Here is a 540,339-nt window from a genome sequence, read left to right on the forward strand (position 1 = left end):
AATGTCCCCGGCGGGCCGTGGGACCAAGGTGGAATAAAGGCTGGCCCACCGGGGCTCCTCACCCTCTTTAGGTGGAAGATAATCCTGCCATTTGGTATCGGGGTGGGACACGAGGGTGAGGAAGTGTAACATATGGAGCATGAGTGTGTACAGATGGTTCTGGCCATGGTTTGAAACCGGACCGACTGCAGGGTATGTAGCTGGCTCGGAGTGTGGGAGCAGGGAGGCCGGGGGGGGGGCTCACGGAACAGGGGCCCAAGAAAAAATGTCCGGAGGGCCAGGGGTGAGGGGTGGGCGGGGAACGCCCTCTCGCAGGGCTCGCCGCAGGAAAGCGAGAGAGTTGGGTGACAAAGCGGCCATCACTTCCTGGAGTATGCGCCTAGGGGTCGGAAGGGTGGAATGCCCCAGGCGTTGTCCGAGCGCGCAGGGCTCCACCCAGTCCACCTGCCCTAGTCCAGGAGGTCTCCGACTCCGGCAGTTTCTGCCAGGACCAACCTCTGACACACCGAGGGAGACACCACCACCTGCACACGGATGCTAGTGGGGTCGCAGCTGAGCCCTCCCTGGCCCAGGCTGCTCACTGCAGCCCCGAGAAGCAGCGGGCTGGAATTATTCGCCCAATCAGGAAACGCACCGCAACCAACAGCCAATCAGAAAAGAGCTAACTGCACACCTTCCTCAGCGGCTCCTCGCCGCGATGCATCATGGGATTTGTGGTCCGGGTACCTCGCAGCTCCACATGAGGAGGGACTGAAGAACTCCCCGGAATTGCCCCGGAGCCTCTACGGCGCCGACTCTGTGACTATAGAAGGAGGAGGAGCGGTTTAGTGTTTCCGACGAGGCGACCAATGGGGAGGGGGGAAATAGGCGGGCATAGAGCGCTTTGAACCAATGGGAAGGCGGCGGGGCGGGGCGGATCTCTGTCGGTTTGGTTGGGGTGGGAACGGTCCTTACCGGGAGGAGCGCCAGCCTGCCGGGGAGCAGGGGCGCTGCTGCGGGACTCAGGTACCGGTCACAGCGGCCAGCGGGGAGGCGGGAGCCGGTCAGGCTTCGGGACCCCCGGCCCGGGGACACGCAACGGCCCCCGCCCGCCCTGGGGAGCGGCTGGGTCCCGAGCCGCCCAGCTCCGCCGAGTCAGCCCCTCCCCGGTTCCGCGCGGGCTGCTTCGCGCCGGCTGGCGGGGCGGCCCCTCCCCGCCGTGCTCTGGCGGCGCCGCTTGTGCAGGGACCCCGCGGCCTTCTCCCGGCAGCGCGGGGCGATGGCCTCAGCGGGTCTGTCTCATGTGAGCCGCCCTGCCCCATGGTTCCAGCCCCGGCCTCCTCGCAGGGCTGCACCGCGCGGACCCGCTGCCGGGGGTGTCCCGGGGCCTCACTGCTGCAGCCCAAGGCTTGACGGGCACATTCCCTCCAAAGGAGGGCGGCCTCTGCCCCGCAGACTTAGCCCCCACGGGGGCCTCGCTTGCGGAGCGCCCTTGTTTGGATTTGGTCTCTAGGGAGAACTGGAAAACCTGCTTCCGGCTCAAGCTCTCTCTGAGCGGGGAGAGCCGCCTGATCTCGCCTCACCCCGTACAAAGATTGTCACCCGCATGGCCATCACTCGAGCTGGTTAAACATCTGGAGCAGTGGTTTTCAACCCAGTCAGCACCCAGCTGTGACATCCTCAGGGCCATACGGGTAGTAGAAACATAACCCACAGAGAGCTGCATATGTGGCCCACCCGGGTTAATAGGTTGAGAACCGCTGCTCTGGAGAGTTTCATTGTCTGTCAGAACACACTAGTCAGGTTTACTGTATGCAGCCCTGCTGCAGGGCTGATGTATCTTATCCACCATTAAACGAAAAAGAAAATATCTTTTGTGTAAATTGCCTGGCTTTGGCTCTGTTCTTAATGGATGGTGCAACAGTAAGCATTGTATTGTTTGTTATAATCCATGCAGAATGCCTAGCTTTGAAGAGAGGATAATTCCCTTACCTCATAATTCTGCTTCTTTGAGCATATCTGACTTGAGTCTCACTCTCAAATATGCAGTTAAGGGAGCTCTTGCTTCCTGTTCTTGAAAGGCACTAATTAGCAGGAATGCTCTGAGACTGGAGCACGTATAGGAAAGCCGAGTTTTTGAGATTGGTCTGCTGGGGAGTGGTTCTCAAACTGTGGGTTGGGACACCAAAGTGGGTCACGACCCTGTTTTAGTGGGGTTGCCAGGGCTGGCTTAGACTTGCTGAGGCCGAGGGCCGAAGCTGATGCCTGAGCCCCACCACCTGGGCTCGAAGCCTGAGGGCCTCAGCTCTGGGTGGTGGGGCTTAAGTTCATAGAATCAGAATATCAGAATTGGAAGGGACCTCAGGAAGTCATCTAGTTCAACCCCCTGCTCAAAGCAGGACCAATCCCCAATTTTTGCCCCAGATCCCTAAATGGCCCCCTCAAGGATTGAACTCACAATCCTGGGTTTAGCAGGACAATGGTCAAACCACTGAGCTATTCCTCCTGACCCCCGCCAGAGGCCCCGTGCCTGGGACTGAAGTCCTGGGCTTCAGTTTTGGCCTCTCCCACAGTGGGGCTTTGCCTTTGGCCCCCCCAATTCTGGGCCGCTGGGTTCGGGTGGGCTCAGGCTTCAGTATTCTCCCCCCCGCCTGCCCAGCCCCGGAGTCGTGTAGTAATTTTTGTTGTCAGAAGGGGATTGCGGTTCAATGAAGTTTGAGAATGCCTGGATTAGAGCAGTTGTTTTCAACCTTTTTTCATTTGTGGGCCCCTAAAAAAATTCAAATCGAGGTGCGGACCCCTTTGGAAGTCTTAGACGTAGTCTGCAGACTCCCAGGGATTTTCTGCAGCTCACAGGTTGAAAACCACTCTTCTATGGTAACAACCTTTTGCGGACCCCTTAGACATAGACTTTGGACCCCCAGGTTGAAAACCACTGGATTAGAGGGTCAGTCTTAAAAAATTAGGTGGAGTTTTCTGCATTATCGGAGGCATGAAACTTAGGAGTGAAAATCGTCATGATGGTCTTTAAAAATTAGAATTAGGAGGTAAACCACAATAAGAAAATACCTGTGACTAAAAAACTTGCTGAGTAATAAGTGTCATTTCTATAGCTATTCAAGCAACAGTAACAGAAAAATTAGATTTCAGAGTAGCAGCTGTGTTAGTCTGTATTTGCAAAAAGAAAAGGAGTACTTGTGGCACCTTAGAGACTAACCAATTGATTTGAGCATAAGCTTTCGTGAGCTACAGCTCACTTCATGGGATGCAGCTCACGAAAGCTTATGCTCAAATCAATTTGTTAGTCTCTAAAGTGCCACAAGTACTCCTGTTCTTTTTAGAAAAATCAGAGTGAGATGCAGGGGAGAATCTGTATTTGCCAGACTGAAAGGTATAAGACTGATGGAGGAAGAATTTTATTTTCTTGTCTCTAAGAGGAAATTGTGAACAATGAGAAACAAAACCAAAAATTGTAACTTAAAAGCACTTGTGTGTATTGGTCAGCAATGTTGTTTCCCTTTCCCCAGATCCTTAAATAAGTGCCTTGGACTGCAGATTTCTCACAATGACTAGTAGTGTGCCTTCTGATGTGCTTGGTCGAAGAATCCTTTGTGATACAGAATATGCAACTGTGAGGTACGCTGGTAGTGTTCCTCCCACAACAGGTAAAGTTAATGTTTTGTAAATGTAAAGGTTAACTTTTGCATGAGAAGCTACTAGCTGTAGATCATAGTGCCATTTGCTATCTGTCTGGTTTTGTTTACTAATTGATGCAGATTGGCCTACTTTGCTGAGCAGCTCTGGTAACTTTGCAAAATACTGTTAGCTTCAGTACAGCCTCATTAGTACTAAAACTTCCAATGGTTTCCTAATACCTAAAATGAAATGGAATTATTTTTTAATATAACTGATGATGTGGTGGAGTCATGACAGTATGTTAGGAAGGGGAGAAACTGATTCCAATGACCAAAAGCCTCACCCGTATAGCAAACCATCTTATTCTTAGGATAGTGACCCGTTTACGTGTACTGACCTTTTTATCCTAAATGGAATGTAATGTTATTGCAAGATCTCTTGCTTCCAACATGGAGAAATGCTATCTGGGGCATACCACTTAAAGCAACTCTACTATGGAGAGGTCCATTACTCTCTTGGAAAATACTCATTGGGTGGGGTAGCCAGGGAATGTTGAAGGGAGAGGACAAGAGATGGCCTAGGGCAGTGTTCCCTCTAATTTTTTCCATCCATGTGCAAAATGAATTTTGTTATGTGCACCATGTTGAGGTAATGTGCGTATGTGCACCACCAACAGAAACCAAAAACCTAGGTGTAATATATATGTTTTAAAAAAGTTACCATAGGGATAATTACTCCAGCCAGGACAGGTTAGGCATTTTAGAACTCATTACTGAAAGAATTAAATTTAAGTGTAAGAGAAATAAAACTTATGAAATGCATAGACCAGTCAAAAAACTAAAATAACACACTTTGAAAGAAGTAACAATAATAATACAAGTATGTGTTGGGAGGTGAGTGTGAAAGACAGTGTGTATGTGAGACAGACACACACATGGGGGGTGGGGGTGTGTGTGTGACCGAGAGATGCGCGTTGCCCCTTTAAGTACACTGCCATTTTAAGTAGATCAGAAGGTTCAAACACAGCAGGAGCTGCCAGCAAGCTCCCTCCCTCCTGAGCCCTGTCATGCCCACCACTTCTGCTTTGTGGAGTTGGGGTCAGGGGGAGGGGCACCAGAAGTGCTACACCAGAAGTGGCGGCACTTGATAGCCTGCCCAGCCATGTAGCTTAAAGGGAATTTAGGCCTAGGGTGAATATCTTGCAATAAACTCATAGATTAAAATTAGTTTTCTTGTCCTACACAAACAACAAAAGTGTGTGGTGTCTCTAGAACTCTTTCTATTAGAGCTTTGGGGTATGTGATTTCCTAAACAAAATACTTTTTGACATTACTTTAATTTTGAGGATGCTTTCTGATTGAGGTAATAACAGCCTGGGCTAAACAAACTGCTAGGTCAATTTCGTAACTCATTAGCCCAGGAGAGAGGGTATAGATGCATAATTTTCCTAGCACTTGTAAAGTTTGACGATTCTCTCTGTGCTGGCACAGACCCCCATTTGTGGTCCTGGGAGAGATAATAGTCCCTCTCCTACCTTTCTGTAGGACTATGCATAGCCCTGGACCTCTTTCCCTGCTCCTGTTTTCTCTCTCTCCAGACGCTTGAGCCTTTCTGAAGAATTCCTTTAACAGTTCAACATTAACAATCTCATCCAAAGTATAGTTTTTGTTAAAAATATTAACTACATTTTGAGAACTAGGAGGAAGAACTTTGCAGAAACATTTTTCATTGCCTTCAAAGTAAGTGTGGCAACTTTTAAGCCAAATCAATTTTTGAATGCCAGAATTATAGGTGGGCTTGTAAGTAGGGCTTTATATTGGAAATTGGTACTATAGAGAGAGGTTGTATACCCATAATGAATCAAATGTACTGGGCAGAAAATATCTGAACTCCAAATTTCTATTTTTTTGAATCAATATATTATTATTTATTATTATTTTTAAGGTCTTTGGCTTGGAGTAGAATGGGACAGTCCTCAAAGAGGAAAGCATAATGGCAGCTATGAAGGAATACAGTATTTTAAATGCACGTAAGTATCTTCTTAAGAAGATTACATATTTGACCAAGACACACAGGGGGAAGAGAGAGATAAACACTGATCATACCCAGGAACAATAGAAATGGTGAATATTCGTAAAATATTCAGAGTTCTGTCCCTCAGTATTTAGGGCTTGTTCTAAGGGCCACTGAAGCTGCATTAAATCCTAGAGGCTAGATCCTACTTCTGGCTCCACTCATCCAAGTGGATCCAGTTGCAGGATCTAACCCATAGACTAATATCAAGCTGCTGGCCTGGAGGTTCTCGTGCATCTACAAGGTTTGACTTCTGGGCACTATTACAGGTGGTCTTTGGTCACTCTGTGTCCTGGAAGGAGTAGAGGGCGTTTAGGCCCTGTAGTAAAGTGGGAAAATCATTGTGTTCTGCTGACTGTTTCCTTATGCAATTCTGTGGTGATGTTTAGTTTTGAATATAGCTAGAATTCAGATTTAAAATTATTCATAAATGCACTTCAAGGGGGTATACAAAATAATACTACGATTTCTTTCTCTTTGGTTTGAGGGGGAAGACGTTTGTTGTCTGATGCATTTAATAGACCATATTGGCATGCATTTTTTGGGGGGGTAACAAAGCCGGGTGAGAGCAAGCATAATATCTTTGACTTCCACTCTGTGTAAAACCGGTCTTTTATTCTTCCCTTCTTTAATTCTTGTCTGATGTTACTATTTTTGCCTGCCATTGTTAAAATTCTTTAGAGAGCCTTATATTGTATTTAAAAATTCAGTTAGTATTTTGTAATTTTGTGTGCTTAGAAAAAGGGGGAAAACTTGCGGACGTTTTAGTCTTCTGTGCTCCCAAGAAAACTCTTTAGAAATGCAAATTGTTATCCTTGTACAATTTCCCCAGTCTGGATCAAATTGGGAGTACTTGCATCAGAGTAAGTGGTATGGTGGCTTTTTTTTTAATGTAATGTCTACATTGATGTAACATTAAGGTTATAAATAACACTCCCAAGTCAAGAATTGCAGAAGGCAAGTTGCTCAGATTGTACATGTGGAGTATTTTGGTACAGGTTACAGAGGTAAAAATTGTACTCGAAGTACATAACACATGATTAAGCACAGGTTAATATTTTTATCCAAACTTTAAATCTTGTGTTTCCTGACTTATGGGTCTCCGAAATTAAGATTAAAAATTCTGGTAGAAATTTTTAAAAGGAAAATTATGCTGACCTCTTGACATCATAATGTTTTTCTATAATAATTAAGAGTTCTGTGTAGAAGACCTCTTTTTATTATCATGGAAGTGACTGATGTTGGAAACAATGGATTGTCACCACAGATTTTCCCTTCCCTTGTGCAAAGCTGAGATCTATCCATCCCCGGTGTATTAAAGTCTTTGGAGATTTCCAGAGAAGAGATTCTCACCTTCTTGTCACTTTCTTGTCTCCTGAAGTTCTCAATAATTGCCACAGGGGAGTTAACCTATTGTTAATACTAAAAAAAACTTTAACCAAAATTTAGTACTGTTAAATAGTGTAACAAGCTTTTTTTTATCAAACTAAATAATCAAATGTATTGCCATGAATATTTGGAGAGGAAGGGCCAGTTTTTTCTATTCCGATTTTCTTTTTTTATGTTTTCTGTGAATTTTTTTTTTTTTATTTTAGTCTTTTGTGTTTTACCATTGGAAATGACTGCTGCGGCCAAGTGACAGAATACAAGATAATTTAAATACCATCTGTGGTTTTGCAGTGGAAACTTTATGCTTATATTTAATGTAGGAAGTAAACAGACTGCCATTCCCATAACAAATCTGAATGACCATCTGCTCATGCTAGTTGATTTTAGAAACTGAAACTTCTTGGCATCTGCAGATGAAGACTTTTTGACTTGTGTATGACACATCCAGCTCAAATCAGTAGGAAAAGTTTGTAATCTCTCTTCCAAAGCACAAGCAATGAGAGAAGAACTTCATGGTAAGGATTTCCTTCATGAAAATGAGTGAAAACTGGCAGTACCTGCCTTACTCTGACTCACATAACAGGAGATACGTGATATTTGGGACACTTTGTTCTCCCCAACCCCACCCCCAGCACAATATATAGTTGTTCTCCAAGTACCTCCCAGATATGTTCTCAACTTGTAGGCTGCAGCCAGGCCTGGTGTGGGGGACATGATCATCCATCTTTCTTTATGACTAGATGGGAAGAGTCTTGCCACTGTCTTCTGTTAGAATGGGGTTATGGTATAGAAAAGGATGAGAATCACTATTTTAGGGTGTCCTATAGAAACAGCAGTGCATGAGATGAAGCATATTTCTCTGTTTATTGAGAGAGAAACTGGATGTAGTTTACCCCCAGGTCACGTGTCCCAAGAGAGCCATAGGAATCAAATGGGAAACATCAAGATGAAGGGTGATTCCTACAGTTGTATCTAGAATTCAGTAGCATTACAAGACTCTCTAAAGAACTTGCTTCTCTCCTTCAGAAAACCTGGTGTTCTGAATTCTTAATGAGGGACAGCAGTTCAGCCTCTCCTTGAAGCTGTAGAGGAGTTTACCCATTATTTTGTTTAATGACTCAAATGAAAAATAAGCTAATGTTCCCCAGAGGGATTCCAAAATAGCTATTGCTCACCCTTAGCAAAGAGGCAGAAATAGAAGGGATGGATTCTGTTGGCTAATGTAAATCACAGCTTTCAGCCTGTATCTTCTAAAATTCAGGACTTATCTGGCATGGAAGCCCTAGAGGTTTCATTATCAGAAAATGAGGTGATAAAGCTAAGCTTATTCTTTAGAAGAGAAAAGGGGGAAAATTATACAGCTCTGAGGGATGGATACTCTTTTGCCCTATATCTAATAATAGTAACTAATAAAATTAGGCTTAATGAAGATAAGGCCATTCTTAATGGAAGAAAAAGAATTACACATTACTGAACTCCTGTTAGCAGAAGTATTCCAGTTGAGAGTCCCAAGACTGCCATCCTTCTTAAATAGTGTAATTCGTAATGGAAGTGGCCCAACTGCTTTGAATTCAGTTGAAGAAAAGATTAGTAAAGAGATCCTCTGTTTCCAAGACATAATTAGCTGCACTCTCCCTTAGGAGAGAGATATAATACAAGTATGTGCAGTGTATGTGTCTGTGTAAGGTGTCCAGCCTGAACAGGCAACTGACAAAGCCATACATACTCCAAAAAGTCTCAACTGATTATATAAAAATACCCAAAGATGATGCAGCTGTAATTTCTCTAATACCAGATATTGTGATTCTATGGAAAGGAAATCTTTGAGAGAATATAATAGAAAGCCAAAACTGTACAGTTTCTCCTATCAAATTTAAAATTTTGTGCATTATTTAAATCTGTTTTAATACCTCTTTTCAGAACTGTGCTTTAATTAGTGTTTCTCTGGCAATAATTGGTTCATGTTCCCCACTCATGAATGCAGAGTATTTAAATTGGAGGTGAGGCTTTCACTTTTCTGCCTCAGAACCATTGTTTCTCTAACTTGGGAAGATCTTTCTGGAGAATACTAAAGTGGATGATTGATCCTGGTAATCAGCCTGATTGACAGCTTGATCCGGGGTCAGGAGTATAAGGGAAGAAGCCTCCATAAGAGAGGGTAGCTGCAGAGGCAGTGTGAGAGGAAGGAATCCAGGTGTCCATGAGAGCCAGGAAGAATGAGCTAGGAAAGATTGTGGATGGCTGTGCTCTTTAGAAGTGGGGTAGGCGTTCCAGACACAAGAGAAAGGGTTGAGGAGGTAGTGGTTAATGTGGGTGAGGACAGGAATGGTGGCACCAGGGAGGCTGTGGTGGAGATGGGTGTGGGATGTGGGGATGAAGGGGGGGCTAGGAGTGGGGCAAATGTCAGAGGTGATGAGGATGTGCATGTGGGACCTAGATTTGTGCTGACTGGCAGAGAGAGAAAGAGGTGCAGGTGGAGCTAATGGGAACTGTAGAGTCGTGAGGGTAGTGAGCAAGGGGATTTGGAGCCAGTAAGGAGGAAGGAAGGGTGAAAGGAGGAGGATGACAGATGCCATGATACAGAAGTGGGGTGTGGTAGATGAACAGAAAAAAATTCATAGATGCTAAGATCAGAAGAGACCATTATGATCATCTAGTCCGACCTGCACATCCCAGGCCACAGAATCTCACCCACCCACTCCTGTGAAAAACCTCTCACCTATGTCTGAGCTATTGAAGTCCTCAAATCGTGGTTTAAAGACTTCAAGGAGCAGAGAATTCTCCAGCAAGTGACCCGTGCCTCATGCTACAGAGGAAGGCGAAAAACCTCCAGGGCCTCTTCCAATCTGCCCTGGAGGAAAATTCCTTCCCGACCCCAAATATGGCGATCAGCTAAACCCTGAGCATATGGGCAAGATTCAACAGCCAGATACCCAGGAAAGAATTGTGCTACACACCAGTCTCCAAGCCCAAGGCAGGATCCCATGCCGGTCCCAAAGCCATTTGTAATTTGTGTTGTGATTAACATGTAAGAGAGGTGGTGGTTAAGACCGTGATTGCAAAAGTGCTGTGATTTATTGCTTGAAGAAACTTTTGAATTATGTGATATGTAATAATTTTTTTTGGATGGGTGGGGAAGCTGAGCATTTAAATTGATCATGTTTTCAAACTATCAGGGGTTTTGAGTGAGAGTTTTTCACATCATATTAAGCTATTTTAGATAGTGATGTGGTTAGAATTATTAGGCTTTTATATTTTTATATTTATAAAAAAAACAGTGAAATTAGCTAGTTAAGTAGGATATGATGTATATTATGTGAAAGTATTTTCGATGCATTTTTTGTAACTACCGTAATCTGCAATTCACTATTGTATGTTTTGCAAAGCCAGTTTAGAAGTAGTTTTTAAATAAATAAGATACTTTTCCAAGTACTTTCTTATCCTGTGTAGGTATTTGGAACGTTTGTGAATACATTGGGGGGAAAGCCTGCTGCCAGTACTAAATTTATCATTAGGGCTGGTTTGTAATTTCCAACTGAAAATTTGGATGCATGATGCCCAAACGATTTCCCCTACTCTTGGTAGCCCCATAATTTCTCAAGATCATCATGTCAGTACGCACAACATGATTGCTAAAGCACGTGGTGTAGTTACATTGAGAAACAGTGTGTCTTGAATTTTGTAGAGGTTTTTTTGCTATGTTCTGATTGGCTGATTAATCCTTTCACTGTGACATGCTATTATGTTGATGACAGTCTTTGTTTACATAACTGGTTACTCCCTCCCAGTTGCCTCCCCACCAACAAATGCAAGTTTCCAGACTGCCTCCCAGCTGACATCCTAACTGCTCATTTACTTCCTGCTGTGTTCTTCACCTGTCTGCCAGCTGATCTTCCTTCCTTCCCATTTACCCTGTATATTACTTCCACAGCTTGCCCTCTGCTGCTTCCTCCTAGCTGACCTTCTGCTGTATTCCTCTGCCTGCTGCTGCTGCTGCTTACCTTTGCTGTGAGTCCTGTCTGCCTCCATATTTACACACTGTGACATTAGCAAACCAGCACAGGTTAAAATTGGCAGCTAAGTAACTTGCATGTGACCCTTAAAGGCAAATTGAGAGGAATTGTAATCAGGACAATTCACTTGTGCGTGGGCATCAAAAGATGCTTAAAAGGACTAATATGCTAGGCCCATTCATTTGTGTTGATAAGAAACCAAGGAAGATGCTGTGTATATGCAGGTAGAATTCTTGTCCCCTGCAGATTTCTTTGCTTCCCCACAGAAAAAGGATGGGGAAGCAAAGGGAAGCCACCAGAGTGGTGTCACACCCCTCCCCAGTAGTGTGGGCATGGCGTTTGGAGCAGCTGGTAGAGACTTAAATCTGGGGATGCCCGGTGGCTCCTACCCTGTGCTGGGCTCAGCTGCTAGTCCTGGCTGGGCTGGGGGAGGGGGAGGACAGGACTTCATCTTCCCCTGCAAGGAGTGGCTGGGTCCAGGTCAGACCCACCCTCCAGAAACCTCTCCCAGCTGCAGGAAGGTGTGCACCCCTCCTGCACCACTTCCTGCCTCCATTGCTTCTTAGCCATGGGGGACGGGGTCACCGAATGGGGAGCGGCTCCACTGTCTGCCCAGCCCCTGTACATCTGCATACCCTGTACCCAAAACCCTGCACCGAGCCCCCAAACCCCCACTCTCCCTGCATCCGGACACCAGCTGAGCCTCTCCCTCTGCATCTGGACCTGCACCCAGACCATCCCCTGCTGAGCCCCCCACACTTGAACCCCCACCCTGACGAGCCCCACCCCCTGCACCTGGACCACCTCACTGAGCCCCAACCAGCTGCACCTGGACCCACACCCCACCTGCACCTGGACAAGCTGAGCTCCAACCACCTTTATCTGGACCCTCACTGCAGAGTCCCATTTCCCCTGCACCCAGAACCCCCCAATGAGTCCCTGTGCATCCAGATCCCCTCTGCACCCAGACCCACTACCAAGCTCCTCACGCCCAGATTTCCCCATACAGAACCTGATTCCCCCCCCTCCCCCACACTAAGCCCCTACACATGGGTCCTGGTGCCCTTAGCCTGCCTGCCCCACACCTGTATCAGGGGCCAGGGCTGGGCGTACATGCGAGATCTACCCTCCTTGTTTGCTATCTTGGTGCACCTGGAAAGGAGGGGCTGGGCCCCAGGGTGTTTCTGGGGCAGGCCCAGGCCTTGCACTGTTGCTGCCTCACTGCCAAGTCTATGTCTCTTTGTGGGTGGGGGAGGGGCACCTGCAGGGTGATCTCCCACCTCTGTTCAGCTGGTGGCCTGGGCTCCCTGCCACCATGCTGGAGCCTCAACATTTATTTATTGACAAATAAAAATATGCTGAATTTTGCAGAAATTTTTTTTGATGCAGAATTCACTCAGGAGAATAGTATATACTGCATGAATCTAATGAATATTACCTATATTGTGTTCAGCTTATCTATCCCTGCAGTAATGAATAACCAGCAATTGCCTCATGTAGATCAGTGTAGCTGGATTACCTGTGTATGCATAGGAAATAGAATGGTAATTTCAAAGGGTGGGTCTTGGGCTCAGCAAAGAGGAATCTTCAGATGCATGCTGTGCTCAAGACACTTGGCAGCATGTTTCAGCTATAAAAGAAAAACCTCAGGCACTATCCTGCCATTTCTAGTCTGCTTAACTTTAACAGAGAAAGTTTGAGCCATTGGATGGAGATCCCCAAGTAATTACTTGGGATGCCCCAAAAGATTTATGGAAAGACTCTAACAGACTCTACATCTAAGTTGTCATTTGGACTCCAATCTTTTGGATGAACCAGAGAGACTTATTACAAACTGGCAGATTTAACATCACTGCTATCATGCAGATCTGCTAACTCTGAAATCAACTGTAATGCATATGATTGATTTTAACCTCTTAATACACTTCCTTTTTTATATTAATAAACATTTAGTTTTTTAGTTTCCAAAGGATTTGCTACCAGCATGGTTTTTGGCTAAGATCTGAAGTATATTTTCACCAGGGATGTGTACCTGGTTCTTTGGAACTGAAAGAATCTAATATGTGATTTTTGGTTTTAATAATCTTTTATCACAGAAGCCTGGTTTGTCTGGATGGTGCATGAGGAGCTAGAGGGCCTGAAAGGGACAGTCTGTAGCTTCATAATACTAGTATAGTATTTTGGTAGCACACATTTGTTAGTGGCTTGGTGGAATCTTATGAGAATATACCACCCGTTTGGGGTACGTGCCCTGTTTCCTGGTAGCCTGACCTGAGATTGGCTCTCTTAGCTGTGTTCCATACTAAGCAGCATGACACCCATTACTACTTATCCCTACATCCCAGTGGTCCTCAAACTTTTTATCTTACGTCCTCGCTTACCCCTGTCCGTGCCGGGAGCGGGGGACACGGACAAGGGTAAGGAGGCCGGCAGCTGGGGCCAGAAGTGGAGTTGGGGGGCGCTCTCTCCCTGCCCCCTATGAGGGCTGGCCTGGGCCCCAGCTGTGCCCCCCAATGTTTCTTCATGCCCCACAATTTGGGGGGGCACACCCCACAATTTGGGGATCTTTGCTACACCCATTGCCACCTTCTGTTCGCTGGATATACCTCTGGCTTGCACACTCCTCCTGTCTTCCCTGCTCCTCCAGTATTTTCCTCATCTTCTACCTTTCTGCTATGGTTTATTTCCCATTCCCCCCCAAAAGGTGTTTCTATCTAGCCCTCTCCACAGGATGCTGCATCCCACAGCATTTTTTCCAGTTGCTCTCTGCCAATTCTTCCTCCTTCCATCTGTGAACTTTCACTACCCATCTCTCTTGCTCCCTGTCTGATTTTTTCCCTTCACCCCTAAATATTTAAGAAAATACAGGGATGAGGGGGTGAGTTGATCTCAGACTATGTTGCTGTGGTCATTTTTAGTTTGTTTTTAGAGGTGGTCTGTTTTGTCTACTAATGATAATCTAATATCAGGCCCCTTAATATAGCTTGAAGGGGGGAAAATGGGTTTTGCAGCATGCCTAGAAGGTTAACAAATCTGGCTTTTGATGGACAGAGTGAGGAAGGGGTGCAAATTTCAAAACTGTGGGCCCCTCACAGAGAACACCCCACCTGCAGTCCTTTTAATTTATATTGAAAGGACTTCAGCTTGAATGTGTCTGCTGATCTCAAGCATAATAGTATGGCTCAGGGAGAGGGTAACCAGGACCCAAACCATTTAAGACTTCATAGATTAAAACCCACACATGGAGTTCCGCCTAGAAGCTTATTGGGAGTCAGTGCAGATCCTGAAGCACTGCCCTCATGTGGTTTCAAAATGCAACTCTGCTTTAATAAGTGGGTCATAGCATTTTGCATTAGCTTCAGCTCCTGTATGGTTCCAGGTCATAGCCTCTTACAGAGCACATCACAGCAATGTAATCTCACAGTAACAAAGGCATGTTTAACTATAACAAGTCCCTTATATATTTTATTTTCATAAATTTCAGTAAAGATTTTATTGTTTGAAAAATACACAGCTATCAAAATTAGCAAAAGTATATAACACAGACTTACTATATGTAACCAAGTCTAAAGTAACCAGATGGCTCCATACCTAAATTCTAGAACAGAGTAATGGAGCAGCGGGATTTGTCTATATCTAGAACAAAGAAAATGCTTATCAAGGAGTGGTATATTAGACAATTCTTGCTAAATAGATCTGCAAAGTTAGTGATATTCAGTTTTTTCTAAGGAGATGATTAATGGCTAACAAATCAGGAAAAATCTATTTGTGTTATTGAGAAGACAAGTTTTATTTCTGAAGATATGTTTCTTAAATTTCCTCTAGAGCAGGGATGGGCAAACTTTTTGGCCCGAGGGCCATATTGGGATTGCAAAACTGTATGGAGGGCCAGTTAGGGAAGGCTGTGCCTCCCCAAACAGCCTGGCCCCTGCCTTCTAGCCGATCCCTCCCACTTCCCGCCCCCTAACTGCCCCCCTCAGAACCCCTGACCCATCCAACCCCACTGCTCCTTGTCCCCTGAAAGGCCCCCCGGGACTCCCACACTTATCCAACCCCATCCCCTGAACACCCCCCGCCCCCGAACTTCTGCTCCCTGTCCCCTGACTGCCCCCCCAGCCCCCTTACCACGCTGCTTAGAGCAGCATGTCCGGGAGCTGCGTCACCCGGCAGGAGCCAGACACACTGCTGCGCTGCCCTGCATGAGCGTGCAGCCCCGCCGCCCAGAGTGCTGGCTGTGAGGGAGGGGGGACAGCAGGGGAGGGGCTGGGGACTAGCTTCCCCGGCTGGGAGCTCAAGGGCTGGGCAGGGCTGTCCCGCGGGCCAGATGTGGCCCACAGGCCATAGTTTGCCCACCTCTGTTCTAGAGTCTAGCTGTTTACTGCTCTCATTCATTATAATAAGAAAAGGAGTACTTGTGGCACCTTAGAGACTAACAAATTTATTTGAGCATAAGCTTTCGTGAGCTACAGGTCACTTCATCGGGTGCATTATGCTCTAGCTCACGAAAGCTTATGCTCAAATAAATTTGTTAGTCTCTAAGGTGCCACAAGTACTCCTTTTCTTTTTGTGAATACAGACTAACACAGCTGCTACTCTGAAACCATTCATTATCATGCTTGTGCAGCTCACTTTTCTTCCTGTCCTGCATTTCATTAACTCTTCTCTCTAATACTAAACTTGAGCTACCTCTGGAAATGGTATACAGCACAATATACCAGCCCTCAGCCAGTTGCATCCATCCAACCTTATCAGAGTCTCCAAGTTTTCCTAGCATCAGGGTTCAGAGAATCAAATTTGTACTTAAAATGTAGCAGAAAATGTGACACAGGAATCTAGGTGCTCTTTTGTGGGCATTTATTGCTTTCAAAAAGGGAGTTCTCCCTTGGTAAATATAAACCTTCAAATCTATCTATCTATCTATCTATATATATATAATGGTTCTACATGAACATTACTTTTTTGAAAGCATAAAATTAATCCATATTCAGACTTTGATGTGATTGAATGAATCAGAGTTGCAATGGTTTGAACTGGCTAGGTTACAATGCTATATACAGATAAACCAGATGTAAATGTACACATTTGTTAGTCACTTTATACAGTTTTAAATTATAAAGCAGTTTGAACATTGATTCATTCGTTTCAAAAGTGACTTGTCTTTGATTTGTGCTATCTCATGGAATACTGTTAAATGAGAGATTTTTGTCTTTGGTGTTAGTACAAATATTCTCTAAGACTTAATAGTCAAAGTCCTGTGTACTCAGTGACAAGGTGGATCTAATCTAATTAAAGATCCTTTAATTTTGTTGGCATTCTGGTGCAGCAGACTAGCAATTCTGCAGCAATTTCAGATAAATTGAAAATTGAGGTTCTATTTAATTAAATAGGAAAATGAAAAACCTAGTCCGTGCAGTAGTCTGTCTGTTTTGATAGTCTATTTCATTTCTCACTGTCCCCACCCTTTCAGATTTCAGTTTACTGCAGATTTTTGTTTTGAAAACGTAACTGTAACATAAAGGTTGTCAGAGGGAAGCTGGAGGTTTTGTCAACTGATAGAGAACAGTTAGGGCTTTTTGGCATCCAAGGAAGCCTGGGAAGTGATATAGGATTGTGGGATAAATAGATTAGTTGGATGTTTTTGCTAAAATTATCAGCATTTAATGTTAACATTTAATTATAATCTTTAGGTTTTAAAGTTAGCATACCAATACAATGACGGCAATTCATACTGCTCATTCAGGCTGTTTGTAGAGACAGGAAGATAACACTGCATTGTTATAATGTCAGTTAATATTTTTAAAGTTTTCTTCATACCCCTGAGGGCCAGAAACAATTGTTTTTCTTTATAAAGAAAGTTCTTGGAGTGGTTACAGCTGGGTGTTCCACTCAAGTGCGCGTGTGCCCAGTGCACCAAAGCCAGAGAACTTTACTTAGCAATAACTATAGGGACAGCACTCGTGTCTCTGGCTCCATTGCCCCTCTCCAGGCTATTTAAGGACAGCACCATACCAACCCCCTTCGGTTCATTCTCACCACCCACAGCTTGAGTCGGACTGTTCTATGTGGTGTTTACATCATGCTTCTTTCTATCCATTGTTTCTGGAGGAGTTGTATATAGCTAGTTTAATAGTGCCTTTAAGTTTTTGCTAGTAAGTAGCAGTCAGCAGCATATTTTAGACTGGTGGGATGCTCTCACCAGGTTTTAAACACAGACCGTTGTGTGGGGTGGCTGTACCAAATAGTGAACCCTGCACTCGGTGCTTATTGTGCCTGGGACAGGGAGACGTTAAGGAAAGGTGCTCAGTCTGCAAGTCATTCAAGAAGAGAACAAAAGTGATGAGTGACTTGTGCCTCAAGCAGCACTTTCTGGAGCAGGCCAGGGGGAACCGCTTTGACACTGGGGACCTCCATAGATAGTCCCACGGAGGCCTTTGGAACTGACATGAGGAGTTGCTCCAAGCCCAAGTTCTGATATTTCCTTGAGAGGAAGAGGGATCCTTCTTCAAGGAAGAAATCTCACAAGACAAACCGATGCCATGCCAGGACTCGGAGCGATGCCTCCTCATCTAAGAGGAGCGTGCTGACTGGCACCATGATTCCTCGGGTATGTGGGAAGGAGCTGGGCCATCTAACTGCTCACCAGTACTGTGCTGAGATCCGTTAGACACTGTACCATCGACTCTGGTACCAGCGATGGGGTGTCCATTGAGTCCAGTACAGATGATGTCAGCACTGACTTTGTCTGCATCAGTACTGCCTGTTTCTATGCCACTGGCATACCAGGTGGCATCAGACCTTCTCTGGCTCTCCATTCATGATTAATTCAGGAACATGCAGCTGCCATGGCTGCTGTTTGTTCTGCCATATTGTTTGCACTGCCTGCTCTGGTTAGTCTTGTTCATCATAACCCGTATTCTGCACTGTCTAAGATTCAGACTGCAGAGTTGAGGGTACTGAGGGGCCCGTTGACACAGACGCTATTGATCTCAATGCCTTTAGCGCAGACATCATCATTGAGATCAGTGCTGGCCCTGGCTTCAGTACCATTGTCTGTCTGCTCTGGTGCTAAGGCGAAGTGTGATGCCTCTTTTGGTACTGGTGCCATCTCCATATTGGTTTTCAGATGAGGTTGTTTGTTTTTATTCCTTGCTTACTCTGTTGGGGGCAGGGCTTCTCAGCTACAATCAGATGACTTCCAGGGCTAGTCGAGATGGAAAGGGGAAGAAGTCCCCGAAATCTCTTAAGTTTGAGACAACGCTCTTGGAAGTCCTCGGGATCATCCTTGGATCACCATTGGTACTGAGATTAGCATCTTTCCCATGGTGTAGTGATGGGGATTCCTTGCTCATACCTACTGGCCACCAGTGCCATACCCTTATCCCAGTGGCCTCCTTGGGATGTTCATCAGTCTACAAGATTCCATTCTTTGACCTTGTCTGGAAAAGACAGTGCGAGGTCATTCCTACTGTGCCAGCTCACCCTGAACCCCTTGTACATGAACAAGTGCTCTCTCAGGAGCCTCCATTGGCCCCACTTCCTTCGACTGCCTCTTCACCAGATGACTCCACGGTACCAGATTCTTCTTCTTCCCTGTGCCTGAGGATTTTAAATTGTACCAGTGTGTCCTGAGGCATATGGCTTCTGCCTTGAGTATTCAGGCAGAATTTGTGCATGAGAATACACATAAGTTGTTGGCTATTCTCCAGTCCTCACTTCCGGGGAAGGTAGGTTTCTCAATAAATGAAGTTCTTTTGGAGCCTGTAAAGTCCTTATGGAATACCCCAGCTTCATTGCCTCTTACTGCAAAGTGGGCTGATAAATGATATTTTGTCCGTATGCAGGATTTTTTTTTCTATTCCCATCCAGCCCTAACTCTCTTGTTGCATTGGCAATAAATTATAGATCACAGCAGAGGAAGTACAAGTCCACGGCTAAGGACCTGGAGTCGAAAAGGCTGGATTTGATGGGAGAAAAATATTCTCAACCTAGTCGTTACAGGTGTGCATTGCAGATCATCAGGCACTGTTCTCTAAATACGACTTCATCAATTGGGATGCTATGTCCAAATTCACTGATAAATTGCCAGGATCCTCCAGGGAAGACTTTAAGGCAGTCATTGAGGAGGGCCATCTGGTAGCCAAAATATCATTGCAGTGAGCTCTGGACATGGAAGATGCTTCCTTCAGAATTATGGCATCAGCTATGACTACGAGACGGGCCTTGTGGTTCCAGAATTCCGGCATTGCTCTAGAGGTTCAGCAGAGCATAGAAGACTTGCCTTTTGATGGTTGGCTTTTGTTTTCTGAGAAAACTGCTGAGACTTTACGTCCTCTTAAGGACTCGTGTGCTACATTACGTTTGTTTGGAGCGGGGGTATAAACCTCCAAGGGATGTCATTACGGCGGTAAACAGAACTGCAGCAATACAGCTTGCAGCGGCTTTTCTGGTAGTCAGCCTTCCCTATTTTGTAGCAAGACTTCTCCAGGTAGGGTCATAGAGGAGGAGGCCTTCTGAGTCCAATTTTAACCAGTAAGCCCGCTCTCATCCAACGTTGAGCAAGCAGCCATTTTGAGCTGCACATCTAGGACACCATTCCAGTTGTGACCTGCCCATTCCCTCAGTTCACAGATAGGCTGTCTGACCTTTACAGTTCTTGGGACACAGTAACCATGGAAAAAAGGGTCCTCAACCACCATGAGATGGGGATATGCTATCCAATTACTGTCTATTCCCCACCCCTTCCCATGCCTCAACCCCATCGCTCTTTAGGGATCTTCCTCTGAACACAGGTTCAGATTCTATGTCCTTTGGGAGCTATAGAGAAGATTCCCCTGCAGCATCAGGGAAAAGGATTCTATTCCTGTTATTTCCTGGTCCTCAAGTCCTATATAGGAATGAGACCTATTCTTGATCTCTATAGTCTCAAAAAGTACAGCAAATACATGAAATTCGTCATGGTCACCCTAGCTTCTGTTCTTCCCGTATTGAATTACCACTGGTTTGCTGCCCTGGATCTTTGGGACATTTATTTCCATGTGATGACTTTTTTCCTGAGCCGCAGGAGGTTTCTGAGACTTGTTGTGGCAGGTCAGCACTATGAGTACACTGTGCTCCTCTTTGGCCTGTCCTCGGCTCCATGCATTTTTACCAAATGCATGGCTGTAGTGACAGCGTACCTCAGAAAAAGAGTAATTCATTCCTTTCCATACCTGGATGGTTGGTTAGTGAGGGGCAACTCCAGAGAAAAAGTCCTTGCATGTCCAGTTCACACTGTTATCTTGATCATCTGGGTCTGGTTTTGAACAAGGGAAAGTGAACAGTACTAACTCAAAAAAACCCAACCCTGAATTCATTAGGGCCCAACTAGACTCTGAGTTGAGGGCATTTCTACCAAACGAATGCTTTTGTTAGCTGTGTATGTGTCTCCGCTCTCACCCTTCAACTGTGATCCAGATGTTCCTGAAGTTAGGTCATATGGCCACGTGCACTTATCCAAGATTACGTGTTTGTCCTTTTTCATGGTTGGTTGAAACTGATATATCTCCCAAATTGTTAGTATTTGGACAGTTTGGTGCAGATACCATTGCCCATCCTGGGCATCCTAGAGTGGTGGACAGATCAGGTCAGTGTTTCCAAAGGTGTCCCCTTTGCTCATCATCATCCATCTGGGACCATAGTTGCTGATGCTTACACAGTATGTTGGGGGGCCCATATGGGGGATTAAAGGTTCAAGGTTTGTGGAGAGAGCAGGAAGTATTGCTTCATATCAATATCCTGGAGCTTTGAGCTGTTTACAATACATGCAGGGCATTTTGTGCAGATATCAAGGTCACAGTGATTCATGTACTCACGGACAACACCGCCACAATGTATTATGTGAACAAGCAGGGAGGTACCCGCTCCATCTGGTTTTGTCAGGTGGTGATAAAAGTTCTGGCGGTTCTGTATCGAAGACAATATCATTCCCACAGCAGCTCATTTACCAAGGTCCCAGAATCACTTAACTGATTATCTTGGCAGGAATTTCTCCCGGAATTTTGAGTGGTCTCTGAACAGCAATGTGCTGAGGTCCATTGACATGTTTGCAATGAAGGACAACTAGAAGTGACATACATTTTGCTATGGAGGGCTTCTCGGTCTGATGTGTTTCATTTGAACTGGAGATCAGTGCTGACGCATGTCCCCCTCCACACACCCTCCCCCAATATTGCAGTTGTTCCTCAGGTGATGCTCAAGCTGGGGATGTATCATGTCAGACTGATTGTCATTGCAGTGGCTTGTCTAAGACCATGCTTGTCAGTCTTTCTGTTCATCTGCCCATTCCTCTTCCTTGGTGTCCTGATCTACTGACTCAGTACCACAGTCAAATTTTGCATCCAGTACTGAACAGTCTGCACCCCACAGCATGGATGCTGATTGGTTAGATTAGAAGAGGAACACTGTTTCAAAGCTGTTTGACAGGTTTTCCTTAATAATAGGAAGTCCTCTACTAGGGCTTCCTATTCAGCTAAGTGCAAAAAGTTTTTTGATTTGATCCCTAGCCCGGGGAATTCAATCAATGCATGCCTGCATTCAGGACATTTTGGAGTACCTGTTACACCTTCAGTCTTCTGGTCTCTCACTTCATTGAGAGCCCACGTGGTGGTGATTTTGGTGTTTCGCCTTCCAGTCCAAGGGAAATCAGTTTTCTTGAAATCCATGGTAGTCAGATTTCTGAGTGGGATCATTAGTCTCTTTCCACTGGTGAAGAAAGTGATTCCTCAGTGGGGCCATAACACTGTGTTGGCTGTCCTCATCAGTCCTCCATTTAAGCCCTTAGCAACTCCTCTACCAAAACACAGTGTTTCTTGTGGAAATAACTTCCACAAGAAGAGTTACTGAGCTGTGAGCCCTAGTGGCAAACCCTCTGTATGCCAAGTTTTTCAAAGAAGGGGTGGCCTTGAGGGCTCACTCCAAGTTTTTCTCTAAAATGGTGTCACAATTTCATCTTAATCAGATAATATATTTAATTGTATTTTTTCCCAAGCCTCATTCAAATGCAGACCAACAGCATCTTCATTCCTTGGGTGTGAGACTATGCTTGGTGTTTTATTTTGAAAGAACTGAGCCTTTGTTGTTTCCTTTTCACATCAGCTGAAGGGTCAAGCATTCTCTGTACAAATGATTTCCAGGTGGATAACATCCTGTGTTACAGCGGTGAATGGGATAGCTTTGCCTTCACCTCCACAAAGTTTGAGTTCATTCGACAGGGGCCCAAGCATCTCAGTTGCATTTCTCGGTGACGTTTCAATATTGGACATTTTGGAGAGCTGCTAGAGGGTCTTCCATACATACATCTACCAAGCATTATGCTATTATGACTGCATCTAGATCAGGTGCAAATTTTGGAAAGGCAGTTCTGTGGTCGTTCTTCAAGTAGTCTCCAACCCCTTCCTAATTATATTGCTTATGAGTCACTTGAGCGGAATACACATCTGCAACCACTTGAAGAAAAGATGGTTACCTACCTGTACAGTAACTGTTCTTTGAGATGTGGAAGCAGATGTGTATTCCATGACCCACCCTCTCTCCTCTCTGCACTGGAGTCTCAATTCTTGATGTTCGGTGTGAAGGAACTCGGGGGGGGGGGGGGTTTGGGGTGGCATTGACCTTTAATTGCCAGGGGAGGGGCTACCGGGCCAGAGGGCGCAAATGGTGCACCTACAGGTACTGATAAGCAAAGTTCTCTGGCTTTGATTCATGAGGTGCATGCACACCTGAGTGGAGTACACATCTGCACCCACATCTTGAAGAACAGCAGCTACTGTACAGGTAGATGACTGTTGTCTTTGGTTCTGGGGCACGATGATATAGCAAGGAATACTACAGCTATCTGTGGAATACACAAAGCACTAACAATTATTAATATGATGATGTTTACATGTACCTGAGATGGATAATATTTTTAGTTATGATTCTTTTAAAACAGTTACTTTAATTTTAACAATACCCAGAAATAACCCATTGCTGTGGATACAGTTCATTTCTCTTTTTCTATAAATTAAGATTTTTTTAAGGAGTGGAGTTAGGAAGAATTTAGTTCTCGTGTTATAATCTCATTACATTGGTACAAGTGCTGCTAATAACATCTAGTGGGGGGAATTGGAGATTATACTGACTTCTGTTGATTGCAGTAAGGGGTGAGTGTGCTGCTTGATACTTCACAACTGCATAATTCTACACCAGTAGTAGAATGATAATACCATATTTTTTCTAATGTTACTCAAAGTAAAAATAATTTTAAAAAGTACCCAGAGAACAGGAAACTGTTACCAGAATTGCAGCATAATTGCAGTATGCCTGTAACATATTTTACGCTGAATTACTGATATGCCTTCTCAGCATTAATTGTATTTTAACAGTTTTTGTCTGGGAGTTATAACCATGACTACTGTTTTGTATTTCCTCTTTTTTTGTACACATCCTCTCTTTCTCTCTCTCCCCCCCCTTCCAGTCACCCGACAGGAGGATCCTTTATCCGCCCAAACAAGGCAAATTTTGGTGTGGATTTTCTTACTGCAGTAAAGAACCGCTATGGATTGAATGATGAGCAAGATGTTGAGTGTGAGAAAGAGAATGCTTTAGTCATTGGAAAGAAGACTGTGGAACTTGTTGGTTTTGACTCTATTATAGAACAACAAAGGCAAGTGTCATTTATATATGTAAATCTGAGTTATATTATGGAGATATTTATATTGACGCCATAGTTAAGGCTGAGTTGAGTTTTGTCCTTTAAATCAGGAATTCAGCTTCTTTGTTATATATGAAAACTTGTGTAGCTTCCTCAAAAATAAAACACTTACTCTGAGTGCAGATTTTTTTTTCCTGAGAATTTACAAATGAATCTGTTAATTAGTTTAGGAATTAAAATTAATTAAAATGTGTCCTTTTAAGATATATAGCACCTCATGTCAGACATTTTTTGCCTTTAAAAGTCTCACTAACAGTATAACACAGACTCATCAAACTTTCCAAAAAGTTAAAACTCACTGAAGTCTTATGCATAGGCTACATTTGAATAATTTGTAAGATTAATGTTTTCCTCCTGTAATTTTTCATAACTGAAAATTTAATCCAGTCTGGATCCACAAACACTATTGTGTTGAGTTAAGGTTTCTGCCAAAGGAGAAACTTTCCATTATGGAGAAAACATGCGGGGGGGGGAAGAATGATAGTTAAACCTGGGAATAATAATCCACATTTAGCTTTGTGCACAAAATTTTAGGGAGTTTTTACTATTTGGGAAGTTGAAAGGTCTCTGACAGTGCAAACAGTTAAGATTAGATTGGGTGCCCTAATTGTGTATTTCCATAGTTTAACATGTTTGGGGATGGGGGTTAAGTTTAACCTTAACTGTGAATTTTCTGGGTTGAGAACACTTGGTTTGGGATAATTGCAGCATGTCTGTAACATATTTTACGCTGAATTACTGATATGCCTTCTCAGCATTAACTGTATTTTAACAGTTTTTGTCTGGGAGTTATAACCATGATTCTGTATTAAATATTCACAGACTCTGGGGATTGGTTGACTTGAGCCCGTAGCATAGCTTTTGGGCATATGTTTTTTAAAAACTTATGAGAGTAACCTTTTCATTAAACATTTATATCTCTTGTTTTTTGCTGGACCTTTTTCTGTGGGGGGTTAAACATTTGTCTAGAATTGTGAACTCAAACTGAACAACATTATGCTAGAGCGTATAAAAACCAGAAAGTGAAATGATCTGGAGACAGAAGCTGAAACTCATTAGTTTCACTGTTCCAGTTGAATTAAATGCCCCAAACCCTCATGATGAACAGTAAATCAGATTTGTAAAGCTCTTCATGTTTAGTTAATACAAGATGTAGTAACACAGGTGAGGAATTTCTTTTAATGGCTATCTTGACAATGTTACTTTTTAAAACTATGCATCCAAAACATCTTTCACCCTAACATCTTTACTATATGCAAGTATTATGCATCTCTTGCCAGTAGCCTTATGCAGGCTGGCAAAAGTAAAGAACATTATGTTTAATATTGCAATTATTTGTTTGTTATATAAATTGGGCCATAATTACTCTAAAAGCTTTTTGATATATAAAGGTGTAACTCTTTCAATTTTTAGTGCTCCTCTCCTATGCATGTGTAATGAGTTATATTTTGCTTCCGATGGAGAATATGTACCTTAATTGGTGAGGTTTTAGTTCATATTAGTATACCACCTCAAGCTGTGATCTTGTCAGATCTTGGTTGGGAGATATCCAAGAAACTTATTAATATAGCACCACAATTTGCATTACGTTTTATAGACTAATCAGACATGATCCCAGTTCCTAGGTGCTCACAGTCTGATTTCACACAACAAGAGGTAATGACAGCAATTTGAGGGCTAAAGTAAGGGAATGTAGTTTATCATGAGATTAGCATTTGTCATACACATTAATGGGTTCCTTTTAAAATTCATGTTAATGTTCTATGATTGTTGTATGGTGTATGATTTGTTAGTGTTTTAATGTCGGTATCAACTCAGCTCAGTGGTGACTATGTTCTGTGAATAAAAAAGTCAAGGGTTGAAAGCCCACAGTACCAGTAATGAGGAATTGTCTTCACCTATTCTAAGTGGCTCTCATTCTTCTATCTGGGAAAGAAGAGGAGGAGGAAATTAGTTATTTGTTGATAATTGGTGTGGTGTATGGAATGGGCTGCACATATGCTGGTGTCTCCATGGAGCTCCTGCAGCAGTTGGGTGGTCTTGATTCAGTAGATGGCACTCTTCTCCTGTAAGCTGATACTGAATCAATTCGCCCCCTCCCACAAATGTCATTAGAGGCTACTGAACAGTTGAAAATACCATTTTTTTTTCAGAAGAGACTTAAAACCAAAGGTACTGATAATTTATAATTAAGATTCCTATAGCACTTTTTGTAAGAGCCTGGATGTTCCAAATTACATTACTAAATTTTACATACTTGAATTACTCTGTGTGGTTTAAATCTGATAGGATCATTTTCTTTGCTGCTTTTACAAATTGTTCTGTAAAGTTGCTGAGGGGTATTACATGGGAGCATTTCTGTGATTTAGATGAAGATGATACCACTATCTGGTAATATAGTGTTTGTATAGTAATAATTGTAAAAAGAATGTAAAATGCATAGTGTTTAGATTTAATATCTGGGTGCTTTTATACAATATATAATCTGTTCTGTTTTTCTCTGTTTGTATATAAATTAACATTCAGTATTTTTTTCATGTAGTCAACTGAACAAATTGGTAGACATCTCAGTGAGCGAATGTGCAGTGAGCCATGCTGGTCAGAAAGAGGAAATCAGCAGAACGTGTCCTAGTATCCTTTTCTAAAAGTGTTTTATTATGTGCTACTATTTACATAAATCAAACACATGCTTTAAGCATTCCAGGTGTATCTGCAGACATTAAGGGATTACATTTACATATTTTTCAAATCAGTTTAGATCATTTTTATTAAATTTAGGAGCTTTATTCAGTCTGTCCTCTAACGATAAATGCTTTTGAATGGTAGAAATTCCATAATAATGGGCACAAGTAGTTGTAATTAAGATACATTAGAGCTCAAAGATATCTCATCATGGAATAGAATTCATGGAAAATTCCAATTCTATAGTATGAGACAATATATTAATGTAATGTTTAGGAAAAGTTTTGTAAATGGGTTACAATAATTCATGGATTAGGGACCCAATCTTATGGGGTTGCAGGGGCTTCTGCATAGATTCTTTAGGTTAATTTTTCTGTCTACCCTAAGGGACTCAGTGCTCAGTCTAGAAGATACCATCAGAGTTGCTTAGTTCTGCAGTTCTCAAACTGTGGATTTGTGTCTCCAGAGATAATATGCTTGTTAACAGCAAAAACATTTTTAAATAAATAAATAATATATAAAAGTGAGAAATAACAGACCTCAACCCTATTGTCCCTCTGCAAATTTGTGTACACAGAGTCAATCCCTTACCTTTCTCTAAAAGTGCAAAGTTTCAAAAAGTGCAATGAATAGAAGATTGTTGGGAGTGGAACAGATCTGGACAAGGAGAAGTAGTCTGGAGATAAATGTGAGAAGGGAGGGGCAGGCAGTAGAAACAAAAGTGAAACTGTTTGAGCAGCACATTCCAGAAGTCTTGAGGTCTTTCTGAGTGTAGCCTTCATTGATTTGAGATCTACCATACCATTCTCTCGCTAGAAGGGAAAACCTATAATGGCAGCAGGCTGTAAAAGAGACCCAGTTTGGGAATATTTTAATGAAGTTCCTCTACCTGTGGGTAAGACAGGCATGTGTGCAAAATGCAAACAGTGCAACAAAGAAATGTAAGGCCTGGTTGCCTGAATGAAACAACATCATGAGAAATGTTCCTTCTCAGGAGGAAGCTGCATTGAAGATGATGAAAGGAACATGTCTGAACAGGCAGGATCTTCGGGTTGGTAAACTATTTTTTATTTCATACTCCTTTCTTAAGGACTGCCTGTCTTCCTTCTGGACTATTCTTGAATTCTCATGTTTGAGCAAAAAATATACAGCTGCATTTTAGTTGCAGTTGTGATAAAAAATAGCTGAAATAGGCAGATAATCCTTTTACAATTTCACCTCTAAAGTAGTACTGAGTGTCGGTGAATGCAATGAGTAATACTAAATGAGCAGTATGGTAATAATAATTAAATAACTGCATTGACTTATTTTGTTTAGGAGAATCCATTGTCAACATACAGGATTCTGAAGACTATCAAACTTCAAGATCACCATCATTTTCTATAGTTTCAGAGTTACCTGCCAGTGAGAGTGTTTCAGTCACATCATGTATGTCACATAGCCACAGTATATCATCTGTGGCAAAAAGGAAAAAAAATCTCTATCAACCATAGATAAGTTTGTGATAAGAACCAGCAGATTATAAAAAGAGGTAATTGATTGAAAAAATTACCCCGTTTGTTTATGCAATAAGCTCTCCTTTCCGTACAATTGAGAACCCACACTTCATTAACATGGTTCAGTCATTAAGACCAGGATACAGTCCACCCAACAGAGCAGGTGTCACAGGCAAATTGCTGGATAAAGTGTGTAAAAGAGAAATTGAGCAGTGTGCAAAAGGTCTAGAGGGTGAAATTGTTAACCTGAATCTTGATGGATGGAGATTTGTCCACAATAATCCTGTTGTTTGTGCTTGTGTAACAACAGAAGGGAATGTCTTCCTTACAGAAACAATTGATACATCAGGAAATGTGCATGCAGCACAATACTTGGAAGAAGTAGCAGTAAAAGCTATAACAAACTTGGGAAAAAATATTCAAATGTCTGGTACGCAGGTTGGTCACAGACAATGCTGCAAATATATCAAAGATGAGAAGAAATTTAGAAGAGAGTCCCAAGCTACTAACATATGGTTGCAGTGCTCATTTGATGCACCTCCTAGCTAAAGACTTCAGTGTTCCAGAAATAAAAGCTAATGTTGAAATTGCAAAATACTTCTGTAACAACCACTTTGCAGCAGTTAGCTAACTGTCCCACAAGACATGCGATGGAACTCCGTAGTGGACTGTTTTGAGCACTACATCAAGAACTGGCCTAATCTGATGACAGTTTGGCTGTGACAGTGCCTTTTCTTTTTATACGATTTTGTTCACAAAGGTCTCAACATTGGGCTTAAGAGAAATGTTGAACACCTGCTGGGTACCCTGAAGCCTACTTCTGTAGCCTGGACCAAAATGCAGGGAAGTAGCTGTTTTATTGCTGATGCTGTTGAAATTTGGAAGGAATTGAGTGAGTTCTTAAAAAGAGAAATATGCAGTGACAGAGTTCAGTTACAAGCATTTTAAAAAACGACTGGGACAAGCACTATCTCCAGCTCATTTTCTTGCAAATATTCTCGATACTCTGTATCAGAGTCAAACCTTAACTGCTGAAGAGGAGGAGCTGGCTATGACATGGACATCCAGCAATCATCCCTCCATAATGCCAACTGTGATAAACTTCAGAGCTAAGGGTGAACCATTCAAGAAATATATGTTTGCTGATGATATTTTAAAGAAAGTCACACCAGTGAACTGGTGGAAGTCCCTTAAACAATCGGATTCAGAGACTGTTGAAATGATGATCTCACTTTTAACAACAGTAGCTTCTTCTGCTGGCGTAGAAAGAATATTTTCTTCCTTTGGACTAATTCATTCCAAACTGAGAAATCATTTGGGACCTGAAAAAGCAGGAAAGCTTGTTTTTCTTTTCCAGATTATGAACAAACAGGAAAATGAAGGTGAAGACAACTGAGTTAGCTGCAGAAGCCAATATTTTAAGTTTCTCATGTTGACCTGGCTAACATTGTCTATTTTAATTCTTGGGATTTAAAAAAAAAAAAAAAATCATTAACTATTTGCTAAAAACAATTTTAACAAAAACAACCCTGATTTTAAAATATTTGAATGTTTAACTAAATTCAAAAATTCATATGCTTGTTTTGTTAAAATATTATGTTTGCTGTTGAAGAAAAAAATCCAGAATACATAACGTTGTTGTTTTATTTAAATAAAACAATTTAAATGTCTGACTGGTGATGTCCTCCTTCTAATCCAGCATGGCAAGAAACTCCTCCAAATATTCATGATTAACCTGTTGAATTGGAGGTAGTTCAACTCCCAATAACTTCATAAATATCTGCTTCAATTACCTTTGGTAATTGAAATAACCAAACAATCATTCATTTTCTGATGTAAAACTAATGTGAAAAGCTTTCAGAATAAATCACTTAAAACATGTATAGTGTGTACCTTCTAAAAATGAAACCTACTTTTATCTCTGAGTTGTGAAGAATATGTATTAAGGTTATAACAACCAACAAGAACACGCTTTTATGTAGAAATCCATGATTAAATAGTCTTCCTGACTAGTGATTTTAATCGTGATTTAAATCAAATCTACCCTGGTAACTACCATCTTTTATCAGAAGCGCTGCATTGGTGGTAGCAAAGAAAAAATTTAGTGTAGATACGGCCATAAAAATTGCTGCTGTTACTGGAGAAGCACTTTATTCATGGGCATCAGTGGCTGTGAATATGTAATCAGTAATAATACATTCCATTTCTTACATTTTGTGGTTATGTTTCCAAAATACATAGCAAGAATTGTACACCGTGTTACTAAATGAACAAATAAGAATTATATATTCTTTACTCTAGACATAAACACTCTTCTGGACCTGTAGAACTGAGTTGTTTTATAAGTCTTAATGTACTATTTCTGTAACAGATTCCAGGATACAAACTAGGAGTAACTGAGCAGTAGTATCTGTTAGCTTAGACAGACTTACTCTGCTATATTTTGGTTCAAGAACACAATAGTTGTAAAGTTATACCTCCGTTCTCTGAAAAAAGTTCAGAATTCTGATACATTTTTCTTAAAGTGAATTCTCAGATATCAGGAGTATAAATCTATCAAAAAATCTTTTGCCATCCTGGGAGAAAGTAACAGATATTGCTTGTCAAGTTCAGAATCTGGAAAGTCTTGATCTCAGGTGTATATGTATGAATATATTTTTTTCATTTCATAATTGTTCCAAATTGTTTTGTTTTTTTATTTTTTATTAGGTATCTAGTCTTTTTCTGGATGTGCGATACCTTCCAATAGTGTGTCACATCAAGGAAAGAATAGATTCCCAAGGATGTTTGACTGTGTGAAACCAAATTCTCCAAAAGTGTTTAGGGTAGACATTTTTGTCTTGTCTATATGTCTCAAAGCTTTAAAGGAATACTATATACTAGAAAATCACAATTCTGACTCAAAAATGAGTATTTATATTATTGTTACAAATGACAATAAGACTGCTGTGGTTGAAAGAAACTCCTAAGGCTGTTGTGATTGCTTCTATTTTTTTGGTTGTTTACTTCCTGTGTTTGACAGTTCCTTATGTATAATCAATTTAATCATTTTCTAGTATATACTTGGCAAGGGGGAAATTGACTAATAAATTCCTTGTAAACATCAACAGGGGGCTGAAAAACCCTTAAAAAGGTTTATAGAAAAGCTATTTTTAAAATATTCAGAAAAATACTGTTTAAAGGGTGCTCTCTTAGAAACTAGACTTAAAAAAATCAAGTTGTTAGTATCCCTTTGACTCAGAATGGGAAGGTGGGCACTATGGAATTTCACAGTGAAAAACATTAAACCACCTTACTGCAATTAAGGTGACAGTTGCAAGCCTTTTGGATGTACACTCTCATCCTCACTGAGGGAGCTCATTTGGCAGCTACTAAGACTAGCTAATTTTATTAATTATCTATTTTCATTGTTGTTTTTCCAGACCTATTTTTCCTTGTATTCTAAAGTTGATAACTTAAAGAGTTTTCTCTTTTAATGTAGGAATGCTTTAAAACAAACTTGTTTTCCTTTTGTTGAATTGTTTTTAGCGTCTTGGGATTCTATCTCCTGGTGCTGCTTATTCCCCCCCCCCCGCCCCATTGTCCCAGTACGCTTTTGTTCAAGAGTCTGATTTTTATCTAGAGCATCATGTTTTATTCAGAATGTTCATCTTTCACCAAACTGAAGTATCCCAAATGCTTCAGGGGCACTGCCTTGATTTCTCTGGGACCCAGTCCACACCTGACCTGAAAGAATGCTAGTGGATCACAGTGACAAACCTGCTGGGAAATATCTATGACAATATTGATGTGTTTGCACATTCCTACTACGCACATTAAACCCCCCACCCTTAGGGGAGAAGAGTAGAGGCAGCTAAGTGGGAGCTGAGATCTCACTTTTATATGGGTATTCAGGCCTGCCTAATTGTTAGGCAGAGAAATGAGATGGACGGGGAATTGAAGGTAGGGGACTTCAATGCTCTGTGGGCAATCTAATTTTTGTATTTGTAATTTTGGCAGAGGAAACTGGAGCCTTGGAGATGTGCTCCTTTTCATATTTTGTATGAGTCTAGTAGTATTTTTCAGGTACAGTAGAACCTCGGATATGGAGGTTGTTTGTAACTCTGAACAAAACATTATGATCTTTCAAAAGTTTACAACTGCACACTGACTTAATACAGCTTTGAAACTTATTATGCAGAAGAAAAATGCTGCTTTTAACCATCTTAATTTTAATGAAACAAGCACAGAAACAGTTTCCTTACCTTGTCAAATCTTTTTTAAACTTTCCCTTTTTAAAATAGTTTACATTTAACACAGTACGGTACTGTATTTGCTTTTTTTTTTGTCTCTGTTGCTGCATCATTGCGGACTTCTGGTTCCAAATGAGACATGCGGTTGACCAGTTAGTTTATAACTAGTTGCACCATGGGTGGCAGGTATAATAGGCAGGAGAAGGCTGCTGCCGGACCCCCGGTTGCAGGGTTTGGTGGGGGAAGTTTTTGCTTTTATTATTCCCCAGGCAGGTTGCAAGGCAGCTGAGAGGCAGTATGTGCTATTCAGCTTCCTGGGTTCATCAGTAATATACCTGGGCTCCAGTGAGATTACTGATGAACCCAGGAAGCTGAGTAGTAAATACCACCTCCTCAGCAGCCCCTGAACCTGCATGGGATATGTCAAAAGCTTCAGGAAGACGCTTTTCCCTGAGGTGGCTTGGGGGGAGGTGGGGAAGGCATGGCATGACCACGACTGGTCTGGGGCACCTTCAGGTAGGTGTGCGGGGGCCCTCGGGGCACCTCCGGGCAGGGTGTCTTGGGGCTTTGGCCACGGGGAGGGGGGGCAGAACCGGGGGCTAGCCTGTCGAAAGGGAGGCTCCAGCTGCCATCCATGAGTAATACACGCATGCTGATTGTTGAAGAGGCTGAGACTGGAGTTTTCACTGAGGAACCTACTCTCAGGAGAACAACTTCTGATGGGGCTCCATTTTTTCCATAATTTCATGGCCAAGGAATTTGCAATAGAATTATGTTGTGAAATCTTAACTTTTATTTAAATAAATAGGGCAACCCCCTGACACAAACTCTAAGAAAACCTCCAAATGTGAACTGATACATTGTGGTCTTCCTGAGTTTGTAAGCAGACAGCTTGAAACCATAACTCATAGACAAACTTCTCCGTCCATCAGCATGGAGTATATTAACTCAAACATGTTTAAATATTAACATTAACACTTTGAAAGCTGATCCTTTTTAAGTAGAAATATTCAGCTAATGTTACCCATCATTGTTGGAAGAAATAGCAAAGTATTAGGATAAGGGATAGTATGGCTGCTGGTTATTGTCATGGTTTCCACATTTGGGGAATTAGGAGTGCAGGTTCCCTTACTCCCAAATTAAGTTGCCTCTTCCCCTATCCCATAAGGGTAGGGAAAGACAAGATGCACTCCCCCAGTACCAAAAGACTCCTGGGTACCAAAAATCTTCCATACCTTTCTCTGTGTCAAAAGTCACAGTTGTCCCCATAGTAGCGTCCAAGGGCTCCATGGTCAATTTCTACAATGACAGGTTTCAGAGGAACAGCCGTGTTAGTCTGTATTCGCAAAAAGAAAAGGAGGACTTGTGGCACCTTGGAGACTAACCAATTTATTTGAGCATGAGCTTTCGTGAGCTACAGCTCACTTCATCAGATGTTCATGCTCAAATAAATAAATAAAGCTCATGCTCAAATAAATTGGTTAGTCTCTAAGGTGCCACAAGTACTCCTTTTCTTTTTGCGAATTTCTACAATGTAGTTGTGTCAATACAAAAACCTGAGGCAAACTGAAATTTGATGGTGACATACAATAAACTGAATTTAATATCAAAATAAAAAAGGAATGGTTTACTGACTGTATTCCTTCTCCTACTTAGTTCAGTTTAAAAAAAGACCCCAACTTTTAAATTGAAGCTATTGGAGATTTTCCATTTGTTCGCAGAATTCAGCGCCAGAATGCTGCCAAAATGAAGTTGCTGCAGGATTTAGGCCCAGTTTGCTGCAGGGTATACAGGGCCTTGACTAGTATCAGTAGGAAAAATAAGATAATTATTTTTAATTACTCTGATATAAAGTTTTAATCCTTGAGTGTTTAAAATTTGTAATCCAGATTTATAGTGTGTTTTTTGGAGTTATGATTCAAATGGATTGTATAAAAATGGTGCTTATGACACAAACAGAATTTTTGGATTTATTTGTCCCTTTTGTCAGAAGTTGTCAATTTTTTTTAAAAAAGGTTGGAAGTAGATACACAACTGTAGTAAAAACAATTCTGGTGCGGGGAGGGTGAGAGTAGATGAAAACTGGGGAAGCCCCTGCTATCAAATCTCTAAATGCCTGTCTACATGGGGAGATTTACCTGCATATCTATACTGCTGTACTGACATAGCTCTTCTGGTAATTTTCCCTCTGTATGCAAGCCCAGAGGAAAGAAATGCTTGGAGGGAAATAGGACCTAGAGTTAGTTTAAGGACACTATGGCACCATGAATAAGCTCTTTAATGTCAGCATTTTTCTGTGGCTCTGAGTCCTTAAAATCCTTATTTTATCAATGTTCTGGCATTTATGCATACTATTTAGTTCTAATTTTTTTAAAAAAAATTAGTTTATTAAGGCAAAGTTAAAATAAAACCTTAGCATACTACACTGAACGTTACTTATTAGTTATTCAGGATGCAAAACTATGTTCTGAAGTGTCCCTAGCCTCTGTTTGCCAGAAGCTGGGAATGGATGACGGGTTGGATCACTTGATAATTAGTTGTTCTGTTTATTCCCTCTGAAGCACCTCGCATTGGCCATTGTTGGAAGACAGGATACTGGGCTATATGGACCAGTGGTCTGACCCAGTATGGCCGTGCTTATGTTCTTACAAGGTATTGAAAGAACCTGGCTAAAGATTCTGGATTGCTGATAGGGGAGTCCTCCTGTTCTGAGTATGCTAAAAAGGGTGGCTAAGTTTCTAAATACCTATCCTCTTTTTGGTGCTTCTCTTGTGTACATATCTGGTGTGAAAGCTTTCCCATTACAAGAAGAGCCCATATTCTATTATACCGCTATTTCATAGGAGCAGGAGTTGCATTTTTCCAATAGTGTACAATACAAAGTCTAGCTGCTAACAATAAAAAAGACATTTTTAACAAAATGACAAATTAATGTAGATTCTTTACTGGAGCATTAAGTGGGGTAGGTCTGGTAATCTCTATGACATTTTGTCATAAGATGAATCTCTTTAAGAATTTCCTGCTGCAACCCTCATTTTAATCTGTTTCCTAAGATACAGTGTCAAGGGTGATAGGCCCAACATTTGACTTGTCACTTTTATTTCTGGTAACAAATAATTCCCTTTTCCCACCTTAATGCTTCGGTACTTAAACTAACCCCTTCAGCTTCAGTACTTTAACTAAATTGCAAGGAATTCAGTACTTTAACTAATTGCAAGGAAAGAATTTGCACTCAAACTACCAAGGCATTTTTCTAAATAGGTTGGAAAATATTTAAATATACAAAGTCCTTGACAATGTGCCTCTCTAATCCTATGTGTTCCTTTTTGTTTTGAAATATGAAATTCTAAATTGGTGATTTAGTTTTATGCTGTAGAAATAAGAACCTGTTTATTCTTTTTATACAGTGAAAACAAGATGAAATTTCCATCTGCTCCTATAACCTGTACACTTAGTAAATTGAGGGTTCTGGCACTTAATCGAACTGGAGTAACATGGGCAGAGGTAATGAGCTTCTTACATTTATGAAGTAAATTGTTTTTATTTGTTAGTCATTTGGTTACATGGGTCAGTAAAAACATAATAAGGGCTTACACTTAGTGTAAGGGTGTTACACTAGATCATATAATCTTCCAAAACTGAGTCTGATCTATATTAGAGAAAAGATGCACCGGTATAATTAAATCAGTCTAAAATTCTTGTTACACTGGCATGAAACCCTGATGCGGACGCACTTAAACCAGGTTAAATTGGTAACTTGGTAAATTACTGAATTAAATAGGTTTAGTTTATCTGAAGTTTAACCTGGTTCTAATGTGTCTGCATTAGGGGTGTGTGTTTGTGCAAACTGATTTTCAGTTTGTTATACTGGTGCAACTTTTCTAATATAGATCAGAACACTGACTTTTTTAAAGTTATTTTTATGTGACTGACCCACTTTGATATAACCATACTGAGATTCTTTATGAAATGTGGTTCTGGCATCACTTTGTATAGTAGGTGTTTTAATATGCTTGTATTTATAAAGGAGCAGACAAACATCTGGTAGTATAGAGCCTATTTCTATGAACTCAGATACAACATAGGAAAATGAAAGTCTGAGTTGTTTCCATGCATGGAAACGTGCAAATTGCTTTTCCTGTTAGTTACCCTCGTCTTACACCTTGTGTACACTAGGAAGATGACCTGTTGCTGCCGAGGGGTATCAGCAGTGGGCGTTTTCCCTAGCATAAGCCTGGCCTAAAAGTGACAGATTAAATTGTCAACCTGCCTTTATCAGAAATAATACTGTGCATTAGATCCCATCCAGGACTAAAATAAAATCTTGAGGTTTCTAGGCTAAGCCAATTTGGCATAGTTCCACTGAAAATAGTGGAGATTTTTCAGAGCCCGATATCTTAGAAAAAGCCTTGTTTGGCTAACCTTAGAGTTTTCCCAAGTTCTTGATTTTGTAAACCAAACATGAAAATCCAAATGGAAAATGGTGGTTCACAGAATGGGGGAAGATGGGTGACACTGTCCTGAAGTTACAATTTAAATGGCAATGTTGTCGGTTCCCCTGCAGCCTTTTCTTTTTGAAATATGGATTCCAGTCCAGTAACTGTGAATCCTGTAGCTGTGTGGAATCCTAGTGACTATCATCTATCTGTACTAGCAGATGAGATACAGGATCAGAGGTATAGTTACTATTAAATAGGAAGGGTTACTGAAATAAAATACGAAAGCTTATGCTCAAATATATTTGTTAGTCACGAAAGCTTATGCTCAGATAAATTTGTTAGTCTCTAAGGTGCCACAAGTCCTCCTTTTCTTTTTGCGGATACAGACTAACATGGCTGCTACTCTGAAACCTGAAATAAACAGTATTCCAGATAGCTTATTTTAGATAGTTATGGCATACTTTGAATGTGTTTTAAGTAAAATTTATATGATGCACAGATTCTGGCATATATACAGTTATACTACTAATACTAAATGAAGTTTTCCTATTAGGTTCTTCTGTGTGCTCCAGGGTGGCCAGCACTTGAAGAATTGTACCTTGCTTCCAATGATATTACAGTTTTAGAAAGGTATGAGGCTTAGCTTTAAATGCTAAAGTCATCCTTTTGTGATTAATATCCTGTATGCATAAAGTTATATGACATGTCTGATAAAAATTAAACTAAATTCCAGTTGTGGGTTAAATTACCATTACCATGGTAATCTTGCAAAGGAGATTTTAACATACTGTGTGATCTGGGACACTTGTGTGTGAACACACTGATTTTATTATACAGTTGTGTGTATATGAATGTAAATATTTTAAAACAATTTAAAAACATAATTGCATTTTTTGTAATGCTTACAGACCCATTAACGTTCTACAGACCTTGAAATTGTTAGACCTTTCAAACAACCAATTAATTGATGGAAGTCAACTGCAGCTAATAGCATATCTTCCCAGGTAATTGTTAAAGAACTTTTACTGTAAATTTTGTCATGCTCTGTAAATTGATTCGTTCACATATGCTTAGTGGTTTGAAGCATGATAATATTGCCTTGGTAGTGAAGGTTACAGAATTTTGAAAATTAAGGTTTTTTTGCTCTTTTGTGAAGAGTATCTGAACTATTTAACATAATCTGGGGAAGGATTTAATTTTATTTTAAGATTTAATTAAAGCATGTTTTTATTAAGATATTTATGGAATTAGTGTGTGTGTGTTTTTTTTTTTACACAACAGTTTGAAGTTCAGATATTGCAATTATAGAGCCATATCCTAGAGAAAACCCTTTTCAGGGCAACTAGCTCTTAGAACCTGTATGGGCTTCCTATGATAAGGAGCTTTGGAGATTGCTCCTGATTTAGGGGGGCAATTCTTTGGTAGTGGATACATAATGCCAGTTGTTATTAAATGCATTAAATAACTGCATATGACCTTCCTCCCTTCCTATATGTCCATCTGATTCTGGGAAATGAGGTTGGGCAACACACTGAATGGATTACTATTCTAATTGGGATGCAGTCAATCAGAGAAGATTTTTATAGGTGGCCATGTAGCCAAGAATGTTTAATTGGCTGGCAGCTCTTGTCTTTTAGCCATGGACATGAAAGGATCCCACAAGATTTTTCCTCTCTTCTCTCCTTCCTTCTAAAAAAAAAAGTGATTAGAGTGCGATGGAGGCAGAGCCTCACTTTTAATCCCTACGATCGCACGGAAGAAGGTACTTCCACCCACCTCCTGCTCCTTTCCCAGTTAACACTAGGACGATGGCTAGACTACAGAGCCTATGTCAGCATAGCTATGCTGGCATAACCCCCTAGTGTAGATGTAGTTTACACCAACAGAAGGAGTTTTTCTGCTGGTGTAGGAACACCATCTGCGCGAATGACATTACCTATGCCAACAGACGCCCTCTTCTGTCAGCATAGCTGCTTCTACAACAGGGATTTTGTCAGCATAGCTGTGTCAGTCAGGGGCGTGGTTTTTCATCCTGCAGTAGCTATGCCAATACAAGTTTTAAGTATAGACCAAGCCGAAGAGTTTGTCCACACTGGGGTATTTACCAACATACCTACACTAGTATAATTATTTGCTGCTGCTGTTCCTTGTGTGGATGTTGTCTTTGTGAATTTAAAGTGCCTTTTTTTTGGTTTAGGTTATCTTTTGTAGCGATAACATCTTGTTCCATAGATTCCTGCACAGCAGCATCTTGGTAGTTACAGTGCTGAGCTGGTGTGAAATGCCACTTTGCACTTGGGTATATGATTTAGGAAAAAATACTGTTTTCTTTCTACTCAACTTCATCTACTTCTGTGTCCATTCAAATATGTGGAACCTGATAAATGATAAGTTGCAAAGTTACTTAAACTCTTATACCAAAAATAAGGCCCATAAGGGAAGGGAGCAGTAAACTATTTTAAAGAAAAAATCAAGCCATTCTGAAGATTAGTACCTCCAAAGCAAGCTGCCATTTTGAAAGCTTGGAACTCCACTGCTGTCCTTCTGTAAACTGCCTTTTAAACTTGGTTACCAGCTGTGAAGTTGGTAACAATGTTCTTTAAATCACAAGGCTTGCTGTCAAAAAGTTAACATGGGTTGTATCACATAAAAACTTTAGTATTTTTACTAAAATCTTTCTAACAGACATACTTTAACTTCTAAATTTCAGATTAGAACAACTAATTCTTTCAAACACTGGAATTTCTTCTATACGCTTTCCTGATGTTGGATTTGGTAAGTAAAGTAAGCACTGTATTATATTTCTATATTTAGATCTTCACTGATGTCTTTTAAATTTATTCTCCTTTTCCTAGGATGCAAGACTAAAATGTTTCCGTTATTACAACGTCTTGCAGTAGATGACAATAAAATATTGCAAGTAAGAAAGGTTTTTGGTGACTTTCACATTACTTTAATTTTTTGTTTAACAAGAATTTGTAAAATTGCTTTTTCATTTTCTCTGATTATGTATTATGTAATGGGAAAAAGCCTATGTCAAATTCTTTGACAAACATCTAGCTTTAGTTAGATTTTTAAAAAGCTTTTCAAAACTCAGCTTTACCAGAGAGGATTGATTTGTTTGTTTATTTATTTATTTATTAAATACATTGCAGAGAACTCTGTTTCTGGCCTTTAGCCATTCCCATGCAATGAATGGAACCCAAACACTTCAGCATTCTTCTAGTGCTTGAGTACCTGAAAGTTAAATTGATAGACCTATAGAGTTTCACTGTTTTGTGCTTCAGTGAATTGCAAAAAGTAAACAAACAAATGGTGAAAAATTTATATTGGATTTGAAAATGGTTTTTCAGTGTTAATAGTCCACGGCGGTGATATTAGAAATAGATATAACTGGTGAAGGGAAAAACAGAATTTTATCTAGACAATGTCCCGTCTGTGCTCTGGAAGAAAACATAAAATCATCACTGATAAAGTTTGCAGATGACCCGGAAATGGTAAATAACGAAGAGGACAGGTCACTGATTCGAGCGGTCTGGATTGCTTGGTAAACTGGGTGCAAGCAAATAATATGCGTTTTAATACAGCTAAATGTAAATGTGTACATCTAGGAACAAAGGATGTAGGCTATACTTACGTGATGGGGGCCTCTATCCTGGGAAGTAGTGACTTTGAAAAAGATTAGGGGTCACGGTAGATAATCAGCTGAATATATAAGCTCCTAGTGTGGTGCTGTGGCCAAAAAAGCTAATAGGATGCTTGGATGCACAAACGGGACTTTTGATTATGAGTAGAGAAGTTATTTTACTTCTGTTTGGCACTGGTGCAACTACTGCTGCTATACTGTGTCCAGTTCTGGTGCCTACAATTCAAGTAGGATGTTGAGGAATTGGAGGGGTTCAGGAACAGCCATGAGAATATTAAAGGATTAAAAACTATGCCTGTGATAGACTCAAAGAGCTGAATCTAAGTAGCTTAACAAAGGGAAGGCTAAGGGGTGACATGATTAGTCTATAAGAATTGACATGGGGAACAAATATTTAATAATGGACTCTTCAGTCTAGCAGAGAAACATAACACAACCCAATGGCTGGAAGTTGAAGCTAGACTAATTCAGACTGAAAGTAAGGTGTTCATTTTTTTACTGAGGGTAATTAGCCATTGGAACAATTTACTAAGGGTCATGGTGGATTCTCCATCTCTGACCATTTTAAAATCAAGATTGGATTTTTTTTCTAAAAGATCTGCTCTAGGAATTATTTTGAGGAAGTTCTGTGTTATACAGATGGTCGGATGAGATGATTGCAATGGTCCCTTCTCTCCTTGGAATCCATGACTTGTCTAGTATAGTGTAGGTCTTTCCCACGGTGTCTGACTTGTCATATGGGAGGACTGTGAGATAGATGAATTTACCATTTCTGCAGAATAGCTCTGTGATACTGTCCATTTGTTTGAAGTACGAGCCTGAATCATGATTCTCCCAGTTAGGAGTGCCACATACTATTACTCAGTCATTGAACAATTTCAATTTGAAGCTGGGACAAGAAGTTAAAAGCAGGTAAGGACTGCGATTCTAAAATCTTAGAGACTTGCACGGTTTAGTGTGGGAAGAATTGTGGCTTTAGCATTAATAACAGTAGTGTTTTGGTGATGTGGTTTTGTTTATTACTCTTTTCTCCATTCCAAGCAATGGTGTCATGTGGCTAGCAATGTTTACTCTTTTATTCTTCCTCCAGTGATGATGTATTTGAGGCCGAGGACGAAGGCCTTCGTCAGATGTTGTCTAGCCTCTTGATACAGGCTGCTGTTTTCTGCCTGTTTTCTTGCTCTGGCAGTTAGAGGGGCACCAGAAAGTTAAGCCCAACTGGTTTCTAAATTGCTTGTCCTATGCAATACTATTTTCTCCTCCCAAGTTACCGAAATGCAGTCAAATAAGAAACTTGTCATTACTCAGAGAGCAAAAGTCTCATGAGTTGCCATGACTGGGCAACAAAATGGCAGATGAAATTCAGTGTTGATAAATACAAAGTAGTGCACATTGGGGGAAAAAATCCCCACTATACATATAAAATGATGGGGTCTAAATTAGCTGTTACCCCTCAAGAAAGATTTTGGAGTAATTGTGGATAGTTGTCTGAAAACATCCATTCAGTGTGCAGCGGCAGTCAAAAAAGCAAACAGAATGTTGGGAATCATTAGGAAAGGGATAGATAATAAGACAGAAAATATCATAACGCTTCTATATAAATGCATGGTATGCCCACATCTTGAACACTGCATGCAAATTTGGTTACCCCATCTCAAAAAAGATACATTGGAATTGGAAAAGGTATAGAAAAGGAGAACAAAAATGATTAGGTGTATAAGAACAGCTTCCATATGATGAGAGATTAATAAGATTGGGACTTTTCAGCTTGGGAAAGAGACGACTAAGGGGGGATATGATAGAGGTCTATAAAATCATGACTGGTGTGGAGAAAGTAAATAAGGAAATGTTATTTACTCCTTCTCACAACACAAGAACTAGGGGTCTTCGAATGAAATTAATAGGCAGCAGGTTTAAAACAAAAGGTAGTATTTCTTCACACAACGCACAGTCAACCTGTGGAACTCACTGTCAGAGGATGTTGTGAAGGCCAAGACTCTAACAGGGCTCAAAAAAGAGTTAGATAAGTTCATGGAGGATAGGTCCATCAATGGCTATTAACCAGGATGGGTAGGGATGCAAAACCATGCTCTGAAGCGTCCCTAGACTCTTTGGGCCAGATGCTGGGAATGGGCGACAGGGGATGGATCACTTGATGATTACCTGTTCTGTTCATTCCCTCTGGGGCACCTGCTGTTGGCCATTGTTGGAACACAGGATACTGTGCTAGATGGACCATTGGTCTGACCATTCTTAAGTTCTTATTCATGGTTTTCTCCATTGCCTTTCTAAGTGAAACATTACTCTTGTGCTACCAGCTTATCACATTTCTTATTTGATGAAGGAAATTGCATCATCATTGCTTTTGTGAAAGGCACGTGTACAAAAGACCTATTTATATTATACGTATACTCTCCCGAAAAAGGATATGAAGGGACTAGGGCTGTCAAGCAATTAAAAATATTAATCTCACGATTAAACAATAATAGAATACTATTTAAATATTCTTGGATGTTTTCTACATTTTCAAATATGTTGTTTTCAGTTACAACACAGAATACAAAGTGTACAGAGATCACTTTATATTTATTTTTTTATTACAAATATTTGCACTGTAAAAAACAAAATAGTATTTTTCAATTCACCTAATACAAGTTATAGTACAATCTCTTTATCATGAAAGTTGAACTTACAAATGTAGAATTATGTACAAAAAAAACCTGCATTCAAAAACAAAACAATCTAAAACTTTAGAGCCTAAAAGTCTGCTCAGTCCTACTTCTTGTTCAGCCAATCACTCAGACAAACAAGTTTGTTTATATTTTCAGGAGATAATGCTACCCGCTTCTTGTTTACAATGTCACCTGAAAGTGAGAACAGGTGTTCAGATGGCTCTGTTGTAGCTGGTGTTGCAAGATATTTAAGTGCCAGATGAGCTAAAGATTCATATGTTCCGTCATTCGTCAACCACCATTCCAGAGGACGTGTCCATGCTGATGACGGGTTCGGCTCAATAACGATCCAAAGCAGTGCGCACCCACACATGTTCATTTTCATCATCTGAGTCTGAAGCCACCAGCAGAAGGTTGGTTTTCTTTTTTGGTGGTTCGAGTTCTGTAATTTCTACATCGGAGTGTTGCTCTTTTAAGACTTTTATGAAAGCATGCTCCACACCTCGTCCCTCTCAGATTTTGGACAGCACTTCAGAGTCTTAAACCGTGGGTCGAGTGCTGTAGCTATCTTTAGAAATCTCACATTGGTACCTTCTTTGAGTTTTGTCAAATCTGCAGTAAAAGTGTTCTGAAAATGAACAACGTGCTGGGTCATCATACGAGACTGCCATAATATGAAATATATGGCAGAATGTGGGTAAAACAGAGCAGGAGACATTCAATTCTCCCGCAAGGAGTTCAGTCACAAATTTAATTAACACATTTTTTTAACTAGTGTCATCGACATGGAAGCATGTCCTCTGGAATGGTGGCCGAAGCATGAAGGGGCATATGAATTTTTAGTATATCTGGCACGTAAATACCTTGCAATGCCGGCTATAAAAGTGCGATGCAAACACCTGTTCTTACTTTCAGGTGTCATTGTAAATAAGAAGTGGGCAGCATTATCTCCCGTACATGTAAACAAACTTGTTTATCTTAGCAATTGACTGAACAAGAAGTAGGACTGAGTGGACTTGTAGGCTCTGAAGTTTTACATTGTTTTGTTTTTGAGTGCATTTATGTAACTCAAAATTCTAAATTTGTAAGATGCTCTTTCACGATAAAGAGATTGCACTACAGTACTTGTATGAGATGAATTGAAAAATACTATTTCTTTTATCATTTTTTTACAGTGCAAATATTTGTAGTAAAAAGTGAACACTGTACATTTTGCATTCTGTGTTGTAATTGTTGTAAATCCATACATATGAATATGTAAAAAAACACCCAAAATATTTAAATTTCAATTGGTATTCTATTGTTAACAGTGTAATTAAAACGGCAATTAATCAAGATTAATTTTTTTAATCGCAGTTGATTTTTTTGAGTTAATCGCGTGAGATAACTGCGATTAATCGAAAACCCTAGAAGGGACCCATGCTGAAAGGTGCTTTATGTCCTCCTCTCCTGTTCACTTAACCATGATTGATTAATAATGAGTTACAATTATTATTATGGTAGTGCCTATAGGCCAGCCAGGAGTGTTCAGACTGTGCAGGCAGAGGCCCTGCCCTGCCCTGCCGAGCTTATCTGCTAATTAGACCAGACTGACACAGGGTGGGGGAAGCAGAGTGAACAATGTGATGGTGGCAAATGGCAGGTTAGTTTCATGATTTTTTTTTTTTTGGGGCGGGGGGGAGGGGGGTGGTTTATTTAGGATGGATTTAGCTAAATGGAAAGAAAAGGGAAGGGGGCGAGGGGATGGGGCAAGGGAGTAGAGAGTGAGAGGGGTGGGTGTGGAGTGAAGCTAAGATGAGAGACTGAGGGAGAGGGAGTGTTTGAGCAAACAGCTAGTGAGCAGAGAAAGTTTCAACTGTAGGAAATTCTTGGAATGCCTATCATAGAATATCAGGGTTGGAAGGGACCCCAGAAGGTCATCTAGTCCAACCCCCTGCTCGAAGCAGGACCAATTCCCAGTTAAATCATCCCAGCCAGGGCTTTGTCAAGCCTGACCTTAAAAACCTCTAAGGAAGGAGATTTTACCACCTCCCTAGGTAACGCATTCCAGTGTTTCACCACCCTCACAGTGAAAAAGTTTTTCCTAATATCCAATCTAAACCTCCCCCACTGCAACTTGAGACCATTACTCCTCGTTCTGTCATCTGCTACCATTGAGAACAGTCTAGAGCCATCCTCTTTGGAACCCCCTTTCAGGTAGTTGAAAGCAGCTATCAAATCCCACCTCATTCTTCTCTTCTGCAGGCTAAACAATCCCAGCTCCCTCAGCCTCTCCTCATAACTCATGTGTTCCAGACCCCTAATCATTTTTGTTGCCCTTCGCTGGACTCTCTCCAATTTATCCACATCCTTCTTGTAGTGTAGTGTAGCCTAGAGGTCCCTGCTTTGGCTGTTTCTTCCTCAACTGGCTGGAGTCTTTGGCTGGCTCCTCTGCAGTTTTCCCCTGAGGTCAGATGTGAGGGGCACCACCTGGGTCCTAGTGCCCCCATAATGTGGTAGGGGCATCGTCTCTTTAGTGGAAGTAGAGGATGTTCAGCACTTTTCAGGGTTGGGCTTTGAGGTTGTCGTTCCAATTTACTCAAAGGTTAATTGGGAACTGGACCACGTGACCTTTGATAGCAAGGCTTACAGGATACCAAAAGAAAGTGTTGTATCCTGAGAGGTATGTTTCTTTGATTTGAATTATTCTTTTAAGGATTACAATGTTCTTGTGGTTAAAATGATTCATTAAGCTAAACCAATGACAAAATATGATCACGCCTGATGTGCAGTTCCTTGAGCATTAAATTGGATAGGAATCAGGTGACAGCTAGGGAGTATAGATGCACTGCTACTGTTTGGGTGCCCTTTTAAATTATTGGGAAAGCTTGTATTTTCTATATAGATATATTAACTTAACTGTAGTTAGAAATTGGCAAAATCATTGCTCACTAAATGTACATGTTGAGAATGAATTGGATCTCCTGTCTGATAAATTAAAATTAAATACAAATGCTCATGTTCCAGAAGTGGCATTATAATACAATAGATGCTTGTTTGCAGCAACACCTTGTAAGAGCAACCGCCACGTACAAGCACCATTTCCCCAAGGAACACTTTCACTACTATGAATTGTCGACACTCCCCATAACAGCAACAGCTGCTTAGGAGTAACATAGCAAAAGGGCACTGATATAGTGCTACTAATGAACGCCTACTGTAATTATCTTTAGGTCACAGCTACATTGCTCTTTCCAATCCCTCTCCATGGTTTGAGAGCTTGGAAATGTTAAGTTCAAATGAACCCTATCACTTTTCAGCCTACCCATAACATAATCTGCCTTCATCTCAAATTCTCTTATTCACTTACCTAGCTTCTTTAAACTCAGTCATCAAGAGGCCAAATCTGCTGAACTATCTCTAATTCCTGAACTCCACTTTCCTATCCCTTCTTAATTTATACATTATGCACATACATGCTGTACCTGCTCATCCTTCCTAGACCTTTATTTTTTTCTCATCAATTCATCATCCATGACCATATGTTACAAACTTTCTCTTTTCAGTTGACCTTTCATATCTTGATCCTGATCATCTGTCTCTAACCTGCTCTGTTAGAGTATGTCTACATGGCAGGTAGACACCGCAGCTGGCCTGTGCCAGCTGACTCGGGCTCATGGGGCTGCTTAATTGTGGTGCAGATGTTTGGGCCCAGCTGCAGCCTGAACTCTGGGACCATCCCATCTCACAGGCTCCTAGAACTCAGGCTGCAGCCCGAGACCAAACATCTGCACTGCAGTTAAACAGGCCTGCAGCCCAAGCCCCAGGAGCCTGAGTCAGCTGACATGCGCCAGCTCTGGATTTCTAATTGCAGTGTAGACCTAGCCTAGGCCCCTGCTGTACCTTCTCCAGCATGATTCCCTGCAATTCTAGTCTCTCTTCACCATCTAACCCTGCACAGAACATTGCTACCTCTTGCATCACGTGATCCCCCAGTATAATATTAAATTAATGGGTTTCTATAGCCAGTCATGCTCTGAATGCATTGGCTAGGAGGCACTTCAAAATTAAAATGGACAGAAAGCCCTCAAAATAATTGAACTGTGCCATGGAAAGCAATGTCACATCTAGGCCAAGCTTACACCTCAATTCCAGGAATCTCTACATACAATGAACAGAAAGCCTTTCTGGAATGCTGATGTTCTAATATGCATCAATAATTTACACCCACTGAACACTCCCTGCATGTCCTGTTTGCTTTGCCACCGGTTTATCTTTCAGTTCCTTCAAAGGTGTCTTTCATTTTTATAAGCTAAGTGAAGTAAGATGAAAGTGGCATTCAGTAAAGTAGGTTGTGTTGAAATTCAAACAAATAAAAAAGATTAGGGTCGGCTAACAGAAGAGAAGTGTCACTGATGATGGTCATTGTGTGGGTAGAGTCTGTCAGGACTGTGTGCTGTTTTGTTCAGACATTTTTCTTTTTTTAAAAAAATCCAGTTTTGCAATTCTTTCCCCTTTTCACTCCAGTGGTCGTTTATCAATGAGCTTGATAAACTACAATGTTTGCAGTCACTGCACTGTCAGAATAACCCTTTGATGGGCACAGAGAAGAACCCAGAGACAGTGAGACAGCTTATCATTGCCAAAATAGGTCAATTAAAGGTTCTGAACAAATCTGAGGTATGTGGTGGTTTTTTTTTTCTCAACTAATCACAAAAAAAGTTCTGGAAAAAGTGTCACTGTAAAAGCATTTGGAAAGTGGGAGGGTGTCTGGAGTTTCTTCCTTTGTCTGAATGAATGCATGTGTATCGCTGGAAATCTTCACTTTGAAAATGGACAGAGTCAGGAAACCCTGGATTCTGTTCCTGGCTTTGCCATTAACTCATTGTAACCTTGGGCAAGACACTTAGGTATTTTTGAAAAATTTACCTTAAGTCCTGTAGATGTCAGAAATGGATCTTTCTCCCCCAACATAGGACTTAAATAGGTTTAATAAAACCATTTAAAGTAAATTGCCATTTTTCTTTCCCCCTTTTCAGGTCAGAAATTATAACATATGTACACATTACAACCTCGGTGTTGTCCTTTTCAAAATACAGTATCATTGTATTAATTGATGCTGGGAGATCTTGAAAATAAAAAGAGAACTTTCAAAACCCCATGACTTGTTCCATATTTAAGAAATCATTTAGCTCTGAGCTTTCATGCCTCATGATATTGTTTTCAGACTGTACTCTGAGTGCACTGATGACATTGACTAAACTGAGTCTGAATCAGTTGTGGAAGTTGAGATTTTTTCAGACTCTTTGCAGTTTTATAAGGTGCTGAACATACAAGTAACTAATATCTAGCAATCTTGTCTTTTGAAGGACCCTGAACTTGGGTTTTTTGGAAATGTAGCTTAGTGACACAGTAAGTGTTTTGTACTTGTCAATATAGATCTTTCCTGATGAAAGAAAGGGAGCAGAGCTTGACTATCGCAAAATGTTTGGCAATGACTGGATAACGGCTGGTGGAAATCAGAATCCAGACAAAGACAGACCAAATGAGGAATTTCTTGCTGCTCATCCTAGGTACCAGTTACTCTGCCTTAGTAAGTACAGTGGAGGTGAAATGAAAATTTCCTTGCTTTGGTATTATGTATGTTCTGATGTTTTCAGGGTACAGGGGTGGCAGAGATCTTTTAATTATTTGTCCTTCTGTTCTGGGGGCCCCCTTTATTTTTTCAACTTACCATATTTGAAGAGAAAGGAAGAAAACAAATCAAGGTCAAGCAATATAAGGACCTTTCTGCCCACGTGCTCCTACTGGTTTGGAAAAGGCCAGTGTGCAGGACAGTAAACGGTCCTGTAGTCATTATCCCAATCTCCAGCGTTACTGCTTCTAATTAGTTCCAAAACGGCCCTCTGACACTGCCACTCTGCTCCTTTCCCTTTAAGTTTATAGTTTTTTCAGGACAGAAATACCCTTAAGTTGTCATACTCAGTGCCGTGCTGCAGGTCATGATTTCCACCGCAAAAAAGTCCTGTACTGTCTGCGCAGTAAGGCAAACTGACTTTAAGGAGCTATTTACAGCCCACCTGCCTACCAGGACCTTCTGTTCGATTTCTAAGGGGTCTCCCCGTAAGAACATGAGAGGGGCCATACTGGAGCAGACCAATGGTCCATCTAGCACATTGGCCAATGCCAGGTGCTTCAGAGGGAATGAACGGAAAGGGCAATCATCAAGTGATCCATTCTCTGTGGACCATTCTCAGCTTCTGGCAAACAGACTAGGGACACTCGGAGCATAAGGTTGCATCCCTGTCCTTCTTAATGACTGTTAGTAACTGTTTCCAGAAATTTCAGCCAAAGGAGCACTCCACCAGGCTGGAGATATGATCCTATGCCCTGGCAGCTCCTCCAACAATCTGTAGGTTAAGTGATTTGAATTTCTTGTAAGACAAGGAGATTCTGTAGAGTTAATCAAATAGCTCCTTGTGTATGTTGTCTTCTGATTTCTTGCATATCCAGCCAAATTCTATTCCTCCATTTCCCATTAAGTAAGTAGCTCCTTGTTCCATTTTCCTTCAGTATCTATAGTGGCAGTGTCTATATACTGTCCCTGATTATATCCCACTACAGTAAAGAGACAGATGTAGGAGAGGCTGCCTTCTCAATCAGTCAGTTTTTCAGTTCGCAAAGGGCTTGTGGTGTCCAGTTCCTCAGACTGATCTTTGAATTACATTGCTCTGTCTTGCTGTTAAATTGTGACCCTTACGTTTGTGCTGCAGTTCCTTGGCCCTGCTTTACAACTACCTTCTTGCTTGGTTTTCTTTAATTAGTCCATAACATTGTTCAGATATATGCTATTACAAATACACAAAGCAGAGAAGCATGCTGGCCACAGCTACACACAGACCTGTGTTTGTTCCTGGGTTGCTCTCACTGCTCCTAAGAAATGGATGTGAGCTGGAAAAGGGTTCTGGGTTCTGACAAACATGAATACTTCAGGCATCCTATTTTGCTTTTTAAATGCCCAGTATTCAAGTTGCTGTTCCATGCTAAACAATCTTCTCAATAAGCCTCTGTTTTTTAAAAAGGTTATTATTGAAAATAAGTGAAATTATTCTCAGTATTATTATGTTTACAGGAGTTGAGATCTGCTAATTGATGTTTTTAGCTCACAGCACTGCAGGAGCCCAGCTACTGAGCTGCTTGACTCTGGAAAGCAGGACTGCTTAGCTTCTATGGAAGAATAACAGTGAGAGGCAGTAGAGTTTCATGGTCATTGCATGATCTGGATACCATGTTGTCCCACAGATGATTACTGGGAAGTTTTCCTATGTGATGACTTAAACCAGAGAAAGATATTTCAGCTAAAATTCTACACAACTTTCTTTTGTTTTTACCTTCTGTTTCCCGCTAATCTAGTTTGTTAATTCCATTTTTGTGTGTTTTTTAACAGAATATGGTGCTCCTGAAGAAGGTGAATTGAAACGACAACAGCCTTTCATTCTGAAAAATCAGCTGCTAAGTAAGAGGCCAGAAATTAATAAAATAATTTATTTTGCATTTAAAATACTCTCCCTAAAGTAGTAAGGAAGAGGTGCTTTAAGTACCTTTGAAGCCAATTTGTACACCAAAAAGGAACAGTAAAGGGCACAAAAATTGCCTTCCACTTCATCTTGAAGTTGAATACACTTCCCAGAAACAAACTGATAGTAAAGGTTTTAGGGATGTATTTCCAGCTTTATTAGCATGGCATGTGTCAGGATCTCCCTTGTAAAGGTTCCTCGGACAGCCTTAACTCTGGTCCCATGTAGCTGCTTTGCAGACTGTACAACTGTGACTTATCTGGATGTATTACTTTTTGAGACATCAGTGAATTTTGGACAGTATGATCCCTGCAGACTTTCAGGATATAGCAGGGAGGGTGAATAGGAAGTATTATAACCATGGTATGCTTTAAGGATTGGTAGGGTAGACTGGGCTACTTTGATCCCTCATGTCCCCTTATCCCCCATATGCATGCCAGAAAACACTATGATCCATGGGGGAGGAATAGCTCAGTGGTTTGAGCATTGGCCTACTAAACCCATGGTTGTGAGTTCAATCCTTGAGGGGGCTATTTAGGGATCTGGGCCAAAAATTGGGGATTGGACTAGATGACCTCCTGAGGTCCCTTCCAACCCTGATATTCTATGATTCTAAGGTCTGTGAGAGCTAGTAGTTACAGCCTGCCTTGGGCTATGGAGCTAAAATCCAAGAGTCAGAATCCAGTCAGATTAATATCTTCAGAGACTCAGCCTTACAGTTGAATGTAATTATCCTTGCCTTTCCAACCAGAGCATTTTTAAATTTTGAGGTAGGGAGCCATGATTGATTTAGCCAGTCTAATGGGAAACAAAAGCTTTCATTCTGCTGACTTGAACGGAAGTCCTAAATCAGGGGTACTTCTGTCAATCACATTTAAAAACCTTGGTATGTGGAAGGGCATTTATATATATAAATTTATTTTTAAAAATGCTGCCTAATATTCAACAACCTCCCTTTTTATTGGGGGCTTGGGAGAATGGCAGCCTGGGTTTTAGCTTTCTGGGATGTGCATTCCCAACTGAGCAAAAAAAAAAATCATGTCCCTCTCGGGGGGGGGGGGAGAGGAATGACTTTAGAACATTTGATCTATCCTAACTGGCATGTTCACTTACTAAGTTGGAATTCCCTGCAGGATTTATGCAAATTGTATTCACACTTAAAGAAACAGAAATTAGATCCACTGGTACCAGGCATTAAAGTTCATATAATGAAACTGTACTCAAACTTCAGTTACACTTCTCATTGTGACTGACTTTGTCTAATTTTTTTTAAAGCTTTGACAATTAAATGTCCAGACCAACCGGATCAGAAACCCATAGAGAAGAAACTACCAGGTAAGAACAGGAATGTTAATTGTTTGTTTCAATGCCTCAGCAGTTCCTTTGTGGTCTTTCCCCCTCCCCCTTTTTTAAAATGCTTCCTTTCCTGAAGAAATCTGGAGGCAGCTGCTTCAGAATGCAAGAATGCTGCTGAGAGGAGGCAAAGACCAACTTCTTCTCTTTACTGGGGCTAGTTTTTGGTGGAGGAGTTGCTAGCAGGATATGCAACCTTTCACCTCAAGGTTAGTAATGACAGTCATTACCATATGATGGCTGTACAGTAACATGTGGAAAACAAGCTATAGTCAGTCCAGTTCCTAGCGGATGCTTATACAGTACAAGACTTGAGTGGCCAATGACGAATTCGCATGATTCAGTCAAGGGATACCTGTATGATTTTACCAACCTCTCTGCATTTGATAAATAATTTCATATTAACCTTAAACTTATAAAAAGTAGAAGTACAACTAATATTTGGTTGCCCTCAGACTTGTTTGTAAGTAAATGTGATTGATGGAAAGGTATTTATATGTAGTCTCCCAGAAGTGGAACAAAAAAATTGAATCTTATGCTTTGTGTAGTGATAGCATTGTAGCCCAAATTAGTTTCTGTGCTGTTTGGGGGGCTCTCTGAGCATGATATTGTAAATGCACAAAAAATATTCATCTTCAGTATAGGCGACATGCTCCAAATTATGGAGCTGAAATTTTGCTAAGTTTATGGCTTGGACATCAACTCTGTGTTCCTTGCCTGTTTAGAATAGTCAGGGAAGACTAAGGCAGGAATTTAATCTAATGAAAGGAGATTCTCTAGAAAATGACATACAGCAATGACTATTATAAGTAGACCTTATATTCAGTTATGTCTAAACTAGAACGTTCTCCTGCCTCTTCACATCATCAGCTCTACTCAAGGCTTTGAAGGTCTGAGTTCTACTGACCTAGCTAAACCTCAAGGGAAGAACTGCTGTTAAATATTTAGACACATACTAAATGTCTGAATTTGTTCTATGAGGAAAGACTTATTCAGTTTTTATTCTAAAATAAAAAACATTTATTATCACAAGTTGCATAAAATCAGATACAACTTTTACAAAAATGTTTGATAGAAAAATAGTTTTCTACATACATTGTGTGATATTACAGAAATAACTCACTATTGCTGTGTCTTCAGATAAAGCTTCAAAGAATGAAAAAAGAATTCAATAACTCTGTACCAGACACACATAGGGAAATCTCTCTTGTACAAACTGAACTTACTCAAAGTTCCATTATAAAAATATCGCCTTGGCACTATGTTATGAACCAATCCATAACACTACTAGCAGTTTGGTTGGAACTAATTAAATCCTGAAACATACCTTGATTTCTTTGTGCTTCGAAAGTTGAGACACCTGGTGCCAAAGAAATCACACCAAAATCTGAGTGGTCGGTATGAAAACTATACTAAAGGTCACTTAGACATGAAAGGAAAAATAAATCATGAAGCTATGTTGGATGAAAATATTTTTAGGTTGTAGCATGTTACTTATCAGTCTAGTCTACCGAAGTTGATTCAGAAATAAAACCATATTTGGCTGCAAGGATGTAAGTACATAATCAGGTTACTTGATTTTTCTTGACAGATTCTATGACTATTCAGAAGGTCAAAGGCTTGCTGTATCGTCTACTTAAAATTCCTGGTTCAGAGCTGAAATTGTCCTATGAAAGTTCTAAAGTAAGTAACATAAGTTGTATTTAAAAGGTCAACATTGCATTCTAAAATACTATAGAATGAAACAGATTTCACTTAAAGGCCAGCAAAGGCCCTAAAAGCCAGATTCTCACTGACTGCCATGGCCTGATCCATCTCCTTTGGACTTGAAAGATGGCCGGGGAAAAGAGACTTGCCTGAGTGTGTACATTTTAAAAGAGCCTCATCGAATGAATTTTTTTTTTCTTCTTCTAGATGGAAGGCAAAGAAATTGAACTAGAAAATGACCTAAAGCCCTTGCAGTTTTACTCTATAGAAAATGGAGACTCTATCTTAGTACGGTGGTAACTTTTTTTAACATGCAACTTCGGAAGAGGAGCCCACAGGCTACCCCAGGAGAGCATCTGCAATTTGTGCCACTCTTCTTGTACATATTTAATGTGGATTTCATAAACTGGGACAGAGGGCTATTTGCTTGTAACTCCTACATGTATATTTTCAATTAAAAAAAATTGGTGCATAATTGCAGGGATTCTTTTAAATTCCCAGATTAAATGGAAGATTAGCATGAGGTCTTGTGCAGCGAATTTCTATAGAAGAATCACTTTTACTCAGAACATGTAATCTAAAATCTCATGTGACATTTGTAAAAGTCACATGAGATTTTAGATTACAAAGACAACTGCTGTTGCACTAGAAAAGGACACTTAAACTCTGCTTTAAGTGAGAGAGAAAATAACTTTAAGCTTTGTTTTTTTCCCTCAAGGAATACTTTATGTAACACCACGCTCTAGAGAGAGGTACCTAGAATGGGGTGTGGAAAGTTTAGATCCATATTCTGATCTTGTTGCTATATCCTATTTACACATCTAGAGGGGAAAAAGATCACAATTAAGCTGCTGAATTGGAGGATTTATTCAAAATAACTTATCAGCATATTGTGGAGCTATACAGTTTAATGGATATTCTCTGTATGTTGCTTAAACTTTTTACTTTATCTAGATAGTTACTGAGTTATCAGAAAGATGCAAATTCCTTTGAATCTGGTTATATTATTTGCTGTAGTTCAAGATTTGGTATAAGCAAAGTTTAATATCTTGCATCATAATCTCATCCAAATCACTAAGTAGTATACACAACCTCAATATAAATCCTAAAAGATAACTATCCCCACCCTACATGAGCAAGTACCATTTACCACCCCCCCCCCCCCCCCCCCAATTTGCAGATTACATTAATCCAGTAAATAGATGTGCTGGCAGGGAACCTTGCACCTGCTGACTCTCATGGATACCAGTGGTTCTGCACCTATCATCATCCTAATAGAAATCTAGAGCTTTATGTGCACATTAATTACCAATAGTCCTTTAAGATAATTTCCTTTTTTATAAAGTCAAACTTCTGGTTTTTGTCAGATTAACACCTCACCTATAGAAAAATGCTTCTCTGGACAGGATCACTCAATTTTTATCAAAATGGATGGGCAAATATTAATTACATTATAGGTGAAATTTCCACTATTAAACACCACCTTAGCCGTCCTGATTGTGTATCTCCACAAGTCTTTATCATCTTTCCTCACATCTACAAGGATCTCCACATAATTCCTTCACTTTCCAGAGCTCTGTCAGTTCTTGTGGAGAATACTGAGGGGAAGACAGCATTCCCTTTTCACATGTCTTCTCACACAACCAGAGGCTGTCCTGTTTAAAAAGACAATGATTTCAGTGGGCTTTTTTGGAAGGGGACAGTACTTTACATTCACTAAATCTCTCACACACACACACACAGTCTATCAGAAATCAGTATTTCATGGTGTGGGACACTTGTTAATAATATGCCAGTAATTAACAGAATGTAGACAGAGGCAGTGTGTATATAAATAAAACTCTGCAAGGCTCTTATGCTAATCTGAGAACAGACACAATAAGGTCAAGTATCAGACAGCTTACAGATGCATCAAGGTATCAGCCAGCCCCTGACTGATAGGTGCTAGAAATTTTCCTGTGGATCAAATAATTCCATAATGGTCTCAATATGTATGTGGGGATGGGTGCACTTACATTTTGGTCTGATCTGGTCAGGCAATTCCTATATTCTTACACATTACCACTGAGTGTCTGGTTAACCAATCAGCCTTGAGTAGAAACTCTTGCACAAACTATTGTTAATAGGAGTGCTGATGGAAACTGGAAAGACAAGTGCCCCAAACAATGTATTCGTATAACCCCTCCACCTGAGGTTAGTTTGATATGTGCAAGATAGCAGAAACTGAAAAGTTATTTAATTAGAAGTCACCCAGTAGTAATCTGTTAAAGATTTTATCCTGTATGCACCCAGAAAGAATTATTTTGTAATTAACTGGGAGAAGGTGTGATGGAAATGTTTGTATATTGAACTACTCGTATGGATTAAAAAAAAAACCCATTTGAAACTCCTGTTCATGCATTAAAACAGCTACTGCAGGAATGCCTTCCATGATGAGGAAAATTGTATTTTCCAGGGGCTGCCCAACTTGGGTTAAGAGCCATGCTACTGTACCAGGAAAAACAGAATTTCTGCAGACTTGCTCACCTGATATCGCTTAGGCCCTATAGCTGCCATCCAAATGCCCATACTCACATCTTCACCCTGTAGATGTATTTCAAAAACAAACATTAGCCTTGGTGCATTTCCAACTAATTATTTCCCAACTATGAAATTCTGAACCAAAGTCTGTTGTACACCATGTATGTGCAGTTACCACTAACTGAACAAGTAAAATATTAGCTTTATTTATATTATTTCTTAAATGTAGTTTTTTCTAAGCATCTCTTAAAAATATCTCCCACTCCTCCCAACATCCCTGAGGAAGCTGTGTGTTAAAATGGTGGATTTTACAGGTTAGGAAACTAAGGCAAATATAGTCACAGTGACTTCCAACACTAGACAAGGAGCCAATGCAAAAGTAGGATTAGAACTCTGGAGCTCCTAATCTCACATCTCTCTCAACATAAAAATCTACTAATTAGCCAGAGCTAACAAATCTAATTCCAGAATCAAAGGTGTGGTGTGAGAAAAGGGTAGGGGGAGTGGGAGACCTTAAGGTTTTCTGGGGTTTTTAGCATGGGGCTTAAGTACCTGGTATGTCTTGAGTCTTTCAGAGTTGCTTGCCAACCATTGAACAATGTCTTTGGAGATAACATAACCAGACCCACAGGCAAAGGCAGGGTATGCTGGACTGGGATACTCCAGTTCTTGCCACTTCCCTGTCCGATCAACTGCCCAATTTAGTCTGAAACTTAAGAGCAAAATAATCATGCAAACTGCTTTTGAAGAAGATATTTATAAAAAGCTCCAATAATCCATGCAATTTAGTCAATACAACTGAAGCAAACTAAGTAATGAATTCTAAGAAAAAGTGTAGAAAACTTTTCACTGAGTTATGATTCAGACAGTCCTATTTCAGTCTCTAAGGTGCCACAAGTACTCCTTTTCTTCCTGTTAAGAGTATCATTGAAACATTTAATTTCAAAGAGGCAATTATGCCATGTTAATTTCCTCTAAGAAGATTTGTAAACACACTAACAGAAAAAAGCATTGCTAGCTCTAGGGTGCATTTGCACTGTTACCAGCTTCAGCTAATTAACACATCTCTTGTCAATAAATTTGTGCTTCAACACACACCACAGTTCCCTAACTGTCAAAATCCCTACCCTGTACTTTTTTTTTTTAAACTTATGACAAATACAACAGGTACATCCAGAAGGCATGCAGTTACAGTGATAAGCATATTGGTCCACTGAGACCAAATAAATGCCCTCCTAAAAAATAGCAATCAAGGGGGAAAAGGCAGCAAAAGGCATATCTGTTATCCTTTAAACATGGCTAATTTTGCAGAAACCAGAACAATAATTTGGGATCCTGGACATAACAGAAGTCACCTTTCTTCATGTGAGCCAACACAGTGTTCAACTCAAACTGTCAGGGCACCAGACCTGGGTTTCTAATGTCAAATGCACCACTGATTTGCTGTTTGACCTTTGATAAGTCATGTAACTGCTCTATGCCTCAGTTTCCCCATCTGTAAAATGGTGCTTACAAGGCAGACATTCGCTGCAGGCCACACCCATTTAGTGCTTTTAGCAAAACAAGCAACAGGCTTTATCCACCAAGGTTTCTTTCTCCAGACAGGCCAGACTGTCCCCAGCAGGCTGCTGGTAAAATCCTAACAAACATACAAACTGAAGTCTAAGTTTAAAAATAGTAAAATAACCCCTTCCCCATGTTCACTTCCTTGTTCCTGATTCTGTCTTCAGCCCTTCCCGCGAAGATCAGTTGAAGGAGAAGGGGGAAAAAAGGAGAGCTTTCCTGATCTCTAAGGGTATGTCTACACAGCACTGTCAGCTGACACTGGCCTGTGTCAGCTGACTCGGCCTTGGGCTGAAAAGATGCAGTGAAGATGTTCAGGCTCAAGGACCCTCCCTCAGGGTGGGGTCCCAGAGCTTAGACTCTAACCCAAGCCCGAACATCTACACTGCAATCTTACAGCCCGTAAGTCCAGGCCAGCTGCAGGTGTTGAATTGCTGCACAGACATACCCTAAGGGCTAGACTGTGTGGATGGTGCAGCTCTGGTGGAGGCAGGCTAGCTACCCAAGCCGCAACACCCCCACAGCTACATTTGGTGAGCAGAGTGAGCATGAGCCCATCTATCCAGGCTGGGAGGCTTACTGCAAGCTGCTGTGCGACATACCGTAAGAGGCTCCAAACTCCCTTCATACTCTCTCCTATTGTGAGGGAGACTGTTCCTGTTCCCCCCTCCCAGCATACCTTAGGGTGAAGGCCTACTAACCCCATCATCCCCCTGGGCCCAGTTGAGAGGGAAACCTGGACTGAATCACACTTCTAGGCTCTGGTCCCAAGCCCTAGGCAGTCAGCTGCCTGCGTTTTTTCAAACCATGAACTTCCACCCTGGGACCATTTCTTCTCACAGGTCTGTCCTTTAAAATACAACCCCTCAAGGGCTGAATATGGCTCCAGTGTCTTTTCTTCCCTGCTCAGTCTTAAAATACCACAATTCCCTATACATAGGAATAATGGTATTTACTGACCTTCAAACAATGTTTTGCACAGTTGAAAAGTGCTATATAAGAACTAAATATTTTTATGAACAGGTCCTAGATGTAATCACAGCCAGCTGCCATAATTGTGTCAATGTGCCAGGCTTTTACTATTTAGAAACAGGTTCTAACATGGCTTAGGTCAATCAAAAGCTAAGTGAGTTTTTATGGCCCAGAGAGCCATTACACACTGGCATGTCAGTTGCAGTGGGGTAGGTGCCTAGTACTGAACAACAGAAGATGAAGATGAAGACTGACATGGATGGGCAGAGGTGAACATGAAACTATCACATTACATGCCCACACAATGGCCGGCTCTAGTCACTGTTAGCCATCTCTGTTTAACAAGCACTGACATTCACCCAAAAGTACTCAGCTGCAAGTGGTTGAGAACTTTTCTGCTTAGGCTTGTTACCAACAAGCAGTGATTCTTCATAAATTTTGCTAAGCAAAGCCTTAAGTATATTTAGATGGCATCAAGCCCTGGCAATTAAAGATAGAAGGCAAACATCATGCATTCAGGACTGCAATTTAATTATTTATAAAAAGAAAAGGAGGACTTGTGGCACCTTGGAGACTAACAAATTTATTTGATCATAAGCTTTCATGAGCTACAGCTCACTTCATCGGATGCTGTAGCTCACGAAAGCTTATGCTCTAATAAATTTGTTAGTCTCCAAGGTGCCACAAGTCCTCCTTTTCTTTTTATGGATACAGACTAACACAGCTGCTACTCTGACACCTTAATTATTTATGGTTGTTTGCTGTATATCCATCAGAGACAATGGATTCTACCATGAGAAAATCTGAATGCCATGTACCAAATGTAGGGTATAGGCCTCTATAGGGATTAACACAATTATTCTAATTTATTACTGAAATTTTAGGTTATTACAATCTTGCCTTTGTCTTTACCGAATGTTAGCATATTCCGTTATTTTCCTACACAATGCTTGAAGAACACTTGATAACTCACTCGGATACTTGGTTGCTTATATAATGAAATGAAATGTCTCAGCTACTCAAGAAACTTCATAAGACATTTTGGCTCTGTCAAGTAGTGCCAAGCACCGGAAGTATCAAGGGTATGGCCATGCTGCAATCGGAAGTGTGATTGCAACACAGGCTGGCAAAGCTTTAACCTAACTAGCATGGCTAAAAACAGCACTAAAGATGCAGCAGTGCGGGCTAGCACCACAAGTAAGATACTAGCATGCTTGGAGAGCCCACACCACTGTCTCTTCACTGCTATTTTTAGCCATGCTAGAATGGGTATAGCAGCCCATGCTAAAAATCATGCTTCCGACTGCAGCTTAGCCATAACCTTTAATCAGCCCCACCCTTCCAGTCCAGTAGGGCTTCTGCAACATGATAACATCCCCAAGATATCAGCATCACTGGTGAGAAAGTTTACAAAAGCGCTGCCAAGAGATTAGCCTAAAATTGCGTTTAACATTTCTATGTCCCACTAAAGCCACATTATTGTAATTGAAGGTGTTAACAGCGTCTCCTGTTAAACACCAGATGGCATGGACTGTGTACTTCTGGAGAGGAGATACTTGGTAACCTGTGTAAACAGAGACAAGTAGTGGAGTTTAATCTGAATTTAAGATTCTTAATATTTTTCCTGTGTCAAGACTGCTTCCTGAATGGCATACTTTCCTCAGTTTCAGAGGACTCTGTTAAGCTCACTCAATTCACATTGGTCAGTCTATTGAGCAGTGTGCCTGACTACAATTTGGTCTTGGCAGTTTTTAGGTATCATCACAGGAAAATCATGGCTAAAAGGAGCAAGAGTTAAAGGGAAGTGGTGGCTCCATCTCTTGAAATCGTCAGATCCAAGATTGGATGCCTTTTTGGAAGATGTTTTAGTCATACACAAATTACTGGCCTCAATATAGGTGTAACTGGGAGAAGCTGAAAGCTCTCAACAGTCCGTTTGAATTGGGAGTAGACAGCAGCGAGAATCTTAATGAGTTCATACAATATGATATTTTGCAAAAAAGTCTGGGTGAGGTTTCAAGCCTGTCAGTTACCAGTACACGACAGTAAGGATGGGACCTACCCTATGCAGCTGATACAGACTCTTTTAGTTTGAAGGTTAGATAAACCTTCCGGGGTAGGCTTGCTAATTATCATCATTAAAAATCTCTGAAGCCTCCTGTTTTTCTTTAATCTTAATTCATAACTAAGGGCCAAATTCTGAACTTTCATCCATTTTTACCCCCTTGACTTCAAGGAGTTACTCTTCTTTTACAAATTGAAGAGACCAGAATCAGTTTCACAGGGCAACCACCCTTAAAACTCATTTGACCAAACCTACCACTGATATCTCTGGACACCACCACTGAAGCCAAGGAAATTATGCCACAGATTAATGTGGTCCTGTGTGTCTGCAGTTCTTAATGGGGTGACAACAGAGTTTCCATTATAAGCAAGGCCACTGCAAGATGAATGTAAATTCTGAGCCTAGACCCCTGGTTTCCCTGGCACACAAGAGTTGCAGCTTGGAACATTCTGGTGTTTTAAAACCATTTCCATTAAAATATGAGAGAGTGTGATAATCTAGTCTGACTTCCTGAACAACACCAACCATAGAATTTTACCCAGTAATTGCTGCATCATGCCTGTAACTCCTGGTTGAGCTACAGTATATTAGAACAAAATCTTAAATCAAGATTGGATGTCTAAGTGATGCGGAATTCACCATATTGTTGGTAAACAATTCCCAGGATTGATTAATTAACTTCACTGTTAAAATTTGTATTTTTTTTTCCAATAGTAAATTCAATTTTCAGTGTGTCACAGACTATTTTATATTGACAATCCATAGCTGCCTTGTACAGCTGTCAGTGGGGCAAAGCTGGCATTTTAGCTGGTGGATAGAGGACAGTTGGGATTTCTTGGCAACTAGAACGATGTAGTAGGTAGTTTGGGATAAGCACATTAGCTGGATGTTTTGGTAACACGATCAGTAGTAAAATAGGTAATATTGACTTTTGTCATTTATAAGCTGCAGAATACATGGCGCCAGACTATAAAGCCAATTTTGTCCCCTCATACACAACCTTGTATTCTGAAAATACACAACCCATTTTCAACCAGAAAAAGTCATACTGCCCTGAAAAAAAAGGTAAAATTCAAAACAATGGTATGTTGGTACATGCTTGCAGTTTTTAACTTCATCTTATTTCTACACAGAAATATGTATTACCTACCACTTCCTATATGCTACAGAGAAATGTTATGTGCCACCTGACGCATGTTATAGCCCAGTATCAGAGGGGAAATAGCCAGTATCAGCTATTGTAAGGGCACATTCTAGAACAATTATTAGCTGGCTTCTGCAACTCAGGATCCAGACCTGCTCTGACTGAAGTTATGGAACTTTACTAGTGACTTGAAGTGGGCACAAGGGGGGGGGGAGGGGGGAGGTGGCTCCATAAGGCAACTGCTGAACTGATTTTTACAGCAGTAAAACATTCCATAGACATATGGAGAAATTAAAAGATCCATGAAAAACGCAGTAAGCAGAAGAGTTTGAGACTCACTTGCCCCACCAGATATTTGGCCTGTCAAGTTTTTCGTGCATTATCCTGTTGAACACAGCTTCCAAATTTATGTAACAGTCGTCATCTGTCTTCAGCAACAAATCAAAGTTAGCTGATTCTACTGTCCTGTTGCCAAAAGAAAAATGGTGATGATTTACTGGGAAATAATTTTAAACTGCATTACAACTCCACAATGTAACCTGGATGCAACATAAACAGTGAAAGGCCCCATTGGAAAGGTAAGCCATTTGTCCTCTTCCTTTCAAATGTTTTTCCTATAGACTGATAGCGAGGACTGTGTACTAGTTCTAAAGAAGAAACACATAGCTGTTGTATTATTTTCATGGGTTTGTACAAAGTATGAAAGGAACCTGAGGTAGGATTTTTGCTATCCAGTACAGCTGATGAGTTTAACTTACAATGAATCTATCTAAAACAGCACTGACCTCAAAAGGATAGGAACTCCTGCTGAGAACTACATCACAGCTATTAATGCCAGGGCTTGTATAAAGGGCTGGTAGTCCAGCTAGCCTTCTGTATGAGAACAGCTGGTTCAAGGGCAGTGCAACTAGGAAAGTTTACAAGGAATGATTTGTAGTAATAATTGATTTGTAGTAATGATTTGTAGTAATAATTTGGTGCTTAACCTCTGTAAAGCACTCTCCAAATATTAAATGGGTAATCCTCAACATCCCTGTGAGGTTCATACATTATTTTACAGATAGAGAAGCTGACTGTAAGGAGAAACTCAAAAGAATTAGAGTGAGATTATTCCTTGGTTTATCCAGAAAGACAGGCTATGTTTTGAAGGACATTCCTATATATTCACTTCCCTTAAGTAGCAAACTGTTTTCCTTAAATCCTTTATTACTGAAAAAGAAACAATTTTCTGCTAATGGGCAACCAGTCACCACAGAGAGTTAGATGACTTCAACTTTATTTCCCCTTTTAGCAATCAGAAGTATTCTTCTGTTTCTCATTTGTGTATTCTACACTATTCGGCACCTTCCTTTGGTGGCTTTAAAAAAAGCCAACACCACAGGTAGCATTTAAAGTTATTATTTAACAACGGAAGAATCAGCCCAAGTTCAACATTAGTAATTCCAGTGGCTTCAATTGTTACTCCTTATTTACAAGAGAGTGTGAACAGAAAACCAAGCCCATTGTCTTTACTGATGTGTAAGCATATATTTGGGAATATATATGCATAGTTATAGGAGATTTGCTGCACATATCTAAACAGATCTCCTTAGACTATTTTTATGCAAGAGGTGCTATAAAATATGCTTGAGCTTTCAGTTAAATGTTCTCCAGTTAATTATCAATGCTATTTTTAAAGTTCCGATGACTCAGTTCTGATTGTATTACTCACTGAGGTCTTGATCCTGCAATGGGATTATTCATTTGTGTGTGTAAAGTTAAGCACATACCTTTGGGGATCAAATGTGAGTTTTGGGGAGGGGATTGCTGTTTACAAATAATAAATAAATAAATAAATAATAAATACCTATATATATTGTAAACTGAGCTTAGAACTGGAACTATGCAATGTTCAAAATGTTCTGGTATTTGTTTTTGATAATTACTCATGTTTATATCTTCCAATACATTTATGTTGTGCAAATGTACTGAAACTAAACAGAATTTAAAATAAAAAAAAATCTAATTTTTAGAATGAAAGGCTGTGTTTTTTCAGCTTTTATGGCTAACATCTCCAAGAAACCGAAACCTTTAAAATACATTTTACTCCAAGGAGTTTGCAGGTATTATCAATTGCTTTTTCAATTCATGTTTTAGATTGATGCTTCAGGCATTAATGTTTAGACCCTATTTTCACACACGACAGAGGGCTCTGGCAGTAGCAGGCAGCTCTTGTGCGACTGTTGTGATGACAAAGGGTGCTCAAAGCTATTTGGAAGGCCTTTCTGGTCTGAGTGCTGAGCCTCTCCATGTTGGGTGCTTGGTCCCATGAGGCACTGAGCACTTCAAGCTGAAATCTACCTTGCAATGGAAATTGAGGGTGCTCAGGACCTGACAGAGTTGAACCCTTTGGTCATGATAAAAAGCCCACTGAGGTCAATGCCAGTCTTTCTGTTGACTTCCATGGGCTTTTGATTAGGCCTTCTGTTTGTAAATCAGGCTGACAGCCAGCATTTAAAATTTAACCTGCTGGTCTTCAGATTGGTTTGTGATTTCATGTTGTTAGCAAACATCCCAGGTAAGGCTGTGGGCATGATTTAACCCTAACTTGCATATGTGAATTTGTGGAGCAGATATCTGTTTTTACAGATATTTGGGGTGCGGAAGGGAAGGAGTTCAGTCAGTAAAGATCAATCCTAAAAACCGAGCTCTCACTTTTAATCACCAGATGTAGTAATACAATTTTGGCCTTTCTAGTGTGAAAACTAAACAAAACAAAAACAAACAATGAAAAGAGTAAATAATTTCCAGTTATAGTGTGTAATTTTTCAGAATACAGCATATCAGGGACTATCTGGCACCAGAAGTAACCAGGGAAATCCTTGATTAAAAAATATTTTTTTCCAACCTACCATCGGTAGAAGTTCAGTAATTTGGCTGGAACATTTCTGTAGGTGTCAACAACATCTACAAAAACAATATCATCATAGGCTCCGCTTTCTTCCTTCAATAATGCATCCTCCTCTTCAAGGTTTTTTAAGTGGTTTACAAACCTTTCAGGGCGAGTATGAAGGCTTTGTAAAAGACCATCACCTTCTAAAGGGGAGGAAGGAGAAATTATACATAGCCAAAATTACACATCTGTTAACATCCATGTGCAGTACACTACATACAGCTGTGTATATTTTTCTTGTACTAGAAGTAGCATATTTACATATTTATTTTATGAGTAAGCATCCAGCCAAAATCTGGATTTAGGAAATTTTGCAATTTTTTTAAAAAATGAAGGCACTAATTTTACAAGTTTACAATGTAAAATGATTTACAATGATAAAAAGTAAAAGTTGCAGACAATACTTTTGGGGGGGGGGAAGGAGTCATACATATACCAAATTCACAGTCCATTTTGGTCAATTTCTTGGTCAGAGGATTTTAAAAAATAATAAATTTAATGATTTCAGCTGTTTAAATCTGTAATTTCACGGTGTTGTAATTGTCAGAGGTCCTGACCCCAAGAGAAGGTATGCGGAGGACGCGAGGTTATTGTTGGGGGGTGGGAGGGTTGCAGTACTGCTATCCTTAGTTCTGCACTGCTGCTGGCGGCAACGCTGCCTTCAGAGCCGGGCAGCTGGAGAGCAGCAGCTGCTGGCCAGGCGCCCAGCTCTGAGGACAGAGCCACTGCCAGCAGCAGCAAAGAAGGAAGGATGGCATGGTATGGGATTGCCACCCTTACCTCTCTGCTGCTGCTGGAGGGGCACTGCCTTCAGAGCTGGGTGCCCAGCCAACAGCCACTGCTCTCCATCCATCCAGCTCTGAAGGCAGCGCAGAAGGGTTTCAATACCGTGACACCTTCCCCCCGCAAAATAAGCTTTTGACCCCCCCTGCAACTCCCTTTTGGGTCAGGACCCCCAATTTGAGAAACTCTGGTTTCCCCAATGAAATCGAGTGTAGGGTAAAAGCACACAAAATGACCAGATTTCAGTGTCTGTGTTGCGTTTTTCACGGCCGTGAATTTGGTAGGGCCCTACATATACCCTAATGAAAAAGGAACAGAATGCTTCTTTGCTCTAATGAAAGAATTCAAAAAAGTCTTAAGAATGTTTTATACAAATTATCCGGCATTCTACTCTCTACTTTTTACAGGATGAATAGGGGGGCTACCCAACTCAATATCAGTTTATCCTAAGCACATTTACCTGTAGCATAGACAGAGGCTGAAAACCAGGTTCTCACATACTGCTCTGACACGGCTCAACACAACCGATTTTCATGGTACAGTCGTGCTGGCCTGTCCACATCTACCACAGTGAATAACCAGTTTTGCATAAGCATATTCAGGAAAAATCAGGGCAGGTATTCTGTACTACCTGAACTTTTAAGAATAGGGGGGAGGAGGCGGCAGCGGGTTTTACAAATGGTTTCAATGCACTTTAAGATCCTCCTGCACAGATGTATGGGAGATTAGACTGCTCAATCATATCTGCCAGTCCTATCTACTCAGCACAGAAATGGTACTTGAATGTGGTTTGGCGTCCGACACGGTATTAATTGTTGTGTGGAGTCAACCATGTTACAATCTGATTACACACAGCAAAGATCTGTAGTGGAGACAGGCACTTACTAGCTCAGAGGAAAGCCCAGAACTGGATCCATTATTCCCTTATTTTCCTCTTGTAGTAAAGCTTTAACTCCCTGAAAAGTTTTTATAGGCCGAAGCTGGTTTGTGTGCCCCCAAACCACATTTTAAAACTAAGTTAGTTATTTTACTTATGGAAAATAAATTTGTGGTTTTCCTTATGTCAGGGCAGACAAGCCAGCCTCACTTTTGAAAAGTGTTAATACAGAGCCACCTCAGTTTTTGCATTACAGCAGCTGCTCTGTGGTGCCAGTTTAGATGCTTCAGTACTAGGTGGCCCAAAGACCATGCAGAGTTTGAAAGGGCTCCCAGAGGCTCACACACAACCTGCTGAAATGGGTGCAAAGGGCAACAGCATTGCTGGGAAAAGCAAGCCCACTGTAGCTTTAATGTCACCATTAGCCAACAGTTGCTCCATAGTGTTGCAAGATAAACTGCAGTTATTGTCTATTCTAAATATAGGGGAAAAGTGGTAACTGTTAGCACAAGCTGACTTCTTAAAGACAACCAATGTAGAACTTTTTTCTTTAACTTGGTCTTTTGAACAAGAATTAAGGACGGGGACAGGGAAATCGTTTTGGACAGAAGGGGAAAAGGTTATTGTGTTAATAAAAAGACAGCAAAGAGATCAAAATTGGCTTAGCTAGGTGATAAGGAGCAACCAAAGATGTCAGCATGTCACCAAAATTTTACTTAGTACCGGACTTATATGAGAGAGGAATAAACTAAATGTAGAACTTCTTAGTCAATCAAATTAATATTGGACATAGTTTGATCATTCATTTCAGAGCTGTCATTTAAATGTTCTATTGTACGAGGATAGAGAGATTCTCTACTACATTTTTTGCAGACTTACCTTGAATAGTGTAAATAAAGCCTCCTGCTATTCCTTCCACACCTTCTGTGAATTCATGTGGCCATGAACCTTCCCCTGTCTGTTAGAGATTGATTAAAAACATTACAAAAAGAGAAATATGTCAGTAGCGAAAGTTGAGCTAATTCTCTCTCTAAATACAAAGCTTGATATAACAACTAAGAATAAAACTATGTACAGTACATGTTTTTAGATGGTTATAATTTTAGGATGAGATTTTTTAAACATGCCTAAGGGATTCAGGTGCTCTATTGTCATTAAAATTAATAGCAATGAGGCATCCAAAACAAAGGCAGCTTTCGAAATTGTAGCATTAATTTCTGTGTTCTATTCCATCCTCATATCACATTGGAAAGCTAGACTTGAAAGTAAGAGGAAAGGGTTAAACTTTAAATGGCTAAAATACAAGGGCTCAGCATGCTGTTTGTGAATCAGCAGAAAGTGGTGACAAGGAAAGAGAATTCATCGCCTTAGGGTTGCAGTAACTGGGCAGAATTCACTGCTGGCAAAAATGGGTTCAAGAACAGTCTTTCATGCAGATTCAGCTGCAGTGAATCTGACCCATTATCTTTGAAGTCCACAAAGGGGAGGGGTGAACTTTATATCCACGCAGAGTGGAAAACAGGTCTTTAATACAGTCAGTGGCACCATTTTCTTGGTTCACCAAAGGGCTGGATCCCAAGGTGGGTGTAAGTAGAAAATTAAACCAATAGAGGAAGCCAGACTGATGTGACCTGAAATGACTGGACATTTACAAAGAAAACCTAGGGAGCACAGGGATGGGACAGAAAAAGATCTTAAGTTAAACTTTTACCAAAAAATAATTTATGATTGGAACATAAGTAGTATGAAGAGATGACGCACCGTAGAGACTCTGAGAACTCCTCCTCCATCATTAACCTTCACTTTGTGAAGATTCCTAGAAACAAGGCCTTGAAGGTCTTGGCTTTCCCACACAATAGTACCTTCAAAACTCTGTTAAGAAAGCACACCACAATTCACTATTAACAGGAAAAAAAACCACACACATATATATATATATACACACACACACACACACACACAAAGACTTTAGAGAGTAGAATCAAATGGAAGTATCACAATTTTAATTAAAAAACAGTCAATTTTACATAAATGATAGTTTTATAATATAGCATAATGTTTTTACTTAGACTTCACTGCAATAAAATCAGTTCTAGGTAAAGTGATGCATCTATGAAACAGAACCAGACAATGTGCTTTAAGTCAAATAACTTATTTCTCTACATCACGAGTGATATTAAACTTTAACAGAAGACTATAATGAAAGATTTTTTCCTTTTTATTTAAATTTTAAAATTTTATTTAAAAGGTGAACTGTAATGATTTTTAAAAATTAACTATAAAAACCAATGTTACAAACAGAATATATTATAAGAAATTTAAAAATCAATGCCTCTTTTAGTTATCTGCCAAGACTTGAGATTAGCGATCTCTGTTGATCCTGCAACAATCACTGACATCACCAAAACTTAGAGGGAAGCAGGGAATTTCCTTTCTTCCCTTGGTACAGTGTCATGAGTTGTAACAGGAGAATCAGAGAACCCTGGCCTCAGTTCTTGGTATACAAGTAAAGGAGGAAATTATTGTCTTTTTTCCCTTTTTATTTAAACCGTATGACACTTTAAAAAAACCTAAGATCCTACATCACTAAGAGGCTATATGTGTAACTTAGTTTTTAAAAAGCAATTCAGTCCACCTTTAAACTGATTTGCTGAATGCTACATATTATCCATACAGTATATCTCATATATTACTATTATTTTCTGTTGAAAGTCTCTAAGATGGTTAGGAAGGGACAGAGGGAATGCAATATAAAAATAAAAGTTAAAGTAGTAATTTAAAGTTCTATAGTTTTTTTAGGTAATCCTGTTCTGGTCGAGAGACTACACACTGAATACATTAACATTAGTTTCATGAATGTTAAACCAAAGCAAAATGATTTTGTTTAAAGCAATACATGATATAGCTTTAAATCAATTCCTCATCTTCTAAAACAAAAATTTTGACACACTGCACATAAACGTAGCTATTCAAGCACAGAAACACCTCATCTTGTTTTAAACTTATCTACAAATGCAGACAGATCCTCAATGTTCAGAACTGTTTGCTAACTCTCTGCTGCTGTATGCTTCAGATCCCACTCTTTGGTTTCCAGTTACCTGAGCCTCTCCTTTGACCTTTTCCCAACTCATTTCCTTGTATTATCATTTTCTCCAGACTGTGTCCTCTTACTGACAGATCCAAAACAGTCCAGCTTGATTTCTTACAACTTCCTCCAGCTCTTTAACATCCTCCATCAATAGGTCTTTTATGCTCATAGCATGCTTGATATTCAGTCACAGCCACACATTTCAAAAGTCTCATATCCTCCATCGTCTGTTGCTTCTAATTAGTTTTATCGTTGAACAATGGACCAAATCAGTACTCATCCTGGTGTGATCTTTGTGCTCAATACCTCCACTCTGCTTACTTCTAATTATTTGTCATTTTAATATGACAAGTGGACCATTACTAAGACTTTTTTAATGTCAATGGCAGGATTCCCCATCACCCTAGGCTTTGAAACCTGGATAGCAGCACTTACCAAGCATCTGTATTTACAAGGTATTTTAGTAACTGCCTTTTCCCACGGTAACAATTTTTGCTTTAGAGATCAATAAATCTTGGTTCTAGTTCTAGCTCTGCCATTTGACTGCATGTGTGCCGTTGGGCAAGTCACTTAGCCTGTACGTGACTCAGTTTCCTCCTCTGTAAAAGAGGATATGTAAATACTTACTATACCCACTTCAAAAAGGTCATCGAGAGACTTAATCAATTAGATGGTTGAATGCAAGGTGTTCTAGAAGTGCCAAATATTATTGCTTTACATCTTGAGAGATGTGAGCAAGTTCACTAATGACTTTAGCCTTCAGCTATTCTTATTCCAAGCTGCCTAATGGAAACTTCATCTGTAAAAATGCGGAAAGGAGAACATTACCAGCGCACACCATCTGTTTTCTCCCTATTTACAGTCCATCCTCTCTGTAATTGGAGAGCATTGGCACTTATTATGAAGATTGAACAGGTGGACTGACATAATGTAATCCTGTTAAACTCCTTTCTGAATGTTACAGTGCCATGCCTTTTGTTGTTTGGACTATTTCTCATTAGTAACAGTCAGCAAATGGCACAGAGTCTTAATTCCATGTGAGTGGTCTGGAGCTCTGTGTAAAAAAAAAAATAAAAATGCTTCTTTAAAACTTGTCTATGAATCCCTCCTTCATCCTTAGAAGTTTGCTGATTTGTGCTCGCTTGCTCCACAATCATCTGGAAAATGAATGACTGAGCCTGTCTTTGACAATCTGGCCTGCCAACTGCTTGTTCTGAAGTTATAATTCCCTCCATCTTTCCTCACTCTTACAAGGATGAGCCAAAACAAATAAACAAACAAACAAACCAGCACTTTAGCTGAAAGACAGATGAAGTTCTTTGGTAATTTGAACAATCCAATATTTCTTAATGTAGAGGAGTAGGGAAAGGTATTGTCTCATACCAATCTTGTAGCACTTAAACACTTCATTACAAACAGATCTCAGATAACTGGATGTCAGTATATGTGCATTAAATCTCTTCTGGGTGGTCCTGAATGCTTCAGCATCTTAAATATCACAAAGACTATGTGACAAAGAGTAAACCCCATCAATCCAAATGAGAAATGTCATGTCATCCTGTAGATATACAATGCCAATAACATAGTAAAAATATCAATATAAAGCACTTGGAGTTTGTCTCTTTTCTAAACAATGCTTCAGACCTTTTTTTCAATAAGAACGCAAAAATGTATCAGGGGAACACTGTCAAACTGGGAGGACATACCTAGTGGGGTTTTGCAGGGGTCTGTCCTGGGTCCAGTACTATTCAATATTTCATTAATGACTTGGATAAAGGAGTGGAGAATTAGTTAATATATTTGCAGATAACACTGAACTGGGAGGGGTTGCAAGCACTTTGGAGGACAGGATTAGAATTTAAAATGAACTTGACAAACTGGAGAACTGGTGTGAATTCAAGATTAACTTCAATAAAGACAAGTGAAAAGTATTTCATTTAGGAAGGAAAAATCAAATGCACAACTACAAAATGGGGAACTGATTAGGCAGTAGTACTGTCAAAAAGGATGTGCAGGTTATAATGGATCACAAATTGAATAGGAGCCAACAATGGCGAATATCATTCTAGGGTGTATTAACAGGAATGTCTTATGTATGACACGGGAGGTAACTGTCCTGCGCTACTTGGCTCTGGTGAGGTCTCAGCTGCAGTACTGTGTCCAGTTCTGGGTGCCACACTCTAACAAAGATGTGGATAAACTGGAGAGAGTATCCAGAAGACAGTGACAAAAATTATAAAAGATTTAAAAAACCTGATTTATAAGGAAGGGATAAAAAACAAACCTTGGCATGTTTAGTCTTGAGCAAAGATGACTGAGAGGGGACTTTATAAGTCTTCATATATGTTAAGGGCTGTTATAAAAAGGGTGGTGATCAATCGTTCTACACGCTCACTGAGGGTAAGACAAGTAGTAATGGGCTTAATCTGCAGCAAGGGAGATTTAGGATAGATATTAGGAAAAACTTTCTAACTACAAGGATAGTTAAGCTCTGGAGCTGCCCTACACCATATTAGGCTTCCAAGGGAGGTGGAATCCCCATCATTAGAGGTTTTTAGAACAGGTTAGACAAACGCTTGTCAGGGATGGTCTAGATTTACTTGATCCGGCCTCAACACTAGGGGATGTACTAGATCACCTCTTGAGGTCTCTTCCAGTCTTATATTTTGATAAATTTATGTCACAGCTTGAATATGTATTAATATTTATAGCTGGAAAATAAGAGGAAAAAATTACAAGTGCCTGGGAATTTAATATAGTGGAAAAAACAATCAAAGATTTACAGGAATAAAATTTGAGTTGTGCAGAAACCCATCCCATCTCGCTATACTGTTGGGCAAAATATGTTCTAAAAATTAATACCATACAGCATCTGCTGCACATCACTTTAAATTAAATTTCTTCAGGGGTAAGAAATTTAAGCAGCATTAAATTGCATACAAGCCAGGAGTTCTCAAACTTTTTTTTGCTGGGACCCCCTTTGAAAATATTTCAGGCTGACAACCTCTGCTCCCATACCATCCCATTCTTACTTCTGCGCTGCTGCTGGCAGCAGTGCTGTCTTCAGAGTTGGGTGCCCAGCCAGCAGCTGCCATTCTCATGACCCCCCTACAATCGTCTTTGGTTCAGGACCCCCCCGGGGGGGAAACGCTGAGATAAACTACCCAGTCAACTGCTAATTCCTCTCACAGGGACCTAGGTCCAAATTCATTCCTGTATTAACTGTTGTGAAATCAGTGGAATAATATCAAGGACTAAATTGGCCCTGAATGCCTAACTTACTCTGCCATTCATTTCCTCTCCCACATTTTCCATATAAACCACTTCACTGTATTTCTTCCAGGACCTAAAAGCATTGACAGAAATCTAGTTCTATTTAAGACGTAGTTATTAGAACACTGGTTTAACAATATAAGAAGATATTTAAATTAAAAGAAGCCAAATTTTAAAATTATGTCTAAAATATTTAGAGATTAGGAACTCACATGGAAACTGCTCCTCACAGATGGGAGCAGTCACTCAGTCAGCATTCCCACTTTAGGTCAATAGAAGTTTCACTTGAGTAAGGACTGTTGGATTAATAGGGATTTGATAGCTGCTTTCAACTACTTGAAAGAGGGTTCCAAAGAGGATGGATCTAGACTGTTCTCAGTGGTAGCAGATGACAGAACAAGGAGTCTCAAGTTGCAGTGGGGGAGGTTTAGGTTGTATATTAGGAAAACTTTTTCACTAGGAGGATGAAAGAAAAGGAGGATGGTGAAGCACTGGAATGGGTTACCTAGGGAGGTGGTGGAATCTCCTTCCTTAGAGGTTTTTAAGGCCTGGTTTGACAAAGTCCTGGCTGGGATGATTTAGTTGGGGATTGGTCCTGCTTTGAGCAGGGGGTTGGACTAGATGACCTCCTGAGGTCCCTTCCAACCCTGATATTCTATGATTAGGCCCTAACTGTAATAATGTTAATTCTATTTTCTTCCCACACTCTTTTTAAACTATGTTTAACCACTTCCTTCCAGTACAACCCTGAAAAGCACCATTTGGTACCATATCCCTACAGTACAACCCAGTCTCAAACTGCAGGCACCATTCCCAAGTGGGATCACAAAACCTAGGACCCAGCCTTTGAAGCTTAGCAACTGCTGCTCACAAGCAGCAATAGTGTTAACAATACCAACCCACCCCACACAGCAGTGATTTCCAAACTTTTGAAAGCTGAGTCCCCACTTCAGGAAAATGAAACCAATCATACCCCTTGCACCCTGGCAGATGTGTTTTAACTTACACAACTTCTGTGCACTCTCCCACCTATGGCTAGTATTTCATGCACATTCCCCCTCACTTTGAGAAACACTAATATAGTGTAATTCATTATGTGATGCTTACACTTCAGAGCTGCTGTTTCAGGCTCTCTGCAAACTCAGGCAGATGCTTCTGCATTGTTTACACCAATCTCATACTTTGAAAGTTTTCTTTGCAACCATAATAGCTAAAGAAGTGCTTTTTTCAAAATGAAAGCAGAGACTCAAGAGAACAACTGAGAGATCTGTCTGTGCCCCCTGGATAGTCCTTTGCACTTACCCCTAAAGGAACGGGAAATAACCCACTGTATGGAAAACACTATCCCACAGAATGTTAGTGCATTTCCTCTACAGACCAAGATTTGGAGACAAATTCTCACATAAAACCTTCTAGAGCTAGCTCCAAACCACTGAATCATTTTTAAGAGATTTCTTAAGGCAGTGAACAGTAAATGAAAACCTCTAAAGCATTAGCTTTAAAGAGAGATACTAGCATCCAGAATGTGTAGTGTGGGTATTTCACCATCTCATGCCACTAACAGATATAAATGAAGCCTGAAAAATATAAAGAAATGAAAAGTAAATGCCAGTCTTACAAATCAAATCAGCATGGGAAATTAAACACTGCACGTACCTCTGGCAAAATGAACTGTTCTACAGGTTTGTACCACAATCTGTTAACTTGCACTCCACAGCTAGGTGGGCTAAAGCGAGCACTGAAGAGAGCTTCCTGTATGCAAAATAAAGAAAGGAAAACAAAAATAAGAAACTTACATTCTTAAATCACAAGGGCTGTAAAAACAATGCTAGCCTACATTATCTTAATTGGTTCACAATAGAAAGGACAAACCTCTTAAAGCAACCCCTAACATTTTTTGTTTTAAACAATGTTGTTAGCTATTTTTCATGCAGAAATAGCCCTTAAAACCAAACAGTATTTTGTTTTGAATTCCCCCCCCCCCCCCCATATATTCACACTCATATATGGGCTCATGAGAAGTGCTGAATTGACAACCCTGCAGAAGGTACTCCCTGCAGCCCCCAGCCGTTGTGGGCACCGGCAGGACCCTACAGCTCCCAGCCGCCTGCGGGCTGAAATCATGAAGGTCTTTGGAAGTCACAGATTCCATGACTTCCGCGATCTCCATGACAAAAATCATAGCCTTAGTTTTAGGATGCATTTGATCTAAACCTATGAGAAATTCACAGTTCATAAAATCTACCCGTCGTCATAGATAGAGTTTAGGAAGTCTTTATACCACCAGACTATACCAGCATTATTAGAATCCACTGAGAAGAAAAAGGTAACCTTTAAAAGATGGCAGGCCAATGGCTTGTGCAGTGATCAGATGGCGTATATGCAGGGGAAAAAAGGAGGCCAAAAGAAGTGTTGCAACAACTACAGATCTGGCCTGTGATGAGCTATATAACTACTAGGAAGATATGAAGGAGAAAAGACCAGCTGGAAACTTGCTAAGGCAAGAGAAGAAAATGACGAAAGATGTGAACGAGTTTGCTTATATTAGAAATGAGCAATTAGCAAAGTCTGAAGTAATTATTTTGAAGAAGGAAAAACAAAAAGATGAATGAGGAGGACCCAAGAGAGGAACTCACAACATTTAGGCTGAACCAGGGCATGACAGGTTGCAGGAGGAAGAGATTAGACAAGCATTAGGAAACTTAGAAAGGAAAAAGCACCCGGGCTTGATAAAGTACCAGTGGATGCACTGAAGTCGATGGGAAGGGAAGGCGTCATGTATTTTACAAGTCTGTTCAACAATATTCTTAAGAAAGAGAAAATGTCAGATGAATGATGTCAGTGCTTTGTGCTGCCCATTTTTAAACAGAAAGGAGATATTACACTGTATACTAATCATCATCCAATGAAGCTGATGCACATGCTATGAAAGCATAGAAGATTACTGAAAAGTAACTGCCTGGAATAGTTGAAATTTGGAAGGGTCAGTATGGATTTATGCTGGGAAGGAGTATCACTGATGCCATATTTTTGCTGTATGAATCTTCCTGGGGAAGTTCAGAGAAAAGATAAAGCTACTGGGTATAGCCTTTGTGGTCCTGGAGAAGGAATTTGCTCATGTACCAAGAGAATTAGTTTGGTGGAGTACGAGATAGCAAGGTGTGCCAGAAGGATAGGTCCATTTTCTCCAGGATGTGTATGACAGAGTGACTACTGTAGTCAAAGCCAAATGGGGCTACCCAACAGAAATTTTTTAGTAAATATGTCCTGTATCAGGGGTCAGCATTGAGCCCTTTTTTGTTTGCGGCTGTCATGGATGTGACAAGTGATAATATACAAAGGGATCTGCCTCAGAATATGCTGTTCCTGGATGGCTTAGTGATATGTGCGGAAGATTGTGACACCCTACAAACGAAGGGTGGCAACACAGTTAGGAGCAGGCAGGACATAGAACATTGGTAAAGACTGAGGTTTTGATCAATGAAGGAGGACCACCAACCATAAAGGATATTACAGGCAGAGATCTTAGAAGAGTGAAAGACTTTAAATACCTAGAACCAATGAATGGTTGCTGGTAGTGGTGGCCTCCTAAATGATGCCCAGCATAGTACTAGAGCTGCTTGGTGCAAATGGCAGGAGCTGACCCAAGTTCTCTGTGATAAAAAGATACCAATAAAGTTAAAAGGTAGAGTGTATAAAACTGTAATTTGACCCATCCTAATGTACCGAACAGAGACTTGACCAGCCACAAGAAATCAGTATGCTCTCCACTAGAGAAATAAAGAGGTTGAGATAGTTAAATGGTTGGAGACTCCATGGTAGGAAACAAAATAAGGTTAAGAGGGCCTAATGTTGGTTGCCCATCTGAAGACAAGTTGAGGGAGGCTAGGCTACTTTGGTATGGGTTATATTGGTAGGATGGCCCTTGAAATGACCACGGACAGAAGACAACCAAGGAGGAGGGCAAAGACTCGATGAAAGGACCAGATATCAGAGGACCTTAGAGAGACCAATTTACATGACAGAGAGGCATACAATCATGGGTTTTGGAAGAAGGCTATAAAAGCTGCCGACCCAGAACAAGGAAGTGGAAATAAAGATGATGACAATGACTACAGATGGCCTAAAGTTTTGAGTCCATAACAGAGCTGGAAAACTACATAGAGATAATTACACTGGTTATGTGCTAAATGATAACAGTGTGCAACAACTTCTAGATGTCTAGCTAGAGAGTGGATCAGACTATAGAACAAGAATTACTAGCTTAACTGTATTTCCTTACTTTCAAACATTCAAAGAGTGGTGGTTTTTGTTTGAATACATATAAGTCTTTAAGTTATCGATAAACTTGTATAACCTTAATTTCAACTAAAATTGTTTTGTCTTGGAATTACAAGGAACATTTAATTAAGAAGCATTTCTATTAACCCACACATTACTAATCTAAAGAAGTAGTCTACAGTTATACAGAAAAAATAATATTTTAATATTAAAAGTTTGTAAACCCCCGTTTTTCACATTCTACAGATGACAAATGTGAAATAGGAAAGATGTATAGTTATTCAGCAGACAGTTCTTAGGAGTGCAGTAGGAAAGAAAACTCTTATTAGTGTATGATAGGTGAAATCATTAATTTGCTAGGTCATTAACACATACATCTCATTCTGCAGGCATTCAATCCACGATAGAAAGAAAAAATGTGCTTCAGTCCTCTTTGGTAAGATAACTATAATACTGTACCTCCTGTTCTGCCTGGTACAGTTTTACAGTGATATTCCTCTGGAATCCCACACCATCAGCATCATAAAATACCCCAAGACTAGTAATGACGATGGGGTAAAGAACTCGGAAGTTCACACTGACAATGCGGTCTTCAGAAAGCACTGAAGGCGTATCTTCAGGGAGATTGAATGCTTCGATTTCTTGATTCAAAACTGTATTTTAAAAAAGGAACAAGGATTATACTTGCAATGTGAGTAGATTTATCATTCTGGAATTATGTATACATGGGAATGTCTGATGAATAATTAGCATGGCTGGCAAAGCGCACAAAGGTAATCAAATTCCAGAGGAAAGATGACTGACTGCATACAGCTGTAAGGAGATGTTTAGAATGATTTAGTAGCCTGCTGGTTATCAGCAACTGTAAGTCAGTGCTTGAGCATGTACAGAGAACTGAACGGAAGCACGCACACACACACACTTATATATAACACCGTGCTCTATTTAACAAGAACAGCTGTTTTATTCCATCTCCTTCAGGAATCTGATTTATCGTTTGGAGGCTGAATGGCAACGACTGCTGCTTAACTGGAACTAAATTAGCAGAAGTGGCATTTAAAGTGACTCATTCCAAAAAGGCCAAGTGCATTTTACCAGGAGTTAGAATCATAGTTGTGAAATTCTAATACAATAGTTGCAAAGTAAATATTCAACGGAGGAAAAATGAAAGGCAGGAAATATAATTTTAGTTATGTATTTTATTGAGGACAGTGTTTCATTTCAAGTATTTTCTGACACTTATACTTTAAACAATTGCCTCTTCTCCTAAGGACAGATTCCGCAAACACTATCAGATGTAGTATTCGCTTCAGTAGAAGTGGCCTCACATGGTCTTGTGGCCAAGACACTGGACCTGGACTATCTGGGTTAAGTTCTCAGTTCTAAAGCAACACAGACTTGTGCAAACTTGAACAAGTCATTTAATGCTCTCTGACTTAGTTCCCCATCTGCGAGGTGGGAACAATAGCCCCACGTGACAGAGATATTGAAAAGATAAATTAATTGGGGGAGATTTTCCAAGGGACAAAAAGGATGTCCAACTCCAATGAAAGTCAATGGTCTGCCCTTTGTGCCTTGGAAAATCTCCCCCATTAATGTCTGCATATGGGGCTCAGAGGTGGGCTATATAAGTGCCTACTTAGAGAGTAAGCTCTAAGTCCAGTAGTATTTGCAGGATTGGGCCCTTAACTGGGACAGCCACTAAACCATCCGTGTGTCGCAACAAAGAGGATTCTGTTTAATATGATATAATAGTTTAAAAGATTATCATTCATACCTGGGTTAGTAATGTTCAGAAGTTTGCAGGAGTAAGGATCTTCTCTGTCCTCCACTGGCACACCACAGCCATGTGCACCTATTATAAACTTCACAAGGACACTAAAATAATTTGTTTTTATTAACACCTGTAATTTATTTTCATCTTCAACATGCTAATTTCAATGCAAAGACCTGTCCTTCCATAGTTTGAGCTTTCTGATTACCTTAAAACATTAGTCACAAAGTCTTTTAATACTGATTTTGTTTATTTGGAGTTTGACAGAAGAATAAATATTGTTTAAAACTGAACTTGGCTCATAAGAACATTGTGCTTAGACATCTTGACCATCTATTCTTGACCATCTATTTATTTTAGTGAGTTAGCTGCACAAATCTCCGATGAAACACTGTATTGATACACACAGACAGCCAAGTGCTGTCATTTTAAAAGAATTAATAGTTCATTTTAAAAGATAGTTAACTAAGAAACTATTCACATCAGGCAGAATGAGGAATTTCCTGTTATCAGTTGTTTTATTTCTCATTTTATTAAATAATGGGACATATCTGCAAGTTCTGTAACTATTACAGCATCCATCTCAATTTAGACATTCCAATTGTTAGGAAGTAGCAATTCAATACGGAAAACAGAAACCTACTTTAATGCAATTTTAAGGTTGAGAGATCAATTCCAAAAGAGAAGGGAAATTCAAAATTTGTAGTTCCCTCAGCAAACATGATCCTGCCTGTGCTCAAGTATTCTCTGCTAAATAGTATGCCACACTGAGTGGTCATGTAACGTACACATCTCTGCAATGAAGCATAAGGTAAATTTGCTGTGGAAACCATGACTGCATTTCCTGATTTTGATGTGATTAAAACCTGACCCATGATGAAGCATTAACATTGAATGTTGGTAATTTCCTCCTCTGACTCAAGATAAAACTCACAAACACTGTATGAAACTTTAATAAGGGCTCAATCCTGAAAGGTGCCAAAGAGCATCTGTTCCTAGAGACACACAACTTCAGGACTTATGATTTAAAGTCCCCCCAGCCTCTGTTTGTATGTGAATGATCACAGCAAACATGGAAAGTGTGGTTATTTGGCTGTATACGCCTTCAAAAACACTGCATTTCAATTAATGCACCATCAGAAACAGCCTTTTTATGAACAGAGGGTGGTACTTTGGTGCAGCTATACACAGTCAACAAAATAGCTTTGCTGCACATGCTCAGCAATACATTTTGACCATTGTTGTATCTTGCTACCAAATTTCTCCTGACATCAAAACAGAACTACGGTTACATGCTTGCCAATTACTACTACACAGTAAAATAAATCCACGTGTATCATTCAACTACACAGAGCAACCCTGTGAGCATTTCTTAATGGATGAAAAACGCTCTTGCACACATTCAAATAACAAATTTTAATCACATTCAAAAAATTAATTTCAATCCAGAGTGCCTATTATTTTTATAAAACGTTAAGGGAGAGTTAAGAATGAAAGTGCCCTGTCAGCCATAATAAAAGGTGTTTACCAGCATGAACCTATCTTTATTTTTTCCAAAATAAAGAATAAAAAACAAACAACATTTACTCATTTGATTCCTAGCTTCTCACCCAGCCCAAGCAATATAAATTATTTATAAAAGGTTTACCGAGGGCTCAGCGCTGGATGTTGTTTCAAGTGCTTGAACCAAGTGTTCCTTATAACGTTCCGCAGCTCATGATTGTGTCGAGCGGATAATACACCGACGATAACATCGTAACGTTTCAGTTCCCACTGAGGAAAGAAAGCCAGTGGACCTAAGAGTTTAAAACAACAACTATTTATTACAGAAACATAAACCCAAATGTCTGAGCTGTAAACGTTAATTAAAAAACGCATCAGAAGTAAGTGTATTAAGCGTCCTGAGCATTAAAAAACAGAAACAGCATTTGTGTCACGTTGTTCGTCAAAAGCCTGGAAGATGCTTTCAACATGCCACAACTACCATTACAGAGCTGTGAAATTATTACAGGAGAGAACAGAGAAAATGACTGCTGGTAAACTAAAGTAACCAAGTGCATGACACCTTCAAAGCTAACGAAAGAAAACCCCTCTGGAGGTTGAATGATGGGATAGCCAATTATGCGTGCGTGTGGCTGCCTTCTGAGCAAGCTGCTCCGTGAGAGCACATCACAGCTGTTCTCCACATTTTGCATTGGCTATCAGAAACCTTCTGGGTGAAATTCAAGGTGCTGCTTACAATCTGCAAAATCCTAAATAGCCTGGCCTCAGCTGCCTCATGGACAGCCTTTCCTTCTCTGACCTACCACAAAACCCGGGGCCTAGTCATTCTTGACATCGGGCTTTTGCCACTAGACTATATCCACTTAAGCTGAGTGCGGTCACAGAGAGTGTTAAGAGACATGTCTTTGTCCATGCTGGCTCAGTTTCCACTGCCATTTAGTTTATTGGCAGGGCCTTCCTAATCTCTGCCCTTGTAAAGTTGTGAGAGTGGGAAAAAGGGTTGGGGACAGGGGTATTATCTCCCTATAGAAGGTAAATGTTTTCGCCTTGCTCAGTTGTGGGCATGAGTCTTCCCCAGATATACCAGCAATGGACTTCATCATAAATGCTAGTAATAAATAACATTTAGATCTTGCTAAGCATTGTTTCTAAAATTTAGAGATTATAAAAATGGTACTTCCTTTAAAGTGAGATTCTGACTAAAGAGAAACCTGAGAAGTATGGCTAGGAGCCCACAACCAATCAGACAGACCGCTAATATGGATCTGCGTGGTTTTGTTCATCAGCCATTCTAAAGCCAAAAGAGAGAGGTTTATATTTAGCAGGGGTGAGGGATCACTTCCATCTCACTCTCCTTAATTTGAGACCTAAGCCAAACAGTTAAAAATGAGTGAGTGCCAGAGTTCTTTAACACAGCTACTGCAAACAATACAGACAAGGTCATGTTAGACGTCTAATTTTAGGGTGTCTAAAAATATCTGCAAGTTACCCATTATAACCAGATGATACAATGTTATGTTCCAGACTTCTATCCACTACACCAGTGCCCTCATTAAACACTGAGAAGGAAACGTGTGTCGTGGTGACTGGACATGTGTGACCTGGGACTGAATTGGAAGAGAAGTAAAATATAATTTCTGAAAATCCTACGTCCATTGTGTCTCTGTAACAGACATTTTGCAGGAAAGGCACACAATATTAGGTTTTAAAGATAATTTACTTCTGCAAGCTGTTTAAACATGGATGTTTCAGCACACTTTCAATCTTCACATACTATAGGTAGAAAGTTAAGATATTAGTTTAATTAAAAGAATTTATATAACCTAGGAACTAACTCTGAAGGACCCAAAAAAATCTCTCAAAACATTTTCTTTCTACACAGACTAGCATTTCTTTTCTTCCTCAGAAACCTGCATGTTTTCACTAAAGCCGATAGTTACGGCTCTTGTAACAAATAAACATACATGGCAGTTTTGACAGATTTCAGGAGTGAGATTTGTTTGCTGCATATAAGTGTGTATAACTGCTCTATCTAAGTAATGCCTGGCGAGTGTTAGAGGAGAGAATTCCCAGCTCAAGTCAGACAATCTTTCATCAGAATACTATTTGGTTTTCTCTTATATAGGTAAATGCTGATTATCTGGAGGTTTTAGATGTCCCCATTGACATTTATACAATTAGAGTTTGCCAGTACTCCCTATTAGCTGGTATCTGTAAAACAGCCATATGTCTGGTGGGACTGCAATATCAGAAGTAGCTCACACGTCCTCTTGTAATTCCTCCTCTTCCCCCTTCTCCTCACATATACCGTCTCTTGCCTGCGTCTGCTCTATTTATTTCATTATGTTTTATATATCCTTGGCACTCTCTTTGTTTTGGTTACAGAGAGGCAAATATTAATTTAGCTTAAATCAATTTCTCTGAATTTAAGATAAACCAAAACAGGCCACTCAAACCAAAATAAGAGTGTCTACACAGGGTTTTGCACTGATTAAACTAAATTAGTTTTAAAACTGGTGAAACTCTCTCATGTGGATACAATCCCTTAACAAAGCACTTCATAGAGGCAGTCAGAGAGAGCCTTCAGAATTAACCTGGTTGAGATTAGAGGTAGCAGGTCCCTTCTCTTTTGTTTCACGCTGTCCGTAGATTTAGTAAAACAGCACCACATCAGTACTTTCAGAAAGTTGCCTTCTCAGTCATAAGAGATAGTCACTTTTTAAAAAATGAAAACAAATTTTGCTGAAATTGATGAATAAGTCCCCTGTTTGCCTGGCAAGGCTTCTTATTTATTACTGGTAAATGGGAAAGAGCATTTATTAAGCTCTAATGGAAAGGGTAACAGTTTGTCTTTAAACTAATATAAAGAAGAGATAAAGCTAAAGGTACAGAAAAAGATATTAACCTATGATGAACCATTCAGGAAGCAAGAGCATTGTATACATGTGATCTGCAGTAAAAGTTCAGAGAAAACTATTAGTGACTTCTGAGTCAATCATTTTATATTTAACTCAGAAATGAACAAACTTACTGCATCATCATTCAACTGTTTCCACACATTCACAAGCTAGAGTTTTCTTTATGCATGTAACAGCAGCCTCCGATGTTGTCTCTATTATTGTTTATCTTATTAATTACTCATAATATGCTATTCTTACCTTATACTGATTATGTAACTATCTGTTTACAACTTGCAGTTTCTAAAAAGCTTAAACACAAGAAATGAATCATTGTGGTTTGAGGGCAGGGCTGCAAGCCAGACCTCTGGAGTTCTAATTCTGGCTGTGTTACAGACTCGCTGTGCCCCTGAGCAAGGCACTCTCTGTTGCTCAGTTTTCCCCAGGAGAAAATACTCACCCATCTTACAGGAGGAGTGTGAATACCAATTAGTTAATGACCATGAAATGCTCCGAAGATGTAAAGAACAATATAAAAGCATAAAATATTATAGTAACTGTAGATAGTGGGAGTGGGCTAAGAAGAAAGGAACATTTTTTGGTACGTTGGTCACAGAGTCATTAAAAATCAAGATTCAGAACTCTCCTAAGACTGACTCTCTCAGACACATTATGGAGCCTTAGGCTTCTCAGTGAATCTTTGCAAGTCTCCCCCTCTCCTCCCCCACTGCAATTCCCATGCTACATTCTTTTGGCACAAAATACTTACTTTCCCTTTGCTCTTTTGCCTAACCCCGTTAACTCATGGCAATAAGTGCAGTAAAATAAAACAGGCAGCTGCACTCACAGCTGCTAATCTGTGTTATATAGCTGCCATCCAGAGAACCTCTTGTAAAAATGTGTACCGCTGAGCTGAGTCAGGACACCACAGTAAGGGTTACATACTGGAAGGCAGTATATTGGCCCCAACCAGATTTCAACAACCTCCATCATAAATAGATTTTACTACTACTTTCTTTCGGAGACTATATGCCTCCTATTCACAGTGTCACACTCAGTGGCCAAATACATATTTACTGGCATTATCACCGGGGAAAGGATAAAAGATTCCAGTGCTAGTTAGACTCATAGACTTTAAGGTCAGAAGGGAACATTATGATTGTTTAGTTTGACCTCCTGCACAATGCAGGTCATAGAATCTCCCCCACCCACTCCTGTAACAAATCCCTAACCTATGTCTGAGCTACTGAAGTCCTCAAATTGTGGTTTAAAGACTTCAAGGTGCAGAGAATCCTCCAGCAAGTGACCCATGCCCCACGTTGCAGAGGAAGGCAAAAAACCCCCAGGGCCTCTGCCAATCTGCCCTGGATGAAAATTCCTTCCCGACCCCAAATATGGCGATCAGCTAAACCCTGAGCATGTGGGCAAGACTCACCAGCCAGACACCCAGGAAAGAATTCTCTGTAATAACTCAGATCCCACTCCATCTAACATCCCATTACAGGCCACTGGGCATATTTACCACTAATAGTCAAACATCAATAAATTGCCAGAATTAGGCTATCCCATCATACCATCTCCTCCATAAACTTATCAAGCTTAGTCTTGAAGCCAGATATGTTTTTTGCCCCCACTGCTCCCCTTGGAAGGCTGTTCCAGAACTTCACTCCTCTGATGGTTAGAAAACTTCATCTAATTTCAAGTCTAAACTTCCTGGTGGCCAGTTTATCTCCATTTGTTCTTGTGTCCACATTGGTACTGAGCTTAAATAATTCCTCTCCCTCCCTGGTATTTATCCGTCTGATATATTTACAGAGAGAAATCATCTCCCCCCTCAGCCTTCTTTTGGTTAGCCTAAACAAGCCAAGCTCTTTGAGTCTTTCATAAGACAGGTTTTCCATTCCTCGAATCATCCTAGTAGCCCTTCTCTGTCCTTGTCCCAGTTTGAATTCACCCTTCCTAAACATGGGAGACCAGAACTGCACACAATATTCCAGATGAGGTCTCATCAGTGCCTTGTATAATGGTCCTTATCTCTACTGGAAATATCTTGCCTCATACATCCCAAGACCGCATTAGCTTTTTCCACGGCCATATCACATTGGCGGCTCATAGTCATCCTGTGATCAACCAATACTCTGAGGTCCTTCTCCTCCTCTGTTACTTCCAAGTGATGCGTCCCCAGTTTATAACATTTTTTGTTATTAATCCCTAAATGCATGATCTTGCACTTTTCACTATTAAATTTCATCCTATTACTATTACTCCAGTTTACAAGGTCACCCAGATCTTCCTGTATGATAGCCCGGTCCTTCTCTGTATTGGCAATACCTCCCAGTTTTTCTGTCATCTGCAAGCTTTATTAGCACATTCCCACTTTTTGTGCCAAGGTCAGTAATAAAAGATTAAATAAGATTGGTCCCAAAACCGATCCCTGAGAAACTTCACTAGTAACCTCCCTCCAGCCTAACAGTTCACCTTTCAGTAGGACCCGTTGTAGTCTCCCCTTTAACCAGTTCCTTATCCACCTTTCAATTTTCATGTTTATCCCCATCTTCTCCAATTTAGCTAATAATTCCCCATGTGGAACTGTATCAAATGCGTTACTGAAATCGAGGTCAACCAGATCCACTGCGTTTCCTTTATCTAAAAAATCTGTTACCGTCTCAAAGAAGGAGATCAAGTTGGTTTGGCACAATCTACCTTTTGTAAAACCATGTGGTATTTTGTCCCAATTACCACTGACCTCAATGTCCTTAACCACTTTCTCCTTCAAAAATTTTTCCAAGACCTTGCATACTACAGATGTCAAACTAACAGGCCTATAGTTACCCGGATCACCTTTTTTTCCTTTCTTAAAAATAGGAACTATGTTAGCAATTCTCAAGTCATATGGTACAGCCCCTGAGTTTACAGATTAATTAAAAATTCTTGCTAGTGGGCTTGCAATTTTGTGTGCCAGTTCCTTTAATATTCTTGGATGAAGATTATCTGGGACCCCCGATTTAGTCCCATTAAGCTGTTCAAGTTTGGCTTCTACCTTAGATGTGGTAATATCTACCTCCATATCCTCATTCCCATTCGTCATTCTACCATTATCCCTAAGATCCTCATTAAAGACTGAGGCAAAGTATCTGTTTAGATATTGGGCTATGCCTAGATTATCCTTAACCTCCACTCCATCCTCAGTGTTTAGCGGTCCCACTTCTTCTTTCTTTGTTTTCTTCTTATTTACATGACTATAGAACCTTTTACTTTTGGTTTTAATTCCTTTGCAAGGTCCAACTCAACATGGCTTTTGGCCTTTCTCACTTTATCCCTACATGTTCTGACCACAATAAGGTAGCTTTCCTTGCTAATCCCCCCTATCTTCCACTCCTTGTAGGCTTTCTGCTTTTTCTTAATCACCTCTCTGAGATGCTTGCTCATCCTGCTTGGTCTACAACTCCTGCCTATGAATTTTTTCCCCTTTCTTGGGATAGAGGCTTCTGAAACTTTGACTTGAAGTAATTGCACTTACTGATTTTTTATTTTTTTTTAAATAATAAAGGGATGGACTCAAAAGATTCTGAGAACTGAGTATCCAAGACAAAAGGTTCCAGGGATACCATCAACTTCCAAACCAAAAGTTGTTTCGGGGACTACTGCATGCAATCACATTTTCTTATTTTTCACATGATTTACTCTCCCATGGGCTGTGTAGCTGTGTACAAGAATCAAACAAACTGAGTATACTGAGAAACTCATTATTCACAAAGTGCAGACAAATGGACAAAATGAACGAACTGGAAAAAACAGAGAAAGACATTCTCTCTCTCCCCAGTCTTTTTCATTTATAGTCACCTTAAGGCATGTCTACACTTATCTCTGGAGCGATTGATCCAGTGGGGATCGATTTATCGCATCTAGTGAAGACGCAATAAATTGACCGCTGAGTGCTTTCTCGTTGACTCCAGTACGCCACCGGAGTGAGAAGTGTAGGCTGAGTCGACGGGGGAGCGTCAGCAGTTGACCTATCGCAGTGAAGTAGATCTTACCGCAGTAAGTAGATCTAAGTACGTTGACTTCAGCTACGTTATTCATGTAGCTGAAGTTGCATAACTTAGATAGATCCCCCCCCAGTGTAGACCAGGCCTTAGAATTTACCTGCTTTAGGGATTTCTTCAGTGATGTAGCTACGCCAATGCAACCCCCCGTGTAAGTGCCAAGCACTGGTGCGACTTAACCCAAATGGAGACTGGGATACGTTACATCAGTGTAGGATCCACTTTATGTTGGTGCAGCACATCTACACAGGAGGTTTGCACTCACATAGCTGCACCAGTGCAAAAATCCCTGATGGAGGTAAGCCCTTAGATGTTACTTATAGCTTCAGTAAGCAAAACTTTTTAGACAGAAGGGAAGTTTTTTTGTGGATGATACCCCTTTAAAAGAACATTCAGAGTTCTAGTAAACATCTCAGATGTAAAGAGGAGACAAAAGCACTGGAGAGGCTATTATGCTATAGCAGCTGGTAGTGTATCAGTGATGATACAGCACTCACAAACTTCTGGCAAGACCTTTTTGCCCTGAACTAGAGATCTGAGATACACTGACCACTACCACCAGCAATGGTCGTGGGATAGGGAATGGAGATACAAAAAAAAAGTCCTGTTTGTGAAGTCTCTTGTCGATAGCACTAAACTTATTATTTGGCAGTTTAACCCACCATTACTAGTTGAGGCTGTCTTGGCCACAGAATGCCTTATCGAGACATAGAATAAAAATTAAACTCAAAAGACGGCTACCACCTCAAGACTGTTCAGTGGCCTATTTAGAAATGAGCTGGTGGTATTGATACAATTCCCAGTGGACAGGTCTTTCTTACAAACCAACTTCACTACAATGGTACTTTTGTTGGCCTTTGGCCAAGAGGTGAATGACTAAAGGGGCAGGAAGAACGAGCTGCCACCCTCACCCCTAGAGAGTCCCTGTAGTAAAGGGCACAAGGCCATTCTCGGAAAGCTTGTGTGGCTGCTGCCTGTGCTCCGCCGGTTCTGTAGACCGACCATTTCAGATTCTACGGCTGTCAGCCTGCTGCCCTCAGAAGCAGATGAAAAAAAATCACTCCACAAATTATCGAGTTTTAGAGTGAGCAATCTAACATTTGCCTGAACAGGATGCTTGAAAAACTTAAAATGACCCTGTCAAATAAGTACTTTAGACCCAAAATGGAACACACTTTTATGAAGTGACATTCTCCCTTCAGAACGTGGTCTTGCTCACAACTTCAGAGGTTGCTTGTATATTTTGTTTTTAAACAAATTCTTACTCCACTAAAAAACCAAACACAGGCCATACTCACTTTCTTTCCCTCCGATACGTCACACAGAGAATACTCCATGCGCACTGTGGCACTAATTCAGCATGAGCCTAAGTAAGCAGGTGCATAATTCCATTCAAGTCAATGCCTAAAGTTAGGCACATGCTAAGTAGTCTGCTGAACCAGGCCATATGATGGCCAATGGCATTCATGTGCTGTTCAATATGTGGGAACTAGAGTCGGTGCTGTATTTTTTTTTTTAATTATTTGGCAGTAAAAGATTGACATTATACACACACACACACAGGGGCCCAATTCTAAATGATGCCAAATGCCCAAATAAACATATGTGGAACAATGTCTCAGAGGGCATTTCAGCAAAGGTGTACCTTGCAAAATTTAATGTGTGTTTCCTTCTTGAGGAGATACTGAAGTCCCTCAATAAGCAACTTCTGTTAGACATAGCCTCTACCAGTGGTGCCATCAACTGAACATTTGCTTAGCACTGAGTCCATCTGTAGGGATTAAAGAAAATTGGGGAGAGGGGCAGGTTGTAATTAACTTTTCAGAAGCTGTTTTATCTTTCGCAATTTTATAATGTATTTTATAAAATATTATGAAACTCATAAAAAGGAACACACAGGAAATCTTAGATTATTTCTGTTTCTGAATGGTTAAAAATGGGCTTCTCTTATCTCTACTTGCAGACACCACCTTGCCCTACCCCTGCCCAAAGCAGTATAAGTGACATTACCAACACATAGCGCAGGCTGGTAATGCCTCGGCAGAGTGAGAAATCATTAAATTCAGGACTCCAATAAAACGGGAAATTGTAAAATCACATATTTACTGCAGGGTCTTCGGATTCATGTTTTACTCAAGTTAATTTAGGCATTGTGCAGTTAATAATGAATCAGGGCTATTTTCTTTTTACAGAAGTTTCTCTTCACTTTTTAGTTTTCTCTTCAATAAACATACCTCAAAAAGAACTATATTTGTTGAAGAGTTTTACAACTATCTGGTATGCTTCCAGGATAAAATAAGATACAATAAAGATATGCTGGATTAGATTAATCCGCGTTAGAGAAAAGTACAGACACATCACATCTGCCGAACCCTCATTTTGTAATTAGACTTCCAGATCTATTTCTCCTTTCTTTCAAAATGCATGCAGGCTATCCAGCCCCAAAATAATGTGAACAACAATTAACACAATATGCAGCTCAACTCTCGAGGAAACCTCCATTCAAAGGGCAAAATAATCCCCAGTGTAAATCTATTTACCACAACGGAGTAACATTAGGGTGAATTTGGCTCAGTATGTTGTGACTGATCACTGTTCATGCCACCTTTGACCCATGCTAGTGGCTAATTATGTGACTGCTGTGATGCCAAAGGTTAACTAAATGCCAACACACACACCAAGAACACATTTTTATGCCCCAGTTACTATAAAACACTTTTGAAATCAATTCAATTTTTGTTCATGCCAAAGAATCCAGGTGGTAAGGCAAAGGAGCAGTAGGCACACAAAATAAAAACAAAAACCCCTCACTAATCAATAATACGTAACAAGGCTGGTTTTATCAAACAGTACCAGACCATCTTAATAATTCAAGTTTCAAAAACGGTTTTAAAAAATAAGGCCATTTCCTACTCTGTGGTATAAACCTATCACCACTTTATTAATGTTCACAAAGCACTTTGAAGAACAAAAATCACAGAACAATAGACATCATAGATGAAGGAAATCTCTTAGCTCATCTTTCCTCTCTCTGGCAATGCAGGAATGTTTCCTATAGTGTATGTGTCTGTAGAAGCTTTTAAGGTCTATTAAGTGCATGATCCTTTCACTTTCTTTGCAAGAGTGCTCCAAAGTGCTTTCTCTAGGAAACTATTCCATATACTGAAAGATTTCATTTTTACACTTAATATCAGGGGAAATTTCCTGTGTTTTTCTTTGCTCAGGTTCATTGCTTTATTCTATATGTTACTGTTAAACAAGCCCTGCACAATTCAGAATAAAATCTGGAAAGAGAGAATATTGTGCATTTGCTTGACTACTAAAGGCCTGATCCTGCTAGCACCTACTATTTGACACAGTGCGAGTAGTCAGTCACATGGACTACTTGCTATGGTGAGCATAAAGAATAGTAATAGAAGTGTCTGCAGGACTGAGGCTCCCCAAATAGCAATACATTAACATCAAAATCATCATCAGTATGACACTTAGGGCCAAATATTGGTCCTACTGAAGTGAATGAGAATTTTGCTATTGGCTTGAAAGGAACTAGGGTTTGTCCTGGAAAGAGTAACAACTGATGGAAATGGAAATCCACAGCATGGAAACAAAACAGTCACATACGAATACTGTATCATTTACCCTAACACTGCATTTCTGAAACTGTGACTCTGCCCTTCCTGGGGAGAGGTTGGTCTTTTTTCCCCAAAGGATACAAGTCAGCACCAGAAATATGAGGTGCAGGAAGTGGAAAGGAATATCTTTCTCTTGCTGGATCACTTCCTCAGGGAAGTCAGCAAACTTGTAACAATCTAATAAGCATTCAATACAAATTATTAGTTTTACTACAACTTGTGAAAAAAGTAGAGCAGTAGAAGTATAAATGGCCCAGCAACACGGTATGGAACTATAAACAGCTTATCCTTACCCTCATGTTTAAAATATTCTTCAACAACCCACAAAAAGCATTTCTCTCTCTCTACCAGGACACTTCTAGATCATCTTTTGGAAACGTTTACATTTGGAGAGCAATGCTGAAAAGTGACTATAAAAAAGGCATCAAGGGGTTCCCTGTTTACAGCCTCTCCATGACTCCAGATCAAATAAAAAGATTTTTTTCTGACAGACAGTCCTGCAAGTTCAACCTAGGATCTGGAAAACCAAGCTGGATTTTTTCCTGCTCACGCATCACCATCATTCAGGTTCCACACACCAGAACAGGCCCCCATTGACATATCTATGACCGTAGTGACTTTACATCTGTTAGACAGGTGTTACTAATTGACTGTTGAATTTAGTGAACAATTCTACAGAAAAATGCCTAAGAAAGAACAGACTCCATCTCATTCTTTCTTAGCTGTGTAGATTCTGCCCAGCTAATAGGAGTCAGTACTAGTAAAAACATATTTTTGTTAATAAAATAAAATTAGCTATCATGACTCCAAATACATGGCTCCAAGCAGATCTCCTAAGTAATAAAACACCACTTTTACTTAGTCTCTTTTCAAAACAGAACATTTCCAACAAATTAAAAAAACTCCATAGCAAAGTTTCAGAAACCCACTGACAGGTAGCATGGAAAGTTATTTATGGTCATCTACTTCTAACAATCACCACCAATGGAGTAATCTCATTAGTTGATGAGAATGCCTATTCTGACCAATAGGTATTAACATAAAGTGAAATCCACTTACACTCACCTTGATTTAGTATGAACCACTTTATAGTAAGGGCAATGCAAATCCTTACTGGTTTTGATTACACAGCAAAGTCCAAATGGCAATTCATATTATAGAACCTTGTCCTACACAACTGAAGTCAAGAGGAATTTTGTCAGTGACTTGAATGGGAGCAGGATTGGGCTCATAACTAAGTTGATCTACGAAAAAACAGATGACTCTCAATGAAGAAAGTTCCACTGTACTGCCAGTAATCACTTTGCTGAATTGTAATGAAGTAGCTCCAGTATAACAATACAGGCACAAAATTGTTCTCTTGTCCTACATAATTCTTCATTGTTTTCCTATAAACCCACATTAGCTTTTCATGCACTTTTCCTCTGTAGGTTATCTAATAACAAAAAGCATTCTACTGGCTCCACACTAAATCTATATATCAAATATTTTCATGCAGGCTGCTTGGAATTTTTCAACCACAGAAATGCCTGAACAACTGTGTGCCCAGCATGTGCTTCTTCACTCAATCAGTTAAAGAGTTATACAATATCCAACCCTGCCCTAAAAGGGAAAAAATTGTGATCTCTAATGCAATGTGTTTGTATTAATAGAACTACTTCCCAAATTCAAATTACACACATGCTTAAAAAGAAAAGGAGTACTTGTGGCACGAATTTATTTGAGCATAAGCTTTTGTGAGCTACAGCTCAAATAAATTTGTTAGTCTCTAAGGTGCCACAAGTACTCCTTTTCTTTTTGCGGATACAGACTAACAGGCTGCTACTCTGAAACCTGACACATGCTTAAGGGTTTACAGGAGAGAGGCCTCATTGCTAGTTCTCTAAACTCAGGGGAATAAGAAGAGTTGGTCAATTTATTTCTTGTATATAATCTAACCAATGGATTTTATCACTTATTTTAATTGACCTAATTATTTGTGATCAGCTCTATAGATGGCCAAATACTATGCAGTACATTTATTTTTCAATTTCCCACATCACTCCTCCAATGATGTATTTGCAAGACCCCCCCCCCATACCATTTGGGCAGGTCTGCTGCTAGCAGCCCACCTCTGTGCTTTGCGGCCCTTACAACACCCCCTGGACGCTCTTTCTTTGAGAAAACTGGGAAAGGCTTAAGAGGGACACATGCTATGGGAGGGAAGCGTGAACCCCGCATTCCCACCGGGCATGCACCTCTGTCCCCTCCTGCCCAGCGCTCCCCCTCAGGGGAGGGTGCCTGCACCCTGAACCACCCCCGGCCCGCCTTGGGTGGGGAGTGGCAGCACCCCACCGCCTCCCGCTCCAAACGAGGCGTGCGTGCGCCCTGCCCCCGGCTGCCTACCTGCCGGGTGCCTCCCGGGGCCGCCGAGCAGCAGCCAGAGGTGCAGCGCGACCCCGACCGCGCACGGGCACAGCAGCACCAGCCAATTTCGCATTGGCCGCCGGCCGCTTCCCCGCCTCGCCCCGCGCCGGGGGCTTCCCGCGGAGGCGGCTGCTCGGGGCCGCCGCCGGCCGCTCCGCAGCTATGCCCGACTCGCCCCGCCCGCTTGCCTGCGGCCGCCGGGAAGCGAAGTCCCGCCCAGAGAGAGCCCGGAGAGCGGCGCCTCCCTACTACAATCCCCACAATCCCCCAGTGCCGCGCCGCGCCCTGATTTCGGGGACCCGGGGCTGCGGAGCGACCCCGGCCCCCGGCCCTGCAGCCCGCCCGGCCCCCAGGGCGCTGCCGCACGCGGCTGGAGGAGGGGCGGCGAGCACCCAGAGCGTAAAGGCGCCTTCTCCGTGGTTCGACCGCCCGCGGCACCGTGCCTCGTCCCGAACGCCTCCCGTTCGCAAGAGGCCGCCGGCCAAGCTTGCCAGCGGTGGTTGTTGGAGACGGTGGGCGCCCACGTGAGAGTTGTATGTAAAGAGTTGTAAAGAGTTGTCACTTTGGATGGGCTAGCACCAGCAGGAGAGTGAATTTGTGTGGGGGGGTGGAGGGTGAGAAAACCTGGATTTGTGCTGGAAATGGCCCACCTGTTGATCACTTTAGATAAGCTATTACCAGCAGGACAGTGGGGTGGGAGGAGGTATTGTTTCATATTCTCTGTGTGTATATAAAGTCTGCTGCAGTTTCCACGGTATACATCTGATGAAGTGAGCTGTAGCTCACGAAAGCTCATGCTCAAATAAATTGGTTAGTCTCTAAGGTGCCACAAGTACTCCTTTTCTTTTTGCGAATACAGACTAACACGGCTGTTCCTCTGAAACACGTGAGAGCCGCTGCTCAGGGGATGGGCTCTATGGAGGCGGATCAAGTTGGGCACCCCAAGTCGCTAGTCACTTTTAAAAATCTCAGCTGATGGCTCTGTCCTGAAGAGCTCACACGCTGGGATTTTAGTTCCTGGAACAAACTCATGGCGTTGACAAGGTTTGTACCGGTGCAGGCTGCTCTGGGGTCAACTGCACCAGTGTAAATAAAGCCTGTTTAGGCTAGGAGGGAGCACTGGCATGCCAGCATCCCTTTTCCCTATTCTGCCAAAACACCTTAAAGTGAGGGCTTGTTTTTCAAAGAAGTGTATAAGAAATGGGACAGCTTTTTTGTTTGGTTGGGTTTTTTTAGGGGACATCACATGCCACCTATGTTTGATGCTTGGTGCCAGATAAGCCATTTATGCATCTCACAACCAGGGGCGGCAGGTTTGTGTAATTTTGGTGGTGCCCAGAAGGGGTTCAAGTCCCCGCCTCCATACATACCTAAGGCTTTGGGAGGGAGTTTGGGTGTGGGAGCAGTGCAGGCTCTGGGAGGGAGTTTGGATGCTGGGTGCGGGCTCTGGGCTGGGGCAGGGGGTTGGAGTTCAGGAGGAGTGAGGGGTGGGAGGGAGTTTGGATGCAGAAGGGGGTTCAGGCTCTGGGAAGTAGTTTGGGTGTGGGCTCTGGGCTGGGGCAAGGGGTTGAGGTGCAGGAGGCAGGCTCTGGGAGGAAGTGTGGGTGTGGGCTCTGGGCTGGGGCAGGGGGTTAGGGTGTGAGAGGGTGAGGGCTTACCTCGGGCAGCTCCTGAAAGTGACCTGTACACCCCTCTGTCAGCGGCTCCTAGATGGGAGGGGCAGGGAGTCTCCGTGCTCCGCTCCCTGCAGGCACCACTCCCAGATGCTCCGAGGGAGGCATACAGGGGTGGCAGGCGTGGCCGGGGGAGTGACCCGGCCCCGAACATTGGTGGAGCTGGGCCCCTGAATATTCCTGGAGCATAGGCACCACAGGCCCATATAACTCACCACCCCTGCTCACAACATACTTTTTATCTGATCATATGCTTTGTGTTGGGTAGGAATTGCTTGGATGTCAGGTGGGGAGGAGGGAAAAGGGAGGGATTTAATTCAAAATATAAAACAGGTTAACTCTACTCAACCCTGACTTAGAGATGAGAAGGTAGCTCAATCTCTGTACTCCTTCAGTGGTGCTAATCAGTGCCATTGGGTTTTTTCCAGTGTAGACAACTGCTCTCAAGATGGTTAAATACCAAGGCAATAGGACACCTAAGAAATATTATAAGTAAATTTGATTCTATAAGGTGAAAGCATAATATACAGCTTTCCTGTTTTTATTTACATACAGTACCAAGGAAAATATAATTGGTGGTATCTAATTGGTCTGCCAATTATATAACTTTTGTTGGTTTCTCAAGCCCAGCTGTAGAATAATATGAATATGGTCATTTTTTCATTCTGGATAGAAAGTACCCTAGCTCTGCTATTCTTCAAAAAGTCCTACTTATTTTAGAGTCCAGGATTCAAACTGAGGAAGAAACACAGAGTTCCTCTTGGCAGTTTTTCTCAGAATCAGTTTTCTCAGTCTGTAAACAGTGTGGTCATCCCAGTCTTGCATCTATAAAACCTTTCCCAGACCATACACCATCATTTCTTTATAGCTACAGTATAGCTATAAAATGGAAGTGTCTTTAGTTATGGGTGTTGCATGCTAGCAGCTCCCTCTGCTGCTATTAATACTTAACAACACCCTTGGAAGATACAAGTACTCCTTTTCTTCTTGGAAGATAGGTAAGTCATGCTCCCTCACTTCCACAATGAGGGAACTGAACCACAGCAAGGTTAAGAGACTTGCCCCGGGTAATTCAGAAACTGAATGGCAGAGCCAGGAATTTAATGTAGATATGCTATCCTCAGTCCAGAGTCCTAATAGGCCACGTTCCTGTGCTCTTTTATGTTGCTCTGGAAAGGTAAAAGGGTTGTAAACTGCATGGAAGCAGCCTCTGAGACAGTTCCAATATTTGGGGCTTTTTCTTATATAGGCACTTTTTACCCCCCCACACCCAATTTTTCACATTTGCACCCTACTCTGGAGAAACCTCAGTGTAAGGGGGCTCCCTTAGTGATACAGAGCTGGTGGAATATCTCTCTGCTAGTCCCCCCACAGCCCAAGGTGTAAGGAGGCATGTTGGGGAGGGAGGCACCTTGGCCAGAGGCACATGCTGTGCTCTGACTAATCTTGTCAGCAGAATGGTTCCCTAAGGGGTTGTTGCAGCTAAACAGCCTAGAGGTTGCTCTAACTTGCACTGGAGACCAACCATGCGTCAGAGAAGGCTCTAGAATATGGGAGGCACAAAGCTCTCTTTGCTCAGGTTTCCCACTTCATTCTTGTGCCAAACATAGCTCAGAAAGATCTGAGAAAATGGCCCCGTTATCCACCATCTCCTTGCTGAGGGGCCAATACTGTTCTAAGTGAAGGCAATGACAAACCAGTGCTACTTGGAATAAACTTGAACACAGAACTTTAAAAATGTAAGAGGAAATGTGTTCTGTTTTTGCTGTGCTGACTAAGAATACATAGACTCTCCTCTTCCCTCACACCTTAGACTAACAGATCATCAAACAATAACCATCTTCTAAGGGAACAATTCACCAATCAACTGAAATACAATACAGGCTTTTTTAAAAATTAAAAATGGCTTCTAGTCTGGGGCTCATTCATTACATACTGGATTAATGCTTACACAGTTCAAACCATCTGTGAGATAGTACAATATCATGAACAAGTATTTTTTGACAGGTTTCAGAGGAACAGCCGTGCTAGTCTGTATTCGCAAAAAGAAAAGGAGTACTTGTGGCACCTTAGAGACTAACCAATTTATTTGAGCATGAGCTTTCGTGAGCTACAGCTCACTTCATCAGATGTTTACCGTGGAAACTGCAGCAGACTTTATATACACACAGAGAATATGAAACAATACCTCCTCCCACCCCACTGTTTTTTGGTTTTCTAAGCCTATACCTTTTTCCTAGTATCTGTTTTATTGTTGCACAAAAATAAAACAATCCGAGAAAGATTCTCTTTCTTTTAATAATTCATCTTATACTAGCAAGATAGACTTCCACCACAATCCTTAATTATTCCAGTAAAGACAAAAGAATACAAGTGCCTCACTTTGGCAAGGAACCAGGTCTCCCACCACTGAAAATGCAGCACCTGTGTTACAGCACTCAGAAATACAATTACTTGGAAGAGGAAGTGAGGAATATCTTATGCATCTAAAATTACATAGGGAATTTTAGACATCCATGTAATGGATGTAATTACCATGATTGGAATATGGCCAGGAAACCAGGGTAACACTTTTGCTCTTGCAAAATGTGTCATGGGATCTTTAATAGGTGGGGGCTCTATTTTACATCTCATCCAAACCCCTCCATCTACACTAGCACACATACGCTACTGACTCAACCAGAAGATTCCCATGGAATCACCCACACCACTTCCTGCAACTGCATTTTCTCTAGAGGTCACTCATCCAAGTACTGACCAGGCCTAATTCAGATTAGTTTAGTGGATATAATGCAGTTAGAACAAAGGATGAGATTACAGCAGAGGTGGGCAAACTGCGGCCCGTGGGACCCTTCTGACCGGCCCTTGAACTCCCAGCAGGGGAGGCTAGCCCCGGCCCCTTCCCTGTCGTCCCCTCTCCCACGCAGCCTCAGCTCGCCGTGCCATCAGCACTCTGGGTGGCAGGGCTCTGAGCTCCTGCCAGGCAGGCAGCTGTGAGAGCCACCAGCCTGCCCTGGTGCACCAGACTGTGTGGCTGGCTCCGGCCAGCTGGTGCGGCTGCCAGTCCTGGTGCTCTGAGTGGCATGGTAGGGCGGCGGAGAGTGGGGGTGTTGAATAAGGGGGCGGAGGGGGGCAGGCAGGGGACAGGGAGCAGGGGGTGGTTGGATGGGCCGGAGGTTTGTGGAGGGCGGTCAGGGGTGGGGAACAGGGAGGGTTGGATAGGTATGGGGGGCCTGTCAGGGGGCAGGCTGGTGGATGGGGGGGCAGTCAGGGGACTGGGAGCAGGGGGGGGTTGGATAGAGGTTGGGGGGGTCCTGGGAGGGGGCGGTCAGGGGACAAGGAGCAGAGGGGGTTGGATGGGTGGGGAATTCTGAGGGGGGTAGTCAGGGGGCGGGAAGTGGGAGGGCGTGGGGGCCAGGCTGTTAGGGGAGGCAGAACCTTCCCTACCGAGCCCTCCATACTGTTTCAGAACCCCGATGTGGCCCTCAGGCCAAAAAGTGTGCACACCCCTGGATTACAGGCATCTGGAAAAGTAGCTGGTCTTGTTGAACATGAAAGGATAGGGGACAAAGGTTTCCTTTGTTTTCTACACCATGGATTTACCTGACAAAATGATGCGGATGTGCAGTCAGTTGCCTCTGAGTACACAGCTGTGAGATTCACTCAAAACAGCTGTCAGGGTTAATGGAAGGTTTACTGATGCTGTTCTATCAGAAATACATGAGTTAACAGCAGACTGTGATTCTGCTGCTGCCTAGCTAGTACATCTGGAAAGAAAGATTGAGGATTAAATCCATAAAGGGATTTAAGTGTTGCGACATCTAACTTTTAGATGCAAAGTCACTTGGTGGAATTCACAGCCGTGAGGTAGGCACTTATGGTCCCTATACAGTGCTTGGAGAGTTAGGTGCCTGAGAATGGGCTCCACAAAAGCCCACACACTGAGTGGGAAGCCACCTAAACTGGCTAACAGGAAATTCCAAGAAGTGGGTTGTGGCCTAAGCCCCATCCCTCTGGTCTAAATCTGCGCTGTGCTTGAGATTCACAGCTGTGAATCCCCTCCTGGAGTTAGGTGTCTAAACTGTTTCCTTTCCCGCCTAAACTGACGGGTGGGAGTAGGGGCAGACTCTCTTATAACCTTTAGCCTAGTGGAGCAGGGCCAGCAGAGGTTGCGCTTTCTGACAGTGTTGCCCCTCCCCCCGCAAAGCTGCAAGCCTGATCAGCTCCCCTGCTATGAAGCGCAGCCCCTGCTGGTGTTACTACATGCCTGTCCGAACCTTGCAGTTCACCGGGGGCCATACCCCCCAACTACACCCATGTTAAAAAGTGGGGGGTACGGCCCCCTGGCCCTGGCACCATAGCCCCCCACATCAGACCATTCCATAGTGCAGGGGTTAAGGCGCACACATGACAAGAAGGGAAACCCCAGTTCAAATCCCTTCTCCACATCAAGCAGAGGAGAGAATTGAACAGCAGGGGTCTCCCACAAGCTGGATAAGTGCCCTGAACACTGCACTGAAGAATAGCAGGGAGATGTTTTCCTTTCCCCCATCCCTGGCTATTTTGTATGGGGTTAGGCATGTGTCACTACTGTTCTTGCAAGAACCCGCTTAGGTGCCTGGCTCTAGGAGAAGTTTACTGGTCATGGATTGCAAGTGGAGTGAGGCTGAGGACATACCCTTCTCCTCAACATAGGCTATTTAGGTGGTCTTCAGTCCCACCTACAATGCTGGCTTTTGTGGATCCCCTTCTCAGGAACTTAACTCAGGGTTTGTGGATTCCACTGGGCGGAGCTAGGTGCTTAAAAGTTAGGCACTGCAACATTTAAATCTCTTTGTGGATTTGAGCTGTTGTCACGAAAAATAGAGTTTAGTAATACAGTACTGCACCATTCTATTTCCAATAAAACTATGGCTAAGATTTTCAAAACCAGAGGCTGAAAGTTAGGTTCCTAAATCAATATTAACACCCTCAACTGCAAATGAATTACTCACATTGTGTATAAAGTTAAGAACATACATAAATCTTTGCAAGGTCAGGGCCCTCCGCACCTTGATATTGACCTGATTTTCAAACATGTTGAGCATCCAGGATTTCACATTAAAAGTGGGAGCTGCTGGGTGCTCAGCATGTTTGAAAATCAGGCCAGTACCTAGATGCCTAAATATGGATTTAGGAGCCTAACTTTAGGTATTAATTTTTTAAATCTTGGCCCACATATTAATCTGAAAATGAGAACTCTGGAGATTTTTTTACCATGATAATGCCTGATTTTTTGATAGCTATTATGAGAAAACTAATGGATTTTGGACTGATAATTAAGATTGTGAAAAGGAATTGTTTAAAAACTCTGACTCCAGATTTTTAGTATTTTATATTATCTACTTTACAGTATTTTGACTTTGCTGTCCCTACCTACATTAATGATTATTTTTACTTTATTGGCACTGAGGCCTTGTCTACACAGTTTGTGTACTGATTGAACTAAATCAGTTTAGAAACAGTTTATTTAATCTGGTGAAACTTTGTGTGGACATTCCTATATTGGTCTTAAAATCGGTTTAGCTTAAGTCGATTACAAACTATCCTGTGCTGTTACAATCTGTAGCTGGCAGCCAAGATAATATTTCTTCTTCCTTTTCCTAATACTGTACAGCGTTAGTTCAGATGACTAATATGTCTAACACAAATTGTCTCAGTTATAATGCTGTAACCCACTGAAGAAGTATGGGGTTTCACTGCTGTGAACAAAAGGAGACTATGGCTTGATACTGAAATATCATCTTCCACACTTACAAAAACACTTTCTGTCTGGTGACATTTCTTCATCCAATTTTGTATACATGAGGTTTTTCTGATAGGAGACTGGGTGAAAATACAATGAGTGAGTCTCTTTCTCTCTCTTAGCTGATTTAACCTTCTTCATGTGCCTGATTTCTTCCTCAGTCAATGGGGTCAATCTGTTATGATTAGTTTTTCAGTTCACCTGTTTTTCATAGTTTTCTTTGTCCCTTTTGCTAATGGTCAAGGGTATCTGTGATTAAACAATGCAGGTTTATTCCTCACCACTCATCTTCTCCGTTCATTTGATTGGCAATGAATTTCTATTGTTTAATTTGGAACATTGCCACTTTTCCCATGGCAATCCACTACACTGTCATTAAGACAAGATAGAATATGATCGCATTGCAAAGATCAAGGAGGAGAAACTCAGCAGTCAGTGAGAAGGATGTAATTCTAACACAAAGCTTATGACATAAATTTCCTGTCTAATTATGTTGCTTCTTGTACCAGTGTTCTCAGTATTCAAGATTGCCCCAGTGTGAAAATCCCTTTTAAGAGTTTGTGATTTTTTCATGCAGCTTCATTAAGTTGTGATTTTAGGGTCCTTGGCCACTTTTGTTTATTTTTGCCTATGCATATATTGCAGTGCACACTGCCTTTAACCCACCAACCCTGTGGCAATCCTAGTGGGTCGCTACAGTGGCATCCTTCGGAGCAATCATTCATCTATTGCAGGGGTGGGAAAACTTTTTGAGCCGAGGGTGGGGAAATTGTATGCAGGGCCAGGGCAGAGGGTTGGGGTGCAGGAGGGAGTGCGGGGTGTGGGAGGGGGTGCAGTGTGCAGGAACAGGCTCAGGGCAAGGGATTGGGGCAGAGGAGGGGTGCAGGCTGTATGAGGGGGCTCAGGGAAGGGGGTTGGGGTGCAGGAGGGGTGCGAGGTGCAGGCAGGGGGCTTAGGGCAGGGCGTTGGGGGGCAGGGTGCAGGAGGGGTTCAGGCTCTGGCCTGGTGCCACTTACCTAAAGCGGCTTCGGAGTGGCAGCGGCGTGCACCGGGGCCAGGGCAGGCTCACTGCCTGCCTGCCCTGGACCCATGCCGCGCTGCTCCAGGAAGCATCCGGAACCACGTCCCTGCTCGGCCCCTGGAGGAGAGAGGGGCACAGGGCTTCACATGCTGCCCTTGCTGCGCCTTCAGGTACCTCCCCCGAAGTTCCCATTGGCCGCGGTTCCCCGTTCCCGGCCAATGGGAGCTGCAGGGGATGGTGCCTGAAGGCAAGGGCAACGCACAGAGCCCTCTGCTCCTGCCTGCCGCCCCTCCCCCTTCCCCCCCACTCCCACCACCTCCCAGGGCCCCAGGGACATGGTGCCGGCCGCTTCTGAGAGTGGCGTGGGGCCTGCGGGGGCCAGATCCAAAGCCCTGAGGAGCTGGATCCCGCCCGCAGGCCATAGTTTGCCCACCCCTCATCTATTGTATTTGATGTGAACAGATCCAACTGGAATGAAAATGGGCCCAGAGGGCTTTGCTCAAACCCCAGTTGCTGGGTAATAATGAATTATTTGAAGTATGTCATTTTCCTTATACACTTTCTGAACACTCAAGTTTCCACTCCTTCTGTCATAGAGACTCAGGTTATTTTTGTGACATACGCTGAATAATTTGATGGGCAGGGGCTGTTTTTTATATGAGCAATGAGCATAAGGTGGCACTACTCTTAAACAGTGGCTTTTGTACCTGGGAGCTAGGAATTTTAGGACCCAAGTTGCTGGCTGAACTTGGGACATCATGTCTTAGGATAAGTATTTACTGTCTCACATGTAGTAGTCATTACTCATGTCTAGCAAACATGCATTGTTAAATACCAGAGGGATAGGTACATACATCAGTGAGCCACTATGTAACATTGACTCTGCTTGCTTGTATCACTCTTGTCCTGACTGGGATGTTGGTGTTTTAGTGGGACACCAATGGCAGTTGAAATAAACAGGAAGCAGGGTAAAGGTACATGTCTGCAGAGTTACCCCCAAAAAGTTGTGTTTTTCATGCTTGGCCAGTTCTTACTTCATCGAAAATCAAGGAAAGGCCTAGCAACGAGATAAGGGTTATATAGTCAGGACAGGCATTTTTTACATAGCACATTGACCAACCAGCTGATGCACTATATCACACAATCCACTGTGCCTTCAGTAACACTGCTTCAAAAGTTCAATGACGTCTAAAGTTATGTGGACAGTAATTCTTAGGAAAGGGTAAATGCTATACAGTTCATGAGTGTTACAAAGGTGTTACCACCTCCCATTAATATAACAGGTTGCATTGTGGAAGGGTGGGGAAAGATATACTTAAATTTTTCCAGAGCTTATAAGCAAAAGGGACTCAAAACAAGTATGGATGAAAGCAAGGAACCATCAATTTCTTTCCTATATTCCCAAGGATCTTCAGAAAATTTGGAATATGGCTCCCATATCCCCTGCTAGGCAACATAATCAAAGGAAGGGCTATCTAAGAACAGGTATAGGTGTGTTCCTAGACTCCTCAGCTGGGCTATTAATGTTATCAATATATTGCTGACAACTCTGCAGGCAGAGGACAGACCTAAGGGACTTCTGCAAAAGTTGAAATCCTTGGAGCATGGACCATCCTTTTTAAACGGAAATCACTGCAAATAAATAGCTGAAGCTGGAAACAAGGAGAAATGTCAGCAGTATGTGACCAGTCAGGTCTCTATAGACCTCCCTGAACAGCCAGAGGGTTAGACACAATTGGAAAGTTTTGACCTACACAAGCTGTGCACACAGGGCAGCAAGAAGCCTGTTCTCATTTACACTGTAAACGGAGGCAGGATTCCTACAACAAGACTTTACCCATGGCTACTTTTCTAAATAATCTCTTATGGGAGACCTATGAAAAGGTTTTAAAAAATCCAGATTTGTACATCTAACTGTTTCATTCAATATACTCCCTTACTAAGAGTTTCAAATAATTACCTGCTCAGAAAGGCAGTTTTTCCTTTACTGAAGCCATGCTGATTTAACCCTATCACACTGCTGTTTAAATACTGCAGTGTTTGGTTGCATGTGAACTGGATCTTTCTATCTATTTACAGTGGTTGACAGCAAAATACTCATCAACCTGAATCTATAAGAATGACCCAAACCAGACAGTAGAGGTGGGATAGTACCACATCTATTAAAATTGTCCAACAGTCACATTTAAAATCCAGTTTTCAGTTGCTTATAACTTGGCCAAACTACAACTGTTAGGGCTGAAATTTTCTGTAAGAGCAGTGGCTGTCTCTAGACTGAATTGTTTTGGCAAGTTTCAGCCAGAATGTTTAATCTGATTCTAAGAACAATGTTAAAAAATTCTGCCAATTTTTTCTTTGAGTGCCCCCATGCTTTGGAGCAGAAACTTGAAATTGGGCAGGGGATGGCCTTTGTGTCAGGAACAGCAAAAGGCATGGCTCTGTGGAAATCTGCACAAATGTGGCTAGGTTATCAGCATTTGAAAAATATCAGATTGCACATACTCAAAAGAAACTCACTAGAGTTTAGCAACTAAAATCTCCATAGATTCAGTTCTCACTGAGCATTCTCGAGCCCCTTACAGCTTCTATATGTGACCACATCTACAAATCCTATCCCTCAAAGCAAATGACCCTGCTCCAGCTTAGGGTTATTGGGGCTCAGAAGGACTTTCCCTGTAACTACTGCTGTCACCTACTCTGGACCAGGGTGGGGCTGGGCTCTGGAACTGAGAGCAGGGAGCCTGTCTCTCCTGTGCTCTCAGTGATCCCAGTCAGTTGGCACCCAGGCAGCACGGAGAGGGAAACTGCCTGTTTTGAATGTTGAGGGGACAAAAATTGGACCAGGGGAGAGGGAAAGTAGATTAGGAAAAGGAGACTGGTCAGACTGGGATTTGGAGGGGGTGGGGTGACAGGAGAGAAAGAAACGCTGAGTTGCTGGGCAGACTAGCAGCCAGGAGGAGAACAGACTGGAATTGTCTGGGGAAGATGGGAAATGGGGGATACTGGGAGTCAGTTGGCAGGTGGGAAGGGGAATACTGAGATCGGACATGGATCTAGGGGAGCAGGTAGACTGGTACTGGCTGGACAAGGAGACTGGGACTGAGAACCAGTGGATGGGTGTGGGGAGAGAAGACAGATCTGACAATGAGCTGAGGAGAGAACTGGAATGAAAAGCCTCAGGAGTGGAGACGGGGACTGGGTAGACAAGGAGAATGGGACTGGATGGGAATGGGTGAGGAAGAGCCAGGACTGGGACAGGCACAGGTTGAAAGAAATGGGCAGAAGGGGTCAAGCTTAGGGAGTGCAGGGGAACAGGCAGAAGGGCTTATGACCTCTAGAGACCACTTCCCTCCAGAGCCTGAAATGGAACCCAAGATTCCTGATTCACTATTCCTCTGCAAACCTTCTGGCAAAGCATATCTCATCCCCTTCTAATGCTGGTCCACATAGACGTCCACCTACTATGGCTCTCGGTTACTCTAGTAGCTCGAGTGGCAGAGGTCTGTGCAGTTGATCTAGCTGTTCTAACCCCGCTAATGACCCATGATAGAATTGCCATTTTTTGTTTCCTTTTTTAAAATACCTAGGACATGAGACACCCAAAACTATGTTAAAGAACAGTAAGGTTGCAAAGTCAAATGCTCAAAAGTTAGAAAATGCCTGAATGCCAAACTTAAGAGTGCCTGTGCAACCTTTGTTTGGCCTTCTTGACAGAGATATTTATGACAGTATTTACATGGTCATATACTAATTTTTCCACAGAAACCCACACCATTTAGTGCACAGAATGGACCCACTCTGAAGGATGAGTCAGGGATGTGTAATGAAAGAGACAGTTTCTGTAGGACCCTGCTTCATTTGTTGCAGAAGTTGCAAGGTATGTAGCAAATGAGGTAGGAGATTGTAGGAAGAGGAAGGATGATCTCATGGTTAAGCCAGCTGAATACTGCCCTGGAGACTTGGATTCTATCACTGACTCTGGCCACAGACTTCCTGTGTGATGCTGGGCAAGTCACTTAAACCAGCATTTTCACAAGTGGGCATTAATTGTATGTTCTTCATTTTCTGGATGCCCAACTTGGGACCCAAGGATCTGATTTGCAGAAGTGCTAAGCTTCAACTAAAGTCAATGGGAGCTGTTCTCTGAGTCTTATATAATACTAAGTACTCTGAAAAAATCAAGTCCTAGTCAACTCAAATTGGGCACCAAAATAGGTGAATACTTTTTAATCTTAATCTCTCTGTGCTTCAGCTCCCCATCTGTAAAACAGGGCAAATACCACCCTTTCCCTCACAGGGGTATCGTGAAGGTACAGCAGCGGTGGACAACCTGTGCCCACGGGCCATCAGGGTAATCTGCTGGTGGGCTGCGAGACAGTGTTCACATTGACTGTCCGCAGGCACAGCTGCCCACTGCTCCCAGTGGCCGCAGTTCACCATTCCTGGCCAATGGGAGCTGCAGGAAGCGGCGGCCAGCATGTCCCTGTGGCCCGTGCCACTTCCCACAGAGCCCATTGGCTAGGAATGGCGAACCGCGGCCACTGGGAGCTGCAGGCAGGCAGCCGTGCCTGTGGACGATCAATGTAAACACTGTCTTGCGGCCTGCCAGCAGATTACCCTGACGGGCCGTGTGTGGCCCACAGGTTGCCCACCACTGGTGCACAGTAAGTAAGGCCTGGGGCTACACATTGAACTATGATGATAAAACAATACTGAATAGCTGCTCATTAATGGAGCACCATCCACCTGTGCACTGAATGATGCAGAAGTTCTGTGGAAAATCATGTAGGTAAAGACAATCATAATGCGTAAGTCCAAGGGAGCTGAATTAAGGTTACACAAGCAACCTTACTTCTGGCATTTCCTAACTTTTGAGTGCTTGACTTTGCAACCTTAATGTTCCTTTAACATAGTTTTGCGTGTATCATATATACATTCCCTCCTTTGAAGTGTTTGTTTGGCAGGGGTAGCTGTAAGATGTTATTCTGTTTTATGTCACTGTATGCTCATGGACACTATTTGTTTTCCTTATTTCCCTTAGTCTGAAATAAAAATAAGACTAAAAACATACATTTTGCTCTTTGTGAATGGCAAAACCCATAACAGCTGCCAATCTGGTAAATGTCAGCACTGGAAGGTTATAAAAGAAACTCTGCATTTTATATCCATCACATTCCTTATTTAACTTTTTGTTACATTTCCTGTGAAAAGAGACCTACTGTGTTTAACTTCTGAAGTCTTTTTTGATCTCTAGAGTATGGGAAAAAAAATCCCTCTCTCTCTCTCAAATCAGGACTTATGGGATTCCTGCCCATGATAAGTAAGGAAGCAGCTGATCTGCCATGCAAAGAATCGCTTAGTCAAGAAACAGCCCAGGAATGTTAACAAAAAGTGACTTAAACCATTTGTGATAAATAAGTTGTTACATTAAACCTTTTTAAAGTCAAGGCCATTGGAAAGACTAACAGTCAGTCTATAGGTCTTTGCTATAACTATAAAGTTAAGAGGAAATGTGGATCTTCCTTCCTCTCACTAAAATAACTAGAATCCCTTTACAATATGCTACACAAACAACAAGATTTCTGTCTTTAGGAGCCTAGAGAAGGGGTGGGCAACCACACACCCGCCCCTAACTGCCCCCTGGAACCCCACCCCATCCAACCCCCCCTGCTCCCCTGACTCCTGCCCCTTATCCAACCCCCCCCATTCCCCGCTCCCTTACCATGCTGCTCAGAGCAGCAGGAGCTTGCAGCCCCACGGTCCAGCCGGAGCCAGCCACACTGCCCGCACTGCCCGACAGGTGCGGTGGGCCAGAGCGCTGGCGGCATGGCGTGCTGAGGCTGCGGGGGAGGGGGGACAATAGGGGAGGGGCTGGGGGACAGCCTCCCTGGCCGGGAGCTGAATGGCTGGGCAGGACAATCCTGTGGGCCGGAGTTTGCCCACCTCTGGCCTAGGGTGTGTAAAGGAAATATAGGGTACAGTTCAGAGACTAGAGGTATGTATGGTGTTTGAGAATCAGAGGAGTTTTCAAAAGTTTAGTGAAGGAGAGAAGAGACTGCTTGGTATGCTTTAAGTGAGACATTGTTCAAAGCTTAAGGGGTGAGCTGAGTTCTGCTGTATCTAGGTTCTTATTCTGTGGTACTTACAACACAATCTGACCTAGACCTCAGGACTGGAAAAAAGAAACAGTAAGGGAAGTAGCTTGTGGAGACTGAATGAAGAAAGGTGGGCAGAGATGTAAATGGTGGCAGAGTTGTGAAGTGCTTTGGAAGCGAGGAAGAGAAATCTGAATGGTGTATAGAAGATGGGAAGATTCAGGCATGGGAATTATTACAGAACAATCCCAAACCAAAACTCTGCATCCAAAGATCCCTAAACTTATTGACAGTTTAGGTCTGAACACCTCTAATGTACAGAACAGACACCCACATCTGATTCCCTCCTCCAAACTTCTAAATTCATGAGACCTGAATTTAGAAGTTTGGCTCTGGAACTGAACTTTGAGCCTCAGGCATGCATTTAGGTAACATTATGCGAAGCCCTGGTGTGGAGCTGAGGTCATGTAAATTAAAGTGCTCTCTCTGGGTTGCAGTTTGGGGGGCTGTATAGGAATATAAAGGAGGTTTCTCATAGCTAGAGTTGGCTATTTAATCCCTTTTTCTTTAGAAAATTTATTATTTTATCACTTTGTCCAATAGGTGGCACTAATAAATCACTCTAAAAGACATTTTTTCAAGGTAGGAATTTGGGAAGGGAAATAGCTGATTTTAGCATAGATCTGCTATTTCATTCATAGATTTACATGATAAAATTACACTTGACAAAGCCTGCTATGCGTCTTTCTATATGATAGAAAAGTTGTTCCTATGTTTCGTCAGGCCTTGTATTTGGTAAAGAAAATGGGTTAAATTCAGCTCTGGTGTCAGTGGGTGCATACCCTTGATTTAATAGTGCTGTATAAATTTGCATCAAGCTGTATTTGGGCCACAGCTCAGGTTGTGGGGCTCTTAAAATATTTACATAGTACTTGCTTCAATAGTTTCACTGATGCTACTATCAACAATACAAGTGGAATACTCAAGCCAGTGTATTGAATGATGGCTACTAACATTTCTGAATAAAAGATGTTTTTAAGAAATAAAGGTATATAATTTCTCATTAGTATTGCTAAAGAAACAATCAGACTCTATGACAGTCTTAAAGGACTGTGATATCCTTAGTGTTTTCTATACCAGTATACACAATTGTATAGAGTTGAAAACACATGCTGATCTGAATGAATGGGAATACTATAAACCACATCATATCAAATTGCAGAGTTTGTTCTCATCTTTCGATAAAAGGATTATTGTAATATAATCAACCATTGCTATTTTGTTTTTTTAACATACGTCTTCATATATCACAGTTTTTGAAAGAGTGTTCTTTGCTTCTGGTAAGACATTAGATTGGTTCCTTTTAAATAAGTGACCTGGGTACGTGGCCATATAATTGTATTAAATTGACAAAGCAGATGGCCAAAGAATGGACATAGCAAAGGGCCAAATTCTGCTTTGTTACACCAACTCTAGGCTCCTCAGAGTACTTCTGCTAAAGCCAATTGAACTGTTCTAGATTTATCCTCAGTGTGACTAAGAGTAAAATTTGGTTTATAGGCTAAAACTATAACAATTCGGTTTAAACAGAACTTCCTCCCCTGTCCTCGAATGTCTATAATACAGTAGCAACAGCAAATCTAAAAGTCTTACCCATTAACAGAAACAGAACAGACTGCTGCCAGCTGACTATGGGAGCAGGGAAAGAGAATTCTGTCATGTGGCAGAGCAAAACAGTTTTCAGTGCTGGAACTGAGACACTTCAAACTGAGTATTCAGCAACCAGCAGAGCCCAGGGACTACAAAGTCAGGCCACAATGGGTTCAAAATATCCAGCCTCAGAAATGTCATCCATCCAACTACTGCTGGATTATATTTTATTATTAACTCATACCGGGGAGTCTTACTTCCTCAGAGCAGCAAGCACCTGGGTTATGTTCCAGAAGAATGAATCTTTAAATCACAAGTCAGAAACACTGATATTCAGCTTCCTTTCTCAGGGCCTGATTTGGTGAAGTGCTGAGTGTGTTCTGAAAAGTGCCAAGCACCCTCAACTTCCACTGAGAGCAGTGGGGGTATGCACCATCTTCAGGGCCTGATTCTGCAAGGATTAAATGTAGATTGACAGTGCTAAGAGCAGCATGGATAACACACAGCCAAATACCAAAACTAGACAACAGGCCTGATTCTGTTGTCATTCAGGTTATTGGGAGTAGGAGCAGGCCCAGTGTGTTGAAAATAAAGACCCATTGCTACAGTCTAGAGGGAATAATTTACGCAGGGGAAATAAAGAGGTTACTCATCCTGTCCAGTAACTGAGATTCTTTGAGATGCATGTCCCTATGGGTGCTCAACTGTAGGTATGGCAGGACCCCTGTACCTGGGATCAGAGATTTTAATCAATAGTGCCCATCAGACTGCACAGGCACATCTCCCCATCTCGTGCTGTATATATAACGCTGTGCAGTCCGAACGCTCCCCAGTTCCTTCTCTGCCGCAGATTTTATCTTTCAGCTCCAAAGCACAGGGGAGGAGAGTGGGTAGCGGAGCAGCCAAAGGGATACACATCACAAAGAACCTCAGTTACTACACAGGGTGAGTAACCTTCTCTTCTTCTTCGGGTGATGTCCCTATGGATGCTCCACTGTAGTTGACTATAGACCAGTGCCCCTAATTGGAAGGCTGGGGCTTTGGAGTGGCATTTACTGTGGATGTTAGGACAGTGTATCCTAGTAGAGTATCTGATATAGCATCCTGAATAATGGCGTAGTGATGGCTAAAAGTGTTCACTGATGCCCATGTGGCTGCTTTGTAAATGTCAGCAATGGGGACATGGTTGAGAAAGGCAATCCAGGTGGAGAGTGAACATGTGGAATGTGCTCTAGTTCCAGGAGGAGGTTGTCAATTGTGTAGTTGTTAGGACAGATGTATAAAGTGTGAGATCAGTTTAGAAAGGTGGTGCTTAGAAATGGCTGTGCCTTTCGATCTTTCAGCCATTGAGAGGAATAAGAGTGGCAATTTTCGGAAAGATTTAATTCTGTCCAGGTAGAAAGCTAATGCTCGTCTGACATCCAGGATGCGTAATGTTGCCTCCTGTTCGTTGGTGTGTGGCTTTGAAAAGATGCAGGGTAGGTGAATAGGTTGATTTAGATGGAAAGAGAATGGTACCTTGGGTAAAAACTTTGGATGTGGACATAGCCTAACCTTGTCGTTAAGAAAAATTATATACGGGGGTATGCCATAAGTGCTTCAATTTCACCAGCCTCCCGGGAAGAGGTGACAGCGACAAGAAATGCTGTTTTCATAGATAAATGAAGATGGGAACATGTTGCCATTGGTTTGAACAGAGGTATAGTAAGAGAGCATAGGATAAGGCTGGGGTCCCAAGCCAGTGTTCGATCCCATATGCGAGGGTAAAGATTTTGGAGGCCCTTCGGAATCATTTCGTGAGTGGATGGGTGAAGACGGAGTTGCCATCTATATCATAGTGAAAGGTCACAATGGCTGCCAAATGCACCCAAATGGAGCTTGTGGATAACCCCGATCATTTAAGGTGTAAAATATACTCTAGGATAAGGGGTAGTGGAGTGCTCAGTGCCTCGACCTGATTGGAGGAGCACCAGAATTGGGATAATTTGTAGAGGTAAGTACATCTAGTTGTATTGTGCCTGCTATTCAAGAGTACTTAACTGCTTCTGAACATGTTATTTCCAAATCCTGGAACCATGGAGGAGCCATACTTTCAGGTGGAGCCACTGTGGGTTGGGATGGAGGATGCGACCCACATCCTGTGAAAGGAGTCGGACAGAGAGAGACTGAGGGCATACCGTCATGTGAATGAGGTAAGTGTACCAGATCTGTTATGGCTATGGCAGAGCTATAAGGATGACATGGGCTTGGTTCTCCTGGAACTTGTGGAGTACTCATAACAAAAGGGGGAAAGGAGGAAAGGCATAGAGTAACAGCTCATCCCATGCGATGAGGAATGTATCTCCCAGAGATCTGTGTCCTAGGCCCACTCTTGAGTGAAACGAGGGCAGCGGGAGTTCTCCAGTGTGGCAAAGAGATCTATGGTGAGGAATCCTGAGCAGCTGAAGATGTGTTGAAGGGCTTATGATCTTGGGAGAATCTCCTGCTCAATGAGTCTGCAGTGGTGTTCTGGTGTCCAGGGAAGTATGTGGCTGAGATGGTGATGCCCTGTTAGATACAGCAGTTCCATAATTTCAGAGCCTCCGATCACAGAGAACGGGACCTTGCTCCACCTTACCTGTTAATGTAGAACATGCAGGAGATATTGTGTGCCATGAATCTGATCATGCGATGTGCCATCAGTGGGAGAAGGACTGCTCGTAACTCTAGGAGGTTGATATGTAGGATGTATTCAGTTAAGGATCATCTGTCCTGCACTGTATGAGTGTGAAGGTGAGCTCCCCAACCAGTTAAGGAGGCATCGGTTGTTAGGATCATGGACAGAGCACGCTGAAGGAAAGGGACCCTGACACAGACGTTCTTGGGCTGTATCCACCAGAGTAGTGAGTCCTTGACCTTTATAGGTGTGGATAGAAGTTTGTGAAGGCTGTGTCTGTGAGGTATATAGACGGTTTGTAGCCATTCCTGGAGACATTGTATGTGTAACCATGTGTAGTTTACTATGAATGTGGCCACTACCCTGTAGTTGAGTAGCTGGAAACAAGTCCTGGCTGAGATCTGGGGGCAGGTTCTCTCCGTGGATACAAGATTGACTGTAGCTGAAAATCTGTGAGCTGGGAGGAAGACTCTGGTTCGAATGGCATCCAACTGTGCCCTGATAAACTCCAGGTATTGCACTGGTGTCAGCGTAGATTCCTCCAGGTTTACATGAAGGCCGAGGCTAGAGAAAAAGTCCATTGTCATTTGGACAGTGTGAAGGGCATCAGTTTTGGATGGGGCCTTGAAGAGACAGTTGTCTAAGCATGGAAAGATGAGAACGTTCTCTTTGCATAGGTAGGCAGCAACTACTGCAAGGACTTTGGAGAACACACAAGGGGCTGTCAAGAGTCTAAAGGGCAGTACTTTATATTGATTGTGATTGGTCCTCATGATGAATCGAAGCAACTGTCTATGGCAGGGTATACTGTGATATGGAAATATGTGTCATGGAGGTTAAGGGCTGAGAACCAGTCCCAGTTGTGAGATAATGGTGGAAAGGGTAACCATCTTGAAGCGTTGTAGTTTGACAAATTTGTTTAGTTTTGAAGATCTAGGATTGGTCTCCACCCACCAGATTTTTTTTTGGACCAGAAAATAATGGGAGTAAAAACCCTTCCCTCTGTGCCAGGAAGGGACTGGCTCTATGGCCTCCAGTTGCAGAAGATGAATGATTTCTTCTCGTAGAATGAGTTCATGAGAAGGTCCCTGAAGGGGGATGGGAAGGGAAGGGGAGGTGGGGGGGAATAGATAGGAAAGGGATGGAGTATCCTTCCTTGATGATCTCTAGAACCCACTTTTCCAAGGTAATTAGCCGCCCTGATGGAAAGAAAGGGACTAGATAGTCGCCAAACTGATGGGATGTCAGAGATTGCTGTTGTGATTGGAACAGGGGAAGGCTTCTCAGGGCCTCAACCACACCTGCAAAATAGTTGTTTGGTTGAAGGTGTGTGAAAGGTAGCTCCCTTGAGGAGTCGTATGTCTGTGCTTGGTAGGGGGCTCTTGTCAACAGTGTTGAGTATCATAGCATCGCTAGGGAGTGTATTGCGGTGGTCGGGATCATGGGGGAAGTTGGTATTTCCCTGGGTGCCTCTTCAGTGCTGGTGTGTAAATGCAGAGAGAGATTGGAGAGTTGCTCGAGAGTCCTTAAGGGAGCATAGGGACTCATCCGTATGCTCCATAAATAATTGCGGTACCTCAAAGGGTAGGTCCTTGACAGTGGTTTGTGCCTCCTTAGGAAGTTCGGAGAGGTGCAGCAATTATGCCTGTGTCTCATGACTGTGGCAGTCACAATGGAATAGGCAGCGGTATCCACGGAGTCCAAAGAGGCTTGTAAAATCGTATGGGCCAAGAGGTGTCCTTTGGATCTAAGCAACCAAAGTTACTTTTTTTTGGCGCCAGGAAGGTCTTAGCAGAGTTCCTGCATTTTAGAATATTTGAGACAATTGTACTTGGCCAGGACAGCCTCGTAATTGGATATTCAGAACTGGAGCATAGCAGATGAATAAGCCTAAGGGACCAAATAGATCCAATAGCTTCGACTTGGTCACGAAGGGTGGATCAAGGTTGGTACTGGCGTCCTTTTTCATGCACAGCATTGACAACTAGGGAATTTGAGGTGGGGTGAGAAAAAAGAAATTCCATGTCTTTTGTGGCATTATATTTTTTGTCTGCCATTTGCAGGTCAGTGGGATTGATGCTGGTGTCTGCCAGAGCACCTTGGTGGGACTGAGAATGGCCTCATTGACAGAGAGGGATATTTTGGATGAGGATGAGGATTTGTGCAGTTTATGTTGTTGATCTTTCACTTTCTTCCACCAAAGGAATCTGGAGAGAATCTGCAATCCAGCGAAACAACTCTTGGAAGTGTCTAAAGTCGTCAACTGCAGTAGGGAGGCATGATCTTTTCTTCCCATGATGTGGCTAAGCGGAGTGGCGGTGGAACTTCCTTCTCCTTTTCTTCCTCCTCATCAGCTATGGGGAGAGGCTTAACCTCTGGTGGTTGAGAGACCAATGGAGATGGCAAACGTGTAGGTCTTTGGCTTTGTTCTATTGGACGTTTCCCAAACTGTGCTCTGTACGTGGCCCAAGGATTCCAGAATGGCCAATGTGGAGGGAGCGGCACATGGGTTTGCATCTGTGGAGGTCCATACCAGGGTCCTGGTCCAGTTGTGGATTGTGAAGACGTGTAGAGGACGCCTTTTGCGCCTGTCCAGAGTATGAGGGTGGGGATGGAGTACTCCTCCTTCTCTTCCTCTTCTGTGTCGCTGGGAAAGGGCAGTGCTTGAAGGAAAAAGGGAATAATGGTGTAATTCCAGAGAGGAGAACGGAAGTGGAGGGAGGTCGTGTCTGAGTAGTGGTGACTCAGCCATATCAGATACAAGTAGGTCCTTAGGATATCTGAACTCTTGGGGAGGAGCATCATTGGCACTGGCGCATGTATTGGTACTGAGGAAGGGGTGCATTCCCTTGAGCAGCCAGCAGATGGAACTGAAGACTTGCTCAGTGCTGATGGTTTGCTCGGTGCTGAAATGGTCATCAGCACTGGCAATATTGTTAGTGCCATAGTACGCGAAGTTGGCCTGGTCAGGGCAATTGGCTGAGTTTTGGACTGATCTTTGTTCAAGAGGATGAAAGTTGTTATAACCATGCTAGTGGGTTAACAGAAAACAAGAACAGATACATTTAAGACTAATTCCATCAGGGTTTCAGAGTGCAGACCATCATGCACAAAACAAAACATTCTAGAAGGTCTTCTGTCTTGATCTCCAGTGCTGAGACATGGTGCCAAAGGTTGTAGGTCTGCCCGATTAGGATCTTTAGACCTTTACTTAGCTCCAGTAACGGAGGTACTTGGATAGTCCCTTGAGCTATGTCCCCGGCCAAGGATGTCGAGGCAACTGACCTCACAGGGGATGGTGTTCTGGTGGACAGAGCCTCAGAGGGTGATGAGGGAGCCCGTTTCTTCCCATCAGCCCAGGAAAGAGAAGATTTTCTTTTAGAGGGATGTGGCGAATGAGGGTCGATGGACAACCTAGCAGAGCATGAGAGTTGCATGGGGAAGGTGTGTGGTCTAGGGTCCAATGATAGATGCAGTGATTTCTCCATGAGGAGAAGTTGTAACCAAATGTCCCATTTTTTTCTGGCTCTCCCAGTCAGGTTACAGTAATGAGTACACTTTTGCGGGACATGTCCCTCTCCCAGACAGAGAATGCACTGTGGGTGACTCAGTTACAGGGAAGGCATCCTGGCAGGAAATGCACCTCTTAAACCCAGGAGATCTGGATATAAGGGTGAGGGGAAAAGCTTCCTGGTTGAGAAGGGCAGGAAGCGGGAAAACAAAGACCTAAGCTATGAACTAACGGGGAGGGCAAGATAGAAAAGCTTTTTTTTTTAAGTGAGAGGATGAGAAAGGAAGAAGTAACGACTAAACTACACTAAAAAGTAACAGCTAAGGCACTATCTAACAGGTCAAAAGGAGAAGGGGCTCTGCTGCAGATTTCATCCCAGACCAAAGGGGGTAGAGATGGAATGCGGGGTGGTTGGACCACACAACACTATATATACACATCCTGCTCATGGTGGGAGACGGGAAGGTGCGCATGTGTGGTCCGATGGGCACTGCTGATGAAGATCTCCGATCTCAGCTGCAGGGGGGGGTGCTGCTGCACCTACAGTGGAGCACCATAGGGCATCACTCAAAGAAGAACCATCAACTGAAGCCCCTTTTGGGGAATGAGGAGTACAATACCTTTCAAATAAGTTTTCATGTGAAGTTTCTGGGACAAGCAGTTTTTGGAGCTAAGATGGTCAAAAAGCTTAAGTAGTGTTGGAAGAAATTTCCAAACATAAAACTAAATTCCATCTCTCAAAAGCAGCTGATGCAAATCTTTGCAAGTATGGTAAAGTAATAGTAAAAAATCCAATGGGGATATGGGCAAAGTCTGTGGCTGAAAGAGACCATTCTTGAGAATGTTAGAGGTGTCACATGGCCCAAACAAGCATAAATGGGAAAGCTAGTTCCACCCTTAATTATGGAGTTCACCTTATAAACACCTTAAAAAGGTATATTCTGTTATTAACCCTTGAATAAAGGGCAATTCTTAAGTGATCCAGAACTGTTACCACTACATTGTCCTACCAGGTCCTTCTAATTAGGCACTATTTGCCCATAATATACACACACGTGTTAAACAGAATGTGAACAGTCTGTGAAAATGGGAGAACGGTATCCCATTTCCAAATAAAATTAGAGTCATGTGGTATATTCTCCTCAGATATATTATATACATACAATACGCCAAGTATGGATTACATATTTACCCCCTTTTTACTGTAAGCACAGAAGAGTCTCAGTAGGTATAAAATTAATTATCTTGATTTGGCTGAGTTTTGGACTGATCTTTGTTCAAGAGGATGAAAGTTGTTATAAACATGCTAGTGGGTTATTAGAAAACAAGAACAGAAACATTTAAGACTAATTCCATCAGGGTTTCAGTGTGCAGACCATCATGCACAAAACAATGACTTGTTTTCATTTCAATATAAGTTTACCAATGAACAGACTTGATTTTTGTAAACACAACTTTTTTAAACACTGATGCTCAAGTGTACTTGATGTGGCTCTTTAATTTACAGACATTAGAAGTAATTTGAAATAGAAAAGAATTCTAAGTAAGCTGTTGCAATATTAAAATGCTAGATGAGATTGTGTTAATGAGCCACAAATGCAAACTCATACAAAACCTTTGAGAATACAGCTGTGTGGCCTACATTCCCCTCACTCTTTATTCTATTAAAACTGTATACATTGAGGAATGACAAGTGAACATGTTACCATGGTGATCAGAGTAGCCTTATGAAAGTTACAACATCATTTACTATGTAGAAAGGATTCCCTAAAAGACCTTATTAAGCAAGAAGAAACAATGTTTTTTTTAAAGTTTTCAGAAAACAATTTTTGTTCCACTTATAATAATGTATCTGATATATATAGGGCCTTTCGTTTTCAGTTATTTTATTTAATTTTTCCCAGGAATTTATCAGTGTTTATTACCACAACAACAAAAACAGGTGAAAATCAGTGCAAAAAAACCAGCTCCTAATGATGTCAATAACAAAACTTCTACTGACTTCAATGGGAACAGGATTTGGTTGAAGCCTTACGCTTTCACACACAGAGAATATTCTATGCAATGAACCAGCGTGTCAAGACAGCACAGAACATCTAAACCTATAGAAGTCTTCTGGCACATTCTTCAAAGCATTGTGACAGACATCTGCATTTACCATTCCCAATGCCTTGACATTTTGTTCTGGTGGGATTGTATAGATAGGATCAGATATTGAAAAATAAGCAATACGGCAGTGATTATTTCAGTGTGGGTGCACGGACTGTAAATGTAAACATTGAATTAAGGTGAAAGCTATACCACTCATGCGCAGTACATCATCCTTATCTTCTTCTAAATGCATCTATTTTAAACAAAGTATTTATATTTCACACATTCCTCACTGAGGACTTACACCAGGGCAGGTTTGAGGCTTTAAAGTCTATGTTGCAATCAGCAGCAAGTATTGGCTAACGGCCTACTTTACTTCTGTTCAAAAGCAGCAGCATAACATGCTCCATAGCACAGCCGAACTGAAAGAATGAACAAGAATTTACTCAAAGCTTCCTACAAGTTTAGATCATTACAATTTTAGAATGGGAGGCAAATGGCTTTTTGTATTTCTATAAGCCTTCTTGGTGCAGAGTTAAGCTAAAGGAAAAAAGCAAGCCCTAGATTGTGCACTCCTTTATTTTCTTCAGCAAAGGAAATTTCAGACTCGCAATGTTGCTTAATTCCACCAAGTTTTAAAGTAAAATTTGCTACAGTGTTCACTAAACATCCACATTTATAAATACCATTTACTGTACAGGATTGACCGTTCCAAGCAGCATTACAGCAGTAACTGGCGTTCTGCTTCAAGAGAGGTCATTCTGCTTTTGTTAGATATAAATTTGTCAAGGCAAATGAAAATAAATTACTCACCTTTTTAAGAAAATGAAAGTTAAAAATAGGTTCAAGAATATGTATGACTGATTTTGGTCTCAGAAGAATCTATGACTTGCAAAGAGATCTACCATTTAATATTATATTTGGTTCTTTCATTAAAAACCAAAACAATCTTTATTGATAACTGAAATTATTAAACTTATGCGTTGGCAGGAAAGTGAGGCTACCCTAAAACTGCATGGAAACCACTTATTTACCATAAAAATGTATTGTGCTTCTAAAAATATTGTAACTGTGGGTTTAATTGTTGATAACTCAGGGAAAATCTAATGCTAAAAGCATGCACCATCAGTAATGGATTTTCACAAAGGACATTTTTAATTACAAACTGACTCAAAGGATAGTACAAAAGAATTTCTTCTCCCTGAAGGGATTTTCAGATGCAGGCACTGGTATAATAAGGGGATCTTCTCCAATATGAGCATCACAGTACGCCAATAAATCAGCTGCAGCCTTGGATACCTAATAGGAGAAAAGAAAGTGATAACCATTATTAAACTTGTGATATTGAAATAGTCAGCATTGTTTAAACATTCCCATTTAGCCTAAAAATATCAGAAGTTCCCCTTATTAAAGCAGCAGATGATCAGCGTATCCACTTTTCAAGGTATTAGACCAAAAGGCTGAACCTGCTCTTACAAGGGCAGATCTTTCTTTCACATGGTTTTTCAACATAGGGGATAGGAAACAGTCTTGATTCATGGAGTTTCTTCCTAACTGTTCCCTCAGGAACAAACAGTGAGTTTAATACCCTTTGTGAAGTCACCAATTAATGTGATAAATACAGCATTTATTATAATCTGAATCTTAGAGTAAATTGTCTTAACATTTATTTGTATTTATTTTTTCATATTCATGGCATAAATCTAAATCTTCCAAAATACACGGGTAAAAAGTTTTACTTTTTTCTGTCCTTATGGAAAAGTTCCATAGAAATTTAACAGAAAATTAAAACCTTTCTTATAGGGGTTTTTGAACTATACTATACAATTTAATAGCTACCTACCTCTCTGTTATACAATTTTGTGAACACTAACCTTCCTATGTGTTTTAGTTACTCTATTGGAATGTATAGGCTGTAGAGTGATTTCTATAGAACCCTATTGGTTTCATACCTATCAAATTCTATAATTTTTCCATACAGATGTACCAATCTCCTTGATTTAGTGCCACACAAAACACATACTGATTTGTGTGCTGGGGTCAATTGCAATATATTGATTTCCATTTCATGCAAAAATGTTCCATCACTAGCTGAAACCCTGCAACATTACTCTGTTACGTCTCAACAGGTTTCTTTACCAGGGGACTTTACTGGGAGCTAAAGATGCCCAGGGCCTTGAAGAATGAGGCTCAATATGAGCATTAATTGTTAGCCTTCAGGATGCATTGTCAGTCCCACTTATTTTCCTCAGGCCTTTGTGATAGGGCTGTGGCACCTAGTCATGCTGTGTCACAAAGTATGTGGAGTATTTTTGTATCATTTGACTGGCTGGCTGACTATTTCTGTTACCTGAGTCGAGCCATTTACATTTTTCTTTTTGTTTTTTAAAAGATTATTGTATCTTAAGTATTGGGACAGTGCCCAGAGCTTAGGATAGATGCTCTTTTTATCAGTCAAGCTATATTAAAATAATGGTGTACAAATAAAGGACAATGATGTACCAAATTCTCCCTTCAATTACAGACTGAACTCACTATCATTGTACCACTATAAACAAGAGGAGAATTTGAGCCTAATTTCTAATGTTTTCTAAAGAATTTGTAATCAGCCTCAAAACTCTAGCCTGCTCGTGCACAACTTCCTTTGGATAAGGCCCATAACATTAATGGAAACCTTTCCACTGACTTCAGTAAGCTTTTAATCATGCTCCATATCAAGGAACAATTTATTCCATACAATTTTGTACTAACTAAAACATGGTGATCTGTTAGAAAACTTAAAACCGGCCAAATATTTATGATTGGAATCCCATTACAGACTCCACTCCTTAGCTGAGGAAATCAAAATGTTAAAGTCACGGATAACTAGTTTGTAGCAAGTGAACCATGCTGAGAGAGAGAGAGAGGGCTGGGCAGAGGCGTTACCCATGAACAACGAATCACTGGGGCAATACATAGCTAGGAAAAACAGTATTACATAGGGCAGGAAAATAGTTCAGTTGAGCAAAACTTGAGGGGAAAGAGGTCTGCAGAAAGGAACAGTACTTTAGAAAAAGAAACAGGTCAGACAACAGGAAAATAAAATGGGTAAGTGGACCCTAGCTTCAAAGGTAGAAAGCAAAAGAGGTGAAAGGAGACTGTTTCCCCATTATTTTCAGACTCCCTCAAATATCTACTAGGTGAGATGTGGCAAAAGAAAAGATGATTTTTCACTTTCTTCTGGAGGTGGACAGGGGCCAGACAGGTGTGAATTGTAATAACCAAAGAGAACTGCAGAATCTTTTCAGCAAATCCTGACAGGATTTTCATTTAAATTCACTGGAGAATTTAAAGAGACTCTACAACAGGGGTGGGCAAACTTTTTGGTCTGAGGGCCACATCTAGGTGGGGAAATTGTATGCAGGGCTGGGACAGGGGGTTGGGGTGTGGGGGGGAGTACGGGGTGTGGGAGGGGTTGCGGTGTGCAGGAACGGGCTCACGGCAAGCGATTGGGACAGAGGAGGGGTGCGGGGTGTATGAGGGGGCTCAGGGAAGGGGGTTGGGGTGCAGGAGGGGTGCGAACTGCAGGAGGGAGCTCAGGGCAGGGGGTTGGAGTGCAGGAGGGATGCGGGGTGCGAAGGGGCTCAGGGCAGGGAGTTGGGGTGCATGGGGGTGCAGGGTGCAGCAGGGGGCTCAGGAAAGGGAGTTGGGGTGCAGGAGGGGTGTGAGGTGCAGGCAGGGAGCTTAGGGCTGGGAATTGGGGGGCGGAGTGCAGGAGGGGTTCAGGCTCCGGCCCGGCGCTGCTTACCTAAAGTGTCTCTGGGTTGGCAGCGGTGCACACCAGGGCCAGGGCAGGTTCCCTGCCTGCCTGCCCTGGCCCCACCCTGCGCTGCTCCGGGAAGTGGCAGGCACCACGTCCCTGCGTGGCTCCTGGGGGAGGGAGGGACACAGGGCTCTGTGCGCTGCCCTTGCCACGCCTCCAGGTACCCCCCCCCCCCAAAGCTCCCATTGGCCACAGTTCCCTGTTCCCGGCCAATGAGAGCTGTGGGGGGTGGTGGCTGGAGGCAAGGGCAACGCATAAGGCATTCCAACTTCTAGAATGCTGATGGGTTAGAATGTTGATTGGTTACAAGTTCTTTATATGGGCATGATGTCTGAGAGCACAGTGATATGCAGGGTCACAGCAATTCAATATGATGAAACCTATTACTGAGTCCATCCCTAGGCTAAGGCATGATATAGCCCCCACACCTAACTTATAAACCAATTTACAAATAGGAAAATGGAACACTTCCAGAAATAGAGAGTTGGCATACCTTTCAACAACATATTAAAACAACACTTCAGATTTACTAACGTCAGAACAAGAATCACAAGTAAGTTGTAGACTCACTACAGTATGATCCAACTACCCACTTACAACAAGCCATGAAGCAGCACAGGCCAACATTTCAGCTCAATGATTGTCACAAGCTAAAACCTCCACCTTCTTCCCCATATCAAGCCCAAGAACTTTTGTATGGGGGAACCCCCCCGCACCTCAGGCATACACTGCATTAAGGCTGTTGGAGTGGCTCCCTGGCAGCTGTAGAGCTACAGCGACTGACTATTACAACAACAGCAAAAAAGTTAGTGATCATACTCCAATAGCACTAAGTCACATCAGGGTGAACTTTTATAGGTTACGGACATATTTCTGTCAGCACCCAAGAGGTGTGCTGCAACTGCCTACTAATGCATACCCTGCTGTGCCTTATTTCTATATGGAATGTACTGTGTCATTATCACATTTGAAATACAGGAAATGTTAAACAAAGGACATGATTTTAAACTTTAGTAACAGTTGCTCACCTTAAAATATTCAAGCTGAATGCTGCTTGGCAGTTTCTGTTCAATGTTGCATGACTCAGGACTACTTTTATCAACATCAAAAAAATCAAACCTAACATGACTTGCATCACATCCTTCCCTATTTCCCCAGTAAAAAAAACGGTTACTCACTTTCTCGTAACTGTTGTTTTTCAAGATGCGTTGTTCATGTCCATTCGAAGCAGGTGTGTGCGTGCCATGTGCACGCCAGCCGGAAGATATTTCCCCTAGCAGCGTCCATAGGGTTGGCCGGGGCGCCCCCTGGGGTGGCGCCTTCATGGCGCCCAATATCGAATCCTGCCAACCTCCCCACCCCCTCAGTTCCTTCTTGACAACCATTCCGACAGAGGGGTAGGTGGGTGGGTATTGGAATGGACATGAACAACACATCTCGAAGAACAACAGTTATGAGAAAGTGAGTAACCATTTTTTCTTCTTCGAGTGATTGTTCATGTCCATTCCAAGCAGGTGATTCACAAGCTAGAGATCAGGAGATGGGGTCGGAGTTATCCACTGAAAAGAGCACAGCTCTCCCAAAAGCCGCATCGTCCCTGGACTGTTGTGTAATTGCATAGTATGACGTAAATGTATGTATCGAGGACCACGTGGCTACCCTGCAGATTTTCTGAATAGGGACTTGTGCCAGGAACGCCACAGAGGAGGCCTGGGCCCTGGTAGAGTGAGCGGTTATCTGCGGAGCGGGCTACTTTGCCAGGGTATAGCACTCCCTAATGCAGGACATTATCCATGACGATATGCGCTGAGATGATACCGGAAGGCCCGTCATTCTGTCTGCCACGGCTCTGAAGAGTTGGACGGATTTCCGGAATGACTTAGCTCTCTCTATGTAGAAGGCTAAGGCCCTATGCACGTCCAGTGAGTGCAGCCTGCGCTCCCTATCGGAGGAGTATGGCTTGGGATAAAACACTGGGAGGAAGATGTCCTTGGTCATGTAAAAATGGGAGACAACCTTTGGGAGAAAAGCCGGATGAGGCCTAAGCTGAACCTTATCCTTATGAAAAACTGTGTAAGGGGGCTCAGACGTGAGGGCTCAGACCTGAGCTCCAAGACCCGTCAGGCCGAAGTAATTGCCACGAGGAACGCAACCTTGAATGAGAAATATAGCAGGGAGCAGGTGGCCAGAGGTTCAAATGGTGGGCCTGTAAGCCTGGAGAGGACTAAATTGAGGTCCCAGGCAGGGACAGGCTGACACGTGTATGGGAAGAGCCTGTCCAAACCCTTGAAAAAACAACTGACCATAGGGTTTGCAAAGACCGAGAAACCGTCTGAACCCGGGTGGAAGGCGGAGATCGCGGCCAAGTGGACCCTTAATGATGACCAGGACAAGTTCTGGTGCTTTAGGTGAAGGAGGTAGTCCAGTATAAATGGCATGGAGGCGAAGAGCGGCAGCTGACTACGTTGCTCCGCCCAGATGGAGAACCTTTTCCACTTAGCCAGGTAAGTAGCCCTGGTAGAGTGCTTTCTACTACCCAGGAGGACTTGTCTGACCTGGTCCGAACAAGAGAGCTCTGTGGCACTTAGCCATGGAGCATCCAGGCCGTAAGGTGGAGCGACTCCAGATTCAGGTGCCGGAGACGGCCCTGGTCCTGTGTGATCAGGTCGGGAACCACTGGTAAGGTGAGAGGGGCTGCTATGGACATTTTCAGGAGCGAGGTGAACCAGTGCTGATGTGGCCACGCTGGCGCTATTAGTATGACTCGAGCCCAGTCCCTGCGGATCTTGAGAAGCACCCTGTGGACTAGGGGGATGGGTGGGAAAACGTACAGCAGGCAGCCCTCCCATAAGAGGAGGAAGGCGTCCCCAATGGACCCCGCACTGTGGTTCCCGAGAGAACAGAATGACATTTCTTGTTGTCCGGAGTGGCAAACAGGTCTATCTGGGGAGAGCCTCAAAACTGGAAGATTGAGCTCACCACGTCTGGCCGAAGGGACCACTCATGGCTGTTGAAGGTCCGGCTGAGGCTGTCTGCCAGTGTGTTTCACACCCCTGGGAGGTATGAGGGCTGCAGGTGGATCGAGTGCTCTATGCAGAAATCTCACAGTGCAAGGGCTTCGCGGCACAAGGGAGAGGAGCCTGCACCCCCCTGTTTGTTGATATAAAATATCGCCAAGGTGTTGTCCGTGAGGATTGAAACACATCTGCCCGTTATGTGCGTTTTGAAAGCATGACAGGCCAGATGCACTGCCCTCAGCTCTTTGACATTGATGTGAAGAGCGAGGTCCACCAGAGACCAGAGGCCTTGGGTCTTGAAGTCCCCTAAGTGAGCCCCCCAACCCAGATCCGAGGCATCTGACACCAAGGTGAGCGAGGGCTGAGGGCTGGCAAAAGGTACCCCTGCGCAAACCATTCGAAGATTGAGCCACCATAGGAGGAAGTCCAGTACCAGGTGGGGCAGGGTTACGACTCTGTCCAACACATCTTGGGCTGGTTGGTACACTGACACCAGTCAAGACTGGAGTGGGTGCAGCCTGAGCCTGGCATGCTGCACCACGTAAGTGCATGAGGCCATGTGTCCCAGCAGCTTTAGACAGTTTCTTGCCGACATCAGGGGGAACTGTCTGAGGCCGTGTATGATGTCCTGAAGTGAGCGAAACCTGGCCTCTGGGAGGTACGCTCTGGCTTGAGTAGAATCTAGGACTGTGCCTATGAACTCTATCCTCTGCACCAGGGACAGAGTGGATTTCTCCTCGTTCGGGAGGAGACCTAAGTCGAGGAAGGTCCTCCTTATAAACTCGACCTGAGCCTCCACCTGGGCCCTCGAGCAACCCTTGATCAGCCAGTCGTCGAGGTATGGGAAAACCTGTATTTGGTGCTTGCGCAGGAAAGCCGCAACAACTGCCATGCATTTTTTGAATACTCACGGGGCAGTTGACAGTCCGAACGGGAGAACTGCAAACTGGTAGTGGCCTGTGTTCACCACGAATCTGAGGTACTGTCTGTGATGTGGGACTATTGCGATATGAAAATACGCATCCTTCAAGTCGAGCGCGGCGTACCAGTCTCCTGGATCCAGTGAGGGGATAATGGAGGTTAGCGGGACCATGCGAAACTTGAGTTTCTTTATGTACTTGTTGAGTTGTCGCAGGTCCAGTATGGGTCTGAGGCCCCCGTTGGCCTTCGGTATTAGGAAGTACCGGGAGTAAAAACCCTTGCCCCTTAGCTCCTGAGGAACCTCCTCCACTGCCCCTACTGAGAAGAGGGACTGCACCTTTTGACACAGAAGTTGCTCATGAGAGGGGTCCCTGAAGAGGGACGGGGAAGGAGGTTGGGGGGGTGGGAGGGTACAGAATTGGATGGAATATCCCCTCTCTACCGTGCGGAGCACCCAGCAGTCCAAAGTAATTTGAGACCAGGCACAGTAGAAAGGGGATAGACGGGACAAGAAAGTAAGATGGGAAGGATCCAAAGGTCGAACTGGCAAGCCGTCCTCGACTGTACCCTCAGGGTGGTCGAGTGGTACGGTCGAGGACGGCTTGCCAGGGTGGTGGTGGTGTAGAGCCCTGTGGGGCCCTAGGCTGGCCCGAGTTTTGCCCAGAGGGAGGATGTTGCCTCCTCTGAGTGCTCCTGTTCTGCCTATGTGGAGCATCCTGGCGGTTCTGGGGTTGATAAGGACGAGGAGCAGGTTGAGGTCTAAACTGTCTGCGCTGGGTTGCAGGCGTGTGAAGCCCCAGCGAACGAAGGGTAGCCCTCGAGTCCTTCAAGCTGTGAAGTCTCTTATCCGTCTTCTCGGAGAAGAGAGCTACACCTTCGAAAGGAAGGTCTTGAATGGTCTGTTGGACATTGTGGGGAAGACCAGAGACCTGTAGCCAGGAGCCTCTCCTCATAACCACCCCTGTGGCCAAAGTGCGAGAGGCCACATCTGCTGCATCCAGAGTCGCTTGTAAAGACGCTCGGGAGACCAACTTCTCCTCCTCCACGAGTGCAGAGAACTCCCCCCGAGCTTCCTGGGGCAGAAGCTCTGTAAATTTTGCCATAGACGAACAGGTGTTATGTCCGTAGCGGCTTACTATGGCCTGTTGGTTGGCTATACGAAGCTGTAGACCTGATGTGGAGTAGACCTTCCGGCCAAACAGGTCCAGTTTCTTGGCATCACTGTTTTTAGGGGTGGAGCCTTGAAACCCCTGATGTTCTCTCTGATTGGCCATGTCGACCACCAAAGAGTCCGGAGGAGGATGCGTATAAAGGTGTTCATACCCTTTAGAGGGAACAAAGTAGCGGTGCTCAGATTTCTGGCCGTAGGTGCCAGAGAAGCAGCGGTTTGCCACAAGTTCTTAGACGTTTCAGTTATTGACTGGATAAATGGAAATGCAACCCTGGATGGGCCGGAGGGAGCCAGGATGTCTATGACCGGGTATAAGTCTTCTTTTGCCTCCTCTGCCTGAATCCCCAGGCTTTGGGCGGCCTGCTTCAAAAGCTGTTGAAGAACCCGGTTGTCCTCCAAAGCTGGGGCCGGTGAAGTCCCCGTGACCGCTTCGTCAGGTGAAGACGAGGAAGAGAGAACTGGAGGTGGACCCAGTTCACTGCCTTCAGCCCTCCCGGGGTCCCTTGGCACGCGGTACTCGGTCTGTGGAACCGGCACCGATGAAGAACTCTGCATCTCAGCCAGTGCTGGGGCAGGTAAAACTGGTGGGACCGAGACCGTCGAGGTTGGTAGGGATGGAGCTGAGGCTTCCTCTGGTGATGTTGGCTGAGGAGCCGGTGCACTGGCTGAGGCATCAGTGCCAAAATCATGTGTCAGCAGGGCCGCTCCAGTCGAGGGCGGACCCATCGGCGGCGGTGCTGGCGCTGACTGTGGCACGAACGACGCCAAGGACACAGACACCGTTCTGGAGTGCGGACCATGGACTTGACCCTGGCTCTGATGGTACGCCCAGGGTGTCCAGAAGGGCCACTGAGCAAGTTGTTGCCACTGCTGTTGCCAGGTATGGTTGGTGACTGCGCCGGGACTGGGATCTTCTGCTGTGCGATCTGCTTGATCGAGCCGAGTCTACCGCTGACTCCGAGGTCTCCGAATGAAAAGACCACGGAGGAGCAGTCCCCTGGGTCACCAACGAACGACGACTCGACTCCGGGGAGTGGTGTGCTTCCTGCATCTGTGCGGGCGGTGCCGGAGATGGAGACCGATGAGCCATCATGGTTGGCTTGCACCTGGAGTGAAACAGGGGCCATGCGGTCACCGGAGACTTGTCCCTCCTTCGGGGGGGAGGCCGGCACGGGGAGGTGCATTAGGTCCGTTGCCGCCTCGAACGCCTCTGACGTTGATGGTGGTTGTATGTCCACCAGATGGTCTGGGGATCGAGGAGGGTTCGGACTCGACTGGACCCCAGCTGGGGCAGGAGTCGACGAGACCCTGGGTGGAAGCGAAGTGGACGTGGTCTGTGCCGAGCCACTCGCGGACGGCACCGGCCCCTTAGGCTTCAGGGGGGGTGATCGGCCCCTCACTGGCCTCTTCTTCTTTACTGGCACCGGAGATGGAGAACGGTGCTGAACTGATGCCAACGCCCTATGTCCCAAAGAGTGGTGGTGCCGGTGGGCTTTAGAGTCCTTAGTCTGGCCCAATTCGCGTGCCGGTGGCGCCGGAGCACTGCGCACCAAAGAGGACGTGCTCGGTGCCGGGTTGTTGGGTCCCGGGTCGGATTGCGGTCTCAGAGCTGCCTCCATGAGCAGGAGTTTCAGTCTCTGCTCTCTTGGGCGGGTTCTTGGGCGGAAACCCTTGCAAATGCGGCACTTGTCCTTTTGGTGAGTCTCACCAAGGCACCGCAGGCAGGATGAGTGAGGATCACTCTTGGGCATAAACTTACCACAGGACTCACAGAGTTTAAACCCTGGAGACCGGGGCATACCCCCGGAGGGGAAACTAACTATCTACCAAACACTACTAACTATGTGATAAGTACGAGCGGGAGGAACTATGACTGGCGGGACTAACTATGACTCTTAAAGTGTTCTACTTTGGGGAGTCGGGCTCTTGAGGCAGGAAGAAGCAGCTTCGTTGCTGGGGGGGGAGTTGTCTCCTCCCAAGCGGCTGGGGCTCCGGCTGGATAAGGAGGTTGCACCTCTCCTCTTGAGGTTCGCTGATTCTCTCACTAGTCTGCACTGTTTAGGGGGAAAAGACGTGGTTTGCCACTGATCCTCCTACTCTGGTCTAGTTACTGGGGCAGCGAGAATAACAGATCCTTAACCTTCCCGCGGTGCCCGCCGGACGCCACCTATATGGTGGTGACCAAAAGGATCTGCTGCCCTGCCCCACAGCGTGACTGGGCTGGAAAACACCCTGTGGGAGAAGCCAACACTTCTGTGTTGAAAAACAATATGATAGCCGAGCCTCCGGGTTCGCAGCAAACTGCCCTCCATTGCATTGAGAATTGCGGGTTTCTCTTGAACTGAGAAAAACTATTTACACTAAGAACAAAGACACTGCTAAGGCGCTTGCTGCAAGAGCGAGCAAAGTACCAGCTAGCCATCATGGGCGGTTAAGAAGGAACTGAGGTGGTAGTGGGGTCAATGGGGCTCGATATTGGGCGCCTAGGCTGACCCTACGGACGCTGTTAGGGGAAAAATCTTCCAGCTGGTGTGCACGCGGCGCGCACACACCTGCTTGGAATGGACATGAACAATCACTCAAAGAAGAACTGTGGCTTCCAGTTTCATAAAAACTCTGTTACATCTGCCACAGAAATGTCTAAAATAATCAGAATTCATTGGTCAAACTGAAGTCTAACAAAGTTAACAACACGAGTGCTTCCTTAATACCTCCCCCTTTTTTACTGTTTTAAAATATGTATTTGCCCAATCTCTCATTTTTCAGATCATGCTTTTCTACTCCCCTCAGGATAAAGGGAGTATCTAGTAGTCAAAGTTACCAAATAGTTGTGAAGCTGAAAACAACTGGCAGCCTCAGGAGGACTGTGGAATTTTACCATTACATTTCAGAACAACAGAGGTGATTAAAACAGCTCAAGTTAGAATATAATCCTGTTAGCTAGCTGTACTGTAATTATAAGCTTTAAATGACAAGGAAAAATGCTGCAATTATTATGTCATCTGCCTTGTCATAGATTGTGAATAATTACTATCCTTGCTATGACACCCACTCCACTTATTCCTTTGCATCCAAAAATCAACAGATCCACACACATTTCTCAGCAACCCCGCCGCTTATCTCATAACATTATTCAGAGCCAGTTAGGGATATTTTCTACTTCCTTTTGAAAAAAAGGAAACAAAGTAATAGCTGATACAGTATGATACTTAAGTGTTTCAGCATTCTTTCTTGCTGAATTTTTCTACTCATGAAGGAGAGGAGATCTAACAGAGCTCAGAGTCTCTATTCATGGGACAACTATGGTGCAGCCAGTTGTGGCACTACATTCTCTTAACCTCTCTCAATTTTGATGACCTTCCTGGTTAGCAGGAATCAGCATCTTTCATAGACACCAGTAGTTGTTCTTGATGTGTCTCCTAGGTAGGAGCCATTACCTATATCAGCATCCTGATTCCATGCTGTGGGATCGATCCTCACCTTCTGTAGTCAGAAGACACCAAACTCAGTTTACTATTCTTCTACTGTAACTCATTCTTTAGGCTTATCATAAGCCATCAACAACAGCATTCCCCCCAGACACTGGTACACGTACCAGTATTGATGCTTCCAGCTTTTATGACTAGTAGAAGTCGTATCTCTCCCTCTCTTTAATGAGCTTCCTTGTTGGACTTCAGTGCATTGTCACTGCTTCCTTCTCTGATGGTCCACGGTGCTTGCTTTCTAGTCAGTTATAAACAATTTAATCTGCAATGAAGTATTGGCACCTCCAAATGCAACTTGTAGGACCACAAATCTTTGATATGAGCAGGCTCACATAACCTCTGCTGGTTACTGCATGTGAGGCAGCCACAGACAAGGTGATGTGCAATGGAGTCCTTTTTGTTTCTTTATGATGTATGAAGGTGGCCTAGAAAGTTTATTTTAAGAAAAACATTTTCCTTCCTTTTTTTCTTGTCATTAGAAATTCAGGTCTTATCTACTCTGGAAGACTGATCGGGTAGTGAAGCTATTTTTATTCAAACTATTTAAAAACCACTTGTTTTTTGTTAATGTCTATTTAACTTAAATAGTTAAGAAACACTTGGGGAAAAGGACATCTTTAACATTCAGCACTCCTACCTCTTCAGTTAAGATCTGCAAGAGCTCTAAATTCACATCTTGAGATTACCAATGAGTCTTTCAGTAAACACAGGATAGACCAGATTTGTTATATCTGTTATTTCTAAGGTTAAAAAATAAAAAAAAGCAGGCAGAAAAAACCTCTTAACATCCCTTTTCAAGTTTTCTTTGATCATAAAAATAAGGCATAAACTCAACTGTTTTATCCTTTGCAAGTCACTTTTAGGCTACTATGCTTATACAGTTGCCATGAAAGCCCTGGAGCCACTGGTTTTTCAGCACCTTATAAACTGCTATGATACAAATTTCTGTTTAGTTTGACCTTAGATCAGGTACCAAAATGCATTTGGAGAACAAATAATTGGGCTTTTAAGCTATCCGGGCCTTAAGCCTGCCTCAGCTGTCCATAATTAAACTGACAACAAAAAAGTCTCATTTCCCTTCTGCCTTTGTTGTTTTATATTTAGTTACAAAGCATTACTTTGTACTTCTACACATTAAGTTGTCTCTACTACATTCCCTGAACAAGTCCTTATCAATAGCTAGGCTGTAGTTTGGTGCTGTACCAGCTGTTTTAAGATAAGGCCTAGTAAATGAAATTAGGTTTGAGGGGAAAAAAGCCAACTGAAAACTGAGTTTTTGAAAAACGGGGATCTTAGTGCAGATACATGAGAACAAACAGATTTTCACTGAATGAAATGCAAATATGAATGTACATGTATACATGACAATTTCATCATCATGTAATAAAGAGGTGAAATACTTAAAGCTGTGTTTATATAGTTTTCAATGGAACTTTGCATAAGCAGTTTCCAATTATTGGTGAATAGATTTAGATAAAAGCACCAGTGATAATTGATATTCTGACTATTCACCTAAAAGCAAGAGTGCCTTTATTCACTCAGGATTACGAAAATGCCTGTATGACATTGAATTAGAAAGAAAATACTACATACATGTACATGATGCAGTTTTTAAATACACAATCACATATTTTTTCTCCCTCAGGTACCCTGCCTCATTTAGTGCATAGGATGGATTCACAAGGAGGTCAAGTTAAGGTTGCATGTGTAATCTTGTAACTGGCATTATCTAACAGTGCTTGGCTTTATAATTTAATAACTGTCTTTTAACTTTTTTTTACTGTAATATGTTGGAGTGTCACTTTAATTCTGGGGAGGTTATCACATCCAAAGATACTGTAACTTTTAAATGAGTGCTTTGAAGACTTACAGATTAAATGTAGCAATTTAGAAAATTAAACAAGAACTTTTCAGCTTCTTAATCACAACATTTGAGAATGGTATAAATTCTAGGGTAGTAGGTTTTATTCTGTTTTTTAAAATACAAAATGTGATTTCCTTGTATTCATTTTGCAATTATTTCAAATGTGTATTTGAACAACAGCTTGGCTGCTGTCCTCCTTCCATCTAGTCCTGCAGTAAATTCATTGTACTATTTGGGGGACAGAGTGGGTAAAAACTATGGGTGAGATTCTCACTCTGACACCATCCCCTGTATGTCAGGTAAGGGGGCGGAGCAACTTAAAACAGAAACTGAGGAAGACAGCTGTGAGGCAGCCATCTAAGAATTCCCTTGCAAGCACTGGCAAAGGAGGTGTGAAAGGTGCATCAAAGGTGGTCCTGCAGCTAGGATTCCAGACAGCATTGCAACCTATACGGCAGCCTCAGAAGGATGTAATAATTTAGCTCCACAGGGATGTCTAAATTATGGTGGGCCACTGAGGCAGGATCAAGTAAACCTAGACCATTCTTGACTCGTGTTTGTCCAAGCTGTTCTTAAAACCTCCAGTGATGGGGATTCTACAACCTCTCTTGGAAGCCTATTCCAGAGCTTAACTACCCTTGCAGTTAGAAAGTTTTTCCTAATACCTAACCTAACATCTCCTTTGCTGCAGATTATGCCAATTACTTCTTGTCCTACCTATAGTGGACATGAAGAATAATTGATAACAATCTTCTTTATAACGCATATCAGTTAGTAAGAAACAACATCTTTAACATCTCTGTAAATATTTTTGGAATGGGAGCTAGAATTAAGCATTTGCTTTCGGTCTTTAAAGAAAATAGGGAAAATATGTATATACAAATATTTTCCAAGTATCACCATTCCATGTGAAGGGTAAATAAATATTGCTGATTGTAGGAAACTTACAAGCTAGCAATACTAAGATTATTCTAGATCATGCTACGCAATAACTAAACAGAAAAAGTAACCTCATTTACCCAATGGATTATTTTTAAATATTCTATTCAAGTGCAGGTTGCATATTTAAGAAATTAAAGCCTATTAAAATTAACTTCTTGCAATGGAAACATTTATTGTACTCTTGCACATGAGAAATATGAGTAACGCATGAAATTTATGATGAAATTTGTAAAACGGTTGGTTGGAGGAAAATTTAATTAAACTGAAGTGGACTTGCTTAAAAACACTCCCTCTTCCCCCTCATCCTTTATTTACTGAAGGATATGATTTTCAGACATAGTGATTAGTGACTGTGTGTGCAACATGACATCTTAAAAGGAAGCTGATTTTCAGAGTGCTTGAAAAACCAGGCCCTTCTAAAGTGACTAGTGATTCTGCGTGCCCAACTTGTCACCTTTTAAAATCTTGGCCTAATGGAAGACATAGGGAGAAATGAAGAGTAATAATTCTACACTTTTCAGCTAAAAAATTATGAAAATTTCTCTAACCAATATAATCTCTTCACCCCACATGCTTAACAAATACAGTTAAAGGTGTAATATTTTACCCACAAAAAGATGTCCTCAAATATCAGATGCAGACAAATCTGGAGAAGCCAAAATGAAATATTGCATCATTCAGCTTAATTCCCCAGGGCAATGACAACTCTGCTGAACAAAATAAAGGTGAAATTGATTGTGTATTTTGTGTTTCATCTATGTTCAGTGGTAACACAGAGTGACAGAACAGTGATTTAGAAGAGTGATGCAAATGCTAACGGCCAAAATGTTCTAAAGGGCAGCCTCCTTCACTATTGGTGCAATCTGCAACTGCAGAAACCGCTTTCACCTCAACCCAAATGCTGTTGGGCTTTGTCTTGCCATCAGGAAGAAAAGGGCTTGTGGCTCCTTTAAGGTTCCCCCACACTGATTACGAGGGAGTGCAAAGAAGACAGTTTCCTGAGCCAAGGGCAACTGGATGAGGCTGACTCAGGTGGGATGCCAACCATCTTGTGTATTGTAGGAGGGAAGGTATTTATAGACGGTTCTCTCCAGAAATAATCTCTCTCACCATGGACAAGGAGCACTCACCCTCCCCACCCATGGGATCAAAGTAGGTCTGAGTTTTATGATCAGCTTTGGGCATTGCTCTAGTTGCCTTTTTCTTTTGGGGCTGAGAAGGAATTTTTCACTCACTGGCAGATTGGCTGGGGCAAGATGTTTTTTTTTGCCTTCCTTACAGCAGTTCAGGGCCCCAGTGGGGTATTTAATGAGGGTAGGTCAAGTTCTTGCATCTTAACAGCTATCCAGTGCAGGTCATCATTCCATAAGGGGTCCAGTTCCCTGATAAATTGGAGTTGGGAATCTGGGGGAAGGGAGTTGGCATTCCTAACGTCTGGTACAGCAATGAGACGACCTCCCCACCTCCTTTCACCCTCATAGAGGGGAGGATGGTGGGGTCCCAGCAATGTGCAGTTTGCGTAGAGCTGATGACAGCCCTTCCAAATAGGTGGGAATGATTAAGGAAAGAATGACGATGTACACTATATGATTTATTGATGAATATTTCCCAGATGAGTTAATAAAATTGTGGCCTAATTAACCCACATCCCTTGAATCTTTCTTTCTTCCTGCCGGGTTAGGACAATGCATCTACATTTAACTGCAGGAGCAAATCTAAGTACCTGTGCCTCAAACCACCTGACTGTGGGTGCAGACCAGGTAGTTAGAGATGCAAGTACTTCTATTTTACCTGTTATTATTTGCTGATGTACACTGTGCCCACAAAAAAAAAAAAGAAAGAAAAAAAAAGAAGTAGGCTGGGCATCAGTCCTTTGAGAAGTACCCTGCTTAAAGTCAGACAGAATCAATTATACATCATTGTTTTTTCATGTTATCATTCTTTGAACATTATTTCATATATCACATTGCAAAGTACTCCGATAAGGATTTTCTGAAGTACCAAAGGTGAAATTTTACGACACAAAAGTAAAGGGCAATTTCAGAACAATTGACTCAATTTACCTTTATCCTGTCCATGTATGCTTCCATTTTTAACTGCTCCACAGCTTTTCTTGCTTGAGATATATTGGTTGTGTTGTTATTAGACATGATTTCCTTCATTCTGTTTTCCCTAGAACAGTCAAAGTTAAAGCAATTGAAAAGTTGCTTTTCTAAACAAATTCTTACAGGCTTGGTTAAGAGTACACTTATCTAATGTAATATAGCGATCAGACTACAGTTAACTCTCCCTAGACTGATAAAATAAAACTGAATGTAAAGTTACCATTGCTAGACTGCATATCTATAAATGTAAACCACAGAAGGTGAGGAAATAAACAGTTGTTCAACAATCCATCTATACTCAATTCCCCTGTACATTAGCTACCATCCTCCCCACATATTTGCACCCTCAACCACAACTCTGAGCATAACTAATATGCCAAATCACAAATGCAAGTTTCTACACAAAAACTACTTAATTTAGATTGCCAACACAGATCATCCATTCACATAATAAAAATACATCTGAACCACCATTTGCAATTTTATTCCAGGCCTCGCTTACACACACTAATACAAAGCCACATACAGTTCTTTTGTACATATGATTTATGAAAACCACACCATCCTGATATCAGTCATCAAAACAGATTACTTTTTAAGCAATAAGAACAGTCAGTTAAGACTGCTCACAGGTTGTTCAGGAAACGTGCTAGAGATGAGTAGTGGAAGAGAAGCAATCAAGGTTGTAAAGGGGAACTAAGGAGTTGAGCATAGATGGAGTGTTCAACTAGGTAAGTTCATGTAGGATCGGTCCATCAGTGGCTATTAGCCAGGATGGGCAGGGATGGTGTCCCTAGTCTCTGCTTGCCAGAAGCTGGGAATGGGTGACAGGGGGATGGATCACTTGATGATTATCTGTTCTGTTCATTCCCTCTGTGGCACCTGGCAGTGGCCACGGTTGGAAGACAAGATACTGGGCTAGATGGACCTTTGGTCTGACCCAGTATGGCTGTTCTTATGTTCAAAGACTTAACTGCTTATTTCCTTGGTTTTTATGGTTTCCATGATTGGGATATGTACTTTACCAACCTAAACACAAAACAAACCCCCATGAAGTGTAGGAATTACCCTGTTTTTAAAGACAAATAATTATGTATTAACCTTGATACCTGTCTGCAAACTATGAAGGTAACAAAGATAAGATGGGTGAGATAGAATCTTTTATTGGACCAACTTCTGTTGGTGAGAGAGAGAATCTTAGAGCTTATACAGCGCTCTTCTTCAGGTCAGGGAAAGGTACTCAGTGTCACAGCGAAAGACAAGGTGAAATAGATTGTTCAGCATAAAGTGTTAACACGTTACAAGAAACCGTTCAAGGTGAAGTGGGTGGTTAACACCTCCACAGTCACAGGACAGAGGGTTAATAGGTTACAGATTGTTGTAATAAGCCATAAATCCACTGTTTTTGAGTCTGTGATTTTTAGTGTCTAGCAACGCTACGAATTTAAGCTTCCAGGCCTGTCTTTTGAAGGTGTTGTGCAGGTTTCCTCTGAGGATGATGACAGAGGTCACACATGGAATGATCATTCAGTGAAGTGTTCACCAACAGGTGATATGGTGTTTTTGTCTTTTATCGTTTTTCTGTCAGAGTGTAGTGATTTTTTCGTTTCATCCACACAGTTGTTCTTGGGGCATTTAGTGTACGCACTACTGGGTTTACACTGGCTCTGGTGGCGCCAGGCCCAGGGGCCCACAAAGGGTTAATCCAGCCGGGCCACAGCCCAGCAATGTGAAGAGTCAGCAACTTCTGTGTGCCAGATGAAACACTAAGCAGCCTGGGGAGTGCAGTGCAGAGGTGCAAAAGGGACTGTCTGTTCCAGGGTGTGCTGGGAGTTGTAGTTTGCATGCCACTGTGTTCCACTGGGGCCCTGGGACCTGCGCTGCCAGCTACACTACTAGTCCCAGAATGCCCCATGCCATGCTACTAGCCACCCCAGCTGAAGTGTCGGAGGGGACCAAAAAAAAATCCCAAACAAGGAAATGGTCTGGTGCAGGGAGAGGGTTCCCGGTGCTAACCCCGCTGCACTCCTCCCCTCCCCGAGTCTCCCCCACTCTCCTGGGGTGGCGGGGAGCTGGGGGCAGCCCCCCAGCGAATGTGATGCCTGGGGCCTCCTGGGCACTGTCTCGACCCTGCACTTCAGGGTGGGGGTTGGTTGTCTGTGGTCCCTGGGAGCAGGGTGGGCAGTGACAGCAGGGCTTGTCAGTGCTGGCTGGCACATCCCCTGCCAGTGGAAATGCCCAGAAATTGCCCCCCTGCACTCTGGGGAGGGGGCACAGCCCAGTGTTGAGGGAAAGAGGCAGTTGTGGGGCAAGTCGGGGTGTGAGGGTGGAGCTGGCAGTGACTCCATGTGGGGGGGTGTAGGAGAAGCAGGATGTTAAGGTGTGGGTTGGCTCAGTGTTTGTGGGGGGGGGGTAGTAGAAGGGAGGGAGATGACAGCCCTGGGGTGAAAGTGTGTGAGGGGGTGGGCAGTAGCAGGGAGATTGAGGAGAGCCTTTGTTAGGGGGTTAGTTGTGTGGGATGGGGACAGTAGGAGGGATGGGGGGGGGGAGAGCCCAGGTGTGAAGATTGGGGTAGGAGCTTGAGCCTGGATTGTGGTAGCCTTTGTGCTAAAGTGTGTTTTCTCTCAGTGGCCCTTTCTCCCTGCAAAAGATGGGCACCAGCAATTTTCCTCCCCAAAGTTTTGTAAACATTATTGTACCAAAGTAGAAAATGCAACTTTCAAAAAATGTATTTACGAAACATAACTTTGGGTGGAGGAGGTGGTGGTGGGGATATGGAGGTGCGACACCACTGACTGCTACATCCAGGCTTAATATGGCTCATAAGTGTGCTCATTAAGCACTTGTGTTCAGGGCCCCAAGCAGGCCCTGAGTGTTTAAAGGAAAAAGACAAAACTAACAAACAACCCCCATCCCACACAAACCAAATTCAGTGGTATTCTGGGTACATTGATGTTAACCCAGTTTGTTCTCTGCAGGCTGAGTGGAGGTCGCAGTGTGGCTTCAAATATCTTATTTTGTTTTTCAAATAAATGTTTTCATCCCCATCCCAGCAATACCACATTTACTATGGCATCAATGGTGCTGTCATGCCGGGCCCACACTTGGAAGGGGCCCATCACAACCACACGGGGGCCCACAAATATGTTTGGCACTGGGCCCACAAAAAGTTAATCCGGCCCTACGTGTACTGGATGAGTTACGCCACATATTGTGATGGGCATTCATAGGGCAAATAGGTCTTGAAAGTGGGGGGTTATTGATCACAGTAGCGGCAGAGGTATGTCTGCAGGTTTTGCGTCTGTTGTTCTGGCAGGGTCTAGTGCTGTTTTGAGTTGGTGGGTCCTGGTCTGTGGGGAGCTTGCTTCTCATGATGAGCTTGGTGAGGTTTAGGGGTTGTTAAAAGATCAGATAAGGGGGATTTGGGAAAGATTTTCTTTCAGAATGGGGTCTCCATTGAGTTGGGGTTATAGTTCTTTAATGATACCCCAGATGGATTCCACATCTTAACACTTAAGATTGTATTCACCAAATAAGGAAACTCCACCAGAGAAGTAGCTTGCATCATAGATCAGGCCACCCAAATACTCCAAGAGAACGTTATAGGCCTGGCTTGACATAAGGAACTTGCCTCATTTCTTAGTGAGCATAATTTAGGGTGACCAGATGTCCCAATTTTACAGGGACAGTCCCGATTTTTGGGTCTTTTTCTCACATAGGCACCTATTACCCCCTACCTCCTGTCCCAATTTTTGACACTTGCTATCTGGTCAGCCTAGCATAACTGGGAAAGTGAATGAAAGGTTAAGTTGTAAATAGGGACTTGACAAACAGTATGCCGGGAGTCAGGATGTTTGTGCAAGCAAAGATAAGCAGCAGCATCTTGATGGTAGTAACAATGGACAAGATTACATTCCAGGTTTAAGATCAGTTTCCAGGACACAGTACATGGACAGAACATGCTATACAGGGATTGGTTCTTGCCAAGTAACCAATCCAATAATGTGTGAATTAATGTACAGCAAATGCAATGTAATGTGTAAATGTATATAAAGGAAGACGTTATCTGTGTAACTTTGGATGAGCGGTACACATATCTAATCCCCTAACGCTTGAGTCTAATCAGTTCAGTGTAGCTTTGCTGTATGCCATTGCCAAATAAAGGAACCTGAGTGATGAAATCCAGAGTCAAATTGAGTTTTTGGATCCCAGAGAACTGGATCAAGTATTTTCTCAGTATTGGACATGGTGCTCTGGCTAAGCCAAGTGGAAAAGGTCTCAGAGGAAATCCCAACAAACCTGCTTCAATATGAAAAAAAGCCCAAACATCTCACCACATGCTCCTAGTTGTCACCTATAACCCCCCCACTGGTGGTGTGCTTTTTGGACCTGAAGTTGGTAGAGTGGAAGCAGGGCTATATCGGAGGTAAGCAAGGGAAAACAGGGGGTCGTGAGAAGGAGCTCTGCTCCAGCAAGGCAAGGGGAACTCGACTACCATATCCAACTCTGGCTCATCCTTGGTGCCCCACCCCCAAACAGGCTGTTGTGCACAGATTTACTCCATGCATTTTGAATACCCTTGTATCTCTCCCTGTCTCCTGGAAGAGCTGCTGCATGGTACACCTCGGGAGGAGATGCTGAGGGAGCCTAGGGTTGAAAATGGTCAGGGGATTGGGGGAGCCCAGGGCTCTCCAGACGGCCTGTGACATTAGGGAGCCAAGCTTCTTTGTGCCAAAGAACTGGAAATTGAAAGGTTACCCTGAAACTGCTGCTTCTGCTCCCACATGTACTGATGTAGTAGGACCTTGGGGAGCGGAGGTGAGAGTCTTTGGTCTGAGGCTTCAACACAGACACACATTGGTGTCAGGCATGTTGGAGAGCTGTGGCAGCAGCACTAGATAGCATACAGACACTAAGTTCAGATATCAGTGCTTAAAGGGATCCCCCCTACAGTGGTACTGCACAGTGAATGAGGGGACAAAAGATATGTTTTGTGCAATGCAACAGTTCACTACTATGTCATCTCTAGAAACCTGGGTTCAAGTCTTGACTGGAAATCACAAATGTAAGTGTGCTTGGGTAGTTTTATCCAAGTCCCCCAATTTGCATACAATTCAGTAAAATTATACTCTGAGAGGAATTCTGTTTTACTGCATGTGCATAATAAATAAGCCACGCATTTTTAAGTTTTTGAGCAGAAATAAGCTTGTGCCGAAATGTTGCTTCAGTTCTGCCTTTTGCCCACCAGAGGGCGCTGTGGCGCAAGAACAGCAGCAGCTCCTAGCAGAAAAATAACTTCTGCAGTTATGCCTTTTGCTCACCAGAGGGTGCTGTGGCAACAGAACACAGGAACAGCTCCCTGCCAGCGAGGGAAGAGAAAGAGCCTGCCTTCTTCGCAGCACCTGTCAGGCCAGGTCAGGAGACAGGGGCTATGGGGAAAACAGACAACGTGGGGTGCTGGGGGGATGTCAGACAGGGGCTCATAAGGGCTAGTGTGGGAGGACAGATTGGGGCAGGGGCTGAATGGGAGTGGAAGCACAGGGCCACATGGTGATGGGGGAGGAGGCGCAAAGCCACATAGGGGTAAGGGGGTGGCTGAGTGAGGGCACAGACCACATAGGAACAGGGGGAGGCAGCACAGAGCCACATAGGGATGGGGGGGAGTGGGTGTCTGAGTGGGGGTGGAGAGACATGTGGACAGGGACTGCAAGGACACATGGGGTGGTGCAGGAACACACTAGGACGGGGCAGATGTGCCTGACTGAACAGAAGAGGTTAGGGGTCAGCCAGGGTCTGCATGGGGGAAGCTCTCTAACAATCCCTCCCCGCCCCCACAAAAAACCTATTCCATACTTTTCCCACCCATACCCAACAGCCCTCTAAGTTCACACCCAGGCTCCTTTCCAGAAATTGACTACCCCCTCCCTCAGCTCCTCCATTACCCCTAACTCGCCCAAGCCTTTGCACTGCTTCTGAGGGGTGAGGGAAATACAGTTCTGGATTGTAATTTAAGTGAATTATTACTCCGGGTTCTGTATTAATATTCCTAGTAAGGAATCTATTTGTCAAAAAAACATTTCCTGAATCTTTTTTGTTGTCTGTATTGTTACAGACATACTTGCTGACACGTACTGTGAAATAAATGACCAAAAATAATTGAAACTGATGTGATTATATTGTGTTATTTTGACAAATAAAATATGCAGAATTTTAAAATACTGTGTGAGGAATTTTTAGGCACAGAATTCCCCCAGGAGTAAAATTAGTTTCTGCTTTAAGACCGAATCCAACATCCATTGAAATCAGTGGAAACACTCCAATTATTAATTACTCAAGTATTAAGAGGCGATGAGCATTTCAGATGCATTAGTATTGACATCCAGTGAGATCTACCATAATGGTGACAATGTCCCAGTCAGAATATATATATTTGTATAAGGCCATAGATGTAAAGTGCTATGGCACTTTACAGGTATAAAGTGAAACAAGTTTCCTGCCCCATGGAGCTTAAAAATCAAATATACAAGTTAAATGATGAGTAAATACAATATACAGGCATTTCTGGGTGGGAAGTGGGTGATTGGGGGGGAGCCTAAGTTCCCTGTAAGGTGCACGGCAACACAGCAGCCTATTTAGCGCGGTGCAGGCGCTCAGGGAACCCACCCAGCTGACCTGTCGCAGCCAGGGAAGGGGCACGCCATACGCGCTGACTTCCCCTCTAGTCAGAGGGTGCTCTACTCCCATCTGTCCCAAGCCCCGCCCCCACTCCACCTCTTCCCTACCTCCTCCCCCTAGCATGCCCGGAGCTTCCTACATACCGTGAAACAGCTGTTCGCGGTGGACCAAAGGCACTGGGAGGGAGGGAGAGGAGTTGGTCAGTGGGGGCCACTGGCAGGTGAGAGGTGCTGGAGCACCCACTACTTTTTCTCTCTGGGTGCTCCAGCCCTAGAGCACCCATGAAGTCAGTGCCCCTCCCTCAGCCCCAACCCTGCTGCGGCTAGGGGAGGGGCGGCCCAAACTCAGCCCTGGACCTGCTGTGGCCAGGGGAGAGGAGCCTATTCTGTGGCCCCAGCCCTGGAGCTGCTTCAGTGGGGAGAGGTTCCTCTCCCCACCCAGCCCAGGTGCTGCAGTGGGGAGAGAGAGTTGGGGAAGAGTCCTCCCTCCCCAGCATAGCCCCAGAGCACCCTCCTGCCCCCCAAACCCTTCATGCCCACACCCCCTGCTGGAGCCCTCACACCACTGCACCCCAACCCTCTGCCCCAGTCCTGAGTCCCCTCCCACACTCTGAACCCCTCAGCTCAACCCCCACCCAATGAATTTTGTTATGTGCACCAATATGAAGGTGATGTGGCCTGAAGGTGTCTACTATGAAGGGAAAAGTGATGGTGGCGTGGAAGAGGTGAACCTCTTCATGACCCTTGGGCATATGCAGTGACAGCAGATCAAGGAGCTGTGCACTCGCTACGCGCCGACATTCTCAGCCACCCCAGGACTGACTGAACGGGCATACCACTCCATTGACACAGATAATGCTTACCCAATTAAAGTCCAACCATCCTCAAGCTAAAACTGCTATAGAACGGGAGATCCTGGATATGCTACAGATGGGTGTAATCCGCCCCGCTGGCGGTGCATGGGCATCTCCAGTGGTTCTAGTTCCCAAACCAGATGGGGAGATACAGCATTTAGCTTACGGTAGTCCATGCAAAAACGTAACTCGCCCAGACAACTATCCAATGCCATGCACAGATGAACTGCTGGAGAAACTGGGACGGGCCCAGTTCATCTCTACCTTGGACTTAACCAAGGGGTACTGGCAGGTACCGCTAGATGAATCCGCCAAAGAAAGGTCAGCCTTCATTACACATGTCGGGCTGTATGAATTTAACGTACTCCCTTTCGGGCTGCGGAATGTACCCGCCACCTTCCAAAGACCTGTAGATGGTCTCCTAGCGGGATTGGGAGAATATGTGGTCGGCTACCTTGACAATGTGGCCATATTTTCGGATTCCTGGGCAGAATACCTGGAACATCTACAAAAAGCCTTCGCGCGCATAAGGGAGGCAGGACTAACCGTTAAGACTAAGAAGTGTCAAACAGAGTGACTTACCTTGGACACCAGGTGGGTCAAGGAACTATCCACCCCCTACAGGCCAAAGTGGATGCTATCCAAAAGTGGCCTGTCCCAAAGTCAAAGAAATAGGTCCAATCTTTCTTAGGCTTGGCCGGATATTACAGGCGATTTGTACTGCAATACGGCCAAATCGCCGCCCCATTGATAGACCTAACCAAAAAAGAAACAGCCAAATGCCGTTCAGTGGACCGAAGAGTGTCAGAAGGCCTTTAACCAGCTTAAAGCGACACTCATGTCTGACTCTGTACTAAGGGCCCCAGACTTTGAAAAACCATTCCTAGTAACCACAGATGCGTCCGAGCGTGGTGTGGGAGCAGTTTTAATGAAGGAAGGACCAGATCAAGAATTCCATCCTGTAGCGTTTCTCAACAAGAAGCTGTCTGAGAGGGAAAGCAACTGGTCAGTCAGTGAAAAAGAATGTTATGTCATTGTCTACGCTCTGGAAAAGCTACGCCCATACATTTGGGGACAGCGTTTCCACCTGCAAACCAACCATGCTGCGCTACAGTGGCTTCATACCACCACGGGAAATAACAAAAAACTTATTCGGTGGAGTTTAGCTCTCCAAGAGTTTGATTTCGACATACAACACATCTCACGAGCTTCTAACAAAGTGACTGATGCACTCTCCCGTGAAAGTTTCCCAGAATCAACTGGTTAAAATCATCCTTGAGATGTGGAAAATATTGTTAGCCTTTATAATCTTGGTAGTATATTTAGAGGTGCATGGTTTCAGAGTAGCAGCAGTGTTAGTCTGTATTCGCAAAAAGAAAAGGAGTACTAGTGGCACCTTAGAGACTAACCAATTTATTTGAGCATAAGCTTTCGTGAACTACAGCTCATTTCATTGGATGCATTCAGTGGAAAATACAGTGAGGAGCATGTGTCTTCTTAACTCTGTTTTCTCCTAGAGCTCCAGGAAGAAATCACAGCCAGTGTTTCACCCTATCTGTGATTTGGGGGGCGTGTCATAAATATAAAGGGAAGGGTAACCACCTTTCTATATACAGAACTATAAAATCTCTCCTGGCCAGAGGCAAAACCCCTTCACCTGTAAAGGGTTAAGAAGCTAAGATAACCTCGCTGGCACCTGACCAAAATGAACAATGAGGAGACAAGATACTTTCAAAGCTGGATGGGGGGAGAAACAAAGGTTCTCTCTATCTGTGTGAGGCTTTTGCTGGGACCAGGTCAGGAATGCTCTTCAGAACTTCTGTTAAGTTAGTAAGTAATCTAGCTATAAATGCATTAGATTTTCTTTTGTTTAATGGCTGGTAAAATAGCTGTGCTGAATGGAATGTATATTCCCGTTTTTGTGTCTTTTTGTAACTTAAGGTTTTGCCTAGAGGGATTCTCTGTGTTTTGAATCTGATTGCCCTGTAAGGTATTTACCATCCTGGTTTTACAGAGGTGATTCTTTTACTTTTTCTTTAATTAAAATTCTTCTTTTAAGAACCTGATTGTTTTTTCATTGTTCTTAAGATCCAAGGGGTTGGGTCTGTGTTTACCTATGCAAGTTGATGAGGATTTTTATCAAGCCTTCCCCTGGAAAGGGGGTGTAGGGTTTGGGGGGATATTGTGAGGGGAAGACGTCTCCAAGTGGGCTCTTTCCCTGTTCTTTGTTTAACACACTTGATGGTGGCAGCATAGGGGTTCAAAGAAAAGGCAAAGTTTGTACCTTGAGGAAGTTTTTAACCTAAGTTGGTAAGAATAAGCTGAGGGGATCTTTCACGCAGGTCCCCACATCTGTACCCTAGAGTTCAGAGTGGGGAAGGAACCTTAACATGTAACTCTCGTTACAGTGTGTATGGTAACACCCATTGTTTCATGTTCTCTGTGTATATAAATCTCCCCACTGTATTTTCCACTGAATGCAGCCGATGAAGTGAGCTGTAGCTCACGAAAGCTTATGCTCAAATAAATTTGTTAGTCTCTAAGGTGCCACAAGTACTCTTTTTCTTTTTGCGGTTACAGACTAACACGGCTGTTACTCTGAAACCTTTCAGATTCAAGTTGGCTTTTCTGCTTATATGGCAGCATGATCCAGTGGTTCAATGCTGGACTGGGAGTCTGGAGAACAGAGCTCTAAATCGCAGCTCTGTACTGGACCTGCTCCTTCCAAATCCCTTGACCTCTATGTCTCAGGTTCCCTATCTGTAAAAGTGGGGTGAGGATATATACCCTTGTTTGTAAAGGGTTATGAGATCTAGGAATATAAAGTGCTTACAAGTACAAAGAATGATATGCAATATAATATTACAGGGTCATAAGCAACTGTCTCCTGTCATTGTTTTGTCCACTGATAGCAGATAATCTTCATTTTGTTTTGATCCTCTGTTGGCTACGTGATAGAAGAGGCAGATCCATTTCTATATTTTTTTGCCATAGCACTTAAGTCCCAAGACAAAACTAGAAAGCTAATTTTATTTGAATTTTAAAAAAAAGTTATTAAACTCAGCTGAATTAAATGGCACGAGCAAACCAGCAAATTCTGGTTCCAACTGTTTTTTCAGAAATTCAGTCACCCAACCTGTACAGCAAGACACAAAGTTACAAGCATTACATCACACCATCAGAGCTCACTGGCTGATTATAGCTAGAAAGCACGGCACTATTTCTAGCTCTGATTTCGAAAGATATTTAGGCATCTAATGATTCTAATATAGTTGCCTAGGCACTCTTGAAAATCCACTAAGTGCCAAAATACTTTTAAAAATCTGTCCCTAAGCCCTACAGTGGTGTCACACATACACACACACACACACACCCTTCCCAGTACTCTGAAAAAGCAAGATTTTCTGGAAGCAAGAACTTGCACAGTAGAACAATAGAAACACAGGAATGTTCCTACTCGGTCTATTCCAATATGCTGTTTGGGACATTCAGTGGCTAGGGCCAGAGGTGTAACAGAAAGCTGTAAACCTGGATGGCCTTGTTATCTAATTATGTGTCCAATCTCTTTTTGAAATCCGCTAAAAATTAAATACGGTTCTCACAAGTAACTTCACAGTACGGTTTTCCTCAGTTCCATGTGCACAAAGCTACCAGGCCAACTGCACCTCTGATCACTCTTGGTCTCTTCAAGTGGACCCCATTCGGGTCTCAAGCCTCTAGCTATCACCTGTCTCAGGGTGAATTCACACGATTCTTCCACACTCAAACTGGGCTTTGGACTGCATCCCCTGCCACTAACCATGATTATCTCAGCATAGCTGACAGGCTCAGACCCTGCAGTTCTGTTTCCTTGGGGAGCAATGACTGGTATCCAGTAACCAAAAAGCCTCCTTAAAGCAAAGTATTATTTTATTTAGAAAAAAAGGATGCTAGAAAATACAGACTTTGAAGATGGTTTATTGTTTTATTTACAGTCGTATAGACAGTGCTTTGAAGCTGAGGCTTGGGCTGAAGCTCAGGAACTGAAGCCTGTGGGGGAAGAGGGGCTGTTGTGGGCTTGAGAGAGAGAGTTCCAGCCCAAGCTGCAACTTTTACTCCTGGGGGAATTCTGTACCAAAAAATTAAAAATTCTACACACAATATTTTAAAATTCTGCAAATTGTGTGTGTCAAAATAACGCTCTATTTCAATTATCTTGGTAATTTATTTCAATATATCTGTCAGCAAGTATGTCTTTGACAATACAGAAACTAAAAAAAATTCCCCAGGAGTAGAGAGTTAAAGAAACACCTATGACAACCCAGTTCCTGCTTCTCTGCCCCCTCCCCCTCAGAGCCCAGCCAGGGGGCAACACACTCACACACACAGAGCCCAGGAGTGGGGCCCCCTGGGTCCACACACTCACACCCCCTACCCCACAGAGGCCAGCCATGGCCCACCCCCAGCGACCCACACACTCACACCTCTAACCCCCAGAACCCAGCCACGCCCCCCCAGATACTCACACTCTTTATCCCCTAGAGCCCAGGTGCAGCCCCCCTGAGCCAGCCACTCACATCCTCCACCCCCCAGCCCAGACACTTACACCCCCTACCCCTCAGAGCCCAGCTGACCTTCGGGCCAGACACTCACAGACCCTACCCTCCTAGAGCCCAGGGATCCAGAAGAAGAAACAACCTGCTGCTGAGTCCCAGGTTTGCACAGAGTTTCCTGCGCACCGCTGCCTCCTTCCTTCAGGGCATGCTGGGAACTGCAACTGCTAGGAACCCTTCAGTTCCCTCCCCCTGGCTTTGTCTTCTATTTGCGAGCTGGGCTCTGCCCCTAGTGGCAACCAACATCTCTGCAGCCCATTTCTGTGGAGAAAAAAGGAAATTCTGTGCACACAACATGAATTTCTGCAAAATCCTGCATTGCGCAGTGGCTCAGAATTCCCCCCGGAGTAAACGTCAAAGAGCTGTCTACATAGCTATTTTTAAAGAGCAAGCATGAGTCCCGCTAGCCCAAGTCTGTTGACCGGGGGTGAGAGGCTCACTCCAAAGTACCGTGTAGACAGACCCTTACTCTATTCATACCCATTATTACTTATCAGTATTCTTAGACTACACAGGAGCTCCTTGTCCATCATATCATGTTTATATTGTCTCCTGTGCCCTGATGTAAATAATCTAGGTCTCTATAGCTCTGTTAGTGTGGTTAGCTGGCATTTTTGATATGGCCTTTTTCAGTCAAAGGATGTTTTGTTGGTTAGCATATCACATCAAGCAGCTGTTCCCCAATGCCTTCCTTTTGACATGCTGTAGCGGGCTCCTGGGAGCTCCATGATAACATTCTGCCATCCACCTGAAGGGGATTTGGGGATTATTTTTCTGCCTCATATAGAGTTTACTCCCTTTCTGGATGCTGCTAACTCATCCTTGCCAAAGATGACTAATCTCTGGCGTTTCTGAAGAGCAATTTTTTTTCTTTTGAGAGATCAAATTGTACAAAATGATGCTTCAAAGGCCAAATTCTGCCCTGATGTTAGCAGGAATTGTACAAATATTTGAGGGTAAAATTTGGGGCACCATGCACACCTTTTTTGGGGCACCATGCACATATACAGTGCTCTATAAATTCTTCTTATTCAGTAATTTTATACCATGCTGTCTCTATATTTTAACAAGCAAGGAAAATTTAGCTTGTCAGCTCTTCATTGCAAGGGCTTTGTCATTTTAAATATGCAGCACCACCGGTTTTCAGATAAGCTATATTTTAAAAAATGAAGATTTGAAGCCATTGTACAAATTTTCCTCGGCTTCAAATTATAATCTTAATTCAAGTGAGTGTGCTACAAAACTAGATCTGAGAAGCCATCTATTTTCTTATGTCCTCTTGCAGCAATTGAGATTGGTTGGGCTGGAATTATTAAAGATCATGTAGGATAGTCTTAAGAGTTTGGGAGTTGTGGCTTTCCTTCAGAGGCCCATAACTTTACTATCTTCAATGCTTGCCAGTCTATATCCGTGGTGTCCTTAGGGACAAAGCTCAATACATTTTTAGTTTTATGATTTGCAGCAGGCAGTGGATTTCTTTTCTCAAACCAGTTCTATAATTTATTGGGCCACGCAGAAGACTAGGACTAAGCCCAGTCTTGCTAACTTTTTTTTTCATACAGTAGTCCTGTTGACTTCAATGGGACTGGCCGGTGGCCACATGAGTTAAGATTATTCACAGGGTAATGGTTTGCAACTCAGGCCCAACACTGCAAGGAGGGCCCTATTGCATTAGGAGAATGCAATTGCATTCGGAGAATGAACAGCCAAACCTAGAGTCTTAAAGATGTTTGATGAAGGATAAACATACTGAAGGACTCACAGAAACGAGAGTTAGGAGGTTTTCTTTTACAGACATATTATATACAACAGAAGCTTGACAAAAATATGTAAATCCTTGGCTCATCACATCAGGGACTATAATATTTGCTATGTATGCTATCGCCAGAGTCTATACCATACATCCTTCCCTGCCCCCTGTGCACAGAGGTGGGAGGGCACCTCCCTATAAGCTGGGTCTTACTCTGACCCCACTTATCCTATATACAGAGCAATTTCAGGAAAGAGAATTGTTCTACTGTCTCCCCTTCTCCAGGGTTACATGTGACAAAAAACCCCAAAAACTGAAATTGCCTAGGATTAAACTCCCCACCCACCCACAGGTAACTGTCACCACTGTTAACTGCCCACAGCAGAGGTAAAGGACATGCATAGCAGGACCACACTACTAGCATGGAGAGAGAGTATCATTTTCTTACCATATAGTAACTTCCAAAACCATCACTACAGGGAGGTTGCAGAATGCAAACAGGAATGTTTCTCAGACTTATGCTTGTACCATCATTGATCCTAAATGTGGCAAGATGATAGAAAAGAGAGGTTACTTACCTTGCATGATAACTGAAGTTCTTAAGAGATGTTTTGTCCCTACGGATGCTCCACTTCAGCATGTGCATGCACTCTTGATAGGGGCTTTTGCCAGCAATGTCCAGGGGTTTGTGCCTGTGCCCTACTCAAGCTCCGTGCGAGTATATATAGAGAATAGTGGGCCCACTGCCACTCCAGTTCCTTCTCAACCCTGAAGTCTAAGAATGACTTTGAAGCAGAGTGGAAGGAGGGTGGGTAATGGAGCATCCATAGGGACAAAACATCTCAAAGAACTCCAGTTACTGTATGAGATAAGGAACCTATTCTTTGAGAAACTGTTCCTATGGGAGCTCCACTTCAGGAGATTCCCGAGCAGAACCTCTATTATGGAAGAGTGTGCTGAAGAGGCAGATTCACAACAGGACATAGAACAGTGATACCAAAAGCCATGTCAGCTCTGGAAGCATGCGCAAGAGCACAGTGCTGTGAAAAAAGCATGCACCAATGATCAAGTAGCAGCTTTACAAATATTTGAGAGGGGTACGTACTTCAGTAAGGCTACAGAGGTAGAATGAGCACTGGTGGAATGAGCAATCACTCTAGGAGGGCTTTATAACAGGCTAATATGCATCCTGACATGTTTAACATATAATGACCATACTGGGTCAGACCAAAGGTCCATATAGTCCAGTATCCTGTCTTCCAACAGTGGCCAATGCCAGGTGCCCCAGAGGGAAAGAACTGAACTGGTAATCCATCAAGTGATTCATCCCGTCACCCATTCCCAGCTTCTATTTATTATTATAGTCTTTACAGATCCGGTGCCCTTTCATTCGTTCCATGATAGAGACGAAAAATCGAAGAGAGGCCCTGAAGGACTCAGTCCAGTTGAGGTAAAAAGCAAGTCTTGCATCTAGTGATTGGAGACTAGCCTCCCTCTAAGAGTGTAAAACACCAGTAATTGAACGTCTTAATTAATGTGAAACTCTAAAAAGATACCTTAGGTAGGAAACAAGGGTCCAGACATAATATCACCTTTCAGTGATGGATTAGCTAACAGGCCCATGGGGCCCATGCCCCCGGCCAATTAGGGGGCTCCAGAAAGATGGGCACACCATCCCCAGCAGACAGCTACCACAGGGTGGCAGAAGCATGGAGCCCTGGGAGAAGCACTGGATGGGCGGGGCAGGGGAAGCCACTGCACTCCAACCCCTGCTGCAGCCCTGGGACTGGAGGAGCTCTAGCTGCAGCCTCAGGAGTGTGGCACCGGGCTGTGGTGGGGGGACAGAGCTTCTCTGGTCTTGGAGCCATGTGGGAGGGGTGGGGGGAGAAAGGAGTAAATGGGTTGCGGGGTAGCAGTGTGGGTGGGGGAGGCAGAATGGGGCTGGACTGTGGGTGGAACAGGGGCGAGGAGAAGGGGCAGAATGGTGCGGGGCCGCAGGCAGAAGGAGTGCAGAGCCCCCCCACACACACTTGCTCTGGCCCAGAGCCCCACAAAACCTTAATCTACCTCTTCCACCTTTCCATGATAAAACACTATGTATGGTGAGTCACCCACAAGGGACCCTAGGTCTCCTACCCTCACAGCCAAGGTGATATCCGTAAAGAACAAAGTCTTGAAAGAGAAACGGAGGGAACAGCTATCCATAGGTTCAAATGGGGGTTTTCTCAGCACATTGAGAACTAAGTTGAGGTTCCATGGAGGACTATGTTCCTTGAGTAAGTAGGAAAAATGTTAAACAGGCCTTTAATGAACCTTGCAGTAGTTGGGTGAGTGAAGACTGAAAACCCTTCAATGGGGTGGCAGGGTGAAAAGCTGTAAAGGCACCTAGGTGAACCTAAACTGAGCTCAAAGATAACCCACTGTTTTTCAAATTTAGCAGACTAGAGCATGCTAGAAAAGTGAGACTCAAGGAGGTATAGCTCAGAGGCAGCTCAGAGTCTGAAAAGATTTTCACTTTTTACAGGTAGGTTTTCCTTGTAGTGGATTTTCTACAATTGAACAGTACTGTTTGGAGGTCTGGAGATGAGTCCTTTCCTATGCCAGAGAGACATCTAGTAGCCATGCACTGAGGTGAAGCAACAAGAGATGGCAGTGAGTCGTGGTCCCTGACTCCCAGGTAAGGAGACCTGCTATCAGAGGAACGTGGAGAGGTGGGTTGCAGGGACAGTCGAAGGAGCTCTGGGAACCATACTTGCCTTGGTCATGGTGATGCTATGAGAATGGCCATTGATCTCTCCTGTTTCAACTTATTCAGGACTTTGAGGCGTAAAGGCATCAGGGGATTCCTGAAGGGATATCTACAGCAGCTCCCAGCCAGTTCTGACTGTCACAGGTGCTGACTTTGTCCTTTCCCAGGCGGCTGCTTGACCCCTGCTCCTCCCCAGGCCTGCCCCTACTCCACCCCTTCCCCCAAGTCCCCACCCTGCCTCTTCCCACCCCCTCCCCCACTCCTCCTTCTCCCCCCACTGCATCTCCAAGAGCCTCCTGCATGCCGCTAACCAGCTGATCCATAGTGGTCGGGAGGGAGGCACTGACTGACGGGGCCACCATTGGGCTGGAGGCACTGGGGAGGAGGGGGAGGACCTGACGGGGGACTGTTGGCAGGTGCTAAGCATTCACCATTTTTCCCCCATGGATGCTCCAGCCCTGGAGCACCCATGGAGTCGGCACGTATGCTGACTGCATCCTCCTCTCAATCAGGACCATCAGCACTTCGCGCTGGAGGGCATCACAAACACATCTATTTCCAGAAGACTCAAGATAAGGCAAATCTTCTGTAATACTGCATCGTTGAGCTCTCACTTGTAGTCGTGGCCCAAAAACCTGCTCAGGGAGACTGCTACTATGTTCCGTAACCCCAGGAGATAAACCACTGATATCTCTGTGTCTTGTGATACACATCATTGCATAGTTTTATGGATTGTGTGCACAAGAACTCAGAGTAGCAGACGTGTTAGTCTGTATTCGCAAAAAGAAAAGGAGTCCTAGTGGTACCTTAGAGACTAACCAATTTATCTGAGCATAAGCTTTCGTGAGCTACAGCTCACTTCATGCATCCGAATGCATCCAATGAAGTGAGCTGTAGCTCACGAAAGCTTATGCTCAAATAAATTGGTTAGTCTCTAAGGTGCCACAAGTACTCCTTTTCTTTTTGCACAAGAACTGGGATCTTGCTCCTCTCCTTGACAATTTATAAAATACATTGAGGGGTCCCTGATATGTTGTAGAAAGCAAGGCAAGCGTAATGGACTGCCCTGAGTTCTAAAATGTTGATAAGGAAAGCAACCTCCTGGGGAGTCCCCTTGCCTTGAGCTGTGAAGTTCAGAAGGTGAGTGCCCCAACCTAGCAGAGAGCCATCTATGGTGGTCTTTGGGGGAGGCGGATTTGAGAACAGAACTCCCATACAGACCTTTTAGGGTTTTTTCCACCAATTGAGGGAGTTGAGGACCATCCAGGTATCGATACCTGCTTGGATAGATGGTGCTTTTTGGGTTTGTAGACTGTCCTTAGCCAGGCTTGAAGTTATTGGGAGTGTAATCTTGCCAAAGATGGTATGAACTTACTGGCTACCACATGACCTGGGAGCTGAAGGTTTGTGGGCTCTGTTATATTGTAGAAATAAGGCTGGGTATCATAGCAAACCTGCCTGTGGGTAAGTATGCTCTGGCAATAGTAGAGTCCAGAGTAGCCCCTGTGAAGTTTGTCCATTTTGCGGGTATAAGTGTAGACTTTCGCATTAGGGCGGAGGCCCAAAGAGCCTTGCTGGATGCTGACTGTCACTCAAGAAATGAGCAACCCTTCAGAAGCTAGTTGGCCAGGTAGGAAAAGATGATTATCTCCATTTGACTGATATGGGCTGCAACTGCCAAGACAACCTTGGTAAAGATCCTTGGGGCAGTGGAGAGGCTGAAGGGTAGGACACGGTATTGGTAATGGTCCCTACCACCAACGAAACATATGTGGGAAGAGTGAATGGATATATGAAAATAAGCATCCTGAAGGTCCAGGGAAACAAACCAATCTCCCAATTCCAGAGGGAAAGTTACCATTCCAGCTGCCACAGTTTCCATTCTGAACCATTGTGACAGGAGGATGGGAGGGAGCTGGAGCTGAACTGAATGTAGTAACCTGGTGAAATCACTTCCAGGATCTACCTGTCTGAGGGTATGTCTACACTACGAAATTAAGTCGAATTTATACAAGTCGGTTTTTTAGAAATCGGTTTTATATATTCGAGTGTGTGTGTCCCCACAGAAAATGCTCTAAAGTGCATTAAGTGCATTAACTCGGCGGAGCGCTTCCACAGTACCGAGGCAAGCGTCGACTTCCGGAGCGTTGCACTGTGGGTAGCTATCCCACAGTTCCCGCAGTCTCCGCTGCCCATTGGAATTCTGGGTTGAGATCCCAATGCCTGATGGGGCTAAAACATTGTCGCAGGTGGTTCTGGGTACATATCGTCAGCCCCCCGTTCCCTCCCTCCCCCCCCCGTGAAAGCAAGGGCAGACAATCATTTCGCGCCTTTTTTCCTGAGTTACCTGTGCAGACGCCATACCACGGCAAGCATGGAGCCCGCTCAGCTCACTTTGGCAATTAGGAGCACATTAACCACCACACGCATTATTCAGCAGTATATGCAGCACCAGAACATGGCAACGCGATACCGGGCGAGGAGGCGACGTCAGCGCGGTCCCGTGAGTGATCAGGACATGGACACAGATTTCTCTGAAAGCATGGGCCCTGACAATGCATGCATCATGGTGCTAATGGGGCAGGTTCATGCTGTGGAACGCCGATTCTGGGCTCGGGAAACAAGCACAGACTGGTGGGACCGCATAGTGTTGCAGGTCTGGGACGATTCCCAGTGGCTGCGAAACTTTCGCATGCGTAGGGGCACTTTCATGGAACTTTGTGACTTGCTTTCCCCTGCCCTGAAGCGCATGAATACCAAGATGAGAGCAGCCCTCACAGTTGAGAAGCGAGTGGCGATAGCCCTGTGGAAGCTTGCAACGCCAGACAGCTACCGGTCAGTTGGGAATCAATTTGGAGTGGGCAAATCTACTGTGGGGGCTGCTGTGATGCAAGTAGCCCACGCAATCAAAGATCTGCTGATATCAAGGGTAGTGACCCTGGGAAATGTGCAGGTCATAGTGGATGGCTTTGCTGCAATGGGATTCCCTAACTGTGGTGGGGCTATAGACGGAACCCATATCCCTATATTGGCACCGGAGCACCAAGCCCCCGAGTACATAAACCGCAAGGGGTACTTTTCGATAGTGCTGCAAGCTCTGGTGGATCACAAGGGACGTTTCACCAACATCAACGTGGGATGGCCGGGAAAGGTGCATGATGCTCGCATCTTCAGGAACTCTGGTCTGTTTCAAAAGCTGCAGGAAGGGACTTTATTCCCAGACCAGAAAATAACTGTTGGGGATGTTGAAATGCCTATATGTATCCTTGGGGACCCAGCCTACCCCTTAATGCCATGGCTCATGAAGCCATACACAGGCAGCCTGGACAGTGGTCAGGAGCTGTTCAACTACAGGCTGAGCAAGTGCAGAATGGTGGTAGAATGTGCATTTGGATGTTTAAAGGCGCGCTGGCGCAGTTTACTGACTCGCTTAGACCTCAGCGAAACCAATATTCCCACTGTTATTACTGCTTGCTGTGTGCTCCACAATATCTGTGAGAGTAAGGGGGAGACGTTTATGGCGGGGTGGGAGGTTGAGGCAAATCGCCTGGCTGCTGGTTACGCGCAGCCAGACACCAGGGCGGTTAGAAGAGCACAGGAGGGCGCGGTACGCATCAGAGAAGCTTTGAAAACCAGTTTCATGACTGGCCAGGCTACGGTGTGAAAGTTCTGTTTGTTTCTCCTTGATGAACCCCCCCGCCCCTTGGTTCACTCTACTTCCCTGTAAGCTAACCACCCTCCCCTCCTCCCTTTAATCATTGCTTGCAGAGCCAATAAAGTCATTGCTGCTTCACAGTCATGCATTCGTTATTCATTCATCACACAAATAGGGGGATGACTACCAAGGTATCCCAGGAGGGGTGGTGGAGGAGGGAAGGAAAATGCCACACAGCACTTTAAGCACAGCACTTTAAAAGTTTACAACTTTAAAATTTATTGAATGACAGCCTTCTTTTTTTTGGGCAATCCTCTGTGGTGGAGTGGCTGGTTGGCCGGAGGCCCCCCCACCGCGTTCTTGGGCGTCTGGGTGTGGAGGCTATGGAACTTGGGGAGGAGGGCGGTTGGTTACAGAGGGGCTGCAGTGGCAGTCTGTGCTCCAGCTGCCTTTGCTGCAGCTCAACCATACACTGGAGCATACTGGTTTGGTCCTGCAGCAGCCTCAGCATTGAATCCTGCCTCCTCTCATCACGCTGCCGCCACCTTTGAGCTTCAGCCCTGTCTTCAGCCCGCCACTTACTCTCTTCAGCCCTCCACCTCTCCTCCCGGTCATTTTGTGCTTTCCTGCACTCTGACATTATTTGCCTCCACGCATTCGTCTGTGCTCTGTCAGTGTGGGAGGACAGCATGAGCTCGGAGAACATTTCATCGCGAGTGCGTTTTTTTTTCTTTCTAAGCTTCACTAGCCTCTGGGAAGGAGAAGATCCTGTGATCATTGAAACACATGCAGCTGGTGGAGAAAAAAAAAGGGACAGCGGTATTTAAAAAGACACATTTTATAAAACAGTCGCTACACTCTTTCAGGGTAAACCTTGCTGTTAACATTACATACATAGCACATGTGCTTTCGTTACAAGGTCGCATTTTGCCTCCTCCCACCGCGTGAACGGATTTTGGTTGAATGCCAGCAAACATACACTGCAATGCTTTGTTCTACAGTGATTCCCGAGTACGTGTTACTGGCCTGGAGTGGTAAAGTGTTCTACCATGAAGGACGAAATAAGGCTGCCCTCCCCAGAAACCTTTTGCAAAGGCAGAACCGCAAATGCCAGGGCAAAGTAATCCTTTCACATGCTTGCTTTTAAACCATGTATAGCATTTTAAAAGGTACACTCACCAGAGGTCCCTTCTCCGCCTGCTGAGTCCAGGAGGCAGCCTTGGGTGGGTTCGGGGGGTACTGGCTCCAGGTCTAGGGTGAGAAACAGTTCCTGGCTGTCGGGAAAACCGGTTTCTCCGCTTGCTTGCTGTGAGCTATCTACAACCTCCTCATCATCATCTTCTTCGTCCCCAAAACCTACTTCCGTATTGCCTCCATCTCCATTGAAGGAGTCAAACAACACGGCTGGGGTAGTGGTGGCTGAACCCCCTAAAATGGCATGCAGCTCATCATAGAAGCGGCATGTTTGGGGCTCTGACCCAGAGCGGCTGTTCGCCTCTCTGGTTTTCTGGTAGGCTTGCCTCAGCTCCTTCAGTTTCACGCGGCACTGCTTCGGGTCCCTGTTATGGCCTCTGTCCTTCATGCCCTGGGAGATTTTCAGAAAGGTTTTGGCATTTTGAAAACTGGAACGGAGTTCTGATAGCACGGATTCGCGGTTCTTTTCCTGTCTACCTGGCCAGTGCATCTGAGTTGAGAGTGCTGTCCAGAGCGGTCATAATGGAGCACTCTGGGATAGCTCCCGGAGGCCAATACCATCGAATTGTGTCCACAGTACCCCAAATTCGAGCTGGCAACGTCGATTTAAGCGCTAATCCACTTGTCAGGGGTGGAGTAAGGAAATCGATTTTAAGAGCCCTTTAAGTCGAAATAAAGGGCTTCATTGTGTGGACGGGTGCAGGTTTAAATCGATTTAACGCTGCTAAATTCGACCTAAAGTCCTAGTGTAGACCAGGGCTGAGGTGATGAGCTGCCAGGAAGGAGTGGACCCATGGGCACTGCTGACAAAATCTCTGATCAAGAATGCATGGGCACATACACATCCTGAAGTGGATCACCCATAGGTACAATTATTTGAAGAACAACATTTCTGATAGCTGAGAAATGTTAGATGATTGTTTAGAATTGTGGAAGTTCGAAGATATCAGCATCAGAGTATCCCAATGTTTTCCTTTTTTAATCAACTGTCTCCACTCGGCACCCAATTCCTCTCAGTATTTTTAACCAGTACTTTATATAAAGTGGATATGTGGATATGCCTTTGCCAGTGCAACTCAGTGTCAAAAAAAAAAAAAATTAAAAAATCCTGGGAATTAAATGAGTTGGTTTTATTTTGTGAGGTACTTGGAGGCTTTCCAGCTTGGGTGATCCATAAATAATTAAAATATTTATTAAAATTCAACAGCAGTGTTTTCATCTTAGGCAACTACTATATCCAGTACTACAACTAGCAGCCTCCAGGAATTCCAGATTTCTCATACCCCCTATCAGATTCCACCACCTCTGTTCTCAGAACACAAGACCTAATATATGACTGAATTAATCTGCCATTTCACAAGTACAAATTCTTATATAATTCACTTAAAATCTCCCTTTTTCCATAAACAATTAAAAATGCAAGAACATGGTTATTTTATTTCATGCTTTCTTATTGTTCAGTACTTCCACGTCTCTGGTTTCTGTTCCACAGAAGTTCTTTTTTCATATTCACATTTCAGCTATTTTCTCCTATTAATTTTATTGAGCTTCCTATTTGTGTGAGTAACATCTGTTCTTTTCCTCTATAATTATGAGTGTTATTTTATTGTAATGTTTTCTATTTTTAGCTTTTTTACATTTTAGTTCCTCTGCATTTTTATTTCATCCCCAACCTTATTTTATCCTTGCATGTTTCCTATATGAGAAAACTATGCTGAATTGGTTTTCTACCCTCTTCTCATTTTTGCCGGAGAAAATGGAAAACTAACATTTATTATTAATTTAATAAAATAGGCTTAAAAAACCCCACCTTTACTAGATAGATTTTTGAAGAATGCATTTAAGACAGTAAAAGTACAACCCAGCCCAAAGAGAGGTAACAATACATCTGCAAAAAAGATGCTATTATGTCTAAGGGATGCTGTTAGGTTCAGTTAATTAGTGTATGTAAAGCACTTTGAGACCATATATTGTAAAGTGCTATTTAAGGGCCCAGTTCTGCAGATACAGAAATTTTACTCATGTAAGTTCTACAATTGACTGAACAGGACTGTTTATGTGAGGTAAAGCTACTGACACATCTAAGTGTTTTCTGGACTGGATTCCAAGTCACAAATAATCGCCCAGATTGTTGTTTTCTCTCTCCTTCCTTTCTCCATTTGCAAGAAGTGATCCTCCTGGCACAAATCCCAGAGTTATCTTGGTATGTCAAACAGATGGGTTGGACATTACACAGGCCAGGCTGGGGACATAGTGGAAGGAGTGGAAAAGACAGGCGGATCTGGAAAATCACTGGACAAGCCACGGTCCAAGACTGTTCTAGCTTTTCCACAGGATCCCAGTAGCCACCATGGCGAGCATGTTTATACATGCCTGGCAGCAAAAGGGCCAACAGAAGCACACTGCCAGGATCCAGCGCATTGACATAGGTTCTCTGTGCAGATGACCCTAGACTTTAGGTTTGGCCACTCAAGAGGACATCATCTTGCCCCTTACTGTTGTTTTTTACATTAAATTAAAATTCAAGAGAAATAAAATTGCTACATGTTCACAATTTCCCTTTTGTAAACAAATATGAAGAGATTAGGTTATTTCAGACTAATTCCTTTTTCAACTATATTTTCATTAGCTTGCAATGAGTTGAAGCTAACAAAAGACTATTAGAAGCCCAGAATGCTTCTCAGAAAGGAACATTTTCCAAGTTACCGCTTTGAATTTTCTGTTTTAAGTGCATTATCTTAATCTGTTTGCAAAACGTGGTATAGTTCACAGCACCATGACAAAAAATAGTTACCAACACAGCAGTTTCACAGGGAAAATTCTTCCTCCATAGACATGAGCTTCTCCTGGAGCCTAGCAGAAAGAAAGGCACTTTTCTGTGTCTCCACTGGACAAGCTACGAGAGGCAGTGCTAAGCACACTGAACTAAAGGAGCTGCATGGAATCGGTCCACCTTAGCAAATAACCAGACTCAAAAGGAGAAAATTTATGTGCAATACTTGAGGCTTTTTATATGGTTACTACAAAACAGCCACTAGTCGAGAACGATGCAGCCTCCTAACCTGCACCGATCTCTGGACAAAATAACAGGACTGCATAAAAATACAAGTTACCTAGCCAATAAAATTCACTGACCATCAAACAGACTCATTTCCTATTGAGAAAAGCAAGTAATTGGAAGTGTACACTAGGCTCCAGGCCGGGACTTACGTGTTTGTATGTAACATTTACAGACATAGGTAAAGAACTATGTGTGATAGGGGGGTGACTAGTCAATTCTCTGTCCCTCACGTTTTCCAACTCCCTATAAATAGGCAAAGGATCAGCCTCCCACCTTCAATGAAGCACCCCGTAAAACGGGCGCCGCTAGCATACCAATGTCCGCTCGGCAACGCTTCCAGGAGGCCAGCGGCGCTGACGTACCATCCAAACACGTTGATGTTTCTGCGGGCGATCAGGCTTCTTCCAGCCCTTTCGCCTTCCTTAGTGCCACGACACCAGGCGCTCGCCCCTGCGCGGCCGGCATTTTCCACACGCCCCCTGCCCAGAGCGGCCAGCCCAGCCCCGCGCAGACCCGCCGGCGGCGACTCAGAGCCGCTCGCCGCGGTAGGACCCGCCGGGGACATGGACCGTCACCTCACTCAGCCTCCGTCTGCTGCCTCCGGGAACGCTCCCAGCAACCCCGGCCCCGGGCACTGAGCATCGCCGGGTCCGGGCGGCTCCCCCCACCCACGGCCAAGCGGCTCGGCAGGCTCTCCCGCGCCGCACCCGCCTGCCCACTCTCGGGCAGCGGCAGCCACTCACCTGCCGGCGCCGCGGCGTCTCGGAGACTGCAGCGGGCTCACGCCCTAGCCCGGGACCCCGCAGCAGCAGCCGCAGCAGGGCTCGGGGAGCGGCACATGGCGGGGCTGGCTCCGCTCGCCAGCCCGGGGACCCGCGCGCCCCGCTCAGCTACTCCGGGAGGAGGAAGGGGCGGCGGCGGCTCAGCCCGCCCCCCGCAACAGCCCCGACTGGCAAGAGGCGTCGCGCGCGCGCTTCAAGTCCCTCAGGTGCATCAGAGCGGGCGCGGCGCGAGTCACAGCCCAACTGCCTCGGGACCAGTGCGTGCGGCCCACGCGCCCCCCCCCCCGGGAAAGTCCATTGTATTGGGGGGAGGCGGGGGAGGGCAGGGGTTGACGTGAGAGAAAGTGAGGCGGCGGGGGGGGGGGGGTTGGGAGAAGAGCCACTGCTGGCTTAGCCCACTGCGACCCCTCCCATCGAGGGAGCTGTTGGGTCCCCACTGCTCAGGCGACTCAAGGTGGGCCGGACGCCCTGTTCCCTTCCCATGCGGGGTGGGGGGCGGTGTACAGATTGCCCAAGCAGCCACTGTTACTTCCTGTGTTTAATGGATGGATCTATACCTATAAGCAATTACGTAAAAATCAGGCCCGCCGACTGCAATTCCAGGCCCCCTAGAAAGGGATGGCGGAGGTTTGATTTGTGCAGGACGGGCTGGAGGCGGGCCCCACGCTGCCGCGGGCCCAGCGTTGCCACATGGGCACGGAGCTGGACCACGTGCAGGGGCTGGGGCAACCACGCACAGGGTGCAGGCACTGTCCGCCTGACACTGGGGCGGTGCTCGCCTGCGCTGGCTGGTGTCCAGCAAGCCGCCAGCTGCGCCGATGGGCATGCTCTTCCAGCAGGGCCAGGGCTTCCACATGCCTGCCTGGCTGCCTTCGCTACCACCTGTACCACCCCATGCGCACCTAGGAGCCCTATGGCCCGCCCGGGCGATTGCCTCCTTTGTGCCTCCCCCCCGTGGCAGGCCTGGTAAAAATAGGACCTCTTCATTCTGGGTGACCAAGCTAAAAAGTGGGCTTTAGTTGCCTTAGTCTTAAAGAGCCAACATAGCAAGCTGGTATCTATTCTGGCTCATGCACTAAAAATAATTAACTAATTTTCAATTCATGGCCAAATTCTGCCTTAGGTAGTGCCCCTGCTACAGTACAGAAGAAAATGGAGTTGGACAGAGGTCAGTGAAATTTTGGAAGTAAGAAGGGAAAGAAAGGGACTTTTTTTTCAGCTATTTCCATTTAAAATATAAGTAATGTTGAAGGGAAAGGAAGAGAATGGGGTAGAGAGAACTAAGGAAGGAAATGTTCTTCCCTCTAAGTCATGTGACCTCTAGCTATAAGCATTCACTTCTTCCTAGCTCCCCTTCTTCCCGCCTTTGTAATGTATTGATCCTTTTCAGAGTGCTTCATAAAGACATTTTTAGAGCACCACTGAAATACAGCCCCCTCTATAGTGTGGAAAGTGACAACAAAATTGCATTTAGCCTATGGTACAGTAATAGGGGAGGAGAAATTTAGGCCATTACACTAATGGCAAACATTACAAAAATGCTGTGGAATATCTTATTAGCACATGGAACAGACAGGGTAATCTTTAAAAAAAAATAGCATATGCTATTAGGAAGTCTTGGTTCCAGGAACTGTGAGGCTGTACTTTCAACCAAACCCAACCATCTTGACTATATATTTTCCCAAAGGTTGTAAGTAAATTTTAGTTTAACACACACTGCAACATTTTTCAGTTCCCAAGTGTTTACTATCAGTTTGTTTGATTTCCAGTGCTTTTACAATTATTTACAATTCTCTCCTGGCCTTGTCCTAGTAGCTTCATCCTCACCCAGGAAATTCAGCAGTAATGCATAATTCAGATGTGCCTTCCTAAGTAGCTTTTGTGATGTAAACACTCAAGCCCTTGTAACTGGATTGAGATGACTAGTTACACACAGCATGGGTGATTTGAAAAACAGCCACTGATCACTCACCTGGGTTTGAACCAATGACTCAAAAGTTACTGGTTTCTGAAGCACATATCCAGCCCCAATATAAACATTATATTTTACCAGTTCCCCCATCACGGCTTGTCTCTTCTTCCCCTGCTGCTCCTGCCTTGAGGGTCACCATCTAAAGGGGGTCGGTACCCACCTCCCTTGAGCACCCCCTGTGGTTGGGTATGTCCATGGTCTTTAAACCAGTCTATCCCTGGTATGGGGCCGTGTCCCCAGAGCTTCCTCCCTGGAGACACTACCTTCCTGCAGCCCTCCCCAGGCTCAGTCCCTGCAGCCAGCCAGGAGCTACTTCATTACTCCCCCAGTCCCTGCTAGCAAACGGTCTTTGGCTCAGTCCTAGCAGCCAGCCAGGAGCCTATTGCTCCCCCAGTCCCTGCCCCCACTTAGCTGTCAATTATGCTGCAGTTCCCTCAAAGGAGACCTGGTATATGTGAGAACCAAGAAGAACTGAATTAAAGTAGGTTGAAAAACAGTGGAGTATATAGAAAAGTATTTTCATGTTGCAGATTGTCTACACAGCAGTGTTCATACACGGTCATAACTATACAGAAAAATATATCTCCCTTGGGGAGTTTACAATCTAAATTAGACAAAACAGCAAGTGATCAGATTAGTAGCAACTGGAGGGAAGGTAGTTACAAAACAGATAATGGACCAAATTCTGCCCTCATTCACATCCAGGTAACCCTATTGCTTTTAGTGTGGGATTGCCTACATATAAGAGGGGTCCTGTTGTGAATGCAATCTGGTCATTTTACTTTTTAAAGAGAGTAGGTTAAGGTACAGGAACAGCTGCAAATGGCACTAGAGAAGTGAACAATGGAATGCAAACTGAAAAATGAATTGATAGACCAAACACAAAAAACTGCTGTAGGTATTGCATACATAAACAGCCTTTTATCTGTATTTGTATCAAATTAATGATTTATTACCCAACACCACAGGTGGCAGTGTATACAAAGACGGTGCAACATGTGATTTACAGGAATTTTCAGCCTGACATGCACATATACTATCATGAGGTGTTTTAATATTTCCAAAACATGTTATCAAGCTGAATAAATATTCCCTGCCCCCAAAAGTTCGTGTTTTACATAAAAATATAATATTGCACTTTTTACAAGAACAGCTATTTTGCATATCTGAGATTTATAACAAATGGAATGCTGCTTTTTAAAAAATAAGACTCCATGAGCAACATCCCATATTTAAATTGGGGAGCAAGTAAAAGCCTCCAAAACAAGAGAGTTTTAAATGAAGCATATCACTTCAACATGAACCAAAAAGCTTCTCAGTTTGTATTTGGAGTATGAAAAACATGATTAAAGCCAGCTTGTAAAATGTACCTGCAATATATGCATTTGAAAAAGTTAAATTCATACGGTATGCAGCCATTTGCTTATTCTTCACTGGTCCAAAAAATCTATTTTCAGAATATGAACTCTGGGAAGATCCTTGTACTTAATCTATAAAGTTTTCTGAAAATCTAGAAGTTAAAAGATGTACACTTGGAATTTTCAGAATGCACAGATTGTGTGTATATTATGATTTGCAGGTATCTATACATATTTTGTCTTTATCACCAGATAAATTATAGATCTTACAGTACAGTGTTTTGCAGAAGGATAAATACATGCAATGAGTAAAAATATAGACATTAAAATCTATATGGTAGAAGTGGAATGTGTAAGTGATTTAAAGGAAAAAATAGGTTTTAACTACTTAATAGGTTTCTGTTGCATTTTTGGGTTGTAACTTTTTTTTCCTAGTGGAGGAATATGTAATTATGCTCAGCTGATATTGGCTTTCCGAATATTTAAGTTGTTGAGCGTGTCAGTCCTGTGTGGAGGATGCCATAAAAAAATTCACCTTCAAATTCAATTGATAGGTTGTGAAGTATTAACTCCTGACTTGAATGCATGTTCCTTTTTCAAAGATTAGCACCTAGGAATAAATATCATATTTGCACTCTATGTCTGTGTAAACTTTTCTGAACTGACATATAAGGTGAACACTGATTAGACAAGCAGTTATGGTCTCATTCAAACATTTTACATGTATTTAACTCTCACATGGCACTAAATGGGAGCAGATGATATCAGCGCTGTTTTCTTTGTATTTTTGAACTGAGATGTATGCTAAATATATTCTGCCACTTAGATTCATAATAAGTAACTAGTGTTACGCATTTGTGCAATTTACGATTAGATAAAAAACCTTGTGTAACTATTGTTTCATGATGCCATGAGGTGTCTGGTTGTTACTAAAACACAGACACATTGGTTTCCACGTCTGTTACAAGACTGTCTTCTCAGCTCCAGTAGGACAATAATTAGCAAAAACTATGGAATATTGGGAATAACGGAAGTTCAATTTTTAGCATTATGACACACGATAAAATGGTTGGTGCACAAAGCACCTACTGAGTTACTTGCTTCTCAAAAAAAAAAACAGTTTTGAATCCTCCATTTTTAAATTTTTGGGGTACTAATGCTAGAGCCAATTGGACTGTACTGACTGATCAGATACACACATTGACAATCTTCTTATAAATATTTAAGAAATTTTAATGCTATTGGTACTTTACAACACAAAGAATGAAAGGGAAAAAGTCACCACTAGTGAGTCAAGATTTGGAATACTTGTGTTCAAGAAATTATTTTTAAAAATATTACATTTTACACTGCAGCATTTCAGCTTGTTGGTTAGAGCATTTGTGCACCACGTTGCTTGTATCAGAGTATATAAAATCAGAACTTCCCTGTAACCTTGATATGGTTTAAAATTTGGGGCATGCATACACACATTTTACAGTAGCTTCAGATTGATGTATGCTTTCATCAACTCACTTGTTTTAAAGTTCAATACATTTCAAAATCCAATTAAACAACAGAGGTTCTATGATCTACTCTGGATTTAAAGTGCTTCAGAGATACGGTGATTTAGCAGCATGAAGAGTCGTCAGCCAGCTGCATAGCTGCTAAGGAATGAGTAGAACATGGGTAGTTTCAAGCGCTGCTGGTCTTTGCGACACCAAGCTATAACAGTTCCTTCACTATTTGCGGTGTACAAGTGATGACCGTCACAGGAAAATGTAAGGCTGAAAACAACAAAAATCTAATTTTATATCATATTTAGCAAACTATACCATTTAACTGAAAATACCAGAGGAGATGCTTTAAAAAAAGACAAGTACAGCATAACTGCAGCCAACACAAAAATCAGTAGCTTGCCTTCAGTGAGGCAAGTTCCTATGAATGCATAATTCTAGTGCTATGTGCGCACACAGATGGGCGTGGGCAATACTTACCTGTTCAAACTGTAATTCAAGGTGTCAGTTACAAACTTTACTGCCATAAATTTAACTTAATACCCAGTCAATTTGTTTTTCTCCTTGTCACTACAAGTACAATCTGCTGTGCTGCTCCTGCTGTCATTTCCTGGGTAGAACTGTCTCTGTCTGGCAGAAGGTGTTCACAGTACAGGGTCCATCTCCCTGGAACCTGCTCTCAGATGGATGGCCAGAACCAGAATCTGGCAAATTTCATGGGATACTTCTTTTTGTTTGTTTTTAAAGGCAGGCATTTCCTGATTTTATCACCACAGTAAGTAAATCCACCAATTCTTGCTAATTGTTTTATTTCAAGAGACTTAAAAAAACAGAAACTTGTACAAAAGTCCTTGTTTCTAATTACTGTGAGGTGCTGCTGAGGTGATGGTTGGTACACATTAAATGAAATATGATTAAGTTAACTTGATGCTGAGATCACAGGTTAAACCTGCGACCCCATTACAAATGTGAAGAGAATTATGTTTCTGTGCAAAGCTGTCAGATGGGAGTTCAACTCTAGCCATTCACACACATATTCGGAATCCCTAATTACACATTTGTACTGTAGAACCCAAGTGTTTAGTTTGCTGTACTTACTGCAATTTAAAGAATTCATTGTGGGTAGAAACACCTCTTTTGCTCTATTAGGCCATGTCTACACTACCCGCCAGATTAGTGATCGATCTATCGGGGATCAATTTATCGTGTCTAGTTGAGACGCGATAAATTGATCCCCGATCACTCTGCCGTTGACTCTGGAAATCCACCACAGCGAGAGGCGGAAGCGGAGTGGACAGGGGAGCGGTGGCCGTCGATCCCGAGCCACGAGGATGCGAAGTAAGTGATTCTAAGTCGATCTAAGATACGCAACTTCAGCTACCAGAATAACGTAGCTGAAGTCGATGTATCTTAGATCGACGACACCCCCCCCCCCCCAGTGTAGACCAGGCCTAAGTATCCTAACACAACTAATGTCAAAATAGTCATTTTTCTCCCTATTTAAAAAGGAATTTTTCTGGATTAACCAAACAGTTTCTATATAAATATAATTGATACCGTATAATTTAAAAAAAGAATTTCTGCTGCTTAGAAGAGCAAGTCAGTATTTCAGAAACCACTATTACCAGGATGTGGTAACAGTGGTAAGTGTTGGCTTTAACAGTGATCATTGTAATATGTTTAAAAATGTTGCTTCAGTAATGGGCACAAATATAAATTCTTGTAATAAAATTTGTTGTTACTATTGAATAATTATGAAACTTAGGGCATGATCCTGCAAGTCTTCATGCAAGGAAATTCCCACTGAGGGTATGCTTTAGTGGGAGTTTGGGCCCCAATTCTGCAAACCCTTTAGCACGAGTGTAGCTCTTACATAAGTGACCAATGAGACTCTTTGTGTGTGCAAAATTAACACAGGTGCTTAACTGTTTGCAGGATCTGGGCATTTTTGTGCCAGCCAGGGGGAAGGGTGAGGGGGAAAATGCACAGCAACAAAATAAAGCCATACAAGTCATTTACTACTGAAGCTCATATTATAACCATTTCAAATCTGGAGTTAATATGTAAATCCTGGGAAAAATATAAACTTTGTTTTAAAAGACAAAAGAGCAAGCATTGTTCAGTCCACAAGGGAATCCTTCAAGTTTCGGTCTGTGTTTATCTCATCATGGTAGCAGCTGGGAATAGTTATTACTGTCATGTTACAATGTATTTGTGCTCATTTTACTTTCATGGGGAACTAGTAGGATTGTGTGCCTGTTTTCAGATAGTTTTGTTCATCCACTTCCCCCCTCTGTCAGTGTCTTCAAAAGTCCAGATTTATTTTTAAAGGGAACTTGAATTCTTTTTATGCAGCAAAATTTTTTTACCTTACAATAGGTTTATTTGATTTAGGAAATGTAATTTCCCGCACAGGTTTCAAGTCCCAAGTACTCCACAGCCTGAAAAAGAAAAAGTAATTATTTTCTCCATATTCTACTTAAACATAAGTTTAATTTTAGAAACTGCAAACAGTTGAACAACTAGTTCAACTTTTTGTAAAGCAGAACATTAGCATGATTTTAAAACTGCATACAGTCTCAAAACAAAAACAAACATTGATTTTATGTTTTTATAAGTGTTTATCAGCAAAGTACTTTAAGAACTTGAGGAGGAGAGTGTATGCTCTTACCTTACAACCCCATTTTCTAACCCCCCTGCAATAACATTGATGGACACTCCTTCTGGCTGGTTAGAGAAAGCAACAGAGCATATGATTTCCCTGCAGTGCACATGTCCTACAAGATCACCATTTACCGTCCAAAGTCTCAGATCACTGCCCCCTCCAACTGTAATACAAAGTAAAACACGAACATTACAAGATTATTTAGACTATTTGAATAGCCTATGTCATTTAGCTTTAAAGGCCACATCAGCAAGAGATCAGTTTAGTAAAGATGAAAACGGACTCAGATCAGAAAACTGTACAAATACTGTACCACAGTTATTTTCTCTTTTTACCATATTGTTTGTATAGGCAAACCCCCACAAAATTAATATGATATAAACCATAGCACTTTAGCAGTAAGGAAGCTATATAACATTCTACTCACCAATATGAGTTTTTGAAAACACTAGTTTTCACGTTAGCAGGTCAAAGTAAACATTGTAATCTCTCTCTCAAGGTTTACCTCAATCTGCTAATGTGTTCGTTCACATTACAACTGCCTTGTCTTTACTAGGATTTTACCTCTTGTTAATTGCCCTATGTTAGCTAACACCAGGTAAGAACACACCATTTTTTCCTAGTGAAGACAAGGCCTGAGAATGGTAGAGATAAAGGAGACAAATATCTCAGGCTATGTCTACACTGCACACCTTACAATGGTGCATCTGTCCCACTACAGCCACACCATTGTAAGGCATGCAGTGTAACCACTCTTTATCACCAGGAGAGAGCTCTCCCGTAGACAAAATAAAACCACCCCCAACGAGGGGTAGTAGCTTCGTCGATGGGAGAGCAGCTCCCGCCAACAAAGTGCTGTCCACACCAGTGCTTTCTGTTGTTAAAACTTGTGTCATTTGGGAGGGGTGTTTTTTTCACACCCCTGAGCGACAAAAGTATTAACAACTAATGTGCCGTGTAGACAAAGCCTCAGATTCGGTCTCGGACCTGGCCTTGGCCCTGGAATGCTAAGATCATGTATTCGGTTTCTCTAATTGCGAGAGGTCCTAACCTTCAATCATCCTTTAATATAATAATCTGCTTGTGCTATCTTGCAAGACTTATTTACAGCACTGATTTTGATCCACCTCACTCTTCATGGGAATACAGGAAGAAAGGAAGAATGAAAGCAGCTTCCTGAAGAGACCTTAGAAGCCTCTCCTTCGTAGTACGAGTTCAGCATTGAGAACCAAGACATTGTATGTATAAATGTTGGGACAACAAACTGCTTGTTGCCATATGGATTATAAAATTAATCTATTTATCTTGCCTACCTCCCTTGATGGGGGAGAAAATTAGATGCAGACCAAAAAAAAGAAAAAAGAGAGAGGCCTTGTCCAAATGACAGCCTCAAATTAACATTAACTACACTACAAGACAGAAAAAGTAATAAAAAGGTAATGAGTGCTGTTCAGTGTGCCTCCTCTTACAGAAACAAATATAGTGCTGTAGTGTGTGTATGCAGTAAGCATCAAATCATCATGCACCTTAAGCTACTTCTAACTGCCCATGTGAAAATTTGACTTACTATCCAAATACATGATTGGGATATGTGAGGAGGAAGAACAATTAAGAAAAAGTGGTTTTGTGCCATTTGGCTGCAGAGTCAGGGACTTTCTGGGAAAACTCATTGCAGGGTTCCAAACTCTCTAGGGTTCTGCATTAACAACAAATACCTACACTTTCTTCTGGAGGGTTTTTCCTTAAAACCACCAAACAAAAAACCAGACTACTCTACAGAATTTTTCTGGTTCCAATCACAGCAAGATCACATTGCTTTTCCCGTTTGCTTTGAGTCACTAGATAATAAACTCTTTGTTAATATAGCATATATGATGCCTCAATATAGTGCATATATCAAGGAACATCTGAACACTCCAAAAAGACTGTAGTTTTAGAAAATGTAATTTTGCTTTGTATAAGTAAAACTCCTTTGGAGGATACAGTATCTTGGAAAACAAATCACTACTATCATGAAAGTAATGCACTTAATAGAATTTGAATCTCTCAGGACTCAAAAGTTTCAAATCTTAAAACAAAAATCAAAATATTACACATACAGTTCTGTCAATCACTTACACTAGCATATTTGTAACTACAAAAAAGATATACATATCATACTGTATATAGAAATAAGAAGTTATTGAGTTGATCAGTTGGCTGCTCAAATGATTCAAGTAACATGACAAACCATTGCACTGGGAAAGTTGGTTGATCTTTAAATCTGGTCTATAAATGTGGATAGGTTATTCATTCATGATACCATACATACCTGAATCACAAACTGTTGCAATATCACCTGTCATTTCACTAGCAGAGACTGCTGTCACAGGACTCTTGTGTCCAGCAAGACTTTGGACATAGCACAGCCTACAAAGAATAACAGATCTCTAAATAATCTGCAGTTTACTTTCAGAAAACCAAAACTGAGTTTTGGTTTCACATAAGATTAAAATAGTTGGAAAGTAATAGTGTAAAATAATCATTTCAGATTAAGATTCTTAACAGTTAGAAAGTAAGCCTTTTTAGGCTAACCGAGGAAATTATATTTGTACCTGTTCAAATCCCAGATGATGCAGGTTCCATCCTTGCTTACACTTATCATTATACTATATGGTTTGCAGACAAATAAGCTGGTTATTTCTGCTGTGTGACCATATAGATGTACTTGAGATTCCATTTCTATCTCAGAATGCTGAAAAATAATATATTAAAATGAGACCTGAATTAAACACAACGTATTTATTGTTTTGGAAGTGTGGCTTCCATTGTTTTCAATTGGATCAATATGTATAGATCTTAAGGAATGAACTGGCACTCCATGATTAAATGCTTCATATCTTCAGTTCAGATGCTATTTGTAGGACTTTTAAAGAAGCAAACACATTGCTTACATGAGTATTTGGAGTAAGACATTAGATGTGAAAGGCCCTATATTCTCCTACTTCTCTCACACACAAGGTTTGAGAAAAAGTTGTGTGTGGCTGGTTGTTTTCCAAACATGTTATGTCAGTAGCTCAAATACAGATGGCAGCTAGATCTCCATATTTCAGTTTGACTGGCTGGAGAGGAAATATTGGGGGTTGAGGGCCAGAAACATTTTGGAATTAGGAAAAACTAGTTCAGCAAGTGACAGTCAATGGCAATGACCAGCACTTTAAAAAAAAACTTGGAAAAAACCCCAAGTTACTGGGAACATATTGAGCCAGTGCCAAGTCCTTAGGTGGGGCTTACCTAAGTGTGAAATTTGAAGCTCTGCTCTAATATAGAAATTGTCAAAAATTAAATGCCAAAGAGAAGATGAAACTGCTAAGCAGAAGTGCTAGTTCTTGTGTTTTAAAAATTGCAATTCTTCAGACTTTTTTGAAAAACAGCCTATAAATTAGAAGAGTTGATCAGAATTATAATTGTCCAATTAAGAGAAGACCAGCGTACAAGGAGATTGGAATAATGTTTATACAAGAAAGGTAAATGTGTCTCTGCTACAATGAATTTTCCCATAGCTCTTCTTTACTACCTCAGAGCACAGTAATGAACAATTTAGAAATCTGGAAGAGAAAATAGGGCATACAATAGCTCTACTAAAAGATGAAAAGAGTCATCAGAGAAAAGGAGAAGGAACTGGTAATAGATTTCACTCACAATATGCTAGCTATCATTATCATTTCTATCACTATCTGAGCAACAAATAGCAACATCCATTTCTGTACTAGTTATATTGATTACCAGTCAGGACAAGATTGACCTTCAATAATCATAACATTTAGCGATTAGTTTCATTTAACCGATCACAAGAAAACGATAAACATATCTTCCTACTGTGTAGTATAATACTTGCTGATAAGAATATCCAGTTTCTACATCCCCTCAGAGTAATGTAGTATCTACTATTCATAGAAGTATGGTCTGCCATTATTTTAGAATTTTAAGAACAGAACTAAAACAAGGTTTTTAATGGTCAAAGTGTCAAGTCAAGATTAATTTTTCTGCTAAACTATTTTGTTTCCTTATCTTTCCACTTCCCCCATCTAATCTGTCTGTTTTGTCCACCTTTTGCTGACACCTACATCTCTGGGACAGGGATTCTCTATTATTTGTCTCTACGGCCCCTAGCTCAATGTGGCCTGATCCTGGATTGGAGTTTCTAGGCACTATCATAATACAAAGTACAAAATGATAGTAATGGGAAAGGATGGAACTCTAGGATCAAATAATTTATTTGTGCTAATAAGTAATGCAACTATGACTTTTCATGCCATCCTCTATGCCTAAAACATATGTGTAAGTACTGTGTGCCATGGAAGCTCTCGCCGCCTCCTTCAAATCTCTTAAGACTCATTTCTTCCATTTATCCTTCCAATGCTGATGTCCACTTCACTACACTAATATAAACACTCAACTCACAAAATATTTTTAAAGTGGCATAGATATAAAAATAAATTGATTTAAAGCTGGTCATATATTTAAAATGCCCCCTCTCTGTGTTAGGCTGGATGGCTGTGGTTAAGGCACTGGAGTGAGGGATCATACAAATAATTACCACACCGTTTCATCTATTCTCTCAAAAGGATATACAATAAGCTAAAATGCTTCCCTCTCTGTCAGCAAGAAAGCCCCAGATAGATTAGGAACAACTAAAGGGTGGAGCAACCCACTTGCCCAACATCCAGAACCTCTTGGCTGAGGCCTTCTAAGGGTAGTGATTTGAGTGACTTCTCATAACAGTACTTCAGTGTGTTTTGGATTACAGATATTGACAATGCCTGGGAGAAGTAACAGACAAGAGCAGTTTGTCTGAACATTTTCAAACACAGAGATATAGGTCACTAGAGAGCCCTGCTTTCAGAGTTCTAGACTCTTATGTCTGTCCATTAGCATCATACCTGTCTCCTTGCTTTAATGATTTACACATGATGATTTTCCCTGATTGACACTTCCTGTACTGCATCTATAATAGACTGTTCCAAAGCACTCAGCTGGGGGGCTGAATACAGAACAGATGCTAGTAAACGCGTTGGCATTCCCTATAGCCCTGTCTCAAGCAACTGACTAAACAACAGATGCTACAAAATTGGCAGCAAGGTCATGCTGCCTGAGGTATACAGAAGTGTCAGTGCTGAGGGATTCAGCAAACATGATCTCACAGAGGACACCTGAGGAGCAAAGCAAACTCCTCCTATTCGCAGTTCTAAAGTTCCTTATAGCTGTCAAATACAAATTGCTAGTTTCTTCATTAGCATTTTTAAAACACAAGTATTCTGTACAAAAAGTTTATTTCCTACGTTAGTTACCAAAAATATAACTGATATGCTTGGGGCTTTAAAAATTAATTGCTCACAATGGGTGGGCTTTCCTAATGTGTGTGGGGCTTGAGCCATGAATTTCTGCAAAGTTTTAACCTTGATGCAGTGGAATCCTTCTCAATCTGCAGAGAGCACTTAAGCCTCTGTTGCTGCTCCTAGATTTATCAAGCAAAAGCAACATAAAACAATACTGTTGTCAGTTTAAGTGCTGCTATTCGGAACCCTGTGACATAAGATGAATGGTCAAGAATTGTGTCAGCGATTTGCTGCTTCTTGGGAAAAAATTATGAACTACTGAAGAGGATGATGCTGGAGCTATTCACAGAAAAGACGACTTAAAACAGAAGGCAAAATCCTGGCTCCATTACAGTTCTATTTTATACCCGAGTATCTAAGCATCTTCCATCAATGCATGAAGCGATATGACTAACATCTGTCACACGTTAGTTAGTCTCATCACTGGGGAAAAGGTGTGCAGGGGAGTGTAAGGATTCTTTGATAAGGATTCTTTTTTAAATTATTTAATACATGATGTTATATGTCTACGTTAGAGAAGGCAAGGTCAGAGAAGAATGTGGTAAGGTTTGTGTAACAGGGTGCTGGCCAGGAGGTCCTGACCAGGCCCCTGTTAGCCCAGCTCCAATTAAAGGGCATTAATTGGGGCTAGCTGGGTATGGCTCGCCTAAGGGCTTGAGGAGAAACCCATGCAGATCTTATTCACCAGGGGGTTATATAAAGCTGGCAGGAAGGAAGCAATGGCAGGGGGAAACAGGAAAGGGAGGAGCCTGTGGCTGTAGGTTCCTGCTGGCTGAGGAAGCTAGCTGTCCTCCAGGGAGCTGTGTTGTACGGACTGTATATAGATGGTGGTGGGAAGTGACACTGCAAATAAAAGGGCACTGGTGCCTGCACTCTAAGCAGTCTCCGGCTGATTTGTGGCACGAGCAGCGAAGGGCTCCGTTACAGTTTGCAAGAGTCCTTAGTTCCTGTGTGAGTTTGTGCCAGTCTCTTACTGGCCCCCAAGAAAGTTCTGTTTTCCGCACAAATGGGATTTAATCTTATTATAGAAAGCTCCATTGTACCACAGGACTGAAGCTGTTGATCGTGGTCTTCATTCCAGAGCTTTAGGTGATATTTTCGATACTCTGGGCCCAGACCATTAGGCCTCATGAAGATAAGGATCAAGGCCTTCAACCTGACTTGATGTTCCGCAGTAAGGCAGTGTAGAGAATGGAGGACAGGTTTGATCGGTTTGTGGTAGCTAGTGTTCTTGAGGTGGGCGGCAGGGTTCTGTACTAGTCGGAGTTTCCAAAGCACGAAAGGCTTCATGCCCACCTATACCACAATTAGGTACTGCAGCCAAAAGATGATGAAGATGCGAATAACTGAGTCCAGGTCACTGTTCATCAGGATGGGAGGGCAACTCCTAACCAACTGGAGATGATAGAAAGCATTACATATGGATAGAGCTGGGCAAAGTTTTTGGGAAATAGTTTATTTGCTGAAAAATGCAGTTACAGTCAACGCAAAAGTTACTTGCAAATTTTTGTCCAGTTCACCAAACAGTTTAGAACAAACAACTTAGTGATCAGGTCACTCTGATATGATATGGGACATCCAAGTTCTCGTCTCTGTTCCAAGGGCTATAATTATTTGTAAGAAGCTTCAATAGGAAAGATTCAGAAAGTGCCAAATCTGAATAGGACATACAGTAACTCCTCACTTGAAGTCGTTCCGGTTAACTGTTTCATTGCTGATCAATTAGGGAACATGCTTGTTTAAAGTTGTGCAATGCTCCCTTATGAGGTCATTTGGTAGCTGCCTGCTTCGTCCACTGCTTGCAGTGAGAGCATCCCGTTGCAGCTTGCTGGTGGGGGCTTGGAACCAGGGTGGACCGGCAGCCCCCCATCAGCTCCCCACTCCCCTAAGTTCCCTGTGCAGCAGCTACCCAGCAGGCTATCAATTGCCAGCAGGTCAGCTGTCCCTCCCCCCACTGCCATGTGCTGCTCCTGCCCTCTGCCTTGGAGCTGCTCTCCAGAGCCTCCTGCTTGCTGGGGGAGGGTGTCTCCCTCCCCCCTACTCCTGCACGCTGCTTACCCCATCTCCATAGAGCAGGGAGGGACACACGACAGGGCTCAGGACAGAGGGAGCTTCCTAGCAGCAGTTGCTGCGGTCTCAATTTGCCGATTAACTTAACAAGGTAGTGTAGTTAAGAGTGGTGTCAGCATACTTAAAGGGGAAATAGAAAAGGAGTATTTGTGGCACCTTAGAGACTAACAAATTTATTTGAGCATAAGCTTTTGTGAGCTACCGCTCACTTCATCGGATGTTGACTAACACGGCTGCTACTCTGAAACCTGTCATTAAAGGGGAAATGCGCATCTCTCTCTCTCTCTCTCTCTCACACACACACACACACACACACACACACACACACACACACAGTGTGTGTCTGTCTGCCATGCTGTCTCCCCTCCCTCCATTCTTGCTGCCTTGTAGAGTGTGAGGCTACATTAACAATGAGTTAAACCTTGAGGGCTCAGCCAATTGCTAGTTCATCATTTAGCCGTAAGGCATTCCCTGGGAAATATCCCACCCTCTGACTCCACCACCTCAACCAAGCTTTATCATCATCGCTGTGTACAGTATTAAACTGTTTGTTTAAAACTTATACTGTGTGTGTGTGTGTGTTTCGCGTAAAGTCGCATTTTTCAGGAACATAACTACAATGTTAAGTGAGGAGTTACTGCAGTTCAGTGGTTAGGGCAATCACCTGAGGGGTGGGAACTCGTGTTGAAATCCTCTCTCCACGTCAGGGAGAAGAAGAATTGAACCAGGGGTTTCCCATGTCCCAGGTGAGTTCCCTAACTACTCGCCTAAAGAGGCGGCTTCCTCCTCCACCCACCCCATTCCTAGGTGTTATGTCAAAAGTGCCCCAAACTGAAAGAAAACTATTTCATCCCAACTGTTTGATTCTCTGAAAGTTTCCAAAAAAAGTGTTTTGTTTTTGCAGTTTTTTGGAATTGCCAGCAAAATGAAAAATCTATTACTTGTCCAGGTCTACTGACAGATGGTGTGTATGCAACAGCTTAGTGTCAGCAAGCTGTCAAATGCTCTCCTAAGCTACAGACTGAACTGACCAATTGTGGACGTGCACCCTCAACTGAAGGAGATCTTACTATGGTTACAAACTTTTCTAAGTACTTACCTCTGCTCATCAGCATCACTCTGTATTGCTTGGGTTCCACTTCAGCCAGCTTGTTCATCACCCTTGAGCTGTACATGGTTGTATGTAGTGAAGAATAGTCTGAACTTTGTGTCATCTGCATATTACTGACACTTGAGTTCATGTTATCTGACCAATTTGTCTAGTGGGTGAATGTAGATGTTCAACAGGCACTGGGACAAAATTGATTCTTGTTGGACTTCACAAGGGAGGGGTCTGGTGGCAGAGGTACTATTTTCCATCCCTACTCATTGGGTTGTCCCTCAAGAAAGGACTCAAGTCACTTCAGTGCATTATCGTGGACCCCTGTCACCTCTCAGGCAAGACAAGTTTAGGTAGTGCACGGCTGACAGTGTCAAATGCTGCAAAAAGGTCCAGTGGAATGAGAATGGATGTCTTCCCTTCAGCCATCAATGCCATGAAAGCTGTTTCAGTTCTACGACCTGGCCTGAATCCAGATTATGCCATGTCTAGAGTATTAACTTCAGTAAGGTGATCTTGTAGTTGGAGTTTGGCTAGCTTCTCTAAGTTTGCTCAGGAACAGGAAGTTAGACAAGACTCCCATTGACTTAAAGGAGACAAGGATTTACCCAGAGAGTTCAGGAGAGGTAGATTAGCAATCCTCATAGCAAACAAAAGGTTCTGGAGAGAAAAAAAAATCTCCTTCTCCCTTCCACAGCAGTTAGAGAGGGTAAGGTGGAGATTCAAATTTATCAGCCACCTACTAGTCAGGAGTGGATAGAAGAGCAATGTCCAGACATGGCACTTTGATAGAAACTCCAGTATCTTCTCCAAGTACCAGAGGGGCTGGCCTTCCCCTTTGTCAGGGTGCCCTGAGTTTGCTAGTGGGACCCCCTCACTCTTATCTTTCACGTCTGCATCTGGACAGTAGATTTATTCCTTTGGATAGTAACGGTCTGGAGTCCTGATGTTGACGTACTAGTAACTAAGTATAAAAAATGTAAAGTCCTCAAACACAACAAAAATCAGCATTTGCTTTGAAAATAAAATAGGGTAGGAAAGTCATTTATTTTTCAAGCTTCTTTAAAGGTGGATGTTGGGGAAGAGAGAAGTTGGACACCATCCAAATAGTTATTAATATGCAGAATACAAAATTTAAATTATTTGTGAAAATGTATATGATAGGATACTTTGAAAGCCTCTTTTAGTTAAAAAACCAAAACCCCTAAATACAAGGCATTTTTAGTAACACAAGTCTAGTTTTAAGAAGCGGAGTAAACAACAGCAAGGATAAGAAAAGAAAAATACTGTAAATAGCTGAATTCCTAATTATAAATTCTGTCTGATATACTTACCATATTGCTAGAGAATCTGTTGATATACGCTGTGATGACACCAGATTTGCTACCTGTAAAAAGCTGGCAACTGTCTGGTACCCAAGCACAACTTGTTACCTTGGAGAGAAAAAAAAAAAAGAGCCAGAGAAAATTAAGTACTATTTTAACTACATTCTATTTCATTATACCTAGCTATTTTATCAAATCTGTTTTTACTGGCTTTCCTAAGAAAAACATGCAATAAATAAAATACCTGACCCAGAATGGAAGCCCAAGAGCAGTTTACATACATTTTGCATAGTTAGAGTTAAAATTATGGATGAAATTATGTGGCGTATCTAAGATGCATAGCACAGAACTCTCAGCTCAAAGGGATGGAGGTAAGTGTTAAAGTAGCTTTCTGCCCTTCTGATCCTCGGCTGGCTGGAGAGGCCGCGACATAACGTGGACAGTCCTAAGGGTCTGTGTAAATTATGGCAGCCTCCCAGGGCTGTGTGCTTTGTCCCCATCCCTGATGCATCCCTCTCACAGATGCCCTATATCAGGGTTTGCCAGGTGATCTTTGGAAAAATATTCTTACTGCTGTCTTTCATGGTACCTTTGCTGCAAGAATCATATCACAGCGAGATGCAGGGCTTTCAGAGCACCTTTATGAAGTTCTGAATTTTATGTGGTATAAAGAGGCCAGTGTGGGGTGAGGGTCTCACTCTGACTTTTTCCATTTTGTCTTTAATCAACATTTTTGACTTTACATACAGTAGAACCAACAAGGAGACACTTATTCTGCAGCCCACACATACCAATATTTTAAGGCACCTATGATCTTCCCTACTCTTGTTCTCAGCCTGGAAACAAACTGTTTGGAAAGTTCTATATACTCATGATGACATATCCAATCATGTTTTTTCTGCCATGGTAGAGGAGCTGAATCAGAAGCAGATTTTGGGAGCAGAGAGATTCAAGAGGGAAATTTAGTGGAGAAGAAAGAAAGAGGGATATTTGGTGGATGGAAATGGAAGGAGGACCAAAAAGGTATTGGGGGGGGGGGGCATTTTGCAGAGCTTGGAGGGGCTCACCCAAAAATGGGTATGCCCCAGAAAACAAATGTGGCATTTAGAGTAATTCCAGGACAGAGACAAGCGAAATACTAACCAGCAAAGCAAATGAGTGCAGCTGAGTTTAAACTTGGGATGTAAGTTTGTGTCTCCTACTCCATTACACGTTTTTTGAAGAACTGATGGAAATCCTTATGATCACATAATAAAGAATGTCATCAAGGACAAGGTGATGGTGACATTGATAACAGGCTACAGAGCCTTACATCTCTGTGACAGGTTTCAGAGTAGTGCCGTGTTAGTCTGTATCCGCAAAAAGAACAGTACTTGTGGCATCATAGAGACTAACAAATTTATTTGAGCATGAGCTTTCATGAGCTACAGCCCACTTCATCGGATGCACAGAATGGAACATATAGTAAGAAAATATACATACACACACACACACACACACACACACTGAAAAGGTGGAAGTAGCCATACCAACTATAAGAGGCTAATTAAGATGAGCTATTATCAGCAGGAGAAAAAAAAACTTTTGTAGTGATAATCAAGATGGCCCGTTTAGACACTTGACAAGGTGTGAGGATAATTAACATGGGGAAATAGATTCAATATGTGTAATGACCCAGACACTCCCAGTCTCTATTCAAACCCAAGTTAATGATATCTAGCTTGCATATTAATTCAAGCTCAGCAGTTTCTTGTTGGAGTCTGTATTTGAAGCTTTTCTCCTGCTGATAATAGCTCATTTTAATTAATTAGCCTCTTACAGTTGGTATGGCTATTTCCATCTTTTCATGTTCTCTATTTGTGTGTGTGGATATCTATATCTATCTATATGTTCCATTCTATGCATCCAATGAAGTGGGCTATAGCCCACAAAAGCTTATGCTCAAATAAATTTGTTAGTTTCTAAGGTGCCACAATTACTCCTGTTCTTTTTACATCTCTACGTCACTGGTTCAAGCATGAACAAGATTGCTAGCAACTAAAGACACTTATCTGATGGCATATATTAAGGGATATACAGGATCCACCTTAGTTCCCACTGGATATGTGCCCGCATCATATTGAGCACCCTGTCGGTGCTTTCGGAGACTCTAAGGATTACATGGGCATGGATGCTAAACCTTGCATTGTTAGAAACTGTTCCCCAAAATAAAGGTGAGGTGCGCTGGGGTTCAGGTGATCAGGAATGGTGCAAGGCTATGAAATTTGCACTATCACTATCTAGGCTGTACATGTTCTCTGTTAAAAATAGATTTCAGTTTTCAGTGATGTCATATAGAGCACCTTTTACAAATACATTAACTTTACAGTTAGAAACACTTTAAAGAGTTTTACCTGGTGCAACTGTGAACTCTGTATAAAATTTATTGGAGGTTCACTTTGCTTGCTTTTTAGTCTTAAAATGTTATCAGCATATCCCCAACTCAGAATGGCTGACCACTGGATATCTGTACTGTGCATGCTTCTCACACCTGCAGGAAAAGCATTATATGTTTTGTGTCAAGTATGCTGTCACAGTTTCAGGGTTACTGCACCTTTGCCTCCCGCATCTCCAGTCTTCATTGAGGGTACCCACGTAAGTTTTTAGGCTTCCAACCACCACCTCTCTTGGTGCAGAGATTCATGTCTCTCTCCCTTCAGACTGAGGGTTTAGGCTTTCAGTCCCTTTGCACCTCACTGCAATTTCCCAGCAGGTCTGACTGGGATCCGGCACCCGTGATTTACTCTTTCTCCAGCAGCTAAAGCAGTGTACACCAATTACCAAACAGCTTTCACAAAGCAAACTGTATTTATATGCTTAGGGCAAAAGCATTACAGAAGAAACAAAAACAAAACAAAAACTAGACATGTACTAAAAGCTTACTAGAGGTCGCCCACAACTCCAGCATAGGGCTCTGGTTGGTGCCAATCTTTCAAACCACATAAATGGGTTTGCTCCCTTGGTCCCAAGTTCATGTCAGCTTTGAGATGGATCAGGAACTAGACCCCAATTGGACACATCAGCTGTTTCTTTAAACAGCTCAGGCCTTTATTCTCCATCTCTGAGAACAGGTAATCACCAGTCAATGGCCCTCTCCTCAGGGTGTAGCTTCAAATCTCTGGGTTTTTGCATAAAGGGGGTTGCGGAATTTACATTAACCACTGAGCATTAGAGCTCATTGACATTTTTCCAAGTCTGCCATTTTGGCAAAAGTTTTCATTGAAATTTTGAATTTGGAAGGAAAAGGAGACAATTTTTGTGAATATTTCTGTGAAAATTAGGTCCTATTTTTTGCCCAGGTCTATTTGCTTCTGTGGGAATCGCTGAGAACAACACTTCTGAAAGAGAGGCTACTTATTTTAGGTGCCTGTGGACTTCAGAGCCTAATTTTGCTCTTATTTTTGAAAATCCTGGCCAGTAAAATGCTTTAATGCAAGAGAGACAATTATTAAAACCCATTTGTACTTATATCAGTAGGCTTTAATTCCATTGAGTTAACCTGATAACCAAGCCTTCTGCCTTATGGTTCTACTTCTGTTTCCCTTACTCATCCTCCATTCCACCCTCCAACAAATATTCCTTCACTTCTCCCTTCTGCTGCTCTTCTATTCATCTACTTGTTCATCAACACTCTGCTCCTCTGGATATGCTGGCAAAGAAAGTTATCTGCCTTTCCCTAACTGTTCTTCAAGAGGTGTTGCATGTCCATGGAGCACCCATGGAAAAAAATTAGTGGGTGATATAGCACCCACTGGCAGCCAAGCTCCCCGTCCCTCCTGCTGGCAGCCCTACTGATCAACTCCTCCTCCCTCCCTCCCAGTGCCTCCTGCCCGCTGCAATCGGCTGTTTCACAGCATGCAGGAAGCACTGGGAGGGAGGGAGGAGTGGGGATGGGGCATGCTCTGAGGAGGGGGTGGAACTGGGTAGGAAGGGGCAGAGCAGAAGCAGGAAGAGGCAGAGCGGGGTATTGGGGAAGGGGCGGGGGCGCGCACCTGTGATTCCACTCTATGTGAGCGCATGCCCAGCGCACTTTTGTCAGAGATTTTTTTCCCTAAGCAATACCAACTGGGGCAGCTTGAATGACCTCTGCCGCCATGCACCACAGGTATAAAGGGTGGAACGACTCCCGACCCACCTCAGTTTTTTCTTACTAGAAAGGCTCTGATAGAGAGGGGAAGGAAGGTGGGTAGTAGAATGAACATGTGCAACACATTTCAAAAGATCAACAATTATGGAAAGGTAGGTAACAGTTTCTTCAAGTGATTACACATATCCATTCCACTGCAGGGGACTCACAAGCAGATCCATCTGGAGGTGGGCCCAAAGTCTATTTGAACAGTGACCATAGAACAGCAAGCCCAAATTTGGCATCATTCCTGAAACGAATGGCTATAGTATAATGAGAAGCAAATGTGTGCAGACAACCAAGCTGTTGTTTTGCAACTGTCAGGAATAGGAACTTGTGCCCAAAAAGTCACAGAAACTTAAGAGGAAACTGGGTGTCCACGACCACAATGAACAATTGTGATCATGATACCTAAACAATTTAGTCCAGGCCAGGTAAAAATATTACAGCTCTTCTGATGTCTAAAAACAGTGGAGCTTCTCTTCATCTCTGAGAGTTTGAGGTTTTGGGAAAAATGGTGGCGAACAGATTGCCCGATTAATGTGAAAGTTGGAAACAATCTTTTTCAGGAATTTTGGGCAAGGGTGAAGGTAAACCTTGTCCTTATAGACGGCTGTATAGGGAGGCTTGAATACCAGAGTTCTCAATTTGCCATTCCCCTCACCGAGGTGAGGTGACTGAAATTAAAAATGCAACCTTCACAGAGAGGTGGAGTAAAGAACAAGTCATGAGAGGTTCAAAAGGCGGTCCCATTAACTTTGCTAATACCAGGTTCAGATCTCGGGGGGTGGGAGGGCATGTTCTTGCACCTCTAGACATATTCTGTTCAGCCTCTTCAAAAAACCGGATAGCGATGGGATTGGAAAAAATGAGGTCTGTTACTCTCTCATGAATAAAAATCCGTCATAGCTGCTAGATGAACCTTGCCAGAGCTACTGCTAGACCTTGATGTTTTAGGTACAGGAGATCCATCCATCACCTATTGGACTGAGCTCACTTTCTGGTGGGAACAGATGAGAAAACACTTTCACTTAGCCAGGTAAGTACTCCTAGTTGAAGTCTTTCTACTATTTAGAAGTACTCCTTCACACGCTTTGAGTAAGCCTGTTCCAACAATGTTAGCCATGAAGCATCCACACTTTTTCAGATGGAGAGCCTGGAGGTTGGGGTTGGAGGAGATGATAATGGTCCTGCGAAACTATATCTGGATCTAGAGTGGAGAGTCAGTGAAAATCTGACTGACAAGACTAGTAAAGTTGAGAACCATTGCTGTTGAGGTCCCGCTGGTGTTATAAGTTTGAGGTGAGTGTCACGCTGTCTGGAGTGGCTCACAACCATGAGTGCCTATCTCAGGGCATATGGTTAAAAAACAGGGCAGAGACCCCACATAGTCCTGGAACCCATCCCTGACTGGGCAATTGTCCCTTATCATGTGACCCCTGCCAGGACTGTGGCAGGAACCATCGGGCACACGTCCCCAGTGAAAGATGCATGCCCTGTCTAAACTGGGACACATAGAACCCAACCTCCAAGCTTGAAGAGGAGGAATAATCAGACATCCAATAATGGGGCGGGACAGAAGCTGCCTCAACTAGAGAGCGATAACTAGAGCCCATGGATGAAGGTTCTGGAGAAGTCATGGTTAGTTTTCCCCTTGGAAGTACTGATTTCCAAGGCCAAGAAAGTGTAGGAGGTATCCGTATCACAAGCTGGGGAGGAACTGGAGTAGGGTCCTCGGGTACCAGTACCATCTGAAACACTTCCTGTGCTGCTGTGGAAACTGGCACTGGGAGGTTAAGTAGCTCTCTAGCCTCTGTATATGCCGCCAGTGTCAATGGTACTGGTAGTGCATCATGTTCATGTAGTACTGGTGGATAGCTCGAAGAAGCTGTAGTAGGTGTTTCAGGGGTTGCTCTTGAGGGATCTTGCTCTGGTTTCGGAATCCATGACCCCTTTTTAGTTGAAGGCTGTTTTGGGGAGTGTCTTTTCAGTATTCGTCCCAGGTCTCTTGCCTTTAGAAAGCTTCAGTACCGGAGATCTTGTAGAGTTAGGTACCAAAACTCTGGCGGCCTTGTGCCTCTTCCTCAACACTGCTGACAGTGATCGAGCTCTGGATTCAGACAAAACAGAAGGAGCACTCTGGACCAAACCTAATGCGCCCGATGCCCGCTCTGAACTGGATGGCTTTGAGGGAGGATGGAGTGCCACCTTCACAAGAATACACTTCAGCTTGGCCACTCCATCCTTTTTTGAGCAACACTTAAATCCTTTTAAAATGTGATATTTGGGACTCTCCTAAGGACTTAAGGCAGCTGGGGTGTGGGTCACTCATTGGCATTGGTTTGCTGCATGAATGACATGATTTGAATCCTGGAGATCGAGACATGGTTCCAGTACCGCTCCTGGTACCAAGAGCTGAACCAGTCAGCCTAAGATCTAAAATTGAAACTTATAACTATCATTACCACCGATTAAATTAACTATGAAATTATACGAAGTGAACTGAACATATTTTAATGAGGAATGAGGGAAGAACTTACAGTAGCAAAGCTATAATTCCTCCAACAACCGTCATTGTTGGTAAGAAGGAACTGAGGAAATTTGTGGACAGCTCTGCCCTTTATACCTGCACACAGTGGCATATAGCAGCAGAGGATGTTCATGTCCCGACAGGTACCACCGGGGTGGGGGGGGGGGGATCTAACAATTAGGCACTGGGCACACACTCAGCTACAGTGGAATGGACATAAACAGTCACTCGAAGAAGAACTGTGGATTTCTAGAGTTCTGATATTTTAAAAACTCTCAGTTGAGTTATTTTAACAAAAATACCAAACTAACTGAAAAGAATTCTTGAAATCCAGCACCTTTATTAAAAACTGCTTAATAATTCTATTTACAATCCTTAGCAGAATAAGACTGCAAACTTGAGTACTCAGCTAGAGTATTAGAGTGGCACTATAAAAATATAGCGCGATTATGACTGGGCAACTAGTTAAGTTCTTCCAGTATTTCATATGTAGAGGGTAAACATGAAACTGATTTCTGGGGCTTCCTTACCTTGCTCTTTACTGTATATCATCAAAAGGCAGAATTTTTGGGACAAACCACAGATGGCCCTAGTTGGCAGAGCCTGCAGAGAGCCAAACCTTTCTCCATGTGGCTGGCTGAAGCAAACAACTGGATCTGGAGCACTTGGGGAACCTACATATTCCCCCCACTTTAAACCTTTTATCCACGGCAAAGGACTCTAGAACAAAGACAAATAAAACACCAATTAAAATACTCCTATTTTATATGAGGAAAAAGTGCATTATAGATAAAAGACTCCTATAAGTGATTCTAGTCTTGTGGTGCTTTATATGACAGGGTCTATACTTTACTTTGTTATAAAGAATTATGCAAAAAGGCAATGTAATGTTCTATGCCAAGATATTAATTTCAAGTGAGTTCTATTTATTCAGAGACACAAGGTAGGTGAGATCTTTTATTGTGCCAACTTATTTATTCAGTCAGTTATTTACGGGCTTGACTAGAAAACTGGTAACTTGTAGGGTTCAAGTAACACAGTAAGATGAAACATCAGTTTTCCATTTCTATTAACATGGGCCAAATTCCCGATTAGGTTTTAGAGAAAATAAGTGTCTGAAGTAAATGAGGCATTTTCCCCACAAAGAATGCTAAACAAAACAAAAATGTTGATACGGATTGTCCACCATCACATATCTCAACACTGGACCAAGAATTCACCATTCAAGGCATGTAACTAACCAGCCAGCAAACAAGTATTTAAGTGCAGTGCAAGTACTGGCATCCTCTTTGCTTCAAGAAAGACTAGTGCAAATTTATTCTACTTTTTAATATATAAAATACTGCAAATTATAATATATTACAATGTAATTTTGCATTACTTCACTAATATTAGATTTCCCCCATGGTATAGCATTAACAGTGAGGTGCAATTTAGGGATTAGAATGCTCTGACGCATTCTATATTGACAAAGACCAGATAGCTGACATGGTGGACTATACTGATCTAATATAAGAATTATATTCAGTGCCTCCTGCACAACATATCTCAACGGTCCTGAATTTATTGGTGTCTCTCACATTTCAGTACTTTTATAGCTCCAAAAAAAGTCATTCTGAGCCCTGATATTTTTAAGTTCAAAATGGTATTTTATGGGTACTTAAAGTCACTTGTATACTAAAATCAACAGACTGGATTTTTTTTTTTAAATGGTTACTGGCAGAAACCAGAAAGTAATTCTTTTGATAACCTTGTTCAATACAGAAACAAAAACTAATTCGCAACTTTCACATGCGTATTTACACATGGAAATTAGAGTGGTTGTTTTTCCATTAGTTCTTCCTAAACTTCAAGGGTGAGAAGAATGGTAATGAGGTTGTACTGAAAAATACTGACTCAAAAAAGACAATAAAATTATCCTACTATAACAGAAGAGCTGCTTAAGAACTTCTTTACTTCAGTTTGCTTACAGACAAATATCAGATGAAATTTTTTCAAAATGTCTTGAAGCTCAGTCTATAGTAAAGAGATTTACTAACCACAACACTTCCTACAGAAAGACACATGGGCATAGACTGAAACAGATTTGCCTCAGGCATGATAGACTATTTGATGCTCTGTGGTGCAGAAAAATCTCCTCCTTCCACTGTGAAGAGAGTGGAAGAAAAAACTATTTCAGTCCAGCACCTTCCGCCCCTCACCTCCACCCGCTATACACTCTGGGAGTAGGATCGGCAAGGACAGAAATTCACTGCCAGACAGTTCCTCCAGAAGCTTGGGCATTGCAAGTCATTGTGCCAGTTCTGCTCTGATCCACATAATCATGAAATGTCTTAAAATGTGCAGAGGATATACTGCTAACGCTTTTCATTAATACACTGTGGGTGCAGCTGTTTTGCTTAATTATTCAGATGTGTACCTTAGGGTGCAGTAATTACAGCCTGTGAATGCTAATTTAGCAATCTTGTGAATCAAATTACATACTGGATATACTATTTCTTTAGTGTGCTCCCTGGTTTCTCTGAAAGCAAACTGCACTAATAACCCCATGGCAGCGGGAAGTTCTCCATCTATTATGAGCCTGGAGCCGGGTCTGCTGACATGTGCTGTGTGGAACAACTGACGAGGGGTTTGTCCATATGTTTTTATCATTGTTTCCAGGGCTCTTCTTTGAACTGGATCCTCAACAGCAGAAACATCCATCCCAAAGTAGGTCTAAAATGTAAAACAGCAAACACAAAAGCTAAGTAAAGTTATCTTTGAAAAAAGTTTCCCAGCTAAAACTGCACAAGCTTAGAGCCAGAGTCTTCAGCCCTTCTGTAACTGACTTCTGGATGCAACAGAACTGCAGAACTACACCCTAAAGTGTTAAGGAAAACCAGCATGCATCGAAGTGACTACATGATTGACATTTAAATACTCTATTTTACCATGAACAATTAAATTACAGTGAGTGAAACCCATAAAGTGAGACAGCCTGGCTGGACAAAGTCAGGCTGCTGCACTGCTAATATTTAAGCCTTTCAAGGAATGCATTTTGAGACCTGAAAATGTACAATTTAGGAATTCTTTTGAAATTGACAAGTCCTTCGTCATCTTGTTCTCCTTTCACCACGGTCCTGAGTAAATCCAGACGCTTTTGCAGTGTAATGCAGAGTCGTAACCAGTTCTGTAATCCGAAGTTAAGGCCACTGTAGGGGTTTAGCTTAAATGGGACATTAATTGGGTAGCAGGTGAGTACAGTAAGGAACACAAATTAAGATTGTGGAGGAGGGAATAGTACAAATGTTGTGCTCTCTAATCAGAGACTTCACTTATCTCTGCTGCAGCCTTCGTTACAATCTGTCAAAGTGAAAGGCTTCTTTTTGATGGAAGAGGAAACAAAAATACTGCATTTCTAAATATTATTGCAAACAATGACTAATTGTCCAATAGGCTTTTAAGTAGACATACATTGTATGACTATTCCCTAACTAGCTTTAGCCCAGGAAAAATTATTTAAAATAGACATAATTGACCTTCATGTCACAAGCCCTGGGATTTTACCAGTTCTTCATTTAAATATTCAGTCTTTTTCCCTGTTCTTTGATAGTTAGCTATTTCAAGGGAATTTGCCTAAAGCTGGATGTTTTCCAAGCAATCGGGTTAAACCAGCTGAGAGATCAAATAATTTTATACTATGAACAGATTACTTGACAAAAAGATACTTACAGCAGGATGGAAGACATTGATAGCTTGAACCGAAGCCTTGCCCTTTTGCTTATACCCAAACACTAAATCAATCCAGTTACAGATTGTCTGGGAGACATGATCAGACTCTAAAGTCTGACGATGAATCAGGATGAAGAGACGGGGATCATTACGAGCCCATGGGGGGAGATTGACATGGTTTACTCTTTCGCCATTTTGACGCAGGCCAAAATCAAAACCTAGAAATGTAAAGAGGAGGGTTTATATGGTTTTATTATTTACCATTTATATTACTGTAGCACCTAGGAGCCCCAGTCATGGACGAGGACTCTATGGTGCTAGATGCTGTACAAACACAAAACAAAAAGACAGTCCCGGCTCTACAGACAGATGGGGCAGTACAAGAAAACAGTGAGAATATTTATCAGCAGATAAGCAGTGGTCTAACCTCACCAGCGGCCTAACCGTTCTTTTTTTAATACGCATCACTGAGAAGCAAAGTTTATGGGGAGCTCACCCAACTAAGAGGGGCAACATGGCAGAAAACACAATTTTAGGATTTCAATTACAGCAACAAAAAAGAGGCCTTTGCAAGAGTTCTAGCTGTCCTGACACTTACTCATTCCTACAATAGTATAATGAACCCAGCAGTGTTAAAAAACATTCAGATATAAACAAAGTAATTTGAATCAGCCAGTAACTGAGCTACAAAAAAACAAAAAAGCTTCTGTCTGTCTCCCACAGTGCCACTATCTCCAGAAATCTTCTCCAAAAACCTCATAAAATAAGTATTTTCTGTATGATACCCAGAAAGTCCCCAAAATTTAGGTTGATCGATATTTAAAAAGAAATTTGCACCCATTTCACGCTGAGCAGCAATTTCAAAAGCCTTGTGAATCTATAGGCCTTTTTTCTGAACTTTGCAGGGAAGTGTGCTTAAACACAGTTCTTGCTGGAAAGGTGATAACATGCTTCTGGACCCTGGTGTAGAAATGATCTAACTATATTATAGAATTGTATACAGTAAGTGGGCTAGCAATATCCATGTGGAAAGCCATGTGATAAATTGAATCATGTACCTTAGTCTCTCATGCACTCTGTACACTATATCCACTGGGGCTACTAGCATTCCAATTCTCTTAGCAGCTTCAAACAGATGGTACTTTTTCAGGTGGGGGTGAGGAGGAGGGAGGAGTACAAACCTCACAAATGTGTGACATCCCCACTGTGCAACAGCCCTACCTGAGGTCCAGAATGGGTAATATTCAGCACTAACATTGCTTCTTGCTATAGTCACTGAAGGTCTGATCTCTCTACTTGAAGTCTTCTACTGATTCAGTAAAACACTTCCTTCACCATCCTGCATCACTGATCCATTCCATTCCATTCTCGATGATCAGTCGCTCTTTCACATTCACCCCTGTCACTACTACCTAACTCCACCAGTTAAACTTAAATTGTAACAAGGAAACGAACAATAAAAAAGGCTCAATCTTACAAAGTGCTGAACACTACTGTGAAATGTTGAATGCCCTCAACTCCCAAAGGTTTTATTGGGCATTGTTGGCACCCAGCACCTTATTGGATCTAGCCCAAGTCCTTTGAGGACAGCATGAGGACAGTAAACTCTCTCAAAACAACTGACAGATTGTCAGAGCCTCTTGGGGAAACCCTAAAATGTAACTAGCTGAAAAAAAAGTAAACAGATTTATCAGAAGCATGACCCCCTCAATGGAAAGGAGCAGATGCTCTTTCAGTTATAAGAAACAGATTTTAAATTTCTACATTTATCAAACATCCTTGTCTGGATTAACTTTTATGGTTTTCTTGAAATCAAATAAGATTATGGCAGTACACCTCATGAGCATGAAGTCTGGGCTTGCAGAACTAACAAAAGTGGCAACAGTAGAGTCAATCCTAAGCCTCCGTGGCTAAATATTCAAGATCCGGACCTGCCAGGTTTCCCCTTGACAATCAATTTAAAAACATGGGGGAAAAATACAGATCATAACATGGAATTATCAGTTTCAACCCAGAGACCCAATCCTTGTGCCTTTTTAGAGATCATTTTGGCACTGTCTCGTATACCTTCTCTGTTAACTAAAAACTCTGGAAGATAGAAAAATTCTGGGATAAGCTCCTTCACATCAGTCATAGATTCATAGGAGGAGAGGCGCCAAGTTGTGTGGGTAGAATGAAAGGTTCTGTCTGGGATGTCAAAACTTTGATCTGCAAAGAAAAACACAGTTTCCGTTTATTACCTTGACAAGAGGAAAACATACAATACCAATTGCACATTGGTGACCTCAAAAAGTTCAAGTTCACCAACTTTGCTTGGCTGAGGCCTGAACATTTAGATCCCAATTGCTACATATGAGATCTAGAGCCATAGAGACCAGATTTTTTGGAATAGATCACAGAAGATGTACAGACATTTTTAGAAGATGTAGAGTTTTGTGAGATGCACAAAGAGTTCATGTACTACATGTTCTCTTTATGAAAGCCTCAAAAGGGTCCACCGTCAAGGTAGGTCAGATTTCTAAGTTTACCATACTTGATAATTTCACTTTAATTTTCATTTGTCATATTTAACAAAATTAATCTTACCTTGATAAGCTAAGAACATTTTAGTGAAAGGAGGCATTCTAACAAGAAAGTGAAGTACGGTTCCACTGTTGGAGTAATGAGATCCATAGTGATAAGGCTGCACAGGAGGCATTGGGTCATCCTCTCTAGCTCCTTTGCGGTACTCCTCTTCCAAATACTAGAACAGGAACAGGTAAAGCATGGGTGTCATATCTTACCCAACATGCTATTTAAAAGCTATATTGCTAGGATACTACACTAAGATATACATCTTTCCAGCACTTCACTAGTGCCTTCTGTCCCAGACAATATCTGAAGAATTTAAGCTCTCATTTAGAGGAAAGAGCCTCACCTGGTGGGGGGTTTTCCCTCCCCCCCCCCCCCCCAGTTGTAAAAATAGCTTCTGTCTGAAGTAATTATTCATTTTTACCACACAATATTTTTCTGGAAGAGACCATTCCAATAACTGTTTCCAATGCTTCAGGTTACACCTTTCAAAACATTAACCATGGTTTTTGGAAATTGTACTAACCATGGTTTGTCCTGTTCTACACCTGCAGTTAACTCCGTTCAACACTAATTCAGCTGCACCTGTTACTTTAATCTTTTTTCAGAAATAGGCAACTTCTATAGTGTGGACCAGGTGCCATTTCACCTTTAGAAAAAAGTATAACTTGCAGGAAAGAGACAGAATCCTGACTCTTCAATCCAAAAACTTATCCTTAGGGGTGGCAAATTTAAAGGGATAGTAAATATGAGTTTTTGTAACAAAAATGCAGAAAAATCCCATCAAAGAAATTTTCAGAAGTGCCAAAGTGACTTAGGAGCCAACATCTTGCATTCAAAAGAGGACTTAGGGCTAGATTTACAAAAAGATATCTAGGCAGAGATGCGGATACACATCTTTGAAAATCTCAGTAGGTGCCTAAGTGAGGTTTTCCTAAATCTGTTTGAAACTGCCACTGAAAATATGAATGTCAGGTTCACTACACTAGAAAGCCCATCACTCACATGCTTGAGCCCATACAGCAACCTAGTAATAAAGAACTGACATCACCATGGCAATGTACTGACTGACAATCTGTTAGATCATTTTACATAAATATTGAATGAAGAGGAAACAGTGCCATACATCGATGGTTTCTGACAAAATTTCATTTTAAAAACATCAATTCAACCACAAATGACAAGTGTGCACATGCATACTTAAGCTTTTAAGCAACAGACCACCTGACTTTCACAATATATTGCTCTAGCGGTAAATACTATTCTTTCTGTCCAGGAACACTGTTGTGTCATAATGTGGGTTTTTCACACTAAACTTAAAATCAAAACAAGTTCATACACACACTTTTGTCAAAGCACACTCCAGATCTTGATGCAAATCTAAATGAAAGGCCCATGTGTAAATGCTTTCCAGCCCCATCAAGTCATTCTCTATGGACTTTAATGGGGGTCCAGGAACAAGATACATTTGTGGACATGGTCACTGTGACTGCACCCCAAATTCACCATAGTAATATTATAATATGGTTATGGCATAATTATGATGCATTTTGTGCAAGATAAGTCATGTGAGGAGTCATTGAAAAAATTATGATTTGCTGAATATGATTATTCTATTTGTCTGCATGTATCATTTTTGTATCTGAACACTATGTATCTGTACTTCAAATTTAGTTATGCATGGGAAACGCCCACCCGGCAAGATGCTTTCAGTCTAGAGAGCTGGTTGGGAAGGGCCTATTCAGGGCAATGAGCCATTAGGGAAAACAACAGGCCTTAGGAGAAGCTTATCTCCCCCTCGCGAGCCTTCCTGAGAATGCTCCAGACAGCTTGTAAGTAATGGCTGCTATGACTCTACAAGGACATGTGACCAGGCCACATGATTCTAGACTCCATCTTGGGATGTTAGTATTTTTCCACAGACCAGTCTGGGAACCAAGTTTTGAAACAAAGGACTCTGGTCATATGCTAAAGCTATATAAGGCAGGGAGTGACATCATCTGTAGTTCTTCACTCCCCACACAGGAAGACACCTGGAAACACCTGAGGAACAAAGACTGAACTGGAGGAAGTGCTGGACCAAAGCTAAACGGATTTCTAGCCTGTGTATGAAAGACCTGGGGTTTCCAAGCTGTAAAGCCAGTGCAGCTTGTCCCATAAGAATCTGCAGCCCGCCTGTTTCGTCAGCCAGGATGAGAATTTGCTAGTTCATATCCTATCTTTCTAGTATCTTAGTCTTAGTTTGTGTTTTGTTTATTTACTATGTAATCTGCTTTGATCTGTTTGCTATCACTTAAAACCTAACTTATGTTTTAATCCAAACCAGTGAGCCTTGATTGGAGTGCTTGTGGAAAATCTCTGCTTGGTTACCACAAGTATACATTGTTCTCTTCACATTGTGGGAGAGGCGGACCGGGTATTAAACCCATAGACTGGCCAGATTTGACCAGGGCAGGACAGTACTGCTCTGGGGTCTTAGGCTGGGAAGCTGGTGGTTAGAGATCCTGTGTGTAACTGCAGGTGGGTGTGTTTCTATCTATGTGAATGCTGGTGAAAGTGCAGGCTGGAGGGCTTTGCAGCTTGTCACAGCAGCACAGTGTGAAAGGGAGCCCAGGCTGGTGGGTCAGAGGGCTCAGTGGTACCCCAGTTCCAGGTGGCACCCCGGGGGAGAACTGGTCATAACAAACGCTCACTAGCAACAGCAGGCAGCACTAATGGAATACTAGTTCTACTCTATATGATCAGATCTATTTTCAAACTAGATTGATGTTAGGAGATTAGGAAATACTTTTAAAGATTTTGTGCAGTTAGTTTAATTGATAAATGACCCAGAATGTTTGAAGGCAAACATAACTGTTCTGTTGCATACTAGAAAAAACCCAGATGTACAATATAATTTTTTAGACCACAAAATGCAAGGCAATTTACAGAGATATATTTCTTTAGCTTCTTTGGTTAACTTCATATGTATTTATCTCGTTGGTCATGAATTTAGACCCCAACATACATCAAATATAAAGTACCAAAAGATGCACTGCAGTTTTTAGGATTAAGTTTTTTCTTGTTTTCTTATGTTCTTGGTTACAAAGAGACAGACATAAGACAGAAGGGAATCCATTTCCTGCTAACTGTTTTCACAATTGACTATAACATGCTGAAAATGTGAAGTCCCACAGAAATACATTAAAAAAAAACCCCGCCACATTGTTTTGGTTTTAGATACCAGAAGAAAACATTGTAGAAATGAGAGTTTAAGATACCTTGTAAGTATCCACATATCGATCTTCCTTTTCTTTAGACTGTACAGCTATGGGTTTGGCTAGATTTCTGTAATAGGAGAAATGTTGACATCTTATTTTCATAATGAAATTAGAAAATTCACTTCAATGTACATTAACATATACAAAGACTGATCTTTTTAGCTAAATCAGATTAAGAAGAGTTAAAATATAGAAGGACAAATACAAAGGCAAATCCTAACAAAACTCTACATATGCGTTTAGGAAAATAAAATGACTATAAAAATACGTTCGTAATTTAAAATTGGCCATTTGATGTTAGTGCTAGAGGAATGAAAGTCATTCGTCCATAGAACAGCTACAGTATAGGCAACAGGTCACATACTCCCCATACTGCCCCCACCAGCATGTTTCAATCTTGACTTGTAGCATCCCTTTAAGAGTAATGCCTTGTCTACTGTGGCAAGGCACCTCCTCTGTGTTGCCAGAATTAGCACAAATCAGCCCACTCTGGCCAGTGTGCGTCTTCCCCCTCTGTATTTTCTTATCAGTATTTTCAAGGTAGGCCTCAGTTCAGGCCCAAGGAGCATGGTTGCCAACCCTCCAGGATTAGCCTGGTGTCTCCTGGAATTGGTATCAATCTCCCAGTGACTATTGAAAGCAATCCGGGAGATTCCCCACCACCACCACCACCACATGTCATGTCACTTTCTTAAAATATCCTATTAAAATCTCCCGGAATAGCTTCAGTTAGAGTTGGCAACCCTATCAAGGAGGGTTCCTCCAGCTAACAAAATGAAATCAATTAACAAACACAAACAAAGGGGAGTAACTTTCCCTGCTTCCTTGCTGTGGAGGGTGTTGTCCTGTTGTTGGCCCCAGATGTGTCAGTTCTTCCCCTAAACACGCACTCAGCTTTGGTTATTTCCCCTGTAGGGAGGAGAGCAGCCTCTCACCCTGGAGAAGCCTGTCTCCCTGCTGCCACTAGCCCTGCAGCAGCTCGTCTCTCCTCCCAGTCTCTCAGAGGAGGGGTTTTTAAAAGGTGTCAGGAAGCCCTTAATTGGACTCAGGTATCCCTAACTGACCTGAAGTAACACACTCTCAGTTTATAGGAAAAAGGGCCTCTCTCATTCTAAGGCTAACATACCTGCCTTCCATCACTCCTCTTGCACCAGATCCTGCACGAGGGCGCGCCCCACCCACCCTCCACCCCAGGCCCGCCAGACCTTTTTATCGGGCCCCTGCCCCGTGGACCCAACCGACCCCCTCACTGAGCCGGCTGCACGAGCTGCAGCTGGTCTGCTTCCAGACCGCGCCAAGGAAACATCTATACACGCTCGTGCTCCATACCCTTCACACCCTCACCCTCGTGTCCCACCCAGATACAAAATGGCGGGACCTCTTGCCACCTTTGGAGGGTGAGGAGCCCCAGTGGGCCAGCCTATATTCTACCTTGGTTCTGAGGCTTGCCGGGGATATCAGTTGGCGGCTCCTTCACGGAGCCGTGAGCACGGGCATGTACTTGGCACAGTTCACCCCTATGCCAGACACCTGCCCCTTTTGCGGCATGAGGGAAACTCTGGCACACATATTTGGAGTGTGCCAGGCTGCCGCCCCTATTCCGGCTCCTCACGAATATTTTATTATGCTTTTGGTTGCACTTTTCCCCTCACCTTCTTATTTATACACTCCCTATCCGCGGCCCCACAAAGTCACGGGATCGCCTGGTCAACCTCCGCCTGGCCCTAGCTAAAATGGCCATCTATAAAACCAGAGTCAGGAGGTTGGCCGATGGAGTCTCCTGTGACTGTGGGGCCTATTTCCTATCCTCTGTCCATTCACGTATCTGGGCAGAGTTCCTCTGGGTGGTGTCCACTGACTCCCTGGACGCCTTTGAGGAGCAGTGGGTGCTGTCCAGGGTTCCCTGCTCAGTGTCCCCATCCGGTTCCCTTCGTTTGACCCTTTGACCACACTCCTGTTCCTGTTATTTCATTAGTTGTCCCCCGTATTTATTTGGTGTCCAGGTCCTGTGGATCCCCCTCTTAGGCTGGGGGGGGGGAATCCTTTAGCAGTGGGAGGGCTTTGCCCGCCCACTTCCTGGATCCCAATAGGATCACTCCTCTTTCTCGATACAAGTGGTGGGACCTATTTCCATCTGCTGAGGGTGACGAACCCCATTGGCCAGTCTGTATTCTGCCTTGGTCCCACTGGCCACCGGGAATATTAGTTGGCAGCTCCTTCATGGAGCCGTGAGCATGGGAATGTACCTGGTGCAGTTCACTCTTATCACAGATGCCTGTCCCTTTTGCAGCATGAGGGAGACCCAGTTGCTGCCCCTTTTCCAGCTCCTCCTGGATTTACTTTTGTGGTTCTAGCTACACTTCTGCTCCCAGCTTCTAATTTATGCACACCCCATTTGTGGCCCCTCCTTGTCAACCTCCTCCTAGCGATGGCCAAAGTGGCCACCTATAACACCAAGGAGAGGATGCTAGCTGAGGGAGTGCTCTGCAACTGTGGGGCCTATTTCTGTTCCTCTCTCCATTCACATATCCGGGCAGAGTTCCTTTGGGCTGCATCCGCTGGCTCCCTTGACACCTTTGAGGAGCAGTGGGAGCTGTCCAGGTCGGTGTCCCCTTCAGGTTCCTTGATTCTGACCCTTTGACATTCACACCTGTCTTTGTTTTCAGTTTTGTTGTCCCCCATACTTATTTGAGTCCCAAGCTCAGTAGTTCTTGCCCTTAGGCTGGTTGAAGAATCTTTGGCTGGTGGACGGGCTTGCGACTGCCCACCTCCCAGAACCCAACAGGACTACTCCTCTTGCAGTTGCCTAGCCTGACTTTTTCACACTAGACACAAGAGCTGCACCAACTTTACTAAAATCCATTTTAAAAATCAATGTAGTTAAGATTGTGCCTGTGTGGACCCTCCTTAGTCTGTTTACAACTAGCTGATATAGATTTACCTTTGGTAACTGGCAAGTTGCTCATATAGCATAATTCTGGTTTTGGTTATGTTTTGCTAAATTGTCAGCTCTTTGGTTACAGGCTGTTTTTTGTTTTTTCAAGGCAAAGGAATGTATATCAGGAAGTGCAAGACAGCAGGTATTGAATGAGACCTGCCAACTACTGTGAATATAAATGCTGGTAACAGGTATACTATTCAAATTGACTAGATGAGCCAATGTTACATTCAAATACCATTAGACCAGATGTGTTTCCTAGCAATCTTCCTAATTAAGTCTTGGTTTATCAGGGTGATCACAAGTGGATTTTACTGAAATAACCAGTTTAATGAGTTATTTGGAAAGGAGTAATTTCAAAGATTTCTTGTTACCTATAAACAGATGGATCATTTAGGTCCAGTGTTTCGCTGGTGTAGTCAGAAAGTATAAAGGGAAATACTGGATACTGCATGAGATCATTGAAGGAACGGCCAGCATGTTTGTTTAAATGAGTCAGGTATTCAAAGTTGGTAATCTGTGCTGTGTACCATAGGTGGGTCAAAGCAGTAATGTTCCCATACTCCAAAAGATTAGGCAGGTTGTTCGTTAAGATGTTGTGGTACACATCATCACGGACCTAAAAAAATTATTGTAGTTTTACTCAAGCAACACATTTAAACTGTCATAAACTACGTCTCCTCCTACAGTATGTAAGATTCTCTCATTTACAAAGTTCTAGAGATCTGCTAAGATCAGAACAATGTGATAAAAAGTCACAACATTACGATATTGAATTGGTTTAGTCCTGTAAGGAGAGTGATCCTGGAAAACCTGGATTTGTGCTGGAAATGGCCCAACTTGATTATCATACACATTGTAAGGAGAGTGATCACTTTAGATAAGCTATTACCAGCAGGAGAGTGGGGTGGGGGGAGAGAAAACCTTTTGTAGTGGTAAACACCCATTTTTTCATGGTTTGTGTGTATGAAAAAGATCTTCTGTACTTTCCACAGTATGCATCCGATGAGGTGAGCTGTAGCTCACGAAAGCTTATGCTCAAATAAATTGGTTAGTCTCTAAGGTGCCACAAGTACTCCTTTTCTTTTTGCGAATACAGACTAACACGGCTGTTACTCTGAAACCAGAACATACCTGTGACACACATCCTGTCTATCAAAAAGCCTGGCTGAGCCCTTAACTCATATCAGCTTCCAGAAGTATCTAAGAATTCAAAGAAGCCTACCCATCATTTTTCTTAATGTACTCCATGAAAATACACATTTCTTCAATACATAATTATAAAAAATACCTTTATATACATATTCTATATTACCATGCATTAATGCCACACTGTTACCTTTGTGTTGTCAAAAGCTAAGAGTAAAGTTCTGCCATTTGTTAAAAATATTTCCACAGCATTGTCTCTTAATTGCCACCATCTCTTATGAACTTCCTTGATTTCTTCATATGTCCAAGAAAATGATGCTGGTTCAGTTTCCCTGTGAAAACTCTGAAGAACATATAGTACATTGATACAGAAAATGTTTTGCTCACTAGCCTTTAAAACTAGTCAGTTTCCATTTATTTATACTGCATACTGTAAACTCATGCTCTGTGTGTAGTAATTTACTTTAAACTTTGGCTTGTACTTTTGAAAATATTTAAGCTACATTTCTCTAATAGACAAAGAATTAAGTTGTTTATCAAAAACTTTATATAATGAAAACTATCTAACAGATCATTTGTTTTTAATCTGTTTCACCCCTATGTCAATACAAGACACTGTTAGGAATCACAACAATTAGCTCAATCAAATGTCATTTTAGGGTAATAAAAACAGTTTTGTTTTTTAATTTTATTTAAACACAAGTTTCACCTTTCAATAGATAAGTATATTATGATTCCTAATTCTGGGGTTCTGGTCCATGACTAAGGCTCCTACGCACTACTGTAATATATAATAAAATCTGTTATTTATATATAACAATATATAACATATTAAAAGACTGGTAGAATTGGGAATAATATTCTCTTTATTCTATAATGGAAGTTATCAACCTTACTCAGGGTATTTGTATGTTATTGCTGAAATGTTGGCAGATAAGCATTTTAAAATTCTCAAATAATCACACACAAATAGAGTAACAGTCTATGAATTCAAACTCCCAGATATCTTAATATACAAATTAAAATTATGGTGATTTTAATTGATAAAGCACCAAAGTTATTCTCAGTTCTAATATAGAAGAATGTGTGATCTGTGAAAAACTTGAACTCATACTCACAGAACTTTCTATTGTGTCGGAAGCATTGTCTTCAACGAAATACATTCCATATTTGCCTGCAGAGAGGAATATTTATACAAAAGGTGACCGTTACTATACTAATTTGTCTTTACTTTTAACATCCATAAAATGATTAGACATGATGTCTAAAGCACTAACTATGCTGTTCATAATAGTAAGTAAAAAGGACAGCAATTGGTGGAAATGAGGTTAAGTAATTAAATATTTGTCAAAGGATAGTATTTAACAAAACAACAATAAACCCAATGAGCACACTGTGAAAACTGTAGGAAAGGAAGGCCAAACTGACTAGTTGGGTAAGCAGGTGCAACTCCAGTAGTCACACAGAGTTAAGGCCAGAAGGGGACCACCATATTATCTAGCCTGTCCTCCAGTATATCACAAACCATTACCACAATAAATGCAGTTACAATCACCTAAACCAATTATTAATTTAGCCTGGAATGTCTGTTTTTAATAAAATTCATATAGAGGCTGTAGATATGTAAATAAACCGAGACTGAACAAAACATTAAGTGCTCATCTTAGAAATTCATTATATAAATAAGTGCACAATAGACATGCAACTCAAAGCAACAACACACAAATAAAATATTCTGTATGTGGGGTAATCTATGACTATTCATCATCCCCTGTAGTACAATATGTGGAAAGTCGAGCAACATTTCGGCTATTCCAAAATACATATGAACCATATGTCTGGACAAAAATCAGTTGTGTGTTAACTTTAGAAAATTTAATCCATATGTTAACTGTGACACTGGCAGATCAGGCGCCAGCTCTTGCCAAGACTGCAGGCATTAGCTAAGAACTAACAAACTCATAGCTGGAGACTAGACTAGTTCACCTGTACCTCAGTTTTGCTCAAAATAGGTATTAGTCTTATAAGAATGTATTTAATGTTTAGACTCTGAAATGTTTGCAAGTTGCTGCATGCATTAATCTCACTTGTAATGTCGATATTCTATGCTCTAAGAAAATATGTAAATTTTGTCTTATAACTTCATAAATGTTTGCTCTGAACTTGCAAACCCAGGTACAGGAATTGTCATGCCACTTCTCCGCACTTCTCCGCCCCTCCCCACCACCTATTCAGGAGGACCATCAAAATTTAAATGGGGCCATTGTAAGACAAAGCTTTGTTAATTGTCCCATCCACCCATGGTTAAGTAGGTGCAGAAGGCCTGTAGCTTTGAATGCTGGAAGAGGTAAATGAAAAATCTTCACATCAACTCTTTTTTCCCATCTCTTTGCCAAACTCTCACAGGGCTAGAGAAACCAAACTGAAGTCAGAGACCCTGGTCTATCCAGAAAGACACTGAATTGACCAGCTGTTGTGACCTGCACTGGATGTGCCATGTTTGTCTTTCTTCCACAGGACAGAAGCGACTTTGTCTGTACAAAGTGCAAGCTGGTCTCCATATTGGAAGAGAAGGTTCAAGGTCTGGAGCAACAGGTATCGACCCTGCGTTGCATAAGAGAAACTAAAGATTTCCTGGACTGACATCAGGATATGCTTCTACGGACATAACGTTCTGAAGATTCAGAGCAGGCTGCACTGCGGGGACAGGACGACAGTGAAGAAATTTGGTAGCATGTGACCTCCAGAAGAAGAAAGGGAAGCGTCCATGTACCAGCAACGCAGAGACAGGTAAGTAACCGTTTTCATGTTCTCTCCACAGGTACTAATGCGGAGAGTGGACAAGATGATACATTTGAGGGAAGGGAACAGAAGAAGACTTCACCCATTGGAAGGCATGAGATGCACTGTCCTAGGGTTGGGGGTTCCACGACCACTGCTCCCAAGAGAAGGAGGCGGGTGGTGGCGGTCGGGGACTCTCTCCTCAGGGGGACTGAGTCATCTATCTGCCGCCCCGACCAGGAAAACCAAGAAGTCTGCTGCTTGCCAGGAGCTAGGATTCACGATGTGACGGAGAGACTGCCGAGACTCATCAAGCCCTCGGATCGCTACCCCTTCCTGCTTCTCCACGTGGGCACCAATGATACTGCCAAGAATGACCTTGAGCAGATTACTGCAGACTACGTAGCTCTGGGAAGAAGGATAAAGGAGTTCGAGGTGCAAGTGGTGTTCTCGTCCATCCTCCCCGTGGAAGAAAAAGGCCTGGGTAGAGACCGTGGAATCATGGAAGTCAACAAATGGCTACGCAGGTGGTGTCGGAGAGAAGGCTTTGGATTCTTTGACCATGGGATGGTGTTCCAAGAAGGAGGAGTGCTAAGCAGAGACAGGCTCCACCTAATGAAGAGAGGGAAGAGCATCTTCGCAAGCAGGCTAGCTAACCTAGTGAGGAGGGCTTTAAACTAGGTTCACCGGGGGAAGGAGACCAAAGCCCTGAGGTAAGTGGGGAAGTGGGAAGCCGGGAGGAAGCAGGAGCAGGAGTGCGCGAGAGGGCAGGGCTCTTGCCTCATACTGAGAAAGAGGGATGATCAGCGAGTTCTCAAGTGTCTATACACAAATGCAAGCAGCCTGGGAAACAAGCAGGGAGAACTGGAAGTCCTGGCACAGTCAAGGAATTATGATGTGTTTGGAACAACAGAGACTTGGTGGGATAACTCACATGACTGGAGTACTGTCATGGATGGATATAAACTGCTCAGGAAGGACAGGCAGGGCAGAAAAGGTGGGGGGGGAGTTGCATTGTATGTAAGGGAGCAGTATGACTGCTCAAAGCTCAAGTACGAAACTGCAGAAAAACCTGAGAGTCTCTGGATTAAGTTTCAGAGTAACAGCCGTGTTAGTCTGTATTCGCAAAAAGAAAAGGAGTACTTGTGGCACCTTAGAGACTAACCAATTTATTTGAGCATGAGCCCACCTGATGATCACTTTAGATAAGCTATTACCAGCAGGACAGTGGGGTGGGAGGAGGTATTTTTTCATATTCTCTGTGTATAAATAAAGTCTGCTGCAGTTTCCACGGCATGCATCCGATGAAGTGAGCTGTAGCTCACGAAAGCTCATGCTCAAATAAATTGGTTAGTCTCTAAGGTGCCACAAGTACTCCTTTTCTTTTTGGATTAAGTTTAGAAGTGTGAGCAACAAGGGTGATGTCATGGTGGGAGTCTGCTATAGACCACCGGACCAGGGGGATGAGGTGGACGAGGCTTTCTTCCGGCAACTCATGGAAGTTACTAGATTGCAGGCCCTGGTTCTCATGGGAGACTTCAATCACCCTGATATCTGCTGGGAGAGCAAAACAGCGGTGCACAGACAATCAAGGAAGTTTTTGGAAAGTGTAGGGGACAATTTCCTGGTGCAAGTGCTGAAGGAACCAACTGGGGCAGAGCTCCTCTTGACCTGCTGCTCACAAACCAGGAAGAATTAGTAGAGAAAGCAAAAGTGGATGGTCGAGTTCAGGATCCTGACACAGAGAAGAAAGGAGAGCAGCAGAATACGGACCCTGGACTCCAGAAAAGCAGACTGACTCCCTCAGGGAACTGATGGGCAGGATCCCCTGGGAGAACAACATGAGGGGGAAAGGAGTCCAGGGGAGCTGGCTGTATTTTAAAGAATCCTTATTGAGGTTACAGGGACAAACCATCCTGATGTGTAGAAAGAATAATAAATATGGCAGGCGACCAGCTTGGCTTAACAGTGAAATCCTTGCTGATCTTAAACACAAAAAAGAAGCTTACAAGAAGAAGTGGAAGATTGGACAAATGACCAGGGAAGAGTATAAAAATATTGCTCAGGCATGCAGGAGTGAAATCAGGAAGGCCAAATCACACCTGGAGTTGCAGCTAGCAAGCGATGTTAAGAGTAACAAGAAGGGTTTCTTCAGGTATGTTGGCAACAAGAAGACAGTCAAGGAAAGTGTGGGCCCCTTACTGAATGAGGGAGACAACCTAGTGACAGAGGATGTGGGAAAAGCTGATGTACTCAATGCTTTTCTTGCCTGTGTCTTCATGAACAAGGTCAGCTCCCAGACTACTGCACTGGGCAGCACAGCATGGGGAGGAGGTGACTGCCCTCTGTGGAGAAAGAAGTGGTTCGGGACTATTTAGAAAAGCTGGACGAGCACAAATCCATGGGGCCAGATGCGATGCATCCGAAAGTGCTAAAGGAGTTGGCGGATGTGATTGCAGAGCCATTGGCCATTATCTTTGAAAACTCATGGCGATCGGGGGAAGTCCCGGATGACTGGAAAAAGGCTAATGTAGTGCCCATTTTTAAAAAAGGGAAGGAGGAGGATCCTGGGAACTACAGGCCAGTCAGCCTCACCTCCGTCCCTGGAAAAATCATGGAGCAGGTCCTCAAGGAATCAATTCTGAAGCACTTAGAGGATAGGAAAGTGATCTGAAACAGTCAGCATGGATTCACCAAGGGCAAGTCATGCCTGACTAATCTAACTGCCTTCTATGACAAGATAGCTGGCTCTTTGGATGAGGGGAAAGCAGTAGACGTGTTGTTCCTTGACTTTAGCAAAGCTTTTGACACTGTCTCTCATAGTATTCTTGCCAGCAAGTTAAAGAACTATGGGCTGGATGAATGGACTATAAGGTAGATAGAAAATTGGCTAGATTGTCGGGCTCAACGGGTAGTGATCAATGGCTCCATGTCTAGTTGGCAGCCGGTATCAAGTGGAGTGCCCCAAGGGTCAGTCCTCAGGCCGATTTTGTTCAATATCTTCATAAATGATCTGGAGCATGGTGTGGATTGCACCCTCAGCAAGTTTGCAGATGACACTAAACTGGGAGGAGAGGTAGATATGCTGGAGGGTAGGGATAGGATGCAGAGGGACCTAGACAAATTAGAGGATTGGACCAAAAGAAATCTGATGAGGTTCAACAAGGACAAGTGCAGAGTCCTGCACTTAGGACAGAAGAATCCCATGCACTGCTACAGACTAGGGACCAAGCAGCTAGGCAGCAGTTCCACAGAAAAGGACCTAGGGGTTACAGTGGACGAGAAGCTGGATATGAGTCAACAGTGTGCCCTTGTTGCCAAGAAGGCCAATGGCATTTTGGGATGTATAAGTAGGGGCATTGCCAGCAGACTGAGGGACGTGATCATTCCCCTCTATTCGACATTGGTGAGGCCTCATCTGGAGTACTGTGTCCAGTTTTGGGCCCCACACTACAAGAAGGATGTGGAAAAATTGGAAAACGTCCAGCGGAGGGCAACAAAAATGATTAGGGGACTGGAACACATGAATTATGAGGAGAGGCTGAGGGAATTGGGATTATTTAGTCTACGGAAGAGAAGAATGAGGGGGGATTTGATAGCTGCTTTCAACTACCTGAAAGGGGGTTCCAAAGAGGATGGCTCTAGACTGTTCTCAGTGGTAGCAGATGACTGAACAAGGAGTAATGGTCTCAAGTTGCAGTGGGGGAGGTTTAGGTTGGATATTAGGAAAAACTTTTTCACTAGGAGGGTGGTGAAACACTGGAATGCGTTACCTAGGGAGGTGGTGGAATCTCCTTCCTTAGAAGTTTTTAAGGTTAGGCTTGAAAAAGCCCTGGCTGGGATGATTTAGTTGGGGATTGGTCCTGCTTTGAGTAGGGGGTTGGACTAGATGACATCCTGAGGTCCCTTCCAACCCTGATATTCTATGATTCACAGATCTCTACAACTCTGTCACTCTTCGGATTTAGATCGTAACTCATTTGTTTATATATATTTGCTTGCTTTAACCTGTAAATAATTCTCTTATTTGTTTTTCCTAATTAATAAACCTTTAAATAGTATCAATTGATCTGGGGTAAGCGACTGGTCTCTTGGGACTGGGAGCAACCTGAATATGATGTGATTTTTGATGTAAGTGGCCATTTATCACTAAATCCAGTCTACGTGGATGGCAAAAGAGACTGGAAAGTCTAAGGGGATTGTCCGTGACTCCATGGTGAGACTGTTGCAGTGATCCAGGAGTTCACATTTGTTACTGTGTTGGTAAAATCTAATTATAGAACATACCACCAGTTTGGGGTATCTGCCCTGTTTTTTTGACAGTCTGCCCTGAGGTAGGCACTAACAGTCGTTAGCCACTCCAGACACTTTTTTTTTTTTTTAAACACAAGAACATTTAGTCATTGAAACTGTTACACTTACCTAACAACAATTCCCCAGCTGTCTCTCTAGAAGGTGCTACATTGATGCATCTTCGATTCACTCTGCATATATACAAATAGAAACACTTACTACAAGTCATAAAATTCAGTAGATATCTAAAATTAACAGCCTCAAATACTATACACTATAACCAAGTAGACTTTTCCTTTCTGTGACCCCAAGTGTTCAAATCCCAAAGGAATGTGTAAAACTAGCTCTCACCTCTTTAAGAGTTGTGAGCACCTGAATAAAACAGTGACAACGTTCAAACTTTGAGAGAAATACCAAGCTCAAATTTTATAATATATATTCACTTGTACAAATTTAGGATTTGGTGCTTTCCACATGCCCCAGCTCTTTTTTATGTTAAGCTAATTTGGTACTTGTGAAAGGTGCTGGATTTACAGCACTGCAAAGTTAAAATCTAGTTATCCATTGAATATGTATAGTATAGGCCGTGAAAGTGCATATTTACTCAGTCAACGAAGGGATGAGAATATAATTCAGTCTCCACAACCGTTCACTTCTGGGCCTCTGCTGAAAGCACCAACAAGTTTCAATTGCAATGCTGACATTTGGAAATGAACCACAGCAAAGTCATTGATCATAGGCCCAATACCTGCCAGATGGTAATGACTTTCTACTGATTGTTAGGCTTTAAAATCAGCAGCCTAGAAGTGAAAAGCTCCGTAAACCCACTACAATCTCTCAAGTCACCCACTCTACTATATTTGCTGTTTTTAATTTATGACAAGCAAGTGAAGCAGGTGCAAGTTAAGTCTTCTTAAAGAAGAATATTTCCTTGTTGGAAAACATTGTATGATCTTATCCCTATTGTTCATCTCACGGTTGCCCCTCATGAACAAAGGCAAAAAATAAAAGTTTCCTTTGAGTAAGATTTTTTTCCTAATTCAAAGCTTACCTTATATTCTCACTTGCTGCTTTGTCTTTTACAGTGGAAGAGTGAGAGGAATGTGTTTTGTCTTCAAAGAGGTAAGACAAAGGGTGTTTGATCACTTCTATTGAAAAGAAAAATGTAAAAGAAAAATTGATTAAAATATTAACACTCTAGCTTTTGTGAAAATTTAGTTATAATCTTAAAAGTATTACCTTCCTGTTTCTGCCTATCTCTGAGCAGGTACTTATTTGGTATAGTTAAATAGCACCTCTGCAAACGGCGCCTCTCTCGGTTTGGGCCTTCTGTTGGATCTAGTTGCCAAGATGTTGGGTAGTAGACAGGATCATACCAGAGTGCTCTGAAAATGAAAATATTTTAGCATTTTAGAACAACATGACAACATATATATCTCATTTATTCTAATTAATTTTTTAAAAATTGGTCAACACAACCATTACAAACAGGCATGAATTTCACAGTGAAACACTGTCCAAGTCATGTTGATATAAAACAGAGGACTGGATCCTGCAGCCCCTTAGTCTCATGAGCTGTTCCATGGATTTTAATAGAACTACTCATGAGTAAGTACTGCTGGATTGGTCAGCAAACTGCTTGAAAGTTATCAAGGGAATAAGTAACAGTACTGTTGCATAATGTGGTGCTTAGTAAATTAAATTGCTACACTCAGATCTAATATAGCTTGTCATCATAATGGACACACTGAAGTTTGAGACCACACATTGTCGGGGGGGTGGAGGGGGAGGAGGAATAGCTCAGTGGTTTGAGCTTTGGCCTGCTAAACCCAGGGTTGAGAGTTCAATCCTTGGAGTGGCCCCATTTAGGGATCTGGGGCAAAAATTGGGAATTGGTCCTGCTTTGAGCAGGGGGTTGGACTAGATGACATCCTGAGGTCCCTTCCAACCTTGATATTCTATGACCCTTTCCTTTTTAAAAGGTCTTGTACGCTTTTGTTTCCGCAGTAACAAGATACAGCATTTTTGTTGCCAGTCAAGATTTCTTGATTTGGCTTAATGCATTTGCAACAACACTGGCTGGAAGATACAGTTTATGCAAAACACTCAAACAAGATCTTTGTATTAGTCCTTCACTTTTGCTACTGTACCTTTCTAACGTAGTATAATTTTATGTTGTTCCTTGCCCTTCGCCCACTAGGTACACTGATTATACTTGATAAAGGGCCAATCTATAGATATTTCAAGATCTAAAAATGCTTTCGATTGTCCACTTACATACAGGAAAATATACTTAGTAGGGCTGTCGCTTAATCGCAGTTAACTCACGTGACTAACAAAAAAATTAATCGTGATTAATCACTGTTTTAATTGCACTGTTAAACAATAGAATACTAATTAAAATTTAGCAAATATTTTGGATTTTTTTCTACATTTTCAAATATATTGATTTCAACACCACCACAAAATACAAGTGTACAGTACTCACTTCATATTATTTTTATTACAAATATTTGCACTGTAAAAATGGCAAACAAAAGAAATAGTATTTTTCAATTCACCTCAGACAAGTACCGTAGTGCAATCTCTTTACCGTGAAAGCACAACTTACAAATGTAGGATTTTTTTTTGTTACATAACTGCACTCAAAAACAAAACAATGTAAAACTTTAGAACCTGCAAGTCCACTCGGTCCTACTTCTTCAGCCTATCGCTAAGAGAAACAACTTTGTTTACATTTATAGGAGATAATGCTGCCCACTTCTTATTTAAGTTACCTGAACGTGAGAACAGGTGTTTGCATGGCATTATTGTAGCCAGCATTGCGAGGTATTTACATGCCAGATATGCTAAACACTCGTATGCCCCTTCATGCTTTGGCCACCATTCCAGAGGACATCTTCCATGCTGACGACGCTCATTAAAAAAAACTGCATTAATTAAATTTGTGACTGAACTCCTTGGGGGAGAATAGTAGGTCTCCTGCTCTATGGTTTTACTCTCATACTGCCATATATTTCATGTTATAGCAGTCTCAGATGATGACCAAGGACATGTTCGTTTTAAGAACACTTTCACAGCAGATTTGACAAATTGCAAAGATGGTACCAATGTGAGATTTCTAAAGATAGCTACAGCACTCGACCCAAGATTTAAGAATCTGAAGTGCTTTCCAAAATCTGATTGGGACGGGGTCTGGAGCATGCTTTCAGAAGTCTTAAAAGAGCAACACTCCAATGCAGAAACTATAGAACCCAAACCACCAAAAAAGAAAATCAACCTTCTGCTGGTGGCATCGGACTCAGATGATGAAAATGAACATGCGTTGGTCTGCACTGCTTTGGATCGTTATCGAGCAGAACCCATCATCAGCACGGACACACGTCCTCTGGAATGGTGGCTGAAGCATGAAGGGATACATGAATCTTTTGTGCACCTGGCACGTAAATATCTTGCAATGCTGGCTACAACAGTGCCATGCGAACACCTATTTTCACTTTCAAGTGACAATGTAAATAAGAAGTGGACAGCATTCTCTACTGCAAATGTGAACAAACTTGTTTCTCTGCGCGATTGGCTGAACAAGAAGTAGGACTGAATGGACTTGTAGGCTCTAAAGTTTTACATTGTTTTGTTTTTGAGTGCGGTTATTTTTTGTACATAATTCAACTTTCATGATAAACAGATTGCACTACAGTACTTGTATTAAGTGAATTGAAAAATACTCTTATTTTTACAGTGCAAATATTTATAATAAAAACATAAAATGAGCACTGTACACTCTGTATCCAGTGTTGTAACTGAAAATCAATAGATTTGAAAAAGTGGAAAACATCCAAAAATATATATATAAATAGTATTCTATTACTGATTAACAGTGTGATTAACTGCAATTAATTTTTTTAGTGGCCTGACAGTCCTAACATTTAGCATTTCACAAGAGCTTAGAAGCTGCAGCATTAGCAAGTCACATTCATCTAATTTTGTTTTAAAATCACACATACATTTCAATTGCTTATAATATTAAAATCACAAGTGTACAGAATGGCCACATTTAAGTCCAGTAATACAGATCTAAAATGGCCACCACTTACCTATCATGTGTAAGTTGCTGAACAAGTTCCTGCCAATGCCTGCTAGCACTTAAATCTGTTTTATACATTCCTCTAATGTGCTGAATCACCTTCTTTCTTTCCATTCCCTGCGAAAAAGAGACTGCCTGGGTGATGTCTGCAGCGATTTTGGAAATATCTTTTGACTTTGCATCCAGACGCTGAGAGAGACTGAGAAAAAAGTAATATGAACCAAATTACAAAATGCCTAATGAATATTTAGTACTGAGTGAAGACAGTGTACTGAATGCCTTAGAAGAGGGGTTCTCAAACTTCATTGCACTGCGACCCTCTTCTTAAGAGAGCATCATTCAGTGACAGATCGTTGGAATCCTTTCACAGAGAATTTAAAAGAGTCTAGCTCTTAAGTACATGATCACTTAACCCTGAAGGCTTTCATGAGCTTACATGGAAGTTTATGAATACTGTAGACTCAGGGGTGTCTAAGAAAGATGCTAATCCCACAACATGATTTCAAAGTTTAAGGCAACATCCTCATGAAGATTCCACACTTAGTACGGGTAGATTGAGCTTCAAGAAAAAAATCAAAAGGGTGACCAAAAGCACTTGGAGTGGCAAACTGCAGGATCATGAACTGAGACCTATCCTTAAGTATTTATCTCTGGAGAAACAGCTATATACGGTATTTTGAAAATTACTCTGCACTTTATACCTTCCTTGTTATATATGTCACTCGGCTATTCTATTTCTTGCCTATATTCTACATGCTAGGTGATTTTTGTATGAAAGACACTTTTATAAATGTAAAGTCTCTGAATTATAAGTGATCTGAAGTCTAAAAAAGGAGTTTTTAAATGGATGTTATATTTACCTATTACAATATATAAACTAATGCCTCTATTACCAGGGAATAGAAAAAAGGGCCCAATATGTTTATTCCATGTATCATTTCTTCAATTTTATGATTTTGTTCCACTGTGTAATTAGTGCATATTTTCCCTTTCCATCCAGGACCCCATAAAGTTATTTAACATACTGTTTCAGAGACAAGGCTGATTATTAATTTATTATTATTATTATTATTATTATACGTAAGTCAGCTAACAAAGTGTCTGGGCTGTCTCTCTACATCTCTACATTTCAGAGTAGCAGCCGTGTTAGTCTGTATCCGCAAAAAGAAAAGGAGGACTTGTGGCACCTTGGAGACTAACAAATTTATTGAGTACAAGCTTAGTTTCTAAGGTGCCACAAGTCCTCCTTTTCTTTTTGCGGATACCACATTGATATACTTTATTCTGGATGATGTAGTCTATAAAGAGATAAAGCTCTTCGGTTTGGCCAAACACCAGTGTGGAGATCCACATGTGTATTTTCAAAGGGAAAGAAAAAGTGAAAGATAGCAACTAAACTACATTATGAAGAATAGTGGAAAGATCTGAATAATCCATCACAAACTATTTAAGATTAAACTGCATCAAGAAACAAGAGTCTGCAAAGCTCAAAAATGCAAATGCTAAGGCAAATATATGGAGGTTACTTACTGTAGCTAGAAGTTCTTCAAGAGGTGTGATCCCTATCTATATTCCACACATTTGGCACGCATGCGCACCATACGCCTGAGTCTGGAGATTTTAACAAGCAGTGGCCATTGGCCCACACATGCGTAACAGATCTCCTCATGCTCCCAAGTGAGAGAGATAAGAAGTGCAAATTGACATCCTCTCAGTTCCTCCTCTTATTGCAAATCTAATCAGATCCACAGCAGAGGGGATGGAGGTTGGGCAGTGGAATATACGTAGGGACCACACCATCTCAAAGAGCCTCCAATTACAGTAAGTAACCTCCACTTCAAGTGTTGGTTCCTATGTATATTCCACAAATGGGAGATTGACAAACAAGTATCAGAGTGGTGCTGGGTGTGAGGAAGTTGGCCAACGAAGATGTCTGTAGCACTGCAGATCCACTGCTGCACCTGCAGCAGAGGCTTGGACTAGTGCCTAAATATCTAGCAAACGTGTATGGAGCTCAAGGTAGGTGCTTCTGCATATGTCCTTCATTGGTACCTCCTGTGGTGGCCTGAGCTCTGATGGAGTGGGTCGTTATACTGCCCAGAGGTGGAACACAAGCTAGTCTGTAGCATTCGATCATGCAGCCAGAAACCCTCTGAAAAATCTGAGAAGATATAGCCTGACCATGGGCTCTCCATGTTATCACGATGAAGAGTCTTGGAGACTTTCTGATAAACTCTGTTCTTTGCAGGTAAATGGCCAGTGCATGCCTTATGTCGAGGAACTGAAGGCTCTTCTCTTCAGGAGAAGCATGGGGTTTCGGAAAAAGGATAGGTAAGTGAATATACTGCTTATGGTGGAATTTGGAGACTATCTTGGGGAAAAATTTAGGGTGAAGGCAGAGGAAATACCTTGTGAAATACCGTAAGAGGGGGTCATGTCCACCATGAGGGCTGCTAGTGTGCTAATCCTCCTGGCTGAAGCAATAGCCACTAGAAACACCCCCTATATGGATAGTGACAGGTTCCACATCCCACCTAAGGGTTCATATGGAGGTCTAGTAAGCTTTGACAGCACAAGGTTCAAATCCTACAGTAATGTTGGTTTAGTGACTGGAGGAAAGGCCTTGATGAGGCCTTCATGAACCATGTCTTGATTACTGGTTCTGTGGATGAAGGGAAAGCAGTGGATGTATTGTTTCTTGACTTTAGCAAAGCTTTTGACACGGTCTCCCACAGTATTCTTGTCAGCAAGTTAAGGAAGTATGGGCTGGAAGAATGCACTATAAGGTGGGTAGAAAGCTGGCTAGATTGTCGGACTCAACAGGTAGTTATCAATGGCTCCATGTCTAGTTGGCAGCCGGTATCAAGTGGAGTGCCCCAAGGGTCGGTCCTGGGGCCGGTTTTGTTCAATATCTTCATAAATGATCTGGAGGATGGTGTGGATTGCACTCTCAGCAAATTTGCGGATGATACTAAACTGGGAGGAGTGGTAGATACGCTGGAGGGGAGGGATAGGATACAGAAGGACCTGGACAAATTGGAGGATTGGGCCAAAAGAAATCTGATGAGGTTCAATAAGGATAAGTGCAGGGTCCTGCACTTAGGATGGAAGAACCCAATGCACAGCTACAGACTAGGGACCGAATGGCTAGGCAGCAGTTCTGCGGAAAAGGACCTAGGGGTGACAGTGGACGAGAAGCTGGATATGAGTCAGCAGTGTGCCCTTGTTGCCAAGAAGGCCAATGGCATTTTGGGATGTATAAGTAGGGGCATAGCGAGCAGATCGAGGGACGTGATCGTTCCCCTCTATTCGACATTGGTGAGGCCTCATCTGGAGTACTGTGTCCAGTTTTGGGCCCCACACTTCAAGAAGGATGTGGATAAATTGGAGAGAGTCCAGCGAAGGGCAACAAAAATGATTAGGGGTCTGGAACACATGAGTTATGAGGAGAGGCTGAGGGAGCTGGGATTGTTTAGCCTGCAGAAGAGAAGAATGAGGGGGGATTTGATAGCTGCTTTCAACTACCTGAAAGGGGGTTCCAAAGAGGATGGCTCTCGACTGTTCTCAATGGTAGCAGATGACAGAACAAGGAGTAATGGTCTCAAGCTGCAGTGGGGGAGGTTTAGATTGGATATTAGGAAAAACTTTTTCACTAAGAGGGTGGTGAAACACTGGAATGCGTTACCTAGGGAGGTGGTAGAATCTCCTTCCTTAGAGGTTTTTAAGGTCAGGCTTGACAAAGCCCTGGCTGGGATGATTTAACTGGGAATTGGTCCTGCTTCGAGCAGGGGGTTGGACTAGATGACCTTCTGGGGTCCCTTCCAACCCTTATATTCTATGATTCTATGTCAGAGGTGGGAGGGTAAAGAAAGCGCCCATCTTCTGGGTGGAGAAAAGCACTAATGGCTGGCAGGTGAACTTTTAATGAGCTGATTGCCAGAGCAGACGTCTAGGTAAAACCAGGTAATCTAGAATGATCGGGATGCCATTTTCATCACCAACTTGCCCTCCCCTAGAAAAGAGAGGGAGGAACTGGGTTCTATCCTCAGAGGAAAGTTTGTTCTGAAAGGCCACCAGCCTAGAGTAGTTACTAAAGTCATACTTAGCTAGCAGGACCTAGTAATTGGCAATGCAATTGCAGACTCACAGATGAGAAGACCTTTCTCCCCAAGAGGTCCAATCTGATGGGGTGGTCCTTAGGTACTGAGACCTATTATGTTCCATCACAGCCTGTACGACCAGGGAGTTGGGACCAGAGTGGGAAAACAGGAATTTAGCTCTCTTTACATAACTAAATAGCACTTCTCAGCCCTTTTAGGTGTCCCTTACTCTCATGGGAAGCCCTAGAGGAAGAATCTTTGGACTTAGACACCAAGGGCTCCTAAGCATGTGCTCGGAGGGGCGCTACTCATTTGGTGAGCCATATATATATATATGGAGTGGGCAGTCTTTCTGTCCCAGATTGGAGAGGGGCTTCATAGTCTTGTCCATTAAGTATTTTGTACGGTTAAGCTCACGAGCTTGGGGAATTCTCTGTGGAAACAAGCAAACCAAAAATCTGGTTTGGGGAACTGAATAAGCTAAAGAATAACTATTTACAATCTTAGTTACAGGGTTTTCTGAAAGGCTGAAGCAAAAGAGGACACTGAATTCTGATTCAGACCATACGGCAGTAAGAAGGAACTGAGAGGGTGTTGACTCGCAGTGCTTCTTATAACCTTGCTTGGGAGCACAAGGAGATGTGCAGGCCAATGGACACTACTACTTAAAATCTCCGGACTCAGGTGCATGCCTACCCCACATGTGGAATTTACACAGGAACCAGCATTTGAAGAAGTGGAGTTTTGTGTTCTAACCAGCTGGTTGCAATGACATGTGCCACACATTTAATTGCATGGTTCACATGCAACGGGAGAAACGTCCTGATGGATACAATCGTTAGCCTTTCATTGGAAAGAATTATTTTTTTAAAAAAGATATATGGCAAATAAAAGATTAAATGTTCTGAAATTTAAATAATGTTGTTGGTTATTAGTGAAAGCAATCAGAGAACGTCACTTACAGCATAATAAATGTTGAAACAGGCATGGATATTGATTTTAAAAGATTTTTCATATAAAAGTACATGGCATTTAGCAATGAGATTGCTAAATATTCTTCCATAGACCTTTTACTTACTTTTGCTGATTATTAATCATAGTCTTCTGCCAAGCAGCTTTGTTCACACATTCCTCTGCCTCATACTTCTTTTGATCATGAAATTTAAAAAAAAAAAAGTCATTCCACTTTAACTAAGCAAGTTAAAATTTGCGCTTTGTTTTTCATCTGCAAGTTCCACATCAGGAACCATTTATAAAGTTACAACTAAGACACAAATCAATGCTCCCAAAGACATCAACAGAATCCAAGTCTGCTCACTCAGTGAAGTCATCTCTTCTCACTTAAAGGATCTTATAGCATCAGACACTATCATTTCAACAAGGAAAGGAGTTTACTGTCAAAAACATAAATGACTTGCAAAGATTTGTATCAACTGGTTCCATTCTTCTAAGCAGCAGAAGTTGTTTTTAATTCACATATGGCCTATTCCCAACTCAGATCATCATATTGTCTAAGTAATATATTTGGACATATAGTGTACATTCATAGCAACTATTCAAAAGCTTGTGTGTTAGAGACAGGAGGGATCTAATGTACTCCAGTCATTATGTAAACGTAGGAAGAGGAACCTGACCCATCCTGAAGTCAATAGCGAAATTAACAAGGACTCCAGTGAGAATAGGATTTGTCTCTCTCTTTTTTTTTTAAAACAATATAAAGAGTAATATATCCAAATGTTCTACATTGCCACAATGCAGCTGGGGCTAGATTCACAAAGAAACATAAGTGTGGCAACACAAAGTCCCCATGCCTTACTTTTAAATGCCTAGAAAAATCACTGAAATTCACAAAGCCTGAGTTTGGTGCCTAGGCTCCCTACATAATGAATTGCGGGAAACGGTGTCTCAGAATGGGAATCACGGAAGAGCCAGCATATGAGGCAGCTCCCCTAAGCTAGCCAATGGCAGACGCTGAGGGGCAGGATGTGCGCTAAGCCTCAGCCCCATCAGGGCGTTTGGCATTTAAGGCCTGGCTGGAAAGGTGGTGCCTCTCTGTGCTTGGGATTCTCAGATGCAAATCCTCTCTTGGGGTTAGGCACCTATACCATTTTTACAAGAAGCTGGGGAGCTGGGGGGAGGAGCGTGGGGGAATGTGGTGGGATGGGGAAGGACTGCCCTCAGACCTTTTAGCCCAGTGGTTAGAGTACTTACCTGGGATATGGGAGAACCCTGGTTCAATTCTTCCCTTCTGCTTCAGGGGAGAAGGTATTTGAACAGGGACTGCCACCTCTCAGGTCATTGCCCTAACCACTGAGCTATGGGATATTCTGATGTGGGGCTCCCTCCATCTCTCCTGTTGAAGCTGTTCCACTGTGGATAAATATTTTTAAAACATCTTTGTGCTAGAGAGAGCGAGGAAGCATGAGACTAACTCTGTAGCTGGGCGTTAGAGCACACCCCAGGAAGATGGGTCACCCAGGATCCAGTCCCCCTGCTCCAGTGATTTTTAAAAAAATATTTTGGGATTTAAAGTGGCAGTCAGGCACCTAAGTCTTCTTGTGAATCGAGCCACTTGTCCTTAATGATATTTCTGAAAAGAAAGCTATTACAATAGAGCTAACAATCATTTGTTCAAACTGAAAAGGATAGTTAATTTTGTTTAAACATATTTATATTAAAGAGAAATGTAGTTATGAATAGTCTTTTCTGACAAGGAACATGCTGATTTGTTCACTACATTTTCCTTTTAGTTATCATAGTTTGTTGATTTTTCAGAAAAATGTAAGATAGCCTCTGGTATAATCAATCACTTGGATGGTTGGAAACCCAGTTCAGTGTCTCTAGATTCCATATTTAATCATTTTGTTACTTGATTTTTCATGATCTTGCTTATTTGACTAGAAAGGATGGTAACTGATTATTTTTGAACGAGATTACATTAAATAGAAACTGATTACTGAATTTTTTGCAGAAAATGTTACAGAAAATGTTGCTTATAATCATAACCACCTATTGACCTGTTAGACACTTAAAACACCTATTTATATTGATTGATAAATAATCTGAATATAAAAGTAGAGTTGGGAATTTGACCAATAAAATAATTGGTCAAATTGACCTGTCAAACATAGGTCAAATGTTATCAAATAATGTCAAAAAGGTCAAATATTTCAAAGCACTCATTTAGCAGCACAGTAACATAAAAAGAGTAAGTTTATGGTCTAAGATTTAGACTTAGACATTTATGCCTAATTACCAAAAAACCCAGTTACTTAACTGAGTTATTTTAACTCAAAATTGCAAAGCACAATTAGGTTCTGAAAAATGAAAGAATAATTATAATTTTTTTAGCAATGTTAGGTGAACATCTAAATGTGACATTATTCAAGACTGAACAGTTACAAAAAGAAAAAAGGAAACTCATCTTCTCTCTCTGTGGAGGAGGAGGTTTAAACACTGAACCCTCCTCTCTCCCCCACACTCCCTTTGAGTTAGTTTCTGTATGTTTGTCTAGTGAGTTTAGATTGTAAACTATTTGAGGCAAGGATCGTGTCTTTTAACTTGTTTAATATGCTTTGTAAATCATCATTTATACTGATGGCCTGGTATACACATACATGTACTAGAACGTTCCAGTCAATCAAGATGCTCAGCTTTCAATTATCTTACCTTTTCCCCAACAGGTTACATTAGCATGTAGTAAAGTGAGTGATCAAGGTATCCGAATAAGCTTGCTAACAGATGGCACCATGATGCAGTCAAAAAGGTAAGCTTGCCAAGCCTAATAGAAACTGTGATCATCTTTGTGAAGTAGTTACTGTACACTACACATTCAAGTAGTATAGCGTTAATTGCAAATAATGATGTCAAATAATGAATTCTGGTTCACTAGGAAATGTTTATTAATATTCACACACCTCTTTCATGGCTTTAAGGAAGTCTGGTTCTGGTAGAGCACTGGGAGAAATGCATTTATAGCCACAAAATTTTAATGCATTCATAAATACTCCTGATGATGCTTGTTCTTCTTCGGTCAATTCATCCTTGTGATCATGCATTAACTCATACAGATAGAGGGCTAATTTAGGTCCATGCTAGAAGATGAATAAAAAAAGTATAGTCATTCTCATTTTTTCAGTAGAACACAAAGAACTTGCAATATAAATGTATATATTTTTATCTGTTACACTAGGGCAAGTTCTCTCTACTAATGCTCATGATTCTTGAGCTATTTTGGATTTTTCCTCTTCTGATATACAAAATCCCAAATTAGATGAAGGAAAAGCTTCTCTTTGAAAGAACAGACACATTCATATAGACTCCAGGACAGAAAAACCTGCACCTCAGCCCTCTAACTTCAACCAAAGTAATTATTGAGAGAAAGCTCGGAAGTTAAAAGTAGTGGTTGAAAGCAGGAAATATACTCAACATAGTGCCCCAACAAAAGAACACTGCTGCTGAATTTGCTCTCTTCCCACTGCTTCTTTACACCTTACAGGGATTTTATATCCCAGTGAGAAACCCACATATGATCTGAAATACATGTGACTTAGGGGCATTAACTATTTACTTTGTTTTCTTCTCTGCTGTATGATAATAATAAGAAATCTGTGGCTCAGAGCCTAGAACACAGACACTATAGACCAGACTTTTACTACAAAGCACCCTTTGAGTTTCCATGAGGCCTCAAATAGGGCTTTGCTCACATAAATTTCAAGCTTGTAACTCTGAGATATACACTTGTTGCTTCACAGACTGTATAAACAGTGACAGTACAGCTGAAGGGATGTGTCACTTTTGAGGAACACTGAAATGCAGTGCTCTCTAAGATTACCAAAAAAAAAAAAAAATCTGTTCAGCCATTTCTGAGTTATAAGGAGCATAAAAACACAGATTACGCAATCCCACTTAAAATTTTCAGAAATTCTCAGACAAGAATTTAAGCTTACAGTACAAGTTGACATTAGATTAAAAAAAATTACAATATACTTTAATGAGTAAAGACTGAATGCTAAAATCCAGGACATTTGCAACTAAAGTTCCATCACCAGTCTAACTTTGCATCCCTACCTGCGAGTTCAAAGGCCGAAGAGACCTCCTTACCGATTCCAACCCACTTTCTCAGTATGGGCTACTAGCCACCAATCTCACACACCCACCCACACACACACCCACCCACACACACTCACTCTCTCTCTCTATTGACTTTAGTAAACCCACCTACCTGTAGCACCCTTGCCTGCTACATTACACATTCAAATGTGCCTCTGCAGAAAACAAAATATAAATGTTCCTCTCTCACTATCTATAAGGCAAACATGCCTGAAATGATTCCATCTTGCCTCCTACAGAGAGAAGGACACATGCAAGTGCACATGCCCACCTTATATGCGAAACTAGAAAGACATATGCTAAGTAAGTTCACCACATAGTTACAAGTGCATCACCTGCCCACTAATTCATCTAATCAGGATTTATTTTAATGTTATAAATCTCCCAGCACTTTCAGACATCTGCCATTAAACACAACAAAGATCAACCTCGCAGAAAAAAGGTTTCCTTGTCTTCCCCCCCACCAAATGTGAAATTTTCCACCCTGATTATGCCAAAGGCTCAGGAAGGACAATGTTCGTCTCGGGCCAGTAACAGCTTGTACATGTGAAAATGCTAGTACTATGTTCTGCTACAGTGAATGCCAGCAGGGCTAGAAGCGAGACTTGACAACCTCTGAAACTAACTTCTTCTGTGCATCCACTGGAAAAAACACTCCTGCAAATATTTTTTAAATTTAAACCAGGATGTTTACGTGCAAGGGCTTCAGAAGTTTTTATGCTTAAAAATATAGCAGTGCTTACTTGCAGAGCTGAGTTGAGACAATCTCGCATAATCTCCCGGTGGTTTGTTTCACATACTATCTCCAAAGCTTGCTTTCTTTCTTGCAATGGTTGTGCTGGAGACAAAATATGCACTAGGAGTTTTCCAAGCTGCATACGGAATGTATCCTTACAGGACCAGAGGATTCTCTTCCACTGTTGCCTAGGCGAGCTGATTCTGCTTGTACCCTAAAGCAAGAAGAGGTTTGTTTTCCCCCCTCTCAGTAAACAGGGTTTCTCTGATCAGAACTTTGCATAGAGCAGTGGTCCCCAGCCTCTCTGTGGGAATAGCATATTCCAATTCCCAGAAGACTGGCAGGCGCCTGACACCCCGCTGCCGAAATGCTGCCAAAACATGGCAGTGGCAAGAAGCGCTACTGCCGAACTGCCGCCGAGAAACAGCAACATGTCCGGGCGGCATTTCGGCGGGCAGTTCTCCGGGGACCGTGCTCGGCGGCGGCATTTTGGCGGCATGGTGTCCTGCGGGCACACGCAACTGCCCCGGTGGGTGCCACTGCACCCGCGGGCACCATGTTGGGGACCCCTGGGATAGAGCATACAACAAGCTTGAAAAGAAAACTGGAACAGGAAAGGATACAGTAAATCTGGTAGAAAAATCTTATTGAGGAAACACATTAACAAATAATTAATTTACTGGGACAGAGGTTTAAAGATGACCTTACAAAGGGAAAAAAGGGTTTTGATATATAAAGGTGACTTGAAGATTTTTTATTTTTCTGTTTTTTCTGACATTAGAAATTCAGCTCTGATTTAGGCTGGAAGACTACGATGTTGAACTAACAAGACAATGGTGTCATAACAGCCAAGAGAGTGAAAGTTGACCAACTCTGAGGGACAGGATTTTTAATCAAATTGTTTTAAAAAACCCTCATTTTTGTTAACTTTAAATCACTAATTATAAACAAACACTAGTTGCAATTTTTCATGAAGGAAGCCTTTGCTAGAGATTAACACCTTAATTGACGGTTTGGTATCTAGAGCTCACAGTAAACATTCCTGAGACCTCTGAACAATACTCAAGAAAAAAAGTCTAAGACCAGACGTGGCATTCCTGATAGTTCCAAGGTTAAAAGAGTTAATCGCTTTCAGGTCTTCCTTAAGTCACAAAGGAACAGAAAATGACAAGTCAAATTTTTATTAAATCCATTGCAAGCTCAACTTGGGAACACAGGAACACAGTGAACCAACAGCTACATTCAGGGAAACAGTTTTTGGACACATGCTTTTTTTTTTCTTAAATATATACAATTTCTTCTTTCTAGATATAAAACTAACTGCTTCAAGTTTTCCACGTGGACAAAAGCTACTCTCAGCCCAAATCCAATGATTATCATCTCCATATCTTGGAATTCCCCTTACTACACATCTTCTATGGCCTTGCTGAAATCTGAAGGATGGGAGCTCAGCTATGACGAGTCTCATAAGAACCGACAGAGAAAGGTTCACTTCCTCCAGACCCCACACACCAAACCGATTTTAATCCCCCCCCCAATCTTTTTTTTTTTTTAAATGAGCACCAATTTATGCAAAGGTCAAAACTTATCCAATATCAGGACACTTTCTTATGCAATGGCCAAGTGACAAATTGCATTTGTATTATAATACCTGAGATGCAACAAAAACTGAACATTTATGAATATGAACAGTCCTACAGAGAGACAGCATTTGCCACAATGCTCCTTAAGCAATAGGATGTAATACAGACATACTGTCTAGTTACTTACAATAGATACTTTGATTCCTTCAACCATCATTTTGAACATTTCTTTCAGAAAATAATTTGTACTGCTAGGCAGTTCTTGTTGGTCCTCCTCTTCAGAGGCTTCCAGCTGGGATGCTGAAAGTCTGCATTGAATTGTGGTCTCTGGTGTACCCAATACATCAAGGCAATCTTCAGTAGGTTCTTAAATTTTAAGAAGCACAAACAGATCAATAAAAACAAAGGAATCCTTGTGGCACCTTAGAGACTAACAAATTTATTTGGGCATAAGCTTTTGTGGGATGTAACCCGCTTCATCAGATGCATGGAATGGAAAGTACAATAGGCAGGTATAAAAATACAGCATCTGAAAAGATGCGAGTTGCCTTACCAAGTGGGAGATCAGTGCTAACGAGACCAATTCAATCAATCAGGGTGGAAGTGGCCTATTCCCAACAGTAGACAAGAAGGGGTGAGTATCAACAGAGGGAAAAAATGATTTTTGTAGTGACCCAGCCATTCCCAATCTTTATTCAGGCCTAATTTGATGGTGTCAAGTTTGCAAATTAATTCCAGTTCGTCAGTTTCTCACTGGAGTCTGTTTTTGAAGGTGTTTTTTGGGAAGAATGGCCACTTTTAAGTCTGTTATTGAGTGTCCAGGGAGACTGAAGTGCTCTCCTACTGGTTTTTGAACGTTACAATTCTTATGTCTGATTGGTGTCCATTTATTCTTTTGCATAGAGACTGTCCGGTCTGGCCAATGTACATGGCAAAGGGGCACTGCTGGCACATGATGGCATATATCACATTGGTAGATGTGCAGGTGAATGAGCCCCTGATGGTGTAGCTTATGTGTTAGGTCCTATGATGGGGTCTCTTTAATAGGTATGCGGACAGAGTTGAAAGATCAGTGGCATCTCAGACCATGCTAACTTAATCCTAGTGTACTGTAAGTAGTAATAGTCAAATATCCACTGTACTACTACACTGTGAATATATAAACAGTTAATCTAGACACTGGTTAAACCAAATTAAAAATTAGGAGTTAATCATTTAAAGACTCCATTCTGCAATTATTCCACATGCAGAACTCCCATATATTTCAAGTCCCACAAACAGCAAAAGTGGCCCCTAAAGAACACGATTCCCATTAAAAATTCAACCAATTCACGGAAATGGGGCAAACATAAAGGTGATTGACTAACTTTAGTAAATGGAAAGGTTCTGACAAGCCATATGGACACAGAAGCCACATACACTAGATTTCTATTGCATATAAGTTTCCTTAAATATGCTTCATCCTACTATTTTTGCATGCAATTTTATGCACCAAAGAACACAGTACAGCCCAATCCACTAATGGGCCAGGTCCTGGCAGGTAAGAACAAGGCTGTGTCACTTCCCCTGAAAATGCCAGTACTCTGTGGATTGGGGGCTAGGTGGTCCTGTGTCCCAAGAACCTCTGGATGCCAAGGTTTGTAGTTAAAAAGAGGTCACTCAAAGACAGTATGTCTTGAGACCAACTCCTCCAGACAAGGGATGGGGGGACACTTATCTTGGGCTGTGGGGGGGCACTTGGTGTATTGTATGTCCAATAGGAATTCAGCACATGGCTATAGGGACATAGGGAAATGGGGAACGACAGTCATACAGAATTTCCACAGATCCATAGTCTACAGGGAAAACCTCAGAGTTGGCAGGTCTGGGTGCATGTGGAATGGATGGATGTGGCGTTGGGAAGATAGGTGTGGAGAATGAGTAGCTATATGTATGCAAAGGGAGTGTACATGCCTACAGATCTAGAACTGGAAAAGGAGTAGGTGTGGAGTGAAAGTCTGTATGTAAAGACTACAAATTGAGTGAAAGTGGTGGTGGAACGAATGCATGAAGTGGAGCGGGTGAGAGATGTGCAATAGGTCTGTGCAAATTCATAAAAATTAGGTAAGTTATTTTTAAAAACTGTAAGTATTGTCAGGTATTCATTATTATAGAATTCTAAATTGACCTACATTTCTGTATCTAATAATCTCAAAGGTGAGAAGCAAACTAGGAAAGCTCCCCCTTGCCTTAGACTTAATCAGAATTAGATATTTGTCACATGAACTTGTCCAGTTCAGTGAAATAAAAATTAGATCCAATCTGTCAAGTATTTAATACAAGAAGCAGAGACTAAGCTCCAGGGGTGAGGATGAATTTTAAAATGAAAAAAACATTAATCCAAATTCTGAGAGTCATAACCCCAAATAAACTCCGCTCCCTTCATACCCACAACATATTAAGAACATTAATACATTTTTAATATAACAAAACACTGGCATTGTAAGGCAACAATAAATATAAAACAATCCTTTGTCTGGCTATGCTGGAAGGAGGACAGGAGATACTGGATGTAGTTTAATTAGGCAACAGCTTTGGTCTTATATGCTTGGGAGGACCTGGCAGATAAAAGTGCACAGTGCAGGTAAATTGCTTAATCTTTTCAATATATACCTGGGGGTGGGAGGAAAAGGGCGAGGGCCTTCCATCTGCTTTCCCGCTTAACCATCCTGGTCCCCAGCCAACGCACTGCTGGGACCTCAACATTCTCACCTACCTCAAATGAGGGTTAAGAGGGGGCTATAAAGGAGAGGGAGATTGGCTTCATGCCATACCAGACATAGGAGCCCCAAATCCCCCTTCCTACATTTCCACTCCTTTAAAGGATACCTCCTTTAAATCCTTTACCAATTCATTTTATCTGATTACTGCATCCCCTCCCTATGGAGTACCTACACTGGACAGCCACTCCATGTTACATAATAAGTTGCGACATCATAGCCTAACTTCCATTTCATGTTCATCCCAACTAAGATCTCCTCCCGCCCGCAAACCCATCGTGGGGAAGGCAAAAAAAACACCCACTTTGCCGTGGTCAATCTAGTGGGGGAGGGAAAATTCCTTCCCAGCCCCCCCAAGAAAGTAGCAACTAGCGCAGCAGATCCTGACAAAACCCAGTATTTCACCACTTCCATGGGTGGAGGATGGGTACTGCTTCACCTGGTCCAGGTGAAAGAGGGCTTTTCCTGCACCAGCATGGACCTATATAGTCCCTGCCGTCTCGGTCACCTGGGGGAGGGAAGAGTCAGCATTCCCACACTGACATGGTCTGCAGTGCAGCAGAAAGTGTCTCCCTTACTTTCTAGCCCTTAAAAGGGCACACACCTTTTCCAACAAGCCAGACAGCAGTCCCCACCACTTAATGGGTAGTGTGATCATTATAAGCATAGTTACCATATATTTTTTCCCCTGTTCCTACCTTGATAAATGAACCTGTTAACCGCTAGAACAGTGAGTCTCTGTAACCTCTGTATAAACTCAGTCTCAGTGGCTCGAATAGGATTCTCTTGGCTCATTCGCCGCTGCATCATCATGTTAAGTTCATCACTTGCTACTAAACGCATTTTCATCACTAGTGTGTCAGATTGAGTAAGAGAAAATTTCCTGGAACCTTTAAATAGAGAAATATATCAATAGCATCCTCATGAATAGATTAAATATCACATTTGTAACTTCACTGCATGCACCAATAGCTCTCATCTAGGAAAGAAAATTGGTTGTGGTTATGAGGGAAAATATTTGAAATATATTTCTTTAAAAAGGAACAAGGAATGTCCACGTTCTTCTTTAAATTTGGAAAAGTGTGACAGTTTTTCCACTTGAAAATGAAATGTATAACATTCATATAACAACAGGATTGAAGTTTAGAGATTTGATGAAAAACTCATCTTAAACTATAGCACATTACCTGTTCAACTGTTGAATTTTCTTTAGCGTTTCCAAAATATAATTTCTCAGAACTATTCACTGTATAAAACAGCTTCTGAACAGTCACTATTTCACTTCCCTACTTCTATAATGTTACCACATTACTGCTGTTATTGAAAAGTTAATTTTTCTTATACTAACATGCTTATAGAAAGTAGGTTTTAAGCAATGTGAACTAAGACCAGTGAAGTTAACAGCTCTGAAAGGTAAACACATTTTCATATTGATCTATCAAAAATTACTTTGATAGATGCATCTACTTCATATCTAATCCTGCAAAACATTTCCTGAGAAATGTTTTTGCAGAATGAATGGGTAAGCATGACCACCACTACTGCACCCGCTTCTGTAGGGAACTATATGAAGTGGATCCAGTAAGGTACTGGAGGGGCAGCTCCTGGTTTAACAGACTGAAGGAGGGGGGCATCAGAAGTTGACTGCAGGAATAGAAGTGTTGTTTTGGCAGACGAGAAATAATGGAATCTTTCATTGCAATTGAACCTTTGTTTTAAACAGGTTTCAGAGTAGCAGCTGTGTTAGTCTGTCTTCGCAAAAAGAAAAGGAGAACTTGTGGCACCTTAGAGACTAACCAATTTATTTGAGCATGAGCTTTCGTGAGCTACAGCCCACTTCATCGGATGCGTACTGTGGAAAGTGTAGAAGATCTTTTTATATACACACAAAGCATGAAAAAATACTTCCTCCCACCCCACTCTCCTGCTGGTAATAGCTTATCTAAAGTGATCACTCTCCTTACAATGTGTATGATAATCAAGTTGGGCCATTTCCAGCACAAATCCAGGGTTTAACAAGAACGTGGGGAGGGGAGAGGAAAAAACAAGGGGAAATAGGTTACCTTGCATAATGACTTAGCCATTCCCAGTCTCTATTCAAGCCTAAGTTAATTGTATCCAATTTGCAAATGAATTCCAATTCAACAGTTTCTCGCTGGAGTCTGGATTTGAAGTTTTTTTGTTGCAATATAGCAACTTTCATGTCTGTAATCGCGTGACCAGAGAGATTGAAGTGTTCTCCGACTGGTTTATGAATGTTATAATTCTTGACATCTGACACTTTCCACAGTATGCATCCGATGAAGTGAGCTATAGCTCACGAAAGCTTATGCTCAAATAAATTGGTTAGTCTTTAAGGTGCCACAAGTACTCCTTTTCTTTTTGTTTTAAACAATTAACAGAACACACATTTTTTTATGTAACAGTCTTCAGTGAAATCTTAAATGCAGCTGAATGTAATGACCTAGATACACAGAGCACCTTTTCAGCCAAAGAATCCAAAAGCACTTCACAAAAATGATTCACAAACTATTATAGTCTGAACTGGTAGTGCTACCTAGAGTTAAGGTTGCATAACACTTTCCATTACAGCATTTACTTGCTTATAAAAACTAAAATTATCCATGCCAGGTATCTACCTCAAGCAGATATTTGTTGTTGTTGAAAGTTTCCATTAAAACAGTTCAGTTGCTTTTAAGAATGAGATTAAAGAAAACTAGGTTTTTCTCATGTTAAAAAAAAAGTATACTCTTTCAGAAGCTCTAATACCTACATGCTTTGGAGCAGGATCTTGAAACTTAAAAATTTGCCCTAATTTATCATCCCCCTCTAGTAGTTGGTCCACATAGAGGAGGAGAACTCACTACTACTATCAGTTACTCCGTTAGCTTAAGTTGTAGACTGGATTTAAAGATCAGAACCCTGTTCACGACCCAAGTTGGGGGGTCCATCTGATACTATATGACAATTGTTTTTCAGGGTTTGTCTGACGATTAGGAAATTTTATACAAATACTGTACAAAAAAGAATGTAAGGTTGCAAAGGCACATGCTCAAGAAATGTCAGAATGAAAGTTGCCTTTGTGCATATGTTTTATGATGCAGTCTTTAAGTATATGATCACATAACCCTGCGGAAAAAAGCAGTATGTGATCATGTAATTAAAGACGATCAAAATGCAAGGACGACAAATTATATAGGAAACCTTAATACTGGCATTTCCTAAGTTCACTGTGTGACTTTGTAATCTTAATGTTATTTTAACATAAGGTGTGTCTGTGTGGGGAGGGGCTATATATGTATGTTTGTTAACTCATTTCAAATACAAGTTGAATTTGGCTTCTGGAGTCTTCAGGGATGATACAGTGTTAGGTGAAGCAGAAATTATTGCTACACTCCCTTCTTCCAACATATAAGCAACACTTATTCTGCACACCTACTGAATGCAAAAGTCATACATAAGTTACACTACTGTTCACCTTACATACAACACAGAAAACTTAGATAATCATTTTTTCCACAGGTGGATTTGCACTAGACTTCCACAGGAGATTCACTCACTTCTGCTGGGGTGTATTTTGCTAAATTTAAATGACGCATATTTATTTAATATACTATGTTTCCTAAATATAGCAGTACATTGATTGAGGAAATGGTCGTGTAGTACCAAAAGTAAAGTTGCAGGGAACTCATCAACACAAGTCCACACATACACACTTTTACAACCTGTGTCTCATTAAATGCCAGAGTAGAAAAATATGACTGGCTCCATCACATAAAGAGGGCAGAAGAAGCGATAAAATTCTCTTAATACAACATACTATAAAATTTATCACTCACCAGCAATGCTTTTACGTTTTTGAAACATTGTGTGATGATGGGTAGCAGGTAAACGTAAAGAGTTAGCCAGATCCTGTGAGTCTTGGTTTGCTGTAGCTTTTATTAATTCAATAGCTGCCTGAAGAACTCTGAATTGCAGAGCAATTGCCATGTCTACAAATGAGAGGCAACAAAGAACATAGGACATTTTCCTCATGGTAGTTTACATAAATAAGTATCCAAAATGTTAGCATGGTTCTTATTTTCATTTTATCCTTTACATATATTTCTGTAACACCAAAATAATAGAATTTCACACATTACAAAACTTTTGAAAATGCATTTCAACACTGGTTTCTAAAAGAGGTGACAAGCCTTTTTTTGAGATGTTGATGGAAATTAAAAAGGGCCAGATATATTTAAGTTTCAAAACCACACACTTCCAAGAAAGTCACTGCAAAACCACCCCAATATTAGATGCATGTCACAGTATCAGTTACAAAGCAAAGACTCCCCCCCGGGCTTGGGAAAAAACAGCCACCAAATTTTAATGTCTTCATATTTTTATTTATTAAAAGTTATAAATGGAAATAACTATTATATGGAATCTCTGAATATTGTCACTATTTTCATAATACTCCAAATATTCCATTCTAGGCCTTTTACCTCAGATGTCCAGGCAGAACTCCAGTTACTGGTACATATTTATAATCCACAGACTAGGACTGTAATTAAGCCACTATTGTACAAGGGTCACTTACAGGAAAATAAGGTACATAACCAGGTACCCTCTCAACTCTAAAAATTAGCTCTTTTTGTCATAGGAATATCCTCTATGAAATCTATGAGAAAGTTAGCAGTTCCATGGGATTTGAAAATGTAAGTGAAAGCTTATGACTTACTTTGTGTCTTCTCATTTTTATTATTTTGAAGATGTCCCAGTAGTATAATGAGGTCCTCAATAACACGAAAATACTGAGAACCTGAGGAACTGCAGGCATGAATTGTGACTGCTACTAGTAATTGTTGTATATCACACACAAGAAGCTTGTAGTCATTCAAAGGAATGCTGTAAACAAAGTCAGTTATAATTACTACAAATAGTTTTTTGTATTCATATGAAACAATCAGAATTAAAATGGCACTAACACAGTACTTGGTATGGTTAGTAGAAGGAAAAGTAATTTACAGATAATGTTACAAAATCCAAACACTTCCACACTAAATCTGATACTGCTGAAGACAGGAAACAAACTGTTAACACAAAGACAACATTAGCTATGTTTTCATTCAGAAAAAGTGGACACCCAAAAATCTTTGGAAGAGATTCCAGTGTTAAGAATGAAGTTCCATATAACGGTCTTGAAAGCAAATGACTTTTACATTAAGTGAAGAACAGATCTGAATTATAAATTTTTCAAATTACTGAACTTTAAAACACTACCATTCTCTCCAGTTTTGCAACTACAAATTAGTTTTACCGAACAATCAAAATTGAGTATTTGTTCTGTGCCCTACTAACTGAACACATGAGCAAACAGTTTTACTTTCTCCTCACTTTAGATTTCAAAAAGAAAAGCGTGTTACATATTTTTAAACATCAGTTTTTTTGAGTAAACTTAGTGCATTATAAGATCGTTAACAGTGCAGCTATTCTTTGGGTGGGAGACTATTCTTATGTAAACTGCATCTCTCCCCAAGTCTAGTTGCTCCTGCAGGTCAGCCACTGGTCACATTTTTAGTAGAATTCTATTGCTTCTTGTGCATGATTGATGTTTAGTTGTTTGCATAGTATAGTGTGGCTTACATCTGGGTTTCCCAACCTGGGAATGATGGCCTGAGACAAGGAAAATAACTGACTTTCAGTTCTTTAGTCCCATCTCTGTCTTTCACTGAAGGACATTGCTCATTTAAGTCTCAAAGTTTCCTATGTTCTACACAAATTTAATGACCCCCTTAGTTTAATTGCTGAACATCATTTACATCAAAAGTAAAGAACTATGACTATAAGTCCTTTATACTAAAGAAATTAATCATTTTTTTATTTCCTACATTAATAATTTTGTTTTGTGTCCCTTATTTTTGGTCTTTGTTACAAACTGCATCCCACATTTGAGCCTTGGTAAGTTGAAAGGTATGCTTTTAGCAGCAGCCTCCTTGCCAACATTGGTCACTCTCTCCCAGAAGTTAGGACTCTTCTCTGCTGTAAAACTCAGCTGGCTCCCTGCCTATGTCATGCCCTCAGCATGCACAGCATAGCAGGCATAACAGCCAGCGGGGCAGGGAATGGGATGAGCCGCAGAGCAGCCAGTCAAACCAAATTCCTTCTCCACTCTACAATAAGTCAGATCCAATACGGAGAAAATGAGAGAGGCCAGGAGGATTCTTGAACATTTTTCCTCCTTCCAGTTTTGCATTTGAACTGTCCAATTTTTAAATGTTCAAACATTGGTTCATTTCAAAATAGAAAATTTTCAAATACAAAGACTCCCAAAAACTCTCAGACACTACCACAACTTGTACATTTGTTTTATTGGAAGATATATAAAATCATGAGTGGTGTGGAGAAAGTGAAGAAGGAAAAGCTATTGAATTGTTCCCATAATATAAGAACTAGGGGCCACCAAGTGAAATTAATGGGCAGCAGGTTTAAAACAAATAAAAGGAAGTTCTTCACACAACACACAGTCAACCTGTGGAACTCCTTGCCTGAGGAGGTTGCGAAGGCTAGGACTGTAACAGGGTTTAAAAGAGAACTAGATAAATTCATGAAGGTTAAGTCCATTAATGGCTATTAGCCAGGATGGGTAAGGAATGGTGTCCCTAGCCTCTGTTTGTCAAAGGGTGGAGATGGACGGCAGGAGAGAGATTACTTGATTATTACCCGTTAGGTTCACTCCTTCTGGGGCACCTGGCATTGGCCACTGTCGGCAGACAAGATACTGGGCTGGATGGACCTTTATAGTCTGACCCAGTATGGCCATTCTTACGTTCTTAGATTAGCTATTTAACTCATTTAATCCAACAAATTTGTTAGCTACAATTTACAGATGAATTGCATAATGGAAATGTTAGACAATAATACACAGTGAAAGTTAATGAGGTTTTAAGTACCACCATGATGAATGAGACAGATTTTAAGACTAAATTTACTTTAAGACTAAAGTAGCATTATCCATTGAGCCAAATGTACAACTATTGCTCACCAGGAGACAACTGCTGTGGGTACAAATTAAAGTACAATATCTAATTTCTTCAACTGAAATTAAGACTGCAAAATGTCTATTACAAAAATGTATGACTACGTTATCTGAAAAAACAAAAGTGATTTAGAGCTGTAATAATAGATACTTTGTACTAGATTTCTGTACAAAAAGTCAATTATCTACTATTAATTATATCTAAATTAATGTCACAAAAGAGTCCATAAAATCTGTAAGTTATGGTCTGATAAAGCAATTATGCATATGCTTAAATTTAAACCATGTGAATAATGCCACCCCTATTCAACAAGGAACTTAGGCACACGCCTAAATCCCACTCAGTCAATGGAATTTAAACACTTGCTCCCTCCCCTCAAATTAATAAGAGTCATTGCCATGGTAACTGGACAAAACACTTTTTTGCTAGGTAAATTTTCAAAAGAAGTGCTTGAAAGATGTGGTAACTAATGAAAAACCGACATTTCTTGCTTTAACAAGTTCTCAAAAGGACCAATGAGATTTTACAAGAGTTTCCAAAATTAGACCCACACACACAAAAAGTATGAGACATTTCTTCTCAAAAAGAAGGAAGGAAGAAAAAAATTGAGCACACACAGAGCTATCAAAAAGAAGTGCCTCTTAAGCATAAGTAAAGCAAGGCATTAAAGCAAGGCACACTGGGCCTGATTCTCATTTTCATTTCAGAATCATACCCAATTTGTTGTGTTGTTTAAACTGGACATTAAAAAAAATAATTAGAAGCATATATATGATTAAAATAATCTAGTGTAAACTTGTAAATTGTTTTTAGAGTGAATCTGAAATATTCAGGTAATGCAACACTTACTTTGTTTCTATACCATTAAGGGCTGCTAAAGTATTACACAGCACATATAGCAAACCATTATCAAGCAGCATATCTGCCATTTTAGAGCAGGAATTTATGATTTGTAGCAGAAGGCAGAAGGAATTATGCAGCAGTACGTTGTCATAGAGAGAATTCTCTATAAGTCCCAGAACAGGAATGACACACCATTTTTGAAAAAGTCCAGCATTTTTTACATCTTCCATGTCAAATCTATTAAAATAGAAACAAATAGGAATTCATCATCTGTCTGTAAAATAATCATCACAGTATGCACAACTGAATTTTCTAGATTATGAATACTAAGGAGAGTCTATGCTAACTGTTATGTACTGACCAGGGGATGGGAGTGATTTCCATGGCATCTCATTTCATGTCAGTGACAATGCTTATCTAATCTGTTAATGGTAATAAGAATTACAAAAAATGCTTGCAAAGCTTACAGGGAAATGAGACCCCTAAAAGAGATATTAATGTAGTTTTAATAAACTACAAATAGGTTTACACTACACATTTCATAAATAGAAAAATCTGACTGTCAGCTTTTACTAAAAGCCAGAGGCACAAAAGTTCTCTCGTGACTCATTCTATTTCTCGTAATAAAATATTGCAACTGGCAGTGCCACTGTCATGAAATGAGGTATGGGTTTGCTGCAATAAAATAATCTACTGTTCAAGAGGAGGCTTTGATATACTGTATTCATTACTGCTGAAACTAATTAAAATCAAGGATGAATACCTTTTGTTCATTTCAACTCCAGAAACCATAAACAGAACTACAGTCCTTGCATTAGGACTTTCTATCACACAATGGAAAAGGAATTAAAAATATATCGTTGTACCACTCTATTACTAATATATTCTGAAGTAAGCATCATAACAGATTCCTAAAAGGCTAAGTCTCATCCCCATTCACCTCAGTCCTTTCTGAGGAGATGTCTGCTTTTCTTCGTGGGGCTGGTAGGACATCTGGCAGGTTCAAAGCTTTCTATTAGCATGAATAGTTACCTTCTGGTATATGTAGGAAATAATCTGTGGGTACTGATCTCCCACTATAGTAGGCAACTGAAGCAAGAGCTTTTTCCTGATTGGGCAGACTGTGGGCCTTTGGCTATACCTGGATGTTGACTCTCCATTCTGTATTGTTAGATCTCTACAGTGTCAAACAGAAGGGTCTGACTAGCCATATATTCAGAGAAAAATTACTTCCCACCACTTTGGCGGAATAGGCTGCTTAAAGTGAGATTTTCTCTTTCCTAAATCCTTCTGTGGGATTCCTCCTCTTTGTGGTACAAGGATGTAGTACAAATTATGGAGATGATACTAAAGGAAACCTAGAAATTTTGATTTAGTTGCAGATTATGGTAGCAGTTGGCACAGAATTTTTTTTCTAGCTAGTTGTCACAATTTTTTAGGTAGAGTCTACAGTGGTGATTGAGTTATTAATATTGCCCAGTGTCTCATATGGGCTCTGACTGGAAAATGGCAAGGGCAAAACAGACTATGATGAGTTCAAAGGATGTAGAGAGGCCTCAATATTGAACAAGGATATGGGACTCCCTCTCTTCATGAAAGGTCAAGTGAAAGTGCACCATGTTCTGGTTGTTCAGTGGGCGTGGATGTGCCATTTTGCATGAGGATTGCAGAGTAATGTAATTAAGGGAAAACTGAGAAACTGAGTTTTTAGAGTTCCAATAAACTTGCAATCAGAAACATTTTTGGTGAGGAACTGTTTATAAGGCTGTCTGCTGTTGAAAACATGGTGGGACTTAAATGCAATTATATCCTTGCCATCAGCAGACAACTCAATATCGTTGTTTGAACTAAAACAGTGCATCTTCTGAATGCTGAAGAAAAGCAATACTTACTCTTCATCAAGACCAACAGATCGACCAATGAGCATTTCCAAAAAGCACTCCAAAAGTTCCTGAGTTCCTTGGTGAAGATACAACTGGTTGGCTAACAAGGAGAAGCCACGATTTTTTAAGAATTTCTCCTTTTGTTCCCTGGTTGCTCTGTTGAAATATGCATCCAACAACTAGAAAGAAATGCACAATTTTGATTCAAGATGAAATATTTTTATGTATCATTTCCTTGGAAGTTTAAATATTCTTGTTTGCAACATGTTCCATTCAGAAAGGAAGAGTTAAAATGCTTTAAAATTTTTCAGATTCCAAATTAAGTGACAAATTCTTTCCTTTGATTTTGTTTGAAATTTCCATTGACCTCAATCCATCCAAGAGAAGAAGATTATATATAAAAAACACATCTAGAATTATAGAATCATAGGACTGGAAGGGAACTTGAGAGGTCATCTAGTCTAGTCCCCTGCACTCATGGCAGGACTAAGTATTATCTAGACCATCCCTGACAGGTGTTTGTCTAACCTGCTCTTAAAAATCTCCAGTGATGGAGATTCCACAGCCTTCCTAGACAATTTATTCCAGTGCTTAACCACCCTGACAGTTAGGAAGTTTTTCCTAACGTCCAGCCTAAACCTCCTTTGCTGCAATTTAAGCCCATGGCTTCTTGTCCTATCCTCAGAGGTTAAGAAGAACAATTCTTCCTCCTCCTCGTAACAACCTTTTATGTACTTGAAACTGTTATGTCCCCTCTCATTCTTCTCTTTTCCAGACTAAACAAACCCAGTTGTTTCAGTCTTCACTCATAGGTTATATTTTATTTTTTTATATATTACACCTAGAATAAGAATTATATTTATTTATATGAAAAATTGAACAAAAAAGTTTATTAAAAATCTATTTTACGTTTTATCTAAATTGTTACCGATTGGTGACTTAAGTGGTTTTATTTTTTATCTATCCATCCATCTACCTTTAACTAAACTTTTGAAGTTCTTCTTCAAACTACAAGCCAAAGCTACTCCGTAGTCCCTGCCTCAAGAGTAAAATTCTCCATTGCAAACTGTTTTCCTCTTCATAAAATGGAAAAAACCACTCTGACAAAATCGAGATAAAACCCATAGTCCGTTTAAGTTAATACCCAGGCAAGAGTCACACTGACTGCAATGGAAACTCTGCCTTGAGGAAGGATTTCAGGACTAAGCAAACACTAGAGGAAATAATTTTTGTATGATGCACTACCCCTACTGAAGGACGGTCATTTATTTTCTTATCATGTCACTCCAATTTTTAAGCGCTATTTGCTCCCATCATAGGATTTGATTTCTTTGATCTCTAACTTAAATTGTAGAATTTATATAACTATCAATTGAAAAGATACTTTTTATGAAGAAATTCTCAAACAGCTAGATATAATCAACTCAGTTTTAAAAAGGCTTTGTGGGGATAAGACATGGGGAATATAATAAAGAAGTCAATCTTATTTTTGCTAACAATCTGCATATAAATAACATTTTAGATCGAACTTTGAATATATTCAAGTGAGCTAGTTTATATCTTTATCTGAGTTGCAAACATTTAGACTGTATATACTCCTACTTTAATGACTCCTTGTTGTATGAGAGGAGATGGATGGTTCACAAGAACGATAAGAGTGTCAGGCTGAATAAGTTTGTCTATCACATCTTCTAGCATGATATCTGGCAGGATTAAAAGAACTCCACGTAAGAGGTCATACAATCCACAGCATATAAGCACAAGGCAATCTTCTGTGGATCTGAAAACAAATAGGAAAATATGCTATTACTATATTGAATTTCCTATAAACCATAGGAGTGTATAAATACCATTAGAGGCTACCTGCAGGGGGAAAATGACCACACTGCACCTTTAAGTGCACAGGGGGGAAAGGGTGTTGTTCAGCTTACTGAGGGAGAAGGAACAGTGCTTTACAGGGGGGTGGGAGAGGCTCAAAAGCTGCTTCAAAAGGGGGAGTGGGTCAGCATGGTGATGCTGATTTATCCCCTGGGACTGGAAGGACTGAGCGGTTGAAAAAGGGGCAAACCTGGGCATGAGAGGCCTCTTTTTCCAAGAGCAGATGAAGCTGCTCCTTTTTAGGGGGCTGGGAAGGAATTTTTTCCTCACCACCAGATTGGCTTAGGTGGAGTGGAGGGGTTTTCGGCTTCCCCAGAGCTTTCACCACAGTGGGTTTGGGGGTGGGGGCTTTGTTATGCTGAGTGAATGTCAGAAATTATGTAAGTGTGGGGCAGATGTTCAGCGCAGGTACTCCATAGGGAGGATGTATAGTGACTAGATAAATGGCTTGGTAAAGGACTTAAAAGGGAAGTGTTGGTTAAAGGAGAGGAATGGGGAGGCTTGGGGCTCCTATGACTGGTCTCGCAGGGAGCCAACCTCCTTTTGTTTTAGCCCACCTTAGCCCTCCTTTGAGGTCCCAGCAATGGGTTGGGTGGGGAACCTGGATGGAAAAAAGAGGGGGGCTGGCAGAGCTGCCCTGGGTAGATATTGAAAGAACATGAGGATACCTGCACTGTACATGTTTATCTGCTGGGTAGTCCCAGACATCTAATAATAAAGCTGTGGCATGATTAAAACCACAGCAAGCGTCTCCAGTCGTCCTTTCAGTATAGCTAGACAAAGGTCAGACTAATGACAGTGTGACAAAGGTATTTGCCCAAACTCTTCCCAATGCTCTCCTCTTCTTCCTTTTTTAGGGCTTAATTCTTGACTGCAGTCAGTAGAGGGCAACATGAGCAGAGTTATTTGTATCACAGTAGTGTCCAAAAGGTTTCAGTCAAGTTCAGGGCCCCCCTGTGCTAGGCATCATATAAAACAGTTAACCCTTCAAGGCAGGGATTAGCTAAATAATGTGGAATTTGAAACAAAAGCAATTTTCTAGCACACTACTAGTTTAATGAATATATTTGCAAGTTTTCGCTACAGATGCAACACTAAATTTCAGACTTATTAGCTTTTTTTTTTTTTTTTTTTTTTTAAACAAAGTATGTTGTCCTGAGCAAGAACCACAAAATATTTGTCAAGTCAAGGAGAAATTATTCTATATGCTGTGGCAGAAGTTACTGTACTATTAGAATTATTTCTGGAATGTTGAGGTATTGTAATGTTTCTTTAAAAAAAAAGAGTGTGCATACCTATAATCAGGTCTTTCAGATCTTTTAAAGGTCTGTTCACTAACTGAAGAGAAGGTAAGACTTTCCCATTCTTCAGGAAGTGCACTCCTATCTGTGAGGGTTGGCCAGCAAGCAACGGAGGATGATCCACTCTGAGCAGAAAACGCTAGACCCAAGCCTGCAAAATTATTTTGACTTTTCTGAAATGAAGACAGCCCCTTCAGATTGTCAGGACGGCGAAACAATGATTCAACTGCAGCACCATCCTCATTACTTTTCAGTTCTGCATTTAGCTCTTTGTTCTCAGATAATTCGAGTTCTTCTTTTGAAATGTCAACCAATGCTTCAGCAGATGTTAACTCCGAGTCACAAACTGTTTTTGCAGACTCACAGCTGCTGACACAGAGTTCCTCCTGTACCCTTTTTAATGTTTCAGAGTTTTCCACAAAAAGATTTTTTTCCTGTGGATCAACAGAGTCACTCTCCCCAACTTCCTGCAAGTCATCAATGCTTCTACCCAAGCTCCCAGGTAGGTTTTTTGGATGCACTTGTGGTGAGGAGGTAGGAGATGCTGGTAGGCTTTTGCAACGCCGTTCAGGTGCCTGAGTGTGTGTTATCTGTGGTACACTAATCTTGGAAATAATGTTTCCTGGGGAAGAAAACACAAAATACTGTTAGCATCTATTTTGTATTAGAAATGTTAATGTTCTGTTTCACCACCAACTAATATATCCACAAAATGCACCAAGTAATGTGCCTTTTGGCTTATTATACTGACAATCACAGTTTTCTCCCTGCCCCAAACATTAAATCAACTATGAACAGATACCACATTCATTTGGCATAGCAAGCCATAAAGTTTGCTCAACTATTGAGACATTTGATTTCAAAGACAAAATATTCAGTTTACATGAGTTACAGCATATGGCAATAAAATAATATATATACACAAGTTAATTCTCACAAAGCAGAATGATATTTTTTGGGCCCTCCTGATTTTGTTTTGATTTAAAGATTTCACCACTTAAATAGCAGATTCTAGAAGGTATGTTCTGTTATGTCTCATCCCTTCAGTTAAGTCAGTTGGCAATAAAACCCTGAACATATAAATGACTAAAGCTCTATATAATAAATAATGCCCTAAAAGATTAAGTGTTTGAATATGGCCAACTGTTGAATAAGTAAAGTTGTGTATATAGATCACTAGTGTTTAAAGGCGCAGCTCTGATCTCAGAGGCACAAACATGCAGCATCTAAAACTGGATTAGCCAGTCTACTTTTACTGAATGATAAATGTAAACTAAAGATAAATATTGCATCTTCAACTACTTCTGTATACTAACTCTCAGTTCATCTAAATTTGTCTTATTCCGGATATTTTATTCTGTCTCCTCTTTGGAGCGTGTGAGCCTTCTTTCCACTCTGTATTCACAGAAAAACAATTTTTAAAAAGTAGAACTTAAGCATTTGAAGGACTATCAGCAACTATTGCACAAAAATATGGTTGTGCTAGGACACTACAGTCTTCATGAAAGGATGTTAGATCCGAGTATCTAATGCAATATTTCTAAAATCAAAAGTGATGCAATTTGACCAAAAAGGTTTTAGAATGATAGCTAATACTTCTGTCCGAAGTCAGTATATCAGGAATGCATTCCTAAGCACTGTCTGACACTTGCTGAAATAATAGAAACATATGAACCCCCTCCAGTAGTCAGTACAGAGCTGGTTGCTTGGGTGGTTTTACACGTCTTGCAGCTAAGTCAAAGATGCAACTGTAAGTGTGCAGCTCTCAGGAGCATCACATATTTTTGCAACAATCTGAGGAAGACCTGGCTATAACATTCATCTGTGATAGATGAATGGATAAACATTCTTTATTTAAAAAGAAATAATTTGTACTGAACTATAATTTATAATTGGTTTAGGACCTCATGTAAGAGAACGTATAATGAGTGGTATTCATGCAAAAAAAACTTATGAGGAGATTGCAACATTTCATGGCATGGCTCTAAGTGAAGTGAAAAGCATATCACTTTGGGGGGGGGGAGGGAGTCAAGCCTCAATCTAGCAGGTACATAACATTTGAAGAGCTAACTTGTAATATGCTTTTCACAAGGGAAGAACTGCTTCAACATTAACTGCAAAACGTATTATATTGGTCAGCTTTGTGGTACTGTTGGGTTTTATATAATTGAAATTGCAACAGTCGCAAACAGGAAGTGAGAAATGGAAGCAAATCAAATCTATCCTGTAGATGCTGGCTAAATGGAAGCAAATCACATCTATTTTGTAGATGTTTGAATCCTGCAGTTTTAGCCAACAATTATACTTCATTGTGGATGTACATTAACTTCATAGTTAAGGCTGCACTGATAGTTCCATTGCAAGACTTTTTTTTGACCCAGCTTAAAATTTTGATCCAGGGATGATATTTGTTTGAAAATGTGTGTAATATACAGTGAAAGACTACTTTTTTAAAATTCCAGAAGTCTAAAGCACTTTTCCCATACTGGTTAATAAAAGTGGGCACTTAATTTTTTGCTGGAATGACTTATGATTTGTTGGAAAGTGTGAAAATTACTAATTTGTACTTTATGCTAAAATGTTGCCTTGAAATCACAACAGTAGAAGATGATATTTTGGGACGTGGGTGGGGGGGGGGGGGGAAGAGGGGGGTGTTAATTTGCCCCAGCAATCTCCTTTGCATAACTATAGTATGTTTAGCACTCATACATGGAGAATGAAATCTCACTGACTACAAACTTTTTACATTTTAAAGCTCAACTGGAATATAGTGTACTGTAATAAAAAACCCTGACAATTCTCTCTCAGGCAAGTAACTTGCTGGTCATCTAAGTCACACAATTTGAGATATACCTGGAATAAGTTGCTCCTTATAGGTTTTCCTACTTTATCTTTATCCTACTTTCTATAAAGTGTATTATTGTACTCACTGCACAATCAAACGCTGATTTTCTATTTTATACTAAACTAAAAATGGCCAAAATCATCATTTCTCATCATGCTCAAGTTATAAAATACTGATACAGTCTTTGTTATTTTGCACCAATGGACTGAATTTAAGCAGATTTTGCCACCACTCAAAATCTGCTTAAATTCAGTCCATTGGTGCAAAATAACAAAGACTGTTGCAAACTTTTCCCTTGCTTCATTGCCAAACCCAGAAATTGAGCATATGCTTTCCTAGCAGCAGGTATGCAATATAAATATTTTACCTCCCAGTGGTGAAGCAGTAAATCCAGCTGGACTTGCAGTTAAATGTGTAGGACTGTCAATTGATTTTCCACCAATGCTAGAATTTCTCAGGTACTTGATCGATTGGACCTTTTCCTGGAAAATTTTGCCATCTAGAAAAAAAAGGGGGTGGGAGGAACAATGACTTAACTCTATGCAAGTTTTTTTCTTGGTGAATTAAAAAAAAAAAAAAACCCATAGAAAACAAGTCAAAGTTAAGATTCAAAACATATCACTGCAAGGTTTAATGAGCCAAGCACTTTCCTTCCACATTTAAGAAACACATTAGAGAATGAAAGAATTCTACTTTTGTTCAGTATAGTGGTGTTATACTTCGCACTACGAGAATTTTTGAACCATTCCTCTCAGTGATTATATTCTGAAATGGTTCTCAAAATTATACATTTAAAAATAGCATTTCCAAGCTAACTGTTAGTAGCCATCTTGTTGAAAATTTTGTGACATCAAATAATGACACCCCTCCCTAATTCTCTTCCCCCACAAAAAAATTAGTTCCTGTATCAGATGAGCCAAGCCTCAGACAATCAGAAGTGGGCTCTAATTCTGTGCTAATAAAGTTGTACATGGAGTCATATTGGAGTGCAAATGCCAACAACTGCACACCATTCAAGTAGAGCGCCAATTACCCAAACTGAACATGCAAAGCAAATGCATCTGCAAAAGTAGAGTATGGTCTGAAAATTTGGCTCAACGCATTTAATATTTCCACCACAAAGGGTTTCACTATTTTCAAAACTACCTATCTACAATGTCAACAAGATAGATACTGGCAAAAAGCTTGGGAATGCCAACTTTAACGAGAATAAAATCTATAAAATGTATTTTGCACTACATAGATGTAAAAAATGCTTCTTTACAGAAAAAGATTTTAGAAGCCTATACCCATTTTGTTCAGTACAGTAATGATTTACTACCACAGACTACAGGCCTGTTCTGGATTACAAATTTCCTAACTTCACCCACTTTCAAACACTTGTGTTCATTTTCTCTAACTGAGTGCTGCCAGGAGATCACTGTATGTCTTCCACTGGTAGCTCAGAAGGATACTTGATGATAGTAACCTTGAGCAAAAGGAACCTTATGTGGTTAGTTGCAATTTGAAGGATCTCCCTCTTTCCTCTCTCCTGCCTCATCTCTGAGGGATCCTCTGACTGGATCCCTTCCAGCCTTAGCTGTCCACTCTGTCTTCCCTAAATATGAATTTTACATCACTGTCAATCAATCTCATTAAAAATTATTGAAGCTCAAAATAATGTATTTAAAATGGATTAAAATTCTAATATAGTTTGTTTTAAGTACAATAGAATCCTCTTAATTTGCAAATCTTATTGGAACTAATGAACGAGTTAAACAATTGTCCAAATTATCCAAGTTAGCATGATGTACAGAACATTGCACGTGAATGATTTATAATAGTTTTCATTGGCTGCTTTAAAATGAAGTATTGTTAAGTTATGTAATATGCCTAAGAACTACAGATACTGTAAAATTGATGTACAAGGAGACATAAAACCAAACTGCCTGAAGTTAAGGCCCATACTTTGGGACTGCTAGCAAAACCACAAGTCATATCTGGAAAAGGGTTACTTACTAATTACAGAAGACAGTTTGCATGGAGCTACACAATCAAGAATTGTGCCCCTTGGGGCACCTTTCTAAGTATCAATGTATTTGGGAGGGTGCATGCACAACCCACTTGAGGCACTGAACACTGATGCCTGAGGATGGAGGAGTGACCTCTACCCTAACTGCTTATTAGTTCATTTGATTCATTTAAGAATTCTTTAAAAAAAGACTAAGATAGGGAAGGGGCTTGGAGCTATACACGTGTTCTTCTGAAGGAGCTACAATTAGTGACAAGAAACACTTTTCCTCTGAGAATTGCCTACATAAATTCACAATACTGGGAGTCTAACAAGCAGTAACAATCATCCAAGGAGAAGAGCCCAAGGAGAACTAGTTAGAGACGGCAGGAATGCTCTCCCAAATTGGCATTTAGATCTAGCTGCATAGTCAAGCAAGTATTGCTGTATGAATTTATTGACACCTCAAAATAGCAGCTCTGAAATACTTTTAACATGTTCACAAAGCCATATTATGAAAGCCATTTTTGATCTCATAGAATGTGCTCTAAAGCCCTCAGGTACTTAGACGTGCAATATCATAACAAGTTTGTCTAAGAGTTACTTAGAAGCTAGAGGATTTCCCCCTTGAATTGGTCTCCATAAACTGCAGTTGCATTTAGGGCAGTGGTTATCAACCTGGGGTCTGTAGACTATGTCTAAGGGGTCCGCAGAAGATTGTCACTAGCATAGAACACTGGTTTTCAGCCTGTGATCTGTGAACCCCTGTGGGTCTGCAGATTATGTCTAAGATTTCAAAAGGGGTCCATGCCCCCAAAAATTTTTAAGAGTCTGCAAATGAAAAAGGTTGAAAACCACTGATTTAGGGTATTCATGGATAGATTTTCACATTGGATCTATGTAACCTAGCCTCCCCTTATAAGCTAATTTGGGGAAGTGGTAAACAGAGTATGTCTAACCTTGGATCTGGAGGTGTAATCTGCAGCTTGAAGAGGCACCTTATGCTAACTTGAATAAAGCTTGCACACTAAAAATAGAAATGCAGCTGCTGCAGCATAAGAACTGGGAGGGGCTGGCTGCCCCAAGTACATACCTGTCCAAGACACTACGAACATGCTAGGGTAGCAAGCCCCTATCACCACTTGCACTGCCAAAGCTACATTTCTGCTTTTAGAGTGCTAGTTCAATCAGAGCTGGAAAGTACACCTTCAGATTGAAATGAAGGCATACCATAAAATTAGTTTAGGTGGAACTTCAAGAGACCTTTCAGCTAGAGGTAAAACCACCGTATCTATAGAGAACACTGAAGAGAAGGTACAAGCTAGCCCTTTCAAAAAACTCTCAACAGTAGGATGATTGAATATGAAGAACCCTGTAGGGTAAACTAACGGGGTTGCCTGAAAATCCTGTCGGAAATTAGTGTCCCTAAAGCAGATCTACTTCCCAATGGACAGTGCCATCTAGAAGGTTACAAGCTTGCATATAATCCAATGTGGTGGATCTGTACAGGCGGTTCTCAAAGGAGATGTACTGTTAACATGTTGCAGACAACCCCATGTGTTAATTTAAAGGAACAAGGTCAGTTTTCCATTATTTCCAGCCAAAATGCATGGAACTCAACTGTTCTCTACAAACTATTTATGAAGTATTACTTAACATGATTTTAGTTATGTGAAAATGGCTGGCCAAGCTCTTTTGCTTTATTACCTACTGTTGCATAAACTGTAATTTTCAGTAAATTGGTACTGTGGTGCATTCACACATTCAGTATGTGTGATCCACAGAGAACCCTAATCTAGTCTTCCAAGTACAACTTCAGAGGTCAGGAACTGGAAGATTCTATAAGTGGTAGACTATTTGGCTTTGGGCAAGCCATTTACAAGTTAGTTTCCTCATCTGTAAGCCTGAGATAGCTTACCGACCTCAGAAGTGTTTACTTTTTAGAATTAATAGCTGTCAAACACTTCAAAGATGAAAAAAGTATAAAATACAGCTACTAATTATTTATATATATGGTCTTTTGGAGGGGGGGGTTTAATAATGAATAACCCAACCAGGTATCATGCAAAATATGAGGTTCAACTAAAGAATCTTTTTTGATAGAAATCAAAGTAGTTATAATGTATCACAAGAAATTTTGGTTGTAAGACTCAATTCAGTAGCTTTTGTAGAAATTACATGGTAGTGTACAGTACAGTCATTCACAGAACTGCTATTTATAAAATTAGCTGAGTTTTATTTTTAATCAATCAAATAGGTTGACATTTCATCTTATAGTCTATTTCTGGTTAAACAAAATATTGTATCTACCTATGTGCAGGGAAAAGTAGAAGTTGGTGGGATTGTGACAAACATATGTATTAGTGGGAGGGTGAACTGCTAAGAGGAAATTGAAGATCAGTGTCAGTAATTCCAGGTCTGGGGGAGATCCAAGCACTTCTTCAATTATTTTCACAAATGATCTACAAACCTCCCGAGGCAGGGATGTAAGATGCCCTTCCTTTTGCTCCTGAAAGAGAAATGCACAGGTAAAATTTCCTGAATGCTCAGTTTGTCAATTTATTTCATCACTATATTCTTCCATACAATAGATACAGGAAAAAGTTTTAGTACACTTTACCGAACTTGGAAGAAGTTACTGTGTCCATTCAATATTACCTGCAACTAGCACGCCTGAAACACAACTGTAATACTAATAAATTACACAGGTACACTTTTTTAAAAAATGGAAGTTTGTTCCATGGAAGCACTTATACATAATCTGAAGTTGCAATGTTAATGACATCTATAGATCTAATAAAAATTAATAGATTTTGAAATATTAACTACAATTGTACAACTATTTAATTGAATAAAAAGACCTAAGGTTAGATTTACAAAAATCCCACTGGATGGAGTTAGGAGGCTAAACTATTTAGACACTTTTGTAAGTCTTAGTAGACATCTAACTGCCTCTTCTTTGGGCACCTAATTTTGTAAATCTGGCCCCTAATCTGCACTATGGACTAACTGCTTAGTAATGTTACTTGTATTACAACACAGAAGTGCTTGAAATTAGCAATTGCTATTTTTTCTCTGAACTCCTCTAGGAGTTAAGTTTAAAAGGCAAATCCATTTACAATAATTTAGAGTCATAACACAAACAGAGGTGAGACTATTATTGCATAGGGCATTGGTTAGATCAAATTGTTAAGTGCTAACAACGTGTTCAGTGCTGTACAAGACAGACTAAGATGGTTCTGTACTGGGAAGCACAGCCTATGAGAGTCAGATGTAAAACAAAATTAATTAGAAGCAGATGGGGGTGAAAAAATGTCATTTTCTTCCCAGTCGCTTTAAGGATTAAGAGAGTTTGAGGTAATTCTCTCTAACAGGGGAGGAAGTGATGTGAATCAAAGATATTGAAAAGTATGTAAAGAAGAGTGAGCAGTGCCTTACATAATCGGCTTCAACTCGCGAACATGATCTAAGAAAAAAAAAGATAAACTAGGAGGTTATGCACAGCTGCAACAGAAGTGACAACAGATACATGTTTCAGAGTAGCAGCCATGTTAGTCTGTATCCGCAAAAAGAACAGGAGTGGATCCAATGAAGTGAGCAGTAGCTCACAAAAGCTTATGCTCAAATAAATTTGCTAGTCTCTAAGGTGCCACAAGTACTCCTTTTCTTTTAACAGACACATGAAATCACTAGGAAAAAGTGACTAAAGAAAGCAGTATAAAGAAGTATAAGGTAAATATTGGGCATGTGTTTTCGGAGAAGGTAATTAAGAAGAGTAGGGTAAAGGAAAAATGGGATTAGATAAAATAGAACATCTGTAAGGAATAAGTCATCTAGCTTCATGTCATGTTCTAATTAATGCTCTTAAGAGGCATGCAACTATAGTTAAAAGAAAGGTACTCCTGTTTTGTGGCAATATTTGACTTCAGATTATGAAAACAAGTCAAGCCATTTAAAAAAATCCATATTTCTTTATTCAAATGGAATGAGAATCATAGAGGTATATTTTATAGAGGTATATTATAGTCATACTCCTTCAAGGATATGCTATAATAATTTGTATCATTGTGTTTTCTTAGGAAATCATAAAAGTGACGGATGGTTATGCATTAAATAAAGTTTAAACCACCTTTTGAAAACTTATAAGGGCTGATTACAAAAACACTAGCCCTACCTGTGCTTTTCATTAACAGTGATTTGAGAGTAAAGCTAGACAGATATTCAGTATGGAAGATCTAATACATATTTGATATTACATAGAACAGTGTTTTTCAAACCATGGGTTGTGACCCACTACTGGGTCATGGCATGTAAGGCACTGGGTCGCATTGCTCTGGTCAGCACCACCAACCGGGACGTTAAAAGTCCCATCAGCAGTGCTGCCCAGCTAAGACAGGGTAGTGGCTACCTTTTCTGACACTGCACCCTAAAGGCGGCCAGCAGTGGGTCCGGCTCCTAGGTTGGAGGGCTCTGCGCCCTGCTCCTGCCCCGAGCACTGGCTCCGCACTCCCATTGGCTGGAAACCAGTCAATGGGAACTGGGGGCGCGGTGCCTGCGGGTGAGAGTTGCGCACCTCCGCCTAGGAGCCAGATCTGCTGGTGGCCACTTCCAGGGTGTGGCATGGTCCATGGTGCCAGGACAGGTGGGAAGCCTGCTGCTGCACCACTGACTGGGAGCCACCAGAGGCAAGTCCGCACCCCGACCCTGTGCCCCATTCCCCTGCCACAGCCCTGAGCCCCTCCAAACCTGGAACCCTTCCTGCACCCCAACCCCCTCATCCCCGGCTCCACCCCAGAACCTGCACCCCCAGCCAAGAGCACTGACCCCCTCCCCGCAACCCAACCCTCTGCTCTAGCCCAGAGCCCCCTCCCACACCCTGAACCCCTCATTCCCAGTGCCACCCCACAGCCCTCACCCCAACCCTCTGCCCCAGCCCTGAGCCCCTCCCACAGCCCAAACCCCTCATCCCCAGCTCTGTTGGGTCACAGGCATCAACAATTTTCTTCAACTGGATCCCCAGGAAAAAAAGTTTGAAAGCCACTGACATAGAAGGACCATCTTAGCATTCCAGTGGCAATGTTCTGGGGTATAGGAATCAGAGTCCACATCCCTTGCTCCTGAGGTTGGCAGGAATGGTGGCATTACACTCAGCCATTGGGGGTACTAGAGGATCTTGCATCAACCACCGATGACCTTTACAACTGATGTGTTCTGGTGAAAATACCACTACTTTATAATGCCTCCTAGAGGGTAAGAAGGGGGAAGGACTAATCTTTATGGGGACACTTAGAAAAGTAAAACTAAAAACATTGAAGAATGCGGTGCACTTTGGTTTTAGTTTAAACTGAATTATTTTCCAAGCACAAAATAATAGATAAGATTAAAAGTACCTGCAGAACCTGACATGTTAGCAGGAAGTGATGCACCACTCGAGCTTTCAACAGTTGTTTGATGTTAAACATCTGTTCGTGATGGTTAGCTCTGATAAGGATTTCCAGAGCTGCTAAAAGAGTTTCCCAAACACCTTGCTAAAAAAACAAAAACAAATAATAGTATAAAACAAGCAGCATCAAATATAGAACTGTTACTATCTCCCCATCTCTCTATTTTATAGGCTATGCTATCCTACTTTCAACAGATTAAGACGGTAATATGAAGCGTTAACTGAATCAAGATGCTTTTTACCAGAGTTTGCATGCACAGAAGGAAGAGGAAAATTAAAATTTTCTTCCAAACTCTGACCTAGAAGAAGCATGTTAAGGGGCATAATTTAGTTTTTAATCCTTAAAATTTGAGATTCCTTTAACATCTATACCAAGTTCTGCAAAGTTAATTAAAAACATCAAAAAATTATCACTGTATGCAGTATTGTTGTAGCTGTATTAGTCCCAGAGTATTGGGGAGACAGGGTGGGTGAGGTTCTCTCTTTCAGGTCACCTGAAGAGCTCTATGTAAGCTTGAAAGCTTGTCTCTCTTGCCATTAGAAGCTGGTCGAATAAAAGATAACCTCACCACCCTTCTCTCTCTAAAAATGTATAACAAAATTGAAGGATTTGCTATTATACCCTTGCTATAACACTGAAAGCAATCATGAAGATCTGTGCTATATTTAGGTTTACTCTGGGTACAGACTATTTTGGTAGCTGTTCAAATCGCCAAACTAGTATGTAGAGAGCAATTTCAAACTAAGTAAGGATGATGACAAAAAGGAAGTACTGTACTTTTCTTAGATAGGAATCCATTTTATTTATCTGTATAAAGAAGGTAAATACCTGTGCTTTAGACCATATCTTCCAATCAAGCAGCAACTCTTCTAGCAATTTAATATCTTGTATTACTGCAATGGAATCTGCATCAAGCATGAATTGTCCGCTCTCATTTATATTAAGAATCTCATCACTGCAGCATCCTTCAAGAAGTGTCTTAAAACAGAAAAACAAAAAGGACTTGAGGTTTTGATTGGAGTACTGAAGACCACAATTACATCCATCCATATTTTAAGAAGAGTTGTTTCCAGGCCATCCTTATCTGCATCTTTTCTAGAATTATGATGCAACATAATAGGCAGCAGGTTTAAAAACAAACAAAAGGAGGCATTTCTTCACGCAGTGCACAGTCAACCTGTGGAACTCTTTGCCAGAGGATGCGGTGAAGGCCAAGACTATAACAGTGTTCTAAAAACAACTAGATAAATTTATGGAGGATAGATCCATCCATGGGTATTAGCCAACAAAAGCAGGGATGGTGTCCATAGCCTCTGTTTGCCAGATGCTGGGAGTAGGTGACGGGATGGATCACTTGATGATTACCTGTTCTGTTCATTCCCTCTAGGGCACCTGGCATTGGCCACTGTTGGAAGACAGGACACTGGACTAGATGAACCATTGGTCTGACCCAGTATGGCCGTTCTTATAGGTATACTTAATCCTGAATTACAGGTGGACTAGACCTCCCAGTCTTACGTTTCTAGGATTCTATGAAATTTATAGAAACCCCTCATCTTTTTTTCCCCCTCTTAAAAAGGCATTTTAGTAATCAGAAAGCCCAGAGAGCTTTTTATGGCTTACCAGGCCTACTTTCCAGAAGTGATTAGTGAGTTTAGGTGCCCAATTTGATACACTTTAGGAGGGGCCTGATCCTCAGAAGATTGGTGTACAGCACTTTCTGAAAAATCAGGTCTCTCTTAGGTGTCTCAAATTGGCCATCCAAAGACTAATCACTTTTGAAAGCCTTAGCTGTAGACCAACTTCAGAAAACATGTCTACAGAATTTAAGGATTGTAGTCTACCCTCTCAATAGGACAATGCACACATACATTATATGCCCATTTCAAATAAACATTCTCAAGCAAAAATGAAGCTCTGAAAGATTCAAAGGCAGTCATGGGGATGGTCTCTGCCAAAGGACACCTATTCCTGTGGTTTTCCTCCCAGGTATAACAAAATTTTTAAGTAATGTTCGTATGCCTTACATCCATCAAATACTCTTGTCAGGAATTCCTATGCCTACAAAGTAGATCAAAAACATTTCCATCCTAGAGCAGGTTTTCCAAAAGAAATGCTACCAGGATTACTGGATTTATTAAATCTACATGTAAGGGATTACATAGATAAGAGTTTTTGCTTTCAAGATTTATTCAAACTCTTCCTCGTCTCTTCCCAAAACATCCTACAGCATCTACTGTGATAACATAAAGTGAACAGTGTCAGTTCAGTCCCCTCTGAAATAATATTTTTAACTTCCACTTCCGATTTAAGATTTCACCTGTAGGTTTCTAAAGTTGATCTTCTGTTTAGCTTGTCATCTTAAAATAACTTTGCCAAGTGGGGGACAATTATAGAAAATTATATTTGCAGTTGTTTCTTTCCCCTCAAACCCAAGTGATTTCTGTAACATTCTCTCATTTCACCCATCCTGTCAGTTTCTGGATTGAGAGCAATTGTTCCTGCATTGGACAGGCTCCAAACCAAAAATCTGCATCCCAAGTAGGGCTTCAAATCTAGGACTAAGAGCATAGAGGATCTTCCAAACAACAATATAGTCCAAATTAAACTATACAAACATTTTTAACAGCACTATACCTTCAAAATGTGAAATCCAACAATACACTTGGGTTTGATCAACACCTGATGGATCATGGAATATCCATTACAGTTTTCCATCTCTTGTATTCTCTGTTGATTGTATTTTGTTAATGAGAGTATAACTTGTAGCGCTAAAGCTTGAGTCTCTTCACAGTTGCTGATATCAATAACCTAAAAATAAGCCAGTTTTAATAATTCAAGTGATAAACATCTTTGATAGATCTAGTGTAATGAACAGATTTATAGACATTCTATAGAAGGTATTAATTACATGACTCCAGGCTACAATTTGTCTTAAGGCTCAGTTAGGGTCTCATATCTATACAGAAATAATATTCCATTATTCTATCTAAAAACACAGGATCCCTAATGGAGTTAATGAAGATCTTCCAACAAGTCCAAGACCCATGACAAAGATCACTGGAGTGAAAAAAAGATGCTCCAAAAAATAAAACTAGAGCAGAAAAGTATAAACAGCTCCCTATCATTCTGGGAAATCACATGTGCAGCAACTGCTCAGTGAGGGTGAGTATTTTATATAAACAGGAAGAGATGCTTCCTAAATGCTATAAAAGCACCTTCATTTATGGCTCCTGGAGATCTAGAACACAGCTGACTGCCTGAAACAATAGCAGTCTGCTCCAGTGTTAAAACTCTATTACACATAGCACAGAGGTAGAGGCAGCTGTGCTGCTGGATAAAGCTAGTAAACAGACAGTACAAGTATTGAAGCAGTAAACAATGGGAATGCAGTCCTGAACCCTACGACAGACAACCCATAACATTTGAATTAAGTCAGAGATGTATGAGAAGGAAGGCTCAGCTGACTTTGTACACATTCAGATCCTACTCTGCTGTTGTGTACATGTAACAATGCTGCATTTATAACACCTGTGCTGTTTGACAGCTCTAAAATCATGCTGCAGTGGTGTGAACATTGTGTATGGTAGAATGTGTAGTTATGTAAAACTTAAGTAACATAGTAAAAATTAATAGGAATAATTTCCATTGCAGACTTTGCCTGAACACCAGAGAGCCTCATTCCCATACAAATTGATATGACTTATCAGTAAGATAATAATTTGATGGACTGTGCAAATGAGTCTTGGAATCACATGAATAAACTTTGGGAAACCAGACATTCCAAGTACAAGGACTCCACTTTAGCCCCTGTATCTGCTATGATCCAATATGTGGACAGACAAAAGATGCAAAAAAATCAACCTGCCTTGATTTGTTTCATTAAAAAAAAAAAAATTAAGATTATCATTCTGAGTAAGGGATTTAGTTTTGATGAGACCTTTGTGTTAAACTATTTTTATTTAGAGCTTACCCCAAAAGTAAGCAAGCTCTATAAACTGCTTGTGCCCCTCCCCACACCCAGGATAGCATCCTTTAAGGTTTAAACACGTTTAGATTCATTAAATCTAATTTGCACCACTTTGTCAGATGTGCACAGTGCACAAAATAGGTGAATTTGGTCCCATACTTATTACATGCACTATAAACACACGAAGTCTTTGTGCTAAAAAAATAGAACTATGAATAGGTCCACTGTATTTCAAAACAAATTTTTTTTTGGAACAGCAGTTTGTAACCAACACATGAATTCAAATATTTATATGTGAATAAGGATGGCTTTTGAAGAAACATAATGGCACAGGTTAATGAAAAGAACAAACAAAAGTTACGTTTTCATTATATAAACTCCAAAATATTTTAAATGCAAGCCATATCTTGATATTTTAGAGGCTAATACCTCCATAAAGTCAGATGCAATGTACAATAACACAAATTAAACTCAAAAATATTGTAAGTATAATTTGCACAGGAACTTGCAGGATATAATCACGGGCTGTTACAACAGCTTCCTGTTTCTTTTAAGATGCACAATAACCACATTGCATTGGTTGGTTATGTTACAAACTACATTTTCCATAATGTCAAAAGCATAATTTTTAAAAAATAAGTGAATACTGCATTTCAAAATTCTAACAGGAGAGCTGAGTCTTAAAACCACAATAGATGTGTTAGACTGAGGGGGAAAATTTTAACAAAGTTTAAAACTCTTACCCTAGCAAAGAGAAAGACAAATGCACCTGTTCCTCCAATCTCATGCAGTATGCCCTGAAGAGTTTTATATTCAACAGGCTGAAGCATTTTCAGGTGATGAGGATCCAATAAATTGCTCTGAACTTCTTTTGAACTGAAAGGTCTCTGAGAGGGCATAGTTTTCACTTGACTTTTCAGTCTAATAACTGGTTCATAGATGGTGTACTGAGCAGGGCAGCAAGTGGTATAGACAACAGCGAGACTTTCCTAAAACATACATTTAAAGAAAGTTCCAGTTTCTACTCAGTTCTTACTTTGCCTTAAAGAATACAGAATAAGCTTATGGCCTAGGAAATACAAAACAATAGCTTCAATAAACTTGTTTCTACTCCTCTCTCAAAATATCTTTCTAAATATACATTTGAGAGGCTGAGACACAATGTGGTTCCCAGGCTTTAGTCAGGATATTTGATTTCTGAAAACAGTCAGGTTTCAGAGTAGCAGCCGTGTTAGTCTGTATCCGCAAAAAGAAAAGGAGTACTTGTGGCACCTCAGAGACTAACAAGTTTATTTGAGCATCAGCTTTCATGAGCTACACGTGAGCTGTAGCTCATGAAAGCTGATGCTCCAATAAATTTGTTAGTCTAAGGTGCCACAAGTACTCCTTTTCTGAAAGCAGTCACTATCTGAGATTTCCCCTCCACCTTTCCCCCAAAACTTTTAGAAATATTGTACATTTAAAAAAAATAAAAAAAGGTTATTTACTGGTGGAAGGGATAAACAAGCTTCACTTTTTTTTTTTTTCAAATGGAAAAGGAAAATTTTAGCACTGCCTCATAGTGAAGAATACAGGTGCTCCTTTAAATAAAAAGGTTTGCTATAACACAATTTTCACCTTCTACTCTTTGTTCTCCCGTCTTCTAATCTGCTCACATACCAACATTCTTAAGGATGATGCCTAATACACAGGAGACTACTTCAGAAGCCTCATTAGATGAGGTGAAAAGGTAATGAAATTAGAGCAAAATTCACCTTCTATCATAAAAGAAATAATTCACCCCTCAACTCTAGACAGGGCTAAAGAGTACAGAAGCAGCTTGCACGGGGTTAAAAAAACAGGCTACGGTTTCATTTGAAAAATTACTATTTTTTTCCCTCTGCAAGTCTTAAAAATCAACTCACTCATGAACAGACAACTATATTTCTCTGAACATTTTGCTATTTAAATGTTTAGGTCTTCCTTAACTGTGAAACAAAGTAAGGTAATAAAAGTTGTGTCACTCTGGTGCATTAGGCATTCCACCTACACCACTGTTCCATCTCCTCTCCCCTCCAGCCCATTTATAAGTCCCTCTAATACCTGTAAGCAGGGATGCGTGCAGGAATTTAAATTTGACTGTTTTTGGAGAGGCATGTTAAAAACACACACAAACAAAAGGTTCGCGTGAACACCCTCCCACCCATGCCTGGCACTCTTGGGACGCCTCTGGCGGGGACACCCAGCAGTGAGGAGATAGCAACACTCTGTGTCCCTGCAGCCCGGGGACAGAAGCAGCAGCAGGGCTGCTGGCTGCCAACTGTGCTCCTCCTCCCCCCCCACCCCTACAGTTGCTACTTCTCCTTCCCTGATGCTGGAGTCCCAGCCCTGCTGCCTGCTTTGCAGATCGCCCGCTGAAGTGAATCACGGGGTGGAGGCAGAGGCAACAAATGGGACTCCAGCATCAGGGAAGGAGAAGCAGTAGCTGTAGGGGCGAGCAGAGGAGGAGCTCAGCCAGCAGCCCTGCTGCTTCCTCCCTCCCCAGGCTGCAGGGACACATGGAGGTTTTTATGGAAGCCCATGCCCCTGCTTGTCCTCCCGTTGTGCATGCCTCTACCTGCAAGCTTCATGTTAACAATTAACAGAACAGCAAGTGAAGACAAAATAATCTTGATGAATGATGGAGGGGGCAAAAGTCATCTGCTACTTGCTAACAAGGTGCCCAACTCAACGTCCATTGAAATCAATGGGAATCCTTTCCACTGAGTTCTCACTGAAATCAATCAGGCCTCAGGGAAACTCCCATTTTTGGAGAGGAGAGGGCCTCAAATGAAAGAGCACAAAACAAACAGAACTACAAATAAAATCTTTTGTACAGACCAGCATTTCTGTGCCAATGTAATTTAAGGCCCCGATTTGTTAATGCACTGCTAAGAGTTTAAGACTCAGGCTTTAACTTGGACCAAAAACTTACAGTTAAAGGTCCAGTGTCCACTTCTTTCTTTTTCATAAAGAGTTCCTTAATTTGTTCACACTGTAGAATGTCTTTACTTATATATTTGGAGTAGTCAGTCATTGCCTTGCCATATTTACAAGGCATTATAGAGGTAAAGTCTGGCCCACAGGTGTATAAGTAGAATGCTTCCTCTGGACCAATCTTTGCACCTAAACAGAAAAATAAAAATCTAATTATCTATCTTCACACTGTTTACAATCATTCATATGCAAGCAACACTGAATTCAGGGATCTCTTTACTATTTAGTAGAGCCTTTATTTTTTATTGTAGTAAAATTGCATGTTAAAAAGTTTGTTTCGCTCATATTTACATGATCTTTACATTCAAAATATGCAAGTTAAATGGAAAGTTATATGTATATTTTTTGCTTTTAAATAGATAAGTACCATTAAAGAGAAGCAGATTTCCCAGATCCCATTTCCCAGCCAATTGTAGCAGTTCTTCTTGGGATGATGTGCAATGACCAACCATACAAAATGTTTTATTGCTGTCAGATAAACTTGTTTTTCTTGGTAGAGTGTAATCTAAACTGATCTCACGTTTCCTAAAATATAAATAAAAAAGCAGAGTTTAAATATTGCAAAGTTCTTGAAAAACCTATCTAAAATATTCAAAGTACAGTAAATTTGATTAACTTTCCAGGATTGTGTTCGTTTTTAATATTAAAAGATACACTGTCAAGATATAAAATTAAACATATTAGCCTCTTAGATTACTACAAAAGCTTTAAGAATATATTTATAATGCATTTAACCATTTATACTACTTACTGTTTGCATTTCACTCAGTTTAGATAGTGAACCTAGAGACTATTAGTTTCACTTCCTTGTCAATTATTAGCAAACTGCTGTTAAGGCTTGAGGGACACAACAGAATTATGAGGTGCATAGAATTAACTCCGCACCCTTGCCAAAAAAACCTCTCACTAAAGCAAACAGCAGTTGTACACAGACAACTAACTAGTTAATCTGAAATTGGATTTGTAATTCTAAATAATACTGTGCAACTGGTGGAACAATTTTAATATTTTAACGCCGGAACGAAGATTTCCCAAGTCACTTGCCTGCTGAACAGATTCTAAAAGAATTTTTTTTTTTTTTTTTAAGGAAGGAAGGAAGGAATTCACAATTCTTTGTAGTATATCATATTTTAGAAGGCAGCATACCGACCACGTATTAATACTTCAAACACAGAATCTACACATCCTCCAGGATCTACACATTAAGAGCAGAAGATAATTCTCTGACATTCAACGCTTTCCTTCTGCTCCTCCCTCTCCAGCTCATTCTCAAAAAAATGAGTGCCCTGTCCTCCCAACCCTCCCATAAACATGCCTTCCTTCTCAGCAAGGCACCAAAAACACAAACAATTCCTCTTTCCCTTCCACAGATCAACTGCCTTCTTTATGCTGGTTACCAGCTTGCGCCTTGGAAATGATACCGGCTACTAGCTCCACACAAGTACCCTTTCTGACCCCAGTCTGAATTCTTGTAGTGTCCTGCCTATTCTACTGGTTCCCGACCAGGAGGAGGAGAACCAGTACAGAAATCACAGTGAGGGTAATTGGTCATGTACGGGGCATGGGCCTGAGGCTGAATATGGACTCTGAAAGCAGATGAAAACTCACTATGCAAAATGATCCTCTTTTCCCACCCCAAGAATTAAGTCTCAACACTGTCCCCTCTATGAACCTTAGCTCAGGTGACCTCTCTCTCTTCACCAGGAAAACCTTAAGGAATGAGTCTGTTTCCACTAGCTGGCTCCTTAAAGATTTAGTTACAGCTTGAATTTTCTGAAGTGTACTTTACCTCTGACCAGAGACCCATAGTGACAGTTCTCCGTGGATATTCTTCTTGCCTTCTGGCTGTTGCAAGTATGTTATTGCCAAATGCTGCCACTTGCCTATAAGGAAAATGTTCTCTGGTGATTCAGCCTGTGCTAGCAGGCCAGCTTTCATTTCATCATTTGGATCCATACACATACTATGAAAATAGCAAAGAAAGAAACAGGTAAAGAGAGTTATGGATATAAATTTTATTTATATTTCTAAACCTTCATTTCTAACTGGGTCTAAGATCAGTTTTATTCTAAAATACTTTTTAACTTTCATTTAAAGAGAGAGTCCAGCAGAGGGCAATGAAAATGATTAGGGGGCTGGGGCACATGACTTATGAGGAGAGGCTGAGGGAACTGGGGTTATTTAGTCTGCAGAAGAGAAGAGTGAGGGGGAATTTGATAGCAACCTTCAACTACCTGAAGGAGGGCTCTGAAGAGGATGGAGCTAGGCTGTTCCCAGTGGTGGCAGATGACCAAACAAGAAGCAATGGTCTCAAGTTGCAGTGGGGGAGGTCCAAGTTGGATATTAGGAAACACTATTTCACTAGAAGGGTGGTGAAGCACTGGAATGGGTTACATAGGGAGGTGGTAGAATCTCCATCCTTAGAGGTTTTTAAGGCCCGGCTTGACAAAGCCCTGGCTGGGATGATTTAGTTGGTGTTGGTCCTGCTTTGAACAGGGGATTGGACTAGATGACCTCCTGAGGTCTCTTCCAACCTTAATATTATATGATTCTATTAAATTATAGACATTCTAAATATAGAGAGCTGTGATCTTGTGGGCTGAGCACCTAAGTATGAGTCAGGAACTCCTGAACTTGTAGCCTGGGGAAAGTCACTTACCTCCTCTCTGCCTGAATTTCCCTAGATATAAATTAAGAATAATACTCCCTTACTTCACTGGGGTGTTGTAAGGATTACTAAATTTAAAAAAGTTAATGAAGCACTTGGATACAACCTGTTCTAAAAGTCCATGGAATTGTCTCATTACCTACTTTATGGGAGTGTAAAATTATGTTTGTAGACAGCTTAAAAGATTAAACCCACTATACAAATGCTAAGTATTAAATCAGATCATGGGTTTTTCACCCATGGAATAGAAGCAATTTGAAAAAACAGCAGATATGATTGTTAAAAATGACTGATGCTGACTAATGCACTGTTTCAACTGATCAGGACTTTAAAATTTTGCCAGGAGACAATGCTCAGGGTAGTGGACAGCCTAAAACAATTAAAATTTCTGAAAATGTTATCTTACAAAGAACTGACTGAATGCTGAAATATTCATTAAAAATTCATTCTAAAAGATGTAATGCATACAGAATTAGTTGCAACATTTTTGCAACAGAAAAGAAAGATCATGCAAATAAAACCTGAGTAAATATTTATCACCAGAGCAGCTTAAATGAAGTTGCACTTTGTTACAGTACCAGCAACAGAAATATAAAGGAGACTACACCACAGATGTAGTATAAATAGACAGAACAACAGCACCACCACCTCAATTCTTAAATGTTAGTGGTAGCCTGTAAAATTTGGTGGTACTGGCATAGCACTTTACTTATGTTTTCAGAAATGCAAATACCTTTCTTGCAAATCATTTCTATCTAGAGTCCCCTTTAAAAGCTACTTCATCCTTTAGAAAGTTTGAGGGCAAACCCACCATCAACACCCACTGCTTCTGCTACCATCCATATAAGGCTGTGTGAAACTGTCATAACTAAAAATGCATTTACATTTTTACAAAGCCAAACGAAAAACATGGCATAGGAAACACATACTTTTGTTTCCTATGAATGAACAGAGACAGTCACACCTCCAGGAACCAACCCTGCATTAGCAGGTAACCCAGTCATGGGGAGTTCAATTTTCAAATTTAGATGAAAGATTCAACATTTGGGTGCTCAAATCAGCACACTCACCAGCACAGTATCCAAGAATTTCAAACATTAGCCAATTTGGCCCCACAATATCTCTGAGGTAGGTAAGAATTAAGCTCATCTGTGAAATAAGGATAGGCAACTAGCCCAAGGTTTTGCAGAAAATCTATAGCAGAACCAGTAACAGAAGCCAGATTTCCCAGTTTCCAGTCCAATCTCCTAACCAGACAACCCTTTTTTCTCTTTGAAAGGCACCTAACATTGTTATTTGGGTGCCTATAGTAGGTGCCAGACTCAGGGTCCAAGTAAAGTTGTTTGTATTAAAAAAAAAAAAAAAAAAGCAGAATGTTTGTTTATTAGCTGCTGCTAAGTACTAAAAAGGGGGGCCACATTGCAGTTAGTTGTAACTTCATTGAAAACACCAGTCTGCTGGTTAATGTCCACAAATTTACACATTATGATGGACACCAACCAGCAGATAAGAATTTTAAGTTAGACCCAAAGTTGGCCTGACCAGGAGGATTGTAATTATCAGCATATCCTAGAGTTGTCTGGATCCAAGGTTAGAACAATTCAGCAATTTCCCCAGAAAAGACAACATTTTCTATTCCATTTTGATAAGCCTCTCACCTTACTTCCTCTCTTCTTCTGTCATGCTGTCTCGTATTCTTGGAACAGCTTCCCTATTCTTATGCATCAATTGCATTCTCTTCCTCCATCTACCTATCCAAGCAACTTCCCTCCTTCCTTCTTAATTCCTTCATCCCTCAGCTGCTGTCCTTTATGAGCTCTTATTTGTCTTACATCTCTTACAACTTGCTCTGCACAGGCATAGCATCATGTCTACCTGGACAAAGATGAAAGGCTGGAGCCAAAGCCTGTACACAGGGACTGTTTCTTTAGGTTTGTAAAGCACTGTGCCATAAATTTAAGGCACAATGTCAATGATCTTTCTGTTTAAGTAAGCAGTAATCTACAGACCATAGCTTTGTCTTCTATCCTGGGGCTGACTCCATGCTACTACTCCAGGTCAGCTTGCATAAGAGGTCATACATTATGTTTGTTAGCCCCAAAATGGGAAGAATTGTAAATTGCATACAGTACCGAAATATGAAAGCTCCAGTGTTCAGATCAGCCCAGACTTGTATCATCAATGCTTTGGAACCCAATGAAATTATATGAATGCAGCCATCTTCAACAAGTTTGTCCCCCAAGTTAAGGTACTCCATTCGTACAGATTTGCTTTCTTCTAGAAAAATAAATAGATATTTATTAAATAATTATAAAATAAAATAGCATATATAGCATTTACAATTAACCATACCACAACAACATTTGTTTATGGTCCACAAAGTGCAAAAAAAGCAGCTTATATATCGTAAGAAACGTCTTTAAAGGTGAATTGACTAGTATAAGCATTATGTTGTAGTTTCACCATTGGAGACCTAGGTCTTCCTTGGTTGGGTCTATCTTACATTGTTGATGTAAAGCACACTCTAGAAAAGTTGTGGGCAACCTGCGGCCCATCAGGGTACTCCGCTGGCAGGCTGCGAGACAGTTTGTTGACCATCCGCAGGCACGGCCCCCCGCAGATCCCAGTGGACGAGGTTCACCGTTCCTGGCCAACGGGAGCTGTGGGAACCAGCAGCCAACACGTCCCTGTGGCCTGCGCCACTTTCCGCAGCTCCCATTGGCCGGGAACGGCAAACCGCAGCCACCGGGAGCTGCGGGTGGCCGTGCCTGTGGACGGTCAGAGTAAACAAACTGTCTCGCAGCCTGCCAGCGGATTACCCTGATGGGCCATGGGCGGCCTGCGGGCCGCAGGTTGCCCACCACTGCTCTAGAAGTTATCTCCACAGTCATGCATTTAAATTTTCCACTTTAGTTTAAGAGAAAAAGAAAAGAAAACTCTGGATGCAATAAGTCTGCCTGTTCTTTGAATCAGCATCTTTACACAGAGCCAACTGTGCAGCTACTATAATTATATACAGGCACAATTCTCTTGTGTTTTAGGCCCTGACCCAGCAAAGCACTTATGCACATGAGGAGTTCCACTGAAGTCAACAGAACTGCTTGCATGCTTATAGTTAATCAGTTTAAGGGCTTTGTTGGACAGGAGCCTTAGTGTGCATCAATAAATACTTAGAATGTTTTATGGACAGAATGTGTTAAATATTTTCCCGTTACCACCGAGCAAAGGCACAAATCCTCAAATGGGAACAGGCATACTAAGTTTTGGATTTCAGCCTTTTTACTGTAACCTTGGGTAAAAAGGGTTAATGGTTAGAACTTATTTTTTCCCTCCCTCACTGACTACAGTTTGACTAAATGTTTGTCCAGATTGTGAAATTTTTGAAAAGCTGTAGAAGCATGTGAAAGCAAAAGGTTTCAGGGTTGACCCTGCTTGCAGCAACAGTCCTTTCCTCAAATATGTAGTCTTATTTAATTCAGAGAAATTACTTGCTTGAATAAGGGTTTGAAACTATTTTGTAACACGAATTATAATCGGCATTATCAGCTCCCACTTAAAAACAAAACACTCTACAACTTCATCAACTTTTCAAATAAAGGACCAAAATGAACTCGGAAGAGACAGAAGCAGACTTCTCTGGAGAATCTCCAACTGAAAGTCAGAATACTTTCATTTCCTTAATATAGGCTATGATGGCACAATAGGTATTTTATCATCTCTGGCTTCTAATTCAATGAGAACAATAATCAGTAATGCTGAGAGAGCAAGTGAATAAAAGTGGGGGAAAACCCACTATGATACTTCTGAAATCAGTAATATCTTCTCTTATGGACACTTAAGTGTAACTGAAAATATTTAAAAACAGTTGAACTTTTAACTGTTTTCAAGTTAAAGCTGGAAGTGGGAGATCATTTTACCACATCTTATCGGTCCCCCAAAAAATAAGGGCAAGTTCACTCTTGGGTGCCATACATTAACTGTAACAGTACAGAGCAGCTAATATTGAATAACAGGTTCCTGTTCAGTTCAAAGCTATTATTGTGTATGTCTAGTAGAAACATCTGAAATCCCTCAGCTTTATAAGTTCAGTAATAATATAAAAACTTACCTGTGCCACCAAAACTGCTCTCTCGCACAATTAGTGACTTGCTTCTTTTCTTCATCTTCTTCCCTTTTTCTGTGGGACTGTCTGTTTCTTGAACACATTCCACATGAAACCACAATGAGACACTGAAGCCCTCAGACATGTGCGGCCAACAGTTTTGCCCCACCAAAGGCAAGTGGATTGGGGCTACATGCCAAGAAGAAAGAAGATGGTGAGTCAAATTCTCACCATCTGCTTCCTTCTTATTTTGTGAAAACTTTGCTCTTTTTAATAGTCCTATGGTCTTGCTGTTGAGTGCACTAATTGATTTTTGTGAAGAACTGCTATTTAAATTTGGGCTCTTTAGCAAGGGGAAGGAGAGATATTGTAATGGACTCATATAGATATTCATCTCCACAATCTTCAAGATACCTTTAAGTAGTATCTCCTAAGAGAAACAAACAAGAAAAATAACCAGAATCAAATTATGTTAACACTATATAGCCAATGTTAATGCATAATACACAGCTTACCTAGAAAGACTCAGATCCACATTTTCAGAAGTGGCCTCTGATTTTGCATGCCCAACTTAAGATAGCCTAATTTAGAGTTGCTGAACACTAATTTCAAATTGAGTTGCAGGCTCCCAACATTTCTGAAGATTACGGCCAACGTTTCTCAAGTTAGACACCCAAAAAAATCTCATGCTACTTTTGAAATATTTTGGCCGCTGTCTGTCTTCTTGCTTTGTTGGTAACTATTTAAATAAAATGCCTATACCATGAAGTTATTCTTCCAACATGGAACAGACTGAATGGAAGGATATTCAAAGTCTCCTGTACAAAACTACAGATTGCAGTTCAGCAAAATGGCCACAACAAGCAATAGGCTCAAATATTGTTTAGTTAACCTTGAAAGTACTTCCTGTTCACAAAAAAATGGTAATTTCTAGGAAACTGGAAGGCTTTTTGCCCATGATGCAATTAACAGGAAGGACCTTCAATATATTATCCCTCCTCTCACCATCCTTCTCCCCACCCCAAAGCCCAGTCTTTCCTTGCACTTGAAGAATGCTCAAGTGCCTCCATCAAAAAAATTTATATCTATACCTCACCATCGCTTCTCTCCTACTTCTTCCCCCACATTTTATTGTGCCAAGCAAAAAATCTATTTTTCTACTAACTCGTGTTTACGCAGTGTAAATGGCAGTTATATAAATTCTAACCAGTAACATTATAACAGGTTACTATGTTCCAGGTCTTTTTCTTAAAACTACCTGAAACAAATGCATATATTGATATGCCAGTCAATTTGTTCAGCCCCACTCTTTGTTGCATTAAGGAATTTTCTGATCTGTAGTATACTTACTGTACAAGGTGCTTCCTCTAAAAATATCCTCAAGAGAAGGGTTAGCTCTTCTGCGCATGTCCTTGAGCTCATCAAAGACACTAGAAGCTCTACCAGCACTATCTGGCATGCTACATAGATGATAAAAAGGTATCAAAATTTGTTTAAATAAAAAACATTTTTCATATACAATATCATAGTCTATATTGCTGCCATAACTTGCTTTTGGACGACATTAAAAGGAGGCAGAATAAACAGACTGAAAACATTAGAACTGACATATTTTGTGACATGTCCTCCATTAAGAATCTCAAGTTAAGAATATTAATTAATATAGCCTCACAGCACTTATATGGGGCAGATATTTCCAGTTGCTAAAATGGGAACATCAGACAGAGGAGTTAAGCATCTCACCCAATGTCACAGCAAATCTGTGCCAAAGGCAAGGAACAGAATACATCGAATAGGACCATAGTTCACTACATTATGAAAAATGTTTCTAGGCAAGTGGGCTACTACTTATGTTCAGTATATTAAGTAACTATTCACACAAATGCCTAAAAGGAGAGAGTACCAAATTTTGAGTTTTTTATATACAACCTTACAATCAGATGAAATCATATCATTCTACCATTTCTGTGACAAAAATCAGATGTAATGAATACAAATAATTTCATCTACCTCATTTACTAAATTAGAATAGACACTTTTGGCAAAAAAAGCTTTTTCCTTTAATTAAAAAATTTAAAAAAAATAGTGAAATGGGAGCTGTCTGTTACTGAGACACAAATCTGGTCACTTCTAGGTTGGGTTTGTAGCAATCAAAAATCATTGCTACTAGACATTTATTCGATGGTTTAAATTACGTGCAATACACACATCACCACAATTAATTTGTATGGAAATCTTAGGTAAGAAATCACAGGTTGCTTGGTATACAGAGATACTCGCACCTCAAAAGGTGTCCCTACATAAATGGCCTATTATGAGGAGGCTTACACTGCCATAGCTGTATCTCCTGAGGACTTGATCCTCTAACATCAAGCTGAAATTTCTGTGAATGCTAATTTCACTTTTAAACATTTAAAAACAAATAAATTGATTCTAAAATGTATTATAGCAGTAATAAGGTAATTTTCTGTTGAAGAAGCTGCACTGTCATCTACAAAATAGAAACACTAAATTAACCCTAATCTCTTCTGTCCAGGTGTTCAGACAACCTTTCAAATCTGCATGCACACCTGTTTGGCATTATGCAGACTCCAATCACTCCCCCAACCAAAAACACCGAAACCAAAAAACCCAACACACTTTTGTACATAAAAGTGTAAAATGCAAGCATACTTGGATTGTACACGTAAATGTGGATATATCCATGTGCCCATGGATGTGCTTGCCAATTTTGCATGTTCATTAATAATAGTTGTGGGCTGAAAGTTTGAGCATATATACTTGTAACTGTATAACATATACATTATAATAATTCCAGCATTTTTATTTATGTATTTATTTTTTAAAAAAGAAGAGTAAACAGCATTAAAACCCACAATGAAAACTGGAGTCCTTCTGTGTCAAGATGTTTAGGAATCCTCCCAAAAGACTTTTTACAGCTCCCTGCAAGAGAAAACTTTAAAGTTAGGTATATGAACAATTCACAGCAGTTTGAAGAGCAAAACTCCACAGAATTTGTTTTAAGTATTCCAATATATTCACAACTGATTTTGCCAAATAAAATGTTGCTAGTGATTTAATCATGATTTTTAGTATTTGTTCTATCAAAAAAACTACTGATCTTGCTTGCAAGATTCTGACTAGTTCAGATGCTTCTGATGATGAGACAGCCTTTGGGATCAAGCTATTTAAAGCATCAATTATTGAGCCACTGCCAGTCTGGCAACTACTCAAGAACTCATTGTTCTTACAGACTACATTGCAGGAACCTATGTCATCTTTTCTGAATCACCAGAAATTGATTAAGTACTGGCCTATAGTAATGTACTGTACAGATAAGCAAATTACACATTCTCATAGGTCAAGTAAAAGGTGAAACAGTGTTTTAACATTTAAAGCAAACTCACTTTCACTTCTAGTAAAAAAATTGCATTCTTCATAATCCTGTCTCAAACAGTTTTTGTACATAATCACTAAACTGATTAGTCCAACAGATTTGTATTCCTTTTCTTCTTCCTAAAGTCAACATTGTGCTAGATTTGGAAAAAGTATTCTTGTCACTTTCTTAAAAAAAAAAAAAATCAAATTATATATATTTTTTGGGGGCTTTTGAGTCTTCAGGAATGGAGTTTATTTAAATGCATCCTTAGAGAAAAAAGTGACTAATTAATAAACATACAATCAAAAACCTTCTTTTCTCAAGGGTCATAGGATGATTTGGGTTCTAAGGCTATCCCCAAAAGTTATTTATATTTTAAATACATTAAATTGTATTAAAATATAGCATTTCCCCTTTTTTGATGCCATAATTAAGCCCCAATCATCATAGGCAATACAATATGAAAAGACCACTAGATGGATTATTAACTTAGTCATAAAAATTACCAGGTAAAGTCCATACAGGTAAAACTACCATAAGAGTTACATTACTATCATTTATCAAGGGAATTGTTTATATTTTACCCAAAAGTCACAAAAGCATATTTAAAAAAAAAAAGTCATGAGGATCTCATCCTAAATCAGATTAATCCGGTATTTTTTATCATTAGTCTCAATTTGTCTGAACATCAAAGTATTCTGGGAGATAATTATATTACTATAGCTCTTAGAAGCTGCAACTATGCTTGGTACTACATAAACACATAGTAAGACAATCCCTCTCCCAAAATTTTTTCCATCTAAATAGATGAGATGGACGAAGCATGGCAGGGGAAACAGGAACAGAGAAGTGCTGTGAGTTACCTTGTCACACAGCACATCAGCAGCCAAGCCAAGAATAATACACAAATCTCATGACTCTTAGATCAGAGCCCCGTTCGCTAAATGACCCTGTCTCTGTATAACACACTGCTGTTTCATCTCAGGCCAATGATCAACCAGAAGATTGCCCTAAGACACTTCACCAGCGAATCAAAGGCTTTCAAAAAAGAAGATGGGACTAATGGCAGGGTGTAGATAAGAGATGGAGTAAGTGAGTCTGCCATCCAATAGGAAGTTATTTAGTAGCTTTAGAAATGTGTTTGTTTTCAAGACCGTGGCTGTCTGGCTCAGGTTTGTCTGTATAGGAAGGTTTATGAAGAGGTGTGTGTGGTGGTGGGGAGAGCCAAACACATTACAGTAAGTTTGCAAAAACAACTTTAATCCATATATGCCATGTCAATTCATTGCGCAGACACTGAAGGTTTCCTGATACAGAGGGCATCAGTTGGACCAGTTCCAGATCACTGGTGCCCAGGTAGTTAATGCTTTTAATTTCAACTGTAAAGATTATCTAATATTTTATTCTAAAGATTCCTTGTTTTCATATAGGCAAAGGATTATATGAATGACAGATTTAACAGAAGATTTTTAGTACTTGCCACATTTTCCCCTTCATGGAGATACAGCTAAAGAATTTATTATTGGTGTTCCTCTGACACAGAAGGCTAAACAAAAAACTTCATCTGAATTTCTTATTTTAAATTCCAGTTTGTCTTCTAAGTTGCCCAGAATCAACAAATGATACACAGTCCTTCCACAATTAACTTGAGCAAGCTAGTTTCTACAAAAACTCTGTGGGAACAAAATAAGAGCACAAAATGCTTCAGAAATATTTAGAATGCACAGGACTTTCAGGAGATCACAGGCATGTATTCATAGACCGTGAAGGTCTTATGCCATATGTGGGGTATAGGTTTGTCTTTAACGAGTCAGTCTCTATTTAATTGGATCATGCACACGGATTACTTTAGCTCTGGGCTGTAATGATTCCTGTGGACTGTATGGTGCTAGTAAAAGGGTGGAGGGGAAAAAACAGGTCGCCAGAATGGAGGACAGAGAGTTATTGCTCCTGGATACACAAGTGTTTGGCCTTATGCTAGAGATACAAGGTGAGTGAGGTAATATCTTTTATTGGACTCACTTCTGTTGATGAGAAAAATAAACTTTCAAGTGACACACACCTGAAGAAGAGCTCTCTCAAAAACTCATCTCTTTCACCAAAAGAAACTGATCCAATTAAAAAAAATAATAATAATAAAAAAAAGTATTACCTCACCCATCCTGTCACTCTAATATCCTGGGCCCAACATGACAACAACACTGGCCTGATGCTGTAACATTTTTTAAAATATGCTGATCAGCTGCAAAACACTATCCACAGCGACTATAAACAGTCATAGACATAACAAGGCTTTGCCAATCTGAACTCAAAATCCAGACAAGTAAAAGAACTTTCAGTACATCGTTTAAAATATACCATCTGCTAACGTAACTCTGCATGTCACTAATTTGTAACTTCAGTCACATAAAAACATTTCAGTTTGTATTAAATATTCCAATATAAAAAAATTGATAGGATGCAAGAGTATATACTTGAATATTTTCATGGTTCTCTTGCACAATATTTTCATCAGTTTCCTATTAATATACTATACAAGTTCTGTTTTGCTAATCACATTCATCTTCTACCTGTTGCATAAGGAAAGTGGCATTTTTCTCCTTCTGCCTGATGACTTTCAAGAAGCTCTGGAAAACATGGGCAAGTACATCTAGGCTTGGGTTGCCAGCTGAGAGCAAGTTTAATTCTAGCATACAGATTTCAGGGTATATTAATTCTCCTTGACTGATGTTTTCAGTTAGGTCACTGGAATAACTTGAAGGGACCATGCATCCCGCTTCTCTTTTAGTGTCTGTTCCTGAAACAAAAACATGCATTTTGTTGATTGTTTGAGGGTTTTTGTTTTTTAGTTATTGTAAGATTACTACTACTACTACTACTACTACAACAAGTAAAGAAACTTGCCACACAAACAATTGCAAGTGGTAGATTTATTAGACATCTTGTTCAAGTATTTCAGGTAAGCCATAAAAATTCTAGAATTCCCCTCTTACTCAGACAGATTTAAAGTACATGATACAGTTAGTCTTATAATATGTCTAATATAAGATTGCCAGGTGTCCAGTTTTCAACTGGAATGCCCAGTCAAAAAGGGACCCTGGCGGCTCCAGTCAGCACTGCCAAGAGGGCCATTAGAAGTCCAGTCGGCAGTGCTGCGGATCTAAAGCAGGCTAGTCCCTACCTGTCCTGGCACCATGCTGTGCCCCAGAAGTGGCCAACAGGTCCAGCTCCTAGGTGGGGGGGAGGGGGACCCCACACAGGGCTCTGCGCACTGCCCAAGCCCCAAGCACCAGCTCCACACTCCCATTGGCCTCCTGCCCCCCCCCCCCCCGAAACCGGATCTGCTAGCTGCTTCTGGAGTGCAGCATGGAGCCAGGACAGACAGGAAGCCTGCTTCAGCTCTGTTGCGCTGCTGACTGGGAGCTGCCCAAGGAAGCCCACGTCCCAACCTGGAGCCCTAACCCCCTGCCCCAGCCCTGAGCGTCCCTCCCCCAAACCCAGAGCTCTCTCTTGCACCCCAAAACCCTCATCCCCGGCACCAGAGCCTGCACCCCCAGCCCAGAACCCACAACTCCTCCTACACCCCAACCCCCTGCCTCAACTCGCAGCCCCCACCCGCACGCCGAATCCTTTGGCCCCACCCTCCAGCCTGAAGCCCACTTCCTGCACCCCCAGCCCAGAGCCCATACTGCCTCCCAAACCCCTACTCCCTGCCCCAGCCCAGAGATCTCTCCTGGACCCTGAACCCTCATTTCTGCTCCCACCATGGAGCCTGCACCCCCGGTTAGAACTCTTGCCCCCTACTGAACCCCAACCCCCTCCCCCAACCCAGTGAAAGTGAGTCTGAGTGGTAGAGCGCGAGCCACCAAGGGAGGGGAGAAATGTAGTGAGCGGGGGTGGGGCCTCAAGGAACGTGTGGGGTTAGGGTGTTCGGTTTTGTGCAATTAGAAAGTTGGCAACCCTAGTTTAATATCTATGCTACACAGATTTACAATATAGACAGAACCACTGACAGACACACCTAACTGAAATTACAACTCCAACTCAATTATAATTAAATGCATACTTTAGATCAAATTGTTATACAAAAGCAAATACTTACAATGTACGCTTAATTTGAAAAATCAGTTTTGTAACAAAAAGAACAATGGATGTGCATGTTATTAGAAAAATTAGTATATATATATATATATACATACACACACACATACACACACACAAAGATTAAGATCAGACTAGGAAATATTTTACAAGGAAGAGAACATTGTAAAAAAATTGAGCATAGCGTTATAAAAAACACTACTTACTTAGGATCCTATCTGGAGAAGAAACTGCTTTTAGACCACAATCAATAACACACTTCAGTGAGAATGACAACAGTACTTCAGAGCAATTTGACAGAAGCCAAAACTCAGTGCGTAAAACATTTCTCAATAACATTTGGGTAAAATAGGTGTGAACCGTTCCCCTCCCCTGCAATAAAGCTGTTTCATACTGCAAAAATAAACTGAAAATCTGTTATGGCCTGTGCAATCTATTCCACTTTTGCATGTTGAGAAAAAGTCCAGTACTTCACATAAATCACATGGTAAAAGCTAGTCTATAAAACAGTTAAAGATGATTTTGCCTGATGTTTGTGCAAAGTTTGCATTTACCTTCATTCTTGCTTTCACTATCAGGGTTACTTTCACTATCTGCTTCATAGCCTTCCTCTTCAGCAAAGAGTTTAAAACTACAGCACTGCGATTCTTCAGCTTCTTCAGAAAGGTCTTCAGGTTGGGACACAGACTCCTTTTCCGTGTGATGGATCTGACACACCCATATTTAAGAACAAAATCAAACTTAGAAACAGTTGCTTATAAGTTTCACTTTCATTAAAAAACAAAATACTGTGAGATCTTCCATGTCAGAATTACCTCTGCTCTTGAAAGTGGAGAGAACAGCACAGTCCATAAAACCTATTGGGAAATACTGCCTCTACAAACATGAGTCAAAACTTCACTTGAAAACAAAACAAAAAATCTAAAGGGGTGGAGAGTACTTTTTAAAAGCAAAAATGTAAGTTGATTTTTTTTTTTATGATGAGTAAAAAACCGTATCTTAAAAACGAACCGGAAAAAGGATTCTGTCAAGGGACCCATGTTCTTAAACCTGACTTTCTGGCAGCACTAACAGTTAAAACGTGGGGGAAAAAATAAAAATAAAAATCAGAAAATTTCATTTCCAATCTAACACAAACTGACTGCGACCCTGTGCAAGTATCTTGATCTCTTTTCTTTTGTAAAATGGGGGATGATGGTTCCATACCTTGCAAAGGGTCTTGTGAGCATTAGGAGGAAAAACATCAGGGTCAATCAGCCTCCCGCACTGAAGAGCTTTCTTGAAAATTCCTCTTTTTTTTGGGGGGGGGGGGGGAGGAGGAAGACTCAGGCGGGCAATTTATCCTTGTTGTAGAGCAGGGGTGAACATACTTTTTGGCCCAAGGGCCACATCGGGGTGTGAAACTGTATGGAGGGCTGGGTAGGGAGGGCTGTGCCCCCCAAACAGCCTGGCCCCCACCACCTATCCACCCCCACCCACTTCCCACCCCCTGACTGCCCCCCTCGGAACCTCCGACCCATCCAACCGCCCCCTCCCCGCTCCTTGTCTCCTGACCGCCTGCTCCCAGCACCCCCTGCCCCTAACCATGCTCCCCCCACCCTGGAACCCCACCCCCATCCAACCCCCGCTGCTCCCTGTCCCTTGACTGCCCCTCCACCCCATCCACACCTTGACAGGCCACCCAGGGACTCCCACACCCTAATCCAACCCCCCCGTTCCCCGACCCCTGACCACCCTGCCCCAGAACCTCTGCCCCATTGAACTGCCCCCCGGAACCCTATACCCAACCCCGCCACCAACACCCCCTTACCATGCCGCTCAGAGCAGCAGGAGCTCGCAGCCCAGCTGCCCGCATGGCAGCATAGCTGTGGGGCGGAGGGGTGACAGTGGGGGAGGGGCCAGGGGCTAGCCTCCCCAGCCAGGAGCTCAGGGGCAGGGCAGGACAGTCCCACAGGCCAGATGGGGCCCACGTGCCTTAGTTTGCCCACCTCTGTTGTAGAGTGAAAAGTGAACTGAAACAAGTTTCAGATCTATTCTCCCTGAATCAATACTATGATATATATAGCTTGCTTGTTTTTCCTTTTGTGCATAAAGCACTTTCATTTATGATTGACACAGCGAATAAAACAGGCATCCACTAACTTCAATGGTGTTTACATGTATCCATGAAGGAATGACTCCCTAAAAGCATTACTAATTTTAAGCAAGCCTGTGCACATGCCTTCTGATGTGACAATGTATGCTTTTTTATTTATGAGTAGCATATACAGGCCTGATCCAGCAAACCTTTACACATATGAGTAATCCTCTTAAATCAGATTACTTGTGCTTAGTGAGAGTGTTATGCTGTTGCATACCTTCTCTGTTTTCTCTTCAGAATGATCCAGATCAGCAGAATAATTTCCCAGCGCAACTCGAAGCAGCGAATCTAACAGAGGTTTTGCTAAGTACGTTTCAATTGCTCTTGACTGGGCAAGCTGGTCCCGCATTTCAAGTAATATATCTTCCAGACACACACTCTACATGAGCAAAACAAAAACCATCCATTATGCTTGACGTTATTCTGTATTTGGCTAAATGAAAAAAAAAAATCCGTACTATATTCAGTCCCAGTATTTATGCAAGGATTACCGTATCCTAGTTTATTTTTAGCTTCCCCTGTCCACCACCAATCTCTTATCTAAATGGATTGAATTCCACTGCCATTTACATTCTCAGCCACATCTCAATCACTTGAAATAGTATGAAGATCTGTTGTTATCTGTCATCCAGTAAATCAAAATCTTTATTCTGCTGAAATTTAGGCCACTGGTTACTTCCCAACTAACAGTACAAAGCTAATACAATCAAGTTTTTAAAACACTTATTTCTTCCATACCCTTTTTCATATCCAGCAGGCTTTGCAAATATTACTCCTCACACCATTCCCCACTTTACTGATTAGGAAAATGAGACAAAGAGGTTAAGAAAGCTGCCCAAGTCCACAAAGCAAAGCAAAAGTCAGCTTGACCTGGTGTCTAATCCTTGGACCTCCAATCTGATCCCTAAACCTCAACCAAACAAATGGTACTGTTTTAGAAAAAAATAAGGAGCACTACCCTTTGCCCACTTCTAAAATAAGTTTTCACTGAGTTACTGGAAGAAAGTATTGTACATATATCCTTAAGAACTTTATGTAAAGAATATATTTACCTGGTGAAGCAACTCCACTTCCACTTTCTGTTGGGTACTATTTGCGCTGTGTAGACAAATAGTCAGCAAAGCTTCCAAGAGTTTTATACTGTGAAGTGACCACTCATTCTCTTGACTTACAAACTTCTTTCGTTCCTCAAGCTCATCAACAGTAGCAACTGAAATTTGTTCCAATTTCAAAGAATGGTCACAGGAGACACATTCAGATACCAGTTGTCCAGTAGCATCAGGATTTTCATCAAGACTATTAAGCTCCGATCGTGCCAACTGTTTGTTCACAGTCAAGTGATAGGAATCTCCTTTGAAAACAGGTTCATTAGAAGGACTGCCATTTAAACATTTATTATTTTCACTTAAAGTTCTCGCCTTTTCCTCTTGCTCCTTTTCTTTATTTTTGGCAAGTTTCTGGATTATCATGAGTATTAATCTATGACAAACTTCAAAACCACCAAGCCTATGGAACTGTCTCTGGAAAACTGAACTACACAAATAGATCCAACGACATATAGACCAAATGTCTGCTGCCCTGTGGATATGTTCTGGGGAGGGTAAAGTAAGGCTCTCTAGTGAGAGACATGGTAACTTGTGACTCAAAGGCTCACTAGCTGTGCTATCATAGCCTGATGTATCTTCAGAATCATTAGCTGAATCCCGATCACACTCTTCTTCTTTACTTACACATAAAAAAGCAACACAGAGAAATAAATTTATCAAATTGACATGAACATCTTGATTGACATACTTTTTCTTCTTTGGATAAGCTTCTCTGAGGCCTGCATAAAACTTGCTCAGGCTTTGAGGAACATCAGAAATCTGCTGGCTACGAAAGGAAGTCACTAAATCTAAAATGGGCTCCTTTTGTTCATTATCCATACCCTCTAGTTCTGGCATTGCTTGGTCTTCATGCTGATCTCCAAGGCAGAATATCAGAGTTTCAAATACTTTCAGAGAGTGACTTCTTACAGAATCTAAGTAATTCAGTTCTGTCATTTGATTCACTCCATTACAACTTAAGAACAGATTTTGTATTATCCTATGGAAGAAAGCACACAGAAACTTCACTATTATATAGGCTGGGCATAAACAGAGCTTTTTAAGATTCTTTGTCCCAGAGACACAAACAGCACACACTTTACTAGGATTCAAGAAGGAAGTTATCTTTACAGTAAAATGTATACCCAAGTATTACATACCAGGGTTACAAATAAATTTAGATTGGGGTCAAAGTTTACCTTAACCCCAACACTTTCCCATTAGCTGCTCTATTGGGGCTTATTGGCAAGAATCTATGGAGGACATCTTTTGCACTACTCTAGAGTCCTGATTAAGGATAATTCATTCGATAGTGGGAGAGAAGCCACACAATCTTGCTTCTCAAATATGGAATGCATAATGGCAGACTATTATAATGCACTTCACGTGGACTGGAAGAACATGCTGTTTAGGGCCACAAGAGTGTTTTAATTAACCTCTTCAGTTAAGTTTGCTCCAGAAGGTTTGGCACTTGCCTTTATGCTATACTTGTGCCTGAGCCTCTGATGCTCTTTTTAAAAAACAAACCATCATTTAGAATTATCTAACATGTTAAATGAACAATTTTGAAATACGTCATTGTCCCTCTTACTTCTGTTACACAATGGAAAGCACAAATTCCCTCTGAATATAACAATTTTGGAACATTATGTAACCACAGTTAGCAAGGATATTTGTTTGAATATGGACACAAACAAATGTACTTTTAATTTTATCTGAAATATTTTACAGGCAGGTTTTTGAGTCTGATGTTTTAAAATAATGTCATACTGTACACAAAATATTACTGATTATGCATGGAGGAAAAAAGCACTCTTTCATGTATTAACCCAAACTCTACTTATTTTAATTTCTAGGTGTATCTATTCACCCTCCACACAAAAAGTTATTAGTTCATACAAATCCTAACCCGAAGTCTCTGTAACCCTTTTAGGTATTTACATATTTCTGTAACAGCAAACCCCGAGCTTCCTTCCCCCTCCCCAAACCAAGAATACTTAGTTGTGGAAGTGGGCTATAGAGTTTAAAGACCTTTTATAATCTTATTTATCTAAACCACTTCCCCTTTGTAGGGATGTACGTATTTTGGAAGTGCCCAAAAATGGACGCAGCACTCCAGCTGTTCTCATTTTGACCTGCACAATCATTTGTCTCTTTGATTATAGTAATCATTTGATGAAATCTATGCCCTTTACTGCAATTGAACAATGTGTTCCAAAAGTCACACTGCTAACTTAAATACTCATGTCCTTTCCACTGCCCATTTTTTACCAAGCCATACATGGGCTGCCTTAGATAACTTAGTGACTCTAGTCTTCACTTTCCCCTCCTCAATCTTTCAATATTCACAAAGATTGTTTTCTGACAAGCTTATAAATTTCTATGCTAACCAGAATAGCTAGATTTTGTCACTATCAGTTTTCTCGAGATGTTACAAGTTTGGTTCTATTATGCATCCAGAGCAGTCTGTCTTTATAACAGTCACTTCACATGATAGATTGAAATTTTCAGGGTTGCAACTGGGCCACACAGACCATAGTCCCTTGCAGGAAGGGAAGAATACATCCTTGTTTGTGCTTTTAGCACATACCATACTTTAAGGGTAAAAAAACGCTCTCAATTTTTCTAGAATCTTCCCCTTATACTTCATGTTTTGCAAGTGCTGCAATTGTTTAACTATTTTTTAAAAAAATAAAAAAGTGAAGGTTTTCTATAAGAGATTAAAAACAAAAAAGAGTAAAGCAACAAGGAAGCAGTTCCTTGTCATTTTGGAATTATAAGAAATCCTACCTCAAGCCTCAAATATAGTTTGTTTGTTAGAATTATGGATGTACTAATAATTCTATGAATGCAGTTGCAATGGTAGAAGTTAGACATAATTCTATGCAGTCTAATTCCTTCACAAAAAAGGCACATGAACCTATTCAACATGCCCAACTAACTTTTGCTTGAGGAATAAGAAGTGAAGAATAGGTTTGTATATCGCATTCCGTATAAAGATTTTACACATTTTAGTTTTGTAGTGTAGATACTCTCATCCCAGACCTGAGACCTTCTGGGGTTTATGAACCTATTGAAAAAAGTTAGATAATAAAGGTCTCAATCCTAATTATTTACATGGTCCCCATCACCTTCATTTCCAAGTGTGTGCTGCTACCCAACCTCAAATTTATTACGTATTAATCAGTGATTAATGTACAAACATTTCTGTAATTTACAGCTACCGTTTCCCATTAATAAATAAAAAATTAACAAACCTGGATTTAAATAATGCAGGTAGTGTCTGTAAATAAATTTGAAGCACCTCCTGGGGCAAACATCGGCTATGACAGCTGCATACGTGATTGCATGCTGCAGTTATACCGAGCTGTTGAGAATGATGAGCTAACTCAACCCCTCTCTGGAGCACTGGGTTATATATATAGTTGTATAACTTCCACTGAACCACCACATTGCCCTTTTGGATTAAATGGCAAATGTGGCTTGCTATCTGCACACTGCGTTGTCTGTCTTCTTCAAAAGCAAAGTCCTGGTAAGCCTCCAAAGCATCCCACTTCAACAACATGTCTTCAGATCCTCTACTAGGCAAAATCCCTTGAAACCTATAAGAGGGACATGAAAAATTTGATGCGAGACCAATATCAGTCGAGTTGCTTTGCAGGGTATCTTCTAGCTCAGCAAGCTGGTCACAGTCAATAGTACAAATATTGCAGGCTGCCTGTATAATTTTTTGAGACACTTCAGTTCCTCCCAGTTGATCCAATATAAACTTGCTAAGGATGCTCAATATGTGCTGTTGAAAGTTTTTTAACACTGGTAACTTGGAAGCTCGAAGTAATGGAGTAATCACAGACTTTGGGTCCATACAACAACATATTCCTACATTATGTACACCTGATAGAATCTGAGCACAGGTGCTGCTCAAAGAAACTTGCTGCAGCAAGTAGAAGCACTGATGAGCACAAACAGCAATGCAACAGCAGCGTTCAGGATAATGAACTTCTCCATGTACTACCTCCTCAAAGGGGTTTCTGGGAACCTGGTTTTTAAAAGCAGAAACTGGAAGCCCCGAGAGATCTCTGTGGTGATGCATGAAGTGAGAATACTCACATCGTCTATGCCTCTTTCTTGTACACATTGACTGATGAAGCTGTTCTGATTTCACTTTTTTGATAGTGCTGATTATTTTCATAATGCTGTTGATTAGGGCTTTTAGATGTTCTGAGGCTTCGGTAGTTATTTCCTCACCCCTTGCGACCAGCCATTCCATTTGAAGCACTGTCATTTCCAATAGTTTGAATCCCTGGTGTTGTATAAATTCGTGAACGAGATCTATAGCTTGACTAAAATAAAACGGATTGGAAGCTGCACTCTGAAGACAACAGATCAGAATCTGCAAAACCCCTTCTAGAAGCTCAGGTAAAAGGAGGGCTCTGTGGCGATACTTGGAAAACACAAAGTTATCTTGAACCTCCTGTAGTGTTTTCTTTTGTCTTGGAGCAAAAGGATCAGACTGCTTTTCCAAACAAGTTTTAATTTTTAAAGCTGCTCTAAGTAAGTCTGTTAGATTTTTTCTCAAGTTGTCAGGCATAGTTTCAGCATTGGTAATATCTATGGACAAAAGGTGCAGCACTGTTCTAAAGAGCATCCTTTGAACCAGAGCCACAGGTTCTTCTGTCCAGCCTGCAGAAACCACTTCACTTTCTGCTTCACTACTCACATTGCAACAGTCTCCAAATCCTGATAAGAATTCTATTAAGGTGGGCACTACAGTGGCTGCAAGTGCAGAATTGTGATTCAAGGTAACATCAAATTTACATACTTTTTCTAACAATGACAACAAGACATGGCACAAGTCAAATGGAGAATTGTCCATGCTGCTGACCATTGCTGCCGCAGCTGACTCAATTATAACCTCAGATTTTGACTCTTGTGCTGGAACGATCTGTGTTGAATTTTCTAGACTCATGGGATCGGAATTAAAACTTCGCACTACTTCTGCCAGTGGGGAATCACCTGTTCTTGCAAGGTAGTCATCCCTAGGTGGGTATGTTACAAAAGGCTGTAGGATTTGAGACCGTCTGTGTTTAATCATTATGGTAGTCTTGTCGTCTGAATTGCCTTCTGAATCCGAAGTGGATAACTGAGATTTTCTTGCATCCCTCACAGAATACCGATGGGTGATTTTGTGCTGACGCCTAGTTTTTCGAGATGAAGAATTTAATTTTACAGGAGTCTGAAAGGATGGATGAACTATTCCTTCTAAACTTAGTTTTTCCCGTGTAGATCTCAAATAACTTGAATGTGTCTCTTTGGGCAGGCATATGTCAACTATGAAGGGTAGATTAAAATCTGTTGAAAGAAAAATCAGCATATACATTACACTTCAAAGTAACATGATCAAACTTGTATTAAATACATTTGGAGCACTTTATAACTTGAACATACATATCTTCATGATACATATTTGGTTAGTGTCTCCGAAGGTTTCCCACGGGACATTCTTTGCTTTTATTCATTCTTTAAACACCTCCAGGATAATTAAACAAAAAACATTATCACAAAATGGCTATTTACAATTCAGATTCAGCAATCTGATTTTCTTATTCTCAAAACAGGGACCCACCAGTTTCAGTTTCTTCCTATTAATAATCAAAATCTGGACTTTGAAATTTCTCCATTTTTTCCTTGAACAGCAGCAGCACTTCATTTCCCTTGCCTAGATCAACACAGACTAGGTTTTTGAGACAGAAAAAATTATATTTAGCAAAATGTGGTTTAGAAACCCCTCTTACCTGTTAAAAATCCCCTACTTTAAAGAAGCACACTGACATGCTTGGCTCTGGCTACATCAGAACAATACAACCAAAACATTAAAACTGACAAAGAGCTACTTAACAAGCTTTTACCTTTTACTGCGCTAACAAGTTGAATACGATTGCTTTTACAAGAAAGTAATTTGTTCAAATAAAAACCTAATGAAAGAATAAGCACTTAACTTACACCACTATACCTAGTCACACCATTGTACAAAATTGTCTAATTGCACAACACCCATGTGAGGTATTATAAAGCTTATCCTCAAACAAAGAGGGATAAGGCACACACAAGAAAGAAATTCACCCAATGCAACACAGCAAATCAGTGGCTAAGCTGATGTGAGAACTTAGTGCTACCCGATTCCCAACCCTGTTAAGAGAATATAGTACATGGTTCTCTTTAACAAAGATTCCAGAAAATGCTTGGTAATGGAAAAACTAAAAAAGTGTGTATTTATAACAATGCAAAACTTGGTGAACTAAGCGTCTTAATTTAAACTTCTTTCACTCCTACACAAATAATTCCTAAAAAAATATTCTGAATAAAAAAAAACATATTACAACTGTTAAAGTTGACTTTCAAGGATCCTAATTCCAGTAGTTTTACTAATATGTGCCAAAGTTATTTTTTGATGGGGGGGAGAAGAGGGGGAAATATCTGACACCCTTAATGCACTGAATACCCCCAATAGTGAGGCCAAAAGTGACATCCAAGCATATAATGTATATTGCTAACAAAAATTTGAGAACATCCAATGACAGCCTATTTGCTTTCTGCTTGTACCATGGATATGAAATGTAAGACTGCTCAGGGGTTTATGTAGGATTTGAGGATCATTATTAAGGGGTGAAATAGGCATTTTTAGTAGCCTGTATGCCTGGACTCCAATTATATCCAATAGCTAGAAACAGACATATAGGATGTCTCTACATAAGTACTTACATACCCATTTTTCAGCAGTGATGCAGCTGCACTGGTGCTACCAGTGCATAACTACTGTAGACCAGTTGCAGAGATTTTTACCCCCTACTTAGGAGCTCTGTAGATGAGATGAGAGGGTAGCAAAAAAAGCCTGTCCCTGGGTCGATGATAGAATTTAAACCATTCATAGCACCAGTGCAGCTGCACCATTGTTTAAAACCAGGTAAGACGTTCTCGCTGATCCTCATTCTTTATAAAAAGGCACAATTCTAGTGCTTGAGAAAGACCCTTATAATCAATTGCCAAAAAAAAAAAAAGTATACTTCATGCAGTCAACGGGAAAGACCAACTGGAAAGAATGAAATCTTATTGAAAAAGAGAAAGGGGAAAAAAGAGAAAGGGGAAAAAAATTATACAGAAATGCAGCCCAATAGCTCCTAATGAGAGAAATGTTTCTTGAAGTTTACCACGCTAGTAATGCTAGCTAGGGATTCATCTGGGAAATGACAAAAATATTTTATAAACTGTACACGAACAGGTTTGAGACATTCATTTTTAAGTGATACATTGTTTTAAACTAATCCTGATAAAGTCACTAATTTATCACATGTCCACAAGCAGGCTTGTACTTGAGTCAGTCAAGCTGAAAATTAAACTGGGCTTAGCTGCCCCAAGATGGGCAGTAAATTACACATACAGTAGACTATCAGACTTGCTTTATAAGTATGGTGAATCTACACATGGTAATAAGACTTAGATAAACAAAGGACTTAAAATATAGAGGAATGTGGGGACAACTCTATGTAAGATACTTTAGTCTTCCCTCTATTGGCAGAAAGTATACAGAACTCAAAAAAAGGAAGTCACCAGTCTGAAATTTAAGACTCATTGCCTGATAAAATTCCTTATTATGTATGGTTTTGAATCCATCATTTTTAAGTCACATTATTACAATACATAATTTTTGCTATGATTCTGATAGTGTAGTATGATGAAAACATACCTATCGCTTTTTCTTCTTGGACAGGTATTTTCCACACCAATGGTAGAAGTGACAGGAGGAGAGTTAGAAGTTCTTCTCGACATGTCAGCTCCTGGATTGGAAACAAAGTATTTTTAAAACTTCATGTTTTGTACTTTTACAGAAATAGCTGGACTTTTCCATCTGCCATAGATGTCCTAACGTAAATTTTGTTAAGAATTAAACACTCAGTTCCCTGCATCCCCAAAAGCTACACTAAAGAAATAACTAATCTATGCAGAAAAATTGTTCTGACCATAAGCCACAGCCAATCAGAAAGCATTGCAAATATTTAGCACATCTTTGCAATTGAATCAATAAATGTCAAAGTTATCCAAACCTTTCTTGTTGAAAGACTTCCTCACCCAAGGGAGGAAAAAACATTAAGTGAAAACTGAAAGCAAGTAACTGTTGATCTGAAGGGAGGCCATAAGAAACAGAACTGTGGATGCAAGACATGCTTTTTTTTTTTTTTTTTTTTTTAATTAAATAGCATCTGTATTGCCTTCCCACATTTAAAAAAAATGTCCTTTTGAGGCTGTAAGTTTAATAGGCTGTACCTATTAAAGGAAGAAGTTATCTGCAACAAGGCACAATGGGAGAATGGAATTCTGTGGAGGGGAAAAAAGTTTATATTCCTGTAATTTTGTTTCTCTGAAATTGTCATTCCTGGAACTCTCAACACTAAAAGAATTTTGAGCACAGAGGGCAGCAGGAAACAGGATAGAGCAAGGGTGGGCAAACTTTCGCCCGAGGGCCACATCTGGGTGGGGAAATTGCTTGCAGGGCCATGAATGTAGGGCTCAGGCAGGGGGTTGGGGTGCAGGAGGGAGTGTGGGGTGTGGGAGGGGGTGCAGTGTGCAGAAAGGGGCTCAGGGCAAGGGACTGGGGCAGAGGAGGGGTATGGGGTGTACAAGGGGGCTCAGAGAAGGGGGTTAGAGTGCAGGAGGGGGTTCCACATTCCCGGCCAATGGAAGCTTCGAGGGAGGTACCCACAGGGAAGGGCAGCGCACGGAGTTCTCGGCACCCTGTCCCCCCCGAGGCTGCAGGGATGTGGTGCTGGTCGCTCCCCGGAGGTGGCAATCCCGCAGGCCGGATCCAAAGCCCTAAGGAGCCAGATCTGGCCCCCGGGCTATAGTTTTCCCACCCCTGGGATAGAGCATGAACAAAACTCCTCACTGGCCTTCATACACCACACTCTGTCAGGGTCAATACTCCTTAAGAGCGGAGGATTTTCCACTAGTCTCCACACTAAGGAACTAAGCCCCCAAGACTGGAGTTTTAGCAGATGCTTTTCCCTGAAGAAACAGTTTTTCAGAAGCCCCAAGAAGCTGTGAAATCAGCTTGCAAACATGTTATATTGTTCTTGGGAGCCAGGTAGATGATTATATTTATTTATAAATCAAATAAATAAAAGTAAAAAATACCATCTAGCTCTTATATAGCACTAATCATCCATAGATCTCAAAGGAGTTTACAAACAAATAGCGGTCAGTATCATTTTATAGTGAGAGAAACTGAGGCACGGAGACTAATTTGCTGTGGTGGCAGCACCAAGGTTTCTGAGTCTTCTTCTCGTGACTGGGACTTGGAAGAGCTCCATCCCCTTGTGCCGAGCAAGTGGAGGGAGCATCCAGTCTCTTGGATTTAGAGGAAGATGTAGCCCCATGCTTATGGGTGTGCTTCTGAAGGTTCCAACGAGGCCCCACCATGGGGTCAGCTCTGGAACCAGAGTCAGACGTTGTAGTAGGAGGTACATTTCTCACTGAATCAGGCTGATGTTCGAGAGGGTTCTCCAGCCTCGGTCTGAGTGCCGTCTCATGCCATCTCCATGAGAAATTTGAAGCTCAACCTTCCGGCTTCTGCTGGAGAAGGATTGACAATTGCTACATCTAGCGCAATGTGAGTTTCTCCCAGGCAGTAGAGGTAGCATTGATGGCCATCACTGACCAAGAAGGATTGTGGGCAGGAGGCACAGATTTTGAAGCCCAGGATGCTGGGCACAGTCATGCGACTGCCTAAGAAACTGGGGGAGGGTGCATCAGGTGAACTCACAATTCTATTCTAAAACTATAATTAAACTACTAACTACTAAAACTAGGAAAGAAACTAATAAAACTCTAGATAAAACTGGTTATTAAATTACAGCTGTGATCTTGTCAAAGTTCAGAGACGAGGATATTGAACATTCCAACCTGGACAAGGAGTGGTGAGAAAGAACTGGAAACGTGGTCTGTTCACCCTGCCCTTTATTGCCTTGGATGGAAGCACAATGCAAGTCAGGGTACATGCACGGACCAACGGATACTACTTTCAAGTTCTCCGACTCCAGGCACATGGTGTGCATGCATAAACCTCAATGGAATACAATAGGGTTATTGAAAGAAGAACTCTACCTCTTTTGCACAAGTTAACATTGCTGTTATGTAATACATGGATATTTAAGTCAGTTCTTATGGTCTTGGAAGCTTGTCTCCAGAGACAGGAGAATGAACCTCTGTCTCCTGAGTACCTATTAAAAGGTAAAAATATATATTGCTAACAGAGTTTCTCCTGGAAAGGAATGAACAATAGCTTTCAGCCCAATGTGAGCAGGACAAGTAGGTCTGTATAATCAATTCAAGATAGCTACTTTTCCAGATGCATTTATTTATGCAGGAACTTTACACAGTGTAACCTCTTGATTTCAGTGGAAATTTTAAAGAGGGACCTGCAGCACCACTGGTAAAGTATACAGTTAACTGCAAGCTACAGTGAATGTTTTTCCCCATTACTTTGAAATCACATGTCTCAGCTATACCTTCGAAATGTTGCCCATTTATGCATATGTAGAATGATATCTTAATTACATGATCAGATACTACTTTTCCCCCAGGACTTCTGTCTCATTCAGCGCACAAGATAAACACATGGCACAGAATTATGGTTGCATGGAAAACCATACAATTGGTATTTATTAACTTTCAAAGGCTTCACTTTGCAACCTAAAGGCTAATATAGTTTGTGTCTGTAACTAAATGCATTAAAACACCACTCCTAATATGGAACCAGGCATATAAATTTCAGTGGTGGTTCCATTCAGGTCATTACAGCCTATTCCGCTTGTTCCAGTTCTCTGTCACCCACTTCTCCTATGCCCAGGTCTACTTCCTCCCTTGGGCTGCTTTTTGCCACTTCCTTCTCCCTGACCAATGGGAAACTGCATAATAACAAAAGGAAAGCGTACCTGTCAAGACTATTTCTCTTTTGTTCTTCCTTCCCCACCTCAATTGTTCTCTTGTTCCCCATAACAAAGAGCAAGAGATTCCTAAAGATGTTCTTACAAAAAAGTTGCCACCTATACTGCTTAATACAGTGAAACAGGCAGGTAGTATTATCACTAGAATCAATGGAGCAAAAGGTAGGAATGAAGGCTTGGTCTACACTGAAGTAGTATCTGCATAGTTACATCAGTCAGAGATGTGAAAAAACACCACCAACTGACAGTTATGTCAACAAAACCTTCATTATGGACGCAGCTATGTCCAAAAAACAGTGCTTCCTGTCAACATAGTAACATCTTTCAGGGAGATAACGTTCCTACATGGGTAGAAAAACTTTATTAATGCAGGCCAAATCTCTACACTAGAGGGCAATGCCAGCATATCTATATCGGTACAGTCTCCACAGCATAACCTCTTCCTCCTGCAGTTCTCCTGACCAGTCTTCTACTGAATTTAGTTTATCCTTGTTTTCTACTTATCTACAAAATGAAACCTTCAAGCACTTTTAGCACATTTCATTTTGCAATGAATCAGTACAAGTGAGAAATAAATGAAAATTTGCAATGTGCCAAAAATGCAGTGGTCTGCTATTAGGTACATCAGGTTTAGGGAAAAAAAAGCCAAACATTCCTATATTATATTTTTATATATTTATAAATATATAATAGAGCCCAACTCACCCCAAACAATTGTAGACAATCATACACAGCTGTTATAATGTGTTCCTCAAAGCACTATATAAACGTTAATAGCTGCCCACTTAACAGCTTTTACGAGTGTCAGTTAAAAATTATGTTAACTGACCCGGTATCAAAATCTCTCTCTCCTAGGCTTCCATCAGTTAAATATGAAGTTCTGATGACAAAAAACAAAAAACCCAAAACCTGTCTCTTATCCACAGATACAATATAAACAGAAAGTAATACAGTTAAATTCCCTCTAGACCTGGAGTGTAAAACTAACCCACAGAAGATATTAATTAGAACCTACTGTGCATCAAATTATATGAAGGTTGGCATGAACACAAATAGTATCAATATTCTACAATACTGTGGTTTCAACATGTTCTCGGAATTAGAATTAGGATAATGACAAGACTCTGAATCCCAAGATAATTATTTTTACAGGTTTAAATTCCATAAATAGCATTAACGAAGAGCTACAAAATTTGAGTGGGAAATTTACTGTTCTCCCTGGTACTTACAAATCTTCAAAGATTCATAAAGTCCTTACACAAATCTGTAGGTGCCATCATCTATAAAAAACATTTAGAATCCACAGAGACTGTAAAAGTGCATTTGTAATGTCAGTCCTAAAATTCTACACCTTTGAGACAGTGCACTGCAAGGAACTAGTTCTAGAATTGTCTGAATTTCTACTAAATGCGAATGAATACTCAAAAGTTAGAAACAATGCAGTTGTAAACAGGATAACTTATAAAACAAATAACTTAATGAGACCATGAAGCTTCATCTGCACCATATTAGGTAGGTAATAACTGCATCTTAGTTTATCAGAGAGCTAATGTAATATTAAGAGTTGTGTTTTGCAGATAGCAGTACCACCTGCTTTTATGGAGATTCTGTTTGCCTTGTTTATTAAAATGTGTACTTTGTAGGGAAGATTTCTGGGTTGCTGGATTAGCTGATGTTGACATTATTTAGAAACAAAGACAAGAGTTGAAGACTATAGTATTATTGTTTAAACTGGAGACCGCTATCAGAATAGATTAGAAATGTGATTATGGAAAAGAAGTGCACACAAACAAAAAAGGAACTATTAGTTTAAAGACTTCACTACCATCTTGAATTTAATAGGCTTTTTAAAATTCCAATTTCTGTTTAAGTACAGTATGGCTTGTACATTTAAAAAGCATTTCAAAAAATACTAAATTTTTTCGCTCCGTGTTGATGTTATAAGGGTTTTTTTAGCAAGGGATAAATTGATTAAAAATGGGAAAACGCAAAGGGCTGGCAAATGAGCAAAGTGAACAAACAGAAAAAACATTATCAGCGTGAGCTAACTTTTCAGTTAAGAACAATGCTTTAGATTTCTGTAAGAGAGTCTGGTTGAATGGGAGAACCTGGGAGAAAACCCAGAGATGCATGTGAAATAGGAGATCACATTCTAGGGTGTTGGTGACACAGCGTGCATGGATATTGAACAGGAATGGCAAAAAAAATTTACGCAAAAGCTTTTGGGGGGGGAGGGAGGAGGAGACAGGATGACAGAAAATTGGATTTTTGACAACATGAGACTTAATTGTAAGTGTCTGCTTTCCTTCCCCGCCCACCTTGGGCTTTCGGTTGAGGGAAAGTCAAAATTCTCTGCTAAAAATTGAGTGAAAAAAGAGTTTGTTGGTTTTGCTGACATTTTATATAGGAAAAAAACCCAACATTTTCCAACAAGCTCTAGTATTTTAGCCTCTGAACAGTGGCGAGGAGATTTCCAATACTGCACTGTATAGCATCTCTAGAAGTGGGTGTCTCTCTCGTTTAGGCCTGCACCCCAACTACAAATTCTAGTCCCAGTACTACAGTCTGATCTTTTAGCACAGACCCCGGAAGACCACCACGCTAGTGGATCTAGCTAGTGGAACACTAGCTGTTTCAAAGGAGCATGCATTTACCTATTTGTCCTTTTTCTAGTAAGGACAGAAAGAAAACTGCTACTATTAAACAAAATAAAAAAAGTTTATGGTCTTTCACACTTCTTTTAATCATGTTCACACAATACCATGCAAAATAAGAAAACCCAGAGAAGAAAGTACAAAATCTCAAAGGGAAAATACAAACAAAAAAGCTTATCAAAGAGAAACATCCTGACACAAACATATTTTCTTCAAAAACACAACAGCAGAAGTGCAAGCTGCTGTAATGCAAATATAATCTACAAGTTACTCAAAACTATGAAAACTATTACCTGATCTATGTTGGAATTGAGTGTGGTAAGCAAAGTAAAACCACGACCCTGAACAAGGTATTGTCCAAGTGCTGCCATGTGAGTTTCCTCCTCTTCCTCCTCCCTGGCCTCTGCCCTCTGGACAACAGCATTGCAGAGACGATTGACATCTATCAAAAATTCACGTGCCAGTGAATTACTGGCACTGCTCATGTCTGAGCTGCAAATACAAAAAAGAAAAACAGAAGTATCAAAGAGTATCCTTTAAAAAGTTTACAATTCTCAAGATTTTGAACTGCACATGAAGTCTATAAGACTCAACAAGTTTAAAAAAATTATTTCTATTAGTTTAAAAAAAAAAAGTGTGGCTTCAGCTATTTTCACCCTCCATGAACTACACTAAACGTAAGTTAGTCACTGATATCCACCATCTGTAAATTTGACGCATTTCTGTTTCTCATCCAGATCATGAGATATTTTCATATACTCATGACTGCTTTTATATTTTCTAACTATTAACATGCAACACTCATTTATACAATATCTATTAAATATACTTCCACAAAGCAAAAAAGTTTCCCTTGTGAATGTATAAAAGGAAATTAATGGCTTAATTCCAGTTTTCTAGTAACCTAGAAGTAAGCTGTAATGCCCAGACTGCATATTTAGCAGCAGTTAAAACTTAAAGGAAAATGACTAAGTCAGAGGAAAATCAGACATCCCATGATGTAGGATTTTTTTTTTTTAAAAGAAGTCTAAATAAACACTGTGAATTCAAACTAAATGCATCTTCTCACTCTCTATAAAGTATGCATGCGTACTGTATACATAGGCTGGGACTTTGTTCAAAGAAGATTAAGAGAGCTAAATGCCCAAATCCTATTGAAATTCAATGGGATTTGGGCATCTAGCTCCCTCCTGTGGTTTTGAAAATCCCAGCACCACTGCGCAAGTGAGGCACAAGTACAGTAACTCCTCACTTAAAGTCATCCCAGTTAACCTTGTTTTGTTGGCGATTAACTAGGGAACATGCTCATTTAAAAGGTGTGCAATGCTCCCTTAGAGCATTGTTTGGCAGCCGCCTGCTTTGTCCACTGCTTGCAGAAAGAGCAGCCCATTGCAGCTAGCTAGTGGGGGCTTGGACTCAGGGTGGACTGGCAGCCCCCCAATCATCTTCACGCTCCCCTAAGTTCCCTGTGCATAGCCGCCCAGCAGGCTATCAATTGCGGCAGTTCAGCTATCCCTCCCTGCACTGCTATGTCCTGCTCCTGCCCTCTGCTCTGGAGCTGCTCCCAGGAGCCTCCTGCTTGCTGGGGGAGGGGAGGGAGGAGAATCATAGAATATCAGGGTTGGAAGGGACCTCAGGAGGTCATCTAGTCCAACCCCCTGCTCAAAAGCAGGGCCCATCCCCAATTAAATCATCCCAGCCAGGGCTTTGTCAAGTCTGACCTTAAAAACTTCTAAGGAAGGAGATTCCACCACCTCCCTAGGCAACGCATTCCAGTGTTTCACCACCCTCCTAGTGAAAAAGTTTTTCCTAATATCCAACCTAAACCTCCCCCACTGCAACTTGAGACCATTACTCCTTGTCCTGTCCTCTTCCACCACTGAGAACAGTCTAGAGCCATCCTCTTTGGAACCCCCTTTCAGGTAGTTGAAAGCAGCTATCAAATCCCCCCTCATTCTTCTCTTCCGCAGACTAAACAATCCCAGTTCCCTCAGCCTCTCCTCATAAGTCATGTGTTCCAGACCCCTAATCATTTTTGTTGCCCTTCGCTGGACTCTTTCCAATTTATCCACATCCTTCTTGTAATGTGGGGCCCAAAACTGGACACAGTACTCCAGATGAGGCCTCACCAATGTCAAATAGAGGGGGACGATCACGTCCCTCGATCTGCTCGCTATGCCCCTACTTATACATCCCAAAATGCCATTGGCCTTCTTGGCAACAAGGGCACACTGCTGACTCATATCCAGCTTCTCGTCCACTGTCACCCCTAGGTCCTTTTCCGCAGAACTGCTGCCTAGCCATTCGGTCCCTAGTCTGTAGCTGTGCATTGGGTTCTTCCGTCCTAAGTGCAGGACCCTGCACTTATCCTTATTGAACCTCATCAGATTTCTTTTGGCCCAATCCTCCAATTTGTCTAGGTCCCTCTGTATCCTATCCCTGCCCTCCAGCATATCTACCACTCCTCCCAGTTTAGTATCATCCGCAAAGAGGAAGGGAAGCTAATGTCCGGGTGTCCCAGTTGCCTCTGCTCCTGCCCCCCGCTTACTCCTTCTCCATACAGAGCTGGGAGGGACACGACAGGGCTCAGGACTGAGGGAGACTGCTGGCCACAGCTGCCATCTCAACTTGCTGATCTACTTAAAAAGGCAGGTTTCAGAGTAGCAGCCGTGTTAGTCTGTATTCGCAAAAAGAAAAGGAGTACTTGTGGCACCTTAGAGACTAACCAATTTATTTGAGCATAAGCTTTCGTGAGCTACAGCTCACTTCATCAGATGCATACCGTGGAAACTGCAGCAGACATTATATACACACAGAGATCATGAAACAATACCTCCTCCCACCCCACTGTCCTGCCCCCCCCCCCACACACCCGGTGTGTGTGTCTGTCTTCCATGCCATCTCTCCTCCCTCCATTCATGCTGCCTTGTAGAGTGTGAGGCTACATTAACAACGTGTTAACCCTTGAGGGCTCAGCCAAATGCAAGATCATTTAGTAGTAAGGCATTCCCTGGGAAATATCCCACCCTCTAACTTCACCACCTCAACCAAGCTTCACAATCATCATTGCTGTGTACAGTATTAAATTGTTTGTTTAAAACTCTGTGTGTGAGTGAGAGAAAGAATAGTTTTTTGTCTGGTGAAAAAAAATTTCCTGGATCCTAAACCTTCCCCCCCACCCCATTTACATGAACTCTTATGAGGGAAATTGGATTAGCTTAACATCGTTTTACTTAAAGTCGCATTTTTCAGAAACATAACTACAACATTAAGCAAGGAGTTACTGTAAAGGGACTCCAGCATCTTTCCCAGGATAGAGCAGGCTTTACTTTCAAAAATCAAACTTTTAAAAACCATAAGTAAATTAGAACAAAACAGATTTAAAACTAAAACATCTCAATTTCTAATGAAGTTAATATTAAGTTTTGGATCTACCAGGATGGACAGTGGTCCTTTTAATTAATCAAATGATTGAAATAAATATTCATTAATAATGCATGTTGCTCAAAATGTGATTCTACTTTGGAGAAGACTCAAATGCAGTAGAGCAAGATTACTTTCAATTCTTCACATTATATATGTCCAAACATTTGAATTTTACTTTAAAATAAATGCAAACAGTGCACTGGATTTCAGTATTTGGACACTATTTTTTAATATTTTTAAAAGCAAAAAATAAGAAGAAACATGTCTAGATTATCTCCTCCCCGCCCAACTATTATGAATTTTCTCTTTCCTCTCGTAAATAATATTATGGTAATATTGTTAGTTGACCAGTAACACACATCGGCAATTTGAAATGAACAGGAAGGGAAAATTATTTACGTTGTAACTTCTAATATTACAGAAAGATCAAAAATTATCTATGCTACTGAAAAAGGCATAGTGAAAGTGGCATGAAACAGTGGTGGTGCAGTAGAAAAATATTGGGTGCACTAGAATACACAAGAAGTGAAGAGAATAAATGCAATATGACTCATTTCAGTTACTGGTAACAAGACTAAATATAAGAACCGAAAGTAAATTTAAAAATAGAGTTAAGATGTGAGATCAGTAAGAACAGGCCCAGGTGTGACTCCCTCCACACCAGCAAATAGGAATAAGGATCTCAAGGACTGCTTAACTCCATTCTTTAAAATACTTGTATTAATGTTGCTGAAATGGAGGAAAAAACCCTGTGCAGTCATTATGTCAAATATGTATCTTAAAATAATTTTAAACACAAGCCTACAATAATTTTGGGTTTAAGAAGTTATGCGATACTCAAAAACTCATCATGTGAATGTTGTGATCACTACTTCTTCCACTGAAAGCTGCATTTTGCATGAGCACCTTTTCATTCATAGCAATAAAATTGTACACTTAAAGAGTATAGGTGTCTGTAACATTGGACATCCTAACACTAAGTGTTTGGTCATAGAAAAATCTCTGGCCAAGACACAATTGGAACGAGGGGCTGGCAGGGTGGTTTACATACATATGAAAAAAATGTGGCATTCAGGTCCAATCATTGCAACTTATGGTGCAGGCAGGAGCTAGGAGCACTACAAAAGGTGAGCCTTCAGCCTTGTGCAGTGGAAGAGAGGAAGAAAAAGCATGCTTTGTGACCAGAAAAAGGCTAAGCATGACAAGAGATCTTTGGAAGGAAAATGAAATGAAGGATGTTAAGATACTCAAGGAAAGGGAGAGAGAAAAATTCAAACAGAGATGAAAACAGAGACAAGAAACTCAGAAATGAACTCTTCCTTGTAAGAGATTTCAGTCTCCCCTATTTGAAAAAGAGAAGTGAGGTAAGTGTTGTTTTTTAAGTGTAGAGGCATCACTGATCTTAGCTGTTACCAATTATGACTCATGCAAATACTACCAGCGAAAATGCTATGTACACCTATGACGTAGAAATAAATATTTATGGTGTGTAATGTAAATGCTAACTGCTACTTATCAGGTTGTTGTTTTAAATACAGCTTCTAACACATTTCTTTTCTTTTTACAAGAGAAAAAGAGATAAAACTTTAAGGAAATATTCCCAGAATTTATCTGTAAGACAAGAGACATGTTTGTAAGTCACAATGTCTTTAAAAAAATATCTGTAATATGCTATTTTCTAATTCTGAAGTTAATAAAGTTTAAATGTAGTGTTTCATAAACTTATGAAATTGACCAATAAATCCCTCTCAAGTCTTTTTTGAGTGTCAGGATGGAGGATTGACTCTGGTAACAGGGAATAAAGATTATGCAAGCTAATAACATAAAACATAAAAGCTACTGTAGTTCAAATATTTCGAGGCAAATTATTGACAAATGTTTTTCCACAGAAGTGATGCTAAAATTTTCAGATTGGCCATCATTTGCATGTATACACAGACTTTTTGAGCATTAACACCTGTGACTACAAATGAGGAGCAAATATTAGAAGCCATGAATTATACAAACAAATGTAAATGCTTGAGAAGTGCATACACAGGTATAAGGACTAACATAACTGAATGCAAAGATGGAGGACCCTTATTTGGGTGCTACCACAAAAACATATAATATCAAATATCTAAAGGCCTAAATATGGGGGGGGGGAGGGGAGAGAATTCATGAGTTTAGGAAAGAAACAGTAAATCAAAATCATTGCCAGGCTTACAATCATTATTACAATACAACTGACAAAGTGGGCAAGACCCTACCCTAGGCGAGATGAAAAGTAAGTGCTATGCTTAGGTAGGAAGAAGTATGCAGCATACAAAGATAAGATTGTCTTGGAGACGTACAAAGATGGCTAGGAAAAAAAGGGATCCAACTTGTGACTCAGATGGCAGACTAACTAGGACAACAAGTTTAGGAAAAAAGCTTGCGCAAAAACCAAGGACCAGAATGAAGCTCCAGGTGTTTCACATGACGTATCTATCTGACAGCCCTCTCATGCTTCCCTGTAGTCTAGCCAGGCTACAATGTTGACCTGCAGTAGTTTCTCCAGCTTCAGGCAGCTATCTACCCCATCACTAGTTCAGGCAGGGAGTGAAGCAAAGTAGGTGACTCTCACCTGTGAGTAAAAATCACACATGGAGATGCACAAATCTTGGCAGCTCTGGACATAACTATAATAAAACTGTCTAGAACTTGCAGGGTTGGGCCACACAGACACAGACAGTTATAAACTTTAGAGAAAATATACTAAATCAGAACATTTAAAATAGCAGTTTGTCTGAAATAGCCATGAAGGAAAATTACTGTAGACAGAGCTCCCTTTATGGCTCTTTGACTAATCACCAAAATTTAAAAAGAGCAGTTGTCAATCAACTGGAAAATGAAGTTCCTGATTATCAATATACTTTTCCCCCATGTCTTTACAGTGTAAGAATTAAGGGGGGAAAAGATTCTTCTGGTAGTACTTAAGTAACCTGAATCCCTCATTCTTTTCTAAATAAAAGGTATGCTTCAGAAGAGTTATTTAATGTTTTTAAATATCCCAAAACATGGCGGTCTTTGAGTGACTATCACATACAACATCTCCCATGCTTAAAATTAGGACAAATATTTTTTAAAATATAAAGGCCATGATGCCGATCATGTAGCCTCAACTATGATTCAGTTTGTCAAACTGTCAGCATTTGTTTCTTTTAACTTTCCAAAGTGAACTTTTATCTTCATCAAATGTCAACTGCTCAGTTTTCTAAAGTAACATGAATCCTTACCAACCCTCCACAGATTTCAGCCTCATGTTTCATCTGAGTTGTATTTAGAATACTACTTGTAGTTAGTGCTTATATACAGTAACACCTTTTGACTGAAGGTGCTTTAGAGCAATGGCTCTGTAAAGCAGACAGCAAGTATTCTACCAATTTAACTTAGGTAAATGACATATTTTCAAGGCTGTCCACTAATTTTGGGTGGACCATTTTAGTATCCTGTTCCATATGCAAAGAGGTGCCCAGCACTCTCAACTCCAGTTGACACCACTGCGAGTACATGTTGTCAGCATCTCTTGGAAGAGGAAGCTGGGGGTAAAATCAAGTGCAAGAAGTCTCAAGTTGAGCACTTAAACAATAAACATTTCTATAAATAAGAATTAGTTCATAAAAAAGAGAGGGCCTTTGCAAGCTTCACTATTACCTCAAATGTGTCCTAAAAACTTATCAAATATGATAGCTTAATTATAACGTAGGCTGTATGGAAAGCAATCTTTAGCATGTATTACATCTGTAATAGCAGCAAGGAGACCAGAGCAAAATAGCCAAGTAGTTTTCTGTAAAAACACCTTCTGCCGGTTTCTTATTGTTCAGTTTAGCAATTTAAGCACTTGATAAGACATATGAAGTGCTTTTAAGATCAATAATGAATGATTTCTCACTGTGATACAGTACTAGCATGCATTGTATACAGCTAAAGCTATGAAAACACACTTATATCGTACATTGTTAGACACCTTCTCTTCCTCTTGCTGACTATAGCATTGACACTGGTCTCTCACCGACTGACACTTGCTCTTATTCTGAAGTAGCAAGCAAGCAACTAATATGATTAAGAAGAAGTAGGTCTAGAAGGCCAAGAAGCAGCACTACAAATGTCCCAGTATCAAAACATCCCTGAGGAACTCTATGAACATTGCTTGGGCTCTTGTTAAATGGGCCCACCATCTCTGTGGAGGTAAGGTCTGAGCAACCTCATAAACTGGTTAATGCAGGACATAAGAACAGCCATATTCAGTCAAACCAATGGTCCATCTGCAAAATTCTGCAAATTTTGTTGGCCAATAAATAAACATGGAGGCTCCAGCATGGCAGTGGGGAGCACAGGCCACTGACTGCACAGAGATGGGAGATCACCCTGCATGCAGCCCCTCACCTTCCCGGGACACAGACTTGGCTGTGAGGCTGCACCCAACCCTGACACAGCGTAAGGGCCAGGCCTGCCCCAGAGGGCCATGTCTGGGGCGGGTGTGTGGGGGGGGTGCACAGCCAGGAGTAGTTTCTGGAGACGCGTCTACCCTAGCTGCTCTCTGCATGGGAACTGAATTCCTTCCCCACTCCCAGCCCAGCTGGGACTAGCAGCTGAACCCAGATGGGGTGCGGCCACCAGATGGGGTGGGGGGGAGAAGAGGAGGTTCTGAATGAGGGAGGAGAGAGGCTCAGCAGGGAGGTCTGGGGGAGGGGGCAGATGCATAAGGGTTGGGCAGATGGGGAGGGGGGTGGTCTGACCCAGCACCATCAGAGGTGTCTCCAGCCCTGCCCCCACCCAGTGATTTACCTCTATGCTGGCTGCTCCGGGTGCCGAAACGACGCACCCACACTGCTGAGGAGGGGTGCATGACTTCCTTTTGCGACTTCCTTTTGCTTCCTCATCAGAAAGTCACTTTTCTGCATGGAAGCAAAGAAATCCACACGGGACATGAATGCTGTGTGCGTGCAGTGGCACAGAATTCTTCCAGCAGTAAATGAGGATCAGTTTGGCATGATCCAACTTCAGTTTGAGAATGGCTTATGGGATGATTGGGATCAGGGGAAAAGGCATACATTAGAGCCAAACCCCAACTGAGGTGCAAGGCTTTGGTCAAGGAGCTCTGACTGAGACCCGCTTGACAGCAAAACTGACTGTTCTTCCTGTTGTCTCTTGTCCCAAAGACATAGCTGGTTAGAAGGCCCCATTCTGCAAATATGGACTTCAGCACACTGGATTTCAGATATCACTCACTATTCTGTGAAAAGTTCCTGCCAACGTGATCAGCCAGGAGATTCTGAGCCCCAGATAAGTGAGTGGCTGTAGGAATAATGCTCTTCTTGATGCAGAACAGCCAAAATTTCCTCACCTCCTGACAGGGATGGTTGGAGCAAGCTCCTCCCTGCTTGCACACGCAGTATATTATGGTAGGGCTGTTGGTGAGCATGTGAACTGCCGAGTCCCTGATGTGATCCCAAAAGGCTCATCAGACATCATAAATGGCTTGAAGTTCCAGGGTGTTGATATGCAGGGAAGCTTCCTGTTTTGACCACAAGTCCTGAATTTTCAATGTCCTTGGATGTGTTCCCCGGCCTACTGAGGAGGCATCAGTGACCTGGTTGGTGAGGAACAAGCAAATGGAAGGCCCTGGCATACATTATATTCAACTACCTACCATGGTAAGGAGTCCAGGATTGTTGGAAGCACTCAGACCAGCCTGTCCAACAAATGTCAACCTGGACGATAGACCAACTTCAGCCACATTTGAAGAGGACAAAGGCACAATCTCATATGCTGGATTATGTATGTGCATTCAGCCATAATGTCCAACAACCTGAGGCATATACGGACCATGGTTAAGATTGATACCGCAGAACCAGACATAGGCCATGAATTGTCATAGTTCATTCTGCAGAAGTGTTCTCAAACTCAGAATCTAGAAGGGCCCCAATAAACTCAATTCTTTGAGGAGGTACAAGTGTCAATTTTCTACCTAGACAAAGAGCATGCTACTCTCTGCTGGTGTTCCCTTACAGAAACTTTCAGTTACATGAGTACATATTTCTGAAACACCAAATATTATACTTTTTTCTAAATCCAAGACATCAGTCCTATGTATGTTTTAGTACTATGTGCCACTCTGTATGGGGCACAGAACCCATTTTCTGACTGACTCCTTGACTATGCAAGGTCCCTTTTTGGCAATTTTGTATGGCATAAGAATAAGTATTTGCATCTGTATTTGTTAAAAACCTGAAGATACCAAGATAAACCTTAAAAGGATAGAATTATTTGAGAAACAGAAAAGTCCAAAACTGTGAAGTGATGTTATAGGCAAGTTTAATGGCTAAAAGTAAATCGCTAGAATTAGTCACACTGAAGTGAAAACACTACTGTCTAAACATTTCAAACAACTTTGCACCATGCTAAGTTCCTTCTGTGGTTTGTTATAGAATAAGGATGATCTTATGGTTAATACACTGGACTTAAACTCGTGGTCTGTATAAATTATTGTTCGGACACAGACTTCCTGTGTGACTTTGGACAAGTCACTTCATCTGTGAAACAAGACACAGATTAATATATATTCCCTCATCTATTTAGAATGCAAGCTCTTAGTGTAGTGACTGTATCTCTCATGCAGCTGCAAAGGGCCAAGAACAATGGGATCACAATCTCAGTGGGGACCTCCAGGTGTTAGCCACATCCACTGTTGGGGTGTTCATGGTGGTGGTGTGGTAACAGAAAAAACTTGTTCTTTGATGCACCAGACAAAAACAGTTTCTACTGGTAATATTTGTGCAGTCATATGGATCTCATTACCTTGAAGATTTTGCAAAACCTTTTATTTTATTTCAATTAAACTATTATAAAAATGATTGTGTCTTTCTTATAAATTGTTGATTTTACAGCAGGCATTGAATCTGGTGTCAGCATATCAGAGCAATTAGAAATCAGCTACTGTACTTGTATTTCTTGTGAAATGGTGCATCAGTATTGCTGTGGATTTACAGGACTGCACTACTTATCAACATGAAATAGACATCCGAAATGACAATGTCAACAAGCAGTGCTGCTTATGGAGCTATTTAGTCAGGCTTAATGGTCTGAATGAGAGAATGAAGTACTACCTATGAAATAAAGCTGGGAGAGTTAGTTAAGAGCATCTGTTTCTTGTAACTAACTACACAGTTTTTACTAAAAGGTTGTCTTAAAGTGGAAGAATTATCTAGAGGACTGTACAAGTGTCTTATTTCATCTGACAGGCAATAACCAGCCTCTGGAAGGGCAGAATGAGCATCTCAAGAATCAATTTAAAGAGCAATCTAGAGAGAGGAAAAACAGGAAGTAATGACAACTACTTACAAGCTGTCATAACCATACAGCTAAGGGTAGCCTAGAATTCCTCCTTACCTATATGGGGTTAAGAAGCTCAAATAATCTGGTTGGCACCTGACCAAAAGGACCAATGGGGGAAAAGATACTTTCAAATTGTGAGGGAGGGTGTGTGCGCACTCTTGGGAAGCGGAGAAGCATCAAGTCAGAAAACTCCTTCTCCTATAAACAATCCTAAAAGTCTCTCATATTTCAAACATTGTAAGTAAAAGCCAGGCAAGGTGTGTTAGATTATCTTTTGTTCTGCTTGTAAATTTTTCCTTTGCTGGAGGGAGGTTTATTTCTGTTTTTTTGTAACTTTGAAACTAAGCCCAGAGGAAGTTCTGTTGTGTTTCTGAATCTTTTGTTCCCCTAAGCCCAGAGGAAGTTCTGTTGTGTTTCTGAATCTTTTGTTCCCCTGTAAAGTTATTTTCCATCCTGATTTTACAGAGGTGATTTTTTATTTATTTATTTATTTTTTTTAATAAAATCCTTCTTTTAAGAACTTGACTGATTTCTCTATTGTCCTAAGACCCAGGGGTTTGGGTCTATGATCACTTTGTAACCAATTGGTTAGGATAGTATTCTCAAGCCTCCCCAGGAAAGGGGGTGTAAAGGCTTGGTGGAATATTTTGGGGGAATAGGAACTTCAAGTGGTCCTTTCCCTGATTCTTTGTTAAATCACTTGGTGGTGGCGGCAGTGTACCCTCCAAGGACAAAGAATTTGTGCCTTGGGGAAGTTTAACCTAAGCTGGTATAAATAAGCTTAGGGGGGTCTTTTATGCAGGTCCCCACATCTGTACCCTAGAATTCAGAGTGGGGAGGGAACCCTGACACAAGCACACATTCAATATCTGTGTCTTGTCCTTTTTTGCTTTTTGGCAAATTTTAGTAAAAACAAGTACCCTTATGTTCAAAAGCGTAACAGTTTTCTAGAGTATTCTTCATAAAGCCACCCATGGCACTCAGCAGCAAATCAAACCTTTTCAATTTGGATATTTTAAAAAAATGAGAGATGCAGAGCAATCTATCGAACACAAACAGAAAAACAGATATGTTTCATGTATTCTGTAAGTAAATTCAGAGTGTAGGAAACCTGCCAGTTTCAACAAGCATCAGGATAAAATGGTTACTCACCTTCTCTGAACTATTGTTCTTTGAGATGTGTTCATGTCCTTTCCAAGGCCCTGCTGACCTGACCCCACCTCAGTTCCTTTTTGCCTGGTACTCCCGACAGAGGGATAGGAGGGAGGGTATTGAAATGGACATGAACACCGCATCTCGAAGAACAATTACAAGAAGGGAACAATTACAAGAAGGTAACCGTTTTTTCTTTCGAGTGCTTGTTCATGTCAATTCTGATCAGATGAATCACAAGCTCAAGTTCAGGAGGCGCCACTGGTTGGAGTACCGCTCTACCAAACGCCGTGTAGTCCCTGGCCTGCTGGGTAATCACATAACGTGCAGTGAAAGTGTGTATGGAGGACCATGTCACTGCCCTGCATATTTCCTGGGTAGGAACCGGAGCCAGGAAAGCCGCTGAAGAGGACTGTGCCCTGGTGGAGTGAGCAGTGATCGGAAGGGCCAGCACCCCTGCCAGGTCGTAGCACTCTCGAATGCAGGACATGATCCACAATGAAATTCGTTGAGAAGAAACTGGAAAACCCTTCATTCTGTCCACCACAGCCACAAATAGTTGAATGGACTTCCAGAATGGTTCTATTATTTCGATATAAAAGGCTAGAGTTCTGCGGACATCCAAAGAGTGAAGCCTCTGCTCTTTGCTGCTTGAGTGCAGCTTAGGATAGAACACTTGGAGGAAGACTATGTCCTGGTTGATGTGAAACTGGGAGACAACCTTCGGGAGGAAAGCTGGATGTGGCCTGAGCTGAACTTTGTCCTTGTAGAACACTGTGCAAGGGAGCTCTGAGGTTAGGGCCTTGAGCTCAGACCCTCCAGGCTCTTATTGCCACCAGAAACACCACCTCGTACAAGAGGTAGAACAGGGAGCACGTCGCTAGTGGTTCAAAAGGTGGTGCTGTCAGTCTGGAAAGGACGAGGTTGAGGTCCCAGCCTGAGGTCCCAGGCTGCCTGACTTGCAAGTCTAGTCTGTCAAGACCTTTGAGGAAATGGCTGACCATAGGGTTGGTGAAGACTGACTGGCCCTCTAAGCCTGGATGGAAGGCAGAGATGGCAGCCAAGTGAACCCTTATTGATGACACAGACAGCCCCAGCTGCTTGAGATGGAGAAGATTGTGCCACCTATATTAGACTGAGGTGAGTGTCGGGGATGAACGATGCTGCGCCAACCAGATTGAAAAAAATCTCTTCCACTTGGTAAGGTAGGTATCCCTGGTGGAGGGCTTTCTACTGCCAAGGCAGACTTGTCTAACCGGGTCCAAGCAAGACAGCTCTGTCAGGTTCAACCATGTAGCTTCCATGCTGTGAGGTGCAGTGACTCAAAGTTCAGGTGCTGGAGACTACCATGATTCTGAGTTAGTAAGTCTGGGCAGAGCAGAAGGTGACTGGAGCTTCCACGGACATTTCCGGGAGTAATGTGTACCAATGCTGACGAGGCCAGGCTGCGGCGATCAATATCACTGAAGCTTGTTCCCTCCGAATCTTGAGGGGCACTTTGTGAACAAGAGGGATGGGCAGAAACATGTATAGGCAATAGCCTCCCCATGGGGAGGCTGAACATGTCCGTGATGGAGCCCAGGCTGTGATTCAGGAAGGAGCAAAACTGCTGGTACTTCCTGTTGCATTGCAAACAAGTCTATCTGCGGAAAACCCCACTGATGGAAGATTGAGTTTGCAACATCCAGGCGAAGAGACCACTTATGGCTGTGGAACAAACTGCTGAGATAGTCCACCGAGTTGTTCTGTACTCCAGGGAGGTACGATACTTGCAGATGTATCAAATGCTCTGCACAAGTCCCACAGCATGAGGGCTTCTGGCACAGCACAGAGAAGTGTGCACCCCTGTTTGTTGACATAAAACATCGCTATGGTGTTGACAGGAGATGTGCATCAGTTATGACAGACAAGCGGGCTTGGAAAGTCTGGCACGCAAGGCACACCGCCCTCAGCTCTGACATTGATGGGGACAGTGAGTTCCACAGAGGAGGCTGCAACCTGAAGTGCCTGCGCTGTGCAGTAGGGGGGTGTATGCTCAGGGACTTGAGGGTGACCGTCAAGTCTTTTAAACTGTGCAGTTTTCTGTGTCTCTTCAGAGACTAGGGCCTGACCAAAGGGTAGGTCTTGAATGGTTTGTTGGACTTTGTGAAGGAGTCCAGAGACCTGAAACCAAGAGGACCTTCTCATTGCCACCCCCGTAGCCATGGTTCGGGCAGCTGCGTCAGCACCTTTAAGATCCGCCTGCAAGGAGGCCCTAGAAATGAGTTTGCCTTCTTCCATCAAGGTATTAAATTCGGAGCGGGAGTCTGGTGGTAATAAGTCAGCAAACTTGGCCATCGCTCTGCAGGCGTTAAAAAAAGTACCTACTAATGATGGCCTGCTGGTTTGAAATACATAGCTGGAAACCACCAGTGGAGTACACTTCTGTCCCGAACAAGTCCACCAATGTGATATGGCCGTGAAAAAAGCTAATGCGGTCTTGGGATGAATCAGGAGAGGTATTTCCTGTAGAGATAAGGAGGTGATGGTACTGTTATACAAGGCACTGGTGAGACCTCATCTGGAATACTGTGTGCAGTTCTGGTCTCCCATGTTTAAGAAGGATGAATTCAAACTGAAACAGGTACAGAGAGGGGCTACTAGGATGATCCGAGGAATGGAAAACCTGTCTTATGAAAGGAGACTCAAAGAGCTGGGCTTGTTTAGCCTAACCAAAAGAAGGCTGAGGGGAGATATGATTGTTCTCTATAAATATATCAGAGAGATAAATACCAGCGAAGGAGAGGAATTATTTAAGCTCAGTACCAATGTGGACACAAGAACAAATGGAGATAAACTAGCCATCAGGAACTTTAGACTTGAAATAAGATGAAGGTTTCTAACCATCAGAGGAGTGAAGTTCTGGAACAGCCTTTCAAGGGGAGCAGTGGGGGCAAAAGACATATCTGGATTCAAGACTAAGCTTGATAAGGTTATGGAGGGGATGGTATGATGGGATAGTCAAACATCAATTAATTGCCAAAATTAGGCTATTAGCAGTAAATATGCCCAATGGCCTGTGATGAGATGTTAGATGTGGTGGGATCTGAGTATTAAAGAGAATTCTTTCCTGGGTGTCTGGCTCGTGAGTCTTGCCCACATGCTCAGAGTTTAGCTGATCACCATATTTGGGGGGCGGGAAGGAATTTTCCTCCACAACAGATTGGCAGAGGCCCTGGGGGTATTTCGCCTTCCTCTGCAGTATGGGGCAGAGGTCACTTGCTGGAGGATTCTCTGCACCTCGAAGTCTTTAAACCATGATTTAACCTCAGACAGAGGTTAGTGGTTTGTTACGGGAGACGGTGGGTGAGAGTCTGTGGCCTGCGTTGTGCAGGAGGTCAGACTAGACTATCATAATGTTTCCTTCTGACCTTAAAGTTTATGATTCTATGATCTTTTCACCTCCTGATTTTAAGAGGAGCATTCCTGAAACCCCTGACACTCCCTTTGATTTGCGGCATCCACCACCAAAGAGTTGGGCAGAGGATGAGAATAGAGATGCTCATATCCCTTTGAGGGAACAAAATAGGGTCTCTCATTTCTCTTAGCTGTAGGGGGCAAAGACACCAGAGTCTGCCACAAAGCTTTTGTGGTCTCATTTATAGTCTTAATGAGTGGGAGCGCAATACCTGAGGCCCCAGAGGGGGCAACAATGTCCACAATGGGATCAGCATCCTCTACCAGTTCTCTGCCTGGAACCCCAGGTTCTGGGCCACCCTGCGCAACATCTGTTGTGGGACCCTGCTATTCTCCAAGGCCAGGGTCACTGAAGTGCCAGCAATGGCTTCATCCGGGGAGGACCAGGACGAGAGCACCAGCACATGGCCTTGGTCCCTACCCTCACAGCCAAGAGGGTCGTGCTGTTCGTTGGATTGCACCGGAGGAGGCTGGATGTGTTGCCAAGATCTAGACCTCCTGCTGCTGGACATATCTGAGCGATAGGACTCCACCTCAGACTCTGAGATCTCTGAAAAGGAAGACCACGGAGGAGTGGTACTGGGCAGTGCCTAGCCTCTGGAGATTGATGCAGTCCCCCTACGTGGACAGCTGGCACCAGGGAGTGGCTCTGTGGAGATGGGAAGCAGCGTGACGTCATCACCAGCTTGCCCCTAGATAGAATAGGAGGCTGAGTTATCACCGGTGCCTCATCTCTCCTTGGAGAAGGTGGTGCCATCAGGCGACTAAGGTCCTGAGCTGCCTCAAAAGTCTCCAGAGTGGAGGGGAGTTGAATGTCCCCGGCCACGACGTCTGGACAACAGTAGTGGGCCGGAGTCAACTGGACCCCTGGAGGAGTCAATGATCCCCTGGGAGGTCCTGGTCCGGAAGCAGGCTGGATGGACTGAGGCCTCCCTGCCGCTGGCTCCTAAGTCTTAGGAGTGGGAAAGCGCCCCGTCTCCTGCCTCTTTCTTCTGGTGTACCAGGGATGAAGATTGGTGTCTGCCGGAAGTCTTATGTTTGGCACCATGTCAGTGCCGGGAGTCCTTAGCCTCCTTTCTTTGTGCCAGCTCACGCTGCGCACGGGGGACACGTTGCTTGGCACGGGCTCCGCTGACCTGGGGTTGGAGTGCGGTCGGAGGGCTGCCTCCATGAGGAGAATTCCAAGTCTCTTCTCATGATCCTTAAGGGTCCTCAGCTGAAACACCTTGAAAATGCAGCACTTGTCTTTTTGGTGACTCTTGCCGAGGCACATCAAAATAAGAAGGGTGCGGGTCACTCCTTGGCATCAATTCCCTCAGATTTCACACAATTTGAACCCATGCCCCGGCATTGGGGAATGAAATGGGGTGGACCCTCCAATGGAAACTTAGTAGTTTCTCTAACTAATAATCTAACTATATACAACTGACAGTGGGACACTGCTAAAGGTGCTTGCAAAAGCAATAGCAAGGGAAGTTCCAGCTAGCCATCACCAGTGGTAAGAAGGAACTGAGGTGGGATTGGGTCAGCAGGGACCTGTATTGGGCACCATGAAGGCATGACTCCAGAAGGTGCCCATGCCGACCTTACAGATACCGCTAGGGGAAAAATCTTTCGGCTGTCGTGCATGCGGCATGTGCACACCTGATTGAGTTCTTGTTCATGTCAATTCCAAAGAAGATCTTTCATAATATTCTCAGTTACATAATTCAGTACAGGACTATTATAATTACCTAGCTCAACTTCAATCACCACTGGTACATTTAATCACGGTTTAAATCACCACTGTTGCATTAGTGGCTTTACACTGGAATAAAATGTATGTGAAGATGAGTCACCATTAGCTGATAAAATGCTGGATTTCTTTAATACTGCACTCAATTATTTACTTTAGAAAGTATTTTTCTCTTCATGTCATCATTTGTACCTATTATTTCTGTTCAGTGGAGTATTTTTGTCATCCCTTCCTCTGAAAATATACCATAGCAATTTTAATTAGACTGTTTGTATTTTACTTTGGGATTTGAATTTTAAATGCTGGCTCTGTCATTTCAATAGACAAAGGACTAGAGTCACAATGCAGGATACCAGTATACTTCTGCCACTTCAAAGGAGAAATACTCCCCAGTGTATTTTTGACTTACTATATGTACAGTATTACAAAGCATACTCTAATTACTGTGCTTAGTAAAGATATCTTTACATCATCTGCTGAAATGTTAAGTGAATGCTCACTTATCTTTACATTTGTTTCAAGGCATATTAAAAGCTTGGTGAAAAAGCTAATCTGGAGAAGGACAAGAACAACAAATCAAGCAGGGCCAAGAGCCCCAGTTTAGAAACATGGCAGCTACTAAGTGACATTTTTCCATTCAGCAGAGCCAGGACCAGAATGATTACCTATGGGTGCAGCACAGCCTTTTCAAATGCAGCAATATAGGTTCCCTCCATTTGCTATTGCTCAGAACTTTAGAGTCAAAGCTAGAGACTAGAACTCATTGAGGAAAAATGGTTTTGATGAAAATGTCAATTAAAATGGCTTTTCTACTAAACAAAAGCAATTTTGTTGTGGAAGAAAATTAAGTTTAATTTATTTTTCCAGTTTCTTTTAAACTTATTGAAAATTTCAGAACAAAATTTTGGGGTGGTTTTTTTTTTTTTTTTTTTAAATATCTGTCCATGAAATTTCTAAGACTTTTTTCAACATGTCTCATTAAAAGTAATCACATTCTTCAGCTTGCTAAAGAAAGAAGCTATTAACTCTTCCACTTTCAAAGTGAGTGAATCATTCAGCCTCCCAAGTGACGTGTGTTCCAGGCGTACCTTCAGTGTAGACAGGAGCAATCCTATACAAGAACCATCCACCTCCAATTCAAGTGCATCAGCAGAAGACTAACCACATTTCGCCATTCCAAGTGCATCAGCCAATGATATTTAAGTAGCCTGGTTGACAGTCTCCGCACCACTGACATGAAGTAAAAATTACATATTTAGAAATGTTTCAGAGTAGCAGCCGTGTTAGTCTGTATTCGCAAAAAGAAAAGGAGTACTTGTGGCACCTTAGAGACTAACCAATTTATTTGAGCATAAGCTTTCGTGAGCTACAGCTCACTTCATCGGATGCATTCAGTGGAAAATACAGTGGGGAGATTTATATACATAGAAGACATGAAACAATGGGAATGTAGCAACAACAAGCAGGGCCAGTGCAAGGATGTTTTGTGCCCTAGGTGAAAACTTCCACCTTGCACCTGCCCCCTGTGAGCCCTGCAACAGCTCCCCGCTCCCACACTCCGCCCTGAGGCGGCCCCCCCTGCAGCAGCTCCCAGCCGCTGCCCCCTCCCCTCAGCCTGGAGAGCCGCATGCAGCAGCTCCCCGCCCCAGCTCACCTCTGCTCTGCCTCTTCCCCGAGCATGCTGCCGCCACTCTGTTTCTCCCACCTCCCAAGCTTGTGGCTCCAAACAGTTGTTTGGCGCCGCAAGCCTGGGAGGGAGAGAAGCAGGGTGGGGCGGCGTGCTCAGGGGAAGAGGCAGAGCAGAGGTGAGCTGGGGCGGGGAGCGGTTCCCCTGTGCATTGCTGCCCCCTCCCCCCGTTACTTGCTGCAGGCAGTCCTGCCCGCGTCCCCCTGCCTCCGCTCCACCGCCTCCCCGGAACGTGCTTTTGGCCGCCCCCAATCACTTGGCGCACTAGGCAACCGCCTAGTGGTACCAGTGGCCCTGTTAACAAGGCTACCAAATTTGCCTCTTTCTTTTTTAAACACTAAACAAAGACTGGCCTTTCATTTGACAAGAGCCTCAACTTTGAAATGTGCTATCAATGAAGCCAACTATACTTTAATAGAGCTTAAATTTAAAACAATTTAAAACGACATCCTTTCAACTTATTAGGACTGACATGGTTTATCTTGGCTCATGACTTCATGCGTTGTGAAGAACTATGCCATGATTCACAGTAACTAGCACTACAAGCAGGATGCTCACGACTGTATATTAAATTACATGCATTTCCATTAACTTTGGGGGTATTTTCACGAGTCACCTTTAAACGCTGATATTTATCAATACTCACCACACAGTATCTGAGCTACTACAATTAATTCCTGTACCAAGTATTGTAAATACAGTGGTCTCTCAGATATCAGTGAAACATACAATATTCAATTTACATTTAAACAGTCAGAGAAGAAATGTTTATACGAGACATGTTTTTCACCTTTGTTGGTGACTAACACCTTGATACAGGCTCTACAGGCATATATTTTCATAATATTACAGAATCATAGAAGATTAGGGTTGGAAGAGACCACAGGAGGTCATCTAGTCCAACCTCCTGCTCAAAGCAGGACCAACTCAATTAAATCATGCCAGCCAGGGTTTTGTCAAGCTGGGCCTTAAAAACTCCTAAGGATGGCGATTCCACCACCTCCCTAGGTAACCCATTCTAGTGCTTCACCGCCCTCTTAGTGAAATAGTGTTTCCTCATATCCAATCTAGACCTCCCCCACTGCAACTTGAGACCATTGCTTTTTGTTCGGTCATTTACCACCACGGAGAACAGCTAGCTCCACCCTCTTTGGAACCCCCCCTTCAGGTAATTGAAGGCCGCTATCAAATGCCCCCTCACTCTCTTCTGCAGATTAAATAAATTCAGTTTCCTCAGCCTCTCCTCATAAGTCAGGTGCCCCAGGCCCCTAATCATTTTCTTTGCCCTCCGCTGGACTCTCTCCAATTTATCTACATCCTTTCTGTAGTGGAAGGCCCAAAACTGGACCCAATACTCCAGATGTGGTCTCACCAGTGCCAAATAGGGGAATGATCACTTCCCTCAATCTGCTGACAATGCTCCTACTAATGCAGCCCAATATACCATTAGCCTTCTTGGCAACAAGGGTACACTGTTGACTCATATCCAGCTTCTCATCCACTGTAATCCCCAGGTCCTTTTCTGCAGAACTGCCGCTTAACCAGTTGGGTCCCCAGCCTGTAGCGGTGCATGGGATTCTTCCATCCTAAGTGCAGGACTCTGCACTTGTCCTTGTTGAACCTCAGATTTCTTTTGGCCCGATCCTCCAATTTGTCTAGGTCACTCTGGACCCTATCCCTACCCTCCAGAGTATCTACCTCTCCCCCCAGCTTAGTGTCATCCACTCACTTGCTGAGGGTGTAATCTATCCCATCATCCCGATCATTAATGAAGATGCTGATCAGAAACAGCTCCAGGACCGACCTCTGGGGCATGCCGCTTGATACCAGTTACCAACTAGACATCAAGCCATTGATCACTACCCTTTGAGCCTGACAATCTAGCCAGCTTTCTATCCACCTTATAGTCCATTCATCCAATCCATACTACTTTAACTTGCTGGCAAGAATACTGTGGGAGACCGTATCAAAAGCTTTGCTAAAGTCAAGATATATCACTTCCATTGCTTTCCCCATATACACAGAGCCAGTTATTTCAGCTTAAAAAGGAATCAGGTTGGTCAGGCATGACTTGCCCTTTGTGACTCCATGTTGACTGTTTCTGATCACCTTCCTCTCCTCTAAGTGCTTCAAAATGTATTCCTTGAGGACCTGCTCCATGATTTTTCCAGGGACTGAGGTGAGGCTGACCAGTCTGTAGTTCCCCAGATTCTCCTCCTTCCCTTTTTTTAAAAAAAAGATGAGCACAATATTTGCCTTTTTCCAATCATCTGGGACCTCCCCTGATTGCCACAAGTTTTCAAAGATAATGGCCAGTGGCTCTGCCATCACATCAGCCAACTCCCTCAGCACACTTGGATGCATTAGTTCTGTCCCATGGACTTGTGCATGTCTAGCTTTTCTAAGTAGTCCTTAACCTGTTTTTTCACCACTGAGGGCTGCTCACCTCCTTGCCATACTGTGCTGCCCAGTGCAGCAGTCTGGGAGCGGACCTTGTCTGTGAAGACCAAGGCAAAAAAAGTATTGAGTACTTCAGCTTTATCTTCATCATCTGTCACTAGGTTGCCTCCCCCATTCAGTAAGGGTCCCACACTTTCCCTGACCTTCTTGTTGCTAACATACCTGTAGAAACCCTTCTTGTTACCATCACTTGCTAGCTGCAACTTCAATTGTGCTTTGGCCTTCCTGATTACACCCCTGCATGCTCGAACAATATTTTTATACTCCTCCCTAGTCATTTGTCCAAGTTTCCACTTCTTGTAAGCTTCCTTTTTGTGTTTAAGCCCACTGAAGATTTTTCTGTTAAACCAAGTTGGTTGCCTGCCATATTTGCTATTCTTTCTGCACATTGGGATGGTTTGTTCCTGTGCCCTCAATAAGGCTTCTTTAAAATACAGCCAGCTCTCCTGGACTCCTTTCCCCCTCATATTAGCCTCCCAGGGGACCCTGCCCATCAGTTTCCTGAGGGAGTCAAAGTCTGCTTTTCTAAAGTCCAGGGTCTGTATTCTGCAGCTCTTACTTCTTACATACTACTTGTACATCATTTAACAATGATATTGAGAACCAGTGTGACATTCTTTGATTGAACAGAATATACATATCAATCAGAAGATTCCTGTAACCCCTCTGCACACCTGTGTCAGTTCTCATTAAAGAGGTTTTTGGGTCACTTCTTCCAAAGGAGGTTGTGGAATTCACCTCATTGGAGGCTTTTAAGAATAAGTGGGACAACACACTTGTTATGGATGGCATCGGTTTAATTAGTCCTGCCTCAGCCCTGGGGACAGGACTTGATTACCTCTTTATCTCTTGATTACCCTAGTACTACCTCTACTTGATTACCTCCCTTCCAGCCCTACACTTACATGAACCAATGATCCTAGGATATAATGGTTTTTAAACCATCAGACTAATTTTAAATGAATATTTGCACGATTCTTAGAATTAGCAAGTATTCACATTTTTGTAACATTGTGTTTAAACCAGTTTTAAAGTTAGTTGTTTGCTTTTTAATGGCAAACATATCACAATGGGTCCTCTATCAACCTTTTGGACTGAATGCAAAGGAAGGATTGTAAAAGTTTCGAAGAAGAGCTGAACAGGCAGAAAAAGTGGGATGGGGGTGGGGGGGGGAAGAGACCCTATCTGCAGGTATGTATCAAAGGTTTGCTCTACGTTGGGAAGGTAAAGACGACACCCTGGCACCGTTCACTGAGAAAGCAAAAGGACAGCACTTTTGCTTCATAAGAAAGGGGTCTTAACCAGGCTTGGTTGAAAAACACTGCAGAGGACTTTAAGCAGAAGGTTAACCTGTTAAGTTTAGTCTCTGGAAGCATATTATGATTTTTTTTTTTTTTTTAAATATATGTAACCACTTGTTACCAATACTCTTACTCATTATTACTTGCATCTCTATTCTTTGATAATAAACTTATTCTTGTTTTCGTTATAAATAAATCTAAGTGCTCTGGTGTTGAAGTGCTAGTCCTGAGTTGAATCTTACAAGCGGATTTGTACTGATCCTTTGGGAGCGTTCAGTGAATAAGGGGTTGGACACTGCAGGAAATGCTCCAAGTATTCGGGGGGTTCATATATGTGCCTTTCATTACCTGTCCAGAGACAGCGAGGTCTGAGAAGGCCTGAAAAGTAGCACTTGTGCTGCAAGAGGCTGTTGGTTTCAAGGAGCTGATCCATAGCAGGAATGGACAAGAATATTTCATGCTAAGGGCAGGTAGCAGAGAGGTGCCTCACAACCCCGGGAAGTGTCACAAAAGCCTATTCCAGAGTTTAAACATTTTTCTAGTTAGAAGATAGACTCTGAGCCAGTGAGAGTTAAGCAACCTAAAAGCAACCTTTAAATGACATTTGAAAAATACTGAAATGGTAAACCTTTTATCATTTTTATTGCTTTCTTCTGGACTCTCTGCAATTGGTCTCTCTCTCCTAAAGTGGCACCCAAAATTGGCCAAAGTACTGCAGCTGAGACCTCACCACTGCAGAGTAGAGAAGGACAGCTACCTCCCATGCCTTACATGTATTAACAGGAGTGTCACACCTCAGAATGATATTAATAGTTTCGCATCCCATTGTTGGCTCATATTTAATTTGTGATACATTATAATCCCCAGCTCCTTTTCAGCAGTATTAGTTCCTAGCCAGTTATTCCCCATTTTGTAGTTGTGCATTTGATTCTTCCTTTCTAAGTGCAGGGCTTTGCGATTGTCTTTATTGAATTTCATCTTGTTGATTTCAGACTAGTTTTTCAATTTGTCAAGATTGCTCTGAATTCTAATCCTGTCTGCCAAAGTGCTAACAAGTCCTCCCAGCTTGATGTCATTAGTAAATTTTACAAGCACACTCCATTATCCAAGGCATTAACGGAAGTACTGACTAACGGAACCAGGACTGAATGCTGTGGAACCCCACTAGATACATCCTCCCAGTTTGACAGCAAACCATTCATAACTGCTGTCAAGGTTCCTTCCCCACTCTGAACTCTAGGGTACAGATGTGGGGACCTGCATGAAAGACCGCCTAAACTTATTCTTACCAGCTTAGGTTAAATGCTGCCACCACCAAAGTGTTACACAAAGAACAGGGGAAGTGCCCACTTGGAAATGTCTACCCTACAAAATCCCCCCCACTCCCAAGCACTACACCCCCTTTCCTGGGGAAGGCTTGATAAAAATCCTCACCAATTTGCATAGGTGAACACAGACCCAAACCCTTGGATCTTAAGAACAATGAAAAAAGTGATCAGGTTCTTAAAAGAAGAATTTTAAATTAAAGAAAAAGTAAAAGAATCACCTCTGTAAAATCAGGATGGTAGATACCTTACAGGGTAATCAGATTCAAAACATAGAGAATCCCTCTAGGCAAAACCTTAAGTTACAAAAAGACAAAAACAGGAATATACATTCCATTCAGCACAACTTATTTTATCAGCCATTTAAACAAAACAGAATCTAACGCATATCTAAGTCGATTGCTTACTAACTCTTTACAGGAGTTCTGACCTGCATTCCTGCTTTGTTTCCGGCAAAAGCATCCCACAGACAGAGAGAACCCTTTGTTCCCCCCTCCCTCCAGCTTTGAAAGTATCTTGTCTCCTCATTGGTCATTTTGGTCAGGTGCCAGCGAGGTTATCTTAGCTTCTTAACCCTGTACAGGTGAAAGGGTTTTTCCTCTGGCCAGGAGGGATTTAAAGGTGTTTACCCTTCCCGTTATATTTATGACAACTGCTCTTTGAGTACAGCTTTTTAAACCTTGCGTACACTAGCCTACATTTCCCTAGTTTGCTTTGAGAATGTCATGTGGGGCTATGTCTCCCCAAAAAAAAAAAAAAAGGTAATTAATTATGAGGAAAAGTAAAATTCAGTGGAAGAATCAGTCGGGAAAGTCCACTATCTCCAGTAACTTGCTGAGAAAGAGGATGAAGACTGGACAGCAGTTAATAGTTCTTTTAGAAGCAGGTAGGACATTAAAAAGTTAATTGATTCTTTGCCTCTCTGAAGCAGCCATGATTTCCCTGCCCAGCCAAAAATCATCCAAATTGCTGGCAGACTCAGCCTGACCTCTTGGATAGGGGTGGCAATGAATCCAACTCCTGCCTGACACTCACTAGGAAAACCATCTACATCTCTGTGTGCTCACAAGGACTGCCCTCTTCTCCCACCCCCTCCCCCACGCAAAGTAAAGAATGATGGGAGTTGGGACATCACAATAAAGCAAACTAGACTAACCTAGCTCCATATTCTTTGAAGCAGTCCTGCTGTTTTTCCCCAGTATTTGGACATCTGAAGACTGCCAACAACAGGACTTGACATTGCTAAAACATGTAGCCCCATCTACAATGGGATGGGAAACAGAGGGAATTAGGCTAACACTAAAACAGCTTATTAGAAAGAATTTCAAAAAATATGAAGAGGAGCCATTCAGAGATAGTATCACATATTGTAGTACAGGTAAAGTTAATATAGCGGGTATATGAGCTCTCAAGTTGACTTCTCAACAAGTAAGAGCATGAAATTTCCTGACATATCGTGGCAGAGCTCCGACCTTGTCCCTGTGGGTCCTGCGCTTCCAGGCGGTTTATGCTAGCCTCAGAGGCTCACTGTGACCGTCCACACAGCCCTTCTCTATAGAGCCAGGGTTACAGTCTACTGAGCCCTTTCCATCATAAGCAAGCAATGAGGTTGGTGAGAAAACTCCCACAGTCCCTGTTGTCCCTACGGGCTTATTCCAAAACAGTTTAGCCTCCTGTCCTGACAGGGGCCTGTCTTCCTCTCCCAGGAGGTGTTTCTGTAGTGGTGGGTTGGGGGGGAACCTGGGCCGCCCTCTACTCCGGGTTCTGTCCCAGGGACCCTAATGGCAGCAGCTGTTGGCAGCTGACCTGTCACTGCCAGAGTTGCTACACTTCCCTGGGCCACTTCCCCACAGCTCTCCCACTTCTCTCTCAATGCCTTCTTCATCCTTACCTTAGTGCTCCCTTTCCAGTAGCTTGAAGGTGTCTTCATTACCCAGCCCTCAGCTGCAATTCCTCTCCCCTGGTTCCCCTCAGCTTGACTGGAGTGAGTCCTTTTAGAGTACCAGAGGGGTTTTAATTAGAGTCAGGTGTTCTCCCTAACCTAATGGCTTCAACTGACTCTTTGCAGGCTAATTTCCACCCTAGCCTGGAGCAGCCCCTGCTCTGGTCAGTCAGGGAACAGAAAACTGCTTATGCAGTAGCCAGTACATCTGCCTTCTACTACTCTGCTGTACCCAACTGGCCTGGGTCTATCACAATATGTACAGTCTTATAGGGTTTAATATAGAATAAGTTTATCTAAAATGTGCACTTAAAAGTATCCTAGCATGAACAATTGGAGCCGAACCAAACAAACCATGAGACAAAAATAAAGTGGTTAATTTCTGTCTAAAAATGAGACTACAGGTATCTCTCTCTCACACACACACACCCCTCTTCTAGCTGTGTCAAAACTAGATTTTTATTATTAAGCAGATTTGCTAAGCAATATTACTATTTGATCATTGGATGTATTTGTGAAAGTCTCCTCAAAGATGAATGGTTCTGCAAGAGAGTTTTACCATATTTTAAGAAAGTGACTTTGCATTTAAAAAGTGATTTAGATTTATAAAGATATTCTGAAATAATCTACTCTGGAATTTCTTATGGAGTTTCAAAAAAGTATATCGCATGGGACATCGGACTAAATCAAAAAATGTAGTCAATTCTCCTTTCCCAAAAAGGCTTGCTCAGTTTGGAGGAATTTTTTTTTTATTGCCAATCAAGTGCTTCAATTCAAGGAACAAAAAAACAAACACATGGTGTACAAGTCAAGGACTAGACTATGCTTTTCTCAGACACTCAAATCCCTATTGCAGTCAGTCAATTGGAGATTTAGATGTTGCAAGAAATGCAAAAAAAAATTAAATAAAAAAATCAACCCGTTTATGTTGCACAATTCTTTTACACTGAATCATAAAGAGCTCCGATGAAGTGAGCTGTAGCTCATGAAAGCTTATGTTCAAATAAATTGGTTAGTCTCTAAGGTGCCACAAGTACTCCTTTTCTTTTTGCGGATACAGACTAACACGGCTGCTACTCTGAAACCGGTCATAAAGAGCTCAGTTATACAAGACCCGAGTTGTGTCTCCAGGTCCTTCAGTATTTGGGCTTGGTGTGCTCTCTCAATTTTTAACTGGCAAGAGGAAAGGTGATAATGACCTAGATTCCCTTCCTTCACCTGTTTTCACTAGTTTATTGCCAGTGGGTACATCTGCACTGTGATAAAAAACCCACAGCATGGCTGCAACTGACCCAAGTCAACTGACTCAAGCTTGGGCTGCAGGGCTATAAAACTGAAATGTACATGTTCAGACTTATTGGGCTGGAGCCTGGGCTCTGAGATTCAAGGAAGGGGGAAGGTCTCAGAGGCTGGGCTCCAGGTCCTACCTACACCGCAATTTTATAGTCCTGTCACCCAAGTCAGCTGATCTGGGCTTTGAGACTCTACGCTGTGATTTAAAAGAACGTGCAGCATAGACATACCCAATGACTTCATTGATATTACTCCTGATTTTCCACTGAGAGAGAAAAATCAATCTTTAAGTCCTGAAAGATTATACTAAAACAATGCCTTCAGATTCTCCAGTATTCTTACAATATTGAATTCTGAATAATCAAGAACGATTTTCCAAATCTTCCATTTTGTCCTTATTTTATTAGGTATACTAGACATTTTAAGAGGACATTTAAAGGAAGACAATTAAGCCTTCTACACTTATGGTTCCTTTTTCCAATCCTGAACAAATCTAATTTAATGTACGGTAATTTAACCTAGTCAGTCAGTTCTTGCATTACACAGACATAACTTGATTTAATATTACTTATTCCTTCAAGAAGATTCTTCAGCAGTTCTCTCATTACTGCTGAGATGGGAATTGATAGAGTTAATCTCCTGTCCAGTTAAACAGACGTTTGCCCAAGACAGAAATTCAAAATTTGTGGAATGCAGCTACTTTATGCATACTTGTTTGTTTTGCCCAGTCTCTTCAAAATTCAAACTTTGCATTTTTGGATACATCATAGAACCCAACTGAGAGAAAAGAACGAACATACATACTTTATACATATATTATACTCCCACCCACCCCAGTAGGCAACCTATAGCACATGTGCCAAAGGCAGCACGCGAACTGATTTTCAGTGGCACTCTCACTGCCCAGGTCCTGGCCACTGGTCCGGGGGAGCTCTGCATTTTAATTTAATATATAACTAAACTATTGCTGTATGTAAAGTAAATAAGGTTTTTAAAATGTTTAAGAAGCTTCATTTAAAATTATAGTCTTATAGAAAGAGACCTTCTAAAAATGTTAAAATGTATTACTGGCATGCAAAACATTAAATTAGAGTAAATAAATGAAGAGTCGACACACCCACTTCTGAAAGGTTGCCAACCCCTGATATACAGGATTACTTTAAGCACCTAACAAAACTACGCCTATATTTTAAAGATACAAACAAATCTTTAGCAGGAGTGCACCAAGATGACTACAGATTTTCCTTTGAACATTGTAGATGCGTTTTATATTTTTAAGCAGCATCAGTCTTAGGGAAGATGCAAAATAAAAGCAAAACATGCCCTGAAGAGCTTAAAAAGCTAAAAAACAGGGACCAAGACACAAAGTGTTATTATGGGTATTTAAAAGAAGTTTAAAAGTTATTTTTGTACTTAGTGTCTTCAATGTAGCAGTAGCATGGAAAGAGAATATTCAGGGCCTGAAAAAAACACTCTCCCATGGCATTCTGAAAAAAAAAAAAAAAAAAAAAAAACCACTTACCCTGGTATGTAATTCATTTTCCAAAGAAAGCTTTCATTTAGCAAATGCAATGTTCTAGTACTGATGGTTGAAAGGAAAATGCTTTTGAATGTAAGCTGATACAGTGTTACCTTCCTGACTCTGCAGAAATAGCTTCAGAGCCTCTGATGTTTGTAGATTTGCTGAAAGACAGCAGCATTAAAGTAACACAACTGCACCAGTTTTATTGCTAGAACGCGCATCTATATAACGCAAATTCGGATATAATGCGGTCACAGGCATGGATCCCAAATTTAAGTACAGTATAATTTTTTTTTTTTAAGTATAGACACGATAAATCGACCACTGAGCACTCTGACTAGTACGCCACCAGAACGAGGAATGCAAGTGCAGTCGATGGGAGAGAGTCAGCTATTCACATAGCTGAAGTTGCATATCTTAGATCGACCCCACATAGTAGTGTAGACAAGCCCTAAGACGATTGCTGTAGGCCAAGAATGCCGTGGAAGAAGAGGAGGAAGATGAAGTGGATGTCGTTCCAACGTCAACTGTGACCGTAGCCAGCTTAGAGACTGCTTTGAGATGGTTTGAGACGCAAGATGTTGAGCCTATAAAAATTATGCAGCTATGTAGTCTTTTGCAGTTTGCTAAGCGGAAGCAGCAAGAAGCAAAAGCAACTCACCGACTTTAAGAAAAACTAGACTAGTTTATTGTCATGTCTACTTTAAATTTCTAATAAAGCAACACTTTTTTTCCTCATTTATTGTTTCCCTCAAGTAGGAATTTATTTTCTAAGGTTTTCTATACTTTATGGATGTGACATTTACTGTCTACAGTCATTTCATTTTAACGCGGTCCCTGCTATAACACGGTACTTGGCATGGATCCCAAATCCCACGTTCTAGTGAGGGTCTGGTGTATTCTGAGTTCTGTAATCAGCAGTGTAATTGTCAAGAATCATGTCAGCTGCATACAACCGCTGCTTGGGAAAGCTCAAAGGGCTTGTCTTCAGTGCAAAGTTAACTTGAGCATTGCTCCTACTTAGACACTATGGCCTGGTCTACTCCACAAAACTTAGGTCAACATAAGCCATGTTAAAGTCGATCTATTAATGTATGTGTCTACACAACCAAGTCTCTTCCACTGACCTAAGTGGCCTGTACAGTTAACTTCTGTACTCCACCTCCGCGAGAGGCATAGCGCTTGATTCGACATCCATGGATTGACATGGGGATAGTGTAGACCGGTGGTTCTTAACCGGGGGGGGGTCCACAGCCCTCTGGGGTTCTGCGAGCCCTTTCAGGGGGACCTTGGGGTCCCAGGGCTGAAATCTGGTGCCCCAACCCCAGCACCCCCTGCGGGGCTGAAGCTGGGAGCAGCATGGGGCTGAAGCCAGCAGGGCCCCCCTCAAAGCCAGGAGCAGTATGGGGCTGAAGCTGGAAGGGGCTCCAGCAGGCCCAGCCCTCCCCCCCAGCCGCACAGGACTGAAATCCCGAGCCACAGTGATTCCCATGGGCAGAGTTGGGGGGCATAGGGCCCCCAAACTGCAGTGCCCCAAGTCCCACTTACCCCCATTGCACCCTGGAGTTTTTATAGCACGTTGAGGGTGGCCTCAGCAAGAAAAAGGCTGAGAACCTCTGGTGTAGACACTGCGTTGTGTAATTCAAATGAATTGGCCTCCAGGAGGTGTCCCACAGGGCTCCACTGTCACTGCTCTGGAGAGCACTTTCAGCTCCACTACAAGTCAGCCAGGTACACAGGAAACAGCTGCTCCCCTGTTAAAGCCCTGGGAACTTTTGAATTTTCATTTCCTGTTTGATCACAGTGGAGAGCTTGGCAGCACAGCGGATCACCGAAACTCAAGGCTGCCAACGCACTCCAGCCTGGAGTACACAGGCGGTGATGGATCTTATTGCTGTGTGAGGAGAAGAATCTGTGCAGGCAGAGCTCTGATCCAGCAGAAGAAACACTGACATCTATGCCAAGATCACACAGGGCATGGGGGAGAAGGCTACACCAGGGACATGCAGCAGTGCCACATGAAAATAAAGGAGCTTTGGCAAGTGTACCAGAAGACAAGGGAGGTGAACAGTCGTTCTGGTTCTGCCCCACAGACATGCCGTTTTTATGACGAGCTGCATGCGATTCTCGGCGATGACCCCCCACCACGCCAAAACGCTCGGTGGATACCTCCCAGGAGCCCTGGGTGACCTCGAGCAACAACGAGAAGGACATTGTTGACAAGGAGGAGGAGAATGTGAGGCAGGCAAGCAGAGGATCTCTTCTCCTCAACAGCCAAGAACTGTTTTTAACCCAGGAGCTAATCCCTTCACAGGACCAGTTGGCAGCAGATCATGATGCCAGGGAAGACAACTCCAGTGAGTACACATTGTCATTCAAACTGTAGGGGTTACATGCTATTATTTTTTATGCTTAATCTGAACAAAAAAAGTAGGTGCAGTGGGTTTTGGTGGCCACTCCAGCTACGCAGAGGGTGCTGGCCAAAAAAATACTGTTCATGTGCATGGGGATGGCCCAGGAACACCTCTACGAAGCTTACATGGAGGTACTCTGCAATCCTTTGCGGAAGGTTTCTGGGACGGGCTGCCTTATTTCATCCACCACAGTAGGACATTTTTCCGCACCACTACAGTATTAACTCTGCTGGCACCATTGCAGCACACAGCAGAAGGACCAGGTCTGTACCCAGACACTTGCAGCATCTGCTCCCTTGCCACCTCTGTTACCCTCAGGAGAGTGATCCCGAATAGGGTCACCTAGGGGAAACAGGGGAAGTTTTCAATGTTAGCCCTTAAACCACAAACAATTCAACAAGTAATCCACCCTGCCCCGTTTGATGAGATCTGGGTCACATAACCACACTTTCCCAAACGTGCCGTGGTTGTGGTTGGAAGGGATCACTGTGTATTGCAAGCAGCATTGAAAAAGAAGGGGGCAGGATGGCAGCTTCCTGTTTGTCTCCCTTCTCCTCCAACCTGGTGCCACTTTTGTAAAAGACACACACACACATACTCTATTTGGGGGGCTTTACACTCGTGGCTGTCCTCAAGTACCATCCAGGTTGCTAGGAGAAAGGGGGCTTTTCTCCAGTTCCAACTGGTGATCCCAAGGATGTCTTCACAAAAGCAGCAGCACAAAACCTCTCGCCCATGCCTCATGGCCTTACTCACCATGGCTGGAGCAGCAAACTAACTCTTGCAATAGCCAGCCAGTGGTTACATTGTGGCTTGCAGGGAAGTGCATTGAGGGGTGTTGGCTTTTTAATAAAAAAAATAACCTTTGCACCAGAATCAATGTATGTACTGTCAATGCTACCCTTGTGCTTTGCATTCCTTGCAGCTAAAACTTCTCCACTGGCACATCCTCCACACTGGGATAGAGGCTTTCCCAGATTAGAAGGTGGACAAAGATGACTCAGGAGGACGTGTTCAATGAGTTCATGTGGCCACTGAAAGTGACAAGACGGAGCTCAGAGCATGGACGATTAAACTGTCCGAGAACCTGGACATGGACAGAAGACAGTGTGCCACACAGGAAGAGATGCTGCAAATTAGGAAGGAGCAATCAGACATGTTAAGGCATCTGGTTGAGGTTCAAGAAAGGCACCTGGATGCTAGAGTCCCTCTGCAGCCTATGCTGAACCTGCTGCCATCACCACCCAGTTCTACATCCTCCTCCCACAAACGTCCTATGAGACTGCAGGGCCGAGAGTGGGGGGTTGGGTATCCCTTGCACGCAACACCAGGGGAGGGTACAAGGACCAGAAGGCACCCATTCCCACACCTATGATTGCTATTGCAGTACATCTGTAAGCAAGCTTCCTTGTTTCTCCCCACCCCACAGTATTATGAGCCCCTTTGCCATAGGTTATCTTACTTTTCTTTGCTGTCTCTGTGTGTTTACGCATAATAAAACTCAACAGATTGAGGAGAAAAGGCTCTTTCATTCGACACATGGTGGTTGGTGGGGGTGGAATTTATGGGGAGAAATGCACTAGAGGGTACAGTTTGGTAAGGAACACCACAGATAAGTGTCACATTACTCTGGCTCATTGAAAACGAGTTTCAGCAAAGCCTCACAGAGACACAGAGCCCCTCAGTGTGCTCTTTGTATTGGCGCAGTGTCGGGCTGCTCGGCAATCTGCCTCAACCCCCCACCCTGGTGGAAACTTTCCTCTTTGTTTCATAGACATTATGGAGCACACAGCAGGTAGCAATAACAATGGTTATTTGACAGAGGTCTAACCTAGTAAGCAAACAATGCCAGCGACCTTTTAAACATCTAAAGGCACATTCCACAACCATTGTGCACTTGCTCAGCCTATGGCTGAACCAATCTTTACTGCTGTCCAAGCTGCCTGTGCGGCTTCCTGAGCCATGGGAGCAAGAGGTAGGCTGGATCACGATTGGCATTTCAACATCACCAATCGTTATTTTGCAGTCTAGAAAGAAAGTCCCGGCTTGCAACTTTCTGAACAGACCTATGTTCCTAAAGATGTGTGCATCATGCACCTTTCCCGACCATCCCACACTGATGTTGGTGAAATGGCCCGTGATCCACCAGCTCTTGCAAAACCATTGAGAAGTACCCCTTTTGGTTTATGTACTCTTTGGCAAGGTGGTCTGGTGCCAAAATAGGGATATGTGTTCTGTCTATCACCCCACCACAGTTAGGGAAACCCATCATGGCAAAAACATCCACTATGTCCGCATGTTGCCCAGAGTCGCTACCCTTCTTAGCGGAAGTCTGTTAATAACCCTGCAAAACTTGGATCACAACAGATCCCATTGTAGATTTACTCACTCCAAATTGATGCCCCACTCACCGGCAGTCTGGCGTTGCAAGCTTCCACAAAGCTATCACTTCTCCACTGTCAGAGCAGCTCTCATTTTAGTATTGCTGTGCTTCAGGGATGTGGAAAGATCTTCACACAGTTCCTGGAAAGTGCCCTTACACATTTGAAAGTTCTGCAGCTGCTGCTCATGATCCCATAGCTCATGATCCCATAGCTCATGATCCCATAATGATGCAGTCTCACCAGTCAGTGCTTGTTTCCCGGGCCCAGAAACAGCGCTCAACCGTCAAGGTGATGCATGACTGTTGCCAGCAACTACAAATTACTCTGCTCTGTGTCTTCCACCAAGGCTGCTTGCATGGCATCACAGCATTCTGTGCAGCAGCTCATGTACTGGCTGCGTAAATACTGCAGGATAAGGTGCAAATGCTCACAACAGTGTACAGCTGAGTGGGGTCCATGCTTTTCGTGCTACGGCGTCTACACGGGTAACTCAGGCTTAAGAAAAAGGCATAAAAAAGGCTTGGTTTGTTTGCCGTTGATTTCAAGGAGGGAAGGAGAGGGGTAAATGCATCATGGGAGGCTAACGCCATGTTCCCATAACCACCTGCGCCAAGGTTTTGGTCCCATAAGGCACTGCAAGCCCAACCCAAAATTCCACTATGTGCACTGCGGGATAGCTACCCACAGTGCAGCACTTCATGCACCGATGTAAGCCCTTGGATGCACTCTGCCAACACAATGAGCATAGTGTGGACATGCAAGATCGACTTGCTTAAATCAGAGGCTTGATGTCAACTTACATGAAGTCGTCTTAACTTTGTAGTGTAGACATGGCCTCAGCCACACACAAAAAAACCCCTTAACTTCAGGGTGGTAGTGCTTTTACTTCAAGTTGGCTGGCTTATCAGAGGGGTAAGGAAAAAGTAAGGGTATGACTACACTGCAATTAAAAACCCGTGGCTAGCCCAGGCCAGCTGACTCAGGCTCCTGGGGCTATTTAATTGCAATATAGATGTTCAGGCTAAGGCTGCAGCCCAAGCTATGGGACTTTCCCACCTCACAGGGTCCCAGAACCCTGACTACTGCCTGAGCCCAAACATCTACACCACAACTGAACAGCTCCTTAGCCTGAGCCCCATGATCTTGATTCAGCCGGCACAGGCCAGCTGCGGGTGTCTACCTGAAGTATAGACATACCCTAAGACAGGGGTTCTCAGGACCAATTATTTGGTGGCCTCAAGAGTGTGGCCACCAACTCTTGCTGATGGCCGCTCTCACACTTTTTCCTAAAATACTTAATTCGCTTTAGGAAAAACAAATAAATATGCACATATACACATCCAAATCATTGTAATTTATTTATAGCTAGTTAGTAAATCTGTTGTGAAAAGTTAAATTAACAAAACATACACACATCACTTTTCACAGCAGACTTACTCAGCCCTGGCAAGTGTGGGGACAAATTAAGCCCCGGATGGGGGGGTTGGGGTAGGCAATGGGGGCCAGGGAGGCAGTGGGGGCCAGAGGACAGAGCCCGAAGCCATGCAGCTAGAGCCTGAAGCCCTGTGGCCAGAGCCTGCTGCCCTGCCACCCCAGGACTGAAGCCCAAAGCCTGAGTCCTCTAGTGTTGTGCCTCGGGGGGGCGGAAGGGGGAGAGGAAAGGGGAGGCAGGGCCCAACCCCCTATTGGCGGCTCCAGCAACCAACACCAAGGCAGTGTATCCAAGAGCAAAGGGGAGGGGCCACTGCTTCCCCCATCCCCACCCCAATTACATCTCAGAAGGTTGTAGCCGCATTTGAGTAACGTTATCCTAAGGAGGGGAAAGCTTGAGTTAGCACAATTCGTCAGCTGCTCACAAGACCACTTTGTAGTGTGGACACAGGTTAACACAGCTCAAATGGTGTTCATTCTCTAATGCCTTCCCACAATTCCCTCCCGAGTGCCTAGAAAGGGCAGACAAATTCTCCCATAATTCACTGTGAACGAATGCTTAGCCTGACTCCAGTTACACAAAGGGCCACAGCCCCAGAAGACTTAATACCATACCAGTATGGACAAAGCAACTCAAATATTATTTTGCAGTGATGCTGGCTGCTCACAGTTGAGCTAGGCTAACTCAGGTCACTCAAGTTAACTCTGCAAAGCAGCAGCAGCAAGCACTGAAGTGATTCATGGGTGAAAAGGGGACCCACAAGAAGTGGAGTAGTGGAGACCCTACTTTTTGCAATAGCAGGGAGGCTCCGGAGGGGTGAGAAGATACAAGAGACACCTTCAACAGGTGGAGATTAAGTTTCCAAATGTGTAAGACTAACTAGCCAAAGATATATATAAAATATAGAATACCAAAGTGAAGCCCAGGGACAGCACCTTGGTGGAAATTTCAGCATTTGGAGGCAGAAGTGAGGTTGCCTCAAGACCTTACTGATAGGAAGGCACCCTTGCATATCTACATCTGCCTGTTAGGTCTAGTTCTTAGGCTTAAAATCTAATTCATAGGCTTAAAAATATTACCAGACATCTCTTAGCCATAATAATGTTTTTACTTTTGTTTCAATGATCTTTCATTTTTCTGAATTTGTTGGTAGCTAGAGATGTAGCATTGATAACATTCTTATATGTATGCCTCAATCTTCCCAAAGAATGAATATCTTCCAACTGCAATAAAGCCTGAAAGTTATAAAAATCTGTAATAGTAAACAATGTGACTTTTTTCCCCCTTATGTTACAATTTATGATTAAAAAAAAATCTATAAGAAATCAAACTGATATTCAGATTTTTCTTTCCCTCCTAAGGCCAATATCTTTCCTTGAGTTAGTATTTAGAATAGAATAGAATTAGTATCAGAGGAACAGCCGTGTTAGTCTGTATTCGCAAAAAGAAAAGGAGTACTTGTGGCACCTTAGAGACTAACCTTAGAGACTAACTGATGAAGTGAGCTGTAGCTCACGAAAGCTCATACTCAAATAAATTGGTTAGTCTCTAAGGTGCCACAAGTACTCCTTTTCTTAATAGAATTAGTAGAATTACTAATTACCGGGTAGAATTAGTGGGGGAAGCAAAAGTGGATGGGAATCTGGGAGGCAGAGACCATGAGTTGGTTGAGTTCAGGATCCTGACGCAGGGAAGAAAGGTAAGCAGCAGGATACGAACCCTGGACTTCAGGAAAGCAGACTTCGACTCCCTCAGGGAACGGATGGCCAGGATCCCCTGGGGGACTAACTTGAAGGGGAAAGGAGTCCAGGAGAGCTGGCTGTATTTCAAGGAATCCCTGTTGAGGTTACAGGGACAAACCATCCCGATGAGTCGAAAGAATAGTAAATATGGCAGGCGACCAGCTTGGCTTAATGGTGAAATCCTAGCGGATCTTAAACATAAAAAAGAGGCTTACAAGAAGTGGAAGGTTGGACATATGACCAGGGAAGAGTATAAAAATATTGCTCGGGCATGTAGGAATGATATCAGGAGGGCCAAATCGCACCTAGAGCTGCAGCTAGCCAGAGATGTCAAGAGTAACAAGAAGGGTTTCTTCAGGTATGTTGGCAACAAGAAGAAAGCCAAGGAAAGTGTGGGCCCCTTACTGAATGAGGGAGGCAACCTAGTGACAGAGGAGGTGGAAAAAGCTAATGTACTCAATGCTTTTTTTGCCTCTGTTTTCACTAACAAGGTCAGCTCCCAGACTGCTGCGCTGGGCATCGCAAAATGGGGAAGAGATGGCCAGCCCTCTGTGGAGATAGAGGTGGTTAGGGACTATTTAGAAAAACTGGACGTGCACAAGTCCATGGGGCCGGACGAGTTGCATCCGAGAGTGCTGAAGGAATTGGCGGCTGTGATTGCAGAGCCATTGGCCATTATCTTTGAAAACTCGTGGCGAACGGGGGAAGTCCCGGATGACTGGAAAAAGGCGAATGTAGTGCCAATCTTTAAAAAAGGGAAGAAGGAGGATCCTGGGAACTACAGGCCAGTCAGCCTCACCTCAGTCCCTGGAAAAATCATGGAGCAGGTCCTCAAAGAATCAATCCTGAAGCACTTGCATGAGAGGAAAGTGATCAGGAACAGCCAGCATGGATTCACCAAGGGAAGGTCATGCCTGACTAATCTAATCGCCTTTTATGATGAGATTACCGGTTCTGTGGATGAAGGGAAAGCAGTGGATGTATTGTTTCTTGACTTTAGCAAAGCTTTTGACACGGTCTCCCACAGTATTCTTGTCAGCAAGTTAAGGAAGTATGGGCTGGAAGAATGCATTATAAGGTGGGTAGAAAGCTGGCTAGATTGTCGGGCTCAACGGGTAGTTATCAATGGCTCCATGTCTAGTTGGCAGCCGGTATCAAGTGGAGTGCCCCAAGGGTCGGTCCTGGGGCCGGTTTTGTTCAATATCTTCATAAATGATCTGGAGGATGGTGTGGATTGCACTCTCAGCAAATTTGCAGATGATACTAAACTGGGAGGAGTGGTAGATACGCTGGAGGAGAGGGATAGGATACAGAAGGACCTAGACAAATTGGAGGATTGGGCCAAAAGAAATCTGATGAGGTTCAATAAGGATAAGTGCAGGGTCCTGCACTTAGGACGGAAGAACCCAATGCACAGCTACAGACTAGGGACCGAATGGCTAGGCAGCAGTTCTGCGGAAAAGGACCTAGGGGTGACAGTGGACGAGAAGCTGGATATGCAGTGTGCCCTTGTTGCCAAGAAGGCCAATGGCATTTTGGGATATATAAGTAGGGGCACAGCGAGCAGATCGACGGACGTGATCGTTCCCCTCTATTCGACGTTGGTGAGGCCTCATCCGGAGTACTGTGTCCAGTTTTGGGCCCCACACTTCAAGAAGGATGTAGATAAATTGGAGAGAGTCCAGCGAAGGGCAACAAAAATGATTAGGGGTCTGGAACACATGACTTATGAGGAGAGGCTGAGGGAGCTGGGATTGTTTAGCCTGCAGAAGAGAAGAATGAGGGGGGATTTGATAGCTGCTTTCAACTACCTGAAAGGGGGTTCCACAGAGGATGGCTCTAGACTGTTCTCAATGGTAGCAGATGACAGAACGAGGAGTAATGGTCTCAAGCTGCAGTGGGGGAGGTTTAGATTGGATATTAGGAAAAACTTTTTCACTAAGAGGGTGGTGAAACACTGGAATGCGTTACCTAGGGAGGTGGTAGAATCTCCTTCCTTAGAGGTTTTTAAGGTCAGGCTTGACAAAGCCCTGGCTGGGATGATCTAACTGGGAATTGGTCCTGCTTCGAGCAGGGGGTTGGACTAGATGACCTTCTGGGGTCCCTTCCAACCCTTATATTCTATGATTCTATTTGTGGTGCTTTATTTAGTCCATGCATGAGTAACATATTGTTACAAAGCTCATTACTCCTATTGTCAGTTAGCTACTGTTGGTACAGTGCTTTGAACACGTATATTGCTAAACACACTACTTAGGTAAAATATGCAGATAATCTAATTGAAATTGTGATGTCTTCAATAATTTTGATCTTTCTAAATAAATCCTTTTAGGTTTGATAAACATTGAGCCAGGAAATCTCTAATTAGGAAAGCTAGTGCAAGAGAATATTATCCTATTGTCACCCTGATGAATAAACTAGATGCCATAGAGATTGTATTTCTAATGTTTATTGCATTCCTCACAAAGTTAGTATTTTAACATATACACCAAATTAAAGTGGAATTAAATGCTTGGTCAAGAAGTCTCTCAGGCAAGTACAGTGGCCACCATCCAAGAAATCAATGTTTGTCTAAAGTTACTATAAAATATCTGAAATACTGGTTATTTACTATTCTATACAGTATATAGAGTATTTACAGAAGTATCCCATTTACTATGATGTGACAACTGTTGGTAAATGCTGCCTTTTAAAACTACTATTACTGTATGTCTATAAAAAGAAAAGGAGTACTTGTGGCACCTTAGAGACTAACCAATTTATTTGAGCATGAGCTTTCGTGAGCCACAGCTCACTTCATCGGATGCATTCCGTGGAAACTGCAGCAGACTTTATATACACACAGAGATCATGAAACAATACCTCCTCCCACCCCACTGTCCTGCTGGTAATAGCTTATCTAAAGTGATCATCAAGTTGGGCCATTTCCAGCACAAATCCAGGTTCTCACCCTCCACCCCCCCACACACAAACTCACTCTCCTGCTGGTAATAGCTCATCCAAAGTGACCACTCTCCCTACAATGTGCATGGTAATCAAGGTGGGCCATGTCCAGCACAAATCCAGGCTCTCTCACCCACCCCCCTTTTTTTTTCCCCGGGGACACACACACACACACACACACACACACACACAAACTCACTCTCCTGCTGGCAACAGCTCATCCAAACTGACCACTCTCCAAGTTGGGCCATTTCCAGCACAAATCCAGGTTTTCTCACCCTCCACCCCCCCCACACACAAACTCACTCTCCTGCTGGTAATAGCCCATCCAAAGTGACAACTCTCTACACAATGTGCATGATAATCAAGGTGGGCCATTTCCTGCACAAATCCAGGTTCTCTCACCCCCTCACCCCCCTCCAAAAAACCCACACACAAACTCACTATCCTGCTGGCAATAGCTCATCCAAACTGACCACTCTCCAAGTTTAAATCCAAGTTTAACCAGAACGTCTGGGGGGAGGTTAGGAAAAAACAAGGGGAAATTGGCTACCTTGCATAATGACTTAGCCACTCCCAGTCTCTATTTAAGCCTAAATTAATAGTATCCAATTTGCAAATGAATTCCAATTCAGCAGTTTCTCGCTGGAGTCTGGATTTGAAGTTTTTTTTGTTTTAAGATAGCGACCTTCATGTCTGTGATTGCGTGACCAGAGAGACTGAAGTGTTCTCCGACTGGTTTATGAATGTTATAATTCTTGACATCTGATTTGTGTCCATTTATTCTTTTACGTAGAGACTGTCCAGTTTGACCAATGTAAATGGCAGAGGGGCATTGCTGGCCCATGATGGCATATATCACATTGGTGGATGTGCAGGTGAACGAGCCTCTGATAGTGTGGCTGATGTTATTAGGCCCTGTGATGGTGTCCCCTGAATAGATATGTGGGCACAGTTGGCAACGGGCTTTGTTGCAAGGATAAGTTCCTGGGTTAGTGGTTCTGTTGTGTGGTATGTGGTTGTTGGTGAGTATTTGCTTCAGGTTGCGGGGCTGTCTATAGGCAAGGACTGGCCTGTCTCCCAAGATTTGTGACAGTGTTGGGTCATCCTTCAGGATAGGTTGTAGATCCTTAATAATGCGTTGGAGGGGTTTTAGTTGGGGGCTGAAGGTGACGGCTAGTGGCGTTCTGTTATTTTCTTTGTTAGGCCTGTCCTGTAGTAGGTAACTTCTGGGAACTCTTCTGGCTCTATCAATCTGTTTCTTCACTTCCGCAGGTGGGTATTGTAGTTGAAAGAAAGCTTGACAGAGATCTTGTAGGTGTTTGTCTCTGTCTGAGGGGTTGGAGCAAATGCGGTTGTATCGCAGAGCTTGGCTGTAGACGATGGATCGTGTGGTGTGGTCAGGGTGAAAGCTGGAGGCATACAGGTAGGAATAGCGGTCAGTAGGTTTCCGGTATAGGGTGGTGTTTATGTGACCATTGTTTATTAGCACTGTAGTGTCCAGGAAGTGGATCTCTTGTGTGGACTGGACCAGGCTGAGGTTGATGGTGGGATGGAAGTTGTTGAAATCATGGTGGAATTCCTCAAGGGCTTCTTTTCCATGGGTCCAGATGATGAAGATGTCATCAATATAGCACAAGTAGAGTAGGGGCTTTAGGGGATGAGAGCTGAGGAAGCGTTGTTCTAGATCAGCCATAAAAATGTTGGCATACTGTGGGGCCATGCGGGTACCCATAGCAGTGCCGCTGATCTGAAGGTATACATTGTCCCCAAATGTAAAATAGTTATGGGTAAGGACAAAGTCACAAAGTTCAGCCACCAGGTATGTCTATATTAACTCCCCATACTAAATCTAGACAATTGCTTTACTATAGTTGGGAGATGACAGCATCGCCTACTATAAAGGTGGCCTCACAGTTCACTGTAAGACCTTATTTTCATTGCTTATAACTTTGCCAAACTAATTGTTTGGACTGAAAATTTCCATGCTGGATGTCAGTCCCAGGCTTACATTTTTGGGAAGATTTCAGCTAAAACATTTCAAGTGTTTCAGAGAATGAGGCAAGAGAAAATAACTGTTTTTCAAAGTTAAAAAATTCTGACTCTCTCTGTGAAGGTCTAGTACCCTGCATCCTTTAAAGGAAGGAGTTGAAATTTGTCAGGGGATGGCCTTTGTGACAGGGATGTTCCTTTGCCATCATTGTGAAAATCATCCACATTTAGCCATTATATATCTTTAGAAAAGAAGATCAGTTTGCACATGCTTAGTAAAGACTTGAGTTTAACAGCTACAAACTGACAATTCTGTCCTCAATGTGCACGCTCAAGCTGCTTATAGAGCCTAATGCTGAACAGACTGCATAAGTGCCATTCCCACACAGCAACTGAGCAAGCTCCAGCCCTCACAGGTTCTACATGTGACAAATACCATTAGACTCGGCAAATACCATTCCCATAGAGCATGCTCCCGCCAATCCAGAGCTACAAGGGTGAAGCCAGACTTTCTACTGCCCAGCTGCTTCAGGCTGCATGGTGGCAGCATATAATGTACATGTAGCTACACACCATAGCAAAAAGAGTATTATGTCAACACTGCAGTGTGTAGTTACAGTTGCCAGTGAGAAGCTCTGGGAGAGGGGAAGCAGCAGGGAAGGGCTTCAGCTGATCCCCCACTGCTGAAGCCTTTCATTATGGCCAGGAAAGGTTCTAGCAGGGGGACAGCAGCAAGGGAGCTAGTGAACTCCTTTCCTGCTTCTTCCCCGCTGCCAGAGCCTCTCTCTGCTACAGGAGTCCTTGCCTGTGGAGGGGAAGGGCTCCAGCAGCAGGAAGCTCCTCTGCCAGAGCCTTTCCCCACTGAAGTTTTTTCCTGCAGCAGGGAAAGGCTCCAGCAACCGAGAGGCAGCAGGACACTACACAGAAAGGGGGAAGGGGGAAAAAAAAGGTGGGGGGGGGGAGCAGTGTAGATAGGAAGGCACAGCTTGGATGAATAAAGAGCCATGTAGGGTATGTACCTGAGTGCAAACCACACCTTCAGGGGAGGCTAAGATATAGTCTACACTGGCAGCACTTTAACATGCCTTGTGTAGTCATGGCACAGCGATTTAAAAAAAAAAACAAACCACCTCAATGAGGGGCGCGGCTCCCAGCACTGGGACACTGTTTACACTAGCGCTTTACAGCACTGAAACTTGCTGTGCTCAGGGGGGTGTTTTTTCAAACCCCTGAGTGAGAAAGTTGCAGCACTGTTAATTGCCAGTGTAGACAAGCCCTAAGCCTCCCCAAACCTTGGCTAATGCTCCCCATCATGGCATTGGGATGGGCTGCAGTAGGGCTCAGGGTTCCTCCAGCCTCAGCAGGAGTTGGGGGCGGGGCCTCCTCAAATGGAGGGTTCACATGCTGCCCCTGGCATCTACACTGCTACTTAAACATATGTACTTGGGTAGCCCCCAGCACACTTTACACAACGCTAAAAAAATGCAATGTAAATGTAAGCCTAAGGGTCTCAAGTCAGACACCCATAAAGAAATGTTCAGTTTAAGTGACTTATCTAACATCACACAGGAACTTTGTGACATAGGCAGGGCCAGAATCCAGTTATCCATGGCAGCATTCAACTGCCTTAATCTCAAAACCATCCCTTCTCCTCCAGCAATCTATGCCTCATTTGCGACACACCTTCCAACTTCTGCAATAAATGAAGCACGAATCCTCAAGACAGTCTCTTATTACACAATCCTAATTCATCCCCAGAGTGGGTACTTCCTATGCACTGAATGAGATAGGGGTCCTGTGGAAAAAAATAGCATGCAATCATGTAACTAAAGACTATCCTACGGGATAGGCACAAGGGGACAGAATTAAGTTTGCACAGGCAACCTTAAGTCTTGTTTCAGAGTAGCTGCCGTGTTCGTCTGTATCCGCAAAAAGAAAAGGAGTACTTGTGGCACCTTAGAGACTAACAAATTTATTTGAGCATAAGCTTTCGTGAGCTAGAGCTCTAGCTCACGAAAGCTTATGCTCAAATAAATTTGTTAAGTCTCTAAGGTGCCACAAGTACTCCTTTTCTTAAGTCTTGTGTTTCCTAACTTTTGAGTGCTTGACTTTCCAACCTTAATGTTCTTTTAATATTGTAAATATAATTAGCCACACAAAACTAAGATGCAACTGACTCAACTGAAAAGACTAGCTAATTAGAAGTAAGTTTCCCTTTGCATCTGCTACAGATATTGCCAAATACAAAATACCCCGATTGCTTAGCTGCTGACATTTCCTGTATTTTGTTAATAGGCTCTCTCTAGTTATGTCAAAAGACACCTTACAAAGGAGCTCACTAAAAACAGTTTTTTTGCAGTTAATACCTATACCAGGCCAAGGTACTTTACTTAAAAGCCCACAAAGACAAAAAACAAGCAATTTGCCAATAAGCCAGGTAAAATGAAGAAAATACCTCTCTCAAGCATCGTTCTCCTCCCCAGAAGTCCTGGTTTACAACAACAACAAAAAAGCTTTGCAGCATGCCATGCAGGTAAAAAAAATTCAAGCTATTTTGGATCAAGGAAGGGAGCAAATGCCCAAGTCTTTATAAAGACTTTCTACCCAGCTGCTTCCTCCCATATCTAGAGAGCACAGGTGGATTAAAAAATATTAAAAAAATCAATGATTAAAAATTGGATTTAAAAAACAAATTGAGGGTTTTTTTAAATAAACCTACTTTAAATTAAATTATTTTAAAAACCTGTGTTAAGGCCTAAGCTTACTACAACCTATTTTTTATTGAAATAAAATACTTTCACAGTCCATGTTTGCTTCAAGTCTCAAAAACAACAAAAAAAATCAAACCACTGAACAAGTGAAGTCACTGGGTGTGACATTCTATACCTTGGGGAAGCGTACTGTAACCCCATACTCCTCATTTTCATATAATCGCGATCTTGCATATAAAGCATTCCTTGTAAGGTATCAGGGGAAAGGTTATGATCTGCTGAAAGTCATTTCCCTATCCATATATATGTATCATTAATGCATATGAAGTTATAAGAATTGTGTTGTATGGTGGTCACTAAAACATGCTGTAGGTTAGGGAAATCAGCCAGATATTAGCTCCCCAGAGGCTACAGCAAGGAAAGTAACCAGCACCTGGGCAGGGTGTCAAACAACCCATCAACAACCATTGTCCAGCAAGGGAGCTACAATGCAATGACTCACTTGCATGAGGTCATACCTGGGAAATTGCTCAACCTTGCTGGGTGACTCAGCAACGCTCCCAAGACATGCCTGGACTTATGCTCCCCAAGCACATGGACTGAGGGTATAAAACAGACAGAGTGGACACATACTGGGCCCTTCTCCTGCCCCATCTATGCTACAAGCAACCAAGACATAGAGAAGACGACAAAACTCCAACACAGGAGATTGTTCCTTAAACCTGGGCCAAACCTGTATATTAAGGACTGCAATATCCAGTGGGGTGAGAAAAACTGCTTAATCTAGTTGCTGCCCAGTCTAATAGGATTGAAAGTTTAGACTCAATGCTTATATTGTATTTCTTTTGGTAAGTTTCAGAGTAACAGCCGTCTTCTGCAGTTTCCACAGTATGCATCCGATGAAGTGAGCTGTAGCTCATGAAAGCTTATGCTCAAATAAATTGGTTAGTCTCTAAGGTGCCACTAGTACTCCTTTTCTTCTTTTGGTAACTATCACTTAAAAATCTACCCTTTATAGTCAATAAATTTGCTTAATTGTTTTATCTTTATCATTGAGTTTGTATAAAGCATGGGGCAAATCTGCTCAGGTTTGACAAAGGCTCGTGTATATCCACTTTCCATTGTTGAAGTGGTGAACCAATTAATACATTTGCATTGCCCATCTTGAGCAGTGCAAGACAGTATATTCCTGGGGTACAGTGCTGGAGGATTTGGCTCTGGTGCCTTTCTCTGTGTGATTCATGAGTCGCTCTGGGAGCATTCATGCAATCCAGCTGGGTCTGGGGGTTCCACATGCAGTTGTGTGGTGTGAGCACAACGCCTGGAGGGGCTTGCTACTAGTCACTAGCAAGGCACACAGAGACAGCCCAGGCTAGAGACAGTTAAGTGGGCACAGTGTCCTGCAGTCCCAGGTTGCACCTTGGGGGGATCCCATCACACAGGGTAAGCACCTGAATCCACAGTGCGTTGACGTACTAAACCAGCTTTTGACAGCAGTCACCTTTTCTGCAGATGCAGAAAAAATATTTTCTTTATTTCAATTTATTCAACTAGATCAGTTCAAGGACTAGTTCATTCAAAGTTAAGAAACTGAGTGGGAGTTCAAAAGCAGGAAAGCTTGTTTTCCTCTTCTGATCCATAAATTAAAACAATGAGGTCTGAGAGAAAGGGTGCTAAAAAAATCTAGAAAGACATGGTGATCAGAAACAATCCATTCAATTCACTAAATACAGTTAATACTTCCTTTGTTTAATAAGTCAGTTAATTAGTTGACACTAAAGAATTTTAATCGAAATATGTTTTGCATTTAAAACTATTTGAATACTGTGTTTGTACATGTGATTTAAATTTCTAACCAAAAGAGCAAGTAAAAATTAAATCTAGTAAATAAGAAATGCATCATTCAACATTTTCTAATTAAAAAAGTAAAAAAAATTATATAGCTTAGCTTATATTTACTGTCTTAATTGTATAGTGTACCATCCTAATTAGCAAAAAGCAGCACCAAATTTAGTGTAAACTATATATTTAGCTACAAATTAACATAAGAATCAGCATTTCATTAGACAATATAAATGCAAATCAAGATTAAAATCAATTTAAATCAAGCTTTCCTTATTGCTGATTTAAATTATTAAAATTGATTTAAGTCACTGATTTAAATAGATCTACTTTGAGAGAGCACCAGTTTGAATACATTCTTTGATCTCAGTTTGATCTCTGAAACCTGTCATTTGATCTCAGTTGTAGCAGTATGTCACAGAAAGAGAAGCAAGTCTTTCAATCAGACAAGTCCCAGGCAACTTAGGGCTTTATAAATCAAAACCAACACCTTAAACTCAAATCAGAAAACATACAGAAAACCAGTGCAGATTCCAAAGCAGACCATAGGAAGATACTCCACTTAAAAAGCAAGCTGATGCATTTTATTCCAGTTTCAGTTTCCCCAACAGATTTAAAGTGTATCCTCCTTTAATGTGCTGTACTGTAGTCCAAATATGGTTCAGTAAAGGTATGAAACATGGTAGAAAAGCCCACATCTGGGAACAGTCACAACCTCCTCATCTAACATACAAAAAAGTTGCCATCACTAGTACTGAAAACTGATCTTCCAACAATAAATGGGATTCTAGTCAGACCCTGAAACTGTGAACATGAGGAACAAATGGCCAAAATATGCCCTCAGCAGGCAGCTATGCTTTGCCAAGTCTTGAGGCTGTTTCCCCTCCAAACCCTTCAACTCCCACACCCAACATCACTGCTGTTTTATCTGTGTTGGGGCTCAGCCAGCTCACTCTCTTCCATGCCCCAATCCCAACCAGGTACTAAGGAAGGCATTCCACTGCACCATTTGAATCAGAAGACAAATAAAGTTGAGCATCCTTTGTATCCTGAAGGCAGCAACTCATGTTCCCTCACTAACCTTTCTAAAGCCCTCACGTACAAGAAATCAAGACGGCACCTGAAGAGTTTTATATAGGAGTCCTTTTAAGGCAAAAAAAGCATTTGGAAGTCAGGAACACCTTTGATCAACAGTATCAAAGGTAACTGATTGATCATATGAAAGCATGGATACTTGATCCTATCTAAAAGCTATCACCCTCATAGAAGAATCCATCACAAGATCAAGCAATGCCAGTACTGCACTCTCTGTCCCATACTTAAGTCAAAAAATAGTTTGACGAGGGCCAAGGAATTCCAAAGCATCTAAATATGACAGTTCGCTCATCAAGACTTTTCTTCTTTTCAATAATCTAAACCAGAAACGATTAGACACAAGACAACAGTTAACCAGCCTGTCAATGTCAAGTGATGGCTTCTTGATTAAAAGCTATACAACGCCTGCTTTCCATTAACTCAGGGCCTAGCACCTCCACAGTAGCCTTCCTCAGCCAGGAAGGAGATGGATCCAGAGAAAGGTTGTGGCATGAAGTTCTTTGGAGAGGACAGAATCTTATGTCATCTCTAGAAGAAAAAGTGAACGCCTTAACATCAAAGGTCAAAATCTGTTGTTGCAACATAATCCTCTCATGATTAAGTCAATCCCTTCTCCCCTCACAAAAAAGCAAAACACACCCAACAAAAATCTCTCTAAAATGTCACTGTAAATGATGTTACTGATTTTGATGAGAAGCTGGGTATCAAAACTGCAGAATGATTAGAACACAAAGACATCCAAACTACAGTATAAGCTAGAGTTGTCAATGCAATTATTTTGCTGCATGCTCAAAGGTAGAATCTCAAAACTAAAAGCCACTATGTTATCAGAAATGCTTTTGTTTATATTCCACAATATTTACAGACACTATTTCAATATAAAGACAATCTTTCATCAAAATAAACTTAAATACAGGATTCTTATATGTAAAAAATGTTAATGTGTATGTTATAGTTATCTAGAAGGAATGCTGAATTCTTGAGAACCCTTACTAAAACACTCATTTATCAAAAAGTTTGTATTTTAAGAGTTTCTTGCTTCTATGTTTGCATACCAGACATTTAACTTCTCAACATGTTCCATACGAATATCAAAGGTACTCCTACATAAGAATATAAGAATGGCCATATGGTCCACCTAGCCCTGTATTCTCTCTTCTGAAACTGGCTGGTGCCAGATGCATCAAAGGGAATGAACAGAACAAGGCAACTGAGTGATCCATCCCCTCTCATCCAGTACCAGCTTCTGACAGTCCAAGGTTTAGGGACACCCAGAGCATGGGGTTGTGTCCCTGACCATCTTGGCTAATAGTCACTGACGGACCTATCCTCCATGAACTTATCTAATTCTTTTTTGAACCCAGTTATACCTTTGGCCTTCACAACATCCCCATGCAACAAGTTCCACAGGTTGACCGTACACTGCATGAAGTACTTCCCTAAGTGTGTTTTAAACCTGCTGCCTTTTAATTTCATTGAGTGACCCCTGGTTCTTGTGCTATGTGACGGGGTTAATAAGGAAGTTTTATTTACTTTCTTCACACTGGTCATGATGTTGTAGGTCTTTATAAAACCTCCCTTAGCTGTCTGTTTTCTAAGCTAAACAGCCCCAGACTTCTTAAACTCTTCTCACATGGAAGTTGTATAGAGAAGCGCAACAAAAATGAACCTTTCCCAATTCTAATATATCTTTCTGAGATGGGGCAAAATCAGAACTGCAATCAGTATTTGTGTGTGCATACCATGGACTTATGTAGTGACATCATCATATTTTCTGTTTTATCCCTTTCCTAAGGGTTCCTCACATTGTTAGGTATTTTTTGACTGCCACTGCACACAGAACAGATGTTTTCAGAGAACTGTCCATGATGACTCCAAGATCTCTTTCTTGAGTGGTACCAACTAATTTAAAACCCATCACTATGTATGTACAGTTGGGATGTTTTCTAATTTGCATTACTTTGCATTTATCAACACTGAATTTCACCTGTCATTTTACTGCGCAGTAACCCAGTTTTGTGAGACCCTTTTGTGAGTCTTTGCTATCAGCTTTGGACTTAACTATCTTGAGTACTTTTGTATTGTCTGCACACTTCGTTCCCCCTTTTTCAAGATAATTAATGAACAGCACTAGTTCCAGTACAGATTCTTGAGACCCCACTATTTACCTCTCCAGTGTGAAAACTATTTATTCCTACTGTTTGTTTCCTATATTTTAGGCAGTTACTGATCCAAGACCTTCCCCTCTTACCCCATGACTTCTGGCTATGCTCAAGAGCCTGTGGTGACAGACCTTGTCAAAGGCTTTCTGAAAGGTCAAGTACACTATATCCACTGGATCAACCTTGTCCACCCTCAAAGAATTCTAATACATCCTTATCCCTTCTCTCATTTTCTTACATTCTGCAGTGCAAAAGTGACAGGGAGAGGCATAAAGTTGGATATGCATGGATAAGAGGAGCCAAAAGCTATGGGGGGAGGAATAAAATAAGTAGTATTTTTAAACCTGTAGGTACTAATTTAATTTTTGACAGGATACTCTGTTAGCTTTCAATTTAAAGTGACGAATTATCTTAAATGCTACCTATCTACCTCTGAACAGAAAAACATTCCCAGATTATTTCAAACACAGAAAGTTCCTCCCTAGACTTTTATAAACCAGGATAAAACTACATCCCAAATCTACTGTGCTTTCAACATTAGTTTTGTTAGTTCAACTTCTGTTCCCGAGGAATTCTGCACCATTGTGTGCACACAGAATTCATGTCCTCCAGAAATTTTTTTTCCTCCATAGAATATAGATTCTGCTGGAGAAGTACTGCAGTTACACCTTTCACCCAGTAGGGGCTGCTGTGGCACCAGAAGAGGGCAGCAAGCCAGCAGAGAGGCTGTGTTCCTCACAGTGTGGCAAGGTGAGGAGGCAGGGACAGAGAGTGGAGCACACTGGGATGCTCAGAAGCTAGTTGGGTGACAGCACTGACCCAGGGGCTAATGGGAGGGGGCACACTGGGACAGGGGGTCAGATGTGCATAAATGAATGGGAGAGGCTCGGGGTCTGCAGGGAGAGGCTCCCCAAACTCCTTGTCTCTCCCACCTCCAAAAAAACAAGACAAAAAACAAACAAAAAAAACCCCACCACCCTCAGCCCTAAAACAACCCTGTTCCATACTTCCCCCACTCACACCCAACAACCCTCCCCAGGCTCCTTCCCAGCAATTACTTCCCTCTCCCTCAGCTCCTCTATTACCCCCGATTCCCGCAAGCCTTTGCATGGCTTCTGAGGGGTGCTGGAAATACACTTCTGTATTTGAGTAAGAATTCTTTAAACTACAAGTTCTATATTAATATGACTAGTAAGGAATCCTTGTCAAAAAACATTTCCTGAATCTTTTTTGTCCGTATTAGGGCCATACTTGCTGACAGGATTATATTGTGTTGTTTTGACAAAATATGCAGAATTTTGTAGAATTGTAAAATATTGTGGGCAGAATTTAATTTTTTGGCACAGAATTCCCCCAGGAGTAAACTTCAAGAGGTGTTCGGGTTGGGTATGCAAAGGTCTCCACCCAAGTTTTTACAAAAAGGGATGGGGGGGAAATAAGAGGAGAGTTAGCATGTCTTGTCATGGTGTAATTTTAAATTGATACTATTAGAAAAATTCCATCAAACTAGACAGAATTCTCATGCACAATTGTGAAAGGTAAAAAAGAATACATTTTCCCCTTCACGCTATTTACAGTGCTCCATGATCTTGAACAATCATTTACTGAAAGAAAAGGAGTACTTGTGGCAACTTAGAGACTAACCAATTTATTTGAGCATGAGCTTTCGTGAGCTACAGCTCACTTCATCGGATGCATACCGTGGAAACTGCAGTAGACATTATATACACACAGAGACCATGAAACAATACTCCCTCCCACCCCACTGTCCTGCTGGTAATAGCTTATCTAAAGTGATCATCAAGTTGGGCCATTTCCAGCACAAATCCAGGTTCTCACCCTCCGCCCCCCCCCCAACTCACTTTAGAAAATAACAGAACGCCACTAGCCGTCACCTTCAGCCCCCAACTAAAACCCCTCCAACGCATTATTAAGGATCTACAACCTATCCTAAAGGATGACCCAACACTCTCACAAATCTTGGGAGACAGGCCAGTCCTTGCCTACAGACAGCCCCGCAACCTGAAGCAAATACTCACCAACAACCACATACCACACAACAGAACCACTAACCCAGGAACTTATCCTTGCAACAAAGCCCGTTGCCAACTGTGCCCACATATCTATTCAGGGGACACCATCACAGGGCCTAATAACATCAGCCACGCTATCAGAGGCTTGTTCACCTGCATATCCACCAATGTGATATATGCCATCATGGGCCAGCAATGCCCCTCTGCCATTTACATTGGTCAAACTGGACAGTCTCTACGTAAAAGAATAAATGGACACAAATCAGATGTCAAGAATTATAACATTCATAAACCAGTCGGAGAACACTTCAATCTCTCTGGTCACGCAATCACAGACATGAAGGTCGCTATCTTAAAACAAAAAAACTTCAAATCCAGACTCCAGCAAATTCATTGGAATTCATTTGCAAATTGGATACTATTAATTTAGGCTTAAATAGAGACTGGGAGTGGCTAAGTCATTATGCAAGGTAGCCTATTTCCTCTTGTTCCCCCCCCCCCCCCCCCGACGTTCTGGTTAAACTTGGATTTAAACTTGGAGAGTGGTCAGTTTGGATGAGCTATTGCCAGCAGGAGAGTGAGTTTGTGTGTGTCCCCGGGGAAAAAAAAAAAGGGGGGGGGTGAGAAAGCCTGGATTTGTGCTGGACATGGCCCACCTTGATTACCATGCACATTGTGAAGAGAGTTGTCACTTTGGATGGGCTATTACCAGCAGGAGAGTGAGTTTGTGTGTGGGGGGGTGGAGGGTGAGAAAACCTGGATTTGTGCTGGAAATGGCCCAACTTGATGATCACTTTAGATAAGCTATTACCAGCAGGACAGTGGGGTGGAAGGAGGTATTGTTTCATGATCTCTGTGTGTATATAATGTGTGCTGCAGTTTCCACGGTATGCATCCGATGAAGTGAGCTGTAGCTCACGAAAGCTTATGCTCAAATAAATTGGTTAGTCTCTAAGGTGCCACAAGTACTCCTTTTCTTTTTGCGAATACAGACTAACACGGCTGTTACTCTGAAATCAATCATTTACTGAGACTTTTTATTTTGATTTTGATAACTGTATGTATACACTATGACTACAGTACTGTAAGACAAGACAAACACACAATAAACATATGCTATAATATTGCCACTAGATTAGTAGGTATTAAATATTTACATTTAATATAAACAAAGAATATTTTGTTCATTCTCTAATATGAACACATTGCAACAGATATATTTAACAAGACACTCCACTGCGCATGCTTCTTCCTTTGGGGAGAGGATAAGAGAACAAACAACAGATACAGATGTTTAGTCACATGGCTTGATGCACTACTGGAAGCACTCAAATAATACAGTGATGAACGTGGCATAAAAACCTAAATAGAATAAGACTTGTTCACATACAAATAGACTATTTAAAATGACAGGTTATTGCTTATGACACTATTAAGTAGGTGAAGGTAAACCTAATGATAGCAAAGAAAATATTGAACACTGGAAAGATATAGCAGAGCCATCTAGGGAAGAGAGATATTAAAGTGCTCATGGCTACATATAAGATAAGGCCCAGTAAGTAACAAAGGAAGTGACACTATGTAAGTATAACTTATTTGCTCTTTGCATTGTACAATACAGAAGATGTGAGAAGTTAACTAAACCAATCTGATTACTATTTACTTATTTTATTGAAACTCGTCAATCAAATCATATTACATGAAACAAAACCAGAATGCCTTAATAACACTATCTACCTAACCACATCTCAAGATACTGGGTGTGCATATCTCATACAACAGCAGGTGTCATCAAGAAAAACATGTCCCAAATATGCTGTGCTACCAGTTAGTTATGGAACTCTGTAAGGCCACTTAAATCATCTAGAAAACACAGCTCAAACAACAAAAAGCAATACACGTTTCCTTGTAAATAACGAAGTTGGCTTAGTCCAATATCTTAGTCTCCTGAAAAACTTTCAAGTTTTCACTTTGAAGATTGGGCGGGGGAGAATGACCAAGCTTAGGACATATGGTGAAACCTGCACTAAGGATCTCCTTAGTTACTTCTGGGTAAGCATAGTCTTCTGTGCCCATCACTCTGTGCCACTCTACAGTACAAGCGTGATGGAGAGGACTATGAAACGGACAACGGTTAAGAAAAGAGTGAAGAAATCATCCAAAAAGGCTCAGAGAAGGGAGAAAGTTACATATCTAAGTTTTCCAGGAAAATGCTATTCCTCTTGTAGATAAAGTATTTTCTGAACTTAGTAACTGACTTTCGCTCATGCCGAGAGCCGCTACCCCCAGCACTACAATGTAATGTTTTCGCTCTGCCCGACAGCGGGTGCTCACCGAGGCTAATTAATGCTGTCGCCTCCCGACACCGCCTCTCTAACTCACCCAGACAGCCGCGGGGGACCGAGCTCCTGGACGGTCCTTACAGCACCAAGCTCAGCGCTGCCCCGGCCTCAAGAGGCTGGGCCCGGGACCAGCCAGTCGGGGCCAGGGACAGCGGTAGAGGAACCCCAAACACGGCTCTGCCCCAGCTACCAACAAAGTTACCGCCCGCCCACAAGCTGCGCTGAGGGGAGAGGGGCTTTGCGTGCCCCGGAGCCGGGGCAACCCCCCTCCCTCGCTGCTCTATGGGGTGGGTGGGGGGGGGGACCCCGGACTCAGCCAGACACCCCGCCCGCCACCCCGAGGGCAGATAAACAAACCCCGTCAGCCGCCCCCACCACACACACACACACACACCCCTCAGTTCCCTCCCCACCCCACCCCACCGACACGCACCCGTTCAGCTCCCCTGGAACTTTAGGCCCACACAACCACGGGACCCCGCTCGGGCACCGGCACCGGCACCAGCCCCTTACCGGGTCCCGCCGCTGTCACCGCCGCGTCCCCGCGCGGCGCCGGCCGCCCCGCTCTTATCCCTGTGACAACGGCCGCCCGCCCCTGCCAGGATCCGGCCTCCGCCTGCCGCCGGGACCAGAGCCGCCCCCTCCCTCTCCGTCACCCGGGAAACGCTGAGCCCACCCCCTGACCCTCCCGGCCCAGGCGACGCGCCAGAGACCAATCAGGGGCGCCGGCTCCCCGCCAGGAGATCACGTGCATCCTACGGACCAATGGGAAACGCAGCCCCGAGCGTGACTGGCGCAGGGGGATTCCTTGGGCGGAGCGCTCTCCTCTACACAGACCTGATCCCCTCATGCCCCACCCACTGACCCTCCCTCTACACCCCTCTCCCCGCCCTGACTCCCTCCCCCTCCCACTACACCCCTCCCCCCTGCCACCCCTCCTAGTCGTCCCTCCAGGTCCCCTTCCCCTTGCATCTGGAGTCACTGGTGGGAACAAGCTGGGGACCCCGGGGCTGAGCTCCGCTCAGTTTCACTGAGGGAGGTTTGCTGGGGGCACTTGGCCTGGTTTACACTTAGAGGTTTCCGCAGGAGACTAGTTCCGGTATGGCTGGTGATTTTTTTCCGCCCTGGTATTATTATACCTGTCCAAGCCCTAGTCTGGGGGGTGAGAAAAGTAGTTGGTTTGACTTGAGGGTAGGTGTCAGAGAGGGCTGCTTGCTACCACTCACCCTCTTCAAATGTTCTCTTGAAAAAAATCTTAAAAAGAGGAGAGTGTGTACCTGTGGCTGGATGAAAAATTAGTCATCTGTGTTTCCCTGATGATATAGTCCTGATTGGATCATTGCAAGAGGAGGTGCAAAAGTTGCTTGAAAGAATGGTATTGGAAGCAGAGAAGAAAGAGCTAAAGATGTCTCACGAGAAGACAGTGGTGACAGTCAGATGTGTTGAAAAGGCAGGGATAGTTTTATCCAAATCTGAGGAGACATTGGAGTGCGTTTAGCACTTCAAACCTGGGTAGGATGACAACAGGGGACACTAACCATCACTTAGGGATCTAACATAGAATTGGACTAACAGCTGCAACTCTAGAAAAACTCAGCCACAGCTGGAGAAACCAAGGTATTGCCATGAAGTGTTAAATAAAATTGCTGCAGTCTCTTATCTTTAGTATCTTGCTATATGGACATGAGACATGGATGCTAAGGAAACAGGACCTTAAGAGGCTTTCTGCTTCAAAAAAACTGAAATGCTACAGGCAATTGCAGTATGTTAGCTATACTGCACATATGACTAACGAGGAGGTAATTGCCTAGATTTACAGGAATGATATATCAAGAGAATCAGACAAAGAAAACTTGAGTTTGAAGGACACGTGAATCACATGAACAGAGGAAGATTGCCAAAGAGAGTGTTGCAGGGACTGATGGGGGGCAGGTGTGGTTCCACTATGGGGATGTTTGGCACACTTCTCAAAACTCTGTAAAGACTGTGAGACGTGAAGGAAGATTGCAGGCCAAGGCCTCATGCGTTGCATTTACTGTTCATTGTGATGTGACTGGGATGCTTTGCATAATGAAAGAATGCATGTATGTATACTACTATAGCTTATTTCAGTACCTGAATCGGAATAAGCACTCTTATGTTGGTATAATCACATATGCGTCCACACAGAGGGGGTTGCTTTAATTATGCTAATACAATTTAACTGGCAAAAAATTTTAAGTGTAGACAAATCTTTTATCTAGCAGACAAGGGCAGGCCCCTTAAGAACACTATAAAAATGGTCTCAGCAACTAATTCACTTTCAGAGAGTCTTCCTGGCAGTTCTGAGCATTCATTACACTAATAACAGTGGGAGTCCAAATGGAGCAACACCCAGGGGTCCTCAGAGTAGCAGCCGTGTTAGTCTGTATCCGCAAAAAGAAAAGGAGTACTTGTGCACCTTAGAGACTAGGTCTGTGAAGCTGAAACCAGGAAGGAGGCTAACAAGACACTGAATGCATGCAAAATGTAACATAATGTTGCAGCCACACATGTTCAGTGCAAAGGATAATGATACAAGTGTGTAAGAAGGAGAAACAGTCTATAACTAGGTAGAAATATAGGTCTATGTGGGAGGAGATGAATCACTGAAAACAGCAGGGACCCAGAACTAGACTGGTGACATTGCTTGACCGATATAAATTTCACATGTCACTAGTTGATCATGGCAATATGGAAAGACCAGAGAAGAGATTAGGAGAAAATGATACAATGGGGTGAATGCAGAGATGAATTTAAATAAGAAAGTAATTCTAGACAGAATTTAAGGACATAAAGTCCATCTGCTGACTCCCTCAAAACGTTACACCAACTTAAACTCCCTTTAAACTCATTCTAGGTCTGCTTTAATACATTGAGGCTTGATTCTCATTTACACCAGTGCTTCTCAAGCTATCTGATGTGGGGGACCAGCAATTTTTTTTTCCCCAATATGCGTGCAGACCGGCAGAGGATGGCTCGCGGACCAGCACCAGTCTGCGGACTACCACTTTGAGTAGCACTGATTTACACAACTCCCCAGGGTTTTGCCTTTGCCACTTCCACAGGTGGATAGGGGGGGACAGGAGGAGTGGCTGTAGCATACTGTTTTAACCCCAAGAGAGTCTAAAGACTTGCCTACATGAGAAAAACCAATTCAACTAAATCAATCTTAAATCAATTAATCTAGTTAAACCAGCGTAAACCCCAATTCAACTAAATCAATCTTAAATCAATTAATCTAGTTAAACCAGCGTAAACCCCTACTCCCACATAAATGCACTTCAACCAGTTTAAATCTCACTTAAAAGCAGTTCAGCTAAATTTGGCAATTTAGCTGTGCAAGCTCAACCAATTTAAGCAAGAGTTAAATTGGTTTGATCATGCCTACATAGGGGAGTTGAACTGTTTAACATCAATGTAGTTAAGCTGATTTTTTTTTTTCTGTATAGAAAAGGCTTAAACTGTGTACCAAAGGAACAGAAGAGAGGAATGCAGATAAAAAAGCAAATAAGATGGTGTAAGAATTTATACATTAAACTCCCTGCTTTGACACTTTTTTTGGCTCCTCATTGTATAGCTTACACCAATTCATACTCTTTTTACTATGACTTACATATTGTTAAGGGGCTATCCATAGATCTAGCCATTCTAAAGTCCAGGTCCACACTAAAAAGTTAAGTTGACCAAGCTAAGTCACTCAGGAGTGCGAAAAATCCACACCTCTGAGCGACATAGTTAGGCCAACCTAAGAATTCTTCTGTTGATGTAGCTGTTGCCTCTTGAGGAGGTGGATTAACTACAGCGATGGGAGAAACCCTCCCGCTGCTATAGTGAGTGGCTACAGTGAAGCACTACAGTGGCACAGCTGTGCTACTGTAGCTGTTTAAGTGTAGACATGGGTGATGTGTTAGCTAACTCCAGGTTAAATCCTAATGAAGAAAAGGCAGTTTGTAGTTTTCACACACTTAGCAGGTAGAGTTAAAGACTCAGATCCTCCATAGTCTTTATCTCAAGCAGCTAGAAACTGCTTTGACTTCATTAGGATTTTACCCCAAGTTAGTTAACTTGAGTTAGCTAACTCAAGTTAAAAACACTTTTTGTAGTGAAGACAAAGCTGAATGGAATTTAATTTATCCTTATAGACTATCTCTCTGAATTTGGTCCTATGCCTCCTAAAATGTTTAAATAAACATGTTGGGGAGGAGGAAATGCTTAAGTTGGGAGGACATTACATACATGGGAAAGGAGCTATGGTTAGGTAACTCATGAAGGCATGAAGCTTTCCCTAAAACATGCCTAATGGAACCTGCAGTCGATGTCCACAGCTTGTAATTTTTACCACAATTTCTTGATATCTTGAATTTTTACCACAAGAAGCCTTACTTGTCCCCCAATATTTGTTAAGGCAATAATATATCCTTAAAAAGGAGTTTCAGAGTGGTAGCCATGTTAGTCTGTATCAGCAAAAAGAACGAGGAGTACTTGTGGCACCTTTGTTAGTCTCTAAGATGCCACAAGTACTCCTCATTCTTTTTAAAAAGGAGTGTCATATTGCACTGTTAGGGCTCAGAGCCTGTCTGCATGTGTACCAAGGACAACGTATCATGATGTTTGCCTTGACAGTTAAATCAAACACTCAGTGTTCCCATTATCAGAAACTTGTCCTCTCATTTAGGGCATGTCTACACTACAAAATTAAATAGACTTCACTTACGTCGGCATACAGCCACCACAGTAATTACATCGCTTGTGCATGTCTACACTTTGCTCCTGGTGTCGGCGATGTGCTTCTTCACCAGGAGCACCTGTATCCATTGTACTGTCAGTGGGAGGCATTGTGGGATAGCTTCTGAAAGCCAGTAACAGTCAATGTAAAACAGTGCAGTACCCTGACACTGCATCAACCTAGCGACATCAACATGGACTCTACACCTCTCGTGGTAGAGGAATTATTAAGTCAGCATAGCAGAGCAATTACGTTGGCAGCAGCGAAATTTTAGTGTAGACAGTTACATACTTATGTCAATGTAAGCTGCCTTCCTGGGGGCATTTGTCTCTCTCCAGCATGTAATGCTATGTCTACACTTAAACTGCTGCAACACTTCAGTGTAGATATTCACTACAGCCACCAGAGGCGTTCTCTTGTTGCTCACCCACCTCCCCAAGAAGTGGTGGCTAGGTATTGGAAAAATTCTTCCGGCAACCAAGTGCTGCCTACACTGGGGTTAGGTCAGCTTAACTGTGTTGCTCAGGGGCATGGATTTTTTACACCCCTGAGAGATGTAGCTGGTTCAACTTAACTTTTTAGTGTAGACCAGGCCTAAGTTTTCCTCCTCCACAAGAACAAGCCCTTTGTCTGTCCTATCTCAACACAATCGTTAAATAATCTGTGAATGTCCATTATTACTGTAAGTAGCCAACTTTTTTTTCTTTTGGTACAGATATCTCCTTGGCTTTTGCACAGATTTCAATTTCCCTCTGGAATTATAGCCCTGTCTGCTTAGCCACTTCAGCCTAGATCTGGAATGAAAAATATTAAGTATTTGTGGTTGTAAATTGCAGATCCATGCTACGGAGCATTTACTGCAAAACAGCATTTTGTCTTCCACAAAAAATGACAGTACCTTTTATATATATTTATAGAAAAGTGGATATACTTTCAAAATCAGTCAGTGGGCCAAATATCTAAGTGAGTAAAATAATAATATTGATCAGAGCATTGTGAATAAATCATCAAACAAATGTAGCCTCTTTTTCTATCTATGAATCTGTGGCAAGCTGATTTTGACTTTTACAAATGTATTTGTTCTACATCAGTATGGACAAAATAGTTTAGGTGAACACATTTCTGGCTCTGCAAATTATTCTATTTGCCTTCCTGATGTGTGATTGGTCACCTAATTAACATAGTATTGTTTCTATTCCCTGACTGGATGAATACAGCATTTTAAGCAGCAGAATAATGAAGGATGAATAATGAGTAAGACACGCCAATGAATTTCTGGGTGAATAATCTTCGATTCTAAAACACATGAAATATTCCAGGTTTGTGAACATTTTCACGTTTAGAAGGATAGTTGTTCAAATACTTGTAAACAAGAAATAGTCCATCTCCACAGATAACAGCAGAGCACACACGCTACATTTATTCACAGAAATATTTAACCAACTATAAGACTTCATCATACTTGGCACTTATTTATCACTTCAAAGTGCTGTGAAGTGGTGGTGTAAGTTACACAGCAGAGGTCAGCTGGTGAGAAAACAAGTGTAAGTGAATTTAACTTACATCCAGAAGGAAGAATTCAGCTGTGTTGTGTAGCCTTTTTCTCCCAATAGAAAGTGGCCACAAAGCAGCCAGAATGCTCCCCTGAAATAAACCTCCAGTGCAGTGTGCCTTGCCATCAGCCTTCTCCATGCCTTCCTCCAGTGTAGGAGGCATTGAAGTACCACTGGTGGGGGAAGAGCATATGTACCAAGGACAACATGTATGGTGGCATGACTAGGGCATCCCTCTGCCGGTTCTAGTCTCTTGCTGTCAAACTGTTTATAGGGGCCAGTGTAGCCAATACAAATGTTGAGATGTTTCGCAGGGCTGTTCTAATCTGCACCAGCAGGCCAATTCTAGGCCCCACCATCCCAAAAATCCAGATGAGAGAGACACTTCACCTCCCACCCCTACTCCTCAGCAGTCCCAGGAAGGGGAATGGCGCAAAGAAGGCTAGAGGTGAGAGATAAAAAGCAAGCCAGCCTCATTTATCAATTGGTAGTTTTTCACTTGCTAAAAGCAAGGTGCACAGGGTCACTGTTGTGTATCCTGATACAAATAACTTGTTTGTGCAAAGCAGACACCACCTCAGCATTAAAATTTTGTGCACTTCTATCTTCTTTTGGGGGTTACTTTATCCAGATTAACCTCACTGGCGTGGACAGTAGCCCTGTTACAGACTCTGAATATGCAACATAACATAACATAGAACATTCTGTGCATTTAAAGCACTCTTTTTTCATGGTTATTTCTTCAATAGCAACAGACTAGTTTTTAAACCATTCTGATAGCATTATATAAGCTCCTTTTAATGCTTATTTTATTGTTTCCTTTTCTTTTCCAAATGTCTTGAGCTTTGGTTAGCTATTAATTTAACACTGTATTGTGGCCTTACAAAAATGAAAATAATGTTGGTTTTACGTAACTAATTCAGTAAGAGCCTCAAACTTATATTAGTTGCATTAACTAATTCAGTTGAATGGCCATTTGATGCAACTATTTCTGTTAGTTTTGTTTTATATGAAACACAATTCATCCTTTCAGTACTGCAGACAAGCACCCAGTAAACTGCATGGCAGTTTTGTAGAAAACACACACTTACAAACCCATACACTTGCTTCCCAAAAACCTCTAGCCTTCTGCCAAATCTTCCCCTTTTCTCCATAGGAGGCCAGATCCTGCTCTCTTTCACCACTGTCTAAATCTATAGGTTTCAATAGAGTTGCTATTGCACTACATTGGTGTGAGTTTATTATAGTCTGCTGTATTGCCTCTGACCTATCTCATTCCTTCCTAACCCTTCCGCACCTCCTCCCTGCAAACAACCCAGTCCCTTCTCCCACCTATTTAACCTTCATGCTAAGCTGCTAAACAAATGCCCCATAATCCAGTTGTGGAACACTCCAGCAATCCTGATTCCCAGCCAAATGCCCCAGCCACCTTCCATCAGCCTAACCCTACTGCAGCCTCCACACCCTCCTCACCTTCCCAGTTTCGAGATATCCTATCCATGTGGAAATTAGAACTCATTCTAATGGATAAAAACAGTTTTAAGACTCTGCATCCCACCTGGTTTCCTTATGGCATTGGATTTCAAAAGCCAGATGGATGCTGCCACAGCATTCTATGGACATCTTTCTTCTGGGTATCCCTCTTATGGTATTAGATACAGATCAATTAACATTGATGCTGCATCTGCACAACTTGCTGCAGTGATGCTTCAGAATTTCTATTATACGGTTAGAAGAGATCACAGTTGACGTGCGGGAAAGTTCTGGCTCATTTTCAGCTTAGTACAGGCAGTATTATCCTGCAGAGTGTTTGGTATTTTTTTTAAATAGTTTGTGCTGCTGTGACGGCAGCACTGCTGAAAAGAAAAAGAAAATCCCTCAGTCATCTACTATCTATATGGAGCAACAGCATGAGTAAACAATGCAGATAGCTGGAAAGATTGCACAGTGTGGTGCAAGAGACTAAAAGCTTCCCAATGTGCAATATTATGAAGCAAGTCTGGTGAATTGTACATATGCAGATGAAAGGAGGGGACCAAACTTTTGTAGGGCAAAATCATCAGCTCTGAGGGTTTCATTATGAACTAAGTACTCTGGTCAGGTTTTCCAAAAACCTCAATAAGCAAATCTGGGCTGAATTTCAAGCAAACCGGGACTCTCCGGGTTTTGACTCAAAACCAGGCAAACTGTGCCACTTACATGCTTACAGTAAAAGTTAGTTGATCAAAGCTGGGCAGCAGAAAATGTGCACGTACAATTTTGAATCTCAATCATTTTTAGTTTTCTGTGTAATCTGTAATTGCATGGATCAATTCCAGAAGAATAATAAAGTTAAATTTTTATAAAAATTGTCCTTAAGTGTTTGTATTTAAACTGCATTGCAGCTATCACTTTATTCAATTCACTACATTCACAAGCTGGTTGAGTCTCTATTTCTTTTACACTATGTCCTATTACTTATTGTGTTATGATGATTGCTGTTCCAAATGACATTCACTTCAGTCAGGTATCCCAGTTCATTGTCAGAGAATAGTGTGAGCTCAGATTTAAATTATTCGCTAAAGTGATGAGTCATTTGCTGTTTAGTCAATTTGTTTTAAAATTGTTAAGTTTGCACTATTTTTCATCATAACAAAAAACATTTGCAAAAAGAAAAGGAGTACTTATGGCACCTTAGAGACTAACCAATTTATTTGAGCATAAGCTTTCGTGAGCTACAGCTCACTTCATCGGATGCCTTCATTATCATACACATTGTAAGGAGAGTGGTCAGTTTGGATGAGCTATTGCCAGCAGAAGAGTGAGTTTGTGGGGAGCGGGGTGAGAAAACCTGTATTTGTGCTGGAAATGGCCCACCTTGATTATCATGCACATTGTAGGGAGAGTGGTCACTTTGGATAAGCTATTACCAGCAGGAGAGTGAGTTTGTGTGTGTGTGTTTTGGGGTGTGTGTGTGGGTGTGTGTGTGAGAAAACCTGGATTTGTGCTGGAAATGGCCCGCCTTGATTTTCATACACATTGTAAGGAGAGTGGTCACTTTGGATAAGCTATTACCAGCAGGAGATTGAGTTTGTGTGTGTGGTTTTGGGGGGGGGGTGGGGGGGTGGAGGTGAGAAAACCTGGATTTGTGCTGGAAATGGCCCACCTTGATTATCATACACATTGTAAGGAGAGTGATCACTTTAGATAAGCTATTACCAGCAGGAGAGTGGGGTGGGAGGAGGTATTGTTTCATGGTCTCTGTGTATATAATGTCTTCTGCAGTTTCCACAGTATACATCCGATGAAGTGAGCTGTAGCTCACAAAAGCTTATTCTCAAATAAATTGGTTAATCTCTAAGGTGCCAAAGTACTTTTTGCGAATACAGACTAACACGGCTGTTACTCTGAAAAAAAACATTTGGTGTAATTCAATCTGTGTGTTTCCAGATTGATGTAATTTGGAAAATATTGCATTAGCCATTGCAAATGTGGGCATGGAGAGTCACCCAGAAGCACAATGGAAACAGAAATCATCATTGAAGTCAATATTGTTAAGGGAGAAGAGCGTTCATCCTTTTCCAAAAATAAAAGGAGTACTTGTGGCACCTTAGAGACTAACAAATTTATTTGAGCATAAGCTTTCGTGAGCTACAGCTCACTTCATCAGAGCTTTTGGAAAGCTGCAGCATTGTGCATTTTGCTTGGCCATGTTATGCCCAGGTCCATGTGCCTGACATGATGGTCCATCAATGTCCACATCACCATGGATTAGCACTGCTTTCTGTTAATGTATTTCTGCATTTGTTGGGGAAGGGAGGGTGGGACACATGGGTTCTGGCAGTGGCTGCTGCAGAGTCTGGGAAGACTATGTTTACATCTACCACATGATCATTGGCAGATAAGCCACCAGTGTATTATCCTGCAAAACACAACACCACCACGCACTGTGGATTTCCCAAGCACAAAGAGACCAGTAACAATCTGAAGTAGGAAGCTTCCAGAAAGCAATCACAACTCTCTTTCTCTTGCTATTTAGAGTTTTCATCCTGGTTTTGCAATGCTGGTACTAGCTCCCCACAGGGACATAAAAAACGTTCCTCGCTCATTCTGAAATTCTGTTGCCACTACTGCTCATCTCAGGTCTTGAGAACAATTTGGTTCTGTCAGTCTGTGGTCATGGGCTGGATACAAAAGCTGTGCTCCACCCAATGAAGTACAGCATGCAGACAACCACTCAAATAGTGGCAGAGGGTGTCCAACCATTGTATGAGGAGTTCTGTGAGCTTATTGTTTTAATCTCTGGTTCTCTGCAGGCACTGCTGGATCACCTCGATTGCTTTTCTGCAGTCACCTCAGATGGTCTTGCTTAGCCATGAGAGATTTCTGAGTGTTCATCTTGGCATCCATTTTGAGAAGATGAATATAAACTGGTGCTGTCATCAGAAGACTTAACAGGAATTACCCAGTGGATTATGGTAGCTTGACCTCTTTGTCCACAATTCAACAGGGCTTCGCTAGGTATCCCAAAAGGCCTTTTGAAATCTCCCAGAAGCCACTGCTTCAATGAGCTGGAACTAGTTTCTAAAGCATAGTGACCACAAATGGTATAGTAGAACATTAGTAGGGACACAGTACAAAACTGCAATAGACCTGCACCTGACAGAATATGCCTAACGTGGAAACAACACCACTGATGCTTATACAAGTGCTGTTCCATCAGTTTAGTTCTCTAGTGTATATTTCCTGCAAGTGATTCTGGGATGCTGAAGCTTTGCTGTTTTACTCTGTGTAAAAACTCCCTTAACACATCCTACTTTCATTGAATCCATTATCAAATGCTGCCTCTAATGCTTCTGATGTCAGGAACTGCCACAGAGGTAGATTGACACTGATATAGCATCAACCCAGGGCAATTTCTCATCAGCCTTTAAATGATTCCAGTCTTTATCCTGACAGACTGATGCTGTACAGTACCATAATCACAGAGCACAACAAAGATTCATCTCCAGAGAGCTCAATTTCTTGTGTCAATTTAATATTCTTCATAAAACATGTGAGGACAGAATGACACTCCCAAATTTGACAAAGGCCAAGAGCGCAGTGAAAGCAGTATACTCGGTCTTCTGCCTCACTGCACTCTTGAACAACCTCCCTCTGGACATTGAGTGAAGCAAATCTTGTATTCTTTTCATAACCTGGAATACGATAAGAGAAACATAGTGCAGCTCAGTCACAGTTGAAGGTTGGAATTTCAGTGTAATAGCCAAAATGAATACTCATGGTCAAGGCAGGGGTGTATTTCTAAAAGGGGAAGCTAACGAACTTCCCTTTCCCAACCCACCGCTGCCCTAAAAATCAAAACAAAGCCCTGTGTCTTGGCTCTAACTACTGAAACACTTTCCAAAGAAGAAATTAAGTTTCTCTTTTCTATATGTTTTTCTGTGATTGCTAAAGGGGAGTAACAATGGTCTTGGGGCTGTGGTCCCAGACTAGAAGTCAGGAGATCAGCATTCGATTCTGCATTCTGTCAAAAACTTCCTGTGTGACTTTGGCCACAGTTTGTCCCTCTGTAAAATGTGAATAACAATGCTTACCTACATCACTAGATATAGTGAGATTTGATACACTTATATTGTGAAGTGCTTTAAGAACTCAAGTCATAGCTTCAAGTCCTTTCTGTGGGTTCCCCCACAATATTTGCTGGAAATTTCACGATGATACTAGTTTGGTCAAGAAAGAAATTCATACAATGCAAGACCAAGAGACATACACATAATACATTAGCAACACTAAAGAAAGTGAAAGCCTGTGTTTCTATTAGTCAGGAGCAGATGTTCAAGAAAAATTAATCTATGAAAATATTATCCTTGTGATCCTACTCTCAAGACTAGTGTTGGCAGATGTTGTGTACACAGGGTCAAGTTCTGGCTAATGTTGTGAAAGTGGCATAAGTAAGGGCCTGCTCCAGAGCCCCTTGAAGTCAATTGGAGTCCTTGAAAAGTGATGTAGTGTAATAGAAATGTGTGTGTAGATGTGCATGCATGGTGGAAGGTGGCGGAAAGGCCTAGGGACCATTGCTTGGTCTGTGCAACCACAAAAGCAAATGCAAACTATGCCAAAATTCCCCATGGACAATTTATTATATCTCCCCCCACTTCAATATTAGCCATGGAACACTTGGAAAAGGCATAATTGAGGAAGCTAACTTTGCCATATACTCTTGCTACTCCCCACAGGTTTTTTGGAAAGCATATATATGCACTGCTGTCCAAAAATTGGCCCTTAGACTTGTAAAGGAATGGATTCTTTCATGCAGGATTCTCCCCTTGCTGTTAACCCATATCAAATGTCTGTTACATACCAAGTGAACCAATGACTTAACAAATATCATTGCCATGCAAGCTACATGGGTAAGTCTTGTTGCACAAATTTTCACTGTAGCTTATATGAAACTGCCTTACAGTCATTTCAAAAGAGGGACCCTAAATGCATTTTAATTCTTTCTTCTTGCTTTCTATAATGTTTATGTACTGTGAGCTAAATTTTCTTTCATGTACACCAGCAAAAGATAAGGAGTAACTTCAGTGCAACCAATGAAGTTATGCTGGATTTTCCCCACTGTTACTGAGACCAGAATTTGAATATCCAAGTCTAGCTAGGTCTAGCAGAACTTAAGCTAAAATAATTTAACATATATGCCACAAACAAATATAGTGCTGATCCTGCAGTGAGCTCTGGGTAGGCAGATCCCACTAAAGTCAATGAGGCTCCTTGCAGTCCCAACAGTGAGGAGCTCAATATAGGATCAGAGCCATAGAGAGCAAATGCACTTCACAAGTATATTAAGGGCAGAAACATTTGGAGGATATCTTGTGAATGGATGTTCTGCAAGTTACATGGTAACGTCAAGCATTTTTGCTCATGTGACTTGTTAGTGTTTCCTCTATCTATTATTAATATTTATATTGTGGTAGCACCTAGAGGCCAACCAGATCAGGGCTCTGTTGTGGTAAGTGCTGTGCAAATATGAGTCCCTGCGCCAAAACAGCTTACAAATCTAATGCTTAGGGGAAAACATTATGCTGTGTTCCTATTTTGCCAGTAGTATGAATTATGGCTGAGCTCACATCTGAAAATTCTTCATTCCATGAGAAATCTCATAAGAGGCTGCAATATAGCAAATGAGCAAAGCAATCCAAACGAGGCCAAAGAAGCAGGAACAATGGGCAGCTTAGAGAAGCAGTGTTTGCCGGAAGGGAGACAGGCTAGGAAGTGAATTCAGGCTGCCTAAAGTGGTCAAAAACTTCTGAGAGGGCTGGCTGTGGCAGGAAATAATTAAAAAAAAAAAAAAAGCACACAGAATGAATCACTTGATTCTCTGATTAAGAGACATGGGACTCTGTATCATGTGATAGTTAAAGCTGTACGATCTAGCCTTGAAGATATTATTTGGAACACAATCAATATGAATGGGCAGATGGTATTCATGAACAAGATTACAATTTCAAGTAAAAACAGGTCAAACCAAGTCACTTACAAATAGCGTTCAAAAATTCAAAGATATAAATTGTTTTATAATTTTGTAAATATTCAATTTTTAAACTAAGAAGCATGTTTGCATCTCTTTAACAGTTAAATCTTTACATGTAAAAGAGTAACAATCAGTGTCTCTTTCCTCTTTTCATTCGTCACATATATTTGTAAATTTCCAGCATGAAAAATTCCCCCCAAAAATACTAATTAACAGGTATTGACCAAAATAATATTTATAGAGCACCCCATGGCCAATAGCCATTGAGTAAGTAACATAATGCAGTATATAAAATGAGACATTTTGCAAACAAAACATAGTTCAATAACAGCTCAGGGAATGGGACCAGGGGAATGCCCTTCTCTCTGAACGACCTAGACCAGTGGTGGGCAACCTGTGGCAACCCATCAGGGTAATCCACTGGCAGGCTGCAAGACAGTGTTTACATTGACTGTCCATAGACACAGCCACCTGCAGCTCCCAGTGGCCACGGTTCGCCATTTCCGGTCAATGGGAGCTGCGGGAAGCCACACGGGCCACAGGGACATGCTGGCTGCTGCTACCCACAGCTCCCATTGGCCAGGAATGGCGAACCACAGTCACTGGGTGCTGCGGGCAGCCGTGCCTACAGACGGTCAATGTAAACGCTGTCTTGTGGCCCGCCAGCAGATTACCCTGACAGGCCGCGTTTGGCTCACGGGCCACAGGTTGCCCACCATTGACCTAGACTTACTACCCCATAGCAAACAAAACCAGTCCCTTGATGGATGACTGCTACTTTGAGTAATGTATGAAAATGGATTGTATAGACAAATCAGAGGGTAGCTTACCTTACCAGGGGGAATAGTAATCATTAACCTCTGCAATTACGTATGGAAGGCCCAACATTGCCCCATTGGAGCCTGTTTTGTAGTGTCAATGCCAATGGTTGGCTCTGGGCCACACAACTCATTCAATCTTCACATCTGTCACAGTCAGGAAGGAACCTATCCTTCTACTCCCCTAGGATGTTGGAGGAGGCACTGCTGTGCCCAGATGTCCCACAACTAAGCAGCCAACCAACGTTGCTGCAGGAATCAGGCAGAGCACTCCCGCCATCCCCTCAGAAGCCAAGAGGAGTTTTTAGGTAGGGAGTGGGAGGGGGAGCAGCTGACATCATTCTCACGAGCAGGGAACAAGGAGAAGGGATCAGAAAGTGCCGGGTAGTGACCAGCAGCTCAGAGCGGTGCCACTCCCTCCTACCCACTGTGAAAAGCGGATCAGCAACTCCCTTCTCCATCTCTGCAGCACCAGGCCCGGGAAGAGGAAGAGTGGGAAATAACTCCTGGGACGGTCCCCCCATGTCCCCAAGGCCTGGGAAGGGGGAGAAGAGGATCCCATTGTAGCTGTCCCATCAAGTCTGGGAGATGGAGTTGAAGAATGACTGGATCTGCAGGAGAAGCAGAAGTGCACTGAAGTGCAAGGGGCAGATGTGGGGGCTAGGGGTGCACACAATTAATTTGTATTTGGAGGAGAAACTGGAAACTCCACATCAATCAAGCAGCATTTTATACAAAGCTTTGTAATTAGATCTCAGTTGGGTCCCCTGCAGCAGGAGCCAAAAATAACCTTACTGAACACTCTAACTGTCACACACACTAAAGGTGGGCAGGGAGAGTTCAAAATGACAGACCAAAATAACTCCACAAAACAATCTTTGGTCAAGAATCATGAGGTTGTTTTTTTTTAAAAAAATCTCATTATTTTTGTGGGGTCTGGACTCATGATTTTTGAACTTTTGGGGTTGGCAATACTGAGACCGGTACATGCACAAGCCCATCCTCACAACCATCTCATGAAATCTCCTGCTGCAGAGTTTGAGACCCCGGGCCCAATCATATTCCCACTGAAGTCAGTGGTAAAACTCCCACTGACTTCAATATTAATGGTCTATTTGTATTGCAGTAGCACCTAGAACCCTCAACACAGACTGGGACCCTATTGTGCTAGGCACTGTGCAAACAGAAAGTAACAAACAGTCCCTGCTCCAAAGAGCTTACATTCTAAATAGACAAAACAAAAAGTGGGAGAATGGGGTAGAACATAAAAGTAAAATAAATATTAAGTGCATTACATAGGGCAGGAAGATGAAAGACAAGAGGGGAATAACAAAAAGACAAAGAAAAGAAGAGGTGACACTGAGAAGAGTCTTGGGAGACACAAGTCTTGGGAGACAGGCCAGTCCTTGCCTACAGACAGCCCCGCAACCTGAAGCAAATACTCACCAACAACCACATACCACACAACAGAACCACTAACCCAGGAACTTATCCTTGCAACAAAGCCCGTTGCCAATTGTGCCCACGTATCTATTCAGGGGACACCATCACAGGGCCTAATAACATCAGCCACACTATCAGAGGCTCATTCACCTGCACATCCACCAATGTGATATATGCCATCATGTGCCAGCAATGCCCCTCTGCCATGTACATTGGTCAAACTGGACAGTCTCTACGTAAAAGAATAAATGGACACAAATCAGATGTCAAGAATTATAACATTCATAAACCAGTCGGAGAACACTTCAATCTCTCTGGTCACGCAATCACAGACATGAAGGTCGCTATCTTACAACAAAAAAACTTCAAATCCAGACTCCAGCGAGAAACTGCTGAATTGGAATTCATTTGCAAATTGGATACTATTAATTTAGGCTTAAATAGAGACTGGGAGTGGCTAAGTCATTATGCAAGGTAGCCTGTTTCCTCTTGTTTTTTCCTACCCCCCCCCCCAGATGTTCTGGTTTAACTTGGATTTAAACTTGGAGAGTGGTCAGTTTAGATGAGCTATTACCAGCAGGAGAGTGAGTTTGTGTGTGTATGGGGGTGGGGGGGATGTGAGAAAACCTGGATCTATGCAGGAAATAGCCCGACTTGATTATGTAAAGAGTTGTCACTTTGGATGGGCTAGCACCAGCAGGAGAGTGAATTTGTGTGGCGGGGTGGAGGGTGAGAAAACCTGGATTTGTGCTGGAAATGGCCCACCTGTTGATCACTTTAGATAAGCTATTACCAGCAGGACAGTGGGGTGGGAGGAGGTATTGTTTCATATTCTCTGTGTGTATATAAAGTCTGCTGCAGTTTCCACAGTGTGCATCCGATGAAGTGAGCTGTAGCTCACGAAAGCTCATGCTCAAATAAATTGGTTAGTCTCTAAGGTGCCACAAGTACTCCTTTTCTTTTTGCGAATACAGACTAACACGGCTGTTCCTCTGAAACCTGAGAAGAGGGAGGGAAGGATGGAGGACTAGTAGAGGGAGACTGAAGTGAAGAGACATGGGGGGTGTCTGAAGTGAACAGCTAATCAACACAGGAGATAGAGATACACTGTCGAAACACAATGTAAGCTAGTTTTCCCCCCATTCCCAATTCTTGCTTTTCTTAACTTGCTGCATCAGGCACCTCCCTTTCTGTTGCCAGAGAGAGCCCTCTTGGACACAGAGAAAATATTGATCAGCATGACCTTGAAGAGACACCGCAACAAATCAATATCAGACCAGTTTCCGTGCCAGAAGATGTAGAGTAAACAACTAAACAGCCTGACCGATTGCTTGCAACAACTTCAACATCTCTTTATAGCTTGGATGACAGGTCAGAGATGGTAAACTCATTCTGTGGTGACATTTTTATTCTGGGTCTGAGACACCTAATCACCACCTACTCAGAGTGTTACTTTTCTCCCTTTCCCCACTACCTCCAGTATGAATTTATTCCTTCTGAACAGGGTCAGATAGAGGACTTCAGTCTCCAGAACAGTCAATTAAGCTACAGACCTGGTAAAGCTACAGAACTGCTTGTGCTATACAATGCTTGTGTGCCTGAACCCTCAACTGCAGAGATCTCTTAAAGGAGTGGGCATGGAGGAGAGCTCAGTGTTCATGACCATACATTTCTTGTTCTCTCTTCTGAGACTTTCAGCAGTTGTGACAATGCCTGCCAGATGCTGGTGACAGATTTGTAACATGGATGCCTGAGGGCTGCCAGGTGGACAGTGAGTGCTCCTTTTAAAAGGATGTTGGTTCATTCTTTGTCTCTCATATGTCTCCATATTTTCTTTTTTATAGGCTGGGGCAGCAAAATATATTGTAGTTACCACCAGGAAATCTAAAGAAGCTTCCTCAGAGAGGTGGAATTATTGGTAATTGTAAAGATTGCTTACTTTCTGAAGGCAAATATGCAGACTACTGAACAATCTAAGTACTTGAGTTGGAGGATTTAAATGGTGCATAGGCCTTGAGCAGGTCCGCTGTACAAAGGTGAATTCATGTCTGCTATCCATAATTCATTATTAGTGGTGCATGACTGGTCACTTATATTATTTCTGTATTCTGATTGGATGACAAATAACGTATGCCAGGGAAGTGAACACTTTTGGTACAAGTGCATGAACAGCAGCTACTCCCTAACATTCTAAATTTGTGAAAATAGTGGGGAATAATTTCTCTTTTTTCATTCAGCTCTAGTCAAGCTCTGCCAGTTCAGCTGGAAAGATTAAGCAGAGCACATGCGAAGGTTAGACCTGCTATAGACACAGATGTTTCATTTGTATCATATTGTTCATTAATAGGAGTATTTCTTTAAGTTGTAATTTGAACTGTGGATCAAGTACATCTGACAAAGACACAGAACATTAGTCAGACTTCAATAGGCTCAGTCACCTGGATTCAGTTTCCAAACTTTCCACTTTGTTGTTCTCATCAGATGTCACAAGCCTTACATCTACTCTTTCAAAAAGCATTTGGCAGTTTAGGGGAGCACAATACTGCTCGTGACAAAGGAAGGCATATAGCAACTCCGCCCCCCCACTGCCTTTATCCAGCATCCTCTACATATATGTCTGCTTAGAAGCTGGCCCAATTGTCTCTTGATTTAAAAGCCAGTCATTTCTGTGAGAACCTTTAAAATTACCTTTTGACAAACATGACCAAAAAAGGAAATAATATATGATGGTAAAAGCCAAAAGGTAAACATATTTAGCTTTTGCATCATTAGAATTATGATGAACAGATTGAATCAGAGAACAAAAACAAAAGAAGTCTGATCTTTATTGTCACTACAGCCCATTTACTGCTCTAGCAGCATAAAGGAGACCTTAATACCAAAGTGGTGTAAAGGGCATGAGAATCAGGCCCAGTTTGACAACAAGACTGTAACTGGACCAGCCCCCCCCATACACCCCTTATGATCTAAAGCAGTTGGTCTCAACCTTTCCAGACTACTGTACCCTTTCTGGAGTGTGATTTGTCTCGCATACCCCAAGTTTCACCTCACTTTAAAACTACTTGCTTACAAACACAGAAAGAAAAATACAAAAAAAAGTGTCACAGCACATTACTGAAAAATTGCTTACTTTCTCATTTTGTCTGAATGAGAATTTAGTGACTTTGCTAGGCTTTTTACATAGCCTGTTGTAAAACTAGGCAAATATATATATGAGTTGATGTACCACTGGGTGTACTCAGAGATCTTCCAGGGGGTACATGTACCCACGGTTGAGAACCACTGATCTAAGGTCATGCTACAAACAGCCTGCCTCATTTTCCTTTCTTGCATGTCAAATAAAAACTTTCCTTCAGGCTTTTTCTTGGCCAGAAATACCCTGCTGAAGAACTACATTTATTAATCTAAAATAAACTGCAAGTAAAACTCAAACTCTCTAAACAAAGTCTATTTCTAGATCAACACAAGGTTTCTCTTCCTCCTCCCAGGCCTTTCTATCTGGGGTCTTTGCAACTTTCCCCCTACTTAGACATGGTGTTACCTGGCAGTCTGGAAAGCATTCTCTACAGATTCAATCACAACTTCCTAACCCTTCCCACCCTCCACTGCGGCATCTTGCTCCTTTTGTACTGGAATCACCTGATTCCTCTCAGGTGGGGCTCATCCTGTAATCAGAGTTGGCTTAAACCCAGGCTCTCCCAGGCCTATGAGGCAAGCTACTATTTTACAAAGGTCAACTTGCAAGTGAAAGAATAATGACAAACTGTTAGAGCTTTATTCTGCAAGATATCAGGTAACTCCTGGAAGTACTGAATATTTTCTACCTCTGTTGATTTCAATGGAAGTTGATAGCCCTAATCTCCAGCAGTTGCTCTTCACGTTGTGGCATGAACCTTTAGGGAGAACTAAAGAGGAGGCATAGAGCCACTTGTATGAAATAGCTTAATGGTCTAAGTATTGTCTGTTTAATGGCTACGCTGCGCATACCCAGGTATGTCTATGTTACAGTTGGAGCTGTGATTGCAGCTCAAGCAGACGTACCCATGCTAACTTTAATCTATGTAGCACAGTTAAAACTAGCAGTGAAGTACAGCAGTACAGATCTGGTCTGGGCTAGCAATATGAATATGTACCCAGAGTTCTTCAGCCTGTGCTGGAGTCTCCCAAGCAGCGGGGACTGCTGCACTGTGGAGAGAGGGTAAAATGGGGTCCAGCCAGGGCTATCCCTCCTGTTAGCACCCCCCCCCAGAACCCAAAATTGTGCAGGGAGACCTCCCCTACTCTGGAGGCACTAAGAGCCAGGCATTGCCTCCTCTCACCCTTCCGTTTGGGCTGCAGAGAGGAGCCAACCAGAGACTCCACCTGGTAAGATCAGAACCAGCTAAAGCAGGGCGCTTTGGACATTTCCAATCAAAACTAGAAAATGTTCTCTGATTTTCTCTGCCCTCTGTTGATTGGCTGCTTGCTCTAACCCTCCTCCTCCCAGTCTCTTCACCTCAGCTTTGTTCCACACCTGCTTCTCCTCCCCCTCACACCCTTCCCTTTAGCTGATCCCTTCCTAAGGAAGCAAGCCCCCAAAGAAACCAATGACAAAAACAAAAATTGTGGCTCTAATATGATGCTTGCTGCCAACACACGGTTGTTTCCTTGTACTCCCTCATCCGTCTGTATTCATCTGTTGTCTCTTGTCTTATACTTTAGATTGTAAACTCTTTAGGGCAGTTGTGGGCAACCTGCTTCCCACAGCTTCCATTGGCCAGGAACGGCAAACTGTGGCCACTGGGAGCTGCGGGCGGCCAGTCAGTGTAAACAAACTGTCTGGCGGCCTGCCAGCGGATTACCCTGACGGGACGTGTGCGGCCCACCGCTGCTTTAGGGCAAGGACTGTCTTTTTGTTCTGTGTTTGTACAGTCCCTGGTGCAATGGGGTCTGGGTCCATGATGGAGGCTCCTAACTACTACAATAATAAGAATCACATGTAGTTCACTGTATATAAATTGAGCACCCATGCAGTGTGGGTAGTATCTCTGAAACCTTACCTATGAAATCCAAGATCCTGTTTGTTTTGTATGGGGATTAACATTTCTTGTGGTGTTTTTAAGAGAATATTTGGAAGGAAATAGTTTTTCCTCTCCACCTCTGTAATGCAGGTTACATTTTAGCCTTAAATTCACAAATTGGGTAGGATAATATCAAGACAAAAGTCAAATTTCACTAGCATTTTACCATACTTAGAAAAGGAGAGATGTCTGCTGGTCACCTCTCTTATTATCAGCAGCAGTATCTTGTACTTGTTGGCTGCTGCATGTGTCATCAAGAAATGGCTGAATTTCAATGGTGTTTTTTTTGTTTTTTTAATTAATAACTTATCTACCCATCATCATAGCACCTGGATACACCACAGACTAAGTACAGCCCTACAAACAAACTGAACAGGACTTAACAGAGAGCATAAACAGCTGTCCTCCTGTGCTGACCCATCTGTGGATAACTCACACATGATCCACATAGTTTATAATATTCAGAAAATCATTTTTATACTGGTTCTGTTTCCCAAGGTTTATGCCTATGCTCATCTTAAAGTTAAGGCCCTGATCCTGTGAACTGTTCAACAGAGGTGTACCCCTGCTCCTGTGCAGAGACCCAATTTACTTCAATAGGTATTCACATGGGCAATCACACAGGGGTTTGCCTGAATGGAACTCATGGCAGGATCAGGACCACTGACCAGAACTTTTGTGCTGGTGATTAAGGCCTCTGATTAGAAAGCTTTCCTTCCTAACTGTAACACCAGAGATGACTCTTTGATTATATATGTGTTTTAAACTCAGACTCTGTGTTACACCTTAAGTTGACACTCCCTTGATTTATGTTCATGTTCACACAGTAAAATGTGCCAGACAGAGCCACATAAACAAGAGGAACAGTTCCCTGAACATGAGAAAAAATTCAGCTCTTGAGAGACAGATTCAACATTGCCCAGTGAAGCCTCACCATTCAGCTTTAACTAGCCTGATAAATGAAAGGGTTTGGTGGGTGTTAATGAGAAGTGGCAGGAAGCCAAGAAGCAATGCTGAGCCTTCTTAATAAGGGGAAGCTACACAATAAATTCATGCCGTTTAGTACTATGAATGAAAGGAGGATACTGATACACTTCTACCCTGATATAACACAAATTCGGATATAATGCAGGAAAGCAGCGCTCCAGTGGATCAAAGCAAGTTTGATATAACGCGGTAAGATTTTTTTGGCTCCCGAGGACAGCGTTATATCGGGGTAGAGGTATACCTTTTAAAATGATAGCTTGTGTTTGATCGGAATAATAATAATTTATTATATTTTTACTGAATCTCACTTTCTATGTTTGTGGCGAATGAGTGATGGTCATAGCATTGGTTTTTATTCAAAAATGTAATGCTGGGGTCAAATCAACCCCTTTTGGAGTAAACCCAATGCTCCAAAAATTCCTGAAACAATGGGAAATTGTGAAAGAATACTGGGAAAGAGATCAGATCTGCAATATGAGCAGCAACCAGTGGGAGTGATTTCAGGGAGGTGTTTGTTCCACATAAAATAAATACCCCAAAAGCGCCTTCAGTAATGGCTCCTAGAGTCCCAGAACACAATGGATTGAGCTGGTTGCTATGGTTACAGGCAGACATGAAAGCTCTTGCTTGTATACCTCACCAGCTGCTGTTACTGGATGAAGCTGGTAGACGGGCAGCACAAATATGGAAGCTGAGCAGGCAATGAGAATACAGTCCTAAGCCACAAAAGAGACAACCCATAAGAGTTGGGGTAAATCAAAGGTTCATGATAAGGAAGGCTCTGCTGACTGGGATTTGAACATGCATGAATGCTGTTGCTGCCTACAGTGTGTGATAGGTATAGCACAAATATTGCATGTACAGCACTAACTGCTCTAGAAAGGTGTGAATACATTAATAGCAGAAAGTGCAGTGACGTCTAATCACCAAAAAAGGTACTCAACACAATTAAAAAAGACAGGGATCATTACTACACCAGATCTCATCTATTCAGAGATGAGTCTGTTTATGAAAACTGTGCCCCCCCCCACTCAATTACAAATGACTGAACGCCACACAGCTTCCATCTCTCTGTAAATGGGCTCCCCTATATGTCTATCATCAATGTGAGAGTGATTTGACATACTGTGCCTGTAACAAATGAATCTAGATTACATTAATAAGATGCAACAACTCAGATACCCACGATACAGGGACTCTGCTGTGGTCCCATGTGCAGAGAGGCAAAAGTGCAAATTGAGTCTGTCACAACTAGTTTTAATTTGCTTCCATTTAATACTGCTCTTGGAAGGAATAATTTTGTGTGAAGGATTTAGTCCTGACCTCACACCTCATTTTTCTCTACAGCTCACCTAACAAGTCAGCAAGTCTTGTGCACTGCTTGATATCCACCCTGCCCTTGTCCATGGGATAATGTGGTAGCAATTTTTGTGAAACATACACACATTGAGAAGATTAGATATAACTTGCATCATTTTGCAAACTCCTCATCAGAGTAAGTGCACTTAAATGAGATACAGTGTTAGCAATTTTCTTAATGTTTTTACTGCCCTGGTAAATCATTTATTGGGGTAGCCTTTTTACAAAGTCCTCTCAAACACCATAAAATATATTCATTACAAAAGCCAACATTCTTTCCTTCAATAAACCAGGCTCCATTATCCAAGGATAGGTGATCAGTGTCCAAGTACAAAATAACTGTGCCTACGTGCCCTAGCAATATTTAACTCCTCACTTTGTTCAGAGCTTTGAGATACCTTGGGCAACCTTTTTGTCCTCCTGCAGAAAGGGGTAAATGGCATTAACTCCTTGCCAACTGTCAAAGTATTACAGTTTTTTCCTTAGTCTTTAGAAATTGTTTCTCTCTCCCCAGGGTTGTGTGAAAGACCCACATAAACATGGGAAACTAACTAACCAATTGATTCGATTGGGGAGGGGAGAGTGAAATTTACACCAAGTGAAGATAAATGCACAAAATAAACAAATCCAACAAAACTTTCTTCCTGTAAAATTTCCATAAATGTAATCTGAAAAAGAATATCTAGTGTTTCAGTGACTTTTAAGTTGATGGTTTCCTACCCTAGGCTTTAAAGGGAAACCGCCACCAAGTGACAGATCATTTAGAAAGTGAAACCTAACTACGAGGGAGCGCACAGGTTGTAAAATATCTGTTCCACAATTAATAAGTAAATTATCACATACACCTGATTCTGATCTGATTTACACTGGTTTAACAACAATGTAATTGTTGATTTCAATAGTTACTCCTGATTTACACTGGTATAAGCGAGAGCACAATCAATCACCCTGCTGAAACTTGTAGAACAATGATATAGCCTGCCCTTGTGCACTCCAAACATAATTTATACTGTGGCTATATTTTCAAACTGACTATGTAAGATTGTGAAGTTTCATAGATAGTAAAATAAGCAAATACAACTTAGATCAGGGTGGGCAAACTTTTTGGCCTGAGGGCCACATCTGGGTATGGAAATTGTATGGTGGGCCATGAATGCTCATGAAATTAACAATTCAGAGATATTCAAATAAACTTTATTTCATAAAGATACATTTTAATGGAAACAAACATTACACCTTACTTACTATTATAAATATACCATCATAAAGTATTACAATACTTAAACCAAACTTGCCTCCTTTCCACGCCCTCTTTGAGTAATGTGAACAATGCACCTGGCACTCCCTGGCCAATTACTCTTTGTTTTATCCTCAACAATGGAAAATTAACACTACTAAAACAGCAGAGTCACCTCTGTCAACAAGTGGCAGGCACGTGGGCTAGCATGTTCCAGGCTCTGATGGCACATTTGGGTTGTGAAGCCCCAGTAACATGCATTCCCTCACGCAGTTCCCACCTGAATACGTGGGAGTGTCGGGCAGGCAGAGTGGGGCAAGCCCCGACCCCACTCCCTGGGGGCCGGATTAAAAGGTCTGAGGGGCCGGATGCTGTAGTTTGCCCACCCCTGACTTGGATGAAAACAGATCTGTTAAGAAGGTGCCATTTTCATACCAGAATTTTTCCTGACCATAACTGCATGCCAGATGTACATAATCCTGGGATGACAAGGAAGAAAGAAACTGAAAGCAAGAACACATCCCCTAGTGCAGTAGTTCTCAACCCTTCAGCCTGCTTGCAGCCCAATCAGTACACAGCTGCAGTCTATATGACATCCTTAGGGCCATACAGGTAATATATATATATTGTGTAGATGCAGTCCACATAACACGCAGAGCACGGCATATGCAGCCCGCAATGGTAAACAGATTGAGAACCCTGCCCCTAGTCTGTGCTTAGAATAGTCAAGCAACAAATTGATGTCACTTTGAACAAGTTCATCTGCTGTACCATGAGTAATGCATTACATTAAGCAATTCACTAACGGCCCACTTTAAAGATTTCACTAAAAATCCAGGGCCTGTTACAAGCAGAGAAACAATCAGTATTAATGGATTGTGCAAATGTCTACATGGTTTTAAAAAAAACAAAAACAAAAAAACCCAACACATCTGGCTGCTTTCAGATGTTGGTAAAGCGCTGATTAAGGCTTTTGCTGCTGATGCCAAACAAAAATCCAGATCACCTATTGCTCTGCTAAATTTAGATCTCAACATACTTGCCATAATTCTAGCAACAGCAAAACACTCAGTCAGACTGAATTTCCAGAACAAAAAGTCAAATCTAAATGAGGCATTTGTTTCTTATTACCCAAGCAAATCAGAAATGGGCAAACATCATTCAAAACAACATAACTAACTGTAATGACTGGGGTTACTTATTAGCGTCAAATGATCTACTGAGTTTCTGGGGGTAATTATGATGGCAGAAGCATAGTGCATGCTGGGGCATCATTCAGAATGAAAGCCAGAAATTCACAACTGAAGGGACCAGGAATGAGAAAGGTAGGTGTTTATTGAATGTCTTTCTTACCCTTGCTACTACAGACATTCAGCATGTAATCTTACAAATAGCACATTTAAAAAAAAAAAAAACTTGCAGGTCACCTTTAAGTGGTAGCTTCAGAGATATGTAACTATCTTTATCTAAAAGCCCATAAAAAGAAAAGTTAAGGGGGGAGAAACGGATAAGGATGGTCAGATGGATTCACCTTGAATAAATATGCTGAGCCTTTGATATATACACAAATTAGTGGCATTTTAAAAAGTCTGTTTCATATGTATTCATAACAACAATAAGCAGAGAACATTATTTGCTTAAGCCAGCTGGGAACAGGGTCACAAATAATCTGAAGGGTTGTTTACATGTTGAGTGACTGCACAGCAAGCCAGGGTCTGAATCTGCAGTGCACCAGCTTTCACACAGTAAACCTGCTGTGTGGACACTGCTACAGAGCAGCGAAAGTCCTGTAGTAGAATGCTAAGCCTAAAGGTGTTGAATTTAGGTCCCCAAAGTGGCAATTGGATGTACAAATCCTTTTCTGGATCTCTTCCTGGGTGTCCAGGATTAATCCCAGTGCTGACACTGACTCTTGGCAATCAAGTTCCTGCATCCAACATATCAGGTGTGTTACTGCACTATATGGACAAGCCCCAAATGTTGGATGCAGGAACATGATTGCCTGGAGTCCGTGTCAGAGCTGGGATTAGTCCCTGACTCTCAAGACTAGATCCAGAAAAGGACTCAGGCATCTAACTTCCACTTTAGGCACCTACATGCAACATTTAGGTGTCCCTGGGATCCTCAAAACCCACGCTCAGTTGTTGCCTAACTCTGTAGGCACCTGAAATCCTGTGCTTAATTTGAAAAGAAAGAGATGCCAGGGTTTAAGCAATAGTGATGGCCTCCTCTGTATTGTGACTTCACATGCACTGTATGTGCGAGGTCATGCCTTGCATGCCACTGAAAGATGAGGTGTCAGGGCAGAGCCTCGGCAAGACCTGGCACAAAATAAATTCTGCTGCAGTCCTTTGGTGCCTAAATGTCCGCCATTAAAATTCCCTAGCTACCAAAGTTTCTACCAGTGAGTATGCACACAGCCACCTATCTCACCCCTAAGTCCCAGTGTGATCCTCAGGCAAGGTGTTCCTCTCCTACCTATCCTGCTTCTGGGACCTGATTCAGGATGCATGTTCAGAGCATGCCTAACCCCACAAAAATGTCCAGAGTGGTAGGTTGTGTACAACCTTTAGCCTGGTAGTTAGAACACTCACCTGCAATGTGGGAGACCTAGGTTCAGTTCCCCTTCTCTGCCTGAGGTGGAAAAAGAATTTGAACTTGCGTCTCCTACCTCCCTGAGAAGTACCCTAATGACTGGACTATGGGGTATTCTGGGGCAGGTCTCAATCTCTCCTGCTGAAGCTGTTCCACTGTGTATAATTAAATAGTCATTGAGCCAGAGGGAGAATGACTCTACAGTCCAGTTGTTAGGGCACTTACCTGAGAGGAGGAAAACCCAAGTGCCAGTCCTCCTGTTCCAATGACTAGTTCATTATTTATATGCAGCATGACCAACTCTCATGTTTTTATGAGCCTCACAATATCTGGTGTCTTTTTTAAGGGCCCAGCTCCTGAAGTCATGCAGATACCCAAAAATCTCAGCATTCATTCAAAACCATTTGTTTCTATCCCTCAAGCTTGGGAGATTTGGCTCTTTGTGATGAACCAGGAGTCATAGAAGTCAAAGGTAGAAAAGATCTGTTAGAACATTGAGTACATAGCTTGTACTGTCAACAATTCTGTTTAGCTTTGGTGAAGAGTGAGTAAGTAGAACCTTTAGAACATTCCTTCCTGTTGCATGATTTAGTTCCCTGACAAAAAAAGCTTCAATGATTTGCTGAATCAAGGCCACAGGAGTTTTTACTGTATACTGCAATTCTTTGCTTTAGTCAGATTTATAAAGAGGGATTTTCAAAAGCACTCAGCATGGGCCTAATACTGCTCCCACTAAAATCCATTATAAAGCTCGCATTGACTTCGGGGGAGCAAAGTTAGTCCAAATGATGACAGTGTTTGAAAATCCCACTCATAATAAATATGTACCCAAGCGAGTGCCTAGCTTGGGCTCTTGGTGACTTTACCAAACGTTAAATATACAAAGAAAAAGAATCTGTAGCTGCTTTTCAACCCCTAATCCCCCTCACCCCAAATAACCAACCATAATAAAATCAAGTCCAAAGAGTATTCTTTCCTTTACCACAAACATCAGCATTATATTGCTCCTACCTCCCCAAAAGCGTGGGTAATTAGATGGAGCTTGCAGCATTTCCTGGAGGTCAGACTTCTGGGTAATTTTGGACTGAGTACGTTCTGAAGCTGAGGTCTTCTGACAGACAACACACTGCCATTCCTTCCTTCTCTCTTATACTGATAGTGTTCATACTCGACTGCCTGTGTTGCTTGCAGCTGTGGCAATATTGCATGAGGAGAAAGGTGATCTTTCAGGTAGGGTTTCATAGGTCAATATCAACACCTGTAACTCCAACCAAAAACAGTAGTCAGCCAGTGTATATCATGGCGCGTGGATGTCACATGAGCTTCTGCTGAGAAACACCATGTAAAAACAGGTTGCTGCACTCTGCACTAGCTTTAGTTTTTTAGATAATGTAAGATGTAGTCCCACATAGAACATGTTACAGAAATCTACTCTTGATGTAGCAAGGTCATGGATCACAATAATAAGGTCCACATTCAAAACAAAACCTGTCTCAATGGGTTTAGGTCAGAGGAAGATAGGAAAAAGTCTTTGACGCTGCTGGTACATGATCATTAAACAGCAGATAGGGACCCAACACACCACCACCAGATTGGGAACTCTTAACAATATAGGGCAATAGCATCACACAGCTGAATAGTCTTTCTTATTCCAATAATCTATAACTAATGAGGAGATTGCTAAACTAATGTGCCTGTTGTATTACAAACACACTCTAGAACTACCTAACTAACCACCTACCCAACTTCAGTGGTAACTTACATAATCAGAGCAGCATCCTTTCATTGCACTGGGAATGTAAAGGAAAGACAGAGATTTTCTAGCCTTAAACAAGAATAATTCAGAGTCCTAAAATCAAGACAGTTAAGGCTTTCAGAGGTGTTTCCCATAAATTTAGCATGTTAAAGAGTTTGGAATTTCCCCAGTATTCAAAGATTTGTTAAATATTGACTTAAATTGCTCAGAGAATTCCTCAGCCAGTTCTTTTAAAACTTTTGGATATAAGCTATCCAGTCCTGCAGATTTAAAAATGTTTAATTTTAGTAGTTGCTGTTTAATATACTCCCTACTTACGGTTGGAATAGTAAGTGTGTAATTTTCATTGTAAAATGTGAATAAATCATCCAGCTTCTTTCCAGATACAGAACAGAAATATTTATTGAACATTTCTGGTAATTTTGCCATCCCTATCTACTAATGGACCTATAGTCTTATACCAGTGGTAGGATATCATTTGTTCTTTACATATTTAAAAAAATTCCTTCTTGCTGTCTTTAACCCTCCATTGCTACACAGGTTACAAAGTTGCATATCTTTGCTAAGATTGCAAAACCTGCCTGTTTTGTTTGCAAAACAAAAACCAACAGGATAGGTTAACAGGCGTTTGCTGCTTAATGGCCCAAGAAAAGCTTTTGTAGTTTAGAAATAAATTATTTCTTTAAAATGAAAATATTGTAGCTACATTATTAATCCATAATGTGGGTGGAAAATTCCTCATGCTATTTGAGAGAGGGAACAAGTTGTGTTATTTTTTTTTTAAAGGCTGCTGTCTGTGCACAATAACTTTTCTCCATCAGAAATGTGTTTGACAGCATGTGTAGTGGAAGATGTATTGACTCAATATGCTGTACCTTAGGGCATAGATTGAATTCTTACTGTCTGTCAGGTCAATAATGTATGAACTAAAATGGACTCATATCAATCCTGGCTCCTTCAAATCCCCACAGACTTCAGAGCCATTAAAGACTTCACTGGTCTAGTCAACTAACCTAACTGTCTCTCTATGTAAAGAACAAAAGCTGTAAGGATTGAATACAAGGAAAGATGCAGAGATGCAAACTGATCACCAGTAGGCAGGGATTGCTGCTTAAATCTCCCAGCTGGTAAAGTGTGGAATAAAAAAAAGCAGGACTGGAGACTGAGGGTCTCATCTGAAGCTGAGAGGAAAGCTAGGGAATTCTAAAAAAGCCTCTGGCCAGAGAAAGATAGGTAAAGAATACTAAAAATACTATAATGGCAAGGTGAATCTTCAGTGGTCTACTTCAGCCACATTTCAGTCTGCTTTGTATCAGAGTTGCATAAACACATTTAATGGGCTGCAGAGACTGAGGGTTTCCAGCATTCACAAACCGTAATTATCCAATATCCATTTATGTTTGTAAAACCTTCTGCTCTCTCATTCTCAAAAGCGATTCCTACCCGGCAGGATTTGCTCCCTCTGAAATCAGAAGAAAGAATCACACTTATTCCAGTGGAAATTGGATCAGACCCTTATAGCCCAATTCCACAGACATGGGGCGCTCCTCATTGCATACAGGCCTCAAGCTCGAGTTACAGTGTGGCCCCCACCATCACTGTTCTTTGACTAGTTGTTTGTGTAGGGGTTTTCTGTTCTTTTAAGTGTCTTTTTAAATGGAATTTGAGCAGGCTGCCACCCTCAGCTAGCCTCTCCCAGCAGGCCCTTGAAATTATCTCCGCTCAACTCTATTCTAGACTGATAGCAAAGTCTCACAAATGAACAAAACTTGAAATAAATATTCACTAATTCAGATGTCCCTTTCTCCCCAAGTGTTCTTGTCGAGATGGAGTCTTTGCAATGCTCTGCCACAGTCTGGAGACAAAGGACAGAGTCCACATTCCCCCTGGGGAAAGCTAACAGTCCTCTTCCTACTAGTGTCTCCTGTTATAAGGGAAGAGAGTGGATATATGCTGCTCTCCTTCCCAGGGCTTGTCCTGGTTGGCTGAAAGAGGGAGAGCTCAGCCCTGCTCTATACTGCAAGGTTCTGGTTTGGGGCCCTACAACAGCCGGCATGGGTTGTGTCAGGACCACTTTATCTCTCTCACTCCTTAAGTATCTCTGCTGCAGAACTTCTGGAAGGGGTAGCCTGGCTCCCCCAGAGACTTACCCCTCTGGCCTTAAATGACCAGAATATCTCAGGTTTCAGAGTAACAGCCATGTTAGTCTGTATTCGCAAAAAGAAAAGGAGTACTTGTGGCACCTTAGAGACTAACCAATTTATTTGAGCATAAGCTTTTGTGAGCTGTACAGCTCACTTCATCAGATGCAAGTGAGCTGTAGCTCACGAAAGCTTATGCTCAAATAAATTGGTTAGTCTCTAAGGTGCCACAAGTACTCCTTTTCTTTTTGCGAATACAGACTAACACGGCTGTTACTCTAAAACCTGTCCGTACACAAACTCTTCTCCCAGATTTTTTACCGTTTGAATGGTATTTATCTGAGTAAGGCAAATGTCTTCTATTTTTTTATCTAGGCCCAGATACTCAAAAGGTATTTAGGTGCCTGATTCACATTGATTTCAATACGTTTGAGGATCTGGGCCCTGCTTCTTAACTTAACATACAGTAGGATTACCTGTGGGGACTGAATGGCACAAGGAACTGGAAATTGGTAATCTGTCCCATATCAGTAGTGTTTAAGAGTTCTTATCATGCAAAAACTGCTTGGTGACTAACAGGATTGGACATAAGTTGATAGTTTCTGTTCAGTTTGCAGTGGACAGGTGTGCATATCACAGAAAATGCTGCTGCTGGCAGTCTCTTTGCAGAAGCTAAGGACCGAAGGGACGGTGCAGATTCAACTACTTTCTCCCCTAGAGATAGCCTTTCTAGGTTAGGGTTAAGCACAACAGGGCAGTGTGGGGAGTTTGGACTATCATTATCTGTGCTGAACCTAAACAGAAGACTTCATTGTGAAGGGGCTGTTCTTCTGGCCCCGTGCACCAGTGCAAAATTCATTTGGCTTTAAAAAGAAAAGAAAATGAGAACCGACCACATGACAATAACTAAAATTGTAATTCGAACAAATACATACAAATAAACAAAGGAGTAGGAATTGTCCATATGCTCGATGTTGCCTCCCTGTAAATCCAGATTTGATTCTGGTTTCTTGCTCCCCAGGCTAGACAGGGCCTGGAGTGCGGAAGAGGCAATGTGTTGCATAGCTCTCAAACATGCCCTATGGCAGAGCTAGAAGCAGCACTGATTAGCTCTGAGCTGAATCCCTTTTGTCTTCCTCTGCAAATAAAGATCACCACAGGGCTTTGAAAAATGCAGGAGGAAAGAGGAAGTCTTCTATAGCCAACCAGGAGGCAAATCATTCTCAAAAGACAAACATTATTTTTAAAGTTAGAAAATGTAAAATGAACATGATACTTAAAGTAATGCTCAATAAGGTCTTTTTTAAAAACAAAAAAGCCTGTCATTTGTGCACAAATGTGTTTTCTTCTGAAAAAGAAATCTTTTAACCTTGTAAAGTGCACAGTTTTTCCATTCAATACAGCTTTATGGCCTACGCTATGGAAAAGCACATTTTCATAATACCTTTAAGAAGGAGGACACAGAATACTTAATGCTCTAGCAACATGATAGATAGGGTAGTTTTCAGTGAATGAAGCAATGACTGAAACACTAGTGCTGCAACTCTTGAAATGGTGCAATCTGTCCTGGAGATTGCTATATTAAACTGCAGAAATGGAATGAAAAAAGTTATAGAGCCGTATCATCTTGAAAGATATTTTATTGGGACTGGAATTTTCTGGGGCTTGGTAACTGAGTATAGAGCCTTCTGCTTCTAAATTGCTAGTTTAAATCCAACCCAGGTCAGTAGAAACAAAGGACCAAATTCTGCTCTTATTTGCACACGTGCCAATCTGAACTCACTTACTTTACCTCATTAGGCTGATTAAGACCTGTGCTGTTGAGAGCAGAATTTGTGGCCAAATTTGTTATCAACAGGCTGTTTTGGTTAACGTCGAGGAATCAGCTGGTGTTTTAGGCTATGTATCAATATCGGAAAAACCACCAAAACAATTGGTGGCCCCAGGAACTAGGCAATGGTTTTAGATCACCCATTCAGAGGAACGTAACAGAAAATGAAGAGAGCTAACTGCTTTGAAGCTCTCTTCAACCCGCCAGTGGGGTGCGTAACCTGGGGCTAGTCTACACTGGCAACGTTAGAGCGCTGCCACGGCTCCAAAAACACCACCTCCACGAGGGGCGCAGCTCCCAGTCCTGGTGCACTGTCTACACTGGCGCTTCACAGCGCTGAAACTAGCTGTGTTCGGGGGGTGTTTTTTACACCCCTGAGCGAGAAAGTTGCAGCACTGTAAAGTGCCAGTGTAGACAAGCCCCTGGTTTGACCAGGTTCAGAAGATCCAAGGCAGACAAAGGAACTTTGAAAGGCATAAAAAGGGAACCCTAGAACAACAAAGGAAGAGGCAGTATCTGCAGGAAACCAGGTGGAACCCCGGTTCCTAGAAGCACGGGTACCTGGGATTAGTTGGGCTTGCCTAAACTTTGAAAGCATGGTAAGCTGTAGGTCAGACAATGTGTGTGTCAGCCTTTTATTGTTTCAAGTCTTTTCTCTAAATACTATGCTGCTGTGAAAACTGTTCCGAGTAGAGCTAGGTGAAATTTTTTTTTGGCAGAAACTGTTTTTTCACTGAAAACTGCAGATTTGCATCACCCAAAATATTTCACAAATTTGCACTGAATTCATTGAATTGTTTCAGTGAAAAAGTTTTTTTCCAACATTTTCAAAACAAAATATTTCAATTTTTTATTCAAAACTACTTTTAGTTTCAAAATTTACTTGAATGTTTCTTTTAAATTAAAAATGTTTTTAAAAGCTTAAAAGCAAAATGTTTTGTTTCATACAAAATGATTCCCCCCCCAATTTTTCAGAATGGCCAGCAAACTGAAAAACGTTATTTGCACAGCTCTAGTGCCGAGTCACTGTATTTACCTACTGGTCATAGCTCCTGAAGGTGCCAAACCCAGGTGGGCCTGCTGAGGAATTATGGTTGGTAACCAGAGACACTGCCGCCCAGGAACCTGGTCCGTGAGAGGCAGAATTGAAGGATTCCATTCCAGGATAAGAGAAGGCAGGGAGTCGATACCTGAGGATGTGCACTCCGGAGAGACAAGTGAGGGGTCAGAGGCACAGCTTACTCTGTAACTATGAGATTGGTCCTTCTCAGTACAGAAGCATATTGGCACATCAACAAGGGGAAGCCTGCACTGCAGCAGTCTGTAGCATACATGTTTTGAGCATAACTAGAGACTCCAGGTTTGTCTTCACTGCAGTGTTAGTTTCAGGTATAATTTGAGTATTACCCCCAACTTGACTTCTCTTCACACACAAAAATATCTAGCTCAAGCTAAGTGGTGTTTTTAATTCAAGCTAGCTGGCCTCTCAGGAGGGATTGGTTGAGTGCTGCTGATGCTTGTGCTATAATGCAGTGGAGACTTGGCTGTGCTGCTAAGCCAAACACTCTGTACTTCTTGAGTGTCATTTTGCAGTGTCACTTGAACTAGGCTAACGAGTGTAGATAATTCAAGCTAATACTGTAGTGAAGACAAGTCCTCCAGACCTATCAATGCAGCATCTTTCTCAAGCCCTAAATTCATCCAGGGAAGATGGTATTTTATTCAAAGTTTAAGGGCATTGTTATACCAATAAAATAAAAACCAGCAGGATCTTATTAAAGGGAAAAAGGCAAAATACCACATTTATTGTGAATACAGAAAGAATCATAGTAAGCAGTTAGTTATAGCTATAACATTCCATTCAATCTCATGTTTATTCACACATTCATTCATACAAACACACACACACAGGTTCTGCAAGGTTGTTATCATAGTTACCAGCCTTAGAGTTGCTCATGCCAAGCCACTGGCCAGGTGGCCTGGACATGAGGAGGGAGCAGGGCCTTGTCAGATGCTCATCTGATGCTCCTGGAAGTTGGTTTGCAGAATCAGACCCCAAAGTTCTCACTTTTTAGAGTCTATTTTTATAGGAATTTCTTCCTATGCCAGTCTATGGGAATTGCTTCATCATGCTGTTGCTGAATCAATCAGTAGATAGCACATTCCTGACGGCTCCATGCTGCTAGATGTTATCTTGTTCTTTGGTTCTCCCATTCTTGAGGCTGTTGGGTGGATTCCAGTCTGCCCTCCAAGGGTCCTCTGATTATTTCCACTTGACGCCTTCTTCAGCCGATGGACACTGAATTCTTAGGCTGGCACCTCCCTGATCATTCAGTTATTATCCACACCAAGCATCCATCCACATACATCCTCTATCTCTATTTTAATCACAATTGTTAATACAACAAAAGGGTGGGGAGTCTCTGGGTGCTGTTTCTGTTGTTAGAGTATTGCTTTGAGTCTCTCTCTCTGTGAATTGCTTTGAGAACAGACTCTGTCTTAGAATGTACTAACACAATTAGCAGCTTGCAAGTTTCACACATAGAGGGAGAGAAACAGTACCAAAAACCAAGAGACCTCTTAATTAGTAATACCCTGGAATTTAAACTATGGGGAATCAAACTCATTTGTGATTTTAATACAGAACTTCTTTAATATGATCCAACAGCATGGCTACTCTGGAAACTTCAAAGCACTCCCGCGGCAGCGCTTTGAAGTGAGAGTGTGGTCACGCGCAAGCGCTGGGAGACAGGTCTCCCAGCGCTCCTGGTAATCCACCTCCACAAGGGGATTAGCTCCCAGCGCTTGGAGCCTGTTTACACTAGTGCTTTAAAGCGCTCTGACTTGCTGCGCTCAGGGGATGATTTTTCACACCCCTGAGCCAGCAAGTTAGAGCGCTATAAAATGTAAGTGTAGCCAAGCCCTAAGACTACTTCTTTTCTACCCATAGTTGTATGCAGTGTTGTTGTAAACCTGTTGGTCCCAAGATATCACCCTAGAGATTGACCTGTCAGTCCTCATCCTCAAAGGAAACCTGCACAACACTTTCAGAAGACAAGCCTGGGAGCTTACATTCATAACTTTGCTAGACACTAAAAATCATGGACAGAATAGAGACACTGGATTTTCACAACAATCTACTAACCCACCAGCTGCTTTCCCACTCCCCTTCCTTTCCTCCCTATGACTAGAGGGGCTAACGGGCCCGTTCATCTTGAATGGTCCCTTTAAATGTGTGTTAACTACTTATGCCAGACAATCTGTTCCACCTTGTGTTTAGCTGACACTCTTTCCCAGATCTGAAAAAGAGCTCTGTGTAAGCTCGAAAGCTTGTCTCTTTCATCAACAGAAGTTGAGCCAATAAAAGATATTACCTCACCCACTTTGTTTATGCATAATATAAATATTCCCCACTGTGGAATGAGTGGGTAGAAAAGAGACAGAGGACCCTATTTTTGTTTTGTAGGATATTAATATCTGGGCCTTTTCCCCTACGCACAAGCTGTTGTGTCTTCAACTCTCCCTCATATACTAGCTATAGTAGTTTTACTACTTCCAATACACACACATTTGTGTATTATTTCATTAAAGATCAAAGCTCTCAAAACCAGAACCAGCCAACTACTGGCAGTAGCTAACACATTTAGGCCATAATACACGAAAAAGAAGAAGTCAGGCCCTGTTGACTGTCTTTATTATCCACCAGTGTAGAGATGAAATCATATTACTGGAATACTTCAGAAGGCAGCATAAAGTTACTTGATTCTACTAGCAAAAACTGTTGATCACTTTTCCAGTAGGTATACAGTAGTTTAAATTATGTTCCTGTTTTAAAAGAACTGCTTGGATAATCACACTGGAACTAAAAATATTATACATATTGCTTTTGGTTTAATTGATAAGTAGAGTATGATTTTTAAGCCATGTCACTGATGTTGACAGAGCTATAACTAATGATGCAAAAAAAGGTCTTGTGACATATGAAATAGGGCACTGAGTTCAACTGGTTAAGCATTAGAACAACATTACTTGCGTCTAAAGAGAATGAGCCTTAATGTTACATAGGATATTTCAAGCTATCACATGTCTTACGTAACTGAAATTTGTGCAATAAAGATTTATTTACATAGAGCCAAATTCTGCTCCCTTTCTCAGGCTGGATAGTACATCACTGTGAGTATCTCTCCCAGAACATGTATAGCCAAGCTGGGTGGGGAGAGAGAGAAAAAGAGGGGGGGCAAGAGATCTAAACTATGTGGTACATTCCCTTGTGGGGGATATAGAAGATAATTCCCCTATCATTGTTGCTTTGGCAGCTGATGTAAGGTGTACCCTTGATAAAGGAGCTACCTGAGTGAGTAGCAAACAATTCTGTCCAGCCTCATTGTGGGCTGAATGTTTAACAGGCAAAACTGGCCTGTTTTTGGCTACCTCTTTCCCAAAAACATAGCTGATTCCTTCCCACCATGATTACACTGCTCTGCAGAATGTCACAAGTTCTTAAGAAGGTTTAGTGAGATCAGATATTAAAATAAGGAAGAATACAAGAGAGGAGTGCACAGTCTTTGAAAAGTCATGGAAGATGGGAGAGATTCCAGAAGATTGGAAAAGGGCAAATATAGTGCCAATCTATAAAAAGGGAAATGAGGACAACCTATGGAATACAGACCAGTCATCTTGACTTCTGTACCTGGAAAGATGATGGAGCAAATAATTAAGCAATCAATTTGCAAATATCTAGAAGATAATAAGGGGATAAGTAACAGTCAGCATGGATTTGTCAAGAACAAATCATGTCAAACCAACCCGATACCTTTCTTTGACAGGGTAACAAGCCTTATGGATGGGGAGAAGCGGTAGACATGATGTACCTTGACTTTAGTAAAGCTTTTGATACTGTCACATGACCTTCTCATAAACAAACTAGGGAAATGCATCCTAGATGGCGCTGTTATAAAGGTGGGTGCAAAACTGGTTGGAAAAGCGTTCCCAGAGAGTAGTTATCAGTGGTTCACAGTCATGCTGGAAGGGCATAAGAAGTGGGGTCCCGCAGGGATCAGTTCTGGGTCTAGTTCTGCTCAATATCTTAATCAATGATTTAGATAATGGCATAGAGAGTACATTTATAAAGTTTGCGGATGATACCAAGCTGGGAGAGGTAGCGAGTACTTTGGAGGATAGGATTAAAATTCAAAATGATCTGAACAAACTGGAGAAATGGTCTGAAGTAAGTAGGTAGGATGAAATTCAATAAGGAAAATGCAAAGTAGTCCACTTAGGAAGGAACAATCAATTGCACACATGCAAAATGGGAAATGACTGCCTAGGAAGGAGCACTGTGGAAAGGGATCTGGGGGTCATAGTGGATCATAAGCTAAATATGCATCAACAGTGTAACGCTGTTGCAAAAAAAGCAATCATCATTCTGGGATGTATTAGCAGGAGTGCTGTAAGCAAGATATGAGAAGTAATTCTTCTGCTCTACTCCACACAAATTAGGCCTCCATTGGAGTATCATGTCCAGTTCTGGGCGTCACATTTCAGGAAAGCTGTGGACAAATTGGAGAAAGTCCAGAGAAGAGCAACAAAAATGATTACAGGTCTAGAAAACATGACCTAAGAGGGAAGATGGAAAAAAATGGGTTTGTTTAGTCTGGAAAAGAGAAGACAGAGGAGACATGATAACAGTTTTCAAGTACATAAAAGGTTGTTACAAGGAGGAGGGAGAAAAGTTGTTTTTATCCTCTAAGGATAGGACAAGAAGTAATGGGCTTAAATTGAAGCAAGTGAGGTTTAGGTTGGACATTAGGAAAAACTTCCTGTCAGGGTGGTTAAGCACTGGAATAAATTGCCTAGGGAGGTTGTGGAATCTCCATCATTGAAGATTTTTAATAGCAGGTTAGACAAATACCTGTCAGGAATGGTCTAGTCCTGCCATGAGTGCAGGTATGATTCTAACTCTTCCTGTCCTCTGCTAAACATATAGGGAGAGCTCTCTCTCTCCTCCCTAGCTGGTACTGTGAGAGCTGCACCTTCTCTTTCAGTCTACTTTAATCACGGAGCAAGGCAATCCTTTGGGATAAATCCTAAACTTAACTGACCCATTTTACATAAAAAGTGTGAGTGTGTGCACATGCCTATCTCTCCTAGCTATAGGAGGGTCTTTATGCTTCCCTCCCTACCCAGCCCTGACTCTTGCTGCAGGAGTGGAGCCCAGCCGATTGCTAGGGTTGAATGAAACACACTGCTTACAGTCTTCTTTGTGAAGACAGCCTTGAAACTTGTAAAGAGCTAGGAACTTACCTTAAGAAACCCACCAAGAACAACCACAACAACAAAAGACAAACCCACCACACCAGCAGAAATCACAGACTTCTTCCTCAATGGGGCAAAAAGGCTGGTTCTGTGAACAAGGATCTCGTGTGAGTGCCCACCAGCCTCCACCGACTTATTAGTGGTTATGGTTAGGGCTGCGTCTGTCTCAGAGATCATGAACATCACAGATTCTGTGACCTCCGTGACTTCTGCAGCGGCCAGTGTGGCTGGCTCCAGGGCTGCCCGAGCAAATCAGGCAGCCCCACCCACACCAGCCATTGCTGGGGCAGTTTGGATGTGGGAGGGGCTTAGGTCTGGGGCAGGGGGTTGAGGTGTAGGGCAGCGCTTACCTCAGGGTGGTGGTGGCGGGAGGCTGCCCGGAAGCGACCAGGATATCCCTGCAGCTCTTAGGTGGAGGAGCCCGGGGGCTCTGTGTGCTGCCCCAGCCCACAGGCGCCACCCCTGCAGTTCCCATTGGCTGTGGTTCCCGGCCAATGGGAGCTATGGAGCTGGAGCTTGTGGCAGGGGCAGCACGCAGAGCCCCCCCTGGCCTTCCCTCCCCCTAGGAGCAGTGGTGCAAGTAGAAATCATTTCTTGCCGGTAACTGCACTCATGGGAGGGACACAAGGAAGGGCACGTCAACTTCCCATATGACCGGCCATGTGATTCCTCCCCTAGTCTGGGCCCCCCACTCTCTCCCCGTCCCCTCCGACACACCCCTTACCTATCTAAAATTTTACAACTGCGTCTGTTAAACATGATAAAAATGATGCTTTGGGCCCCTGCTGCCACCTGTACTTCCAGGTGTCATTGAGGATCCAGCAGCACCCTAAATTGAAAACTTCTTAAATGACAGAAGGATAGGAAGGACAATCACCCCAGTTTCCCTTAACACACTATCAGTGCCTCCATTATGTCCAAACTAAGCTTCTGCCAGCTTGCCTGTATCTAAGTATTGCTCTCCACCAGGCACAAGGAACGCAAAGTTGCTGCGGCATCTGGGTTTGATGGAAAAGAGGCACAGAACTGTGTGTGCCATGTGCATCTTGATAGAACTGCAGCCCAAATTGTTTTATTATTTTCCTCAGCATGACGTTCAGGAGGGGCAATAAAAATCAGCCTGGCAAAACATGCATGAGAACTGTCTCTGGACAGATAAGGAATTGATCAAAATCACATTCTCTGATCTCTTGGGGCCAAATCCTGTTCCCATTGAGATCAAAAGGAGTTTTGCTATTGAGTTCAATGGGAACAGGCTTTGACATTTGGAGAGGAAAGAACAAAACCACTCAAGCAAGGGCTATGTTGCTTGTACCACAGGTATCAAAGGCTGCTGACTTATGTGAGAAAGTCAGCAGACATCAGATCTTTGTCCATTGCAAGGGAGAAATCATCAATCAATGAGGCTAGAACAGTCTCTGTACCACATCCAACTCATAAATCCACCTGCAAAGGATCAAGGAAATATGAAGGCTCCAGATTACCTTAAAGTCCTCAGTCCCTTGGTTAGAGTGCTCCCATTAGTATATGTTCAAAGTCCAGAGGCTAGAGCAGGAAAGAGGCCAAGCAGGAAAGAGGAAAAATGGAGATGTTTCCAGGCCAGGGCCTTTTAGCTTCTGCCAAGTAAAGGGAAATCTGTTCTTACTGTGAAAGATGGTGTTTGGAGTCATATGGGCAAGTTACATGTCCATCCCCCCACCCATATTCTAGTTAGAACATTCACAAAAAGCCCATTACGTGTAGACAGGCGTTTTCCAGGGTCCTTTGTGAGCTAAGTGTTCCTTAATGGGCCATTCAACCTGACTTGTCCCTTTGCAGTTAACTTTTTAATTTTCATATACCTGGTATGTGCTGAGGTGGTTTAAAGCATAATACAGGTTTTTAGGTTTGCAAATCTGTGAACCTCTGCCTCTGAGATTTTATTATTATTATTTTGCTGGTAATAATGTGGGAGAGTATCCTCTCTGCCCTCTGCTCATGAGGTTGTGTACGTGTCTAGCACTCTTCTGAACACCAGTTGGAAGGAATTTATATTTCAGTAAGTGTGGATTGATTCTTTTCTATTAGAAGGCATGTAATTTTTTCAGGTTCATACTGATTAACATAGAAAACAATTGGGGCAGTTTAAACTTTCTTCAAATTCTACAGAAAATTATGTTCAGCTATATTTTCCAGTACAGTGTTGAAATGCTTAATGACTCACTTTCCCCAAAAATATGTTGTGTTCAGTCTGTTTATATGGGAGTTCTGTGAGGAGCCATTTCAGTATATGTATGACCAGTGGTCCCCAACCTTTCTGTGGGAATAGCACACTGCTATTCCCAGAAGACTGGGGTAGGCGCCAGAGACCCCGCTGCTAACATGCTGCCGACAAGCGGCGGTAGAAAGAACCACCGCCGCCGAAATGCTGCCAAGAAATGGCAACGCTTCTCGTTTCAGCATTTCAGCGGTGCGGTGTCCTGCGGGTGCACGCAACTGCCCTGGCAGGCACCATTGCACCCACAGGCACCGCACTGGGGACCCCTGACTTATTAAAAGACAAATTTTAAGTAGAACTGTATCCTAAACTGCATTATGGTATTGTACCCAAACATTGCATTTCAATGGGAAATTCAACTTCCTTTATGGGAACAGAACAGAACAGACTCCTGAAACTCTTACCACAAAAGTGGTCCAAAGACATGCAAACAGTAACAGGAGTCTGTTAGACTAGTTTGGCTGCAAAGAAGAATTCTGTGTACACTGGGGACAACACCTGATACCTGTCAGGTTCCAGAACTGACATCAGAATCCAAACATCCTCTGGTCAGTGCAAGCAGAGGCATTCCTCTAATGATTTGGACTTGATGTGATGCAGTATGAACGTCATGGATAATTTAGACCAATGGGGAGAAACAAAATCAAAAACACTGTTTAAACACCATCTGTCGTCCCCCGTCCCCGACTGCTCCCCTCTTGAGGACTCCCAACCAATTTAACAGCACAATGCATATGCTAACAAACTTAAACAAGGCATTGTTTAAGTTTGTTAGCACATGCATTGTGCTGTTAAAGCTATAGAAAGAATGAATGCCCTGCCTAGCCATGTTCTGCTCCTTTAAGGAGCAGAGCGCAGCCCCACCACCCCCTCTGGGGGAAGGTGAGGGAGGCTAGTCCCAAGTCTTTCTGGTACCCCGTACCCCCTAAAAATCTCTTGCTGCGTTCTGGAGAGTATCACTTTACTTGCACTACTGCCTAGGAGCTGCAGGGACACGCAGAAATGGGTAGGGAGCCTGCCAGCCCCACTAACCCTCCCCTGCAGCACCAGGCGGGGCTCCCGGGCCACCAACCCTCCCCACCAGCACTAGTGGGAGTCCCAGGCCGCCCACTGTAACCTGCCTCCCCCCCAGCACCAGCACGGGTCCCGGGCGGTGTGCCACCGCCTACCTCCTGCCCCCAGCACCAGCGGGGGGTCCCAGGATAAGTTCCCTCTAAGTGGCACATCCACGCAGCTGCCTATTAAGCGCCATGCAGGCACTCAGGAATGTGGCAGGAAGAGATGCCTCTCCCCAAGCCCCAGACCTGCCACGGCGTACCTCCCCGGCCCCAGTCCAGCACTGCCCCTGCCGTGGCCGGGGGACAGGTACCCTTTTCCCTGACTGGGCCCGGACCCACCACAGCCAGGGGACAGGTGCCTCTTCCCCTGGCCCCAACCCAGCCCAGGCCAGACCTGCTGCACCCGGGGGGTGAGAGCTGTGGGGGAGGGGCTGGAGTCCTCTCTCCCCACCGTTGCCCCAGGGATCCCCACTGCACCCAAAATCCCTCATCCCCAGCCCCAACTCAGAGCCCACACACCCAGCCAGAGTCCTCAAACCCAACCCTCTGCCTCAGCCTTGAGCCCCCTCCCCAACTCTGAACCCCTCAGCCCCACCCCCACCATATGAATTTTGTTATGTGCACCAACATGGAGGTGATGTGTCACATCGCACATGGGTGGGAAAGATTAGAGGGAACACTGGTCCCAGGCCCCACACACATACCCTCAGCACCTGCAGCACCCCTGTTGTTTTACTTCCCTACAATTTATTATGACTGTTTAGATCACTGCACAATATATAGTAGTGATCAATGGCTCGATGTCTAGTTGGCAGCCGGTATCAAACAGAGGGCTACAGGGGTCGGTCCTTGGGCTGATTTTGTTCAACATCTTCATTAATGATCTGGTGATGGGATGGATTGCACCCTCCGCAAGTTTGAGGATGACACTAAACCGGGGAGAGCATGGGGACCAGGTTTGTAAAATTTTTGGTGGCGCCCAGAGGGTCTGCAGAGCTGTCCTGTCCATAGGACGGACCAGGGCAACCGTCCCAGACCCTGTGCTTTGGGGGGCCCCACACTTCAGGGGGATGTGGGGTCCAGGATGGCCTGGGAGGTTAGCGGGGGGAACCCAACCCAACCCAACCCCCTCCTCCGCTTTGCCACACCCCATTGGCTCCCAGCATCACCTGAGGGAGAGGTCAGAAGCTGGAAAGAGGCAGGGCAGGAGCTTGGGGGAAGGCATGGAATAGGGGCAGAGCAGAGTCGGGAAAAGGTGGGGCGGGGGCTTGGAGGAAGGAGTGGGGCAGCGGCAGACCAGGGGGAGAAGGGGCTGGACTGGGCGGGCTGGGACCAGATCACTTACTGCTTCCGGTGCCAGGCCCCCTGCTAGCCCCCCAGGCTGCCCTGAAACCCGCCTCCCCCTGAAGCGCGGGGCTCCCCAAAATCTAGGGCCCGGGGCAGTTGCTCTGGTCCGTCCTATGGACAGGACAGCGCTGAAAATATAAGTCCAAACATTGGTGGAGCTGGGCCCATGTTCCTGAGTATTGGTGGAGCATGGCCACCACAGGCCCATATAACTCACCGCCTATCGTGGGGCGGGGGGGCAGGGGGGGCAAGGGGGCTGGGGAGGGAGGGAGGGAGCTATGCTGGAGGGTAGGGATAGAGTCCAGAGTGACTTAGACAAATCGGAGGATTGGGCCAAAAGAAATCTGAGGGGGTTCAACAAGGACAAGTGCAGAGTCCTGTACTTAGGACAGAAGAATCCCACGCACTGCTACAGGCTGGGGACAGAATGCCTAAGCAGCAGTTCTGCAGAAAAGGACCTGGAGATTACAGTGGACCAGAAGCTGGATATGAGTCAACAGTGTGCCTTGTTGCCAAGAAGGCTAATGGCATATTGGGCTGCATTAGTAGGAGCATTGCCAGCAGATCGAGGGAAATGATTATTCCCCTCTATTTGGCACTCGTGAGGCCACATCTGGAGTATTGCATCCAGTTTTGGGCCCCCCACTAGAGAAAGGATGTGGATAAATTGTAGAGAGTCCAGCAGAGGGCAACAAAAATTATTAGGGGCCTGGGGCACATGACTTATGAGGAGGGACTGAGGGAACTGGGGTTATTTAGTCTGCAGAAGAGAAAAGTGAGGGGGGATTTGATAGCAGCCTTCAACTACCTGAAGGGGGGTTCTGAAGAGGATGGAGGTAGGCTGTTCTCAGTGGTGGCAGATGACAGAACAAGAAGCAATGGTCTCAAGTTGCAGTGGGAGAGGTCTAGGTTAGATATTAGGAAGCACTATTTCACTAGGAGGGATGTGAAGCACTGGAATGGGTTACCTAGGAGGTGGTGGAATCTCCATCCCTAGGAGGTTTTAAGGCTTGGCTTGACGAAGACCAGGGTGGGATGATTTACTTGGGGTTGGACTAGATGACTTCCTGAGGTCTCTTCCAACCCTAATCTTCTAGGATATAGTTTAATATTCTTCACTATTGCTTGTAGCACTGAACTTTCTAATTTCCCACATGGATTACAGATATAAATCCTTAAAGAAATATTAATCTTCTGCATTGGGAGCTCAACAGCATTATATTCTAAGCTTATTTCTTCATTCTCTACTGCTATCCAGTTTAATCTTTCCCTTATGAAAGTACAAACACTTCCTCCTCATCCTAGTTTTCAGGCTTGCCTAAAGGCAGTATACCCTGGAATTTTAAACACAAGATTGTCAAGGTTTTCATGTTTCCTAGATACATATGACATCTGGTTAGTTTTCACTTCCAAGATATTTTCTTTTAGTTCTTGACCCTGTGCTATCAGACTGTGCGCATTCCAACAAAAGATTGAAATCCTTATACTACAGTCATATTTTACCATTAACTTCATTAAAAATTACACAAAGATGGTCCATTGACAAGTTGCTAACATACAAGTATTTTTGCCCTTGCTATAAAATTTCATTGACTTCTTCCCTGTTTGGGATATACAATGTATCACTTCTATCATAAATGCAATAAACCCTTTTTTTCATTACTAGTATACCATCGCCTATTCCTTCTCCAGTGTTTATCATATTCGTTATAGAATGAGACTGTCTTTTCCTGTGGAGTCTCTCTTTCTTCACCCCCTGATATGTTGAGAGCCTCCTTACAGCTTCCGCATAAGATCTGTTAACAATTTTCTCTCTTTAGCTTACCTTTCTGCAATACACCTTCTATATGTCGGTCTGTGATTAGCACCACAGTTACTACTTTTGACCTCTGTCCCTTCTGTACAATTGTCATAGGAATACTCTCCCCTACATTTACCACATCTTGTTTTCATTTTACAAACAGCCCTACATCCCCATACCATTGGCACTTATAACACCTTAGTGGAGGGGGGATATATGGCTTGGTACTGAATATCTTAAACCCTAGAGTTCCTTTGGCTTGGTCTACACTAGCACTTTTGTTGGCAAAAAAATTTCAGTCGGGGTGTGAAAAAACACACCCCCCTGACCAGCATAAGTTTCACCCACAAAAGCACCGGTGTGGACAGTGCTATGTGGGCGGGAGATGCTCTCCCATTGGCACACAGCGGCTACATGGGACACCTCACGCTGGTGTAGCTGCAGCAGTACAGCTGTGCCACCGTAAGGTCACTAGCCTAGAATCTCTCCGGTAAAGTCCCTCCCTGTACTGGAATCAGTACTCCTGTTGATGGCTTCTGCTTTCTACTCCTCATTTACTTATTAGTCATTTCCTCATGTTTATTCCCCTCCCCCCCCATCCCTACTGTTCCTCACATGTTCTTGTCAACTGCTGGAAATGGTCCACTTTGATTATCACTACAAAATGACACCCCCCCCCCCCCCCGCTTGCTGGTAGCTCACCTTACCTGATCACTCTGGTTTCAGTGTGTATGGTAACACCCATTGTTTCATGTTCTCTGTGTATATAAATCTCCCCACTGTATTTTCCACTCCATGCAGCCAATGAAGTGAGCTGTAGCTCACGAAAGCTCATGGTCAAATAAATTTGTTAGTCTCTAAGGTGCCACAAGAACTCCTGTTCTTTTATTAGTCACTTGACACTTTATCTCATCATTAGTCAGCTCTAATGACACTCCATATATTATCCCGTTTCTTTCAGTTTAACACTTTGGTACTGACACCTCAACTTTTCTTATCGTTTTAGTTTTTAACCAGTTTATCAGTTTTGTTATTTTTACATTCAACCAAAAGATCACCATCTTGTAGCTTCCCTGGCTCTTACACTATCCCCTATGCTTTTTTTAATCCACTCAACTACTTTCACAGGGATTAACAACACCTAATCTTATTTTTTTGGCTAGGGATCTTACAATTATAACATTCTGGTTTATTTCCTTCCTCAGCTTTGCTTTTTTGCTGATGTCATTTGATTCTGTTTCTACTCTTGGTTCTCCCCCTCACCCCTTTGTTAGGTTTCAGAGGAACAGCCGTGTTAGTCTGTATTCGCAAAAAGAAAAGGAGTACTTGTGGCACCTTAGAGACTAACCAATTTATTTGAGCATGAGCTTTCGTGAGCTACAGCTCACTTCATCAGATGCTGTAGCTCACGAAAGCTCATGCTCAAATAAATTGGTTAGTCTCTAAGGTGCCACAAGTACTCCTTTTCTTTTTTCACCCCTTTGTATTATCTCTCCCTCTCTAATAGACTCTTCAGTTTCCCAAGTGACTTCCTTGGGGGCCAGAAAATCCTCTCTCCCCCACCAGGCCCAACCCCTTTCTGCTTGCCCCTCTCTGGTTTTATGTAAGCCCTTCCTCTTCCTACCCAGCTGGGTTTGAGCTCCACTTAGGGCTGTATCCAGTGTACATTTTACCCAGGCAGGTGCAGCCCATCCTGTCGAGTCGCTCTTTCTGAGTCATTGTAACCCCTTTCAGAGGTGGTGTTGGAGTGCCCATCGCAGTGGCATTTTATTTTCCTGTGCTAAGAAGCTTCCTCTATCTCCATCAGTAAGCCATCCTGTGTTAAACCACAGCAGTACAGGAAGCAGAAGAAACCATTTTTACCTTCAAGAGCCAAAACAGTGAACAATATATAGCTGCCCGCCACAGCCCAGTAAAAGCACATTGATTAAGTGTCTTGGGCCAGCTATATATTTGATTAAGATTCCCAGAACCTTTTTGGAAGGGATTGTGCACGTGTCCATAAAAAGATAAGTTCCTCCCTTCCCTTTCGATTTGTCTCATGAATATTCAATAAAACACACACATTCCTAAGTGACTTACAGGCAGGAGTGATTTGTTTCTTTGTTTGTTAAATTCAAACTTAAGATGAACATCAAAAATACAGGATCAACACACTGGATGAGAAACCATTAGTCCAGTATCCTATATTCAGCAATAGCCCAAATCTAATGCTACTAAAGAAAAGTACACATTCTTCTATAATGTAGCTAGCTAAATATGCAATGGTATCCATAAGCTTTGGTGAAAGTAGGGGAAATATCTTCATCTCAGACATTCAAACAAAAAAAAAGAATCTGTTCTTATTCATTCTCCCCCCGCCCCCCCAAAAATCTTTTTCTTGATCAGGTTACTTGTGAATTTCATTCAAAAATAGTTGATTTACTTCATTAACAGTCATCCAGAGCTAATATTCTATTTTAATTTCCTACAAAATAATAATTCAGCCTATTAATATTTGAGAGGGCAGAAGTGAAAGTTATTATATTTCAAAGTAGGGCTATCAAACAATTTTTTAATCGCAGTTAATCATGCGATTAAAAAAATTAATAGCCAATTGTGCTATTTAACAATAATAAAATACCATTTATTTAAATATTTTGGATGTTCTTAGGGTGACCAGATATCCCGCTTTTATAGGGACAGTCCCTATTTTGGGGTCTTTTTCTCACATAGGCACCTATTACCCCCCACCTCCTGTCCCGATTTTTGACACTTGCTATCTGGTCAGCCTAGGTGTTCTCTACATTTTCAAATATTGATTTCAATTACAACAGAACATAAAGTATGCAGTGCTCACTTTATTTTTGGATTACAAATATTTGCACTGTAAAAAGGAAACAAGAAATAGTATTTTTCAATTCACCTAATACAAGTACTATAATGCAATCCCTTTATTATGAAAGTTGAACTTACAAATGTACAAAAAAATAACTGCACTCAGAAACAAAGCAAAGTCCACTCAGACCTACTTTTTCTTCAGCCAATTGCTCAAACAAGTTTCTTTACATTTGCAGGAGATAATGCTACCTGCTTTTTGTTTACAACATCACCTGAAAGTAAGAACAGGCATTCACATGGCACTGTTGTAGCCGGCGTCACAAGATATTTACATGCCAGATGTGCTAAAGATTCACATGTCCCTTCATGCTTCAACCACCATTCCAGAGGACGTGTCCATGCTGATGATGGGTTCTGCTTGATAACGATCCAAAGCAGTGCCGACCGACACATATTCATTTTCATCACCTGAGTCAGATGCCACCAGCAGAAGGTTGATTTTTCTTTTTTGGTGGTTCGGGTTCGGTAGTTTCCACATCAGAGTGTTGCTCTTTTAAGACTTCTGAAATCATGCTTCACACCTAGTCCCTCTCAGATTTTGGAAGGCACTTCAGATTCTTAAACCTTGGGTTGAATGCTGTAGCTATCTTTAGAAATCTTGTATTGGTACCTTCTTTGCGTTTTGTCAAATCTGCAGTTAAAGTGTTCTTAAAATGAACAACATGTGCTGAGTCATCATCTGAGACTGCCATAACATGAAATATATGGCAGAATGCGGGTAAAACAGATAAGGTGACCTACAATTCTCCCACAAGGAGTTCAGTCACAAATTTAATTAATGCATTATTTTTTTTTAAAAAAGCATCAGCATGGAAGCGTATTCTCTGGAATGGTGGCTGAAGCATGAAGGGGCATACGAATGTTTAGAATATCTGGCACATAAATATCTTGCAATGTAGGCTACAAAAGTGCCATGTGAACAGCCGTTCTCACTTTCAAGTGACATTGTAAATAAGAAGCGGGCAGCATTATTGTTAGGATATAGATAGTCAGGCCTGTCTGTAAAGGCCTATACTTTAAGAATTTAGGAATATGTTTATCATTTAGCTAGTTATAGAGATATAAGAGAAAGAATCAAAATCCCTATCTGCCTGTGTAAGAGCCTTCTCTCACTGTGACAGTCTGAGGCCCTGTTCTTAAGCTAAGGCCTTTGGCTAAGCAGTGGGAGCAGCCATAAGATGGAAAGTGTACGGTGACGTCCTCACACATTTTAAAGCAGTCTTATTGAAATAAGGCAATCTGGGGCTGTTAGAAAGGTGATCTGATCTATCACCTCCAGAGAAAGGGAAGAGCCTAGAAGATGTAAAAGAAAATTTAGTTTGATAGTTTTCTGTTTGGTAAGAACTCACTTATCAATAGACATAGTTCGGAAACCCTTATGTCTTTACAGATGTAGTTGTGGAATCTTCACTTCTGTATTGTTTTGTCATTATAGTTCCCACTTTGCTATTGTTTATTTGCATGGTCTCTGTCTGGTTCTGTGATTGTCTGTCTGCTGTATAATTAGTTTTGCTGGGTGTAAATTAATTAAGGTGGTGGGATATAATTGGTTAGCTAATCATGTTACAATATGTTAGGATTGGTTAGGTAAATTTCAGTAAAATAATTGGCTAAGGTATAGCTGTGAATATTATTATATAAATTAGGGGCAAACAGGAAGTAAGTTGGGATTTGAAAATAAGGAAAAAGGAATTTGGATTTAAGCTTGCTGGAAGTTCACCTCAATGAACATTGAATTGTTTGCACCTTCAGACTTTGAGTATTGTTGCTATCTGTTCACCCTAGAAGGACCAGGGAAGCGGGAGGGTGAAGAAATAAGCCCTCTAACAATTATCTCCCGTACCAGTAAACAAACATGTGTCTTAGTCCTCCTTCTTGTTCAGCCAATTGCTGAGTGGACTTGTAGGCTCTAAAGTTTTAAATTTGTGTGCACTGCACTCAAAAACAAGACAATCCATATTTGTAAGTTGCACTTTCACCATAAAGTGATTGCACTACAGTACTTGTATGAGGTGAATTGAAAAATACTGTTTCTTTTATCATTTTTACAGTGCAAATACTTGTAATAAAAATATAAAGTGAGCACTGTACACTTTGTATTCTATGTTGTAATTGAAATCAATATTTGAAAATGTGGAAAAACATCCAAAAATATTTAATACATTTCAATTGGTATTCTATTATTTAACAGTGCGATTAAAACTGCAATTAATCGCAGTTAATTTTTGAGTTAATCATGTGAGTTAGCTGCAATTAATCAACCGCCCTATTTCAAAGTAATTCAATATGAACATCAGGCTCTGTGGGATTGCCTTTTTAAAGCTGGTGGTGAATTAAAGGCTGCATTTCCTTATCACATTCTGCAGCATATTAGAAAATCCCAAGTGTGCTGGGAAAGTATTGAAAGATAAGGCGCAAAGATGTGCAGCCTGAGAACTGAATTTTTTGAGTGGAAGGTTGACTCACCTCAGTGTTTCCTATCTAATTGAGTAGAATATACACTTTATTTAAGATGCAAGAGGAACATTTTCCTATGCAGTTATATAAAGGGACTGAGTCATCTGGAAAGCTAAGCAGTTTAACGTTTTCTTGTGATCATGGGCTAATGACATACAGATACCAAATAGAGTAATAGACACAAATGAAAATTTCACCCCTGGAGCACAAGAGTCTCAATAAGGTTAGATTTCAGAGGAACAGCCGTGTTAGTCTGTATTCGCAAAAAGAAAAGGAGTACTTGTGGCACCTTAGAGACTAACCAATTTATTTGAGCATGAGCTTTCGTGAGCTACAGCTCACTTCATCAGTGAGCTGTAGCTCACGAAAGCCCATGCTCAAATAAATTGGTTAGTCTCTAAGGTGCCACAAGTACTCCTTTTCTTTTTGCGAATAAGGTTAGAGAAAATGAAAAGCCAGCCCCTATACATGGAACACTATTCACCATGCCTGATGAACACCTTGACTGCAAAAAGGGAGGAGAAACTATCAGGAATTAGCAGTGATGTGTGAAATCTCACAAGTAGAAATCCCTCCAAGGCAAGAAATATAACTGAGATCACTAGTACATCTCATCACAGGCTCATTGACTGTCTGGCCTGAGAGGGCTCTAGACACTGAAGCTGGGGCTACATGAGAACAGCTGGACCCTAAATATCCTCCCTGACCTGTTTGCCAGCGACATTCAGGGACCAAGCTGGAAAGGCTTAGGATTCTGGGAGGTCAAGGCAGCTATAGTTCTTCAGGCAATTAGGCCCACATGCTTTATGTATAGGCTGACCAGATAGCAAGTGTCAAAAATCGGGACAGGAGGTGGGGGGTAATAGGTGCCTATGTGAGAAAAAGACCCAAAAATCGGGACTGTCCCTATAAAATCAGAACATCTGGTCACCCTATTGATATACAAGGCGGCAAGAGCATTGGCTGCCCTTGCCTGATTAATGGGGGAAGGAAAGTGGATGAGGTGCTCAGAGGTAGGCTGTGGCTACCCTAGAGAGCTTACAGCAGTGCCACTGTAAGAGCTCTAGTAATAGTCACTCGAAACTGCTGGGAGAGAGCTCTTCCTATCAAGAGAATTAATCCACCCCCAACGGGCGGCAGCAATGTTGGTGGGAGAAGCTTCCTACCAACGTAGTGCTGTCCACACCGTTTCTTAAGTCAGTGTAACTTATGTTGCTCAGGTGGGTGTGGCTTATTCACACTCCTGAACGTCCTAAGTTATACCAACATAAGTGGCAGTGTAGACATAGCTTCAGAAGGTCTCTGCTTACAATGGGGTTGTGTTTGTAGCCTGGATGGAAGAGAAGGATTGAGACTCCAGGCTCCTGGGAGGAAGGCCAATGTTCAGGCCTGAAAGAAGCCTATGGAGTACTGTCAATCTCAAGACACCAAAAATCATAACTTGGATCCCTCTGGAGAGAGAAAAAAATCATGAGTCATTCCAAAAAATAAAAAATCAAGCACTTTTTTAAAAAAAAAAAGAAAAGAAAAAAGGACTATTGTACTTTTTTGGTCTATGTTTTGCTTTTTTAATTTCCCCTGCCCCACCCAGAGTGAGAGGGACAATTAGCGTCACCAACTCTCTCAAATGTATGGGGTAAGGTGATTTTGGCCCCTGCTGTAGGAGCTCTCACCCCCACATCTGCTCATCCCCAACCCAGCAATTAATTCTTCCCCCAGTCTCCACAGGTTCTTCATCCCCCTTTCCCAATTTTGGGATGAGGAGGTTAGGGGGCTGCAGCATGGTCCCCCTTCCCCTTTCAGACTGGGGGTGGTGCAGCGCTGGGGGCTCGTCACCCCTGTGCCCTTTCCCAGGTTCCGGCCCCAGCCAAAATCATGCCACTCGCAAACAAATCATGAGAATTGGCAACATTGCCTTTTGCCTGTGACAGAGCCTTTGCAGTCAAATGGCTGTTACAACAATACAGGAATATGTAATTCCAATAAGGGCTCTTGTCTACAAACCACACTCCATGGAATTGGAAGTCAAAGGAGTTGCAGGTGCTCAGGACCTATCAAAACCAGTCCATTTTTACTTGGGAGCCTATGATTTAGGCATCTATCTTTAGGCACTTAGGTTAGAAATTTTAGTTCTTTAGCCTTGTACTTAATATAATCATTAACAGCTAATGATGCTGCCTGTGTTTGTTTGTTTTTAAGAGCAGAAGGTCCTGAGTTTTGTCCCTGCTGATGATTATGAACTTGATGCAGTCCCTCTATCCTGATAACTTACAAGATATCCATTCTAATATATGGGAAAGCTCTGATTCCTTTCATGTAGGGACAAAAGTCTGAAGTTTTTCTTCCTGAAAATTTGCCTTCTCATGTGTTTGGAAAACTCTCAGGAACAGCAATATTAAAAGAAAGGGCAACAGACATTGCAACAACAGCCACATACACAGCTATGTAGACTATGACATGCTGAAATTTACAAAAAGAAAAGGAGTACTTGTGGCACCTTAGCGACTAACAAATTTATTTGAGCATGAGCTTTCGTGAGCTACAGCTCACTTCATCGGATGCATACTGTGGAAACTGCAGAAGACATTATATACACAGAGACCATGAAACAATACCTCCTCCCACCCCACTCTCCTGCTGGTAATAGCTTATCTAAAGTGATCATCAAGTTGGGCCATTTCCAGCACAAATCCAGGTTTTCTCACCCTCCACCCCCCCACACACACACTCACTCTCCTGCTGGTAATAGCCCATCCAAAGTGACCACTCTCCTCACAATGTGTATGAAAATCAAGGTGGGCCATTTCCAGCACAAATCCAGGTTTTCTCACCCCCCCCACCCCTATACACACACAAACTCACTCTCCTGCTGGTAATAGCTCATCCAAAGTGACCACTCTCCCTACAATGTGCATGATAATCAAGGTGGGCCATTTCCAGCACAAATCCAGGTTTTCTCACCCCCCCCCCACCACCACAAACTCACTCTCCTGCTGGCAATAGCTCATCCAAACTGACCACTCTCCAAGTTTAAATCCAAGTTTAACCAGAACGTCTGGGGGGAGGGTAGGAAAAAACAAGGGGAAATAGGCTACCTTGCATAATGACTTAGCCACTCCCAGTCTCTATTTAAGCCTAAATTAATAGTATCCAATTTGCAAATGAATTCCAATTCAGCAGTTTCTCGCTGGAGTCTGGATTTGAAGTTTTTTTGTTGTAAGATAGCGACCTTCATGTCTGTGATTGCGTGACCAGAGAGATTGAAGTGTTCTCCGACTGGTTTATGAATGTTATAATTCTTGACATCTGATTTGTGTCCATTTATTCTTTTACGTAGAGACTGTCCAGTTTGACCAATGTACATGGTAGAGGGGCATTGCTGGCACATGATGGCATATATCACATTGGTGGATGTGCAGGTGAACGAGCCTCTGATAGCGTGGCTGATGTTATTAGGCTCTGTGGTGGTGTCCCCTGAATAGATATGTGGGCACAGTTGGCAACGGGCTTTGTTGCAAGGATAAGTTCCTGGGTTAGTGGTTCTGTTGTGTGGTATGTGGTTGTTGGTGAGTATTTGCTTCAGGTTGCGGGGCTGTCTATAGGCAAGGACTGGCCTGTCTCCCAAGATTTGTGAGAGTGTTGGGTCATCCTTTAGGATAGGTTGTAGATCCTTAATAATGCGTTGGAGGGGTTTTAGTTGGGGGCTGAAGGTGACGGCTAGTGGCGTTCTGTTATTTTCTTTGTTAGGCCTGTCCTGTAGTAGGTGACTTTTGGGAACTCTTCTGGCTGTATCAATCTGTTTCTTCACTTCCGCAGGTGGGTACTGTAGTTGTAAGAATGCTTGATAGCCTTTCCTGAATTTCATCAGAAAAGAATCAAATACCAAAAGATAGCACAAAAGAAAAGCACAATAGCAGGAGTCTTTACTTCAGACAGAAAGTGCTTTTACTAGTAATGAGCCTGCTCTCACTCCCATCATTGTAAATTGAGCAGTTTATTTTGTGGGAGTCTTTAGGGTGAGAACTTAGACATGGAAGTCCTGTCTGCTCTGGGCAGGTCTTAAAGATCAAATGACACTATCATAGGATAGAGGTTTCCCCATATCTCTGCCCCAACGTGTACATGGTTTGGCTGCTGCTCCAAACCAAAAGATGATTTCAGTAATGCTATGTGTAAATTGGAACTGATTCTGCTCCAAAGTCAATTGAAAAACTCCCGTTTTACTATAATGGGAATGGGAGTGGGAGCAGGCTCATTGCTAGTAAAGCACTTTGAGATCTTTCAGGATGAAAATCATAATAGCTAATGCTAAGCAGAGAGTTTTGGAAGAGACAGGAAACACATCGCCCCACATCTGCCTTCTGAGGGATTTCTGCCCCTTCCTCTGAAGCACCTGGAGCTGGCCACTGTCAGAATCAGGAAACTAGATTAAATGGACCATGGGCTGGATTCCCCCTGAGCATTCCTACACAATGCTCTATATGAAAGTATTAGTTCACTCAAACCAGTGTCACTCTCAAGGGATATACACAAGTATATATGAGATCAGTAAAACCATCAGGGTGCCTGTGAGACACCGGTTTTAGTTAAAGGGATGTACTGCCTATGGGCCCGATCCAAAGCCCATAGAAATCAATGTAAAGACTCCGACTGACATCAGTGGGCTTTGGATCAGGCCTTATATAAACCCTGGAATAAAAATAATAAACCACGTGCTTTGTTTCAAAGGACCAAACAGGCCTAATATTTTAAATAAGCAGATTGTTAATAAAACCACCTTAAAATATAAAACTGTTTGAAAACCACATTGTTTCTGATTTTTCTGTTTTGAATACTTGCTTCACTGTGGTTCTCCTTTGCTTTCAGTTACTCCTGTTCCTCCTCCGTCTTTTAGCACCCTCCCACAGAACATTTCCACAAAAAATGTCTAGCTTCCAGGCATCCTGAAGAATTACTCCTCAGTTGTAGAGGCTTGAGTGCAACATAACAATTACTAGAAGTGACTCATCTACTGTTCATACTGACCTGAATGAATTATACAGTGCATCAAGTGTCTGCAAGTTGTATTGGTGAGGCTTAAACAAACAATACAAAACTCAACAGGTCAATTCTCCTCTCACATCTGAGTAGATCAGGAGGATTCAACAACATTGAAACCAACACACATGCACTGATGAGAGATCAGAATCAAGTTCAAAGTTGTGGGTGATACCTTTTATTTGACTGACAGAAAAAAAAATCTAAGAAAAAAAAGGATTAGTTTAGAACCACATCGTCTGATTCTGACCTTGAATACACCAATGTAAAGTGGGAGTAACTATTGAAATCAATGGAGATGTAATGGTGAGCATGAGAGGAGAATCAAGGCCAGTGTCTGAGACTGTCTACACTATAAACTAGGGGTGTGATTTCTCAGCACTTGTATGCATATTCAAGCAGAGAAATCACACCCTTAGCTCATAGTGTGGAAGTAGCCCTAGAAAGCATAACAACATGGGGCATAAGAAACACTGATAGGGCATGAACACTTAGTGAAACTCAGCAGTAGAGAAACAAATGGAGAAAGATGTATAAATAGAGCCAGTTATAGCTACGGACTGAAGTTTTAATTCATTAAGAAGAACCTGCTGTGATTCGTTCTACAATAATCCAAAAGTACACAACTCTGCATGACTTCCCGGCATGGAACTCCCACTGAAATCTACATGAGTCACTTGTATGAAGGGCTTGGAAGATAAGGCCCCTACAGAGTGAATTTTTGTAAATGTCAATTTTCAAAAGAGGCTTTTTTTAGAAACACCTGTACTGTTTTATTATCTGCAGCTCAGGAAGTAGGACTGTTGTCTTAGTAAGGGTGGCCATCAGCATAATACTGCCTGGTATTTTCCAGCAAAACCTTACAAGGAAGATGGAGAAAAGTAGGTCTCATCAGAAACTGATGATATTGAGAGTTTCAAAGTTGTTCTAAGGTAAAGCCAGTATTAAAAAACAAACAAACTTCTGATAATTTACTCTCTGGTTCATTACAAGCAGATGTAGTGGCAAGCATCTCTCATATTACTTTATGCTTTTCTCTTAGTTTCTGTATTATAGTAGCAGGAATAAAAACTAAAGGTCTGAATGCACTCACTTATACCTGTGTAAGTCAGGAGTAACTCTACCAATGTTAATACTGCAAAACTGGTGAAAGAAAAATCAGAATCAGACCCAAAGAGTAATTAATCAATAGCAAAATAGAAAGGAAACTTCATTAATTAGCCAGGACAGTTTTTATGTGGATTACCTGTATTAAAATCCCACTGTACTAGGGCTGACCACAAGCTGCAACCACATTGTTTTAATTGGTTTCAGAGGAACAGCCGTGTTAGTCTGTATTCGCAAAAAGAAAAGGAGTACTTGTGGTACCTTAGAGACTAACCAATTTATTTGAGCATGATTTAATTAATACCATTTTAAACAGCCCTTTGCACCAACTAGAGAGAGCAAATGCTGTTTAACAATCTGTTCTCCTTGTCTGGCTACTGCCTTTTAGAGAACGAGACCAGAGGAAATCTGCAACACTGGCCAAACATCGACCCTGGGCCTCCTAAATGGCAGCTGAGAACTCTGCCACCACCTACCACTGCTAAAGGGTTTGCTGCTGGTAAAGAACACCAATGAGTCCATGTCTTTTCCTCTAAGAACTTCAGCTCACGGCACCAACTGCCTTTTCCATTTTCCACTTCTGCTAATTAGGAGTGCAGGATACAGAGTGGGTACACAGCAAGGGGCTGCTTGTTAATTCCTGGGGAAAGGCAACCTGCTGGTGGAAAAGGGTGGCTGGAGAAAGAAAAGAAGGGATCCTAAGGGCAACAGCAGCAGGGGGGAAAATCTCAAGCAGTAAATTTTAACCTCATCCAAAACAGAATTGTTGGCTTATGTGAGATCAGTGAGCCGCCAAGGTTCTGCAGGTTAATGGTTATTAGGTTTGCCTCATATACCCTTTCTTGAGGGTAGTTTCTTGGGTGGGGAAGTGGGAAGGTGTTCTGGATAAAACTGAGTATGTCTACATTGCAGCTGTGAGGTGCAATTCCCAGCCCAGGTAGACAGACTTGGGCTAGCACTACTCAAGCTAACTCGCTAAAAATATCGGTGTGGACATTGCTACACGGTACGGAGATGGACATGGTAGGTAGCCTGAGCTGCTGCCCCTGCTGCGATATCCACACTACTTTTTCAGTATGCTAGTTTGAGTGATGCAAGCATGAGTCAGTGGCGTAGCTAGGAGTGGAAATGTGGATGGGCCCCGACTTTCAGGTGGATGGGCAATGACAGACGGTGTTAGCTCAGCCCCTGACACCACACCCTCTTCCTAGCCCTCGTGCCCCCAGACGTAGGGCTTCATCTGCCTCACCTTGGGCAATCACAGCCAGCAGCTCCTTCTCTGCTGGCCTCAACTCACCTCTCCTGGGGAAAAGCCATGGCACTGCCTCCTTGCCCCGCACTTGCAGGGGCCAGATGCTGTGCTGCGTGTTATTGAACCTGGCAGGGACCCAGCGCAGCACCCCACATGCCCACTAAGCCTCTCCCATCCGAGCAGCTGCCAGTGGGGTGCCCTTGAAAAGTGGGCACCCCACCCTGTTCCACCTGGCGCTTCTGCCAGGGAGCAGGAGAAGACCCCGCATCCCAACCCATTTCCCTGGCAGAAGCACTAGGCAGGCAAAGTAGGGCAACCTCCTGCACCCAGACTCCATTTCCCTGGCAGGAGCGTGGGGGGGGGCTTGTTGGGGGAAGGACTGCAGAAGGAAGGGGTGGGAAGGGGCCCCCACTTGCTCTAGCCTAGGGTGCCACAAAACTGTAATCAGCCTCTGGGTGGGGAGGAGGGCGGAGAGCAGAACAGCTGGGGCACTAATGTGTCCTTTGCCATGTCACTGTGTGAGAGTGCTGCGTGCGCTCCCGGGGCCAGGCAGCCCTGAGAGGTAAGGGTGGCGGGAACCCTCTGGACTGCAGCTCAGAAAAGGGCAAGGCAGATCTGCTGGAGGGAAGCTTTCTGAAGGGCGGGCGCAGAGTTCCGTCCTGAATTTCAGCTGCCACAGCAGCCCAACACCCCTGCACAGATTTGGGTGGGACTGGATGCAAGTGGGTGGGCCACGGCCTACCCCTGGCTACACCCCTGGCATGAGTGTCCACCTGTGCTAGGAATGGCACCTCCCAGCTCCATTGCAGATATTCTCTTTATCCCCATAACTGGTTGCATAGTAATCTCGTCGTAGATCCAGCCAACTGAAGCACGCCTTTTTGATGAATTCTGACATTCATCTTGGTTATCACATAGGCAGGCCATATGGAGTAATAATATAAATATTAAACAAGAAAATTGATGGGGAACTTGTGACTTCCTGGCAGGCTGACAACTTTTCATAAACTCCTCCAATGTTAAAAGAACGAGGAGCACTTGTGGCACCTTAGAGACTAACAAATTTATGTTATCCTCCAATGTTAAGCACTCTCACTGTACGTATATATTTATAGAGTCACAGAAGAGGCTACATGCACAAACCTTCCTCCTGGCTTATCTTTACGCAGCACAGTCTCACGTTGGGTGACATGAGTAGGTAGTGTTCATTCAACAGAGCAAGGGAGCAGAACAGATGGATTAGCGCAATACCTAATAAAAAAATCATGCTGCTCTATTTAGCTCACATGAGCTTCGTGATCTGGACAGTTTTATATTTAACACTTCATTGATTTTTTTCTCCTATCATAACATACTACAAGACGGGTAGAAATCTGGGCTTCATGCAAAATACAAAGGGAGACTGGCAATACGTAAAGCTAGGGAACAGGAGCACAGCAGAGATTGTATTTGGCTTATGACTGTTTTGTTATGACTGTTGTGGTACCTTGCTTCATTTGTACGTGTTTCTGTGATTAAAACATGGAACTTTTTTTGGCTCTTGGGGATTTTTTTTTTTAAATCCATAAACACAAATTCTAATATTGCACCAGTGTAAATCAGGAGTGATTCCACTAAAGCCAATGGAGTTTAAATAGTGTAGGCAAGTGCAGACACAGGTGCAAAGAGCAGTAGTCTTGCATGATAGTCTCTCCCCCACCCCTCCCCGGTCTCTCTCAACACCTTCATTTCTGGACCAGATTTCAGATTTGCTTATCACCTTTACAAATGATTAGCATATTTGCCCAGCATTTCAAGGGCAGAATTTTAATTCTGAAGTGGGTAAATGAGGAGTCTCAGACCTCTTTCTGTGTGCATTGCTGCCTATCCTGTGTGCTACTAAATCCACCTATAACAGAGTAGTGGTGTTGGAGAAATCTAGGTCAGACTTCAATCTGACCAAACTGGGAAAATTCTGGAGTTCTGTCAGACCTTGAACCTTGGTTGAACCTAGTAGTTTGCGACTATTTTTAAAAGCAGGAATACTACAGCCTGCAGTAAAGGAAAAACACTTATTTCGGCTTAACCAATCCACCAATTATAGTCTTTATTCAAACTGCGTGAAGGAGTGGCATGACATGACCTGTCTAAAGGAAGTTGACTGTTGCAGGTGTTTCCTCAGCTGATGGGATGTAATTATACATTTACACCTAGCTGCGCTAGGCATGTCAGGGAGGCAGGATGGTGAGGCCATCTGACATCCTTTAAGAGTTTGAATACATTCAAAGGGGAAAAATCTATCACAGTGCAAAGGCCCTATTCACCATAAAGGGCTTTGAATGGGCCCTCTGCACTGCGCAAATTTCACCCAGATTGAATAATCTTTAAGAAATAGGAACAAAAGGACCTCCTTGCCCCTGACAAAATAGTCACAAGGGACACTGCACTGCAACCCTGCACAATGAACACGGGGATTTTCCAAACAGAGGTGGGCCAGTTCCCTGTACCCATTTGCGTGTTGAGCACTTCACCCAGACAATACATCTGCAGATGATGCCTTTAGAAAGGCTATGGTCATAGTTTGTGGACCTGAAAATTGACTCACCCTATTCTTTTCTGTTTGAGATGTCCATGTATTGTATTTTTTTTAATGCGGATACGAATTCATTGGTCCTTTCCTAGAGACATGAGCATTTAATGCTCATGAAATGTCAGCTGTGGAGACGGACATTCTTTGCCTTTTTCTGCTTTGAGGAAGCATAGCATAGGCAGCAGCAGCGTGAACTTCCCCTGCCAACAGGCCCCTTTCTTGATCTAGAGGTACCACTTTTGTACAAAAGGTGGTGGTTTGAAAAAGCATACAAAACAATCTTTGTGGTCTCTCAGCTGAGACTGCCAACAAAAGATTCCAATTAATGGCAACTGTGGCAGGGGTTTTTATGTTGTGGATACCTGTCTACTAAGCACTACATGATGACAGTCAAACTCATTTCACAGAGGATTCAAAAGAGTCAGATGGACCACTTTCAAATTATTATTGACCTGGGCTGCAATTGAGCTGGTAATCTAAAAGATAAAAGCACCATCCTTATCCTATCACCAGCCCTAGAATAAATTATAAAATATAGCTTTGTAAAATAGAACTGTTATATGCAAAATGCTGGAATGTTTAATCCACTTCTAAAGAGGGGGTTGGCCATGACCTAAAATGTATCGTTGACCTTAGGTACTGCTAGAAAATAGTGCTAGTCTTATGTTTGACATTTGGCAATAACAAATTTATTTGGGCATAAACTTTCATGGTTAAAACGCACTTCAGCGTCTTCTCATTCTATATTTCTTTCTAGGTACTTATATAGCCCATCACTGTCATTTTATCATCCATTTTGACACATTATTCTCCTGGGTACTATTAGCCTACTTAGTTATTTTATGGTTTTAATACAAAACATATCAAACCATCCTCTAGAAAATAATCTTTTCTACTAAGGGAGCCAGTTATACATAAAATATTTTAACACCTTAAAACACACAGCAAGAATTTCAAATTAGCTGTTGAGAGATCTTGTACACTAATAGACGTTTGCTACCATAATCTGAAATTGTCCCTTTTTCATGGAATCTTAGAAATACAGATGTGGTAAAGACCTAATAGGTCATTTAGTCCTCCTACAGGCTACTACAGGAACGCTCTCCAGTGTAGGGTGGCCCCGACGCATCCCCAGAATACATTACATCCCCTCAGTTGCATGAAAACTAGATATCGCTAACATTTCCATTCACGTTAATATAACCTGTACCAAACATGGCCACATTTAAGATGCTCAGCTCAGTGCTGAGTGTTATTGTGAAAGACTAACTCTGATTTTGAACAAGTTTAATGACAATGCAACAGCCTGCATTTAGTTCTGTGTATGATTACACAACAGAATAAAAATCACAACAATTCAGAACTCTCTCAACAAAATACAATGTTCACTGGTGTGTAGAGAACAAAGGGACTATGTAAATCCAGTTAGACTTGCTAGTGAGAAGCCAACTGTGTGATGTGCCTAATTCATGGAGTACCATATGGCATTTATAGTGACTATAGGAAGACAAACTTCCCTTTTTATCTGGATCTGTACTTTTGCCCATCCCTGGCCTCTTTCAGAAGTTCTTTGTTCTTAAGGAACTCAAAGTACATATTTCTGCAGTCCCTGTTAAATTGACACATACCAGGAGCTCGGCCTTCCTGCTCTCCACATCCAGCTTATTCCTTTCATTTTCCAAGCTTTGGTCAGAGAGATGTGAGCATTGCTGCAAGTTATTCAAAAGATGAAGGAGCAGATTTTCTTCATTGCCATGTGCCTTAATGAAAATTTTCAGGTACCTCTCCTCACTAGTCAGACAATCTTAACTTGGGAGAAGAGATTATTTTTACAACGCCAAATTATTCATAGAGCTCATCCATGTCCACTTCTTTCATGCTCCAAGCACAAGCTGCTTCAGAAAATTTAAAAAGTTATGAGTTTTCCCAAGAATTATCTTGGACACTTCGCTGTGAAGGCTGTCTTCAGAGAAATCATACTTGTCCTACTTGATACTTCTTTGCTCTTTCATAAGGTCAAAGCGAGTGTCAATCCTGTCAAGTTTTTAACACCATTTACTATGATTCATATAAAGAAAAGGAGTACTTGTGGCACCTTAGAGACTAACCAATTTATTTGAGCATGACCTTTCGTGAGCTACAGCTCACTTCATCGGATGCATATCGTGGAAACTGCAGCAGACTTTATATACACACAGAGATCATGAAACAATACCTCCTCCCACCCCACTGTCCTGCTGGTAATAGCTTATCTAAAGTGATCATCAAGTTGGGCCATTTCCAGCACAAATCCAGGTTTTCTCACCCTCCACCCCCCCACACACAAACTCACTCTCCTGCTGGTAATAGCCCATCCAAAGTGACAACTCTCTACACAATGTGCATGATAATCAAGGTGGGCCATTTCCTGCACAAATCCAGGTTCTCTCACCCCCTCACCCCCCTCCAAAAAACCCACACACAAACTCACTATCCTGCTGGTAATAGCTCATCCAAAGTGACCACTCTCCCTACAATGTGCATGATAATCAAGGTGGGCCATTTCCAGCACAAATCCAGGTTTTCTCACCCGCGCCCCCCCCCCCCAAACTCACTCTCCTGCTGGCAATAGCTCATCCAAACTGACCACTCTCCAAGTTTAAATCCAAGTTTAACCAGAACGTCTGGGGGGAGGGTAGGAAAAAACAAGGGGAAATAGGCTACCTTGCATAATGACTTAGCCACTCCCAGTCTCTATTTAAGCCTAAATTAATAGTATCCAATTTGCAAATGAATTCCAATTCAGCAGTTTCTCGCTGGAGTCTGGATTTGAAGTTTTTTTGTTGTAAGATAGCGACCTTCATGTCTGTGATTGCGTGACCAGAGAGATTGAAGTGTTCTCCGACTGGTTTATGAATGTTATAATTCTTGACATCTGATTTGTGTCCATTTATTCTTTTACGTAGAGACTATCCAGTTTGACCGATGTACATGGCAGAGGGGCATTGCTGGCCCATGATGGCATATATCACATTGGTGGATGTGCAGGTGAACGAGCCTCTGATAGTGTGGCTGATGTTATTAGGCCCTGTGATGGTGTCCCCTGAATAGATATGTGGGCACAGTTGGCAACGGGCTTTGTTGCAAGGATAAGTTCCTGGGTTAGTGGTTCTGTTGTGTGGTATGTGGTTGTTGGTGAGTATTTGCTTCAGGTTGCGGGGCTGTCTATAGGCAAGGACTGGCCTGTCTCCCAAGATTTGTGAGAGTGTTGGGTCATCCTTTAGGATAGGTTGTAGATCCTTAATAATGCGTTGGAGGGGTTTTAGTTGGGGGCTGAAGGTGACGGCTAGTGGCGTTCTGTTATTTTCTTTGTTAGGCCTGTCCTGTAGTAGTTAACTTCTGGGAACTCTTCTGGCTCTATCAATCTGTTTCTTCACTTCCGCAGGTGGGTATTGTAGTTGTAAGAAAGCTTGACAGAGATCTTGTAGGTGTTTGTCTCTGTCTGAAGGGTTGGAGCAAATATTGTTAACCTATCCAACTATACTCTCAGCCCAGCAGAAGCAGCTGTCCTATCTCGGGGCCTCTCCTTCTGCCCCTCCACCCCCACGAACATGATACAGTTCTGTGGTGACCTAGAATCCTATTTTCAACGTCTCTGACTCAAGGAATATTTCCAAAATACCTCTGAACAACATACTAATCCACAGAGGCCTCCCTACCAACACTACAGAAACTATTCTAGGTGGACTCCTCCTGAAGGTCGAAACAGCAGACTGGACTTCTACATAGAGTGCTTCCGCCGACGTGCACGGGCTGAAATTGTGGAAAAGCAGCATCACTTGCCCCATAACCTCAGCCATGCGGAACGCAATGCCATCCACAGCCTCAGAAACAACTCTGACATCATAATAAAAAAGGCTGACAAAGAAGGTGCCGTTGTCATCATGAATAGGTCGGAATATGAACAAGAGGCTGCTCGGCAGCTCTCCAACACCAGTTTCTACAAGCCATTACCCTATGATCCCACTGAGAGTTACCAAAAGCAACAACAGCATTTGCTCAAGAAACTTCCTGAAAAAGCACAAGATCAAATCCGCACAGACACACCCCTGGAACCCCAACCTGGGATATTCTATCTACTACCCAAGATCCATAAACCTGGAAATCCTGGGCGCCCCATCATCTCAGGCATTGGCACCCTGACAGCAGGATTGTCTGGCTATGTAGACTCCCTCCTCAGGCCCTACGCTACCAGCACTCCCAGCTACCTTCGAGACACCACTGACTTCCTGAGGAAACTTCAATCGATCGGTGATCTTCCTGATAACACCATCCTGGCCACTATGGATGTAGAAGCCCTCTACACCAACATTCCACACAAAGATGGACTACAAGCTGTCAAGAACACTATCCCCGATAATGTCACGGCTAACCTGGTGGCTGAACTTTGTGACTTTGTCCTTACCCATAACTATTTTACATTTGGGGACAATGTATACCTTCAAATCAGCGGGACTGCTATGGGTACCCGCATGGCCCCACAGTATGCCAACATTTTTATGGCTGATTTAGAACAACGCTTCCTCAGCTCTCGTCCCCTAAAGCCCCTACTCTACTTGCGCTATATTGATGACATCTTCATCATCTGGACCCATGGAAAAGAAGCCCTTGAGGAATTCCACCATGATTTCAACAACTTCCTTCCCACCATCAACCTCAGCCTGGTCCAGTCTACACAAGAGATCCACTTCCTGGACACTACAGTGCTAATAAACAATGGTCACATAAACACCACCCTATACCGGAAACCTACTGACCACTATTCCTACCTACATGCCTCCAGCTTTCACCCTGACCACACCACACGATCCATCGTCTACAGCCAAGCTCTGCGATACAACCGCATTTGCTCCAACCCCTCAGACAGAGACAAACACCTACAAGATCTCTGTCAAGCTTTCTTACAACTACAATACCCACCTGCGGAAGTGAAGAAACAGATTGATAGAGCCAGAAGAGTTCCCAGAAGTTAACTACTACAGGACAGGCCTAACAAAGAAAATAACAGAACGCCACTAGCCGTCACCTTCAGCCCCCAACTAAAACCCCTCCAACGCATTATTAAGGATCTACAACCTATCCTAAAGGATGACCCAACACTCTCACAAATCTTGGGAGACAGGCCAGTCCTTGCCTATAGACAGCCCCGCAACCTGAAGCAAATACTCACCAACAACCACATACCACACAACAGAACCACTAACCCAGGAACTTATCCTTGCAACAAAGCCCGTTGCCAACTGTGCCCACATATCTATTCAGGGGACACCATCACAGGGCCTAATAACATCAGCCACACTATCAGAGGCTCGTTCACCTGCACATCCACCAATGTGATATATGCCATCATGGGCCAGCAATGCCCCTCTGCCATGTACATTGGTCAAACTGGACAGTCTCTACGTAAAAGAATAAATGGACACAAATCAGATGTCAAGAATTATAACATTCATAAACCAGTCGGAGAACACTTCAATCTCTCTGGTCACGCAATCACAGACATGAAGGTCGCTATCTTAAAACAAAAAAAACTTCAAATCCAGACTCCAGCGAGAAACTGCTGAATTGGAATTCATTTGCAAATTAGATACTATTAATTTAGGCTTAAATAGAGACTGGGAGTGGCTAAGTCATTATGCAAGGTAGCCTATTTCCCCTTGTTTTTTCCTACCCTCCCCCCAGACGTTCTGGTTAAACTTGGATTTAAACTTGGAGAGTGGTCAGTTTGGATGAGCTATTGCAAGCAGGAAAGTGAGTTTGTGTGTGTATGGGGGTGGGGGGGGGGTGAGAAAACCTGGATTTGTGCTGGAAATGGCCCACCTTGATTATCATGCACATTGTAGGGAGAGTGGTCACTTTGGATGAGCTATTACCAGCAGGATAGTGAGTTTGTGTGTGGGTTTTTTGGAGGGGGATGAGGGGGTGAGAGAACCTGGATTTGTGCAGGAAATGGCCCATCTTGATTATCATGCACATTGTGTAGAGAGTTGTCACTTTGGATGGGCTATTACCAGCAGGAGAGTGAGTTTGTGTGTGGGGGGGTGGAGGGTGAGAAAACCTGGATTTGTGCTGGAAATGGCCCAACTTGATGATCACTTTAGATAAGCTATTACCAGCAGGACAGTGGGGTGGGAGGAGGTATTGTTTCATGATCTCTGTGTGTATATAAAGTCTGCTGCAGTTTCCACGATATGCATCCGATGAAGTGAGCTGTAGCTCACGAAAGCTCATGCTCAAATAAATTGGTTAGTCTCTAAGGTGCCACAAGTACTCCTTTTCTTTTTGCGAATACAGACTAACACGGCTGTTACTCTGAAACCTGTCATTATGATTCATATGTGGCTATCAACTTTTAAACTACAGTTGATGCTTCAGTTAAGAATGGTGATGCATAACAGCATGGAACACTTCACAAAGTTCAGCAGCAGTCACATTATCATCATGAGGCGACACCAGCTTTGAGGAAGCTCCGTATAGCAGTTGAAGTACTTACACGACTTCTGTTTGTGCTTTTCAGAAGAAATGTGTTGATTCAAAACTTCCCTTCCATGATTGCTGACATCTACATCACACCTAGCCAGGCTGCAGAACACCCTGGTGCTCTCCTTGCCTAGTTTAAGCAATTAACTCATTCTTTTGACTATTTGGGATTAAATGATGTCTTGAGTTTTGGCATGGTAACTATAAAGCTCCAAGATGATGGTGCCTATACCGACCACAGCAGAGAACCGTGAATGAATAAGTGCTTGAGGGAACAAACTGTCTGTATGACCAATGGTGTAGCCCTGAATGAGAAAAATACCAGCACTTCCAAAACTGCATGGGTTTGCCCCGGCCAGAGTAATCTCACATGGACCATATGTGCAAGGTCACGCTGCACAGAGGATGTCATTTTGCAGAGTATGTTGCCCCATGCCTGCTGGCATGACCTTGCATGCACAGTGCCTACAAGGGTCACACTGGGAATGGTGGAGTAGTACACTCTGCATCCATTACGATACTAGACAAAACTGCATGACTGTCCAGTTTAAAACTAGATGAATGGCCTGCCTAGCTCGGAGCCCTTGCTCCCTAGGTATGAGAGGGAGTCACTACAAGGTACAGTTATGGTTGTTTGGGCGTTTGTGTCCAGGGGCTGCGAGTTATATCTCCACGTGGTGCCTTAGCATCAGCAATGTTCAGAGCCCAGGGGCAGAACTCCAGCAATATTTGGGGCCGGGTATCCCCCCGGCCCCTCCTGCCGCCCCCCCCCCCATGTCCCCCAGCCCCCTCTTGCTGCCCCCGGCCCCCTGCCGCACGCCTCCCGGGGCCCTGGAGCAGAGTCTCTCTCGCTGCCTCTGCCCCTAAGGTGCAGCTCCATGCTGCCTTCCTGCAGCAACTGCTGCCGCCGGGTCCTAGTGGCCCCCGCTCCACTGCCAGGGCAGACTGACTGAGCTTGCCCTTCCACTTCAGACCCTTCCCTTTTCCGGTGGGACCCTCTACTAGAACAGGGGGCCCCTCCGCCCGCTTCTGCCCCATGCTGGGCAAGGAGGCAGCCCCATCCCTCACCCCCAGTGAGGCTACAGTCAGGGGCAACAGCAGGGGAGAAGGCGCATGCAGCACCCACCACGGGGGAGGCGAGAGAGATTCTGGGACCTGAAAGGGGCCCTAGGAGCACCTGCAGTGACAGTGGTGGGGGTGAGTGTGCTGGGGGGGGGGTAGGAAAGGGGGGCTCTTCCCCCAGAGCTCACTGCTGCCGGCAGGGAAAGCGCTGAGGGGAGTCCTCCTCTCTGGCCCCTGTCCCAGAGCAGCCTGCCTGCACGCCAAACTCATCCCCAGCCCTGCCCCAGAGCCCACACCCCCAGCCAGAGCTTTCACCCCCCCACCGCACCCTCAACCCTAGCCCTGAGCCCCTCCAACACCCCAAACACCTTATCCCCAGCCAGAGCCCTCATCCTCCTGCACTCCAAACCTCTGTCTTAGCCCTGAGCCTCTCCAAAACCACAAACCCCTCATCTCCAGCCCCAGGCAGAGCCCTCATCCCCTGCACCCTAATCCTCTCCCGCAGCCCTGAGCCCCCTCCACCACCACAAACCCCTCATTTCCAGCCCCAGACAGAGCCCTCACCCCCTACACCCCTACTCTTGCCCTAAGCCCCTCCCCTACCCCAAACCCCTCATCTGCAGACACAGCCCTCACCCTGCACCCCCTCCCGTCCCCTAACTCCCTCCCAGAACCTGCACCCCCTCCTTCCGCACCCACTCCCAGAGCCTGCACCCTGCACCCCAATCCCCTGCCCCACCCTAGGGCCTGCACCCCAGACCTCCTCTCCCACCCAAACTCCCTCCCAGAGTTTGGGAGCATACAACCTGAAGTCTGCTTAGAGCACCTAAACAGTACTGCACTCAGACATTTTTATTACAGTAGCATCTATAAGTGTTAATTAGGCATCAAGGTCCCATTGTGTCAGACCCTGTAGATACATTTTACAAAAGACAGTCCCTGCCCACAAAAGTTTACACTCTTAATACGTAGATATTACAGCAAAATGTACATAATGATAAAATGCCTAAAATATTCCTGCTGATACTACTACTTGATTACTGTTGCTAGCGTCTGGCTGACAGTCGCACTACTTGATTATAATGAGTTTGTCCCATCATATTTAGCTATAAACCAGTTTTAAATTTTTTCTGCTATTTTATTTTAATTTGAGTGTCCCAACTCAAGGGTTTCTGAAATAATTTTAATCCAAATTCTTGGGAATTTTAATGTGCATCTTTTCACTCTATGTCATAATAAAAATCTTAATTTCTGTACAAGTGGCTTTAAACTATTCACCACACTTTTAGTGAATTTCATTTTTCTATTATTTAACACCAAACGGCCCCTGGTTCTAAATCCAACTGTCTAGTTTAGGTCCATGAGAGGCTCTGGGCACTTCTATCCCACACTGGTGCTGGGTTGGCAAGATGACAGACAAATGCTGTAGTAATTATATTACTACACTTCCACCTAGTGGTAAATAGTGTTCCAAACTGAAAAGAAGGACTTGTGGCACCTTAGAGACTAACCAATTTATCTGAGCATAAGCTTTCCATAAGTGTTCCAAACTGCGCTTATTAAAATGGTCTAGCCCCCAGTCTGGTCTTCTGGGCTCCAAGTCTTTCCTCTGGGATGGGACATTGTCCTTCAATGTTATGAGACATTACTCATGCTGCTCCCACATCATGAGATTGCTGGATTCAAAACCTCTGTGAAACTCCACTCCCCTTTCCAGTGAGTCTGAGAAAGGTGACAAGTCAATTATGCAAAAAGAACAAGGAGTACTTGTGGCACCTTAGAGACTAACAAATTTATTTGAGCATAAGCTTTCATGAGCTACAGCTCACTTCATCGGATGCATTCAGTGGAAAATACAGTGGGGAGATTTTATATACACAGAACATGAAACAATGGGTGTTACCATGCACACTAACGAGAGTGATCAGGTAAGGTGAGCTACTACCAGCCGGCGAGGAAACCCCCCCCCCCATCTTTTGTAGTGATAATCAAGGTGGGCCACTTCCAGCAGTTGACAAGAATGTATAAGGAACAGGGCAGGAGGGGGGGGAATAAAAATGGGGAAATAGTTTTACTTTGTGCAATGACATCCACTCCCAGGTCTTTATTCAAGCCTCAGTTAATGGTGTCAAGTTTGCAAATTAATTCCAGTTCAGCCATCTCTCGTTGGAGTCTGTTTTTGAAGTTTTTTTTGTTGAAGAATTGCCACTTTTAGGTCTATAATTGAGTGTCCAGAGAGACTGAAGTGTTCTCTGACTGGTTTTTGAATGTTATAATTCTTGACATCTGAATTGTGTCCATTTATTCTTTTGTGTAGAGACTGTCTGGTTTGGCCAATGTATGTGGCAGAGGGGTATTGATAGCACATATCACATTGGTAGATGTGCAGGTGAACAAGCCTCTGATAATGTGGCTGATGCGATTAGACCCTATGATGGTAGGCCCTGAATAGATATGTGGGCAGAGTTGGCAATGGGCTTTGTTGCAAGTGTTAGGGGGCTTATTCCTTCACCTACTGACTTCCCTGGTCCTTCTCGCATGAACAGAGAGCAACAATACCCGAAGTCCAAAGGTGCAAACAATTTGACGTTTATTGGGGTGAACGTCCAGCAACCATGATTCCAGTTTCCTTCCTTAGTATCCTCCTTCCCAGCTCTGACACCACAGAGTCTTACACCTGTGGCCTTGTTCCCATTTCTGCCCTTAGCAAAACATGATTCTAATTTCCTTACCCCCATTCCCTGTTCCCATTTCCCCTCCCCACACCCCCTCCCTTAGCTAGGTATAGCTAAGCAGAACTCAAGTTTTACTATATAGTCTGCAGTCAATCAGGAAGTGAGTGGGTGGGTGTGGGGAAATGGGAACAGGGAATGGGGGTAAGAAAATTGGAATCATGTTTTGCTAAGGGCAGGAATGGGAACAAGGCCACAGGTGTAAGACTCTGTGGTGTCAGAGCTGGGAAGGAGGATACTAAGGAAGGAAACTAGAATCATGCTTGCTGGAAGTTCACCCCAATAAACGTTGAATTGTTTGCACCTTTGGACTTCAGGTATTGTTGCTCTCTGTTCATGCGAGAAGGACCAGGGAAGTAAGTGGGTGAAGGAATAAGCGCCCTAACATCTTGGTGCCGTGACTGACTCGGATGCATCGCATTGGATAGGTGAGTGGCAGCCTGTAAGTCCCCCTCCCCAACAGTCCGCGCAACTGCTTGGAGGGGGTATCGCGAACTCTCGTGATGGTAGTTGTGGGTTCTGGCAAGCCAGGGTAAAGGATTTTTTGGATAAATGGATAAGGAAGAACCAGGGCCCATACCAGGTACAGGGGTCAACCTGGGATGAGATTAAAAAGGAAATGGAGGAAGTGTTAGGGGACCCAGAGGGATGGGGGGTGGCTGAGGAGCCCACCTTCCTTGGTATATGGGTAGTGGAAGAAGGTCCCTGCCCCTGAGGACTGAATGCCTTCCAGGGAAAGGAGGCACTTCAGTCCGCTTGTGAGAGGTTTGAAGTAAGGGCAGCATTATGGGAAGCTGCCAGTAATCTTTCAAGTTTGGTGCTGCTTCAGCAAGGGTTGCTGAAGGGTTGTAAATTAGTTAAGGATAGTGAAAGATGATTTGGCACAACAGGGTTTAAAGTCAAAAGCAGAGTTAACAGACTACCTTTAGAGACTGGAGCTGGGACTTGGTCCTGGGGGAGTGGAGAGAAAGAAGGGGAAAAAAAAAGTTTCAAAAGTGCAACCTGCCTTTCCACACTCTTTTGTTTTTCTGAAGTTTTAATGGAGGGTACTTTGGATACTTATGTGAGATGTCAAGAAGGAAGTTTTTTGTTTAATGATAAAACCCAGTTATATAAATGTAACTGTATGTGCAAATCTGTGCAGTCACATTGGATAGAAGCTTGGTAATTAAATTATCCAAGGGGGTCAGGTAGAGTGGCTACTACCACCACTATGCTTCTGTCCCCAGAAGCCTTTACAACTATTCTGTGGGAAAACGGGCCCTTTTCCCACAGAAATGGTCTATAAGGGACTGCTGCAGGCAGCAGGCAGAGAGAGAATCTGACCAAAATTATTTGACTTTTGGGTAATGTAATCAAAATCACTAAAGGATGGAAGGGGTTTCTATTGGAACTTAGCTTGGCTGCCCCTGGTTGTGTCTAGTTGTACAAGATGGAAGTGTAATTGGGGTACAGTTGTGTAAAAAGAGTAATCACAGTGCAAGGGATGTTAGGCAAAAGAGAATTTTGTGTGCGCGCACAGGTAAAAGAAAAGGAAAAGGGGAGGAATGATGGGAGCACTGAGCCTTGGGGTGGCTCTGGGGGATCAGATTGTTGCTTTGGTGGGTGTGCATGAAAACTCTGGGCATGGGGGAGGCAGTTAGACCTTGTTTAAAATTAATTTGGCTGGAGGTTAAACTATATGGAAGGAATTTGCATTTTCCTAGGATGTGTGCAGTGTATATTGGAGAAGGAGTAAAAGAAATGCAAATAAAACATGGTACTTAATTAAAATCCTATTAGGGCTCCAAAAGGGGCCACAATAGGTTGTGCTTTCTTTTTCAGATCTCTGTGTGTTTTTGGAGCAGGAGATGAAAGTGGAAAGTAATCAGAACTCTGGTGGAAGTAAAATGTTTCCCTTTTAAGACAGTGTCTGAGCTGCTAACAGCTTTGGATCCAGAAGCAAGCTAGTAAGCCTCTGTGTAAATGCAAATTACCTAGCTGATGGGCACAAAGGAGCTGCAAACAATGAATACATCTGGTCAGCAAACAAGCTACTAGAAGACTCAGATTATGGCCCTCCAGGAAAGGGAGGTGAAAAACAAGTCAAGCCTGAAAATAAGGGGGACAGGTTAACCTTAAGGGGTGTGTGTGTGTGTACAGTGCTAAAGTCTGAAGCTGTGTCTCAGCTATTACCTGAGAATAAACTTAAAGCTTGGTACAGCAGAGAAACTATTGCAAACATGGTCTGTTGTACAAGAGGGGAAATTGAGGTACACCACCTCATGAATTTCATAAATGAGTGGGGTAATTCACTAGCCTGACTATAGAACAAAATAAGGACAGCCCGGAGGTAATTCTTCTGTTTTTCCTGCAATTAGCAAGGAAATTTGTAAAAGAAAGTGGTATTATTATTAAGCAATAAGTCTGTCCCCACCATGGGGGTGGAAATTGTTTCTTTTGTTTTTCAGACACTCTATGAGCAAGCTGGCGCCAGTGGGAAAAATAACCCAGAATACCATGGATCTATGTTTTGTGTTTGGTGTTTGTCTTGTTGCTAGCATTGTTGTGTTTTAATGAACAGAAAACCTCATGACATGGGTGGGAGATGGCTTCAAAAGGCTGACCTGGGGGAGGGGGGAGGGAAAGAGGTGTATGGGAATGCAAAATACTCAACTAGGAAGCTAGCACCTGTGTAATAACTACCGTGGTACCTGGAAATGGAATGGCAACTAAGGTGGCCCCCACAAGCCCTATGGAAATAATGAGAAGGGGAGGAGCTCACTGGGAATCAATGGAAGGGTGTGTAAAATAGTGTAAATCAATAGAAGATGTTTGGATGTGCCCCTCTCCTATGCCTATAGAGGAGCAGGATCAATGGCCTATGCAAGGGGTGGACAATTGGGTGTACTGTGTATAAGGTGTTTTGCTGGGAATGTACATATTACTGGGGGCACAATTACACCAGCCCATAACCAAACTACACAAATCTACATGCTGCTACATGGACTTTGGTACACAAATGGATCTGTGAATCTTATTGCTGTGAATAAACCAGGGCATACTGCCTGATTCCATACCAAATGGTCAAGCTGGTTTGGATAATATCCCATTTCTCTGTGAACATTCAATGGACTTATATGGACAAAAGCATGCAAAACTTGCAGGAGCAGCTTGTTGCAACTACTAGCAACTGGACACATAAGATCATGACCCTGTCGAAGGAGGAGAGGCAGTGTTTTGGGGGTGTCTCGGATGTTGGATCATACTGCAGTGGTCAGGACTTGGTGTTGCTGTGGATTTTGTATTGTTAACTGTACTTGTGTTACATTGCATAGGGAGATTACTTATAGGTTATGTAGTAAGCCCTCCAAACCCTACAGTGTACTAGATAACCCGGACCCAACCTTCTCAGGCCCGCTATAATGGAAAGTCTGGAACACTAATTGGAATATGTGTGGTATGCCTGTACGAGAGAAGGTGCAGGGCACTATACTACACAAGGGGCAGTGGGACAAATGGAATATCGACACCTTCCACCTTGATGCCTGGCCCTATCAGAAAATGTGTTGCCATATGTCCTATGCTTTTCCAGGGATACCTGGGCAGGAGGATCCCAAAAGAAAAAAAAGGGGTGGAGTGTTAGGATATAGATATTCAGGCCTGTCGGTAAAGGGCTGTACTCAAAGAATTTAGGTGTATTCTTATCACTTGGTTAGTTAGAGGTATAATAGAAAGAATCAAAATCACTGTCTGCCAGTGTAAGGTCCTTCTCTTACTGTGACAGTCTGAGGCCCTGTTCTTAGATTAAGGCCTTTGGCTAAGCAACAGAAGCAGCCACAAGCTGGGAAGTGAACGGTCACATCATCACATTCTAAACTAGTCACATTGAAATAAGGTGCTATTGAGCTGTTAGGAATACAATCCTGTCCTGATAGTGCCCATCACCTACAGAAAAGGAGTACTTGTGGCACCTTAGAGACTAACCAATTTATTTGAGCATGAGCTTTCGTGAGCTACAGCTCACTTCATCAGATGTTTACCGTGGAAACTGCAGCAGACTTTATATACACACAGAAATCATGAAACAATACCTCCTCCCACCCCACTGTCCTGCTGGTAATAGCTTATCTAAAGTGATCAACAGGTGGGCCATTTCCAGCACAAATCCAGGTTTTCTCACCCTCCACCCCCCCACACAAATTCACTCTCCTGCTGGTGCTAGCCCATCCAAAGTGACAACTCTTTACATAATCAAGTCGGGCTATTTCCTGCATAGATCAAGGTTTTCTCACATCCCCCCCACCCCCATACACACACAAACTCACTCTCCTGCTGGTAATAGCTCATCTAAACTGACCACTCTCCAGGTTTAAATCCAAGTTAAACCAGAACATCTGGGGGGGGGGGGGGGGGGTAGGAAAAAACAAGAGGAAACAGGCTACCTTGCATAATGACTTAGCCACTCCCAGTCTCTATTTAAGCCTAAATTAATAGTATCCAATTTGCAAATGAATTCCAATTCAGCAGTTTCTCGCTGGAGTCTGGATTTGAAGTTTTTTTGTTTTAAGATAGCGACCTTCATGTCTGTGATTGCGTGACCAGAGAGATTGAAGTGTTCTCCGACTGGTTTATGAATGTTATAATTCTTGACATCTGATTTGTGTCCATTTATTCTTTTACGTAGAGACTGTCCAGTTTGACCAATGTACATGGCAGAGGGGCATTGCTGGCACATGATGGCATATATCACATTGGTGGATGTGCAGGTGAACGAGCCTCTGATGGTGTGGCTGATGTTATTAGGCCCTGTGATGGTGTCCCTTGAATAGATATGTGGGCACAATTGGCAACGGGCTTTGTTGCAAGGATAAGTTCCTGGGTTAGTGGTTCTGTTGTGTGGTATGTGGTTGTTGGTGAGTATTTGCTTCAGGTTGCGGGGCTGTCTGTAGGCAAGGACTGGCCTGTCTCCCAAGACTTGTGAGAGTGTTGGGTCATCCTTTAGGATAGGTTGTAGATCCTTAATAATGCGTTGGAGGGGTTTTAGTTGGGGGCTGAAGGTGACCGCTAGTGGCGTTCTGTTATTTTCTTTGTTAGGCCTGTCTTGTAGTAGGTAACTTCTGGGAACTCTTCTGGCTCTATCAATCTGTTTCTTTACTTCTGCAGGTGGGTATTGTAGTTGTAAGAAAGCTTGACAGAGATCTTGTAGGTGTCTGTCTCTGTCTGAGGGGTTGGAGCAAATGCGGTTGTATCGCAGAGCTTGGCTGTAGACGATGGATCGTGTGGTGTGGTCAGGGTGAAAGCTGGAGGCATGCAGGTAGGAATAGCGGTCAGTGGGTTTCCGGTATAGGGTGGTGTTTATGTGGCCATTGTTTATTAGCACTGTAGTGTCCAGGAAGTGGATCTCTTGTGTGGACTGGACCAGGCTGAGGTTGGTGGTGGGATGGAAATTGTTGAAATCATGGTGGAATTCCTCAAGGGCTTCTTTTCCATGGGTCCAGATGATGAAGATGTCATCAATATAGCGCAAGTAGAGTAGGGGCTTTAGGGGACGAGAGCTGAGGAAGCGTTGTTCTAAATCAGCCATAAAAATGTTGGCATACTGTGGGGCCATGCGGGTACCCATAGCAGTGCCGCTGATCTGAAGGTATACATTGTCCCCAAATGTGAAATGTCCCCAAATGTGTTTTACTATGTAATCTGCAGTCAGTCAGGAAGTGAGTGGGTGTGGGTGGGAGTGGGGAAATGGGAACAGGGGTAAGGAAATTGGAATCATGTTTTGCTAAGGGCAGGAATGGGAACAGGGACACATAAGGCTCTGGTGTCAGAGCTGGGACAGAGGATACTAAAGAAGGAAACTGGAATCATGCTTGCTGGAAGTTCACCCCAATAAACATTGAATTGTTTGCACCTTTGAACTTTGGGTATTGTTGCTCTCTGTTCATGCGAGAAGGACCAGGGAAGTCAGTGGGTGAAGGAATAAGCCCCCTAACAGCAAGGATAGGTTCCTCAATTAGTGTTTTTGTTGTGTGGTTGCTGGTAAATATTTGCTTGAGGTTAAGGGGCTGTCTATAAGTGAGGAGTGGCTTGTTTCCCCAAGATCAGGCCAGTCCTCTCTTATAGACAGCCCCCCAACACCCCACATGTCAGGTATGCCTACACTAGAATTCATGAGCATTAACCAAATAAGTTAGTCACGATCAGTAAAAGGTGAAGTGCAGAATATGTTTAATGCTCTTTCTTGTAGGACAGAAGGTGAGAAAGATAAACATTGATCATGCTTTTCTGCAAGAGTATAGGCAATCTTAAAAATACAGTAGGTAGAAAATTGGTCTCTTGCTCACTGTCAAACTAACATGAGTAGATCCAGCTGGAGTCACTCAGTTAGCAAAGGTTTCAGAGTAACAGCTGTGTTAGTCGGTATTCGCAAAAAGAAGGAGTACTTGTGGCACCTTAGAGACTAACCAATTTATTTGAGCATAAGCTTTTGTGAGCTACAGCTCACTTCATCGGATGCATTCAGTGGAAAATACAGTGAGGAGATTTATATACACACAGAACATGAGAAAATGGGTGTTATCATATACACTGTAAGGAGAGTGATCACTTAAGATGAGCTATTACCAGCAGGAGAGCGGGAGGGGGGGGAACAAAAGGTATAACTCACCTGGTATAACTATAGTAGTATAAAGAAAAGGAGTACTTGTGGCACCTTAGAGACTAACCAATTTATTTGAGCATGAGCTTTAATTATGCAGGTATAAGTCCTTGGGTGGAACATAAGCTAAACTTTGTGGGGGGGGAGGCCATTTCTACAAAGGAAGTTGTTCTGGTATAACTATTGTGCTATATTTCAGAGTAACAGCCATGTTAGTCTGTATTCGCAAAAAGAAAAGGAGTACTTGTGGCACCTTAGACTAAACAATTTATTTGAGCATGAGCTCATGCTCAAATTGTTTAGTCTAAGGTGCCACAAGTACTCCTTTTCTTTTTTTTTTTTAATTATACCCAAGTTAGTGGTAGTGTAGACCTGGCCTAAATCTTACCACTTATTCCTATGCCTCTCCAACCTTTCCTCTTTGCACACACTGCCAAAATTCTTGTCGAAACCCTGATCTCCTCCTCCCTGGCCTCAATGCCTCCCCCTCAAGCCATTCATATGCTCAGATCTTCCTGAGTCTTTGTGCTATGTAACCCTCCAAGTCTACTGGTTCCACTTCTCACTGTGTCAATTACTAGGGTTACCACATTTCACATTCCCCAAGAGAGGACACTGTCAGCAGTGCTGGGGGAGGAGAAGAGATGTGGAGAGGGGAGGAGGAGCTTGAGGGAAGGTACAGTTGGGGTTGTTGGTGGGGTGTGTGTACAGCAGTACCACCAGGGAAGTGCTGGAGGGAACACATGAGGGGGTGTGGCAGGGGTATTTGGGAGTGTTGGAGGGGATGCTGGAAGGGTGTTCACACACTGGGAGGTGCTGATGGAGTTACTTGTAGAGTGCAGGAGAGGGGTGTGTACACACACCCCCCGGAAGGGCTATTTGGGGGGGATGCTAGAGGGGGTACCTGTGGTAGGAATATTCACTGGAGGTGCAGGGACAGTGTCACTCCCTGTCAGTGGCAAGAATGCAGCAGCCAGCACCTCCTCCTTTGGGCCGCAACAACTGCTCTGCGAAACCCCTGACATGGTCTGTTTGAAAAAAATCTGTTCGGACAGAAGGTGGAGAATCAAAAAAGAGGCAATGTCCAGGAAAACCTGGATGTATGGTAACCCTGTCAATTACAAAGTCTTATCCTTACTTTCAAAGCCTTCACAGCTTAGGAAGGGCAGAGATATTATTACCTTTGCTCTACAAGGGATGCCAGCTCCATCTGCTTTTCTGAGGAGCACTTCCACCCATGCCACACCTGGAAGCCTCCAGTTAACATCCCTAAAGCCACCACTTTATCCTCTTCCAAGTCCCTCTTCAAAACACCCATCTTCCACTATCTATACAGGGAACTGCAACCTCATAATAGCTAGGAGGGTGGTGATCTGTGGTTACTGCTCCTGAGAGAAGGTGCACAGTTTAGCCAATTTGTTATTTTATACACAGTTTGGGATGAACCAAACATGTTTAATTAGGTACCAGGTGCTGTAAATAATTGGCTATGTTTGTTTAACGTATTCTAAAAAACCTGATTCATGTGGCCTTAGCTAAAGTCCAAAAACTGACAGCACTTGTCTGTTAAAGGAGTATTAAAAAAGTAAACTCTTAAAGGGTTCATTGTTAATACTTGCCTGACCAAGTTGAAGTCAGCCAATCTGGGTTTCAGCACCTCCAGGGTTCAGCCCTTTTGTAAGTGTTTTAATCAAATTCTTATAAATGTTGTGTTACTGTTTTCATGCAGTAAATTGCTTATTCCAATGGCTTTCAAAACACGTTTAGAGCAGTTGTAGAAATACAATTCAGCCTTTAACTTTAAGAATTTATGGTTAAATTGGTATCATGGTAATATCCTATATTAACAATTATTTTCTGTAAAGGCTTTAAATCAAGTAGTTTGCAGTTCTGTCCAGTATTGTTACCAGCATGCTCAAGAGGAGACCATTTTATAGGCTTGAAGTGGAACAGAGTAGCCTGAAGGGGGCCCCCCTTCATCACCTTTTAGAGAAACTCTAAAAGAACTGAGAGATGTTTTAAAATTGTGCTAATTGAGACAAACTCTAGATAAAATATTTATGTGAAAAGGAAGTTAAGATGCATAGCACAATTCCTGATGGCTTTCTTACTTCAATTTTAAACTACACAGGTATATATTCTAAACATGTAAATAAAGTGTATTTTTAAAACTTCAGAGCCAAATCCTATAGTCTTTACTCAGTCAAAACCACTACTGACTGTAATGACAATTTTGTTGGAGTAAGTGTTGACTTCATAATGCAAGATTTAACCCTTAGGTGTCAAGCCAACATTTCTCTTGCTTTAATCAAAGCATCCTGAGTAAAAGTTTTTTTGGCAGTGACACTAAGGAGTGGCAGAAGAAAATCTTCTTGACAGGGACCACTGATTCCAATCAGACAGGTATAAATGGTGCAATAGTTCTGAATTTTACCTACTATCTGTATTGATACCCCTCATTGAGGCAGGAAATTGTAGGCCAATGCACTTTCATTCAGTTCAAAAATCTTACAAAAGCTGACCCTAGTTAGTAGGGCAGAGATTCTCAAACTGGGGGTTGGGACCCCTCAGGGGGTCATGAGGTTATTACATGGGGGCGAGGGGTTGCAAGCTGTCAGCCTCCACCCTAAACCCTGCTTTGCCTCCAGCATTGTTAATATATTTAACACCATTATAAAAGTGTTTTTAATTTATAAGGGGGGTCTGCACTCAGAGGCTTACTATGTGAAAGGGGTCACTATTACAAAAGTTTGAGAACTACTGTACTAGGGTGTCTGGAAAAGGCCTGGCAGATCACAACGTCACACAAATGAAGATGAGAGCAACCTCCATGTGTGCCATTTCATGCAAATCCCATGAGCTAATGGGCACATGCATTGATGTGCCTATGACAAGGTTCACTTTCTTACCAATCCACTCTGCTCAAGGCAGTGGTAAGGGTAGAACATGAAGCTGTATAAAACATGGCAGCTGTGTGTGGGGATGGCTAGGGAAGCTGGTTGGTTTTGGATGGGTTGGGTGGGTGGATGAGGGGAGTGAGAAGGGGAAGCTAGGTGGATGCGGAGGTAACTGAAAGTGATGCAATATTGCCAACATCAAGCCCCTCCCCACCAAATCACGATTAGCCCAAAACTAGTAAATATAGATGACTTGTGGATCTGCCCCACTAGTGGGGCGGCACAATCTAGAAGGGAGGACATGTGACCACCCCATGTGTCTCCTCTGCCCAGTGACACCCCCTCCCCCTGCCTGGGGCCACCATGCTCTCCCCATCCTGTGTTCCCTGCAGGTGAGGGGGGGGCTACGTCCTCCCACCAGCCAGGCCCAGTTGGGGAGTGGGACAGAGCCGCTTCTCCCATGGCTGAAGCTGGCTGCCCTAGGCAGCTGCTGTGCTGCACAGAGCAGCAACCCGATTGCCACCACCCCAGCCAGGCTCCCTGCCCAGACCCAGGGGCTGGGGTCAGTGGCTGAGCGAGACAGAAATGTGTTGCCTGGGGCTAAGAGAAGGAGGGGTCTCTGGCTTGCTTAACCCCTGTCCCCAGCAGCTGCGGGGCAGCCTACCGCCACCAAGGCAGGTTCTTGCAGGCAGACACTGCACTGCAAAGCAGCAACCCTGAGTGGCTGGTCCTGCCCCTGCTGCTCCCCACCTAGGCCAGGCCCAGCTGCCAGGGACAGGGGCCAAGTGTGGCAGGGGGAAGGCAGAGCAGGTGAGGAGAGCCCCTCTCTGTCCCCCACCAGGCAGGCCAATCTGGGGCAGGGCACTTGACCCTGCAAGCCTCTGCCCCCAGGTATCACCTCTGCTACTAAGTCCCTTTAAAAAAAAACCCTACACACGGTCTGTCCTTGTTGTTTTGACCCTTCCCATCCCCTCTGTGTGTTACAATTAGCATCACCCACTCTCCCCAAATGTACTGGGCAAGGTGATTTTGGCCCCTGCTGCAGGAACTCACCCCCATATCCCCAGCCCAGCAATTAATTCTGCCCCCAACCTCCCCATCAATCCTGTCCTCCCTGTGCCCACACAGGTTCTGCCTGTCCTCCCCCACATCTCCCTAGACCCCTCCCAGCAGTTTAGCCCCACCCCCAATCTCACCTTTGCTCCTTCTGGGGGGGCACCCCCCTTCCTCCCTTTCCCCTTGGCCTGTGGGGCTGCAGCAGGGTCTCATCTCTCCCTTTCAGGCTGGGGCAGCTCCAGTGGCTCTTCAACCCCCATCCCTTTGCAGGCCCAGCGCTGCAGGGAGGGAGAGGGGAATGTCCTGTGCCCATTGCCTACAGGAGGGGAGCATGAGGAGGGAGTGGAGCTGTGCTGAAATGCAGAGCTCTTCACTCCCTCCTCCACTCCTGTGAAAATGGCTTCTGCCAAAAGCAGCTCTGAATGGTTGCTCTGTGACAGGAGACAAGTGGGGTGAGCAGGCAATTAAAGCTCAAATTTGCTATCTATCATGAGACTGGCTCCAGGCTCAAATAATAATTTAAAAAAAAATCACATCACGCATGGAAAAGTTGCAAGAGAGTTTGCCACACTGGTAGTAGGTGTCTGCAGTTGCTGTCTGGTGGCTGTCTATGGCCATAGAGGTGCGTAGGGCTGTTGAGAGGGCACCAAGGGTGCTGGGAGTGGCTAGTTCTGCCTGTGGGTGACTGGTGACGAAGGTTGTGCTGAGGGTCAGATGGCTGGTGGGGGCTCTTGAAAGGAGTGGCTGGCTGCTGTGAGAAAGGTGAGGGAGCCTGGTCCCAATACCGGGCCACTCCCTCCATGCTACTGCCAACACCCCTTTCTGCAGGCACTGCCACCCGCCACTGCTCCTTTCTCAATAGATCGCAGCAGGAAGAGGTGGTGCCCAGCTCCCTGATCAGCAAGTGTCATAAGTGCTCTAGCAAACAGAGGGCACAACTGCAGCTCAGCCCTGTGTATGAGATTCTAGCAGAGTTGCAGGGAGGAACGACAGGGCTGCCCTATGCATTTGTATTTTGAGAGATGTGGGGAATTTGGTGGTCCCTGCTGCCCAGCTCTGCTCAACACTGGAACTAAACCCATCAGACAGAACTAGGAGGAAACTAGATGGATTAATACCTTTTGAGTCAGAAAGTTCCTAGCCAAGTCTTGTTGCTCTGGAACTATAACACAACGAGCAAATGGGTTAAAACAGAGCAGTAAGGGAGTTAATGACTACCTACTTGTGATGGTGTATAGCAGCAATGTGACCTCCAGTGGACGAGTAATTAACTCAGCATCCTTCTCCCTTCCACAAGTGTTCAAGATGAAAAGGTGAGGGTGGGTACTTTGGAGAGGGAGAGCAGAATGCCTTGGAGAAGGCAAAAATCCACACATGGTGAGCTGGACCTCCAGACTGGAGAGTTTTTAATTGCTCGTGACAAACACTAACTCATGATGGAAAGACCTTGCTGATTAACTGCTTTGCTCCTACTGGTCTGGGAATCTTAAGATAGTAGCAGACCAATGCTCCCTAGCATTAGTCTGCTACTTTTATTCTGTCTGCCAGCTGAAAGGTGCTGTGGAGCAGGAGCTCTGCTAGAGTTAAGGTCATAACTTGCTTACCAGTTAATTCAGTTCTAAGATGGGCAAGAAGAGTCCTGTTTAGAGCAGCATATGATATCTACACTACCTAGAGCATCCACTGGGTTCAACTGACGAAAGCTCATGCTCAAATAAATTGGTTAGTCTCTAAGGTGCCACAAGTACTCCTTTTCTTTTTGCGAATACAGACTAACACGGCTGTTCCTCTGAAACCGTACATGAGGAACGTAACCCATGCAAAACAGTCACCAAGCTTTTGTTTGCTAAGCAAAAGCAAACATGACATTTATTAAAATAAGAAAATTTTTTATATAAGTACCTTTAAAAATTAAAATTATGTTGATGCCCCTTTTATTTGTATAACAGCAACACCTACCCGCCCCAGTCCTGGACCAGGACACCCTTTTGGTCAGCACTGTATAAACACATAACAAAAGATAGTCCCTAACCCTAACAGTTTACAGCCTAAAGTATGAAATAGAAGTCAACAGCTGGCTACAGTCAGAGGTAGCAATATAAGGAAACAATGGTCACTTTACATGAAAACAGCATATTAAGCAAATATTAGTGAAAGAAAGAAAAGGAGTACTTGTGGCACCTTAGAAACTAACCAATTTATTTGAGCATAAGCTTTCGTGAGCTACAGCTCACTTCATCGGATGCATACTGTGGAAAATACAGTGAGGAGATTTATATACACAGAACATGAGAAAATGGGTGTTATCATATACACTGTAAGGAGAGTGATCACTTAAGATGAGTTATTACCAGCAGGAGAGCGGGGGGGAGGGAGGGACAAAAAGGTATAACTCACCTGGTAGCTCACGAAAGCTTATGCTCAAATAAATTTGTTAGTCTAAGGTGCCACAAGTACTCCTTTTCTTTTTGCGAATACAGACTAACACGGCTGCTACTCTGAAAACTGTAAGGAGAGTGATCTCTTAAGGTGAGCTATTACCAGCAGGAGCCGGGGGGGGAGAGAGAAGAGAACCATGATAATCAAGGTGGGCCATTTCCAGCAGTTGACAAGAATGTCTGAGAAACGGGGGGGGGGGGGGGAGGGAATAAACATGGGGAAATAGTTTTACTTTGTGTAATGACCCATCCACTCCTAGTCTCTATTCAAGCCTAAGTTAATTGTATCTAGTTTGTCAAATCTGTTTCTTCACGTCAGCAGACGGGTATTGTAGTTGTAAGAATGCTTGATAGAGAACTTGTAGGTGTTTGTCTCTGTCTGAGGGGTTGGAGCAAATGCGGCTGTATCGTAGAGCTTGGCTGTGAACAATGGATCGTGTGATGTGGTCTGGGTGAAAACTGGAGGCATGTAGGTAGGAATAGCGGTCAGTAGGTTTCCGGTATAGGGTGGTGTTTATGTGACCATTGCTTATTAGCACCAAACACCTACAAGATCTCTATCAAGCATTCTTAGAACTACAATACCCACCTGCTGAAGTGACGAAACAGATTTGACAGAGCCAGAAGAGTACCCAGAAGTCACATACTACAGGACAGGTCCAACAAAGAAAACAGAACACCACTAGCCATCACCTTCAGCCCCCAACTAAAACCTCTCCAACGCATCAAGGATCTACAGCCTATTCTGAAGGACAACCCATCACTCTCACAGATCTTGGGAGACAGGCCAGTCCTTGCCTACAGACAGCCCCCCAACCTGAAAACAAATACTCACCAGCAACCACACACCACACAACAGAACCACTAACCCAGGAACCTATCCTTGCAACAAAGCCCGTTGCCAACGATGTCCACATATCTATTCATGGGACACCATAATAGGGCCTAATCACATCAGCCACACTATCAGAGGCTCATTTACCTGCACATCTACCAATGTGATATGCGCCATCATGTGCCAGCAATGCCCCTCTGCCATGTACATTGGTCAAACTGGACAGTCTCTATGTAAAAGAATAAATGGACACAAGTCAGACGTCAACAATTATAACATTCAAAAACCAGTCGGAGAACACTTCAATCTCTCTGGTCACTCGATTACAGACCTAAAAGGTGGCAATACTTCAACAAAAAAAGCTTCAAAACCAGACTCCAACGAGAGACTGCTGAATTGGAATTAATTTGCAAACTGGATACAATTAACTTAGGCTTGAATAGAGACTGGGAGTAGATGGTTCATTTACACAAAGTAAAACTATTTCCCCATGTTTATTCCCCTGCCCGCCCCATTCCTCAGACATTCTTGTCAACTGCTGGGAATGGCCCACCTTGATTATCACTACAAAAAGCTCTTCCCCCCCCCCCCACCCTCCGCTCTCCTGCTGGTAATAGATCACCTTAAGTGATCACTCTGGTTACAGTGTGTATGGTAACACCCATTGTTTCATGTTCTCTATGTATATAAATCTCCCCACTGTATTTTCCACTGAATGCATCTGATGAAGTGATCTGTAGCTCACGAAAGCTTATGCTCAAATAAATGGGTTAGTCTCCAAGGTGCCACAAGTCCTCCTTTTCTTTTTGCGAATACAGACTAATACAGCTGCTACTCTGAAACCTGTCATTAGTGGAAGAAAGTTTAAACAATTTTCTTGCAAAGCTGATTCTAAGCATTATATTCATCCAGTCTATGGGTATGTCTCCAAAACTGCTGGGAGCAGGCTTCCCATTGTGGGTAAACACCAAAAGCCTGATAAAAAAAAAGAAGTGCAGAGAATCCACAACTCTAATTCAAGTTAAGATGTGTAGGTGGCTCAGCCCCTCTGGAAAAAAGTCTGTACAAGAGGAGGCACCATAAAATAGTGAATCTTAGAAAATTTGGGCTCTAGTGATTGGTTTAATGTCCTACATTAAGCAAGTGGCAGAGTTGGGTGCTGGGAGTGGCTAGACTGGATCCTGATTCCCAGTTCCCGCATTCTAATCACGAGACATATTCCTTTGGAAGAATAACTTCTCTATAAACATTTCAGTATTACCAACCCCAAGCATTCAGAAAATCATGAAACTAGCTTCAAAATTATAAGATTTAAAAAAAAAAAAAAAAGATACATTTTGGGTCCTGTTACTGGATGTTTGCCTCTAGAACACCCCCTCATGGCATGGAGTGACTCCTGGCCTTGGTTTCCCTTTCTTCAGGGCTCCTCACTGAACTCCACAGCCTCATTTGACTGCTGCCGGGACTTGCTGCCCTGATTTGGCCCTCCAGCTACATCCTTAAGAAAATTCCACCTATTCTAGGGGAAAAAAAACAAATAACACAAAAATACCAAAAAACAGGTCTGTCCCAGTCACAGACTAGGCCTAGCTCCTCCTTCTTAAGTAACTGGTGTTCTCACCTCTAATTTTTTCAGTGCACCCTCTGGGCTTGCCTTTCAGCCCCTCCTGTTTCCCAAGCAGGCACTCACAAGCCTTCCACACGGGCCTCTGCCTGCCTCGAGTTCTTCTCGAGCTCTTCAAAGCCTTTTGACAGCCATCTACTGCTGGTGACACCACCACTTCCTCTTTCTATCTAGGCCTCCATCTTATCTAGATAAAGGGCTGATGGAGGTTGTGTGACCCAATTTCCCTGCCCCTCCGCCCCCGAGGAGATGAGCTAATCATGCATTTTGGGGGCGGGGGAGGGGAAAGAGACTAGGCCCATCTCCCCTTAAGCAGACCAGTCACCCTGGTGACCAAGTTCTTATGTGTCTTCTGGAGTCTAAACTGCGACGCTAGAAAATGTGACCAGCTCAATAACCATGATGGCTAGAAATTTCCTTTATTTAAAAATCAGCCTGAGATTCTCAGGCAGGAGTTGTGGGTTTAAGAGAAAAATTTCAAGTGTCTTGATGCTCATGATAAAATGGAGAGAGCTGGCCAGCACCACTGTACATTTGTGTAGTCCTGAAGTAGTCAGTCAATACTGAGGGAATTGATACTCAATTTTTTTTTTTTTTAAATACTGGCTTATGAATAATCATGACCAGTACTTTTTTGTATTGCCTCAGTAAAATTTAGCCTAAGGTGTTAGATACACAAATGGAAAAATATAACTGGCTGCATTGCTCCACTGAAGTGAAATGAAATTCTTGTTTCGTTACTGAGACAGACTGATTCTCACACCAAGTCCTGTATTAAATGTGCAACATATTTCAGACCTTTCAGTTGCATTTTAAAATAGAACTGAATAAAGAAGCTACAGTTTAATTGTACAAGTCTGCCTAATGCTAATTTTAATTTGAAAAACCTCATTTTAGGGACAACTAGTTGAGCTTCTAAGAAGGATTTCATATTCAGGACATGAATCTCCCCAAAAGGAGAACTTTTTCCTGTATATTAATTCATGACTAACATGAAAATATTTTTTGACAAATCCTAAATGCCGAGGTTAGAGTCACCTGTGCAATGTATCAGTTTAGGAAAGTGAATGGCAGTACCACTGAAGACTATAGTTGGTAAATTGCTTTCAGCCATTGCAGAAAGTTGTTCATCTTGTGACAGAACATAGACATGTCTGCTCGTAAAAGATATGATAAATAATCCCTTCATAACCTTTTCTTGCTTTCAAAGCATCCAGTCAGGAAATAGGGGGGAAATAAAAATAAAAGACCCCTACACTGAGTCACCAATCACATGGCACAAAGAGTGACTTGTGAACAAGAACTTGAGGCAGTAGTCATGACAGAGTTTGCAAGGAGTTCACACAGTGCCAGAGAGGTCTCCCATTCATTTCAAACAAACATCAGTCACAATTTCAAATATGAAGTACCATTGTAAAAACAGATAAACAGAAAGAGGGGCTAGATCCAAAGAATACATTGCTTACTCTCCCTGTCATGAGGTGCACCACTCACGACCAGACTGACACCTCCTTCTGGGGATTAGCTCAAGGCCGATGCCCACCCATGGTTTGCACAGTCACTCCATCTGCCTGCAGCTCCACCCACAGCCTTAGGAAGCACAGCATCCTCTTCATGGCCCAGCCCTCCAGCAATGTGATTGTCCATGCTCCCCTCTTCCAGAGGAGCTTTAGCTCTCAGTAGTTCCAGGCAGTCCTCTCACTTACTGCCTCAGTGCCACTCACCTACTGGCTAGTAGGGGAACCCAGGCGCACCCTCTTCTCTGAATTCCAGCCTGGGGACCCTCAGCTCAGCTGTCTAAGCCTTCTCTCTCTGGGCTCACTACTCTGTCCCTGGGCTGCTTCCTGCCACTGGTTCCCCTTTTTTTCTTAAGCCTACCAATCCCCAAAAGCCACCTCCATCTTCCCAAAGAGTGAATACAGTCTCCACTCACTCCTCCTTTCTCCTGGGAGTGTTTGCCTTTTCCCAACAGCCCCTTCTGCTTTCAGCTCCTGGGCTTTATAGGCCCCACCTATCGCTGCCCAGCTGAGCTTCCTTAATCAATGCCTAATGGGTTAATTGGCTCATCAGGCCTGCATTCAACCCTGCAGAGTGAGTGGGGGGCAGTCACCCCATCACACTTACCAGTTTGCCCACATCTACTTGGGGGTATGAAAGATGGCTCTGTGAGAATGCAGAAAGGTTCCTTATAATTAGAGCTGAAGGAATGATTTGTAACTAATAATTTGTTCAACAAAGTCAGCTTCTCTCTGCTCACAAAATAGCAAGATTTTGAATCATGACTTCCTTGTGTTTATTTATTGCTTGCAATTATTCTGTCATCTTTGGTCATGTGTTAACTTTATGGGTATGTCTGCATTATGACAATAAACCTGCAGCACTAAGTCTCACAGCCCAGGTCAGCTGACTCTGGCTGTGGGGCCAAAAGTATCAGTCTAGATCAATGGTTCTCAACTTATTGCACATTGTTACCTGGGCCACAGGGGCTGGCAGTGGCAGCCCAGACCCTGTCCCCCACCACGCAGGGCAGGCTGGCTGCCCACTCCGGTTCCCTGCTGCGCCGCTGCCCCAGAGCTCATGGGGCCAGGTGGCTGCCTCAGACCCCAGAGCTCATAGGGCCATCCAGGAGCCCCCACCCTGGACCCTCACTGCATGGCTGTCCCAGAGCTTATGGGGCTGAGTGGCTGCCCCTGACCCCATGGGGCAGGCCGGGAGCCCAGAGCCCAGATCGGCTGGGCAGCCTGGGAACCTGGGACCCTGGCGCACAGCCAGCCTTTAGCACACAGCTGAGTTGGGCCACAACCGTGTACTAATTGGGCCGCATGGGGCCTGCAGGCCAAGAACGGCTGGTGTGGATGTTTGGGCTGGGTCCGGAGCCCAGGCTCTGAGACCTTCTCACCTCACAGGGTCCTAGAGGCCAGGCTTAGCCAGAGCCCAGATACTTTCACTGCAACTTTATAGCCTTGCAACCTGATCCAGCTGATCCAAGCCAGTCACGGCCAATCTCCAGGTCTTTTATTGCAGTGTAGACCAGTGGTCCCCAAACTTTTCAGGGTTGTGCCTCTTACCCCTGTCCTCCTCCCCCTGAGTAGGGCTGGGAGCGGGTCCATGGCTCCGGGCGGTAGGGGGGACATGGACAGGGATAAGGGGCTGAGACTGGGGGTGGGTCTGAGGCCAGGAGTGGGTCTGGGGCCGGGGACAGAGTTGTGGCCAGGGGCTAAAGCTGGGGACAGGAGCAGAGCTGCAGCCAGGCTGCGGTGGGGGCCAGCAGCCACTTCCAGCCAGGAATGGAGCTGCAGCCAGGCTGCAGTGGGGGCCAGCAGCCAGTTCCAGCCCACACCTCCAGCCAGGAATGGCGCTGCAGCTAGGGGCCAAGAGTGGGGGCAGGGTTGGGAGCAGAGCCCCAGCTGGGCCCACGCCCTGGAGCAGAGCTGCGATGAGGCTAGGGATGGGGCCAGGACCATAGCTGGGGGTGGGGCCAGAGCAGAGCTGTAGGGGGGACTGGGTGGCACTCCCTCCCCGCCCCCCCATGGGGGCTGGCCTGGGCCTGCCGTACCCCCACAAACATTCCTCCACGCCCCCCAGGGGGTGCGCCCCACAGTTTGGGGACCTCTGGTGTAGACGTATCATTGTCTATAAATAATTGATATTTGAGATGTGCTGGTTACTTGTGATTAGTGAGATTGTCCCCCTTCTCTAATTCCAACATCCTGCTACAATAAAATATCAAAGGCAGACCACAATTTACTGCTATTACCCCTATCCGGCTTAGAACAGAATAATTTTCACAATTATTTTGTAACAGTTGGATATTAGAAAAACACTTCAGTGCACCTCATAAACAGCTGAACCACTCAGTGCTTAATTTAACTTTCTGAGGGTCCACCATCAGTACTTGTAATGAGTACATTTAGAGGGGACAACATAAGCATCTTTCTCCTATTTTCCTCACCTACAGACCCCCACAAAAATGCCAGTAAAGCCAACAGCAGAATTCAAGTGGAGAAGAATCTGAACAAAACAGATGATTTAAGTGGTTATTACGTAAACTCCTGCCAAATCCCTAGATACGTATCTTAGATTCTGAAGGCAACACTTAGTCCTTATAAACAGGACAATTGCGGGAGGCTTCTTAAAATTGTACAGTCTATTTCTTTAAATGTTTCACAACCTAATTTATGGCAACATCTTCATTTTCCATCAGATTTCTGTACTGTTGCCAAACTTTCTCCAGAGCAATATACTATGAAATGTTGCACTGAGAAACAGACCGTATTCAACCCAAGGTTAAATTGATGCAACATGACACTGCCATTGAGGGTCCATTCATCCTCTTATCCTCAAATAAATCACCTATCATTCTTAATTATATTCATGCGAGTTAAAATCTAACGTCTTGTGACAAAATTGTGTAATCAGATAAATGCAGGTCAAGCAGTCTGCCAAACTGGAACAGTAACCAAGAGAATGTTGGGCCTCTGCAAACTATCCTGGGCTACCAGCAGCACCATAAGAAGTGAATTCCATGGAGATGATAAGCAATGGGAATCAAAAGCAAATCTACAACAACTGACATACCTTTCCTCCTGTTTCTCACACGCAGGCGTGAGGACCAGACCCACAATTTAATTCAGGTTTAGATGTATCCTTCTTGGAAGGATAATTTCAAATGGTATAAAATTTGAGACATACTTCATAGCAACATACATTATGGAAAGTTTTCAGCTTTATTTCTTTAAGTGACTGCTTCTTCCCTATTGTGTAGGGTAAAGTGCCCCTGCAAGTGGATTTTACAGTGAAAGATTTTAAAAGCTGTCTACAGGATTAAGACACTTATCTTCCGTTGGAGGTTGATGTTTTCTGTCCTAACACTTATGCTTTATTTGCACTGCATCGTATGGGTCCCTCCTGACGAGCCTGATACTATGATGAACTCAGTGCTGAGTAACAAATTTTCCTTTCTTTCCAGATCTTCGCTGACACTATTTTAAAGCGCCACAGGGCCAAATCCTGCTCCTAAGTACTGTGGATTCACAACTGCAATGGAAAACAGAATTCACCTTTTGTTGCTTAATACATTAGCATAGTGTAACAATACACATTCTGAAACTTATACAAGTAGATCTGAATGAAAGCATTTCAAAAACTGTTTAACTGACATCTCTAATAAATGAGAACTATTTTACCCTTGTCCTCCCCCATCCATTCTCTGCTTAAATTTCTTTTTTACTTTACCATTGAGTAAAGCCTCTCTCCTACAGTTTTCACTCTCCTGCACATGTTTTCTTTTGAAGTATTTTCCTCTTGTTTTCTTTTGAAAGGCAAGAAAATCTGAACTCTAAACTTTGACAAGCCTTTTTTTAATACTCCACAGCACCCAAGGAGAAAGAGGTAGTTGATCTCCAGTCCCAAACTCACCATTTTTAAAATAAATTTGCACAGCACCTTTCAACTCAAAGCACTTCACAGATAATGTATATACCAGCACCACTGAAATGCAGCTACCTGTGAGGTAGAGGATGAGAGCCAACTGGTGCATAGCACTTGACACTCGGGGATGAAGATGGATGGGGAAATTCCTCCAGGAACAGCAGGGAAAGTCCTGAATTTTATGCCATGCAGTCTTTAATGGTCAGACAGAGGAAGCAAGATACTCAGATTTTTATACATACTCCCAAACGGTAAACTGTAGAATGATGAAAAGCTGAGTCAATCCTTTTAAGAAGACAAATTCAAAATTAATACCAGGAAATACTCTTTCCACACAAAGTATAATTAGACTGTGGAACTCAGTGACACAGGATCTCATTGAGACCAAAAATTTAGCAAGATTCAAATCTGATGTTTCAGGGTTTAAACCAATCTCTAACTCTTAAGGATTAGGACGAGTCCTACATAGGGGCTGGGGATTAGGCAGATTACCACATTTACCTTCACTGGTGTTTCTTGAACCTTCTTCTGACAGTGGTTAACACCAGATGCTTCAGAGACAGGATACTGGACTAGATGGACCCTGGCTCTGATCCAGTCTGGCAATTCCTACATTCCTATGTTGCAGGGTCTTTAGGAATTCTTTACCTGATGCTTAGGCCACTAAGCAAACCCTCTATATAAAGTTTCCCCCAGTGGAAACTTCTAATATTCTCAGTACAAATCATTTAAATTTTTCTTATTTAAAAAATTACTTATGTCTGGTTAGGATTGTACTGCAAGTCAATAGCAACTACCCTTCACTGACTACTGGCTTTTTTCAGGTGTGTGGGGGTGTAATTCATGTGTAATGATTACATCAAGGATTTTACTCTGAAAAAGTAAATCTATAAAAATGGCATCATGTTTGTTGTGTCTGATTCCATTTCAATTGTGCTTGGTTTATAACTTAAAATAGACTTTCTCTGTCAGCTCCACAAACTCAGTGTGAGCTCCAAGACCCAAGTTGAGGCCTTCTCTATGACATCAGTAATAAAGATTCTGCAGGTCCGATTAGGTCTTCAGTGAAACCTGTATACTCTCATTGCTTTTAGTTGGTTTGCACAGAACTAGTGGTTTGGAATTAAGCAAACAAGTCTGGTCATGATGCACAAGGAGGAACAAACCATGCTTCCACCCTCTGAGCTGCATTGACTCTATAGTGCTAACAGGAATAAAATCAGTGAAAACTTTGTTTTATTCAAGTCAGGCAGTACGACGCTGAATACACTAGGAGCAAATCTGTTGAGGAAGAAGGCGTCACTTTCATGTATTTATTTTTCAGAGCATTCCTAGAGGTTTTAAAATATGAAAAAAAACCCATAAAACAGTTTATCCAGTAGTGCTGCTTGATGGTGCGTATCCCTAGGGCAGTAGTTCCCAAACTTGTTCCACCGCTTGTGCGGGGAAAGCCTTTTTTTGTTTACTTGCCGCATCTGCAGGTTCGGCCGATCGCGGCTCCCACTGGCTGTGGTTCACTGCTCCAGGCCAATGGGAGCTGCTGGAAGCGGTGGCCAGTACGTCCCTCGGTCCGCGCTGCTTCCAGCAGCTCCCATTGGCCTGGAGCAGCGAACTGCAGCCACTCGGAGCCACGATCGGCCGAGCCTGCGGACACGGCAGGTAAACAAACCGGCCCGGCCCGCCAGGGGCTTTCCCTGCACAAGCGGCGGAACAAGTTTGGGAACCACCCCCCTAGGATATGTATTGTCCCTGGATAGTAGGAGTAGCTGTAATGGTTTAGTACGATTAAGCTGCCACTGAAATAAATTGCAAAACTCTTACTGTGTTCATATTTTCAACGTAGCATTCTGTAAATCTGGTTTCACTTTGGGCATCCTGCTGCTGCCTATTCAGAATGTCTAGGCAAACTGTGGAGGTGATTTTTAGATCTTCTCCTGTTTTGTCTTACACACATACAAAACACCTAGGAAATGCCATACAAAACCTCCACTGTCTTATGAGAAAATTAAGATTGAAAAAAGTTAAGCACTCTAAAATCAGAAAATACCAAAGTTAAGACTGTGTAAACTTAATTCTGCCTCTCTGTGTCAAGGCATTATTTATATGACCACATACCGGCACCGCAGGACTTCTCCCACACATAACAGGGCAGAGTTAAAGTTCAACATACAGATTTAACTTTGGTATTTCCTAGTTTAGAGGTTATTGTTTGGGTTTTTTTAAATACAGAATTATATGATATTTATGACACTCAGACTCAGTGTTATCTTGGAATGGGAGGTCCCAAAGGAGATAAGACACCATTCAGGACATGTGTGACAGCCAAAGCAGAACACAGAATAGGTGCCAATAAGTCTTACCAGACCAACCTCTTCATTCAAATCTTTCCTTAAAATATAGTTTTTAGATAATCCACTAAAGACAGATGTGTATAATTAAAAAACCTGTATGTCTTTAAGATTGGCTCTTTATCCAATGCCCTATGGGCCAGATCCAAAGCCAACAGAAAAAATTCTCATTGACTACAATGTGCTTTGGATCTGGCCCTGAACTGCATGGTCTAATTTAGACCTTAGTCTTGCAGTTGATTCTGGATGGCTTTCAGTGCAATTGACTTCAATGGAGGTACTTGCAGGCGCCCGGGTGCTCTCGCATGGAGTCAGTTGAGGGATTGGGGCTTTAGGATCAATCAAATCTTGGGAACAAATCTTACTCTGGTCTACATAGTGACCAAGTTACGATGGTGCACTAAAATTCACCATCAGAAAATTTAAGAATACAAGACACCACTTGGTCGTGCAGGAAAAAGACATTTTTATACAAAAAATTCTTTATTGGCTGTACTACAAATAGCTGTACAGAGTGTAAACTTTAATGTATCACCTGATATTTGAATAATTCTGGAGGAACAGTTATTAAGCACCTTCATTTCAGCACATTATTGGTATTTACAGTTTTAAGACACATTAAAGTATATGAATACAATGAATTAAAAGTTATTAAAAGTTACACAAAAACGTTAACATTCTATATGGCATTTGATATTTTTGAGATAAATACATAATTAAAAAGGAAATGGTCAGATAGTTCAAGCTCAAAATTGGCTCTGTTATAGCAATGTTATAATCTGGAGGAGAACGGTCTCAGTTTTTTTAACTATAGCCTGCGGGTTTTTATTGTAATTTATCCCTGTGACCAAGAGATTATAAAGACAGCTATTTAGATACATGACTCTCACAATCACATTTGGTTCTTCTACTGCAGATAAGCTACCCAGCCTGCAGCAGCAGGAGCAAAAGTTAAATCCTGTTCCCAGAAATGGTCTGCTGCAGCAGGGTTTATTAAAGGGTTTTATCATTACAATGTGTAATCTCTTATGAAACCTGTGCTGGATTTTCCTAACTGCTCTGCACGCATTGCTGTAAGTGGAGACACGCTCCATCTTCACACCCATTTCCAGCACAGATGTTTTGCCCTTGCTGTAAACTGACACATGAACAGGGCTTTTTTTTTTTTAAAGCCCTGTGAGATTGTCAAAAGTGTTGCCTAACAAATACTCAACTGTCTTGGTTGTTCATGGTCTGTAAGAAAAGAAAATATCCAGGTTTGCCACAAAGAAAAAAAATTGGTAGGGCAAAATGGAAATGTCATTTTCAAGCTTATAAAATAGTATCACAAAAATAGGAAATTGAAGATTTTAAAAAATACTTGACAGTCTCCCTTTAAAAACACAACACCAATCAATCGCCATTCTTTGATGAGTTATGGGAATTGGCATTTGTATCCCAAGTCTCAACTTTGGAGATATCCAAAAGCTATTCAATAAGTGTCCACTAGCAAGACAAAAAATAAACCTCTTGGGAAAATCCAGGGAAAATTTCACAATACCCACTAAAGTATTGCTGGTAGTAAGATGATTGCACACAGTATGAAGAGGCAACATGAACCAGTACAGGAGCTATCCCTGTGCTAAAGCATATTGGTTAACTTCCTGTAACATTATCAATAGCCAAAAAGCAAAGGTTTAAGAGAGCAGCTTTAACGTATAAAGGCTTTGGCAGCTGAGGGGGATGTATTAAAGCACTGTGGAGTTCATGTTGCCAAGGGATGTTCTCACGCACCCACTGACCATCCTTTGGACGACAGGCTTACTGCCTAACAGGAAGCTGAATTTGTGACCCTGCTGCACCGCTGCTGGGCTACAGCATTCCAGTCTGTAGCTGAATCGTTGTGTGCTCCATTGCACAGCACAGTCAGTGGTGCTCAAAATTCCCATCTCTCAGGCACATCAGGATTTGAGACACCCCATAAAACACAGGGTACGATAATTTTACTGGGAGGTTCAGAGCCCAGCACAGGAGTAAATGAGCCCCCAAGCTCCACTTTAAAGGCAAGAAGGTGATGCTGCAGGGTGTGGGACCCTCCCTGGGCAGCACAGACTTACCTGAATGCCACCATGCTGTGCTATGGTGTATGTGTTGTGGCTTGCCCCCTGTAAGCAGCATGGAGCTTATCTTTACTGTCTTCATTTTACGCTGATAGCTGTGAACTATTTACAGTACTTTTCCCAAGGGAGACTCTGTTCTAACACATTTCCTGGTTTAGCGCTCAGTTTCTCTCTATACAATCCACTCCAACTGTGTTGTCAGGGCAGCGGCAAGAGCGGCCATCTGGGGTAGCCAGGCATAAATGAGTACAGCCTCCGTTATTCACTGTGCAATAGTTATGCCCTATAAGTGAAAAGGAGTTTACATATAAAAAAAGCCTTCTAGGGTAAACCAGTTCATATAGTAGAAAAACCAGGAACGTTACAGAAAATATAAACCACACCAGAGTTAGGGCTGCAAGTGCTTTACGTTTGATTTCTGATTGATCAGCTCCTGAGTATCATCCCCTCAGTAACCATCAGATATCAAGTACCAATCTGGATATCATGTAATGGAGCAAGTGGCAGGTGTCTGGAGTTGGGGATGATGTCAGAATGAATGGGGAAAGGTCCACAGGGAGCAGCAGTGATTGCATAGGAAAGGAAAAAAGGGTTTCTGAGTTTGGTTACAGGCAACATGAAGGACTATACTTAAAAAGCGTATCCAGAACTTTAACGTTCATAGTTAAATAAAATGCAGAGACAGTCAGTGAGTGAATGAGTGAACAGAAAGAAAGAAAAGGAGAGGACTCTGTCCAGAATCCTAAGAGATGTTATCCAAATAAAGGAGAAAGGGGAGGATGAGGAGCCATTAAAGGAGATGGTGAAGGAGTGTTCAAGCAAAGCAAAACAAGCAAGAAAGAAAGCAGTGTGCACTGGAAGCCAAGGGGAGGAAGTGGAAGAGACAGTATCAGAAGTAGTATATAGACCAAAGATGACGAGGTCACAGAGAAGAAGGTCATTAGTGACAATGTTTCACTTTAGTGGTGAGGGAGCAGCCAGATTTGAGGAGTCTAAGACAGAGAGAGTTAACTGTATATCTCCATGATTTGAGGGGCAGGGAGTCAGGATAGTATTTAGAGAGGCAAGTTAGATCATGAGATTTTCTTTTTAAAACGGACACAAAAACATGTTTGGAGAGAGAGACAGACACCCCCCCCCAATGAAACAGAACAGAGAAAGCTGGCCATGAAAAAATGTAAACTCACATTTGCTTAGATGGTTAGCTCTGTGGGGCAAGGACTCTCTCTTTGTTATGTACGTACATTGCCTAACACAGTAGGGCCCCAAGGTGCTACCGTAATACATATAATAAAAAACATTTAACACATTTCTCAATGAAGATATCTATATACTCATCCTTTTTTAATCATGCACTGTGGTAAGTAAGCACCTACATTAAACTACTCAAAATCAATAGCAAAATATCCTTTGAACACAAACTCTGTCACAATCTTGGTCTCAGCTGAAAAGAAAAATCTTAAAATCTAGCATCATTGTAATCCTAAAACATGAACTTTCTGTCGACAGCCAGACTGAATTTGGCCAGAAATAACAAGACTAAACAGTGGCATTAATTCCCAGAGAAACACAAATTATTATTTCAAGGATATTAATTTCCTCCTCTAAGCCTCTATTGCTCAAGCTAAGTATGAAAAACAAGAGAAATAAAGAATGTTGTTTCTCTGAAAAGAATTACCATTGACCATTACCAATTCCCAAGAGGCTTTTGGGACACGTGAATATTTATGGATATAACTCAAAAGCTTAACATTTACATAGGGCGAGAATGACTTTGCCTATTCTACCACCTACTGCTTCTTTAACTCTTCCTTTTTTAAAAACACAGGATTATTGATCCCAGCAGGAAGACTGAGACACTTCTATAGTTATGAATTTAAAATAAAATGAGGCCTAACTAGTGCCCTTGGGGACAGATAAAACATTCTGTTTAGCTGACTGACAATTGTGTGCGTTATTAAAATGGTGCTTGAACTGGTTGCATAACGTGGACCCCATCTTAAGAGAGAGTGTCTTGTACACGCACTTGCCCCTCCCATTCATGACTGAACAGGCCACCAATTCCCCTCCTATTCATGATTCCGTAACGTTCCTATGGAGGTTATAGCAATTGCTTACATGGACAAAGCTGTATTTTTAGAATCCATTCATGTTAAGAGATGGAAACCATGTGACCAGTCTGCTTTCCACCAACCAACAGCAAGTACTCTGTGGGCCATAGCTTGGGAACTGCTGGATACCTACATTCACTTTCTATAGCTCCCCGAGAAACATAGGGATTTTGTGATTACCTTGTGGGCACTGAGCAAAAGCTGTAGTTATTCCATAAAGACGGGCGCGTTTGTGGGGCTGGAAGTTATCGTTCTCTTTTGAAATTGTGCGATCCACAGCTATAACAGCGTCCCTACAGTACACAAAAAGAAAAGTGTAAAGGTGAGCGAGGGCTTTCCCCTAAGATGACCTCAGAAGAAAAATATTGGAAGAGGAAGCACCAGATACCTTTTTACATTTTAATACCCTGCCAACTAGTAATGCTGAATCACACACAGGCAGACCAGAGAGTAGCCAGTATCCCCAAGCATGAAGAACCCCAGGGTCGGATTTGTTTGATACAGAATCCCACTTCTGTTAGGCAACCCAAATATGTCACAGCCCTGATTCTGGGGAGCAGAGGGATCTTCTAGTAGCAGGGCAAAAGTCTTTTTTGGGAGGAAGGAAAAGGTAAACATAGGCCACTCAGTCTGACCGCATCCCTCTAGGGAACGAGTTTATTGGTAATTTAAATACTCTTCTCCCCTACAATATTATTCCTGGCATGGCCACGATGGAACGATCCATTGTTATGGACAATGTTCCACTTCAGGAGAAATCTGACATTCAGAATTAGAAGGGTAGGAGTTCAGCCACTAAGGTGCAGTTGTTGCCTGCTGTCAACAAAAGGCGATGGGCTGGCAGAATGGTGACATTTTCCGCTTCCCGTTTTTAAATGGCATTCTGAAGTAATATTTCACAGATATTGGGTTCAACCTTGGAAACTTTTAGTCATGTGAATAGCCCTTACTCCCTGTTACTCCCAGTAGCCCTGTTGAAATCAGTGGAACTATTTGTTCAAGAGTCTTGCAGATACAGTCTTGGTCACATGTTTATATGGATTAAAAACAAACTACTGGTATTTTAAAAACATTTAGTCTGGAATCTCATGTGCAAATTTTAGTAAAGTCAGCCTAGATCATAATGTGGCTTAAATCACCTGCCTACAGCAAACAAAAATAACTGTTGTCAACAGCTAAAATGTTTTCTTCTTATTATTGACTGAACAGTTACATACTAATAAGGATAAGAAGAGCTTCAAATAATCAATTTCTGTCCTAAACCTCAAAATAAGTGCTGCCATAAGACATATTAAACCACTCCCTCATATTAAACCTATCCCTCTCACGTTCAGCATTAAAAGCATCTTTAGAGAACAAATTATTAAATTGAGAAAACAGTTAACTAGAAACATGAATACATCCAACTCTAAATTTCCACTACGCCCTGCCTCAGCTGATTGCCTGGAGAGAAAAAAAATAAAATCTCTAAGGAAGAATACACTCGCTGCCAAGAGAACAGACGCAGTGAACCTCAGTTTCTACCAGGCAGAAGACCAGACTAAAATACAACTACATAATTTCTTAAACAGATAACCTACCTCCTCCAGTCTGTGTAATATAAATTCTTCCCATAGCTTGTAATACTAAAAGGATACTGGACTCCTTCAAGGATCTTTCGTCGACCAAGCTGATTGGGATTCATACATTCCACCCTCTTGGTGCCTGTACACAATAAAACAATTTAGTCTTTGTATATGACAAACAGTTCTTTTTTGGGAGGAGGGGAGAAGGGGAAGCACAAGGACATAATCAAAAGAGCATGTATAGAGTATAATTTCCTCAAAGTCCTCCTCCCCCCTACCAAATACTTGTCCAGATCACGTCTCCTTATATGCCAAGCACCAAACCTTTTATAAAATGTCTCATTTATTCCTATGTGCCCACTTTGGTAGATCAGTGTTATGCCTGTGGGACTCCATTAGAATGACAGATGAAAGCCCATTCAGGTCCTTGTCTGGATATTCAGTTGGACTGAAAGATTACAGCAGCAGCTGCTGAAGATTGCCAGGGAAAATCTGTGCATATACGACAAATTTTGCTCACGAAGAGTGCGGGCCTGGCTGTCCTGAAGATTAAAGGATGATTTATCCACAGAAGATTTACAGCCTGGGGAGCAGCAGTGAAAGTTTCTCCACAGTGCCTCGCCAGTATACCGTGACTCTGAGCTGGGGACAGAGCAATTCTTTGACTCAGAAGACAGCTGAACCTCAATGCCCATTTAATTCTGTGCCTCTCTGCTAGGGTGACTGGAAGAGTGCTATGGTGCCAATATTGCAAAAGGGCAAGCTGGATGATCTGGCTGACTATAGTCTGGTTAGCCCGACATCAATCCTGGGCAAAGATAATGGAAAAGCTGATAATTATTAAAGAATTAAGAAATAAGAATGGGATGAATGTCAGTCAAAACAGTTTAATGGAAAATAGTTCTTGTCAAAGAAATCCAATTTAATTCTTTCATGAAATTACAAGTTTGGTTGATAAAGATAACTGCAAAGATGTAATATACTTAAGACTTTTGTAAGGCACATGACATTCTCATTAAATATACAATATCAATAGAACACACATTAAATAGATTAAGACAGCTAGCTGACAAATCTAAAAAATAGTTGTCAATGGGGAATTGTCATCAAATGGGGGTGTTTCTCGAAGAGTTCCACAGGGTTTGATTCTAGATCTGATGCTATTCAACTTCATCAGAAATCTGGAAGTAAATATAAAATCACTGCTGATAAAATTTGTGGATGACTCAAAGATTGGCCATATGGTAAATAATGGTAAGGATAGGGCAGTCAAATAGAGCAATATGGTACGATGTGCCCATTCAAACAAAAAGTGTGTTAATTCAGCCAAATGCAAAAGTATATGTCTAGGAACACAGAATTCAGACCATACCTATGGAAAGGGGGCTGTATCCTGGGAAGCAGTGACCCTGAAAAGGACTTAGGGGTCATAGTGGACAAGCAACTGATTGTGAGCTCCTGGTGCAATGCTGTGACAAAACAGCCTAATGCAATCCTTGGATGTATAAACAGGGGAACACTGAGGAGGAGCAGAGAGGCAATTTTGCCTCGGTACACAGCATTGGTGAGATCAACACTGGAATATTGCATACAATTCTGGTGTCCACATTTTTAAAAAGATGTTGAAAAATTGGAGCAGGTGCAGAGGAGAGCCACACACACCAAAAAAAAAAAAAAAGATTCAAGGGCTGGAGAAAAATGTCTTGTACTGAGAGATTTAAAGAGATCAATCTGTTCAGCTTATCAAAAAGATGGAGAGGTAACTTTATTTCAGTGTAGAAGTACCTTCACAGGGGAGAAAATACTGGATACTAAAGGAGTCTCTAGTGGAGAAAGACATAACAAGTATCAGTGGATGGAAGCTAAAATCAGACAAATTCAAATGAGAAATCAGGCACACGTTTTTAATCATGTAGATGATTAATCACTGGAACAAGCTACCAAGAGAAGTTGTAGATTGTCTATAACTTGTTCCTTCAACTAAAGGCTGGATACCTTTCTGGAAGACATGTTTAAGGTCAAACACAAGTTACTGGGCTCATTCAAGGGGTAACTGGATGAAGTTCTATGGCCCTAGACTCGATGAATCAAGGGCTAAATACGGATTAAAGATATACTTGCTTGCAGCAAACACAAAATAAGTCTACAGCAGACCTAGTGCTTTCTCCTTTCAGAACTAAAATCCTTCAGCTTGTAAACCTACTTTTGGTGAATCAGCAAGAGTTAATAAATAAAACAGTGGATACTCTAGGGTATGTCTCTCAAGCCTGAGAAAAAATGAAGTCTAAACAACTCAAAGCATTTGCTCATGAGTCATGCTGTGCATCATTGCACTGGTTACCATGTTTAGCCTGTTATGCATTGTGAATATGAACATTTCAGCACCTCTCTTTACCTGCATCAACCCAACACAGCATTGAAGAGTAGGTGTCAAATGTCAGACCATTTGGTAATCCCAGATCATCTTTAACAAGAATCCTTCTGTTTGTGCCATCCATGTATGAAGTTTCAATTTTAGGAGCATCTCTGTTCCAGTCAGTCCAGTAAAGATTTCTGAATAGGAAGAAAAGGAAAAAAGTTAAAATAACTGATCAATCCGAAGTGATTTTTCTTTTTTTTTACATAAAGGAAAACATTTAAGGAAACAAAAGAGGAAACAGGGAACATTTAGATAGAATGGCAGAAAGCAGCATATTTGACCTTGATAGAAGATACTGAAGTATAGTGAAGTAGCATCACTTTAAAACAAAATTCATTTTCTAGCATTGGGTAGAAGCTCATTTACCGGGTGCCAAACAGAAAAATCCATTTCAACGATACAAAGTCAGTCCAGGTAAAAACAAACCACCTGCCCTGAGGCTGATTAGTGGGAGAATTCAGCACATATGTATGTATTTACTTTAATTCAACATTTTCTTCAGTATAACTTGGAAGAATATTTACCAACAGATCCGAACCAGAGGCAACTTCTCATCAACTAGAGTCAGTTGTCTGAAAAACCTCACGAGACTCAGAGCATTAACTGCCGCTAGTTCAACCTTTCGCCCACCGTTTTATTAATACTTTGGCTACATTCCCTGAAGCTGCCAACTAATACGCCAACCCTGCTGAAGTCAATGAGGTTCCACCCAGGTACTTGGGTCCACCCATGCAAATCTGTTTGCATGACCGGGAGACCCTTTACTTATACAACTTACTGGATATACCACATTTTCCATGAAGAGGAAAATTAGTGGCACTACTCCTTTATTTAGTCTTAAATAACTGCATTTTGAGCTGTCACATACATGCTCCTTTCACCAAAAATCTTGTTCAGTTAACATCTGGAAGGAGGATGACCCTTCCAAAGACTCTCCTTGAGAAATCTAGTCAGGATTCCATGATATATTCCCCAGTTCTCCCTTATGAACATTTCAAATTTTTGTTGCATTGCCTGAGTAGTCCTTGTTCATTACAGAAAGCTGCACTAATTTTGTTTAGCACAACTTCCTAGAAGTTCATGTGACTGGAAAAAAAAACACAACAAAACAAAAACCTTTCATTCAGTTGTATTGGAAATTAAGTATTTTGAGTGAAATGACTCTTCTTGTTGGCAAACATGTTCCTGGAAAATGGCATTTCGGACAACAGCAGTTTAAGACCCCACGTATAAGAGTATGGAAATCAGTTTGTGCCCAACTTGCATTATCAATAGTTTATGAGTATTTAAATTAAACATAAAACAATTTTGCATTAAACAGAGGGGCAGAGGGGTCAAGCCTGAGTGGTGCTGCAACCCTATGCATCAGATCACAATGACTTTAGGAGGGAGCTGTGCCCAGCCCTGTGGGACAGGAGCTGCCGGGGCAAGGTGTGTGTGTGGTGGGTGGGCTCACTCTCCAAACCCCCTACCTCTCTTTACTAGGCCTGGATTAGGGCTGTGGTCCCAGGGTGCTGCTACAAGTGGTCGATGCCCTCTTAGCAAAGTGAGAAGGAGGTGGCAGCAGTGGAGAAGGATAAGAAGGATGCTGGCCTATTGCCCCTTCCTTTCTCATGAATTTGGACCCTGGGAGGGTTGCAAAAAAAGGCTTACTTACTACATTGTAATGGGCATTCGTTTTATATCTCTCCTCAAGTCGTATATTGTTTGTTAATGCTGCACACCAGTAATGTGCTGTGAAGGTAATTTGTTATGGAGGTTACTTTTTTATTTTTATTTTTGTATGCTGCTGAGGATTGAGATAGGAATTTTAAACAATGAAAGAAAGAAACAGAGTCCTAAGACAACGCTAGGGAAAAATGTGCTAAACCACGAACAAGATGCTACCATAAAATTCATTGGAACGAGTTGGTGTAATAGAACAAACAGGGACCACTATATAGTGCTCATCCCCTAACACTTGCGACTTGCCTTAGTATTTGTAGTATTCTAGACAGACAACATAATGTGCATAGGACAGTTTAAGAAATACCCCAAATAGTAAGAATGAATCTATTTACTTAAGATAAAACTGGCAGGGGTTTAAAGGTAAGCACTGTAGCGGAAATGTTTCATGGCACAGATGGATTTTCAAACTTTCGGTAGAGTCTTGGTGTATGTTAATTAGGAGGCTGTCCCAAGCATAACAGTGTCAGAGAAAACACATCATGGGGTGTAGGTGAAGGAGACAGAGAGAATAAATAGGAAAGGTACTTGGATGATGGTCAGGAGTAGATAAAGGCAGAGATGTAGATAGAGAAGGAGCTAATGCAGTTTTTTGAAAGGCAGCAGAGTACTGGAAATATGGCTGCCATTAAGGAAAAAACAACAAGAAAATGCTTATTCTAATCCAATACTTCATTTGCTAATAAAAATGCATTATTATTGTGCCTAGGAAGAAATGCTTCTAATAAGAATTCTGAAAGAAGTTTTTATTTCCCATAAAACACCTAGGAATATATTATTTTATAGGAGGATATTTGGGACTGAGAAAAGGATACTGAAGCTTTATATCAACAGTTGAAGACAGTGTAAAAATGTAGAGGGACGTTCAGGATATATACATAAAATGTTCATTAAAAATAAATGTGTCTATAAAATATATATATACCCTCTCACAGAATCTGTTACTATGGCTCTGGGGTTCACCAGATCAGTGTTAAACAGCACTCGGCGCTGGCTACCATCCAGCCTGGCCACTTCTATTCTATCGAGGTAAGAGTCAGTCCAGAAAACGTTGCGACCGAGATGATCTATTGCTATTCCTTCAGGACTTCCTAAGTCTGGAACAGAACAAAGAAAATAAAACACCAAACAATAAGTTTGTTTCCTAATATAGTTATACTAAACACTTAACAGTTATTCCAGCTTGAGCAGCAATGTTTCCATTAAGTAATTTTCCTAATGCCTGTGCAATCACAATTAAGGCCAACAAACCATTTTATACAGAGTACGTTAACCTGTTACACGAGGAATACAAGTTGTACCTTACAAAATATAAAAATAGTGACTTATTGTTAAGGCATGCACTTCTACAAAAGAGATCTTTAATTGGCACCTGAAAGAGAGCAAATCTAATTGCTAGAGAGAACAACAAAAGTGACTAGTTTATTTCACTATTGATCGTAGAGAAAATTAAAGGACGTGCAGGTAGTTTAGGCTTGATGTCAATGGGGCTCTTCATAGGCTCAGGGATCAATCCAAACGGCACATCTCACAGGAACTGGGGCCCAGGTCAGTGGCAGTCAAGAACAACATACGGGTTTCCTGTGCTAATCACTAGACACTGCTGCCTCCCATAGAACACAAGCTGAAGTCACGGTTTAAATGTACTATAAATGTTTTGTTAACAATTCAATAGGGTTACACAACTTCTAAGTTGATACTTCCATAGATTTTTTCTGTTAATTTTAAAATACACCAAAAGCCCATGAATCAGCGGAAGGACTCCAATTGATTTTAATGGGCTTTAGATCAGCCCTATGGGCTATTAGGGGAGAATTCCATGTCAGGGATACAATTCTCAATTAAATTCTGAAGGCTGCTTAGAATAATTTCTATAGAACCCAATAAACTTCTGGTGGTTTCATCCTTACTGAATTTTATAGGACTTTTTCAAAAATGGCTGTAACAAAAACCTACTCAAATTTAGAATTACAAGAATATGCCAAATAATTAGAGCAAAGGGAGGTACATACTGTATTTGAAATTTAGGAAACAAAAAACAAAAATCAAGAAAAAACCCACCACAATTCTTTGTCCCACAACATCCAGCTTTATATTGTGTTGTCAGGACCTGCTCCCTCCAATATGCCAATAACAGAGCTCCATTAGTCTGGAGCATGAAGCTGGCTTAGAAGGGTCAGGTGACTGTGTCGTTTCTGAAGGATGCACAATTCTATCATACTGACTATTTCAAATCTGAGATGCCAATGGACCTACTTAATTTTTTTTTTTAATTTATAGTTAGGAGTCACTTCTCATCCTGATAATTACACAAATTCTAACCCAAGGGCTTGTCTACCTACAAAAGTAACTATATCAGTGCACCTAAATTGGTATAGTCCCCTAGTGTGGACACAGTTATACCAGTATAGTTTATTCCCATACTGGAAGTGAACTATACTTGTTTAAGGCACTTTTATTATCTGTATATCTGCCAAGTGGTTCAACTGGGATAATTATTTTTTGTTAAAACAAACAAATAAACAAACAAAAGAACCGAAAACATCACAACTTTATCGGAAGTAGTAATGCTAATACAAAAATAGGTATGTAGTGCTGACTTAAGAAGAAGAATGACTGGCAGGGAAACAAACACTATTGCTCATCAGTATTGAAATTATTCTATCCTCTTGGAAAACAAAATGGTCTTTGCAAAGATCTGGGGCAGGCTTACAAATCTTTAAAGTATGTCAGTACAAAAGGAGAAGAAACAACGCATCATTCTGAAAGCTATAGTCTTGTACTGATTACAATTTAAATACATTAAAAATTTATTTAAAAATGTATTCAAGTTTAACAATCAATCTCCCAAGTGCTAATAGAATTAACCCTAGATGGAATTTAAATTCAAGTCTGTGTTTTGCAGAGGGATTTTGTTTGGAACATATTTTAGTACTGTATGTGCATAGTTTTTCTTGGACAGTTATCTGTTCCAAAAGCAACAGGAAATAGCAGACAATGACCTATTACTCTGGTCCCAGTGATTTCTCACTCAAAATCATAGAAGGAGAAACAAATACTTTAAAAATATAAATAAAAAGGCATATTAAAGTTTCTTGTACTCAGCGAGCACAAAAAATTGCTCTACAGTTTTTAGGACACATAGGTCCACAGAGAAGAACGGGCTGCACACAAACTGAAACTAAATGTAAATACAATCTCATTTCAGACTAATTCCAGAGGTATAAACTCTGAATGAACCAGTAAGGAAAGATTGCATGGGGTTGTTTCAAAAGTGTCATAGTGTCCCTTCATAAAAAGAAAAGAAGTACTTGTGGCATCTTAGAGATGAACAAATTTATTTGAGCATAAGCTTTCGTGGGCTACAGCCCATGTCATCAAATGCATAGAATGGAATATATCGTAAGAAGATAGATATATGCATACAGAGAACATGAAAAAGTGGAGTAAGAGGCTAATTAATTAAGATGAGCTATTATCAGCAAGTGTCTAAATGGGCCATCTTGATTATCACTACAAAAGTTTTTTTCTCCTGCTGATAATAGCTCATCTTAATTAATTAGTCTCTTACTCTACTTTTTCATGTTCTCTGTCTGTATATATATATCTTCTTACTATATGTTCCATTCTATGCATCTGATGAAACTGTAGCCCACAAAAGCTTATGCTCAAATAAATTTGTTAGTCTGTAAGGTGCCACAAGTACTCCTGTTCTTTTTGCGGATACAGATTAACACGGCTGCTACTCTGAAACCTGTCCCTTCATGAAAACCATCTGTCAAGGAAGCTTTCAAATGCAGAACTACACGCCCCATTTCTGAATTTCAAAGAAAGATTAAATGAAATGAATTGAGTTTGTCTATTCATTTTCACATTTATTCATTATTCAGCCATTAAACAAGTCTTGTATTTCTCAACCCAAACTGGATTCCTGGGGAGAAACACTTGGGCAAATCACTAGGTGGGAATTTAAAAAAAATGGACACTGTGATTATCCTAATAAGAGTTATATTGGACCATAATCAGCAGAAGCTACATTGCCTTATCTAGGTATGTAACTTATTTGGGCCACAAATCGTGTGTGTGTGTGTGTGTGTGTGTGTGTGTGTGTGTGTGTGTGTGCGCATGGGCAAGCACACGTGTGTGCATGTTGGACGAGTGGGAATGACCATCCACTCCAAGACTGAAATCTGCAAAGAACTGATCAAGGTGTACCAAGCAAATGTCAATTAGATTCCTCTCCCACCCCCAAATCATGCTTCTATATCCTTTCATCTCTTGCTGAGGTCAGCAGGCAGTGGGAGCTGCCTCATGTGGGGTGGAGACTCTCTCTCCCATCCCCAGGCACTGAACAGGAGGACTGCCGACTCCGATGGTCTATTAGTCAATTGGTCCGAATAGGAGAGGGTAGTGGGTTAGAGATCTGCTACCAGTGGTTTCCAGGAGTCCTTCCTCCCTGGCACAATTCTATTTTTGAGCTGTCAGCCAGGAGATTTAAAGAGGCTGTGTGTGGCCTGAAGTAAATGTCTTTCCTGGATGGCTAGCCAGAGGGAAACTTGGCCCCTGCTAGCATGTCTAAGGGAATATATTAAGCAGGTTCTGTGCATCTCCTCCCCCACCTCACCAGTCACTCCTAGGGCCATGATTTCAGTACACCAGTACTGGAGTCAGGCTGGACACAGTCCCAGGCTCTGCACACATGTATGGCTTATATGATTTAATATGATTTAAACAACTGCAGCAGAGGGGAAGTTCCCTGTGCGGAGCAGCCCTGCAGCTGCGGAGCTCAGGAAACTTGTAGCCTCGGGAGGCTACGCAGCTGCAGAAGCAGATGAGAGCTGGATGGAGCGCCATACCAAAACATGCCCCTGCAAAGCAAACAAATTCCAATCACAAAAACATGAACAAAGAAATAAATGTTCAATACAAAAACAAACTGCAAACCGAACAAGGGAGCTGCAGCACACGGAAAGGAGATAAAAACAGGAAAACCTCAATGTCTTCTGAAAGATTGGGAATAGTGCCTCTGCAATTTTGAATTTGAATTTTGGCTAGCAACGCACACCATGTAAATGCCCAATTAAACACTTGAGCAAGTAGTCAACACCTTAGTGTTCTGTTTTGATTCCATGATATAATGCATCTGATGGTTTGTACAGAAAATTAAGAACACCACTGCTTTAGCACAATGGTTCTCAAACTTTTGTACTGGTGACCCCTTTCACATAGCAAGACGCTGAGTGCGACTCCCCCCCATTATAAATTAAAAACACCTTTTTATATATTTAACACCATTATAAATGCTGGAGGCAAAGTGAGGTTTCGGGTGGAGGCTGACAGCTTGCGACCCCTCCATGTAATAACCTTTCGACCCCCTGAGGGGTCCTGACCCCCAGTTTGAGAACCCCTGTTTTAGCATCACTTCACAAGTACTTGATCTATCACAATCTGCACCAGCAACAAGGGCAACAGAAGGCCTGAATGAGTCTTTAGACACTTTTTGCTTCCATAGCAGACAAAAGACATGGAAGATTACCTGATAATGCAACATTGTTATGACAAACCACCTATGGGCTTGGAGTACTGATCACATATGCTTTCACCCCTTCATGATACAGTATTAAATGGCTCTACAACATACAACACACTGCAAGGAGGAGGGAAGATGTGAAACAAATACAATTCTCATTAAATGAAGTCACAGGTTTTCTGAAAAGTCACTACAATATATACATAATCCATGATCAATAAGAATGATATGGGTCAACATTTCTATTTTATGCTTCCCTCCCCTGCTAACTTATTCACAGACAGGCAAAAACGGCTTTGTTCTGAGGGATCCTTAGAGATAAACAGAATGGAAAGTAGTAGTCCTTCCATCAACCCCTTTGTAGCTGGATGGGCACCGACTCACTATAAGTGTCTAGCATATGTCTTTGAGCTTAGTTCTATCAGAATTGAAAGGGAGTCTTGTGAGCATTTCAGACATTAGGCCCTTAGGAAGCCCAAGGCATGGTTCTACTGTTAGAGGATAGTCACAGGGAACCTATTCCCTTCCCCTAACAGTACCCACTCAGCAGGCAACACAACATGATTGTGTCCACTTCCTGAGCACAAAGCAGGGGAAGACCCATTCCGCTCTGCTTGTGTGAGAACCCTGGAATCAAGTATAATTATAGAAATGGTTTTACATTGTAAAATTATGCATTTAGTAATAATTTTCAATGTTTTAATATTTATTGCTATATAGGTTCTGTTTGTATTTTTGTTAATATTTGCATCAGTTATGGAAGTAGAGAAATGGGAGCTGCCTCCTTAAAGGGTAAAGGCAGCTCCCATTTCTCTACTTCCATAACATGTACGTGATGGAGTGTGTCCTTGCAAAGACTTGTGAGCAGATTGCTGAGATCTGCATGCAGCTCAAGAATAGGGAAGACCCAGCCCAGAGGAAGCTCCCTAAACAAAGGATCAGGCAGGGCAAGGTATTATATCCTTTAGGAAACTACAGCCTCATCACTGAAGGTGTGACACTGAAGGTGTGCCCTTGCAGCCCCTACATACCAGCTAGATAGACAATTCTGGGCAGAATGCCCCATGTTCGCATCTTTTGCACAGCTGTATCAGTTGTGCTTGCTGAGCAGTCTAGCACTTGCACCCAGGGAGTACAACCCTTTCCTCTGCCTTATGCAGAGATAATGCCCCCTAAAACCACCACTGTTGTGGGGGTGCAAACTGCCCATCCCTCTACTGCCTCAAGAGTCTTAATTTAGCCCAAACTGGCATTGATCTCTAACAAGTGAATGAAGTACCCTTCAATTCCAATAGAAATAAACCTCAGATGGAGATACTTGTTAAAAAACAGGACAAATGAAAGCAGATACACAGAAAATAAAATTTTAAATGACTACTGTTTTGCTAAATTGACTCCCCTCCCCAAATCTGTTTATAATGACTTAATAGGCACGAGGTTTGTTTTGCTACGTATTGCAGAAGTATGAGCACAGTTTAGCACTGAGACTGCTGAACAATCCATTATACTTCATGATCCATTATACTCCAATAGCCCATACCTACTGCTACGAACTGCTGGGGACCTGTCCTAGCTCTTGTGATGGCAGGCCCATTAGAAATGCTTACTTCATCCTTCAAATCCCTCCTGCTGAGAGGCCTACAAAAAAACTCAACAATAGTTAAGTAGGTGGTGTGAGGGGAGTGCTGTTCATTACCCAGATCATAATCATCTCCCTGTTACCTTGTGCTCCCCTCAACATGTTTGATGTATTCACCTGTTGTCACTTGCCTTATACATAGATTGTAAGTTCTTTGGGGCAGGGACTGTGTTTTTGTTCCGTTTGTACAGTGCCTAGCACAATGGTGCTGGAGCCACTAGGTGCTTCCTCAATACACGTAAGAATAAAATAGACAGGTTTTTTAAATATAAAGATTTTTAAAACCTAAGATTATCCAATCACTTTGATTTCTGCCAATTTGATCTCCCTTTAAACAATCTAGCCTTGCAGCAGTCAGAGTAAGGCCATTGGCTGGTCAGTGCAGGTTGGTGTATGCAAGTCTTTACACTCCCTGCTGGAAATGAATCTATCAAGCAGAAACTGATATTGCTACCTGCTTTGATGATGGTTGTTGGCTCTCCACCATGCAAACTGGCTCTACTGATGGAAGGGCCACTGATCTCCGTCCAGTAAACCATCTTGTCCATGCAGTCATACGCAACTCCAATAACAACGCTGTCCTGTAAGTCAACAAGTGAATAATTACAGCCTCATACTAAATAACAGTTCTAAAGCTAGAAAGAATGGCTTAGGGGGTCTAAGCATCAGGCTCTACGCAGAGCCAGAGTTAAGAATAAGGGCCCAGCAGGCAAACGAACAGAGGGGCCCTGATGGGGGTCAGGTCATGGAGGAGAGCTATAGAGGCAGGTGGAAGGTGGGTGGCCAGGAGGAGCAGAGTTACAGCAGTTGGAGAAGTAGTTAGTGCAAGTGAGAAGCTGCTGCACCCCCACCCCCACTGCAGTCTGGCCAGAGGATCCCTCTTCACTCATCTAAAAAAGGAAATAATTGTGATCCTTCCATCTCATGACAGTCATCTTGACTCCACAAATCTAGGCTGGACTGGCAGGCACAGGCATTCTGGGAATTATCTTTGCAGTAGCCCACAAAACTTTTAATCAAAACTCCTTTAATTAATCAGGCCTTTAATTAATCATTTCCAATTCTGTTACATACACAGAGACCTACTGAGAGTTAGTGCTGAATTTTGTGGATAGTTCCAATAGCCTCCTTTGCAATGACTGATGCAGTCTCTTTGCCTTTTACTTATTTTCTCCTTTTCCTCCTTTGCCATTTTATTTTTCTTTCAAGAATCCTCATATTTCCCTCCACACTTTTCAGTGTTTTTCCTTCAGATTAATTTTTCCTCATCTCCCTCTTTCCCACATTCTTTCATGAGTACCTCTTTCCTGTCACTCTTTGTTTTTCTCTCATCTTCCTCCTTACTCTTTCCTTAACTTCTCTTTTCTTTCTAACTGTCCCATCTTTCTTTCCTTCCATTACCTTAAATTTTCTCCCTTCTGTCATGTCCAGTACCTACTCACACCCATCACACACTCTGCCACTAGATTCTAGAACACCCAGCCACCAATATACTCATTCACCCAACCACACTTCATCCACCCATCATTCACACCTTCTCTCCCCAACATACCTATGCACCCACTTCTCCCTGGATGTAACCACCCCCACCACCATCACCCCTGTCCATCATGCACCCACACTGTACAGTGGGTGCCTCCCACACGCCCATGCGCCAACTCCTCACCCTGTCTACTAGACACATACACACCATGAATCCATTCCTCACTCATTCAAGTGCTAGGGCCCTCTAGTGGTGTCCCCACAATCTACTCTCCCAATGCTGGGGCTCTCAGGCAGCTCTTATACAGAGTCTGTTCTCTTCCTCCTGTACCCTACATTCCTTTAATGTGTGGTATGCAACGTTTAGTTGCTGCCTGCCACTAACCCACACACCCTAGGTGGCTGCATTTCATTGGTGCTTGTGCATGCAGTTTGTGAACCGCTTTGTATGCCTGGTACTATATTGAAATATAATTTATTAAATTAAAACTGTTAAATTAAATTAAATTATTTTTTTAATACATGAACTATTCTTATTTAAAATGAACTACAACATTTCCTCTTCCTGAGAAAGTCAGTGGACAATCAGAAAAGATTTAAGACTCTTTAAGACTTGCAAAAGAAAGCAGAACCTAAAGAGCACACATTTAGATTTAAAAAATCCTTATTATAGCAATTGGATGGGACTTTTAGTCTGACACTCCTCATTTTGTATGGATTCCTGAGTCTGTCTCTTGTGATGCCTTCGTAAGATAAGATTCTGGCAGAAGGGAAGAGTACAGAGAGTCCAGCAACCCCTTAACAAGGCATTTCAAAAACATCCATTAAAACGAGATTTATTTATGCATGGTGTTCTTGACCATGCGTTCAGGCAATAGGTCGCAGGGTGATCAGAGTGTTTGAGTGTTGCAACATGCTGTTTCTGCTTGACATTTACACAAATCTCTCTATAATTTAGAAACTGGGATAAAAAAAAACAGCTATTGTCAGTATAAAGGAAAGAGGTCGGAAAAGTTTAATTAATGATTAAACTAAGAGTTAATCTTATCTATGAAGGTTTTCACTGGAGTTTCTCTTTTAAATTATTTTATTCAGACCAGACAGAAGGAGCCACCAGGAATTTCCAGTTCTGCTTATACATCAACCTGACTGCCCAAGTTTGTACTGGGGCTGATATACAACATCAATTTATTATTGTATAGAATCTTCATACAATAGACAATGGACCCAATTCTACTCTTACATCAGGGCAATCCTACTGACATTACTCACTGAGTTGCACCAGTGTAACTGAGATCAGTATTTGGCCTACAAAGAGTACCCAAGAAATACAAAAGTACAACAGTTACAACACCTGGTTCTGGTAGCCACTCTATAACGGGGGCTGGGACGAAAGGGGTAATGCCAAGTGTCAGGAAGAACAAATGAACATGCTGAAGTTGGGTAGCTCAAGGAATCAGATCATATCATTTAACAGAGTTAAGAGCAGTGGTGGGCAACCTGCGACCCATGGGCTGCATGCAGCCCGTCAGGGTAATAATTGACACGTCAGATGTCAGACTTGTCTGTCCCCTCTCCAGGTCTGGTCCCTGTGGGTGATAAATCCTTTCCCCACATTCTTTCCCACTGTTTGGAAAAAGCCTCTTCTTACCAAATGACTCCCTGATGCTTTTCAAATCCCATCCTCTTTTCCATGGCCTGTAACTCTTAACCAGTGGTGGGCAACCTGCGGCCCGTAGGCTGCATGCGGCCCATCAGGGTAATATGCTGATGGGCCACCAGACAGTTTGTTTACATTTGCACAGCCGCCCACAGCTCCCAGTGGCTGTGGTTCGCCGTTCCCAGCCAATGGGAGCTGCGGGAGTGGCGCAGGCCACAGTGACATGCTGGCCTCTGCTTCCTGCAGCTCCCATTGGCTGGGAACAGTGAATCACGGGCATTGGGAGCTGCGGGCGGCCATGCAAATGTAAACAAACTGTCTGGTGGCCCAACAGCAGATTACCCTGACGGGCCGCGTGCAGCCTACGGGCCGCAGGTTGCCCACCACTGGTTAAGAGTTACAGGCCATGGAAAAGAGGATGGGATTTGAAAAGCATCAGGGAGTCATTTGATAAGAAGAGGCTTTTTCCAAACAGTGGGAAAGAATGTGGGGAAAGGATTTACCACCCACAGGGACCAGACCTGGAGAAGGGACAAACAAGTTTGACATCTGAAGTGATTAGGGAACTGACTGGAGAACAGGGTGAGATTCAGACAGATGACAGGAGGAGAAAAGACAGAAACTCAATGGAAGACCTTTAAGAATAATATGGAGTTTTATACTGGAGGCTGCAGTGGACAGGAAGCCAATGAAAGCCATGAGTCTGGGGGTGAGGTGTTCCCACACACAAGCTATAAGAGGTTTTTTGGACATAAAAGGAACACAAGATTTATTCATGATGAAAAGCTAAAATGCTCTGTGAACCTTTCCTTTAGTGTAAATAACTCTTTCTGTAGCCACAGGATTCTTTATTACTGATATAAATAATTTCAATAAGAGTGAGAGGACACCAAATTTGTGTGGAGCACAGATAAATTTGGGACTAAAATGAGTAAGTCCTTCAATGTAAGGGAGATTTGAGAGGGTTTCCTCTGTACACAAGGTCCATAATCTATCTCTTCAGTGACCAAGAGGACATTTTCTCCCTAAGCACCAGTGGCTATAGGAGGTACAATAGATACTCACTGGAACATGCAGTAAAGCTTTTGCATCAGTTTTCTTCATATTATTTTCCACCAGTGGGACGTGTTCAATCTTCCCACTTTGGGCAAAGAGTAAGTGTGTTCCTGGGGGCAGAGGAATTGAATCTGGTCGAACAGAGGGCCCAATAACAACAGGAGGAGCAGATGTGCTCAGACCTTGGTGACAGATGACGAAAAGCAGACGAAAAACTCAGTTCATGTAAATACAACAAAGCAAGCCATTATCTTCAGTGCATAATTACAGACATCTTAGAAAGAAATAGCACTATAAATGGATAGTAACAAGAAAGGTAGTACAACAGATATTATACACCTTCTGAATTTTTCTTGCACACGGTGCTGCGATCGAGTGCGTTATAGCTAAGGCTGTGAGTGGGTCACGGAGATCATGGATTCTATGACTTTCTGTGACTTCTGCAGTGGCCGGTGTGCCTGGCTCAGGGGCAGCTCAGGCAGCTCCTGCGCCAGTCGTACTGGCAGCTGCTGGGGAAGTCTGGGGCAACCGCGCACCCACCAGCAGCAGAGTTTCGGTGTGGGAGGGGGCAGAGGCATGGGATGCGGGGAGGTGGGCTCTGGGTGGCACTCACCTGGAGGGCTCACTGGAAGCGGTGACATCCTCTTCACTCAGCTGCTAGGTGGAGGCATGGCCAGGCAGCTCTGCACGCTGCCTCCACCCAGAGCGCTGGCTTCGTAGCTCCCATTGGCCAGGAACTGCAGCCAATGGGATCTGCAGGGGCAGTGCCTGCATGCTGTTGCCCTCCTCAATCCTCCCCACCAGCACCTGGGCTGCCCTCCCCGCACCAAGTTTTAGTCAGGGGTATTTTTAGTAAAAGTCACAGACAGGTGACTGGCTGTGAATTTTTGTTTAGTGCCTGTGAGCTGTCCATGACTTTTACTAAAAATACCCTAACTAAACCTTTACTAAAACATAGCCTTAATTATAGCCCCTCAAGGGGTTTAGCAACGGGCATGGTCCCACTGAGATAGCACAACTCTGCAATACTCCAGGGCAGCGCTGCACCTACACGGTATACCAGAATCCATTAAAAATAGATGCTGCAACAATTTAAGAGATACCCACAGAAGAGACAAATTCTTGAGTAACTTACATGGGGGTCGGATTCCTGGTCCAGTTCTGGTGCCATCAATCTCATTACCATCCCTATTCACACACCAACAATACCCAGTGTTAGAATGGCATTGAATTGGTTGGTAATTCCCGTGCTCATCACACTGAGGAACAAAGTGACCAATAGGTCTGGGCATTTGTGAGTAGGAAGAGTCCCTGCTAGCCAAAGCTTGTTCTTGTTCATGCTGACATTTAGTCTTCTCCAGTTCTGCAAACAAATAAAGCAATGGATATTTTATTTTATACATCTGACCAGCTACAGGATCCTAGTGCAGCAGACTATGATGAAAGTATTCCAGACTCCAGCCTTTAAAGAAAGATTTTACTATTACAAGTCCTGATGTCATATCTGAAAAGATACTGTGTAGTTACTTCAATGATAACCTGACAAATGGAAGTGTGGCACATTTGTCTCAAAACATATTTCACAGTCAGCGTTAAAAGTGTAACTTCATATAGTTTGAGACTATGAGCAAATGCTAGATTTTAATACGTTATGTATTCAGATAACAACATCCACTAACAAGAATCATTCTGCCTGTCCATTGTGACCTAGAATGGAACTTCACTCCTCCAGGAGGAGGCAGCATAATGTGTAATCAATTTGCAACACCACCTCACCCCAAGAATTGTGGCTAACTAGCTATGCCATACTGTAGATGTAATTTTGTTTTGCAGCTCTAAAGGCCTAGTCTCCCTTCAGATCCACAAGAGCAAGTCCATGATAAGCAGCAGAAATTACAAGTTCTCTGCAAAAAGAAAAGGAGTACTTGTGGCACCTTAGAGACTAACCAATTTATTTGAGCACAAGCTTTCGCAAGCTACAGCTCACCTCATCGGATGCATACGATGAGGTGAGCTGTAGCTTGCGAAAGCTTATGCTCAAATAAATTGGTTAGTCTCTAAGATGCCACAAGTCCTCCTTTTCTTTTTGCGAATACAGACTAACACGGCTGTTACTCTGAAAGTTCTCTGCAGAAGCCAAAAAGTGCAGTGCCTCCTTATGGCTTTATGTCACAAGCAGGGCGACATCCCTCTGGTATCTGCAAAGAGAAGTGTGGTCTGGTCCAAAAGTGGGGGGAACACAAACAAAGTCGGGGGGGGGGGAATATAGGACTAGATTCTACTGTCTTGTAAATGTGTTGAAAAGAAGGGCATATCAGGCAGAACAGATACACCAGTCTAGAAACTGATGACATGCAGCAGCCCCACCACCTGTGGAGATCTGTTAATAAAGAGGTCACAAAGGAACCATTAGCATTCTATATGCTCAGGAGGGTTGGACACAGTCCTCTGAAGAACAGGTTTTCCTAAGACATCACAAAATCAGTTTATGAAAAATATACTGTAATCAGATACCTCATGCAACAGGGAATAGTAGCATGAGCGGAACACTAACTTTTCCTTCGACTTGCCTTTCAGCATAAACAAACTCAAAACGTACAGACAAATGACTTTGTATGTCTCCAGACACAACTGACTGGATTAGTTTTATCTTACTTTTGGGGGTCCCTGCAGCGTTTGGGAGGGAAGAGATAGAGATCAGTTGTGACTGCACATCCCCTGCCTCCTTTCTCAGCCTGCAGAACCAGTTCTCCAACCAGCCAGCAACAATCACTCTGAACTGTTTGATGACAAGGTTTAACATCACCACTTTCATTTATTTGTTTGTGTTTTACACCACACAACAGCCTGGTAGGGAACAATGACCAGTATCAGCAGTACACCCCTGCGAAGCCACTCAGAGTAGAGCAGGCTCTGCAGATGACACCGCTTATTCATATGGTTTTACAGTCACACAGATACAAACCTTAGATTTTTTTAAAATTTATTTAAACCAGTTATGCAAGGACAGGCTTGGGACATGTCTCAGACACCTGGACACAATTAAAATCGGGAAATGCAAATGTCTTGAGAACAGTTCAGCGTCTCTAAACAAATGAAATATTTGGCCTCAGCTCTGACGTGGGTGGTGAAGTACATTGAGACAAGGGAGACCACACATTTTTAAGGAACACTACAGAGCTAATATTTTGTGTGTGTTTGAAATGATTATCTTCCCAGCAATGCACTCTAAAAAAGCAGGGAATGCAGTAAAGCAGGGAATGCAGTAATTGGCTTCTTTGCCCAAACTGTTTGCTTTTTTAAGAGGTCACGTTCTGTGTATAGCATTCTCCCGTGAAAGCTGAGGGTGTACAGCAGCGGGAGCCCAGCCACGTTTTTCTACTGTTCAAGGGTTTTAAAAGGAAACTATTATCCATCCAAATTATCTTTGTGAGAAGGCATCAGCCCCTCCCTCCTCCAAAAATGAATATGAATCCTAGAGGTTGGCCTTTGCTCCTCTCTGCCCCAAGAATTAATCATCAAATAGTGTAATAGCCTCAGTCACAACTGAATTTCTAACAAAACTAAACCAGCAGTTATTTTATTAACAACTTAAATTTCTAAATCTAAATCAAGAGAATGAATACATTTTTAAAAGGAGTTAGCTATTACGTATTATAGAAAGGAATGCATGCACTCCAATTGTAATCTGGTTGTTACATAAAACACGGTCTTACTACAGCTAAATAGAATGTCACAAGAATCTTGGAGTTCACATATGTATATGAACTTAGTTACATAGATACTTTCCACGCTGATTATAGGAATGTCAAAAACGAGATGGCAAAACCCACAGCAAAATAGTAAATTGCAAGTTACTGATGACTACTAATTTAGGTCTCAATCCTGCAAATATTTATACATGTGCTCAACTTTACTTAAGCAAGCACACACATAACTGTTTGCAGGATTAGGGCCTTAGGCCAATATTGCAATCAGAGCCATGTGGGCAGACTCTGAAACTCTATACAGTCACAAAGCTCTGCTCATGTGGATCCAATTGAAGGACTGAGGCCTTAATTTTGACAATTCCTTTCCAATAGCTAGTTAAGAATAATATAGATGTTAAGAATGAAAGTTTCCAAAACACATTCCCAGTGTTCTCCTGAACTGAAGCCATAGTCAACAGATAAGAGTTTACGAAAATATTTATAGGAAAAGAGAATCTCAAGCAAAATAATTTCACTATCACCGCATAGACAGGAAGCTATAGTAAAGATACCTCCTTTCATAACCATAGCAGTTCACCTTGCAGTTTTGTTAAGTCTCCCCAACACAAACACAAAAACACATGCTTTACTTGCTATTGCAATCCTACGGACCAATCTTGCAAACATTTATTTATGCAATTAGTCCCAATAAAGTCAGTGGGATTACTCACATAAGTAAGAGCTTGTTGGATCAGACATCTAGTTTCCAGACTCTGGAGCCCAGGGCTTTTTTAAACTTTGAAATTCTTAGCCTATATTTATAAAGATACAGAAGACAGCTAAACAACCAAATCCCACTGCTTTTCAATGAGAGTTGGGTGCTTAGCTGCCCTTTGTGCCTTTGAAAATCATCATCTTGCTCATTTGTGCTAGATGCTTATATGTATGGATTTGTGGTAAGCTTTCAGTTCCATCCAACTGTCTATAGGTTACCTTGAGATCTATTCTTTCATTCTTGTAAACAGCCTACTTTAGATAAATATTTGTATTTAAAATCTGTGAACAGAAATAAGATCATCATCAGCATATCTGCATTCTATACTGAGCACACACATTTATTTTGGATAGTCTTTCAGCATTTTTTTTGGATAGTCTTTCACCCTTATTCTCATGCTTCAACTCATAATGCTTATTTTAGCTCATACTACAACATACACATAAAAGTTCATCAGCACCATCACCACCAACAAAAAAATGAAATCCTATCAACTATAACCACTTAGGTTTCAGAGTAGCAGCCGTGTTAGTCTGTATTCGCAAAAAGAAAAGGACCACTAGTGGCACCTTAGAGACTAACCAATTTATTTGAGCATAAGCTTTTGTAAGCTACAGCTCACTTCATCGGATGCATGAAGTGGAAAATACAGTGAGGAGATTTATATACACACAGAACATGAAAAAATGGGTGTTATCATACACACTGTAAGGAGAGTGATCACTTAAGATGAGCTATTACCAGCAGGAGAGCCGGGGGCGGGGGGGGGGGGGGGGGAGAGGGAACAGGACAAAAGGTTAACACCCATTTTTTCATGTTCTGTGTGTATATAAATCTCCTCACTGTATTTTCCACTGAATGCAGCCGATGAAGTGAGCTGTAGCTCACGAAAGTTCATGCTCAAATAAATTGGTTAGTCTCTAAGGTGCCACTAGTACTCCTTTTCTTATGACCACTCAGTCACTTTGTTTTTACACTGCATTTCTTTCCCCTCTTTTGTTAGTTTGAATTGTAAGTAGGGCTGTCTATTAATCGCAATTAACTCACATGATTAACTCAAAAAAATTAATTGCAATTAAAAAATTAATCATGACTAATTGCAGTTTTAATTGCACTGTTAAACAACAGAATTCCAATTGAAATTTATTAAATATTTTTGGATTTTTTCTACGTTTTCAAATATATTGATTTCAATTACAATACAGTATAAAAGTAGACTTTATATTGTTAATTTATATTGTTTATTTTTTATTACACTTTATATTGTTATTTTTTATTACAACTATTTGCACTGTAAAAATGGCAAACAAAAGAAACAGTATTTTTCAGTTCACCTCATACAAGTACCATAGTGCAATCTCTTTACTGTGAAAGTGCAACTTACAAATGTAATTTTTTTGTTCCATAACTGCACTCAAAAACAAAACAATGTAAAACTTCAGAGTCTACAAGTCAACTCAGTCCTACTTCTTGTTCAGCCAATTGCTAAGACAAACAGGTTTGTTTACATGTATGGGCGATAATGCTGCCTGCTTCTTATTTACCATGTCACCTGAAAGTTAGAACAGGCATTTGCATGGCACTTTTGTAGCCGGCATTGCAAGGTATTTACATGCCAGATATGCTAAACACTCGTATTCCCCTTCATGCTTTGACCACCATTCCAGAGGACATGCTTCCATGCTGATGATGCTCATTAAAAAAATAATGCATTAATTAAATTTGTGACTGAACTCCTTTGGGAGAATTGTATGTCTCCTACTCTGTTTTATCTGCATTCTGCCATATATTTCATGTTATAGCAGTCTTGGGTGATGACCGAGCCCGTGTTGTTCATTTTAAGAACCTTTCACTGCAGATTTGATAAAAAGCATAGAAGACTTCTAAAGATAGCTACAGCACTCAACCTGAGGTTAAGAATCTGAAGTGCCTTTCAAAATCTGAGAGGTGTAAGGCATGCTTTGAGAAGTTTTAAAAGAGCAACACTCCAATGCGGAAACTACAGAACTCGAACCATCAAAAAAGAAAATCAACCTTCTGCTAGTGGCATCTGACTCAGATGATGAGAATTAAAACGCATTGGTCCACACTGCTTTGGATGGTTATCGAGCAGAATCCGTCATTAGCATGGATGCATGTCCTCTGGAATGGTGGTTGGAACATGAAGGGACATATGAATCTTTAATGCATCTGGCACATAAATATCTTGCAACGCCGGCTATAACAGTGCCATGTGAATACCTGTTCTCACTTTCAGGTGATATAGGAAGGAAGCAGGAAGCATTTTTCCTGAAAATGTAAACAAACTTGTTTGTCTGTGCGATTGGCTGAACAAGAAGTAGGACTGAGTAGACTTGTAGGCTCTAAAGTTTTACATTGTTTTGTTTCTGAATGCAGGGTTTTTTTGTACATAATTCTACATTTGTAAGTTCAACTTTCATGATTAAGAGATTGCACTACAGTACTTGTAATGGGGGAATTGAAAAATACTATTACTTATGTTTTTTACAGCGCCAATATTGGTAATAAAATAAATATAAAGTGAGCACTGTACACTTTGTATTCTGTGTTGTAATTGTAGTCAATATATTTGAAAATGTAGAAAATATCCAAAACTATTTAAATAAATGGTATTCTATTATTGTTTAACAGTATGATTAATCGTGCAATTAATTTTTTTAATCGTGTGACAGTCCTAACTGTAAGCTCTTTGGGGCCTGGACCTGGTCTCCTTTCATATATGTAAGTAGAGGGGCATGCCACTGGCACTACATAAGATGTAACATTTAAAATTTTCACCATTATTCTAAAGAATTACACTATTGGTTATTAAACATCTACACAGTGTCATACATTTACCCATTGCTTTAGACACAAGGCTTGATTTTGCAAGCCCTACCACATGTTAATCCTTATGTGAGGAGTCGCATTACCTGCAAAGAAGCTTTTTGCTAGTAAGAGCTTGCAGGATCAGGCTCATACAATAGATAAGACACAGTTCCACATTGTGACACAGAGGCCCATTTGTGCAGCAACACATCAGAACTGACACACTCACTACACCTCACACAGTGGTGTCATATTTAGGGCCCTACCAAATTCACAGCCATGAAAAAAGCATCACGGACCATGAAATCTGGTCTCCCACTGGTGAAATCTGTTTTTGTGTGTGCTTTTACCATATATTATACAGATTTCATGGGGGAGATCAAGGTTTCTCAAATTGGGGGTCCTGACCCAAAAGCGAGTTGCAGGGGGGTTGCAAGGTTATTTTAGGGGGGGTCGTGCTATTGCCACTCTTACTTTTGTGCTGCCTTCAGAGCTGCCATCCTTACTTCTGCACTGCTGATGGCGGTGGCTCTGCCTTCAGACCTGGTCCCCCGGCTAACAACCACCGCTCTCCAACTGCCCAGCTCTGAAGTCAGCACCCCTGCCAGGAGCAGTGCAGAAGTAAGGGTAGCAGTCCTGCAACCCCCCCTACAGGAACCTTGCGATCCCCCACTGCTCCTTTTTGGGTCAGGGCCCCTACAATTACAACACCATGAAATTTCATATTTAAATAGCTGAAATCATTAAATTTACAATTTTTAAAATCCTCTGACCGTGAACTTGACCAAAATGGACCGGGATTTTGGTAGGGCCCTAGTCATGATATATACACAAGAGGTGTCAAGTAATATATCATTGGAAAACTAGTAACTCGCTGATCACTAATATTCTTCCATGATGTATGTATCGGGTATATACCAAGAGTTATGGATATGTGCTAGAATTATGTTCTTAAAGCAATTCATAAACCCACCCAGTCTGCCCTAGATAATGGAATGTGTATTTGCTTGGCTGATCAACCTGGTCTGGCAGAGACACTGAAGGCACATTTACTTATAAAATACATAAAGCTATCAAGCTAACAAGTTGGGGAGAAGATATCATGGTGTCTACATTCCAGCAGGAGAAAAAAAAGCTTTATCTGGGCTACAGAGTCAGGCAGTCTGAACCTCAAATGATAAGCAAATAAATCAACTGATTGTATGTATAACACATTCCTGTATTATAAAAGTGTATCAAGTAAGTTCTTTTATAAAAGCCTGTGACCTAAACTCTTGGGTGTAGCAAGTTCCAGAATAGCATGCTACCTGATTTGGGACCTGTCTCCTGATGTGCTCCACTTACGTTTCATTCCATCTTTGTTTCTAACAGTCTCTATAAGGTTGAAAGTATGGACACTGTAGGATTGTAAATATGAACACAGGAAACCATTTTACTATACTATACTATATTTATTCTACACAAAAGAATAAATGGACACAAATCAGACATCAAGAATTATAACATTCAAAAACCAGTCAGGGAACACTTCCACCTCCCTGGACACTCAACAATTGACTTAACAGTGGCAATTCTTAAAAACTTCAAAAACAGACTCCAATGAGAAACTGCAGAACTGGAATTAATTTGCAAACTGGACACCATCAAATTAGGCCTGAATAAAGACTGGGAGTGAATGAGTCACTACAAGAACTAAAAACTAATTTCCCCCTACTGTTACTCACACCTTCTTGTCAACTGTTTGAAATGAGCCACCCTGATTACCACTACAAAAGTGATTTTTCGTCCTGTTGATAATAGCCCACGTCAATTGAATTTTCTCGACCTCCGACTTGGTAAGGCAACTCCCATCTTTTCATGTACTGTTATATATATTTTCCTACTGCATTTTCCACTCCATACATCTGATAAAGTGGGTTTTAGCCCACAAAACCATCTGCCCAAATACATTTGTTAGTCTCTAAGGTGCCACTAGTACTCCTCGTTGTTTTTGGTTTTGGATTTTACTATACTTATTCTTATACTTATGTCTACAGTGAACAGCTGTCCTGATTTTATAGGGACAGTCCCTATATTTGGGGCTTTGTCTTATATAGGCGCCTATTACCCCCCACCGAGTCCTGATTTTTCACATTTGCTGTCTGATAACCCTACTTATGTCACTGATTTTTCTAGAATTTCAATTATATTTGTATATGTTAACTAAAGTTCAAAAAAAATTTATTTCACTAATTTCCATCTCCGTAATTAACTCTAAGTAGCTGCCTAAATAAAGAATGTGTTATATATGACAAATGCATGTTGCACTCCAATAAGTAATTTTATAATTGTAATAATCAATACGAATTCAGGGTTAAAAAGATTTTTAATAATCTGTTTACAATGGAACTAACAAAGTTAATGGGAATTGCAATGATGAAACTACCAAAACAAATGGATGGGGATTGTTGGGAATTCAATACGTGACCTTTAGCACACAATGGTTAGAACTCCACATGCCATTTGAGTTCATATGTGGACGCAGAAGTTGAAAGACAAGGAAAAGCTAAACAAAGTCAAAACTTTTCGTCATGGAAACATTCATTATGGATGGAACATGTCCAAATGTGGATTTAGATTTATTTTATAAATCTAAGGGTAAAAAGGAGATAATAGATATAAAAAAAATGAAGTGTACCCAGTATATAGATGAAAAGTGGAGTTGTTTTTTGTCAAATATACACAGATAGGTCCAAAAAAGAAAAAAAAAACACAGATCAGGAAAAGTAGGGACAGCACATTGTACACCAAAATTAGGAATTAGTACATCTAAAAGAATATCTGATTTTGTAGCTGTTGTGATGGCCAAACTAGCCAATAATGCTAGTGTGTTACACTGGATCTGGGATGGACGTTCAGCAGCAGGGATCATGTTTTTGGGTTCAATATCAGGCCTTGTGGCACTAATAAAAGGGATTTCCACATGTAGAAGTGATTTAATCCATGAATCCATTTAATCCATATTTCTAACAACAGAGTTAGGATAGATAGGAATACATATAGCATTAGCCTGGATGCCAACACATATGAAGATAACAGGAAACAAAATGGCAGACAAAGTTGCTAAAAGCACTGTAAGAAATGGAAGGATTGACCGAGAAATACCCCTGAGTAAACAGGAATTGGCCTCACTGAACGCTCACAAATGCATAGTTGGAAACCAGCCTGCCTTACCTGTGGGTCAGTATAGTTAAAATAGATATTAAAGTTATAAGAATGTGTGTAGTGTTTAGAATTTATGGAATGCTTGTAGGGCGCTGCATATAATACTTACAATATGTCCCATGCTATAAAGATAATACTTAAGTGTTTGCGCTATAACTGTAAAATATTTGTTCTGAAACTCTAACTCACCAAACAGGAAAAAACCACCATCTAATGCAAAATGCTAGATTCCTACAGAAGGTGTTACCTCCTGCCAATCAGGAAGGACTGCTGAATCCAAATGGGCCATTGTGGAACAAAGACTTTGTCGATTGCTCCCCCCCATCCACCCAAGAAGAGTTCTCCCATCAGCTTTGGCTCTAGGGAAATGGGGATAAAAATCTCTCACCAGAAGGAACTACGAAGAGTCTCTGTATGCTGTCTAGACTCTGATGGGCAGAGATATCTAAACATAAGCAAGAGATCCCCAAGCAGCTTGGCTTGGGTTAGCCCCAAAAGACATAAAAGCTTGCTTATTATAGAAGCTACTATAACATTTTGAACTTAAGACTGTATCTTTGTGCATGTATGCTTACCTGCTTTTACCTTGTAAAGAACTCATTTCTTCTCCCTAGTTAATAACACTTTAGTTAGTTTTTTATAGGCATGGCTAGAAGCATTGTCTTTTGTTTGAGATCTAAAGCGCAAAATGACCTGGGGTGAGCGACTGGTCCTTTGGGAGTAGGAGTAACCTGAATATTGCTGTGATTTTTGGTGTAAAGCGACCATTTATCACAGAGGCACGCTTGCCAGGGGTGACAAGATAGATTGGGGCGCCAAATGGGACTGTGTGTGACTCCATGTTAAGGCTGTCAGAGTGCTTTAGGAGTTCACATTTGTTAATTGGTTGGTAAAATCTAATTATAGAACACAAACAATTTGGAATTTGTGCCCGGTTCCTGGACAGTCTACCCTAAAGTTGGCACTCACGCTTGTGAGCCCCCTGCAGACAGCATGACACCTCATACAGAATGATTTAAAGAGAGAAGTGGCAAAAAATTTGGATCAATGAAAGAAGAGGAAGATGATTTTTTGAATTGTGCTTTTGAGTAGAGGATAATGAAATACAGAGCCCGGATAGGAAAAATGAAGTGATTTTGTGTAGAGTACTAACTGGCCACTGTGGTTTAAACAAAAATTTTTTTTGAATAAACAAACACAAAGATGGACTATGTATGTGATGTAAGGTAGAAGAAACAGTTGATCACCTTTTATGGGTATATAAGGGTTTTGATAAAGAAAGGGAAAAGTTTGAGGAATTTCAATGGCTTAAGCTAACAAAAGTTATTATATTTTGTAGTAAAAATATCAGGGAAAAGGGTAGTATTAGAAAGGCTTTGTTACAATGTACATTACCTGAAAGATACAGGGCAGAATGGGAGAACATAAACCATGAGGTATTTAGGAGCTGCTCGTGGCTATAACTATCCAATCAAGTTTGCTTCACCATGGAAAACAACCAGAAAAAGAATGAAGTGGGGAGGCTCTGGAGATTGCAGAACGTGAACAGCTCTTGCAGGGAAGACCCTGAGACCAAGGGAGCTGTGATCTTAAGAGAAGCCCAGGGAAGAGGAGGCTGTGAGGAAACCTGGATGGGGTTTGGGCCTAGAGGCCATGTCAGGAGGCTGAGATCCAGCTAGGAAGAACAGTGAGAACAGACTGGGATGGAAGATGAGCTCCAGCTGTAAGAGAAACACCTAGACACAAGAGTTGAGTATGGACTGTTGTGTGATGATGGACTTTATTTTGGGACCCTGAGGACTGTTAGGACCTATTTCTGTTATTAAACTGACCCCAGGCAGGGGTGGTGTTAATACAGAAATGAATTGTTTTAGATATAAAACCCAAGCAGCGAGTGCTGTTATTCATGTGAAATTCTGGGCATAGTTCTTAAGGAGCCTGTAAGAGGGGGCTAAAAGGGGTAGGGTACCTGTAAAGAGAACCCAGTCCAGGAAGGGGAGCTCGGTAAATGGCCACCCTGTTACAGGGTCTGTGTACTGGAGCACAGTGACTCTGCAAAGGACTGAAAAATCACAGTAGACAAGTAACTGCACATGAGCTCCCAATGCGATGCTGCAGCTAGAAGTGTAAATAGGATCCTTTTATGTATAACTAGGGGAATGTCATGGAGTGTGGAGGTAATATTACCTTCGTACATGACACTAGTGAGACGGTACTGGAATACTCTGACCCATTTTAGTGTCCACACTTCAAAAGGGATTTTGAAAAATTGGAAAAAGGCTCAGAAAAGAGCTACAAAAATAACTTAAGATTTGAAAAACATCTCTTACAGAGAGATACCTAAGATGTTCAATCTATTTAGTTTATCCAAGAGAAACTTAAGAGGTGATTTGACGGTAGTCTACCAGAACCTACATGGAGAAAGAGATTTCTGTTGTTAGATGCCTCTTTAATCAAGCAAAAATAGCATAATGAGATCCAACGTTAGGGAGCTGAAGCTAGACAAATTCAGACTAGAACTAAAGCATGTATTCTTAACAGTGAGAGTACTTAACCAGTGGAACATCTTACCCAGGGACGTGGTGGAGTCTCCATCACTTGAAGTCTTGTAAATCAAGACAGAATGTCTGTCGAAGAGATATGCTATAGATCAAACAGCAGTTATGGTCTTGATGCAAATACTACTGGGTGATGCAGAAATTATTGGGTGAGGTGGCTGGTGTTATGAAGAAAGTCAGACCACATGGTCTTAGCGATGTCTTCTGGCCTTGAAGTCTATGAATGTATAAGGATATCCTTCCTACAGCAACAGCGGTTTAATTTTTGTTCCATCACACTTTCAGCATCCCTGTCATTTTCAATTTATTTCAAGTTGTATGAGACATCTTCCTCCCCTTCGCCACCCACCAAAACTGATTATGCACTGGTTTTGTAATCATGCCAAATTCAGATATTCAGTGTTATAAGCCATTAAAATATTTTCAACTTCTGATCTACCAACTCAATCACATTTTCATTCACAAATGGAAGCTACAGCAAATGTTTTCATACTGTGCCCAGAGTCATTATGTAATCTCATAGTTACTTTAAGTTTCTTGTTTGGACAGTTCATTCTGGGTACCACAAGAGACTACACTGGGATTTTCAATTGCTAGTCCTGAACAGTCTCAAAGAGCAGGTTAAAAATGTCAACATTAAAAACTCACCCTTATTTATCAGTTTACTTTTGCTTTTGTCATCCTGCATTTGTAGTGATATACTACAAACAGTAAATAGACTTATGTTGTCAATTCATTTCTCATATGAAAGATTATACACACTAACAGTACTTGTGTGAGTTGTATTTAGTGGCCATAGGTCCCAACCCAAGAATCTTTTTTTCCCCTTCTGTTTAGTAAACATAGCCTCTGGGGTTTGCAGGGGTTGGAGGGCTCAGACATCGGTTTCTTTTTGAACTGAAAAAATGAAGCGTGAGGAAATAATGAAGTTCAGACATTCTTAGTAGCTGCTGGAATGTCAATGCTCACATCAACTCTTTCATTAACAAGGTGGCTAAGTTTGGAATGAATGTGAAATTTCCAACAGCTACTGCTGAGAGATGATTTACCATTTACTGGTTAAAGAAAAAGAAAAAGAAAATGCATAAAATAGATTGTTACTCATTGTATGGAACCCAGTGTTTAAGATTAATTTTATATCAATGAGAATAAAGGCTGCATAAAGCAGCATTTTGTCTATTAGACTCAGCAGATGCTTATTTCTGACTCTATCATTCTTAAAACTGAAATCTTGATGCTTATTAGTAAAGTTCAGCTCTAAGTCCAAACTCTGTGGCTTGGGCCCATCTGGGCTTGTCAGTCTAATTGTTTCAAGAGGCCCATTTCCGCAGTACCTAGACTCACTTTTTTGTGATAAAAAAAAAATCATAAGCAGCCAGTTGTATAAGCTGCTGAAAAGACTATAGGTAGCAAGGACCAAGCAATTAGTTGAATGAAAATCTCCAAGCTGATAGCTAGCTGGAGAGGTATTAGTGAATTAGTTTAGGTCAATGAGATCTCACCTTGGTATGGAAGAAGTAGGAGGGGAAAAGCCTGGATAGATTGTAAATTTGAATACAGTAGATCCTCACTAAAATACTCTGACTGGGAGATCCAGTGTGGAGTACCACATATTAAAAGGTTTCAGAGGAACAGCCGTGTTAGTCTGTATTCGCAAAAAGAAAAGGAGTACTTGTGGCACCTTAGAGACTAACCAATTTATTTGAGCATGAGCTTTCGTGAGCTACAGCTCACTTCATCAGATGTTTACCGTGGAAACTGCAGCAGACTTTATATACACACAGAAATCATGAAACAATACCTCCTCCCACCCCACTGTCCTGCTGGTAATAGCTTATCTAAAGTGATCAACAGGTGGGCCATTTCCAGCACAAATCCAGGTTTTCTCACCCTCCACCCCCCCACACAAATTCACTCTCCTGCTGGTGCTAGCCCATCCAAAGTGACAACTCTTTACATAATCAAGTCGGGCTATTTCCTGCATAGATCAAGGTTTTCTCACATCCCCCCCACCCCCATACACACACAAACTCACTCTCCTGCTGGTAATAGCTCATCTAAACTGACCATTCTCCAGGTTTAAATCCAAGTTAAACCAGAACATCTGGGGGGGGGGGGTAGGAAAAAACAAGAGGAAACAGGCTACCTTGCATAATGACTTAGCCACTCCCAGTCTCTATTTAAGCCTAAATTAATAGTATCCAATTTGCAAATGAATTCCAATTCAGCAGTTTCTCGCTGGAGTCTGGATTTGAAGTTTTTTTGTTTTAAGATAGCGACCTTCATGTCTGTGATTGCGTGACCAGAGAGATTGAAGTGTTCTCCGACTGGTTTATGAATGTTATAATTCTTGACATCTGATTTGTGTCCATTTATTCTTTTACGTAGAGACTGTCCAGTTTGACCAATGTACATGGCAGAGGGGCATTGCTGGCACATGATGGCATATATCACATTGGTGGATGTGCAGGTGAACGAGCCTCTGATAGTGTGGCTGATGTGATTAGGCCCTGTGATGGTGTCCCCTGAATAGATATGTGGGCACAATTGGCAACGGGCTTTGTTGCAAGGATAAGTTCCTGGGTTAGTGGTTCTGTTGTGTGGTATGTGGTTGTTGGTGAGTATTTGCTTCAGGTTGCGGGGCTGTCTGTAGGCAAGGACTGGCCTGTCTCCCAAGACTTGTGAGAGTGTTGGGTCATCCTTTAGGATAGGTTGTAGATCCTTAATAATGCGTTGGAGGGGTTTTAGTTGGGGGCTGAAGGTGACGGCTAGTGGCGTTCTGTTATTTTCTTTGTTAGGCCTGTCCTGTAGTAGGTAACTTCTGGGAACTCTTCTGGCTCTATCAATCTGTTTCTTTACTTCTGCAGGTGGGTATTGTAGTTGTAAGAAAGCTTGACAGAGATCTTGTAGGTGTTTGTCTCTGTCTGAGGGGTTGGAGCAAATGCGGTTGTATCGCAGAGCTTGGCTGTAGACGATGGATCGTGTGGTGTGGTCAGGGTGAAAGCTGGAGGCATGCAGGTAGGAATAGCGGTCAGTAGGTTTCCGGTATAGGGTGGTGTTTATGTGGCCATTGTTTATTAGCACTGTAGTGTCCAGGAAGTGGATCTCTTGTGTGGACTGGACCAGGCTGAGGTTGGTGGTGGGATGGAAATTGTTGAAATCATGGTGGAATTCCTCAAGGGCTTCTTTTCCATGGGTCCAGATGATGAAGATGTCATCAATATAGCGCAAGTAGAGTAGGGGCTTTAGGGGACGAGAGCTGAGGAAGCGTTGTTCTAAATCAGCCATAAAAATGTTGGCATACTGTGGGGCCATGCGGGTACCCATAGCAGTCCCGCTGATTTGAAGGTATACATTGTCCCCAAATGTAAAATAGTTATGGGTAAGGACAAAGTCACAAAGTTCAGCCACCAGGTTAGCCGTGACATTATCGGGGATAGTGTTCTTGACGGCTTGTAGTCCATCTTTGTGTGGAATGTTGGTGTAGAGGGCTTCTACATCCATAGTGGCCAGGATGGTGTTATCAGGAAGATCACCGATCGATTGAAGTTTCCTCAGGAAGTCAGTGGTGTCTCGAAGGTAGCTGGGAGTGCTGGTAGCGTAGGGCCTGAGGAGGGAGTCTACATAGCCAGACAATCCTGCTGTCAGGGTAGCTACCAGCACTCCCAGCTACCTTCGAGACACCACTGACTTCCTGAGGAAACTTCAATCCATCGGTGATCTTCCTGATAACACCATCCTGGCTACTATGGATGTAGAAGCCCTCTACACCAACATTCCACACAAAGATGGACTACAAGCCGTCAAGAACACTATCCCCGATAATGTCACGGCTAACCTGGTGGCTGAACTTTGTGACTTTGTCCTTACCCATAACTATTTCACATTTGGGGACAATGTATACCTTCAGATCAGCGGCACTGCTATGGGTACCCGCATGGCCCCACAGTATGCCAACATTTTTATGGCTGATTTAGAACAACGCTTCCTCAGCTCTCGTCCCCTAAAGCCCCTACTCTACTTGCGCTATATTGATGACATCTTCATCATCTGGACCCATGGAAAAGAAGCCCTTGAGGAATTCCACCATGATTTCAACAATTTCCATCCCACCACCAACCTCAGCCTGGTCCAGTCCACACAAGAGATCCACTTCCTGGACACTACAGTGCTAATAAACAATGGCCACATAAACACCACCCTATACCGGAAACCTACTGACCGCTATTCCTACCTGCATGCCTCCAGCTTTCACCCTGACCACACCACACGATCCATCGTCTACAGCCAAGCTCTGCGATACAACCGCATTTGCTCCAACCCCTCAGACAGAGACAAACACCTACAAGATCTCTGTCAAGCTTTCTTACAACTACAATACCCACCTGCAGAAGTAAAGAAACAGATTGATAGAGCCAGAAGAGTTCCCAGAAGTTACCTACTACAGGACAGGCCTAACAAAGAAAATAACAGAACGCCACTAGCCGTCACCTTCAGCCCCCAACTAAAACCCCTCCAACGCATTATTAAGGATCTACAACCTATCCTAAAGGATGACCCAACACTCTCACAAGTCTTGGGAGACAGGCCAGTCCTTGCCTACAGACAGCCCCGCAACCTGAAGCAAATACTCACCAACAACCACATACCACACAACAGAACCACTAACCCAGGAACTTATCCTTGCAACAAAGCCCGTTGCCAATTGTGCCCACATATCTATTCAGGGGACACCATCACAGGGCCTAATCACATCAGCCACACTATCAGAGGCTCGTTCACCTGCACATCCACCAATGTGATATATGCCATCATGTGCCAGCAATGCCCCTCTGCCATGTACATTGGTCAAACTGGACAGTCTCTACGTAAAAGAATAAATGGACACAAATCAGATGTCAAGAATTATAACATTCATAAACCAGTCGGAGAACACTTCAATCTCTCTGGTCACGCAATCACAGACATGAAGGTCGCTATCTTAAAACAAAAAAACTTCAAATCCAGACTCCAGCGAGAAACTGCTGAATTGGAATTCATTTGCAAATTGGATACTATTAATTTAGGCTTAAATAGAGACTGGGAGTGGCTAAGTCATTATGCAAGGTAGCCTGTTTCCTCTTGTTTTTTCCTACCCCCCCCCCCCCAGATGTTCTGGTTTAACTTGGATTTAAACCTGGAGAATGGTCAGTTTAGATGAGCTATTACCAGCAGGAGAGTGAGTTTGTGTGTGTATGGGGGTGGGGGGGATGTGAGAAAACCTTGATCTATGCAGGAAATAGCCCGACTTGATTATGTAAAGAGTTGTCACTTTGGATGGGCTAGCACCAGCAGGAGAGTGAATTTGTGTGGGGGGGTGGAGGGTGAGAAAACCTGGATTTGTGCTGGAAATGGCCCACCTGTTGATCACTTTAGATAAGCTATTACCAGCAGGACAGTGGGGTGGGAGGAGGTATTGTTTCATGATTTCTGTGTGTATATAAAGTCTGCTGCAGTTTCCACGGTAAACATCTGATGAAGTGAGCTGTAGCTCACGAAAGCTCATGCTCAAATAAATTGGTTAGTCTCTAAGGTGCCACAAGTACTCCTTTTCTTTTCACATATTAAAAGTCAGCCAATAAAGTGAACAAAGCACAGTTAAAAAAATAAATTAGAAAATGTACTTGAACTACTTTTGACAAGTATATTTTGGTTTTAATTACTGATAAAACTTCATAACTATTAAACATATCAAAGTATATTTGTAAAACTAATTAAGTTTTAGCAATATAGATTCATGGATTCATAGATACTAAGGTCAGAAGGGACCATTATGATCATTTAGTCTGACCTCCTGCACAACGCAGGCCACAGAATTTCACCCACCCACTCCTGCGAAAAACCTCTCACCTATGTTTGAGCTATTGAAGTCCTCAAATCGTGGTTTAAAGACTTCAAGGAGCAGAGAATCCTCCAGCAAGTGACCCATGCCCCATGCTACAGAGGAAGGCGAAAAACCTCCAGGGCCTCTTCCAATCTGCCCTGGAGGAAAATTCCTTCCCGACCTCAGATATGGCGATCAGCTAAATCCTGAGCATATGGGCAAGAGGCCTCTCTAAAGCATCTGCTATTACCCCTCTGTTGAAGAGTGGAGTAACCACAAGGTTTTTTGTGAGAATTACCAGTGTTGCAGCTTAGTGAAGTGTGAAGTAATAGAGTTCTACTGTATTCCAATCGGACTTAATTCACTAGCAAAGGATAAGCTCCTTACCTACCAAGCAGTTTTTGCAATCAAACTTTATGCACTGAACTAATTTGATGCTGGTGGTTTAGATATGTCCCTAATTCACAGCAGAAATCATAAGGAAAAAAACCCCAGAAACATAGAAAGTTTAATGAACCCTAGTAGATTCTTAGCCCTAAAAACACTGGATACTAAAAACCCTACCAGCTATTATATTACCACTAACACTGTTTTAGGATAGATCCATATACAGCAAGATATTTTACCTTGAAAGTGGAAGGTCAAGTAAGGTACAGGACTCAGAAAAATCATGGTGACCAGCCAAACAAATAGGGTATTAAACTCAGCAGATTTAAGGTGCAGCTGGAGCACTAGGCCCTTGGGCCCAGATTTTTAAAAGCATCTAGGCAAATTCCATAAAGAAATACAGTAGAAGTCATCCTACATAGTTGTAAAAATATTATGAAGCTACTACTATACTCTAAAAGTCACTTTGTATTAACCATAGTAGATTTAAACTGAAAGGTTTAGTAGACATTTGTTTTATGCCGTAAATACTATGTTTTGAACAGTGAAAATACATGCCATTTTATACATTCAGAAGAAATTCTACATATTTTTAAAACTAGGCTTTCTGCATAACATTAATTTGTCAGCTTCAATATACTAAACCATTAGTTCTGCTGTAACAATGGGGATGCAACAGATGTCAAAGCAATATTTCTACATCTCTGATTTATGGAAAAATTTAGAATCTTAAAAATTCAGTTTGGTTTCAAATTACCTAAAAGTTCCTTCTCTGGCAAAAACTCACTTCTCATTTTCAGGTTTGTTTGAGAAATATTTAATGAGGCGAGAAACACTATATAACTTTCCATCAATATACATAGGTATTCATGCATGAAAACTAAGTTAAAAGAATAATGAAATATTGTCTTAAAAGGCGACAAAAGCTAGAGCTTCAGAATTAATGCTGCAAATCTGGCTTCAATCTTCTCCAGTGAGTCTATTTAGTACAGAAAAGTCTACAAATATTGGATGATTTGACACACCACATGTGCTGTTAAGGAAGAGTTAGATAAATATGATCCGCAAACATAATACACCACCACCACACAATGGCTTTTTACTAGTGTGCTGCAAATGCCTCTTTTGCCTTAGTGATGAGACATTAAGCACTCAGTTCTAAAGGTTTGACTTTTAGGGCAACTAGGAAATATAGGGGGAAGACCCCCTAAAAATTAAGCTTCAGCCATAATATAGGTTTCAGAGGAACAGCCGTGTTAGTCTGTATTCGCAAAAAGAAAAGGAGTACTTGTGGCACCATAGAGACTAACCAATTTATTTGAGCATGAGCTTTCGTGAGCTACAGCTCACTTCATCAGATGTATACCGTGGAAACTGCAGCAGACTTTATATACACACAGAGAATATGAAACAATACCTCCTCCCACCCCACTGTCCTGCTGGTAATAGCTTATCTAAAGTGATCATCAGGTGGGCCATTTCCAGCACAAATCCAGGTTTTCTCACCCTCCACCCCCCCACACAAATTCACTCTCCTGCTGGTGCTAGCCCATCCAAACTGACAACTCTTAACATAATCAAGTCGGGCTATTTCCTGTATAAATCCAGGTTTTCTCACATCCCCCCCACCCCCAGTTTGTGTGTGTATGGGGGTGGGGGGGATGTGAGAAAACCTGGATTTATGCAGGAAATAGCCCGACTTGATTATGTAAAGAGTTGTCACTTTGGATGGGCTAGCACCAGCAGGAGAGTGAATTTGTGTGGGGGGGTGGAGGGTGAGAAAACCTGGATTTGTGCTGGAAATGGCCCACCTGATGATCACTTTAGATAAGCTATTACCAGCAGGACAGTGGGGTGGGAGGAGGTATTGTTTCATATTCTCTGTGTGTATATAAAGTCTGCTGCAGTTTCCACGGTATACATCTGATGAAGTGAGCTGTAGCTCACGAAAGCTCATGCTCAAATAAATTGGTTAGTCTCTAAGGTGCCACAAGTACTCCTTTTCTTTTAGCCATAATATAGTATGTCTTGTAAGTATACATTTAGGCAAGCTTTGAAAAGTTGAGGGCTTTAAAAAAGCATATTCTGTCAATTGCATAAATATTTTGACATTTTGTTTTGTGCTGTACTACAGAAATGTATAACTAGAAACAACCATACTTCCAAAAACGTTTCAGAAGAATTACTAATAAGAGGCAAGCTTCAAATGGCTTAGAGATTTGATTAACTACCCAAGTATGTTCATCTGAAACTACTGAGACTGTCAAGGTGAACATTTTGGGCCAGATTGTCCAGTAGTATAAATTGGTGTAGCCTAAAAGAAGCCAGTGGAGCTACATGGATTTACACAATCTCAAGTTCTAGACCCAAGAATAGGAAGAATGGTTCTCATAGTTATTTCAACACTTCGGTTTGGAATGTGAAGAAACAGGCAAGGGAAAAAAAGTTGTATACCATTTCAAATCTTGAGAAAAGTTTGGCCAAATTTTGGGTTCGTGTTTGGGTCAGTTCTTATTTTATCGGAACTGCCTTTTTCTAGTAACTGCTCTCCATATGCAGCATTTTTACTGTAAAATGTCTGGAAAGGTTTGTAATGTAATTTAAATGAAATGTGACAAATTATTCATAGAAGTAATGCGATAACAGTTACAGTAACAAATCTGAAACCAATATGCCTGTTTCCTCTGCTTATGCAACCTAAGACCCACGCAGTAACAGTGAAACATGTTAATATACGTACTGGATAGCTTGTCCCATCCAAATAAAAGCTGTTAATACCCATAGGGCATTGGGCAAAAATAATTCTTTTTTCCTCATTAGCTGTATTAATTTTGACATATGTGAAAGAAAACAAGTATTGCAAATTACACATAAACTCCTCATAAGGGCAGGAATAATTCTAGGAGCTGAAACATCTGTAAAGAAAAATGGATTGGATAGAGAGCTATTACCCTAACCAAAAAACGAGTAGGTTTGTTTTGTTCAGACAGACAGATCCCTTTTCAGCACAGGTTATACCCATCATTATGTCAAAACACTGACTTCCCTAAACAGGGACTAGAATCACTTACATCTTGCCCTGTTTACTGCAGAAGGAGTGAACATGTGTTCCTCCTTCCCCTCCATCAACACACTGCATCAGTTGAAAGATATTACAATGAATACCCCCACAGATATCTACTTTAAATCAAGTGAAAACAGGGATGAGAGACCAGACACCATGAGCCTTTAAGATCTATTTGAAAGGTCATAATTTTTAGTGTGCACTCAATGAGGGGGTGATGTGGGGGAGAAAACCCAGATAAATATGGAGGTGGACTCCTTTGAAAAAATGAAGACACTACTGAATCATATTAACATTAGGGCTTGATTTTCAACACCTCAGGAGACAGAGATGGCACACGAAAGTGTGAATGCAATGGCATGCTGAATTTGAACCCCATTGCTAGGATTGTATGAGCAAATAGCCAGTTCAATGCCTAATTAGCCTTGTGTATACACAATTGTGGTATCCACCCACTACATACAGCCCGAGTTATTTGACCTTTAGAAAATCAGGCCCTAAATACATTTGGGAGTCTCAGAATGCTTGGACACTAGCCACTGATCACTGAAATATTACGTTAAAACGATAAGGCTACTAGTATTTTTTTTGCACAAGACAGATTGATAGCTATATTTGCCAAGTTGGTGACACTTAAAGGGGGGAAATGGTAATAAAGATGAAGACCCTAGAAACAGGAGAGTTTGTTCTAGCGATGAAATAGGTTAAACGTTTGTCCTCTGATTCCCGAGCTTTATTTCTGATCCCAAATTGAAGAACTGTAAAACTTTACCTCCTAACACACACTGGAAACCATCCCCACGATAACCTGCCTTACACTGGCAACTGAAGGACCCAGGAGTGTTGTAGCAGAAAGCATCTGGATGACAGCGGTTCTGTTGACATTCATCTACATCTGTAAAACAGAAGATCAGGCAAGATAATTTCTCATGATATACAATAGTTTACAGATCACAGTTAAGTTGTTTGGTTTGGATTTTTTTAAGGTGCCAAAGTGGCTTAGGAACAGAAGTCTCATTTTTAACAGTGGCTAACACCTAGGAGCCTACATTCCACTGATTTTCAATGGAACTTCAGCTCCTATGCCACTTTGTTGCTTTTGAAAGTTTTACCCATATCTAGGTTAGGATTTGATTTCTAGAGGTAAAGCATGCAAAATTTATACAGAAAATTCTAAAAAAAGCATTGTTGACAGTTTACTAACACAGCTACCTACCCACATTATTAAAAATATTCTGGATTTCTGAAGCAACAGATTTATAGATTGGTGGACCCTATAAAATGGTTAGGATTTGGCTGGCAAAGGTTCCAGTGCATACAGTTATGGGAAGCCACCACTGCACTATAGTCCAAGCAATGCAAAAAAAAGCATGTTACTATTACAAATTCAGTGTGCCAGGCACGGTGGGATACATCCTCAACCGATATAAACGGACATTGCTCTACATTGATTTACACCAACTGAGGATCTGACCTGTTTTGTTTAGGTGACCATAAACTAACAACTGTTTAAGATTATTGCAACTCTCCCTTCAGAGACAGGCTACTTATCAACCACATCTGTAATGAGTCCTGGGTTACAAATGAGGGGGGAAATATAAGGGTTGAATTTTATGTCTGTCAGGAGACTTATCAACCAAGACACTTTCTATTTGAAAATTGGAAATAAGTGATTTAAAAATCAAACCAAGGCAGGTATCAACTGGCTCACTAGCATATATAATAATCAGCAAAACGGTACTAAATAAATAAATGGCGTTACGCACCCACACAGGAGCGTCCATCTCCAGAGAAGCCATCTAGACATGTGCAGATGTAAGAAGAGCCACCAACATACACACATTGGGCACGCTGAGGAATATCACAATTGTGTGTGCCCATCACACAATGGTTTATAACATGTTCGACAGCTGTAAGTTTAGATAAACACAAAATTAAAAATGAGATTTTACACGTTTAAATTTCCCTCTACTTAATCTGCAGCTAGAGATACATTTCAGAGAAAGAAAAGCAATTTTTCAAAGGTATAAATTACAAAGGAACCTTTGTTTTATTTATCTGTCTGTACTTACTTACACTATGTACCTTGCAGGACAAGGCCATTTTACAAATGAAGGGCTTCATCTGACTCAGCACCTTGCAGGTTTGGGCCAAAAATGTACTGTACTATGCAACAGAGAAGTCACCACACACACAAATACTAGCATCCAAAAGATTTTTCCTTTTTATAATTAATCAAAGAGTGGATGACAAAATGTCAGGAAAATAACCTTGTACAGGCCTATCAACATGTTGGCTGAACTATCCATCGAACGCACTGGGAATAATTCAGTATCCCACTAAACTAACCCGGGATTGTTGTCACTTGGCAACAGATGGGACCTGTGACTCAGTAGGAGCCAAATACATTTGTAGATTAATGAGGAGAAGTTTTGGCTAATTGCAGCAGCTATCACACAATCTACTTACAGCTGTGTCTGCTATCACATTTCCTACAGTAACAACAGCTATTCCACGCCCAACACTACTTCTATCACTCTCCACAACTCCCCGTTTCCCACTTGTTGTGTCTAAGAGAAAGGGAAGAGGCAAAAAAGAATTAAAATAAATTTTGAAATCCCCTTGTCCCCAGAAATATTTGAATCTGGAACTCCTGCAGCCACAGCAGCTTTCTAACAGCTGGTGCATGAGTGCTCACCAAGAGCTAGCCCTTCATGGGCTCTTTTCTAGGAGGGACAGGGTGACTGAAGATCAAGGTCTGGATTGCTTCTCTCTCAGCAGTACAGACATATAGATTACAATGCTACCAGTAAAAGCTGCTGCCACAGCAAGATCTATGATGAGAGTCACTTTCTCTTCTTTTCCACATGAAAAGCCCTGGTAGAAAAGCACTGACACAGTTGGGATCATTTAGATTCGTTTCTCTGTGAACGTAAGGTTTAAACATAGAGCCACAACCACCACCAGTTTTACACTCTGGACTGTTTATCCCCAAACCCTCCCGACCCGGCAGCCAACAATCGGAGCACAGCACCCATTTACAACCCTTTTCTCCCCCGCTGATGGAACCAACAGCTGCTGATCAACAGTCCTATGCCCAACCCCATATTACCGGCTGCATCGTCAATGGGACAACGTATTACGCAGCAACGAACCAAAATATTCAGTAAAAACGGAGACAACTCCAGTTGCCTTGACATGTGCATAGGTCACAAGATTTTGGGAGTTTCATGCCACTTGCACTTAACACAAGCACTAGGAAAGAGCTAAAGGTGAGTAGGAGCACTGCCTTGAGAGAGCAAGAAGCACAAAAGAAGGCAACAGACACCCACTCTGGTGCTTAGATTTGCAGAGTGCTGACTCCCCATCCCTGGGGAAGGGGAAGGGAAGAAGAGAGCCACTGGATTTGTTTTCATCAGCGAAGTACTCTCCATTCTCCTTCCAGCCCTGTACACTGCAGAGTTTATCTTTGCAATGCCTCCGCCAGAAAGAAAGGGCCAAACTGGGGGTCAACGGGATTAGATCAGGGATGAATTTGGCCAGAGCTGGTCACCGGAAGTGCTACAAAGATAAACTTTATAGGTACATCCACATTACACACTCCTTACAGCGATGTGTAGCGTACACACCTAGGTAGCCCTCTTTGCATGGGCACAAACAGCAGCACAGGCAGCGAGGCACTGCTTCAAAGACACACCTGAAGCCTGTGTGTACGTCCCCAGGCATATATCCCTACATGGCCCTCGACAGCCCAAGCAGTGCCTACCCTGCCTACCCTGCTACTTTTAGCAGAGTCGTGTCCCCCTGCCGCCCAGCTGCAGGGTGGCACATTTGCCCTTTAAAATCATTCAATATTCACAAGACTGTCCAAAAAGAGTGTCATGCATTTTTAGACAAGTTGCATCTATATGATATTAAACAGGATGAAAATTCCACATGGGAAATTAATCTGTGCATAAAGAAATTCACTTTAAACATGCATTCTCTACAAGCACCTTCAGACTTAGTCAGCTACTATAAAAGTTGAACTTCTGTACATGGAAAAGCCTGAGAGCGAGTAAGGAAAAAAAAAAAACGTAGTGAGCCTGTACTTGCCCAGAGTAGGAAACACCTGACTATATATTCTTAAATTCAGGTTTCCACCAAGCAGATGTTGAAACAACAAATATGTAAGAAAGGAAATATTTAATAAAAAGTTACTTGGCAGAGCCAATAAAGTTACTTATTTAAAGCTTTCACAGGCCACCTGACATTACACAGCTAACAATAAAATTTCCTCAAAACCCTAGAGGCTTAGATTTCTTTTTAAGCAGGGATTTAGCATGGTTTTTCCCCTCCAGTGCTCTGCGGTTACAATTCCTTTTTAGCAAGTTCCAACAGGAACTTCAAGACTCCCAACCTACACACAGCACTGGTCCACAACAGCATTAGTAGGGACTAGTTCTAAACAGCACACTACATTATCCAAATGATAAATCTGAGAGTTACATAGATTGACACCAAGGTGAAGATAGACCCTTATCTGGACTAAAATATAAGAGAGCAAAAAGAGCTGAATTCTCCCTCTTTCTACCCGTAGATCCTTTTTTGGGAAGGAAAGGTGTGGAACAATTGTCTTTTCTAATCCCAAATCAAAAGGAATTTCCAACAGTGTTGAAATGTAGTTTCATAAATGGTATAATACAAGGGTAGAAGGTGGGCCTTTTGAACATTGGTATTTGGGTCCTACTCAGAGAATGTGGACTCCCTATTCCATGCTCCCCACATGGATTGCAGCCCAGGAGCAGCATAAGGTCCATAAAAGACGGGGGGCCCATGGTGCCTGAACCATGGCCCCATCCCCCCATGCTGCCCCTTCTCCTGGAGCCCCTACCCTCGCACCACCTCTTCCTGAGGCCTCACCACTGTTCCGCCCCTTCTCCCCAAGCCCTTCCCTTGCACCACCCCTTCCTCTGAGGCCCCACTCTGGCACCTCCTCTTCCCCCCCGGGCGTGCCCCCTGCTCACTCCTCTCCGCCCCTTCGCCCCCACCCGTCGCTTGCCCTTATGGCAGGTAAAAAGTGGGAGGGACCATGGCCCCCTGGCCCCTCCTGTTGCAGCAACCCTGCTGCAGCCAGCTCACTTCAGGACCCCAACAATGAAGTCCAGCTCTCAGAAACAGCAAACAGAAAGCTTGTCAACACATGCTCAGAAGTAGGAGAAACACAAAGGGACAGTTTAAAACTGGAGTTAAGACTGACCTGCCTTAAATTTGAAGACATTGTGAAATGAGATGGCATGTTAGTAACTGTTCATTTTAATTTTTCCCCCTTTACAACTATGAACACCAATTATGTTTGGAATCCACAGCTGAAAGTAATAGGCAAGTATGAAACAGCTGAGATCTGAAGACAGCCAATTTTAAAATCACGTTTGTTTAGATTTATATTCAGCCTTCAGGACAACTTAGCTGAGAATTGTACTAGTAAAGCATCAGTCTTTCTAAGAGTCATAGATGATAATTTTCTAACGAAAAAAGATACTGCATCCAACATGTGGTAGCTCTGTTTTGGACCTCATCATGATGGATAAAGATGAATTATTCACTGGACTAGTAGTTGGTGGTTGCTAGGGACCAGTGATCATCAACTGATTACATTCAACATGGACAAACAGAGGACACTCCCAACCAGGCACTCCTCCGTTCCTCACCTCCCCCTGCCCTACATTTTAGTTTTTTATAAATTTTATCCTGTTTTTAATTTTTTTAAATAAAACCTGACAAAACCTGGAAAATTTAAAAAATAAAAATTGAAAACAACAAAGTCCTTAATCATATTCAGTCTGTGATCCACCACACCTTCCAGATCCTTTTCTATTGTACTACCTAAATAGCTATCCCCCATTTTCTGCATTTGATTTTTCCTTGGCAAGTGTAGTACTTTGGACTTTTCTTTACTGAATGTCATCTTGTTGATTTCAGACCAATTCTCCAATTTGTCAAGGTCGTTTTGATTTCTGAGCCTGTCCTCCAAAGTGCTTGCAACCCCTCCCAGCTTGGTGTCACCTGCAAATTTTATAAGCACATTCTCTATTCCATTATCCGAATCATTAATGAAAATATTGACTAGTACTGGATGCAGGACTGACCCCTGCAAGACCCCACTAGATATGTCCTCCTAGAGTGACAGTGAAACATTGACAACTACTCTGAATATAGTTGTGCACTCATTTTACAATAATCTCATCTAGACCACATTTCCCTAATTTGCTTAGGAGAATGTCATTTGGGACATTAAAAGCTTTACTAAATCATGATAAATCATGTTGATGGCTTCCCCCACATCCACTAAACCAGTAAACCTGTCAAAGAAGGTAACTAGGTTGGTTTGGCATGATTTGTTCCTGACAAATGTATTTATTTATCACCCTATTATCCTGTTGGTGCTTAAAAAGTTAATTATTTAATTATTTGTTTCAGTATCTTTCCAAGTATCAAAAAGTTCAGTTAACTGGTCTATAACTCCCCAGGTCCTCTTTGTTCCCTTTTTAAAATGCAGGTTCTATTTTTGTCCTTCTCCGGTCCTCTGGGACCTCACCCATCCTCCATAAGTCTTTGATGATAAATCACTCATGGTTCTGAGATTGCTTCAGCTAGTTCCTTATGTACCCTAGGGAGAATTTCATCAGGTCCTGATAATTTGAACACATCTAGCTTAATTAATTCTTATTTCACCTGTTCTTTCCCTATGCTGGCTTGTGTTCCTTCTCACTTGTTACTATTAATCTTAAGTATCTGTTCTCAATTTTTTTTTAAACTCAAATTAAGCATTAAACACCTCAGCCTTCTTAATATAATTTGTTATGCACTCTCCTTTCCTGCTACATAGTGGACCTACATTTTCCTTCATCTTTCTATTGCTCCTGATGTACAAGGCTCTATAAGCCTCTTTTTATGTTCCTTACGAGGTGTAATTAATTTAGTGCCTTAGTCTTTCAGATTTGATTTTGTGCCTACATGCCTGTGCTATTCTTTTGTACTCCTCCTTCATAATTTGTCCATGTTTCCATTTTTTTAGTAGGATTCTCTTTGACTTTCAGGTCATTCAAGAGATCCTAATGCATCCATAATAGCCTCTTACTAATCTTTTTTCTTTGCATTGGGATAGTATGCGGTTGTGCCTTTCATATTGTCTTCTTGAGAAACTGCCTGCTCTCCTGAATTCCTTTTTCTCTTAGATTTTCTTTCCATGGGACCTTACCTACTAGTTCAGAGTTGTTAAAGTCTGCTTTTTTGAAGTCTAATGCAATCCTTGGATGTATAAACAGGGGAATAGGAAGGTGACTTTATTTTTGTTTACAGCATTGGTGAGTCTGATACTGGAATACTGCGTACAATTCTGATGTCCATATTTTAAAGAGTACATTTAAAAATTGGAAAGGTTGTAGGAAAGAGACAAACATTATTCAAGGGCTAGAGAAAATGCCTTCTAGTGACTTAGAGAGCTCAATCTGTTTAGCTTATCAAAAAGATGTTTGAGAGGTGGCTTGATTACAGTGCATCTTCACAAGGAAAAAGCAGTGGGTACTAAAAGGCTCTTTAAACTGTGAAAAAAGGACACACACCTAATGTTATAAAAATTCTTTGAAGGTCACCTTTAAGTGACTTGCCCAAAGTAACAGCTAGAATCAGAAACAGAACCCACGAAACCTGACTCCCACATCTGTGCTCTGTGTAATGGTCCACATTGCCCAAAACCTGCTAGTAAATGATTTAAGAAAATCTGGAACTAAACTCACCCACGCAAGTCCGTCCATCATCTGAAAACTGATAGCCATCAACACACTCACATCGGAAAGTTCCTGGCTGGTTATTACAGACTGCATTGCTGCCACACACTGTCGGTTGCTCTGAGCACTCATCAACATCTGGAGAGTGTAACAAAGATTGTAGTTATTACAAAGGGGTGAACAATGTGGATCCTGGAAACAAGGGCATTACGCAACTACCAATAAATAAATAAATAAATAGATAGATTAATAAAACTAATCTAAGAAACCAATCCATACACCAGTTGTGTTGTTATTCTTTAACATTTCCAAAGAGACATTCAAGAACTTTCCACAGGCCAATAAAGGTTCCTTTCCTAAGATGACATGATTGCACAAAGCTATAGCAGTAAAGTGTATCATTATTGTACAATATGGATTCAACCGACAATTGCTGCTGTAACTTTAAGTTAGATTTTAAAATAAATGATATCTTTTGTTGTTCATATATGTGCTATGTACAGCATGAGCATCACTGATTATGCTGGAGGCTTGTTACTTGTGGAGAACTACACTAATGCATAATAATTTATTGCATGTAATTGTCAGAGATCACACATTCAGAAAATAAAATGGACTAATATTTTATTAAATTGTGCCATATAGCAGCTACCAACTATAGTTTAACTAAATGTAACATGTGGAGGACCTGTACAGATGTGATATTGATTCATAACTTTAACTGTAAGTCATGCATTCCAAGCTTTATATGATCATGTTTTATAGCTCTCCAGCCAGGAGGACCCCTAGTGTAGGCATCTATGGAATTTCTAATGTGACCTGGGATACACAGGAGGGACTAAATTATGAGAGATTTCAGAGTAGCAGCCGTGTTAGTCTGTATTCGCAAAAAGAAAAGGAGTACTTGTGGCACCATAGAGACTAACAAATTTATTTGAGCATAAGCTTTTGTGAGCATCCGATGAAGTGAGCTGTAGCTCACGAAAGCTTATGCTCAAATAAATTTGTTAGTCTCTAAGGTGCCACAAGTACTCCTTTAAATTATGAGAGTAAGTCAAACAAAACAGCACATTATCACAGTTTAGCTTTGTCAGACTAATAACATATTTTACACTGAGAAGTTACCAAGTATAAAATAGCTGTTACTCTGTAAGTCATACATTAAACTGCAGAGTCCTGTGAAATACTTAAGATGTGAGATTTTAGACAACAGGAATGCCACACAACTGAGAAGAACAGACTTCTTTTCAGAACTGCTTCTATTTAGAGTCCAGTCTTGAAAAGATGGTTCCAATGGCTTCTATTTTTCCCAAACATACTAAGATAGTGCAACTGGCTATTTGAAATGAGGCTTTAGATTCCAAATCTTTACCCATTCTACAAATTATTTAGAGTGCTCTAACAAAATACAGGTTCTATGGTAGTAGGTAGCTCTAATGAAACAGCTATATTCAATTTTTAACTAAAAGGAGGAGAGGTACACTTTTAAAATTACATAATAATTATACATTTAATAGTCTCTGGAAGTGAAAATGTTATCAGAGCCAAAAAGCAAGGGTAACCCAAAGACCTTTGTGATAATTTTCCCTCTCCTAGATAATTTTCTTTATCTCTTGTTTACAGAGGTTGCCTTGGGCTTAAAAAAAAAATCAAGACAGTTGCAAAGATTTTGGATAGTACGTTAAAAATAAATATTTATCTACACTTATCACAAGCAGTATTTGAGGTACCACAGCTATGTCCTTTTCTAAATAATGTACTACTAATTATATCCATTGCATAGCCCAAGACAGCCATAAACTAGTGTTTTACATGTACAAAGAGTTCAGTGCTCCCATCCAGGATTCTTAGTAAGACTTTGTGGAGACACAGCTGGGGGGGCGTTAGGTTTTAAACAGGTTTCAGAGTAGCAGCCGTGTTAGTCTGTATCCGCAAAAAGAAAAGGAGGACTTGTGGCACCTTACCTGAGAGTGATCAGGTAAGGTGAGCTATTACCAGCAGGAAAGCGGGGGCGGGGGGAACCTTTTGTAGTGATTCATAGATTCATAGATATTTAGGTCAGAAGGGACCATTATGATCATCTAGTCTGACCTCCTGCACAACGCAGGTCACAGAATTTCACCCACCACTCCTACAAAAAACCTCACACCTATATCTGTGCTATTGAAGTCCTCAAATCGTAGTTTAAAGACTTCAAGGAGCAGAGAATCCACCAGCAAGTGACCTGTGCCCCATGCTACAGAGGAAGGCGAAAAACCTCCAGGGCCTCTTCCAATCTGCCCTGGAGGAAAATTCCTTCCCGACCCCAAATATGGCGATCAGCTAAACCCTGAGCATATGGGCAAGATTCACCAGCCAGATACTACAGAAAATTCTTTCCCAGGTAACTCGGATCCCACCCCATCTAATATCCCATCACAAGCCATTGGGCTTATTTACCATGAATATTTAATTACCAAAACCATGTTATCCCATCATACCATCTCCTCCATAAACTTATTGAGTTTAATCTTAAAGCCAGATAGATCTTTCGCCCCCACTGCTTCCCTTGGAAGGCTATTCCAAAACTTCACTCCTCTGATGGTTAGAAGCCTTCGTCTAATTTCTAGTCTAAATTTCCTGGTGGCCAGTTTATATCCATTTGTTCTTGTGTCCACATTGGTACTGAGCTTAATCAAGGTGGGCCATTTCCAGCAGTTCAGAAGGACATCTGAGGAACAGTGGGGGGGCGGAGGGGTACTTTGTGTAATGACCCATCCACTCCCAGTCTTTATTCAAGCCTAAGTTAATTGTATCCAGTTTGCAAATTAATTCCAGTTCAGCAGTCTCTCGTTGGAGTCTGGATACAATGCATCCGATGAAGTGATGTACTCCTTTTCTTTTTGCGGATACAGACTAAGACGGCTGCTATTCTGAAACCTGTCAGACGTTCTTGTCAACTGCTGGAAATGGCCCACCTTGATTAGCACTACAAAAGGTTTTTTCCCCCTTGCTCTCCTGCTGGTAATAGCTCACCTTACCTGATCACTCTCCTTACAGTGTGTATGGTAACACCCATTGTTTCATGTTCTCTGTGTATATAAATCTCCCCACTGTATTTTCCACTGAATGCATCTGATGAAGTGAGCTGTAACTCACGAAAGCTTATGCTCAAATAAATTTGTTAGTCTCTAAGGTGCCACAAGTACTCCTTTTCTTTTTGAGGTTTTAAACAGTTCATTAAAACTGCTTCCTCTTTTATAAGCAGCTAAATTGAGGTTGCTTCACAATAAAATCTGAAAAAAGCAAAGCAACCCTGTGGAGTATTAACATATATACAGAGCAGCACTTTTAATCTAGAAAAGCTCTTACAGCATTGGCTATTGGTCCAAGTTTTTCCAGTCAGCAACAGCTGAGATGGCATAAGGGGATCCAGTAAACCAAGAGGAATACCGATTCAGACTAGACAAGCAAAACAAATGAATTTAACAATGATTAATTACCTCAATTGTGGCCCAACCATATTATAAACAGAGTATGGCCAGACTCTGTGGACTGGGAAAACTGTGCTTTAAATTGTAAAATTTCACTTGGTCTTCACACAAATCTTCAAATTGGAATCCATTACTAACTGTGAGCCTGGTACAAAAAATAACCTAAAGATTGGACTTTCTTGTCTTTTGAAGATAGTGGAAAGACTGCTATTGATTTCAATATTAACTGCTTTGATCAAGGCCATAGTAATATTTGTTATAGGTAGTCTGTGAAGAGAAAATAGCAATCCTTTTAGGAATATGCTGTGTATGTAGGTTTGGTAGCAGAGCAAAAAAAACTTTCGGGATTTTGAAAGGCAAAAATATTACAAAATTTCTGTCAGTCATTACGAAGTTCTAATATACACACAAGCTCACCAAGGAAAGAATGTGTATAATTATTTTGAACTGTCTTCTTCCACTGTCTTCTTTTCTTTCAGAAAAAAAGCAAAAAAAACTTATTTAAATATTTAATATTATTTGTTTATACTATGATAGGACTCAAGCTCCAGTTAACCTTAGGGTTCTTTGTGCTAGGCACTATGCAAAACACATAGTGAAAGAATTTCTGCCTCAGAAAGCTTTAGAGAACCATATTCCAATAGCAAGATTTTCAAGACATGTTTTAATAGTCCAGGCCAAAAGGGTCGGTTCTGAGGGTTAATATATTCCATCGATGACAAGCAGAATCTACACAAGCCATTATTCTGATGCATAAATGTTCCTCATACCGTAACAAACACGTCCATCTCCACGGAAGCCTACAGAGCATTCACAGGAGAACTGATTTCCTGTTCCTGGACGACATACTGCATTGGTGTCACAACCATGGGTACCAGTGTAGCAAGGATTTCGGCTGATATCAGCAGAACCATCTGTTCAAAGAGATTGTATTTAACCACTGAAGATGCTAAAATGAGGCCAAGTTAAATGTGACTATCTGACAAACATTAGTCTCTTACAGCCCTTATTTAAAGGGAAGTTTAAAGTCTGAATCCATCCCTGCAGCAGCATGAGGACTGAGGCAGAGACTGAGGAGAGATTGCTTACACCTGCAGTATGTGTGGGGGCCAGTTTTGTGCCAGTTGGACTCATCAGGGAGAGGGGTTCCTACAGTTGAGATGCAGGTCAACTATCAGTCATGCCTTTTACCTCAAATATGACAGCACAAGGTCTTCCCAAGAACTTTTACAAAGGAACATGGGTAAATTATAAAAACAATACAGATGACACTTTTACACAGAAAAGCCCACAGCAAATTATATACACAATTAAAAAGCAAGGTTAAGTCAAATCACGTGTATAGTTACCTTCCAGTCTCTTGAGTCGCTAAATAAGATTGTTTTGTTTGGGTTGGGATGCTTTTTTTCAGTAGCTAGGGATGCCTTATTTCTACCTGTATCCTTGCTGTCAAAAACTGACATACTCCTTTCTATACTCACTTGGTTTGTATTTTTAAATTGTTCCTTCATTCATACCTAATTTAATTCCTGCAAAAAAGAATTTCACTAACTTGTCATTAAAGTTGCCCAGACTTATCAACCTTTGCACAAATATCCCTTAAAATAAGTGTCAGATTGAAACAAAAACAAAATTAATAAAAGAAAACCCAACACACACAAACAAGTTTATCATTTGACTCAAATAAAACATTTTGTATAATTGGCTATTGTACATCATCCAGAAATGAAATGCTATGACTGGCTGAAAGATGGCTCTTAGAAACTAGCTTCTGTTTAATGGCACATGATTCATTCTAGTACTGGGTTGTTTTTTGACGCAGTGGGTTTCTGCTCCCATACAGTATAAAAAGGGATTCATTGACGACAGAACTGTTATTCATTTAAAAGATAAAAGTACATGAGGTAAATGAAAATTCTCCATGAATGTATTAGTAAGGAAAAGATTCATACTGGTATTTTCAAAGTAGCCTAGGAGTTAGGCACTCAAATCCCACTTAAATTCAATAGGAGTTAGGTGCTCAATTTACAAGAAGTATTTTGGACCTTTTTTAAGAAAGGTCCATAGGCATTTTTAATTCCAGGTAAGTAACGCAGATATATAATCTATTTCATTAACATCCAGCTAATGCAAAGTCAAATATAAAGGAGTTTATCTCCCACAATCCAAGCCCCAAAAGAGGAATTGAAGAATTATCATATACGTACCACTGACTGGGCCAATTGAGTTGCTCATAGCATATCGCAGAATTTGTTCGTCCCTATTATACAGGACAAAGACACTGTCTACTGATAGTTGCTGTGTGGCAGAAATAGCGTGATGTGAGTCATCGTGAATGCATTCGTCAAATGAGATGGTCTGTCGCCACTGGTAGGCTACAGTGTAGGAGGGAGAAATCCCATCTCGTTCTGGTTCTGTCACTGTGTACTCCCTGGTAGAAGATGATGTGATCACTGAAATACAATAAATACCACATGAATAAGAGAGGAAAGGGAGAGTACAAAGCCCATTTCCATCTGCAGATATGGATCAAAGCAAGGTAGTATTAAACAGAATTTTACAGACAAGCAGCTATAAAGCACTCACGGCCGGCTCTAGGCACCAGTAAACCAAGCCTCCCCCCCCCCTTTTTTTTTTTTTGGCTTCGGCAGCACTCCGGCCCTTTTTTTTTTGGCTTCGGCTGCATTCCGCTTGGGGCGGCAAAAAACTTAGAGCCAGCCCTGAAAGCACTGCCATGTTTCTCTATTCAAAAGGAAGAAATTTCACTTGATTTGGCCTGTCTTTTGTTTTCATGTATCAGAGTTTCAAACCATGTGCTAACTATTTATCTAAACATAATTTAGCAAATTTGTATGGTTGGTAAGACATGGAGAAAAGGCAAATTCAGTTTAAGAAACTTGTTATGCAAGTTCACCAAAACAAGTCACTGAATGTTCAAAAAATCTAAAAAGAACAGCAGCCACTAATACCAAAAACACTTGCTCTTTGTTCATTTCAATATGTTATCTCGATTTTCTGACAAAATCCTGAATAAAATATAAGAACTATCAAATCTGCAAGTTCCATAGCAGTTTTCTGTATGGTGAAAAAGAGACCAAGGCCGTGATCCTTCAAGAAGGTCTGCCTGGATTAATTGTAATACCCAACCCCCTCTGAAGTCAGTTGAGCTCTAAATGGATACAGGGCACCACCTGCATGGATCTGCTCACGGGATTTAGGCCAAAAAGGTGAATACCTGCTATCTGGCAGCCCATTATTCAGACAAGTCCAGTATGCTATAAGCTTCTTCAAGGCGTGTCAAGCTAAGTAAATAGGCTGGTGAAATAAGCAGCCGTTTATGATTATGTGAGGTCTAATTTAGCAGATACATATTTCTGCAGTTTCTTGAAGGAAGAGAGACGTGGAGATGGGGTGGCACAAGGAACTGGAAATGGGCTAAACAGCCTCTTGCTTCCACGTTGCTCATTCATATCCTGCCCAAGTCACAGTGACAGATAGTTGTTACTACCACATAACTGGTAATTGACCTATGTGAACTGATACATACGGTTCAGTCCAGTTCCTAGTGGAGCATTGCAAAAAGCCTCACAGCAATACGTACAGTTAATGGTAGTCTTAGGGTATGTCTACACTACCTGCTGAATCGGCGGGCAGTGATCGATTTAACAGTGGTCGATTTATCGCATCTAGTCTAAACGCGATAAATCGACCCCCGAGGGCTCTCCTGTCAACTCCTGTACTCTACCACCGCGAGAGGCGCAGGCGGAGTCGACGGGGGAGCGGCAGCAGTCGACTCACCATAGTGAAGACACCACGGTGAGTAGGTCTAAGTACGTTGACTTCAGCTACATTATTCACGTAGCTGAAGTTGCGTAAGTTAGACCAATCTCCCACCCCCCTCCCGCCCTCATTGTAGACCAGGGCTTAGAAAACAGACCAAGGACAGAATAGGATGGAAAACCAAATTAGCCTCTCCTCTTGAGCCCTCTAGATCAGAACTGAAACATTAGTAAGCAATGCAGGAAATTTTCACTGCTGCTGTCTACACTGCATCACTTTTGTAGATAAAAGAAAGGCCCCTTCACTGTCTCTAGAGTTGTCAGTCCAGCATTTTTTGACACCACATAATTAAAAAAAAATTCAAAACCTCACATAAGAGACCAAGAACATGCAATTTTCAGAGATAAAGGTTATTAAAACATTCTCACTGAGTTGTTCCAAAGAGCCAAAGAACAAATATATGGTAGTAAACTCTACACTGAAAACAGATATGAACCTATGTAACAGGCAATGTTTTTTCAGATTCTTATTTTCTCTTCTGATGAATATGGTTGATAATCACCTCCATTAATTCATGTTGCTTCTTACCAGAACTAGAAGAGTGATAGAGCTCATTGTATGGTTCTATGTGGACTGATGCACCAAATGGGATCTCGGGTACTTTGCCCTCCATTTCTGTGCTGATTGTAAGATGACCATGTTCATCGATTCCACTGAATTTTTGCTTGATAACCAACTTCTCATTACTGCCAAGGAAGGTAACTTCAGCTTGCCGTGTAAACTCACCACCTAGAAATCAAGATTAGGCAAACCATGACTAAGCTTGAATCCATCTAGTCAAACTGTTGTCCACAACCCTTCAAAACAAAAAAAGAAAAAAGAAAACACAAACAAAAAAAAGCAAATATTTTCTCCAAGCTATTATGCAAGATCTTCTAATAGTTCACGGTTTTTTTTCCATATAAGGGCAAAATTATTGTTCTAGAAATTGCCATTGACACACTATCACTGAGTATAGTAAAAGAACCCAGACTTTTATGTACTAAACATTTTGAACTGTAAATAAGGCAGAAGAGAAGGTTTCAGATCAAGAGAAGAGTTGAGGCAGAGCCAAAATATACAACAGTAAGTCTTATCATGTGTGGTATAGTTGAAAAGTGGTTTTATGCTTTAGAGAAAATATCTCTATTAAGAGAACACTGATTTAAAACAGACAGAAAATTTCTGGTCCCAAATTTTAAAAAAATTGAAATGTACATTATAAATTCCTGAACTAGCTTCCAGGAAGTCAATAAATAAATAAATAAATACACAAAAAAACAAGAAAAAAATTCTATATTCAATTAACATACTGATGAGGCTGACAAAATTTGTACCACAGAACTGTAAAGCATCAAATTAAAAAAATGCATAAACTCTAAATCAGATTATATTCACAGATGGGTCTGAGAATTTGAATCAATCCAGAAATTCAGGCCCATCTCTAGTTATATGTAGCACTGAATTACAAAAATACTTCTGAAATGTATAGGAATTTTAACAAAAATCAGTGAATCTCTCACTTGCCTGCCAAAACTGCAGTTGAAGGTTCTGCATTTCCCCTGCAGCATTTTCCCTGGTGATATCATTAGCACCTAAAGCCTAATATGTTTTAGGTATTCATAGGGCCAGATTTTCATTGCATTCTGGCCTCTTCTTTGCAGGTGCTCAAAAGCAGCCAAATCTACCTAGCTGAGAATACCCCCAGCATGGGGGCCTTTTAGCTACCAGTGGCTGTATAGCCAGCCCAGCACAGAGGTACAAGGAGAGGGCTTAGCCAGGACAGAGCTAGCATATAGTTTATTTGGGACTATAAGCAACTGAAATATCTAACCTACATGGTGACTCAGCACAGCTATACCCTGATAATCAGGGTGCTGTAACTAGCTCCCCAATAACCTCACATCTTTTTTGTGTCAAGCAAAAGCTGAGCACAGCAGAGAATCTGGGTTGAAAGTCTTTTTGCTGCTGTAGGAGAAAACACAGATCCTTGCACTCCAGTCTTGGCAGGTAAAAAGTTCACCTTTCAGGCTCGAATTCTGCTTTCACCTCATTGTGTTGTATTTTTGTTTACAGGTGGGATTTTCAAAAATCCCAAACTCACTTAGAAGCACAATTCGTACTGAAATTCAGGGGGACTTGTATTCCTAAAAGACTTTGGGAGTTTTGAAAATCCCACCCTTTGTGTTATACACCTTGTTTGGTGCCTTATTTAAAATATTTCTCTATACAAGGCAATAAATATGCCCCCAAATGATTTTACAGTAATCAGCGGGGAAAAAACAGGTTTCCCCATTTAGGGATAACTACCAAGAGACTTGAAGTGGCTACAACCAAACATTTCAGTTACAGGTGCTCACACCTCTCACCAACGGGTCCTCTGGCTCTAATTCTCCTGTCATTAGAAGGATAGCCTCCCCATAGCACATTGATAGACTAGGATAATATTAAACATCAGCAAAAGTGTACAGTCTGAGAAAGCTCAGGACTCTTTTCATGTGGTATCATAAACAAAAATCTCACCACATTTTAGGCAATGTCAGCAGGCAGCAGCTGTTGCAAAGGAACAAATGTAAATACTGAATTTTTGAGGACACCAAAACATTTACACCAAACTTTCATTTGAGGGTGTTTCCTTTCTACCTTGTTGCTTGTTAGCTGCTTCTTTCAAGTGTCTCAAGGCCAGCTTTGTTGCCATACCAGGGTACAACAAGACCCATTGGTTTCATTAGCATTTTAAATTTTATAAATTTATGTACAAGTATAATTTTAAAATGACTCTACAGATTTAAGTCTTTACCGTTTAGTGGGGAGGAGCATCTTTTTATGCTAGTTCTGTAATATAAAGGTTTCCCTATGCTGAAAGATTCTCCACACTTTGCAACAGTTGTGATTTATTGAATTAAGAGCCATTTACATTTTTATGACTATTTACACAACTGCCAAATAGCCAGCTGTATTAAGAAGGAACAAATTAAAGATGCAAGTCGAGGGAAATTGATCTTTCAAGTGATGTGATTGTGGTGTTGTAGCCAGGATGTTGGTCCCAGGATATTAGAGAGACGGGGTGGGTGAGGTAATATCTTTTTAATCTGGAATTTCCAAACCTGTAGAAGAGCTCTGTGTAAGTTCGAAAGCTTGTCACTCTCACCAACAGAAGCTGGTTCAATAAAACAGAGGTTCTTAACCTTTTTCTTTCTGAGTCCGCTCCCCCCCTCCCCCCCGACTGCTATGAAAACTCCACGGCCCACCTGCACCACAACAACTGTTTTTCTGCGTATCCAGTAGATTAAAAGCCAGGGCTGGCATTAGGGGCTAGTAAGCAGAGCAATTTCCCGGGGCCCCACACCACAAGGGGCCCCCTCAAAGCTAAGTTGCTCGGGCTTCGGCTTCTGCCCTGGGGGGCGGGGCTCGGTCTTCAGCTTTTTGCCCTGGGCCCCAGTAAGTCTAATGTTGGCCCTGCTCTCTGGTTTGTTTTGGTGGATCCCTTGAAACCGGCTCACAGCCCCCACACCCATGGGGCCCTGGACCTCATCCACCTGGTCTTGCTAAGTGACATGATTTTCAGTTATCTAGGAATTTGCATCTAGACATAGTATGAGTTCTCAACTGAAAAGCTGCTGCATCTGTACAAGCTGGTGAATTCAGAGTAAGTTCTAGCCACCACGTGAGACACTGAGAAAACTCCAACAATGTGAAGTAAGAAAAAGAAAGGATCCTGGCTCACGCCTCTGTATCAAGTGCTGATTTCAAATTCCATCCATTTTTACCTCTAAAAAAAAAAAAAAAAAAAAGGGGGCAACAGAAAATTTTACTCTGTTAACACACACAGACCAATTTTCAGAGGTGCTGTATACCCAGGCCTCCCAAAATACTTGGTCACCTGCTTTCTGATAACATCAGTTCATTGAATGGGAACTGGCTAATCCACTTCGACTCAGTGCTCAGGGTTTCTGGGTGACTACTAGGCATTTGTGCCTAGTGCAAAGTAAAAATTCCAGATATCTGTATTATATCAGCAGAAGAAATGGTCAGAAGGTTTGATATAGCACCAACCAACCAATACAAGTCAGGAAACAGGGAGCTTCTGCATCTTTCTAATAATTTACTTCAAAGTATGCTAGTTTAACAGTTCTCTTGCCTCAAGCCACAAAAAAAGTATAAAGCAGTTTTTTAAACAAGTTCTAATAAAAAAAAAGTTACCTGTAATACTGAATCCATTTCTATATCCTTGCTGCTCCACAGCAAACATCCATCCTATGATACCTCCAACAGAAGCAAGAGGAAGCAGAGAATACCCCAGCACCTCTGGAATAGTGCTGATAGCAGTGTATGCTCGCCCATGGTTCATCACAACGTAAGAATGGAGGTCAGTGTTCTCAAATACAACTGGAACTGGGTTACTTCCTACAAAGATTTTCCCTTTCACTTTCCCATTCACTCGCTGAGGAGAACCTGGTAAATCAAAAACACCAATGTAAGGTAAAGAATTTCACAAAGTAAAAACAGAATTAACACATTGTTCAGAGCTACGTTTTCTAATCAGTGTATTAATTTTGTGCAAATAGAAAGTAGAAAATTAGTGTCAACATGCATGGCAAGAGACAGATGCTCACAGAGTTAGACATACAAGCCACCTACAAATGAGGTGTAAAGTTGCATAGGCAATTACAGTTTCATTGCTATGAAAAAGAGAGAGTGGGCAGAGTTACAATAATTAGATCTTGTCCTTTTTCATTTTTCCCAGGGATAGATAGTTGAATAAACAAGCTGTTTTGTGAAAGCACAGTGGTTCTCAAACTTCTGTACTGGTGACCCCATTTACATAGCAAGCCTCTGAGTGTGACCCCCTTATAAATTAAAAGAACTTTTTAATATATTTAGCACCATTATAAATGCTGGAGGCAAAGCGGGGTTTGGATTGGAAGCTGACAGCTTGCGACCCCCCAGGTAATAACCACATGACCCCCTGAGGGGTCCCTACCCGCAATTTGAGAACCCCTGTTGTAGCATCTGCAAATAGTGAATGCCATACAGTAAAATCTGAATGCCATACAGTAAACCCCCTAATTATATAAATTCCTGCCTTCAGAGTCTGCCCTAAAGCAGTGTTTTTCTTTGCAACCAAGTATGGGATCACGGCATGTAAGGCACTGGGTTGCCTTGCTCAGCACCCAGGGACCCTAGCGACTCTGGTCAGCACCACTGACCGGGACATTAAAAGTCCCATCGGCGCTGCTGCCCAGCTAAGGCAGGCTAGTGCCTACCTGCTCCAACACCGCACTGCACCCAGAAGCAGCCAGCAACGGGTGAGGCTTCTAGGCAGGGGGGCCACAGGGCTCTTCAGACCCGCCCCCTCCCCGTGCACTGGCTCCGCACTCCCACTGGCTGGAGGGGGAGGGGAGGCGGTGCCTGCGGGCAATAGCTGCGCGGAGCCGCTTCCGTGCCTCTGCCTAGGAGCCGGACCTGCTGCTGGCCGCGGTGCCAGGACAGGCAGTAAGCCTGCCTTTGCACCCCAGCTGCGCCACAGACCAGGAGCTGCTGGAGGTAAGTCCACGCCCCAACCCCGCGCCCCAATCCCCTGCCCCTGCCCTGAGCCCCCTCCAAACCCTGAACCCCTTCCTGCACCCCAAACACCTCATCCCCGGCCCCATCCCAGAGCCTGCACCCCCAGCCCAGAGCCCTGACTCCCTCCCACACCCCAACCCCCTGCCCCAGTCCTGAGCCCCCCAAACCCAGAACCCCTCCTGCATCCCAAACCCTTCATCCCCAGCCCCACCCCAGAGCCTGCAACCCAGAGCCCCCTCGCAAACCCTGAACCCCTCATTCCCAGCTCCACCCCACAGCCCGCACCCCAACCCTCTGCCCCAGCCCTGAGCCCCTCCCAACAGCCCAAACCCCTCATCCCCAGCACTGTTGGGTCGCGGGCATCAACAATTTTCTTCAACTGAGTCCCCAGAAAAAAAGTTTGAAAACCACTGCGCTAAAGTATCTTCAGAGCTACAGAGTACAAATTTGCTCCTCCTTTATTTGAAGTTACTTCCATTAAGCAACCAAGATTTTTTGTATAGTCCCTGTTGTGGTCATGGCAGGCTTCGCTGTATTTAAGGTGACACTGAGTACCATTATAGTCCCACATTTTTCATACCTCAACTTTCCTCAAAATTCTGTCATATACAATTCGTCACTAGTTTTGCACAGAGGTAGTATTCTGGATTAGTATTTAGGGTGCTGTGGTATTTTCTAATGTATAAAGTACATGCATTAAGTTCAAGTTACATTAGTTTCAGATCTTTTATTTTCCTTGCTCTGGATTGGTTTAAATTTGTAACTAACACTGAGTTAAATGCAATTTTTGCCTTTTGTAAAAACCAGAAAGCAAGGAAAGCTTTTAGTCAGTTACTTAACAGCCAAAATGCATGTATAGATTGAGTCGCTAGAAGGATTACAAGTGTATACGTAAGAAATTCCTTTTTGGATCTCACACGAGCATGTTTAAATATAGAGCCAACAAAATCAAGCAGCTTAGATATTTGCTATAGGAGCTGAAAAAGTCAGAGAAACTGGAGTCATACTTTGACTCCAGTAGTAAAAGTCAGATTGTGCATTCCTTTTTAAGAAGTTTCTTTCTAGAGATGGGCTACCCCCTGAACTTAGCAGGTCTACGAAATTCAAAGAGTAACCAAGGTCTAGTTTTCCTTTAGATGTTCAGCTGTCCTAGCAAGCATAGCTGAAAAGCTTGTGTAATTTCTTATATTTACCTCCGTTGCAAAATGGAGTAGTTTTAAACCATTCAGTGTATTATTCAAAGTGTCACCTTGGCTGCAATGGTAAAAAGTTACCCGCCAATGCCTTCAACCTATGCTTTGGGACTGAGGGTGCCCAAGCAGCCTTCAATTATTTTTCTCCACACAAAGCCCCATAAACTAAGAATTCAGATACTAACACTGGTCGGTAGTGGCTAAGGTGTCATATATAACAGGCTGTTCTAGCCTCTGTGCTCAATGTCTAACATCTGGGGAGGCTGCTGAGCAGCGCGGAAGCTCTGTGTGAGCTGTGATGTGTCCGGCTCGCAGAAGCTGGGTGCTCTCCGCTGCCACAGCCCATTTTAACAAATGAAGTGTTAAGGTGTCAACTCTAGAATAAAAGCTTTGATAACAAAGCTGTCCAGCATATAGTCATAAGAGCTCTACAAACAAACAAATCCCTGGTTTCCTAAATGCACAGTACTTAAAGTCGCTAAGTTTCCTGAAGAATATTCATTACATTTTAAGAAGTGGGCTGCCAAAGACTTCAGTATTCCCATTTGCTTATATGTGAAATTTACAGATATCCAACACGTCCCAGTTCGTCTGCTTCCTGTTTACATCGAAAGGGGGGAGAGAACTAGACTAGACACTGAGGGCATTAGGTTGTTAATTGTTTATTCCAGTAGACGTATGTTCCAGACAGCCGTTTACATATTTTCTTCACCCCATAACTATATGGAAAAATGTACTTTTCCAAGCAATAAATATTAGGAAGGGTAACAATAAATATTAGGAAGCGTCACTTCCATCCATTTTGGACCAGTCTTGCACTCAGGGTCAGCATTCACGTTAGTGGGGCGAATGTTTTTCAAAAAGGCTTCCACTAGAGAGCAGTGCGCATTGCAATAACCCTATAAAAGAGGAATGCCTCATCATTACTGAGCGCCTACACTCGATAGCCAGCAGGATGAGAGAGAGAACCTCACCGCAGTACTGTTAGCCTCATCTGGGTTGGTCTAATAAAGTCTCAAGTATGTTCCCAAGGAACACAGTGCGACTTCTTGTAGTAAGATACAACACTTTACTGTAGATTAGTGAAGCGAGACTTCTTGATGCCATGTATCTCCTCTCAACTAATGGTCTAAGGAAACAAATCATTCCGAAAATCTGAAGTGAGGCCAAAAATTGACAAGACAACTGCCCATTAAAGTGTCCTATTTAGACAGAAGGCATATGGCCCAATGCATAAGCCCAGCAAGATTAAAATAATAAAAAATAAAAAGTCTCTCGCAAAGTCAGCTTTCTTACTCTTTCATTCTGAACCAGGATCTGTGTTTGCTGCCTTTCAGTTGTTTTAAGGGGTTTTCCTTCCTTTTCCTCCTCCACCCCACCCACTGAATGTTCTTTGGAGGAGGAGGATGGAATTTGTTCTCGATGGGCCCCAGTGTAGTCTCCCCGGAGGAGCTCTGTGGCAGAGCTGTCAGGCAGAAAAAGGACTTTGCGTTGCACAAACCCTTTGAAGATCCCTAGCTGTCCTTCCCTGACATAATTCTCTAAAGCATAGTTGCTAACTCTACTGCAGACAAAAATGGTAACTGTGTAAGCAAAAGTCTGTTTTAAGAAGCTCCTTCCAAGCAGAGACTTGCCCTCTTAGAATCAGTGTCTGCAATTGTGCGGACAATTTGGTTTTCTTGTCAGTAGTAGACCATTATGCAAAACAAATAGGCAGTCAGTGCTATTGACAGTGGTATGAAAGCACTTCAACTGTGACCCTAGGTTCTAAAAAGCAATGCTTTCTCCATGTTAAGTTACATTTTCATCTTCATCATGGATACGTTCTTTATTATGTGTCCACTTAAACTTAGTTTATGTATGGCTTTCAAATAAATACACAAGATTAAGATTTTTCAAGATCGTTTAAGGAGTTTTACTTAACTCATAATTTTCAACTAGTACTTACAAAAACATTTAAATGCAGCAACCTCATCCCATTCTATACTAAAGAGGATTTTAAAAAATTAATTGCCTATGTATCCATATAACCATATTACAAGTTAAATGTCTCATACAAAACGTTAGTATAACTATTTAGCTTTGAAAAATTAAATTACCTTCTGCTACACATTGCCTGCCATTTCCTTTGTAGCCAGCAATACAACTGCAACAATACCCGTTTGGATAGTCTCTGCAAACAGCATGAACGGAACACTGATGACGGTTGTTAGCACAGGTCTGTTGGACATCTGTATGGTAACGGAACACTGCAGGAAGAAATACCAACCAATTAGTATTCTGCATATTACATTATAACCATAACATCCATAAAGATTCACAATAGGGCCAACTAGAACACAACACAATCCTGAGTTAGCTTCAGAATTTCATTGTGCCCATTTGATCAGCTTTTGGGAAAGGCAAACAACTACAATAGATTTTTGCTTGCCTTGCAATATATAACTAATTTGCCCAAATATTCTAGTAAAAGGTACTCGGCCAGATCCTCAGCTGCAGTAAATCAGTCGAGCTCTACTGTCTTAAGTTATGTCAATGGAAGTACACCAATTAATGCCAGATGTCAATCTGGTCCTTAAGCTAAACATGGGGAAAGTTTCTCAAGGTTCTGGTTTCCAGCCCACACCAAAAGGGACAGCCCAGAAGGGACAGCCCATTCACCCACTGTCAAAACCCACACCTGTGCTCTTCCAAGCTCACAGATATAACAATCCTCACGTCTGACGTCAGGGAACATTCTGAGCCCTGTCATTTCAAATAATTATTCTGTGTCTCACTTGGCTTCACATTTGGTATATTCATTGCCTCAACAAGTAGCATTGCTAGTACAGAGCTTTTAAACACACAAAACCAGAGAACCCTAAATTGTACATAGCCTTTTGTAGTGGTGGCTCAGGGTTCTCTGACTTTATCAAGTCATCTGTGTTCTATAAAAAGTTTATAAAGTTATACTTCTGTGAAAACAGACTGTATCATACATACACAATCCTTACTAAGTGCAGCAACATATTGCAACAGTTAAAATGCAGGTCATTACTTTAACAACCATAATAACCAAAACAACTTGAATAAAAAATGTTGTTAAGACAGAGATACCTTTGAGACTATATTGCCCTTCAGAAGTATTAATACACTTATTCCACAGAGACATTAGTCTTTCCACAGCATTCGATCCTTCAAGCTACTGAGAACAGACCCATTGAGGGACAAGTCTGTGGTAAGCACAACTGGCCATACATGTTTGTGGTCAAGTTTTACAATTGGACTTGAAACTTTCCATACGTCCCCCTAACATTGCCAAAACTAAACAGATCTGTCTGGAATTTCAGAGGTCTAAGGGCAAATCAAAAAGAAAGAGCCAATTTGGGATGGAGGATGCAGTGGGAAGCCATTCTGGGGGGAAAATAGGCTATATCGAGCAGCTTAGAGAGCACCCCTTAAATAAATCTACTTTTCATGCAGCCCACACTGCCCATACAGATCTTTCATCGACATACTCCCATGATGGGGGAAGCAGAAAACAAGGGGATAAGGGGGATAGAGGAGACTGGTCTCAGGACAAAATGGAAGCCACACTGGGGTGCTGGGGTGGGAGAATGAGGTGGAAGGGGGAAACTCAGGTGCCAACCCTAATATAACCTAAAACAGTACAAATGACCTTACCAATCCCAGTATCCTCAATATCTTCAATATCTTCCACATCTATAACCTGAGGATACTGCTGAGGGAACTGGTGGACCTGAAACTGAGGCGGCGTTTTCCCAGTTGAGAGTTCTGGCTGTTGATTGAAAGAGGACTCTCTTGGAGGTGTCTCTGTTGTTATAGCTTTGTGTGGTGGTTGTAAGTCATCTTCCGAAGCTGACTGAGGAATTCTATATGTAATATGTTGTTGATCCCCTCTTCTGCTGGGAACATCATATGGTACTTGTTGCTGGCTTATTTCAACTGAGTCATGGTGCAATACAGCTGGTTTTGAGGTCACCCCTTGATACTGTTCATCATCACCAAATTCTGGACTGTTGCTGATTTTGGCAGGCACAATACTACTAGATGAGCTACCAATCTCAAAAACCCAGATTCCTTTCCTTCCAGAATTGCTGCTCCTAGAAAGAGAGAACAACCACACTAAATAAGGGGTCAGGTAACTTAACAGTAAATAAAAGAAAAGGAGGACTTGTGGCACCTTAGAGACTAACCAATTTATTTGAGCATAAGCTTTCGGGAGCTACAGTGTGAGCCACAAGTACTAAGGTGCCACAAGTACTCCTTTTCTTTTTGCGAATACAGACTAACACGGCTGCTACTCTGAAACTTAACAATAAATAGAAATTCTATATGAAAAACACTACATATTTGATTCTAGACTCCATTGATAAATACAACTACAAATTGGATGAATTATCATACCTATACAAAATACAGCTTAGCGTACATGGCTAAAATTTTGGATAGTACACCTCTACCCCGATATAACGCGACCCGATATATCACGAATTCGGATATAACGCAGTAAAGCAGCGCTCTGGGGGGTGGGGCTGCGCGCTCTGGCAGATCAGCATGTCAGCGTGTTTGGCTCCAACACGCTGCTCTGAGAGGCGTGTTTAGGGTGCCGGGCCAGGGCCGAGGGTTTAGATATGGGGCAGAGGGTCTCAGGGAGTGGTCATTGAACAGGAGGGGTTGGATGGTTCAGAGGTTCTGGGGGCGGGGCAGTCAGGGGACGGAAAACGGGGGCGTTGGATAGGGTGTGGGAGTCCTGGGGGGCCTGTCAGGGGGCAGAGGTGTGGATAGGGGTCGGGGCACTCAGGGGACAGGGAGGAGGGGGGTTGGGTAGGGGGTGGGGTCCTGGGGATGATTAGGGATGGGGGGGTCTCTGGAGGGGGCGGTCAGGGGACAAGGAGCAGGGGGGCTTAGATAGGGGGTGGGGTCTTGGGAGGGGTGGTTACGGGCGTGGGGGTCTCTGGAGGGGGTAATCAGGGGACAAGGAGTGGGGGTTGGATGGGTCAGGGGTTCTGAGGGGTCAGTCAGGGGGCGGGAAGTGACTATTAATAACGGAAATGCTCGAGTCCAAAGCAAGTTCAATATAATGCGGTTTCACCTATAACGTGGTAAGATTTTTTTGGCTCCCGAGGACCATGTTATATGGGGGTAGAGGTGTATTGCCAACATGTTTAATCTACATTGAGAACTAACTTCTTTCGAACATATCTGGAGGTTAGGGAGGGTTGGGAAGAAAAGGTGGTGTAATTTGGCCCATATTCATCTTGATAGCAGCACTCTGAACTTTCTGAATTGCTCTCTTTCCTTTCTGCCCTCTTCCCCACAAAAACAGAGGCAGGGGTGCTGGAACAAATTGTACAGTGGGGGTGCTGAGAGCCATTCAACCAAACTGTAAACGCTGGATCTGATGAAAACCACTTCAAGCCCCGGGGAGCAGCAGCACCCCCATAGGCAGTTCCAACACCTATGAACAGAGGCCAAGACTTTTCAAAAAGGGATGCCTAAAGTTAGGCTTCTCAGAAAGTGCCCCAATTTTCAAAAGGGCTGGGCACCCAATAGCTCCCACTGAAGACAACATTAGCACCCACTTTTGAAAAAGCATCGATCAGATTTTATGATTTCTAAGACAATGGCTAATGAAAGCTTATTAGCTATGACATTTTCTCACATTGCAGACTGCATAAAAACATGTCAGACAGTAGCAAGAACTGCGATTTGGATTTATTTATTTATTTAAAAAGCATACTCATGCAGGTTTTTGATGGACTCTTCATCATTAGCAACTGTATTGTAGGATCCTGGTTTTATCCACAAGTAGTAGTTTGTAGCGGCTTGACTAAAGCCAACTGTAGCAGGAATCTTTTCCTCAGCATTCTTGGAGTGTGCACTGTAGAACTGCAAACCATCTTCTGGATAAAGGAAAACAGCATAGGAACTGGAATCAGAAGAGGCTAAAACAGCCTGGAATGTGTTTCTCTGTGGGGAAGATTTAAATTCCATTACTTGTGGGAAAATATTCAAGATTAGAAAAAAAGGAAGACACTTTACAAATCAAAGTCAAGATCTGGGTTCACACAATGGGTTGTACATTACACAATTATTAGAGACTGTTAAATTCCTTTGAGAAGTTTTTCAAAGAAACAGATTTAATTGTTTTTTCAAAAACACATTTGTGTTGACTATGCTTAAATGTCACAATCAAAGTCTTACTGCAGATAAACTGAAGTCAATGTAAAATAGCCATTAGGATGCTTAAAAAAGCCCTAAGTTCAGTACTATGTTTAGCAAATTGAATAGTCCTTTTAACAGAAAAATTGAGCGGATTGGCTGTTCCTGGAAGATCTTGTATCAAATTTAGATGCTAATTACAAATGTTTGCACAGAATAGCATATTGAATTCACAGCTTCCGAAAATAAGGCAAAAAAAAAAAATGTTCAGTTTTCAAGTGAGAAATGTCCTTACACAATGGCTGGGTGAGATCAAATACTCATACTGACTTTCCAAAACTACTACATTTTCATTTATCAGATGTTTTCTGCTTCAAGGACTTAAATCCCAGCTGAAGCTCAACATGGAGATTAAAGGAATATCCACAGAAAGAGAGCAGAGAAACTATCCTTTTAAATTTGATGAAACATAGTTCAATGAAACTCTCTAATTCAGTGCATTCTGGGGCATCTCAAGCCCCACATGGAGATGAAAAAGCCAAAGGTGTGCAATGAGGGGCAACACCCAATACAGGACCCCTCACAGTGCAAGCTTTACTGGATAACCAGCAGCAATGTTCAGGATACTTGTCAACCAAACAGACCATTCCTTTCATAAAGCCCAGTTTATACTAAGCCAATAAATAAATGACCAAATTAAAAAGCAACAACCTCAAAGCTACCACAACAAACTGGCCTTTGAGACGTCAAGGAATCAGCTGGCCTAGTGGTACTGCACTGGACTGTACATGATGTGTGTTTAGATGCAGACAGCACATCCAATTTTGAATTCTGAGCTGCATTTTTTATTTTTGGGGCTGTCGGGTCGGGGAGGATTTTGGAGGATTTTATTATTTGTTGGTAGAGAACATCCATGCCACTGCAATCGTGGCCCTTGCTGAGACAGTGTACCAGTAAGGGCCATTTATCTGACTTTAGCTGTTTACCACTGCCCCAAGCATAGGCTCCCTTCTGGGGAAGGTGGATGCTATGCCCATGGCCTAGTCAGACACAAGAAGCTAATATTTGGCAAAACAAGTCCCTGATCCTGGAAAGACAGAAGCACATGCTTAGTTTTACACACTGTGAGTAGTCCCATTGACAGTGGAGCTAATCTCAGTACATAAAATGAAGCACGTGCTCACATCTTTGCAGAATGGGACCTAAAAGATTTAGAAGATGGGGTGGGGAGGAGGGATTGTAGCTCTCAAATAAATTGTGAGATTAAGTCCTAAGCATACGTGGATCATCATACATTTATCTTAAAGAGACTACTATGGAAGGCCTTATTTCAGATATGTGAGTTTGTGGTGAATGAGATGTGATCAATCCATAAAGAAATCAAGGGCTAGATTCACAAGAGGACTTAAGTGCCTAACTGCCACTTTAGACACCTAAATCCCAGAATCAGGCCCCACTGGGATTCACAAAGCCTCTGATCAGCTGCCCCCGAAACCTGTAGGCACCAAAACTCGCTCAATGCCTCAACTGCAGTAAAAGTTCACAAGGTGTCTGTTTTTGCCTGAGCACACGCACTGCAGCCCCACACCAGGCATCCAGACACCTAAGCCCCGGAGCAATGCACGAACCAGGGAAAGACAGACAGACAGTCTTCTGCCTAACTCGCCTGCAGGGCCTGGTCTGGAAAGCATGTTCAGAGATCAGCTACCAGATCAGGCCCTACAGAGAAGTTTACACAAAGACAGAAAAGTTTACACAAAGGAGCGAGCAGGGAAGAACAACCTTCCTCATAACCTTTCGCCCAGTGGTTAGGGTACTCACCTGGGATGTGGGAGACCCCCAAGTTAAGTACCACCCTCCAACTGAGGCACAGGAAAGATTTGAAGTGGGTTCTGCCACCTCTCAGGAGTAAAAACTAGCCACTGGGGCATGGTATATTCTAGTGTGGAGTTCTCTCAGTCTCCCCTGTTGAAAAGTGGATAAATAAATTTTAAAAAGTAGGGGGACTCAATCCTGGGTCTCCCACCTTTCAGGTGAGTGCACTAAACATTAGGCTACAGAGTCAGTCTCATACTTACCTGCTCTCTCTGGCCCAATCAGTGCAACAGCTTCAACAGGAGAGACAGAGAGACCCCTGTCAGAATATCCCATAGCCCAGTGGTTACGGTGCTCACCAGAGAGGCACCAGAGCCCAATTCAAATCTCCTCTCACCATCAGGGAGAGGAGGGACTTGAATTGGGGGTTTTCCACATCCAAGGTGAGTATCCTAACCACTGGACTAAACATTATGAGGGTGCTGCTGCGCCTCCTCCCTCCCTGATAGCTTCTTACTAAAACAACGTAGGCACCTCACACCAAGAGAGCATTTGCAGCTGAGAATCCCACGTTGTAGGAGGCACTTCCCGGTGGCCCAGACTTAGGCGCCTATCTATGAGACGGGGCGGAAATGCTTCACACACCTGCCTTGGCTTAGCATCTTCCATCTTTGGTTAGGGCATCACCTAGTGTGCTGGCTTTTGTGAATCCTATTCTGAGATGCCCATCTCTTCCATTCATTGTGTAGGGAGCCTAGGTGCCTAAATCCAGCCTTTGTGAATCCCAGTGATTTTCTAGGCACCTGAAAGTTAGACCTAATGATGTTGAATGGCACCACATTAAGTTTCTTTGTTAATTTAGCCCCAAAATTCCAGGTTTTAGTACCTCTAAGTTCCCTGATTATTCCAAGTATCTGGCATATTTTTGGGTGTCGTAAAAGTTAACATAACAGCCCAAGGATAGTTTAAAGTTGAATAAAAAGGTTAAAACGTGAGCTTTGTCCTCATCTCCACCCACATGCTACAAGCCAAACTGCTTACATCTTTTAAATACGTCTGAGAAACTCCTCCCAAAAAATTCCTTCTTGTGAATGCTGTGATAAGCACAGAAAGCGAAGTGGTAAGGTATTTAAACTGAAATAATTTTGTTTTTGAAGTATGAAATATTACAATTGACACTTAAAACAATGGACCATGGAGGTACACTTCTGTTGCACTTGGTCTATCTTAGAGCTCTGTCTAATATTCACCTTGCCTTCCAGAGTGGGGTCTTCTCCACGTACATGGTAAGGAGCCACAAACGTCCAGGTAACAATGACAACACTGCTTGGATCAAAAGTGGCCTCAGGGAAACCTTGTTGGATATAGTCTGCAGCAAGCTGTAAGACATCAGGGGATGAATCTTCTCTATAAAACACCTTCCCACGTCCATCTGTAGTGTCCAGATCAGCCAAAAATGGAGCAATAGCTCCAAAACTGAGTGGGAACTGACCAAGGTATTCTTCTTCTTTTGATGGTTCATTCACTGCAATGATCCCATTAGTGGCCACCTAATAGAAAGGGTAAAATCATTTAGACAGGGCAGTAAGTATTGTTCACATGGCTATTTCATAAGTCTATACACTTTTGTAGTATTTTCAAACCCACTGAAACATTTCCGATTCTCAAATACCTAATATCAGTGAAGCTGAAGCTTGTATTTATGAGATAAGTCAAGTTTAACAACCTGTAGGACAATCCCCAAAACAACTTTTTATATCTATCTGGAGGAATCTTGGGGTTTTAGCTTCTCATGTTTCAGCAACAAGGTACATTAAGAACTGAACATTCTTCTCTCTGAAGGATGAGATTTCAAACAGCTGTACTTCATAGGTTACCACATTCACCTCTGCTTATGGCAAATCAATACAAAATAAGCACATCTCACAAACTCCAAAACTCTCAATCTTTATAGATCAAAACCCAGTGCAAGCAGTCTTTTGTATGGATTCTCTTAGATGACTAGATACTAGCCATTATGCTATTAAAAATGTTTACATAAGAGTGCTGCTAGATACGGAAGCAGGGCTGGCTTTAGGGAAAATGGCACCCTGGGCAAGCCTGTATTTTGGTGCCCCGTCACCCACTGCCTCTCCCCACCTCCTACTCATCCTCCCAGACTCCTGCTGCTTTCCCATTAGTTCCGCCATCACCGCTGGCCCCCACTTCCTCCCCAGGTGCCTGATGCCTTCCCACTCCCATTGCCCCAAGCTCCCTTCTGTGGCCTTGCACTCCAGGCCCACCACACTCCTTGCCTCTTGACCACAGTACCCCCTGACCATGGTGCCCTAGGCAGTCACCCATGTCGCCCACCCATAAGGCCAGCCCTGGATGAAAGTAATGAAGTAAATACTCAAACTTAGAATTTTAAAATGGATAAATAAATACTTAGGACAATTACTTTGTTGACTAACCAGTGAGCCAGATTCTCACCTAATGCAAACTAGTGTAGTTCCATTAATGTCAATGGAGCTATTCAGATTGACACCATCTTAGAATCTGGACCACACTACTTCTACACTGTAAGACCCAGGAGCAATGGTATGGATGACATTATACACTTGTAGGAGAGCTTGGGGCTGATGAAAGTGAGGGATCAACAGCATCATCATGTGCCCCCCACAGCAGGAGCAGAGATGTTGTGCAACTTTCCCCAACAGATCAGCCAATAGATCTTCCTCCCAACTTCCCTGCTTAGGGCTTTGTGCAAATGGCACAATCAAGCCATTCCTCACGTTCCTTCCTTGCATTCAAGATTGCTGTAACTGTAGGTCCTGTCTACACTGGCAAGTTTCTGCATAGTAAAGCAGCTTTCTGCGCTGTAACTCCCAAGGTTTACACAGTGCCAAGCCACTCAGTGCGCAGAAACCGCACAGTTGCAGTGCTGTAAAAAACCCACCCAACACCTTTCTATACTGGGGCTACAGCACCGTGATGCCAGTGTAGACACTGTGGTCGATTACAGCGCTGCGACTGGACTCCGGGAGGTGTCCCACAATACTTGTTATCGCCTCTCTGGTCATCGGTTTGAACTCTACTGCCCTGCCCTTAGGTGACCAACCATCATCCCCACCCCGTAAATTCCTTGGGAATTTTGAAAGTCCCCTTCCTGTTTGCTCGGTGATGCGAGCAATGGTCTCAGAGCATCTTTCCAGGCAGCCATGCCTGCTCCACGCACCAGGCGATCCCCCGCTTGGAGCAATGCCAAACTGCTGGACCGCATCGGAATTTGGGGAGAGGAGGCTGTCCAGTCCCAGCTGTGCTCCAGCAGTACGGATATACCACCTATGGACAGATTTCATGATGCATGACAGAAAGGGATCATGATCGGGACACACTGCAGTGCAGGGTCAAAGTGAAGGAGCTGTGGAATTCCTACCACAAGGCGCGAGAGGCAAACCGCCGCTCTGGTGCTGCGCCCATGAGCTGCTAGTTCTACAAAGAGCTGGACGCAATACTCGGCGGCAATCCCAACTCCACTGCGAAGACCACTGTGGCTATTTTGGTGGCTCATGTGTCAGTCAAGAGTGGATCGAGCCAAGAGGAAGAAATCCTGGAGGAGGAGTGGGAGGGGGACCCAGAGGCAGAGGATGACTCAGAGGTCAGAGATGCATGTAGCCAGGAGCTCTTTTCTACCCCAGAAAAGGCTAGCCAGTCACAGCAGGTGGATGTTGGCGAAGCGCAAACAGGAGAGGAGGCCCCTGGTAAGCAGATTTGATTTTGGGAATCACTGAAGCGAGGTGTTGGGGGCAGGAGGGTTGCAGAAAGCAGGCTTGTCTCCCACCGCATGCCTAGTCTGAGCAGCGGAACAGGCTATTGATTGACTCTCTCACTTCGTGGAAATCTGCCTCAGAGATCTCCAAGAAACTCTCATGGAGATACTGGGCAATCTGCTGTCACAGGTTCTTTGGCAGAGCAGCTTTGTTTCTTGCCCTATTAGCGGTAACTTTCCTGCACCACTGTGTCATCACTGGGTGGGGTGGGGGGTGGGGGAAGGCACCACACACCATTGCTGCACACAGGCGAGCTGCATAGGGGCCAGGGCAGAAGCCACAGTCTTGGAGAAGACCCTCCCTTGATTCTCTGCTCACCCTCAGCAGCGAGATATCTTCCATAATGATCACATCCTGTGGAAAGTGTGGGGACAGGAATGATTATCAGGGCCCCCCGTATAATGCTGGCTTTCCCCAAGAGCCACATGCCCAGTGTACAGCAGGATCCAGGAAGAGTGATTTACCCTGCCCCTGCAGCTACTCACCATTTTGTGGCATATGTGTGCTTGCCTGGGACCAGCCAGTTAGTGACAGGTGTGTGAGTACTGACTGTGTTTTAAATCAGTGTTCTGTGTGTTGCAAACAATACTGTTTCTGTAAAATGTTGCATTTAAACCTCACAGAGATGACCTTGGGAGCCCAGCTTCCCTCTTTGTTATCGGCGGCTGAATGGCTGTGCAGAATTAGAAAGTGGCCAAGAAGAACTAGGGAGGACTTTCTGCATAATGTTACGATGTATTCCACGGCTGAGAAGCAGGAATTGAAGGAGTGGCGGGACAGCGAGAAGAGGGACTGAAAGGAGAATGCGGCGTGCCACAATGAAGCCATGGAGAGGTTCTTAAATGTTATGGCGCGCCAAGCAGACACACTCCAGGAGTACTTGTGGCATCTTAGAGACTAACCAATTTATTTGAGCATAAGCTTTCGTGAGCTACAGCTCACTTCATCGGATGCATACTGTGGAAAATACAGAAGACGTTTGTTTTTATACACACAAATCATGAAAAAATGGGTGTTTATCACTACAAAAAGTTTTCTCTCCCCTCACCCCACTCTCCTCCTGGTAATAGCTTATGTAAAGTGATCACTCTCCTTACAATGTGTATGATAATCAAGGTGGGCCATTTCCAGCACAAATCCAGGTTTTCTTCCCCGCCCACCCCCACAAACCCATTCTCCTGTTGGTAATAGATAAGCTATTACCAACAGGAGAGTGGGTTTGTGTGTGTGGGGGGAGGAGAAAACATGGATTTGTGCTGGAAATGGGCCACCTTGATTATCATACACATTGTAAGGAGAGTGATCACTTTACATAAGCTATTACCAGGAGGAGAGTGGGTTTGTTTGGGGGGGGTGCGTGTGGGGGGGAGAAAACGTGGATTTGTGCTGGAAATGGCCCACCTTGATTATCATACACATTGTAAGGAGAGTGATCACTTTACATAAGCTATTACCAGCAGGAGAGTGAGGTGGGGGCAGAGAAAACCTTTTGTAGTGATAAACACCCATTTTTTCATGATTTGTGTGCATAAAAACAAACATCTGTATTTTCCACAGTATGCATCCGATGAAGTGAGCTGTAGCTCACGAAAGCTTATGCTCAAATAAATTGGTTAGTCTCTAAGGTGCCACAAGTCCTCCTTTTCTTTTTGCGAATACAGACTAACATGGCTGTTACTCTGAAACCTAGCAGATACTAGACACTCGATACTAACATACCGAGCAGTTCTGTGCCTGCCGTCCCTGCAGCCACTGTCGCAAAACTCTTTCCCATGCTCTCCCCAGACGCTGCCAACACACTCTTATCAACCTCCTGCCTCCAGTCTGTACCCACAGCATTCCACTCCTCCCCCTCACAGTCTAGCACTGTGGACTCCCACTACCCACTACACTCAACACCCATCCCTCTGCAGTTTGGCCCTGCTGAAGTACAGTACCCACTGCATTGTACTCCAAAGGAGAAGGCTGGATATGATCCCTGGACATACACAAATCTTTAGCCGTCCCGGGACGTCACCTCGTCCTGGGATGTTCCCTTCTCCCATCCCCCTCACCAATGTTTTTGTTGTTGTTGTTTGCCTCTCTCCTCCAGTTGTTTTTCAATAAAAGAATTGTGTTGGTTTGAAAGCAATTTTTATTCTATTAATTGAAAGCAAACAGAGTCCTGCAAAGCAACAGACAATTATGTTAAGCCTTCATATTGCATCATCTGCACCAATCACCTCCTAGCATTACAAGCACTCCCGAGCGTAGCAACAAATATTAGTGGCTTTCAGCTTCAAATTGCTGCCTCAAGGCATCCCTGATCCTTATGGCCCCACGCTGCACCCCTCTAATATCCCTGGTCTCTGGCTGTTCAAACTCAGCCTCCAGGCGCTGAGCCTCAGCGGTCCAGGCCTAAGTGAAGCTTTCTCCCTTCCCTTCACAAATACTATGGAGCATAGGCTATAAGCATTGGAATATTGTTATCGGCCGGGTCCAGCTTCCCATAGAGGCTGTGCTAGCAGGCCTTTAAATGGCCAAAAGCACACTCAACAATCATTCTGCACTTGCTCAGCCTGTTGTTGAACTGCTCCTTGCTGCTGTCAAGTTGCTCCGTGTATGGCTTCATAAGCCAGGGCATTAAGGGGTAGGCGGGGTCTCCCAGGATCACAATGGGCATTTCAACTTCCCTTACGGTCATCTTCTAGTCCAGGAAGAAAGTCCCTGCTTGCAGCTTCCTGCACAGGCCAGTGTTCCAAAAGATATATGCATCATGTACCTTTCCGGACCAGCCTGCATTAATGTCCGTGAAATGCCCATGGTGATCCACAAGCACCTGGAGAACCATTCAGAAATACCCCTTGCGATTAATGTACTTGGTGCCATCTATCGCCGTCTGGTGCCAGAATTGGAATATGTGTACCATTTATCGCCCCTCCGCAGTAGGGAAGCCCATTTGTGTAAAGCCATCCACAATGGCACGCACATTGCCCAGAGTCACAGTCTTTCGGAGCAGGATGCGATTAATGGCCCTGCACACTTCCATCAACATGAGTCCAGTGGTTGACTTTCCCACTCGGAACTGGTTAGCAATCCATCGGTAGCAGTCTGGAGTAGCCAGCTTCCACGGTGCAATTGCCACGCGCTTCTCCAGCAACAGGGCAGCTCTCATTTTCATGCCCTTGCGCCGCAGGGCTGGGGTGAGCTCATCACACAGGCCCATGAACGTGGCTTTCCTCATCCAAAACTTCTGCAGCCAATGCTCGTCATCCCAGACGTGCATGACAATGTGATCCCACCACTCAGTGCTTGTTTCCCGAGCCCAAAAGCGGCGTTTCACTGTGGTCAGCACGTCCGTGAATGCCACAAGCAATCTTGTGTCGTAGCTACTACGCATGGCAAGATCAATGTTGCATGCCTCTTGCTTTTGTAGTTTAAGGAATAACTCCACTGCCACTCGTGACGTTTTAGTGAGAGGATCCATTTAGGATCCATTCCTGCAGTCCAAAGAGGCAGGGCCCACAGTACACAAACGGTTGAAAGATGGCGCCAAATGTGGACGGAAGCACAGGGATTGCTGGGATGTGAAGCAATGCATCATGGAGCATTGGGACAGGACCCAGGATGCCCCGCGACCCCCTCTGCCTTCCCACAGCTCTTAGCGGCAGAAGAGGAAGAGACGTTCTGTGGCAATAGCTCCCCAGAGTGGGTTGCTGTCAAGTAATTTTGTTGGTTTCTCAAAAAACAATTGAATATCTTCATGTTTTGTTTTTCAAAGGAGATGTTCTGTTCAGATTTAAACATTACCCTGCATTATATGCAACCAAGCTTTGTACTAAGAAAAGGAGTACTAGTGGCACCTTACAGACTAACCAATTTATTTGAGCATAAGCTTTCGTGAGCTACAGCTCACTTCATAGCATTGTATTATTGTTCTACTGCAAAAGAACCAGACTATTGAAACACTGAAAAACAAATATTAGAAACCGAGCAGTCTGGATTCCTGGTGTAAAGTGAGTCAAGCGCACGGAATAAGCACTCATCATAAGTAGTGAAAAGTTGTTTTTTAAATTTCAAAATTTAAGAATTAATGCATTTTATTAACATACATAAGGAAATTTGTTTTTTTAAAGTATTATTTAACTTTACCATGTCCCTTTAAACTCATATAAATACACATTTTTATTAATGTTGATACAACTAAGTGAAAGCTCAAAAATTGAGATATATATATTACAGTTTAATAAAGAAATATTTTTATTTTAAAAAAAAGACAAAAAAGCTGAAGTTTTGTGTTGTCTAAAGACAGTAACAGCTGTACAGGTTTTGGGTTGGTTTTTTTTTGGCCTTTTAGGGTATTACTCTATTTAAAATGACAGGAAGTGGTGGCAGATTTTTTTTAGCATTTTAAACTGCTGGATTACACATTGTCAAGTTACATTTATGGTTTGTAGTAAAACATACCAGACACACTATATACAGCTCTATCTCAATTAGTCAAATGGAGCAGCAGTGAGCGGGGTAGAAAAATGACACTGAATACTTTTGTAAAATCAAATTTTCAAACAAGTACATGGTACAAGTTTGTTTGTTTTTTTGGAGTGTAATTACCAGACATTGTGGGGACATGACACTTTCTGGGTAAAAATTAGCTTTTGACAAATAAGGTTGTTTGTTTGCATAACTGAGTGCTGGTACAGTTAAAGCAACAAAACTTTCTAACATGAACAAGGCCAAAATTTAAAAGTATAAATTAAACAAGTTTACAAATGTAATAAAACAAATTAAATCAAGTTTAGTTAAAAGACTCCTTTCCAAAAGGAAATAACCTCAGACCTCTCTAAATCATTCCTCAGGTGATATCCACTATACAAATACATAACTGTTACACTGTGTCCTGTCAAATTGATGGTCAGAGCAAAAAGGGGTGGAGCTAAGATTTAGTTCTAGATTAGAAGGTCCTTCACTGAAATGCCTATGGACTATTAGTTCAAGCACCTCTTTTTATCTCAACTGTTAGAATATATATACAGAATTACATTTAATGAAACCTACATTAATAAACATTAAGATTGCAAAAATAAAGCACCCAAAAGTTAAGAATAATGTGGAAAGCGTTTCTTATCAAGTATAAAGAAATGCACATTTCATCACAACAACCTAAACTGACCCAAGAATTTTTAAAGTATTAAAAAAATTATTTTGGGGATTCTATAAATTAGTATATTATCAGTTAATATATTTATCAACTAGCAGTACTTTTTGTAAATTCTGTTTCTCAAGAGTAATATTGTATATGTAGTTTAATAGAAAAAGTATAAAACACTTTTGGTAAAATTCCTTCAAGTGGGGACTCTATTCCAGAATAATTTTTTTTAATTCCAAATAATCATTCTGGCTGGTACGATGGACAAAATGCCAGATAATTAAACTAATTCAATTTATAATGGCTCTTGTGAGGGTCTGCCTCATTCAGTGTGCACCTGAAAAGATATTCATGTTCACTGGAAAGTTAAGTTACTAAGCATGCCTATACAGCACACAAAGTGTGATTTTAGAAGGTTCAGCTTTAACTGAACCAGGTTAACATGTGTTAAAGGCAGTGTAGTATGTCTGGTCGACAATAGTCTTTAAAACGCATCAGATCTCTGATAAGATCTCAGGAAAAAAGACAGTCATTAAGCAATGGTCTAGGCCAGGTTCTGCTGCCATATTAACACATGGATATCAGTATCAGTCTTCACTCGGCATGCCAATAAAAGTGTGAAATAGTCACAGCAAGTTCAACATAGAAAAAAATTGAAAGATTGCACCCCGCAGATCTCATGCAAAGGAGCACAGGACTGATTGTCATCAGTATATTGGTGATGCTGCAGTCCAAATAACCTCCACTCCACTTAGTGGCCTCACACTTTACACTGAACAAGTACCTCTGACCATCGGTTCTTCCTGGAAAACACTGACTTATAATGTTCCTATGGGCAGAAAGTTACGAGAACACTGTGGATGCTACCAGAATACAAACAGCAAACAACAACTGAAGGTATAGATTAGAATTCACTTAAGAAAACCTTCAAGCACCATTACTGCACCACTGTCTAATATGGTAACCAATATTGTCTCGTTGTTTTCTTGTACTGCCCTATCTGTCTGTACCCATCAGCTGTCTTTTGTCTTAGACCTAGATTGCAAGCCCTTTGGAGAAAGGACTGCCTTTTTGTTTTGTGTTTGCCTAGCACAACAGGGTCCTGCTGCATAATAGGGCACTTAGGCACTACAATAATACAAATAAATATTATTATTAACAAGCTATCCCCTTGGTCCTGCCACAGAGAAAGGAAAAAAGCCATTCAAATACCACTTATCTGCAGAGTCTGCAGCCATGGAAAGAATACCACATATAAAACTATAAAAATAAAGCAGGTGATAAAATTTAAGAGAATCAGTGTGGACACTTGCCTGGTCATTATTAAAAGGAGATAAAACAAACAAACGCAGTGCTGAAATATCATACACTATAAAAATTTCATTTACAAAAGGCCTGTGCAAGTCTTGAAGTTACTGATAAAAATGCATAATTGAATGTTTCAGATTATTTGAAACTTACTAGCTCTTAAATGGAAAAGGAGTACTTGTGGCACCTTAGAGACTAACAAATTTATTTGAGCATAAGCTTTCTTGAACTACAGCATCGGATGCATTCAGTGGAAAATACAGTGGGGAGATTTATATACACAGAGAACATGAAACAATGGGTGTTACCATACACACTGTAAGGAGAGTGATCAGGAAAGGTGAGCAATTACCAGCAGGCATGCAGGGGAAAAGTCTCTAAGGTGCCACAAGTACTCCTTTTCTTTTTGAGGATACAAACTAACAGGGCTGCTACTCTGAAATGTGTCATTATACACGCTCTTAAATGGACTTTTTGGTCTCTGCCTTCATTGGATACCATGTGACACCACAATGCAACAGGAAACAAAATCTAAAGCATTCCCTATATATAATTAAATACATACATTTCGTAGAAAACACTAAATAAAAAGTGTGTGAGTTCTCCTCTCCCTTTAAAGGAACTCAGAATTAGATATTTATGCCCACCTGAAATTCCAGCTCAGGTTCTAGTTTCTATGGCTATACATAACTTTTTCCAGCACTTTTAATACCTATATAGTTCATTTTCAACAAAAATACTGATACATCCCACTTTTACTGTCTTGTGTTAATAGCTGTCTGAATTAGCACGTGATTCAAGTCATACATAGATATTAAGCAAAAAGAAAAGGAGTACTTGTGGCACCTTAGAGACTAACCAATTTATTTGAGCATGAGCTTTCGTGAGCTACAGCTCACTTCATCATATTAAGATATTCTAGATAGTATGCACGCACGTACCCCACCACCCTAGCAGTTCTCTTAGCAGTTAACATCATGCTGAGAGTTCCCAAGACAGTGATAAGGGGTGAAGTGGAGGGGGTCAGAACGCAATTTAAGCACAGATATATCAGTCTTGAATTTGTCAGTTTTTGGTTAGATATTTTTTGCTCTAATTTTGCAGCTCACACAACACATACAGTATGAAAGTGATATTTCTTAGCTCCAGGAGAATAGCTAGTATTTCAAAATCTGTACACACTCTGGCTAAGCTGTTATGTGCCTTTTCCCCCTGCAGACCGCATATCCATGGCCTCCCAATACAGACTTGGTAATACAGACAGAGCTACTGTATTTAGCAGTGGGTTGATCAGAAACCTGATATAAAATAAAGCCTTATGACCCTGTAAATTAAGATTTTATGACAAACATATTATAAATGTATGTCAATCTACAGCCAAGTGATATAGTTTTGAGTCAAGGTGCTAATGCAACTTAAGCAACCCACCAGCAACAATCGCCATATAAAGCATCAACTCTTTCCTTTCACTAGCAAGACAGCCAGCCATACAAGGCAATCCACCAAGGAATTCACACTGGTCACTTATTTGGGGCTATATTTTTAAAATCCCCTGGTATGTGAAGAAAAATTGATAGTCATCTTAGAATCCAGTGCAACAAAAACATCAACCTTGTCTCCCTTTTCAAACCACTACTCCTGGGGAGAAGATAGTCTGTTCTTGCCTAAGGGAACAAATTAACTCAAAAGTCCAACCCTAGGGGAGACAGTGGGCTAGATTTCAATCTGTGCCCGGAGTCTGTGTCAGCAGACTAAGATTTCCAAAGGGGTCTGCACCTCCATTTGAATTTTTCAGGGGCCCACAAATGAAAAAAGAAAGTTGAAAATCACTAGGCTAGATCCTCTCTGATGTACAGCAGCCCAGTTCCACCGAAGTAACTGAATTTACACCTGCTGAGGATCTGGCTCGGAGAGTTCCGATCTGCATTGGTAAGTTTTGCGTTCAGCCTACGCCCTGTAGTGGAACAAACCCCCCGGAAATCCAGGCAACAAGAGCACTTTCAGGGAGGGAGCTACCCAGCCGAGAAAGGCGGGCGTGGGGGGGGGGGGGGGTGGCATCTGCTTTTCATTGGGTCTGTCGTTAGCCAAAGTCTTCCAGCTCGGAGACCTCCCCACGTCGCCTATTGTACAGCGCCTTATCCCGGGGCGCAGCAGCGCCCTTCCAGCAGCGCCCGGCTGGAGAGGAGGGAAACGGGGGGATCTTCTACGCGCTGAACCCGAGCGGCCCGGCAGCAACCCGGTTAGTTATCTGCCTCGCCCCAGCCCAGTGACTCGCGGCAGCCCCCGCCCGCCAGCCCCGCACTCACGTAGAGGGAGCGGACTCTGGAGCCGTAGAAGCGCAGCGGGGTGCGGAGCTCCAGGGCCGGGGAGCTCACGTCGTCCCCGGGCTCCAGCTCCGCGTCACCCCGCTCCGCGCCGAAGGGGAAGAGCAGCCCCCCGCGGGGCCGGCAGCCCCCGGGCGCGGCCAGCCCCAGCAGCGCCCACAGCAGCGCCCATCCCCAGCTCCGCCCGGGGAACATGCTCTCCTCGCCCGGCGCCTCCCTGCACAGCGCGCGGCAGCAGCTCCAGCGCGGGCGGCGGAACTCTGAAGCCCCCAAAGATTTAAACCCAGCCAGGGCTGGGGTGGGGAGGGGAGAGGGGGGCTCCTGCGGGGCTGAGGAGCCAACCAATGAACAAGGCAGAGAAAACCAGCCAATCACAATTAGAGGGGAAGGGCTCCCCACCCCTCACTGCATCCCGACCCCATCAGTAAGTCTCTTTCGTACCAGTAAATTAAATAAATTAAATCAAATCCATCAGCCTGAGCTTTCCCCCTGCTAATCCCATCCCCGACCGCAGCAACTCAAAGTACCCCCCCCCACTCCCATCCCAGCCACATTGTGCCATAACTCACCCGACCAATAACATCTCTTTTTCTTGCAGTTGAATTGGAGGGGTGTTTTTTTTTTTGTAAGTTTAGAGAATGAAGCAGAACGCCTTAATGCGTTCCGTTCCCTCCTACTCTCATGTTGATGCCGTAATTCTCTTAAGAAAACCAAAGTTCCCTGACTGTTGAAAATACAACAGATTCCAACAACGGGACGTAGTGCTCATGTGCAGAGCAGCAGCAAACTCAGAATAAAAGTAGATAGTACATTTCCCAAAAGAGAGAAGAAATTGTAAAACATTCCTTTTCTCCCTATTTCTGTTCTTATGTGGAAAAATATATATACAACAAATACATATGTACACACACACCTGTACATGTGGGAAAGGAGAGAGAGAACTCATTTTCTTGTACAGTTTTTCTTTCTTAACTTTGGAGTTTAGATCAGGCAGATCAGTTTATATGAGATACTAGATCATCAAAAGATAAAGTGACCATAGTATATGTCTGGTTTCAGAGTAGCAACCGTGTTAGTCTGTATTCGCAAAAAGAAAAGGAGGACTTGTGGCACCTTAGAGACTAACCAATTTATTTGAGCATAAGCTTTCCTGAGCTACAGCTTACTTCATGGGATGCATTCAGTGGAAAATACAGTGGGGAGATTTATATACATAGAGAACATGAAACAATGGGTGTTATCATATGTCTATGTCACTATGTAGAACACAATACAGTAGTTGCAGGGAAAAAAGGATACAGAATAGAATGAGGGGGCTGATCACTGGGAAGGATGGAACTGAGGCCTGTTGAGAAGGAAAATTGTTTTCAGAGGGGCAGGCCATGGGAACCTTAGAAGGTCACAGAGAAGGAGGGGGCTTGAAGGAAGATCTCAGACAGCCTCATAAAGTTTAAGTCACAGCAGCGTGACATGTGAATGTTTGCCTGTTTATTAAAGTTGAACCTCTGAACCTTTTGGGATTCACTCATCATAAATCTAAATATGTCTATGTCACAATGAAGAACACAAAAGCCAGTAGAGAGGGGGGGAAAGGACACAATATAGCAAAATTCTATATGGAGAGAGCAACTCACTTTTGCACCCTTGGCAAAGTCAGATGCCCAGGGGAACAGAGGCACACAAAGGGCAATGTTGTCCCTCACCCTACACACATGTGCAAGGGAGTAAAAGGTTATAAGTAGATCGAGGTGAAATTTTTCAGGAGAATAGTTTATTCATTGAAAAATGCAGTTTTGGTTGACCCAAAATTATTCACAAGTTTGACTGTGTGTGTTCCTCCTTATAGCCGTTAGTCCAATGCTTAGGGCACATACCTGGGATGCGGGAGACCCAGGTTTGAATCTCCATAGAACAAGGACTTGTACTCAGATCTCCCTCCTCCTAGGTGAAGCATCCTTACCACTAGGCTAGAGGCTATTTTGGGGTGAGTTGCTCTCAATCCCTCTATTCCACTGTGTATAAATATTTAAATATTCATTGTGCCAAACAGAAAGCAAGTGAGACTGACTCTATAGCCTGGTGATTAAGGCACTCATGTGGGGGGTAGGAGATGTGGATTTAAACCTCTCTCTCTCTCCCAGATTCATAGGAGGGAATAAATGACTTGCAAGAGCTAACGTATGAAGTCAATATGGGGTTGAATCCAGATATATTTGCTAAAGAGAATCATGCAACTCCCAGAAAATTGATCTGGAGTTAGGTACATCTGGGAGGATGTCAGAATGCCATTTACTCTCACATAAGGTTTTTGATTGACAATAAAAGCTTCCATAAAGCACCTTTCATTCAGTATGTCTACACTACAGGGCATAGCCCCATAGTGTAGACACAGCCTACACCCGAGAGAAGGGGTTTTCCATTGGTGTAGGAATACCACTTCCGCAAGCAACAGTAGCGAGATAGATGGAAGCATTTTTCTGTTGACCTACCTACATATACACTGGGTATAAGAATGACATAGGTGCCACACACAGTGATTTTTTAACATCATTGAGAGATGTAGTTATGTCAACCTAAATTTTAAGTGTACACGAGACCAGAGACACATAAGGTGCAGATCTGATGGCAGAATTTTGTCCATATTACAACAACCAATCATCATAGAACAAATTAATCATCCAGATCTCATTTCTTGTATAACAAGAACATTCAGATGCACATATTATGTCCCTGTTCCTGCAAAGATTTAGGCTTATGCTTAACATTAAGCACCGTAAATCCATTGACTTGAACAGGACTATTCAGTGCTTAAAGTTAAACACATGCTTAAGTCTTTGCAGGATCAGAGCCTAACTTTGAACTTTACATCTAATTTCTTGTACAGTCCTCAAAATCAATAGATATATGAAGGGCTCAGAAAAAGAAATCATAATTTGAGTTACACAATTATTTCCCACAAAACCATGAACACTTTTCCTCATTTAAGCAAAACTAGGATATAATCTGTGGGAAAGGATATGGGAAACAGAACAGAAAGAACATTGTCACCAAGGACAAAGTATCTGGCTATATAAAAGTCAAATATCACAAATATCCCAACTGTCATAAGGTCACATGAAAAATATTAAACTCCTTATCTAAAGTTTTAAATCGATCCTATCTCCCATTGTCTCCCAAGGGGAAGCCTACCTCAAGAAGAAGAATAGGCAGTTTTGGGAAGTAGGAGAGGGTTGGGATGGAGCAACAATCTATTTTAAAACTTCATATGCTTTTCACAACAAAAAGGGCAGTATAACTATCTCAAGATTTACCACTTTGTCACTATATGCAAATTTAAACTTTATGCAACAAAAGGCACAAAAGAGAGGCACTATGTACAGACTTCAGAATAACAAAAAACGTGATTAGAGGAGACATAATGACAAAAGGTATAGTCAGTTTCTAACTGATTGCGGTGAACAGAGATGAAGCACTATTGTTCACAGAACAATGGGAATGGGATGTGAAAAGGCAAATTAGAGTGGAACAATGGAAATAGATATGTAAAAGTTGTACTTTATCTCCTATCTGCTGTGGAAAATTACTTCAAATTACTATGCTGTACCATTGGTGTCTTATCCTATCAGCCTTCAAAAGACAGCAAACAAAAGGAAAATGTTCTTGACATCTTGTGGTCTGGAAATGAGGAAAGGAGATTTTATACATCTCACGTTAAATCATCACTCAATCTAAAATTTGCCACCAAATCCAAAGTATCAGTATGGGTCAGATCCTGCATTCTGTATTTACCCAAAACTTCCACTACAGTAAACTGAGTGAGAGTTTTGGATGCACAAGGAATACTGCATCAAACTTGACATGTATTCTAGCAGCAGACCCAAGGTGCTATTTCTTGACCTTTCAAGAGATGATCCACAAGGCAACAAAGGTAAAGTACATGTATGGTATTAGTGGTGGCTAGAAATTCAACAGCAAATATTTGGAAAAAGAAGCATCCAATATGTGCTAAGCCTTGACATTTTGATTTAAGGTTATTTAGAAAGTACTAGTGAAGACTGAGATACTTGCTCATAATTTCCCACCCTACCATTCCTGGCAATCTATTGGACAATTACATCACTGTTTGGCTATGATTTGTAGAATTTGTTTGTATAGCACCTGGCACAATGGGGCTTGATCCTGACTGCATCTCCAGGTGCTAAGGTAATGCATGCAATAAAGAAATAAATTATCTAAAGAAAAAAGTTTTTCTCAGTCTAAACAACTGTGAATAAGCAAAATGGGCCCTTAGACAGAACACTTACTGATTTTTCCCTTCCAACTAGCTGATCAAAGTTATTAGAGAAGGAAAGATATCTTGGGGAAATGGATTGCCTGAATATCCATTTTAGCTAGCCCTTCTGGAGAAGAAGTGGAGTCCATTTTGGAAAAGTCTTCATGTATTTCTCCACAGGTGATATTAGTAGCTGAGAAACACTAAGTAGAGTTGTAATGCCAATGGGGCACAAAGTAGCTTTTGCCCTCCAATGTTTATTTGTGCCTTGGAAGTGTCTAACTCTGTCTCACACCCTGTTTCAAAGGGTATGTCTACATGGCAAATGAAGGTATAATTGTAGTGTGGGTAGGCATATCCATACTATCTTTAATCTAGTTGGTGCAGGTAACAAGAGTAGTGAGGATGTGATGGTACGGACGGATTTCAGTGTGAGCTAGCAACCCAAGTATGTACCCAGGGTCCTTGGTGGTTTGTACCTGGGTGGCTAGCCTGCGCTGAAGCTCGTACCACCATGTTTTCACTACTGTTGCTACCTGCGTTTGTTAGATTAAAGCAAGCTCAGGTATGCCTACCCATGCTACAATTACATCTTAATTTGGGTGGAGTCATACCCAAAGTTGTTTCCTTCTCTGTTCTGCTCTGTTAGAGTGCTATGGCTGGAGAGTACAGAGCAATCTGGGGCATATATTTTCTACAAGGTAAAATGCGTCCACGCAGTGTCTTTGTACGTTGAATGAGGATCCCAGGGAAAGATAAAACTGATTGTTTTACCCGAATACACAGGTTAAAATGGACTCTGTATAGAAATGAATAAGCAACAAGCATCACTAACTCAGGCAGTTGCCAGTACAGCACAGAGCCTGGTAGAGCTCCATAATGAGACGAATGGATTTCCAAACAGGGGAAACTGAGGCTTTGGAAAATGCAGCCTGGACCAACAATCTCCAGATATTGGGCTTTATGAAAAGATTTGATGAGGGAGGAGAGATGTACTACAACGGTTGCCAGCTGTTCTGGCTAATACTGAAGCCCCCAAAGTAGACCTTGGCCCGCCATTTAATTTAGTCAGTTTTCTGGAATCCACGTGGAGACTTTGAAGTATGCCAAATCAAAAGTCAGAAGCCCAGGCTTCTGAAGAATTCAACATTAGATATTAATATTTCCTATAATATGATAGCTTGTTTATGTTTTTTGTGTGACAGGGAATAGAGAGAGAGTCTTGGGGGCTGCTACCCCCTTATCCCCCATTAAAAAAAAAAGTCACTTTAAGGGCACGAGGATGCTTGTGTTCCTGATCTCTCTCTTGGCCAACTAACACACATTGTTCAAAGTTTGCTGTATTGAAAACTGTCCTTTTCAAGATTAGAGTAAAGCAGCTGTTTCATATCCAATAAAACAGGAGATGGTGAATGCCTTTAGTATGACTGGGTGGTAATTATTGCTCTCTCTTTTCTATGTAGATCGTGATTCAGCAAAGCGCTTATGTCCTTCCCCTTTCAGGATAAACTTCCACACAAAAAGTAGCTGGCTCTATACAGTTAGTTGTTTATAAAACACTGTGCACCCATAATGCTGACCAAACTGAATAAAGATGTTTTTCTTTCTTTCTTTTTTTAACATGTTTTTGTGCAAAGCCTGTGAATTTCCTCTGGCCCTGAAACTGTCCAGATCCAGAAATGAGCAGTAATTCCATGAATTACAACTATTTATTCTTCCTGTCCCCAGGACTCCTTACTTATAATGCATTTCATTCCACTTAGTAACTGCAGACAAATATAAATAGTGACCCAAACATAGTTTCTTCCCAAACATAGTTTAACGTTTCATCTTAGCATATAACACTGTGGTTTTGTCACAGAAGAGCAATAAAAGATAAATATCTACATTAGGCCAATTCTGTGCAAGACATATTCACTTATTTAGTCCTGGGGAAAAAGGCATTATTTGCAAAAAATAGGGCTTGATACAGTAGCCCTGACGCATGTGGGAGGTCCCTTGGGGGAAGGAGAAGAGAGCAAGAACTCTCTTTTTTCAGTATTTAATATAAATAGTGACAGATTGTGAGCCCCTTATTCACATGCGGTAGTACATTACTCCATGAGTAGTCACATTTGTTTCAAAAGGACTATTAGCAAAGTAAGATACAATTCATAGTGGATAAGGGCAGCACAATCCAGCCTTTAGTGATTTAAACAAAACTTCCAGGCTTTTAAGCTGTAAATTTTTAAAAGTTAAAAATAAAAATTTACTTATATGAAATTAGCCATTTTCAGTGATACCCTTCGTATCAGAAAATGACTATTCTCTTTTATTTAGAATATCCCCATTCAAATATACATTTGATCTAGGCACAGGTGCTGAAAACAGACTCAGAAGTCTAGGTTTAACAATGTATATTAGTAAATGCATTTTTTAAAGTGACCCAAAACCAAAATTTTAAATATAGTCGTACACATCAAAGAATGGTGATGGGAGGCTTTGTGCTACAGTGGAGAGAGCACTGGGCTTAGTGACTCACTATTGGGTCCCACGCTTAGGACACATGTGAACCAAAATTCACATTTAAAATACTGCCCTGCCTTTGGATGAGCTGTTTTGTCAATATCTTCATTACTTCCTGAATGTCCATATGCTGCTGTTTTATTTTTTTGCATTAAGGAAAGACGTCACAATGGCAGTGGTCTAGCACAGCTATTTTTGAGTTATTGATTCCATCCTCTCTTCAATTATTAGTGGGTGAGTTTCTCTCTACTATTTTTGCTGTTCTCTGATATGGTTTCAGCCCCTTTATTCCCCTTGAACGATAGCATTTTACTGCCTTTTCCTTTCCAAAAAAGGCTTTAATTCTGAACAGTATATTTTGCTTGTTTCCTTCCTACCTGCCTTCTCGATTTCTAGTACCGGCTTAAATTAACTCTCAGATCTTTGAGCAGATACTTTTAAAACCACATTAGCCATTTCTTGTTCCTTGAATTCTTTTAAAGAGGAATCATGCCTGTTTCCTTAATTGTAAAGTCTTTCGGATTCTCTAACACTTCTTGCACTCTTACCATTTTAATACTTTTTCCTAGAGCACAGAGGTCACTGATATTTTTAGGGCCTGATTTTTACGGCCACCCTTCATTATCCTGAGTACCACCTTCCTCTATGTATAGGACCACTGAAATCAAGAAACTTACTCATGAAGTAAGGTGCTGTTCAGTATGAGTGAGGGAAACAGAATCTTACCCTTAATTCCCAACTATTTGCTTTCTTGAAATATAGTAACTCTTGTCCTGTTATATCCTATGCAATTGTTAATATATTGATGACATATTCCCCACAATCCCATCCCTACACCCACATCGTGGCTATAAAGTATGATATATAGCTGTCTGAACTGGAAATGATTATTGCCTTCCTTACTCACAATGTGTGTGTGTATTTGTTCAATGAAAACACATAAATATATGTTACAATGGAATTTAAAAAAATAGTTAAAAGCACATATTATATTAGATATCAGATTTAATAAAAAACTGGGTTTACTTTCAAGTTTTTACTGATATTTTAAACCAGCCATTTGAGATGAGGACCTGAAGTCTTCAAAATTAGTAGAACCTCGGGAGCGAAAAACGGCATTGTATTCATTCTGAGGACATCCAAACTTTTTTTCTTCGGTGTAGTAAATTCAGTTCAGTACAAAACACAGACATCAGCCCTGTCCTAAATGTAACCATACTATGCAGGACTGGTAAGCAAAGCATAGATTTCTATGTAGCCATAGTAATAATAATACCACCAGCAGCACCTTTCACTTCTGTAATGCCAACCCTTATAAAAAGAAAAGGAGTACTTGTGGCACCTTAGAGACTAACAAATTTATTTGAGCATAAGCTTTCGTGAGCTACAGCTCACTTCATCGGATGCATTCAGTGGAAAATACAGAAGACGTTTTTATATACACAAACCATGAAAGAATGGGTGATTATCACTACAAACGGTTTTCTCTCCCCCCACCTCACTCTCCTGCTGGTAATAGCTTATGTAAAGTGATCACTCTCCTTACAATGTGTATGATAATCAAGGTGGGCCATTTCCAGCACAAATCCAGGTTTTCTCCCCACTCCCACCCCCCACCCCAAAAACCCACTCTCCTGTTCGTAATAGCTTATGTAACGTGATCACTCTCCTTACAGTGTGTATGATAATCAAGGTGGGCCATTTCCAGCACAAATCCAGGGTTTAACAAGAACATCTGAGGGGGGGAGGGTAGGAAAAAACAAGGGGAAATAGGTTACCTTGCATAATGACTTAGCCATTTATGCTCAAATAAATTGGTTAGTCTCTAAGGTGCCACAACTACTCCTTTTCTTTTTGCAAATACAGACTAACACAGCTGTTACTCTGAAACCCTTATAAACTACCTTTAAAGTAGGTAAATATTATTATTCCCACTTTACAGATGAAAAATGAAAGCACCAAGAGGTCATAAGTGACATGCACACAAAACATGTCAGTCACACTGCAAATCAGGGACAGAGCTGGAAATGGAACTGAGACACCAAGAAGTGACTTTACGAAACACACTAGATCATGCTTTCTCCCAAACTGAACACTTGTTTTCAGTCAAAGAGTTTCTCAGTAAGTCTCCAAACTGAAGCTGTGTGTTCTCTAATGCTCAGCATTTTAAGCAAAAGGAGAACTCAGATAAAGCCACCCAGCTCATGATAGTCATGGGCATAACAACTGGCAGAAATACACAGAGAAGAGCACAAGAAAGATATATGGTCTTTGTTTTTAAGGTGAAGATGTAATGGTAGAAGAATTCTGTTGCTTTCTGATAAGGTCGGATTTACTGGCAGGCCTGCATTAATAAATGTGAGACAGTAAGTATCAATCCTGAGTCCCAGCATTTTTGCAACAATTATTTCCCTCCTGTGGATGCAGAGCCTTTGAAGAAGCGGTTTGAAAACTGAGGCCTGCTTCTAATTGTGCCGTAACTTTGAACACAGGAAATATGCCTGAGAGCAAAGTACAACAAACAGTCCCGTGTGACACAATAGCATCAGTCACCCACCAAATTAGCCCTGAGGGCACGATAATTAATTTTCAAATAACCCTCTACAGAAAAGAAGACCATGGCGCCCTCTGCTGGTCCCTGTTATGACATTTGAAGATAACTTCCATTTGAACTATTGTTAAATATTTAATACTTAATATTAAATTTTTAATTTCTTATAGAATACCTGAAAAAGTAACACTGATTCTAATAATTTTGCCATTACAGCTTTCTGAAGCAGAGATAGTGAGTTCTACACTACTTAAAGCTCAAGCACACAGCAAGTGCTTAAAACCGGCATAATAACATTAAATAAAAATGTAAATAATAAATTATGAACGTTTCTAATAATAAGATAAATGTTCCATATAAGTCAACAGTTACTTAGCACATTGCCTAAAATGTAACTTTTTTTTTCTTTCACACTTTTGAGCAATTAGAACAATGTGAAACTCAATCCTGATATGATAAAAGGACAACTCAAACTGGAATTAGCAAGGTTCTTTAAGCTCTATTTACTGTGTGTGGGTTCATGAGAGACTGCATGAATGTGAATTCCCTTGACCCAGAAGATGCATCATATCCCTAGGTGTTATCAGGAGCATTTGGTACATCCTGATAAAGTTATTTTTATCTTGCAGGTCACCTTTAAATTATTCATCTCAGAAATCCATGTTCTGAGTAATTTTCAAAAAACCTTTATCTAGTTAATATAGCACCCATAACTATGGTATCTGAGCACCTCCTAAAATTATAGTCTGAACAGATAAAGATATATTTCTCTCTCTCCCACCAATCTCCAGTCAGCAGGGGGTAGACAGAGGGCTGTAACTGAAGTTAATGGCCTATTTGCATCAGCTGATGATCTTATTTAGTAATTTTTGTTTTCTATATATGTGCTTCCATAAACAGTAATGTAACTCATTATTCTTTGAATGGCTTATATACTGTACATCCAGGGCAACATTAGTTTCAGGCATGGCATGAAATGTAAATTTGGTTCACATTATTCTTGCTATTTACATGATTAAAAATACGTATACAGAAATTCCATGGTGCATTGGAAAAGGTCAGTTGCAAACACTGACAGTTCCAGCACTGTATAGGTTTAACGCAACTGGTCAGAATTTACAAGTTTTATAGTGTCTGAATCTTTTAAATTTTGATGACCAGCTTGTATTTTGAATATATTCTACATAGAACTTTATGATCCCAGGAACACAGGGCTACAAAGTGGATATGGTGTTGAGTATATTGATTTTTCCCAGAGATCTATGGCTAAATTCTGCCACTTATATGTGCAGATCAGTCACTTTGAGGCAGTTCCTCAGATGGTGTATGTGTCATAGCCTCAATCAAGTCAATCTGCCCTACTGACTTTAACTGAAATAGCACTCTCATTTTCCGAGGTAGAATCTGACTCTGGTCCTGTGGGAAAAATCTATATTAGTCACATCTGCTCTGAAAGAACAGTAGTGGCACTGTTGACAATTATTGGTGTGAATCTTTTCTACACTAGCTGTCTTTTATACCACTCTGGCAGCATGAAGTGGCCTCAGTGTAAATGAGAATCAAGTCCTGTATATTTCAGAAACTCAGCTTTTCTTACACTTCAAGGGTTTTTATTCCCAAAACTAACAAAAGAGAAGGAAATTACCTCATAAAAACTAAGTTTATAAGTAAAAACAATATTAAAAGTTTGGTTGAAACTAATAAAAGCAGAAAGAATCATAGTTAAGGCTGAAACGCTCAATCACATTGTTATTGCTAAGTTTTGCTGTTGATAGGATCCACCCAAAATAGTGATTGGGTGGGTAATTGATATATTATATTCATTGGCACAACAGAATCTAGCTCTAGTTCCAGGTTTCTTGGATTTTCACCAGTTAAGCTAGAATGACAACCCTTTGCACATACAATATTATAGCACCTTTCTTATAAGGATCTCAAAGTGCTTTACAAATAAATGTTAAGCTTCACAACATTAATAAATGTATTTTGCAGTAGAGTAAACTAAGGCACAGACAGAGGCTGTGACTTGATCCAGTTGCAGAGTCAAGAATAGAAAATCCAGGAATAGACCAGGTTGATAGTTTTTACATTTTTTAAAAATATGCCTTTTTTCTTAATATTACATTTGTAACAACAAATTTCTACATAATTGAAATTTTTCAGGTTTTCCAAAATCTTTCATTACGTTTTTTTAAATTGAAATGTTACTGAAGTGATTACTGAGATTTTTCGTTTACCAAACACTGGGTTTGCAATAAATGAAAAAAAATATTTATTGAAAACTGGATTTTGGCCAAATGAAAAATTTCAGCAAGAACTTTGATAATATTTTCAGTAATTCTTTTGCTAAAAGTTATTTCCAGTAAAATAATGCTGCATTAAAAATGAAAAATGGGTCGGATTTTAGTATTTCTAAATGAAAACAACTTTGAACTTTTTAATTTTTTTGTGAAGCTGTTTTTGTTTTTTTACCAGCTCAGGAGTACTGACTCCCAAACTCAAATTTTAACCATTAGATAACACTGTCTTCTTTATTGCAAACTTTATCTCATGTGGTCATTTTGTTTCCTGTGAGGTCAGATTTACTGATAGACAGACGTAAGTAAACATAAAAAGAAAAGTTGTACTTGTGGCACCTTAGAGACTAACCAATTTATTTGAGCATAAGCTTTCATGAGCTACAGCTCACTTCATCGGATGCATACTGTGGAAAGTGTAGAAGATCTTTTTATATACACACAAAGCATGAAAAAACACCTCCTCCCACCCCACTCTCCTGCTGCTAATAGCTTATCTAAAGTGATCACTCTCCTTACAATGTGTATGATAATCAAGTTGGGCCATTTCCAGCACAAATCCAGGTTTTCTCACCCTCCCCCCCCCACAAACCCACTCTCCTGCTGGTAATAGCTTATCTAAAGTGACCACTCTCCTTACAATGTGTATGATAATCAAGATGGGCCATTTCCAGCACAAATCCAGGGTTTAACAAGAACGTGGGGGGGGGGGAGGTAGGAAAAAACAAGGGGAAATAGGTTACCTTGCATAATGACTTAGCCACTCCCAGTCTCTATTCAAGCCTAAGTTAATTGTATCAAATTTGCAAATGAATTCCAGTTGAGAAAACCTGGATTTGTGCTGGAAATGGCCCAACTTGATTATCATACACATTGTAAGGAGAGTGATCACTTTAGATAAGCTATTAGCAGCAGGAGAGTGGGGTGGGAGGAGGTGTTTTTTCATGCTTTGTGTGTATATAAAAAGATCTTCTACACTTTCCACAGTATGCATCCGATGAAGTGAGCTGTAGCTCACGAAAGCTTATGCTCAAATAAATTGGTTAGTCTCTAAGGTGCCACAAGTACTCCTTTTCTTTTTGCGAATACAGACTAACATGCTGTTACTCTGAAACCTGTAAGTAAACATAGTAAAGCAGGGAAACTAGAAACAGACATAGATCCTAAATACCAGAATATTTACAAAAAGAAAAGGAGGACTTGTGGCATCTTTTTTTGCGGATACAGACTAACACGGCTGCTACTCTGAAACCTGTCAGAATATTTATGGTAATTGTCTCCATCCTCAGTGTGGGAGGCCTTTGAAGAGACAGCTTTGAAAATTATCTGTCCCAGTGCTGATCTTTGTATATTATACCATAATTTTGACCACAGGAAAGATGCCTTTGGCAAAGTGAATTTGTTAATTGACCTTCTGCTGGCAGGATTCTAAAAGTAATAGATTACAGCAGTAATTCTCAGCCTTTTCCCACTTGTGATCCAGAAGCCATTCACAGTTTCTTGCCATGATCCACCCAAATCCCATAGTCTTTTGATGAGTGAACCTTTGGGTCTAATGGCTTGATATGCAGTCAAGGCAATCAATCCAATCACCAATCTTCAACAATACCCTGCACCATAATAGCTATTGCTTAGCTAAAATGAGGGACTTCTGGAACCAGTCATTGACAAAGAAGGGCAAAATTGAGTGGGACGTTTGCTTTCCATTTTAAACTTGAAAATTTTATTTTTTAATTCATTGGATTAATTAAAACAATTATAAATAGGTATCCTGAGGCCAGTTTCATCTCTGGTGTAAATCCCCTGCATATAAATTGCCAAATAAGGTATATCTCAGAATGTTTGTTACTAAAATAGACTCAGATTAAGTGACATTTTCTTTCATTGGTGCATTTCGAGCTTCTGTAAAATTTTCCATCCACAAATCTGAATAATTGCACTGTTGTTAGTCACTTCTATTCCTATGTTATTTGTGTGTTGCTCTCAGTTAGTAATACAAGATGTCACTGTCTAATTTGCCATCTTAACAAAGTCACAGTCAGTGACAAATGTATTTCTTCTAATCATTCTCAGTGGTTTGGTAAGCTGTGGATGTGAGCTATAACCCATGGCAGACCTCTCAGTTTTCATGCCATTAGACTCATGGAATGATATTTACGCTCCTCCGAAAAATGACTTGAGATCTGCTGATGAAAAATGCAAGTTAAAAGGTAAATTTTATTACCAACATCATTAAAAGTCAACATTTGCTAAAGACACAAGTTACCATAATTATCTCCTATTCAAAATAGGAGAAAACTATGGTATGTCAGATACCACTGTATGGTTATGGTGGAAATGTGGACTAGTGTCCTTCTGCTGCCTCATTAGAACCTTAGGGACTGTGGCCTGGCTCCTCAAAGGTATTTATGCAATTATTCCTACTGATTTCAATGGGAATTAGGTGCCCAAGTGCCTTTGAGGGTCTGGATCTGTATCATGACAATGATACAATCGTCACAACAACAAATCCCACTTAAAGCAATGGCAAAACTCTTATCTGTTTCAATGGGAAGGAGCAAAACGGGTTCTAAGTAAACACAAGCCTCAGATCATTTTTCCAAAGGTGCAAGTTTTTTAACAACAATTCAAAGGGGGAATTGATGGGATGTTGACCAGATCCACAGAACAAGTCATCACTCAGCAGGAGTAGTTGTGATTTTCAGTTCAGCTCCTCTTCCTGGCTCTTGGAATTTCTCCTGCTATAATTGGAAAATGCACACTCACAGTCACTAGATTGTTCTCAAATACTCCAGTTATTACTGATTTATGGAGCTGGAGAGGTGCTTTATTTTTTAACCAAAAGGTGGCAACCTCTCAAAATGTTTTGCCATAAAGATGTTTAACCTTGCACAAATGAGGGTAAGGAAACTGGTTTCCTCTTAATCTGGCCCTATAAAAAAAGAAATGTGAGAGGTAAGATAAAAGATAGCAGTTCATGATGGAATTTTCCCTACAATGACAGGATTAAAAGGAAGCAAATCTCATCACACTCATTTGGGCAAGGACCACATCTGATTAAATGTCTTAATAGCAAACGCTGTATTGCGGTTGAAGGGTTTTACTGTATAGCCTCTGCTTGGCTGTTCTGTTAACTGAGAGGATTGGAAATTTGCTTTTGTATAAGATTTATATTTGCTCCAAAACAAACTAGGGCTAGCATAGCTGAAGATGAAAGGGAGTACATCCCTGACAAATACCCCTTTCCTCCATCCCAGCTGTGAAATCATTCCAGGCCTCTCAGACCTGTCTTTTCCCAGCTTCCAAAGCTTCTCATTCCTGTTCATCCTCCAGCTGCCAGAGTCCTCCAAATACACCGCAGGACAAGCATCCTTCACATCCTGCAGCTACAAAGGCCTTTCCACACAGCCTAGGACAAACACTTGTTCCCCCAAAACCCCTCCTCCCACATGCAGTATCTCATCTCTTTGATGATAATCTGCGAAAGGTCTTGATTTTTCATTTGAATGATCTCATCACCCTAATATTGAGCGTTCACAGGATTTTATTATCAGAGGAGTGAGTAGTCTGCCTGTACTTCAGGGTGCCAGCCACTTTCCATTATAAGACCCTGTTTTCAGTTCCAACTACTGCAACAAAGGAGGCTGGGGTTCCTTACAATAGTATCATTCACCACAGACACACCCCTAGTTCACTCCCAGAGCACTGTCCACACTGTCCATCCTGTGCACTGAATAAGGCAAGGTCCTGTGGAAAAAGTAGTATGTGATCATGTAATTAAGGACAGTATCATAATGCATATGGACTGGGAGGTGACTGAAGGTTGCGCAGGCAACCTCTGTTTTGTCATTTCCTAACTTTTGAGTGCTTGACTTTGCAAACTTTATGTTCTTTAAATGTATCTTTTAACAGTGTAATATAATTTGAAATTAGATCTATTACATATAGACGCATATTCAAACAGAAATGAGAAAAGATAGCCCAGGATTTTATCACTTGCTTGTGGATGCTTTTAATTTGTAACTTTTATTTTGAAGGCTTAATTTGGAAGTTTAAGAACATCCATTTAAGAATGTTCCTTTCTTCTCACACTTTTTCAATTCCCAGCTTTCCTCCATCCACTTTGCCTACATAGCCTGCTGTGTTCTTGATCGGGTGACCAGACAGCAAGTGTGAAAAATCGGGACAGGAACTGCAGCCAATGGGAGCTGAAGAGGCAGTGTCTGTGGGCAGGGGCAGAGCTTGGAGACCCCTTCCCCTCCTCCCACCACCTAGGAGCTGCTGCCAGAGGGATGTGCTGGTCGCTTTCAGGAGCTGCCCGAGGTAAGCGCTGCCCCTCTCATCCCCACTTGCACCCCAACCCCCTGCCCCAGCCCAGAGCCCGCACCCCTCACCCAAACTCCCAGAACCTGCACCCCACACCCCCTCCCGCGGCCAAACTCCCTCCCAGAGCCTGCACCCCTTACCCCCCCTGCACCCAAACTCCCTCCCAGAGCCCGCACACTGCACCCCCTCTCACACCCCTGCCCCAGCCCAGTGAAAGTGAATGAGGGTGGGGGAGAGTGAGCGAGGGGCAGGGCCTCAGAGAAGGAGCGGGGCAGGGGCGTGGCCTCAGGGAAGGGACGGGGCAAGGGTGTTTGGGTTTGTGCAATTAGACAGTTGGCAACCCTAGCTGGGAACCTGACTTCCACAGAGAAGATTCATTGTAATCCACGATACCTGAGGGCCCAAACTCTCATTCTCTCCTCCAACATGTTTTCCTTCCCGTAGACAGCTGAAGACAGTGGGTGTTGGTCTGCAGGTGGACTGGGGTCACCCAGAGGTCAAAGGCCTACCAGTCTGGATGGGAAAGCTGAGGTGAGGGGCTAAGGCATGAATATTCTTTCTCCTCACCAGGCTGTTTATGGAGGTGGCTTTGGCTGGTAGGAACTTTGGACAGGTGACTTCAGCCCTGAGAACACTGCAAAGGGTTGTCCTCTCATCATCTCCACTGAAGGGAGGCTGAGATCAAGGAGGAAGCAAAGACTGAGTGCAGTCTTGGAGGCTAATGAGATAATATAACTAACATTTTCATCTCAAGTGAGGTGTCATTTCTCTCCTACTCCAGCCAGGTTCCTGTACAGCTAAAGGAATTACCTAGTTTCTTTACTCTCAGCTAAAGGTGGGTGGTTTGTAAAAGTCATCAGGTATAAAAGAAAATGATAGTCCAAAGATATATACATTTGGGTTCATTTTATTTGCAGAATCCTTAGTGTTAAACAAAAAGATACTGAGCAAAAATGTATAAAATAACCCTTCTCAATCCCTAGTGTAGAGTTTCCTGGTTTGTCATTTGTCTCTAACACCTAGGACACTGGTATTACAGACTCTCCCATGGGGTTTAGTTGGAGCAGAATGAGGAGCCTTGTGATCTGTAATGTGGCAACATAAATCTCAGGTGGGCGGAACTCAGATCTTTCTGCTCCCAAAGCAAGGACTACAGTTGCCTGAACTAAAAGAGAACCAGGGCAAAAAGATATGTTAATTTCAAACAAAATGGAGGCTCTTGAAGGACTATATTGACATTATGCAAACTAGCAGATATTAAAGCAGCATTAAAAGCCAAGGAAAGAAAAAGAATTAAGTTAATCCCCTTTGCTGGATGCAGCTAAAATCAGCCCATTCTAAAAGGGCTTTTATTTCTGATTCATTAAGATTCTTATGGAGAGCAGAAGTCCCCAAGAACCACTGTTACAAGGATGCATTACAGAGATTCTGAGACCTAAGGAGATGGGGCCAAAGATCCACACAGATCCCTTTGCTCCACAGTTTGGAAGAACTATACCTTCCTGATCCCCAGTCTCCTCCCAGCTGATGGAAATAGGCAAGGAAATCCCTATTGAAGGGGAATACTTGGAAATTTCAGTTCCCTTCTTATGGTTCCCCATAAATAGTCTTATTTTCATGCAGATACTGGATGCCCAGGACAATGCAGGTTGCACAGAGCTGTTCAAATAGTGAAAGGCAACAAATCCATCTCAACACTTTTCAACCTTTGATTTGCAGGTTGCAAAATCCTGCTTTAAATCACACAGAATTATCCCATGAGGGATGAGGGAATCTCAGCAGCCTGGTCAGAAACATCAGGATTTAGAAGTCTTCTTACAAAAGGAATGTAGAGATGTCTTATTGGATCTGAGCTTGCTCCCAAAGAAATCAATGGGAGTTTCACAGTTTGTTGTGCAATGGAAGATTTGTTAATGGACGATCACTGGGAGCAGGATTGGGCCCTAGGGCTGAAAGAGATGGGAGGCTGTAGAACTGTCTGACACAATCTTAAGGCTACCAGACAAAGCTTTACACAAAAGTCCAAGGTGGCAAAGAAGACACCAAAGCTCTGATGCTGTTGGTTAATTAAATCTGTCCCATTCAATCACCCAGTCATTGACCTAGCATTTTGGGGGGCTCCCAGAAGGATTTTTTCCATGGAAATAGCACCTAAAAATATCAACCAGCAATTTCATGCTTTAAAGCTACTTGTATTTTGGTTTAATCTGATTATCCTGTGAGGGCTGGATCTTGCCCTCTATGCACAAGCTATACTTTCTTTGAAGGCAGTGGAAGCTTTGCCTGCATAAGGATTATAGGATAGATGCCTACATTTGTATTGTTGTTGACTACACAGTATGACCCAAATAAGGTCAGAAAAATATATCTGGTTTATCATGAGGGCTATGGAGAGATTTTTAGTGCATAAAAGGCACATGCCAGGGACAGCTAATGGAATCTAATGCTCATAGGGGAAGCCCATCTTCCAGGAGACGTTTTTCCTTTGAGAAAACTAGTTCTCAGCATATTGTTTAGTTTCCATCAGAACCTCCAAATATTTAATGGCACAGAGGAGCTGTATCCAAAAGACACTTTTATAGCCCGTAACTCAGAGAAGAGCCCAAACTGAGCAGAGATCAGAAGTGTCCCGCCAGAAGCATATTCCAAGCTCATTCCACATGCTCACATGCTCAGCAGTTTGGAAACAACCAAAAAGCTGTATTATAAATGGGTTCTGCTTCTGACTGATGGCTTCCAGTATGTGCTTCTTGAAAGTGAGTCTGCAAACCAGCAGAGTTGGTTTATTCCTTCTGTATTAATCCATCCTTGGTATTTAGAGGGCACTAATCTTGTAATATCTAGGTATCAGCTATGTGATAAAGTCAAATTCCTGATTCTGCTTAGAGGAAACATCCATATTTTCTCATAGCACAGCTGCTGATTTGCTTCCAGTTGACCTTTCAGTGCTACATCTGGCCAGGACAGCTGATATTTTAAAAGCTTTGATTGCATATATCTGTATTGTGGACTCGTGCTTGGCCCGCAGCAGCTGAAATTCAGGATGAACGATTGCTACACAGTTAAGTTTTTCCTTTCTCATACCTTCTTCTATTAAGCTCTTTAGGAATTTATCTTTTCAAAAATCTTTTGCCCAGGACAGTGGAGAATTTGAAGTTGCTGAGCTGGTTATCTGATATCTCTGTTGTAGACAGAGTAAAGAATGAGGCATTTAAAACTCTATGGCAAACTCCAATTCAGGGGAATGAATAAAGAAACTACCATGAATTCTAGAGTATTTTTACCATTCTTCTAGTCCAGAGACTAGTCTGACTGGTCTTGGTCTAACAGGAGGAATTCAGGCATGTGAGGAAGTCAAAGAAAAATATTGCCCAAGGATACTATAAATAAAGAAAAGACAGAGAGAGCTGAGAAACAAAAAAAACCCAGAAGTTACTTTGGTTCCTTATTACCCAGAGCAACAACAAAAAGCTATTTTCTCTGTTTATTGTGTCTGGTTTGGTTTATGTGGATGTGTCTCTACTTTTCCTACATAACAATTAATAATTGTCTATGTTCCAGTCAAAGCAGCATTAAATTCTGCTATGCACCATGTGACCACCACACGGCATAGATCACATGATCAGAGGTGGCTGGGATGAGGCCCGTGGAAGCGTAGCAAGAAGTCAGCCATGTTGCCATTGCTTGTAGATGCCAAGAACCACACTATGCAGTATACTTCCACCACTGAGATCCATGGGATTAGGGGAGTTCATAGCTGTGGATCTCAGGCTGCTGCAGGAAGTGGTGGCAGCACAAAACTCCCTAGTTTTTCTGTACAGCTCCTGTCGCCCACAAAGAGGAGACGATGCAGCAGAAGGAATAAAGTCCACTGATCTTTAGAGGTCAAGAGTTTCCTCAGCTTTACACCAGAAAAAGGGAGATATGGAGCCCATTAGTATGCCCCTCTAGGACAGCCTGACATTCATGAACAGATTGGCCTCTCTCCTCTACTCCCTCACCTTCACCAGCAACAAAACAAATAGCAAGCTCCTACCGCTATATTTGCTTCCTCAGCATGTTAGCTTCCAGCTCACTGACCTGGGATGCTTTCTGCAATGTCATGAGAAGATGCTGATACCGTTAAAATAAAACAGTAAAAATGTGAAAGCCCACTACTGACCTTATTAACAAGCTTCTCTTACATATTTACAGGCAAAACTCAGCGGGTTCTAACAAGCACATGTGTTGCACTGAAACCAAAACCCATGATGTGAGAAGCATTTGAAACATTCAGTGTCTCACTCAGATTATGTTTTACTGTTTAATTTCGTGACATAATTATACAGGGGGGAGGCTGTATATTCAGGAAGGCAAAACCTAATGAATTAATATCCTGATGAATTAATTAATTGAATTGTATTTCATTTTGAATTTGAATTGTATTAATTGAATTGTATTTCATTTAGTGACATAATTATACAGGGGGGAGGCTGTATATTCAGGAAGGCAAAACCTGATGAATTAATTAATTGAATTGTATTCTCAACATTATTTTATTTTCTAATCTCAGAGTTGCACTGAATACTGTTTGATGGCCTTTTGGGCCATCAAATGTCTTAAGAATGTCTTAAAATCCTGTAGCAACTAGAGTTTTAAGCCTCACGGGGGACTCCGGAAAATCTATAAGTTAAATATAATAAGTTAAGAGTCACATAACATCCCAATGGGAAATGTTCTAAACCAGCATGTATGATCAATCTTCTGCAAATGCCTGTTAGGTTCAAAGTAATCACATCTGGCTAATTTATGGCCAATGTAAACAAGACTCTTCTTTCTCATTCAGGCCCTTAAGAGAAGTATGAACTTTCCCATTCACCTCAGGGGCTGTTAACTCTGAAATCATAGTTGAAATATACAAAATATATCAGTCACAGGTGCCCTTTCATTCCATTTCTCTCTCTTCTTGGTGTTTACACCCTTCAGAAATTTCTAGGTACCATATCCTCCAACTTAGTTG

At 42.1% G+C, this 540,339-nt stretch overlaps 5 protein-coding genes across 11 annotated transcripts; 1 reads left to right on the forward strand and 4 right to left on the reverse strand.

The window, feature by feature from the left end:
- The first annotated feature begins 900 nt into the window (after positions 1-900).
- Positions 901-55,989, forward strand: TBCE (tubulin folding cofactor E). The gene is made up of 17 exons (XM_048843818.2): positions 901-1,005; positions 3,507-3,644; positions 5,560-5,644; positions 23,584-23,772; positions 26,363-26,451; positions 30,535-30,634; positions 35,638-35,734; positions 37,223-37,299; positions 37,578-37,673; positions 39,380-39,444; positions 39,525-39,589; positions 47,494-47,646; positions 48,406-48,559; positions 50,414-50,482; positions 51,819-51,878; positions 53,488-53,579; positions 53,811-55,989. Exons 2-17 carry the CDS (start codon positions 3,545-3,547, stop codon positions 53,901-53,903), a joined length of 1,584 nt encoding a protein of 527 aa, XP_048699775.2. The 5' UTR covers positions 901-1,005; positions 3,507-3,544; the 3' UTR covers positions 53,904-55,989.
- B3GALNT2 (beta-1,3-N-acetylgalactosaminyltransferase 2) lies at positions 52,893-93,534 on the reverse strand. 3 transcript variants are annotated; one of them, XM_048843821.2, is made up of 12 exons: positions 93,339-93,533; positions 80,524-80,671; positions 78,879-78,979; positions 77,561-77,754; positions 74,477-74,572; positions 68,221-68,331; positions 67,339-67,417; positions 64,759-64,942; positions 62,207-62,332; positions 56,676-56,829; positions 56,130-56,186; positions 52,893-55,258 (listed from the first exon to the last, which is right to left on the reverse strand). In XM_048843821.2, exons 1-12 carry the CDS (start codon positions 93,430-93,432, stop codon positions 55,124-55,126), a joined length of 1,479 nt encoding a protein of 492 aa, XP_048699778.2. In that variant the 5' UTR covers positions 93,433-93,533; the 3' UTR covers positions 52,893-55,123. The 3 variants fall into 3 exon arrangements, with proteins under 3 accessions (XP_048699778.2, XP_048699777.2, XP_048699779.2); XM_048843820.2 differs by having other exon boundaries at positions 56,676-56,835; positions 93,339-93,532; XM_048843822.2 differs by lacking the exon at positions 56,676-56,829 and having other exon boundaries at positions 55,121-55,258; positions 93,339-93,534.
- Positions 93,535-118,402: 24,868 nt separating this feature from the next.
- Positions 118,403-160,709, reverse strand: GNG4 (G protein subunit gamma 4). 5 transcript variants are annotated; one of them, XM_048843810.2, is made up of 3 exons: positions 160,421-160,709; positions 135,107-135,215; positions 118,403-119,140 (listed from the first exon to the last, which is right to left on the reverse strand). In XM_048843810.2, the coding sequence occupies exons 2-3, from the start codon at positions 135,203-135,205 to the stop codon at positions 119,012-119,014; spliced, it is 228 nt and encodes a 75-aa protein (XP_048699767.1). In that variant the 5' UTR covers positions 135,206-135,215; positions 160,421-160,709; the 3' UTR covers positions 118,403-119,011. The 5 variants fall into 5 exon arrangements, with proteins under 5 accessions (XP_048699767.1, XP_048699766.1, XP_048699765.1 ...); XM_048843809.2 differs by lacking the exon at positions 160,421-160,709 and adding an exon at positions 160,040-160,292; XM_048843808.2 differs by lacking the exon at positions 160,421-160,709 and adding an exon at positions 159,992-160,292.
- Positions 160,710-163,339: 2,630 nt separating this feature from the next.
- LYST (lysosomal trafficking regulator) lies at positions 163,340-339,303 on the reverse strand. The gene is made up of 52 exons (XM_048843805.2): positions 339,175-339,303; positions 285,205-285,403; positions 279,002-279,092; positions 274,515-276,609; positions 271,225-272,257; positions 270,390-270,551; positions 268,587-268,740; positions 266,502-266,728; positions 263,429-263,495; positions 261,903-262,012; positions 260,559-260,982; positions 258,583-258,727; positions 255,572-255,745; positions 254,150-254,307; positions 253,721-253,911; positions 251,511-251,756; positions 249,435-249,608; positions 247,626-247,775; positions 246,744-246,881; positions 243,664-243,862; positions 239,731-239,862; positions 236,513-237,140; positions 234,942-235,119; positions 233,349-233,518; positions 231,463-231,693; positions 228,315-228,481; positions 227,434-227,586; positions 224,293-224,484; positions 221,023-221,201; positions 219,260-219,466; positions 217,322-217,498; positions 214,483-214,550; positions 209,315-209,503; positions 206,460-206,605; positions 206,272-206,368; positions 205,350-205,411; positions 199,265-199,320; positions 198,337-198,489; positions 197,372-197,616; positions 194,060-194,126; positions 190,815-190,971; positions 190,296-190,436; positions 188,229-188,446; positions 187,002-187,232; positions 185,048-185,237; positions 180,216-180,352; positions 177,832-177,930; positions 170,545-170,684; positions 170,262-170,359; positions 167,957-168,113; positions 167,655-167,726; positions 163,340-165,555 (listed from the first exon to the last, which is right to left on the reverse strand). Exons 2-52 carry the CDS (start codon positions 285,394-285,396, stop codon positions 165,417-165,419), a joined length of 11,406 nt encoding a protein of 3,801 aa, XP_048699762.2. The 5' UTR covers positions 285,397-285,403; positions 339,175-339,303; the 3' UTR covers positions 163,340-165,416.
- Positions 339,304-433,823: 94,520 nt separating this feature from the next.
- Positions 433,824-519,644, reverse strand: NID1 (nidogen 1). Its single transcript, XM_048843803.2, has 20 exons — positions 519,371-519,644; positions 508,067-508,366; positions 504,580-504,809; positions 502,500-502,939; positions 500,936-501,085; positions 496,279-496,530; positions 492,625-492,825; positions 490,464-490,709; positions 489,027-489,170; positions 484,793-484,921; positions 478,781-478,924; positions 477,787-477,909; positions 455,781-456,008; positions 454,655-454,827; positions 450,902-451,028; positions 444,204-444,375; positions 441,530-441,687; positions 439,150-439,273; positions 437,750-437,862; positions 433,824-435,741 (listed from the first exon to the last, which is right to left on the reverse strand). Exons 1-20 carry the CDS (start codon positions 519,581-519,583, stop codon positions 435,620-435,622), a joined length of 3,789 nt encoding a protein of 1,262 aa, XP_048699760.2. The 5' UTR covers positions 519,584-519,644; the 3' UTR covers positions 433,824-435,619.
- Between the last annotated feature and the right edge of the window lie 20,695 nt (positions 519,645-540,339).

This window comes from Caretta caretta, chromosome 3 (genome assembly GCF_965140235.1).
Source record: "Caretta caretta isolate rCarCar2 chromosome 3, rCarCar1.hap1, whole genome shotgun sequence".
NCBI classification, from domain to species: domain Eukaryota; kingdom Metazoa; phylum Chordata; order Testudines; family Cheloniidae; genus Caretta; species Caretta caretta.

What these genes read in the sequence shown, in the direction of transcription:
- TBCE (XM_048843818.2), top strand. Translation starts at nt 3,545, where the DNA reads ATGACTAGTAGTGTGCCTTCTGATGTGCTTGGTCGAAGAATCCTTTGT. An exon ending in TCTATTATAGAACAACAAAG is followed by an intron (nt 23,773 to 26,362) that starts GCAAGTGTCATT and finishes TTTTTCATGTAG; the next exon opens with TCAACTGAACAAATTGGTAG. An exon ending in ATGACAATAAAATATTGCAA is followed by an intron (nt 39,590 to 47,493) that starts GTAAGAAAGGTT and finishes TTTTCACTCCAG; the next exon opens with TGGTCGTTTATCAATGAGCT.
- B3GALNT2 (XM_048843820.2), bottom strand. Translation starts at nt 93,432, where the DNA reads ATGCGAAATTGGCTGGTGCTGCTGTGCCCGTGCGCGGTCGGGGTCGCG. An exon ending in CTTTATTTACACTATTCAAG is followed by an intron (nt 64,943 to 67,338) that starts GTAAGTCTGCAA and finishes CCTCCCCTTTAG; the next exon opens with AAGGTGATGGTCTTTTACAA. An exon ending in TTACTGAACTTCTACCGATG is followed by an intron (nt 62,333 to 64,758) that starts GTAGGTTGGAAA and finishes TTTTGGCAACAG; the next exon opens with GACAGTAGAATCAGCTAACT.
- GNG4 (XM_048843808.2), bottom strand. Translation starts at nt 160,242, where the DNA reads ATGTCCCCGGCGGGTCCTACCGCGGCGAGCGGCTCTGAGTCGCCGCCG. An exon ending in GCGTTGCCGAGCGGACATTG is followed by an intron (nt 135,216 to 159,991) that starts GTATGCTAGCGG and finishes TGACTGTTCTAG; the next exon opens with GGAAAACAGAATGAAGGAAA. An exon ending in CATACATGGACAGGATAAAG is followed by an intron (nt 119,141 to 135,106) that starts GTAAATTGAGTC and finishes TTCTCCTATTAG; the next exon opens with GTATCCAAGGCTGCAGCTGA.
- LYST (XM_048843805.2), bottom strand. Translation starts at nt 285,396, where the DNA reads ATGAGCAGTGCCAGTAATTCACTGGCACGTGAATTTTTGATAGATGTC. An exon ending in TAGTGAAAGCAAGAATGAAG is followed by an intron (nt 266,729 to 268,586) that starts GTAAATGCAAAC and finishes TTTTTGTTTCAG; the next exon opens with GAACAGACACTAAAAGAGAA. An exon ending in AATGATCCATCTGTTTATAG is followed by an intron (nt 194,127 to 197,371) that starts GTAACAAGAAAT and finishes CTCCTATTACAG; the next exon opens with AAATCTAGCCAAACCCATAG.
- NID1 (XM_048843803.2), bottom strand. Translation starts at nt 519,583, where the DNA reads ATGTTCCCCGGGCGGAGCTGGGGATGGGCGCTGCTGTGGGCGCTGCTG. An exon ending in CCAGAGTCCGCTCCCTCTAC is followed by an intron (nt 508,367 to 519,370) that starts GTGAGTGCGGGG and finishes CCTTTCTATTAG; the next exon opens with GTGGCCACTAATGGGATCAT. An exon ending in GTAACAGATTCTGTGAGAGG is followed by an intron (nt 441,688 to 444,203) that starts GTATATATATAT and finishes CTTCCTATTCAG; the next exon opens with AAATCTTTACTGGACTGACT.